At 41.3% G+C, this 493,641-nt stretch overlaps 5 protein-coding genes across 16 annotated transcripts; 4 read left to right on the top strand and 1 right to left on the bottom strand.

The window, feature by feature from the left end:
* Window positions 1–26,882: 26,882 nt before the first annotated feature.
* On the top strand, window positions 26,883–97,475 carry lamb1a (laminin, beta 1a). The gene is made up of 33 exons (XM_068004824.1): window positions 26,883–27,112; window positions 28,496–28,671; window positions 33,667–33,796; window positions 35,419–35,492; window positions 38,515–38,703; window positions 38,949–39,012; window positions 40,337–40,542; window positions 42,138–42,258; window positions 44,544–44,732; window positions 47,426–47,605; window positions 48,970–49,082; window positions 52,899–52,978; window positions 53,848–53,983; window positions 54,074–54,232; window positions 54,328–54,455; window positions 54,664–54,784; window positions 55,233–55,434; window positions 56,798–56,941; window positions 58,525–58,756; window positions 58,851–59,014; window positions 59,809–60,033; window positions 63,410–63,627; window positions 66,355–66,451; window positions 80,108–80,477; window positions 82,260–82,444; window positions 83,049–83,290; window positions 83,661–83,864; window positions 87,557–87,701; window positions 89,959–90,166; window positions 90,618–90,759; window positions 93,006–93,182; window positions 93,926–94,085; window positions 96,934–97,475. The coding sequence occupies exons 1-33, from the start codon at window positions 27,082–27,084 to the stop codon at window positions 97,068–97,070; spliced, it is 5,349 nt and encodes a 1,782-aa protein (XP_067860925.1). The 5' UTR covers window positions 26,883–27,081; the 3' UTR covers window positions 97,071–97,475.
* Window positions 97,476–105,534: 8,059 nt separating this feature from the next.
* Window positions 105,535–139,881, bottom strand: actr6 (actin related protein 6). Of its 2 annotated transcripts, XM_068004833.1 has the most exons (12): window positions 139,669–139,881; window positions 138,739–139,579; window positions 134,729–134,846; window positions 131,156–131,224; window positions 124,690–124,813; window positions 124,436–124,571; window positions 123,603–123,659; window positions 113,754–113,852; window positions 111,270–111,348; window positions 108,292–108,463; window positions 107,935–108,073; window positions 105,535–106,638 (listed from the first exon to the last, which is right to left on the bottom strand). In XM_068004833.1, exons 2-12 carry the CDS (start codon window positions 138,822–138,824, stop codon window positions 106,509–106,511), a joined length of 1,209 nt encoding a protein of 402 aa, XP_067860934.1. In that variant the 5' UTR covers window positions 138,825–139,579; window positions 139,669–139,881; the 3' UTR covers window positions 105,535–106,508. The 2 variants fall into 2 exon arrangements, with proteins under 2 accessions (XP_067860934.1, XP_067860935.1); XM_068004834.1 differs by lacking the exons at window positions 138,739–139,579; window positions 139,669–139,881 and adding an exon at window positions 135,418–137,379.
* tcp11l2 (t-complex 11, testis-specific-like 2) lies at window positions 135,421–183,116 on the top strand. Of its 7 annotated transcripts, XM_068004832.1 has the most exons (12): window positions 145,217–145,430; window positions 147,820–147,883; window positions 148,135–148,272; window positions 149,657–149,823; window positions 151,385–151,517; window positions 164,641–164,761; window positions 165,349–165,569; window positions 165,804–165,940; window positions 166,754–166,944; window positions 170,853–171,034; window positions 176,932–177,104; window positions 180,351–183,116. In XM_068004832.1, the coding sequence occupies exons 4-12, from the start codon at window positions 149,664–149,666 to the stop codon at window positions 180,590–180,592; spliced, it is 1,560 nt and encodes a 519-aa protein (XP_067860933.1). In that variant the 5' UTR covers window positions 145,217–145,430; window positions 147,820–147,883; window positions 148,135–148,272; window positions 149,657–149,663; the 3' UTR covers window positions 180,593–183,116. The 7 variants fall into 7 exon arrangements, with proteins under 7 accessions (XP_067860931.1, XP_067860928.1, XP_067860930.1 ...); XM_068004830.1 differs by lacking the exons at window positions 145,217–145,430; window positions 148,135–148,272 and adding an exon at window positions 135,421–135,644; XM_068004827.1 differs by lacking the exons at window positions 145,217–145,430; window positions 148,135–148,272 and adding an exon at window positions 144,941–145,099.
* A 6,972-nt stretch (window positions 183,117–190,088) lies between these two features.
* On the top strand, window positions 190,089–231,473 carry ccdc87 (coiled-coil domain containing 87). Its single transcript, XM_068004587.1, has 21 exons — window positions 190,089–190,143; window positions 190,371–190,471; window positions 193,129–193,324; window positions 196,849–196,997; window positions 197,783–198,033; window positions 200,049–200,283; window positions 200,383–200,476; window positions 201,289–201,383; window positions 201,810–201,979; window positions 205,718–205,850; window positions 209,309–209,515; window positions 210,912–211,028; window positions 212,947–213,083; window positions 214,818–214,944; window positions 218,025–218,125; window positions 218,276–218,391; window positions 218,650–218,945; window positions 224,458–224,628; window positions 227,049–227,163; window positions 229,588–229,730; window positions 230,155–231,473. The coding sequence occupies exons 3-21, from the start codon at window positions 193,141–193,143 to the stop codon at window positions 230,311–230,313; spliced, it is 3,000 nt and encodes a 999-aa protein (XP_067860688.1). The 5' UTR covers window positions 190,089–190,143; window positions 190,371–190,471; window positions 193,129–193,140; the 3' UTR covers window positions 230,314–231,473.
* An 11,733-nt stretch (window positions 231,474–243,206) lies between these two features.
* On the top strand, window positions 243,207–449,252 carry apaf1 (apoptotic peptidase activating factor 1). 5 transcript variants are annotated; one of them, XM_068004836.1, is made up of 28 exons: window positions 243,210–243,364; window positions 253,819–253,996; window positions 256,607–256,796; window positions 265,207–265,404; window positions 271,177–271,360; window positions 273,245–273,357; window positions 280,773–280,904; window positions 300,478–300,716; window positions 305,239–305,406; window positions 306,419–306,550; window positions 309,646–309,759; window positions 323,984–324,168; window positions 326,535–326,661; window positions 328,005–328,130; window positions 328,302–328,433; window positions 330,384–330,509; window positions 334,663–334,827; window positions 339,365–339,493; window positions 344,157–344,282; window positions 347,672–347,791; window positions 349,286–349,411; window positions 357,819–357,926; window positions 368,015–368,140; window positions 380,796–380,915; window positions 387,273–387,398; window positions 403,332–403,457; window positions 408,062–408,205; window positions 448,358–449,252. In XM_068004836.1, exons 2-28 carry the CDS (start codon window positions 253,859–253,861, stop codon window positions 448,502–448,504), a joined length of 3,867 nt encoding a protein of 1,288 aa, XP_067860937.1. In that variant the 5' UTR covers window positions 243,210–243,364; window positions 253,819–253,858; the 3' UTR covers window positions 448,505–449,252. The 5 variants fall into 5 exon arrangements, with proteins under 5 accessions (XP_067860941.1, XP_067860940.1, XP_067860937.1 ...); XM_068004837.1 differs by having other exon boundaries at window positions 328,389–328,433; XM_068004839.1 differs by lacking the exon at window positions 448,358–449,252 and having other exon boundaries at window positions 243,208–243,364; window positions 408,059–408,147.
* Window positions 449,253–493,641: the final 44,389 nt, after the last annotated feature.

The following is a 493,641-nucleotide window of genomic DNA, read 5'->3' on the forward strand; positions in this document are numbered from 1 at the left end:
AGCCTTGGTCTGTAGACCCTGTGGTGAGGGTAGTACCTCCTGCGACGTTGCTCTCTCTGTTGTTGCCCTCTGTGCTCTTGTTCAGGTCCCTGTGGCGCAGCACTGTGTTGTGGAGCTGTAAGTGGCGGAAGTGCATGCCGTGCCTGGCGAGGCTGGTGATGTTGCTCGTCCTCGGATGTAGTGATGAATGCAGCCATGGCGCCCCCCCACCACCCCGCCCCCCATCCTGATGGTCAGTTTGAAGGGGGCCGAAAAGTTGGTAAATACATGTGAACAGAAGAATTCTGAGTAGAAACTAAGAATTTTCAGTGAAAACACAAGGATCTCCCAGCCAAAGGTTTGTCTGAAAGAACTGAGTACCCTGTTGCAATAACTCACCTTTTATCCCCATCTGTCTAACAGGCATTTGAATGTCCAACTGGCTGCTGGCTGAAACACGTCACTTGCAACATGGAGTGTTTAACACAGCACGGGAAACAAGCTGAGGATGTTTGAAAATTGGACCCCTGCCTCAATGAGCACAAAATTAAGTACTTGAAGTACTTCAACTCTCTAAATAACTCTCTTAAGCATCATCCCGCTGGCTTTAATTGCCGGTGGGACTTCCACATTCATGAGGCACGTGCACACCCAGACACGTCAGTGGAGAACCCGGAAATCTGCGGGTTGGAGCCGGGTTCCAAACCCGTTCGGGATTTCCCCAATTTTCAGAGCCCCACCCCCAACACACTCACTACTTCATTCCAAAATCGGGGCCCAGGTGTCTCTGAAGTTGGAGGAGCAATTCTGCTTCTCTGAGCTAGGCCTCACAAAAATAATTTCAAATTTACCTTTGTTGGACCTCTTCTCCTCTATCACCCATGGAACTGATTGGAACATGCATGGCGCACACTCTGACCAGTTCCAACCTAATATGGTAATTGGGATCCTAGGATTTGCATATAAAAAGGGTCCTGCCACCTGAAACAGGCAGGTGCTTTGGGCATCTAGTGGTTGACAACTTCAAAAACATCATCAGTTGCATCATCAGGATTAACAGGGCAGTAAGGCTACCAACCCCCAATTGGAGGCCATTACCGCCCTGTTAACGCCAGGCAAAAGTTGAAGTTAACCCCCTATAGAATAGTGGAGGTAAAAATCTTTGAATCATTTGCAAAACAATTGGATGCTACAGTGGGAGGACTTTGGGGTATTTCTGGATGGATGAATTAATATGGGCTTAAGGGTTTCCCTCATCCTTAATTATCTGGTAAATGAGGAAAGAGGAAGCTTCCGAAAGCTTGTAGATTTCAAATAAAATAGTTGGACTATAACTTGGTGTTGTAAAATTGTTTACAATTGTCAACCCCAGTCCATCACCGGCATCTCCACATCTTAATTATCTGTGGTCTTGTAATTTCAAATGTAAATAATCTTCAGAATATCTGCCCAACATTACAATTTATGTAATTCAATCCCTCACCTGTTGTATTATGCAGATGACATTCCCATGGTCACACAGTATTCCATACAGTATTTCACTATCCTATCTATACCTATATCAATCAGCTTTAGTACCATTCTGAACATTAATTTTCCAGCCACTTTTTCAACACAATATTAATTACTTTTAAATCTACATATTTACGACTGCGTGCGAAATCGCCTTGTGACAGGATTACCAATTTTATACTCATATTCTCTACTTATACAATTAAAGCCAGATAACTTTGTAATGAGCAAATTATGTTTTACGCTAAAAACTTATTTAAAAGGGAGAATCACTTACTCTAATTGCCATGGCTACAGCTCTGGAAATAACAACAGCCTTTTTTTTTGGTAGCCATTCTGCCTTTCCAGGTAATTGAAATTGATTTTTCGGTACATTTAAAGGAATTGCATCCACTATATTTAGGAGAGGACCGCTGCACTGTTCTGGCAAGTTTGCAGGCTCATCCATTTCCACAAGAGGGCAGAAAAACTTTGGACAATTTTATGATCATGCTGCCTTCTCTAAAGTGTTGTCTGTGCATGTGGAGATACGGGCCTTACTAATGAATTATACAGAGTTAAAGTAACATCTTTGAACTCATCATCAAATGCTCTTAAGATGTATCCCAGTACTTAAGTAACAAGTTGATAGCCACTTCACACTGACAGCATATCTAACAGTGCACCTCAATTTTAAGAGCATCCATTCTATCAACATGTAGGTGATCTGTGATGCCCAGAAAATGATCTTTATGGTAAATACACAAAACTGGAATCAACCTGACATCTTCATCCTTGGTCAAATGCATGTCTGGTTCATTTGAACAGGAATCATAGCTACAGCCTGAATCTATAGTTCATGTCCCCATGACACAACCGAGAAATATAAGTGCAACACAAGTACAAGAAGGCACACACATCAACATGACCAGCTGTACAGTGTAAACATTTTATGTTCTCAAACAGCAAGTTCAATGCCAAAATCACTGAGGGAATGTTTTGCAGAACAAGCCATACAATGTACGCAGATTCTTTGGATGTGCTCTAGTGGCATCATCTTAAAATTCAGAGCGGTGCTGTTAATACCTCTATAACGCTTGCCCTCTTACCAGTAGATATTGATTCTCAACTGGATGGGGTAAGGCTAAAGATCCCTTGGTTGTGGCACTGCTTAGCTCGATCTGTGGCTTGCTGTTTCTGGTGTTCAACATGCAGGTAGCCCTGTGCTGCTGCTTCACTAGGTTGATCATTCTGTCACTATGGAGCAAGAGGAGAGGGTAGCCTGGGAATGCAAGGGGCCTAGGATTCATAAGACTCACAGCAGGTACTACGCAGATTGCAGTTCACCATAGCTATCTGATCCTGGAGGAAGAGCAGTACATAACTAGGCTAAGGCTCATCAAGGAGGCTGTGACTTAAACAATCCAACAATACCCATTTCTGAAGAAAAACTTGTTACATTATGAACACTGGAAAGCTCAAGGCATGATATGTTCCAGTGTGCAACATTCCAAAGATGCCCGTTGAACCTTGTTAATTGATTTATGGACTCTTAATAATGTATTAGCATACAGAAAGCCAGTTTTATTGTAAAAGATATATTAATCACAAAACATAGAAAGCTATTGAAGTAGAGAGCACAATTGAGTTACTTATAGAAAACATCAGCAAAGACACAGTATTTCCTTTGTTGCTCTGCCCACACAGAAATTTAAAGGAGAAACTAAGTATTCATAAAATACCTTCTGAATATACTTTAGGGCAAGACTCCTTTGTTTAAGGTCTTTTCGCCACTTTCTCTAGCTAAACTTTAGAAAGACGGAATCCATTGCCTTCAACCCCCATTACAGACTTTGCTCCCTCATTACTAACTACCTCCCCCTCCCTGGCCACTGCCTTGGGCTGAAGCAGACTGTTCACAACCTCCGCATCCTGTTTGACCCCAAGCTGAGATTCTGACTTCATATCCTCTTCATCACAAAGACCCACTACTTCCATCTCTGCAACATGCCTCCACTCTTCCCTCAGCCCATTCGCTGCCAAAATCCCCATACACGCCTTTGTCATCTCCAGAGTCAGTTATTCCAATGGTCTCCTTGCTGGCCTCCCATCCTCCATCCTCCATACTGTCTAACTCATCCAAAATTCTGCTGCCGATATCTTATTTTGGACCATGTCCTACTTGCCCATCACCCTGCTATTCTTGCTGACCTACATTGGCGCCTAGTCCCCATAATACTTCACAATTAAAATTCTTATCCTTGACTTTTATTCCCTCTATGGCTTGGCTCCTCCCTGTCTCCATAACCTCCCTCATCTGTACAACTACCTCCCTCCCGAAGAAATCCCTGTTCCTCTGACTCTAGCCTCTTGTGCATCGCCCTCCCTCCCTTCACCCAACTTGGTAGCTTTGCTTCCAACAGCTTAGATCCCATTCTCTAAAACTACCTCCCTAAATCCCTCTGCCTTGCCACCTCCCTCTCTGCCTTTAAAACTCTCTTTAAAACTCACTTCATTGACCATGCCTTCAGTCATCCCTCCTTCTTTGGCTTCATGTCTGTTTTCCCCATGCCTCTACGGAGCACCTTTGGATGATTTTCTGCTAAAGGCACTATATTAATGCAAATCGTTGCTGTTTTTGGGTTTCCCCATATAATTTACCATCCCGAATAGATAGGTGGGCAAATGCTTCCCACTTTGAAGCCAACCATTCAGAAATATGAAACAGTATGTCTTCCCTTTTTACGTACAAATGCCTGACCCCTACACAGTGTCTCCCCTCAATGGCCTGTCTAAGATTGGTAACTCACAAAGTGGTGGATTCATTTTGTAAACCCACTCAATGGAACACTCTCTGAACTGAGTTCTCTGAGTAAGGTTTTGATTTCATATCTCAGTCTGGGTTTCCAATTTTTTTGTTTTTGTTTTATTTTAACAAACCAAAGACTTACCAACACAACCTTAGGGTCACCCACAACTGGATGCATGGTGCAAAACTGTCCCATATATATTGTATATTAATAATCTAACATTTAGGTTATGTGCAATGTGACATGACAGGCGGTAACTTTAAAGCAGTTACAAATCAGAAATGAAAAAAGTTACCAGTAAAAATAATGGAAGATAATTGTTGCTGTACTTTTTGTCATTTTTATCTTTTGTTTATTTTGAGCATTCAGCTTGCATGTTATACAGAAACTGAGTTTCATGCAGTGTGGGAAACAGTTTCAATACTTGCCACTATGTTCAGGAGAACACTTGAAATTCCAGTATGTAAAAGTCATGATGAAATAATTACAGTACTAAATGAACTATTGTACTATAAGGAGCAGAGTGGATGCAGATGGAGCTTCTCAGACAGGGTGACGTGTACTTTGCTAAATAACAGGAAACTCCAACAAACATTGCCTTAGTTCCAGACTGAGATATGAAATCAAAACCTCACTCAGAGAACTCAGTTCAGACAGGGCGCAATCCACAAATCAGATCTACACTAACTTCATTATTTCTTCATATACTTCTTTGCAAGAAAGGAGAGACCAGTTTGAATTGGAGTTACATTTCCTTTTCACTTACATATGCAGTTGGAGGCACAAAAAACAGTCCAAGTTAAATTAAAAGATTTTTTTGTAACTAAGTTATGGCTTGGTTCTCTGAACTTGAAGCCAAAACAATATCTTTATAAATGTCAAACACAGGTCAACATAAGAATATAGCAACACAGGAACAGGAGGAGGCCATTTAGCCCCACGAGTCTGTTCCGCTATTCAACGAGATCACGGTTGATCTGTGACCTAACTCCATAGCCCCATATCCCTTAATACCTTTCATTAGCAAAAGTCTATCAATCTCAGATTTAAAATTAACAATTGAGCTAGCATCAACTGTCGTTTGCGGAAGAGAGTTCCAAACTTCTACAATCCTTTGAGAGTAGAAGTGTTTCCTAACTTCATTCCTGAAAGTCCTGGCTCTATTTTTTAGGCTATGTCCTCTAGTCCTAGACTCCTCAACCAGCAGAAATAGTTTCTCTCTATCTACCCTATCAGTTTCCCTTAATATCTTGAAAACTTTGATCAAATCACCCCTTAATCTTCTAAATTCCAGGGAATTCCAGGGAATACAACCTTAGTTTGTGTAATCTCTCTTCATAATTTAACCCTTGAAGTTCAGGTATCATTCTAGTAAATCTACGCTGCACTCCCTCCAAGGCCAATATATCCTTCCTGAGGTGCGATGCTCAGAACTAAACACAGTACTCCAAGTGTGATCTCGCCAGGGCTTTGTATAGCTGTAGCATAACTTCTACCCCCTTGTATTCCAGTCCTCTAGATATAAAGGCCAGCATTCCATTAGCCTTTTTGATTATTTTCTGTACCTGTCCATGACATTTCAATGGTCTATGTACATGGACCCCTAAGTCTCTTTGGACCTTCACTGATTCAAGCTTTTTACCATTTAGAAAGTACTCTGCTCTATTCTTTTAGGTCCAATGTGGACGAGCACTCAACACAGATCCCTGTGGGACACCAGTAGTCACATCCTGCCAATTTGAATATGTGTTTATTCTCCCTACTCTCTGCCTCCTGCCACTCACAGTGTATATGTTATATGTGTTAAAAGATAAAATTTTCAGTATGCAATTACCTTTTCAGTGGCTTTCACACAAGATGGGAAAACATCGCTAATACAAGAGGAATTTATTGTTGGTCCTAGTAATCATGCATAGAGGATGGCATATCAAGTCCTTGTGTGATGCCACAATGAACCAAGTGGACCCGATTACCTACTATACAAGCCACAAAGTCAATGGGCCTGAAATTCTAATGTATTTTGGTGCAGAAATGATGTAGTTCTGGCATAGGAGAGTGGAATTTGTGATGTTAAGTCAGATACGGCAGAGGCTAAATTCTGGTAGAATTGGCTGCTGGTCCACAAAGTGATGCAGGTATGCAAATTATTGAGGATACTGAGGATTAGAGTTGCTGTCCCAGAAATTCTGCCATTTAAACCAGAATTGCACCTGACTTAAGTTAGAAAAGAGGGGTAAGGTAACTGCATGACTTGTCAAACCAGGAAGTGGTTGAGTTCTCAGCCTTCTCTTTGGCAGTCGCTCAGGGTCGAGGATGACTTGCTTCCATTCTGGGATGGTGGGTTCTGCGGTGGCTGAATAGTCCAATCCTGGAGCCGCAGACTCTGCCACAGGTGGGGCAGGCAGTGTTTAATAAGGCGGGTGGGTGAGACACTCTGGATTCTGAGCGCTCTTTCCGCTGCTTATGCTTGGCCTCCACGTGCTCCACTCGGTGACGCTCAAGGTGATTGGTGCCTTCGCGGATGCTTCTTCTCCAGTTTGGGCGTTCTAGGGCAAGCGATTCCCACGTGTCGGTGGGGATGTTGCATTTTTTAAGGGAGGCTTTGAGAGTGTCCTTACAGCATTTCCTCTCCCCTCCTAGTGATCGCCTGCCATTGCGGAGCTCGGAGCAGAGCACTTATTTAGGGAATCTGGTGTCGGGCGTGTGGACAATGTGGCCCGCCCATCGCAGCTGGTTGAGTGTGACTGGTGCCTCGATACTGGGGATGTTAGTCCGGGAGAGAACGCTCATGTTGGTACGCCTACCCTGCCAGTGGATTTGCAGGATTTTGCGGAGGCAACGTTGGTGATATCTCTCAAGGGATTTGAGGTGTCTGCTGTACATTGTCCATGTTTCTGATGCGTACAGGAGGGTGGGGACCACGGTTGCTCTATAGACCATTAGTTTGGTGCTGGATTTGAGGTCTCGGTCTTCGAACACTCTGTTCCTCAGGCGTCCGAAGGCTACACCGGCGCGTTCGAGTCGATGTTGAATTTCATCGTCGATGCCTGCTTGTGCCGAAAGGAGGCTCCTGAGATATGGGAAATGATCCATGCTGTCCAGAGGCTCACCGTGGATCTTGATGGTCGGGGGGGCAGTGCTGTGTGGCAGGAGCGGGCTGGTAGAGGACCTTTGTTTTCCAGATGTTTAGCCTGAGGCCCATTCTCTCATACACCTCAGTGAATGCATCGACGATGGTTTGTAGCTCGGCCTGAGTGTGCGCACACGCAGGCGTCGTCTGTGTACTGCAGCTTGATGACAAAAGTTGGGGTGGTCTTGATTCTGGCCTGGAGGCGTCGAAGGTTGAACAGTTTCCCACTTGTCCTGTAGGTTAGCTCCACTCCGGCGGGGAGCTTCATGGTGATGGGGTGGAGTGTTGCAGCGAGGAAGATGGAGAAGAGCGGTGGTGCGGTGACTCAGCCCTGCGTGACCCCAGTTTGCACTCGTATTGGGTCTGTGGTGGATCCGTTGGTGAGGATCACGGCTTGCATGTCACAGTGGAGCAGGCGGAGAATGGTGACGAATTTCTGCGGGCAGCCGAATTTGAGGAGGATGCTCCACAATCCCTCACGGTTGACAGAGTCGAAGGCCTTTGCGAGATTGAAGAAGGTCATGTACAGAGATTGATGCTGCTCCCTGTACTTTTCCTGGACTTGTCGTGCGCTAAAGATCATGTCCATTGTGCCTCTTGACGGGCGGAAGCCGCATTGAGACTCAGGGAGGAGCTCTTCGGCCACTGGAAGGAAGCGGTTGAGGAGGATTCTCGCGATGACCTTTCCCGTGGCAGACAGTAGGGAAATCCCTCTGTAATTTCCGCAGTTGGACCTATCTCCTTTCTTGAAGATGGTCACAATTATGGCATCTCTGAGATCTCCTGGCATACTTTCTTCCTACCAGACAAAGGTGATAAGGTCGTGTATTCGTGTCAAGAGTGCCTCTCCGCCGTATTTTAGTACTTCAGTGGGGATTCCATCTGCACCGGGGGCCTTGTTGTTTCTCAGCTGTCGGATGGCTTTTTCGACCTCACAGCGGGCTGGGTTGTGCTGAGATGGTGGTGGGTAGCATGTTGCGGGATGGTTTCGAGGGCACTTGCGTCGAGGACTCAGTACTGAGTTCTCAGTATTTGCATGTCCACAGACTTTGTCTGAAACATCAGCTTTGACTGAAGAGATAGAAAAATCTTTCCTGAGCTGTGCAACTGAGAAAGAATTCTGCAAATGTTTCAGCAGGTTCAGGCAGGGTATTCTTTTGCTTCCATCATGGAGTTCTAAGTATGGAGTTCACTACGGGCATTCCCATATATGCCCTTGTGATAGAGGCAGAACAGAAGCTAGAGAAAGAGGATATGAGAGAGGCACCAAGCATAAGGCTACAAAGGAGAACAAGATGAACTAGGAGGTAAACTTAAAACCAGATATTACAGGCCATGCCACTCCCTCAATGATGTCTCAGAAGAGATTTGCTTAATAAAGCAATGGTTCATTAAAAAGGCATAGATGGAACTATGTGTCCCATTGAAAATGACTTCCAAACATCTTCTCAAACATAAAAAATAATTGTAAACAATTTTACAACACCAAGTTATAGTCCAGCAATTTTATTTTAAATTCACAAGCTTTCGGAGGCTTCCCCCTTCCTCAGGTGAACGATGTTTTTTTCACATCGTTCACCTGAGGAAGGGGGAAGCCTCCGAAAGCTTGTGAATTTAAAATAAAATTGCTGGACTATAACTTGGTGTTGTAAAATTGTTTACAATTGTCAACCCCAGTCCATCACCGGCATCTCCACATCATAAAAAATAATGAACAGGCTTACTTCAGTATACTGGACTTCATATCACAAAGTGGTTTTACTGTGCACATATATATTTACAGCATGCTTATTACCACCATGCCTACCCCTGAGCCTCAGCCTCTATGTGCTGTTCTTAAAACTATTCTAGTGCAATGACAAGGTGATACCTGAGGGCCAGTGGCACCAGTGCTGCTTGACTGTGCAGTGTATCATGAATCTTGGGACCAAGGTGACCATCGGCTCAGGGCTTCTGAGGACTTCTCAGCATGCTCCGTTGCCCCAGCCTTTTCCTGTATCCTGACACCTACATGAGCAAGCTGAGGCGGCTGACTAGAAAGGTAATTGTTCTCAGTTATAACATAATCATAAGTTGTTGGTATGGTATACATTATGGGGCAGATATTATGATGCTAAGTACCCTATATTATTGGGCAGATAGTACTGAAGTCTACAACACACCTGAGCCACCTTGCACATCCCTTTGCAAGCGGCAAGCACAAAGGGGGCAGGGAGTTTGCACGCAGGTTGTGCACTAGGCTCATTAGGCCCCTGACTAGAATGCAAATTCAGCTGCCAGCCCATAATGTGGCAGGAACACCTGAACAATGCTCCAGGTGCGCCCGAGCAACGTTCCAGGTGCGCCCGAGCAACGTTCCAGGAGCGCCCGACCAACGTTCCAGGAGCGCCCGACCAACGCTCCAGGTGCACAGCACCAGTTTGGAACAGGTGCTGATGGGGAGGTCACAGGCAAGAGGAAAAAAAATAAGGCAATCCTATCCCTGCCTGTGTCATTCCTTCATTCTTGCCTGGCACCACATGTCCTCTTGCTTTGAACTCTTTCCCCCTATACATAGGTATGGTGGGCGATTTGGCAAAGGTAGACTGAGAAATTAAATTAAAAGCTATGATGGTAGATAAGCAATGGCAAACATTAAAAGAAATATTTCAATATTCTCAACAAATATACATTCCATTGAGAACTAAAAACTCCACAGGAAAAGTGATTCATCCATGGCTAACGAAAGGGGTTAAGGATAGTATTAGGTTAAAAGAAGAGGCCTATAATGTTGTTAAGAAGAGTAGTAAGCCTGAGGATTAGGAGAGTTTTAGAAACCAGAAAAGGATGACCAAAAATTGATTAAAAAGGGAGAAAATAGAATATGAAAGTAAACTAGCAAGAAATATAAAAACAGATTGTAAGAGCTTCTACAGGTATGTAAAAAGGCAGAGTAACAAAAGTAAACGTGGGTCCCTTAGAGGCTGAGAAAGGAGAAACTATAATGGGGAAATAAGGAAATGGCAGAGACGTTAAACAAATATTTGGTATTTGTCTTCAGAGTAGAAAACACAAAAAGCACACCAGAAATAGTGGGGAACCAAGGGGATAATAAGAGTGGGGAACTTAAAGTAATGAATATCAGTAGAGAAAAAGTACTACAGAAACTAATGGAATTAAAAGCCGATAAATCCCCTGGACCTGATGGCCTACATCCTAGGGTTCTAAAAGAGGTGGCTGCAGAGATAGTGGATGCATTGGTTATGATCTTCCAAAATTCCCTAGATTCTAGAATGGTCCCAGCAGATTGGAAGGTAGCAAATGTAACCCCACTATTCAAGAAAGGAGGGAGAGAGAAAACAGGGAACTCTGGACCATTTAGCCTGACATCAGTCATGGCGAAAATGCTGGAATACATTCTTAAGGAAGTGGTAACAGGGCACTTAGAAAATCATAACATGATTAGGCAGAATCAACATGGTTTTATGAAAGGGAAATTGTGTTTGCCAAATGTATTAGAGATTTTTCGAGGATGTAGCTCGCAAGGTAGATAAAGGGGAACCAGTGGATGTAGTATATTTGGATTTTCAAAAGGCATTTGATAAGGTGCCACATGAAAGGTTGTTACACAAAATAAGGGCTCATGGGTTGGGGGTAATATATTAGCATGGATAGAGGATTGGTTAATGGACAGAAAACGGAGAGTAGGGATAAGCGGGTCATTTTCAGGTTGACAGGCTGTAACGGGTGGAGTGCCGCAAGGATCAGTGCTTGGGCCTCAGCTATTTACAATCTATATTAATGACTCAGATGAAGGGACCGAGTGTAATGTATCCAAGTTTGCTGACGATGCAATGCTAGATGGGAAAGTATGCTGTGAGGAGGACACAAAGAGTCTGCAAAGGGATGCAGACAGGTCAAGTGAATGGGCAAGAAGGTGGCAGATGGAGTATAATGTGGGGAAATGTGAGGTTATTCACTTTGGTAGGAAGAATAGGAAAACAGAATATTTTTTAAATGGTGAGAAACTATTAAATGTTGGTGTTCAGAGAGATTTGGGTGTCCTCGTACAAGAAATACAAAAAGTTAGCATGCAGGTACAGCAAGCAATTAGGAAGGCAAATGGCATTTTGGCCTTTATTGCAAGGTGGCTGGAGTATAAGAGTAAGGAAGTCTTACTACAATTGTACAGGGCTTTGGTGAGACCTCACCTGGAGTACTGTGTACAGTTTTGGTCTCCTTATCTAAAGGAAGAATATACTTGCCTTGGAGGCGGTGCACCAAAGGTTCACTAGATTGATTCCTGGGATGAGAAATGGGGAGAGATTGAGTGGAATGGGCCTACACTCTTTCGAGTTTATAAGAATGAGAGGTGATGTTGTTAATCCTTGTTAATCCTTCCTAACAATAACTCGCACAATGATTCAGGCCCGAGTGTGACCAAACATGCAAGCTTTATTATAAGATACAAGAACAATGTGCTAATGTGGTTATACCAAATAACAAGTATTTATATAACAATGTTTTAATACAGTTATATCAAATGAATAAGGATAATACAACCTGTCCCTAGGACATCTCAAGCTGATCAGACCTGGTTTGTAGGGTATCTAGACTTCCGCCGTCCCAAGAAGCTGCTTCTAGCTTGTAATGGGACAGTGCCTCAGTTTATATATCTTTCTGAAGCATCTTTGCTTCTGGTAGCTTAACGACAATAGTCCCATAATATCATCTGTCCCGGACATCTTCCCCCCAGGGTGCCCATTGTTCCAGACAGCTTTCGGATATCCATTCTAAGGTGCTAACTGTTATCAATTCTATCTATCTTGTGGGGGAGGGACATAGCCTTATGTTTCTGTGTATTTTGATTGTTCGGGATGCAGACATTTAAAATGTCTCATCCTGTATATGACAATCACGAAGGTTACTTAATTATCTGAACAATGCTCCTGCAATTAACCATGATGTGGAGATGCCGGTGATGGACTGGGGTTGACAATTGTAAACAATTTTACAACACCAAGTTATAGTCCAGCAATTTTATTTTAAATTCACAAGCTTTCGGAGGCTTCCTCCTTCCTCAGGTGAACGTTGTTGGAAAACGTCACCTGTTATGTTAATTGCAGGCCAACGTTGTTGGAAAATGTTGGCCTGCAATTAACATAACAGGATTAGTCTGTGTCCAGGTCCTGAATCTTTGATTATGCCTTGGGACTCCACGTTATCTGTTTCTGACAATTGGTCTTCAACGTGTCTGTTTCACACTTCTATTGTCTCTGCAATATTCCCAATCACTTTGCCTGATGGCCTGATGTCAGGCATATCATTTCCTGTGGAATGCTGGCTCCCATTGTATTCTCACAGGCGCAAGGCCTGCGCTTTGCTTTTCAGCCAAATGTCTGAAGCTTTGCAGGATGGGATACATAATTATGATTTGGTCTATAAATCGTATTTCTTACAGGTAATCTCATTGAAACATATAAGATTCTGAGGGGGTTTGGCAGGGTAGATGCTGAGAGGTTGTTTCCCTTAGTTGGAGAGTCTAGAACTAGGGGGCATGGTCTCAGGATAAGGGCTCAGTTAGGACTGAGATGAGGAGGAATTTCTTCACTCAGAGGGTTGTGAATCTTTGGAATTCTCTACCCGAGGGCTGTGGATGCTCAGTCGTTGAGTATATTCAAGGTTGAGATAGATAGATAGATTTTTGGACTCTAGGGGAATCAAGGGATATGGGGATCGGGCGGGAAAGTGGAGTTGAGGTCTAAGGTCAGCCATGATCTTATTGCATTGCGGAGCAAGCTCGAGGGGCCTATTTCATATGTTCTTATATTCTTATACAGGACAATCTCCCAGCATGCAATAAAAACCCTTCACTAGTTGTTGACACCAGACAGATTTGGCACTAAGGGCACATCATGATTGACACATTCAGATAAACAGAAAATTATGGAAGATAGATGACCTCACACCATCTGGCAAGGTCAGCTCACTTGTAGGTACGTGCGCACTGCGCCTGCACAATGCCACCAAATGGGGTGCATTATTAGTCCCAATCTGTACATGATTTCCAGCCCTCAAGCACTGACAATCCAAACAAATCAGCTCTTTCTGTGCTCATATTTCTTGCCTGTTTGAATTTCTGGGCTTGAACATTTGAAAAGGACTGCTAATGCTATCACCTCATTGATGAATAAATCCAAAATTAGAACATTCAGTTCTACCAGTAAGATATACACAAATTAATGGCAACGTTCATTTAATTTTTACACGTGGCCCACAAAGCTCCATGATATACATCTAAGTGGACCATGAAGACAAATACTTTGGAGATTCCTAGTAAATATTATTCAGTGCACATAAAATCAAGATATCATGACAGGGAGTGAGCTTCAATTGCAGCTTACTGATAATCCAGAACTGCTTCTGTATGAGTGGTATTGCTTTTTACTGCTGTAGCTGTCTGGTTTAGCAATATTGATGACATTGCTAAGCTGTGTCATGCATGTCTAATCTGTATCTTGAATTGATTAGTAATGCAAGCAGTTGGAGTTTCATAGAGTTTCTTGGGCAATTGAGCCTTGGTAATGTGTGGCGCATGGCCATATTTCTGCTTAGCGGGGGAGAACTGGTATTATATTTGAATTGATTTCAACTCACAGGAGTGGGCAGTTAATTCAGTTCTGTTCAATACTATTCCATGTTGTGTTATTTAAATTTGTCTTATATATTTACAGATCCAGCATGCTACAGAAATCAACTTCTTTTGGCATTGCTATTTAGGATGACTTTCTAAGAAATGCGGAATAATTAAGATGTAGCTGTACTGTACAAGTGATTTTCTCCACACTCCTCTGCACCCCTAGCTATTGGAGTACTTCTGGAAGTATTTACAAGCATTCTGGGTGTTCTCACTAGGGAATGCAAGAATGCATAAGGTGATCTCGCAATCTGAATAAAAAGCTCTATTTTAAACAAAACAAAATTCCCTAAATACATCTCTGTAAATATTAAAAGTTTTGCGCATAGCATGCACTTCCTGTTGCCACAGTTTTGCCATCACACTGTCACCATGACACTTTTGTTAATAGGCTCAAAGTAAAACAGTGGCAAATCAGAACTGAAGAGATGAAGAACATAAGAATCAAAAGCAAGGTAAGCAACTAAAAAGCTACCAATAGGGTCTTATGAAAACAACTAATCCTATATGATCAGTCAGAAGCTGCCAATTTTTTTTTAAATTGAAAAGAGAAATAAAGTGATTGATCAATTCACTCAAAATGCTTCTTTACACATTTTTGTCTGCCATTTTTTTCTCAGTAATTAAAATTCCAAATGTCCAAAATAAGATTTTGTACATAATAAAAACATCAAAACATTACATTTTTCAAAATAACTCAAGTGCACCCACTGAACTGCCTTTTGTGTATTTTAATATCTTCATTGACATTTTTACTTTAAGGCCTCAGTCTCGCCCAAAAGCCTGGGCTTGAACTTGATATTTCTGCTCAGAGCTGTAACTCTGTTACCTGAAGGCAGTCTGAACATGTGCAGTGTCCACAATTTCTCAGCATGCATCAGTAAAGCCCCTCTTTGATTCCCCAATGCACTGGTGGGAAGCCATCAAGGCGAACATCAAGAGGTTCTTCATCCTCAAAGGTGTTCATAAGGCGAGAGAGAGGCAGAGGGAAACATCCCGACTCCAGAAAAGCATGCAGAATCTTCTCCTGCTGCAGTCAATGGGGATCGATGTCGGGGAGGAACTCAGAGAGGTGAAGGACCAGCAAGCCTCGCTCTTTGCCTCCAATATCATTTTCCGGTCCAGAGTCCGCTTCGTGGAGCAGGACGAGACTTGCTCGCGTTTCTTCTTCCAAATGGTGCACAGAGAAAGCTCTGTGATCAGCAGCCTAAAGGAAGAGGATGGCTCGGTCACGTCCTCGCAGCCCGACATAATGAGGATCTGCAAATCCTTTTATGCCGGACTGTACGACGCCAATCCCACAGACAGCGCGGCCTCCCAGTCCTTCTTGTCGTCTATCACAGAGGTTCTAGACGACAGCAAGCGGGAGAGTCTGGATCACCTGCTAACTCTGGACGAACTAACAAAGGCCGTCCGTTCCTTTGAGAAGAGTAGGACTCCCGGAAGCGACGGCTTACCGGTGGAGTTGTACTCGGCTCTGTGGGACTGGATAGGCCCAGACCTGCTGGAAGTGTACGCGGGTATGCTTCTGGCAGGCAGCATGTCAGAGTCCATGTGGAAAGGCATCATTAGCCTCATCTACAAGCGGAAGGGGGAGAGGGAAGAAATCAAAAATTGGCGACCCATCTCACTACTTAACATGGACTACAAAATTCTGTCCAAGGTCATCGCCAATCGGGTCGTCAGCCCGGCAGGAAGATCTCTGACAGCCTGGCGCTACTCAGGGATACGATTGCCTACGTACAGGACAGGGGGGTGAACACCTGTCTGATCAGCCTGGACCAGGAGAAGGCCTTTGACAGAATATCCCACACGTACATGATGGACATGCTCTCCAAAATGGGGGTTGGGGAGGGAATCCGCAATTGGATCCAACTGCTCTACACAAACATCAGTAGCGCCGTTTCAATCAACAGGTGGGAATCAGAAAGCTTCCCGATCAAATCTGGAGTCAGGCAGGGCTGTCCTCTATCCTCCGTCTTGTTCCTGTGCTGCATCGAACCCTTTGCCGAGTCCATCAGGAGGGATGCGGGCATAAGAGGGGTGACTATCCCAGGCAGCAGAGGCACTCAGGTCAAGGCCTCCCTGTACATGGACGACGTCGCCGTCTTTTGCTCAGATCAGCTGTCGGTCCACAGATTGATGAGCATCTGCGACCAGTTCGAACTGGCCTCGGGGGCCAGGGTAAATCGTACCAAGAGCGAGGCCATGTTCTTTGGGAAATGGACCGAGCGATCCTTTGTCCCCTTCACCGTCAGGTCGGATTACTTGAAGGTGCTGGGGATCTGGTTCGGGAGGGCCGGGGCATGCACCAAAAACTAAAAGGAGTGTATTTCCAAGATGAAGCAGAAACTGGGACTGTGGGATCGATGATCCCTCTCGATCGTGGGCAAGAACCTGGTCATCAGGTGAGAGGTGCTCTCGGTGTTGCTGTACTTGGCACAGGTCTGGCCCATACCTCACTCCTGCGCCGTGACAGTCACCCAAGCCATCTTCCGCTTTATCTGGAGATCAAAAATGGACCGTGTCCGCAGGGACAAGATGTACAAATCTCTGGAGAAAGGGGGAAAAGGCGTGCCCAACGTGGCCCTCATCCTGATGGCCACTTTCGTGTGTGGCTGCACCAAGCTTTGCGTGGACACTTGGTACGAAAACACAAAGTGTCACTATGTGCTGAGATTCTACCTATCCCCGGTGTTGCGAAGGATGGGCCTGGCCACGCTGCCACGGAACACTCCGTCCAGTTGGACTGTTCCACCCCACCCGTCCTTCGTCGAAAAGTTTATGCAAAAAAACACTTTCGACCACAAGGCGATCAATAAGTGGTCCACACGTAACGTCCTCGAGACCCTGCGGGAAAAGGAGATGATGAATCCTGCCGGATGTTTCCCCGAGCAGACTGTCAATGTCATTTGGCAGAACGCCTCATCGCCAGAACTTTCAAACAAGAACCAAGACATAGCTTGGCTGGTGGTGAGAAGGGCCCTTCCTGTCAGATCCTTCATGCACTCCCGGACTCTCAGCGCCACCGCGCACTGTCCCCGAGGAGGCTGCGGTGCAGACGAAACCGTCACCTATCTCCTTTTGGAATGCGCCTTTGCAAGTAAGGTCTGGAGAGAGATGCAGTGGTATCTGTCCAGGTTCGTCCCGAGCAGTTCCGTAACACACGACTCTGTGCTCTACGGGGGCTTTTCCCGGGGACACACACCGAGACGGACATCAACTGCTGCTGGAAGACCTTTAACTCGGTGAAAGACGCCCTTTGGTCTGCCCGAAACCTGCTGGTCTTCCAGTGCACGGAGCTGTCCTCGAGTGTTGCAGACTGGCACATTCCAAGGTCCAGGACTACGTGCTCAGGGACGCAATGAAGCTAGGTGAGGCCGCCGCAGAGGCTCTGTGGGGAAAGGCAATCATTTAGAGCCTTCCCGCCATTGTATACCAAGGGGCTGAAATCAGGGAAAAACCCCCCAGGGTAAAATGTGAAATTCAAATTGCTGTAATGTACCTGTAATAAATCTGTAATCAATAATCTGTATTGAGTATAATGCAATGAGACACCCCAGAGTGTCATGAACTGTAATTATGTACAATGTGTTCATTGAACTGTCGTTGATGTAACCTGCAAATTGTATAATCTGTATTGTGTACGTTTGGAATGTGATATGACAACTGTATTGTATGTTTTGCTGCAAATTTTATGAATAAAGCATATATTTGAAAAAAAAAATTCTCAGCATGCATCAGTAGCATGTAGTTAGCCCAACTGACAGAATGCTTCTCTTCAGCCTTCAACACTATCTGCTTGGTTGTTTTTCAAAATAATTTGAAGACAGGCTAGAGGATAAATTTCAAAAGGTTTATTCAGATAAAGTTTATCTTGTGTGTTTTTTAAAAGAGAGTCGGTGTGTCTATGTGTGTGCACGAGAGAGAGGGATAGGCAAATGGACAGAAAAAGACAGAGACACACTTTAAACATGACAGACTGTACTGATTAAAGCTGTTGTAGCTTGTATTTATGTTCAAATATAAACATATCATATTGTATGATTTATTTTTCTCAGTAAAAAAATGAAATTGTTTTTTATGTTTGTAACAGTATTTCAGTTTGTGCGTTTTTGGAAAATATTTGAATACAATAAATTTAAGCAGATTTTTAACAAGATTTTAAATAAAAGCCATTCAGCTCTTACTTCAGAAAGCTTATCAGGCTGATAGAGAGACAGATACAGAGAAAAAGAAATAGAAAGGCAGGCACAGTGTTTTCTCCATCCTAATTTTAGTTTTTTTTCCCAAAACAAATGAATTGAATCTTGAAAGTTTCTCAAATAAACAAAAAGATTCTGAATACGATCACATTGTGCTTTGAAGATATGAACATTCTAATTAGTAATAGCCGTGAGACAGACAGACAAAGAGACACATGTCTAGGAGCCAATCACAAAACAATTAAATTAATCTTCGTGAAGATCTCTCAAAAATTTACAAACCAGTGCTGCTAGACCTGAGATGTGAGTCAGAGCGCATGCCTGTAAAACGACCCGACACAATTTTCCCCCATTCACTTATGGAGGAAAATCGGGTGAGTTTCTTTATAGTTATGCACTCCAATCTGTGCGATATTTGCTGTGCCGATGCAATGCATTGACCTGGGTGCAGACCTAGGAAAATCTCCCCTACAGTCTTCTCTGCTGGAGTCTATTTTCTACAGGTTTGTGGGGCGTAATATGCTGTGGATAAAAGTTTGAGTTATCATTCTCTAACTTTGCTGTGCATTCAGATTTCATGGCCTGATGTACATGCCGTTTCTTATTGATGAGAGGTGGATCCAGATTCAGTCCCTACTTCTGGTATTCCTGATCTTTGGTCAAGCAGTTCTCAATCATTTTGACTGATTTCTGGGATAATCCTAACCTGATCTTGGTTTCCACATTATTGCATATGAACGTTGTCAATTTGAGGTTATGTGTATGCTACCACAGCTGGTCAAAAAAGTCCCTATACTTGCCACCATCTCCATGGTCTTAGCAAAGACTGGTGATGGACTGGGGTTGACAATTGTAAACAATTTTACAACACCAAGTTATAGTCCAGCAATTTTTTTTTAAATTCACAAGCTTTCGGAGGCTACCTCCTTCCTCAGGTGAACGATGTGGAACGATTTCCACATCGTTCACCTGAGGAAGGAGGTAGCCTCCGAAAGCTTGTGAATTTAAAATAAAATTGCTGGACTATAACTTGGTGTTGTAAAATTGTTTACAATTAGCAAAGACTGGCTGTGATGATGGTTCATCACATTGACCCTGAAAAGTGCTTTCCTGCCAAGTACGCAAGACATTGTACCAAAAGGGGAAGACTTCTAACACTATTGCCAAACATAGGTCTGTATGTGGCTGACTCTTAATGCTCTCAGGGCAACTAGGGATAAGCAATAAATCTTGTCTTGCTAGTGTCACCAACATCCCAAGAACAAATAAAACATAAAACACATTTTCAGCCCAGAATTTCTACTGTGCATATGCAGATGTTTCCACCAATCCAACAACCAATTAGCTTGAATGTTTACCATGTCCCTCATAGTGATACTATAAATCAGTGGTGACTGATGTACTCCATCTTTTTTCCTGCCTCTCTTTTCCCCTTTGGAGTGGAAGAGTGGTGCAACGCAAAGCTCTGCTTATTGAGCAAATAATTGAGCAAAGCACTGAGAGTGAGCAGCGATGAACACTTACGTTTGGCTGCAAAATCATAAAAAATACATTTTCTCACCCTAGCGATGTTCATGGCAGAATTAAACGATGTTCAAATGAACAACAGAACCCTCCTGCAACTGAGTCTGCAGCATGGCTTGAGCTAGTGGCTTGGCTGGAGAGGGGACCAGATTGTCCATGCAAAGACTACTATCCTAGATTATCAGATAGCTCCTCAGATCTTGTAATCAATGCACTCAAACTGTATAATCACTAATTCAGAAAATGATTACCTTATTTTTAGGACAATGACTTAAACACAACAATATACAGAGTTGAATAAGAGAGGTTGTATTGTTAGATTATTATCCTGGAGTTTTGTTATTTTTGGAAGGTGGAAAGAAATTTCACACAGCTTTACTTCATTGAAGTTTTATCTGTTTGTTGCTCTCCTTCTTCAGTAGATTAAGCTATTGTGAAATCAAGCATCCAGGATGGTATGTTGCCTCCCTGGTGCAAGGGTCAGGGATGTCTCGGAATGGCTGCAGGACATTCTGGAGGGGGAGGGTGAACAGCCAGTTGTCGTGGTACATATGGGTACCAACGATATAGGTAAAAAACGGGATGAGGTCCTACAAGCTGAATTTAGGGAGTTAGGAGTTAAACTAAAAAGTAGGACCTTAAAGGTAGTAATCTCAGGATTGCTACCAGTGCCACGGGCTAGTCAGAGTAGGAATGACAGGATAGCTAGGATGAATACGTGGCTTGAGAGATGGTGCAAAAGGAAGGGATTCAAATTCCTGGGCCATTGGAACCGGTTCTGGGGGGAGGTGGGACCAGTACAAATTGGACGGTCTGCATCTGGGCAGGACTGGAACCAATGTCCTAGGGGGAGTGTTTGCTAGTGCTGTTGGGGAGGGTTTAAACTAAAGTAGCAGGGGGATGGGAAGCGATGCAGGAAGTCAGTGGGAAGTAAAGTGGTGACAGAAACAAAAGGCAGTAAGGGAGAGTGTACAAAGCATGACTGGACAGATGGTCTGAGAAAGCAGGGCAAAGACCAAGGGAAGTCTAGATTAAACTGCATTTATTTCAATGCAAGAAGTCTGATGGGCAAGGCAGATGAACTCAGGGCATGGATGGGTACATGGGACTGGGATGTTATAGCGATTACTGAAACATGGCTAAGGGAGGGGCAGGACTGACAGCTCAATGTTCCAGGGTACAGATGCTATAGGAAAGATAGAGCAGGAGGTAAGAGAGGAGGGGGAGTTGCGTTCTTGATTAGGGAGAACATCACGGCAGTAGTGAGAGGGGATATATCCGAGGGTTCGCCCACTGAGTCCATATGGGTAGAACTGAAAAATAAGAAGGGAGAGATCACTTTGATAGGATTGTACTACAGACCCCCAAATAGTCAACGGGAAATTGAGGAGCAAATATGTAAGGAGATTACAGACAGCTGCAAGAAAAATAGGGTGGTAATAGTAGGGGACTTTAACTTTCCCAACATTGACTGGGACAGCCATAGCATTAGGGGCTTGGATGGGGAGAAATTTGTTGAGTGTATTCAGGAGGAATTTCTCATTCAGTATGTGGATGGCCCGACTAGAGAGGGGGCAAAACTTGACCTCCTCTTGGGAAATAAGGAAGGGCAGGTGACAGAAGTGTTAGTGAGGGATCACTTTGGGACCAGTGATCATAATTCCATTAGTTTTAAGATAGCTTTGGAGAATGATAGGTCTGGCCCAAAAGTTAAAATTCTAAATTGGGGAAAGGCCAATTTTGATGGTATTAGACAGGAACTTTCAGAAGTTGATTGGGAGAGTCTGTTGGCAGGCAAAGGGACGTCTGGTAAGTGGGAGGCTTTCAAAAGTGTGTTAACCAGGGTTCAGGGTAAGCACATTCCTTATAAAGTGAAGGGCAAGGCTGGTAGAAGTAGGGAACCTTGGATGACTCAGGAGATTGAGGCCCTAGTCAAAAAGAAGAAGGAGGCATATGACATGCATAGGCAGCTGGGATCAAGTGGATCCCTTGAAGAGTATAGAGATTGCCGGAGTAGAGTTAAGAGAGAAATCAGGAGGGCAAAAAGGGGACATGAGATTGCTTTGGCAGATAAGGCAAAGGAGAATCCAAAGAGCTTCTACAAATACATAAAGGGCAAAAGAGTAACTAGGGAGAGAGTAGGGCCTCTTAAGGATCAACAAGGTCATCTATGTGCGGAACCACAAGAGATAGGTGAGATCCTGAATGAATATTTCACATCGGTATTTACGGTTGAGAAAGGCATGGATGTTAGGGAACTTGGGGAAATAAATAGTGATGTCTTGAGGAGTGTACATATTACAGAGAGGGAGGTGCAGGAAGTCTTAACGCGCATCAAGGTAGGTAAATCTCCGGGACCTGATGAAATGTATCCCAGGACGTTATGGGAGGTTAGGGAGGAAATTGCGGGTCCCCTAGCAGAGATATTTGAATCATCCACCGCTACAGGTGAGGTGCCTGAAGATTGGAGGGTAGCAAATGTTGTGCCTTTGTTTAAGAAGGGCGGCAGGGAAAAGCCTGGGAACTACAGACTGGTAAGCCTGACATCTGTAGTGGATAAGTTGTTAGAGGGTATTCTGAGAGACAGGATCTACAGGCATTTGGAAAGGCAGGGACTGATTAGGAACAGTCAGCATGGTTTTGTGAGAGGAAAATCATGTCTCACAAATTTGATTGAGTTTTTTGAAGGGGTAACCAAGAAGATAGATGAGGGCTGTGCAGTAGACGTGGTCTACATGGACTTTAGCAAAGCCTTTGACAAGGTACCGCATGGTAGGTTGTTACATAAGGTTAAATCTCACGGGATTCAAGGTGAGGTAGCCAATTGGATACAAAATTGGATTGACGACAGAAGACAGAGGGTGGTTGTAGAGGTTGTTTTTCAAACTGGAGGCCTGTGACCAGTGGTGTGCCTCAGGGATCGGTGCTGGGTCCGCTGTTATTTGTTATTTATATTAATGATTTGGATGAGAATTTAGGAGGCATGGTTAGTAAGTTTGCAGATGACACCAAGATTGGTGGCATTGTGGACAGTGAAGAAGGTTATCTAGGATTGCAACGGGATCTTGATAAATTGGGCCAGTGGGCCGATGAATGGCAGATGGAGTTTAATTTAGATAAATGTGAGGTGATGCATTTTGGTAGATCAAATCGGGCCAGGACCTACTCCGTTAATGGTAGGGCATTGGGGAGAGTTATAGAACAAAGAGGTCTAGGAGTACAGGTTCATAGCTCCTTGAAAGTGGAGTCACAGGTGGATAGGGTGGTGAAGAAGGCATTCAGCATGCTTGGTTTCATTGGTCAGAACATTGAATACAGGAGTTGGGATGTCTTGTTGAAGTTGTACAAGACATTAGTAAGGCCACACTTGGAATACTGTGTTCCGTTCTGGTCACCCTATTATAGAAAGGATATTATTAAACTAGAAAGAGTGCAGAAAAGATTTACTAGGATGCTACCGGGACTTGGTGGTTTGACTTATAGGGAGAGGTTGGATAGACTGAGACTTTTTTCCCTGGAGAGTAGGAGGTTTAGGGGTGATCTTATAGAAGTCTATAAAATAATGAGGAGCATAGATAAGGTAGATAGTCAAAATCTTTTCCCAAAGGTAGGGGAGTCTATAACGAGGGGGCATAGATTTAAGGTAAGAGGGGAGAGATACAAAAGGGTCCAGAGGGGCAATTTTTTCACTCAAAGGGTGGTGAGTGTCTGGAACGAGCTGCCAGAGGCAGTAGTAGAGGCGGGTACAATTTTGTATTTTAAAAAGCATTTGGACAGTTACATGGGTAAGATGGGTATAGAGCGATATGGGCCAAGTGCAGGAAATTGGGACTAGCTTAGTGGTATAAACTGGGCGACATGGACATGTTGGGCCGAAGGGCCTGTTTCCATGTTGTAAACTTCTATGATTCTATGATTCTATCGTCTGTGGAGAAAACAGGTTTGATGCAATAAATGACTTTTTCTCATTTTTTGGACATTTTTATATTTTTTACTTAAATTCTCGGATAGCCGTAGCACCTATCCCATAGAAGGTCTAACCCATGATTGATCAAAATGTACACAGGCATTATTGCACTCTATAAGTGTCAGCTTGGCTCAGTTGGCAACACCCTTGACCCTGAATCAGAAGATCGTGGGTTCAATCTCCACTCCAGGATTCAAGCACATAATCTAGGCTGATACTTCAGTACAGTACTGAGGGAATGTTGGATTGTTGTGGTTGCTCTCAAGTTGAAATGTTTGAAATGTTAAACCAAGGCGTCGTCAGCCTGCTCAGGTGAATGTAAAACATCCTATGGCACTAATCAAAGAACAGCAGCAAGTTTTGCAAGTGTGCTTACCAAGTCACCAAAAATTAACCAAATAATTAGCTCATGTCGTTCTAACTCAGTATTAATTTTATCCCATACTAAGGCCTCTAGAATCTTATCTACAACTGATGTTTGGTTGACTGGTCTATACTTATTTGGTTTATCATTTCTCCCTTTTTGAAAAGAGGTGTCACATTGACAACATTCCAGTCCTTTGGCACAACTATCCAAGGATATTTGAATGATCTTGGTTAGAACCTCTATTATTTCCTTGCTGACTTCCTTCAGCACTCTAGGATGCATCACATCAGGGCCTGATGCCATTTCCATATTGACTTACAGGGTTGCCTCCTCATCTCGAGCTAACCTATTAATAATTCTCCACTTCTTCCTTCTCTTCCTACTATATTATATATTAAAACCAAGGTAATTTACTTTCTCTGCCATTCCTTCATCCTCTATAAGATTGTGTATTAGATCTCCAATCAGTCTTATGCTTCTTTTTACGTGTTTGCAAAATTCTGGTATTTGTAAATGATCCAGATGGCGCACAGGAGGAGAGCAACCACAAAATGATCGAGTTTAACATGATTTGGGATTCATAAATACCTAAGACCAGAGGAAGGTATTTAAGAGATCTAAGAGAGCTAAATTCAATGAAATAAGGGAACAACTAAAACAAATAGATTGATATAGGTTGCTCAACAACACTTCAATGGAGGACAAGTGGGATTCCTTTAAAGGTATAATGCGAAGCATGCAGGATAAATATATGCTGAAAATCAACAAGCTAAAACTAAATAAATATAACTCCAAGTGGATTATCAAACAAATTTAAAGTGCTATAAAGTGGACAACTGACCCCTACACATCCTGCTGAGAGAAAGGGGAAAGGGTTCATTGTAATGAATATAAGAAAATGCTGAAACACATTAAAATGGTGATCAGAGGGGCAAAAAAAGAGACCTAAAAAAAAGCATAGCAACAGAAGCAACAGAAGTTAAAGATAATAGACAAAAAGTTCTTGTAATTCTAGAATGGTAAGATGGTAGTCACAGAAGAGGCAAAACCCATAAATACACAAATGATCTCTAAACTGAGGATGAGCACAAGATAGTGAATTTTATGAAGGATTGCTTTCTTCAACTACTCACAAGGGAAAATATAAGTAAAATGCCCTCCCCAATCAGAGATAACCTAAATAAAATCATTAATTTTGATGTAAGAACATAAGAAATAGCAGCAGGAATGAGAAGGAAGTCCCAGACGGCCTAAAATAAACAAATCACCAGGGATAGATGGTACTGATATATAATGCCTTATAGATCTCCTGCTTAGAGATCTTAATGCCTTATAGATCTCTAAGCAGGAGATCTATAAGGCATTCACAATCTTTATGAGGGAATTACTGGGCACTGTGGAGTACAGTAGGTTGAAAACAGGCTAACATAGTGCCCCATATTTAAAATGGGTAACAAAACAGATAGACAGCTACAGACACATTAGTGTTACTTCCATTCCATATAAAATAATGAAATCAATTATCAGGAGTAAACTTGAAAATTATTTGTACAATAATAAGCTAATAAATAGCAGTCAATGTGGATTCAGAATGGGAAGATCCCGCATGACCAACTTCTTGACTTTTGAGAAAGTAACATCCCAAATGGACTGTAGGAAATCTTATGACACTGTATACCTTGACTTCCGAAAGAAAGTTGAGAAAGTCCCACATGAAAGTCCCGGGTTCACAGTAAACAATGGGAATGGATAAGAAATAAGAAGGGTAGAAAACAATGAGCATTCAGAGGAGTTATGTCAGGGTGGGGGAAAATACTGAGTGGGGCTTGTTGTTGGGACCACTACTGTTTCTTATTTACATAAATGATCTGCAATCATAAACTCAATGCAAACTCGTCAGATTTTCTAATGATGCTAAACTAGGAAACTGAAATTGGAGGAAGCAGCTCAGACATTAGTGAGTTGGACAAGATAAGTGAGTCGAGCGATGGCAGATGAAAGTGCAAGGTACTGCACATATAAAGGGAAAATAAGCAACACGTGTAGTCTCTGAATAGTGTTGAAATAGCTAAGGATGAAGTTAAAAGAGAATTAGCAGTCTTCGTAGGATCGATGCACAGGAGCAATCAACAAAGCCAATAGAATGTTGGACTATATAGCCAAAACAGTCAAATATAAGTCAGAGAAGGTTGTGATCAATCTGTACAGTGCTCTGCAGATCACATCTTAAGTATCATATTCAGTTCTGATCACTGAGATACAAGGAGGGTATTCAAGTTCTGGAAGCAGTACAGAGAAGAGTCATGTTGAAAACCCTGAAATCATTGGATGGGGGGACCTTAGAGCTTCTGGATGCATGAACTAACATAGGCTGAATGGCCTCCCTGGTCTGTAATTACCTCTGATCCTTTACTACATCCCTTTATGTTGATCGCCAGTCTTCTTACCCTTTAATCTTTTTTTGCTTTTCCTCTATATTCCACCCGGTTCTCTTTTATGTCATTACGTTTATATATTACCGAGCCTCGAGCCTGTTTTTTGTTAAAAAAGAAAAATATTTTAGACAACAACGGATTCTATCCTTCAAACATTTTCGGGACACAGAAGTTTCTCTGCATGAAACAATAACTGACCAGAATGGAAGGTCCTGGATCCTCGGAGAAACTAGTTTGGTGAGTGTGAGTGGACGCATGCGCGCTGAGTTTCCCCTGGTCCGGGAGTGAGTGTGGAGCCGGAGTCTGTCTGGCGGAGAGAAGCAGATGCGACTTTAAGCGCGCTTCGCCTCACCGCTTCGATAATGCGCTCCGACTGACGGTGTTACTTTAAGGGGTTTTCATTAATGAATTGTGTCTCTTCTTCCCCTTTTGTCGTTTATTAGCTGAAAATTGTTTCAAAAAAGTTTATTTGCTGTGGAGAGAGCAGTTAGTCGACAATGTTCAACTTCAAGACTTTAACTGTTTTAGGTAAGTTTTTTTTTTGTTTTAATTATTTCCTCTCCTAAACAGTACGGGTTGCTAAAGTTTGCGTATAACAAAGTCAAAGTACGGTTTTTTTTTTAAAAGGGGAAAAACTCGGAGATAAAAGAGAAAATTGATCGATCACAGCTGTATGCAATAACTTTTTAAACATCTGTTCGTACGAAGAGTCAAGTTCCGAAAAATGTTCCCTTAAAATAGGTTATGTGCCAAATTCGCAGCCGTTCTTTTGTGGGAAACGTCCCAACAGTTAATTTAAGTGAAAAGTTTCCAATGTTCTCAACACTGATTTTTTTTTGCAGAATTCGTAGACTTTCGAATAATTTTTGTCGTAAGATATTGTGTTTTCGACATTCGTTATAAATTTCTCAAATTACCGGTTAAATAATACATTGTATGTAAAACAACTTTGTTCGAAATCAATGAAATCGTCCCAGTTATAAAAAGTAATTTAACAATGCAAATACAGCAAGACTAGCGGTTGAATAAAATACTGATTCCGTTCGTCAAACGGGTTCCCCCTCTGTTAGCAATTGTCTGATCCCAGGATTGTTTGTAATTTAAACTTTTTAAATCATTAATTTACAGGGGTAATTCAGTAGGATTTAGATCTAAAATTAAAAGTATGAACTCCAAATGTTGAGTGACCTTTTTTTCCCCAGAAGTTTTGGGAATTAGAACTAGCTTTTAACGTTGAATGCTAAAGGCATCTGTTTGGAACCATTGCAGCGTACTTTGTTTCAAAATGATCTCGTGGATTTATATACTTCGCTGTTTATCCCAGCGCTTTTGCATCGGTGTAAAGTGGCCTCCTTGTATGCGCATCAACTCAAAATTGTAGTACAGCTCAGGAGCCAGGTTGGCAATCTGATTCCCACCACACTACGGATGAGAAGTATGAGACCGCCTATGAAAGGTAGTCTTGGACAGCATGCGCTTCACACACTACAAGAGAACAGCAGCGTGGTGCAAAGAAACGTTCCCTCATTCCCATCAGTTCCCTTAATATTGAAAACGTAGCCAAAATTTGGAACCCTGGAAAAATGCGAGAGTTTGATGGTAGCTGGGCAGAAAGCAGTGCGGGAGGGAACCAGCTATGTAACTCATTTGAGACTGGTATCTACAGTTTAACTGGGTGAAAGGATTTATTATTTCTGTAAACTTCAGTCTATCTGACTCTTAACCTATGATCTGTCTGAGATCTTTAGTAACAGTTCAACAAATTATGAAGATTGAGAAAGATGATGTATGCTGTTGTACAGCATAGTATGTTATTTTAGATTAATGTTCTCAAATAGAAGTCCCGCATATTGGTCTACATCTTTTGTAGCTATTGTGTGTTATAACCTGGATGTGCTCTTTGTCTTCCAGTCGCAGTTTGGCGCTGTGTTGTCACTCAAGGGCCAGAGTTCAGCTATGGCTGCGCTGAGGGAAGCTGTTACCCAGCCACAGGAGACCTGTTGATTGGGCGAGCAGATAGACTATCTGCCACTTCCACATGTGGCCAATATAAACCTGAACCCTTCTGCATTGTCAGCCACCTTCAGGTATGTTGTATTTATTATTGTGTGGTTGTGAGAGGAAAATGAAGACTACAGAAGTGTATACAAAATAGAAAAATACTGGTGATCTGCTTTTGTCTCAAGATTAACTACCCAGTCACTCTGGCTCCATTCATGTTAATTGCTTGGTCTTTAGCCTGCTTCTATGATGTACCACAGGTGCTGGTATGGTAAAGAACACCTGTACAAGGTAACACAGGGGTATGACAAATACATCTTGATGGGAACTACTAAGCTATTTATAATCACATAATCACTTCAAAAAGCAGCTTTGTAAGATTCCCTGAGGCTCCCAGTGGTGTGGAAAATGCTCTAATTGTACTGTGGGTCAAATTGCACTCATCAAAAAGAACTGTGCATGTGCATACTTGCACAACTGTAGTTTTAAGCTACTTTTACACTGAGAGATCCACACTAATGTCACCAGTTTGTGGAAGTTTGGGTCTCGTGCAAACCAAATGTAAAACTGCAGGGCATGTTTTTAACGTCATGATCTACTAACTTATTTCTGAATGTCGTACCTTCCTCAGTGGTTGGGGTAGGTCTGTAAAGATTAGCAAGTAGAAAACTGCATTGCTGACCTGTTTGGAGGAGGCTGAGCCTGACAGTGGCCATAAAAGATTGTAATCTCTGCCTTTGGTGTCTATATTGATATTTTCATCACTTCCTTTGAAGAAACTTGCCTCCAGGTAGATCTTCAGTCTTTGAAGGTAACTCTGGGACTCACTACCATACAGTGCTGCTGCCGGAGTTGGGGTTGCTTTTGGCAGCAGCACTAAGGTATTTCACCAAAAGGCTAATAAAGGCCGATAACCATTCAATATAAAAATATTGTACCTGCATCTATTGAGTTTTTCAAACACAATGTAATGCTTATGTCAACAATGGAAATACATTTTAAGGGACATTTCATGGTAATTCTTTCACATTAAGACTATATCCTTCTATAGTATTAGTTCAGTTCAGTGCAGTACAGGGGGGACTGCTGCATTGTTGGAGTTGTTTTTTGGATGCAATGTTAAACCATGGCCCAGGTCTGTCCGCTCAGGTGGATGTAAAAATCCCATGGCATTATTCAAAGAGCAGGGGAGTTCTTCTGGATAACAACTAGGAGAGAAAAAGGTCACAGGGAAGAACAGGCTACGGAGGGGATGTGAAGACATGGTATTGAGAAAGATTTTGGGGAGATTTTTGAAAGCAGGACGGTAGGTCATAAGGTAGAGGTATTTTTTTTGACAAGGATGGACGTGGAGAGGATAGGGATCGCAATGTAGTTTGAGGAGGCAGGGAAACTAAGAAGGAGAGCATGCGAGAAGTTGAACCATAAGCCATTGGGAAGAATTAGGGGTTGAGATGGGCAATATTTTGGAGGTAAAAGAAAGTGATTTTGGTCTTGACTGATCGGATATGAAGAAGGAAGCTCAGCTTGGGACCCAGCAGGTTTCTGAGACCATGCCTCTCGGCAAGGCTTCATGTTGTAACTGAGGAGAATCTACAAATGTACTGTCACTGTTTATCCTCTTGTCTGGAGGAATATATTCAGTTTCCAGTTGCAATACGTGGGGTATTTGTACTCCACGTTCTCCTTGTCAGCTGTACTGCCAAGTATAAACAGCCCGACTACCTTGAACCGATTGTGTCATAGCTCCACAAAAATGTAGGTCTGCAAATCTTCCATCAGACTAAAAACCACTGGTTCCTGTAAACATGGGGAGTGAGTCCCAGCACTCCAATTACAATCAGGCCTGTGCGTTACATAGCTGAGGCCAGTGCGACCAGCAGCTGACTGAAAAGTAAACGGGAGAGCAGCGCATGGAGGCTGCTCTCCCGAGACAGAAGCAATAAAAATAAGCAGTATAAAAATGCCTTCAGTCTCAATATAGACTGCTTTTTCGTTTGCAAGGAAATTGAGAAGTGATGAGATCACCTAAGTGAATGGCTTCGACTCTGAAGAGATGCTTGGCTCCAAAGGTTACTTCAGTAACTGAACCAGTACAGAAATGCTAGTACTAGAAGTCAACATCTTTGTTTAAAGGAGGTGACTCAGAACAGTGTTTGGGTCCGTAGATGTACTGGTCAAGACTGGGATAGGGACAGACTCAATCATCCGGTGCTGCATCTTTCACTGTACATGTCTGATTTCAGAGCTGATCAACCAGTTAAATATGTAAAGCAGAACACAGTTTCTTGATATCCATCAAGATGAAAAAGAACCTTGACGGTTCTTTTGGAATATTTTCCCGTTTCAGTCACCCAGTGTCGGCGTGAAGGTCATCCTGATCATCTGCAACTTGGTCAGATCCAGTTGTGTCACTTACCCAATTATGCTGCTCCATCTTCAGTTTTAGCTTCTGGTAGGAACATGAGCTAAAAAGATTCAGTTGGTATTTTTCTTTTGTGCTTCAGCTTTTTTTCTTCAATATAAGTAAAGCACTTCAAGCAGTATTATTAATATTTAGCTTAAAAAGCTTTCAGAAGTATGGGATGAACAAGTTACTTATAGTTAAAAGCTTTTGTTGCAGCTGAGTAGTAAAGCCTTCCTTTCAATAGGCCTAATCAACTGGAGCCTGACAGCTGCTTTCTTGTGAGATTATTGCTTGTAATCACAATCAGCAATCCTTTTTTGTCTTCATTCTGCAAGCAGTATCTAATTGTTAAATTTGAATGGTGCCAGTTTTTATCTATCTTATTTGTTCAAGAAATTGTGCAAATAATGATGCCCTGAAGGAATTAGGCCAGTGTGACCTTTAAAAGAATTGATTACATTTGATTCTCACTGAGCGCAGCAACCTCGTCACAGTTTCTAATCCTTGCAATGGTGTTCCATAACTGTCAATGCAAATAGAGCTTTAAACATCACTTGTAGACATCAAATCAACATATGCTGAAAGTTATTTGAATTCTCTTTGGGAACAAAATGTATCCGAATACAGGCACATCTGTTTCCAATTTTAAACTTGGGCAAACCACATGGTAACTTGCAAACATTTGAAATGCACAAGACTCCCTAATGTACAAAAGCAGTTTTGCATTTTATGCCTTTTTCCAATAATTATTAAGTTCCATGGCCAACTTCAGTTAATTTGCTTTCTAGGTATAGTAATTTTGATTAAAGTATCAAAATCCTTGGAAAGGAAAACCGGGCAGGTTGTATAACGGGCGGCTGACCCACTACTGCCCATTTTGCGCCCCACCCGAAGCTGAATTTTATCCCATTGTCTGCCCAGATGGATGTAGATTTCACGGCATCGGTGATGGATTGCAGATAGTAAATTGGCTTGCATGTTCTTGATGGATTTTAATTACATTGATTCCAAAGTTATCAAAGGCATGAACCAATTACTTAAAATAGTAATTTGTGATTTTCAAAGGGCACTGCTTTCATTTTTTAAAAAAGCTGCTTGGCAAACTTTTTTGTTTACAATGTGATGCAAGAATAATAGTCTCAAAGCATATCATCATGTCATTTGCATCTGGCTTTATCATAAAGTATACATGGCTCTTCTTCCACAAATACTTTGTGGAACGGATCAGATCAATGCTCTGCAGTCCTGCCACATCCAGTCGTGAATGGTGGTGGACAATTAAACAACTAACGGGGGGAAGAGGCTCTGTGAACATCCCCATCCTCAATGATGGCAGAGTCCAGCACGTGAGTGCAAAAGACAAGGCTGAAGCGTTTGCAACCATCTTCAGCCAGAAGTGCCGAGTGGATGATCCATCTCGGCTTCCTCCCGATATCCCCACCATCACAGAAGCCAATCTTCAGCCAATTCGATTCACTCCACACGATATCAAGAAACGGCTGAGTGCACTGGATACAGCAAAGGCTACGGGCCCCGACAACAAACCAGCTGTAGTGCTGAAGACTTGTGCTCCAGAACTAGCTGCACCTCTAGCCAAGCTGTTCCAGTATAGCTGCAACACTGGCATCTACCCGACAATGTGGAAAATTGCCCAGGTATGTCCTGTCCACAAAAAACAGGACAAATCCAATCCGGCCAATTACCGCCCCATCAGTCTACTTTTGATCATCAGCAAAGCGATGGAAGGTGTCGTCGACAGTGCGATCAAGCGGCACTTACTCACCAATAACCTGCCCCACCGATGCTCAATTTGGGTTCCGCCAGGACTACTCGGCTCCAGACCTCATTACAGCCTTGGTCCAAACATGGACAAAAGAGCTGAATTCCAGAGGTGAGGTGAGAGTGACTGCCCTTGACATCAAGGCAGCATTTGACCGAGTGTGGCACCAAGGAGCCCTAGTAAAATTGAAGTCAATGGGAATCAGGGGGAAAACTCTCCAGTGGCTGGAGTCATACCTAGCACAAAGGATGATGGTAGTGGTTGTTGGAGGCCAATCATCTCAGCCCCAGGGCATTGCTGCAGGAGTTCCTCCGGGCAATGTCCTAGGCCCAACCATCTTCAGCTGCTTCATCAATGACCTTCCCTCCATCATATTGTCAGAAATGGGACTGTTCGCTGATGATTGCACAGTGTTCAGTTCCATTCGCAACCCCTCAGATAATGAAGCAGTCTGAGCCCGCATGCAGCAAGACCTGGACAACATCCAGGCTTGGGCTCATAAGTGGCAAGTAACATTTGTGCCAGACAAGTGCCAGGCAATGACCATCTCCAACAAGAGAGAGTCTAACCACCTCTCCTTGACGTTCAACAGCATTACCATCGCCGAATCCCCCACCATCAACATCCTGAGAGTCACCATTGACCAGAAACTTAACTGGACCAGCTCAGTATCATACGTGGTGCATCTACCCTCACTCAACATCGTGGGAACTTAGTTTACGATTAGGAGAAAATGCCACTGGAGATCAGTGTATTATCCACTGTAAAATATAAATGAATAATATGTTTATTGAATGTACCAGATTTTGCTACTTGAGTTCCATCCCTAATATTGGATTCAGAATTAGGAAAATAGTAAACATATACAAAATTAATTTCAATTTGATTTTTCAGGAAGAAAAGAAATGCTTTTCATGTGATTCACGGATGACTTTTGCTGAAAATCAAAACAGTCATAGAATTGAGAATGTAGTCACAACTTTTGCTCTCAACCGGCTAAACACCTGGTGGCAGTCTGGAAATGGTGAGTATGGTTCACATGAGAAAAGACGTGAATGAATTCATTATAAAGCAAGAGACGTGCGTGCATATTTAGCCTGAATGACGTAGGCTAACAAACTTTCAGTTGTAAATAGTCTTGAAACGTCATCACAGAATTAACTAACGTTAACCTAGAAGTTTCACTGTAATGACTTGGTGAGTAAATGGTACCTGGTACACTACTGAGCCATGCAATCAAGAATGTTCTGATTTATTCCCTGGCCTGTGCTGAGTTAACTAAGCTCAGCTGGATGCTATAATTGGTTTTAGTGTTTGGGAGTGGAAAAAAATCAGCTTGAGTTTTCAGTCCTCATTTCTACCCAGTGACCCCCACCACCCTTGCTGGGAATTGTAGATGAGTGAGGACATCTGCCCGGCTTTGTTATCTCTTCTTAAGGCAGCAATTGGGGCCTATGATCACAGATGATGAATTACCGCTTGGTTGAAGTGCTAGAGAGCTATTGTGCTCATGCAACAGCATCTCAGCATAGGTTGCAGTCTGAGGAGAAGTGAGAGAAGAGAAAATTGAGAGAAAAATTCCTGTTCAAAAAGATCATAAAGTTGACAGATTTAGAACATGTTATATTGGTACAGTGTGGTAGTCTCTTCACTAAAATGAAGGGAGCTTTAACCAGCAACAAACACACTCTCTAGTCAGGTGTATATTTTAATATATTTCAACACTAACTTTGTTGAACTAAAACATTCTCAAAAATTTGAGTTCTTACAGCCTAAATGCTTTAGATCATCCAATCTACTATGGAAATGGGAATTAGTTCAGATGACGGTGAACATTAACTTGAATTGCAATTGAAAATGAATTGGTCCAGTAGTTTAAAAAATGGCTTGGATATTACTCTTGTTTGGAAATGTAGGTCTGAACTGCTGTAGCTAGATTTCTCATGAGATTCACTAGGAATAACTCTTCTGCCATGGAACACTCACTTGAGTAGCTTTTATATTGGTCTTCAGCCAGTGGCTCCAGTACCATGGATTTCGCCCAACCAGGGGTATCATCAAGATAGACCTGCCAAATTTTTCAAGGTCACCAGTCTGGATGTCTTATGACTGGGTCTTCCTAGTGCCAGTAAATATGTTGTTGTTCCAGCGGTGGCAGCAGCATGTTTTGGGGATGATATTGTAGCGTAATGTTGTGAGCCACCACATGTACACACATTTTCTCTGTAGTGACATCATTACTTCAAAAATGCGTGCTGGATAAGGTGTCGGGCCTAGTCTGCTCATGTACAGAATAACATGTTCCACACTTCAGCTGGTTTATGGGAAGACATGCTGCGCTACCAACAAGATCAGAAGATAATTATGGACGAGGAAAGCCATTCAGTACATCTAAATTCATCCATCCAGAAAGATCCTAAAGTCCTCCCTGGTTTCTCTCAATATTCTGGGATAAATACTTTTGAGTCATTTTAATCCCCTCCTTCATTTTGTGCTCTTGTACCACTCGTGCAGCATTTGTCCTTGTTATAGTTGTATCCTGTTGTGCCACTTACACACAAGTTTCATGTAGTGAAACTATTTCAACTATTGTAATGAGCTTTATCCTTTTTTTCCTTATTTAAAATTTGCTTTCCCTTTCTGTAGGCATGGAAAATGTTTCTCTTCAACTGAATTTGGAGGCTGAATTCCATTTTACCCACCTCATCATGACTTTCAAGGTAAACTTAGTTATTTACCAGTGCTTCTGTCCCTGAAAGTCTCATGATCTTTATATAAGTGACAGAATACCTGGAATTACCTTTCAACAGTGCAATTTTTGTTGGAATGAGTGATTCGCCGATCTTAACTGGCCTTACAAATGTGCGCTTCCAACCCTGTAATGATTGCTCACGTGCTTTATACTTGTGTAATTTATTGCTCCTTTGGGTAGTGAAATTATTGATGCTCCTGTAAAGGCTTATCAATTCTACAAAGGTTTAACCACACTTGTAGATTGGCTACTTGTTAGTCGCCATTGGGGTGATATGACCTAGACACTTTTAGCTCCTGATAAAACAACTGCATTTTAGGAATATTGTGAGTTGGTGTTTCTTTTAAACTTACCTCATGTACAATTTATGCTTATATTCTACCCACCTAACAGTCTGTATTTGGAGGGAGTCACCTCATGAAGACTGCTTTATAAATAGCCACCTGAAAAGAATTACGAATGGTTTTAACATTTCTCTAATTTTAATTTGTCATGTTATAATTAAGGAGTAAGTGTGATGCTATGAGGCCATAATTTGGAGGAGTTAGTCAGCCTAATGATGAGGGGGAATCTAAATCAACACCAATGTAGCTAAGTCAACCTTTGGTTAGTTGCTTGGGTGCCACTGACTTTTTTTAAAATTCATTCTCGGGATGTGGGCATCGCTGGCAAGGTTGGCATTTATTGCCCATCCTTAGTTACCCTTGTACAGTTGAGTGGCTTGTGAGACTACATTAGAGGGCAGTTAAGAATCAACCACACTGATGCGGGGACTAGAGTCACGCATAGCCAAACTGGGTGAGGCCAGCAGGTTTCCTTTCTTAAAGGACATTAGTGAACCAGTTGGGATCACTTCGACAATCCAACAACTTCGTGGTCACCTTTACTTGTACCAGCTTTTTTTATTTCCAGATTTTCAAACTAAATTCAAATTCTCAAACTGCCATGATAGGATTTGAAATCGCGTTCTCTGAATTACTAGCCCAGTAAGATAGCCACTACACCACCATACCCACCAAAACAGTCAAACATTGTGGGAGGCTTGCATGTACTTTTGAATAGCTGACAGTAGTTTGAATCAGGCCGTCAGTCAGTCCTCCTTGACGATTAAGCTATAGCATGGAGAGAAAAATATGTTACTGGGATAAGAGTTGAGAATTGCCTTCACTTTAGCAAGAAAAGAACGCATTTACTACCATTTAATCTCATAATTTTTGGGGATGCATAGCTTTAATAATTCTTGTTTCAAGATTATGGCATATTACTTGTACAAGTAATATCAATGAAGCAATCATTCTAGTTTTATACTAGATTAAGCTAGTGTGCCCAAAAAGCAAAAGTGTTCTCTTATTCCCTAGGAAAAATGTTAAGTACATGCTAATCAGAACTTTGCCCCTGTGCGGGACAGATTTTGGATTGAGGCATTTTCCATGTTTGAATGATTCTTTAAATGATAACTCAACAGCGTGTGTTCTTTTGTTGTCTTCTGCTCCCAAGTAGCCTTCCTATACCTCTGGCACAGGTCACTTGCCTGTACTTTACTCAAGGGGCCATTGTCATGTGTGAATCTAGTCAGTGAGTGTCTGAAGGCTGTTTGTGGAGGGGGGCAATTGCAGTCCATTCTGGCCAGTGACACTAGATAACAATGAGTGGGATCCCTACTTGGCCAAACTTCCCCCATCTTCTCTGCCCCAGGGGGGACATTGAGGCAAATTGTGGCAAACCTACCAATTGAGAGGCGCTAACTCCACAGACAGGGATTGAACTTGGGACTTTCCTGATCTGTATTGTGTATCTACTCCCCATCTTAACCGCTGAACTATAGAGGAGCTTACAATTTAGTGATGTATGTTTACCCTTCCTAGTTATTTCTTTCCCCAAAATGCCTGATATTGAAATAATTGTAAGAAGTACTAGGCATACTATAAGCAGATAGTTTCCTTGGTAACATACATTTACCTGGAAAAAGTAGGTTATGAAAAGACACTGAATAAACATTTTCCTGAATGCTACATTCTTGTAAATCTCATTTTGATGCCATGAAAATGTATCTATCAAGAGAGCTCTACCGTGTGATGCTCTAAATAGAGATTCCGGGAAGGGTGGAAATAAGCATATCTAATATCTACTCATTAAGGTAATTTAGTATACTTTACAATCTTAAAACAAAATCTAAACAATCCCAAGCAAATTTTTAAAAACAGGGCTTAGAATATACCCATGTTTTAAGTAAATGATTAGCTAGTAGTAATGAGTTGAGCAAAATGGTAGCCTGGTAGTTCAAAACAATATATTTTTTCAGCAAAGAAAGAAAATTTGGAATGCCTAGTGGGGTCATAACATTCCTTAAATCACCGTGTGCTTTAGTCAATGACATTTTCCATTTTAAAGCTATTCAAATTCTTCACATTGCCTTGCTGTCTTATTTTTTGGGGCTGAAACGGTTAAATTATGAGGACAATGTGCATAAATTTGGCTTGTATTCCCTCAAGTTTAGAAGGTTGAGGGATAATCTAATTGAGGTGTTTAAAATGATAGAAGGATTCAGTAGGGTAGATATAGAGAAACTTATTTCATTTGGTGGAGGAATCCAGAACAAGGGGGCATAACCTTAAAATTAGAGCTAGGCTATTCAGGAGTGAAATCAGGAAGCACTTTTTCATGCAAAGGTTAGAAGAAATCTGGATTTCTCTATTTCTTCCTTTTTCCTCCCCCCCCCCCCCCCAATTAACATTTTCAAGACAGATCGACAGATCTTGGTTAAGGGTATCAAGTGATATGGATCAAAGACAGGTAAATGGAATTGAGGTACAGATCAACCATGATCTAATTGAATGATCGAACAGGCTTGAGGGGCTGAATGGCCTACTCCTGTTCCTACGTTCCATTGCCCCCACACAAATTATTGAAAGGATTTCTTGATTTTGGACGAATTAATGAGAATTCCTTTTCTGAAAAAGACAAAAATTTGCATTGTCTTTTCCCCTCAGACTTTTCGGCCAGCGGCTATGATGATAGAACGATCTTCAGATTTTGGAGAGACCTGGCAGGTCTATAGATATTACGCTTATGACTGCGAGTCATCCTTCCCAGGCATTTCAACGGGATCATTGAAGAAAGTGGATGACATCATCTGTGATTCCCGGTATTCTGATATTGAACCTTCTACAGAAGGAGAGGTTTGTGACTTAAATGCTTGAACATAGACAGCTGTTGACCTGAGCTTTCTGCTTGGCTCAAAATACTGCAAATCTAAGTATTAAAATACAATTTAAAGTAATATGTTCATGACAAAATATTTCAATCCAGGCCACTTTTCATGAACTGTAGATAAATTTTATGTCTCCTGAGTTAAGCAAGTTTGTCTGACATAAGCATATTATCATTTATGTTATCTTGTAAAACTTATCTCTTCTGTCTTTAGGTTATCTATCGAGTGTTGGATCCAGCCTTTAGAATTGAAGATCCTTATAGCCGAAGAATACAAAGTAATTGTTACTTCCAGGCTTGTTTATACCACTATGGTTTAATAATTTTTTTAATAAAAACTGAACATTTCTGTAAACGTCACACTTTTTCTCCTATGATTGCTGTCAATTACTTACACAGAGCAGTGCAATGACTTAATCTTATTACTGCCAATACTAACATGGACCACTAAATATTTTCTGTCGTAATTGTTTTTCTGATTGTGCTTCTGTATTGACACAGTAATAACTGGGTAAATGGATTTGTATTAAGCATAGTTTCCCGTCTGAGCTGCATGCTTCCTGTTGACTTGAATATAACCTGGTTGCTGTAGAGAAGTGTAGGATGTTCCTCTTTCAGGATGTTGCTTTTGGCAGAGGACTGGAAAATGTAGACTTTTTTTAAAGCTCGTAACTTCCAGTCTTTGTTCAATTTTGTCTGTTGCTGTTACGTTCCTAATGAAACAACAGTGCTATTCTGTTGGAAAAGGGCGGAGGAGAACGGGGAGAGAGAAAAAAATTGTACATTTTTTTTGAAAATAAAGCATTTTTTCCCTCGCTGAATTTGACAAAAATTGAAATTTGAATGTTGGACTCTAATAAAAATGGACAACAGGTCCCCCCAGATTTACATTTGAGTCCAGCCTGATGTTTCTAATCTATGGCAACTCTGTGGGTCAGTTTCAGAAACTGACACAGGCTACTCCTGCTGTACTTAAGCTGAATTTTTATCCTGTGCAGCAGTTTCCCTCCATTCTTTATCTGCAGGTAGGGGCATTCCAGCTTCAATTTTTAGGCTTGTGGCATTCAGGATGGAGCCTACAATAGTGTTTGTGTCTCAATTGGTCTGACTTTTAGAACTGAAATAGATTTTGAAGTTTTGATTATTTGTTCAAATGGGTGTAGGATTCGTCTGATTTATGTGTCAATCTTGCATTCTCCTTGTATTGTAAATACTGTAAGAGATAACTCAAGTGCTGTTAGAAAAGATATTTAGCAGCCTGATTGCAGTATCTTTTGCATTAAATTTCCTAGAATTTCTAACGCTGTATTCAGTTTGGCTGAGCTGAGCAGCTATTTTAATTTCCGAACCGACCATTGATTTGATTTGTCATAAATATCACACTTAAGGCACCTTTTAGGAGTATTTAAAAGTGACAGATTTCAAGACCAGTGCTATATTTTTCCATTTCTAATTAACCTTCCAATGCAGTGGAATTAAAGAATACAATTGTTTGATGTGTCGAGCAGAAAAATTAATGAAATATTTTGAATGTGTATTTGTTGTTTTCTGAGGTGCTCCATCTGATCTTTATTTTAATTAATTGTGTATTTTATTTTGAAGATATGCTGAAGATCACAAACCTGAGGATAAAGTTTACTAAGCTCCATACTCTGGGTGACAATTTGCTAGACTCACGAGTGGAAATCAAAGAAAAATATTACTATGCTATCTATGATATGGTAGTTCGTGGCAACTGTTTCTGCTACGGACACGCTAGTGAGTGCGCTCCTGTTCTTGATTCTGATGATCAAGATGTGGAAGGGATGGTGAGTACAAAAGTGATTTGCAGTCCCTTTGTCCTTCCTGAAGTAAACAAAAACCGTTGTTCCACATTATTAAATAATTTTCACTGCCACTGGCTTCTACATTCAATGTTACTGCAATAAAATATAATATATTTGTGTGATATAATATGGACTTGAAACGACATCTACAGAATGTGGAAAGTTGCAAATTTAGTTTCAAGTCTTGAATTGAGAATGTGGCCTACTGCACAGTGAAGTTCGCTGCTGCTTCCATCAGAGCTTAATTGAACCCAGATGAAATATTTCCCTGACCTGGCTGGCTGTGCTATTTCCTGTTCGGAGTCTTAAGGCAAAACTGAGTTTGAGTTCACAAACTCTCAGCAACTATAGTAGTTTTTCAGTTTCCTGCTACAGGGGTCAGTTTGCAGCCTGGAAAAGTCTGGTTCTCATAGTAAGGCATTATTTTATTCATACCACTTTTAATTCTATTTTTTTTCTTCCCTCGTCCTCTCCTGGGTTACATTCCAGCTGCAGATAAGTGGCAGCTTTAAGCCCTTCACTAATAGCCTCAGATAGGATGTATACGAGAGTGGTCTAGGGAACAACTTCCTCTCATTTCCCTCTCAGTGCCTCTGATTCCTAGTTCCCAGCTGTTTTGTGGCTGAGATCATTAATTCAGTGGTGACTCAGAGTAGGATTCTTATGTCCCACTGCTATTCGGTATAGTGCTTTAGTGGCCTTGTGTGCTGTGCCACCATATTATTTGAAAGCCCTTTGCTGATAAATTGAGTACAATTTGATCTGTGCAGACATTTGTTTTGGTGTTTAATATTACTGAGCTTCTCTAATAAATATATAATTCAGTTTTCAGGCAAAACACTTGATCGAAGTGTAGGAATGCTTATAAAAGCTTAATATCCAACTTCATTCAATCCATGATATTGCAGATGCTTTTGTTTTAGAACAAGTACAAAAACAATTTTTTACATTTTAGAAATTGGCTCTGGGAAAAAAATGAAGAAGTTAACCCCTCCCTGCCAAATATTCCTCTAGTGTGCAGTTGATTAATGGCATCCCAAACAGTACAAGCGCATACTATTTCTAATACATTGCAGTTTATCTTTGAATCCTTTTGAGAATTTTGTTCCAGGAAGAATTGAGCCTAACTTAGTATACAGTGGGTGCAGGCCCAAAAGGGGGTAATCCGAGGGGATGGAAAAGAAGGAAGTATTCTCATTTTCCCCAGTGTGTGTATGTTACAGCATGTGCTTTCAATCAAAATTCCTGTTCTACACGCACATTTTACGGGGGTTAGGAGTTTGATTTTGAAATAAACAGAGGATTTTTAAAACCAAGCAATTTAATACTTGCAGCGCTCCAGTTATGAGAGTCACAAGAATTTTGAAGCGTTTGTCACTCAAACTGTTCTTGTGCCTATCATTACACTTTTTAAGAATTCTAATAAATGAACATTATTGGGTCCATGGTGAACTGGTGTTAAAATCAAATGAAAGTAAATGTGCAAGCATTGTTGACAATTTTTCTGTGGTGCAAAAAAATCATTAAAATAACAGTTCATCAGGCAACCAAATAACGTTTGAAGAATTGTTTTCCAGGTACATGGTCGGTGTGTATGTCGACACAACACCAAAGGTTTAAACTGTGAGCAATGCCAGGATTTCCACCATGATCTGCCTTGGAAGCCTGCTGAAGGACGCAACAGCAATACATGCCAAAGTGGGTTTCAAATCAAAATATTTAAAACTTGATAACAATGAATATCTTCATTTTTGGGCTTACTTTCTGCATGCAACCTATGTTTGTAGTTTTATCTTTACAATACAAAATGGGCATGATTTCCCACAAGTTCAGCAAGTTTATCCATTTGAGTACAGACCAAAAAGGCCTTGGCTTCACTCACTGGTCTGTGCTGAGTTCATCATCCTCAGCTATAATCACCTACCACCTACTGAGGGAAGAATCAGACATGCTTCGTGTTGTGGTTCAGGCTTTCTTCCCAACTGTTAAATGTTCACAGCAAATGCAGGTTGCATAGGCAGACAGACCCACATCCCTTATAATCCAAACCATGCACCCATTTGCATGCCATGAACTAGAATAATATGCTTGACTATTGCCCTTTTTACCATGTTATTTCACACCAGAGGTTGTACTGCTGCCCACCCTTCATTTCTTTGCACTCTGCTTGATGGAAAAAAATCACAGTCAGATCATTTTATCAGTGTCTTAATGATAAAACAAGTTTTTTTATGTTACAAGATTTATAATTACAGAGAACCAAAAGCAATACTGCAAATAATGCTTGACTTGTGCAATATTTAAAACTGTCTTGAGCATAGTGATGTGTTCAAACTTAAGGACTTAATGTTTTAACTGAGACTTCAATGAATATAACGCAGTTGCTTTTTTTATTCATGAAGTCTCATCTCTCCACCATTACGTTGAAACCGGGAGACTGCAGAATAGGGAAATCTAGCAGCATTTGTACTACAACAAGTAGGTTTTTGACACCCAAATCAAAGCAATCCTCTCTCATAGGCATGTAACACGTTATTAATCAATTTAACCTTTTAGGTGGATAGCGTATGCTTCAGTTGCTTTTGACACCTAACATTTCAAATCAAATTGAATGACTGCCCAAAAAAAAGATAGCTATAAGACTGCAACCTCACATGCATTAACATCTCAAGCATGAGAAAGTTTATATTAACTCGTAAGTCTGGGCAATTGGCTAGACACCCTATCCCCTCTGAAACCCATAGCTATCTCTAAATAGATTTGTATATTGTCTCGCTTTCCTCAAAGACAAAAGAATTGTTTCAGAAAGCAGCTAACAGAGTTCTTTTTAAATTTATAATGGTCTCGTTAAAATTTCCTATGAATAAGATGAGATTTTGGAGTTTGAAGCAAAATGGTGCAATGCTTTTGTCACATATAGTTCCTGCTCCCAATTGCTATCCAGCAACCACTGCTAGAAGCATGCTTATAAGGACTGCATTGGACCTGGATCTCTTGCAGTCATATATCTTGCTGACATATGCTGTTGAGGCTCACAAATGAATAATGGCTATTTGGGTGACATACCAGAGCATGGCTGGTGCCTCTTGCAATAGTACCCTAGCAAGAAAATTGAAAATGAATACACTGCACTATGGGCAACAGTTATATTTTATGAGGATAAGAATTCAGGAAAGTTGAGCTGTTTGTACAGCAGGAAAGTCCACATATAGGTTTGGATGTCGAAGGTCATTCAATCTTTTTTGATCTCACCCTTCCACAATATCGTCCCTATTGTCTTCCAGTTGCAGAATCCAGCTGTTTCTTAAATGCATTCAGTGTCCTAGCCAGAGCCACCCATCCTCTGTAAAACCTCTGCTTTATTCTGAATTGATTATGAAAGAGCACTGAAATCTACCAAAATCTGTTACTAAGTCTTAATACAATCTTGACATCATCTTGACTTGTAATGTCAGAAAAGAGATCAAGTTGCAGATTTTTACATAGTATGGACATACTATGTGGTGGTGTCCATATATTAAAATAATCAAACTGTCCATTATTTTAGTGGTAGGAAGGAGGAAAATGGCACTCATTTGGTTAGTAATTAACCTCATGTATTTTGTTAAAAAATCTACATCTGTTTTTTTCTGGTTGTCAAGCACTGGGTAGTACAACAGCAACTCGCATTTATATAGTGCCTTTAATGAAGTAAAACATCCCAAGGCACTTCACAGGAGCGTAATCAGACAAAAACATTTTTTAAACTCACTTGTAAACCTGCAGGGGCTGGTACGGTTTGTATAGCCGGAATGTAATGCCCTTCTTCAGAAAATCTGTTTACAGAAATTAGCTGCCAGAAACAAGCATTTGGATGGTTGGGGGCATTTGTCCTTTACATGTGCATTTGAATTTTGTGTGTTTTTAAATATGATTCTAATTCATATCTTGAACTAGTAACATTGGGTACCTTAAATTTGTGTTTTCTATATGTTGAATTTCAGGGTGTAGCTGCAATGGACATGCTAATAAATGTCACTTTGACATGGCTGTATATATGGCATCTGGTAATGTCAGTGGTGGTGTTTGTGATGGCTGTCAGAATAATACAATGGGCCACCACTGCGAACAATGCAAACCTTTCTACTACCAGCATCCTGAACGAAATATTCGTGCCAGTGACATTTGTGAACGTAAGTACTGTTATTTGATACACAGAGATGTGTGAAAGAAGTGAATGACGCTGATCCATTCTTTGATCCTTTTTTTGGGACTTCAAGGGCCTGATTTTAGCAGGCCTGCGGGTTTCCGGCGGGTTGGGTTTCGGGTGCGTGGCCTCCGCGCCCGGTGAAATTAGTGGGTTGCCCGTGCGATCGTAGCAGGCAACACACTAATAGGAATCAATTACCTGCTCCGCCGGGCTCCGCGCTGCTGGTCTGCGCGTCGGGCGGGCTGCGCATGCGCAGTACGATCTGTCAGCTGGAGGCTCTCTAGTTAAAGGGGCTGTCCTCCACTGACAGATGCTGCAACCAATGGAACAAATTACAGCATGGAGCAGCCCAGGGGGAAGGCTGCTCCCAGTTTAATAATGCCTCACCCCAGGTATCATCAGATGGGGTGAGGAGGAAGGGGAGGACAGAGATCTTCCACCCGGCGGGCGGGAGGAAGCGGCCTGCCTCTGCCACCAAGAAGGCCTGGCTCGAGGTGGCAGAGGGGGTCACCTGCGCCACCAACATATCGCCCACCTGCATACAGTGCAGGAGGCGCTGCAATGACCGCAGTAGGTCAGCCACAGTGAGAACATGAAGTCTTTCCCCTACACTGCGTCTGCCACAACACTGCCCCCACCCCACATCTCCTTTGGCACCGCCAACACTACTCTGTCACATCACCCCTCATACCCACTCAAACCCCATCCTCATCTTACCTGCACCTACTCACCTCGCCAGTACTCACCCCGCCACTAACACCCAACCCAATCCTCATACAATCTCATGGCTCTATCCCATACTCACCCTCTCGTGCATCTCCCTCACGGCCAGCCTCACTCAACCTGCCACCACCTGTGCTGCAGCCACAGGGCATGCATCGCATATGTGCAGTAGGCAGCGTATGGTAAACGTGTCGTGAGCATGAAGGGGATGCACAAGGGTGTCTGAGGGTTTGCCATGGGTGTTACCGATATTGAATTTCAGAGCAACAAACATCACACATTATATTGGCACCACCACTGCCATGTCTCCGCGAATCCTGTCTGTTGTGTCCAATAATGCCCGCTCCTGGGTATCACTATGAGGAGCCACCACTGATGCCACCCATTGTGTTACTGCAGAGTAGGTGCAGGTGTATTTGCAGGGCTGTTCCGCGCAGACGACTGAGAGACATCGACGGTGTACCCGGCTGCACCCTGGAAGGATGCGGTGGAGAAGTTGTGGAGGGCAGTGGTGACTTTGGCAGCGACAGGTAAGCAGATGGTGCTGGGGCCAGCCAGGAGCAGCTCGGCATGAAAGAGCCTGCAGATCTCCACAACTACATGTCGAGTGAATCTGCGCCTCCGTGTGCACTGCTGCTCGGAGAGGTCCGGGGAGCTGCGCCTCGGTCTGTGGACCCTGTGGCGAGGGTAGTGCCCTCTGCGACGCGTCTCTCTCTGCGGTAGCCCTCCCTCCTGCTGTATAGGTGGATGTGCCACAGCACTCTGTTGTGGAGCTCCACGTGTCAGAGGTGGACGGCGTGGATGGTGAGGCTGGTGATGTTGTTCGCCCTCCGAGGGGTCATGACTGCAGCTACGGCGGCCCCCATCCGCAATATGTACATCTGAGGGGGTCCGCAAGGTAGGCACATGTCTCCGGACCCCGGGGTAAGTGTGCAGGTTGGTCACTTTGACCGTCCGGAGGGGGGTGGTGGAGGCCACACTTTGTCCCAAGTGACAGAGCGGCCTCCTGCAATGGGTGAGGGTCTCCCCCACCCCCCCCCCCCCCCCCCACACCTGTCAAATGGACCTTTGCAGCTGCCACAGGCTGACGGCTGCAACATGTCCAGTTCAACTCGGACTGTTTCCCCCAGTGTGTGAAACAGTCCCATGTTTCCCCAAAATCACACAGTCCCTTAATCAGGTCAGTTAATGACCTGAACAAGCAAAATAAATAACCTCAAGTGGCATCCCGCTGGCTTTAATTGCCTGCGGGATTCCCACCAGCGGGGGCCACGCACGCACCCCCGCACGTCATCGGGGAACCCGGAAGTGGGCGGGATCGTGGCGCGATCCGGTCACATGACTGGATATCGGGATTTCCGGGGCCCCCCCCGCTGGAAACCCACAGGAAACCCAACGGTAAAATCGAGCCCCAAGTGTTTGAAATGGAACGTGTGCTTTGCGGTGGTTCTTTTCTTCATACAGCATCCCAACAAATCCAACTAAATCAAATGTGTATTTTTAAAACACTTTTTACATATCTATTTTAATCTTTTGGAATCATGAGAGTTTGTTCTGTTACCCACCTAAACAAAATTCCTGATATTCAATGTTTTTGCACTAAAGAAATTTTAATTGTCCAGTAATTTGAATTAAATGATTTTGAATTAAGAGTAGACTATGTATAAAAATTAGTTTTCATTGTGATACAACTAAATACATTCAGATTTCATTGTAGTTAGATCAATAATGTTTCTGATAATTCATAGATAAAAATGTAAACCTGAATCAAGCGTGTTTGAAGTTTATTTATTGTCTTTGACTCAAATTCATTCTTGTGAAGCGTGTCCGAGGTAAAAATGTACTTTAAGCAAGAAAGTGAATAAATTGAAAGGACTTGTTTAGATGAATAAACCTTCAACACAATTTGCTGTGTCTTCAATGTATAATTACTTTAATCTTCTGTTAATGTAGCTTGTAACTGTGACCCTGCTGGATCATTAAATGGTGGAATCTGTGACAGCTACACTGACTTGACGACTAATCTCATTGCGGGACAATGTCGCTGTAAGCGAAATGTTGAGGGTGAGCGCTGTGATCTGTGCAAAGAAGGTTTCTTTGGACTAAGTGCAGATGACCCAGTGGGATGTCAGCGTAAGTGGATGACTTTTTGAAAAATTGACCTTTTTTTTTCCCTCCTTGTATAATTTAGTTTGCATGTTTTTCTAAATTTTAATCTTCCTTCTCCGCTCGCCACCCCCTGTCCCGCTCTCGATTGCACTATTGCAGAAATTCACCTCAATAATATAAACGTTTCAGTGCAGGATTGGGTTGTGTGAAAATGAATCTACATAGAGCTGTCTATCAGTAAAAAGTGATGCCACTGCAATGTCTTAATTGGATTTTTAACGGATTTAGTCAGACCTTTGCAGGCAGGTTTCTAATGTAACTTCAGTGGCTGCTCAGCAGACCCTGGATTGCTTTAGAGAAATTTTGCACTGGTGCAAATGTGAATATTAAAAGAACCCCTACCGGAGCCATTTTTAGTGCAACCAATGTAACTGCCACAAAATCAATATTTTAAAAGCAAAAATCTGCAGATACTGAAAATGCTGGAAACACTCAGCACGTCAGGCAACATTTGTGGATGGGACAGAGTACGTCAACATTTCAAGAGTGGACCCTTTGTCAAAAAAAATATTTTAAAGTTAGCTTGCAAGCAGAGAAAGAGCCCAAACATTTAATGCCATAAAAGCACTCTTGTTCTAGTCAAGTACTAACTGAAAATCAAATCTATTTTTTGATTGCTTTGAGTCTTACAAGCATCCTCCTCATATTTTGTTTATTGATGACGTCCAGATCCACTTATCAGAAATTTTCTCAGCATTCTCCAGATGTCACGTTTACTTCCATTTTGTTGCTGTCTTTTCTCTATTTTCTTGAGAAAGTTAGTAAGGGAAAACGAGGAAGGATCAGGGCTGCTGCAAGAATAGATAGAGCAGCAAAAATCAAAATAAAACGCTTTAGTGAAATTAAATTAGTTTTCAGGCCTGGGAAACGCTGGGTGGGATTTTCAATTTTAGCTGAAAATGACCACGCAGTTGGCATTGTATCTGTGGTGCCTGCCCAAGGCCACAGTCGGGGGACCCAAACCATTATTTTCAGGTTCAGGCTTGATTTTAATATTGCCATCAAGCTACAGGTACTAAGTGGATGCTCCACTGCAGCTCACCGGTTTCGGCAAGTAGGGCTTGTCGAGGGGGAGGGGGTAGATGATTGGCCAGCTGTGGGTTGGAAGATTTTTGTGGTTCCAGGAGAAGAATGCATGTTGCCCCGGCCCCACAAATGGGTGTCCAAGATGCCCACCAGATCTTCCTTTGCCAGGCACTCATTCTACTGTTGAGACGCAAGCAGCCAGCAGTTGAAAATCCGCCCCCCCCACTACATAATTTTATTACAAGTACTTTTGTTCTAAAATGAAGAAAGTTGCTGAGTTTTTTTTTTATTTGGCCACTTAGCGTGTACCTGTAACCATTTGGGAACTCATCCAGGAGGAGCTCCATGTGATGATGTAACAGGAAATTGCTTCTGTAAACGGCTGGTGGCAGGAAGGGACTGTGATCAGTGTCTGGTAAGAAAACCGCAGAAAAAGAAAAGCATTGCAAGTTTTTTGTAAAGTTTCTACGAGTTGAAGATAATTATTTGGAAGTGCACACAAATGGCTTTAACATCTAGAGAAATAATTTCTGTTTGGAATAGCATTAAATTGCTGAACAAGATTTGAAAGGTGAACTCAATTGCAATGATTGTAATAAATGGTAGTTATTAATTCCATTTTTTGCTTTCTCCTGCTGTTCAATTTGCATATTCCCAGACTACAGGCTATTTCCTGGATGAGAGGATGAGCATGAACTCTGTTCCTAGACCCCTCAATTGACCACTATTGACACGTTCAAATTAATAACGTGTAGAATTTTTCCCCTGAATGTTAACTTTCACTTTTCTTGTTTGGCTATGCTGAGTAAAGTTAGTGTGGAGAAAAAAAATGGTGTAACATAGGGTATGAAGGAGTATGACATCAAGTGGTTTGTATTACAGGTTTTTTTTGCTTGTGATACTGAGACTGTTGGAAGAATACAAAAAATGATTCCAATCTGAATTGTTACTGATTGTTAATAGTATTAATAGCAATAAGGCCCACCAAATGCTGCCAGCATCTTCTCAACCATGTAGATATCTTGCCAGTTGAGCTGGTATTTACTCCTAAACTTGAAGGATGCGCTTTTTTTTCCCCCTCTTCCCCTACCCCCTTTACAAACATATTACATAAAACCTAATGTTAGAAACAGTACATTCAAAGAAATACAATTCAGTATTCTATCTTCAAGACATTGCGTCTTGTATTTAACAAAAGTAATTACGCTTTATTAGTGCACATCAAACCTAAGAGGATCTGTTTACCCCCGCAATGAAGCAGAGCAATAGACGTGATGGTGCGCATGCTAAGTATCTATCTCATTATGTTTTTGCTCTCTTACTCTATACAATTTTTTTTGCTACTGGTGTCTTCGAACATTTCTGTAGGTGAGCCCTCACTCCCTGTTCCCTAGGGATAACTTTCGCTTGCCAAGATATCTGGGTAGATTTGTAGTATGCCAAACAATCAAACGGAGAACCCTCTTTTTTTCATAGTCCATAGAAGGTATCTGGCCTCAAGACAGATTTTCCAATTTTGACCAGCCAGGCTGAGAAATACTTTCCAGAAAATGACGACTACTTAATTTATTTAAAAGTTGGCACCTAGTTGAACAAATCTGATAAGATATTGGTATTTGAAGTGTCAAGCCAGACACCTGGCTGAGACAAGACAACGTAAATCTGTAACTTTTGTATCAAAATAAAATAGGGCATGTTTTTCTTTGAGCAAACACATGGGGCTCGATGTCTGCGGGTTTCCGGCGGGTTGGGTTTCGGGAGCGTGGTCAACACGCTCGGTGAAATTAGTGGGTTGCCCGCGCGATCGTAGCAGGCAACACACTAATAGGAATCAATTACCTGCTCCTCCGGGGTCCGCGCTGCTGGTCTGCGCGTCGGGCGGGCTGCGCATGCGCAGTACGATCTGTCAGCTGGAGGCGCTCTATTTAAAGGGGCAGTCCTCCACTGACAGATGCTGCAACCAATGGAACAAATTACAGCATGGAGCAGCCCAGGGGGAAGGCTGCTCCCAGTTTAATGATGCCTCACCCCAGGTATCATCAGATGGGGTGAGGAGGAGATCTTCCACCCGGCGGGCGGGTGGAAGAGGCCAGCCTCTGCCACCAAGAAGGCCTGGCTCGAAGTGGCAGAGGGGGTCACCTGCGCAACCAACATATCGCCCACCTGCATACAGTGCAGGAGGCGCTGCAATGACCGCAGTAGGTCAGCCACAGTGAGAACACGAAGTCTTTCCCCAACACTCCATCTGCCACAACATTGCCCCAACCCCACATCTCCTTCGGCACCGCCAACACTACTCTGTCACATCACCCCTCATACCCACTCAAACCCCATCCTCATCTTACCTCCACCTACTCACCTCGCCAGTACTCATCCTGCCACTAACACGCGACCCAATCCTCATACAATCTCATGGCTCTATCCCATACTCACCCTCTCGTGCATCTCCCTCACGGCCAGCCTCACTCAACCTGCCCCCCACCTGTGCTGCAGCGACAGGGCATGCATCACATATGTGCAGTAGGCAGCGTAAGGCAAATGTTTCGTGAGCATGAAGGGGGTGCACAAGGGTGTCGGAGGGTTTGCCATGGGTGTTACCTATATTGAATTTCAGAGCAACAAACAGCACACATTATATTGGCTCCACCACTGCCATGTCTCCGCGAATCCTGTCTGTTGTGTCCAATAATGCCCGCTCCTGGGTATCACTATGAGGACCCACCACTGATGCCACCCATCGTGTTACTGCAGAGTAGGTGCAGGTGTATTTGCAGGGATCTTCCGCGCAGACGACCGAGAGACATCGGCGGTGTAGCCGGCTGCACCCTGGAAGGATGCGGAGGAGAAGTTGTGGAGGGCAGTGGTGACTTTGACAGCGACAGGTAAGCAGTTGGTGCTGGGGCCAGCCAGGAGCAGCTCGGCATGAAAGAGCCTGCAGATCTCCACGACTACATGTCGAGCGAATCTGCGCCTCTGTGTGCACTGCTGCTCGGAGAGGTCCGGGGAGCTGCGCCTCGGTCTGTGGACCCTGTGGCGAGGGTAGTGCCCTCTGCGATGCGTCTCTCTCTGCGGTAGCCCTCCCTCCTGCTGTGCAGGTGGGCGTGCAACAACACCGTGTTGGGGGGCTCCACGTCTCTGCGGCGGACGGCGTGGACTGCGAGGCTGCTGGGGCTGGTCATGCTGTTCGTCCTCCGAGGGTGTCCACCCATCTGGCAGGTGTTGGTCTGAGGGGTTGTGCAGGGTAGGTGGGTGGTTCCTCGGACTGGGGCTGCTGTTTCGTGTCGGTCTGTCCTCTGGCTTGGCGGGGGGTGGTGGGGGGCAGGGGTTGCCCTATGTGACGCGGTGGCCTCCTGCGTGGGTGAGGGCTCTCCCCCGTGGAGTGCACCTTGGCACCTGCCACAGGCTGCTGGCTGCAACACGCCTGGTTGGAGGGAGACTGTTTCCCCCAGTGTGTGAAACACTCTGCGATGAAGGTGAAATCCCACACTTCCTCTTTTGACAGCTGATTCAGCTCATTAAATGACCTCAACAAGCAAGGTAAGTACTCTCAAGTGGAACCCCGCTGGCTTTAATTGCCTGCGGGATTCCCACCAGCGGGGGCCACGCACGCAGCCCCGCATGTCATCGGGGAACCCGGAAGTGGTCGGGATCGCGGCGCGATCCGGTCACGTGACCGCATATCGGGATTTTCGGGGCCCCCCCGCTGGAAACCCGCAGGAAACCCGACCCTAAAATCGAGCCCATGATCTTCTCCCATCCCCATGTGTGTGTGATGCAGAACATGGAATAGGACAGCGCCCCAGTGACTTTTCCCAGTTTTGAAGAACTATTCATTTGTAGACAAAGCATGAATTATATTGAAAGAATATGAAAGACCTTACCAAAGTTCGATATTCAGCAATGCTGATTAAAACATAATGTTCTTTTTTAAAATTTGAGATCCTACACAATATTTTAGGTCTGGCAAACATGGCAATGTGATTGTGGATCGCTGGAAACGTCTTTTCTAGTTTGTTCTTTCTGATCTTGTTTTGAGCCCATAAAGTGACATTTTTTATTTACACAGTAATGTGACTTTTATAAAGAACTCTTCTAATGATGTACTGTGCTCCAGTGAATTGGTTACTAAGTTCTACAACATGATATTAGAGCATGGATAATTAATTTCGCTTCATAAGGACTTGAATGTGGTCATGTGATATTGAAACCATAATGGTTTATTGTTTTACAGCCTCAACACTGGGGACTAAGCAATGATCTAGATGGGTGTCGCCCTTGTGACTGTGACCAGGGGGGGTCCTACAACAATGAGTAAGGCTGGCTTCTTAATCATTTACTGTGCTGAAACAAAGTTCACAGTTGATTCATAATCATTTGAACACTCCAATGTTACAACAATTTGAACGAAAGGAGGCAGGCAACTCAATCCAGCAGTGAGCTGCTTCTAAAATTAACTTTTTTGTCTCTGGCTATCTCCTTATCCTGATTGAATGTTAGCTGAAAGAACACTTCCAAATATTCTGCTTACTCAGTAATATATTTGTGACATGCCAATTGTAAGCCTCAATTACTTTCACAATAAATATAATTAGTTTTCTTTGTTCCCCTTTCAGTATTACTCCAGATTTTCTCCTCTCTGTCCTTCTCTGGAGTTGATGACTCCTGCTGTTGTAGTTCTTTGCCTATCAGCAGCCCTCTGGTACTTTGTTCAAATGACCACTTTGTACACAAGCCTAAAAAGTGAATGTCTGTAGGCTATTTGTGTCAGCGTGTGCATTATAACGTTATTTTTTTTGTTTAAAAGTACACTAAGTTTTAACTTTTTAAGAAAAAACCTCGGTCTTCATGCTTTAGTATTTAATGTTGCTAGTGAAGTGTCTGAAAGGGAATTGGGTATGTAAACAGACCATAGCTCCCACTGTACATAGTCAAACTTTCCAGCCAAAACAGGGTAGATCTATCTGCCACAGCCACCAGAAACGTGTACAGAATCTTATTGGTGAATTAACATTTTGTTTAGTTGTGGCGTTGTACATCAATTAACTCCTCTTCGCATTGGCATTTTATGCTGCGTGCATGTATGTTAACTAAAAACTTAACCTCTTTTACTTGAAGGAAAAAATGGATTTGGATGTCATCATAAGTTGTAAAAAGTAGTGCTGTTTTTTTCCCCCTTACAGCTGTTCTGCAGAGACAGGCCAGTGTCCGTGTAAAGGGCATATGGTTGGGCGTCGCTGCAATGAGGTTGAATCTGGGTTTTACTTTATCGCCCTGGATCACTACACATATGAAGCAGAGGAAGCTGACTTAGGTTCTGTAAGTTAGTTTTGAATTTGACCTGATGTGTAGAGGTACTTCTATGATGCTCTTATTTTAAATGTTCGCGATGGCATTCATTCTTTGCAGGGAGTGACTATAGTTCAGCGACAATATCCACAAGATCGCTCTCCAACCTGGACAGGAATTGGATTTGTACGGATCCCTGAAGGAGCATATCTAGAATTCCACATACATGACGTTCCATATTCCATGGAGTATGACATATTGATTCGTTATGAACCACAGGTTAATAATCTTGACTCATGAATTTGGCTACCCTAATAGTCTAATAGAACTGTTAGAAATGTTAAAATGATTGTAATGTGGTTCTTTCTGTTCAGCTGCCAAAGAATTGGGAAGAGGCAAAAATAACGGTGTTGCGCCCTGGTAAAATTCATACCAGCAGTCGATGTGGGAATACAACTCCTGGTGATGACAATCAAGTGTTCTCTCTGCCATCAGGATCAAGGTTAGCTCGAACAAAATACTTCACTGTTTTGCCTGTTAACTGACCTGTTTTAGATTTTATATATTCTTTAAAGAAATTCAAAGAGGGAAAGAGAATAACAGACTTGTAAGTGGCTAAAATTGACTTTTTAACATTAAAAAAAGAATTGTAAATCGCAGATAAACCACCACTGGGCTAACTATATATGTTGGTCAAAATCTTCCTCTAGGTATGTGGTTCTACCTCATCCCGTATGCTTTGAAAAAGGACTAAACTATACTATCCGTTTAGAATTGACAAAGTACTCTTCTGATGATGAAATGGAAACCCCTTATACACTCATAGATTCGGTATGTATAACCAACCGTACGTTATAGAAACAAATAAGATTATCTAAAATTCACTTGTGGGAAAGTTCTGATTAAATCAATGCATTGGCATATCAGGGTTTGAATGTGTTTCTTCTATTTTAATGCTTGCTAGTGTACCATGAATTATGATCACTGCTTCAGGCCATTATGGGTATAATATTTGCTAATGCATGCATATTCTTGGAATTAAGGGCTAGATTTTACAACTTGCACTCCTCAGTCACAGTTTTTCACTTTAGAGTTTATATCAGAAATTCAGGTGTAGAGGTCAGCATGTCTCACGTGATTTTCTGTCCATTGCAGAGTGATGATGCGTAAAATTAGCTCAAAGTCAACTTCTAACTGCATAAAGTATAAGATTGTTTGGTTTTTTCAAAAAAAATGGATCTTGAAAATTGAGCTGATTGTAAATTAAATATTTTTCCAGCTTGTACTCATGCCCCACTGCAAGTCACTGGATATATTCTCTGTAGGAGAATCGAGTGAAATTGTCACAAATAGCGTCTGGGAAACCTTCCAACGGTATCGCTGCTTGGAGAACAGTCAGAGCGTAACTAAGACTCCAATGACCGATGTCTGCAGAGGGATACTGTCTAGTATTTCTTCTATAATCCATGAAGGAGCTTTGCGTATGTCTATCTAATTTTTTTTTCAATTCATTTTTCATGAAGAAAGCAGTTAAGAAATGTAGGCTAATCAGAGCAGCGATAGAATATTGTTTACAGATTAAAAAATGAGACTCCTAATTAGCAGTTGATGGCTATGAAGATGGTTGGATCACAGTTGGAGTACTGTGCCATTTAGGACATACCATTAAAGATGTTTCAACATAGAAATGGTGTAACATAGATTTGCTAGTTTGTTTGCAGAGATGAAAAGATCTAGTTATGTGAGAAAAACTAGGACTATATTCACTAAAACACAGGTTAACGGGGAAGCCTTCAAACTCTTAAAGATTTGAGAGAGTAAGTAGTGAAAGATTTATTTCCACTGGTCAGTAAATCGGTAACAAGGGGGTGTAAACGTAGGATTGGTACTGAATCCATAAAGGGAGAGGTCGTAAGCTTTTTTTCTGTTCAAAGGGTTACTAGAATATACAATGCAGCACTGCAAATTGCTGTTGATAAGTCAGCCCTAGCATAAATAAGGGAATTAGATGATCATTTGAAGAAAAATATATTAGGTTTTTTGCTGAAGATTTTTATTCTGTACTGGTGCACACTGCACAGTAAATGCATGAACATTTTCTGTTATGACTTTACTTTTTAAAAGTAAATCAGTACAGTGAAGGGTCATTGCTTAATTGGAAAGTGAAATTGTCGCATACCCATAAAGTTTTAGTTAGTTCCTTTGGTTCATTTCATAAGATGAAAATTGCCAATGATTTGTGTACTTAACAGGAAGTTAAACATGAGTTGAGGGCTTAGACCAGTTAATCTGACGTTATTCGTGAAGAAATATTCAAATGTTTTAACGGGATGCTATCAATGTTCATCTAAAGAGCATAGTTTAAAAGTTATGGGTCATGACTCTTGAGGAATGCTTTGAGGAGGTATGTAAATTAGTAAATAAGGGATTTTGCTTGGATAGAGCATACTTAGATTTTCAAGTAGCATTTCAAGTTCCACGCCTGAGGCTAAGTAAAAGTGGATTGAAATAATGGGAAGGGAAACAGTGACTGGTAGTTATTCAGAAGCCCATTTTTATCCCTACTCTTCACATTGCTCCTAAAACTGGAAGGAGAGTGTGAAATCTGTTGGGCCATGGGATAGATTTCAGAATCCTCCATTGTCTCCTGGAATCTTGGTTATTTTTGAATCTCCTTGGAGATGGACTCTTCCCAAATTAATCAATCGTAGTGCAGATTGGCGCTGGTTCGTTGCAAGGAGCAGGTTTGATTGAGGATTCTGACTTAAATATGATTTTGGTTTCTCATGAAGGCATCTTTGACTTGAATACTCTGTAACGTGTACTTATTCTCTATCGCTCTAGCCTGCGGCTGTGACCCTCAAGGCTCTCTCAGTTCTGTTTGCGATCCCAGCGGTGGACAGTGCCAATGTCGCTCCAGTGTAGTTGGCCGAAACTGTGACCGATGTGCTCCTGCAACTTACGGTTTTGGACCTAATGGTTGCAGGCGTAAGTACAACTTCCTAAAATGGTGTGATTGGAATTTAATCCTGCTACATTTGAAAAATGCTCTAGAGATCGTTGAAGGGAAATAGTTATTTTATCTTCACCTCTTATTGCAACATCATTATTTATAGTCCTGAAGTGAAAAAGGAGGTACTTTTCAATATCTTTGAAAGCAGGTATTTTTAGACTTCCTTCATGCATAATGTGTTGATGTGAATGAGCTGATATCCTATTTTGGTCTTGGGAAGAGGGCGACCTTCCTAGTGCAGTAAATGAAGTTTGTATTTGCTCTCAAGGTTGCTGCATGGAGCACGCAAGTGCTTGTGAGAATGGGAAAAGAGATTGGTTAAAATATTGGGCTTTTAATTTGCATTCCACGAGGCTGAGGGGTGCAGGTGAATGCTAATAATTTGCTTTGTTGATTTTTTTTGAAGAAACTTCTGAAAACAGAACTGTGGGAGAAAGCTAGTGACAGGACTTCATTAATGTGGTGGCACTGCTGAAAAATTGAATATTTTTCTCACTTGTATTTGTATGTGTGTGTTAAGTGTTCAGCCATTGTTTTCTTTACATCTGACCATATCTGGTCTCAAATGACTTTATTTTGTGTTTAAAGGCTCCATGCACTCCCAATACTTCTGCTGGCTGTCACTTTTTCAATAGGGGGAGGGGGAAAAGATCCATGGCTAAGCCTAATTCTGTTCTAATCCATTATCCACGCGCTCACACTTTTCGGTAGGGGTCACTGGACAGCAGTCAGGAGTGGAAAGCCTGGCTAACTTCTCAATCCTCCACACACAACAAGCTTCTGATTACTCAAAAAATCTACTATCCGTATCCTCTCCCAAACCAGGTCCCATTCTTCCATCCTGTCCTTGCTGATCTACATTAGCTCACAGACCTGCAACACCTCCAATTTAAAATGCTCATCCTAGTGTTTAAATCCCTTTTATGGCCTTACCCATCTCTATCTCTGGACCCTCCTCCAGCCCTACACCTCCCCCAAAACTTTCCATTCTTCCAGCTCTGGCCTCTTGTGCATCCCTCCCTCCTGTTCATTGGCAGCTGTACTTTCAGCCATCTATTCCCCATGCTCTGGAATTCCAGCCCTAAATCCCTTTTGCTTTTCCACCTACCTCTTAGACCAACTTTTGGTCACCTCATCTACTATCTCCTTATATGGCTTGGTGTCCATTTTTGTCTTTTTATGCCTCTCTGAATCCCCTTGGGATGTTCTTCTACATAAACGCAAGTTACTGATTTTTCTCCCCCCATTGTAGTGCTTTAATATTCCAGCGATTGAACCTGGTCCGTAAGGCATAATACCACATAAGGTGGCCTGATGGATTCACCCCCAAAAACATTGAGGGAACTCAGGCATTCATTTTAACTCCAATCTCAAGTAGACTTCCCAAAGATATTTCTTATGCTGCTCTACTCTATTAAAGTAGTGCTTAATTGTGACTTTTAATAACTTAAAGGTTCCTGTGTTCAAAGATATGGGTGATTAACCCCAATATCTCATCAAAGTGATTGACATTTTTATATGCTATTTCTAAATATATATATTTTTAAATTTACTGTAGCTTGTGACTGTCAACCCGAAGGTTCTGTCAATGGATTTTGCCATCATATTACTGGTCAGTGTCAATGTAATGAAGGAGTCTATGGCCGACAGTGTGACCAATGTCAGCCTGGATATTGGGGGTTTCCTAGTTGTCGCCCGTGCCAATGTAATGGACATGCAGATCACTGTGACCTGGAAACTGGTGAATGTTTGAGCTGCAGAGATCATACCAGTGGACATAATTGTGAGAGGTATTGTGTCTTTAATTTTATTGGTGTTCATTGTCCTAGGTGAAATGTCTTTTGAATTGAACAGCTATTGTTAAACTCCTTGTTTCTCTCGTAGCTGTCTGTCGGGTTATTACGGGGACCCCGTACTAGGGTCAGGTGACCACTGTCGCCCATGCCCTTGCCCAGGTGGTCCAGATAGTGGACGGCAGTTTGCCACAAGCTGTTATCAGGATCCTTATTCTCGAAATATCATATGCCTCTGTCACCGTGGATATACAGGTATGTAAAGATGATAAATTGAAGACTGGTTTACTTAAAACTTTATAGTACGTTTATTCCCAGTCTAATTGTTTGAAAACCAAGTGTTTGATAGTATAGGCAGTAATTAAAGTGTTTTGACCGGGAAGTCTGTCTAAAGCTTAAGTAATTGAACGGCACTAAAATGTGCACAAACACACACTCTTTCTGTAAATGGCCATAATCATAGAATTATAGAAATTTTGATACAAAAGGAGACCATATGACCTGTTGTAGCTGTGCTGCCTCCCCGCTGGAGATATATAATTAAAGCAGGCTTTAATATTGACTTTAATAACTTCAGACTTTAAATATAGTTCCCATTTTCTCTCTGTCAGGAAATGCTGGCAGTGTGTGTGTGCCAATGTTTCCAGGGATTTTGGCCGGGGGAGTGGGGGGTAGACAGAATGAGTTGTTGGTTAAGGGGCTTAGTTTAAAGAGACGTAGATACAAGATTAAAATGTAAGAGATTTAACACAGAGAGCAGGACATCATTTTTTTTATATATACAGACAGATGTGAGGGCGTGGAATGTACAACCAGAGTTAATGATTCAAGCAGAAACCATGTCAACTCTTAAGAATTGGTTAGATAGATGGTTGAAGGAAAGGGGGATAAAAAGATATAGGAACAGGGCACATGAGATTAGGAACATTGCTCTTGTGGAGGATTAACATCAACACTGACCGGCCTGCTTCTGTATAGTTTGTAATTCGTACAAGCTGTCATTACTCAAAAGTTTCTTGTTTAAAATGGTTTAATGTTCTATCTGACAGGTGCTAGGTGTGATGAATGTGCATCTGGGTTTTACGGTAACCCTAATGAGACTGGAGGGCTTTGTCAGGAGTGCCAGTGTAGCAACAACATCGATATGACTGATCCAGAATCATGTGACAAGCAGACTGGAGGGTGCCTAAAATGTCTACATCATACAGAGGGTGAAAGCTGCAATCTCTGCAAGCCTGGTTATTATGGCAATGCACTGCAACAGAACTGCATAAGTAAGATATACTGGGCAAGTTTTTAAACTGCACGTGAAATTAAGAATTATGTAATATATATATTTTGCTTTAATTTCTTGGCTGAATTGCTTCATTTTAAAGGGTCCCAATGTGCTCTGTGTTGTCTCGCCTGCTTCTTATCACCTGTTTATATTATGGACCTGTAAAATGTGCCAGTTCTCTTTGTGCTAAATTTGCCCTGTTTATACCACGGGGAAGATTCAGCGACACAGACAACAGTGTGTGTGCAGGAATAGCATATGCACAGTTGTTCAAAAAGTTGCAAATTTGTCATTAAAATATTTGTGCATATTTAATTTGTACAAGATCAGGTTTGCTGCTTTGGCAAAGGCCATGGCCAAATTGAAAATGTAATGTTCTGTATAAAAACCAGCAATCTGGAAATAGCTTTGCTGTAATAGCGAGCTAAGGGCTCAGCCAGCCTGTGGCCAGAATCTAAATAGTGGACCCACTATTTACTTTTGCCGTTGATAACACATTTCCTCTTGAGTGCAGAGCAAAACTATACCTAGTTTTGGTGTTTGTAATATCCCGGCCTTGGTTCACAGGGTTACCTGCAACGCCACTTGTCATTGGAGGCAATCTTGTAAAGTAAACATTGAGTCAGTTTCCCTTCCTATTCTGATCGACAACAATTAGGACAAATTAGCAGGTTTTTTAAATGACAAAATTGAATAAGAATGAAGCTGTTCCTTTTAATTTTAAAAATGCACGATCTGAAAATGTTCTGGAGCCACGACTGAGTATAGAAGTGTCTGTAAATTGCTGTGATTTTATCTTTTTAATCCTCCTTATTGTTTTACCACCTTGATTTCTTTAGTGATATTTTAATTATCCTGGACTAATTAAACTATGAGTTCCCAAAGGGAATAAAGACAGACAATAGATAACTTCCATAAGCTGTTTTTCCCCCCGAGGTCAGATTTGCGAACATTGTTGCACTTTATCACCAGATCAAAATGTTTGTTCCCTCTGGTTTCACAAGCCCCAGGGAAATGAAGGCTTTATGTACATAAACACTCTTGATGATTTTAACATCAGAACAGAATGGTAAAGTAATTAACAAAGGATTCTTGCCCACTAGCAGTTTTGCTTCAATGACTTCCTTGTTGACACTTCTGCAGCACTTAAAGTCAGTTCATTTGTTCTTGTTTGCATTGATCTAACTAGTCAAAATTGTTTGCATTGATCTAACTAGTCAAAATTGTGGAAAATATTAATTGCTGGGCATTTCTTTGCTTCAAGTCATTGAAGATCAGCTAGAGTTCTAATTCTCCAGTGGAAACTAACTTAATTTTTCCGAGTGCTACCCTTTTTCAGCTGTACAGCCAGTGTCTTTCCTGGTAGCTCAGTCACACATCAAGAACCTGAATGGTTGTGCATTGAGCTGAAACCTGATTCCGATTGATCCTAATCTGCTGAGTTTTTCTGGTTTGCTGCCTTCAAGGAGTTGTGCACACCTGTAAACCAGTCTAGGTTCCATATTACAAACTTCATAAAATGCATTGAATGACAATGCATGTGACATTTTAATGTTGAATATTGCATTTTGGAGTGATCTGGGTATATGCCATAAAACCCTATCAACTTGCACTTAATAGGTTCTTCAATAAACCAAAATCCCAAAGTGTTGCACAAAAAGGGGAGCAGGGACAGGAGCTAAAGGAGGATCCAAATATGTGGTTGAAGAGGTTGGTCTTGAGGAAGCTTTTGAAGAAGAGTGATTGACGCATGAAATGGATTTCTGGGTAGAATAGTGAAGGGGAAAATCCTGGAAATATTTAAAACAGTTGAGTGCTGCAATACAGCAACTTGCATTTATATAGCGTCTTTAACGTAGTAAACCGTCCCAAGGTACTTCACAGGAGTGATGTTCAAACAAAATTTGACACAAGCTTTTGGTTACCTGTTCTAAGAAGTAGGTTTTAAGGAGCATCTTACAAGAGGAGAGAGACGTAGAGGTTTAGGGAGGGAATTCCAGAGCTTAGGGCCTAGGCAGCTGAAGACACTGCTGCCAATGGTGGAGCGATTAAAATCGGGGATGCATAAGAGGCCAGAATTGGAGGAGAGCAGAGATCTGGGCTGTAGGGCTGGAGGAAGTTACAGAGATAGGGAGGGGCAAGACCATGGAGGGATTTGAAAACAAGGGTAGGAATTTTAAAATCAAGGCGTTCCTGGTCCAGGAATGCCATGTAGGTCAGTGAGCACAGGAGTGGTGTTGGCTGAACGGGATTTGGTGCGAGTTAGGATACGGGCAGTAGAGATTTAGATGAGCTCAAGTTTATGGAGGTTGGCAAATAGGAGGCTGGCCAGGTGAGCATTTTAATAGTCAAGTCTAGAGGTAACAAAGGCACGGATGAGTGTTTCAGCAGCAGATGAGCACAGGAACATAGGAATGTATAGGAGCGGGAAAACACTACAGCAGTCCATCTGGCTGGTCCCAACAATCGGGGAATGTCAGGGTCTTTTTGGATGGATGGACTAAAATAGGCGGAATGGTCTTGCTCCTTGATATTTATTTATGATCTTGTGATGGGGAGAAATATAGCACGGTAGAAAAAAAATTCCAGAGCACAGCAGTGTGATGGCTTTCGGCTCTGCAATTAATGCTGGAAAAGGTCTAAAGTACAAATTGTGCTTCATGCAAACTGTCCTAGATTTAGTACAGTAGAAGTTAGTATTAACCATGACTTCCTCTTCCAGTTTTGGCTCTTAACAGTCATGGTTCTTTGTTGTTTGCCTCTGATTGTCAGTTTAAAAGAAAGAACTTCACATCAAATGAACTATTTTGAAGTGTAGTCACTTTAGGTAAGTAAATATACAGCCAATTTGCACATAAGATCTCTCAATTGAATGACACATTAACTGTTCTTGTTTGTGGTTAAGTGAGGAATATTGGTGGTTGAGGGAGGAATGTTGGCTGGGACACTGGGAGAATGCCCTGTAATTTAACATCCATCGGAACAGAGTCTCTGTTTAATATCTTGTGGGAAAGACATACCTCACTCAACTGCACTGAATGTCAAGCCTAGATAACATTCTCAAGTCCTCGAATAGGGCATCAACCCACACACAGCTTTCTGTTGCTATGGTGAGAGCTGACACCTGGATAACAATTTAATGTTCATTTAAGTCTTAATTTTTCTGCACAAATAAGCAAGTCATACCATTGATAATTTTACTTTGAAAGTTTTCTTTAACCCAAATAATGAATATTAATGTAAGCATTTTTGTTCTGTTTTGAGTTTTTGTAATTTGTTCTGCAGAGTAATTTTGCATTTCAGAATAGTTCAGATGTATAGTTTATAATGTACAATATGAAATATGAATACATATGCTTCTGCCTTATTTTTAGAGTGTGTCTGTAATTACTTGGGGACCGTACAGGCCCAGTGCACTTCTGCTGATGAATGCCATTGCAACCAAACCAATGGTCAGTGTCCTTGTCTTCCCAATGTGATTGGTCTAATGTGTGATCGCTGTGCACCTAATACCTGGAAACTAGCAAGTGGAGCAGGCTGTGCGCCCTGCAATTGTAATGAAGTCCACTCGCGTGCCTCATCATGTAATGAGGTGAGAAAATTCCTGCAAAATTGTTTCTCAGATAGACCTGAAAACTTTTGGTTGAAATTTTGAACTATTGTTTCATGGTGGTCAATAGTAAAAATTACTGGACAAACACTTATTGCTCTTGACACTGAAGTAATTCTAATGAATAATAACATTTTTTTGTAAATGTTTTTAAGTTGGGCTTTGAAGTGCAACCTGAACATTTTGTATTTAAAGTGAGGTGTGTGTTTACTGAATAAACATAGTATCATAATCCAGTAGCCATACAATTAGAATATAGCAATAAATTTTATTAAGCACTTCCATTTTTTTTGCATGATTTTCATTCATAAAATTGTGCAGGTCGTCAATCTGATGCACTGACCTATGTGCCCAGGCTTCCATTATGAGCTCCTGTTTCTTGAAGCTTTGCACAATAGTGCTAAATTATACAGTTTTCAATTAAAAATGTCTTAGTGAGGAGGTTGGTTGAGACAGTGGGGTAACCATTGCTTAGGGATTCACATCTATGTGGTAGTTTAGTGCTTTATAGACCAGCAATCCAGAGTGAGTTCAGATCCCCTGTGGAAAGTGGTGGTGGGAGGGGGAGAATTGTGGAAACTAACCACGAAGCTGCTGGATTGTCATAGAAACCCAACTGGTTCAATAATGTCCCTCAGAGAAGGGAACCTGCCACCTATATCCGATCTGGCTTACAAGTAACTCCAGTGGTTGACTCTTAAATGCTCTCTGGCTCTAACAACATTAACAACTTACAATTATATAGCACCTTTAACATAGTAAATGCCCCAAGGCGCTTCATGGGAACGATTATCAAACAAAATTTGGCACCGATCCATATAAGGAGAAATTAGGACAGATGACCAAAAGCTTGGTCAAAGAGGTAGGTTTTAATGCACATCTTAAAGGAGTGGAGAGTGTTGGAGAGGTTTAGGAAGGGACTTCCAGAGCTTGGGGCCTCGGTAGCTGAAGGCACAGGCCGCCAGTGGTGGAGCGATGAAAATCGGGGGTGCACAAGAGGCCAGAATTGGAGGAGTGCAAAGATCTGGGAGGGTGGTGATAGAGATAGGGAGTGGCGAGGCCATGGAAATCAAGGATGAGAATTTTAAAATCGAGGTGTTCCGGACCGGGAGCCAATGTAAGTCTGCGAGCACGGGGTGATGGGTGTGCCGGACTTGGTGCGAGGTTAGGATATGGGCAGCAGAGTTTTGGATGAGCTCAAGTTTACTGAGGGTGCAAGGTGGGAGTCTGGCCAGGAGAGCATTAGAATAGTCGCGTCTAGAGGTAACAAAGGCATGGATGAGGGTTTCAGCAGCAGATGAGCGGAAACTAGCAACGTTCAAGGTGGAAGTAGGCAGTCCTAGTAGTGGAGGGGATATAGGGTCAGAAGCTCAACTCGGTCATATAGTCCACCACAGTTGCGAACAATCTGGTTCAGCCTCAGACAGTGGCCAGTGATAGTGATGGAGTGGGGAGTTTGTGGCGGGGACCGAAGACAATGGCTTTGGTCTTCCCAATATTTAGTTGGAGGAAATTTCTACTCATCCAATACTGGACGTTGGACAAGCAGTGTGACAAATCAGAGGCAGTGGAGGGGTCGAGAAAGGTGGTGGTGGTAATGTAGAGTTGGATGTCATCAGTATACATGTGAAACCTGACGTGTTCTCGGATGATGTCACCGAGGGGCAGCATGTAAATGAGAAATAGGAGGGGGCCAAGGATGGATCTTTGGGGGACTCCAAAGGTGACAGGGTGGGAAGAGAAGCCATTGCAGGTGGTTCTGCTGGATAGATAGGAATGGAACCAGGTGAGGGCAGTCCCACCCAGCTGGACGATGAAGGTAAGTCATTAGTGGAGGATGGTATGGTCAACCGTGTCAAAGGCTGCAGATAGATTGAGAAGGATAGTTTACCATAGTCACGTTACAAGCCACTCAGTTGTAAGAAGGCCCACTACCAGACTAACTAGGCATGGGCAGTAAATACATCCTTGTTAGCGTCACTTATATCCTAAGAATGAATACATAAAATTCAGCTGAGAATTATGTGACAAAAACATTTTCTGTAAGCTCCCCTGATGGGTCAGCAATTTTATCCAGTGAATATCTTGAGCCATACAGTGCAGGGGTACCAAACAAATTTGAACCCAGGTTTGTGCTGAGTTTTCTGATCTCAGCTGTGGCAGCAGTACAGGGGGAAAATCAGCCAAGGATCCCGTTTCTGGATTGTTGCCGGATGTCTCAGGAAGCGAATGTGTGTGGACACGGGGGGGTGGTGGGGGGGAGGACAGGACAGGGCTTTGCTTCCCTCTTTTTCTCTTTCCTCTTCACCCCTTCCCTGCACTATAATCATGTGGTCTGCCTACACTCACTGTCAAGGCTTAGACATGTATAACACCCACTAGAGTAAGATACTAGAGGGAAACCATGTCTGGCCTTCAGGGATAAGGAATTCTGTCTGAAGTAAGTTTGGGAATCTTGTCTAATGGGCATGAATCCATTGCATGAAAGCTGGTGATAATTTTGATACTAACTGACATAAAATATTAATTCAATGAGAGACCACAGTAGTGGAACTGAAAAAAAGCACTTTACTCAGCTTGAAGATTAGATATATTTTGTAGTTTGCAGTTGGTTTTTGGTCAGTTTACCTTTTGTTTTCCTCAATTGCAAATTGGTAAAAGTACTGAATGTTAAAAGAATATAATGTAAGCTGTTGTATTTTTTTCCAGTTCACAGGACAATGTCAATGCATGGCTGGATTTGGAGGCCAAACTTGCAGTGACTGTCAGGAATTCTTCTGGGGAGATCCTGATGTGGAATGTCTGAGTAAGTAACTACGCACAAAATATTGGAGTTTACCTCATGTTGCTGATGATGATAAAATCTCCAGGCTTATGTTGGTTCAGGAAATACTAGTAACTTATTTCTGTAGTGTAAAAACCCTGCTCTATCTGTTGCCTTATGGGATTAATTGCAAGACACATTGGACAATGTTCAAATGTAGACTAAATTTGGTTGATAATTGGCTACCTTAGTTTATTTTATTTTTTAAAAACCACAAGAGATGCATGTAATTGAGACGCATGTGACTGTTTTCTCAAGGCACAACTGTGTTTACATTAAACACTCCGGTAGGCTATATGGTTTTTGAAACTCTACCTTCAAGAAATCAAAGAGCTTTTGTTTCTTTGTGCTGCACTGTTTTTACTCTGCTCTGGTCTTGTTTGAAGTTTCCACATCTAATATGATCAAGGAAAAAATTAAGTGCAGAGTACCTTTTGATGTTCCAAAGTAGTTTTACTTGAAGAGTAGTGGCAACATAATGTATATCTAACTTTGACATTTTATTGGAAAATTGACACAAAATGCTTATTATCTAGACTAGATCGCACTGTGCACAACACTAGTATAATTGCTAGTAATATAATCTGGATGTCTATGGATTTAGGAGATGATACCAAAGTAACTATCCAAAGAAAAACAGTATTATGGTTGCCAAAAATGTTTTTTGTTATATAGTAGGAGAAATGATGTGCTAGTAAGTCACAACAAATACAGAAAAATATAGAATGCAGAATTCTCGAGACAGTCTGTTCAGAAAATGCCTGGACAAACAGAAAGCTGACCTCTCAAAGCCCCTGGGATCTCCTCGCAGACTCCAGTTTGAAAACCTTTGCCTTCAGTACTGAACTCTGTGTAGTACTCAGCACTACAGAACTGTTAACAGTTTAATTGCATTTGTCATGTAAGTAGCTTAAATTTATAGGAGTTTAAGTGATTTCCTCTTCCGATATTGGGAACTATACATTTTTATACCTAACTGACTCATAACTGTAGCTTCCTAATTTACACTTCAGTCATGCTTTTTTAATCATGGTGAAACCATACACCTATCAATAACTATAACAAATGGGAATCATGTCCCACCTTTGACCCAGGTGCCTGACCCCGCTGGAGTTTGAGGTCAGGCAATTTTCATAATACAGGCAGGCACCTGTTTGGGATGGGGGAGCAGCAAAACTGTTGAGCAGATTTGAAATTGGCCGTCTTTTTAAGAGGGTTGATTCCACAATGGCCACAACTTGAGTCTTGGTGTTCCAGCCCATGAATCCCTCATGACAGTCTTGTGGGCTCCACTTTTGCCATACAAAGGTAATGTACGCTTGTATTTTGCCACTGTATAGTACATTGGATTGATCAGGAGGCAGAGCTAGTGGGAATTCTGGTGGATGACTTCCTGGCAATGTCACCTCCTTTTCATATGTCGGCTGTAAGGAGGCAGACAGAGGAAATCTCCGCAGCCATATCTTTAGGCTCGGTGTTACCAGGTTCTCCCCCATTTCATTCTCCCGCCTATTCTTGCCCACTCGATTTATAGAATTAACAGCGCAGAAACAGACCATTCGATCCAACTGGTCTGTGCCAGTGTTTAGGCTCCACATAAGCTAGATATTCGGGCTGGAGTTGAATTTATTCTGTTCTATCATGAAACACTAGATTAGCCAGTCAGTAGATATGCAGCGCAGATCTAAAATCTATTTAAAAAGCAATAAGCTACAGTACAATATTTTTACACAGGATTAATAGCCAAAAGGAAATATATATAAAGAGGGCTTTTGTAAATGATCAGCCAGCATGTTATCAGAATCATCCTTGCATGGGATATGGATTTATTTCAATAGCTTAAATCATTGGACTGATTTTTCTATTTCAAAATTGGCATGCTAGCTTTTTTGGTTACTGTAATCAGCTGTCAATAAGGTTATGACTGGAGAAGGTTTCATATCTGTTCCTGTAAATGGGCTTCGTCCTTTAGGACTGAAAGCTATGCCTTTTTGATAATCTGCCCTAGCAGATGTGTGTAAACCATATGATTAACAATTACACTATTTATCTGTGCACAAGATTAACTGCGGGCTTGTGCTATGATATAACTTTCACCAAATTTGTGGCATATCGAACAGAGAATTTTTTTTAACAGATAAAGCAAACACACAATTTCTTTATAATTGCATAGAAAAAAGCAGCAAGTAATTGGCAGATGCTAATGAGCACAAATTTAAATGTAATTAATGATTAGTGTCCTTTAGGGGTTATTTATCCTTTTCAATCTGTGATTTGTTCACAACATTTCTCCAGCCTTTCGTGTGCTCCTAATAATCACTAGGTAAAATTTTATTCGTACAACTGAACCTGCCCAAACAACTTTCGTACCTGCCACCGCTGTATTCCATTTTGAGGGTGCAAGGATTTACATTGTACTAAATCAGTCAATAAGTAGCATGTAGAAGAACAATTTATTGGAGGAGCAGTTTGTGATTTTGTTTTTAATAGTGCAGCTTCAAAATCTCCCATTTTGCTGCACCCCCCCTCCCAAACCTTGCCCAACCTGTAGTCAAGTACAGGAGCATGTTGAGTTTGTCTCTCTGGAAAGTCAGTCTGCAGACCAAGAGGAGTGCTTAGTGATGGCACCAAGGGGATGTACTTGGAAGATGGTAAGCCCAATGTAAGGAGAAAATACCTTTTTAAATGCATTCACTCCTTCCTTCTGACTTCCTAAAAGGTATTTCCTTGTTTAAGCTCCATTGCTGAGAGCGCGAACAAGTGAACTGCTGCCAGGACGTTATGTAATCGGCTGTTCGGAGATTTACCATCTGAGGAATTTACAAAGTAAAACCATGCCCTCCCACCCCATGGCACAGCATATTAGAACACCAACGTTACAATATTAAATTATCTGCATAGCTCGCAATAATCTCACTGAACAGATTTGGTATTTTGCTCCTCTTTCCCTACGTTTTATTTTTCTTTCCTCTGAAAGATAAGATATTGCCCTAAATAGAACATAAGGCAAGCTGTGAAATAGAATTTTTTAGTTCTATATCTGAAGTTGACTATATAACTTTTAGGATGGAATGGAGTGATCTTATTTTCTGAGGTGGACAGTTAGAGCTAAGCCAGTTCCTGAAAGGCCCCTCAGCTCTTTAGTTCCATGCCATCTCATGTTTTTTGTATGCATGTGTACAATCCAGTTAACACTGATTTATAAGGTGTGAGTGATGAACATTTTCATTCCAAAGTGGCTGTTTATTTGGGAGTGAAAATTGTGTCAAATGTTATGCAATCCAGTATCTGTTAGCTGAATATCCCATTTGCACACTAGAACTGTGAATTGTGCAGTATCTGAAAGCAGATTGTTAAAATGTGTAACAGGAAATGGATAGATGTGTCCCATCTGCAAGGGTGTATTGGGGTCGAGTAATGGAACAAATTACACTAAATGTGTTCTTGCCAAACTTGAAATCCACTGAGTGGGCTGCACAATTTAACACGGAATACTTCAGCTTGATAAACACCAACCAGCATTCCTACTGCTAATCACTGTCTTGCAATCCTCTGCTGGAAAGTATGCATGTGAAAACAGTGGGCTCTGTGGTAATGCCCACCACAGTTAATTGGGCGTTAAGTGATCAGCGTCCAGACTGACCCATGAACAATGAATGGCTAGAGAGCTAATTGCACATATGGAATTATACTCCAACTAGAGCTAGATGCCTTCAGGAAAGGAAGGGAGAAATTAAGGTCCAGATTACCAATATGACTGCAGCACATGAAGATTTCCTGTTTACAATTCACATTCCTTTTTCCAAGTAGGTGAATATCAATCCTGGTTGTCTCAATATTTGTATCCTCTTCACTGCCAATAGATTATGTCTGTGCATTCTGTGGTGCACTGCAAAATCTTATCACTCCTCCCTTGTCTTTTTAATGGTATTAATGACAAACATGCAGTAGCTTTCTGAGTAGCACATTATTTTATTCAATACAAACAAAAGCCAGTAATGTTTGGACAAGTTAATTGTGCAAAAGGTTCTGTCAGTACATTGCGAGTTTTTTGTGTTTCTTTTTTAAAACAACGTAAGCTGCTGACTTGAAAGTGGGCTTAAAATGAGTTAGTTACAGAACTACAAAAATGCACAACATTAATCTCTTTTTAAACTTTTGATATGGCTTTAAAATCAACCATATGCTTCAGTCCAGACAGCTGCATGGATCAGAGTTCTTGGGGGTTTCCTGTTGAAATTTGCAAAGATGAAATTGAGTCAAGACATTATACAGCGAGTTAACACTTGTCGTTATGTTTCCCTCATCTGTCTGCCCCTTCAGTCTCTACAAGTGAGTCAGTTTCATGCTAATGAAGGCAGAGCTTACATGTACTCATTAACAAAAGTGAAATTGCTTTCTAATTACTATAGGAGGGGCTTTATGCCTGCTTAGCACTTTTGGGCAAACTCTACCTCCATTAGTATGGCAATGACTCTCAACCTGTAACAGAGAGAGACACAGACAGAATAGTGCTTTAGCACTATTTAATGGCCACGTGCAAATGTTGACTACAGTATCTGGCCACATGAACTTATTGAGCCGAGTGACATTTGGGCAGAGGAAATTAACCACTCTGGGGACAAAGGAGGTTTATGGGCCAAAATGCCATTTCATTATCAGGCCCACTGGAGCAATGCCTCATTTGAGCAGTTGTAAACAATTTTACAACACCAAGTTATAGTCCAGCAATTTTATTTTAAATTCACAAGCTTTCGGAGGCTACCTCCTTCCTCAGGTGAACGATGTGGAAAAATCGTTCACCTCGTTCCACATCGTTCACCTGAGGAAGGAGGTAGCCTCCGAAAGCTTGTGAATTTAAAATAAAATTGCTGGACTATAACTTGGTGTTGTAAAATTGTTTACAATTGTCAACCCCAGTCCATCACCGGCATCTCCACATCATTTGAGCAGGGAATGGGGAATTCAGGTTGAGTCTGTTGCCAGTTTATACTGGAACAGGATCTACAACTTCCTGGGGAGGATCTGGTTTGTGCCAATACTGATTTGGAATTTGCAGTAGCAAGGAATGGCAGTTAACTTTTGAGACCAATCCAACTTCCTTTACTTGCTATGAACAAGGAAGGTTTAAGACACAGTAGCATTATAACATCATGCAAAATTATTTAAACAATCAATAGCTACATTTAATTTTGATTAAAGTACTCCACATACTATTTCACTAATGGATCTGTTTCAGTACTACCAAGAATGACCATATAAAGTAGCAACTCAGTCTAAACCATCCTTGAAAATCCAGCAGCTTTTTCACTTAAATGTAGAGTTTAATTTGTGAATGAGCAAATTACCCTTTTTTATGCTATATTATTGATTTTTAAAATGTAAAACTGAAAATGTTTTTCATTTGTGGCTTGGAACTGGAACTGTCATGCAGAGAATAAAAACAGTGTGGTACTTTTTTGAAATATTTTTAAGGGATATATTTTAGACTGTCCCAAGGGGGATGATTTGAGGAATAAGATAACTTGAATTTGATGTTTCTAGAAAATTGTAACTGTACAGTAAAATTTCTATGCACTTCGTGCATTTGGGGTCAGAGATCAGAATATGTAATTATGTATGTATGGTCATGCAAAATTTGATTATAAGAACTTTTTAACAGAAACTTGAGCATTTTTAGACAGTATATAATTGTTTTAAGAAACTGAATACTCTCCCAAACCATCCCCACCCACCTGGTGCATAGAATGTCACTGAATACCATTACAGATGGTAGAGATTATTCTGTGGTCAAACACACAACATCTGGCTTTCAACCTACCCTGAAGTTGCACTGCAGGCATGTCAAAATATTGAAAAGAAACAATCCTGAGTGGCTCGGGTGGGGGTTCTTAAACAACTTTGATTATTTAACTTCTGTCAATTAGTTGTGTTCATTAAACTAGCAAAATTAATTTTCTGTAAATTTTTAATTGATCTCAACCATATTTTGAAAGTATTGGACTTATTTTTTAAACACTCTGTTTAAATTCGGCTATGTTCCTTTTCCTATTTCCTCAACACCCAGTATTATAACATTTGTCGAGATGATGTGCGTGTTACCTACTTCCAAGCACTTGTATCGGAGTCAGTCACTGTGTGTTGCTGAAGCGGTATTAATTGCTGTCTTTTTTTCCTTTCCCAAAGGGCAGGTGTTTTGCCTACACATGTCGCTGCTTGAAATTGAGTGGGCACTTCACCCCACCCCTGTATGTAGTTGGCTACATGCCTTACCCTACTTCCACTTGTTGGGCAGGCACCTCTCTTCTAGCAACTTACCATGAGTAATTGTAAGCTTTATCACACGTCTTAGTTCTAGTGCAGTGACTTTGTGGAGATGCATTCAACTGTTAGCAGCAATTAGTGTACTAAGTGATTTCAGAATTGCAACTTCCATACCCATATGACATGAGCACTTCAAATGGCCCACTGTGTGACGTGGGAGCTTTTGTAAAGTTCATTAAATTCATAGCATATCACACAGATGTGATATCCTGCCGAGACCTTTGATCTATTGCACTTTGAGGGTCTGCTCGATGAGACAAAATACCACAGCATGATGGTAATGATCTGCGTAAACTTGGTACAACTATGTGAACTTCTCCTCCTCCATGACTGTAAATTTCTTCCTTTGTTCATCTGTCGATTCCCATTGTTAAACAGCAGTTGAGGTCAGTAATTTCCTGTTCTGTAACATCCTCTCCCACTCATTTGGAGATTGACTTATCACCCGGGGGTCAAACTGGAGTAGAAGGTCCTTATTAAATTACTATACTTCTTTCTCTCTCAATCCCACCATCACCTCAGATGTGTGATCAAATTACCAAAGTGGTCAAATGTACTGTTGAGGAGAAAAAGTAATTAAGATCAAGTTTCTAGAGGATTACACTGGATGTATAAATGGTTGTAACTTTCAACAAGGAGATTAACATTTTAATTTGAGTTCTGTTTGTGCTTTAGATATTACTGAAATAATTAGCATACATACCAACTCCTTTCCTTAGAAAATCTGTTCACCCTGTCTGGTTTTTCTCCATACTCTATCATACTAATTAAAATGAAAAGTACAATAAAATATATTAACATATCGTTTGTGATTAATTCCTCCCATGGCTGATTTGCTTTTATTGCCCCTTTTCTAACTTCTCCATTGAAGAAAACTTGTTACTTTTTTGAAGAAAACAAATACTGACCCAATTAGGGGAGAGAATTTTTGAAACTTTCTTTTGTTTAATAATTTATGTGCATTGTATGATAATTCCCATCCTGCGTTGTAGTAATTGTTGGCTTGGGGCTTGTCAGTTAGTTTTGCCCCATTGTCAATAGGCATTTCGTGGTTTTGCTTCCAAATTTTGCCCTGTATGGAAAGTTTTTGAATGAAAGTTTAATTGTCTCACCAACTACTTGCCAATGTTTTTTTACTCTGTGTCCTGTTAGCGCGCACCGATACTTTGTTTTCTCTTTCACCTCTTCGCTACCAGAAATTTTGGGAATTTTTTTTTTCAAGCATGTCAAATGCAGATGCGCAACAATTAGTTGTAATTTTCAGAGATAATGATGCATTTACTTCAAATACAATTTAATACTCAGCATATTTTTATTGTAGTGTGTAAAGTCAAGTACGTGGTTGAATTGGTTGCAAATACTTGCAGTTTTGCTGTGCGCTTAAATGTTTTTCGGGAAGGGTAGAAACACAAATGTTTGAAGTGCACTGATTGTAGGATTATCGACAAAGGTGTTGCTTAGTTGGTCTTGAGAGAAAAAAGGTTATCAAACCTAATTAGTGGTCACCTTGCACATGTTTAGTCTTCAGTGGATAAAAGGGAAAAACATATCAACATTCAGAGATGGGGAAAATGATCATACAGTCCATTATTGTTGCAAATAACTTGTGTTCTACAGCTTTTACTTCCAATTATTGGGAGTTTAAAACTAAATATTGCATTTTGTAAAGTGTTTTATTGTATTAATGTTGAAGCATTTCATTCTAACTCTGTGGTTTATGGAGTTCCAAGTGAAAAAGACTGGCATTTTTATGGTGCCTCATTGTGTCTTAAATGTATCAAAAGCAATTCACATAAAATGAATTATTTTGAAGTGCAGGTGCAGCTATGTAGGTCAGTGCAACAACTATTTGTGCACAGCAACATCCCACAGACAGCAATAAGATGAATGTTATTCTGGTTTCTCCTCCTTTAAGACCCTCCTTTTAATACCTACCTCTGACCAAGCTTTTGGTCACCTGACCTAATATCTCCTTATGTGGCTCGGTGTCAAATTTTGTTTGATAACGCTCCTGTGAAGCGCCTTGGGATGTTTTACTAGAAGTGGCATTCTTACTCGGACTACATGATGACTGGTGTGGGAATAATGTCACCCTGGTGTAATGGAGGGGAGATCTTCTGAGATTGTTGAGGAACATTATCTGGCCAAGAGTAGAGGGAACTTTACTATGCATCTAAGCATGCTATAGCTGACCTTGGAGTATTCGATGCTATCAGTGAAATGGAAGATACTCTATTCCCTAGCATCAACATCCCTTGCCTTGAGCACATAATTCAGAGTTAATATTTAAAAAATAAATGCACTATAGATACAAGATGATTGGAAGTTTTCTTGAGCATTGACTTTAATTAAAGTAATAGATTTTAGTGTTCCATTCTAGTGTTTAAAGAGCAGGTAGTGCGAAACTGAGGTTTCTGTTATTGAGCTGGTTCATGAACACATGCAACAATTTTAGCCACAATGGTGTGCTGTCATTAATGTGTTGGAGCCTCCAAATTCTAATGAGAAAAAAAAAATCTATAATCTAGCAGAGAACCAAACTAAAATTTGGGGTAGCAACAATGAGATTTTACCCCTAAATTACAGCAAAGTGTTTTTGGGTGCTGGTTTGGGACCAGTAGCTAGAATTTGGGTTCCGGTCAAGCAGAAACAGAATGGTATTGCTTGGCCCCTGCCAGGCTGAAAATCTAACTGTCCTGCCCAGAACAGGGTTTTACACATCTGCAGAGCTCTGTTCCAGCAGTTAGAAACGTAAATGTGTTGAGAGTGGGGAGGGGAGAATCCCTGCTCTTTCAGCATTTAAATTAAGGCCAGGTAGGTTTGAAAATTGGCCAAGAAGTCACATGGACCCAGGGAGCCCTTTGTAGATCAGATTTGACACCACATTGGATTGACCCTCCCTGCATTTCCAGGGAATCTTGTTTTGCTCTCGAGTCAGAGCAGGCATTGACTCTGGATTTACACTACAAATTTTGTGTTGCTTCAAAGGAGTGTAAATGCACCCTAAATGTGCAACTTCTTTCCCATTATCCTATCAGTTTTTGCTATCCTGACACTTAAATGGAAATTATGCAATGTAAAATTTGTAGTCCTGTAATAATTTAACTTTATTATAAACTCCATTGATTACAGTGATAAGTATAATTGGATGTATCCCATCATTGTTGATGTATGATGTTCCTAAACCTTCTTCCCTGGCAGGAAACCACTGTAAATTAGCTTTTATGGTTCATGAATCTGTTATTGCTGGGAGAGGCAGAAAGGGGAGATGTTTTGGGAGTATCGTCAATTTGGTATATCCATGGAATTTCATTTTAAAGCGTTAGTTTTTTCTTGTAGGTTGATTTGATACTCACGATTCACCAAAGTAATGTCAGACCCTCCAGGATCTCTTGTTATAATAATTATACCTGTGACTGCTTTTACCATTGTTCCCTTCATTAATGTTTTACTGACAGCTAAACCTGCCATTGCAGTTTTCTAAATCAGTACTATGGGAATGAATTTAAATCAAGTACCCATAGCATACATTTGTGGAGAGGAGAAACAGGAAACATGAGTTGGCAGCTGCTTAATTCTTTACGCCAGTTGTACAAAGATAAGTTAACACTATCCTATCTAGTAGGTGGAAAACCAAAACTGCTTTTAACAAAAATGTATTAGTGTGAATACAGATTTCTATGAACATGTAGGGGAGCTGTCAAGAAGTTGCTCACATAAGTTGGATGATGTGCCATGTTCTAATGTCAATATATTCTGCTACGGTGGTGGTATCTAATTGTTAAGTAAACACTGGGTGAGGTCAGAGGTTAATTGTTTACTGAGCGAACTGTGCAAGTTGAGGTCAATCAGAATTTAATTGCTGTTTAGAGGTTAGAATTTCCACTGTGCTGCTCCTGGCATGGACCAGGAGTATATATTGCAACATTGGGTGCTCTAGCCATGATTTTCTCTCTATAAATGAAAGCAAAATCATGGGCTGGGAGTGCACATTTTGCTGATGCACTGGAAGCAGTGCAGTGGAATTTTTACCCCGGTTGCAAGTTGAAACCCATGATGTGGTATCTTCTTCGTGTGATTTTTAAGTCAAAGGCTACTGTCATTTTTAATCAGACACGTTAAATTTAACCAGGAGTCTGTATAACAAACCAGTGCTGCATCTTTCCCCAGCCGAAGCATGGAGACAATAATCAGTTGGCTTTACAGTTGACATGTAGTCCAGTCCTTTCATGGGCTCTGTTTAAAATTAGAGTCTGAATTAAACGCCAGGAAGTAGCGTACTACCAGTTTAAACTGGCTGCTAATCAAGATTAAAGTTTAGTTAAAATAGGAAAACAAAACACCTGCTGTATTTTGGATGTGGGATGTAAACATGTAAAATTTGGGGGATTGTAATCCTGGTCCTACAGAAGTTATTTCCAATTTAGCAAAATTAACGTAAATGGATTATCATTAATATATTTAATATATTTCTATTTCTTGTACAACATAATTCGTTCATGTTGGTAAATTAATGACAAATTACCAGGAATACAGTATTTTTAAATCCTGCTTTTGAAACTTCATCAATTGCCAATTGACTTTTTTGATTTCATTTCCCAAGTGTTATAGATCCAATATCTTGATTATAAGTGCTTTGGCCTGGTATTTGTCCCCTGCATAAAATTGCATTGACTTTTTTATTCTACTTCCTTGCTTTTGTCCCAGTGCCACTCATCAGGCAGTCTTGTGCTCTCCCATATTGCTACTACTGCTGACATGCCTGCACGGTGTAAACTGCGCTGACTCTCATGGTATAAATGATTGCATTACTGTTTAGTGCTAGTGTGCTGCCTCCTTGGAATACACCAATAAGTGAAGAGCACTGAAACTTGACTCATCCAGTGCCTTTGGGTCTGCCAATTTCAAACAAGCTCAACAGTGTAGAGAGTAATAGCTGTTCTGACTCCTGGGGCCTGATTTTAGCAGGCCTGCGGGTTTCCGGCGGGTTGGGTTTCGGGTGCGTGGTCTCCGCGCCCGGTGAAAATAGTGGGTTGCCCGCGCGATCGTAGCAGGCAATCCACTAATTGGAATCACTTACCTGCTCCTCCGGGGTCCACGCTGCTGGTCTGCGCGTCGGGCGGGCTGCGCATGCGCAGTACGATCTGTCAGCTGGAGGCTCTCTAGTTAAAGGGGCAGTCCTCCACTGACCTGCTGCAACCAATGGAACAAATTACAGCATGGAGCAGCCCAGGGGGAAGGCTGCTCCCAGTTTAATGATGCCTCACCCCAGGTATCATCAGATGGGGTGAGGAGGAGGGGGGGGGACAGAGATCTTCCACCCGGCGGGCGGGAGGAAGCGGCCTGCCTCTGCCACCAAGAAGGCCTGGCTCGAGGTGGCAGAGGGGGTCACCTGCGCCACCAACATATCGCCCACCTGCATACAGTGCAGGAGGCGCTGCAATGACCGCAGTAGGTCAGCCACAGTGAGAACACGTAGTCTTTCCCCTACACTCCGTCTGCCACAACACTGCCCCCACCCCACATCTCCTTCGGCACCGCCAACACTACTCTGTCACATCACCCCTCATACCCACTCAAACCCCATCCTCATCTTACCTGCACCTACTCACCTCGCCAGTACTCACCCCGCCACTAACATGCAACCCAATCCTCATACAATCTCATGGCTCTATCCCATACTCACCCTCTCGTGCATCTCCCTCACGGCCAGCCTCACTCAACCTGCCACCACCTGTGCTGCAGCCACAGGGCATGCATCACATGTGTGCAGTAGGCAGCGTAAGGCAAACGTGTCGTGAGCATGAAGGGGATGCACAAGGGTGTCTGAGGGTTTGCCATGGGTGTTACCTATATTGAATTTCAGAGCAACAAACATCACACATTATATTGGCACCACCACTGCCTTGTCTCCGTGAATACTGTCTGTTGTGTGCAATAATGCCCGCTCCTGGGTATCACTATGAGGACCCACCACTGATGCCACCCATTGTGTTACTGCAGAGTAGGTGCAGGTGTATTTGCAGGGCTCTTCCACGCAGACGACTGAGAGACATCGGCGGTGTACCCGGCTGCACCCTGGAAGGATGCGGAGGAGAAGTTGTGGAGGGCAGTGATGACTTTGGCAGCGACAGGTAAGCAGATGGTGCTGGGGCCAGCCAGGAGCAGCTCGGCATGAAAGAGCCTGCAGATCTCCACGACTACATGTCGAGTGAATCTGCGCCTCCGTGTGCACTGCTGCTCGGAGAGGTCCGGGGAGCTGCGCCTCGGTCTGTGGACCCTGTGGCGAGGGTAGTGCCCTCTGCGACGCGTCTCTCTCTGCGGTAGCCCTCCCTCCTGCTGTACAGGTGGATGTGTCACAGCACTCTGTTGTGGAGCTCCACGTGTCAGAGGTGGACGGCGTGGATGGCGAGGCTGGTGATGCTGTTCGCCCTCCGAGGGGGTCATGACTGCAGCTACGGCGGCCCCCATCCGCAATATGTACAAATGAGGGGGTCCGCAAGGTAGGCACATGTCTCCGGACCCCGGGGTGAGTGTGCAGGTTGGTGACTTTGACCGTCCGGAGGGGGGTCGTGGAGGCCACACTTTGTCCCAAGTGACAGAGTGGCCTCCTGCAATGGGTGAGGGTCCCCCCCCCCACACATGTCAAATGGACCTTTGCAGCTGCCACAGGCTGACGGCTGCAACACGTCCAGTTCAACTCGGACTGTTTCCCCCAGTGTGTGAAACAGTCCCATGTTTCCCCAAAATCACACACAGTCCCTTAATCAGGTCAGTTAATGACCTGAACAAGCAAAATAAATAACCTCAAGTGGCATCCCGCTGGCTTTAATTGCCTGCGGGATTCCCACCAGCGGGGGCCACGCACGCACCCCCGCACGTCATCGGGGAACCCGGAAGTGGGCGGGATCGTGGCGCGATCCGGTCACGTGCCTGGATATCGGGATTTTCGGGGGCCCCCCGCTGGAACCCCACAGGAAACCCGACTGTAAAATCGAGCCCCTGGTCTTACCTAACAGTAATGAGGGAGACTATCAGGCTATTTATATCAGGAGAGTGAGGCCAATTTTCACAATGCAGGTGTGTCAGTAGTAGCAGTTTGGGCCAGAAGACTGGCTAAACAACGGGACTGGGCAAGGAGCAGAAATCCTGATGTACTAATGTTTAATTCTATCACATGTTTAGGCTAGTCCCTTTAACTTTGCTGTATGGGGACTCCACTGTAGATCTGGGTAGTTTTCATCGAGTTAATTTGCTTACTCTTTTTGGTTTTCCTTTTATATAATCACATCAGAATTTTCTTTTGTTTTTCAGAATGTGATTGTAATGAACTTGGCATTGAGACACAGCAGTGCAACCGAACAACTGGCCACTGCATCTGTCGGGAAGGGATTGCAGGTGAACATTGTGATAAATGCGCGCGAGGGTATTCTGGTACATACCCTCATTGTGAACCTTGCCATGCATGCTTCAGTCTCTGGGATAAAGAAATTGAAGAGCTGACTAAACAAAGCAAACAACTTGTAGCACAGGCCAATGCAGCCAAAGCCAGTGGAATTGTTGGTCCGTACCAAGAAACTGTTAATGCTGTGCAGGAAAAAATTAATGACATACGAACTCTACTTGCTGAAAATCCTGCTACTGAACCACTTGACAGTATTGGGGACCTTTTGGAAGAAGCCAAGTAAGTAAGCTAGGGGTATGCTAATTTCTTCTCTCTCCCTTCTATGTACACAAACTTTAGTACTTTGTGCTCCTAACACTGAGCTGGTTACACTTAGTGTCAGGTTTGCCATTTGGATGGGAAACTGGCTAGAGACCGAGGAGTTCCTTGGCACTGGGGATGATCCACTACCTGAATGCTGTTCTCACATGTGACTTTGTAGTTGGTCCATATTGCCAAATTTGCCCTGCAGTAGAAAGGAGGGGACAAGTTCGGCACCAAAGAAACCGACTGATATGGAACTGAAACTGGGTACAAGACAACAAAATTGTTTGTCCTTATTTCAGTTTGTTTCTATAATGCTATTCATGATATAGTGGCAGATCCACTCTATATTGTTTTCTTCCATTTTGGTTTAGTCTTAAAAACAGCCATATTATATGCCAAGAATTTGTATGAGTTTTTTTTCTGACTAAATCATGCTGCTGAATTATTGCCTACCACTGCATACTCCCTTATTTAAAGGGTAAAAGGACTAAAGGCTTTTTGGAATGACTTGGATACAACCAAACCATGTCTATCAAGCCAAAAAACTTTTTAAAAATTTGGCAACAAAATCTTAGTTGGTGTTTAGCCATCTGCACTAAAATTAATCTCATTACATTGGCCTTTATCTATGTGTGATTCACCAGGAAAAGTTGGAGCTTGTTCTACTCGTGCTATAACAGGTCAATATGGAGTATGAAACAATCTACAAGGCAGCTGTATGAAGTAATTTTCATGCTTTTTATAAACATTTTTGGCTTGATTTGAAACTGAAGCTCTTATGTTTGGCGTGTTCCAGGATTTCTCAATATTAAGTCACACAACTTCAGCTTAGTTTTCTGTATTATTTCTGCAATTATATGAAAATGAAGATTGAAGGAAGAATATTAGATTCTCTCCCATTGGGTGTCGTTTTTCTCGTTATTTATATATAGTTCAACTTCCACCCACACAGATTCCACCCACTTGCTCCTTCATTCTATCTGTGCCCAGAGTACATGCAGGTTATTATTGGTCCATTGTATCGGTTTGTGCTCTGCTGCCACTTTGTCAAAAAGAACAAGGGTCCTAGCATGACCTGGGAAATGCCATGCACCATACACTGAAAGAAGTGGTTTTGCCTATTTTGAAGGCCTAATTATTTGTAATTGTAACCTGAACTATATCAAAGATATACAATATAACATTACTTATTGTCTGGTATGGAAATGGTTTCACTCAAGGAAAAAAAAGACATCCTCCACATTCAACTGGATCAACCAATTAGTCCTTTTAGGGGATAGCGGTTTGCATATAGATGTTATAATGCTCTGCTTTTGTACATTATTGCTTGTGGAAGAAGAATTGGTTACATCGGAGAGTTGCCATCTTTCATAGGGTGCAGAAAAGAGTCAAAAGACTGAAGTCCAAATATCATGTTTTGGGAAATCTGACCTACTGAGAGGTGTTGCTCAGTCTCTACCATTAGTATCGTCAACTTAACTTAGCTGTATGCGGAGAATGGAATGGTTTATCTTTTGGGTGAGGGGAGGAAAGGGATGCTTTTTATGGTTTATATTTGTGTACCTGGTAATTATCAAAATGACACATCTGATTTCACTAAATATTAATTTCATTTACATATTGCTTCTAATGGCTTATGGCAATACTACCCAATTTCAAGGATTTTTGACAACTTCATCTTTGATGTTTTTGTAGCTTTCCTAAATGTCATAAATATAAAGTCATTGTGTTAAGATTTAAAACTCTTGATTTTAGGAAGAAAGTCACAGATCTTGCAGAAAAGGTGAATTTGATCGAATCAGATCTTGCAGCAACAGAAGACCGAAATAATGTGACTGACACAGAGCTAAATGTCCTTCAGAGTGACGCTGAGAGTTTAAAAGCTGTTGTGAGTGAGCTAGCAGAACGGTTGGAGTACATTAAGAACTCTGATGTCCATGGTGAGTATTTGTCTATATTTATTGGAAATTGAAATAGTGTTACACCAATATCTGCAAGCTTGTTAGATATCTACAAACATATCAGAAATTAGTTATCTTTATGCTACAGATCTGTGATTGATTTTGAATGGTGAAGGGTGTCATTTAGAAATGAACCTACTCACAATACTCCCAAAGAACTTTTGGATACTTCAGATTACTTCAAAATGTAGTGAGAATGTATTTGAAATCTGTTTCTCTGGATGTTTAAATCGTTTGTTGGATTTTAATTGCAATTTCAAATGTGGCTCCTGTTTCTAGTTGCATTCTCTAAATAGGACTCCAGTGAGTATTGTGTAATGTTTTGGTGTAACAATCATAACTTGTTAAAGTACTTCCGCATCAAGCCAATGCCACGTGTTAAATTTCTGTATTGTTCTGCTCTCGGCACCTGTGTAAAAAGAATAAAGTGTTTATTTTGCGCAACCTACATGGTTATGATTACTATCGTAAAGGATAGATAATCACTGAATCAAATTTTCTATTGGCCTCCAGAATCCAGTACTCTCACTTGAATGTAATGCATGATTTGATGTTTTCAAACCTCTCCAATACTCTGTTGCAGGAGCCTTGGACACTGTCCAGAAATACTTCAAACAGTCTCTTGAGGCTGAAGCAAAAGTTAATGCTTCCACTACTGATCCTGATAATGTACTGCTGGAATCTTCGACCATTCGACAAAAGGTGGATGATATGATTTCACGGAGTCAGGATCATTTTGAGGAACAGCGAAAGGAACATTCACAAAGTCTGGAAGAACTGGCTGAGAAATTGCAAAGTCTAGAGATCTCACCGTTAAGTGAAAAGGTACACTTTCACCAATATTTTCTGGGTTAATTTTAACATTACAAAAGCACTGTAAGAATTCTGATCAATTTTAAGCAGCCATTTCTAGTGGTGCAGTAGAAAAATGTATAGTCGGTTCAGAGCAAGTTAAATTTGTCAAACAAAAAATTGCTGATTTCTGTTAATGATTGATCCCAGAATGGTTGCATTCCATCTAAACTATGTGCTCTGACCTTTTAATGCATTAGGTGTGAGACTGATCTATTTGCTGCCTATCCTAATTTAAAAAAATAATGTGCCCAGAGCACTCCAAGCATTCTTGACGGAACAAGAATCAGCTTTGCAGGAGCTAAATTGTTTAAACGACACTAATCACCATGTGTTTGTCCAGATTTGTGGAAGCCCTGCAGGGGTGCCATGTGCCGAAGCACAGTGTGGAGGCCCAAGCTGTCGAGCTGATGACGGGACTAGAAAGTGTGGAGGGATTGACTGTGATGGACTTGTAACTTTAGCCCATAATGCATGGCAGAATTCCATGGATTTTGACACTCAGATCCTAAATGCTTTGGCAGAAGTGGATCAGCTTTCTAAAATGGTATGTTTTCCATTCAGAAGCTTTGGTTTCCTCCAACAATGTGAGGTTTGTTAAGCAATTTGTAGCTTTGTTTGAGTACTGGGAGTAAAAATCACTAAGTGATTAAAGTGTCAACAAAGATGCAAATTCCCACTTCAGGAACATGAACCAACACTTTCTGACAGCACTCAATGCCACAGCAGTGATCAAGGGACCAGCCAGTTATACAACATTAGTCAGCTCTGAAACAGAACGTGCAGATATTTCACTAAGGCCGCCAACACCATTCCAAAAAAGGCTAGAGTAGGTCACAGATGAGTTAGGACAAACATTTTGCTTGTGTGCTCCATGCAATGACAGTTTTCCATTTCAGTTGTCAGTACTACTTTGATATAATTTCTATGTGATAGTTCTTCATTTTGTCAACTATGTTTAATCTGCTTTTGTTATGATTATCTGGGTTTCTTAAGTTTAATTTGTGTACATGGGTACCATCATCATACCCTTCAATTTTACTATGATAGCAAACTCATAATATAAACAATTTTTTTTAGGAATCACTATTTCTACAACAGGTAAGAAATTTAGTACAGTCTCCATCACTTATACCGCCCGTGGTTATTGTGGCCAGCTGATTATACCGGGCAACTAAGGACATTTGCCAATCCCATAGATGTCAACGGCAAAAGCACTGCATATACCATATTAAACACTCTGAACAGCGGAGACTGCCCGAAGTAGCCAATCAGCTATTCGCACCTTGAGGTGCGATTACCATGGCTTTTTTTTTTATTCGTTCATGGGATGTGGGCATCGCTGGCGAGGCCGGTATTTATTGCCCATCCCTAATTGCCCTTGAGAAGGTGGTGGTGAGCTGCCGCCTTGAACCTCTGCAGTCCGTGTGGTAACGGTTCTCCCACAGTGCTGTTAGGAAGGGAGTTCCAGGATTTTGACCCAGCGACGATGAAGGAACGGTGATATATTTCCAAGTCAGGATGATGTGTGACTTGGAGGGGAACGTGCAGGTGGTGGTGTTCCCATGTGCCTGCTGCTCTTGTCTTTCTAGGTGGTAGAGGTGCTGTCGAAGAAGCCTTGGCGAGTTGCTGCAGTGCATCCTGTGGATGGTACACACTGCAAGCCACTGTGCGCCGGTGGTGAAGGGAGTGAATGTTTAGTGTGGTGGATGGGGTGCCAATCAAGCGGGCTGCTTTGTCCTGGATAGTGTCGAGCTTCTTGAGTGTCGTTGGAGCTGCATTCATCCAAACAAGTGGAGGGTATTCCATCACACTCCTGACTTGTGCCTTGTAGATGGTGGAAAGGCTCTGGGGAGTCAGGAGGTGAGTCACTCGCCGCAGAATACCCAGCCTCTGACCTGCTTTCGTAGCCACAGTATTTATATGGCTGGTCCAGTTAAGTTTCTGGTCAATGGCGACCCCCAGGATGTTGATGGTGGGGGATTCGGCGATGGTAATGCTGTTGAATGTCAAGAGGAGGTGGTTCGACTCTCTCTTGTTGGAGATGGTCATTGCCTGGCACTTGTCTGGCACGAAAGTTACTTGCCACTTATCAGCCCAAGCCTGGATGTTGTCCAGGTCTTGCTGCATGCGGGCTTGGACTGCTTCATTATTTGAGGGGTTGCAAATGGAACTGAACACTGTGCAATCATCAGCGAACATCCCCATTTCTGACCTTATGATGGAGGGAAGGTCATTGATGAAGCAGCTGAAGATGGTTGGGAGTAGGACACTGCCTTGAGGAACTCCTGCAGCAATGTCATGGGGCTGAGATGATTGGCCTCCAACAACCACTACCATCTTCCTTTGTGTTAGGTATGACTCCAGCCATTGGAGAGTTTTCCCCCTGATTCCCATTGACTTCAATTTTACGAGGGCTCCTTGGTGCCACACTCTGTCAAATGCTGCTTTGATGTCAAGGGCAGTCACTCTCACCTCACCTCTGGAATTCAGCTCTTTTGTCCATGTTTGGACCAAGGCGGTAATGAGGTCTGGAGCCGAGTGATCCTGGCGGAACCCAAACTGAGCATCGGTGAGCAGGTTATTGGTGAGTAAGTACCGCTTGATAGCACTGTCGACGACACCTTCCATCACTTTGCTGATGATTGAGAATAGACTGATGGGGCGGTAATTGGCCGGATTGGATTTGTCCTGCTTTTTGTGGACAGGACATACCTGGGCAATTTTCCACATTGTCGGGTAGGTGCCAGTAGCTGTACTGGAACAGCTTGGCTAGAGGCGCAGCTAGTTCTGGAGCACAGGTCTTCAGCACTACAGCCGGGATGTTGTCGAGGCCCATAGCCTTTGCTGTATCCAGTGCACTCAGCCATTTCTTGATATCACGTGAAGTGAATCGAATCGAATCGAATTGGCTGAAGACTGGCTTCTGTGATGGTGGGGATATCGGGAGGAGGCCGAGATGGATCATCCACTCGGCCCTTCTGGCTGAAGATGGTTGCAAACGTTTCAGCCTTGTCTTTTGCACTCACGTGCTGGACTCCGCCATCATTGAGGATGGGGATGTTTGCAGAGCCTCCTCCTCCCGTTAGTTGTTTAATTGTCCACCACCATTCACGACTGGATGTGGCAGGACTGCAGAGCTTTGATCTGATCCGTTGGTTGTGGAATCGCTTAGCTCTGTCTATAGCATGTTGCTTCCGCTGTTTAGCATGCATGTAGTCCTGAGTTGTAGCTTCACCAGGTTCGCAGCTCTTTTTTAGGTACACCTGGTGCTGCTCCTGGCATGCTCTTCTACACTCCTCATTGAACCAGGGTTGATCCCCTGGCTTGTTGGTAATGGTAGAGTGAGGAATATGCCGGGCCATGAGGTTACAGATTGTGCTGGAATACAATTCTGCTGCTGCTGCTGATGGCCCACAGCGCCTCATGGATGCCCAGTTTTGAGCTGCTAGATCTGTTCTGAATCTATCCCATTTAGCATGGTGGTAGTGCCATACAACACGTTGGATGGTGTCCTCTGTGCGAAGACGGTACTTCGACTCCACGAGGACTATGCGGTGGTCACTCCTACCAATACTTAATCCCCTGTTCTTAGTGTTGGGTTACAGTTTGCACTGACTGCAGCAGCAAACGTGCTGGAAAAAGAAAAGCGATGAATTTCGGCCCAAAAATTGACCACCTAAACAAGATGGATGAGCTGCCCAAGATGAACCAGTGCAGCACCTCGTCTACGCAACTCTATCTCTACTGTTGCCGACTTGGAGACAGCAGGAACAGCTGTCCACTGAATGGCATCAAAAATCCAACACAGATAGAAAGAGGATGCCTGAGGAAAAGGATGAGGTAGTCGAGGAGGCACTTCTGTGCTGGTTTCAGAATGAGTGTGGGAGAAATGCGCTTATTAGTGGGCCCCTTCTAGCCCAAAAAGCCAAGCAGTTGGCAGGCCTGGGACATGGTAAGAAAGATGGAAAAAGTTTGGCATCCATACTGCCAGTAAAAGATAGTGCAGATGTGAATTAGAGTTCTTTGGGGACAAACATTCTACTTGTTGTAGAATGTTGTGTGAAATTTAGAGAAATGTTCTTGTGCACCAGACCAGCCTTGATTTTGCTGCGTCCCGCTTTATAGAAATTCCTATTTTATCGCAATTTGCAAGGTTGTCCGAGTGGTTGCAATTAAGCAGGTTCCACTGTATGTACACTTATTAGGTTAATAGGTGGTAATATTGTGTCCCTGCAGGTCACCGAAGCAAAAGTTAAAGCAGATGAGGCTAAACTGAATGCACAGAAGGTCCTGTTAAAAACCAATACAACAAAAGAAAAAGTGGACAAGAGCAATGAAGACCTAAGGAATCTTATCAAACAAATCAGAGAATTTCTCACACGTAAGGGTTGAGATCAATTTTTTTTTAATGTTGCATTTATCTCTGCATTTTAGTTTATTTGTTGTGTGATATCACTGACCTAATATCAGGGGTGAGGAATAAACCAAATGACCATGGAGAGCCATTTTGAGTTGTGTAATTAGAAAACGTGTTAAAATTTGCTATTGCTAGATTTATTTACAGCCAGAAGACTAAGATAGTCCATACTACAGACCTTTCTGTGGTTGTTAATACAGATCTTCAGATTTGCTGATAAACAAACATGTGACTCTATAGAATGCACTTGCTCATCCCAGTTCATTGGCTTTTCCTCTAAAACAGACTAAATACTTTACTGTCTAGCAGTTATCAATCCAATTGGTATTTGTGATCCTCTAGTTTGGGATTTTTGTGCTTCATTACGAGTATTGATTGGTGACCTAATAATTATTGTAATGGTACAAGTTAGTCAAGGAAAAATAACAACTGATGTAACACAGGCTTTCACCAGCCTTGACTTGGTACCTTTTCAAATTAGTTTATATTGTAGTTCACTTAAGTTTAGGTTCCATGTGCAACTTTTATGTTTTATTTTCATAAATTTGGCAGTAAATTCATGTATATGTTTGTTTATTTTAAGGTTAAAAAAAATTATACTCAACATATGAAAAATGTTTGTTCCATTAAGGCACTTTCATCCTTCACCTTGTGACAACTTTGCCGTATACAGTCTGGCTAGAGACTTTTGTGTCTACCATTATTCTGTTGTATTTGCACTGCTGCGAAGTGTCTGGATTGAGTTGTTTTCAGAAAATGAGCTCAGTGATTTCTTCTAAACTTTAAATCATAACTAATCTCTTAAAAATATATATTTGCTGCCATAAGATATGTCCTGAAACTAATGCTCCTGTCTTCCCACTACCTTGTTTATTACACATTCTGGTAGCATCTAAAGGAAGGCCGTAACAAAAAGTTCCAATGGTTTACGCTAATGAAATATAAAATGGTTAAATCAATAGCATCTGTACAGTTGAGGACAATAATTCTGATTTTCCATGCCCTTGTCAAAGAAACCTTGGAACGGAGGGGATTATTTTTTTTCCACTTGTTGCTATTCTTCATTGGCTTCAATGTGGAAGACACATTGGGTAACTTTTATATGGACCATTCCAAATTGAGGTTCCCTCAAATTAATGTTTGGGGCTGGACCAGTTTGGATGGTTTTGTTGTGGGCCAGATGCATAACTCTGCACATGGGTGCAGTGGAATTCAGCATTGCCATTGATGAACAAACAAAAAATCTTCGGTTTACTTGATGTTTGTGATTCAAGAAAGCACCAATGACTAGGTTCCTGGGGTGAAAAGTACTGCACTCTCAGCAGTGTGGCCACAGGATGACATGTTGCCAAGTTTACTGAGTAATTTACTCAGTAATGTACTGATCAGGGTTTTCCTATACCTGTGCCAGCTCTCTCAGCTATCCACTTCGTCCAATTTCCCTGCCCTTTCCTCATACCAATTACATTTTTTTAAACTATTTATCCCACTTTCCTGACGGGACATTCCAAGTCTTAATAATCCTTTGCATAAAAAATCCTAACTTCCTTGTTATTTTGGTGGTTGTCTTAAATTTATGCCCTCTGTTTACTGACTCACCTTAGATCTAAATGACATTTATTCACATGGTAGTTCAGATTCTGTGTCCAGGGCACAGGGAAAAAACATCAGGGACTTCCCTTCAGACTTGTGTCAGCTACTTATCAAGTGTCATTCTATTACCTTGTCCTTAACACCTATACATACTTAGACTAGGAAGATAAAGGCATGCAGACCTAAAAGGTGACATAAGGAAACTAGTTTAATTTGGATTTTTACCAAGAAAGCCAGCTCCATCTTCTAACTGCAACAATTTCAGTTAGGCAGGCTTTCACTTAGTGTAGAAATTCTGTTCTAGTTTAACGACCAGATTCTGTATTCCTCCCACTACTCAACTTGACAATATAAATCCAGTGTTGATTACTCGCAAAAAAAAAATCCAGTCACGTAAGGGACAGTGTTCTGGTTCTTTCCTCATCGATGTCATGAGCAATCATTATATAAGATGATAACTTTGCCTGAAAAAAGTTGTTGGGTGATAATTAGATTTCTAAATTGTTTACATTTTAGGTTCACATTTTTAAACTTAACTTTACCTTTTTGTGGCTGTATTTTCATACCATTTTATTTTTACCCATTCATTATTTGTTCCAAAAATAGCTTTGTTTTTTCCCCCCTGCAGAGGATGGTGCTGATCTAGAGAGCATTGAGGCAGTTGCCAATGAAGTATTGAAGTTAGAAATGCCAACCACTCCTCAGCAGCTTCAGGAACTGACCAATGACATTCGTGCCCGAGTGGAGAGTCTGTCAGATGTGGAAATGATCCTAAACCAGAGTGCAGCTGATATTGAACGGGCTGAGGCACTGCTGGATGAGGCCAGGAGATCCAGGTATGTCACGAAGTCTCATGCTTAAACTACCAGCTACGTCTGCCAGATACAATTTTAATTTAAAATTAATATTTTCTACTTTTTAATCTTTGAGTTAAACAACTTGTCCTGATTTTAGTAGTATATATTAGTCATACTATTTTAGTCAGTAACTGATTTCTTAAATTTAGAGTGATTACTTGATCATTAATCTTTCAGTATTGATTTCCCTCATCTGTTACACAAAATCCAGTGCCCATTAGTATCCACACTAAATTGCTGTCACCAAAAATTAAATCCACTTGACAAATTACTAAGTACCTTGGCATGATGTTTGAGGCCTTTTATTTTAATGGCTAATAGACTGTGCAACACCACTTGGACATCATCTGCTCAGATTAAATTATAAATATTATAGTGGAGTCTGATCTTACGAAGGGGATATCTCAGCAATTACTTGTGTGTGTTACAGAATTCATGCAACAGATATTAAAGTCACAGCTGATCGTGTAAAGGTAGCCTTGGATGAAGCTGAAAGAGCACAGAATGCAGCAGCAAAAGCCATCAAACAAGCTAATGAAGACATTGAGGGGACGCAAGACCTACTGACCTCAGTATGTCACTATTTAGACAATACACAAAGACTTCAGTTGCAAAGAATGTTAAGAGTTGTAGGGGTTCAGATATCCTATCAGAAATCAAATCTCATTTCTATTACAGCTTTAATAATATCCACCTGTCATAAATGCATTAGCACTAGAACCACAGATGTCTAGCCAGTCAGTTTATAAATATTCTTCCATTGTCCTCTGTGTACCAAATAATATAGCTAATTTGTAAACCAGGGAAACTCTCAAGGATATTGATTTTAGCATTGTGTATGCCACGTGGCACACTGCTTGTTTTCTTTCCTTATGTCAGCTCAAACTGCTGTGAAACTATTGTTTTCCCCCCTGAAGATATTGGTGTTAATCTATAGGGGCTGAATCTTGAATACTAAATTTTTGTTGTGTCTCAACCCCACCCTCCCCAAAGCAGATTACTCCAAATGTACTGTTCTATTGATACATGCAGACCTCTGGTACATCACTCAGATCTCCATTCTTCAGGTGTGAATTTAAGTGATGATCAGTGAGCTGTTTGACTGCGGTGGGCACCACAGCAGAGCCAGACCTCAACTGATGTTTCTATATGCACGTTTTGGCAGATTAGTTTGGACAGTGATCCGGGGTAGGAATCTGTAGTGCCTCAGCTAAGCTCGCTAACTCCACACAGGCCAGGAACCTGGGATATACATGGTCTGTACAGCACCTCACAAGGCATTGCATTTACCCACCAAGCCATTGGGGGAATTTAGGAACCAATCCTTTTAACAAGTAGCTAGCTAAAATGTCATATAGCAATGTTTCAAGGATGGCTACAGATTAGAAACTTGAAACAAATTCACTTATTTTCTGTTCAGGATCTTTCCTAAAATTGCATTTAGTGTCTGTCAAAATTCACTTGTAGTTGTCAAGCAACCCCAATGCCTTCAATCTGATACCTGTGAATTTATAGCCGACCCCAGAGCACTATAACATTAGGGTGCTAATGTACTCGGAGCAGTCTTTGAACTGCTCTATGCAGGTTTATTGTTTCCTGATAAAATGCCAGCATCTCGCCCATTGCCTACAGCTGTATTGCCACTTGTATCAACAGAATAGTCCATGCTCAGTCTAAATTAGTGCAGCCCCTGTGATTAGATCAAAGAACTGGAGTAAAGTTAACTATTACAGACTCCTAAGTGCATATTTGTTTGACAGCAAATGTACAGCATAATCTGTTGCAATTAAAATGGTCTTTTTATCTCTCATCTTCAGAGTCTTAGCATATGTCTTCATCTGTTACGATAACCCAGCTATGCTTGCGGACAGACACCTGTTTGTTTAAACTTCTTATCTGTGAATTGTAAAGCAAATGTAACTGATGACAAAGAAAGTTGCAGCTTTGATCTAACCACCACAGAATTGAAAAGTCTGTGTGTGTATTGGTATATTGAAAGTTCAATTTACTGCACTCAAATTTAAATGTCATGCAACTTTGCATAAGAGAGAAATCCTATAATGTGCTGAGGGGCTGGTAGAGTTTTGTGCCAGTTTAGGTTGGTTATAGAAAGGAAGACTAATTAACTACATAGTGCTAGTTTTGAATGTTGACTAGTCTATATCCAGACTCTAATATAGATCCTTTCACTACTACTGAAGTCTTTGTATTTACCTGAAAGTTATGACTTAATTTTTCACATCTTTATACATTCTAATTTTGTTGTCCACATTGTTCCTTTCGTGCTCTATTTTAATGTGCAGTTGACTGAAATTATTTCACAGCTCTACCCCCGAGGGCTGTGGATGCTCAGTCGTGAGTAGATTCAAAACTGAAATCAATTGATTTTTGGACACTAAAGGAATCAAGTGATCTGGGAATAGGGTGGGAGAGTGGAGTTGAGGTAGATGATCAGCCATGATCTTATTAAAGGCAGAACAGGCTTGAGGGGCCGTATGGCCTACTCCTGCTCCTACTTCTTATGTTATTATTAACAATATTCAAGGTGATCTCCAGTTCCACTGTAGCTGTAATGTGCCAATTAAGATGAATATTTGTAACTATGGAGATCACTAAATTTACACCAACCATTATGTCTTTGAAATACTCATCTAAAGTATAGTCTAAATGAAAATGTGTTGACTGTTAGTGCTGTATCTCCCTTGTGTTGAATGGTTATTTGTAAGTTCTTAAATAAGTGCACTTGTGGAATATAAATCATACTCATGTGCACCTATACCACTTCAGTTTAACTTTTTGCTTTTTAAATAAATTTTAGATTGAATCGGAGACTGTAGCTTCAGAACAAAGTCTCAACAATGCTACTGTACGCTTAGCACAGATTGAAAAGGATATCGATGAACTAAAACTAAAGACCACTGACAATACAAATGCTGCAGAAAACATTGGGAGCACAGCAGATAAAGTAAAGCAGGCTGCAGATGAGGCCAAACAGGTAGGCATAAACTTGCACATTAAGAAAGAACTTGCATTTATTTAGCACCTTGGGATGTCCCAAAGTGCTTCAAATGAGTCAGGTATGTAGGCAAAAACAGCAGCCAATCTGTGCACAGTAAACAGCAAAGAGATGAATGGCCAATAATTTTGTGTTCGGTAGCATTAGTTGAGGGAAGAATGTTGGCCAGAAAACTGGGAAGACTCCCTGCTGTAATCCCAATATTGGCATGGAATCTTTTATGTCCACTTGGAACAGGCAGACAGGACCTTGGTTTGAAGTCTCAACTGAAATACCGCACTTCCAACAGTGCTTATGTTAAATCTAGGTGAATTACCATGTAAACCAGAAAATACTTCAGTGGCCAGTAAACTTTATGTAGTGGTACGTAATTTTGCATTCTCTAGTTCTGCTAGTTACAGCAGATTATACAGGAACAATACATTACTGATACTGTATAATGTATTTCTAATGGGGAGGTGTTTCAAAATAAATCATTGCATGTTGCACCTAATTTTGGATGCCTAATTTTCCTTCTGAAATATTTAAATTTATCTAAATACTGCTTTGAAATATAAACATAATCAAATGAATCGATGGCTGTCTAAATTTACTCGTGATTTGAAAATAATCATTAAAACAGAAATGTTACCATAGTAAAGAGTGCCATCTTGTGGTGTACTTAGACTGCCCATCCATTGTGAGATGTTAACAGTATCTTAACAGATTTTTTTTCAATCTAGGTACTCGATACTATCCTTAAAGAAAAGTACACTATTGTAGAAGACACCATTGTAAAAAAATCTGATGCAGCTTCTGATGCTCGAAAGAAAGCAAAGATATTGCAGAATGAAGCTGAATCATTGTTATCGGATGCAAGTCGGAAACTTGAGTTATTAAAGAGTAAGTATTACATGATTCAATGGGAAGGACAACAACAAAAATGTCAAACCAAAAGGCTTCTCTCATATTTATGGCTTAAATTTAACTTGTAGTTAGACCCAAAATCCTTTGTTAAATATACTGTAAACTAATTCAAATACTGAGTAAGATGGAATTCAGACCAGCTGTTCAACATCCTTACAATTAGCGACCTAATACTCTTTATATTTGGCAGAGTAGCACAACAGTTAGCCAGCTGAGATCACAATTATCAAAATGTTTGGATTAAGTCGAACATAAGTATTCTTTTGGTAACCCTCAACATAGAGGGACAGAATGTCACCCAGACTGGACTGAGTGCAAAAGCAGAGAAAGGGCAAGGGGGAGGAAAGCACTGAGGCAATGGGCCAGGGACTTATCTGATCACATAGATCTTCCTCATTCACATTGTTTACAGGTATTGTCAGTGACTATTCATCCAGGTTAGCACATCAGGACAAGGTTTCTGCCATTTTTTTTTAGTAACTGTAGTCCATGCATAAATATTGTTTAAAATATTTAAAAGTATCTTCAAAATGTTCTGACTTGCTTATATCTTCATTAACTTTGATCTCAATAGATTAGTTGGAGTTAAAATCATCAATTGAGTACTCGAACTAGTAGTACACTGGGGGAAAAAATTGACATCTAGTGGTTTATTGTCAGCCTTAGTGCCTAGATTCAGGATTTGTAGACCTTGCATGAGATCCTTAGGTAAGGAGACCAAAACTATACACAGTACTTCAGGTGTGGACTCACCAAAGCCCTGCACAACTGCAGCAAGACTTCCTTACTCTTGTACTCCAACCCTCTTGCAATAAAGACCAACATACCATTTGCCTTCCTAATTGCTTGCTGTACCTGCATGTTAACTTTGTGTTTTGTGTACAAGAACACCTAAATCCCTCTGAGCACCAACATTTAATGGTTTCTCACCATTTAAAAAAATATTGTTTTTCTATTCTTCCTACCAAAGTGAATAACCTCACATTTCCCCACATTATACTCCTATCAGCCACCTTGTTATTCACTTAACCTGTCTAAATCCCTTTGCAGACTCCGTGTCCTCCTCAGAGCTTTCTTTCCCACCTAGCTTTGTATCATCAGCAAACTTGGATGAAGGGACCGAGTGTAATGCATCCAAGTCATTAATATAGATAGTAAATAGCTGAGGCCTATGCACTGATCTTTGCGGGACACCACTAGTCACAGCCTGCCAATCTGAAAATGACCCGTTTTTTCCTACTCTTTAGTTTCCTGCCTGTTAACTAATCCTATTTCCATGCTAATATATTAACCCCAACCCTATGAGTCCTTATCTTGTGTAACAGCCTTTTGTGTGGCACCTTATCAAATGCCTTTTGAAAATCCAAATATACTACATCCACCTGCTAGTTACATCCTCAAAAAACTCTTTAGATTTGTCAAACACTATTTCCCTTTCATAAAACAGTGTTGACTCTGCCTAATCATATTATGATTTTCTGAGTGCCCTGTTACCACTTCCTTAATAATTGATTCTAGCATTTTCTTGATGACCGTGTCAGGCTAACTGTTTTCTCTCTCCCTCCTTTCTTGAATAGCAGTGTTACATTTGCTACCTTCCAATCCACTGGGACCATTCTAGAATCTAGGGAATTTTGGAAGATCTCAATCAATGCATCCATTATCACTGCAGCTACCTCTTTTAGAACCCTAGGATGTAGGCCATCAGGTCCGGGGGATTTGTCGGCTTATAGTCCCATTTATTTCTTCAAGACTTTTTCGTTACTAATAATTGCTTTAAGTTCCTCAGTCTCATTAGATCCTTGGTTTCCCCACTATTTCTGGTGTGCTTTTTGTGTCTTCTACTCTAAACAAATATTTTGTATCTGTCTTCAATGTCTCTGCCATTTCCTTATTCCCCATTATAATTTCTCCTATCTCAGCCTCCATGTTTACTTTCGCTACTCTCATCCTTTTTACATACTTGTAGAAGCTCTTACTTTTTCACATATGCTATTAGAGGTAATTTATAAAATCTGTGCATTGTTTGCTAGTAGTCACAGTAGGAACCATGAGGACATCCTCAGCAGGCAAGGGTCTTGCTGAAATCTGTTGAAATAAATACATTTTTGGCCAGTTTACTTTATATCCTGGTCAGCAGCTGAAATCCTGTCTTATTTATTCAACAAATGTTTCAGCTGAAGGCATTCCTGCCCTACTGTGCAGCTTAGACTTAATTTTCCTAGCTCTAAATAGCTGTGGCAAGGAGAGCAAAATTGGCTTTGGTGGAAGTAAACTCACTTAGTTTGGAGATTTTATTTTCTCTAATTGATGCCCAGCTCTTCACACAGGATCCTGAAGTGTCAATATACATGAGTATTTTAAAGACAAGTTAAGCAAAAATGTGAATCAGCTTAGTAATTTGTCCGTTCACCTGCCGAGGAAATATTTTTCTACTTGAATGTTTGCCATAGAATTTGACACTGCATTGTTAGAAAATCTGAATAAAACTAGTGACACTTGTCCCATGGTAATCTGCACCAATACTGTATGAAAGATAATATGCCAGTTGAGCACTGTGTAAACTCTCCTATGCAAAGTTAAAAGCTATTAGGATTAAACAAATGAAAGCAAAGGTGAAATTGTGAGCACTATTGCAACTTCAGTTAAGGTCTAAATGCAGGAGTAAAAGAAAACCAGTGGAAAACAGCAGTGAACTTAATTCATAAATGGGAGCAGCATAATTGAAGTATCTGATACAGAACACAGTAGTAAAGCAGAAGTGACTGAACATATCTAACAGCCCAAGAATTGCAATTGTGAGCTAACGTTGTGTTTTCTACAGAACTGGAAAAAAGCTATGACGACAACCAGAAAGCCTTGGAGGAAAAAGCACAGAAGTTAGTAAAACTGGAAGAAGATGTGCGTACGTTGCTGCAGACAATTAGCCAGAAAGTTGCTATCTATAGTACTTGTTTATAATGAGAATCATTTCACTGACACCTATACTCTTCAAGTTGTCTTACTGTCAGTACCCAATATTCTACTTGTTAAGCTGAAGAACAATCAATTCCAAGCCTAATTTTTAAAAAGAAAACTTGCAAATTTAATGAATAATTGGTAAAAAGTGCATGTTACTTTAATGTACTTTGGTTTCTATTTAAAATGTTTAAATACTAATGTTTATCAGACATAAAATGCAATCTACAACCATTCGCAGTATTTTTGTATTATTGTTCATTTTAAAGAGACCAAATTTAATGAAGTAAAATAATTCTCTGGAAAATGTAGCAAACTTTTGTAGTCAGTATTTAATACATTTATTGCAATCACACTATACATAACATGGATATAGTAAACATTAAGCAATAAATGCTTTTTTAAAAAGTGTGTGTGTGTGTGTGTGTAGGAATTGCACTATCGCCAGCTAAAAGAAAATCAGTGATTGGCACAAAAGAAGCTAAGTTTTCTGAAAGCATCTTCAGCTGTGGAAGATAGTGAAGTTTAAAATGCCAAAGGAGGACAGGGTGTATTTACCTTACTGTAGTGAAACTGCTGTACACCAAAACTGCAGAGTGTGAGCAAACCCTTAGGCCAGGGGTGGGGCTCAACCTGGCTCCAAAATGAAGTGGTTAGAGAATTTTGCTTTGGGTGAGAAGCCCTGTTCTATAAAACAATTTACATTCCCAAGCCTCGCATTAGTGCAAAGCAGTTTTGGCTTCACGCAGGCGCTAAACTTGGAGTGTAAGAGTGGGGCCAAAGGTAAAAGCACTTGAGCTTTAGAGAGTTGAATTGTTGAAGGTAGAAAAGGGGAAGCAGCTTTAGTAACTGAGATGGGAGTTCAGGACAATTTTAATCAGATCAAAAAGGGTGGTACTGGGACAGAAATCAGCACCACGTGTCCCCTCAATCTGTGAGGGGGTGGGGGGCACCACTAATATTCTACACTTGGTCCTGGATCTGTGGATGGCTGTTTTTGCCAGGCCTAGGTGCAGACCCAAGAGCAGGTCCTCTGACTGACTGTTTTGAGGTCTAGGGACACCAAGAATATTGATGGATAGCTTCACCTATATTCCCTCATTTATCAGTTATATTTAATAATGTGCATGTTCTCTTCTACTCTGCAAACTTAAACTCAGAAAATATTTGGCCTTTTGCTAATGTAGATAGAAGCTCGGTTAAGTTGACTTCACGCAACTCCAAATTAAGCAGAGAAAGCAATCTAAGAGACAAAGAAATTGAATTGTAATAGCTAGAACTCAGAAAAAAAACTCTTCACAAAGGGTTTATAGAATGTGGAATACAAAGTCTAGAAGACTATAAATGTAGAATCAATTAAAGTCTTTAAAGGGGAGGTAGCTACTTAGAAACTAGATAACAAAATGGCAGAGTGCACACCATGGGCTGAACATATTTGTTCTTCTGTTCCTAGATCTGAGACTGTGACTGAAGGTATGTTTTCTCTGCAAGCTATCTCCTGTCCATTTACTAACCTGGTGCAATCCTGTGTCAGTAGGCTACTGAGGCCATAAGAAATTGAAAGATGTCTCCACCACTGCTCTTGAGACACATGTGCCTGGAATTTCTGCATGTGTTCTCCAGCAGGAGATAAGAACCCTCTAGAGAAATGACTAAAACAGTCGTTTCTCCCGGGTTTCCACTGAAGTTACAATAGGAGATTAGGAGAACCCCACATGAATTCTCCCCCATAGTTTTAGGTCTCTGCTTTTTCACCATTCCCCTTGTGGAGACAGCTATTGAGCAACTGAAGACTGGAAAATAGACTAATAGAAAATCTGAAAGCAAAAAAAAAAACAATGAATGGAGAGAACACAAGCATGTTTTTGGGAAGGTATGGGAGTCATTTGGGAAAAATGGAAAAAGTAGAAATGTGTATGGAAGTGAATGCTCTCTGCTGGCAATTAAAGTCCACAGCCCTTTATCTCCACAATTACAAATCTAGCATAACTCTACACAACTTTAAAAGCATATCAGATATATTAAGCACTTTTCTACTAAATTTGTAGATGCAACGATTTCTTTATACACTTGATTTATAAATCAACGGAAAACTTGAGGCAAAATCTTCAACACCACAAAACTAATAGTGCCAAATCAGCAATAAGAAAAAAAGTCACTGATCTTGATAATTTGAAGATTAACTAACTTCTCAAGCACAAAAATATATATTCTTGAAACAACTGACCACATTGTGAAAAATATGTACAAAGCTAGTGTAAGAACCCTAGAATCAATACCCTGATGAGAATATTCATCAAGGACACCAAATGAATCCTTAACCCTTCACTAACTCCTTGTCGAGAACTGTCTGGGATTTACCACCCAGGAGTTGTTAATGCCTAAATTTGGATTGCTAAACTGCCTTACATCAACCAGTTTGGATTATGTTAGCATTTACACTACCAACCTCCCATCAGGGTCTGCACTTATGAATTAACCCTTGCTAATTGAAATGACAAGTCATGAACTAGCACTTGCTTATTATTAAATCATAGTTGGCAGCACTTGAATATTACATATGCAAGTATTAGCAGATAGTGTTAATTGATTAAATACATAACATTACAAAGGCTGTTCAGTTATATCACTAATTCAATATTAACTGCTTGATTATAAATTTGCAGATCAGATCAATGTCTGAGATTAATATAAACTGGTCAGATTAATTCAGGATTAGACTCTTTAGATATGACTAGTGGTATTAGATAACCAGTCTATTTTATAGATGGAAGTCTTATATTCTTGTAGTTAGCAATATTTCCAGAACTTGTGCAACTCATCTTTGAGCTGGCAGGGATGAACTGGTTGCCCTGCCTTCTGAGCTGTCACAGTGATGAATCTTTGTCTGTAGAATTGCTATTCATTCCTCCTGGAGCCTCTGCTCCTGGGCAAATTCACCCTCCATGCTGATAACTATATCTGGACAAGCTGGCTTAAATCTCATCTCTCATGATCTCGGAAACTTATACATCTAACTGACACTTATATCTGGCTGGTATAGCTATACAATCTTAACTTCTGTAACCTATCCTCTCTCTTTTCAATTTCAATTTTACAGACACCCTGCTACATATACTAGATACAGATCTCCTACACCCACTACAAAGGCTACTAAAAGAATCAGAACTAAACTGAGGACTGAACTTTATCAAAAGCACTATCTTGTATAATCCTTAATTTCCAAAGAAACCTCATCAATTTTATTAATCAATCTTTGACATGGGTCACCCTTCTGGTGTAAATCACTTCATGTAGTCCTATTTGCACCCTTGATGAACTCCAAATCAATGATGCACCAGCACCTATCTGGTCAGCCATTTACTCCCTAGCTTCTGAGATCTTTGCTAACAAGGGGTTACATACAGGCAAAGGTAAGCCAGGACATCTTTATATCCCCCTTAACAAGCATATCTGGACCTGTGGTCTTGGGCTTGTTTTCTATCTCTGGTAAGGAATGTTTTGTTTGTGTAAGCCTTCATGGTTTAATTAGAATTAGCCCTTTACCTTTCCAGCATTCAGTCTGACGACTGACACCATCTTGAGGATACATTTAAGTCAATTCTCGGTGTATTTTTCCTACACTAAATAACATGACTTCCCCAATGGATCATTGTGTAAGTACAGTGCCCCATACACTAGTGAATCATCCAGACCAGGAAGATTCCAGGATTTGATTTCAGCCAGGGGAGGAAGGGAGAAGAATCAGTCACAAGTACAAGTTGTGTATGAATTTTGCATGAAGACTGGATTGGGTTTGGCTACGATGCACCTGAAATAAATAACCTGCCTATGTTCACCACCAATGGTTCACAAAGAACAACCACTTTAGTGAGGTACTAAATGCCTGCCACCGTCTATAGAACTATACCATAGCAACAGTCAGTGCTTTAAGAAGGGAGAAAATTGGGGTGAATGGGAGGGATGGAGTTGAACTTCTTAAATAAGGTAAAGTCCAAGTAAGCCAACTTTCCAGTTATGAAGAATTTCTGCATTGGAATATAGAAAATTGAAGACAAAATCAGTCTGGCATGGATTGACTACAGGTCAAATAGAATAAGCTTATCTCATTTTAAGTGCATTTATAAATATGGGGTCAGCTTCCTGAAAAATACTTTTGCAAATCATTCCCAAATACTTTTTGAAAACAGTGTAAGCTCTCATCAATGCAGGAATAAATCAGGTACAGTCTCACCTTGATTTTCACATATGCAGATGAGTTATCCTAAAATTCAATAGGATCCAATTTGGAAAAACAATAACCAATAGTACAAACCAGCAGGAAACCCAAGATCTGCTCCTTATAACAAAACGTTTTAGTTGTACAGTTTTCAACTTCAACCTGCTTTCTCCTAACACAGAAATCTGGAAGGATACAGCAGAGGTAAGTATTCTATTTTAAACAAGTGTCTGGAAAATTTAACCTAATGCTTGATTTTTCCATTGCATAGCACCTAAGCAGGTTTCCCTGACAAAAGAAAATTTCCACCAATAAATTCCCAGATTTTTCTCAGATGGTCGATCAGTTAAAAATCTGTTTCTGCCTGTTTACTACCTTCAAAAACAAGCACTTCATGCTCCTAGTGGATCCCAAGGTGAGTGCGCGTCACACCATTGACATCATCACGCATATGCCAGGTCCTGACTTTGTGCCAAATTCTGGAAGGGAAACAATTTGAGACACATTATTTGAGGATACTGCTCTTCGGCTCTGTAATAGGAAGACAAATTGAAGTGTTGATCTTCCTGATCCCAAGCAACCTCAAAAATACCAGAAATTTCAGAAATATCAAAATGAAAAAGAAGTTACTTGGTTTTGCTGCCAAACACTGACCCATGGATTTGAGACTGTATACAACTGCAATGAATTTGCTCAATGAATATGGAATAATATTTTCAATGCAATGGACCCTACAGCACAGAATTATAGTGAACCTCACATATTGGTGGGATTGGTGCTGGATCATTGGCTTCATAAAATCCAACTTTACATGCATCAAAGTCTGAATAAATACAAATACTTATGTTTATCTCTTCATATCCTGTATGTTTGGTGACTACTTACAGATTTGTTTAGCTTAACTGAGCTTTGCTAGCCTCTTGCTTATTTGAGGTTCAAATAAAAAACTGATTTTTACTGATTTTACTTTTTGAGCTAATTTTCTTATGGTTTCTGTTGTTCAAAGTAAAACCCAAAAAATCCAGGTTTATAAATTGGCAATACAAACTGACTTTAAAGGTCCTTAAGCATAAATGATACCAATCACATGCACTCTTGTGGAATTGGTGAAAAAACACATCCGCTTCGCTCTGCAAATGGCAATGCAATCTGGTCAAGGTTGAATCATCTTCTGCAGAGTTAGCTTCCTTTCCTTTCAGACCCTGAGAGCTTGTTTTCTGCTCTGTACCTTCCTTAGTGTTATGCAAAACTGGCGATAAGGCTCTTCCTCATAAAATCCAAAAGGAATATGACTTATCTCACATTCCCATTTCAAAATTTGTGCCTGACTTTTACTCTCAACTTATAAAAACATTCTTAGCCCCTTGCTGTTATTGATTTTTTTTTGTGGTACCCTGCTGGTTTGGTATACACATCCAAACCAATGTTTGATGCCTCAGTCTTGTAAATCTTGTCACTGTCAAGAGCTTTTGGCCTAAAACTCAACTAATGCTGACCTCTGCTAGTCATCTTTAAGATGTTTTCACAGCAAGTATTTTCTAAGGATTGGCACTGGCTAATGTGTTTTTGAAGAGGCTTTCAGGGTCCTAAACACAGGAAAAGCCAGTCCACTTGGCCCTTTTTTTTTATGGCTCCAGCCCAATCGGGTTTAGTTCATCTATTTTTTTTCAGGTCTGCATTTTAAACACAGGAAGTGCCTATCATTTTAAAAATCCCCAATATTAAACAAAAGTTTTCACCCCATTCTACCTTGGGTTCACTCCTAATTTACCTATGGTCTACTGTACCAGATTGGCTGGATTGGAGATATTGTCATGGAAGGCTGTTTAATGATGAAATTTAGGCAGACAGCAGGTCCCACTTATAGATAAGAATGCAAGTATATAACACATACAAACTATTTTTGGCATTGCATTTGACAGTTTTCTGGAACAATAAGTCAAGGAACCAACTAGGGAACAGGTTATTTTAGATCTAGTATTGTGTAATGAGACAGGGTTAATTAGTGATCTTATAATTAAGGATCCTCTGGGGTAGAGTGATCATTAATATGATTGAATTTCATAGAGTTTGAGAGTGATGTAGTTAAGTCCAAAATTAGGATCTTAAATTTAAACAGTCAATTACGTAGGTATGAGGGGCGAGTTGGCAGAGGTAGATTGAGAAATTAGATTAAAAGATATGACAGTAGATACGCAATGGTGAACATTTAAAGAAATAATTCATAATTCTCAACGAGTATACATTCCCTTGAGAAATAAAAACTCCATGGGAAAAGTGATTCCACCTTGGCTAACTAGAGAAGTTTAGATTAAAAGAAGATGCTTACAATGTTGCCAAAAAGAGTAGTTAGCCTGAGGATTGGGAGGGTTTTAGAAAATCAGCAAAGGATGACCAAGAAATTGATAGAGGGAGAAAATTGAATATAAGAGTAAATTAGCAAGAAATATAAAAACAGATTGTAAGAGCTTCTACAAGTATGTAAAAAGGAAGAGATTAGCGATATATCCAAGTTTGCTAACGATACAAAGCTAGGTGGGAAATTAAGCTATGAGGAGGACGCAAAGGGATTTATATAGGTTAAGTGAGTGGGCGAGAAGGTAACAGATGGAGTATAATATGGGGAAATGTGAAATGATCCACTTTAGAATTTTTTTTTAAAAAGATGAGACTAAGAAATATTCTAATTCAGAGAGATTTGGGTGTCCTTGTACACGAATCACAGAAATTTAACATGCAGGTACAGCAAATGGTATATTAGCCTTGGTCTTGCTGCAATTATATAGGGCTCTGGTGAGACCACATCCGGGGTAGTGTGTACAGTTTTGGTCTCCTTACCTAAGGAAGGATATACAGGCCTTAGAGGGGGGTGCAACAAAGGTTCACTAGATTGATTCCTGGGATGAGAGGGTTGTCCTGTGAGGAGAGATTGAGTAGAATAGGCCTATATTCTCTGAAGTTTAGAAGAATGAGAGGTGATCTCATTGAAACTTATAAAATTCTTAGAGGGCTTGACAGGGTAGATGCTAAGAGGCTGTTACCCCTGGCTGGAGAGTTTAGAACTAGAGGTCATAGTCTCAAGATAAGGGGTCAGCCTTTTAGGACTGAGATGAGGAAAAATTTCTTCACTCTGGGTTGTGAATCTTTGGAATTCTCTACCCCAAAGGGCTGTGGATGCTCTATCGTTGAGTATATTCAAGGCTGAGATAGACAGATTTTTGGTCGCTAAGGGAATCAAGGGATTATGGGGATCGGGAGTGAAAGTGGAGTTGAGGTAGAAGATCAGCCATGATCTTATTGAATGGCGGAGCAGGCTCGAGGGGTCGTATGGCATACTCCTGCTCCTATTTCTTATGCATAGAGCCCTTAAAATTATGCTGCATGAATATTAGTGTACAAAAGCTTAATACATTTTAACAAAATTCCTCGTCTATTTTCACACAAGTATCAGCCCATTTATATTAAAACAGAAAAAAACAAAATTGCACAAACCTGTTAACTGTCTATACACTAACATTTGCACAGGAATTATGGAATATATTTACAGTCCCAGTTAGCCAAATTCAAATTAGCTTCATATCAAACTGAATGACATTTGCAACCTGTGATCTTTTCAGAGATAATGTTCACAATTACAGGGGACATAAAAGTTTTGCATTGATGTCACTAGAACTGCTCAGAATCCAATTTATAGTTTTTTTCCAAACTATATGCCACTTTTATCATTTTAATTAGTTTATGTGAATTAGGCAGCTGCATGATTAGGAATGTGAGATACAAATTGTGTCACTATGACTCCTCAGCACATATCATTTGTTTAAACAGTTACTTGTGGTACAAACCAAACACATATATACATGGGGCAGTAGAATAGATGACTCATGATTTGTGCACATGAAGACAAACTTAAATTTCTTTCAATTACTATTAGTACAAGCAGAGAAAGTACCTTATGACCATTAGATTATGGGGCCAGTCTATCGTTTTAAATTTTCAATACTCAGAGCTAGCATGCAGTATGAATTAGGTACCTACAAAGAAAGTAAATTAAAACCTCTTAAATTCTTAGTTGACTGTCCTAAGGCAAGAGAAGTCATCTTTATCTGCTTCAATTCCATACATTGGTGCCACTGTGTGGCTCATTAAACACCTCAGTCCTTTAGGATATTAGTGGAAGAATGAAGCAGTCTTACTATGGAGATTATCTCCTTTTCTCCCCTCAGACGCATCAATTTTGTTCTGCGCATATATGAGAACAAGAATTTAATTTTCTTCCATTTATTGACCACAAGATGTAGCCATGCAGATAGATATATTCTATTGTATATACAATAAAAAGTTGACATCACATCTCAGATGTCACAGATGCAAATTTCTCAGTCACATTTAAAAATTAATAGAAAAAAGCCGGTCTAACCTCAAAATGACTTTAGGATCTATTAAAAACAATTAGCCTCTGATTGATCTGAGGGAAGGCACAGCAATTATCCTTTGTGGCCTTAAAGGGACACACCAAATTACACACAGAAGAATAATAAATTGTGTTACATGGGATAATATTCCAGTGCTTATTAACTACATATCCTCCTAGGTATTGTGAGCCGTGCCACGGGATATCCACTATACATATCAAAATATAAATAAAATTCTTTAAAAGTTATAAAAAATGGCAGAACTTTCACTAAAGTTTCACAAAAACTAACGCATCAAATTGCGGTTTTCATGGTGTTACTCTATATTTACTGAAAGTGTAAATAATGTCTTAACTAATAAAAATTGTGTGTATACATTTTCAAAAACTAATGAAAGCTTATAATACAGTACTAAGTCCAAAAGGAAGAGAATTAGCTAGCCAAAATGAACATTCAAATATATTCATTACCATGTTCTTTATAAAGAGTGGTTATGATTTCTTTACACAAAATGCACAAAGGAAGTCTTTGCCTAGGGTCTTTCGCTCTCTTTCCTTCCCCCCCCCCCACAAAAAAAGTTTTCTAGATAAATATCAGAAATACAGAATTGCCTTTGCAAAACTATAGGGAATAAGCTGCAACATCAATGTTACAGTCGAAGGATCACAGACCACTGCTAAGACAGTTCTTTCGATTCATAACTGCAGCATCAATATATGAGATACTCCTTTTCTCTATTCAAAAAGTGTCATTACTGTATCTTCATCATTTTCTTTAATCAATTTCTCCAATTTTTAATAGCTTTTGGCTTCAGATATCAAATTTCTCTTCACAGATGCAGTGCCCATTTTCTTCATAATCGTCTCTGGTAACAACCACGTCCATGAAATCTGAACTTTCAGAAAGCAATTTTCCACCTTCCCATGAATGTGTGATAGGACTGCAAGAAAGAAAAATCATCCAACGTTAATTCAGATCTTTACTGAAGAAGTATCATAGTAAGGATCACCAGCATTCCACAAGAGACGCACATTTTCATAGCAAAATTTGAAGGCTGGCACAATACAACACACTAATCAATAAGGAGTCTGAAGTTATAATATTCATGGAAGGGAGGATCCCCACTTGCTATGTATTGCATTAACTCATTTAGTGCTAGAGGGACATTTGACTCTTTGCCATATGATAACACCAAGCTTCTTCCTGGGGCAAAGTGTATGTGGACTGTAGCAAATAACATCACCAGTGTTCTCAAGTACAGCAGCAGGGAAGGTTATTCCAGAATCCTCCAGGAGTGAAAACATATTGTTCTTTCCACTGGAACTACGGGATGGTGGAATGTCCCTGCTTCCAGGCACTCTGTCATTAGAGCGAAGCCACGGGGGAAGCATCACCAGAGGGAAAGGTAGGTAGTAGGGACTCTAGATGCAGATTGGGTGGGTGGATGCTTGGACACAAAATCAGGCAAGCAGCCAGGTGTTCATGTATGTACATTTTCAAAATGTAAAGTTGTCAGCTAATTCCTAGAATGAGCATTAGTAATCCCATCACAGATATTTCCACTAATACGCTGATCTGTGTAGCTGGTGCATACAAGCACTGACAAATAGACATAACAAATCGCAGAATGATTACAGCCTCAAAATCGCTCTCATGTATTTTTGTGTCCTTATGTACTATGGAGTTTATACATGTAGTTTTATTTCCTATTCAGTATTATGTCAGAATCAGCCCATGTTCCCCACACTTGTTGAATGGCAAGCTCCCTATAGAACAATGTGATTGTGAGGTAATAACCTCTAAATTATCAGATTATTTGAATTCAGTGATAATCCACAGCTGATTACCAGAAAATAAATCAGTATATTGTACAATGCATCAAGTGTACATATCTGCATGACAATTTAAAGTGATAACAGATGAGAACTGACAATAATGAAAAGTTATTGGAGTTAAAAAATAAATGACATTAAGATAAAAGTGAAAATTAAGAACAAGATAAACTAGGATTCCATACTGGGGACATAGCACCTTCAGTGACCTTGTCAGAATGGTGCTGGCAGATACTGTGGGAAGACCCAGAGTCAACTGCCCATCCATTGACTGGCATACAGGATGCATAGTCTGGGAGAGTAAAAAGGAAAGAAAATGGGAATAAAATGCATTCAAAATAAAAGGTTCATAAAACACATTTTTGAAATGAAGGAACTAGTGGCATCTCTGCGACAAAACTTACTTTTCAGGCAGCAAAACGGATACGTCGTAATCACATGGAGTAAGAGATCGGACGTCAGCATAAACACGATCTCTGAACCCTGGTAGGAGGGAGTTGCCACCAGTCAGGATGATGTTCTTATAGAAATGTGGGTGCATCTCTAGTTTTAAAAAAAAACAGGTTTAATTTTAAAAAGTTGAATTTGAACATGTTCAAGGGAAATTATAAATAGCTTACATGAATATTTATATATAAATTATAATGGTGCTGCTGGAAGAACACATTATCATAAGATTTGCCTGAATGCAGGTCATGACTCATGTAATGCATGTGCAAAGAATCAGCTGAAACTTGGCTTTCACTCCTGAAGCTCCTCACCTTCAGGTAAACTTTGCACAGAATGAACAATTGCTTCTGGTATTCCCATCTCCTGAATGCCAATGTCAGAAGGGTGAAAAAGGATTTCAGGAACAGCAAATCTCTCATTAGTCAGTCGCAGAGTCTGTTCATTTGTCTTGTATTTTCCACTGAAAACCATCTCCTCCGGAGGCTAAAATAAAAAAAGTCAGCAGAAACCAACACAATTGAGAAATCCTTAAAAAAATACAAAACAGATGAAAACAGTCTCTTTTTCTGAAGAAGCCCTAAACTCAATATGCAGACAGTCACTGTTTGTCAGTAGCTGAATATAAACTTCAACAAGTTCTGTAACCGAGCAATAATTCTAGAACGGATGATTTGAAGTAGTCTTCTGTGTTTAGTTAATTCAAATTATTGAATTTTTTTAATGTGAAAAGCACAGCAAAACAGTAATTTAGTACTAAAAAAACAAAATTATCAGCTTATTTGAATTAAGTCATACTATGAAAGTGAGGATATTTTCAGTTACATTTGCAGGCAATACATTTTAACAATACAAAGTAGCTTGTATTTAAGATTATTGATTACAGGAATTAACTCTGGGTCTAAATTATTGGTTAGAGGCAGTCCTAAGGGGTGTTGGAACAAAAGTTGAAATCTCTGATTCCCCACACTGCTGTGTCTTGACACAGCTACATCATTTGGTAGGTTAATGCTGAGGGGAAACCAAGTGTTGCTCCACGAGAGGGGAAAATAAAATAGAAAGGATTCCTGAGCTGCGCAAGCACATTTATTAGCGGCTGAGTCAAGTGGTTGAGGCAAGGGAACAAATTAGGTGTGTGTTGCAGGGAGAACAGGGAATGGAGAAGGAATATTGAGGATGTTTTGCCCTGAAATATTAAAAATATTTTAATTATTTGGAATTTTCTAGATCAGAGGTGAACTATATCCTTGTTTGGCTGTTTATCTAGAATTTCAAACCTTTAAAATATATACAAAAGCATCCTCCTCAACTCCAGGCAGCAGAAATACCCATCTACATTTATCATAGTAATGGGAATCAGAACAGATGGACTATTCACAAATCAACCCAAAATAGGACATTGCAGCTATGGGTGGATTTGTAAGCAATGGCTTCAAGGAAAGCCAGTACTTAGCATAATGATATCCTGATTGATGATGAGCAAATTGCACAGTGGCTTTGTATTTGATTACTAGTCTGCACTGCATCCTGGACAAGTTGCCCAGAGCATAATCATAAAAGATAATCTTACATCAAACAGACTTCCTCTTTCCCTAAAACATTGACTTATCAGTGAACTCTGTTCTAGGTCTCTGTTACGTAAGCACGGAAATGGTATATATTTACAAAATGATCAAGTTACAATACCTACCCCAAGAGCTGCCCAAAGCAAATAGAAGTTTTCAAACAGGTGAAGCTGGAGGACATCGCAAATCACTTTGGGAGCCTGTCCATTCAAGCCAAACATTGGTCTTTGTATCACAATTTTACATTTGAGACTCCAAGCCAGTACCATAGTGTGCTGCAGTGCAGATGGGCAGCTTAAAAATTAATGTGGTCTGGGCTAGAAGCATTTTAAAACAGCAGGGAACTGGGTGGCACAGTGGATTGCACACTCATCTGTCACCTTGGCAACCTGAATTCAAATCAAGGGATGAAAGTCTCCTCGAGCTGCTGACTGGAAAGCTGTTATATGAAATGAGTTTGAACAGATCCTATTAGGCACGTGTGCAGCGCCAAAACTGTCCCTAATTAGCAATCTCACTCAGAGGCCACAGGAGGGCTGATGTGGGAAATGGGAAAAATGTCACACTGGTGCAGTAAGGGATACTATTCTATGATTGGGGCTGACGTACACTGTTGAGACAGAGTGTTGGGAACTTTGCTCAGCAACTGGCTGTGCTACACCTGACACTGGGAGTGTTTGATGCTGACACTGTGGGCCTAAAATGGGAAGAGTTTCATTCCCCCGGCACTATCATCCCTCATCTTGTTAAAAAAAATAATAATTTGTTTGTGCTCAAGAAAAATAAAACAATAGCTACAGGTCCCAGTGCAGACCAGACTCCAAATTTCACAGGCGAAGATCATATTTAGGGAACATCTCTAACACACAGTGGACCTCTGAACAAACCTCTGCAATTTAACCCCCATTCGTCAGGATATCATTATGCTAAGTACAAGAACAAGGAATCATAAGGCACCTTTACCTTGAGAGAATACCAGCAATGGCAGACGTACATCACTCAGATATAAAAAGGACCTGATTTCTAGAGATCCAACAGTATTGCAGATGTTCACGCAAGCTCTCAGTCTGCAGTGTGGCCTGCTAAACACACAGCTGGTTCTGTATTTCAATGTACCTGTGTCATGGTGCTATTTTGTGTCAATACCCATGCCTTGCAATTTATAGGTTAAAATTGACTTTCCAAATCAAGTTCGTAGTATCAAGTTGAAGTAATCAGAAAAATGTGGGGACATTGGATAAACAGTACAGCTTGTAATGCTTATACTAACAAATGGCTGCTTGAACATAGCAATGTCATGATATAATTCATGCAGGTGCAGCTGCAAAAATCAGAGACATGCACAAAGTGTAGATCTACATGACAAAACTGGCCTCCCACAGGCCCTGATTTGAAATAATTCAGGAATAAGGTACACAAGTGGAGAGAGGCACATGAAGGCCGCACTTTGTATGCTTGAGCACTGCTGTCCCATGGCTCCAACCTAAATATTGAAGTGCCTACAGCTTTTCATGATACCCTTCAAAGAAATTATACTACACTTAATAGCGTACCTGCAGTAATAGCAACAGAATACTGAATGATCAATGGCACAGTTAGTACACAACGTATATGAACAATGGAACTACATTGTAATCAAAAAAAGTTTCTAGATGAAATACCAATGCTCAGTATCTGGGTGAATTACAATTGAGAGGAAAATTTCCAGTCATTTTCAGATGATTTACCTTACAGAATCCTTTCTTAATGGTGCTGAAGTCTGGAAGCACATAATCTCTCATTATTGTGTTCGCTTCACCTTTCAACCTAGATAAAATGAAAAAGTTAAATTATTCTTTTGATGTATTTAATAGGGAGCATATCTAAAATATTCTCATTTGCCTTAATGAATTACATAATAAATGTATTCAAGTTTCTCACTAGGGTACCAATATCACCAGGTCAGCACTTACACTGGTTTTGCTTTTTCCTCGTCCAGGATCGTCTGTATGACAAAACAAGCTAGAAAACTGTCTAGACTATCCAACTCTTGCAAACGTCATCACTTGCTTGCTGGAGCAGCCCCCCTCTACCCCCACCTGCCCACAGTGGGTCTATAAATAAGCGCCTCTCACTGTCTCAATGTGTATTGCCATCCTTCTTGGTCCAGGAACCTGAACCCAATAATCCAATGAAATTTGAAAAATCATCATACAACTTGTGACTTCTAATATTGAAGATAAGTTTTTTTTAAATTGCATGTAAAAGTATATTCTCCTTTCCAGTAGGTGTCAGTGGTAGCACTCCCACCTCTGAGTCAAGTTGTGTACAAGTCCCACTTCAGAGACACAAGCACATAACCTAGGCTGACACTTCAATGCAGTGCTGAGAGAGTGCTGCACTGTCAGAGGTGTCTTTTGGATATGACATTAAACTGAGGCCCCATCTGCGCTCTCAGATGGATGTAAAATATCCCATGGCAATATTCGAAGAAGAGCAGGGGAGTTCTCCCGGTGTGCTGACCAATATTTATCCCTCCACCAACATCATTAAAACAGATTATCTGATCATTATCTTATTGCTGTTTGCAGGAATTTGCTCGGCACAAATTGGTTTCCCTACACTACAACAGTGACTATTCTTCAAAAATACTTAATTGGCTGTGAAGCACTTTGTGATGCCCTGAATCGTGAAAGGCACTATATAAATCCAAGTTCTTTCTTTCCTTTAAGTTAGAGATCCATTCGCACAAAACTTAAAAAAAACAAGTTGTTTGATAATATATCAAAATTTCAGTCAGAGAAACTACAATTATTTTAAAAAGGGGTCCAACAAACCACATGTTATAGTGCATTTAATCTAGTTCTCCCAAATACCCGAAGTTGCTTTAGTTTTTCAAAGCATGCGCACTCACTGTTGTGTCATGGCAGCCTGATGCTGTACTGTGGTGTGGTTAGACATTCATTTGTACCCATGATACCTCATATGAGTAGTCTATAATATGGGACAATATTAGTGAAGACACTTAGCTGAGGCTAAGTCAAGTCTCACAGAGGGGAGAAAAAGAGTGGAGCAGGAGAGAATGAGTATTGGGAGGAGAAGAGCCACAAAACAACTGATAACAAAAGAAAGAACTGGATAGAGTCCCTAGGCAGCTTTCAAGTTCACATTGTCATGCAGCCTGCATTATGGATGAGCAAAAACCAAAACAACCAACCCACTAATTCAGCATAACAAAACACATCATGTGGCAGGGGATGAGATAATAATCCCTTTAGATCTACATACATGATTGACAAAGCCTAGCATCTTGCTAGAGACTGATGGTATTTTTTAAACCACTCTAGAGTTATCATTTTAATGTACATTTATTTAAGCTGATAGATGCCAGGATCCAACAAGAACAGAAATAGAAAATGCATAAAGGAATAACGATAAGTCAAAAAGGGTAAGAAACATCAAGAGAAACTGAATAGTACGGGTTCTATTCACTAAGTTCTTCAGTCTTAGTGCTCAGGTGCTGGCTTGATAAACTGCAAGCCTTGCATTCATCTGTATTGGGAATAATCAGCCCCACTGGATCTTTTGAGATTAGCCAAATTATATATCTGGTGCAAGCTCCCAGCCTGGAATGGGCCACCCACCGGGTGCTTTCACTAAGGGGTACCTTCCCCACATGAGAGGGGTGCAGACTGTGGAGAAAAGGAAAAAGTGAATGCTACGTTGAACACTTTGATATGTTGATAGATCCGCTCATCTGTTCTGAGCCAGTGCGAACTACCTCGGCAGTTGGAAAATCTACCCTGTAAAGCCAAAGAGGTAATGCACTCTGGGGTCTCCCAGACCGCATACAAGATAAACAAAGTTTCTCTCAGGCACGGAAGAACAAAGGTCATGTCATTGATATGATATTCAAATACACTTATCATTTTCAAAAGTTATTTTAGGTATTTCACATCCACAAGTCTATCTTTCCCAAATCCCCATTATATGGCTCAATTGGAAGGATGCAGTGGTCCAGACATCCCACAGATGCTATCAATGCCACTTTTTAGTTGACTAGTCAGAAGGAGTGCATGACAGAAACATGAAGTGCCTCTCTCCCAAATAAGCCAGGCAAAGCTCACCTCAATGGGAAGCCCAATTGTGAAGATTAAAGGAAGCTGGGTCTGTGAAAGTTAGAACAGACTAGCATTTTGACTTGGCTCTCAGTTAGAAATCCAGTTACTTACTGTGCTATTTCCATGTCTTTGTAGAAGTCTTGGGACACGTAACATACATCCTCCTTTACTTGATTAATAACATGCGTCTCATCCATCACATGTAACTGTCTATAAGAGACAGATTTCAATCAATACATTGTAAAAGTACTCTCACAACTGATTCACCCAGTTTGAATCAAATGCAAATTTGAATCATTGGACAATAATTTAAGAATCAGAAATACTAGTTACTAACACTCTTGGGATTGAATTATATTCCAAATTATTCAAGTTGTAAACTGGTAAAGTGTTTGATAGTATGCTAAATCACTGCAGTACCCAGTATCAGATGAGTGTACATTTGATGATAACTGTCAGAAAGTAGAAACAGAATTCCCATTAAGATACTAGTTATATTTATGGGCTTTTATTATATACCTATAATAATCTATATTTTAAAATCTCAAGTTTGCACACATTTCTTGTCTGCACAGCTTGACATCCTGTCATCATGTTTTTCTCCCACATTTTATGTCAAGTTTTTCCTATAGTGAATTCCTCAATCCACATTTATAATTTGTTTTGCCTGAAAACTCAGCACTCTCACTACACAATCTGATCTGGTTTCTTACAAATCGCTCAAAATGCTTTCTGAAAAAAAAAATTCATCCACCCGTAACTGAAATTTCAAACGGATAGGGTTTAAATGACATATTTCACAATAACATGGTTAAATTTATCCACTGAGCTGTCTCTGTGTCTTTTAATGCCTTCATTAAAGTTTTTACTTGAAGTCTTCAGTTTCTCCCAAAAGCCTGAGCTTGGACGATATTTTTGTCCAGGCTGGTGACACTGAGCTGAATTAGGATTGTGCTGCCGGAACACGTGCAATGTAAACTAATTTGCCAAGATGCACTGGTACCAGTCAGTTGTACAGTTGGAATATTCTAGCAGCATCTGGTCAAGTTTTTCCAGAGTTATTTTACAATAGAGATAGAGGATACATTTCAAAATCTTTATTCAGATAAAATTTACACTGCCTGTTTTTGTTCAAAAGCAAAACAGGGAGCCTGTGCGTTTTTTAAAAACTCAGATTTACCTTCAGGTTCTTCCACAAACAGTGATGTCAGATTAAGGGGCCCCTCATGCTGCCAAACTCCAGGACACTCACTCCAGTTCTGCCAAATCCCAAGCACCTCTCCCAATGCTACCAAAGTGCAGGGTTGTCCTAAGCACAGCAAAACCCTATTTTCTCTCCCCTGAATTGCTAAATACCAGATACCTACCTACAATTCATGCATATTGCAAACCATCTTTCTGTGTATTCTCGGGCTTAAAAATGGAAAGGGATAAAAATTAAATGCATAGGTAAAAGAATATTTATACAATATGAACAATTAGTTTTCATGGAATAGTGGACAGAGTTGTAAAATTCAATCTCCAAAGCATCAGTAAAAATCCCAGGATATATTTAAATGGAACTTGACTTATTCAGTAAACCAGTAGCTTTGACATTATCCTCTACTTGGCATAAACATCCAATTGTTATAAAACAGAAAATCCTCCAACTGAGCAACCCCACAGGAGATCCACGAGTATATCTTAAACATCTTACATCTCTGCATTCTTCCTGTTTCGTCATTAGAAATTCCTATTTCCATGGTTATAATGGGAAGTACATGATGCACTTGTCAAACTGCAATTACACCCTCTTGGCAGTGGTAGTGCTAAAGGACCTCAGTTTTGTCTACTGCTGCTCCTCTGCCTGTATGACAGAGAAACTCCTATGCTGCAACTAACTCTGCGTCTTTGCTTCCCAAATAGCCATATATTTTGTCAAAGTATTGTATAAGAAGCACAGAACTTTAAAATAGGAACTGAATTGCATCTGCGTGTTCAAGTCAATGTAACCACCCTTTGCCCTCCCTGCAGCTGAAGACTACACTTGGTTTTCACTCCCCATGTGTAATGTCACAGGAGATCAACTAGTTTACTATTAGAAGTTATTTTAAGTACTTTCAAATAGAGGCTCGAAGGTTGAGTTGGAGCACAGGCTCAGGCTGTGATCGGGGCGTGGGTGGTGGTGATGATGTGAGGGGAGGTCACAGCAGTCATAAGAGGTAGCAGCAGGGAGGGAGAATACAGCATTGAATCATAGGCTCCATTTAAGCAGCTCTAAGTCTATGGACAACAGCTTCACATCACCTATTTTGGAGTCAGAGCTGGGTGGTTGTGTGACAGTGCCACCCTACCTTAGATGATTCAGTGGTAAAGCATAATCATAATAGGAATGTGTTACACATTTTATTTAATTGATGCTCTGTTATGGTGTTGCTCACGTAAGGCAGAGGATATGTTCTATCATGTAACACACAATGCATTATTCCACTGCTACAGTACAGTTGTGAGATCTCCCGGTCCCTTCACACCACGTGGTCTAAATCCTATCAACAACCCCATCCTGTGCTCAATTAGTGGCTATGTGTACCCTGAGATCTATTAGAGGGCAACTATTGTGTTATAGACTTGCAAAAGGCTTGTAAATCCCTAGCTCCTCCCCAAAACCAGAAAAAGCACCAGGGAGTGACTGGCTTTCTTTCTCTTACTTTAAATGTGATGAGCACATGTCAAAAAACATAACTTACAAAACACATGCATCTTCCATGATACTGCTCATGATAAATCAGGTGATACACTGTTCTATAAGGACAGCAATGTCATGTGGTGTATGATGTATTATTCTGTTTTAATGTGAAATGGTGCCACTTTAAGGCCATAAAGTCTAATTGTGAAGTAAACACAGCCTCAGGTCAATTAGAATTTAATTATTGCTTGGTGAGGATACATTGTAGATTGCAAAGTTCTTGTAAGTTTCAGGCACCGATTCAGGAAAACCCAGCATTAAGTGACTAGTTTTCTTAAGATTATTTAGCATCTATAACAAAGTGCAACACTTTGAAGTATGAATGACCACAGCATTTTATAAATCAATTACACTAGCATGTCTACTGCACCATTGCTCACACTGAGTCAGAGGTTACCCTGTTGCAGAGGGCAAGTGCACGTCCAACAAAAGAATATTAAAGAAGATTGTGCAAGGAGTTTCTTTTTAAGCTTGTGGCCCCTATACTTGTACATCTCTGCAGGGATACCATCCAAACTGGTACATTAAATATAACTCATGTATCTTCCCCTCCCCCTTTCTCTACTGTCACTCTCCTCACCCTTAACCGTCCATGCACTCCTGACCCATGTGGATCCCACAACCTCAACCATTTTCCTCTTCCCTTCCCCCTCCTACACTCCTTTCGTATCAGTGTCCCTCAAAGAAGCATTGTTTGCTTTCAAAATTCAATTTTCTCTTTTAAAAAAGGAAATCAAATTAGAACGAGGAAAGAAATTGCCTATCTCTCACATAGATGTTAGAAATTAAAACCTGTCTCAAAAGATATAAGATTTACCTTTACCTTGCAGGCAACAAAACACAGGTGAAGATAATTAGTTGGTTTCAAAGTTCAATTTTTTCTTGAAAAGTGAAGTAATATTAAAAGAAAGCACTCCCTTCTCTCTGTTTGGTGCACTTTTCAAAATGTAAAGAGTACAAAACAAAAGCTACAGCAGATGTGTCATCAGAACATCATAATTTTTCAGACAAGCACAACCTTTTTTTAAAAATGTAAAAAAGGATTTTACCTCAGTAAAGCTTTTGAAATTTGCACTCTTGTTTTTCAAACATATTTGAAGAAAATCTATTGGGTAGAACGAGCTAGGAGCTAAAGGAAAATATACTATCAATACAGCTGACTGAACAGTAAAGATGCATCCTAGCACATTAGTTACACTCCACATGTGCAGACTGCGGAGTCACAGGCCTGGGCAAAAAGATCAAGTCCACAATTAAGCTTTTGGGAGGGGTTGAGGACTTCAAGTAAAAACTTCAATGAAGGCACAGAAAGACAATGCAATTTAACCATGTTATTGTGAAATATGTATTTTTTGATTTTTTTTAAGAAAATTGTTTAAATCCTTATTTTGCACATTAGGGCCCGGAGTTTCCACTAGGGGTGCAATCGAGAAAATGTGCTCAAAATGTGCTGGAAATTGCCGGGTTGAAGTTACGCCCAAGTTTCTGCTCAAACTTATTTACATAAGTCCAAACATAAAATCTCCCATTAATCAGTGCAATCAAGCAGCATTATCGATCGTAATCAATTATTGATTGGAACTTGGCTTCTGGGGCCTCAAGATTACAGAATTAAACTATTTTAAACTGAAAATTTGTTCAAATAATTGCTGCAGCTGAAGAAACAGGCCAATAGGTGGTATCAATTGCCTGCTGGTCACAGGTCTTATGCACCAAGGGCCGATCAACTGACTGAATTTGAACTCATTTAAACTGAATTTAAAGTAATTGTAGCATCAGTACAAGAAACAGACTGGTGAAGCTTCAATTGACTGCTACTCACTTCAGCTGCAGGTCATTAACAGTGGATTAATCTGACCACAGATGCCTTTGCACCCGAAATTCTGGAAGATACACCAATAAACCTAGCCTTTTAAAACTGATCTTTTTGGGGAATAATTAAGCTCTTAAGCATCAAAGCACTACATATCAGATTGCACTCCTAAGTATAATACTAATAGAATAATTGTTTTTTTATTTTTAATAGGAAAAATGTTTTTCCGGGTTTGTTTCAAGAAAACACGAGTTTGGATCAATCCCAACACAAATATAAACCACAAGGAGTAGTTGAGACGAATAGCATAGGTACATTTAAGGGGAAGGTAGATAAGCACATGAGGGAAAAAGGAATAGAAGGACATGCTGATAGGGTTAGAAGAGGCGTGGAAGGAGGCTCATGTGGAGCATAAACACCGGCATAGACCAGTTGGGCCGAATGGCCAGTTTCTGTGCTGTAGACTCCATACAATATGTAATAAAGCATGTTATAGATCCAAACCAAACTACGGTTTAAAGAGGACCATGCATGATTAAACTAAGTAACCATGCTAAACTTTAAGAGTAGGATTAGTGCATCAAGTTTCATGATTATTATAGGTAGGCGGTTTGTAAATTGAGAGGGTGCAAAGTTGAAGTTTCCCGCCATCCTTTATATGGATAGGCGGTAAGTTTTAGATCAGTCTACATACAGAATTCCAAAACAATTGTCATTTTGATTGATTTGTATCCCTATTATTATCCCTTTTTAGATTAGTACAACACAAAATTATCTGTTGATCTTCTATTCAGTTAGCCACAATAAACCTTTCACAACTTAGCCCATTATCCTATGAACACCTTAAAATAGTTTTGAGTCTTTTATTTGATCATTAACTCATTTTTCCCTGGAAAACCTTTCCACTCTTTTTAAAAACAAAATATACCAGATTTGCATAAATTTGGTTAGCAAATTGTTATGACTAGACTCCACCGTTTCCTGTAAGCTGCGCGCGTATGCAACCACACAGCAATCCGTTGGGTGCTGTGCACTACGGCACTCCGTCCGCGCATGCACACCAAACCTGGGCCAGGACTCCCAGGAGCTGGATCATCACATCTGGCAGGCACCTGCGCTGGAGTATCGCAGGACCTGGTCGTCCTCGTGATGATCCGAATCGGATCTGGCTCTGTGCGCTTCGAGGTGAGTGTTTGGAGATATTGTCTAATATTTACAGGGGATCCAGAGATGGTTCTAACATTTATAAGCGTCCAGAGACAGTATTACTATTTACAGGTGGATCCACAGTGTTGCTACTAATATTTATAGAGAGATCCAGAGAAGGTACTATTATTTACAGAGGGATCCAGTGACGATATTTATATTTACAAGGGGATTCACACATGACACTAATATATACAGGGTGATCCAGAGACGGTACTATTATTTACAGGGGTATCCAGAGTCGGAACCAACATTTACAGGCGAGCCAGAGACGGTACTAATATTTACAGGGCGTCCAAAGACGGTACTAATAATTACTATGGATCGAGAGACAGTACAAATACTTACACGGGGTTCAAGAGACTGTACTAATATTTATTGGGGGTCCACGGACTAATATTTATTGGGGTACAGACACGGTACTAATATTTACATGTGATGTAGAGACAATAGGAGTATTTACAGGGAATCCAGAGACTGTACTGATACATACAGTGGATCCAGACAAGGTACTGATATTTACAAAGTGTCCAGAGATAGTACCAATATTTAGAGGGATCCAGAGATGGTACTAATATTTGCAGGGGATGAAGAGATGTTACTAATATTTACAGGATGGTCCAGAGACGGGTATAATATTTTCAGGATGGTCCAGAGATGGTAGTAATATTTGCAGGAGTCCAAAAGAAAGAATTAACATTTACAGGAAGATCCAGAGACGGTGCTAACATAAACAAGGGCTCCAGACTGTGCTAATATTTACAGCGTGATCCAGAGATGATGATAATATTTACAGGGTGATCCAGTTACAAACTAATATTTACAGGGTGATCAAGAGATGGTGCTAATATTTATATGCAATCAACTTGGAGTTCCATTATTATTTTAGATTTTGTAATTTTAAGATTACCCATAGTGAAGTGTGTGTGCTGTTTGTGTTTATGGGTATATGATTGATTTTGCCCTTTGGTGTACTTAGGATGGTTTCACGTGTGTAAGCTTAATCGTTGGAGCCAACGGTGGCTGGGCAGACTTTTGTTGGGGGCACGACCAAACTGCTCCCTACCTTACAGAGAGACAGCCAAAACTAATGACACCTGCAAGATGTACAATTGTAATGCAGTAATTTTTTAAAACCCCGCTGGAGGATTCAATGGAGGGGAGAGGGAAGCTTTAATTAAACTGTTCCCTATCCCCAAATTCGCACTGATTGATTTGACAGCTATTTTGTATTTCTGACTCAATTTAAAAATTCTGATTGCACATGACTTATTTCTGTTTGAATCAGAGTCATTAAGCTGATTCAACAAAAAGCTTGGGAGTCGTGAGTCACTGCAACACCACACCGTCATGCCCATGTTTAAGCGGAAGGCAATAGCATCAGCCAACAATGGAGCCAGCGTTAAGAAGAAATCCCGTTTAGGATTCAAAGAACAGTGGCCGGATGAAATTGTAGAGGCGGAATCTCATGAATTAAGAAGCAAGATCCGTGCACAACTGAGGGAGGTATTCCAATATAGTGCAGATGTGGGCTTGATCTGCAATGTGTGTGCTGGAGCAAAAACATCAGGTGATTTCTCCACTGGCAAGAAATGGGAAGATGGATGGAAGTTAGAAGTGTGTGGAATTCACTGCCTGAATTGGTGGTAGAGGCAGCGACCCTCAACTCTTTTAAAAAGTACCTGGACCTGCACCTAAAGTGCTGTAAGCTGCAGGGCTACGGACCAGGTGCTGGAAGGCGGGATTAGAACAGGCACCTGGTTGTTCTTCGAGCCGGCGCAGACACGATGGGCCGAATAGCCCCCTTCTGTGTTGTATCTTTTCTATGGTTCTAGACTATAAGAGGCATTTATCAAGCAAATCACATGAATCTGCTGTGGTTGTTCTTAGAAACAGAAATTCTTGCCCACTGGGATTCGGCTTGCAGAAAATGTTAACAGAAACTGCTGCTGACAGAGAATAGAATAGACCTGTCAACGAGACAGCAATCGAAGCCAGATGAAATAAAAATTCTCATAGACAATGTACTGCTTGGAGTACAAATGAACAACTCCATGCACTCTGCAACATACACATGACCACATGGCTAAATATCTCCAGGTACCAACGAGCTGGCGTAGCAAAAACTATGCCTTTGAATTTTTGGAATCAATCAACAGTGTCGACCATGCAGAAATTATGTCTGAGATTCGCCAATCTTTATTTCATACCCTTATTATTGATGAGAGCACGGATATTTCAGTCAGCAAGATGCTTATCATTTATTTCAAGTTCAGGGAAGCGGCTTCTGCAGTGCACAAGACAGTGTTCTGTGGAATTGTTAAGGCACCAGCTATTGCAACGGCTATCAAAGGCTTCTACACTCTGAATCAGCGGGACATGATGAAAATGGTGATGGTCACTTCAGATGGTTCTTCTGTCATGCTGGGGAAAAAACAATGGCGTTGCCACATGGCTTAAGCAGTCCATTCCACATTTAGTAGAGCAACACTGAGTGGCCCATTGAGAAGATTTGGGAATCGATGCCTGGAACAAAGTGCCAATGATAAAAGAAAAATAGAGATATTGCTGAGAACCATTTATACAGTCTTCTGCAGATCTTCAGTTCGAAAAGGAAAATTTGAGGAAATTGCAAATGTCACAGAATGTGTCCTTTCGACCTCTAAATGAAGTGAGGCGGCTATCAAGACATTTTGCTGTTAGTGCTTTGATGCGCAATTATGATGCTCTTCTTCAATACTTTGAGCATGAAGAAACAGAGAACAATGACCCAGTTGTCAAGTACTGCCTGAAGAAGCTCTCAGGCTCTACTTACCGTTTCACCATAGCGGCATTGAATGATATTCTGTTTGAGCTGGCAGAATTGTGCAAATACTTCCAGAAGAGCTGTTTAACAATCGAAGCTGTACAGTTAACGAGGGCCAAGATCCGCAGGATCAGAAGACAGTTTTCTGGTGCAACAGAATGAAAAATCTAATTGCATCATGCACAAGAGATGAACCATTCAAGGGAGATTCCATTCTGACATTCATATCCGTACTATATGATCATCTGGAAAAAAGGTTCCCAGAAAATGAATTCAATGAATTGTCCGCCTTTGATTTTGCTTCACTTGCACCACAACAAATCAGCTACGAATTTGGCACTGAGAATATTGAAAAGCTGGTTGACGAATACAGACAAATCCTGATTCCTGGTCAAGTAAGGTCTTCTGGGCAGAACATCATGGATGAGAAGGAGCTCATTGTGAGGCAATACAATGTCTACAAGTACTTAATTGCACAGAAGATTGAAACAAAGTCGTTGAAAATATTTCAGGACATGGTGACTTTCACTCTACAAAATTCAGAGTGCTTCAATGTGGTTTCACAACGAGTGGATATATGTGCAACGTTTCAAGCTTCAAGTGCTGATTGTGAGGGTGGCTTCAGTCTTATGAATAATATAAAAACGAAATCACAAAACGGATTGAAAGAAAATCACCTTGATATGCTTATGCAGATCAAATCTCATCTGTCAAGTGGTAGAGAAGTAAACCTGGACAAAATATATAAACACTGGAAGACAGGGAGAGACAGAAGAGAAAAATATCCAAACCAAAGACAGTCACCCTCTTCTCCATCATCCTACCTGTCGTCTACAGACTCTGGGTCTCAATCAGCATGTCCCCATTCCTCTGGTGACAATGTTTACTTCTGAAATTTCTAAAAACCAGTTTAGTTTAATTTAAAAATCCTTGACAGCTCGCCTTGTTACAATTATCCATTTGTTCTGTTTGTTATATATCTTGAATAAGGTTTTCTAAAAAAAATGTTCCATTCAAAGTTGTGACTTTTTTAAAAAAAAACAGTGGCACACACAGCCTTTATATCGGTGCACAAACCCAAATTCATTCCACACATGGCCGAAAAAAAATAGAGGGAACATTGCTAGACTCCACAAAATTATCTAAAATTTAAAACTGCTTTATGGAATAATGGGTTTAACATACTTTTCCTGTGAAAACAATGACTTTGTTAATTATTTTAGTAGGATCAGTTGTTGGAACGTCTATGTAAGAAACCAAACCTTTTGTCGACACAATTTATAGTACCCAAAGCTTTCTGACGACTATCAATTGAAACGTAATCCCCCTAAACAAAATCTGAGAAAGCCCCACTGCATGTCACCTACCATTTCCCCTTCCCAAAGCCAGTAAAGTCTGTGGCAGCCATACCTGTAGGATATTATTTCCTTGAGATGGTTAGAAAGCAGTTTCCCTCCAACATTAATCCTAAGGAGAACATAATACAATTATTTTGTGCTTCTCTTGGTCGGTCAAATGTCAAACATATGCCAGAACTGATTAAAAGCATGCCAGTGCATAGAACTGACAAGCTTCTAGTTACTTGTCCAGCTAGGTAAATCCTACCTGATAGGGCTATGGCTTGCCAGGTTATCTGGAGGCAAGTGGAAAGAATCCCAGCCCAGAGAGGTACATCTGGCCCTCCAGTTGATGTAAGTTGGAGAAAATCTTTATGATGTCACTAAGTTGTACAAGTGAAAATATAAACATTCTCTTAGAATGCACTTACACTTTCACTAGAAATAGTAAACATAGGAAATCTTTCAACATTTATAATGTTGCTAAATCCCACCCACCAAGTTCCATCAATAAGTCAGTCTGGATGGTCAATCACCAATATTGCTCTGACCATCCTTGACTCAAGTGTTGGATTAGAGTCTGCCACAAATGATGGCCTCTGTTTCAATCTTTCATCAGCAGGCATGTCACTTTGAAGTCACCACAACCCCAGAGACCCCACTTACCTCCCTCTTCCCCCTCCCAGGAAAATATACAGTTGATCTGCAGTGCATTATGGAAATTTTTACAACCCAACAAATTAGTGAGCAAGAATCTTTTATAATGTATCGTAAGCTTCACATTGATTGACTACAATCAACGTGGACTTGGTGGTTTTCCTTAAATTGACATGACTAAAATTGAGAGCGAGATGATAGTCAGCAATTCAAAACTTGTATAAATAAAGATTTACTGTTCAGATTTACCTGCAAATACCTTCATTCATCTTTTTTCCTTTACAATAAGGAACAATATGCGTGAAAGAGTAGCCACTATCCACCACGAGACAACAGAGTTCAGATTTATTTTCTTGAAAATACTTGTGAGCACTCAGTGTCCCAGCTGAAAAATACATTTAAAAAGAATATTCAAAATATACACCTCGTTTTAAAAGTCTATCAAATAGTTTATTACTGAGACTGCTAGACCCTGTTCGAAAAAACTCAGCATGAACACTCACCATTTGTCCTGTAGACTGCTTGAAACTGGTATTCTTCAAATAAGATTTCATTCATTGATTCTTGGATGGAATTAAAATTGAAATATGGTTCAGTGATGATTATAGTGCTTTCAGGAAAATCCACCTACATGGAAGTTTTAAAAAAGGATACATTCTGACAAAGTTCCATAATTAATCCTTTATGTCATGTGAAGTACAGCCTCTGATATTAACTTTGATCTAGACATTTTGGAAATGAAACAATCAAGCATGGGAGAATGGAAAAGTCATTGCACCACAATGGCTGGTACAACAACAATTAATACAGTCATTTCTACAGATATTAATTTCTGTAGGTGATCAGAACAATAAAGGAATTAGGAACCTGCACATGGACAAAGCTGTGGAAAATAATTTCACACATTTTGTTCTCAATTATGAAAGTATTTAGTTGTGTTGTGTCCACCTAATGAAAAATCTTTATAAAGAAAAAGCCAAAACAAGCAAAACAAATTAAAATTTCAAGATGCACTATTTCTCTACAATAGATTTTGTTTCCAGAGACCAAGAAACGGATACAGGCATTTTTCATTGCAGGTGTTTTTTCAATAATTTACTTCTTAAACTTCTGCTAAATTTCTTTCAATTTCTAAATACCTCCTTCTGTTCCAGGACAAGGCAGCAATAATGCATTTCTGCCTTAGTGAAACTATCTAAAGCAGTAGCAGCTCAGTTACTTTCAAGTCCATAACCTAGCAGCAAAATGCCCTATACTCATCACCCAGAGCTATCCCACACCCCAGGCCAAGTTCCCACAAAGACCTTCTGGTATCTGCAATAAGTCTGGCTTCAATTTGAGGAAGTTATGACCCAACAATCCAGTGGATTGCTAATCTACACTTAGGCTAAATGTTAAAAACTCAAAGCATATACAAAATATTACTTCCCAGCAACATGCAGTGATAAAAAAAAACACTACAGCTCAAATTATAGGATTTGATTCTGGAAACCAGCCCCATTCACCACTATCTGCTGGGATACCATACTACTGGCACAAAAAAACAAAAAATAAATTGCCATGTGACCACACCCCCCAAAAACTACACCGATATATAGAATGATAGAACTTGCATTCATATGGCACCTTTCACATCCTCAGGATGTCAATTAATTACTTTTGAAGAGTAGTCACTCTTGTGATGTAAGTGAACACCTACAAAGATTAGAAAGAACAGTACTGGTTGGACTGTGCTTCAAGGATGTAGGGATGCAACATATTGAGGTTGTGGTGATGTTAAATAGATTAAACATTGCTGTTATGGTTTATAGCATCATCTCTGCCACTCAATATACTTTTTTTGTTCCAAGACCAAATCAATCCTCATTAATTGGGCATCAGGAAATCAGTAATATCAAAACCTGCAATCCAGGCTCTTTTTTTAAAATTCATTCATGGGATGTGGGTATCGCTGGCCAGGCCAGCATTAATTGCCCACCCATAATTGCCCTTGAGAAGATGGTGGTGAGCCACCTTCTTGAACCGCTGAAGTCCCTGTGGTGAAGGTTCTCCCACAGTGCTGTTAGGTAGGGAGCTCCAGGATTTTGACCCAGCAACGATGAAGAAATGACGATATATTTCCAAGTCAGGATGGTGTGTGACTTGGAGGGGAACGTGCAGGAGGTGGTATTCCCACGCGCATGCTGCCCTTGTCCTTCTAGGTGGTAGAGGTCGTGGGTTTGGGAGGTGCTGTCAAAGAAGCCTTGGCGAGTTGCTGCAGTGTGTCTTGTAGATGGTACACACAGTGTAGCCAGAGTGTGCCGGTGGTGAAGGGAATGAATGTTTAGGGTGGTGGATGGGGTGCCAATCAAGCGAGCTGCTTTGTCCTGGATGGTGTCGAGCTTTTTGAGTGTTGTTGGAGCTGCACTTATCCAGGCAAGTGGAGAGTATTCCATCAGACTCCTGACCCGTGCCTTGTAGATGGTGGAAAGGCTTTGGGGAGTCAGGAAGTGAGTCACTCGCCACAGAATACCCAGCCTCTAACCTGCTCTTGTAGCCACAGTATTTATATGGCTGGTCCAGTGAACTTTCTGGTCAATGGTGACCCCCGGGATGTTGATGGTAATGCCATTGAATATCATGGGGAGGTGGTTAAACTCTCTCTTGTTGGAGAGAGTCATTGCCAGGCACTTGTCCGGCGCGAATGCTACTTGCCACTTATCAGTCCAAGCCTGGATGTTGTCCAGGTCTTGCTGCATGCAGGCACGGATTGCTTCATTATTTGAGGGGTTGCAAATGGAATTGAACTCTGTGTAATCATCAGTGAACATCTCCACTTCTGACCTTATGATGGAGGGAAGGTCATTGATGAAGCAGCTGAAGATGGTTGGGCCGAGGATACTGCCGTGAGGAACTCCTGCAGCGATATCCTGGGGCTGAGATGACTGGCCTCCGACAACCACTACCACCTTCCTTTGTGCTAGGTATGACTCCAGCCACTGGAGAGTTATCCCCAATTCCTATTGAGTTCAATTTTACTTGGGCTCCTTGATGCCACACTCGGTCAAATGCCACCTTAATGTCAAGGGCAGTCACTCTCACCTCACCTCTGGAATTTAGCTCTATTGTCCATGTTTGGACCAAGACAGTAATGAGGTCTGGAGCCAAGTGGTCTTGGCGGAACCCAAACTGAGCGTTGGTAAGCAGGTTATTGGTGAGTAAGTGCTGCTTGATAGCACTGTCAACGACACCTTCCATCACTTTGCTGATGATTGAGTGTAGACTGATGGGCGGTAACTGTCCAGATTGGATTTGTCCTGTATTTCGTGGACAGGGCATACCTGGGCAATTTTCCACTTTGTTGGGTAGATGCCAGTGTTGTAGCTACACTGGAACAGCTTGGCTAGAGGCATGGCTAGCTCTGGAGCACGTCTTCAGCGCAACAGCTGGGATGTTGTCGGGGCCCATAGTCTTTGCTGTATCCAGTGCACTCAGCCTTTTGATATCACGCGGAGTGAATCGAATTGGCTGAAGACTGGCTTCTGTGATGGTGGGAGTCTTAGGAGGAGGCCGAGATGGATCATCCACTCAGCACTTCCGGCAGAAGATGGTTGCAAAACACTTCAGCCTTGTCTTTTGCACTCACATGCTGGGCTCTGCCACCATTGAGGATGGGGATGTTTACAGAGCCTCCTCCTCCAGTTAGTTGTTTAATTGTCCACCACCATTCACGACTGGATGTGGCAGAACTGCAGAGCTTTGATCTGATCCATTGGTTGTGGGATCGCTTAAGCTCCGTCTATAGCATGTTGCTTCTGCTGTTTAGCATGCATGTAGTCCTGTGTTGTAGCTTCACCAGGTTGGCACCTTATTTTTAGGTATGCCTGGGTGCTCCTGGCATGCTCTTCTACACTCCTCATTGAACCAGGGTTGATCCCCTGGCTTGATGGTAATGGTAGAGTGAGAGATATGCCAGGCCATGAGGTTACAGATTGTGGTAGAATACAATTCTGCTGCTGCTGATAGCCCACAGTGCCTCATGGATGCCCAGTTTTGAGCCGCTAGAATCTGTTCTGAATCTATCCCAGTTAGCATAGTGGTAGTGCCACACATGATGGACGGTGAACTCAGTGTGAAGACTTCATCTCCACAAGGACTGTGCGATAGTCACTCCTACCAATACTGTCACGGTCAGATGCAACTGCGACAGGTAGATTGGTGAGGACGAGGTAAAGAAGGTTTTTCCCTCGTGTTGGTTCTCTCACCGCCAGCCGCAAGCCCAGTCTGGCAGCTATGTCCTTCAGAAATTGGCCAGCTGTGGTGCAACCAAGCTACTCTTGGTGATGGACATTGAAGACCTCCACCCAAAGCACATCCTATGCCCTTGATACCCTCCGAGCTTCCAAGTGGTGCTCAACATGGAGGAGTCTTATTTGTTTTACGTGCATGTTAAAACATACAGTATTTCAAAGTGGAAACACTTAAGCTCTAGTCAAAATTTTTTCCCAAAAAGCATGTGCAGAAACATTTGTTCATGTGGGCTAAAAAGTGCAGAAATGTGCAGCCAATCCATCAGGATTTGTGGAAGAGAAAAGTCAGATTAACATTTGATTGTCAAGGGACTATCAGGCTCTCCATCCAAGCTTTAATTGGGTGGCTTCTGATTTTTCCATTCAATATTGCTAATCAGAAGTTCCCATCCAAAAACAAATCAGGAGCCATGCAGATAGTGCACTGGGTACAAGAAAGTACATTTAGCTCAATTTAATAAGCTTTTATTTTGCATTTTCCATGTAAAGTGGGAAGAATAAAACATTTATAGTGCCTTACCATGCTTCTCATAATCATCTCAAAATCATACTGCGTAGTTAATTTTGTTATGTGGGTAAACACAGCAAGGACCCAGAAATACCAGTAAGAAAAATAAACTTCAAATGCTGGAAATTTGAAATAAAAATGAAAAATGCTAGAAATGCAAAGCAGATCCATCAGCATCTGAAGAAGGGTATACACCAAATGTTAATCTGACTTTTCTCTTTCACAAATCCTAATGGATTCGCTGCACATTTCTGCACTTTTTATATAAAATGACCAGTTAATCTGTTTTTGATGGTCGAGGGAGGAACACCAACCAGGACATTGAGGGAAAACTCCCTGTTTTTCTTTGAAGCCACAGAATCTTTAATGTCGACCTAAACCACTGAACAGGCAGACAAGACCTTGTCTTAATGTTTCATCCAAAGGACAGAACCTCCTATAATGCAGCATTTGTTAAGTACTGCACTGAAGTGTCAGCCTAGATTATGTGGTCAAATCCTGGAGTGAAGTCGAAACCCACAACCTTCTAACTCAGAGACAAGGGTGTTACCAACTGAACAAAGTGGACAGCCGGAAGGAATCTCAAAGACAAACTAAAGCCTACTAAACACCCCATTATAGAGTGGGTCTACAGGAAATACAGCTTTTAAAAGAGTTCAGGTTACTGCATTTAATTATATGTTTTTCTAACTATTTTTTTACATTATCCCAACTGCCATTCAGCCCAAACCCGCAAAAGAATGCTGTAAATTAGAAACACCTATTGCAGAAAGCATTACAAATAACCTAAAACTTATGTACTTCAGAGAAAAAAAAGTTATTTCAGAGTCTAAATGCTGACAACTTAGAAAAGAGTGCGAGTTATCATGCTGCCCTTGGGGAAAAGCATCGCCATATTTGGCTGCCAACTAACTGATGCAAGACCTGCAATTACCATTACTGGCACAAGTCCAGAATAGAAGATGAATGCTTTTCTAATTAGTACAGACTGTTCTTTCTGGAATTTGCCAATGATAAATTCTTACAGAAGCACAACCAAATAGATGTAGATTTTAAGTCAGTGATCAGGTACTCAAGAGTAACAAACAGTTTTCAGTTACACAGGTCTCCTCAAACATCTTACTGTCATGGATTGTATAGCTATATATACACACATAATTATGTTATGGGATGTGGACAAATTGGCAGGAAAAGCCTGCCAATAAAACCCTTACTCTCTCCCAACCTGGTTAATCCCCCAGTACAGCCTCCATCTTCGCTGCCTTAAGTCTAAGTGGCACAAACTTGAACGTTTATTGTGCACAACTAGTTTAGCCATTCATCACCAGATCTGGTTGGACCACATCAAGCACTATTGAGCCCTGCTCTCCTCTGCCAAAACTGCTCACTACTCCAGGATCATCCTGGAACGCAAAGATAACCCCTAGCTTCTTTTCTCTACTACCAACCGTCTCCATAAACCCCTCTCCCCCGCCCTCTCCAACAAGTGCAAGGAGCTCATGGACTTCTTTGTCAATAAGATTGAAGCCATTTGTTCAGCTGCCTTTGCCACATCCCACCAAACCAGGCTTTCCCTAAGGTTCCCTGCTACCCTAACACTGAACTCACATCTTTCTCTAGTTTCTCTTCCATCTCACCTGGCCCTCTCCGAGATCATCTTGTCCATGAGATCCACCTCCTGCTCTCACGACCATATTACCACTAAAATGCTGACCATCCAACTTCCCTTCCTGGCCCCCATGCTAGCTGATATTGTAAATGGTTCCCTCCTCAGATGCTATCCCCCTCCCTTTCAAATCTGCAGTCATCACCTCAATAAAAACACACTTAGCCACTAACGTTTTCCTCCATTGAATGCGCTATATAAATGCAAGTTATTGCTGCCAGACCATTTGTGGCATTATCCGAGGGATAGTGCACACAGAGCTGAAGGAGTATGTTGCAGATTCTAATACTTGACACAATAGCAACTATTTATTAAATATGACAACTGAACTCAATGAAGTAGCCTGCCAAGAGACTTTTACATGTGGAAAATGGGTCCCCAGGTGCTTCGAGGCCACTCTTTGGGGATTGCTGCGTTACTATTAGGATAGTGGAATGCAAGAATCAAAAGGTTAAGTTCATAAAGGAAGAACCACCACAATGTACAAATCATCATACAGCACTTACCTTGTACATTTCTCTGCCAAACAGGTGATCCCATACTTGCCTTTGAACATCCCAGTTTACTAAGTATCCCTAAAAGTGAAAAATGTTAGATAATGTATAGTAAACTGTGCATTTAGAGACAAAAGATAATTGCATTTCTCAGACACCACAGGAAATCAAGAATTATCTTTTCATACTGAAAGTTTAATAAGACCCAATACTGTCAGTCAAAAATGTGAAACTGGAAGTTTACCCAGAATGAAGATGTAAAAAAGAAAATGAAGTAAATTAACATTTTGATAAAACACACTGCAGCATTTCCACCTGCTCTCTTCCCCACAATTCTAGCAAGGTTATCACCATCCAACAACAATAGCAAGCAGAGATTCTGAATTAACAGATGTAGAGCTGAAGCTAGCCATTAATCTGCAAATATGAAACATTTTTTTTAATTCAGTTTTCTCCCCTCCACTTTTATGACCCTTCACGAGTTGCCATTCAAATCCATTTTAAAACTACCATACAAAATTAATTTATGATTCTTGTAGTTCAGTCTTACCACTAAAGGAAACGCTCAATAACTAAACAAAAACTTTAATGTCTTGCAACATTTCCTGTAGAATATGCCAGATTGCTCCCACTACTAATGAAAGACGTGTACCCATAAGAAATAGGAGGAATGGCCATATGGCTCCTCGAGCCTGCTCTGCCATTCAATAAGATCATGGCTGACCTTTAACCTCAAATTCATTTTCCCTCCCGATCCCCATATCCCTTGATTCCCTTAGAGTCCAAAAATCTAACGATCTCAGTCTTGAATATACTCAACGACTGCGCATCCACAGACCTCTAGGGCAGAATGCCAAAGACTCTCAACCGTCTGAGTGAAGAAATTCCACCTCATCTCAATCGTAAATGTCCGACCCCTTATCCTGAGACTATGGCCCCCTAGTTCTAGACGCTCCAGCCAGGGAAAATAGCTTCTCAGCATCTACCCTGTCAAGCTCCTTCAGAATCTTCAGTGAGATGTTTCAGTGAGATCACCTCTCATTTTTCTAAACTCCCGAGAGTATAGGCCCATTCTACACAATCTCTCCTCATAGGTTAACCCTCTCATCCCAAGAATCAATCTAGTGAACTTTTGTTGCACCGCCTCTAAGGCAAGTATCCTTCCTTAGGTAAGGAGAGCAAAACTGTATACAGTACTCCAGGTGTGGTCTCATCAAAGCCCTGTACAATTGCAGCAAGACTTCCTTACTCTTGTACTCCAACCCTTTTGCAATGAAGGCCCACATATCATTTGCCTTCCTAATTGCTCCATAAGTAGTTTATCCTGGTATTGTATGTTCCTTTTTTGCTTTCTCAAAAAGCAGCCGGAGATTAGAAGGAGAAAATTTGCAAGTGTACTGCTGGGTGTTTTTCACTGTTCATTTCGATACAGTATGAATATTACTTACACGTGTGTACACACACACACACACTCGACTCATCGATAACATCAACAAGTTCCATCCCACCATCAAGCTCACCATGGACTAATCCTCAGAATCAGTTTCTTTCTTGGACACATGAATCTCCATCAAAGACGGGCACCTCAGCACCTCACTCTACCGCAAGCCCACGGACAACCTCACGATGCTCCACTTTTCCAGCTTCCACCCTAACCACGTCAAAGAAGCCATCCCCTATGGACAGGCCCTGCGAACACACAGGGTCTGCTCAGACGAGGAGGAACGTGACGGACACCTACAGACGCTGAAAGACGCCCTTGTAAGAACGGGATATGACGCTCGACTCATCGATCGACAGTTCCGACAGGCCACAGCGAAAAATCGCGTAGACCTCCTCAGAAGACTAACACGGGACGCAACCAACAGAGTACCCTTCGTCGTCCAGTACTTCCCCGGAGTGGAGAAACTACGCCATGTTCTCCGCAGCCTTCAACATGTCATCAATGACGACGAACACCTCACTATGGCCATCCCCACACCTCCACTACTCGCCTTTAAACAGCCACCCAACCTCAAACAGACTATCGTTCGCAGCAAATTACCCAGCTTTCAGGAGAACAGCGTCCACGACACCACACAACCCTGCCACGGTAACCTCTGCAAGACATGCCAGATCATCGACACAGATACCACCATCACACGAGAGGACACCACCCACCAGGTGCATGGTTCATACTCCTGTGACTCGGCCAACGTTGTCTACCTCATACGTTGCAGGAAAGGATGCCCCAGAGCATGGTACATTGGCGAGACCATGCAGACGCTGCGACAACGGATGAACGGACACCGCGCAACAATCGCCAGACAGGAGGGTTCCCTCCCAGTCGGGGAACACTTCAGCAGTCAGGGACATTCAGCCACCGACCTTCGGTTAAGCGTACTCCAAGGCGGCCTTCGAGACACACGACAACGCAAAATCGTCGAGCAGAAATTGATAGCCAAGTTCCGCACCCATGAGGACGGCCTCAACCGGGATCTTGGGTTCAGGTCACGCTACACGTAAGCCCACCAGCGAACAAAAGCTATCTGTTTTTAATATAACGGGTCATTTGCTGGCTTTCTCTGCCTTCCGGATGTTTCTGCCTCTCTCTCTCTTTTTTTTTCCTGTTTGTTTGGTTTTTTTTGTTGAATGTATATTCGGGGGTTCTGTAGGTAACACCTCTCAGTCTGAACACGGTGATTGCCTTGGCAACGGGCAGTTGCAAAGACTATCTGTAATCACCATGTATTGTTCTGTGATTTATAAATGCGTAGGCTTCGAGGAGTTCCTGACATTTACCTGAGGAAGGAGGAAGCCTCCGAAAGCTTGTAAATTTCAAATAAAATCGTTGGACTATAACTTGGTGTTGTAAAATTGTTTACAATTGTCAACCCCAGTCCATCACCGGCATCTCCACATCAAAACATATCGAGGCACATGTAACAGCTCAACTGAGCACATAAATGACCACCATCCACCGTTTCAAACACTTTCTCTTTGACCACATCTTTGGTTCCCCCCCAATCCTCTCCACTTTGTTTCTTATCCTCCCAACTATAAAGTACTAATTTCTTCCCGCGCTTGAAAAATACTATAAAAATGCAAGTTATTCTGTCTCCAGAGGTATGTTTATGTTTTAGTGCCCCCCCCCTCCCCGCCGAGGCAGTGTTGTAATATAAATGCCTGCTGCAGCAAACTGCTCACTTTCCATTTGAGGAATCCTTATCTCTGTTTCAGTTTTTTTTAATGGTTTGCTTTCCACCTCTAGCTATTGCATTAAACACACCCACAATACACAGGGGATTAGCACATTGGATGCTCCATCGGCAGAAAGCTGATTCGCTTTGCATCGACACTGCAGTTGTAGTGTAAATGCAGCCTGAATCCGGTGTCAGGGCTCGACCCGAAACCCAAATCCCTGGAGGCGACGATCTCTCTCCCCTGGGAGTCAGCTCGGGTTGTGACACCCGAAACACTCCAGGTTTATCCTCATTGCACACACACGGCAACAGCGAACTCGTGCAGGAATGACTTCGCAGCACGGTTTCCTCAGTAACACCTTACCACCGCGCAGCTACAAGTGGGGCTCAACCAGACACCCACCTTCTGAAAGGGGAGGATGTAATACAAGCCGGAGGGGTCCTTGATCTCATCGATCTGGTTGGAGGTGAAGGTTTTGAGACGAGCAGTCTTTGATCGGAACTGGCAGTTGGGCAAAACGCTGCAAGAGGAAAGGGGGGAGGAGGGGAGATCAGTTAAAAGCCACGCGTGTCCGTCGGCATTTAGGCAGAAGGAGCGGGGACGCGTGCAGACAACACCGAGGGCTAGGCCCGGGCCTCCCGTGCAGCGCCGAGGGGCCGGGCCGGGCCTCCCGTGCAGCGCCGAGGGGCCGGGCCGGGCCTCCCGTGCAGCGCCGAGGGGCCGGGCCGGGCCTCCCGTGCAGCGCCGAGGGGCCGGGCCGGGCCTCCCGTGCAGCGCCGAGGGGCCGGGCCGGGCCTCCCGTGCAGCGCCGAGGGGCCGGGCCGGGCCTCCCGTGCAGCGCCGAGGGGCCGGGCCGGGCCTCCCGTGCAGCGCCGAGGGGCCGGGCCGGGCCTCCCGTGCAGCGCCGAGGGGCCGGGCCGGGCCTCCCGTGCAGCGCCGAGGGGCCGGGCCGGGCCTCCCGTGCAGCGCCGAGGGGCCGGGCCGGGCCTCCCGTGCAGCGCCGAGGGGCCGGGCCGGGCCTCCCGTGCAGCGCCGAGGGGCCGGGCCGGGCCTCCCCTCCCGAGCAGCCGCGGTCTCTCGGTGTGACCCACCTCACTCGCTCCTCGCTGAAGCCGATCTTGGCCGTGCTCGCGCCGTTATCCAGCACCAGAGTCGCCATCTCGAGCGCACGGTCACCGTCTCCGCGCAACAAGTCAGCCAATCAGCACTTGCCCGTCCGTCCTCAATATCCTGCCCGAAAGTTCAAAACCTCCGCTCAAAGGTTCCGCGGTCTGGAGGCCACACGGTCGGGGATTTGGTTGCAGCGGATTTCGAGGAGGTGAATAAGTTAGATGACAAACCTACTTTAACTTGACTTGAGTTACTTTTTTTTTTAAAAAAGGTCACAATTACATGGTATTTACAGCACAGAAACAGGCCATTCGGCCTTTACCTGCATTTTTGCTCCACAGGAGCCTCCTCCCTACTTCATCTAACCCTATCACCATATCTTTCTATTCCTTTCTCCCTCATGTGTTTATCCAGCTTCCCCTTAAATGCATCTACACTAGTCACTTCAACTATTCATTGTAGTAGCAAGTTCCACATTCTGATCACTCTCTGGGTAAAGAAGTTTCTCCTGAATTCCTTATAGAAAACTAGCCATCAAGACCACTGGCCCAGAGATAGCTCATTATAGGTTTGGTAGCTTTTATAGTGTCGTCAAGTATGTATTCATACTCTCAGGTCTCTTCACAAATGATAGTATTCGGCCTTGGCTCAATGGTAGCACTCTTGCGTCTGACTCCAATTGTGCGTTCAAGTCCCACTCCAGAAACTTCAGTGCAACAATGTCGGAGGTGTCGTCTTTTGGATAAGATGTTAATCGGTGGCTCTGTCTGCCCTCTCATAAAAGAGCCCATGACACTGTTTCGAAGAAAAGCAGGGGTGTTCTCCCTGGAGTCCTAGCCAATATTTATCCCTCAACCAACATCCCTAAAACAGATAATCTGGTCATTATTACATTGCTGTTTGTGGGATCTTGCTGTGTGCAATTTCGCTGCCGCGTTTCCTACATTAAAACAGGCACTACACTTCAAAAGTACTTCATTGGCTGTAAAGTGCTTTGGTACGTTCTGAGGTTGTGAAAGATCCTAGGTGACTGCAAATATTTCTGTGCACAAATGACATTCTATATAACTGTGACCATGGTAAACTATCCCTCATCTTTCTCGACCTGTCTGCAGCTTTTGAAATGGTTGACCACATCATCCTCCTCCAACGTCTCTCCTCCGTCGTCCAGCTGGATGGGACTGCGCTCACCCGGTTCCATTCTTATCTATCCAGTCGTAGCCAGAGAATCACCTGCAATGACTTCTCTTTCTGCTCCCGCACCATTACCTCCGGAGTACCCCAAGATCTATCCTTGGCTCCTTCCTATTTCTCATCTACATGCTGCCCCTCAGCAACATCATCCGAAAACAAGTCAGATTCCACATGTACGCTAACGACACCCAGCTCTACATCTACATCACCTCTCTCGACACCTCCACTGTCTCTCATCTTTCACACTGCTTGTCCGACATAGAGTACTGGATAAGCAAAAATTTCCTCCAACTAAACACCGGGAAGACCGAAGCCATTGTCTTTGGTCCCCTCCCCAAACTCCCTTCCCTAGCACCTACTCTATCTCTCCCTGGCCACTGTCTAAGGTTGAACCAGACCGTTTGCCACCTTGGCGTCCTATTTGACCCTGAGATGAGCTTCCGACCACATATCCACTCCATCACCAAGACCGCCTACTATCACCTCCGTAACATCGCCCGTCTCCGCCCCGCCTCAGCTCATCTACTGCTGAAATTCTCATCCATGCCTTTGTTACCTCTAGACTCGACTACTCCAATGCTCTTCTGGCTGGCCTCCCGTCTTCCACCCTCTATAAACTTGAGCTCATCCAAAACTCTGCTGCCCATATCCTAACTCGCACCAAGTCCCGTTTTCCCATCACCCCGTGCTCGCTGACCTACATTCGGTCCAGGAACGCCTTGATTTTAAAATTCTCATCCTTGTTTTCAAATCCCTCCATGGCCTTGCCCCTCCCTATGTCTGGAACCTTCTTCAGCCCTACAACCCCCCCTCCCCGAGATCTCTGCGCTCCTCCAATTCTTGTCTTTTTTGCATCCCCGATTTTAAATCGATCCACCATTGGTGTCCCTACTTTCAGCTGTCTCGGCCCTAAGCTCTGGAATTCCCTCCCTAAACCTCTCTGCCTCTCCTCCTTTAAGACGCTCCTTAAAACCTACCTCTTTGACCAAGGTTTTTGGTCACCTGTCCTAATAGCTCCTTATGTGGCTCTCTGTCAAATTTTGTTTAATAATGCTCCTGTGAAGCGCCTTGGGATGTTTTACTCTGTTAAAGGTGCTTTATAAATGCAAGTTATTGTTGTTTTGCAGGTGTCCCTGGATTCTCTTTAACACCTTCCCATCTTGAGTTCTTAAGTTTTAGGAATGGACATCAGCTCAAAGGTTATTTAACAGATGAACCAAGACTCTCCTCCTTATAACAAGCTGATGTTTAAAATTAAGGCTATTGGATTATGCAAAAGAGAAGTCATACCGTAGAAAAACCAAACAGGCCTGATTCTACAATAAAGATCTTAGAGAAGGAGAAGCTTACAGAATTTGACCAACATGAAAAGAGAAATGGATAGCAACAGCAAGCAGCTGTCCATTCCAAAAATTTAAGAACTCAAGATTGGAAGGTGTTAAGAGGAACCAGAGAGACATGCAGAACACATAACCGTCATTTGTGAAGAGACCTGAAAGCACGGTTACATACTCATCGACACTAGTGGAACTACTTAACCAGTCCACAGTAAACAAACTATGTCCACAATAACAGAGCAGTGCAGAGAAAAAAGACTTTGCCCAGTAATCAACAAAACAGAGAACCATCGCCGCAACTGGAATCCCGGATGAAAAAGGTTCCCATCAACACTACAAATAACAAGCCTCCTACCCTAAAAAGGAAAGGTAGAGTAATGCAAAAACCATGTAACAACATTGTATCTATCAGTGACCTGGAACTGTTGTTTGATATGTAGATATTGTCATTGGCAAAGTGTTCCTATTTAAAAGTTGATTTTCTTTTCAGGTGGGTGATGTATCGATAGTGGTATAACTTTGTATCTGTAGTTAAATAGAGGAAGTTCCCTGAATATTCCCTGTTGGCCAGGATGTGTTTGTACGACTGACGGATGCTTAGTGTTAATATAGAAGGCTGAGCTATCAGGAGCGTGTTTTTAAGCTCTGCAACTTTTCCAGTTGGAACTTAGTAACAAACGCTACACAAGCTCATTATATGAGCTCTATTGAGATGTGTGGTATATTATCAGTTGAAGACAGTGGCTAGATGTAACAGTCCTAACCGGTCACCTGCTCCTGGCTTGTTCCCATTGGCCTTTTCTGGCTAAGAATCTGCAAACCTTCTTTCCTCTTCTCTCTGGCCTCTGGTCCGGCATTGATTGTTCTACGTGCCGCTATTGTTGTTCAATCGATGATGCAAGAATGGGAGCTGGTAATTCCAGGACATATCGAAGGAACCCGACAAGGAGCATGTTGGTAAGCTTCAGCACCATCTACTGCTGTCACAGAACACAGGATACTGAGATGGAAGTGAGAGGATCGGGATCAGAAAGGTCACAACTCAGGCAGGAGCTTTGGGATCCATTCTGAGTGTGGATACGACTGAGATATAAATTGAAACAATAGAGTGAGGAACCAGTGCGGGAGAGCCCAGGACAGATAGGACCGGGGCAGGAGTAGATGAGCGTGCGCCTCCGGAATGAGCTACAATGCCATCCACCACTACCACCTAACACAGTATACCAAGCTGTAACTGGGAGATCAGAATCAGTTCATTATAGACCTGTCTATATATAGCACTACTTTTTTTTTATAGATTAAGCCATTTGAAAGTAGCGTTATAAGCAGGACAGCAGTATTTAGGGGCCTGTTCCAATGACTGTATGAGCGAGGCTCCAAAAAAAGTTGCACTGGGCAACAGGCTATGAAGTGAAACTGCAACCTTCCGCCTCAATGGCATAACCGCAGTCTAATAAATGGTCTGTTTCGCCACGAGTGCAGAGTAACGCTGAAAGCGCCATATTAACTATAGGTGTCGGTTAGCCACAGAAAAAGACACTTGTCCTATTTGCACAGACCGCCAGTACTGTAATTTCCTGTTTTGAACTGTAATGTGTTTTTGTTTCTCCAGCTGCAAGATAAAAGAGAAAACAAGAATATGCTTTATTTTTCATTGTCTGTAATGCAAGTGAAAGGATTCTATTAAAACTGTAGGCTTACTTTCACTTGTAAGGAATCTTACAACACCAGGTTATAGTCCAAGATTCCTTACATTTGTCCACCCCAGTCCATCACCGGCATCTCCACATCATGGCGACTTTCACTTGTGCCGTGGACGCTGGCACAGCCTCACCATCATAGCATTTTTTTTGTTGCTTTTTCTCACTCTCCGTCAGCTTGCAACTTATAACCATGTTAATAACAGGAGGCAATGCCTTGGGTATAAGGCTCACAACTGAAAACCACTTGGTTAGGGTTTGCCCAATGTTGGCTGCTCTGCTAATGATGTCGCTGTGGATTATTAACTAGAATGCACTAGTGTGTGAACCAGGAACATTGACGTTTCCTCAGCTAAAACATATTAATAAGTTTCACAATACATGGTTGAAAGTTTTAGTGAGTAAATTATTAAACTGTAATATCTCTCCTGGGAGTAGAAACAGCAGCTGGTGGATGAGAGCTCTGTCCTGTTTGAAAGTGTAGAATGAGTTGATTTGTGTTAAATTGTAACCGTATAGAAGGTGTCAATGTTTCCTAGTTGACATCTATTTGATTATATATATATACATATATTTAGAAATGATATGAACAGCATGGATTTTTCTTTCTATTTTAAAAAAGTAAAGACAATAAATGGTTGGATTTAATAAAGGTAGTGATTAATAAAGGAATTTGAGAAATAGGAAGGTAATTTAACAACTGAGCAGCAACCTGGAATTTATATTCATCAGATAGTCAATGAGACAGAGCATTAATGGAACAGTGAAAGCAGTAGTTATGGATACAGAAGGTTAAGTTTTGTAGATTGTATCCAGACAGTGAAATATATCCCATTTAAAATATATTTTTGTGTATATAAAAAGTTAAAGAAATAGGTATACTAAATCACCAGATAACATTACTTAAAGGGGTCCTGGAATTGAGTAGAAAAATAAAGAAAATGTTGTTGATAGGCCACTGAGTTAAATACTAGGTTACTAAGGGAAGTAAGGGTGGAAATTGCAGAGGCTCTAGCCACAATTTTCCAATTCTCCTTAGAAATGGGGGCGGTGCAGAGGACTGGAGGATTGCAAATGTTATACCTTATTCAAAAAAAAGGATGGATAAACCTGGCAGTTACAGGCCAGTCAATCTAACATCAGTGGTGGGGAAACTTTTAGAGACAATAATCTGGGACAAAATTAATTGGCACTTGGAAAAGTATGGGCTAATAAATGAAAGTCAGCATGGATTTGTTAAAGGTAAATCATGTTTAACTAACCTGATTGAGTTCTTTGATGATGTAATGGAGAGAGTTGATGAGGGTAGTGCAGTTGATGTGTATATGGACTTTCAAAAGACATTCGATAAAGTACCACATAATAGGCTTGTTAGCAAAATTAAAGCCAATGGGATTAAAGGGACAGTGGCAGAGTGGATACAAAATTAGCTAAGGGACAGAAAACAAAGAGTAGTGGTGAACGGTTGTTTTTTCAGACTGGAGGGAAGTAGACAGTGGTGTTCCCCAGGGGCCAGTATTAGGACCACTACTCTTTTTGATATTTATTAATTACCTCGACTTGGGTATACAGGGAATAATTTCAAAGTCTGCAGATGACACGAAACTCAGAAATGTAGTAAACAATGTGGAGGATAGTATCAGACTTCAGGAGGACATAGACAGACTGGTGAAATAGGCAGACACTTGGCAGATGAAATTTAATGCAGAAAAATGTGAAGTGATACATTTTGGTAGGAAGAATTAGGAGAGGTAATATAAACTAAATGTAGGAACTTTAAAGGAAGTGTAGGATCAGAAAGATGAGAAGGCTGTTAAAAAGGCATATGGGATCCTTGGCTTTGTTAATAGAGCATAGAGTACAAAAGCAAGCAAGTTATGCTAAACCTTTATAAAACACTGGTTAGGCCTCAGCTGGAGAATTGTGTTCAATTCTGGGCACCACACTTTTGGAAGGATGTTAAAGCCTTAGAGAGGGTGCAGAGGAGATTTACTAGAATGGTAACAGGGATGAGGGACTTCAGTTATGTAGAGAGACTGGAGAAGCTGGGGTCATTCTCCTTAGAGCAGAGAAGGTTATGGGGAGATTTGATAGAGATGTTCAAAATCATGAATGATTTTGATAAGAGTGAATAAGGAAAAATGGTTTCCAGTGGCAGAGGGTCAGTAACCAGAGGACACAGATTTAAAATGATTGGCAAAAGAACCAGAGGTGATATGATCATGAGGAATTTTTTTTTTACACAGCGAGTTGTTATGATCTGGAATGCACTGCCTGAAAGAGTGGTGGAAACAGATTCAATTGTAACTTTCAAAAGGGAATTGGAAAAATACTTGAAGGGAAAAAATTTACAGGGCTATAGGGAAAGAGTAGGGAAGTGGGACTAATTGGATAGTTCTTTCAAAGAGCTGGCGCAGGCACAATGGACTGAATGGCCGCCTTCTGTGCTTTACCATACTATGATAAAGGATAAAAAATCACACTGCACAAGAGGAGTTTTTGAAGGTTACTATGGGTCATTTCAAAAATATACGAGAGACTGTCAGAGGATGAGATGCAAAAAAAGCAGTTAACATAGGACAAAAAGGAAAATTACTGCAGATGCTGGAAGTCTGAAATAAAAACCAAAAATGCTGGAAACACTCAGCAGGTCAGGCAGCATTTGAGGAGAAAGGGGAAAAAGTTAACATTTCAAGTCTTGTGACCCTTCATCAGAACTGGGAATTGTTACAGATGAACAGCTGATGAGGAGGAACTGAGCAAGGGAAAAGGGGGTAGGAAAAACTGACCACATGCACAAGAAGAGAGAAAGAACGATCTGTAAAGTGATTAGGTGGAAAACAGGGAATGATTAAATGACTTTAATGGAAAAGAAAACGGAGTGCAAAACAGGCTGCCAATTCGCTATTGCCCCGTTTTGCACTACCACCCACGTGAATTTATACAACCACATACAAGGACTGTGCTATCAGAGGGGAAAAGGCGGGAAAGTGGAGTTAAGGTAAAAATCAGATCAGCCATGATCTTATTGAATGGCGGAGCAGGCTCGAGGGGCCGAATGGCCTACTCCTGCTCCTATCTCTTATGGTCTAATGTAGTGCTGAGCAGGATAATTGGCATCAGTGTGTGGTTAGAAAGAAGTAATAAGGAATCTATAGTGTATTTAAAATCAGAAATGGCTTTGGAGAAGACATGAACTGTCTAGGAAAAATATCCTGTATCTGAAGCTGGTGGGGTCACTCTTTAAATATGGAGATGGGGCTCCGTTGCCATCATCGGGCCTGACTGCTATTTTAACCGGAGGCCTAAGTGGGGAAGCCGTTCCGGCTTTCCTGCCTGGTTCATTTAGCAGGGGTGCTCCTCTGGGCCCCACAAGGGAAGTTTAGGGCTCCCCCCACTTTTCGATCACGAGACCCTCCTGAAACCTCCTCCCCATGACTTATTCTTAAAAGTTGACACGATCTCTGCTTCAATCATTAACTCCAGTAGTGCATCCTGCTCTGTCCTAAACCTTTTGCATTTAATCTTATATCTATGTCCCCTCATTTTAGACCCCATAACCACTGGAAACTGTCTATTTCTATATACCATGTCCCATCCCTTCATAATTTCAAATACCTCTATTAAGTCAACCCATAATTTTCTCTCTACTAATAAAAACAGCCACAATTTTCCACGAGTTTTTCTTCATATTTGTATTTCCTCATACGGGCATCATTGATTTGAGTCTGTGCTGTTCTCTCTCTATTGCCTCAACATCCTTCCTATAGTATAGAGTCCAAAACTGTTCACAGTACTTCAACTGTGTTATTACCAAGGTTTTATATAGATTCACTACTCCTTGACTTTTATACCCTATACTTCTTGCCATAGCACCCAGTGTTCCATTAGCTTTTTTATGGCCTTATCCACTTGAGGTGTTGCTTTTAATGTGAACCTGAACCACTAAATTCTTCCGCTCTTCCACATCACCCAGCCTTCTCCCATTCAAAGTAAAAGTATTAGCTTTTTTAACCATAAATGTACCACCTCACACTTAATGACATTGAATTCCCATCTGCCACTTTTTTGCCCATCCAAACATATTTTCTTGCAGCTTCCTTTGGTCCTCAGGATTAATTATTATGCCTCCCATTTTGGTATCATCTACAAATTTGGATACCACTCCCTCTAGTCCTATATCCAAAACTGATATACACAGTGACCAGAGTGGTTCGAGAACAGAACCCATGGGACACTTTTACCCACTTCCAACCACTCTGAGAACTGCCCTCAAGTCCTACTCTGCTTCCTCTCTTCATTTTTAAATACAATTTGCTATCTTTCCCCTAATTCCATAGTCTTCTCCTGTGTGGTACCTTTCCAAAGGCTTTCTGCAAGTCCAAGTATACCACATCCACTACATTTTCGATCATCCACCATATATCTGTCACCTTCTCAGAACTCTTATCAGATTTATGACTTTCCCCCAGCTAAGAGGGATCTAGAGATAAAAAAATACAAGAACTCTATTAAGAGAAGTGTTTGTAAGCTATTTTTAGTAATACAGTACACGTATCATGTGGCTTTCGTGCACATCAAAGTGCCATCAAAGGGTGGAGTGCAGCGGAAGACTCTCCCGAATAAATATTTGAATTAATTTAAAATAAATATGGCAGAATTTAACGGCTGTCAGCTGAAGTGGCTGTGTGGTACAGCGATAACCAGGACACTTCCTTCCCGAATATTTGGGTACAAATTGTACAGTACCACGGATGAGTCTGCATATTCGTTATAACTCAACGGGCATTTCCTGATCAGTTGCAAGTGTGAACTTTAGATGAATAATTGTTCTGTGTGACTAATATTGGAGGAGGGGGGGGGGGAGTGCCAGTCCCAAAGTTGTGGCTGAGGGACTAATAACGGAAGACAGGCAACGCTTTGTTCAGTGAAACATTAAACATGGAGATGATAAAGTTTGTTCCACCAGGAAGCGTGCAGACTCATTGATTTGCAAGCGTTGGGAGGGAGGGAATGCTGCATTTCAACATGAACCTTTGAGAGACTAGACGCTGCCACCTTTCCTGTCCATTGGTTGCTAAGGCATTCTCTGTTTAAAAATTAGCCCAACAGCAATACACAGTTTGTTGGTTACTATGGAGCCATCGCCTCCCGGTCCCGTCACGTGACGCGCTCTCATATAGCAACAATGTTACGTCTTAACGTCACGTCACATCCGTAAACAAACAGGCAGATCTCAGCACCTGGGGAGGAGGGGGGGGGGGGGGGGGAGACTCTGGGGAGAGCAGCTGTCACTTGCAAACGGAAGACGTTGCTCACGCCAACGAAACATCAGCTTTCGAGACAGCACGACCTTAGAAGCAAACGTTCCCGACCGTCGAAGCTCCAGAGGCAACATGGTAACGACGGACGTGTCCAGATGGCGCGGCTAGGTGAGTGCGAGCGCCCCCGCCAGCGTAGTGGACTCGCCGGGTCCCGGGCCATACATAAATAGTAGCGCGCGCGCCGCGGCACCAGCTGCTGGCGGAGCCCTTTAAATGTGAGTGACAGCTGGAGCCCAGCGAGCCCGCGCCCCGTACCCAGCCCAGCCCAGCCCAGCATCGCATCGTCCTGTCTGCTTTTAAAGTCTCGCAAGGCACTGTTCACCTGAGACAGCCGGGATCGGTACCCTGTCAGTCCTCTTGCCCTACTTTGACAGCGTTTTGTTTATGCATCGACTGCACTTTTTATTTTAGATTTCTCGTAAACAAGGGGTTTATTCGGGTAAGGCGCTCGCAAAGTGATTTCTGTTTGAAAAGGGGACCCAACTTTCTTCCTTACCCCCCCCCCCCCCCCACACACACACACTATTTACGCCGGGTAGTCTCGGTTTGGTGGCTGAAGTGTCGTTCCTGGGCTGTTCGTCCTCCTCTAGTTGTGGAGGTGCTGCTGTTTTTTTTCCCGGCTTGTTGTGGTCGCTCTGATCACATGGGTGCCTGGGTGATGTGGGAAGAGGAACTGCAACTAAGCATCAACTCTCCAAAGCGACCCATCTATGGCTGTGTTGTTGCACCGAGTGCAGGAGCAGTTTCCTCAGCGCTAGGCTGCAGGGAATTCACTCGTTCTTTTACTGGCCTTTCTCATTCTATTTACCCCTCCGGCTACACAGGATTTGTCGCTACAATTCCGGTTTGCCTCCTGTATGATACCGTCTCCGTAATAGTTTGTGTGTACACGAGTACCCACCGAACTGCAGCTATCTGAACTTTTTATTTTTGAGCATCAACCACAAAGGTCATGCATGATTTGGTGAAAGCAATAATATATTTTGGCTGAAAGAACAGCTGTGTAATTTAGTACTAAATTTATATCCCTTAACAAAACCGTATACAGTTACCGTGACTGTACTTAAAACCAGGGGGTGATCATATCAGTGTTGTTACTCGGATTTCAGTAAAATATAGTAGTGGGCATGTTTCCTGTAGGGAGTCAAGACCAAGTGTAGTTTTCAGGTTAAGCATGGTTAGCGGCTGGGAGTTAATCGGACTAGGGTGTTCAAATATAATTCCGTCCCCATTTTAAACACATACCGTATGTCCTTGTTTTTATATTTGTTATAAATTCCTATGACCACATGTATTATGTAAACTTGTCCTGTAATTATACTTTCCTGCCAGTGGTTGCACTGTAGCAGTTTCACTAGGGGGAGGGTGTAATTACAGAATGACGTTTTCATAGTCAGTTTCCATTATGAATGTGAACATAGGAATCCATAATAGAGTTGAGAGGAAGTGCATGCAGATGTAAAATGTTTAATTTGACTGGCCTAGTTCAGTTTCTGCAGCATGGATTCTGCACTATTGAATCAACTCTGGGGAGTAATAAACAACAAAAAAAAGAAATGTCAAACTCTTCAATTCTACAAATGAAATTAATAGAGATGGGATGTCTAATGAAACGATTTGCATGCAGAAAGACTCTCTTCAGGAATTGTGTTGGAGTATTAATGGGTAAGATAGATTTATTGTAGTTTAAGCATGCTCAGAAATATCAGACCACGGGCCTGATACTCCCAGGATTCGAATAGTAAACTGTCAATCCCTTTTAAGTGGATTTAATTTTTCATCATGAGCTGCATATGATGTCTATTACCCTAAACTGTTGCCACTGCTTGACTGTGCCATATCTCACGGTCACCTCTTAAAAAGATGGGGGAAAAGTCAGTGGTTGACCCATAAGACCAGAAAGATTCCAAATTTGATTCCTGTTCTCTGCTGAGATAATTGATTTCAGTGGGACCGCAGTAAGGATGGTACAATTGGCCTCAACACCCACAAATTAGGCAGGAAAAATTGGCAGGGTCCTATTTCTCATTGCTGTTCAGTGACCCCATTTGAAAATGTACAGATCCCAGTTGAGGACACAATCGGACATAGTAATAATGCCTCCAAGATTGAATTGAGGATACAATCCAGTTTGTCTTGATACTTCCCTGGTCAAATAGTGTGCCCACATTCACTGTCAAGATTCATGCATGAATGGTGCTTGTGGAACTGTACCACAGCAGATGAAATTGAGGGAAAATTGTGGTGGGGAGGCACTGAGAGAGAGAAAAGCATGATGACTATCTAGCTCCTGTTGGCTGATGCTGACTAGGATTAATAGTAATCATTGAAATGCCATGAACAAAAGGGGACAATATAGAAGTGGGAAGGCTATCTGATGTAAGTAAAATGAGGGTGATGATGCTCTAGGCTGAAATTTAATGTTGAGAATGTCAGGCTACAGGAAATGTGCAGGCCTCTAATTAGAATCCTGTTTGACAGAATTGTCTTTCTGGAGAGTGAATCTGAATTGAGGCAGCATGTGTTGCTGCTGTTAAAATGCGTGTGCATAATCTAACTGGTAACTATATCCAATCATGAATTAAGCTGTACGCAAACATGGTACATTTAAGATCCTCCTAGCTACTTCTCTTGAAAACATGAAGAAAAGTGACTTTCAAATCCTTCCCACAATTTTTAAGTTATTGGCACTCATTGAGTGGTAACTCATTACTTGTGCAGTTGTATGCTGTATTGTGGTCAAACGTCACGTGAAAGTAAATTCTCTTAAATTTGACTTTTTAATTTAAAAGCTTGTTGGTTTGATCAATTTTTCATTTATTTTTAAGGTCCACTTCAAATCAGACACTTGAGTTACTTGCAATCCTTTTGTAGAGTTACCACACTTGAAAGGTAAGCAATATTTTCATTTTGGAGGGCAATAAACAGACTGGTATTAGCAATAAGGGTTTTATTTCTGCATCAGGTGTCCCATCCATCAGTGAGCAGTTTAAAAAATTACAAACAAAAACTTTTTAAATATTTTGTTTTGAATAGAAAATAATTTTTTTGGGGTGAATTCAAATTGGGTTCAAATACATTTTAATCTACAATTATTAAATGTAGTGTTTGAGTCCATTACACCAATCAGATTGCTTTTGCAGGCACAGCGAGAACCTCGACCAATCAGATCTCGGGGACCACTTATCTTCAATTGGTCTGTCCGTTCAACCAATCAGATCCAAGACCATGTCATCAGGGACTAATCTGAACCAAGAACCATCTCTGTAATTTCACCTCTGGTTAGGACCACTTGCATTAAAACTTTATAACAGACTAAACAAATAACAAAATTAATAATCGATGCATAAATCTTAAACTTAATCATAAACTTTCTCATCCCACCTTCCAATAGCTCCAATATTTTTTTTACACAGACACGCCTCACCCCCCGCAGTGGAAAATTAAGCAGCTTAGACACCCTCTCCTTCTAACAGACACTGCACCTCGCCCAATGTTCTGATGAAGAATGTACGTGCATGTGGATGCTGATGAATCCATCCTTTCATTTCACCACCCCCGTTCACTCCATGTTCTCCTATTAACTGCATGTCATGGACCTCTGTTCAGTTCTGACACTTGTTGCTCCCTGCTCCGCAGCTTGCTTCCTTGCGCTGCTGTCTGGTCCCAACTGCTGATCTTTGCTGCCAGAGCCTAAGTGCATCTCTAATCGACCAAGCTGAGACAAACGCAATCTGCCACAGACCCATTGTGAAAAATACAATGATATTTGGATCACACGGACGGCACAGCTCACTCTTCTGCCCCAAACAATTTATACAGATGAGAAACAAAGCTGCAAAAGAAAACAAAATTCCAATTAATGTATACCAGTAACTGCAAATAAATAAGGGAAAAGGCTGAAACTGACAAATGGCAAGAGTGAGAATAGCTTCACTCTCGCTGTTGCAGCTTCTTTGTCACAGTTTAGGTTTTTGTTTTCTTTTTATCAATTTATTAGATTACAGGCGTTAAAATTAGCCAGTGCTGCTGTTCTTCGGAGACAAGAGAAAGTGAGAGTCACATGGAAGCGAGGGGGAAGAGAGAGAGAGAGAGAGAGAGAGAGAACTGCTGAAAGTAGAAGATCAATAGAGAGTGAGACTGTTGTAGTAAGAGATGCTGGGGGGACATTTAATCCTCCAGGACGGGCGGGAGAGCTGGGGAGATCTCTTTTTCACCCCCCCCCACCCCCGATCTCCTCCCCCGGGGCGAATCCCCACCCCCGCGAGGTGTATTCGTTTTGTCGAGGAAGGTACAGTTTTAAATTTTCTTGTACTTTCCCCTCTTTGTCTTACTGGCATGTGATCAGTTTTCTGCTATGCTCGACATTTTTCCTGTTTGTATACTGGCTCTGTTTATTCAGGCTTTAGTGTGTTCGGGTTTAGAAATCTACCAACTCGCCTGCATCTGGGAGGAGATTGCTAATTTCTGACTGAGGACTATACAAGTGACTCTTGGCATTTTTGTTCCTTCCACTCTGTTTGGTTGGTCTGTTATTTCAAATGCTTAGCATTGCTTTCAAGCTATTTTACAAAATTCAAATTAAATGCGTTAAAGATGATTCCAGAATGCACATGACCAGTTTGCAATAATGGATTTCTATGTTAGCACCTTTTTATTTTACAGTGAGAAGATGCCTTTCAGTAATGAGAAACATTCCTTGAATGATGACTCATTGAACAGTGACACGGAATCTTGTGAGCGGTCAGATAGTGTCAACTCTTCCAGTGACTATGAGTATGCTCGACAAAGCTTCAGTAGTGATTCTTCTAGCAAACCCAGCTCTCCAACTTGTAGGTCTTTCAGCTTCATTTTTTAAAAAAGATACAAAATGTAGTCTGTGGTAGATAGTAATGTAACTGAAGCTATCATACCACCATCTGCACAATATTGGGTTGAATGTTTTATTTTGCAGTGCAAGAAGCACTTGAAAATGTTTTGTTTAGGTGACAACTGAGTGTTGTTGAGATACCATGATTTTGAAAAGTTCCTAAATGTTCAAATGTATTAGATCAATACAGTGTCTACATAAGTACTAGAAAGGATCCAGTTGGTTTGGATGTTAGTGCCTTCTAGCACTTGGACAAGACTATGCCATTTGTATCAAGGCAATTAGCCTATATGGTTTTGGACTATATTGAATCCAGGAGCAAGAGATTTGAGTTTCTTTTTTCTGCAGTATGCCAGCTGGGTTGAAGGAACGGTGAGGTTGCTAATATTGATGAATCTTGGACTTCCTTGAGCGTTTGTATTCTTCTGCCATTTTCACCACTTGTTTACCCCAGTATAGGTCACCAAAGAAGCTGAATGTTTGTAACTGAACAGTATTCACAGTTCAATGAGTAGAGGATGGGCAACATCATGAACTGATAGTTTTTGAATTAGTATCACAGTGCTGAAGATAACCCATCATTTGTCTTATGCTTGTTGTCTGTTATTCTCAAGATTGAAATGCTAGCTCCTCATGTTCCTAGGGGTACATACATCACACCTTCTGTGGTTGGAGTCCAAGTTTGAACCTTGGATGATTGTGTCGAATCAATTATTAGTGGTTAATTCATTTTTCTCCTGCTCAAGGTGAGGGATAGCTGTACTGGAGAGTAAAATCCTTCCACCTTTTTAAGTGTAAGCCAGGTACAAAATTAAATGCCGTAACCTCACCTTCATAAGAGCATCTTATACTACACTAGTGTGACATTTGTTTCTCGTGGCCTTATGGTCTCTCTGAATGAGATTATTCATTTTGTGTAATTAAGAGCAGCCTTCTGACATGGATGGATGCCAGTTAGGAGGTGAGTTGAGATTTCTTCATATTCATTTCACTTGGGACTCTTGTAGCCAGTGGACGGGCCTTTGATCCCATCAATATAGGCTGGATTCAGATTCCAGTTCCAGAAGTAAAAGATGGTGCCCTTAACCCACTCTGCTATCCAGTCCCCTTGTTTACTTCATTAGACAGGTAAGTTGAGCATTTACGCATGAGTTCAAAAAAAAGTCATTGCTGAGTCTTGGATGGTGATACAGTTTTGGGAAACTGGTGAACATGGGAAGAATAAAGACCTATCCATGGATTTGTGAATCTAATCTTAGGTATGTTGCCACATGGCAATAAAAAGTTAACAGGTACTTATGCAAAAAAAAACTATCTAAGCTTGCATTTGGCGACATGTGGTTTGTATTCTCACACCTTCCTCCTCCCCTGGCTTTAATGGTAGATGCTAAATTGTAGATGTTGATGTTGAACATGTGCAGTAAGATGTGTATTGCTACACAAGTGATAATCAGTTACGTGTTCATACTGAAGATTTGCCCGTGTATGAATTGTCAAAACTATTTTTGTTTTTATCACTACAGCAAGCCCTCCAAAAATGGTTTCTTTTGATGACCTGATGGAGACTGCAAAAGGCTTGTCAAATATGACTCTGGCTCATGAAATAGTCATGAATAGCAACTTCCAAATGAAACCAATTGATCTTCCTCCGCAAAGGTAAGAAAAGTTGCTAAGTTTCTATGAGTTGGGAAGGTGGGTGTATAAACTTGTTCATGGCCATCAACTCATGCTGTACTGAGGTGTAGGATGGGCATCATTTATCTTTAAAGATCTGCCACCCTTGCCAATATTGACGCAGCTCTTCACATGCAGCTGATTTTTGAGTGTTTGGCACTGCCCACAAGGGTCTCTTAGTGGCTATTCATTTGCACTAAATTTAGTTTCAACAAAGAAAATCATGTTCTGTTTTAGAATATTTATCATGACAGGATTCAAAAAATTCCAATATGAATATGCCTTCAACTTCAGACTGCAATGTTTCTAATCCCGTTCTTTCAAATATTGTCAAGAAATTTTTAAATTTTTAAAAATTTTTAAAAAACAAGAGTAGTGAACTTTTCAGTTAACCCAACATTAATTTAAGATGGAGATGCTTAAATATTCCTGGGAGAAGAAATGTATTTATGGTGCTGTATCTGCCCTATAACTTGATATGTGATCACTGGATTTTGACATCACTTAAATGACGGATCATTGAACTCCCAGTCAAAAAGGCCAGATTCACATTTCAGCTTTGAAGGTTAATGTAACTTCAGGGAGAGAATAAATAATTTAAATGTAAAGTACACCCATCCCCTCAAGAATATATATAATGTGTTCTTCTAAAAATGTCCTACCTGAGAGGTGATATTTCCAGTCCAAAAATGAGTTGGCAGAGATGATTTGTGTCTCAGAAGGGGAGATAGTTTGGTAATAGTCTGGAGATAGCTAGTGCAGCCCATTCCCACAAGTGTGGGTCTCGTGCAGCCAACTGCAAGCATAGTGTGAAATGCTGGGACACACTAAGACCGGTGGTCTTTAGGCCCACTAAAAATGGGTCTTCCTGGCAACCAAGTTTAGGGCGTCATAGCAGTTTTGCATTCAGCTTGCAACTGGCTGCACAAGATCTGTGTTTCCAGGAATTGGTAGCACTAGTGTATGTCTTGTGCAATGAAAAATTATCAAGTAGAATTTTTTCCCCCCAAAAAGTCTGCCAGTTTTAAAAAAGTTACTTTGTGATCTAATCGAATTCAAGACCCTTGAAAGGTAAATATTTTGATAGTTTTGAGTACTGCTCTCCTGCTTTAATCCTAATGCAGCCCATTTCATTTTATTGAGTTTACTTTTTAGAGGGTTGAGTGTGAACCTTTAAATCTAACAGGATATATTACAATACCAGTTTGGCTTTGGTTTAGATTTCACTATAATGCAATTTAGCTGATCTAAAACGAAACTTGAATCAATAATTTGGGTTTTCTTTATTTCTCTTTGAAACCAAAATTCGCAAAATCTCAAAATAGTGGCAATGTTAAGATTTGATCCAAAGCTGTTAAAATCCAAATACTTGCTTCTAGCTTAAAATTCTCCTTTTATCTCTTGAACTTGAGGCATGGCCTCATCATTATTGGGACACTGGTTTACAGCGACTGAGCAAGTCAAATTCTGTTCTTATTATGCGGGATTCTGAGATTTTTATCACTGTGGTGGGGATTGTGTAATTAGGCCCATTGGTTTATGACAACTGAATAAATCAAATTCAGTTTTTTATTACATGGAAGTTCAAGATTCTTTGGGATTTGTATTGATGTTTGGGAGGTTGTTTTTTGGAATTCTATCAATTTTTCTGTGAAAACTGCATATTAGTGATCTCGGTCATAAAGTACCAGTAAACTTGGGTCTTGTGTATTTGTGCATGGGTATGTTGTGTGTGCACTGAACTGTGCTAAAAACATTTAATCTGAGATTGGATCTTGGCTCTGGCTTTTGTGAAAGGTAGGTAGTAGATAATAGGGTAAGTGCAATTCGCATGGAAAATATGTACTTCTGTAATTTCACTGGATTGATTTTTAGCCACATCATGAAATTTTTAATATTCATGATCAGTATTGTGTAACCTATTCAGGATACAAAATGGAGCTGTGAAATTGCCATTATTCCACTCGACATTTCAATGCACATAAAGCACTTGTGTATCATTTATATTACATATTCAGTGATCCTGTCCAGTAGGGCTGAGATAACAATTGCTTTATTCTTGGAGAATTTATTATAGAAAACAGCTCTATGTTCTGCTACCACCGTACAAAACTAGTCCAGTGCAGTTGTGGGCTGGTTGTGCACACGATAGAGCAGTAGAAAATAGGGGATGGGAAAAGCTGTTTTGTGTATTCTCAGGGTGTGGGAAACACTGACAAAACTGCATTATCTTTTGTCCCTAGAAGGTGGTGGTGGACCTTCCATTGAACTGATGCAGTCTTTGCACTTAGTGCTCCCACAATGGTGTTAGTTAGGGACTTTTAGGATTATGACCCAGTGATGATGAAGACACTGCAGTATATATCCAAGTCAGGAAGATGTGTGTCTAGGGGGAGAGGGGTCGGACTTGCAGGTGCTGGTGTTCCCAGGATGTTGCTGATATTGTCCTTCTTGGTAGTAGAAGCCGTGGTGCTGGGAAAGTAATCCTGTTGAGTTGCTATATTACATCCTGTAGATAGTGCATACGGCAATCAGTGTGCTGGCGGTGAGAGGTTGATATTGAGTCCAGTGGCAGAGGCGCTGCTCAAGCAAACCGCTTTGTCCTGAATTGTACGTGGTGAAGAGGTTTTGAGAGGTCAGGAGGTGATCCACTCACTAGAGTACCCACCCTCTACCCAGCTCTTGTAGCCACGTTGTTGATATGGATGGTCTGAACTGAATTGGCTGGACACAAGGATCTATGATGGTAGGGACCTTGAGAAGGAACCAAATAGAATTGTCCATGGCACCTTCAGCTGATGCTGCTTGCAAACACCTCACCCTTGCCTCTTGTACTCGCGTTCTTCAACATGGTTGAGGATGGGGATGATTGTCCACCACCATTCTAGACTGGATGTGGCAGGGACACATATCTTTTGGTTGTAGGACCACCTAGCTCAGCCTGAAGCCTGCTGCTTTGTGTGTTTAGCATGCAGGTAGCCCTGTGTGTAGCTTCACGAGTTAGGTGCATCATTCTAAAGTATTCCAGGTGCTGTTTCTGGAATGCCCTTCTATACTCCCTATTGAAACAATGTTGGTGTCCTAGCTTCATGGTGATTGAAGATTAAGGGATGTGTTGGATCATAATGTTACAGATGTTTGTGGTTTACAATTCTGCAGCTGGACTGGAGTGTCTTTGGATGCGCAGTTTTGGGTTGCTAGATCTGTCCTTAGTCCATCCCACTAAGCATGGTAGTAGTGCCACACTACCCAATGGAGGATGTCCTCACTGAAGAAGAGATTTTGTCTTCACTATGACTGTACAGTGGTCACTCATGTCAGTGCTATCATGCACAGATGTGTCTGTCATGGGTAGATTGGTGAGGATGAGGTTAAGCAGGTTACTCCCTCATGTTGGTTCTTTCAACAGGCCCAGTCTGGCAGCTATTTCCTTCAGGCCGTGGCCAGTTGTAGTACTGTTGAGCCACTTGTGGTGGTGAATGTTGAAGTCCCCTACTCAAAGTATGTTCTGTTCCCTTGTTTCCTTCAGTGCTTCCTCTAAATGATGCTCCACATAGAGGAGTATGGATTCACCACTTGGTGGGGTGGTGGCGTAGGTCATAGGTATTAATCAGGAGGATTCCTTTCTGTTCTATGGTCTCAAGCAATGAGACTTCATGGGGTCCAGAGTCCATGTTGAAAACTCCCACCAATCTGTATACCACTGTGCCCTCACCTCGTTTGATCTATCCTGCCGATGGAGAATTACATACCCAGACGTCTGTGATGTTGGCTGACAGGTATGTGATTAAGACTATGTCAGGCTGTTGTTTGACTAGTCTGTGGGACAATTCTCCCAACTTAGACACCAGTCCCCATGTTAAAGAGGAGTTCTTTGCAGAGTCTTGTCCTGATTTGTTATTGATGAGGTCCATCCAATATTTCCATTAGATTGTGTTCTGTAGTGATTTTTTACAACTGAGTGGCATTGACTGTCAATCATATATTGTGGGACAGGATGCAAGTGTAGCCCAGACCAGGTAGGCATGGCAGGTTCTCTTCCCTGAAAACCTGGCTGCTTTCACGGTCATTTTTACTGGTGCTAGATTTATTACCAGATTTATTGCATTCACAACTTGCCGTGTGGGATTTGAAGCTGCAACCTCTAGGTTGCTAGACCATTACCAAAACCGCTACACTACCATAGCCAACTATATGTTCCTACAGGGATAGGTTGAGAACATTAATGAGAGAAGAGTTTACTGTGTTTGGTAGTGTGTAGGAGTCCAATGTTGCTTCTGTGTCTTTCCTTTTTATAGAAGCTTACACAAGCAACTATTCCTTGGTACAAAGCCAGCAGACACCAGGGATTAAATGTCTCCTCTTTTTGATGACCTTTCTGGGCTTAACCAGTAGATAAACATAGTTCATCCTCTACAACATTCTTGAGATGTGTGGCTGGGTGTCTGTAAGACCACAATCAGCAGAATTAAATGAGCAACTAGGACTTTTCTCCCTGTCAGGTGGCACCTTTTTTTCCCCACTGTCATGTTTTTAAGTTTTTGTTTAAACACCACTGATGAAATTGTTAGGAACGCTACCAAGATTATTGGACCCAATCACAAGAAGGTGTTGAACTAATTACACTGTTGGTGTTGATACATCCCTAGACTTGTGTATCTTTAATTGTACTTCCTGCAATGGCTTCTCCTTGCACCCCTGCACAGTCACTTCCTGGAGTGTCACAAGATTCCAAAAGTATAGCGTTAATAATATAGCACCAATATACTGCTCAATAATAATCTATATAATGGAAATTCGCTTTGTTTTCACTTTACACTGACAATGCCACAGGAGATACACTGGTTACTATTATCTACTAATCTCTAAAACCATTCCAATAAATTTTGTTAGGCCTGACCAGCTTTTCATAAATGTATAAAAAGAAAAAAAACTGCACATACAGGAAATCCAAAATAAAACAGAAAATGCTGGAAAAACTTAACAGGTTAGGCAGCATCTATGGAGAGAGGAAGATAGGGTTAACATTTCAAGTCAATGACCTTGGGTTCTGATGAAAGGTCATTGACCTGAAATGTTAACCTGACCTTTTCTCTCTCCACAGATGCTGCCTGACCTACTTAGTGTTTCCAGCATTTTCTATGTTCATAAATCGATGTTGGCTTTGAATTGTTGCATTTATTTCTGGTAAAATTGCTTGCATTTCTTCCTCATAAAAATCTGTCTTCAGTTCCTTTCCATATAATCATGACATTTTAATAAGTCTATAATAAGTAGGATCAAGCCTCTGAGTCTTAAAACTGAAAAAGTTGCTATTTTTTAAAAGTAAACTTCAACCCTAATTTCCACAAGTATTCTTAGTTGGATTCCATTTGGTCCTGCTGTCTTTGAGTAATCAAGCACCCCAGTTTTGATGGCTGTTTTCTATTGTGCACATAACCTTCAAATCTTGTACATAGGGTATGAATCTATTAATACTGTCCAGCTAATTGGAAAAAATCTCACTTACACTTAAACAACATTATATCATAAACATTTGGCCCACCGTTTCAATTTGGTCAGGGGGAGGGGTCTTAAAACCACTTTTATTTTTCTCATCAATATTCTACCCTCCTCTCCTGAAGGTATGACATGTACTAGGGTGCTAATTGTCCTCTCGTACCTTACCTAAATGGCCATTATCCACTAGTTGCTTTGACCATGAGTATCAGCAGATAGCTGAACTGTGGGGAGTGGCGGAAATCAAAGGAGAGCCCAATTCTGTCCTCACTTGATACTCATGGACATTTCCAGTAGAAGATACTGGATAATGATAGGAACGGGAGCCATGGCCTCTTTTCATGAGTGCTGATGACAAATATAGTACTCCTACTGCCACCTGAGCTAAGATCAACTAATTCAGTACGAACCAAGGATTGAACCCTTCAAATTCTCTGCTGCGTAGTTGATTGATGATGGCTAATGCTCAGCGGAGACTTGGTAGAAGAGAACGGCCCATGAGTCTCATGGCTGGATTCTGCTGACAATGAAGTGATGCTGCACATTACCTTAGAAAGTTGATCCAGTGTTTGTTGGAGTTAATGGACAACGTATAAAGCTCCTTCAAGGAGCCTTATAAATAGTGCTTTCTTAAAAAAAATTGAGATACAAGAGCCTGTGGAGTTGATTAGTGGGAGATAATTTCTTATCTACTTTTAGTTGCTTCCACCTTTAATGGCTGTTGTGTCAGGTTTCTTTAGACTTGACAAAATGGCTAATTTTTTATTGTCATCTTCTCCATAATGCTCGCAGCCTAGGGTTGATAGATAGGGCATGCTGTGTCACACTGCTAAACTCGATGACTGTGTGCCTGCCTGCCATATCGAAAAGACATGGGGCTAGAAATTGGGCCACGTGACACCCGTTTTTCAGGCGCTACCCGGCCTCCTAAAGTCCTAAAATGGCATCCGAGATGCACGTGCACGCTTCTACCATCTACCAAATTGGTAAAGGCCTTTGCGCACACGCAGATAATGAATGCCGGCATCCTGTAAAGTAAGGAGAATATGCTTTAGATCAATGTGCAACGCTTAAAGGGATGGATACCATTTTGGCACTCAACGCTCCAGCCAACACACTGTCTTAACCACGAATAGCTGAACATGTCTTAAACAGGATCCCCACCAGCGCTATTTAAAGGGACCATGCAGGATTTACATGTTAGTTGATGGATTATTGCTTCTGGTTGCTGATGCATTTATACCTGTTTTTGGAGGTCTCCTATATTTGAATACTAGGACTAGGAGACATAGCTTAAAATTTAGAGCTAGGACTTGCAGGAGTGAAGTTAGGCAACGCTTCTACACGCAAAGGGTGGTAGAAGTTTGGAACGCTCTTCTGCAAATGGCAGTTGATGCTAGCTCAATTGTGAATTTTAAATCTGAGATTGATAGATTTTTGTTAACCAAAGGTATTAAGGGTTATAGGGTTAAGGCGGGTATATGGAGTTAGGTCACAGATCAACCATGATCTCATTGAATAAAGGAGCAGGCTCGAGGGGTTAAATGCCACTGACACTTGATGCCTCCTGTTATGCTCCACCTTTTTCCACAAGAAAGCAGGACATGTGTCAGTGAGTGTCCTGCAGGATGTTTGGGTGATGTGCCTGCCATGGTTGAGTAGCTGCCAGTGTGCGTGACCTGTGAGTTGTGGGTGTGCAGCTTGTAACGGTGATAATGGGCTCAATTTTAGGAGGGAGGCGGGTTGGCAGCGGGGAGTCGACTGGGAGCGTGGGTAACGCGCCCAGTGAATTCAGGGTGCTCCGCACGCAATCGCAGCCTGATTGAAGGTACTTACCTTGGCTTCCGTGTTTTGCACTGGAAAGCTGCACAGCGGGCGGACTGTACAGCCGCATCATAGGCTGTCAGCTGGAGGAGCCCTATTTAAAGGGGCAGTCCTCCATTGACTGATGCTGCAGAAAATATGCAAAATTACAGCATGGAGCACCCAGGGGAAAGGCTGCTCCCAGGTTTAATGATGCCTCACTCCAGGTCTTACTGGATGGGGTGAGGAGGAGGAGGGGGAGGACGAGGACAAGGACAGAGATCTTCTCCTCGGCGGACGGGAGGAAGTGGCCTGCTTCTGCCACCACGGAGGCCTGGCTCGAGGTGGCAGAGGAGGTCACCAGCACCACCAACATATCGCGCACCTGCATACAGTGCAGGAGGCGCTTCAATGACCTAAGTAGGTCAGCCGAAGTGAGTACACTTACTCATTCCCCTACACTCCATCTGCCACATCACCGCCCCCGCCCCACATCTCCTTCTGCACTGCCAACACTATTCTATCATATCATTCCTCACACCCACTCAAAGCTCATCCTCATCTTACCTGCACTTACTCACCTCGCCAGTACTCATCCTGCCACTACCACTCAACCCAATCCTCATGCAATCTCATGGCTCTATCTCATACTCACCCTCTCATGCATCTCTTTCACGGTCAGCCTCACTTCACCTGCCACGACCTGTGCTGCAGCCACAGGGCATACATCACATATGTGCAGTAGGAAGCGTAAGGCAAACGTGTCTTCAGCATGAAGGGGATGCACAAGGGTGTTTGAGGGTTTGTCATGGTTTTTACTTATTTGATTTCTGATCAACTCACATTACACGTTATACTGTCACCACTACTGCCATGTGTTTGTAAATCTTATCTGGTTTGTGCAATAATGCCCTTTCCTGAGGATCACTATGAAGACCCACAACTGATGCCACCCATTGTGTCACTGCAGAGTTGTTGTAGGTGTATTTGCAGGGCTCTTTTGTGCAGACGTCGGCGATGTCCCTGGTGGCACCCTGGAAGGATGCGGAGGAGAAGTTGCTGAGGGCATTGGTGACTTTGACAGCGACAGGTAAGAAGATGGTGCTCGAGCCAGCTGGGAGCAGCTCGGCATGAAGGAGGCTGCAGATGTCCACGACTACATGTCGAGTGACTCTGAGCCTCCGTGTGCACTGCTGCTCAGAGAGGTCCAGGAAGCTGAGCCTCGGTCTGTGGACCCTGTGGCGAGGGTAGTGCCTTCTGCGACGCATCTCTCTCTGCGGTTGCCCTCCCTCCTGCTGTGCAGGTGGATGTGTCACAGCACTGTATTGTGGAGCTCCACGTGTCAGAGGTGGATGGCGTGGCTGCGAGGCTGGTGATGCTGTTCGTCCTCCGAGAAGGTCATGACTGCAGCTATGGCGGCTCCCATCTGGAAGATGTACGTTTGAGAGGGTCCGCAAGGTAGGTAAATGTGTCTGGACACCGGGGTTGAGGTTGCAAGTTTGTGAATTTTATTGTGGTGGAGGCCAAACTTTGTCCAAAGTGACAGAGTGGCCTCCTGCAATGAGTGAGGGTCTGCCCCACCGCCCCCCCCACCTGTCAAATGGACCTTTGCAGCTGCCACAGGCTGATGGCTGCAACACGTCCATTTTAACTGGGATTGTTTCCCCCAGTACAGGAAACAGTCTCAGTTGAGTTGAAAATCCCACCCCTTCTAAAATGTCAATCAGTTCTGCTAACGACCTGAAGTATCTATTTAATTAGTTTAAGTGGCATCCCGCCGGTTTTAATTGCATCTAAGCGCGTCACTGGGGAATCCGGAAGTGGGCGGGTTGGAGCCGGACTCCGGACCTGCCCCGGGAATCTGCGACTTTCGGAGCCCCCCCGCCACGAACCCGCCGGCTCGGAGGTCCGAAAATCGAGCCCAATGTCTGAGGGTGAGAGAAAGCATCTGATTGGAAGAGTTGAGTTGAAAGAGTTTGTTGGTATGTGGGGGGTTGTAGTGCATGGAGCAGTGGATGTGGCTAGTGGTGCAGTTGAAAGGAGATGCCACTTGACAGTTGACCTCACTCACCTTGACCACTCGTGTCAAAGCATTGAACTTCCTGCTTTTCATCCCTGTTCGTGGTGCTATGCGCCTGGCATTGACTTTGTCCCCTACTGCCTCTTGAGCATTTGTCTGGAGGGCCTCTCGTAAAAACAGGATGCCCCTCCTGCTGTCTACCTCTTGCTCCAAGACCTCTAGTTCATCTTCAGAGAACCTTGGTACTCGCTCTCTCGTGGGCCTGGTACAAACTCAGATCGGCAGATTGGTGAGGTCTGGCATTCAGATTGGAGGATGTGGGATTTAGTAGTGCGCAGCCTTTAATCAATGTTTCAACATAACTCAACAGTTTGTAAACATAGGGACGAGACTTGCATCTGCGTTTTATGTGTGCGGCGTGCGGACCTGTATCTTATTTTTTGCAAATAAGAGGTGCAGGCTGCCTTTAAGAGGTGCGAGCAACTCTCGCGATAGCTGGGCCCCCCTGCTGGTGAGAATACTGAACATAGCAGCCAGGCCTGGCTGCTCAGTGCTGCAATCAGGCAAATGAGAAGGCAGCACGAATCTCTTGTGCTGCCTGCATCGGAATGACCGGGCGCAGGTTAATTGCGCACTGCGACCCCCGCACCTGGATTTGGAGGTTATTGAATTTAACCTCCAAGCAGTACTGAACAGATTTTTAAAATGTAGCTACCATTACCTTCTGGACTCAACATTGATTTCAATAACTTCAGATCATAACCACTACTCCCATTTTTTTCGGACAGCAAGTGCTGGTAATGGTTCTGATGTTGCCATTTACAGCTCCTCTAGATCCATCTTTTGTTTCTTTACTTGTCCCATTTTCACCCTCCTTGCCTTGCACCATCATCCCTTTTGACATTTGATCACTCCTGCCCTCCACCCTATCAGAGACCTTCCCTTTTGTTCTTTCCTACCCTCCCCTTCCTCCTCACCTTTCCCTGGCTCTGTATTAAAAACTATTAAATCTTTTAACTTCTTCCAGTTCTGCCAAAAGGTCATCGATCTGAAATGTTAACGCTGTTTTTTTTTTCCACAGATGCTGCCTGACTTGCTGAATATTTCCAGCGTTTTCTGTTTTTATTTCAGATTTGCAGCATCCATAGTCTTTTGCTTTTGATTACCTTTGCTAACCATTTTTTTGCAACCTTTCCTTGGCAGACTGCATTTTTCTGGTTTCTTTGATGTATTTTCTTCTCTCTAATTCTCCATCTGAAATTGTTTTTCAATTCCCCCTTTGATTTACCACCTAACCACTCTCCAGTATTTCCCTAGTTAATGCAGCTGAGAACTGAATATGGGGAACGTGAGAAATTGTCCTTCTATGGCATAACCTGGTCACTGCAGATTTAACATTTTTAATGCCTTGCTATTTTGTTCACAATCATGTAGTGTTTGTTTGCTGTAGAATATGGCACCATGCTGAATTTGTGTGGTAGAAATATATAATATGCAGTGTTTTACATAAATTGTACAGAAAACACTTGAAACTTGGATGTCTATTATATCCAAGTTTGTTTTTTAGATGCAAAAAATGTACATTTTAAATTACTGGTGAACAATGTCTCCATCAATATTGAAAGAGAAAGCGACCTGAATGTTTTGTGATGTCTTGTGCATTTTGGGAAATTTTAATTAGATTGGCCCTAAACTAGAAAACCATTTTTGGGCTGCGACTCCCAATATGCATAGTGGAGCACTCAACCAATGGAAACAGATTCAGTTGTTTGTCACAACAACTGATCAGCGACAGTCAATTTACAAATACATGTAACTGCACATGTGTATATCATCGGCCATATTTTGCTGGAGCGGGGCATCTCGCGGCTTACCCCATTAGTTAGACTTGTTCGTGCACATTTAGGTTTTAAAATTTTTTGCCCATAAAGTTGCTGGAAGTGCGAGCTGAAAACAGTGCAGTGAGGGCAACAGGGCACCTGGGACCTTGGTGAACAACGGGGCAAACAGTGTATCTCCTTAACTATGGAGATTTAAGGATTGAGAAATAGAGAGGAACGACAGAGAAGGAGGGAGAATTAGAGTGGGTGAATTCAATGTAAAATCAGGTAAAGAAAGAGAAATAAAGGGGTAAATTTTAACCTCCAAGAACGGGTGGGAGGTTAAAATAACAGGTTCTTGGAGCGGGACAGCATCCCAGCTCCAACTCACCCACTTCTGGGTTTAACCCAGGCAGGTTTGTATGCATGTGGACAGCAGACACCAGGAAGTCCTGCTCCCACTTAAAGCTGGCGGACTGATGCTTAAAAGGGCAATGTACCTCATTGAAATACTTGAGGTACTTAATATTTTGTGCATTGGAATAATAAAATGAATTTAACCTTACCTGTTCGGGTTTCCCATCGCTTCCGAATCACGTCAGGTGAAAGCAGGTGGGAAGGGCTGGATCCATGAGGTGAGTGCCTTTATTGCACTGCTTGTGGGCCCGGAGGATCGGGATTGCTTCATCCAGGCCCAACAAACTCACCTGGCCAACAGAAACCCCATGATCGGCCGCAACCCCACCCCCTGCACCATGGTGGACCCAAACCTACCTCCAACTCTTCACCCGACCTCCAGCGACCTCCTATCTTCTGCCCCCCCCCCCCCAGTCGATCTCCTTCCCGTCACCTGTCGATCTCCTTCCCACCCCCCCCACCCCCCCCCTCCATTGAACTCCTTCCCGCCCCCCCCCCCCCCCCCTCCATTGAACTCCTTCCCGTCCCGTCCCCCCAACCCTGGTGAAAGTGTCTTCTAATTAACCTGATGTGCTTCTCTAATTTAGACACCTGACATAAATAGAACTTTATTTCATAGCTACTTGTCAAAACAATTGTGTTGGATTCTGTTGCACATTTTTAATATAGTTACAGATTCCACTGAGTAAACAAGGGGGTAAAATTGGACCTCGTTACGCCTGTTTTCCGGGCAGAAAATGGATGCAAAGAGGCCCAATTTAGGGGACCAACTTCCGGTGGCAGGATAGCTTTGGAAATGCGTCCCACACCATATTGGTTCGGGCGTTGTGCAAGTGTCCCTGGCTGCCGCCTAAAACAAGTGTTAGGCCCCTTGAATATGCTAATAAGAGGTCCAACGCCTGTTTTAGGACCCACACCGGAAATTGGTTTGCCCTGAACACAGCAGGCATTGGACTTGTTGGGCTTGCTGCATTCAGGATTGCCTGGTCTACATGTGACGTAACCTGCGGTCATTAAAGGAAATACTGGAGGCTGCCACCAAAAGGATACACTTTTAAAAATTACTAACCTGAATATGGAGCTGGAAGGAGCAGGAATGATCCTCTTGGCTCACATTAACTGCAGACCTCCCATTGCCTCACCCCTCCCTACCCCCAGACTCATCCGAGGTCCTTGGCTGTTGTTTCAGTCGACCGATAGTGGCTTGCCCCCCAACAACCCCCCCCCCCCCATCCCCCACAACTGGTGAGCTGTCTTTGGGGCTGCAACTGGTGTCCGCAGCTAGTAATAAAAAGAGTGAGACCAGCCAAACAAATTTCCTGTGGTCCTGCAGGCAGCCTCGTTTGATGCCTGCAGCACCCGGATTGTGTCCCGATTCTGGCACAATCCAATTTCTAGGTCCAAATCTCTCTTTTATATTGTGTAATTTCTAAAATGTGAGGACATTCTTCTACTACTATAGTGTTTAAAGTGTACTATTGAATAATTAAAACGTGTAAATTAAGTGTTAACTAATCCACCTTAGACCACTGATTGTTTCATACAGTTTACAGAGGAGAGTGAAGGAAATAGTTCACAAAGCATTCTGGGACTGCCTGGAGGCTCAGCTGAACAAGGATCCTCCTGAATATAATCATGCCCTCTTGCTTTTGGGAGAAATTAAAGAGGTAAAGGAATGCTGCTTCAATTCCTCTTCTTTTTTTAGACTGTCATCCAGGTTACGCACGCCACATCAGCTTTAGTCTTGCCTCCCCTCCAGACCTTTGGTCTGAGGTATGGTGTATAATGGAGGTGAAAAAAATATAAAAGAAGGGTGACGTAAATAAATATTTCCTCTGCGGTTAGTTATTTTTCATATCAGCACTAATTCAGGCATGTATCAGTTTAGGCTGTAATATGCTCATGTGTTCTCGTTCTTTCTTCCCCTTTAACAATTCTGCCAGCTTGAAATGGGAGTGGGGTGTTTGTGCATAAGTACACAAGTTGCTTTTTAAAGTTTCAAGTGTAATTGGTTCCGTCACCACTTCCTGGAGCAACTGCCCTAATCTAGCTATGTGTGTTTTTTTGCTGTACCCAATTATAGCACCAATTTCTGTTCAAGAGAGGGATACGTATTGAAGACACCATTACAAAATGAGCTTTAAAATTGCAGTCTCTTGTTACAAATATGACACCACTGAATCTAATGTTGTAGGTGTTCAGACACTAGATGCAAGCTTCTTAATTTATGTAACTAGTGTTTTTTCATCTTCAGATACTACTTTCATTTCTGATACCTGGCCAAAACAGACTTCGGAACCAGATCTCTGAGGTCCTGGATTTAGATCTAATCCAACAGCAGGCTGAACACAATGCTATTGACATTCATAGACTGGCTGTTTATATAGTCACATTAATGGGAAAGCTTTGTGCCCCAGTTCGGGATGATGATGTCAAAAAATTAAAATCGGTTACTGAGATAGTGCCACTGTTCAGGTAAATAACTTTTCTGTGTTGGATGGGGTGGGGAAGGAGAAGCAGATGGATTTACAAGCTGCTACTTTTGAAGTTTTGATGTTTAACTCAGAAATTGAAAACCTTTCTCTTTACGATTAGTACATATTGATTTTAAAATGAGGACCAGCCCTTTATACACGTGACCAGAATATTGCTTTTTCTGGTGTAAATCTCTAACAAAACTTTTGAGTGAGCTTTGTATTTCTTCATTAGAGAGATATTTCATGTCCTTGATTTGATGACTATGGATATGGTCAACTTCACCATTCAAAATATCCGACCACACATCCAACAGTGTTCTGTAGACTATGAACGAAGCAAGTTCCAGGATTTTCTTAACAAACAGCCCAGTAAGTTTGATAGATTTATGGTAATTAAATATTGTATGTTTATTTCTTTAATGAACACTTTTTTGCAAGATGCAAATCAGAAAGCACTCTGCATACTCTTTTCTCTCTGGCCCTTGCTAATATTGTGCAGAATAAATTTTCGATTGTCTGGGAGGTCTAGCCGTGGTTTGTATGAGGGAAATTGGAATGTGGCCGGATTCGTCCAAGAGCAAGGCATTTGACTTCTCCTCCCGGTTATGGAATGGCAGCTGACATTTAATGTAAATCAATTTTAAGATAATACAGAATTAAATCAAGAACATCTGGGGTGTCAATTGGTAACAGTGTAAAGGGAAAATATCGCAATCGTTTCTGTGCCACAAGGAGGAGGAGGAGTTTTCAGTCAAGGATGGTAGATCAGGTTTGAATAATGGAGATGTGAGATGTATGAATATTCAGGAATTTTGTTTGGGGAATAGGGAGTATTTATCCAGAACTTTCCCTTGAGATTAAATGGGGCAGAGTCTATGATAGGGTAGATTCTAGATGGTCTGTAATAGGAACAAATTTTAGTTGAATGGCTTTTTGACATTCTAGTGCTTTTTGTTTATGCATTGCTTGGGAAATGGATAAATTGGTAGTGGTCCAGTAAAGATAATGGTGGCCTCCTTAGCCCATTTGAATTGAAATGTCACTCCTGTCTGCGAAGCAGGAGTACTCTTTTACATTTTAAAAATATTTTTAATTCCGCAGGATATTAACATATTTGATAACTATCCCTGCTTGGGTAATACTTATAACTTTTTTATAAAACATGAATATTTCTATTTATAGATGCTCTTGATTACACAACTCAGTGGCTAAAGGAGTCTATTGCTGAAGTTTCAGCCTCTGTGCCCTCCTCAGACACATCGCCCTCTGGTGCTGCCGGGAGTTCCAGTCTTTCCCTAAGCCCATCTTCTGTGCTAAACAATGGTTATTTGAAATTCTTGCAGTGGGACTACGACAATAAGCCAGTACCTGAGGTAAATATTAGATTATTGTATAAGGGATCCTGAAATTCCTGCAATTTTGGAGATCTTTTCCCAAGTTGCAGCAAACAATAAAGTTGGAGGAACATAGAAACATAGAAAATTGGAGCAGGAGTAGGCTATTCGGCCCTTGGAGCCTGCTCCGCCATTCAATATGATCGTGGCTGATCCTTTATCTCAATACCATATTCCCGCTCTTTCCCCATACCCCTTGATACCTTTTGTGTCTAGAAATCTATCTATCTCCTTCTTAAATATATTCAGTGACTTGGCCTCCACAGCCTCCTGTGGAAGAGAACCTACATGATACTCTAGAGCTCTCCAAGATCTTTCTGATGGAAATTACCCTTTAGGATCTAATGATTCAGAGTGGGGTGGAGGATGAGATTAAGTTTCTTCTGAGAACTCATAACTGCATCTTATGGGGAGATCTTTTAACAAGTTGAATGCCCAAATAGTTTTGGGAAGGGAAAGCTGAGTTGCTGTTGAATGTGTCCTGCTGACAAGAAGGCTGACTCTTCTCCTGGCAACAGAGGAGCAATGGCCTAAAGGACCATTTGAAAGGGATGGAATCTGAGAGTCTTTCATTAAAGGGTATTTTTCATTAAAGGGTATTTTTTTTCAACTTGAGCATAATGTACAAGGAATCGGCTGCTGTTATAAAATACCCTCTTCTGACCTGTGGTTTTACAGAAACTGGGAATTCCAACATTTATATCTGTCTTTAATCTCTTAGCACAACTTAACCTACTGTCGTCTTCCATCCATTAGAACGTGGGGATGAAGTTGTCAAGTCTTGACTCTGTCTTGATGTATCCCATCAAGTTAACTTGCTGATTTCCTCTGTCTGATAAACACTCTCTAGAGAGGAATATTTCACCCAGGCCAGACTAATCTGGAAATTCTGGACCCTCAGTCAGTTAATTCATCTGCACAACATGTACTCAAGTGGACAAGTAAAACAGAATTCTTTCCCCTCCTCTGCAGACAACATTGTAAATTTGCTGAATGTTCTTTCTATTCCTAAAGAAGAGAATAGATATTTAGCTATTCCATCTGTGCCTTTGAGTGGTGAAGATTTTTCAGAACGTCTGCATAATTGGAGTAATGCTGACTCCACTTATGAAGACTGCATTCTTGATCTGCTAGAGGCAGATATTTTTTGACCTCTGAACACTTCTGACGTCTCTCCAAAAAAAGACCATTTATTGAAGGTGGTTTGCCTTTAAGGTGGAGTACATAAAATTGCAGAGCATTTCCTGAAAAAGACATCAAAGATCAGGCCTCTTGTTTAACCCTTCACGTGGGTGGGGGATGAAGGGGGTGGAAATCTTTGCTCTTCACAACCTCTATGTTCTTTTTGAGTCTGTCATTTTGTGATCTTTAATTTTTTTATGTTTACAATGGTGCTTACCTATGACCTTCATCAAATCTGAATGCTTCAGGCTGTCATTAAAGATGCACCAAATTTATTTGGCGCTCAGATTTGGTGGTGGAGGTGGTTATTAGGCCTCACCCAAGGTTTCTCCCCCTAGAATCTTTCTATTGTACTATGCCCAGGTCCCTAGAATTCTGTGGTTCATTCATATGGCAAACCAATCAGATTTTGTGGCAGGTCTTCTCGGTTTCTGCAGAAATGTTACTGAGTTGCCTATGCATATTTGTCTTAAGCAAAGTGTAACAGCAGTAATTTTAAAAGAAAGAGGCGCTTGAATTAGAAACTTGGAGTCCCTGATGAGGAGAAGAGAAGACCAGGACACCGAAGCAGCAGAGCAGAAAGTTGGAGTAGGCAGCAGCACAATGGGAAAGGGAGACTTGAAGCAACCAGCCATCCGCCAGCATCAGCCTGCTGAAGTGGGGGTTGGTACTCAAGTTCCCACAGGGAATGAGAGCAAGAGCAGTGGGACCATCATCAAGAGAAATAGAAAGTGTAGCGGCAGAATCTGGAACAGGAGAGATCTGATGATCTCAACATGAAAAGATACAAGAGATAGAGCTGGCTTTTTGAGTAAACCTAATATGAAAATCTTGCTATAGTAGATTCAAGAGTATAAGATTATCATATTGCTAAAAATTTTACAGTAAAAATCAACTACCTCTCTCACTCCTGCCAGATCTCCAGCTTTGAATTCTGCTATTTCTGTAATAGGAAATAAATCGCATGGCCATGCCAATGCACTAAGGACTCTGATTGTAACCAATATGCCTAAAGATTTTTAACAGTCAAATCATGGGTAGCCCATTCTTGCCATTTTGGCACAATGAGATGGTATGCGGAAGATAAACAAATCAGAAAGATTGCCATCTCTTTGATACGGCCTTCCTCATTTTCCAAATGTAGCTTAGCCTCCACAATCTCCACTCACAGTTTCTAAATGTAAATTAGGATGTTTGGAATGTTTAATTATTTATTTTTTCTCATTGCATGCTTCAGAGTCTGAATAGACTACATTGCAGATTGTCTCTCAAAACACCTGGGACTAAGCTCTTCCCTGATGGCTCAGCTGGTTAAGGTAGTAAGTAGCTGAGTCAGGTAGGCCAGAGTTGTCCCAGGTTTGGACGGTCTCTGGGTGCACCTGTGTGCCTCTGGGCTAAAAAGGGCCTTCCTACTCCTGACGGCTATCCAGTCTCTCCTGCTGGAAATACATATTTTGGCACTTAATGAGGACTGAAGAAGGCTTGGCTGTGATACCCCAATGTGGTCTAATAGCCTGCTGATACCTACTCTCTAGGTTCACAGGCGAACATTGGCTGCTTGGGTGAGGTACTGGAGGCACTTGGTGTCTGTGGAACTTCCCATCGAGGAACTAATACCTTCAGGAGGAAAGTTGGGGAGGAAACTGGTCGCTGGTAGGGCTTTGTGTAGTTTGGTATTGGGGAAGAATGCATGATTTTAGATTATAAAACTGAGGCACATTTCCAATGATTGGTTTCCTGCTCCCCCCGTCCCCACTATCGTCCAATGGATAATGGAATAATGGACTTGATGTATATGGAGTGGATGCAGATGCATTAAAGGGCTCAAAAGATGCAATGTTTTTTTTTACATTTCTATTTGTTTTCCTGAGGTTTTTTACTATTTTCAAAGAATCAGAAAGACTAAATTAATCATTTTTTCTTTAATGATGCATTTTGTGTGTGTGTATGTATATATACATAACATGATATTTTAAAAATATTTTCCTCTTTTTCCTATGCAAAAAGAATGAGTTATGGACTTGCTTGTCTTTTCCACTTTCATTTTAAAATGTAACTTATTACTTCACTTTTCATTGCTAATGAGGATCAAGTGAACTGCGTCCAGGTCTCTGGCAATAGCCCCCTGTAGCCATTTGGAGGTATGAAGAAGTATCTGAAAGAAGACTTTTTTTAAGACCTTCCTGCATCACTGTGCATTAATATCTCATCTGAATGCACAGCAAGATCAAAGTGTTAGCTATATGGGAGTTGTGGGCATTGACCCACATCCTAATACTTAATGGCATGGTGTGTTCGACAAAGAACATGCCACTCATATCAACAGGTTTGTTTTCAAAATTATAATGAAACAGTGAACACTGAGGGGATGCCTGGTGCCTCTTTGCTGAAGGAAGGGAAAGTCAGAAGCTTGTGCATCTCCAAGTGGCTGGTCCAAGCAGCATTGGTAGAGGCTTAGGAGCTGGTCCTCTGGCCACAGTAAGCATATGGCCTGGTAAGTCCAGGGAAATGGAAAGTGAAAATTAATTTTTGTACATATCCTCACCAAGCGTATTCAGCCGTGTGCTGAAATGCAGCTCCTGGATACACAGGACAAAACTAATGTAGTGGGAGAGTGTCTTTTGTAGGGTCACAAAGCCGCAGAAACTAATTGCAATGAAACATTCAGGCTCATGGCATTCAAACTATCTTTGATTCTCTTTTAGACTCTATTGACTGATCAATCACGCCTCCAAGAGTTGCAGCAAAGACTGAACCAGCAAAGGCTTGTGGCCTCTTTAATGCTGATCATCTACAACATGGTGGGGACAACCATCTCAGGCCTACCGGAGTTTGCAGACAAATTAAAGCAAGTTATTACAGTCTTACTTGAGGGCATGCACGACAAGTGAGTTTGAGTGCCTTTCTTCATCCTAATGTAGTAATGGGTTTTGAATTCAATGAGCTACTAAAATTAATACCATGTGACATGTTGTAAGGTTAAAACCAAGGATGAGAACCTGCTTACGTACTATTGAGGTAAAATTCTGTGGTGGGTACCTTTTTTTAGTTTTCAGTTTTTCGGTTTCTTTAGTTTTTAATCACAAATGCAAGAAATCCAGGCTGGGTTAGGCAGTTTAGTGTAAAATCACACCAGTGCCTAAAAGGAAAACATGATTCATGTGCGGGACCTGAATAAAACGTAAGCATTTATGACATTGGACTATCCCTTGAATAAACATTGTATTCCACAGGCTGCCAGTATGTTTTCAATTTAATTTATACAGCACAGAAGGAGGCATTCGGCCCATCGTGCCTGTGCCGGCTCTTTGTCATTTCGTCCCACTCCCCTGCTCTTTCCACATAGCTATGCAAATTTTTCCTTTTCAAGCAAAAATCCAATTCCCTTTTGAAAGTTACAATTGAATCTGCTTCCACCACCTTTTCAGGTAACGCATTCCAGATCATAACTTGCTATGTTTTTAAAAAAAAACTCTCCTCATTTCCTCCATGGATTTTTTGCCAATTATCTTAAATCTGTGTCCTCTAGTTACTCACCCTCCTGCCATTGGAAACAGTTTCTCCCTTTCTACTCTATCAAAACTCCTCATAATTTTGAACACCTCTATCAAATCTCCCCTTAACCTTCTCTGCTCTAAGGAGAACTATCCCAGCTTTTCCAGTCCCTCCACATAACTGAAGTCCCTTATCCCTGGTACCATTCTGATAAATCTCTTCTGCACCCTCTCCAAGGCCTTGACATCCTTCCTAAAGTGTGGTGCCCAGAATTGGACACAGTACTCCAGCTGAGGCCTAACCAATGATTTATAAAAGTTCACCATAACTTCCATAATTTTAAATAATAAGTGGAGACAAAGAGGCAATGCCGTGTGTCATGATGCATTTGCTTTTAAATGGTTTTCCAAATAAATTACTGTTCTAAATCTATATCAAAATACTTCTTACGACAATCATTCACAGGTGCTCCAATGGCTCAGTAGGTTGAATGCATAATATGATTGTTGAACCACAGAGAACAGAATGGTCCCAGGTACAATCTCTGGTCTGCTGCATTAGCTAATCTCAGCCAAGGTTGCGGTGAGCGCACTACAACTGACCTCCATGCCCTGGGCTGGGCTAATAATTCAGGATTCCAGCTTCTGATGCCTAACCACTGTCCTGCTGAAATTGCATGTGTGAATGGTTGGTTATATGTAGCATAAGACTGAGCTTGCCCGATGGCCCCTAAGGTGATATATCATTGTAGGCTCTCAGATGAAAAGATACCACAGGGCTGAAAGCAACCACTAATTAACGTGATTAAAAACTATCAAAAGCTGATAGGAACAATAGATAAAGATTGAGGTACAACTGTAACTTGCAATTGTGACCAAGCTGTAAGGTCACTCACTGTCCATACAATCTCCTTAAGTGTTTGTTCAAACCGTGCTACTCAGGTCATGTAGCTAACTCTGGGCTTTGGACAGAATTTAACCATTATTGGAGTGCTGAAACCTCTGCTTAAATTCTTGAGGCTTTTCTGAGGCTTGTTTTTTTTTCCTTTTGTGTGTAATTTGTGCTCGTGTATATAAAACAATTTTTAAAAACTGCAAAGGAACTTCTGACCACAGATATGAAGAATGGTATCCTAGTTGTTGCCTGCTTTTAATCATCAGTTGCATTCAGTTTCCAGCTGTTTGTTTGCATTCAGATCTAAAAAAAACAACAATGTAAACTTGATTGCTAGAATAACAGTCAAAGGAACAAATTGATGCAAACATTGGGTTCAAAAATTAAGTAAATGTGAAAATAAAAATGTGTCTTTTCTCTGGTCATCCTGGGTCGTACACTGCTTTCGGGTCGTACACTGCTTTCAGGTCTCCACTGATGCTACTTTTGAGTTGGCTGCAGGGAGGTGCACAACAGTGGCTAGGGGGATAACTTTGTCTCTATTATCTCCCATCTCCACATCCTCGTTGCAGCAGAATGGTTGAGATTAGTATCCCAGTACTGGGAAGTGCAGGTTTAGTTTCCCTTGAACTGCTGTGTCACAATATGTTGTGTTCCAACAGGCTGCATCATCACGCTGCCGAGGAAATTATTCAGTCTGACTTTTAAAATAGTATTTAATGTTTTGAAGTACTAAACAAAAATGGCATCCACCCTTGTATCCTGCATAAAACATTTAGTATGACTGAAGTTAGATTTACAGTAATTATGGAAAAGGACAAGAAAAAATCAAATGTGAAAATACTCAGCTGGAGGAGGACTAATTTCAGTGAGTTAAAAAGGGATCTGGTCCAGGTGGATTGGAATCAAAGATTGGCAGGTAAAACAATAAATGCACAATGGGAGGCCTTCAAAGAGGAGATAGTTTGGGTACAGACTAGACAGATTCCCATGAGGGGGAAAGGAAGGGTATCCAAAGCTAGAGCTCCCTTGACTAAAGATATAGAGATTAAAATGAAACAGAAAAAGGAGGCTTATGATAAATGTTGGGTTCATAATTCAATAGAGAACCAAGCTGAATACAATAAGTAGAAGGGAGAAAGGAAATAAGAGGGGCAAAGAGAGTGTATGAGAATAGATTAGCGGGTAACATAAAAGGCAACCCAAAAGTCTTTTATAAACATATAAATAGTAAAAGGGTAGTCAAAGGAAGGGTGGGGCCAATTAGGGACCAAAAAGGAGATCATCTTGTGGAGGCAGAGGGCATGACTCAGGTACTAAATGAGTTCTTTGCATCTGTCTTCACTAAAGAAGAGGATGCTGCCAGTGTCACAGTAAAGGAGGAACTAGTAGAGAAATTGGATAGGATAAAAATAGATAAAGATGTCATAACTGGATAGCCTGATGGTGAAGGATAGAATACTGGAGACTGGTCTTCAGTTGCTTCCAAGCCTTTATTCATACAATTGTAAACAATTTTACAACACCAAGTTATAGTTCAACGATTTTACTTTTAATCCCACAAGCTTTCGGGCTAAACAATTTTACAACACCAAGTTATAGTCCAACGATTTTATTTTTAATCCCACAAGCTTTCGGGTAATTTATTTTATTCATACAGCTCAACATTACACACCCTCCTATAAATGGATACAAGAGAGTCCCCAATTGATACCCATCACCTGAATACAATTAATACTAATTGATATAAATCACATAGAGACAATTAACAAAAGAGGAGGTACTAAAAAGGTTGGCAATGCTCAAAGTAGAAAAGTCACCCGGTCCGGATGGGATGCACCCTAGGTTGCTGAGGGATGTAAGAGTGGAAATTGCGACGGCTCTGTCCACAATCTTCCAATCCTCCTTAGATATGGGAGTGGTGTCAGAAGACTGGAGGATTGCAAATGTTACACCCCTGTTCAAAAAGGGGAGCGGGATAAATCCGGCAACTACAGGCCAGTCAGCCTAATGTCAGTGGTGGGGAAACTTTTAGAGGCAGTAATCCAGGACAAAATTAATTGGCACTTGGAAAAATATAGGTTAATAAATGAAAGCCAGTACAGATTTGTTAAAGGCAAATCGTGTTTGACTAACTTGATTGAGTTCTTTGATGAAGTAATGGAGAGGGTTGATGAGGGTAGCACGGTTGATGTTGTGTATATGGACTTTCAAAAGGAGTTTGATGAAATACCACATAATAGACTTGTTAGCAAAATTGAAGCTCACAGGATTAATGGAGCAGTTGTTGTGTGGATACGAAATTGGCTAAGGGGCAGAGAATAGTGGTGAACAGTTTTTTTTCAGATTGGAGGGAAGTATACAATAATGCCCCCCAGGATTCGGTGTTGGGACCACTGCTCTTTTTGATATATATTAATGACCTGGACTTGGGTATACAGGGCATCATTTCAAAGTTTGCAGATGACACGAAACTCAGAAATGTAGTAAATAGTAAGGAGGATAGTAACAGACCTCAGGAGGACATAGACAGATTGGTGAAATAGACAGACACGTGGCAGATGAAATTTAACGCAGAGAAGTGTGAAGTGATTAATTTTGATAGGAAGAATGAGGAGAGGCAATATAAACTAAATGATACAATTTTAAAAGGAGTACAGGAACAGAGAGACCTGACGGTGTATGTACACAAATCTTTGAAGGCTGTTAAAGAAGCATATGGCATCCTTGGCTATATCAAAAGAGGCAAAGAGTACAAATGCAAGGAAGTTATGCTAACCCTTTATATAACACTGGTTAGGCCCCAGCTAGAGTATTGTGTCCAATTCTGGGCACCACACTTTAGGAAGGATGTCAAGGCATTAGAGAGGATGCAGAGGAGATTTACTAGAATGGTATCAGGGATGAAAGACTTTGGTTATTTGAAGAGACTAGAGAATCTGGGGTTGTTCTCCTTACAGCAGAGAAGGTTAAGGGGAGATTTGATAGAGGTGTTCAAAGTCATGAAGGGTTTTGATAGAGTAAATAAGTAGAAACTGTTTCCAGTGGGAGAAGGGTCAGTAACTAGAGGGCACAGATTTAAGGTAATTGGCAAAAGAACCAGAGGCAACATGAAGAAAACATGTTTACGTGGTGAGTTGTTATGATTTGAAATTCACTGCCTGAAAGGATGGAGGAAGCAGATTCAATAATAACTTTCTAAAGGCAATTGGATAAATACTTGAAAAGAAAAAATTTGCAGGGTTCAGGGGAGTGGGACAATTTGGATAGCTCTTTCAAAGAGCCGACACTGGCATGATGGACCGAATGACCTCCTTTTGTGTTGTATCATTCCATGATTCTAAAAAAGCGAAATGCAACATTTGACGCTGATTTCAAAAAATACTTTGTAAAAGGGAGGCTATGTTTTGCAATAAGATATTCCCAAGATTAAGTACAGTATGTATTAATTATTTCTTGTACAATCTTGTGGGTGAAGAGGTGTTGAATTTGGTAACTAAGGGCGCGTTTATACTGCAGTATTGTAGTTGAGGCCCAACCTGAGTCTAGAGTCCATTGGTGGGAGACTCCCTGGAGGAGGATACTTGGGTATGACACCACATAGAATTTAACATATGATGCTGAATCTGGTTTAAATGGTGCTAGATAGGAATCTTTGGGCTTCCTATGGACATTTTTTTTAAAAATGCACTTCTTAAACATTTAAATCTTAAATGCTAGATGAGGGGCTCTATTTCTGCACATCAGCACGTGTGCACACAGAATTTTTTCCTGGGCAGGAGAATTTCCTGTATAGCTGTAATAACACGGTTCTGTCTGGTTGAAAACAATACTCAAATCAGTTGCTTCAGTATAAATTAACCATCTACAACATATTGAAAATCTTGCATCTGTTATACTTTATGTTTACAAAATCTTACTTCTTTTTGTCACACTTCTTGTGTCACCTTTTTCGCTATTTATAATGGAAACTGCCTAAGTAAACTTGTCATGCTGTAATTACACCCTCTTTTCAGTGGTGGCACTGGAGCACCGTAGCACCTCAGTTTTTTTGTAATTCCCAGCTCCTCAGCCTGTATAACAGAGAAACTTCTATGCTTCAACCAGCTTTTCACCTCTGCTATCCAAATTGCTGTAAGTTTTGCTACTAAATTAGAAAAAAAATCAAATCATAGCATTATATAAAAATAAAGACTAAATGCATGAATTTAAAATGGGACTGAATTATATTTGCTTGCCCTGTTCCAATTATCCTCTGCTTCGCCTGAAGACTGCATTTGGTCTGACTCGCAGTGCGTTATACCAGCGGAGATCAATTAGTTAATTTCGATACACAATGTTCTAACCACTAATCTGACTGTTCTCTTTTTTTTTTAAATTGGTTATACTGTGAAGAAATTTCAATCTTGAAGAAACACTCGAGACCATAAGTGTAAAGGTTTGTTGTGAAATAAACCAATCCTTAACTGAACGAGGTTACCCTGCACTTAATAATGAAAGTCAAGCAAACCTCACAGGACAAATCTGCAGCATCAAGCAAGAGAGCAACTCTGTCCGCACCCTGATCAGTAAGTAGAAAAATTATCTTTTCTTATCTGTTAAATTTTCTCCATTAATTATCTGGTATAAATATGAAGGCTTTTCTGGAACATTAAAAGCAGGTTTTTTTCCCAACTTAACCATGTCCTAACATTAATGAAAATATGAAAGTGGACATGATAACAAAACACATTTTTGCTAAAGGTTCCCCCAAATATGTGTACATCAAGAAGTTATACACTGTGTATTCTCATTACAGTACAAGGTTTGACCCTCGGCTGGGAATTTAAAAAAAAGTCTAATTGATCCACTTCTCTGACTCTGGCAGTTGTAGACTTCAACAAAATAGATGCTTAAATCTCATGGAGTGTCTGAAAACCTCCTGGGCAGGATGCCCAAATTTGTGTACTATTAGCGGTAGCAAAAGCCAAAGTTTTGCAATGCATTGCAGGGGAACAACTGCTGTATCTCTAAGAATCAATTTGGGACATTGCGACCAAAACCTTGCCATGCAGTGAGAGTTTACACAGTTAGAAATTCAGAAGATTGGGTAAAAATGTAGACCTGGAAAATCTATCCATATTTTAGAAAAATAACAAGAGCAGCAGGCATGTGCCCATTAAGCAGTGAAGGGGGATGGAGGCTGAAAACAATTTGAGCCTACTAGATTTTTGACATTGTATGCAGTTATGTAAATAGAACAGTATGTTTTTAAACATGATGTGGAGATGCCAGTGATGGACTGGGGTGGACAAATGTACGGAGTCGTACAACACCAGGTTATAGTCCAACAGCTTTATTTGAAATCACAAGCTTTCGGAGCTTTTGCTCCTTCGTCAGTTGAGTGCCATAAAGGCACCGCATATATAGTCACAGAACAATGCCTGGTGATTACAGATAATCTTTCCAACTGCCTGTTATCACACCTCGGCAGAGAGATAATCACAGCAATCAAAGGAGTGGATGGTGTTCAGACAGGTTACATTACATCCAAGAATACTGAATATACAAGGGGTCAGATAACAGACCGACCGACTTAAAAACAGATAACTTTTTTTCGCTGGTGGGGTTACATGTAGCGTGACATGATCCCGGTTGAGGCCGTCCTCATGGGTGCAGAACTTGGCTATCAATTTCTGCTCAACGATTTTGCGTTGTCGTGTGTCTCGAAGGCCGCCTTGGAGAACGCTTACCCGAAGATCGGAGGCTGAATGTCCTTGACTGCAATGTCTTCACCTTCGACAACCAGTTCTTCACCCAAACACACAGAACAGCCATGGGGACCAAATTCGCACCCCAATACGCCAACATTTTCATGCACAAGTTCGAGCACGACTTCTTCACTGCACAGGACCTCCAACCAACGCTATACACCAGATACATTGACGACATTTTCTTCCTATGGACCCACGGCGAAGAATCACTGAAGAGACTACACGATAACATCAACAAGTTCCATCCCACCATCAAACTCACCATGGACTACTCCTCAGAATCGGTTTCTTTCTTGGACACACGAATCTCCATCAAAGACGGGCACCTCATCACCTCACACTACCACAAGCCTACGGACAACCTCACGATGCTCCACTTTTCCAGCTTCCACCCTAACCACGTCAAAGAGGCCATCCCCTATGGACAGGCCCTGCGAATACACAGGATCTGCTCAGACGAGGAGGAACGCGATGGACACCTACAGACGCTGAAAGATGCCCTTGTAAGAACGGGAAATGACGCTCGACTCGTCTATCGACAGTTCCGACGGGCCACAGCGAAAAATCGCATAGACCTCCTCAGAAGACAAACATGGGACACAACCAACAGAGTACCCTTCGTTGTCCAGTACTTCCCCGGAGCGGAGAAACTACGCCATGTTCTCCGCAGCCTTCAACATGTCATCGATGACGACGAACACCTCGCTAAGGCCACCCCCACGCCTCCACTACTCGCCTTCAAACAGCCACCCAACCTCAAACAGACCAACGTTCGCATCAAATTACCCAGCTTTCAGGAGAACAGCGTCCACGACACAACACAACCCTGCCACGGCAACCTCTGCAAGACATGTCAGATCATCGACACAAATACCACCATCACACGAGAGGACACCACCCACCAGGTACATGGTCCATACTCCTGTGACTCGGCCAACGTTGTCTACCTCATACGTTGCAGGAAAGGATGCCCCGGAGCATGGTACATCGGCGAGACCATGCAGACACTGCGACAACGGATGAACGGACACCGCACAAGAATCGCCAGACAGGAGGGTTCCCTCCCAGTCGGGGAACACTTCAGCAGTCAAGGACATTCAGCCTCCGATCTTCGGGTAAGTGTTCTCCAAGGCGGCCTTCGAGACACACAACAACGCAAAATCATCGAGCAGAAATTGATAGCCAAGTTCCGCACCCATGAGGACGGCCTCAACCGGGATCTTGGGTTCATGTCACGCTACATGTAACCCCACCAGCGAAAAAAAAGTTATGTTTTTAATACAACTGCTCATTCTCTCTCTCTCTCTCTCTCTCTGCCTTTCGGGTCTCTCTCTCTCTCTCTCTCTGTCTTTGTTATCTGACCCCTTGTATATTCAGTATTCTTGGATGTAATGTAACCTGTCTGAACACCATTCACTCCTTTGATTGCTGTGATTATCTCTCTGCCAAGATGTGATAACGGGCAGTTGGAAAGATTATCTGTAATCACCAGGCATTGTTCTCTGACTATATATGCAGTGCCTTTATGGAACCCTTCACTCACCTGACGAAGGAGCAAAGCTCCGAAAGCTTGTGATTTCAAATAAAGCTGTTGGACTATAACCTGGTGTTGTATGACTCCGTACATATGTTTTTAAAGAACGTGCCTGGCTCAGGTGATGGGAAGAGCACAGAAGATCCTGGAATGGGAAAGGGAAGGTAAGCAAAAAATCATTTAAAATGCAAAATTTAGTTTTGCATTAGACTTTTGACAGGGTTTTCTGCTTGTCTGCTCACCAGCCTATAGTATTACCGTCCATTTAGAATGAATAGGGGGTGAGGAGAAATTGTGGGCTGGCAAACGCACAAGCAGACAATCCTTTCTGTAATTATTAATTGTAACTATGTCTAATCTAAGACTATAGACTTGCACATTTTGCACAATGGGTATTGGGCTTGATTTTAATCCGTTTCTCGTCAGTGGGTGGAAATTGCGGCCCAATCATGACTGAGGACTTTCTATATGGTCCAACTTTCTGTGCTCCTCTGCTGTTTAATATAAATGCTTTATTTAATTTTCAGATAACCGGATTGAGCTGTACATAAGAAATTTGCTCAGCGTACCAAATCTGCAGAAGAGTATTTCAGTTGTTCCAGGAGGTCTTGCACCCATTCAAGCTGAACTCGAGGAGATTGGATCCCAGTATGTCTGTATTATTAAATACAACATACAGGTATATGGGCCATTTTACTCTGGCATTCTGCGAAAACTGCTGTTCAATAATCTAGCAACAGCAGGTACTACAGCATCACATTCTCCTTGAGTGGAGAAGGTTAATAAAAGGGAACACACCTGTTCTGGTGTTTGTCGTGTTTTGTATTGCATCTTTGTATGTTGACTGTCTGGAATGGTGTCTTCTGCCTATCATTTAAATGTATATGGATAGTTGCAAATATATAATATTTACTGTGCTATTACAAAGCCACTCAATTATATCATGTAACTTATTTAATAAAATCATTTGAACCTAAATTTATACATTATATTTGTACTAAATAATTACTCAATATTTTTAAATTGGCCATCACTTTTAACTTGTGCCCTGATTTTAAAAATAAATTTTAACAGGATTATAAAATTGTTTAGTATTTTTCCATTAAGTGGAGAATTCTTTGGAATTCTCTACCCCATAGGGATGTGGATGCTCAGTCATTGAGTGTATTCAAGGCTGACAGCGATAGATTTTTGGACTCTAAGGGAATCAAGGGTTATGGGGATCGGGCAGGAAAGTGGAGTTGAGGTCGAAGATCAGCCATGATTTTATTGAATGGCGGAGCAGGCTCGAGAGGCCATATAGCCTAGTCCTGCTTCTAGTTCTTATAAGTGTTTGAGAATCAAAACATTTTTTTTTAAAGTACATTAATACTTTTATATATGATGCCAACCACAAGATATAGTTTGCATAGACTGAAAATAAACAAAGTTTTGATCCAATGACTGAAGGAAGAATCCAATTAAACCTGTTTTAGATAGAGTGGCGTAGTTAAAATATCTGCAGCAACTCCTCACTGTGCAAACCACATTTATTCATTGACCCTCAACTTAACATTTTGCTTTTCACTTTTCTGTATTTGGGGGGTAATGGTGCTTGAGGAGCAGTCCAAGTGTCTGGGTTTTACAAGCATTTATGATCAGTAGAAACTTGAAGGTAGCTTCAACGCAAAATTATTTTAAAAAGTAGCACTAATTGTTTGTTGTATTCTTTAAATGTATTTTTCCTATGTATGCAGTTTGGGTTTGTTGTGTAAACTTTTATTCTGTAAATGTGGTTTTTAGTTTCACTTGCTTGGAACAGGACTTGTAATGCCAAATTACTACATGTAGTACTTAGTGCATATCCTTATTGTAATTGGTGCATTTTCTTTATTACAGGAGACTGATTTGTGCACAGTTCTTTGTTTTGTTAAACATGAGACCTAATTTTGTTGGAACAGTGTTGCACAACTGTATTTGATAATCTTGTCATTTGTGTTGCAGGCTGCTGACTGTCAAACTGGTGCTAAGTTTACTGTTAACTGACATGAGCAGTCTGTTTTTAAATCAAATATTTGTACTTTTTCATAATTTTACAGTAGCAGGTATGTAGCCAATAACTGGCCAATTTTGGGTCCTGAAGTACTTTTTTTCTGACTTTTTTGGTAGGAACTGAGCTTGAGTTTTACATTGGTTATTGTTCATCTATGACTTTTCTTGGGTAATTTTCCTGACCAAAGCTAAATGTGTGTTCTTCCCTCATTTCTACCCCACCCCTCGTTTTACGGAAAACCTGTACAAAGGCTTCATTTATGTGTGGTCTTTAAGCTTCCAGTAATAGGTAGCAGGTTCATAAAATATACAGTTTAAAATCATTCATAGCCTTAAAAAAGATGCAACTCAGTGTAATATCTATCAATTCACAACATAGAAAGAAAGAACAAACTTGGATTTATGTAGCGTTTCTCATGACCTCAGGACATCCCAAAGTGCTTTAATTAAGTACTTTTGATGTGCAGTCACTGTTGTAATGCAGGAAACGTGGCAGCCAATTTGTGCACAGCAAACACACAAACAGCAATGTGATAATGACCAGTTAATCTTTTTTTTAGTGATGTTGGTTGAGGGATAAATATTGGTCAGGACACCAGGGAGAAATCCCCTGCTCTTCTTCAAATAGTGCCATGGGATCTTTTACATCCACCTGAGAGGACAGACAGGGCCTCGGTTTAACGCCTCATCTGAAAGACGGCACCTCCTCAGTACTGCACCGGAGTGTCAGCCTAGATTTTGTGCTCAAGTCCCTTGAGTGCGGCTTGCACCTACAGCCTTCTGAGTCAGAGGCGAAAGTGCTACAACTGAGCCATGGCTGACACTGTGGGACAGATGGGATAGATTTTTCTCTTTTCTGCTTGGGCATTAAGCACCACCTTGGTGGAACGTAGAGAGGAAAATCAGGCTGGAGGATTGCATGGCTATACTGGAGCATGCCTACTATTCCTTCCATTCATTTAAATGGAAGGAAATTGAGATGGATTGCATTCTGGGCATTCAATTATCCTCAGCCAATTTTCATCCCTGTGCCCAGACAATAACCTAAATCTACTCCTTTTTTATTTCTTGGACTGAAGGTGTTGTGTGGAGGGGGGGCGGAGTGGCAGTGGTGGAAGAAAAGTGGTGGTGGTGCTGACATTCTATTTGCCATTCTTCAAGTCTCACCTCAGTTCTTCGTAGTTGTTGGCAGGGCTGATACTGTAGAATAATGAGGTTATATCTAAGTTTGAAGTGTTATACTTAATAAAATCTTAAATGAAGATCTTGTGTGTTTTCAAATTTATATTACACGATCTTGAAAGCAATTTTCCAACATATCTCCAGAATGTAGATAAGGTAGGGGGCACGTGATGACTTGTGATTTTAATGTCTTCTGCATCACCCGTAACTCCCTGGCTAAATCTCTGCTAATGTTGTTTGGTTGCTAAGAGGAACAAGAGCCCACAAGGTGACTACATAACCAGCAGACCTTTCATGAGTTGATGTTTCTAATCTATCTCATCATACAATGGGACAATGGATATAGAGAAGGTTACTTGTGATGCTGAATGTGGAAGTATAATTAAATATAAAGTTGCTCAAATGTAAATGTATTGTTTTCAGAAGGGGAGCAGAAAGACACATGATGGGCATTATACACAAATACGAGAGCGTATGTAGTGTAGGAAAGCTCTAATTGTTTGCCGCTGTACTTTTCCAGCTTTTTTTGTTGGTCGTCCATCTCTAAAAACAGTTCCATGGGGCACAGAAAATTCTCCATGCATTTTGCAGATCACTTTGGTCCTGGTCTGCTCAGCAACTGGTCTCTCTAGACTAGGAATAGTGATCTTGATGGAGAGTAGTGAAAACTTGTAACAGCTCTACTGAGATTGACCACAGAGACAGTTAGATCCTTGTATGCATACTTTAAAAAAAACATTGAAATTAGGGCTCATCAAGGTGAATGTCAGCAATGCAACTTTCTGTTGCCTTTTTCACCCAGTATTTCTAAGCAAAAGTAAAATAAATCTTAGAATACCAACTACAGCACCAGTGTTCTGTTTTAACTTTTCCACACTAGATGTCCTTCTCTGAAATTATCAATTTAGTGCTGAATTATGGGCAATTTTGTATACAAATGTGATATGGTAAAGAGAGTTTCCACTTCTAGCCCACTGGCATGGCAGCTGCTTCAGAGGGCTCCCGCAAAGTTTTAAATGCATTGCTAAACATCATGACACACAGTGACTGAAGAACTCCGATACCAGCAGAAGTAAATCAAAACGACCACAGATTCTGTCGGGAGTAATCTAAATTGGTAAAAGCTAAGCTATTACTTGTGTCCGGGAAAGCTCAATTCTCCAAAGCCTCCAAACAGTTTGAAGTTTCAGCAATCAGGTAGAGTAACGAAGCTGGGGAAAAAAACAGATCAATACCTCTAGGCACTTTCTTAAATCGTAGCAAAAGAATAAATAGATTTAATGGAAAAGCACTCAAGAAGTTAAGGTTATAGGGGTGTAGTGGAGAGGTGAGGTGAAAGACACCACCCTTTGTGAAGTAGAATATGAAGGGAACCAGCCTAAGATAAAACAACTAAAATAATATCTGATGGAAGTAAAAAGTAAATCAAAATACCTGATGGAAGTGAAAATTAAAAGGGGCATCAGATAGAAGTAAAATCAAAAGGGAACACCTGGGGTAAAAATAAAGTTAAACCAAAAGCAGGCAATGGGAGAAATACAACAAGAAATGGAAACAGCTGAGAGAAGGAAAACTAAGATGGAGACCATGAGATGTGTTGCTGTGGGATGTTCACTAATGAGAAAGATAAAATAAAAGAGCAAAGAGATGCAAAAATTGCTTTTAATCATAAGCTTAAAGAAAGTTCTGGCCTTAGAAAGCTAGATACAGGAACTACAAGGGCAGACCAAAATGGGGATTTTTTGAGGGTGAACAGATCCTATTTGAGTCAGTAAGTGAATCATCTCAGGTAAGTGATATGCTCAGGTTAACAGCAGACCTTGAGAGTGAACCTTCAGGGATTGGAGCTGGAGATTAGTGGAATAAGGAACAGTATTTATGACAGAGACACACATGCTGAAAGAAGCCAAGATAACGGAGATATTGGATAGATTAAAATTGTTGAAAAGGAGCAAGGTAGGAAATCCTGTGCAGCTATCCAAGAGATTACACTAGTGAACAGATAGCAGACACTGTCCAACATTGCAAAACCAAACAAGGTCCCAGAAGTAAAATTAGATAGATTAGCCAAAGAGTACAGCCTGGACAAAGACACACTTTGCAGTTCACAGAGAGATTGTAGGTGTAGGCAATTTTTTGCTCAGGAAAGTGCAAAGCCATGTATGGTGTAAGAACAATACCTACAGGATGGTGAGCTGACTAGCTGGAGCTAGTGCAGTACATAATGGAAAAAAGGTTAGAAGGGGTGCTGAAGGGGACAGTGGTAATAGTCTACGTAAGGGTAAATGACACAAGGAGAACTAATATATGGGCCTTAAAAGCCACATATATGAGGATTGACTCAAAACGCAAAGATTGAGGATGCAAAATAATGTCCTCTGGTATACTTCCAGTATTTGGGAAAGGAGGGGAGTTCACAAAAAATATTGAGACGGTAAATGAGTGGCTGAGAACTTGGTGTGAGTACAATAATGCTACCTTCATAAAGAGCTGTGAATACTTCAAAAAGTAAAAAGGGCAGGGGTACACGACAGATGGGGTACACTTAAACTAAGTAGGGATAAAGAGACATGCGAGGAACATAGAGGCAGCAATAGAAAATCATTTAATGTAGACAGGTGGGGAGAGGACAGGAAGTAAACAGGATCTCAGAATAGACAGACCATTGGGTAAATGGCAGTCAACATGCAGGTATGGACACAGAGACAAGAAATAGAGAGACACTGGGAAAAGCAAGGGAAGGCAAATCTACAATAAGATGTAAAGCAATAGAAATAAAATGCCAGAATTGGAGGCTGTTGTGGCAGTAGAGAACTATCATGATAAATCAGAAATATGTTTAATCCAGAGATGGACATGAATATAATACTCAGGGATATAGACTATTTAGAAATGGCAGAATGGACAAAAAAGGAGATAGTATAGCGCTATTTGTCAGGGATGCCTAGCAGGTAACAGAAGTTGTAGAAACCTACAAATGAACTAATGTACTCTGGGTAGACATAGTAAGGAGAGCAATTTGCTCTAAAGGAAGGATATGTGAATACAGAAATGGTATTTTAATGGCAGTATTCAATTAACCAAATATAAACTGGGTAAACTCAAGTTGTTTTAAGTCAGAGTTTGTAGATGTAGTGCATGATTACTTCTTGATCCAGTACATCAAGGAAACCAAGACAGGTAATGCTCATCTTAAACTGGTAATGATAAATGATCCAGAAAATGTACAGGAAATGGAAGTCATATCACATCTGGAAACAGCGACCAGAGAATGATAAAGTTTAACATGATTTAAGAGTCAGAAATACTTAGAACCAGGAACTAGATACATAACTTAAAATGGCTAAATGTGAGGAAATGAGGGAACTACTAAAGCAACTACTTGGGGGAAATAGTTCAACATTTCAGTACAGGATACATGGAATGCTTTAAAGGTATAATGCTGAACATGCAGAATATATTTCCAAAACCAACAAACTCAGACTAAACAAACATAATCCAAAATCATAGAATCATACAGCAGAGAAAGAGGCCATTCTGCCCATCATGCCTGTGCCGGCTCATTGAAAGAACTATCCAATTAGTCCCACTTCCCCACTCTTTCCAGAAAGTGCAATTTTTTCCTTTTCAAGTATAAAATTAATTAACAAACAAATTAAAAGTGAGAAATAAAGGAAAAATGGCCTGTACAAATCTTATAGATGGTAGAGACCAGTGGGATGGATACAAGAAAGTGCAAAAACATATTAAAAAAGTGATCAAAGGGGTGAAGTGAAACCTGGAAAAGAGAAAGCAGCTGACTTTGGGTTCTTGCAGCCCATGATTGTCTCCTCAAAATGTTCAGAAAATCATGGGTCATTTGCGCCTGAATTACAAGTATGGGCTAGACTTCGTACTTGCAGTGTGGACATGTAAAATTACCCCTTCCTTATGGGGTATCAGAAGGTATAATGGTGCAGGATACAGTGGACCTATAATGTCACTTAGTTGCCACAACTTGTAATTATGGTGTCAAATAAGGAATTCCCATTATAACTGATAATAGTGATATTTTCAGTGTTAGATGTTGACATAAAAAAATGACCAAAATTCATGACTAAAGGACGTGAAGTTTGTGGACAGCAAATATATGTATTCAGAAGATTTTATATATACTATAGATTGTACTGTGGTGGTTTTATTGCAAACACATATTCATGTCCCTGCATAAACAAATAAATCTTGGTCCTCATCAATGGATTTTATGAGACATGACAATTGTTTTAATAATGTGTTGCTAAGGTTTGAATATTTTACTGTGATATATGTTTTCTATTTTTTACCCAACAATAAACCATTTTTCTGTGATTTATTTAATCATTAGAGTTATTTAATCCCAATATTCAAAGTATAACAAAGCTTATTAAAAGTAAGTTATATTTACCCGCTGCACTTCAACAATCTGCACTGGTACTAAAGTCCGCACAGAATATGAGCAATGAGCATACATCACTTCACCTACATTAGTGTTATTGTCTATCTAGAACCCCCACCCTTGTCTGCAAAAGTTTCACAGCAGTGATTGCCATCACTTGCTGATACAGATTTGATGAAACATGATTTAGGCTCAAATTTGTTATGGCTAAGTTTGTGAGATATCTCTCATTATAGCTGTCTCCAGCTCCAACCTGCTATGAAATCTAGTGTACAAAAAAAAAATCTTCATTTAGACTTTCAATATGGAGAACGCGTGTCTGGGAAATGTGAAAATTCTTTTACAAGACCATGGGGAATGTGACAGGAGCAGAGTTCAGTTCTGCTTCAAACTGGGTAAGTGCTATATTGTAACATTTTTATATAAATTTGGATGGACAGAGTTATGTGGATTAGAAATTGGACTTAGTCAGCTGTATTTGAGACATAGAATTTCTTTGTCTCTGGGAGCCACAGGATAGCCAAAACACAAAACTCTCTTGTTTGAGCTGCATTTCAATGAATGCCATCTGTCTTAGCTAGTTTCCTTTGTTTGATGCTATTGCCTATATTCAGAAGTTAATTGCATCAGAAGATGTAATATGTGCAAATTTACGGATTCAGGGAAGGAGGTGAAACTCCTTATTTGTAAATGTAAGGAATCTTACAACACCAGGTTATAGTCCAACAGTTTTATTTGAAAATCACAAGCTTTCAGAGATTATCTCCTTCGTCAGGTGAGTGAGTGAATGAAAGGTTCTCAAATCGCATATCTTATATTAGGCTGGGACACGATCACACCAATCAAAGGTGTCGTTGGTGTTCAGACAGGTTAGCCACGGAAAACAGTACGTCCCAGTATACTGAATACACAATGGGTCAGATTACACAGACAAAGAGAGAAAGAGACCCGAAAGGCAGAGAGAGAGAGAGAATGTCCAGTTGTATTAAAACAGATAACTTTTTTTTCCTGCTGGTGGGGTTACGTGTAGCGTGACATAAACCCAAGATCCCGGTTGAGGCCGTCCTCATGGGTGCGGAACTTGACTATCAATTTCTGCTCAATGATTTTGCGTTGTCGTGTGTCTCGAAGGCCGCCTTGGAGAACGCTTACCCGAAGATCGGTGGCTGAATGTCCTTGACTGCTAAAGTGTTCCCCGACTGATTAAGGAGATAATCTCCGAAAGCTTGTGATTTTCAAATAAAACTGTTGGACTATAACCTGGTGTTGTAAGATTCCTTACATTTGTCCACCCAGTCCATCACCGGCATCTCCACATCATCCTTATTTGTAGTGGCTAAACCCTCAGGTTGCCTGTTTTTTATATGCATTGACAAGTATACAAGAACTAACAATAATTAAGATCATAACTGTCTAACTATTGAGAAGAATCTGTATTATCTTCAGATGGAATGTTTGGAGTCTAAGAAAATTGTGTAAACTGTTTTTTCCTATAATCTGTAGTTTCCCGCTTTGCCCTGCCTATTCCATATGAGGCAGCCAAAAAAGGGGCTTCATGGCATCATTAACACATAACTCAGTTAGAAATTATGGAAAAGGTTTTGGATTCTATTGATTTTGGAATAGATTAAATGTCATTTAAGTCACTATTGTCCTGTTGGTTACTTGCTGCATCCTTCTGCTTTTGTGTAATTATCTGACATACATGAATTGAACTATTATTTTGCCCGAAATGTGTTCTGACAGTAAGACATATATTACCTAGTTGTTAGCTGTTATGGTGTCACACTATCTCATTCAGGACATGCAGGCTTCAGCTCATAGGAGATTCGGCTGCTTGTGGAAACTGTCTTTATTATATTTTTGTTTTCTAGATGTTTTTCTATTACATCTTCAAGTAAAGATTCCAGCATCTTTCCTAAGAAATCTTTTTTATCCTCTCTAAGTTTGATTAGTTTATCAATTATCTCCTCCCTTTCTATCTTAAATTTCTTTATATCTTTTTTGATCTCATCTTCTAATGTCATGCCCACCTCCTTCGTCTCCCTGGTAAATACTAAGGCAAAGTAACTATTCAATATTTCTGCCATTTTGCTGTCATTACCTGTGAGTTTATCCTGTGCATCCCTTCGTGACCCTATCCCTATCCTAATTTTTCTTTTGTTATTTATGTGTCTGTAGAATACTTTACTATTTCTTTTTATATTCCTTGATAATTTAATTTCTTAGTTCCTCTTTGCTTTCCTAATTGTTTTTTCGACATCTTTCCTAACCTCTTCGCATTGCCTTTTGTCACTTGTACTTAGAGTATGCCTTTTCCTTTGGTTTCAATTTTACCCATATCTCTTTATTCACCCATGGTATTTCATTATTGGCTAGTTTGTTAAAGTTTGTCTTTCATAATGATGAATCAGTGTGAAACCTTGAATTAAAATAACACGATGGATGTTTCCCGAAGTGCAACAACACGTACCTGTGGCGCTGCACAAAGTGCATCGACCCTGCAGTTTAGGTCTGTCGGCGCTTTTGATCTCAATGATTGACAACCCCACCAGCTCTGTGTACAGCCGTGTCTTAGCAACCGGGCTGGTCTGCTCACTGCGATCCCTCCGCCGTTCCGCGGACAATGAGGTGCGGAGGGAGACGCCTGCAGCGAGCGGTGTGAGGGAGGGCCGGCTGCCGGGAGTGAGAAGGTGGGCGGTGGCGGTTTATTATTATCCCCCCCCCCGCTGCAATCTGTGTAAATCCTACACGTCAGGCTTGTGTCCGAGCGGAAAGTAAGCTGGAACCTCACGCACTCCTCCTTTAACCCACTCTTGTAGCCTGTGCGGGCAATAACTTGGCTGCAGTCGTGGGAAAAGGGCTTGTTCCTTTGCAGTGACTGTAATCAAAGCTTACATTTCTTCTTTTGTTGCCATAGGTGAAGGACAAGCCAGTAATATCCTCTCGGAGTTTAGATCATGAGTTCTCAACTTTGAGAGCGAAGCTTGTGTGTTTCATACGCACCAGTTGAACCCTCAGGTGAGGGACAATTTCTTACGTTTTTGCTGTTTTATGTGGCTGTTAGGGGGGATGATGATCATGATGCTCCACAGAGTTATTGTGTGATGATATCCACATTACTCCATAACAACATAGATTAACATTTGGGTTCGCATTGCAATTTTAGTGAAAAATGATGTTAATTCGATTGCTAGAAATGAACAGTTCGTGCATATTATCTGTTGGAGCAGACATAGGCTGTAATATGTGACAGGATAGTAACATCAAAGGGTTTAGACGATGTAGTAAATCATTAGTAAACAATTTTACAACACCAAGTTATAGTCCAGCAATTTTATTTTAAATCCACAAGCTTTCGGAGGCTTCCCCCTTCGTCAGGTGAACGATGTGAAAATGTAAATCATTAGGGTAGAGCTTGATTGATTTGTTAATACCACCTGAATCCTGAGGTGGAGAACAAGTAAACCTGTTGGAGATGCTAGACCGTGGGAGCACAGATAACATCTCTGACGTTTCCAGTCAGTTCTGTTTCATAAAATATGTAAGCACATACATTGGTGCATTATGTATTTTACCAGTACTGTACCTGGAATTATGTGTGTGTGTATATATATATATATACTTTATATAAATGCACTGTTTGAGTATGAACTATGGATAGATTCCCACAGTGTCAGGCTATAGTTGTTGATCATTCTATTTTTAAAATTCATAACCAGATCTAACTTTGCACTTCCTAGATTTCCAGAAACATATATTATCCTTTACACACCTATGCTTTCCAAAATAGTGATTCTGAAAAGGTGCAAATAACAAAGCAACTAATGTAGTCAATTTGACTCTTTGTTCAGTTGTTTGAGACTGACACCATAATGGTTACTATCCATATGACTTTATTCAGCACAAGCAAGAATAAATACATTACAGTATTTAAGCAGTAGTTTACAAAGCACCGTTGATAATTATATTACCCCATTGTCTTTTGGGTAGAAGCCATGACCTCATTCCCTGTTCCTTCATTCACATACTCTTGTTCTCATTTACCAACCTGGTACTTTCTTTTCTGCCCTCTACCCTGAGTCTGAGTAGAGGAGGTGGGGAGGCAGAGGGGTTTAGGGGCCTCATGAGGCCTCAAAACTTTTTGAAATGTAATCACTGTTATTTTGCAGGCAAGCATGGCAGACAATTTGCAAATGGCAAGGCCCCACAGACTGCAATGAGAGAAGTGACCAGTTAATGTTTTGGCGGTGTAGGTTGAGGAACACATATTGGCCAGGGCACTGGTAGAAATCCCCTGTTCATCTTCGAATAGTGCCATAGGATCTTTTACATCCACATGAGCAGGAAAATGACTCTCAGTTTAAAATTTCTTCTGAAAGACAGCACCTCAGACATTGCATCACTCCCTCAGTACTGCACCGAAGTGTCAGCCTAGATTTTGTGTTCAAGTCCTGAAATGGGGCTTATCAGCAAGACTAAAACAATGCTATGTTAAATTGGGGAATGTTCAGATTCATCTGTAATGATGTTGGACAACAGACAAACAGCAGTGGTAGTTCATGAAGTTGAGGATGGTGAAGGATAAGTAGAGCTGGGTGTCGTCAATATACGCATGGAAGCTGATCTCATGTCTACAAATGGAGTGAACATGAGACAGGATATAGATGAGGAATAGGAAGGGAACTCCTGAGGTGACTGTGTAGAGGTGGGAGGAGACCATTGCAAGGGGGATGTGCTGGCTACATTGGGAAAGGGAGTCATGGAACCAAGTGAGTGTGATGCCATGGACCATATAGAGATGGTGGAGGAGGCTGGAATAGTTGACCACGTCGAACACAGTAGAGAGGGCCAAGGAGAACAAAGAGTAGCGTGCCACAAAAGACGCCATTGCTGACTTTGACCAGAATGGTCTAGGTGTGATGGGCAGGTTGAATCAGACTAAAAGAATTCAGATAGGGAGTGATGGGAAAGATGTGCGTGGAACTGGGTGGTGACAACACGCTTGAGGACTTTAGAAAGAAAAGAAAGATTAAAGATGGCAGTAACGGTTAAAGGTTAACTTTATTGAGGAAGGGGTCAGATGATTCAAGCAAATAAGCATATTATTTCAGAATGTCGTTTGTAATCATTACAGATCAGTATAGACTAACCCAGTGCTGCTGTTAACGGCTTTAAGGTTTAGGGTACAATAAAACCTTAAGGAACCCATTTGTTAGTAGATCTACTGTACTATGCGTGAAAATAAAATACAGCAGCTGCACATTCTAATATTTTTAATCATCAATTTTTCCAAACTTTTTTTTAAGAGCCCACATATCTTTTTGTATAGTCTATTTCCTCTGTGCCTGCTTCTGCCATTTCAAAATGCAGAGCTTTTGAGTAGGTTTCAAACTGAGAGTAGTTTATTTTCCTATTTTAAGGCACACCATTTTGCTTCATTATCCTTTTCTTGCCTGCAGTAAAAAGGAGTGAAAAGTGGAAAAACTTGAATAGCAACTAACAGTTCATCTTATTTACTTTAATGCAGTTTCCATGATCTGTTGGTCAGTTCTTTATTAATGCAAATTTATTTGAACTGTTATTCCTTTTTAAAGAAATATTTAACTCTTTTTAACTGCTAAGTTGTGGAATTTGGACCATATATAAAATACATTTTGGTTATTTTTCCTTTCTAGTGATTTTCTGCAATGCTGACTAAAGGTCTTGGTGTAACAGTTGCGGAAAATAAAAGCAGCAAACCGTCAAATAAAAATGGTTTATATTCTATGCGAAGCACAGCTGCAGCTAAGGAACTACATCAGCGCTACAAAGACATACTGGAACCTCTAAGTCTGTTCACACCTCGCAGTATTGAAGATGGAGAATTTCCAGGTACTCCCACATGATGTCACTTGCACAATGGACATTGGTTTTTGCAAGGGCTCGATTTTATTACATAAAGCAAAATGATTTTAAATTGTTTGTGATGGAAATACATTTAGGTAATATGACAAAAAAAAAAATTCTCCCTTCCCTTTTCTCCTGTAACACTTTAACTTTAACACTGCAGCATTCAGACCTGTAGGTTATGGCACTTCAAGTGCACATCCAAGTACTTTTTAAATGATTTGAGGGTTTCTGCCTCTACCACCCTTTCAGGCAGTGAGTTCCAGACCCCCCACTACCCTCTGGGTGAAAAAATTTCTCCTATGCTCCTCTCTAATCCTTTTACCAATTCTTTCTTAAACACTAAATCAAAACATGGATTATGCTGTCAGCCAAATATAGAGGAATAGCATCATTCAATAAATGAACCAATTATATCAGCAAATAAATACCATGTTTTGAAATGGATCAGATCACTGAAAGTGTAATTCTGAAATAGCCCACTACAAATGGAAGCTGTTCAGCGGTTATGGAAAGTTACGGCACTGAAGGAAGCCATTCGGCCCATCATGTCCCTACCGGTCGAGAAGAGCTATTCAGCTTAATCCCACTTTCCAGCATTGGTCTGTAGACCTGTAGGTTATGGCACTTCAAGTGCACATCCAAGTACTTTTTAAATGATTTGAGCATTTCTGCCTCTACCATCCTCTCAGGCAGTGAGTTCCAGACCCCCACCACCCTCTGGGTGAAAAAATTTCTCCTCTGCTCCCCTGTAATCCTTCTACCAATTACTTTAAATCTATGTCTTCTGGTCACTGACTCCTCTGCTAAGGTCCTCCCTATCCACTCTATCTAGGCCCGTCATAATTTTATACACCTCAATTAAATCTTCCCTCAGCCTCCTTTGTTCCAAAGAAAACAACCCCAGCCTTTCCAATCTTTTCTCATAGCTAAAATTCCCAGTCCTGGCAACATCCTCGTAAATCTCTTCTGTACCCTCTCTAGTGCAATCACATCTTTCCTGTAATGTGATGACCAGAATTGTATACAGTACTCAAGCTGTGGCCTAACTAGTGTTTTATACAGTTTTAGCATAACCTCCCTGCCCTTATACTATGTGCCTCGGCTAATAAGGGAAAGTATCGCGTATGTCGTCTTAACCACCTTGTCTACCTGTCCTGCTACCTTCAGGGATCTGTGGACATGCACTCCAAGGTCCCTTTGTTCCTCTACACCTCTCAGTATCCTCCCATTTATTGGGTATTCCCATGCCTTGTTTGCCCTCCCTAAATGCATCACTTCACACTTCTCCGGATTGAATTCTATTTGTCACTTTTCTGCCCACCTGACCAGTCCATTGATAATCTTCCTGCAGTCTACAGCTTTCCTCCTCATTATCAACCATGCTGCCAATTTTTCTATCATCTTCAAATTTCTTGATCATGCCCCCTACATTCAAGTCTAAATCATTAATATATACCACAAAAAGCAAGGGATCCTAGTACTGAGCCCCGCGGAACCCCAGTGGAAACAGCCTTCCAGTCACGAAAACACCCATCGACCATTACCCTTTGCTTCCTGCTACTGAGCCAATTTTGGATCCAACTTGCCACTTTCCCTTGGATCCCATGGGCATTTACTTTTTTGACCAGTCTTCCATGAGGGACTTTGTCAAAAGCCTTGCTAAAATCCATGTAGACCACATCAAACGCATTACCCTCATCTATCTTCCTTGTTACCTCCTCAAAAAATTCAATCAAGTTAGTCAGACACGACCTTCCCTTAACAAATCCATGCTGACTGTCCTTGATTAACCCGTGTACCTTTCTAAATGACGATTTATGCTGCCCTTCAGAATTGATTCCAATAATTTGCCCAGCACCGTGGTTAGACTGATTGGCCTATAATTACTCAGTCTATCCCTTTCTCTCTTTTTAAACAACGTAGGCTAAACATTTCAACTGAATGCAATTTAAGAATTCTGTGCCCTCTATACCTTTTACACTGATTGTATCCTGGTTAATATTAGGGTATATGAAATCCCATACTATTACTGCCCTATTGTTATTGCACTGCTCAGAAGTTTACCTGCATATTTGCTCCTCTATCTCCCTCTGACTGTTTGGGGGTCTATAGTACACTCCCAGCGGTGTGATTGCTCCTTTTTTGTTCTTTAGCTCAACCCATATGGCCTCATTTGATGACCCTTCTAACATATCATCCCTCCTCACAGCTGTAATTGTTTCTTTAACCAATATTGCCACTCCCCTCCTTTTTTATCCCCTATCTCTTCTGAAAGCCCTGTGGCCAGGAACGTTGAGCTGCCATTCCTGCCCCTCTTTAAGCCATGTTTCAGTAATAGCTAAGATATCATACTTCCACGTGTCTATCTGTGCCCTTAGCTCAACTGCCTTATTCACTAGTCTCCTTGCATTGAAGTATATACCATTAAACACTGCCAAACTCGTATGTTGTCTATTTTCTAACCTTTGTTTCCTCTGCCTCCCAAACTTGCTTGCTAATTTTTTATCTTCCATTTCCAGCTCTGCTTCTCTCCCTTCTGAATCTATGCTCAGGTTCCCATCCCCCTGCCAAGCTAGTTGAGCTTGTTGGTTGTAGGTTGTTTAAAGATGATTTTTATCAACCCAGATCTATATATTTTTTTACTCTTAATTACCCAGGATACTTTTGAGAACAGTTCATTGACCAACCAAATATTAGGACGAAAAGTGTTAGTTTTCAGATTACAATCTTTGTCAACAGGATCATTGTTAACTTAGCAACTAGAATATGTAATTATGAAAAATGATGGCAGCTGAATTATGGTACTTAAACTCCTATTAGTAAATTTGTACAGTGAACTCCTACCACTATTAGGGCTTGAGGCCTAATGGTGCTTGACATTAAAATTCAACAACCAGATGGATACTGAGAATAGATCTAACTACTTGGGAAAACTGCTAGCGCATTTACTCCAGAACTAAAACATGTTTCACTTAACCATAGAACTGCAGTGCAAGTTGTGTAGATGCAAGAAACAAAGAGGTATTTAAATATAACATGAATAAGAATCATAAAAGTTACAGGCCAAGTATGCTGAAGATTTTGCATCAATTTGAAATGTATTTTGCATTGCATCGAAGTATAAATTGTTTGTTCAAGGCAACTGAAATGAGGGTGAATTGATTTATCAGAAGTGGTGTGAGACCACCTCCTGCAACCAGTGTGAATCAGGTACTCCTTTTAAAGTTTTTAATGCTAGTAAAGAAAGAAACAGGATATCAAAAATTTAATTTGCATTCTCACATGGTAAGCCAAGGTCTGTGTATGCGTGCACAGGCCTACACTTTGCTTGAGCAGAGAACAGTGCAAGCAGGGTAGTACTACTCTCAAAACAGGTACCAATATCAAACTAATACTTGCAATGCAAATGCAGATTTAGGATATCTTAAAAACAGTATCTTTGTAGAATATAGATAGTGTGATTTGGTATATTGGTTGTATACATTTTTGATTATGTCTTTTTGAAGTACTTCAGCTAGAACGTCCAGTAACTCCGATTGATAAAAGTGTGAAGTTGGCCCCGACCTCTCTCGCTGATCTATGTCAAATGATTCAAAGAAGGATTGCTGCTAAATCAGAGGTTACAACTGTCTCTATAGAAACCCAACAGGCACTGGTAGGTAGATCATTTTAAAGAGATATATTACTTAATCTGTGAAGAGGGCAGACAGTCGACGCCAGTCGATGTTTTGGGCTCACACTTTTCATCAGAACCCTGATAACTGTTAGGAGTATGAAATGTTAACTGTCTGATCTCCCTACAGGTGCTGATTGACCTGCGATATGTTTTCAGTGTTTTATGTTTTTGTTTCAGATATCCAGCATTTGCAGTATTTTGCATTTTATTCATACTTTTTTTGATGTTTAATATTCTAAGTTAGATTTCTTGATCAGCTGATCAAAAGTGGTGGCTCATTTGATGGGTACTGGTAGTCCATTGATAGCCATTTATGAACCGAGATTGTGAGTGCTGGTAGACTATTGGACTATGAGAGCCATCACAGCTGAGCCTGATCTTGTCATTGTCCAACATTCATACATATGCAATACTAGTGAGATTGTTGGATAGTGATTCCAGGAAACCTTAGCTGTCCCCTGTGCCAAACTCCCACTAGTGACTCTGAAGCCAATTATATAGCCCCCACTATTGTGCATAGCTAAGATTTGCATATACATTCCAGACCAGGGATCGAATGTTGGACCTCTTTGATTTGTCTGTCAGCATATCACACCAGAAGTTGCGTTTACCCACTAAATCAATATGGTTTGGGAGTGGAATAAGTTTTAATTTTATATAATATAATAACAAGTATTTCCTTTGAACTGATTATACAATGTTATTTTTGGAAAGATACTGTGGTTCTGCACGGACTAATTTCAAGCTGGCATTGTTATTCTTAGGGCGGAATGATTATAGCAGATGTAAAGCTGCACTGGGAGGACATTGAGCTCTGTCCTTATGACATTACTCTGACAAATATGGAGAACAAGGAGCTCAGCCGACGAATTATTACACATATCATCACAGTGTGTGAACAACTATTCCTTCATTATCTTCATATGGTGGACATAGTGAGACAGCGCTCTGTATTCACTGATGATGCTAACCTTAGTAGGCTAAAGGCTCAGCTCGCTCTTGACTGCACTAAGTTGTAAGTTTTTCAACGTAAATATGCATGGCTTTACTGGTTTAATGTATCTTTGTGTATTCATTCCTGCTGTTCAATTTTATTACATAAAATCAGTCTATAGAAAATAATTTAAGAACATTTTGTAATGAAATAAATGTTTGCATAACTAGTTGATTCGTAGTAAGTTGTGGAAATGATAAAACATTACTTTTATTATACTACAGCTAAAGTATATGGTTGCCAGTAATTATTTGCATTCAGTTTGTTACAAATCAAAAACAAATAATTGAACCAATACAATGTGACAGATTACAGATGAGGAAGGCCCAGCTTAATTCATCCATCCATAAGGACCCTACATTACCCTCATTGTTGAATCTAATCGTTTCTTAAGTGAGTCCAGGGTTATTGCCTCCACGACCCTCTCTGAAAGTCCATACCAAATACTGATTATTCTTTGTGTGAAGAAGAACTTCCTGATATCAGTGCTAAATTTACCATTTACTAGTCTGAACCTGTGCCGCCTTCTCCTACGTTCACAATTTAATTTAAATATGATTCTGGATTTATCTTTTACATTCCTTTAATTATCTTATATACCTCTATAGAATCATTCCTCAGTTGCTTCCTTTCCTGGAAGAGAAGTCCATGTTTCTCCAGCCTTTCCTCATAACTCAGTCTATTGTCACTAGGGATCAGCCTTGTGGCTGTTCTCAACACCCGTCTCCAAGTACCTGAACGTCTCCCGTGGTTCTTGGTGACCAGAATGTGTTTAAAGAAATTAATTTAATTCAGAATTTGTTTGCAGATCATGTTGGTCAGCTGCTTATTATTAATATAAAGCATCTTCCCATTTATTCCTTTATCTTTTCGCAAGTAATGGAACCACTTGAAAGGTAAATGTGCACAAGGTCTCTGTGTGTTATTTCACTGTGTTACCAATGAGAAGCTAACTTTCCTGAAGGTGGCCAGCTAAGATAAGGTTGTTGCGCATTTGCCTTCCTCTCCCACCCCATTTTTTTTTGTTTCATAACTGCTTAGCAAATGTGTGGTACCACCCACTGAAGATACTAGAACTCACAGCTTGAATTATAACTTTCCATGATGTGTGGTAGCTTAAAATACACTTTAACTATTGACGGGGAGTTAGAACAGTAGAGGGAATGAGAAAATAGGGAACGATCAAGAAGTGTGGGGAAAAAACACACTGCTATAATTTACAAAGTGCCCAATTTGCCTTGATAGCAAGAAGGGTTGTTTTCTTTGCTCCTGGAACATGCGTGATGCTGGCAAGGTTGCATTTATTGCCTAACTTTAGTTGTTCTCCTTGAACCCGTTCTTGTGGTGATGGTGCTTATTCTGTTCAACTGATGGGCTTGCAAGGCCACTTCAGAGGGTGTTAAAAGTCAGTCAGATAATGTGCGACTGGAGTCACGTGTAGGTCAGACCGGGTAGGGATGGCAGCATCCATTCTGTGAAGGACATTAATGAACCAATTAGGTTTTTATACAAATCCAGCAATTTTGATAACTTTTCCTTGTGTTAGTCACATATATTACCATGAATTTAATTTCACAACTTGTTACAGTGGGATTTGAACTTCTATCTCTGAGTTGCTAGTCTGGTACCATAACTACTACACTATCATCCCCATTGGTAGAATTTTCCAACATTCTGAATACCTTAGATTAATATATATGAAGTATGTGATCTATGGTCACATTTTAAAATAAACTCAAATTGTTAACCAAAATATAACTGTAGACAGAGTAAATCCCAGGGGTGAAGGAGTTCCATCATTATTCCCTCAGGAATTAAAAGGATTTGTAAGTTGTTTGTAGTATATGCCCATAAGTCTTAGCTGTTATACCAAAACAGAAGGCCTAGAAATATGAGCACAGAATGTTAGGACCAGAGGAAAGAGAAATAGCAATTAACTGGAGAGTAGAATGAGTTTTAATATAATAAAAGGAATTAATTAATCATTGGAGTTTAGTTCTGTTTTCAACTGTATTTTTCTGCTGATTTTTTTAAAGTTTGAATATATCAGCTATAAAGCGGCACATTGCTAAAGACATCAAAGCTTTACGAAAATCAACAGACAATGACGATGAACCTTCTGACACGGAAATTTTAGGCAAACATAAACACATGGTTCACAAATCAATGTCTCCTGAAGCTCCCTTTACATTTAAGCACTTCTTCAACCTCAGCAGACCTAAGAAAGTACCAAAACCAAAACCACAAACAATAGAAACAGACCTTCAAGAGGTTAGTCAAATGTTAGAATGTGAATTGTAAATTTTTTTTAACAAAATGTTGGATGAATTAACTATTTTCTTTACGTGATTGTGCAATATTTCTTTACAGATCAATGAAAGGATGCCGCATCTGGACCTAGAGCAGGTCTATAATGTGTTACCTCACAAAGTTGAATCAGCTGGCGATCACAGACAAATGCAGAGTAAGTATATACTATTCTTTCATCTAAACATTTTAAAAATGACATGCTTTAAGCCACATGGTGCTGTAGTATGCTTCTGCTCTAACAGCGGTGTTACCGATTAGTAGCATGGTGATTGAGAACCCAGTGTGTGTACAATTTTGAGCATGCCATCAAGGGAAACTGCCAAGTGGAGAAGGTGCAATTTTTCATAGAAATTGAAGGAAAGTTTGAGGGTTAGTCATGCTGGGCAGTTTTTGTGTATTACCTAGTGGCTGCCTCAAGTGTATCACAGGCAGAGCCTTAGAAACAGATGCCATTCCCACAATCTTGGCTGTGGTGTGGCAGAAAGCTCGGAGAAACATAGAAGAGGGGAATTGGGGAGAAAATGCATTACAAAAAATAAATTTAACAATGACATAAGTGCTGTTTATCAAGCTCATTAGTAGAAGGAGAGCATACAGGTTTCAGGGTGGGGTAGAGGGTGGTGTTAATTCATACATATTATGAAGTGGTACAAATCCAGAGAGCAAAAAAAAGAAATTAGGTCCTAAACTTTTAACATTTGGTACTAGTCAGGAGCTTCTGGTGCTTAAATTTGAACTGGAGACTGCAATTGTAGGAAACAAATTTGAAAGGTCTAGGTAATGGAGATCAAGTAAAGCCTGGCAGGGTTAGGGATAACCTCATCTCTCTGTTCAAGATTTGAAAGTAGAAATACTATTACTCAGTGCCTAGCTGACCTAACTTCACAGACTGAACGTTAAATAATTTTCAAGCAAAATCTTTACAAATGTTTAAACAAAGTTCAGCATTGTCTCTTCTGTTCACAGTTGTTGCTGTACGAACTCTTAATCTTCCAAAACAACAAAGTGAAGAACAAATCTCAACCAAATATCAGCAGCCGGTGTACCAAATATATCAAATGGTAATGGTAATAATGGGAATCTCTTTTTAAAATCCTATTCACAGCCCTTTTTATTTCTGGACTCATCTCCTCTAGAGAGAGTGAAACAATAGAGGGGCTTAAAGCTGAAGCACAACTTTCTTGTTTTCCTTGTTGAGAATTTGGATGAAGCTCCTTTGAATGTTGTTGCTGCTGGGACTTAGAAGTCGTGATCAAGCAGTGTAAATGAGATGCTCATCACTTTTGTGAATTTGAAATTATACAGAATCATTCAACTGATGCGATCTCAAAAGGATGTATATATGTTTACTGTTAATAGTTAAATAAAAGGTATTAAAACATGTTGTCTGTACTGGGAAATATATAGAAATGCACAGTAAAAAAATATATGTGAACGGGAGCTTTTATGATCAGAATGATTAACCATGTATTCTATTTTTATTTCAGAATTGGCGATCTCATACAAACCTAAATCCACTAAAAGCTCTTCCGAAGCAACTAGGTATTTTTCGCTGTAATTCAAGTTCCGAAGGCACATTCTTGCGCAGTTACCATAGAAAGACAGAAGCTAAAGGAAATGAACAAAAGCTTTTGTCAATTGCTGATGATCTCAACAAGTAAGCATCACAAAATTGGTTGAATTAGACTATAGCAGAATGATATCAAAGTCTTTTCAATTTTTAATTTTAAAAAAATTCCTAAAGGTGATAAATTACATGTATGAGTCATATTTTTGTAATTTGGTGTTTAGATATTAAGAACATTCTTTTCTGAAGTTTAATCACTAAATTAAGAAGGCTAGAATGCATATAGAGGTTGCTGCAGTTGTCTAGTGGGTAAATACAATGCCCTTGTAGTCCAGTGCCATACAAGAACGGAAGGTCTGAGGGTTCAATTCAAGGTTTGTGCTCAGTTAGCTGATCTCAGCCAGGGTAGCAACTGGGGAGCAAAAAAATTGCCCTCAGTGCCCTAGCTAAGAAGAAGAAAAATTAGCCTGGGTTTCCACTCCTGATTGTTATCCAGTGAGTCTTGCTGGAAAACATGTAGATGAGAACATCAGGGAGGACATAATTGGGCCGCCAGTACTTGCGCAAGTACTGTGCACAGTTCTGGTCTCCATATTATAAAAAGGATATAGAGGCATTGGAGAAGGTGCACAAAAGATTCATAAGGTTGATACCAGAACTTATCAGGAAAGGCTGAACAGGCTGGGTCTCTTTTCTCTAGAAAAGAGAAGGCTGAGGATTGACCTGATAGAGGTCTTTAAGTTTATGAAAGGGTTTGATATGGTAGACATACAGTAAATATTTCCACTTGTAGGGGAGTCCAAAACTAGTAGTCTTAAATATAAGATAGTGACTAATAAATCCAATAGGGAATTCGGGAGAAACTTCTTTATCCAAAAAGTGGTAAAAATGTGGAATGCTCTGCCACAAGGAGTAGTTGAGGCGAATAGCATAGATGCATTTAAGGGGAAGATGCATTTAAGGGTACATGAGGGAGAAAGGAGTCGAAGGATATGCTGATAGGGTTAGATAAAGAGGGGTGGGAGGAGGCTCGTGTGGAGCATAAATGCTAGCATAGACTGGTTGGGCTGACTGGCCTGTTTCTGTGCTGTAGTCTCGATGTACCTCGATCTAATGCAGTCCAAGTTTGAATAACCTAACACTCATGTTTACTCTCATGCATGAAGAATGGTCACTTGGGTGAGGTACTGAAGGGCTTCTGGCACTCATGAAATCGTATGCTGGACCTGTTCAGTGCCTTTAGGAGAGAAGGAGAGAAACTTGGCAAAAAACAAAATGCGTATATAAACATCTTATCTTTCTTTATACATAACAAAAAAGAATTGGGGGGGAATTTGAACTCCCAGGCAGGAAGTTAGCAGGATGCACAGGCCTTCCACCCGGGAGTCTCCATGTAAGGCTTGGCTGAGGTTAACTGCAGGCCTCATTTACATCCCGCTGGCCAGCTGCCCACCCAAAATGGCCGAAAAGATGAGGCTTGGCCGACTGCTGGCAGGCGATGATCAGGCAGCCTGAAGGCTGCATAACGGCAATCGGATAAGTTTGGGCGGGGGGGGAGGTTTGACATGGTGGGAAGGAAGCAAGCCTGGGGCAGCAGAGGCCCAGCCTTTCCTCATGGGGTCGAGAGCAACACTCCTGCTCCTCCTAACCCCGCAAAGATAAGTTTAAAACTTAACTTTTTACCGCTTCTTCCCCAACAGGGTTTACCCTGCGCAATAGGCCATTAAAATTACATTGGGGTCCGATTAGCTTACATAATTGAGGCTCCTTCCTGAGTCAGGCAGATGCCTCAACTGCTGGCAAAAACAGCTCAATTAAACCTGCTACAGAGTGGCCTGGAGAGGAAGATAGAGACTCCCAATTTTAACATCCATTTCACCCAGTACTCAATAACATTCAATACTGTAGTATATTGTATATTTGATAAAATATACTTACTTAAATTTTTTTTTAACAAATTATGAAATTGTCAAACTAAGCTACTATAATCCTGTGAAGCAACCTACTTTTTACATACTTCTACCTGTTATGGCAGCCCAGAAATAGAATAGTCCCGATAGTGAATCGTTTGCATTTAAAAAAAAATTTAAACAAAACATTCTTTAACTCCTCTCGATAGTATTTACAGCCTGCAATGTCATAGCCTCAGATACTGGGCATAAACTGTAAGAAATGTCATCTGAACTCCTCATTTGGGGCTCTAGAGAAAAGATAAAATCGGCCATGTCCTGACTGTCCGAACGACACACCGCTCCCGACCGGTGGCCTTATTCAAACCTATGTCACGGTGCAGGTGACGTCATCGGCGCCGCTGCGACTTGATTTTTACAATGTCTCGGGGTGGGGGGGGGGGGGGGGGGTAGCTCGCCCACTGTCAAAGCCGCCAGACAGAGCTGGCAGGATGCAAGAGGCAGTGGTAATTTGTACTATTCTTTGGTACGATTTCTTGGAGGCCCAGGAGGAGCAGGAGTTCCCCCTCCGGGCTCCAGAAAGGAATCCTTGGGCTTCCCCAGCCCCTCCTCCTCCGCCCGGCCCCCCTCCTCCTCCACTTTGCCCTGCCCCACTTTCCCCCGCTTCACTTTCCCCATATCTCCCCTAGCCCCTCTCCTCCAGAAGTCCCCTTTCTTACCCACTCCCCACCCCACCATTTCCCCATCCCTCCCCCTCCTCTCCACCCCTCCATCTCCCCCACCTCCATCCACCTCTCTCCACCCCATCCATCCCTCCTCCCCACCCCTTCCTACCCCTTTTTTAAAAAAAAATTATTACATTCTGTAGTTCAAGCAACTACTTTGCTGTTAGCCGTTGAAACAGAATGGATCTCGCCTCAATATTTAGGAGCCGGTCACTGGAATTCAGGTGAGCTAGCTGCTTCAAAATACACAACAAAAATCTTCCTATCTCCACCCTCCCCCCCACCCCCCCCCCCCCACTTTCTCCCCTCTCTTCCCTCTCCCTCCTCCCCCCACCACCTCTCCTCCCCACCCCTACCCACTCCCCTTCTGCTCTCAGAAGTGAGGCCACCAGCTAAGCCAAACCTTTTACACAAGCTTGTGAGTGACATCATTGGGTGGTCCACTAACACAGAAAGATGACATCATTGGGTCGACCCAAAACTGGAAGTACCCACACGGTCTAATCACGAAACACTCCGTCAAACTAAACACTCTGGGGGAGAGCTGCGGTGACTGATGGGGCACTGTGTGTGGGTCATGGATAGTTTTATTGCTTTCAGGTTTATTGGCTAGAAAGTGGTGGTGTTGGGGAGTGGGGGTGCGGTGAGGTCACCGTTTACATTAATTTATATGGTATATTAAGTTAGCCCGACCTGAATCATGACCCTACCCCACCCGGCCTGGATTGTGTGCCGTTCTAGACCTTATTGATGTTCTCCCCACCGTAGACCTGGATCACATTCTCGCTCTCCCCGCAACTCCCCCCAACTTTAGACCTTGATCACATTCTCGCCCCACTCCTCGCCCCCCTTAGACCTGGATTAAATTATCCTTCCCTCCCCACCTTAGACCTGGATCATTTTCTCCCTCCCCCCCCACCCCCACCTTTAGACCTGGATCACGATTTTGGTTTTGTGAGACGAATTTCATTGAGCAGGAACGGCAGCAAGAATGGGTGAATTGACGTGACCAGAAGACCCTTTTGCGCACTCACAGGGAAAGATATCCTTGGAAGGCCCGGCGCATGGCGCAAATGATGATGTCACTGGGTCGCCCAAAAATTGGGAGATCCCACACGGTGTCCCTAATCACAGCGTTTTAATTTTTGTAGTCAATGGAAAATAAATATAACTTACTTCTTGTGTCTCCACAGGTTGTTGCAAACTTCCACTGTAGATCAGGGAGACCATCCTGATCCTGAAGCAACTCTTCCTCCTCTGATTCAAGCACTCACATATGATAAGACCAGTGAAATTAAAAAACATAAGCGAGAGAAAATGCTGAGGGTACATACCTACAAATTATATGGTAGAAACAAACATTGTGATAGACGTATTTAATGAAAGATCATTCTGCCAGTTGCAGATATGACTTTTCAATGGTGTTTTTTTTAAGAGGTATTTTGTTTATGAACATATAAAAATGATGGGCAGGAAAAGACCAATTGGTCCATCGAGGCTGTCCCATACACTCATGTTGCAAAAGAGCACTGTGATTCCCAACGCTCCCCCACGTAATCCAGGTGGGGCAAAACGTCAAATAAAAAAGCCCTGGGCCAGTTCAGGTGGAAAATAAACCAGGGAAATTCTTCTATGACCTCAAAAGGTGATTATAAAGAGTTCCATGAGACACATAGCTTAATATTCCACCTATCTTTTTCTACACTGCATTATCTGCCACAGCCAGAATCTCATCCATCTCCCTTTTGAATGCTTGCAGCGAAACCCCGCTCACTGCACGAGCAATTTGTTCTAAAGTTCGATGACCCTCTACAAAAAGAAAAATGCCCTGACCTCTAACCTAGTTCTATGCTTATATAACTTATATGCATGTACCTGGTTCTCCCTAACTTGTCTAATTTAAATAGTCTATTCATATGGATGCAGTCTAGCCTCCATTATTTTAAAGACCTCAGTCAAATCTCCCCGAAGTGTACACTTTTCTAGAGTAAAAAAAAAACGGGCTCTCCAAGCTTATCATGTTTCTTAACTTTAGGTTCGTTACCTAGCTTTTAAAAAAAAATTATGATAAACTGTTTAATCATGTCGTCATTTGATTCAGGATTCTGAAACTAGGGGGGAATTTTCTTCAACTCCTAGCAGTAACGGGGCAGACGCTTTGTTAAAATAGCTGTGCACAAACCATCTGCCCCATTCTCACTCGTTTCCTGCCCCCTGCCATCTTAACTGGGCCCTTTCCATAGGCGGCCAAGGTGCCCGCCCAACTCATTTTAACGACCAACTTGAGTGGGGCGCATGCTGTGGGCACCCTGCTTAGTAAACCTGGTGGAGATGAGGAGGAGGCCCTCTAATGTAAGTCAGAAACTTTCCTTGGTGAGAGCAGGAGTGCTCCTCCAGGCCTCACTAGGTAAGTCTTGACTTCTGCTGTCCCATTCCACCCTCAAAATGGCCACGATCCTCCCCTTCTGCAACTTAACCTTGGTGCTGGCGGGCGGCCTCCGGGCCTTGTGATTTTTGACCTGCCCGAATTCGGCCAGCTGCCTCTTTCTGCCTGTTTCGGGCGGGCAGCTGACCGGTGGGATGTAAATAAGTCCCAGGAGTTAAAATAGCCCTGGCCTCAAACTGATGACATCGGTCAGGTGGGTTTGACTCTTGCTCCACCCCCAACCCAGCCGAAACTCGCCCCCAGTTAAAATCTTTCCCAAAAGTTAGTACATAGACTCCCAGTTTGTAGGAGTCTAACATTAGATTGCAGGAGTCAAAATAGCAAAGAGATTGATGCAATAATTATCTGCACTGCATGTTTTAAGCATACTTTACAAATATGTGAAATAGTAATTACATAATTTGGAACAACCTGAAAACTGCATCATCCTTTATTTTTCACTATGTTGACAATTGTGTATTTTAGATCCTTTTTATAATGTCCATTTGGTACAGTTAAATCTAGCACTACATTACAGACCAGAATAATTTGCCTGGAGGGATTCATCCAGTTATTGATTTTTTTTTCCTGTCTATTATGAATAAACCCTCTTTCCTTAGTTTTTCTGTTGACCACAAAAGGGGAATAGGATTAAATGGATAGCTCTTTCAGATAGCTGGCATAGGCACAATCATCCACATGGCCTCTTGTGCTGTAAAATTCTGAACCTAACATTTTTGTTTGTGTTTCTTTGTTCTACATTCTTGTTCCAAACACGATTTTAATATAAATAATGAAGCTGGTTTTAGTAGCAATATTAGCGACAAGAGTGAGTATTATTACTAAAAGCTGGTGTTTTATATCTTTTTGATCTATTTATGTACTCACTGAGGTGAGCAATGTCAGTGCTGGGGAAATGGAGCACTTTTGCCACCCAGTGTCAACACTGACCTCTAGTGGATCAGGTGTAACATGGCCAGATGCACAATGAAGCTTCTGCTACTTTGTCCCAATATACCTTGACCCTCATCTCAAAAGAACATTGTTCTTTTCTCAGTTGCACACAGCAGTCATCCCTATTGCCTTCCTGAGGTAGATTGACAGTTTGTACCAAATTGGGGCCCGTTTTGTGCCATAGGCTTGTGTCTACTGGAAATTGACTTGAGACTGCCTAAATGTCTCATTGAGTCCTTCCAACCATCAGAGAGAGGGTTTTAGCCCATCAGTCCTGGCTAGATTTGAATCAGTGTTTCAGAAGTGGAAGGACAATGTTTGGGAATAGAAGAAAGCAAGGAAGGTAAAAAAACATTCTATACCACTTTACATAATCTTCTGTGGGAAAGTTCTCAAAAAATTCTCACTGACTGCCAAAGAGAGTCAATCAAACCTCCACTCTATTGGGGACTGGAGTGTCACAGCGAATTAAATACTAGCTGTTCACCTTTGCAGTTGGGTTCAAATCCAAGACTGTTAACATATCTCCTCTGTGTAGTGTTTTGAGCATTCTGAAGACAGTTCCTAGTGGGCATGGGTCACCGACACGAAAGTGGCACTCTCAGAGAGGTGATAAGCATGGTTGGTATGGGAAGTAGAAAAATGCACACTGGTGAAGCAGGTGGTGTTCTTTTAAAGCTGGGAGTAAGGCACAATATTAGGGCAGAGTAAAGGGAGCTTTGCCCTGCAGCTGGCTGTGCCTAGCTGTATTTTTGATCCTGATACTGATTGATAAAAGTGTTCCACTCTCCAGCACTAATACCTTTCATCTTGATGAGTGCAAAAGTTACCCTTTTCCCAAATGCGTACACACCAAAAAAAAAACCCATCTAATTAAATTTACTTCATCATTATTCAAGCCTCACCATATGGATTGTACACTTTTAATGATCCTAGCAACACAGTAACTTTGTGGTTTGTGAAGTATTTGATCATCTCTATCAATAACTATTCTTATAATGTTTAAACCAAGTATGCAATACAGTTGAAAATTAAAAGTTTTTACTTGCATTACTTTATGGTTGGTGTCTCAGGTCATCAGCGTGCTTTAACAAAAATTGTGTTTCAAAATTAAGATTTGAATAGTAAAATTTCACAATAACGTTCTGATTAGGTCATCTCCAATAAGTTACTCTGCATAAAAATTTGCAGGAGTATGTTGTGCAGCAGCTGTTTACTAGCCCTCATTTGCCTAAGACCAATTCATAATCCACTTCTCAATTAAAACATAAATGAATTAAAATAAATAACCTGGCCTCAAGTAAGAGTGGATCAAAGAAAAAAAAATCAACTATGCATTTCATGATTACTTAAGATGAGTTTGCTTCTCAACAAACGTATGTAAGAAATTTCTGCTTTTTTTTAGGATATTGAGAAAGAAGAGGAAAGAGAAAAACTGAAGTGGAGGCTTCATCTACAGGAGCCAGAGCATGCACAGCCTGCCACTGTCAACATCAAAGTGTCCAAGAAGATGATAGCACAAACAGCGGATGTTCGAGTATCTGACAGACGGTTTATTGACTCAGTCTATCTCCAGATATACCCAACTGTATACAATCACTTCGTGGGAGAGGTATTTGAACATTTTAAGAAAATTAGTGGTTTTGATTAAAACATGGGCCAAATCTTGCAGGAAAAATAACGGGGATTGAGAGATATGCCATGAGTTACAAATCTCCAGAACTTGCTGGTCGATTTATGCTGCTCCGCCATTTGCTTCGCACAAACAGCATCTTCCCGTTATGTTTAAGAACCTGCTGGATTTGCACACTAAACTCGCCACATAAAGTTAAGTCTGGCAATTAAAAGTATACCTTTTTAACAATGTGATAATTGTTGCTGCAATGCCTCAACCTCTCTCTGGCCCAGAAAGGGAACAATTGAAACTGTGGAGTCTCATTCCTTCAGGTAGTAAATTATTCTTAGAGATTTCAAAAATGTCAAATTTTAAATTTAAAAATGTTTTTCTTACTTTTCCTTGCTGTCTCTTTTTTTCCTCTCTAAATCCAATATTTACTTATCTCTCTTTATTTCTCTTTCTGTACCTGATTTGACTCTAATTTACCGTCCTCACTGTTCTCTAAGGTCCCAGATGCCCTGTTGCCCTTGCCACACTGTTATCAGCTCACACTTCCAGCAAGTTATGGCACAAAAAGTTTTGAGCTGAAGGGTGCAGAAAAAAGTCTAACTAATTGCGCAAGGTGTGAGATGCCCTGCTGCAGCAAGATCCGGCCCATTAAGTTTAAAATGATTAAATTTTATGATATAAAGCAAAACTTGCATTTATACAGTGCCTCTCATGACCTCAGGACGTCCCAAAGCACTTTACAGCCAATTAAGTACTTTTGATGTGTAGTCACTGTTGTAATGTAGGAAATGCGGCAGCCAATTCATGCACAGCAAGATCCCACCAACAGCAATGTGATAATGACCAGATCATCTGTCATTAGTGATGTTGGTTGAGGGATAAATATTGGCCAGGACCCTGGGAGAACTCCCCTGCACTTCTTCGAAATAGTGCCATGGGATCTTTTACATCCGCCTGAGAGGGCAGACTCATCTGAAAGATGGCCACTCTGACACTTCAGTGCAGTACTGAGGGACTGCTGCACAGTCAGCCTAGATTTTGTGCTCAAGTCTCTGGAGTGGGACTTGAACCCATGACCTTCTGACTTAGAGGCGAGAGTGCTATCACGGAGCAAAGGCTGACACCTAATTATGCTTATGTATTATATGTAGAACCTAGTCCTGACAATTTATGGATTAAAAAGTATACAAATGCAATGTTGTACAATTTCACCCAAGCGTATTTTTCATGTTGCAAACATTTTGATCTTTTAAACCAACAACCTTGCAAGTCAGTGCAAAGTTCCATGTTAATGCTGGTTGAGTTTTGTTTGTTAAAGTAAGGCTCACAGAAGAAATGAGAGTTAAGTGACACAAGTATATTTCTGCTAATTTGCTTAAAGATTGACCTAGAAATGGCAACAATGTTAGACAAAAACTTGTCCTTTGGTGAAGAACTCCATGACATTTACAAGGAACTTTTGAAGGATATGTCAAAGGACTACCTGCTATATGACCAGGTATGAAATATTAATTCTCATATGTGGATCCAATTCCAAATACTGTCTAATATAGAAGTTTTTTGAAAAGTAAAGATGAAAGGCAATATTAAGTTTACCAATTTTTTTAAAAGGGGCTGTTTTCTAAAACTTGTGATAATTTTATATACTAGAAATATTGACACATAAAACTTTCCTTGCTGAATGGACAAGTTATTTTTTTGTATGGTTGGTAAGCTTTTTTTTTAACTGGTTCATTTATACATATAAATAAATAGGAAAGTTTGTCTTATAACAAGCGGTAATTTGAGAGAAAATATACCAGGCAAAGTGACTTAACCTTTAACAAACACTGACCAGTTGGCAATTTGATGGAAAAATATGCCGCATGACATAACCAACTATGACGTCTGTCACACAAATCAAAAGAATTTTGAAAAAATGGTGTTGAAGAAGGCCCCAGCCAACCCCACCCCTGGAGTCCAAAGAAAGTACCATGAACATCCAGAACAGAAGCAAAAGTGGTAAAACAGAGCACAGTGCAATTCCTATCCTATCCCAGTTAAAGGCTATTGAAAAGAGCTGCTAACATTTCAGACTTTTGATTGTTTTAGAACAGATTATATATCACATAAATCAAGTATTCCCAAGAAGTATCTTGTTGTATTTATCTGCTTCTGTGTAATTACTTGTAAATAAATCTGACTATTTGTGTTAGTCTGAAATTATATTCTAATCATGTGATATTTATCACCTTTTGTAGTGAACAAGAGAACATGCCGGGCTGCCCACGTGGTCTCGGTATAACTCCCATGGTAAAAGAATAATGGATAGTCCTGAGGCAAGCTATCTCATTCACAACACGACACACATAACAGTGCAAGTTTCAGTTCACGTGGACCTCAGACCATTAGCATTGTGATTGCAAATTTAAAGTGCTGGAAGAGAGCCCAGATTATGACAAGCATATCCTGTAATTCACCATGACCAACCCCATGGGAGACCCACTAGTAATTTATAATATTTATTGATTAGTTGGGTGTTTTATGATTTCAATATTATAAATTGTGATATAGTCTATTGGGTATTTACAACTTTCTAATTATTGATTTAAGTATTTAAATAATTTATGATCATCTATTGTGTACTTAAATAATTTATAATTATTTATCAATTGTGTGCTTATATAACAATTTAGACCATTGGTATTATATATCTATTTGATGTCTACATAAGATTTTGTTCATGGTTGTCCATCAAATCCCTTGGATCGGAATTAGCCCATCCTAACCACATGACTGCTGAATGCATTATTGCTCATGTGATTAATAAAGACCAATCCCGTTCTCTCAGCCCACTGACCACTCCAGCCATGTCCCATCTCCCTGCTCCTTCCAATTCCCTTCCCAGACCAGTGGCCCTCCACCCTCCTAGTTCCAGCCCACCACTGTCTTCCAATTCACACCCAGCTCTCATTCCCTCACTTAAAAGAAAGATGACACATACTTCAGTCGAGAGAAAGAGAGATAGAGAAAAAATAATGTCTGCCTGCCTCCTTTTCTCTATCACAGGTGAAAAGAAAAGGAAAGTGTGAGACATAGAGAGAAAAATAGCAGCAATAATACAGAGAGAAAGGGAACAGGTCCTATGCAGTCAACTGCAAGCCAAATGTAAAACTGCTAGGACTCACTAAGACCAAATGCCAGGAAGTCCCATTTTAGCAGCTCTTCCAGGGGCCCGATTTTAGTGAGTCCCAGTAGTTTTACATTTGGTTCGCTGCTACCCTCGCACTATGCTGCACTTTGGGAATCCACTGGCACTCGTGCAAAATAAAAGCACTTCAAGTGAATCAGTGTTACAAAATGGATTCAAATGTAAAAAAGTACTTTATCAAAGGAGCGTAGACATATATTAAAAGTATTTGAGCTCTGTCCTTCAGGATCCAATTGTAACTCCTACAGCAGTGGGTGTAGATCTCTCTGGATGTTTTGCATCTTCCACCTTGTCCAGGAGGAAAAATGAACGTGTCATTAATCCTGAGCTGGAAGCATTGGAGTTTGAGTACGTGACTGAAAGGTAAGACTTGAGTGTCATTTAGGTTGGCGTTAAAACTCTGTGCTAATATCATGGGAATCTGTAATGAATGTTTTGAACTTGCAGTGGCAGCAGTTTGCAGGATGGTTCTTCTACAGGAGAATAATTTCAACTTAATATCCATAAGTCCACCTGAGATGATATAAATGCATATCTCTAGGTTTACTTTGCACAGTTGTTTTTACTTACTATCATGTTGAATTTGTAGGAAACATTAGTTAGGTTAAAGTTGGACATTGTGTGCAATTGGTGAGTCAGTAATGAAAGGAATAGACTGTGGGTAACCACTGGAGGAATAAAGGTGGAGGGCAGGTGTAGAAGTGGGGGTTGGAGGCGGAAGTCAGAAGAATTTTTTTCACTCGGAAGATTATTAGAATGTGGAATGCTTTATCCCAGATGGCCATTGAGGCAGAGACTATAACATAATTTGAAAGGCAATTGGATAAGCATTTGAAAAGGAAGAATATAAAAATGTAGTTGGAAATGGGATTAGAGTAGTATCTTCAGTTGAAGAACTAGTAGTGGCGTGGATGCGATGTGCTGTAGTTTCTATGATTCTATAGCTCAGTTTTCTGATGGATTGTAAGCCTGATTGAAATTGGGGTAGTGTGAGAAGAGCACCTGCCTGATCAGTTTCCTGACACTGTGCATGTTTCCGAGGTCAGAATTATTTGTATAATCTCGGGGAGCTCCTGGCATTGTGTGATTGGCAACTTGCCAATTGCCAGGCAGGAAATTGCGGCTGCTGGAGGACTTAAAGGTCTGTAGTGTGTAAATGGGGTTTCTGCTGCACTTGCGGTGAAGTTACAACAGCAGAGCAGTAGCAGCTCCGAGGAAATTTCTGACCCATGTTTCTGGTGGTAGCAATGTGATATTTGTGAGTTGCTTGGAAGATTTAAGACACTCTAGGTGAAGACATATTTGTGGGGTGCAAAGGAAGGTGCATACAGGGCTATTAATGCAGTGGACACATTTCAAAATTAAAAGAAAGTCTCTTGTATGAAGGCATGCAGAATGGTTCCACACCCTACAAAGCAATTGAAGGTGAGTATTTGTGCTTACGGGTTTCCCACATGCCAGGCAGCCATATTGACAGGCCGGCTGCCTGTTGAAAGGGAAAGGAGCCGCAAATCGGAGAGGGGGAGGGAGTTGGGAGGGAGAGAGATCATGGGCCCTGGTACTAATTAGGGGTGGGGCGACCTTGAGCATCGGGGAGTCCAGCATTGGGGGGGAAGCGGGTCTGGCATCAAGGGGGTGGGTCCAGCATGGGGAGGGTGGAGGGGTCGGGTCGGGTCATGTCGCGTCAGGTGAGCTTGTTGGGCCTGGATGAAGCACTCCTGATCCTCCAGGCCCACAAGCAGTGCAATAAAGGCACTCACCTCATGGATCCGGCCCTTCCCGCCTGCTTTCACCTGACGTGAATCAGAAGCAATGGGAAACCCAAAAATTAAGTACCTCAACTATTCAATGAGGTACATTGCCCCTTTAAGTATCGGCCCACCAGCTTTAAGTGAGGGTGGGACTTCCGGGTGTCAGTTGTGTGCCAGCATACTTCTGCACCTGGGTCAAACCCAGAAGTGGGTACATTGGAGCCGGGATGCGGTTCCGCTCCAAAAAGCTATTATTTTAAGCTCCCACCTGCCCCCAACCCACCCGTTATTGGGGGTTAAAATTACTCTCGTGTCTGTTTACATCATCTGTTTGAATGTTTTACAGATATTTATTAATGAAGAAAGAACTTGAAGAAAATTATTTTCAACCAAAGGATCAACGCCAAAAAGCTGTTTCAATGTTGGAATCTGACGTAAATTTAAATGATTATCTAAAATATGCTTTTACACAGGTGTGTTGCTGGGCTGTTGACTTGGAGTTGTCAAAAGATCTTAGTGAAGTAGTGAGTCTTTTTGCTCCTTTTTGTAAGAATCTTTTGCTATGTTTGCAACCCCTCCCAAATATCAGTGGAAAATAGCTTGAGCTTTTATTCATGATCTGCTTTTTATATGAGGAGGCGAGCAAACAGGACAGTTAGCTGTGACACTCAGCTCTGTTTGTGTGACGGTAGAACAGCTGAGTCCCATAGTAAACTTAATTACTGGGACTATTCTGTTTGTGTGATTCCCCGATTTACCCAGTCTTCTGATGATCCTGATCAAATCCCTTTGCTTTAGGTAGCACCATTTCGTTAATTAAGGAGTAATATTAACTTTAATCAGTTCGAGACCTAATGAAACCCACTGCTTGTCAGCATGTTTTAAAATGTACTTGGTTTTTACTTCTCTGACACAGTACTTTAGAGAGCAAATTCAGTAAGGTTACATCCCCAGGATAGAGCCTCACTAGATGGGAGCATCAACTGGAGAATTGGGGCTATAGTGTTGCAGTCCCATCTCTGACTTGTGCTCCCATCTAGCGAGTTTGAGCATAACTGGCTATTCATTCATCCAAATGAATTTCATTTCCCCTAAATGTTTTGGATAAAAGGTTTTATTTTATTCAAACCAACATGTTACACATTGTGGCCAAAGGTTATAAATAATTGCACTTTTCCAGATTTGATGTCCTAATTTTAATTACTTAACCTTGATTTTTAATGTTATAATTAAATTAAAGTGTGTCGTAATGGTAAATCTTGACTTTCAGAGTTTCAACTTATTTTATCCTGGTTTTAAGATCAAGGCTGTATTTACTCAATAAGTGCAGCATTGGAGTAAAGCTGCAGTTTTAAGGTAAATGCAGTCTGAGTCTGGAGCTGGGGCCTCATCTGACACCGGAACAATGCAAAATGCGATTCCCTTTGCTTTGGAGTCAGTTTAGGCCATAGCACCTGATTTACACTGCATTCGTTTATTGCCGATGCAAAGCTGAAACTGCTTCGCAGTGCGCTAAATTTGTAGTGTGAATTCACTCTATTTTTTAAGAACTTATTAATCTCCCTACTGAGAATTGGGTTCAAGTGGCAAATCATTGCCTAGTTTTTGTCTTCATACTGGCCTCCAGTGAAACTAATCCTTCCCCTGAATCTGATACATTTCTTTCCACATGTGTCTAGAAAGAAAGAAGAACTTACATTTATATAACACCTTTCAAGACCTCAGGACATGCCACATTTCTTCACAGCCAATGAATTGTTTTGAAGTACAGAGGCAAATCTAGCAGCCAATTTGGGCACAACAAGGTCCCACAAACAACGACGAGTTAAAAGACCAGTTTACCTGTCTTGTGGTGTTGGTTGAGGGATAAATGTTTGCCAGGAGCTGGGAGACTCCCTGCTCTTCTTTGAATTGTGCCATGGGAGAGCAGACGGGGGCTCGGTTTAATGTTTATCCAAAAGATGACACCTTTGATAGTGCAGCACCCACTCAGTACTGCACTGAATATACTATGTTCAAAGTTAAATTTAGGTACTGTTTTTAAATTATACAATTTGTGTCTCCTTCCATTGGAAAAATAAGTTTGTATAATATATCCAAGCTTACTGGTATTAGAGGCTGACCGTGCTGTACAACTAAAAATCTTCTACTTCATGTCTAATAGTATTGACACTTCCTATAACATAATAAGGGCAGGGATTGGATACTATATATTTTTACTGTACTTTAATTCAAATGGTAAAAATTGACTCTTCTGTTATACTACATGTTTTGCTCGATAGAGCTGTGACAGCTCTTGGACAGCTATTCAATCCAGCACTTACTATAAATAAATGCATAGGCATGGATTTGTCTCTCTTGTGATTGTTAACAGTGAAGATCCAACTTTGGATCAAGGCAAGGGAAATAGATAATGATGTTCCCTCAGAGGGCAAGAACAATACCCGAGAATAACTGTCTTAATCAGTCGGACTAGTTACTAGGTTACTAATGTGCACCTTTAAGTGTGATCCAGTCTTTATCTCCTGTATGTAAGAACATAAGAAATAGGAGCAGGAGTAGGCCATATGGCCCCTTGTGCCTGCTCCGCCATGCAATAAGATCATGGCTGATCTTCAACCTCAACTCCTCTTTCCCACCTGATCCCCATATCCCCTGATTCCCCTGGAGTCCAAAAATCTATCCATCTCAGCCTTGAATATATTCAACGACTCAGCATCCATAGCCCTCTGGGGTAGAGAATTCTAAAGATTCACAACCCTCTCATTGAAGAAATTCCTTCTCATCTCAGTCTTAGATGGCCGACCCCTTATTCTGAGACCAAGCCCCCTAGTTCTAGACTCTCCAGCCAGGGAAAACAACCTTTCAGCATCAACCCTCTCAAGTTCCCTCAGAATCTTGTGCATTTCAATGAGATCACCTCTCATTCTTCTAAACTCCAGAGAGTATAGGCCCATTCTACTCAATCTCTCCTCATAAGACAACCCTCTCATCACAGGAATCAGTACTGTAGTATCTGTGCTGAGTGACATTGCTGCTTCTCCCAAGAGTTCTTGCGTTGTAAATCAGTATCCCTAAATTAATTGGGCTGTAACATGTGACTTTGTATTGAAGCAATAGAATAACATTGCTATTAAAATACTGCCTGTCATGTATGTGCAAACCAATAACAGGAATTTAACAACAAAGGAAATTATAAACATGTAAAACTTATTTTCTGAAGTAGTTGACCTTATTTGGGATAGAAGCAAATTGAGCTCATGAGTTACTGAAACATCACTCTGGAATCTGATTTGAAATTGGATGTTCACATTACAAAAATACAATATACAAAAATGACAGGCAGGAACAAAAAACAGCTGCTCCATCAAGTCTGCCCCACACTCATGTTGGCTGGAGCATTATGACTGGACACTTCCTACCCCCACAGCCATGTAATATCCTGGGAGAGGCAAAAAAACAGAGAAAAATCCAACACATCGTGGTATATAGATCAACAACTAGTATTCAGTGGAATTAATCAGAGATTTCTTGCCTGCTTTTGTTTCCATAGGAGTCTGACTACTTAGGAGTTGTCTTTCACTTCTATGACAGTGAGGATGAGAAGAATGAGGAAATAAAAGCGCTTATTGCTCGAGAATTAGAGCTGAAACGGTAAACGTGTTCCGTATAGAATTTGTTTCACAGAGATAGAGCATTTTTAAATTAGAATTAATAATTATGATTTAAAATACTGACTGATCAAATTTTGTTTGTTTCCCCCTAATCAATACAGTAAACTTGCTATTTCCTTTCCAAAAACAGGGAAGAAGATAAAGAACTTGAAAAAATACGCTTAATAAAAGAGGAATTCGTCACTGGGACATGGAATGTTAACACTGTAATGTTCGGAGGCCTGGGCAAAGACCCTCTACCAGAAGGTAGCATTGTTTTTCCCCACAAAACTTTTTTCTTAATAAAAAGACAATTAGTAACATATTCTTGTATTAAAGAGAACGTCCTAGAATAACACTATAGGAGACATGGCCTAAAAATGCTTGAGAAAGGGCGCGCAGCGGGCGGGGCACGTCTGTTCCTATGGAAAATCGCGTTGGGAGTTCATTAAAATAAGGCGGGGGATAGGATGTCACGGGTGCCGGCTAGCTGGAGGAAGAGACCATATACTCGGTTTACTGCAGAGGATTCAGATGCTGACTTTGAGGGCTCAGGCTACTGCAGAAGGCTGATGAGCATTTACCAGAAAATGATAGGTGCACTGGGCAACCTGCCTGTGACTTTGCTCACAATGGCTCAGAGCATGGAGAAATCTAGTTCCAACTTGTGTCGGGGCTTCTCACAGAGCATGGAGACCATTTGGTTCAACATGGACCGAGTGATCAGCTCCATGACCACAACAACGGCACCCACCATGATGGAGCCTCTGCTGACAGCTTGGAAGCTCAGACTCTTGGCTTTGAGGGCCAGTGTTGATAGGGTATTTCAATGCATTACATAATTCTGTTTTCAAGCCGAGCTGTAGGAGTGCTGAGGCGCAGTCCCGTGAGAGTGGCTGTGACTCCATGGGAGAGGAACCTGCTGTCCTCTCAGGATGACAGTATGCCTGCTCCCCCTTCACCCAGTGCCCTTATTAGAGCCACACAGCCAGCAGGGTTAGATTGCCCGGCCCAGACCAGCTAAAGTCTGCAACCAGGCCATAAGAACATACGAAATAGGAGCAGGAGTGGCCACTTGGCCCCTTGAGCCCGCTCTGCCATTCAATACGATCATGGCTGATCTTCTATCTCAACTCCACTTTCCTGCCCTACCCCCATATCCCTTGATTCCCTTGGTGTCAAGGCTCAGAGCAGCTCAAGGTGTCCCACCACGGCCATCTGAAGTGTCCTCAGTGGAAGCTCATCAGCCTTCTACCTCCCAAGCTGTAGCCACTGAGAAAACATCGCATACGAGTACTAGAATAGAAAAAGGAGCACACAAGGCAGGCACTACGGGCTCGCACAAGGGTGATTCTTAATTATTTCTGTTAACTATTAGATAGAGATGTAATTGAGTTGATAAATGTGTTTTTTGTTCTGGATTTGGTTAGTGTCTATCTATCAGTGAGGTAAGGGCAAGGCCCATAAATCTGAACTGAAGGAAGGCAGTCGGGATGGCGGTTGTAAGGAAAGTGGTAAGGATTGCAGGACTGTTAGTGTATTGGGGATGGGTGGGCTGATTTAGGTGGTGATTTTCGATAAGCAGGTCTCTGAGAGCTCTGACAGCTAGGGGCACATGTGGTCAATGCCGCTCCTGTACTTCGTCCTCTTCATGCTGCTCTTTCTCCTTCTCCTCCTGCTCCTTCTGTACTTCTTGCTGCCCAGCTGGTGGTAAAGGCTGCTTCTTCATGATGGCAAAGTTATGGAGCATGCAATCACAAATCTGGATACTCGCTCAGGGCTATACGATCGTCCCATACGATCCAGACAGCCGTAGCATTTTTGCTGGCAGCATGGCTCTCGTTGGCCACCTCTGCAGCTGTGCCCAGGTTCCAGACAGGAGTCATGAGCCATGTTTGATGGGGATAGCCCTTGTCGCCCAGTAACCAACCTGTAGCCTGACAGCCTGGTTAGAATAAAAGCAGCACAGAGGACTGATGCAGGTTGAATGCATCATGACTGCTGCCAGGAAAACGGGCACAGACTTGCATGATGCCCTGCCTGTGGTCGCAAACAAGCTGGACGTTGAGGAAGTGGAATCCCTTTCTATTCAGAAATATGCTAGAATGGTGGTGGGGAGCACGCAAGACCATATGGGTTCAGTCAATAGCACCTTGCACAATAGGGAAGCCTGAAATGCTGATGAATTGTCCTACTTTGCTCTGTCCATGGAAGAAGAGATGTAGATGTTCCTCCTGGCAATGAGAGCCTTTGTGACCTCCCTGATACAACGGTGAACTGCAAGCTTAGATGTCGCTGGTGACATCTGCTTCAGGGCCACGTGGACCCTGACGGCCACAGGCAGTGCTATCCATGCCCTGGATCGAGTCTCGGATTGTGGATGCAGCAGGTAACATAGCTCAGTGGTAGCCTCCTTTGCTAAGCCGAGGCTCCTAAGACATTGCTCCTTAGTGAAGTTCAGGTAGGAGAAGTGCTCTTTGAAGATCCGCTGTGGGTACGGCCTCCTCACTCTTGTCCCAGCTGCTCCTCTCTCCTGTCTTCATGGCTGCTTCCCCTCATCCTCCAGCCCCAAAGGCAGCCCTGCCAGACCATGCACGATTGTGGTTAAACTTTTGAAAGCACCAAAGCTGTGTAGCACCAGCAAAAACTTCTTCTCAGAAGTCAAAAATCAGTAATAGAAGTGATAAAACAAGCCAAAAAATGCCCTAACATCAACCAGCAGCCTAAAAGGACAAACCAGCAAATGACCTCTATGTAGTGGATGAGCCCTTTAAATAGCACTGCTGAATGGTCCTTGCTGCCTGTTAATGTAGCAGATTGCTGAGCGAATTTCTCACATGGCAATTTAGGTGCTGGGGCAGCCCAATTTCACAAAAGGGTGCTACATCAAGGAGTAGGACCCTTATTTGAATAACGTAATTACCATTTAACATACCTCTGGCACACACACTGGACACTTAGGGACGAGACCGATCCAATATGGCAGGCGGCGCACTTCCGGCACAGGACGGCCACCACATTGGACGTTTAGGCATCTTCAGGCGAGCATCAATGGATTTCTAGGCCATGATATTGTCAGATTTCTATAGTCATTTTCCTTTGCATGCTGTGTGGTTGCTAACAGAATAAACTGTGCTGTACATACTTGGCCGCTATGATGTTTGTGCTATAAATAGCAGTCCTGGAAAGGTGAAAATATGTTGGTAGCCATGGTTGAAGAACCCCATGTGTGGAATATCTTAAAGCAGGTGGTTAGGAGGATGATTTTAAACAAGTGCATTTGCACCGTAGAACAAGAAATCACAGACGACTTGAGAGCTGATGTGCAACTAATATTGCAGTGATAGCAGTATGAGTCTTCCAATTTTATAGCTTGAGGACTGTATATTTTGAAACACAAGACACTCTATAGTGCCAAACCAAACCCATTGGCATCAATAAAGGTTTGTCTTTGGTTGGACTCCACATTTTATATGAATAGTATCAGATGTGGAACTGGGGAAATCAGGTTTCTGGAATCCAATGCCACTGGATGGTTTATTTCTCTTGTGTGTACTATTCCCTGCTTGTATTTTTATGTTCACGATGTTCTGAATATTAGAATTCCATCCTTTACAACTGTTAATGTGGTAAAAGTTATTAGTGATATTATTGGAGAATATAAATAAACTACAAGTCAATATGGCACAAATTCTGGTATTTTTGTTTGTAATCGCCCATGGTATAAAATTTAATAGTACTGTAGATAATTGTTATTATAAAACTATAATATAGAATTCTGTTATTTTAATCTTGTTCTTGTTGACTTCCTTTTGGTTTGCTTTTACAGCTGCCAAGGTAAGATTGTCTACTGCAGATGAAAAGGTAATGACTTTTGTGTCATATCATTTTAGGTGCTGTTACAAACCAGTAGGTCTAAGTGCTTTGAAATAACATATCTTTAAAGGTATAGCATAGACATTGCATGCGACTTTTAGATGAGCCCATATATATTGATGCATGTGTCATAATCGGGGCAGTAAACACAAAATATTAATAAACTTTCTCATTTCAGGAAGAGCTTGATAATATAAGGATTTGGGATTGTTGTAAATGATCTTCCTGAGATTTTAGTACTAAAGTCCTCATGGATTATTGTAGCTGAAGATATTGTCATCCTAATTGCTGCTGAGACTATACATTTGCATTCTTTCAATTCTTCACATATTGATCCCCTTGTATCAAATAATTTATCATCAAAACATTTTTTGAACATTTTTTTCTGATTAACCAACATACGTGGAGACACATTGCTATACATACGTAAGGGGCTTCAAACCAAACTTCTGAGAAATCCACATGAATAGAATTTGGGTTTGCCTCATGAGAACTGCGTATCCTTTCCCTGTAGGGATGCACTCTGCTTATCGAAGCTTAGAAAATTTAGGTACAGGTTGCCAAAAGTCAAAGCATAAAGACCCTGAAGGAATTGAAAAGCGGTTGTCCACTTGCTGTAATTGTATGCTGTCACTTACATAAACAATTGCTCAAAGCTATTGTGCATATCCAGAGATAATTGCCAATTATAGTTATTACTTATTGCTTTTGCTGATTAAATTTGATCATCGTTGTCTTTGCCAGATTTTACCAGCACTTAACTTTTGTAGCACTGACTGTTCATTGTTTTTTTTAAAGGATCAGGAAAGCTGGAAAGAATTTTGATTATACTTTGTAATGGAGGAAGTTACTCAAGAAATAGACCTGTTTGACACCATAATCTGTGTTGCTGTGTGTTGGGAATGCTAGTGCTCATAGAATTACATAGAAATTACAACATAAAGACAGGCTATTTGGTTCAACCAGTCCGTGTTGGTGTTTATTCGCCATGTGAGCAGTAATCCTAATCCCATATGCTTGCTCTGTTCCGATATCCCTTTATTCCCCTTTCCTTCAACCACCTATTGTTAAATGTCTGTGCTTCAATCACTAACGCTGGTAGTGCAGCCTCACAGCCCTCTGTGTAAAAGAAAAGGTTTCTCCTGCTCTCTGTCCTACACCTCTTGCAATTAATCCTGTATCTTACACCCCATCACTAGAAGCAGTCTGTTTTTATGTACTCTGTCCCGTCCCTTCGTAATTTTAAACATCTCTATCAAGTCATCCCTTATTCTCCTCTATTCTAATGAAAACAACCACAATTTTTCACATCTTTCTTCGTATTTGTATTTCCTCATACAAGACAGCATCCCAATGAATCTGTGCTGTACCCTCTCCATTGCCTTAATATCCTTCCGATAGTGTGGAGCCCAAAACTGCACACTGTGGTCTTAGAGGTTTTATATAGATTCACCATTACATCTGGACTTTTATATGCTACAGCTTTTGCCATAAAATCCAGTATCCATTAGCCTTTCTTGTAGCCATATCCACTTGAGGTGCTGCTTTTAATGTCTTGTGAACTTGAACCCCCATCCTTCTGCTTTTCCAAATCACCCAGCTTTCCCCCATTCAAAGTATAATCATTACTTTTATTTCTTCACCAAAATGTACCACCTGACACTAACATTGAATTGCATCTACCACACTTTTTGCCTAGTCCACCATCTTATCATTATCACCTTGCAGCTTCCTTTAGTCTTCAGAATTATTGACAATGCCTCTTATTTTAGTATCATCTGCAAATTTGAACACCATTCCCTCTAGCCCTATATCCAAATAATTGATGTACACAATGAACATAAGTGGTCTCAGAACAGAACCCTTTGGAACACTGCAAATTACTTCCAATCACTCTGAGAAATTGTCCTACTCTTTGTTTTCTTTCTTCTCACCAGTTTTTTTTTATCCAATTTGCTATGCTCCTCCTAATTCCATATATCTTAATACTTCTCCAATAGTCTCCTGTGTGAAAGTCCATGTACACCATATCCATTGCATTTTTCCTATCCATTATGTCCTTTCTGAAATCCGCGTCGGCTGCTTCTAATTATTTTCTCATCATCTAGATATTTAGCAACTTCATCTTGAGGCCTCGCTGTCTGAATTCATGATCTCAGTCACACTGTCGGCGATGCTTCCACACTGGAAGGAGGAAAAATCAGAAGATCTGTCCCCCAATGGCTGCTGTTGTATGTCTCCTAATGGCCAGCCAAGAATGTCATTGGTGGTGTTCTGGGAGCAGACCACAATGACGGGTGGCTCAGGGGTGGGGTAAAATAGGTAAAGGTGGAAGCTTGCCCTTTATTAGAGAGTAACATGGGCTTTTTAAAAAAAATGTTTTAAGCATGTGCAAAAAATGTATTGCGCGGATATAACATCCACCTGTTTTTATTTATTCCCCCCTTCCGCTTATAGGAACAAGCAGAGATTCAGAAACTGCTTGGGAGAGCACCTGACATTGAAGATATAGCCCACCTACAGAGCAGACTGCAACGTATTTGGACCACTCTGCACGTCCCTGATTGGGAGCGTCTTGATATGGCTATTAAGTACAATTCGAATAAACACAGGGCTCATGTCTCCAAGGTATATGTATATGACGGTGCTGGATTGGCCCGGAATGTTTCAGCATAACCACGTGTAAGAGCGGTGTACTGCTATTTTTTTTGAGGACATTCGTGTGTAACTGACTTGTCAGTTGTATGCTGAAACATCGCTACGATGAAATATTTTCGATCGTCTGCACCGCTTCCAGGATATGTCCGCTGAAACCCTCTGCCACTCATTTACGAAGCTCCGCCCTCCCTGCAAAAGACCAGCTCGTGTGTATTTCCTGGATTTACACAAATAATGCGCTGGCATAGATTTACCCCCCAAAAGTTTTGTGCAGTACAACCTAAAGTCACGTGTAACTGAGATTTCTGGAGCTCGATAGCAATTTTCTTTGAGTTTTTTGTGGATCATTTCCTACCGTGACGTGCACTATACTGAACCAAAGTGCTGTCAGTCTCAGTGCACCCAAAATTTTTCAGACCCCCAAGTCTCTGTTAAGCGCCTTGGGATATTTTTCTACGTTAAAGGTGCTACATAAATGCCAGTTGTTGTCTGAAATGCCATTTGCTCAAACCAAAATACAGGTTTATGCAAGTGATCTAAATATACAGCGCTAATGACCTTATCCATCTATTATATATCAAGTGCATGGCACGTATGTTGTATTGAAAACATGAATGTCCTCCAATGCAAAGTCCCATTATAAAACTGAATGCATCGATCTGTTGTCTCTGTACATGGCACTGTGATAGGTGTCTTCACTATTAAAGGTATCACAACTTCCCTGTCACATAACACTGGTGAGATGCAACAGCTGCTGTTTTATAGTGACAGTGTGGTTTTAAAAAAAACTTTGGATCTGGATGCAGTTGCAGGCTCTAGCCACTGAGTGTCGCTGTGGAGCAGTTTGAACTAAATATTCCTTTTAAATGTAAGTTTTTACAAAGTTTTGCCCCCTTATAGGTTTCCTGGTGCTCCTGTTAGGTAATTTCAGGCCTCTTCTGCCACTCTGTGGTCACAAGTCTGGCCCTGGCCTCTGATGTGGCTGCTTCAGCTGATAGCTCTCCCCACTTCTCCCAGGCTCCTTGACTGTGCTCCTGGCCCATTCTCAGCCCTTTATGCTCCTCGATCTGCTGGTGGCACTGGTCTGCCTCTCCACCATCCACCCCCTCGCTGATTGACCACACTACAGGAGTCTGTGGCCCGCTTTTCCACCGGCCTCCTATCCCCATCTCCAATCAGCCTCTCCATTCTGAGTTAATCTTGTTCCCAAAGATCAAAATCTTGTTGGCCGCCACATTGCTCTACCTCCTCCTCCCCTCACTCTCTAACTGTGCTTCACCATCTTCCTTGTCAGATCCTGACTTTTAATTTTTCTCCACCCCCTCACCTCCACAGCCTCTAATTCTTCTGTACCTCCCTTCTCCTTCCCCCAGCCTCTAACTCTACGCAACCTTGCCGCTTACTCCCCTCCCACCCAACCCCACTCTGCTCTACTTTCCCTCCTCTATCTTTCCCTTTGCCCCTCCTTGGCCTATAACCCTCATTACCCCTCCCCCCCCCCCCCCTGCTTCCTCTGGCCTCAGTGTTGCAGTTCTTCCCCTCATTCTAACCCCACTTGACCTAAAGATTGTACTTGGACATGACGTGCAATGCCATGGGAGACTGACTACTTAATATTGACATAATTCTAAAGTTCTTATCACAGTTGCCTTTCAATCCCACCCAAAATTTCATAGTAACTCTTACAAAGTTGTGGAAAATACCCAGTGGTCACCCGATTTACAGCTGTAGACTGTATAATCCAATATGGCAAAGGGTGTGATTTTGTTTGGACACAGGCACACATACATTTTCACAAGAGCATTTGCACATCCATCACCGGTGCAAATGGATGACGAATGGCCTGTGACGAAGCCCTACCTATTGTGCTAGGTGTCAATACTAATTATTTTGTCCTCAAAGTGCTTTAAGGGTGTGTCCCATTACCATGGAAACTGTCATGGTGAATATGCTTATGATTATGTAAGTTAATTCCACACAATGCAGCTACCAAATTCTCTAATTAGAAACTATTTTTACATAGTCTTGTGACCTCATCCAAACTCTGTAAATCAGTGCTACTGTGCCCAGAGAGCATGTTTAGGACTGAGAGAAGCCAATTAATTCTTACTAAACCTCAGAAGGCCACGTGAGTTACAATCTTTAAAACGCCCTCAGTGAGAATAAGACATCAAATCCATGGTAGGAAATGGTACGGTCATAGTTTAAGGTAGCTTCAGGGATGGAGGTGATCTAAAATATGTTCTACATTAAAAGAAGTATGTAGCCAACTGTTATCACCCTCCAAGCATTTGTCTCTCTGATTATTGTGCTAGCCATATGTAGATTCTGTTTATTTGGTATAATACTAAGATTGTAAGAACTACAAACTGTTCCTTCTCTTTTTACAGGTTCTGGAGGCCTGGGAAAAGGCTGTGCAACTGATTAAACAACGAGAGTGCATTTTGAGTAAACTTGAAGATTTTGAGAGATTTGCATCTAACCCCAACAGATTCTTTGTAAAGGGTAGGTTAGTGAAGAGGCCAAATGATGAAAAGTCTCATAAAACCATTACCTACAGTAACAGGATTTGATCTATGTGGTAATAAGGAGGCTTCCTGCTTAATTTGGATAACTTTGTGAAAGTATATTGTGTTTATGACATTCCAGGATTAAGTCATACTGGGTATGTGTCTTTTGGAATTAATATTTGTGTCTTTTGGAATCTCTAAGTGATTGGTTTTAAAGTGGGGATAGATAAATATGATTTGCCAAGAATGATTTGTTTCTTTGGACCACATTAAATTTTGCTAAGATGAATGTATACATTGTGGAACTTTATGAAGGAATTCAGGTTTATAGTTCTGATGTTTTTTGTTTGACTTGTGTTCTTTTGTTTTTATTAGCAATTTCAGTTTAAATCTTGAAAAGCATGTATATGAATAACTTAAATTGGATAAAGTTAAGGATGAGCATTTTGTGAATTTTTGCTTAGTGATGTGAAGAATGTGTCTTCAAATAGATTGGTTGCTCTACTGAAAGAAAAGCTCCATATTCCACTTCACTTGTAATTTCAGCATTTGTCATAAAGTGCCTGAACACAATTATTTTACTGCTAAAGAAAGAATTTGCATTTATATAGCACCTTTCATGACCTCAGGACATCCCAAAGCGCTTTAAAACCAATGAAGTACTTTTGAAGTTTAGTCACTGTTGTAATATAGGAAATGCGGCAGCCAATTTGCACACAGCAAGGTCCCACAAATAGTAATAAAATAAATAACTAGATCATCTGTTTTAGATGTTGGCTGATGGATAAATGTTGGCCAGGATACCGGGAAAACTCCCCTGCTCTTCTTCGAATAGAGCCATGGTACTATTTTATATACTATATTATCTTCACCTGAGAGGGCAAATGTCAGTTTCATGTTCATCCGAAAGACGGCACCTCCAACCCTCCAGCACTCCCTCAGTGCTGCACTGAAGTGTTAGCCTAGTTTTTGTGCTCAAGTCTCTGGAATGGGGCTTGAACCCACGACCTTCTGCCTCAGAGGCGAGCGTGCTACCACTGAGCCACCGCTGACACTGTAAATATTGCACTTCTAGTTTGCTGTACTAATTTGTACAGCTGATAGCTCTCCCCACAGCTGTATATAATTTGGATATTTTACGTTGTCAGGAAGCTAAATTTCACTGTTTTCAGTATTGAAATAATTGAAACTGATGCAGACTTCATGGCTGAATGGTCTGTTTCTTTACAGTAATATTCTATGATTCTATGAATTATTATTTGGGGGATGAGGGAACCTGTATATAATGGTCAGCTGGGGCTTTTACTGGAATGAAAACGCAGTTCTATTTGCATGCTGGTAGAACAGTTTCATCACACATCTGATTGAAATGCTGAGATAACGCAAAGCCAGGGAACAGAACTGGAATTGAGTCCCACAGCTGACTCTTCATTCCCTGACTGCAGTTTTCCAACACTTCAATAAGCTGTGAGACTGACCTGTTCTATGAGCACGAAATTGGAGCTGAGTCCCCCAACTTAACATTCTGATCCCCAACTCTAAGTACTTAAACTTTTAATAGTTTCAACTGCCTGTCAGATATCAAGTCATGGATAAGCTTGATCTTTCTTCAGTTTGATAATGAAATCAATGGAATTGAAAATCAGGCGGCATAACGCCGGCTTTACGCCCGGGCGGCATAACGCCGGCTTTACGCCCGGGCGGCAAATTGAAAATCTACCCCTATATAGTTAACAAAAATGGTTATTCTAGCATTTGCACAATCCCAGTAATTAACTTAATTTTTGTTAGCTGTACTTTCAGAAATCCATTTAACTTTGTCATCCACTACTCAACAATAAAAAGAAATCTCACAGCTGAAGCAGAAAAAGCTGTAAAATGCACGGTATCCAGCACCTGTAAAGAGGAAAGATTATTTAAAATTGTCACTATGAGAACGAGGAGAGGGATGAGGAGGTATTTCTTTACCCAGCAGGTTCTTGGAGCATGGATTGCTTTGCTACAGGGAATAGTTGAAGTAGAGACCATTGCAGCTTTTAAGGGAAAATTGGATAAATATTTCAAGCTTGGGAAGATACAGGGCTATGGAGAGAGCGCAGAGCAGTGTGGTTCATTTTAGATTGCTCTAGCAAAGAACGGACAGACATGATGGGCTGAATAGCCTCCTACTGTGAAAGTCTATGGTTTTGAGATTTTGAGTCTTTTCTCAGATGCTGACTTATCTCCTGTGTTTTTACTGCAAATTTCCAGCATACGTGGTTTTTCTTTTTATTATTACACAATAAAAAATCTTCCTCTTGTTGATTTCTATTATAGCAATATTGACTCGCACCTTTTTGGAAAAAGCTGAATAAATTCTACCTTTTCTACAGAAAATTGGTGGTAATGCTGCACTATTTCTGCATTTTGTATGTTGCAGGTTACTGGGGTACTTCAGCTGCGAGATTAAAGGAGTCCAAAGAGAGGGATAAGTTGCATTCTGATATATCACAAATTGAAAGTACATTGTCAAAAATTTTGAAGAAAATCAAAAACAATTTTGAGGATATAGTTACCTACAAGGTAGAGGTACCATTGTACAATAGCAATAAATTCTTTGTTTTCAGGGTAACAATAGGTGTATTTTTGTGCTGGGAACTTAAGTGTATACCATATCAATGAGAAATTCAGACAATGTTATTGGACATCTCTATTTTAATGAAATGTCATGTTTAAACTGTATATAAGCTTTTGTGCATGAGTTTTGTCCATACATGGACTTAAGATTTAAACTCTAGATTATTTTCAGTTAAGGCTAATTCTTAAGCATTCTGAATAATAGTTAGGTTAAACTAGTTTTTTTTTAAAAGGAGATAATAAAATAACACAGGCAAATTCTTTTCACTTATTTTTCCTTCAGCTTTGTAGCTCTATGCTAATTCCTGTCCGCGGTGTACTTGCATGCTATTTGCATGCAAATGATGTTTTATCAAACCTCTGATTACAGGGCCGGCCATATTTAGAGAAAATGCAGAGGGACAAAGTGGAGATGCTCTTCTGGCTGCAGCAGGAGCGGCGAAAATGTATTCTTCAGAGAGTCTCAGCTGAAAGACCCATTACACCGAAACATACTTCCCTTCAGTCCTGCGCCTTAGCAGATTTGTGAAGGATTTGTATACTTTGGAAGAGATGCCCCCCAGTTCTGCTGTCCTGCTGATTAAAGGCATTCTTCAAGTAAATACCTACAATGAAGGTGTTACGAAGAGAGTTACTAGAGTGCAGAAACAAACAGTCTTGCTGCAGTATTGTTATACTGTTGTGTTTTCCCCTTCTTATTGGCTCCTGGCAAGATGTATTTTTCTAAAGGAGCAATTTTCAGATTTTGTAATGAAGGTTTATTCTTTAGCTCTATCGGTTGCCTTTTATAAGAATCTTGATTTCCCCCCTCCCCCCCCTCCTTTTTTAAAAAAGTGTTTTTGAGGTTCACTCTAACCTCCTTGTCAAACCATTATGGTGTAGGTCTTCCTATGCTTTCTTAAATGGAATATATAACTTTCTTTCCTCATCCTGTATAATAGCCTGAAGTACATTCAGTTTTTCTAAAGTTATTTTATTTTTAAGTATGGTTTCCCAGTTAATATTGCCAAAGATTTTTTTTCATAGTTCCAACTGCTTTTCCAAATTCTCTACCATCACATAGTTGTTTTAGGTCAAGCATCTACCTATTTTGGAATCTCTGTCTTTGCTTAATGGATGTTATCGTAACTTCTTCACCATGCTTTGTGATGCTGATAATATACATATCAGACAAGGAATGTGGCTACTTGACCTCCACCACCAGCTTTGGATGGTTTTGTATCCAGAGTGTGTATTTAGTTAAACTCCGAACATTGATTTTGGATCTCGTATTAAAGAGCTGCTGCTTTTTCAGCTCCACGGTCTGCTATGATAGATTCAAGCTCAGAATCTGAATTTTTGAAATGAGCATTTTTTTTTTTTGCTTCTGCATTACTTGCTCCCATTACTGCTGCTGACAGACACTTTGGAAGAATTATCATATTTTGAAGATCCCAGTGCTGCCTCTGCTTCTGTGTGTTTCATCCATTGCCACTTCAATCTCACTACCATCCTATCTACATGTCTCCCACAGCACCCAAGTGAACATGTGAGAAGAAAATGTTTATGAACCCAGGCAATAAAATAGCAACGGGTGCACAGAGAAAATTTGATGTATAAAGTTTGAGACGTCTGTCACAGATAAAAATTGAATTTAACCCATTACACAGACAAAAATAAAATGTTGTAAATATCTTGAACAAAATCCAATTAACTTTGACTTTTTTGTACATCAGCTATACTTTCATTTAACTGTCAGTGTATTCACACAATATGTACTATTTGTTCCAGATTGAATAAATTTTGATCTAAAATTTGTTTTGTAAAAAATGGCAAGGAATGAATGGTTTTAAACATGTTATTCAAGATTATAATCTTGGGAGCATTTTTAGATCTATTGGCATGTGAGGAATATCTTGTGTAGCCATTGAACTGGATTTAATGTGTTGAATTATGTAGATATGAAATACAGTTTTCAATGTTGCAGAGCTTTCCTACCCAAGATAAAACGTGATTAGTCTCCTGTTCTGGCAATCATGTCTGGAAGTGTATTCTATGCTATTGCTATTTTCTTTACAGTTGCAGCAATTTTAAAACCCCTACTGTATTACTGGGCATGAATCAGTAGTTTTAGCTAAGTGATGAGCTGCAAAATCAAAGATAAAATCATTATTTTTCTTTCCATCAATTGGAAAAGCTATATTTTCTCAGTTACAGTAATTAGGTTTTGAAAGAAAATCACTACTCTTTAGGGCTGCCTGCATCATTCTTCACCGTGAAGTCTTTGTAATGCTGAAAATTTTATTTTGTGTCAATGTAACTGCACTATTCCCAGCCAGGAAAGTTGGCAGCTTTAGCACGTTATTTTCCTTCAGACTTTTCTCAATAGCACTGTTTAATTGGCTGCTGAGGTTCGAGAGGGAGAATGACCACATTAGACTACCTAGACCACACTTCCCAATGGCATGGCCTGTATTGCAAATATGTTGATGTCTGATAAATTGCACATATGAAACTGAAATTGTCACTCCATGGCACAATATAATGCACTCCCATATTAACAATCTAAAAATAGTGCCATGCCAGGGAAGATCTTTGAATATAAATAGATGTGAGTGACATATACTGCAAAATTTCTATCATGGTGACACTTTTTATTCTCATTGGTAATTTACCACATGCTGCAGAGGGTTAATATTCTGTTAAATTTTGTCATCTAGTTAAAGTTCTAATTCGTTTAATACTACAGGAATGAATGAGACCATGGTCTCGATTTTCTGATAAGTTATCTGCTCAACTCAAGTTAGGTGGTGTGGGAAGGGCATCTTTGGTGCATTCACCCAGCATGTATTTTAGAGGTCATTTTCACCATAATGTGAGACAGCTCCAGGATTGGATTCAGAGCTTGCGAGTCGGTAGGCAGGAAGTCCAGCTTGTGCGCTGGAGGGTCAGAAGAACAACATGCCAGACAGAATGGAAGGAAGGGGCAACTAGTGTCTGTGCCAGCTGTACTATTTCCACACATATGGGGCTCAATTTTGAAATGGTGGTGGGTTGGCAGCGGGGAGGGTGAAGGTGCACGTGGCAAACCCACATAAACAAAACTTACTGTTTCCGACGCGCTCGCATGTTGATTGCTGATGATTAATGTGCTCTCCGGGTTTCGCACCCATCAGCCAGCCTGATTGACAGGCTGGCCGCCATCAGGAGCTGCAACGCGAGGTGGGGGGGGGGGGTGCGAGAAAGAGAGAGTGAGACGTCATCCAGCGCTAGAACAGAAGATCGGGGGGGGGGGGGGAGGGAGTGGAAGATCGGGAGGACGTCGGGGGAGGGAGTGGAAGATCGGGAGGACGTCCGGGGGGAGGGGGGGGCGGTGAAGAGGGGGACATCAGAGCAGGGCGGAAAGGTAGGTTGATTTTGTGTTTTAACTTCCTTCTATGGTTTTTGATGTACTTTATTTCATTTCTTTTTCCCTGATCCGGCCCTTCAGGCGTGAATCAGAAGCAGTGGACAAGCCACCCAGATAAGTTAAAAATAGTTATAATCACGTAATCTGTCACAAGTAAAGTGCCTTAAGTACCTCAATGAGGTACATTTAGCTCTTTAACTGTCATCCCACCGGCTTTAATTGCCGGCGGGACTTCCGGTTTTGGGTTACCCGCGCGCACGCAGGTGAGTCCTTGGGAAACTTGGAAGTCGGCGGGTTTTCCGCAATTTCCCCGTAAAATTGAGCCCATGGAAGAAGTGCCACAAGAGGTTTAATGATCTTACCAGGTCAGCCAAATTAGAAAAACACACTACTACCTTCCGTTAAGGCCGTGTACTAAGAATGACATTTACAATTACCTCTTCCACTGCACTGAAGTACTTTCAATGCTTACCATGCATGCTCATTATAACACAAGATGCACTATGAACCCAACCACTCACCTGGAAGTGCTCCTGCATTCGATTCTTAGATGCATTCAGCCCAAAATAATCCTCCCATCTAATGTAGCTACATACTGCAGCTCCATGTCGATAGCCACTACTGCTTGCATGCTGACATTTATCATCATATATCATTGTGGCAGTAGGATTTCTCACTTATTGGAGTCTAGTTGCAGAAGAAAGCCCATAACAAAAAGGAAAAAAAAAATCAAGAACAAATGGAGGACCCCAAACACACGTCCATTAACCCCATGTGAGGAAGCCTGGTCAATCTTTAATAGTCTATAGAAACTGTCCGAGATGGGGAAGTTGTAAGATTATTGCCAGCTATGGATCAGTGCAAAGCTTTTCCTAATCATTCATCTCATCTCACTCACTCTTTGCAAAGAATATACTGAACCACTTTACCATTATCACCCCTTCTACTATACGCAGCTCATAAGGACATCATTGTAATCTCTACAAAAAAGAAAAAAATTGCAAATGCTAAAAATCTGAAACAAAAGCAGAACATGCTCTAAATACACTACGCTATTCAGCATCCATGGAGAGATCAATGTTTTTGGCCCGAAATGTTGACTCATCTGTTCTGTCCTTGGATCTGCTATGTTTCCAGCATCTTTCATTGTAATCTCTGCTCCTCTTTTGATTCTCTGTGTTCTTCAGAAAAGGAGAACTATGGCCCAGTGCATCTGACCACATCAGGACTTCACATACACACCATCGTTCAGCCCATCCCAAGCATCATCCCAGATACACCCACCCGAGTAGATTTAGAGTCCGAGTTAGAGGGGAGTGCACTGAACGAGCTGTAGAAAATGAGTGAGCAGAAGCTGATGGCAGTGGCAGAAGAGGAGCAGGAACCTGCTATGTAGAGGGTCAGCTTGTGTCCTTCTTCAGCTTATGAGCCAAGGTATATTAACTTCACGAGACATATATATGTAAAAGAAGGCTGCTTTCTGAGCACTAAGCCTGAAATGATCCCACATCATAAACATTAAAGGCAGTACCATGCCTATGGAGGAGTTTAGATGTATACAGTACAGCTCATCCTTGGCCTCTCTTTTACATCTAATTTTCTGCAGGCATTGTTGCTCTGACAAATGTATGTGCACCTCTGCCTGTAGGTGTGAGGATACTGGTGGGTGGGCACAGAGCACTTCTGGCACAGCCTGATTTGCCTGGCATCACTTGTGTTGCTGCATCTGTTCTTCCTCAAAATAACATGTAAGGAATCTTACAACACCAGGTTATAGTCCAACAGTTTTATTTGAAAATCACAAGCTTGCGGAGGTTTTCAAATAAAACTGTTGGACTATAACCTGGTGTAAGATTCCTTACATTTGTCCACCCCAGTCCATCACCGGCATCTCCACATCAAAATAACATGAGCAACAGGGATTCCTATGGAAGAACCAATTATGCTACAGTTGTTGCTGTTGCCAAAAAATTGGGACAAAAGGCACTTGAGAAGCCAATGGAAAGAGAAAAAAAAGTAAAGAAAAAGTCTCAGAAGTAGTCTCAAAATGGTACCACAAATCTCAGATGGGGCTGTTGAAATTCACTTTGGTAAACAACTCAGTCCCGAGAAACCCCAGATACTCATTTTATATGGGTAAGCAGGTGAGTCAACTATATCCCCATGGAAATGCTGGGAAGTTGCTTAAAGGAACCTATTATGACAACTTCACCTTGTTTTAATATTATAAACAGCAAATTGGTGGGCACTTCCAGTGCCAATGCGAAACCCAACTGCAAAATTAGATGAGATGCTAAATGGGTGGAGAATTGGTATGTGGCTTTCTGAACCCTTTTTGGTTGGCTATGCCTACTTCACATCTGTTTATTGGGCATAATGATTGGAAAATTTAGGCTCTTATGTTAACCTTTGCACCTGGCATTTGTGGTCTGTGAGTTACAGAGAAAGTAATTTTATATTGAATATATGGACTTGTGACCCATTTTGCATATAGTCCATAATTGTTCTATAATTGCTATATTTTCTTAAAATCAAATTTAGCCCAAGTAGACTTCTTTGAACAGTCTCCCCAAGTATACTCTCCAAGGTTAATAACAATAGAGACTTTTGCCTTGAGCTATTAATGAAAATAGCAAAACATGTTTTTTTGCAATTATGGTTCCTTATCCCTTGATTCCTGACCTTGAAGTGTCCCAAACGGACTGAGGCCAAGTGATGCAAGAAGCCACCACACACTGCTTCAAGTTCTCAATGGCTGCAATATAAATCCAGTCCAGTGGAAATCCATATTTTAACAGTGTACAGGGAGACCACTGTAGTTCCTGGGAACTTTTAGAACTTCATATGGAATCTTTTTCAATGCTGAGACAAAGCAGTTGCTTCCACTGCTCTCTCCATACGTGAAAAATGAGCTGTTGGTGGAGTGGAGCTCTGTGCATGTGTTGAAGCACGCAAGCACACAGACTTCCATTGTCGCTGCAGCTTGGTGCTGGTCAATCGGAGATCAGTTTGAGTATAACAAGAGTCTGCTGACTGTGTAACACACAGCAGATATTTGTGGAGCTTAACTTAGTGGAGAAAGAAGATTGAGGGGGAACTTGTTAAGGAGTCCAATATGCTGAAAGCCATCGATGATGCAGATATCATCAAGCTATTTGACTTGGACTGTAAGAGCAGAAATAGAGGACACTGGTTCAAAATTAACAAACCTCAAGCAAGACAGGAGATTGGGCTTTTTTTTGCCCACATGGAACAGACTCAAAATTGACGTAATGTCAAATATCTTCTTCAAACCATGGCTGTGTAAACACAACTGTTTCTTAGAATGAGCTTTGTACAAACAAAATTGGAATGTTAATACTTTCATATAGATAAACTTCCCCTGCACACATATGTTGCCTATGATTATACAAGTCTACACTTTTACAGACAACAAAGCTTTTAAATGGTATATTAGCAGACCTCCATGGTGGTGTTCACAGTGAATTAGAGGATACACTATTTTATAAGGACAGGGTCATTATTCCATGTACAGCATGTTTTATCCACTATTAAGGCGGACCTAGGCCTTTTCAGGTCACTCTAAGTTGAGACAATTTAGGGTCAATTATTAGCTCGTTCCTCCCCAAGGCCAGGAAACCAGCATGAAATGACAGGTTTTCTTCCTCTTTTTTTAAAAAAATGTTTTGCATCTGTAAGAAAGTGTGATATCCTCAAAACTTTTAATAGTACAATATCCATCTAGTTTTTTAAAAAAATCTTGCAGATAGCATGCACCTCCTATACTTACAGGAAGTAACACTTAATTACTTTCTCCTGTTACAGTAATTCTGTCATACTATTTCCATCACACCTTGCCTTCAGCCAGCATGTGGGCCAGGCAAACATGTCAACAGCCTCTTGTATCTCTACCACCATTTTGTTGGTGGTTGCTACTAAGCACAGAATATGAAACTCATGCTATTTTTATAACTATTTTAATTTTATATCTATACACAAAATACTCCATGCAATTAAATCAAACACATTATATAAAAATCTTTACAGACTATATAAATGCACAGACTTTATATACACATTACATAAATGTTTTAATATACAGTATTTCATAGATTTCACATTAATGTATCTTAACTCCAATTCCCTCTATTCCTATCTACAATTAAAAAACTACCCAATACACAATTTCTTCTCGTGTTTCAATTACAATTTCTATATAATTTGTCTCTACCATTTAATCTATTTTACAATAATGACTTAACTTTTAACCAACATTCTCTCATTCCCAAAACCTATATATTTATATTTTCTCACAAATTTAGTTTTATGTAATTTCACACCAAAAGAACCCTACCAATTTAATTTTCTCTTTTCTCCACGCACAACATGATGGGGGATCTGCAACTATGTTAAAAGTCTTTTTGTAAATGTAACTTCCTCAAATACTTTTCAGTCATGCTCAAAAATGTAGCTATGTATTACATTGACCTCTCATTGAGTCCCCCCAGTTCCATCTCTAAGAAACTGGTACTGTTCTCCACAGCATCACCCACCTGATGGCTGAGAAAATTGGGCCTCTTGCCTGATGCTGATTCTGGCCTTTTCCCTGTCCCAGATGCTGCTTCTTGCCAAAGAGGACTAATATCTTCTCCTTCTCCCTAACCCCAACTGCCTTTTCCTTCTCCTGCTTCACACTCTGCTGCTTTATATAGTCAGCACTATAATTTTGTGTTTTAAATGAAGTAAAATCTAAGAACCAGTTGACAGGCAGCAATAGCAGCAGCCTTGAAGTCCTGATGGCCTGGAAGGGGCCAAGATTTATTAAGGAACACTTTTGGTTGGGGATGGGGGGGGGGGGCTTTATGGTCTCTAAAGGGCTAAGGGAAGTAAGGATACATTCCCCCGGCCCCTCTCCCCATCAATTGTGTCAGATATTGATCCCCGCACCACTTAAAACTGCCAGAACCATAAGAACGTAAGAAATAGGAGCAGGAGTATGCCATACGGCCCCTCGAGCCTGCTCCGCCATTCAATAAGATCATGGCTGATCTTCAACCTTAACTCCACTTTCCTGCCTGATCCCCATATCCCTTGATTCCCCTAGAGTCCAAAAATCTATCGATCTCAGCCTTGTATATACTCAACAACTCAGCATCCATCACCCTCTGGGGTAGAGAATTCCAAAGATTCACAACTCTCTGAGTGAAGAAATTCCTCCTCATCTCAGTCTTAAATGGCCGACCCCTAATCCTGCGACTTTGCCCCCTAGTTCTAGACTCTCCAGCCAGGGGAAACAACCTCTCAGCAACTACCCTGCTACCCATCTTCCCCCAATGCCTCCAGAACCAAATCCTCCCATTACTCCTCAAAGGTAGTAATCTCAGGATTGCTACCAGTGCCACGGGCAAGTCAGAGTAGGAATGACAGGATAGCTAAGATGAATACGTGGCTTGAGAGATGGTGCAAGAGGGAGGGATTCAAATTCCTGGGCCATTGGAACCGGTTCTGGGGGAGGTGGGACCAGTACAAATTGGACGGTCTGCATCTGGGCAGGACTGAAACCAATGTCCTAGGGGGAGTGTTTGCCAGTGCTGTTGGGGAGGGTTTAAACTAATGTGGCAAGGGGATGGGAACCGATGCAGGAAGTCAGTGGGAAATAAAATGGTGACAGAAACAAAAGGCAGTAAGGGAGAGTGTACAGAACATGACCGGACAGATGGTCTGAGAAAGCAGGGCAAAGACCAAAGGAAGTCTAGATTAAACTGCATTTATTTCAATGCAAGAAGTCTGATGGGCAAGGCAGATGAACTCAGGGCATGGATGGGTACATGGGACTGGGATGTTATAGCTATTACTGAAACATGGATAAGGGAGGGGCAGGACTGGCAGCTCAATGTTCCAGGGTACAGATGCTATAGGAAAGATAGAGCAGGAGGTAAGAGAGGAGGGGGAGTTGCGTTCTTGATTAGGGAGAACATCACGGCAGTAGTGAGAGGGAATATATCCGAGGGTTCGCCCACTGAGTCCATATGGGTAGAACTGAAAAATAAGAAGGGAGAGATCACTTTGATAGGATTGTACTACAGACCCCCAAATAGTCAACGGGAAATTGAGGAGCAAATATGTAAGGAGATTACAGACAGCTGCAAGAAAAATAGGGTGGTAATAGTAGGGGACTTTAACTTTCCCAACATTGACTGGGACAGCCATAGCATTAGGGGCTTGGATGGAGAGAAATTTGTTGAGTGTATTCAGGAGGAATTTCTCATTCAGTATGTGGATGGCCCGACTAGAGAGGGGGCAAAACTTGACCTCCTCTTGGGAAATAAGGAAGGGCAGGTGACAGAAGTGTTAGTGAGGGATCACTTTGGGACAAGTGATCATAATTCCATTAGTTTTAAGATAGCTATGGAGAAGGATAGGTCTGGCCCAAAAGTTAAAATTCTAAATTGGGGAAAGGCCAATTTTGATGGTATTAGACAGGAACTTTCAGAAGTTGATTGGGAGAGTCTGTTGGCAGGCAAAGGGACGTCTGGTAAGTGGGAGGCTTTCAAAAGTGTGTTAACCAGGGTTCAGGGTAAGCACATTCCTTATAAAGTGAAGGGCAAGGCTGGTAGAAGTAGGGAACCTTGGATGACTCGGGAGATTGAGGCACTAGTCAAAAAGAAGAAGGAGGCATATGACATGCATAGGCAGCTGGGATCAAGTGGATCCCTTGAAGAGTATAGAGATTGCCGGAGTAGAGTTAAGAGAGAAATCAGGAGGGCAAAAAGGGGATATGAGATTGCTTTGGCAGATCAGGCAAAGGTGAATCCAAAGAGCTTCTACAAATACATAAAGGGCAAAAGGGTAACGAGGGAGAGAGTAGGGCCTCTTAAGGATCAACAAGGTCATCTATGTGCGGAACCACAAGAAATGGGTGAGATCCTGAATGAATATTTCACATCGGTATTTACGGTTGAGAAAAGCATGGATGTTAGGGAACTTGGGGAAATAAATAGTGATGTCTTGAGGAGTGTACATATTACAGAGAGGGAGGTGCTGGAAGTCTTAACGCGCATCAAGGTAGATAAATCTCCGGGACCTGATGAAATGTATCCCAGGACGTTATGGGAGGTTAGGGAGGAAATTGCGGGTCCCCTAGCAGAGATATTTGAATCATCCACCGCTACAGGTGAGGTGCCTGAAGACTGGAGGGTAGCAAATGTTGTGCCTTTGTTTAAGAAGGGCGGCAGGGAAAAGCCTGGGAACTACAGACCAGTGAGCCTGACATCTGTAGTGGGTAAGTTGTTAGAGGGTATTCTGAGGGACAGGATCTACAGGCATTTGGAGAGGCAGGGACTAATTAGGAACAGTCAGCATGGTTTTGTGAGAGGAAAGTCATGTCTCACGAATTTGATTGAGTTTTTTGAAGGGGTAACCAAGAAGATAGATGAGGGCTGTGCAGTAGACGTGGTCTACATGGACTTCAGCAAAGCATTTGACAAGGTACCACATGGTAGGTTGTTACATAAGGTTAAATCTCATGGGATCCAAGGTGAGGTAGCCAATTGGATACAAAATTGGCTTGACGACAGAAGACAGAGGGTGGTTGTAGAGGGTTGTTTTTCAAACTGGATGCCTGTGTCCAGCGGTGTGCCTCAGGGATCGGTGCTGGGTCCGCTGTTATTTGTTATTTATATTAATGATTTGGATGAGAATTTAGGAGGCATGGTTAGTAAGTTTGCAGATGACACCAAGATTGGTGGCATTGTGGACAGTGAAGAAGGTTATCTAGGATTGCAACGGGATCTTGATCAATTGGGCCAGTGGGCCGATGAATGGCAGATGGAGTTTAATTTAGATAAATGTGAGGTGATGCATTTTGGAAGATCGAATCGGGCCAGGACCTACGCCGTTAATGGTAGGGCGTTGGGGAGAGTTATAGAACAAAGAGATCTAGGAGTACAGATTCATAGCTCCTTGAAAGTGGAGTCACAGGTGGATGGGGTGGTGAAGAAGGCATTCGGCATGCTTGGTTTGATTGGTCAGAACATTGAATGCAGGAGTTGGGATGTCTTGTTGAAGTTGTACAGGGCATTGGTGAGGCCACACTTGGAGTACTGTGTACAGTTCTGGTCACCCTATTATAGAAAGGATATTATTAAACTAGAAAGAGTGCAGAAAAGATTTACTAGGATGCTACCGGGACTTGATGGTTTGACTTATAGGGAGAGGTTAGACAGACTGGGACTTTTTTCCCTGGAGAGTAGGAGGTTAAGGGGTGATCTTATAGAAGTCTATAAAATAATGAGGGGCATAGATAAGGTCGATAGTCAAAATCTTTTCCCAAAGGTAGGGGAGTCTATAACGAGGGGGCATAGATTTAAGGTGAGAGGGGAGAGATACAAAAGGGTCCAGAGGGGCAATTTTTTCACTCAAAGGGTGGTGAGTGTCTGGAACGAGCTGCCAGAGGCAGTAGTAGAGGCGGGTACAATTTTGTCTTTTAAAAAGCATTTGGACAGTTACATGGGTAAGATGGGTATAGAGGGATATGGGCCAAGTGCAGGCAATTGGGACTAGCTTAGTGGTATAAACTGGGCGACATGGACATGTTGGGCCGAAGGGCCTGTTTCCATGTTGTAACTTCTATGATTCTATGATTCTATGATGATACCTTCCCCAGGTCTCAACTTCCAAGCTCCTCCCTAGTACTTCTACACCACAGGAACACCTCCCCAAAACCCACAGCTGCCACGACATCCCTCTCACTACCCAGAATTGCTCACACATCCCAGGACCACACCAATCCTCCGCACCCTGGAACTTCCCCTCCCCATTCCTCCAGGATCCAGGGACATACCTTCTCAAAGCTCCAAGACCTCACAATCTCGATCAACACTCTCAGATCACAGGAAAACCCTGCCAGCACGTCCACATCCCAGAACACCCATCCCACTCCTACCAAACCCTGGTACCCTTTCTCAGTGTTCCCACATCTTTGAAACCCCTCTCCGAGACTATCATGTACCTCCCCAATGCTCCCAGACTCTTGTCCCTCCACTGTTAATATTCCAGTACTCCTAAATCCCATCACACCCCAGCATCACTGTCCTAACAAAGTCAAAACTCACACCCCAACACATCTATTCCATTACTCCCGAGTCCAAGGACGTTCCCCTCCCCAATGCTCCCTCCACTCCTGCCAGTGCCCATAAGACGTGACTAAAACCCCCAACACTACCAATCCATACGGGGTCCCCACTTCCCAGCACTGCTACACGCTATAGCAGCTACCAGAAATCTGGTGCAACTTCTCTGCCTTCTTCTGGTGAATCTTGGTCTTTTAAAAAAGATAAAACTACCTACATAGTTAATTGAACATATAACATGAAATGATTTAGTTTCCACACAAAGAGACATGGAATTCATTCCTAAAAATACCACTAACACTCCTACACCACTGTGCAATAAAACACAATTTGACTTAAACACTGCAAATCAGCGTAGCTGATAACATATCGTACAATACATGGGATAAACGTGTATCCACTGACTCTCAGTGAGCAATACCACAGGAGATGCGCCAGTAATAGACATAAACCGATTTTAAAAAAGTGTGCATGTGTCTTACATCATCCCTATTGTGCAGCCAGTCACATTAGCCCTGGACTCGTTCATGGTTTTATGTGCTAGTTGGTGCCGCACTTTTCTTAATGATGCAAAAAAAAATGTAAAATCTGTAGTTAAAGCAGAAAATGCTGGAGAGAGACAACAGGGCAACGGGCATGTAAAAGAGAAGGGTCCCTGAGTCCTGCAGATACCGACTGTCCTAACCCAGGACCTCAGCCTGGCACACCTGGCCCGGCCGCTCAATCAATACCGCCTCGGTGAGGTGGGGGGGGCGCGCGCAGCACAGCCCCGCCCTGCATAGCGCGCGCGCGCACGCGCACGTAGCCCAGAGCCAGGCTCGGGGTGCGCGCACGTAGCCCAGAGCCAGGCTCGGGGTGCGCGCACGTAGCCCAGCCCCACCGACTCGGGGCCGTGCACGCACACACCAGGAAGCCGGTTGGGAACAAGGAAAGGGGTTCGGTGCGGTTTAGGGGGCTGCGTGGGGTTGGGCCTGGACCGAGCTCGGTTGTTGCCCTGCACTTTAGGAGCAGTAAGGGGCGCATTCGTCATTGGATAGTGGCTGTAGGGACTCTCCGCGGAGGTAAGTTTCGTAGGAAATGGGGGAGAGGCCGTTGGCCCCGTCAAGCCCGGGGGTTTCAGCCCGTGTCCGGGCTGGGGAGTGTTGGCCTGGATCTTGAAGGCCTGCAGTGTTCAGAGACATCTGAAGTGATGTGGTTTATGTAAGGATTCATTTCCTAGTCCACGGAGAAAGAACTTGCATTTATACAGCACCTCAGGACGTCCCAAAGCGCTTCATAAAGAACGAAGTACTTTTGAAATGTAGTCACTGTTTTAATGTAGGAAACAAGGCAGCTAATTTGCGCACAGCAAGATCCCACAAACAGCAGTGAAATAAATGACCACATAATCTGTTATTAGTGATGTTGGTTGAGGGATAAATATTGACTAGGACAATGGGAGAACTTCCCTGCTTTTCTTTGAACAGTGCAACGGGATCTTTTACATCCACGTGAGAGGGCAGACCGGGACCTCGGTTTAACATCTCATCTGAAAGACAGCACCTCTGACAGTGCAGCGCTCCCTCAACGCTGCACTGGAGTGTCAGCCTAGATTTTGTGCTCAAATCTTGGAGTGGAACTTGAACCCATAACCTTCTGACTCTGGATAGAATGATACCACTGGGTGATGGAAAGGTTTGTTATTGGGGTGTAAACCAAAGTAAGGATGTGACCCTAGGGCAGTGATTACAGTCTATGCCCCAAGTGCCTTACTGTCAGGAATGTGTAGCTTGGAGGTCAGAAAGACGACCTACTACCCCTGTGTATCTTTTACTATGTCAGTTTTCCCATTGTTGTCAGTGAAACATCAAATGTCCTGATCTTTCCAGTGGCAACTACGTCTGTGTTGAGTGCTGACAGCATGCCTGTGACATAACCTAGGTACTGTGATATCTGACCACCACCTTTCCAGTGGTGTCCTAATTTGAAGCTTTGGAAAGGTGACGGGTAACCTTATGTCCTCTTGTACGGTTGTTATTACTATACTTCCAGAGCCAGAATAACTGAAATCCAGTTTCAAAAGTGCAGTATAACCAGTAGAAGTTTGCTCCATTCCTGGTGAAGACTAGGGTAACAAAACTAGCAGAACATTGGTTCTGCATTTTGTGGCCATCTGGCTGTAGTATAACTGTAAGCCAGTGTTCATTATGAATTCTGCGCACTAGAGTTCAGAACCGTGCAATCCAAAATAGTGACAGATGAGTGGGGTGTAGATTTTGTTAATTATATTTTTCAATCTGTTTTGAAACCCTTCAAATGCATTATTGAAGTGTATGGTGGTTTTCTCTCTCCATCCTGGATACGGCTGTTCTTGGTAACTACTTAAATTATTCTAACCTGTTACTGTAATAACTCCTCTCTCTCAAAGTTGCTAGGTTCAGGTTTAGAACTGTATGAGTACCAGGTGCATTGGCAATAAGGTGACTAATGTGTTCAATTCTTGATTCACTCGTGCTGAATTCTGACCTGTATCTCACTTGGAGGAGAAATTGTATCACAACGTATTAATACACAGATTATGAAATTGTTATTGGGTGTATTAGTCGTGGAAGAGAGCTGGATGAGATTTACGGGCCAAACCAGTGGCAAGTGAAACTAAAATATCGATGTGTAAGGTACACAGATGAAAAAATGGACTGCAGACATACACTAATAGATGTTGTGCAAGCTGAGGGAGAAATTGAAAGTGATCTGGGCTTATGGAACAGTCCTCTTTTGTCAGGCTTAATCAAATAAGGGAGAGAGAGTGACCAGTTTTGTTCGTGATTAGGGTAGTTAGCGCTGAAGTGAGCTTCTGGAATGTAGGTAGTAGCTAAATAAACAAGATGTGGAGATGCCGGTGATGGACTGGGGTTGACAATTATAAACAATTTTACAACACCAAGTTATAGTCCAACGATTTTATTTGAAATTTACAAGCTTTCGGAGGCTTCCTCCTTCCTCAGGTAAATGTCAGGAACTCCTCGAAGCCTACGCATTTATAAATCACAGAACAATACATGGTGATTACAGACAGTCTTTGCAACTGCCCGTTGCCAAGGCAATCACAGTGTTCAGACAGAGAGGTGTTACCTACAGAGCCCCCAAATACACATTCCACAAAAAAAAACAAACAGAAAAAAAAACAGAGAGAGAGGCAGAAACATCCGGAAGGCAGAGAAAGCCAGCAAATGACCCGTTATATTAAAAACAGATAGCTTTTGTTCGCTGGTGGGGTTATGTGTAGTGTGACATGAACCCAAGATCCCGGTTGAGGCCGTCCTCATGGGTGCGGAACTTGGCTATCAATTTCTGCTCGACGATTTTGCGTTGTGTGTCTCGAAGGCCGCCTTGGAGTACGCTTACCCGAAGGTCGGTGGCTGAATGTCCCTGACTGCTGAAGTGTTCCCCGACTGGGAGGGAACCCTCCTGTCTGGCGATTGTTGCGCGGTGTCCGTTCATCCGTTGTCGCAGCGTCTGCATGGTCTCGCCAATGTACCATGCTCTGGGGCATCCTTTCCTGCAACGTATGAGGTAGACAATGTTGGCCGAGTCACAGGAGTATGAACCATGCACCTGGTGGGTGGTGTCCTCTCGTGTGATGGTGGTATAAGTGTCGATGATCTGGCATGTCTTGCAGATGTTACCGTGGCAGGGTTGTGTGGTGTCGTGGACGCTGTTCTCCTGAAAGCTGGGTAATTTGCTGCGAACGATAGTCTGTTTGAGGTTGGGTGGCTGTTTAAAGGCGAGTAGTGGAGGTGTGGGGATGGCCATAGTGAGGTGTTCGTCGTCATTGATGACATGTTGAAGGCTGCGGAGAACATGGCGTAGTTTCTCCACTCCGGGGAAGTACTGGACGACGAAGGGTACTCTGTTGGTTGCGTCCCGTGTTAGTCTTCTGAGGAGGTCTATGCGATTTTTCGCTGTGGCCTGTTGGAACTGTCGATCGATGAGTCGAGCATCATATCCCGTTCTTACGAGGACGTCTTTCAGCGTCTGTAGGTGTCCATCGCGTTCCTCCTCGTCTGAGCAGACCCTGTGTATTCGCAGGGCCTGTCCATAGGGGATGGCTTCTTTGACGTGGTTAGGGTGGAAGCTGGAAAAGTGGAGCATTGTGAGGTTGTCCGTGGGCTTGCGGTAGAGTGAGGTGCTGAGGTGCCCGTCTTTGATGGAGATTCGTGTGTCCAAGAAAGAAACTGATTCTGAGGAGTAGTCCATGGTGAGCTTGATGGTGGGATGGAATTTGTTGATGTTATCGTGTAGTCTCTTTAGTGATTCTTCGCCGTGGGCCCATAGAAAGAAAATGTCGTCGATGTATCTGGTGTATAGTGTTGGTTGGAGGTCCTGTGCAGTGAAGAAGTCCCGCTCGAACTTGTGCATGAAAATGTTGGCGTATTGGGGTGCAAATTTGGTCCCCATGGCTGTTCCGTGTGTTTGGGTAAAGAACTGGTTATCGAAGGTGAAGACATTGTGATCCAGGATGAAGCGGATGAGTTGTAGGATGGCGTCTGGAGATTGGCTGTTGTTGGTGTTGAGTATTGATGCTGTCGCAGCGATGCCGTCATCATGGGGAATACAGGTATAGAGTGCCGAGACGTCCATCGTGGTGAGAAGTGTTCCTGGTTCAACTGGTCCGTGGGTACTGACTTTTTGTAGGAAGTCTGTAGTGTCGCGACAGAAGCTGGGGGTTCCCTGTACAATGGGTTTCAGGATGCCCTCGATGTATCCAGAGAGGTTCTCACACAGGGTTCCGTTGCCTGATACGATAGGACGTCCGGGTATGTTGGCTTTGTGTATCTTTGGGAGGCAGTAGAAGTCTCCCACGCGGGGAGTACATGGGATGAGAGTGCGTAGGATGCTTTGAAGGACTGGATCGAAGGTCTTGTTGAGCTGGTGGGTGTGTTCTTTGGTCGGATCTGCGGGTAACCGTCTGTAGTGTTCCTGGTTGTCCAGTTGTCAGTATGCTTCTTTGCAATAGTCCGTTCTGTTCTGTATGACTATGGCTCCTCCTTTGTCCGCTGGTTTGATGACGATGTTGCGGTTGGTCTTGAGAGCGTTGATGGCGTTGCGTTGTGCTCGGGTGACATTCTGGACTGTCTTCTGAGTGCGCCTGATGAATCTGGCATTGACGCATTTCCTGACAGCTTGGGCATACATGTCAAGCTGAGGGCAGCGACCCTCCGGAGGAGTCCAGTTTGACTCTTTCCTCTTCGGTTGCTGTACCGCGGATCCCTCTGTCTGCTGTTCCGGATCGTCGATTGTCTCATTGGGTTCGCTGCTGAAATCTTGGGGTTTGTGGTAGAATTCCCGGAGCCTCATTCTCCTGATGAATTCCTCTGTGTCCGCCGCGAGACTAAAGGGGTCCATTTTGGTAGTGGGGCAGAAATTGAGCCCTCGGCTGAGAACTTCGATTTCGTCTGGTTGAAGGGTGTGGTCGGACAAATTGACGATCGACTTCCCTGTGGTTGCAACCGTGGTACCAGGGGAAGCTTGGTCGATGCTGGTGGTGATGCCGAGTTTCTCAAGCTTCCTGCTCTTGGTTTTCATGTAGGCAGCGTAGTTTCGTTGCCTCGTCTGTTTGGCGGTATCTCGTAGCTGGTCTGCTGTGTCCTGAGTACAGGTTGAGAGTATGGACTCTATCTTAGTTTCGAGGTTGCGGCGTCTGCTGTAGAGTTGGTGTACGAGATGGTTGCGGAGTGTGCGAGAGGTACGACGGCAGAGTCTCTCAGCGTAATCTGAGTTGTATGTGGACTTGAGTGGGTTCGCGATCTGGAGTCCTTTCGGGATCTTGTCTGCTTTCTTGCAGCTCTGTAAAAACTTGATGTCTGTGTCTATATGCGCGATCTTCTTGGTTATCCTTTCCACTGTGAGCCGGCAGTTTGTGGTGTCGATGGTAGCCATGATGTGGAGATGCCGGTGATGGACTGGGGTTGACAATTATAAACAATTTTACAACACCAAGTTATAGTCCAACGATTTTATTTGAAATTTACAAGCTTTCGGAGGCTTCCTCCTTCCTCAGGTAAATGTCAGGAACTCCTCGAAGCCTACGCATTTATAAATCACAGAATAATATATGGTGATTACAGACAGTCTTTGCAACTGCCCGTTGCCAAGGCAATCACAGTGTTTATAAATGCGTAGGCTTCGAGGAGTTCCTGACATTTACCTGAGGAAGGTGGAAGCCTCCGAAAGCTTGTAAATTTCAAATAAAATCGTTGGACTATAACTTGGTGTTGTAAAATTGTTTATAACTAAATAAACAAGTTATTGAAGGTTATACTTCAAAGATAAGGAATCTTACAACACCGGGTTATAGTCCAACAGTTTTATTTGAAAATCACAAGCTTTCGGAGGCTTTCTCCTTCGTCAGGTGAGGTATTAATAAACAGATTATGCAATTGTTATTGGGTGTATTAGTCGTGGAAGGGAGCTGGATGAGATTTACGGGCCAAACCAGTGGCAAGTGAAACTAAAATATCGATGTGTCACTTCAGCGCTAACTACCCTAATCACAAACAAAACTGGTCACTCTCCCTTATTTGATTAAGCCTGACAAAAGAGGCCTGTTTCATAAGCCCAGATCACTTTCAATTTCTCCCTCAGCTTGCACAACATCTATTAGTGTATGTCTGCAGTCCATTTTTTCATCTGTGTACCTTACACATCGATATTTTAGTTTCACTTGCCACTGGTTTGGCCCGTAAATCTCATCCAGCTCCCTTCCACGACTAATACACCCAATAACAATTTCATAATCTGTGCATTAATACCTCACCTGACGAAGGAGAAAGCCTCCGAAAGCTTGTGATTTTCAAATACAACAGTTGGTCTATAACCTGGTGTTGTAAGATTCCTTACATTTGTCCACCCCAGTCCATCACCGGCATCTCCACATCATACTTCAAAGAAGTTGTGTAGGCTTATATTCGAATTAGAGAAACAGCGCTCTAACTTGAGGCATTCGGGGCCAAATGAGTCGTTCTAGGAAAATCCAGGCCGTGGTGTCTTTCCTAAATTTACAGACAGCTGAGAGTTCCCGTGGATATGTGGTGGAATAAACAAATGACAGCTCAGCTCAGTTGGCGACACTCTTGCATCTCAGTCAGTAGGTTATGGATTTAAGCCCCACACCAGAACTTCAGCACATAACCTCGGCTGACACTTCAGTGCTGTAGTGAGAGAACGCTACATTGTCAGAAATATCATTCAGATAAGATGTTAAACCAAAGCCCTGTCAGATGGAAATAAAAGATCCTACGGCACTAATTGAAGAAGAGCAGAGAGTTCTCCCGAAGTCCTAGATGTTAGTCAAAATGTACCATGCCCCTAAATCTAATTTGGGTTCAGGCCTGTCGAATCAGACACGACTATACATATATATTTTTGAAAGTCAATTTAATCTTTATTTATGACAGACTTCAAGTACCAGCAATGCAAAAACATGACCATAGCAGTGAGAGGGCATTGCACAACTTTTCCACTATGGGGCAACCTTACCATCGAAACAGTGGCTATTTGTGTTCCGGGAGCTATGCCAATTGTGGCCGCCTTTCTTCTGGAAGATTTTCCGTAGCTTGTCATCTAGCTGCAGATTCTCTTTTATACCCTTTCTTATCGCTGCTCTGGGACAGCTCTGTTGTAACTCTCTTTTGTTTCTTAACTTTCCCATGACCTTTATTACACGTGTCTGAAAAGATGGCAGTTGATGTCTTTGCAATTAGCACTGGTAAACATCAACTACCTTTGACCCAGCATAGTCTTTCCCTTTCTGATGACTATTCAACTCTAGGAGTAATTCTCTTACAGGTCATGCATCTAACCTCAGCCATTTCCCAAGAGCATTTCCACGTTATCTTTATTGTTTCTACAGGCTCTATTCTAAACGTCCCTGACGTTGATTAGCTGTTTCAAAATATTATGGATTAAAAATAGGTAAATTACATTGTTTCAAAAATTATAACATGGTTACAATATTAAAAAACAAAGTATAACAGTGATACACTAACAAGACCCTTCGGAGAATTAATCAGGCCTGCTGCAGTATCGCTGATTGATTAACCCTTTCCCTGACATTCACCCAAAACTATTATCCAACATAGCCAATGTTCCTCCCTCACCCAACACCACCAAAAGCAGATTAACTGGTCATTCATCTCATATGTTGTTTGTAGGATGTTACTGTGTGCAAATTGTCTGCTTTGTGTGACTACATAACAACAGTGACTGCGCTTCAAAAGTAATTTATTGGTTGTGCTTCGGACACATGTAATAAAATGCTTCGGGAATAGCCTGAGGATATGAGGCATTATATAAATCCAAGTTTTTTCTTTAAAGTGAAAGAAAGCAGCAATAAATTTTCAAAATTTTTAATGGCACCAGTAAGTTATAGGGTGTGCAAGCAAAACTGCACTGAGATGAATTCATGTGACCTGTCGCACGACAACATAGGAAGTCCTCATTCTTATTCAAAGAAAATTGAGAAAAAGCTAAATAATCTATGGAAAATTATATGATTGAAGATGTGGCTGGTCTTACCCCTCAATATCCCTATTGTGAATGTTAGCTGTAACAAAATTTAGAAGCCCTATAAGTGCCCTATTTATATGTGGATGTGCTTGCTGCAAATAAAGCAATAAAATGAGTGACATGACATGCCACTCGGAAAGCAGATATATCAAAATTCAGCCTGTATGTGCAATTGAACTTTGAGAAATCATCTGTGGCTGAGGTATTCCAGACTGTTGTCTGACAAGCAGTGAAAGGCATCCCAGATGTCTTAAATTTGTCGGACAGCAACTTGGTATCTGCACCATGCCATTGAAACGTGCTGCTCATTTACCAGTAGTTGGACGACGAGTGGAACGGAAAGGATTCCTTACTCGTGAAAAGTGTGAAGTCAGTAAGAAGAAACATATACCAGAAGCGTGGTTTCTCTTTTTGATATTTTCCCCTGATGAAGTTCAAGAAATAGATTTTGTTAAAACTGTTCAATAAGTAACTTTTAAAATAGTTTTCATGCTTCTTGCATCACAGTATTTTAGTGTTTCCTTATTTCCTTATGGTCTTGTTGCGTGCAGTTTATCAAAGATTAATATCGTGTCATTTAAACAAGCTGCTGATAATTTTTGTTCAAAAAGAACATTTTCTAACTTTGTGCGCTTCTGGCTGTTTTTTGCCTTTACTGTACTTTTTCTGTACTTTCTTTTATCCGCATTAGTGTGGACTGTAAATAACTTCCATTCAGGTATGGAAAAGTTTATCAATTAGCAATCACATTTCTGATGACCCCGTATTAACCAGACCATATATCTCATTGCGTCAGAACAACCACAGTGTCACTCCCCTGTATGAAAGTGAATTATCTAGACTGACTTCCATAATTCTCAACGGTTTTTGTTAGTAGTACGGCTGGAAGGAAAAAAGATATTTTCGTCTTGTTTTAGTTGTCTCCAAAGCACACTCTTTAAAGAGTTTATTTTCAACACTCTTAATTTAAGAATGATCTTTTTCTGAAGTTTTTTTTCTCCCATCTATGGACTACCCTGCACATTTTGAGCTAACCCAGTTATAGGCTCTGCCACTGTCATTCTGAAACTACCCGGCAAGTGAGGGCTCCTCCATTTTCTTTCCCAACCCCCCCCCCCCCCCCGTCCCTTCCCTCCCCTCCATTCCCTCCCAACTTTCTATGGACATGCATCTGGCCTCTGCTTAGTGCCTCATCATGTCAGCATGACTAACTTTGGGAACTTAGCTTATGGAGTATTGTGGCAAAACTCTGCTTCCTAAAACTCTGCTGAACAGCATGCAGATGCTCCATTGAGTTGTGTCACAAGATACAACTCAATGGAGCATCTGCATGCTGTTTTTTTTCCAGTGTTATAGTATTTAGATTAGGTGTCAGTGGTAGCACTCTCACCTCTGAGTCAGAAGGTTGTAGGTCCAAGACCCACTCCAGAGACTCGAACATGTAATCTAGGCTGGCACTTCAGCGCAGTACTGAAGGAGTGCTGCACTGTCAGAGGTGTCGTCTTTCAGATGAGCCAAAGCAAGGCCTCTGCCTATTTAGGTGGACAGATAAGACCCCATGGCACTATTTGAAGAAGACTCGGGGAGTTCCCCTGGTGCCCTGGCCAACATTTATCCCTCAATCAACAGCACTAAAAACAAATGATCTAGTCATGTATCTCATTGCTATTTGTGGGACCTTACTGGTTACAAATTGGCTGCCATATTTGACTACATTACAACAATGACAACACTTCAAAAGCAAAATACTGCGGATGCTAGAAATCTGAAGTAAAAACAGAAAATGCTGGAGAAGCTCAGCAAGTCAGGCAGCATCTGTGGAGAAAGAAACAGAGTTAACGTTTCAGGTTGAAGACCTTTCGTCAGAATCTGATGAAAGGTCTGACAAAGGATCTTCGACCTGAAAAGTTAACTCTGTTTCTTTCTCCACAGATGCTGCCTGACTCGCTGAGCTTCTCCAGCATTTTCTGTTTTTACTTCAAAAGTACTTATTTGGCTGTGAAGTGCTTTAGGATGTCTTGAGGTTGCGAAAGACGTTTTATAAATAGAAGTCCTTTCCTTTCCTCTTGCGTTGAAATGTCGTGTAGTAACTTTAACACTGGTGACAAACTGAACATAAAATTTGTGGGAACAGCGGCATGTGTAGCACATCACAGTACTGACCTGCTGTGCTGCTCAGTGTTGAGGCATGGGCTGCATCTGTAATCTTACCATACAGTGAATTCCTATTGCAGCCAGACAGTCAAGGTAGCTTGACACGGAGGGTAGTATGTGCAAGGGAAAATTAGAGAGCAAGCCATTTCCCTCCTATTACTGGCTAAGGAGCTGTAACTATTGACAACGGCCTGAGAGCAGATTCCCCCTCTGCTGTAAAATAATATCCAGCACAGGGAGAGAAAAGATAAATATACATGTTCGTTACAAACAGTGAAAGAAACCCAAGTCCCATTGCAGATATTTTCATGTTATGACATTTTAAAATGAACAATTCCAGTCCAGCAGAGTTGAATTCCAGAAATACATTTTATTTCTCTGGTCTTGACAGGAAGCAAAGCTTTTGTTCAAATGAACATACGTTTGGTCAGTGGCAGGGAATCTTGTGCTGAGGGTAAAGGAGTGGCATTCAAATAAAGTTACAGCATCAAAATCAGTATGACACATCATCAGTTTTGTTAGAGTTGGGAAGAGTGTACAACGTTGTGAGGAAGTGCTGAACTCTATTTTGTTTCCATTCTAAATGTAAAAAAGAAACTCACTGATCCAAAGAATGTTTCCGTCTTCTAATGATTGTGTGGTAGTTTTCAGGAAATAATCTCCCAACTTGAAATGTGAAAGTTTGGTAAACAATGGCCTGCACCTTTTTAAACAGATAATACATTTGTAACTTGCTGGTGGCTTCATATTATTAATGTTGATGATTTTCAAATGTTTTGTGTACTATTTCAGTATTTCTGTTTTTAAATTTTAGGGATATAATAAATCTGCTTCAGACAGTAAACATTGTTATCATGGAGGAAGGAACCCGCAGTTGTTTGTTACGAAATCGCTCTGCACTTGAGCAAGATATTAAGACCTCGTACATTATGGACCACCTAATAAGTGAAGAGGTTCTGAATCTTGAGGAAGAACAGAAGATTAAAGCTCAGGTGACTGACTATATACAGGTGTTATTAATGATGTGCATAGCAGGTTTGCTAATTGGTGTGTCCAAAGTTTATCTACACTGTCGAGCTGAAGCTCATGGTCAGTCACTGCTTGCTACACTGTGTTAAATAGATTTACTCATTCTCTTCTTCCATTGTGTTGGTACATACAGAAAAATCTTGTGCCATCAGTAATTAGTGAATAGGATAAATGCCTTTATTTTTACACGCTGCTGAATATTAGCACCATACATTAATGATAGTTGGCTGTGATTCAGTGAGACTAAATCTTGCCCACAAGACCCATTTTATAGATGTAGTAATTCTACATGAACATATAGTTACCATTGATTAGGGGTTTTCTAATTTCTTTGTTCTTGATTTGTTCCATCACTGATGGAGTATTTTTGTTGCTAATGAATCTTTGATATGAAGTTTGTTGCAAGAGGCACTATTACATATATATAAAAGTTAATTAGAAAAGAGAATAGTGCCAGAGGACTGGCAGACAGCTATGTGATTCCTATATTTAAAAAGGGAGATAGAACCAGTCCAGGGCACTATAGACCAATTAGCTTAACGTCGGTGGTGGGAAAGATAATTCCTATGTTCCTATGTTCCTAATCCTAACTCAACGATGTAATAGAAAAACATTGAGAAACCGAAAATATAATAAAGAATAGTCAGCATGGATTTCAAAAGGGAAAGTCGTGCTTGACCAACCTTATTGAATTTTTTGAGTAACAGAAAGGGTAAACAAAGGTAATGCAGCAGAGTAATATATTTTTAGATTTTCAAAAGGCCTTCGATAAGGTACCGGATAGTATACTAATGACTAAGGTCAGAGCATATGGAGTCAGGTAGACAAGTAGCAGAATGGATAACAAGCTGACTACAAAACAGAAAACAGAGAGTAGGGGTTAAAGGTAGTTACCTAGACTGGCAAAAGGTGGGAAGTGGTGTTCCACAAGGAGTGGTCCTGGGACCACCATTGTTCACCATTTACATAAACGATTTGGATTTGGGAATTGGAAGTACAATTTCAAAATTTGCTGATGACACCAAATTGGGAGATATAGTTAACAATGAGGAGGACTGCGACAAAATACAGGAAGACATTAATAAACTTGCAGAATGGGTGTGTAATTGTCAAATGAATTTCAATATAGATAAGTGTGAGGTATTACATTTTGGTAGGAAGAATAAGGGGGCCACATACTGCTTGGACAATAAGAGTCTAAATGGGAAAGAGGAGCAGAGGGATCTGGGAGTACAGATACACAAATCACTAAAAGTAGCGACGCAGGTTAATAAGGCCATAAAAAAAGCAAACCAAGCTCTGGGGTTCGTTTCTAGAAGAATAGAATTGAACAGCAGTTATGTTAAACTTGTGTAGAACCCTGGTTAGACCACACTTGGAGTACTGTGCACGGTTCTGGTCTCCATATTATGAAAAGGATATAGAGGCATTGGAGAAGTTGCAAAAAAGATTTATTAGGATGATTCCAGAACTTAGAGGTTATACCTATCAGGAAAGATTGAGCCGGCTGGGGCTCTTTTCTCTAGAAAAAAGACTGAGGGGTGACCTGATAGAGGTCTTTAAGATTATGAAAGGGTTTGATAGGGTAGATGTGAAGAAGATGTTTTCACTTGCTGGGGAGACCAGAACTAGGGGTCCTAAATATAAGATAGTCACTAACAAATCCAATAGTGAATTCAGGAGAAACTTCTTTACCCAGAGTGGTTGGAATGCGGAACTTGCTACCACAAAGAGTAGTTGAGGTGACTCGCATAGATGCATTTAAGTGGAAGCTAGATAAATACATGAGGGAAAAAGATAACAGAAGGATATGCTGATAGGGTTAGATGAAGTAGGGAAGGTGGAGATTCGGGTGGAGCACAAATACTAGCATGGACCTGTTGGGCTGAATGGCCTGGTTCTGTGCTGTACATTCTATGTAAGATGTTCATAAGGCTCAGTTAGGTGTGAATTTTCATGCATAAAATATATCAATTTTTTTTCTTATTAAAATTGTGACATTTAAGATCTCTTGAAACATTGAAGTCACCCAAATATGTTTGAGTATACCTGGGCTGATATCATCAATGATCGGCAGCCCATCCACCACCTTAACCATCCACTCCTTCCACCATCGGCGCACTGTGGCTGCAGTGTGTACTATCCACAGGATGCACTGCAGCAACTCGCCAAGGCTTCTTCGACAGCACATCCCAAACCCACGGCCTCCATCACTTAGAAGGATAAGGGCATCAGGTGTATGTGAACACCATCACCTCCAAATTCCCCTCCAAGTCACGCACCACCCAAACTTGGACATATATTGCCATTCCTTCATCGTTGCTGGGTCAAAAACCTGAAACTCCCTACCTAACAGCACTGTGGGAGCATCTTCACCACACGGACTGCAATGGTTCAGGAAGGCGGCTCACCACCACCTTCTCAAAGGGCAACTAGGGATGAGCAATAAATGCTGGACTTGCCTGCAACACCCATATCCTGAGAATTAATTTTAAAAAATGTTTTCTAAACATGAAAAGATATTTTGATAGAGAATAAATCCTAAGTTATGATTTGTATGTTTTTTTTTCCAGGCTACACAGAAAGAACGGGCTGTTTTACTTCTTGACCTAATCCTCCAAAAGGATAATTATGCTGTTATATCTTTCTACAATGCGTTGTTGAATGAAGGGTACAAGGAACTTGCTGCACTTCTTCAAGATGGTCTTCCAATCATCTCTCCTTTTACAAATAAAGTTTCATTGGATGGTTTGACAGCTTATGGTTAGTATATTTTGTGCAAAACTATATACGTCCAAGTCCTCTTCGATAGTTAAGTATCTTGTCTTTTATTGTGTACATACATAGATCTAAAAATATTAATTTATCTTTGGTCTGTACACCACCTTAAAGTTGCTTTATTACTTTTCTGGTGCAGGTATGGCGCAGTTTATCTGGAGGGCATTTAGCACTTAATACCCACATTGAAGGGAGACTATGCAATTCTTAGTGTTGTGGCGTTTCTTTTGTCAATAAGTTCAGCTGCTAAATGGAACTGAAGAAATTACCAGAGCTCTTTACAGTATATTAAAGTGACGTGTCCTGGGGAATACATTTACATTACTGTAGTCATTGTGGGTTTGAATTCCAGCATTGCTTGATACTTTATTCTTTCATTTTATACATACCTGAAAGATAGCTCCCTGCTGGGCTGCTAGGTGAGATATCTTGTAGAGGAGGAAAATGGTTCGTTATTCCACAAAATGGTTGACATTTGGTTAGGGTATCCGAAAATAACATTGTATTGAAAAATTTAATTGATACCTTGGCCTCTTTATCCACACTGCAGGCAGAAACAAGAATATGTGAAATTACCATGCTGTGATTTTTGAGGCAGGGACAAGAGAGGAGAATTAAAAAAAACAGAGGGGTCGAGAAACAGCTTGTAAAAACAAAGGGTAAAAAGGTGAAATCAAAACGTGTATCTGAGTGTCAAAATTATTTTCAGTTTTCATTTAAAGCCAAATGACTTGGGTCATGTTATTCCCAATGGGCTACTCTGTGGACTTAAAACCTCAAACGTTGAAGCTTACTTTTACAGTAATGGTACCAGGAGAATGGGCGACTCAAAAGTTTTTGAGTGGTCATTGGTTTACAAGATAAACTGATTTGAATTCTCTTTTTCTCATTTCTGTGAAGCACAGATTGAAAGGGTGGAGAATTGTAAATCTTCATTTGCTTAGCTTCCCTATACCTTGTGGTATGTATTGCTTATTTGATCTTGGCCCAAAATACCTGAGCTCTGGTCCAGAAGCATAACAAATAGAAAACAGCCTTTTCAGCATACTCCAATTTTTCTGCATCTTCATCTTTTGACTCTTGACAGCTAGCATTGTTAGAAATTTCTTTCCACAATCGTTGTTAACCTAGCATTATGGCAAATATCCACTTCAAAAGCTTACAACATTAAAGTAGAAAAGATTTTGGTCAGTGGTTCCAAGATAATGAATCTGACCCTTTATATTGTGGCAATACTTATTTACAGTCTTTACCGTCTTGAGATCTCATCTACTTTGGTCAGGGTTCTTACTGTAGCTGATTGTCTGTCTCATGAGAATTGGAGAATATTGAGTAGTAGCGGAGTTCATGAAAGGTGACGACCAAACATTTTTGTTTTCCCAAAGGGCCATAACCTACAAGGCTACGGACCAAGTGCTGGAAAGTGGGATTAGGCTGGGTAGCTCTTTTTCGACCAGCACAGACATGATGGGCCGAATGGCCTCCTTCTGTGCCGTAAATTTTTCTGTGTATCTATATTTTTATGTTTCTAATTATTTGGAGTTTGAATCTCTATTTTTCATGAGCTTATGTCTTATCCATTTGAATCTGGTATTGAGTGATCTTAAGATTCTCATTCTGCTCCTAGTGTCAGTAAGTTTCATGTATTTACCTTTTATTATTTGTCATTGTGATGGGTTAGTCCAAAAGACAACATCTAAAGTTTATTACTAAAGCTTTAGGCAAGTTACATTTGTCTCTAGAAATTTTACTGATAAAATTTTACTATGGAATGTTTTCTCGCTGGAGAGACAGTACTATTTTGTTAATGTTTGTAGATCCTAGATCCTTTATGTTCTGTATCAGTAGTTGAGGATATCCACCATTGTGATTGTTCTTCCGTTTGTTCAGAAAACAACATGCATTTATATGGCGCCTTTAATGTAGAAAAAAAAGGCCCAAGGCACTTCAGAGACACAAGGAAAAATGGATGTTGAGCTGAAGAAAGATTAGGAAAGGTGATGAAAAGCTTGGCAAAGAAGTGGGTTTTAAGGAGGGTATTAAGAGAAGGTGATGGAGAGGCAGAGAAGTTTAGGGAGGGAATTCCAGAGTGTGGGGCCGAAGTTGCTGAAGGCATGGCCACCAATGATGGGGTAAAGGGAAGGGGGGATGCACAAGAGGCGGGAGTCAGATGAATGGAGAGTTTGAGGGGGAGGGTTGGGAGGGCTGGAGGAAGTTATGGAGATGAGGAGGGGCGAGGCTTTGGAGGGACTTAACCAAAAGGATGAGAATTTTAAGTTTGAGGTGTTCAAGAGCCGGACGTCAATGTAGGTCAGTGAGGACAGGAGTGACAGGTGAACAGGCTTGATGCAGGATAGGATACGGGCAGTGTATCTTTGGCATAGCTGATACTTATGGAGGGTGGAAGGCTGACCAAGAGAGTAATCAAGTATGGCCAGATGTACTGCAGGTTGTGTCTGTAATGCGTAGCTAAGCCTGCCCAATATGGCGGCTGAAAGTTTTACAAACAACTTTGCAACTTTCTGGTAGTGTTTGGATGACCACGTTTAACTAGCACAACTCATTTTGCTTTCGGCTAGTGCACCAATTATGTTGCTTCTTGCTTTCTACCTGTGAGCTGACAGGACACATGAGGCTACTTTGTGTTGACCTGTTATTGAGTTGCATTGAGCTTCCCCAGTGAACCAATAGCCAATTCTCAAGATAGACTGATCCTGTGGGTTTGGACTTCACTGCAAAGTCAGTGTTCTCTGCAGCATAAGGAGTGATTTTAAACGCCAAGAACAGGTGTGTTGGGGGCGGGTGGGAGTTGAAAATAGTTGTCTTTTTGGGTTGCAACCGCCAAATTTTTGGACTTGGCGTCCCCAGTGGGAAGCCTGTACTTTTATGCGCCGACATTAAACCTGGAAATAAAGCCGAGTTGCAGTCGCGACCCAAAAAACTATTTTCAACTCCCACCCGCCCCCAACTACCTGTTCTTGGGGTTTAAAATCACCCCCATAGAGTCAATACACAGCCTCTACCAGTTCCATTTGATCTATACTTAGTAGGCTTCTCTGTCAGCTGTACACTGGGTCACTCACTATTTTTCCATATTCCTCCACTATACTTGGTTAGTGGAATGTGTCTCCTTTCCCAGGACAGTCTGGCCCTCTGACCTTGTTTGGGTTGGTGAACTCTATGCCCCTGCACAACACTGCCAGAACCTACTGCTGCCGACTGGGCTGATCCTTATGTAGAATTACATAGAATGTACAGCTAAGAAACAGGCCATTTGGCTCAACAGGTCCATGCTGGTGTTTACGCTCCACATGAGCACCCTCTCGACTTCATCTAACCCAATCAGCATATTCTTCTATTCTTTTCTCCCTCCTGTGTTTAACTAGCTTCCCCTTAAATGCATCTATGCTAGTCACCTCAACTACTCCTTGTGGTAGCGATTTCTACATTCTAACCACTCTCTGGGTAAAGAAATTTCTCCTGAATTCCCTATTGGATTTATTAGTGACGATCTTATATTTATGGTCCCTAGCTCTGGCCTCCTCCACAAGTCTACCCTATCAAACCCTTTCATAATCTTAAAGACCTCTATCAGGTCACCCCTCAGTCTTTTTTTCTAGAGAAAAGAGCCCCAGCCTGCTCAATGTTTCCTGGGGTCGGCATAACCTCTCAGTTCTGGTATCATCCCAGTAAATCTTTTTTGCACTTTCTCCAGTGCCTCTGCATCCTTTTTATAATATGGCGATCCTGCATTGGTTTGGCCATGCTCAGCCTTAGCCTGGCTTCCAGTAGCTGTACAATGCTACTGGTGCATTTAACATTTAAATTATTTCTTAAAAGCACGTCATGCTACAATATCATTGAGACTCCTCCTTCTCACTCACCTGTTCAAAACAGACACTGTAGTCGCACTTGGCTAAGAGTACATCTTTTGCTCCAGGAATACTGTGAATGCAGGCATTCCTGTCCTCTAGAAACTAATCATCTTACAGCAGATGTGGATATAACAGCAGATCATACCCCTCACCCCCAAGCCTCCTGTTTACTGCTCATTCATAATGCTCCTGTGTAAGTACTGTGCCATATTCCATGACGTTGGTTTTGCCACATTGCTGACATCAAACGCCTGTCTTATGGCATCACTCAGTCTCCCTGACTGCATTTCAGGCTCTCCCTCAGATCAGCAATTGCTTGCTTTGCGTTCTGCCTTGTAGCATTTGTAACATTTAGCATCTTTAGAATTGATCCTTCGGGATTTGCTGGGTTATAAAGTCTGTGGCACACTGACTGTCGGCTGATCACCCAATTCAGTGAAGCACCTACCTGTTGACAGCTGAGAGATATCTGGTTTCCAACCCTCTCATTGGATTGCTGGTGCTTGTGAAGCTGAATAATGCTTGGTTTGTTTGGGCACCAGACTTCGGGTCCTGCTTTCTTGGTCAAGTAAACATATCCTCAAGTCATACAGATCAACTTCTAGAAAACAATACTTTAACATTAACTCTCACATTTCATCAAACATTGTTACACTTTTTCCCCCTCTAACCCTATTTTCCATATCTCTCTTATTTTTATCACTAGTTCTCGATAACTACTTTCGTGATCTTTCAATAATGTTTTAAATTTGCATTGATATGCTTCTGCTATAAGGTTAAAAATAGTGGGAATCACACTTTTCCTACATCATAACCTGCATTATATATTGGATTTGTTTGAGAAAATGCAGTAAGTGACTAACCGGAAATTATAGTGCCAGCATCACTGCCTAAATTTTGCTCACCCATCTATGATGGTTTGATAATTCGAAAGTGCTCAAAAATTGATCTTGTTATTTCCTTCCTTAAAATTTTGGGTAAAGTGTTTTGCACAGAATTATGGGCTTAACCAACTGGTCACACTCATTGTCCTGTACCTTTTCCTGAAAATTTTAGTGCACGTTGGTGCAACTGCTTTTTCTCTGCTTTCTGTTGGCACTACTGTATCTCATGTTGGCCATGATGCTCCTTTCCAACAGTCTCATGCCTACACTGCTTGGGCTTGCAGTGCTCTGCCTGCTGCTGCTATCCTTCCTGTTCTTCAGTCTCATGGTTGTGCTGCTCCATTCCCTCCTCTATTTTTGTTTACAAAATTCAGCCTCACCTTTGTTGTTGGCTTTCCTCTGCCACCAAACTGACCAATTCTAATTGATTTTACTTCTTTTGGGTTCTTGTGTTCATATTGCATGCCTTTTACTTCAGATTTAATTTAAATTTTAAGCAGCATGTTTGTTTCATGAGTCATATTTATCCGATTTTAGTACCACCAATTGTTACAGTTTGAGATCGGCAACGGTTTCCATAAGCAGATGGATCTCTTCTGTATTGAAACCTGTGTTTTATGTACTCTGTTAGCATGTGCAAGTCTAACAGTTAACCCTAGGTCTTGCTAAATTGCTTGCTAGAGAATACTTGGGATGCCCATCACAGTCTCTGGCCACTTCTGAAGGCAGGATGTACCATGTTCTAGACCACTATGTACAGGCTAAAACTATTATCCACAATTATTCACAGATAAAGTAGTGTACAATAGCAAAGGATTGTCAAGATACTATTCAGTACTATATGCAAACTCTCATTTTATATAGTGTGGGTTAAAAGACTGTATCTGTAGATTCTAGAGTTTCTCTTAACTTGTACTTAGAAATTGCATAGTCTCTAGTGCATATGTAAAATGATCTTTACAGAACTCTAATTGCCCCTTCACATGTAGAGGTGTGACAAGTAGAAACTGAAGACAAAGAAAACAATGGTTCTCTCCCTTGTGGAATAAAGGGCCATCCAGCAGTTAATTTATAATTGCTGGACCATCCTAGTCAACCTCCTTCCATCTTTTTCCTCTCCCCCACTCCCATCAGCCTCACATTATTTGACATGCCAATTGCAAATACCACTCTAGCCTGTTTAGGCAATTACTGAATTGCATATAAAATGCCACCTTCTTCACAGAACTTCTCTGGGGCTCTGACACAAGAAAAATATCTGTGAGCAGTCATTAAAAGTTTTTTCAATGAATTTTAAACCAATACTTATTCAAGATATATACTTCCTGCAGCATGAAAATTGTATTTTCAACTCAGTATCTCCATATTGCGTTGTTTGCTAATTGGAGGTGAATAATTAGGAAAAGTTGAGGTGAATTCTGCTCCTGTGGCTAGCTGTCACAAATTTTATTTTGTTAGTAATTAAAGAAGCAGACTGGTTCACTGATTTCAGTTGCTGGTGCATAGATTTGCATGGAGGTTTACAATGAGCTGGATGTCTACCATCACTGTCTTAAGCTCTGTCCAGAAATGGTGCTTGGATGGTTGCAGACATGCATTTTGCTGATCAACCATGTCTGGCTGCGCACTTGAATAACATACTATATTCTTGCACTTATATAAAGAAAGACGTGTATTCATATAGCGCCTTTCATGACCTCAGCGTCTTACAGCTAATGAAGTTCTTTTGAACTGTAGTCACTGTTGTAATGTACATAGTACTGATGGTTATACATTTGAATGCGATATTAAATTTGTCTGGTGAAAAGGTACTACTTCTGGATCGTAGGGGATATAATCTACTCTCGGGACTGTTGTGTAACTGTTGAGAGAGAAAATTGCTCTAAGTTAACTCTGTAAGCTATAACAGTTGTTCCCAGGCCAATATACAAATGGTTTCTCTTGAGTCTTATTTGCAAGCAGCTGAATGGAGTAATCTGTATTCTTTCACAAGTCATCATTGTTTTGTTCTGACAGGTCGGGATGGCAAATGCTTCAGTGCTTGTGTGCTCCACGGTGCCTTACAAAGTTGTCATTTCACTTCTGTTTTTTGCACCACTTTGGTGTAATTGACTCATATGTGGATTGAATAAATGAATAAAAATGTCCGACTACATCAAAGGTAGATAGTCTAACTGGTACTCTTGAATGTTGTTAAAGCTACATGTGTAAAACTCATTTCTTTTCCTGTTCCATAGTTGTTTTTCTGATCTGGAGTGGATTTACCATTTTATCATGGGGTTTCATGCCTCCGTGCATCAGTGTCGGCCATGCTGCCATGGAGAGGCCAGGCACTTTCTCCATAGGGAGAGGAGAGGGAGAGCCATCCTGACATCTTTCAAAGTTTAACAAATTCACAGACACCTCCAGTTCTTCTGTACCTTGTTCTATTTGCTAGTTTTTCATGTAGGACTAGTGAGCATTAGCAACTATGGGGGCATCAGAGTGAGCTTGATCCAGTCCTTGGATGATATTTGCATGTGCACTTTCAGCAGAAGCCACTGCCAGGAATCAGAAGTGGGACCTTTGACTGTTTTTTTCCCTTCTTACCTCCAGCCCAGGGTCATTGAAAACAATTGTGGTGCCCTCACTGTTACCCTGGCTGAAATCAGTTAATTCTGTATAGATCAAGTGCTTAACCTGGATGAAAAATAAATAGAAGAAAATGGTTTGTGAAAAGAGATAAGTAAGAAAAAACAGAGAACTGCAATAGGAAAAGGAATTAAAATGAAAGAACTTTGTAAGAATCATAGCTATAGGAATAAAAGTGATGGGGAAACTAATTATTGAAGGCAAATATTTCAACTCTTTGCCTCCTCTCCAGCGACGGCCTTCGAGACACACGATAACGCAAAATCATTGAGCAGAAATTGATAGCCAAGTTCCGCACCCATGAGGACGGCCTCAACCGGGATCTTGGGTTCATGTCACACTACATGTAACCCCACCTGACGTAGAGTCATCCAGACTCAAGTCGTAGTTGGCTTGTTCTCCATGCACAGATACAGCCGGACCTGCTGCGATTTCCAGCAAAAAAAAGTTATCTGTTTATAGTAAAAAACCCCTTTGATTGTTGTGATTATCTGTCTGCCGAGGTGTGATGAAGGGCAGTTAGAAAGATTATCTGTAATCACCAGGCATTGTTCTCTGACTATATATGCGGTGCCTTTATGCAAATCCTCCTCACTTCACCTGACGAAGGAGCAAAGCTCCGAAAGCTTGTGATTTCAAATAAAGCTGTTGGACTATAACCTGGTGTTGTGCGACTCCTTACATTTGTCCAACTCAGTCCATCACCGGCATCTCCACATCATTATATATAGACATAGCCATCTGTGGATAAGTTCTGCCATCATTCAGGCACTCTGCTGATTGAACAATTTTTGTCTATAACACCAAATGGCCTTATAGCCGTGACATTAAATTCAGATACTTTGGTGCTAAAAATGAAAGAAAAGGCAGAGGTAAAAATTGAATCGGAAACCAATGTGTGTTTTGGGTGTTCCTGTGAGTGACTACCCTAGCACTTAATTTTGCTGTATCAGCAATCAGCATAAAAAGAATATCTATTGTTTTGTGATTCTCTTTTTTTTCCAGTTCAAACTGTACTTTGTGAAGGAGGTGTACCACAGCGTCCTGTTGTGTTTGTTGATCGCCCGGTTCTTGTGCGAACCATCCGAAACGAACTCTATAAACTGGAAGCAGATCCTGGGTGGATCACAATATATGGAATGGCAGGTTGTGGGAAGTCAGTATTAGCAGCAGAAGCCCTAAGGAATCACAGAGTTCTAACTGGTAAGTGTCGTTGCTGAGAAATTTCACACTTTAAGTTTTGTTGTTTCCTCATTAGACATATGTTAAAGTTGTGGACATTCTTCCCCTTTTGTCTCAATATGATTCTGACCCATCCCCAGTCTCGTTAGCGTTGGGATGTAGGAAATGTTAGATCATTGAGCCCTAGCCTACTGGCCGAGTGCATTCATTGTTGCACAGTAAAATACTGAGTTCTTAGAATATGTGCAAGTGTTACAGCTTGGTAGTTGCAGTACAACTCCTTATTAATAATCATAACAAATGTAGTATTTGCCACTAGGCTAATTTTAATATATTGGCACCAATATACAAGTAAATTCCACAAAGGCCAATGCACTTAAATGTGTGATGCTTTTAATTCATTGCCGTAAATTGCTTCCACCACTGCCACAATTTAATCCTCTTGTTCAAAATGGTCTCTCCAGTTTCAACTAAATTTTGGAAGAGTGAAATTGGTACTGCTGGTCATTATTCATAGCTGAAGAGGATAAAGATTTCACACACCCATCATTACACTTCACTTAAATCGTAGTGTAAAAACACCTATAGAGTGGTTGCGCAAAAAAAGTCATACACATTTCACAGTGACATTCCAGACTTAAAATGTGTTGATACAAAAGATACTTGACAGCCCATTTTGAGACAGGAATTAGAAAACATTCCCTGTAGGAAAGCTTAATTACCTGATGCTGTTTAAATTGATAAATGTAGACTATCTCCTTTGAAAAATGTTTCAGCCTAGCTGCATATACTTGTGGAAAAGCCCTGGTAAAAGTTAATCCTTTGTAGATGAGTTATAGCTTATTTAAAAAATTATTTGTTGACAATAATGTTGGTTCACACTGCCTTAAAGGTTCATTTTGTGTGATAGAATGTTACACTTGGCTGCAGTGACCAGGCTTGGAGGAAGGAAATGGTTTGGGCTCCCACTAATCTGCCCTTAAGATTTGGGACCTGAAATTCCAGGAGGCTGGGGAGGGCCAAAATGGGGTGGGTGGGGTGGAATTTAGAGCTGGGGATCCACTCCATTTGTGTAACGCTAAAAATCCCACCAGAAGTGAGAGCTGGAGGCAATAGCCCCTGCCCTCTAACTAGTGCAACCATGCAACTGAAGGACTTTGGGATAAGATGATGATTCCCTCCTAAATTTTGTCATTTCCACCTGTGATGATAAAGGTGGCTGTAGTTTCTTAAAGAGGAACAACAGAGATTAATGTGTTAATTTCATAGAAAGCCTATTTGTGTTGTAACTTCACTTTGGCTTGGACTACTTTGACTAGTTTTTTGGCTACACTTCGGGAGCTTGCAGCTTCAATTTGTATAATTCTATTTAGAGTTTCCATTTCTATTGGGAAAATTTAAGTTAAAGGTCATCTAAGGCTGGAATATGGGTTTCCGAATGGGATTTTTATTGTTTATGATGTATATGTTGGAGGAAGAGGAGGATGAAGAATAACTTAACAACACCGGCAAAGAGCCAGACTACTCCGGAGATACCCTTCAAGTGGACTCTAGACTACGCCGTTCCTTTTTAAACATTTTCGTTTTGAATCTCTGGAAGCTGTATTTCACTCCTGAAGTCCTAAAAGAGCTTTATGCCCTCCTACAGGACAAACTTCAGATGACAGCACAAGGACAGCATTCGCAAAAGCAGCGAAAGTGACAACAGCACGACAGGCTCATTTCAGGGAGCTACTAGCCGATTTATGCCAGATTAGTCAATTTGGAATGTACTGCTGCATATGGCAGGTGACAAATGCTTTCTACGCCTGGTAGCTCAGGTCATCTCCTTTGATCGTGGTGCCAGGCAGATGAGTGAGTGGGCAAACAATTTTTATAGCGTTGTAGATTTTTCTAGAGTGCTTAGGACTATTGATGCATGTGGCAGTATAAGCCCCAAATGTGAACCGTCACCACTTCATCGACCAAAAGAGATTTTGCTCATAGAATGTTCAACTGGTTTGCAACAGACGGCTTTTTTCTTGTTACTGCCAAGTATCCAGGGAGCTGCCATGACTCCTTTGTCCTGCGTCAGTCTAGTGTTCCTGATGCCTTTCAAAATCAAGGGCAAGTCACAGGATTGCTACGTGGTGACAAAGATTACTCATTACTCTTAGTCTCTTGACACCACTACGTCAGACCACCAGTGCAGCAGAGGAACACTATAGGGAAGCTTATATTCACACATGTATCAGGATTAAACAAGGAATATAATGGAATTTGAAAGGAGGATTTGGGTGCCTGGATAGGTCAGCTGGGTTGCTGCAGTATGTTCCTCACACTGTCCTCCACAGATTTGTTTTCTGCAAAGATGCCTGTGTTTCTCAGGAGGAAGGAGAAGCAGAAGGTAAAATCCTTGAGGCAGGAGATCGCGGACACGGAGAGGATATAGCAGCATCACAGTCAGCAGCAGTTGGAGAGCTGTGAAAAAGACTTATTCATGACACCTTCAGTCATGTGTGAACCAACTGTTGACATTGTACTTAGCACTCATTGGCATGACCGTTATACAATCTCTGGTTACCCTCTCGAGTTGCACCACTCATATTTACAAGCATCAGTTACTGAAAGAAATGAAGCCACAAAACAACATTCACAATTCCAGTGCTCATTTACTGTATACTGATGGAAAACATACAGGTTAACAGTACCCAACACATGTATACAGTTCTGGTAGATAATCCAAAAAAGCATTCACTAAGATTCACCACCATGGTTACCCCCGTTGACATTTCTACCTCTTCTTTGGCCTATTCTTACACTTTTAAGTGCCGTGTGAGGCCTGAGTGTGATGTGGATAGCTGTTTACTTTTACAGTGAGCATTCAGAAACAAAGGTGGCCTTCTTCTCAAGGCCACTGGGTCATAAGAACATAAGAACATAAGAAATTGGAGCAGGAGTAGGCCAATCGGCCCCTCGAGCCTGCTCCGCCATTCAATAAGATCATGGCTGATCTGATCCCAACCACAAATCTAAAGAACACAAGAAGTCGGAGCAGGACCCGGCCACATAGCCCCTGGGCCCTCTCCGCCACCCACAGGGCATTGACCGATCCGAACTCAGCTTCATGTCCAATTTCCTGCCCGCTCCCCATAACCCCTAATTCCCTTTACTTCTAGGAAACTGTCTATTTCTGTTTTAAATTTATCTAATGATGTAGCTTCCACAGCTTCCTGGGGCAGCATATTCCACAGACCTACCACCCTCTGAGTGAAGAAGTTTCTCCTCATCTCAGTTTTGAAAGAGCAGCCCCTTATTCTAAGATTATGCCCCCTAGTTCTAGTTTCACCCATCTTTGGGAACATCCTTACTGCATCCACCCGATCAAGACCCTTCACAATCTTATATGTTTCAATAAGATCGCCTCTCATTCTTCTGAACTCCAATGAGTAGAGTCCCAATCTACTCAACCTCTCCTCATATGTCCGCCCCCTCATCCCCGGGATTAACCGAGTGAACCTTCTTTGTACTGCCTCGAGAGCAAGTATGTCTTTTCTTAAGTATGGAGACCAAAACTGTATGCAGTATTCCAGGTGCGGTCTCACCAATACCTTATATAACTGCAGCAATACCTCCTTGTTTTTATATTCTATCCCCCTAGCAATAAAAGCCAACATTCCGTTGGCTTTCTTGATCACCTGCTGCACCTGCATACCAACTTTTTGATTTTCTTGCACTAGGACCCCCAGATCCCTTTGTACTGCAGTACTTTCCAGTCTCTCGCCATTAAGAAAATAACTTGCTCTCTGATTTTTCCTGCCAAAGTGCATAACCTCACATTTTCCAATATTATATTGCATCTGCCAAATCTCCGCCCACTCACCCAGCCTGTCTATATCCCCTTGCAGGTTTTTTATGTCCTCCTCACTCTCTACTTTCCCTCCCATCTTTGTATCATCTGCAAATTTTGATATGTTGCACTCGGTCCCCTCCTCCAAATCGTTAATATAGATTGTAAAGAGTTGGGGACCCAGCACCGACCCCTGTGGAACACCACTGGTTACTGGTTGCCAGTCCGAAAATGAACCATTTATCCCAACTCTCTGCTTCCTGTTCGATAACCAATCCTCCACCCATGCCAGAATATTACCCCCAATCCCGTGATTTTTTATCTTAAGTAATAATCTTTTATGTGGCACCTTGTCGAATGCCTTCTGGAAGTCTAAATACACTACGTCCACTGGTTCCCCTTTATCCACCCTATACGTTATATCCTCGAAGAACTCAAGCAAATTTGTCAGACATGACTTCCCCTTCATGAAGCCATGCTGACTTTGTCTTATTAAATTATGCTTATCTAAATGTTCCGTTACTGTCTCCTTAATAATAGACTCCAAAATTTTACCCACCACAGATGTTAAGCTAACTGGCCTATAATTTCCAGCCTTCTGCCTACTACCCTTTTTAAATAACGGTGTTACATTAGCAGTTTTCCAATCTGCCGGGACCTCTCCTGAGTCCAGGGAATTTTGGAAAACTATCATCAAAGCATCCACAATCCCTACTGCCACTTCCCTCAAGACCCTAGGATGGAAGCCATCAGGTCCAGGGGATTTATCCGCCTTGAGTCCCATTATTTTACTGAGTACCATCTCCTGAGTGATTTTAATCGTATTTAGCTCCTCCCCCCCGAGAGTCCCCTGTTTGTCCAGTGTTGGGATATTCTTAGTGTCCTCTACTGTAAAGACTGAAACAAAATATTTGTTCAGCATTTTTGCCATCTCCATGTTTCCCACCATTAATTTCCCGGTCTCATCCTCTAAGGGACCTATGTTTGCCTTAGCCACCCTGGGATTGACCTATGGCAGGCTGCACTGCTGGGTTCAGCACCTCAGCAGCCTAGGTCTCCAGACCTTCACCTGTCCAGGCATCTGAAGGGACTGACTAGAGGGCCCTCTCTAGTGCTGCTGACATGAGGGAGAGTAGGCTCATCAGAGCACGCTCAAACTATCCCAATGGAAGATTAACGTGAGATAAGTAACCATGATTTGCAGAAGATCAGACCTAATGGAATCACTAAGATCTCTGAAACCCTGAGTGTAAGAAATTGGAATCTGGCAGCCATCTTTCTCTCAATATGGTCTCCCAACACCTGAAGGTCAGCAGTAAAAGCTTCTACGTTGGAACCCTGACTGGCCTGGAGGCCTTCCTGTTATGTGGGATGTGTGCAGCTTGTAGCTGTCACTCACTCCAGGATACGTTGTATCAATGAAAAACCTCCTCTGGTGCCACAGAGGCAGCACGGACATTGGAATTCGGAGCCATAACATAAACACCTTGGGGTTAGAAGGATGAGAGGAGAGGCAAAGCAGCTCAGCTACACAGCTGTTGCTCAAAGATCATTTACTGCTAGAAAGCTGCATTTGTTGTGCTTGTGATGCTGGGTGAGGATAGGGTGAGCTCATCTGTAATGACGCTCCATCCTGCTGACCCTCCCTTACCTGAAGAATGACTGGTTCAGGATAGTAGAGGGCTATAGGTGGGTGTAGAACTGTACGCCAGCTTAAGTAACTGCTTGAGGAGGGGAGAAAAATACTCACTTTGTAGTTTATATGTTGTTACTGTCGATGGGAAAAGAGTTGCTTAAACATCCAGACCATGCATAGTGTCATTTTCTAAATAGTCAAATGCATTATTGCCATTGTTAATGTACGTGTAAAGTTTTAATTAATACTTACTTCTCCAGCATTGTTGTACTATTTCTTTGATATGTTTAGTAATTTGATTCAGTCTTTCTGGACTGTAATTTGGCAGAATGTTTTCCTGGAGGAGTGCACTGGGTAGCAGTTGGAAAACAGGACCGTGCAGGTATTCTTGTTAAACTGCAGAATCTCTGCAGCCGATTTAGTCAGGGATCCCAGACTTACTCAAGTCCACCTCTTAACATCGAGGAAGCCAGAGACCGACTCCGTTTCTTGATGGCACGTAAATACCCCAGGTAGGTGAGATGAAAATGTCTTTTTAGTGTGAACACATGAAGTTGAAATCTGACATCTGTTTTGCTCGAAGTAACCTAGTATCATAGTATGGTACATTATACAGCACAGGAGGAGGCCATTTGGCCCATTGTGCCTGTGCCAGCTCTTTGAAAAAGCTGTCCAATTAATCCCACTCCCCTACTCTTTCCCAATAGCCCTATAAACTTTTTCCCTTCCATTATTTATCCAATTCCCTTCCATTATTTATCCAGTTACTATTGAATCTGCTTCCATAGCAGATGTCCATCACCCTACCGGTTAACTATAATTGTGCTTCAATAAATTTACAGAAAAATTTTTGCATAGTGCGTTACTCAAGTTTGGAAAAGGTAATGTGATAGGAATCCAATTAAAATGATCAGAATTAATTGTTTTATTTAACCAAACTTTCATTCCCTATACTTGCACTATGTTGTGAGGCTTTGTGAATTCTTTCAATTGTGAAACTTTTTTTTTAAACCAAAATCTTCATTTTGATACCACTTAACTCAATCCACGTTCTTTGGCTTAATATTGCAATTTACTCTGCTTGATACAAAACTGATGCGAACAACTGGACTATTTACCATACTCCACCTCCTAACACTAAGAATCCACGGATTTGGACCAGCATTTTCTAGGTTCACAACTTTGTATACGGAAATGGGGCAGGGAGGAGACTTGCCCTAGGTGCTCGTTATGTCTACAGTGACATTTCTCGTACAGTGCAGTAAGGAGGACAGTTCCGAAACTGGCGGTAAGATGTATTGGTGAGGCAGCAAAGGGAAAAATTGAACCCGTCGGAATTATTTGCTATCCATTCAATGCTGACACGAACCAAGTATGGACATTCTGCATTAAGCACAAAAGTTTCTCCATCCTAGTATGTTTCACTATTAAAAAGTTAAGTACAGATAACTGAGGGGATCAGGATATCAAGGTTGTCATAAATATATACAGCTTACTCTTAATTTGAACTCACTTAATTCAAATTATGATGATTTGAATTATTTTGAGTACAGAATTGCCACTTTGTGTTATTTAGGTTGCTTATTTCAAATTACTGGTTAATGTGAATTTGCCTAGTAAAGTAAAAGACTTTAGATTATTCGGAGTAAATTGAATTGGGGAAGGGACGAGCTAGGTGATGCAATGGCTTAGCTCACTTTCCTTCAACTCTGGGATCTAGGTTTGAATCTGGCCAACAATAATGGGATAAAAGTCATCCACCTACTTTATGAATCATGAGTTGGGTAGTCACGACCTGGCCCATAGTATAGAAATACTTAGAATCTGGTAGTCTGTCGGAGAGAGGCTCTGTTGTGGAAAGTGGAATTATCAGTTTGGTTTAGTTGGGATGCTTTTCTGCATTTACACTAAGGTGCATTTTTTGGGTCCAGGTGGCTCGTGCATTTCGTCTATAATATGGAACAGCTTGATGCTGGTATTAAATGTAAACAGTGCAGAAGCGTTCCATTCCTCTGTTCTGATATCCTTCACTATGATTCACCAAAACAGTTAGAATTGAAAATTAAATGTGTGCATTATGACTATAAATAACATTTTCAAAGAGTAATGGACCAGTACAAAAGCATTGTATTCTAGCACCCCATTGTTTGCCAAATACATTTCTCAGTAAAAAAAGATATATTATTAATAGACAAAACACCTAAAGCGTGTTGAGGTGAGAGGATGCAAAGCAACTCACCTACATGGTTGTTGTTGGAAGACAATGTACTGTAGAAAGCTGCATTTGTTAAATATGTCTTTTTCTGTTGTAATGAATCATTGTCACAGCTTAAAGTAATTAATTGGCTGTGAAGCGCTTCGTACACCCTGAAGTTCTTTTTCTTTCTCTAATTTAGATCACTTTTAGTTCTGGATGATGTTTGGGACAGCTGGGTGCTGAAGTGTTTTGATGTTCAATGTCGTGTTCTAATCACCAGCCGAGATAAGAGCATCACTGAAGCAGTTACAGGTAATGAGGTTTCATTCCTAAAATAATGTTTGTTTTTCACAGATCCTGTAATTTTTGGCTGTTCCAAACTGGTTTAAGTTTCAAGAAACAAAATTGTAAAAAGTTTGTGTATTTGGTTTATGTATAGATACTCAAGCTATTTAAGTTGCTTTACACATTTAAACATTGAGAATTTTGAAGTTGTTTATGGCCAAGAGATTATGGACATGTAGATGAGTCTGGGAAAATAATGAGGTTTCTCATGGTCCTACTGGCTTCTAGATGAGTTGTTTGGAAGTCTGGCAGTAAGGCATGACCAAACTGCACAGCAGTGTTCCCCTAAGGCTGCTTCTCCAGCACTGTCAAAGTGTTGATCTTTGTATTTCTTTTCATTCTTCTTTTGTTAGCCGGCCGCCAAGGCTTTTTGTATTTTCTACCAAAATAGAAATGAACATGGTCCGGAGGGGCTGATGCATTTGAGGATGAGGGGATTAAGTTATGGAGGTAATAGTTTTTATGGGGTTTATTTGTCCCAGACATTGTGGAGTTTAGCTGGATCCTTGCGGGAGTCGACTAGACCATTTTGTGAGATGTGGAACTTGACATTTATTCAAAGACTATGGGCCCGATTTTACCAGGGGTGCGGGTTCTCGGCGGGTGGGCCAGCGGGCGCATTGAAAATGCGCCCGGTGAAATTAGTGGGTTGCCCGCGCGATCGTAGCAGGCAACACGCTAATTGGATTCACTTACCTGCTCCTCCGGGTTCCCCGCTGCTGATCTGCGCGTCGGGTGGGCTGCGCATGCGCAGTAAGATCTGTCAGCTGTAGGCGCTCTATTTAAAGGGGCAGTCCTCCACTGACAGATGCTGCCACAAACAGCAAAAATTACAGCATGGAGCAGCCCAGGGGGAAGGCTGCTCCCAGTTTAATGATGCCTCATCCCAGGTATCATTAGATGGGGTGAGGAGGAGGGGGAGGACAGAGATCTTCCACCCGGCGGGCGGGAGGAAGCGGTCTGCCTCTGCCACCAAGAAGGCCTGGCTCGAGGTGGCAGAGGAGGTCACCAGCGCCACCAACATATCGCCCACCTGCATACAGTGCAGGAGGCGCTCCAATGACCTCAGTAGGTCAGCCACAGTGAGAACACGTAGTCTTTCCCCTACACTCCGTCTGCCACAACACTGCCCCCACCCCACATCTCCTTCGGCACTGCCAACACTACTCTGTCACATCACCCCTCATACCCACTCAAACCTCATCCTCATCTTACCTGCACCTACTCACCTCGCGAGTACTCACCCCGCCACTACCACGCAACCCAATCCTCATACAATCTCATGGCTCTATCCCATATTCACCCTCTCGTGCATCTCTTTCACGGCCAGCCTCACTCAACCTGCCACCACCTGTGCTGCAGCCACAGGGCATGCATCACATATGTGCAGTAGGCAGCGTAAGGCAAATGTGTCGTGAGCATGAAGGGGATGCACAAGGGTGTTTGAGGGTTTGTCATGGTTCTTACTTCTATTGAATTAAAGAACAACTCACATCACACATTATATTGGCACCACTACTGCCATGTCTTCGTGAATCCTGTCCGGTTTGTGCAATAATGCCCGCTCCTGGGTATCCCTATGAGGATCCACCACTGATGCCACCCAGTGTGTCACTGCAGAGTGGGTGTAGGTGTATTTGCAGGGCTCTTCTGCGCAGACGACTGAGAGACATCAGGGATGTCCCCGGTTGCAGCCTGGGAGGCTGTGGAGCAGAAGTTCGGGAGGGCAGCGACAGGTAGGAAGATGGTGCACGGGCCAGCCAGGAGCATCTTGGCATGAAAGAGGCTGCAGATGTCCACGGCTACATGTCGACTGACTCTGAGCCTCCATGTGCACTGCTGCTCAGAGAGGTCCAGGAAGCTGAGCCTCGGTCTGTGGAACGTGTGGCGAGGGTAGTGCCCTCTGCGACGCATCTCTCTCTGCAGTAGCCCTCCCTCCTGCTGTACAGGTGGATGTGTCACAGCACTCTGTTGTGGAGCTGCACGTGTCAGAGGTGGACGGCGTGGATGTCGAGGCAGGTGATGCTGTTCGCCCTCCGAGGAGGTCATGACTGCAGCTACGGCGGCCCCCATCCGCAAGATGTACATCTGAGGGGGTCCGCAAGGTAGGTACATGTCTCTGGACCCCGGGGTAAGTGTGCAGGTTGGTGACTTCGACCATCAGGAGGAGGGTGGTGGAGGCCAAACTTTGTCCCAAGTGACAGAGTGGCCTCCTGCAATGGCTGAGGGTCTCCCCCCCCGCCCCCCCACCTGTCAAATGGACCTTTGCAGCTGCCACAGGCTGACAGCTGCAACACGTCCATTTCAACTGGGAGTGTTTCCCCCAGTGTGTGAAACAGTCCCATGTTTATCCAAAATCTCACACAGTCCCTTAATCAGGTCAGTTAATGACCTGAACAAGCAAAGTAAATACTCTCAAGTGGCATCCCGCTGGCTTTAATTGCCTGCGGGATTCCCACCAGCGGGGGCTGCGCGCGCACGCCGGCGCGTCATCGGGGAAACCGGAAGTGGGCGGGATGGAGGCGCGATCCGGTCCCGCATCGGGATTTTCGGGGCCCCCCCGCCGAGAACGCACCCGGTAGCGGGTGCTAAAATCGGGCCCTATGATCCCATTCTTGTAGGATGGCTTGAGTTCACTTGCAGGAAGTGTTTCCATTGTTCTGGCATATTGAGGAGAGGGATGAAAATGGACTGAAAGAGGCCTTCCTTCAGACTGGGTGGGGTGTGGATTGGAATTGAACATGAGGCTACTTACTATATTTATGCATAGTCATGGATCTTGTGGGGTGGTCACCTTTCAGGCAATTACTTGTACAGACAAACAGTGGAAAGTATTTAAAGAAGTATTTGGTACGATACAAAACCAGTACATATCCCTAAAAGGCAAAGGCTCCACTTGTGTAGTTAAGTAAACCTGGTCAACAAACGAGGTAAGAGACAGTATCAAGCTAAAAGAAAAGGCTTATACAATTGCAAGGAAAAGTGGAAATCCAGCAGACTGGAAAAGATATAAAAAGCAATAACAAGATACAAAAAAGGGAACATGATAAAAAACTTGCAAGTGATATCAAAGCTAACAGTAAAGGTTTTTATATAAATATTAAGAGAAAGAGATTGGTAAAGGGAAACGTGGGTCCATTAAAGACTGATACAGGTGAGATTATAATGGATGATAAGAAAATGGCAGACTTGTTAAATGAGTACATAGTATCCATTTTCACAGTGGAGGAAGAGGACAAAGTGGCATCAGTTCATGAGAACCTAAAAATAAGTCAAGGGGAGGAATTTAATGGATTTAATTCAAATTTTAAAAAACAGTAATGGAGAAAATCGTAGGAAAGAAATATACACATCTTCAGGACCTGATGGTTTCCACCCCAGGGTATTAAGAGGAATATGTGAGAAAATTGCAGATGCATTAGTCATAATTTTCCAAAGCTCTCTAGAATTGTGCCTTTGGATTGGAAGATTGCAAATGTAACTCCATTATTTAAGAAGGGGCGGAGGGAGAAACCAGGTAACTACAGACCTGTCAGTTTACCGTCAATTGTGGGGAAATAATGGAATTTATCATCAAATGCAGTGTGACTGAACGCTTGGACAATCATCAGCGTCAACATGGATTTGTGAAGGGTAGGTTATGTCTGACTAATTGAGGTTGCCAGCATGGTAGCTATGGGAGTGTCTATGGCTGTTCTCCATATTGGCTTCCAGAAGGCATCCAATAAAGTTTCTCCACAGGAGGTTATTAGCAAAAACGAGAACACATGGAATTGGAGGTAACCTTGTGACATGGGTTGGTAATTGCTTGGGAGGTATGAGACAGAGAATAGGGATAAGGGGTTTGTTCACTTGTCACATCCTGCCAATCAGAGGTGTTCTCCAGGGATCTGTACTGGGGCCTCGTCTTTTTGCCATATATATTAATGACTTGGATGAAGGAATATAGAGCAGGTGTATCCAAGTTTGCACATGATACTAAGTTAGGAGGGACAGTAAGTTGTGTAGATGGGAATAGGAAGTTTCAAAGTGACATAGACAGACTAAGTGATTGGGCAAACCTATGGCAGATGGAGTTCTTTGTGGGGAAGTGTGGTTATCCACTTTGATCTGAGAAAGACAGATCAGAATATTTTCTTAATGGTGAGAGACTAAGAGCTGTGGAAGAGCCCAGTGATTCAGGTGTCCATGTACACACATCACTAAAAGCTAGTGCACAAGTACAAAATGTAATCAAAAAGGCTAATGGAATGTTGGCCTTTATCTCAAGCGGGCTGGAATTCAAAAGTGGGGAAGTTATGCTTCAGTTGGACAGAGCCTTGGTCAGAACCCATCTGGAGTACTGCGTTCAGTTTTGTTCACCGAACCTCAGGAAGGATATATTGGCCTTTAAAAGGATACAGCACAGATTCACCAGAATAATACCTGGGCTTAAAGGGCTAACTTATGAGGACAGGTTGCAACTTGGCTTCTATTCCATTGAGTTCAGAAGGTTGAACGGTGATCTAATTGAGGTATTTAAAATAATTAAGGGATTTGATAGGGTGGATACAGAGAAACTATTTCCTCTGGTGGGGAAATCCAGAACAAGAGGGCATAATCTTAAAATTAGAGCTTGACCATTCAGGAGTGAAATCAGGGAGCACCTTTTCACACAAAGGGTAGTGGAAACCGAGAACTCGCTCCCTCAAAAAACTGGATGCTGGGTCAATTTGAAATTTTCAAGACTGAGATTGATGGACTTTTGATAGGGAAGACTATTAAGGGACATGGAACAAAGGTGGGTAAAGGGAGTTGAGGGACAGATCAGCCATGATCTAATTGAATGGCAGAACAGGCTTGAGGGGCTGAATGGCTTACTCCTGTTCCTATGTTCCTAAGCCTTCTCCTGTGTATGGGAAGTTAAAGCCCATTTCAGGGATGCCTACGTTTCCTTGCCCGCTTGTGATCACACTGGAGGCGTGTAGTTATCAAACTATATGAAGCACTTGCTGGAATGTGGGAGAGGTAAAAGATATGTAGATCTTGAGTTTGTTTTCTCAGGGGTGACACAGAGGTCGTTTCACTTGAATTTATTTGAGTATATGCTGTGAGGGGGCCACATAGTATTAAAGGCCAATATTTTATGGTTGACATTAAGGAAGGATACAGGGACCAATGTGATGGATTCTGGGGCACTGAAATATATCGGAAATTCAATAGTAGTGGCATAAGTTTGTGTACAAAGTTTTGCAGAGAATTAATTTGAGTCCTGGAGCTTGGCCAGATTGCAGCTTTTCCTGACTGCCGTCTTTATTTTGCAACCTGAGTTTGGGAGTCCAGAGAGCCTGGGATTGGCTGGCAAAGTGTATTGTCAGACCACTTGTCCGACATCCAGTCTTGGACGAGTCACAATTTCCATTGGGGAGGCTCCCACAGCAAACTCCATAACCTTGCCACTTCTCAGGCTGATTGTAACCTTGACATCCTTATCGACCCCGAGCTATGCTTCCGGCCCCATAGGGCACCAGGAGCCAATGAAGGTCAGTGAGGACAGGAATGATGGGCAAGTAGAATAAGATACAAGCAGCAGAGTTTTGGATGAGCTGAAGTTTATGGAGTTTAGAAGATGTGAGACTAGCTAGGAAAGCATCGGAGTAGTTGCGTCTAGAGATCACAAAGGCATGGATGAGGTTTGAACAGATGGGCTGAGGTAGGGGTAGAGGCGGGTGATGTTAGAGATGGAAGTAGGCAGCCTTTCCAATGGAGAGGATATAGGGTTTGAAGCTTTTGGAATATTGCATGCAGTTCACTTCCATTTGCAACCCCTCAGATAATGAAGCAGTCCGTGCCCACATGCAGCAAGACCTGGACAATATCCAGGCTTGGGCTGATAAGTGGCAAGTAACATTTGTGCCAGGCAATGACCATCTCCAACAAGAGAGAGTCTAACCACCTCCCCTTGACATTCAATGGCATTACCATCGCCGAATCCCCCACCATCAACATTCTGGGGGTCACCATTGACCAGAAACTTAACTGGACCAGCCACATAAATACTGTGGCTACAAGAGCAGGTCAGAGGCTGGGTATTCTGCGGTGAGTGACTCAACACCTGACTCCCCAAAGCCTTTCCACCATCTACAAGCCACAAGTCAGGAGTGTGATGGAATACTCTCCACTTGCCTGGATGAGTGCAGCTCCAACATCACTCAAGAAGCTCAACACCATCCAGGACAAAGCAGCCCGCTTGATTGGCACTCCATCCACCACCCTAAACATTCACTCCCTTCACCACTGGCACACCGTGGCTGCAGTGTGTACCATCCACAGGATGCACTGCAGCAATTTGCCAAGGCTTCTTCGACAGCACCTCACAAATCCGCAACCTCTACCACCTAGAAGGACAAGGGCAGCAGGCACATGGGAACAACACCACCTTGGAAATATATCGCCGTTCCTTCATCGTTGCTGAGTCAAAATCCTAGAATTCCCTACCTAACAGCACTGTGGGAGAACCTTCACCACACGGATTGCAGCGATTCAAGAAGGCGGCTCACCACCATCTTCTCAAGGGCAATTAGGGATGGGCAATGAATGCTGACCTTGCCAGCGACGCCCACATCCCATGAACGAATAAAAAAAAAAGTTCGCACACCTGCTTATGGGAATGATATTAAAGCCAAAGAGCACAATGGAAATTCTGTAGAATAATACTAGGAATAAGAGGTTATAGTTAGGAACAAAGTTTGAAAAATTGGGCCTTCAACAGAGAAGATTAAGGGGACATCTAATATTTTTCAAAATGGTGAAAGACCTCAAGAGAGAGTAAGTAGTGAAAGATTATTTCCACTGGTTAGTGAATTGGTAGCAAAGGGGTATAGATTCAGGATTCTGTTGGAAGAGTGAAGAGGAAAGTTTTTTAAAAATGACAGGAGTATCAAGAGTACAGAATGCTGTACCATAAGTGGCTGTGAAGGTAGGGACTGTAACATTTAAAAGGGAGTTGAAAAAATATTTGAAAAGGAAGAATATAAAAAGATACAGTGAAAGAATAGGAAAATAGGATTAGAGTCGAAAGCTTCAGTTGAAGAGCTAGCACAAGCACAATGAGGCGAATCGTCTCCTGTGTTATGATTCAAGGGCTTCATGAAGTACTGGAGGACAACTCTACAGATAGAGTTGTGCCCCAGTATTAGTTACCACCCTCTGAGGAGGAAATGAGAAAATAAATGGAGAATGACGATTCTAATGATGCAGGGATTGAGTGAGATTCTCAGTTATCACTAGAAATGTTGAATCACCTTGGTAGTAATCCAACAATGTTACTAATTAGCTTTACTAATGAGATAAATACAACCTGTAGGTAAAAGCTGATTAAACTGTTTATTACTGTTTTGCAGGTAATAACTTCCTTGTATCTGTACAAAGTGGCCTGAGCAATGACAAGGGACTAGAAGTACTAGCTCGTTTTGTTAACCTGGAAGTGTCCATTCTGCCAGAACAAGCACACAGCATAGTACAGGAATGCAAAGGTAAGTCTTGTTTTGGACTACAGACATGTATAAAAAATCCCAGATTGCTTTACAGATGTGAAACAAGCACCAAGCAGAATTAGAACATAAGAACATAAGAAATAGGAGCAGGGGGAGGCCATAGGGCCCCTCGAGCCTGCTCTGCCATTTAATAAGATCACAGCTGATCTTGTACCTCAACTCCACTTACCCGCCCTATCCCCATATCTTTTGATTCCCTTAGTGTCCAAATATCCATCGATCTTAGTCTTGAATATACTCAACGACTGGACAACCACATCCCTCTGGGGTAGAGAACTCCAAAAATTCACAACCCTCTGAGTGAAGAAATTTTGACTCATCTCGGTCCTAAATGGCTGACCCCTTATCTTGAGACTATGACCCCTAGTTCTAGACTCTCCAGCCAGGGGAAACAGCCTCTCAGCATCTACCCTGTCAAGCCCTCTAAGAATTTTACATGTTTCAATGAGATCACCTTTCATTCTTCTAAACTCCAGAGAATATTGGCCCATTTGATGCAATCTCTTCACAGGACAACCCTCTCATCCCAGGAATCAATCTAGTGAACTTCATTTTATCCCCTCTAAGGCAAGTATATCCTTCCTTAGGTAAAGAGACCAAAACTGTACACAGTTCTCCAGGCGTGGTGTCACCAGAGCCCTATATAATTGCAGCAAGACCTCCTTACTCTTGGTTTTTTTTATTCGTTCATGGGATGTGGGCGTCGCTGGCGAGGCCTGCATTTATTGCCCATCCCTAATTGCCCTTGAGAAGGTGGTGGTGAGCCGCCTTCTTGAACCGCTGCAATCCGTGTGGTGAAGGTTCTCCCACAGTGCTATTAGGAAGAGAGTTCCCGGATTTTGACCCAGTGACGATGAAGGAACGGCGATATATTTCCAAGTCGGGATGGCGTGTGACTTGGAGGGGAACGTGCAGGTGGTGTTGTTCCCATGTACATGCTGCCCTTGTCCTTCTAGGTGGTAGAGGTCGCGGGTTTGGGAGGTGCTGTCGAAGAAGCCTTGGCGAGTTGCTGCAGTGCATCCTGTGGATGGTGCACACTGCAGCCACTGTGCGCCGGTGGTGAAGGGAGTGAATGTTTAGGGTGGTGGATGGGATGCCAATCAAGTGGGCTGCTTTGTCCTGGATGGTGTTGAGCTTCTTGAGTGTTGTTGGAGCTGCACTCATCCAGGCAAGTGGAGAGTATTCCATCACACTCCTGACTTGTGCCTTGTGGATGGTGGAAAGGCTTTGGGGAGTCAGGAGGTGAGTCACTCCAACTCCAACTCCCTTGCAATAAAGGCTAATATATCATTTGTCTTCCTAATTGCTTGCTGTACCTGCATGTTAACTTTCTATGATTCATGTACAAGGACCCCATCCCCCTGACTACCAACATTTCTTAGTTTCTCACCTTTTAAAAAATACTCTGCGCTTCTATTCTTTCTACCAAAATGGATAATTTCACATTTCCCCACATTATACTCATCTGCCACCTTCTCGCCCACTCACTTAACCTGTCTATATCCCTTTGCAGTCTCTTTGTGTCCTTCTCACAGCTTATTTTCCCACCTAGCTTTGTATTGTCAGCAAACTTGGATATATTACATTCTGTCCCCTCATCTAAGTCATTGATATATCTTGTAAATAGCTGAGGCCCAAGCACTTATCCGTGTGGCGCCCCACTAGTTACAACCCGAAAATGACCCGTTTATTCCTACTCTGTTTTCTATCCGTTAACCAATGTGGGGAGAAATGACTGAAACTATGGTCAAAAAGATAGATTGTACCTGAGACTTTTATACTGAGTGGTCAAAAGGGGAAAATTGGTTGCATTTCTGCACTTGATTCTAGTAATTATTTTGGCATGTAGCTGCAGTAGTTATTCCTGCCACAGAATGGCAGTATAATAAAATGAAATTTCAGTATTGAAATACACTGTATATTAGTATAGCTGAACCTGATTCCAGCCACTTGGGACTTTGTAGAATTGTAATATGCTTACTTTCTGCATACTTACGTATCTGGAATTCAGTGCAATATATAGGACAACATGTAAGCTATGGTGTGTCACAAGGCAGGAGGAACACCTCGAGGGTTTAGATAGTTTAAATCATTCATAAGATGATACATCTTTGAAATGCATGCCAAATGTGTTGCTTTTAATATATACATATGCGATTGTTGGTTTTATTCCAATTTTGGCAAAACTTTTTGCCAGTTGCAGGTATGATGGATAAGTTCTGAGATGGAATGACCTAATTTGAACTGCATGATTTGAACTCTAATATCACTGCATTTTGCAGGGAAATATAATTTTATTTATTTTCTTTATGTATACATGCATTTACCTTTCATTACACTTCAGATGTCACACTTGGCTACCCAGAGGGCTGTGGATGCTCAGTGGTTGAGTATATTCAAGACTGAGGTCGATAGATTTTTGGACTCTCAAGGGAATCGAGGGATATGGGGATCGGGTGGGAAAGTGGAGTTGAGATCGAAGATCAACCATGATCTGATTGAATGGTGGAACAGGCTCGAGGGGCCGACTGGCCTACTCCTGCTCCTGTTTCTTATGTTCTTAATGGCTAATGTCTATTCCTGTGTCATGCTTAAAGAAACAATGGCAGTTATTTGCAAAACTCCCCAGGATAGCACAATACCAGAGCCACAACTCTGCTGGCTCCCACTTGTCCTTTAAAGCCAGGGTTTAGTCTGAAAATTAACTTTTGAATGTAGTCACCCAGTGTTACTAAACATTAGTTAGACTTTGTAGCCTTGAGGGGACACATACCTACATTTATGCAGCAGAATAATACATTACGGTTTACATGGTATAATGTTCCTAATCTTACAAAATAGTGTACCCTCTAACTCTGAGCAGCTGCAATGGAAATGAACTTGAAATATTATAAAAATACTATGTTTAGCATGCACTTCTTGTCTTTTGTACACACATTTCTATGTCATAATTAAATAAAGAAACAAATTAATTCTCCAGAAACACACACTACTGGAGTGAATGACTGCAGCTTCTTCATTGACCTCATTATGAACTTAAGAGCAATTGGACTTTGTGGCCATAAAGGAACACAATCCTTTACTTCAGCGGAAGAATATAATATTATGTTTTACATGGTATTATGTTCTTGCCCTTACAAAACAATGCATTGTCTGTCTTTACTCTGACCAGTACTATGGGAGATTTTCTAGTTATGTAAAAACTATACTTCTGGCAGACATTTCCTGTCTGTCACACTTTGAAGTGTTAAACTCAAATTTCCATGTTACACTTCAAAAGAATTATAAAGAAAGAAAGTAATCATTAGACATAGGAGCACAAATGTCTGTAACTTATGAGTGATCTTAGCAGAAGTACATTTTATTTAAAAGAGAGAGAGTTCAAGCCAGGGTTGTGCTGCCTGAAAAGCACTTGTACTCTGACCTAACCCACTGTTTACGTAACAATAATTAAGCAGCAGAATAATTCATTCATACACATTCAAACAGCATATGCTCCGACTCACCATGAGCAAAGCCACAGGAGTTCAATTAGTGTGTATGTATGCACATCCACCATAGTCAATTAAAAGTTTTGTGTATTGCATGCACTTCCTGTACACATCCTCTGTTGTGATTTTTAACACTTCATTCCTTCATGCTTATCTGTCACCCCTAGATGTCGCACCTTTTTCTCACACTATAAATCACTTTCCAATATTTTTTACAACTTAACTAATTTCTTATTGGCTCATTCTCCCCATGAGACCAACTCTCTTTAGTCTTCCTACATCCAACTTCCAACTCCATTAAGAGGTGACAAAATTTTTGTTTGTCATTTCTTCCTCAATAACTTCAAATTTTCTAATGTCCAAAATAAAGTTTTCAATAGGTGAGCACCTTCATCATTGTGCCAGGTGCTGTGCTATTGCATACATGTGCTGATAGATGTATATCCAGTGTGACTGCTGATTTACTTATTTAGTCTCTCATGTTGATGTCAAATATTATGATTTTCTTCCTCAGACTTTCCATAAAAGCCTTGCGATTGTTTGGTACATTTCTGCACTTTTACTCTAACTACAGCCGTAACCCAATATTTGAATTTCTGTTCTTGTCAAGGTGCCCTTGGTGGAAATGTCCAAACTCATTTTATGTAGGACCTTTACAATTAGAAGGAGGTAGTTTTCATCCTGTTAGTTGGGCACAGTCATAACACTTCTTAATTCTCCCTCCTGAACAAATAAACCATTGCTTCCTCATATGGACTGAGTTCCTTTAAGTCTGGCAATCAGTTCTTCCTTTAAACATAGGAGCAGTAGGAATTGAAACATGGGATTGGTTCCATGTTAATTCCTTTTTGCACTACATTTTCTCTCCCACTTTAGCAAGTATAAATTAATTTGCATTTTTTGAGTTCAGGCCTGAGGGCTGCAAGGACAATGTGAGAACTCACCTAACCCCTAACTGTGAGCCTTCTAGGAGATAATCATTCCTATTTTCACTTAAAAAGGAGGAAAAACATGTTCACCAATGTCAATGAACTGCTAACAAAATCATGGGACATATGACTTTCAACCATGTGATTTGTGAGTGCCACTTTGCCAACAGCAACAAAAATAGCCCATCGACACAATTCTACAATATTGTTTCTTTAACACTTCACTAACAGCTAATGAACCAATTACTACTATAAAATTGAAGTTTGACAACCCAGCTGTGGAATGTGCAGTTGTAGAAGAAAAGTCTGAACCCCAGAAAAAGCTAATTTACCATCTAGGCCATGTAAATGTTGGTAACCCCTATAATGGAGTATGCAAGCACATTTTTAGTGTGGGCAGCCAGCACCCTAGCATGCAAATAAACGGTAAAACACAAGAATACATGATGCATAGAGATAATGCTATTTCAGTCATTGATGGAACTGGCGGGAAGTCCAGAAGAAATTACATGACTTAAAAAGCACAAAAGTAAGATATGGAATTACTATACGATAGCAGCACAGGACATATGTGCACGTGAAGGAAAATTGTAGTTATAAAACATGGCGTAGAGATTCCGCTAGATTGTGCTGGTTTTATCAGCACGATCTGGTCGAATCAGCGCAAAGATCGAGGAATTTCAATGTATGCTGGGCCCCGAACGAAATAACGAGGATGGCACGTTTCCGCTGATTGCGGCCGGTCGAGGAGGGTCTTCAAATTAAACTCATTTTCATAGGCGCACAGGCACTAGTAAGTACATTTAGAACATTTTTACATATTAAAAAATATTCAATTTACTAAGAAACTGACTAGTGCACACCAACGAAAGTAGTAAATGGTTCAGTATAGTTGTTTTAAGTCATTTTCAGTGATTTTAAAATCAAGCTACTCACAGGTGGAGGACTAGACACTCTTATTAAAAATGCTTATTTTTGCGATAAAACCCATTTTCAGCTTTATTAATAAAACTGCACCAGGTTACCAATCTTAAATACATCTGAAATACATCAATGAATATTTTTTATTGCAAAGAAAACAAAATAAATGGTTATGCTTTGTTAAACTGTTGGATTGCGCTGATTCATGGAAGATTTTACTTTTGTGATTATGATAATGTATTTTAGTGGAAACTTGAACTGTAACCCAGTTGGCGCAATTTTTGGATGCAGTTTGTGCCCAATTGCACCCAAAGTGGAAACTCTACCCCCATATATCTATATAAAATGCTGTAGTGAGGAAAAGAATTCTTAGCAATGATATAGCCAATGAGGTAATAGAAGTGCAAATTAGATAGTGTAAATCAAACTATACTTGCTGTAGACTAGTACAATGAGATTTTAGTCCACCTGCCTCCTAGCCAGTAGTGACAGATGTGCTGCTGCTTCTTGCTAACATGTATGCGCAGGGTACATAGCAATGGATAGCTTCAGGCACCTCCTTAATGGAGCAATAGAGGTCAAAGTGCCTGGAAGGTCCCTGTGGCACAAAGTTGAGGGCAGTAGTGACCTTTACTGTTACAATTAGGGTAGTGTGGATGGCTCATTTGTTACTTTATGGATCAGGTTACTTCTTGATGTGATGCTATAGTTGAGAGATGCTGCATAAGTTCATTCATCATCTCAACAAGTTAATTGACCTTTGTGACTCTCTTTTGTTAGCCAGTTTCATTCATTTTTTGAGGGGTAGCTATGCCACAGTAGTGATGAATCACCGTTTAGCACTTTGCTTTGACATTCCACCATCTTCTCCTGTGTCTGTCTTTCCAATAAGGTGTAGTCTATTTTGTGGAAAGAAAGAACATGCATTTATGTAGTGCCTTTCACAATCACAGTTCAGATAATGAAGTACTTTTGAAGTGTAGTCACTGTTGTAATGTAGGAAACGCAGTAGCCAAATTGCACACAGCGTGGTCGCAAAAACAGAAATTAAGTAAATGATTAGATCATTCTTATTTTAGTGATGATGGTTGAGGGATAAATATTGACCAGGACACTGGGAGAACTCCCCTGCTGCTCTTCATTTAGTTCCGTGGAATCTTTTACATCCACCTGAGAGGGTAGACGCACCTTGGTTTAACGTCTCTTCCAAATGATGGCACCTCTAACAGTACAGCACTCCCTCAGTACAGCAGTAAACTGTCAGCCTATATTATGAGTTCGAGTCTCTGGAGTGGGGTTTGAACCTATGAACTTCGATGTACCACTGAGCCAAGACTTGTTAGCCTGAACATCCTCATCCATGCCCAGGCAGCTGACTATGTTGAGGTGCACCTACCTGGTGTATTTAAAGTTACTCATGCGCCTTCTATGCCCCGTACACTTACTGGCCGTCGCCTTTTTCTCCTGCTCTACTGCGATATACTGACCCTTAGTCATTGCATCTATGCTCCTGGGCAAGAAACTCCTCCATATTATTCACTTCTGTCACTGTTGTGATATTTGAAATCTTCCCTCTCCACTGACAAATGGACTCACCTGGGGTAAAATACTTCTTGATGTGATGCTGTAGTTGAGAGATGCTGCATAAGTTCATTCGTCATCTCAACAAGTTAATTGATGTTTGCGTCTCTCTTTTGTTAGCCAGTTTTATTCCTTTTTTGATGGGTAACTATGCCACAATTGCGATGAATCACTGTTTAGCACTTTGCTTTGACATTCCACCATCTTCTCCTATGTCTGTCTTTCTACAAAGATTAGCAAATTCATGTGTATCAGCCTCTAGCTTCTTACTTTTGGAAGTGAAGGTGACTATTTTTCTCTTAGACAGCTCATTGTGGAACTGAAATTGACTTTTATTTTCCATAGTTGCACTACTGAGAACACAAGAGAAAATTTCCTGTCCCAAGTAATGCATCATTTTACTGCTTGCTCATACTTCACTTGCTTTAAATGGAAACTCTGTTCTGGGTGAATTGTAAAAGTGCTTTGCTAACAGTATAAAATCATGGAGCTAACTTCGATTTATTATTCACATTTGCTCATTTCAATCATTGGCCTGCTGCCCGTTCCAGTAAATTTTGAGCTCCCTGGACTTGCTAGTTTTAAGGTTTCAGTTTGTGAAACCATGATGCTCAAAATTCACCTATTAAAGCCACTCAAATGACATCAAGGCAGCATTAAGGATCAACAAGGTCATCTATGTGCGGAACCACAAGAGATGGGTGAGATCCTGAATGAATATTTCACATCGGTATTTACGGTTGAGAAAGGCATGGATGTTAGTCAACTTGGGGAAATAAATAGTGATGTCTTGAGGAGTGTACATATTACAGAGAGGGAGGTGCTGGAAGTCTTAACGCGCATCAAGGTAGATAAATCTCCGGGACCTGATGAAATGTATCACAGGACGTTATGGGAGGTTAGGGAGGAAATTGCGGGTCCCCTAGCAGAGATATTTGAATCATCCACCGCTACAGGTGAGGTGCCTGAAGATTGGAGGGTAGCAAATGTTGTGCCTTTGTTTAAGAAGGGCGGCAGTGAAAAGCCTGGGAACTGCAGACCGGTGAGCCTGCCATCTGTAGTGGGTAAGATGTTAGAAGGGTGGTGAGTGTTTTTTTTAAATTCGTTCACGGGATGTGGGCGTCGCTGGCAAGGCCGGCATTTATTGCCCATCCCTAATTGCCCTCGAGAAGGTGGTGGTGAGCCGCCTTCTTGAACCGCTGCAGTCCGTGTGGTGACGGTTCTCCCACAGTGCTGTTAGGAAGGGAGTTCCAGGATTTTGACCCAGCGACAATGAAGGAACGGCGATATATTTCCAAGTCGGGATGGTGTGTGACTTGGAGGGGAACGTGCAGGTGGTGTTGTTCCCATGCGCCTGCTGCCCTTGTCCTTCTAGGTGGTAGAGGTCGCGGGTTTGGGAGGTTCTGTCGAAGAAGCCTTGGCGAGTTGCTGCAGTGCATCCTGTGGATGGTGCACACTGCAGCCACAGTGCGCCGGTGGTGAAAGGAGTGAATGTTTAGGGTGGTGGATGGGGTGCCAATCAAGCGGGCTGCTTTATCTTGGATGGTGTCGAGCTTCTTGAGTGTTGTTGGAGCTGCACTCATCCAGGCAAGTGGAGAGTATTCCATCACACTCCTGACTTGTGCCTTGTCGATGGTGGAAAGGCTTTGGGGAGTCAGGAGGTGAGTCACTCGCCGCAGAATACCCAGCCTCTGACCTGCTCTCGTAGCCACAGTATTTATATGGCTGGTCCAGTTAAGTTTCTGGTCAATGGTGACCCCCAGGATGTTGATGGTGGGGGATTCGGCGATGGTAATGCCGTTGAATGTCAAGGGGAGGTGGTTAGACTCTCTCTTGTTGGAGATGGTCATTGCCTGGCACTTATCTGGCGCGAATGTTACTTGCCACTTATGAGCCCAAGCCTGGATGTTGTCCAGGTCTTGCTGCATGCAGGCTCGGACTGCTTCATTATCTGAGGGGTTGCGAATGGAACTGAACACTGTGCAGTCATCAGCGCACATCCCCATTTCTGACCTTATGATGGAGGGAAGGTCATTGATGAAGCAGCTGAAGATGGTTGGGCCTAGGACACTGCCCTGAGGAACTCCTGCAGCAATGCCCTGGGGCTGAGATGATTGGCCTCCAACAGCCACTATCATCTTCCTTTGTGCTAGGTATGACTCCAGCCACTGGAGAGTTTTCCCCCTGATTCCCATTGACTTCAATTTTACTGGGGCTCCTTGGTGCCATACTCGGTCAAGCTGGAACGAGCTGCCAGAGGCAGTAGTAGAGGCGGGTACAATTTTGTCTTTTTAAAAGCATTTGGACAGTTACATGGGTAAGATGGGTATAGAGGGATATGGGCCAAGTGCAGGAAATTGGGACTAGCTTAGTGGTATAAACTGGGCGACATGGACATGTTGGGCCGAAGGGCCTGTTTCCATGTTGTAACTTCTATGATTCTATGATTTGACCGAGTGTGGCACCAAGGAGCCCTAGTAAAATTGAAGTCAATGGGAATCAGGGGGAAAGCTCTCTAGTGGCTGGAGTCATACCTAGCACAAATGAAGATGGTAGTGGTTGTTGGAGGCCAATAATCTCAGCCCCAGGGCATTGCTGCAGGAGTTCCTCAGTGCAGTGTCCTAGGCCCAACCATCTTCAGCTGCTTCATCAATGACCTTCCCTCCATCATAAGGTCAGAAATGAGGGTGTTCGCTGATGATTGCACAGTGTTAAGTTCTATTCGCAACCTCTCAAATAATGAAGCAGTCCGTGCTCGCATGCAGCAAGACCTGGACAACATCCAGGCTTGGGCTCATAAGTGGCAAGTAACATTCGCATCAGACAAGGGCCGGGCAATGACCATCTTCAACAAGAGAGAGTCTAACCACCTCCCCTTGACATTCAATGGCATTACCATCGCCGAATCCCCCACCATCAACATCCTGGGGGGTCACCATTGACCAGAAACTTAACTGGACCAGCCACATAAATACTGTGGCTACAAGAGCAGGTCAGAGGCTGGGTATTCTACGGCGGGTGACCCACCTCCTGACTCCCCAAAGCCTTTCCGCCATCTACAAGGCACAAGGCAGGAGTGTGATGGAATACTCTCCACTTGCCTGGATGAGTGCAGCTCCAACAACACTCAAGAAGCTCAACACCATCCAGGACAAAGCAGCCCGCTTGATTGGCACTCCATCCACCACCCTAAACATTCACTCCCTTCACCACCAGCGCACTGTGGCTGCAGTGTGTACCATCTACAGGATGCATTGCAGCAACTCGCCAAGGCTTCTTTGACAGCACCTCCCAAACCCGTGACCTCTACCACCTAGAAGGACAAGGGCAGCAGGCACATGGGAACAACACCACCTTGGAAATATATCGCTGTTCCTTCATTATCACTGGGTCAAAATCCTAGAACTCCCTACCCAACAGCACTGTGGGAGAACCTTCACCACACGGACTGCAGTGGTTGAAGAAGGTGGCTCACCACCACCTTCTCAAGGGCAATTAGGGATGGGCAATAAATGCTGGCCTCGCCAGCGACACCCACATCCCATGAACGAATAAAAAAATGGAATTGTTTTCTTACTGTCGTACTTCACTGGAATGCTTAAAAATGAATAAAAACATTGTGCAATGATATAAAACTTTTCAACCAGATAGACTGGAGAAGCTGGGGTTGTTCTCCTTAGAGCAGAGAAGGTTGAGAGGAAATTTAAGAGGTATTCAAAATCATGAGGGGTCTAGACTGTGGATAGAGAGAAACTGTTCCTATTGGTGGAAGGGTCGAGAGCCAGAGGGCACAGATTTAAGGCGATTGGCAAAAGAACCAAAGGCGACATGAGGAAAAACTTTTTCACGCAGCGAGTGGTTATGATCTGGAATGCACTCCCTGAAAGTGTGGAGGAGGCAGATTCAATTGTTGCTTTCAAAAGGAAATTGGATAAATACTTGAAAGAAAAAAATTTGCATGGCTATGGGGAAAGGGCGGGGGAGTTGGACTAGCTGTATTGCTGTTGCAGAGAGCTGGCACGGACTCGATGGGCCAAATGGTCTCCTCCTGTGCTGTAACCAGCCTATGATCCTAACCAGCCCCCAAGAGAGGAATCTGATTGTCATACACCCTTTGTAAAAAAAAAAACAAATTGTTACGAAGAATTGTGGCTCGCGTTCTTTTCCCTCCATCTCTTCCAATTTCTTCTTGTCCCCGCCCCCTCTCCTAAAGAGCATTGACTCTTTGCTGGGGTGCGGTTCCAGGTGTGTCAGGAGTCAAAGATTCAAATACTAAGGATTGATTATGGCAGACACTCAATATAAATATGAGTTATGAGTGCTGATCACACTGGGAGATAGTGGCAAGGTAAAGTTACTGAGTCCAACTATGTGGATTTGAATTAGCAAATACTGGTGACACGATGGGCTCAGTGAATTAGTGATGGTAGATGCTTTTGTGTGGGTTTGGAGAGAGCAACCTGCATGCACTGCTCTTTCCCTCTTATACATGTGAGTAATTTGTTTAAGGTTCGGTCTCTTGCACAAAAGTGGCTGGAGGTGTTCTGTTCCAAAGTATAAAGGTTTAATTAAGAAGCTACAATACAAGAAGTAAAGGTGTTAAAATACAGTAGTACAATTATAGCATACTAAATAAGACGTTGAGAAAAAACCTGACAAATCTTAATATCGACAAGGTTCTGAGGTGATCATCTCGAATGCCTTGTGATAACACTTGAGCAGTCCAGCCTCGCTCCGAGAAACGTTCTAACATCTATGCTTTACGTCTAGCCTTGTATACCTTAAACACCCATTAGTTCTTACAGGACCTTGAGGCTGTTTTGGGCCCGTATGTCAATCAATTTCACTGTCTCCCAAGCCAAGCAGACATCTGTTGACTCCTGTACATCCCACAAGACCGAAACAGACAACTAACGGTTTCCATCCCATGATCCTGTAAACATGAGATAATAAGTGGAGACTTATTATGTTTCATTACGTAGACTCATGGAGGACGCACTATTATAACCAGATTTAAGCAAATCATAAGCAGATTTAAGCAATCTTTAGCTGTAGGTTGACAATATTCAGTATGAAGCCTGTAAATTGTTTTTCTTACATATCCCAAGTGTTCAGCCTGAGGGGTATCCCCCTTAGGCTCACATGTTCACCCCAACCTTAGCTTACGGCTCGGTAGTGCAAGACATCCATTTGCAAGTAGCTTTTTATACATTGAGGATATTACACAAAGCTTTACATTCCCACCATGTATGCTCTTTTAGCTGTCCTATATCCTTTGCTGTGGCCGCATTTCATTGTTGTCGGTCACTTTGGCGCTCTGATGACACCATCTGGTTAAGTATAGTTTTAAGACTCAGTGATAATGGTGGAATCAGATGTCCAAACGGTATAATCGCCTTCTCTGCTTTCTCCCTTAATCCGATTTCCACCTGAATTTCCGTAGCATTATGAACATTTATTGGGATCAGGACCGAGCTTGAAATGACGATAATCAAAACCCAATGTTGTTACACAGTAACAACCTCTTCCCATGTATCCATGTCTTGCTTGTCCCCATTTTCATCTTTGAATACTAACAGTACAGTTAGGGGAATGCTCATCTAGGATGAAACCACAAGCCAGAACACTGTTCTGGGTGACATCAAACCGACACATCCACGTGCCCTTGATCAGAGTACAGCAAGGTAAATCTCATGCCACCCAGGTTTCATCATTCTTTGCAAATATCTTTGGATAGTTAACCAATTCCTTATGTACGTTGTCGTAGCCGCATACATGCATTTGTCTCAATGGCTGCTTGTCTATCTGTCTGTCTCTATCTATCTTCCATGCTGTGCATCTCAAAATTTGTTATTGACATTACTTGACCCCCTTATCAGATATGCCCACGGTCTACACATTCTCAACGTCGCCCTTATCTCGGAACCTGTAACATAAGTAGCTTTCAGCATCACCTCGCTTAGCCTGTTGTTCTGCACTCTGGATGGTTTTAACTTGGCTATTTCATGATCCTTAGCTACAGTCCTACAATTCCTAGCTATCTTATGTTTATAAGCATGTGCTGTTTATATATTAAGATGCCTTACCTAAACATTTATATGTTAAGAACACCTAATCTAACATAAGTTTTATATGCCAAAGGAACTAGTTCCTGACCCCTCAACCTTTAATCAAGACAGTCAATTCCAAGTTCTGGTTTTCTGTGACAGTCTCTCAATTAATTGTTTGAATTAGCACACTGTACCAATTAGAGTTATGAGGACAATTATCTGGGCTATGACAAAACTCATTGGTCAGCACCCATGAGCTAGAATAATATTAATGTTGTAAACCATCTCCCACCACACATGATTCCTAAGGGTAGCTGTCCCCTTTGTAATTGTCAGCATTACGTTGTTTCAGATGAATGTTAGAGTTTCAATATTAGAGTTTTTAAACTACAGAAGTAATCCAAGAAAATGGTTTCCTTTACTACTTCTCAGTCTTAATCTCATGCATGGCCTTATCTAGGTCCTCATCTTGTTAGCATCGCATCCCTTTCTCGAGCCATTTGCCCTTTTAGCCTAAGTTTCATTTGGCTAGGATTATACATCATGATATAGACAAAGAAAATCATAATACATTGCACAGAACACTTAGTGTACCATGTTATCAAGAAATCATGGACTTAAAAGATTCTCCAGCTCTCTTTACCAATACCAATCTTGTGGATAATTCTTGCTAAGTATTATTCCTCCCCTGCCCTCAGTTGTCCCAATTTCATTGTTAGCTCAAAGGAAACCAACCGTGAATTTTGGAAATCCAAGTTCTATGTCCCTCTTTACTTTAATTCATCGGTTTCTGTATGGAGTATGTGTCAATGCCTTGATTAAAAGGTTTTCTCACTCCCCTGAGCCACATTAACCACTTCATATCATGCTGTTGTCAAATAACTGAGCATGTCCGAGACCCGTTCTTCAGTGCATCTTCATCATTTAATTTGCACACACACCGGTATCCCAAGATCATGCCACACTTATTATCAGATGCAAGCCATTCCTGGGCTTTCAGGTTACCTTATCAAAAGATCGGGGGGTGTCTGGAGGTCTTAGTTTATCTCTCCTTGCATGGTCCCAATGTCTCGGGTAGTGGCCAGGCTATCAAATGCATTTTCTTATTGTTCAGTATAGGCAAGAACAGAAACATCTCCAAGAGAAAGCTATCAATTAACTACTCTCACTTACACTTTTGTGATTTTCACTAGAATTTACTCATGGGTGCACTCACACATCTTTCAGTCATCCAGGGCAATGAGCCTAGACCTCATTTGGTGGTGCACTTTCTTTGCTTCCATCCCACACCCTCAATCACTGCCTCTCATACAATATTACACATCCTATTACCATTTCATCTCATTCATGAGCCCTGGAGGAACTTTACTGTCCAATACAATGTTATCATTAACCCTTAAAACACAGACTAAACATTCCCAACTTGGTCCAAGTTATCAACACATTTTTGTTTATTTTATCTCTTCAAAATTATCCCAAATCCAGAGAGCAGTATTGTTGGTCTGACAGGACTTGTCAATGTTCAATTTTATTTCCCCCAAAAAACTTTCTTCCTTGATACACGGCATTGGGCAGGAACCACTTAGACTGGACTTTTTTTAAAAACTAAAATTTGATTATCCCCATAAATTTCAGGTAAATTTTCCCTTCTTGAGTGCTTGAACAGTAATTCATATCAATTTATCTTATCAATTCCAATTTCAGAAATGAATTATGCTCAGGATTGGTGGTTGTACAGTAGAGACAGAAGTGCTAGTAATTACTTTTGGAGGTAACTCCCATACCTCTTCTCTTCCACCCCCCCCCCCCTCCAAGCACTGTGTCTCGGAAGATAACAAATTAACCTGAATGGGTTAAAGCCGAGCCTTTGAAATGCAAAATCTTAGTCCAAATTGTCACCATGCCACCATGCTGTGACATTTGATATCTGCCAATGTCTGCAGATAAGATCTTAAATTCTTAACACCACTGGATCTCTTCTTGCACTAACACCTTTCCAGCAAAGGTTGCTCTTTAAAGGAGAAACAGAAAATCCATTGTGGCTCTGCTTGAGAACCCAAGGGGTTAATTTGTCAGTTCATGATTTTCTTCTGTCACCTTGGGGAAATATCCACTCAAATTCAGAAACTTTAAAATTTAGTAATGCCCAATATATGTATATATTCAGCAATGCAAACATTGTTGCTTGGTGAATATATAAATATATTGGTAAATTAAGTCTGTGGAAGGGGTTAATTTCTTTGCAATAAAAAGACAGAGCCAGATATTTTCAGACTCACGCAGCTTGCATCACACAGCTTTCATGTAAATTAAAAAAAACTTTACCAAATGAAAAAGAACCAAACTCTATTTTACTTTTTTTTAAAAAAGTCTTTGTGTCATTAAAACTTGCACAAAGATCCTAATACAATTAGATTCTGAATAATATGGATAACAAGCAGAAATCATTAGTAACATGACTATTAATTTTAAACAGATTCTGGTCAGGGAGGACAGCATTTCAGTTCATTCATCTCATTTTAAAAAGAGTAGGTTGTGCCTGGCCTTTTTATCTACAAATATTTCTGATTAAACTCCAATTGTTAATGATGTGGAGATGCCGGTGATGGACTGGGGTTGACAATTGTAAACAATTTTACAACACCAAGTTATAGTCCAGCAATTTTATTTTAAATTCACAAGCTTTCGGAGGCTACCTCCTTCCTCAGTTTTCCACATCGTTCACCTGAGGAAGGAGGTAGCCTCCGAAAGCTTGTGAATTTAAAATAAAATTGCTGGACTATAACTTGGTGTTGTAAAATTGTTTCCAATTGTTAAAGCATTTAGCATTTATTTAAGAGGTGTCCAAAATGTTATTGACTCTTAAAGTTAGTCCAACTACAAGACACCTCCAGATTGTTGTCATAGAGATAGCAGGAGATCCTTTAATCATTCATTTTTTTTCAGTCACTTTTTCCTGACCACAGTCAATCACAAGATCAAAGGCTGACAGCTATCACATTCCAGTACAACCAAGAAGATTAAACAAGCAGATTCACCTCAAATGTCCCAAAATTTTAACAACAGTATTCACGCTCTCTGATACTCAACACAACTCCAAACATGTCAATTGCACTCAACATTAACTCCTTATCTACTTCAAATTATTAAGCAATTAAGAAATTCAAAAATGCCAATTGATAATCTCATATTCGGAATTAGAGACTCCCACATAATTTACAATAACCAGAATTTCACCGTGGCCACAATAAAAGCCTGTATTTCACAGTTTAATAGGTTACTTCACCTCAATAACTCTAATTTAATTCAGATCAGTATCTTAAACACAACACAGAACAGATAAAATTACCAAAATAGCACGTGCCTTCAAATTTCTTTTTATTCTTTCTTCAGATGCCTTTCCAAATGACTGTTTAAAAAAAATACTGAATACTACTGAAGAAAAAGTTAGCCTTCACAGCTAAGCAAAATCTTTGTAACGTTCTTACACAAAGGGGAAAAACACATAATAAGCATCGAAAGGGTGGGGGAGTGCCTAGCCAGCCACAGCGAAAAGCGAGCACTCTCACCGCCTTTTAAAGAGACAGTACGCTGAAAACAAAAGAACTTCTGTAGCTTGTAACTAGAAAAGGGACAGGCTCTCCCTCATTCTTCCACGATTGTCGGCAGTCAGCAGTCCTCTATACCATATTGACTTTCCCCTTTTTAGTGGGACAGGAGCAGGAAATAAGTCCCTTTATTCCACATTTCCAACATTCTATTGCCCCATCTTGCCCTCAAATGATCCCCTCATCTTTCAACCTAACCTTCAGAACTTCAACTTCCTCACTCAATCTCCCTACCTCTTGTTGAAACAACAAGATTCCCGCCTTCCAATCATCCTCTTTAATTTTCTTCTCTACTAGCGCCTTCATCTTGTCTTCGACCTCACACAACGTTTGACAGTTTTTAAACTAATACAGCACAAGTTCCTAGTTTCTCATAGATTATACTTTTTTGTTTTAACCCCCAGAGTTCTTACTGGCTTTCCTCCCATTTTTCCACAACTATTAATCTCATCTGCCATGGCTAAACACAAAAGAGTGTTTTGTGTAAGAGACCTAACCTTAAACAAGGTGTTCTGTTCCAAAGTTTAAAGGTTTTATTAAGAAGCTACAATACAAGAAATAAAGATGTTAAAATACAGTAGTACAATTATAGCATACTAAATAAGACGTTGAGAAAAAACCTGACAAATCTTAATATTGACAAGGTTCTGAGGTGATCATCTCGAATGCCTTGTGATAACACTTGAGCAGTCCAGCCTCGCTCCGAGAAACGTTCTAACATCTATGCTTTACGTCTAGCCTTGTATACCTTAAACACCCATTAGTTCTTACAGGACCTTGAGGCTGTTTTGGGCCCGTATGTCAATCAATTTCACTGTCTCCCAAGCCAAGCAGACATCTGCTGACTCCTGTACATCCCACAAGACCGAAACAGACAACTAACGGTTTCCCATCCCATGATCCTGTAAACATGAGATAATAAGTGGAGACTTATTATGTTTCATTACGTAGACTCATGGAGGACGCACTATTATAACCAGATTTAAGCAAATCATAAGCAGATTTAAGCAATCTTTAGCTGTAGGTTGACCATATTCAATAGGAAGCCTGTAAACTGCTTTTCTTGCAATTCATTTCAGTCCGATGCCAATCTCTGGGCTCAACTGTGTAATGTAGAAATCTTCATCTTAAAAGTGCAGGCCTTTCAGGCCATCAGTTTTGAATCTGTTTCTAATTTAAATAATTACATTCGTTGGCATGGCAAGAATTATTGGTGAGGTGCCACAATGTACAGTGCTGGGGCACTGTCTGTGCGTGCGTGAGTGCTTCGGAGTTGGGTCAGAAACAAAACTGTCCAAGTTTGCAGATGGCACAATATTAGCGATGAAATAGGTAGGAGGGGTTTTCAAACATGTGGCTCAGGCAACCTAACATCAAAGGGGCCTGGATGGGTTGGGAAGGTAGACTGATGAATGGCAGTTATTACTTTGTACTTCTCCACTCTAAATGCCAAGAAAAGGGAAGGAAATTAACAAATAAAATGTAAACATAATGGCTCTAGACTACAGGACACAACATAGGAGTGTGTACTGGGGGTATTGGTAGATAGCACAATGCAGACAGCAGCGTGGTGTGCGGCAACAGTAAGGAATGCTAGCTAGATCTTAGGATGTATAATCAGAGTGATAGAGCACTAATCTCAGGACTTGTTAATGATTCTGAACAAGGCACTGGTACGGCCACACATGGAGTACTGTGTACAATTCTGATAGCTGAACTACAGCCAGGATATATAGCCATTGGAAACAGTTTGATACCTAGTTTAAGGATCTTGGATATGAGGAGAGATTGATGAACCTATGATTGTTTAGTCTGGAGAAGAGAAGGCTCAGGGTGTATATTATTCAAATGTTCAAGATTCTAAAGGAATCCGATAAATTGAACCCTGATAATTTGTTCCAGATTACTACTGTAGAGTCTGGGAGGAACGCAGACTCAAGCTTAGAAAAGAGAGGGTGCACGGACAGTTGGGGATTTAATTATTTTACGTAGAGGATATTGAACCTGTGGAATGGACCGCCTAGAGAGGCAGATAGTGTGGAAAAACTTAAGGAAGAATTGGATTGGTATTCGAGGGAGAGGGTGATTGAGAGGTATTTAGTTTTAGAGACTGGTTACATGGACTTTCTGGTCCTATACTTTCCCATGGTCTTAAGGGACATCAAACCTGCTGAAAATGTAATTGCTGAGTCGGACTGTGGTCTCTGGCTAGACACGCAGATTTTATGGCTTGATATTCCATTCCATAGGCCATTGACCAGTTATTGTCAGAATTGAACTGGAGTCAGAATAGCCCAAATCAAGCCGTACTTCAGGTTTTTTTAACCATCAGTTTGTATGTGTGTTAAAGAATGCAGTTGTTGTCCACAGTCTTATAAACGCTGGGGGAATGGCTCTCCGTTGGCATGTAGGAAATGCTCGAAGGGCTGAATGAGCTTCTCGTGTTCCTATGTTCCATGTTTATTTGGCAGAAGCCAGCAATCTTAAAACTGATGGCACATTTGTCGACGGGCATTTTGTGGGTCAGTGATGCCATCGGTTCCTTGAACATTGGGGCATTTACACTATGGAGTGCTGCTGAGTGAGGGAGGGCCAGGCATCTGCTATTGGCTGCATTCCTATAACATAAAAATGGTCCATATCCAATCATGCTAATTCGACTAGCTCTCACCATGAGGCTAGGAAATTTCTTAGTCAATCAACCAGTTTCCCTGATGACAATCAGAATTCATTGTTTGTTTAAATAAATAAGTGAAAGAAAACTATAAAGTTGATCATAGTTCTTTAAAAAGATTCCTTCTAACTGAATTTATTACACAGTCAATTATAAGTTAAAATATTATGATGTACTGTTTGCCAGCATTTAACAACTGCTGGAAGTGTCCCTGGCCGAGAGTTTACAAAGTAAAATTACTTGATGTTTTTTAAATAAACTTTTTAAAGTAAAAGATATGCGTCCTAATGTTTTGCAGGTTCTCCTCTTGTCGTTTCCCTCATTGGTGCACTGTTGCGAGAATTTCCAAATCGCTGGGCCTACTATCTCAAACAGCTGCAGAATAAACAATTCAAAAGAATTCGCAAATCATCCTCCTATGATTATGAGGCACTTGATGAGGCAATGGCAATAAGCATTGAGGTGTTAGAGAAGGGCCATAAAGAATACTACAAGGACCTCTCTGTACTTAAAAAAGATGTGAAAGTGGCAACAAAGGTGGGATTGTGTAAACATTTGTCAATTCAATACTTCTATCAGATCTGTGGAAAATGGATTGTTTTAATTTTTACTGCCTGTTGATCTATGAATTTGCTTTCAGAAATTAAGGCCTATGCTTTTCGATTGGGGGCCTCACCAGTGGTGGTGGGGGGCAATTCTGCCTGCCATGAGTTACCCCCTGCCCCAGACCAGCTTTCTGGCTCTGGGTCATTTGCATGCTGGAGGCAGGCTCTGCTAGGGGGTTGTACCAAACGGGATAAGAAAACGTGCTGCAGCTGGACTTGGCAGCCTCCGAGCTGCCTAATTTTTAAAAAAGATTTCTTAACTCAAAATTCTGGTTGTTGCGCTTGGTGCCTTTGCATGGCGACACTTGAGCAATTACACCGACTTCTCTTCAAGTAAACCTTTCGAACCACCTCCACTGATATTTGAATGGTGGATGCCATGACCTAACAGGTGACTTCAGATCCGGTGTTCTGACAAGGCAAATAATGGGGAATACGTTGGCATTTTAATATGATTTGCATAAAGGCGGCTGCATTTTATGTCAATAGCCAGGCCCTCTGGAAAAGGGGGCAGGTGGAGGATGTGGCCGAGTGTGTCTTCTAGCACATTTCCAGCCCATCCATTCCAAATCCGCTGGACGACTGGCAGGAGTTGCCGGAAAGCCTTAACCTGTGTTTCCATGGATAGTTCTCACTGATGGACAAGGTGTAAATATGAGAATAACTTTGGCTGATTTATATTACGGTGGTCTAATATTTGCTTTCCCATTTTAAGTTTATTACTTGATAATAAACTTTGAAATGTTTGAAATAAACATGTGACGCTCATTTACAGATGGCAGCATCAGACTACTAAGCAGGAAGCTGCGATAAATGATTAGTGGTTTCATGCGGTATGTTGTGGGATGAGCACAAATATCTGTAGAATAGTACCTACTTAATATTTATGGAAAAATTTCACTTTGCTGTGCCAAACTATTTTGAAATGTTTTAATGAGCAGTGGGGCTTTGATTACATCAATCCATTTGACAGCCCTTTGGAAAGTAGCAGTGAATCCAGTTTACAGATGGATCAAAGGAAAATGTCTTTTTAAAACATCGATAATAAATTATTTAAATGGAAAGTGTATTCAGCTGAATTTCCACTTAATCTTATTGTCATGGTTTGTTTTAAAAAGTTATCCCCCTTTTCCACGTTCCTACCACACTTCAAATAAGCGAGCCATGTCCCTCGTGATCTGGAAACATCTTTGATGGAATAGCACAGGGTTAACAAATACCCTAGTTATAGTAAACATGCACACAACTTAATGTAGTTCATCTAACTGAATCAGTGGAAACATCATCTGTCGGACCAGAGCTGCACTGGCTAAAGCAACTACAGTATTTACACATTAAAAGGATATACCAAAGCTCATAAACTAGGTAAGATGCCACAGGGCACAAGGCAGCATTATAAAATACATGCAGTTTACAAAAGTCTGTGTAAAAATCCCTTTTTCCCCTCTGCTTTTGCCCAGTAGTAATGTCTGCTGTAGTTTTAAGACACAGTCTATTAAACATTTCTTCAGTGGTATTTTTTAGGTTCTTGAGATCTCCCCTCGTGTGTGTGCAATGCGAGGATGTCACATGGACTCTTAGGTTGCTAAAGACCAGTGGACACAGTACCGTTCCATTTTTCCCCTTGAAGTGGAATTCTAAACAAATCTTAAAGACGTTGCCCATGACCAGCAGAACGGTTACAGTCAAAACTAATTCATTCAGTTATTTACTAGATAAAGCTCACATAACTCCATTAGTGTATTACACAAAATACAATAATTCAGATGTCTAACCTACCAAGACAGTTTTTAAAATTATACAAAATCCAGAATTAAATGAATATTCATTAAAATAAAATTATATTACCCTTGCATCAGTAGTGCACAGTACAAAGGTTCAGCCTATTGTAGAAACAACCTGTCTTTCACACTTAACTCTTAACTTAATTATCCCTTGATCAGAGGGAATTTCTTAATGAGATTGCTGCCAGTCTGAGGACTGAGGCCATTTTAAATTTCATATCAAGAGAATGGAATCCATTTTACCTCCTATTGCAGCATTATTTATCAATTTCTGCAAGCCTAACAGAACAAAATAGCTATGTTAATCATGCTTGTAGTAACATCTTCATGTGCTTCTCCTCTCCTTGAAAGATGGGCTGGATATATATTCCTACCAAATCGAGACACCCGGTTTGGCCCAACAAGTTGTTTTATTCACATAAGACAAATAAATGAACAGTAATCATATAACTCAGTAAAATATGCATTTTTCCTCAATGCATAAAACAACAAAGATACCATTTGCTTTCTTTCTATGCATAGACCTTAAACCTTAATCTTGTCTAACTTCCTTTGCTAGCTGGCATACATTCTTGCAGCTGTTGGCTGCGAGATTCAGATACTGACTGCCACTGGCTGTATTGTTGGTTCTCGATATAATTCTGTTACATGAGAACACTATCTCCAATCTGTCCGTCACAGAAGGCTTCAGCGAATCAATGTTCCTGACCCCTTTTTAAAAGGTCACAAATGGCTGTCAATCAAAAAACACTGACACAATCCACATTCTCCTTTTATTTTAGTGGAATTGGATAAATGTAAGTTTACTGTACACTTCTTTAATCTTTCAGCCTGTTTCTTCCATCCTTGGACAAAAGATGGATGGCCTCTTTGGTTGGACTATCCCAGATTGGGGCTGTCTTTTGATCAGTGTCTAAATAGTTTAGGACCATCCCTGCAGTCATCCTGAAACAAAAGCAGCAGATGTCTACACCTCTCATAATTACATTAGAACAAATATTCATTCAGCAATATTGAATATAGCCAACCTTTGGCAATGGCAAAGATGTTTGAGGTTCAATGTACCACCCTGGGTTGATTAAATACTTAGCACTTTAGACAACCATCGTGTGGGCCTTGAAATCTTTCACCCTTCAGAAAACCTTGCAGTCATGTTGCCTAGCTTGATAGCTGATAGTTTTCTGTTCAAAAAAAAACTGTGTGTGGCCTTGGGAGATAATCCCTTACATGCTATTTCTGGCAGTACAAAATGCAAGTTAAAAAATTCAACGAAGACAAGTATATTTTTGTCACGGCCACGCTCCCATTCAGGTCATGTCTAAGGGTATAAGTTTCAATATACAGGAGACTTGATCTGTTTTTGCAAACTGCCTTTTTACTGTGAACATGAGGTTAAAATGTTGGAAAAGAACCTGAATCATATTCACTGTAGTGAATTTCTCTTTATTCAATATTATAGTTGTTTACAAATCCACTCACCACCTCTCCCCACCTTGCTTGCACAGCCTCTTCCAGTCCTATATCCCAGCCCATGCCCTGCGGTCTTGGAGTAAAGATTAATAGTAAAAGTTTTTATAAATATATTAGGAGTAAGAGAATGGATAAGCGAGATGTGGGCCCATTAAAAACAGACACAGGTGATATGGTAATAGATAACAAGGTAATGGCTGATTTATTAAATGAGTACTTTGTATCTGTTTTCACAGTATTGGAAGAAGCCAGTGATAGAAGGGAAGCTAAAAAAAAATCAAGCGGAGAAACTTATTGAATTCAATATTAGTTTTAAAATAAAATCGTAATGGAGAAAATAATGGGACTTAGGATAGATAAATCTCTAGGACATGATCATTTTCACCCCAAGGTATTAAAAGCAGTAGGTAAGAAATTGCAGAAGTGTTAGTTCTAATCTTTCAAAACTCTCTTGTTTGAGCCATTAGACGGTGCCATTGTGCCATTGGACTGAAAAATGGACATAGAGCTAAGGCAGGGAAGGGGGGGGGTAGTTAAATGGTTTTGAGGTACAGATCAGCCATGATCTTTATGAATGGCGGAGCAAGCTAGAGGGGCTGAATGGCCTATTCTTGTTCCTATGTCTTCCAGCATCAGACTCCTGTGCATCCTCCCTCCCTCTACTCTAGCAGGTGGCAGAGCTTTCCGGTTTCTCATCCCTATTCCTTGAAACTCTTCCCTACACCCCTCCACCTTCTTATTTCTGACCCCATTTACAAAAGCCTCATCAAATGCTAACACAAGCTCATTCAGTCATCTATAAGCTCCTACAATGAAACATAACACTCACAATTATCAAATTTTGCAATATATGTTTATTGGCAATGTACTGTATTTGTATATAATTGGCACGCGTTAACTAATTGTACATTTCTAAAGCAAAACGATATTTAAAAGATGAAAAGTATCAATTTCAGAAGTCTCTTCCATTTGTGTGTATTCTTTTTACGTGTCTTTGATCCAAACACTTGAGCACCATGTATATTTATAAGGCACAAACTGCATGGCCAGTTCTGATTGAAGGCAATGGGGGACTTTATTGATTGGTGTTTGGAAATAATTTACATTGGGGAATTTTTCACAACTGTTAGTTGGTAAATGATCTCTCTTTCTGTGGTAAACTTCAAATATTTATTACTGTGAATTTTCATGTCGGAACAGGTTCTGTGTATTCTGTGGGAGATGGATACAGAAGAGGTAGAAGACATCTTACAAGTGTTTGTCAACAAATCTTTACTATTCTGTGATCGGAACGGGAAATCTTTTCAGTATTATCTGCATGATTTACAATTGGACTTCCTGACCGAACAGAATCACGATCGACTTCCGGTAGATTTTCTTCTTTAATAAAAACTTATTCCTTCCCTTGATCATTTTCCCGTTGCCTTTTTTTGTATATTTGGCTTCTTGGTGGAAATATAATTTTTAATTTGCAAATCTAGTAGTAAATGCATATTCACAAAAATCAGAATTTCATGAGATAATACAGGCTCTTTAGTGATGGATACTGTGCATGTAATTTTTGCAGGGTGATGTGAGATTGCAATTTCTTTCTGGGTCAACGAGATACAGTGGAACTGATCTTTGACTTTTGGCCGAAATGGGCGCGAAGTCGGCGGAGAGGCTGTGCGGGAGGCCCGAAACATTCTTGGTCTGGGCCTCATTTGAGTATTTTTATGGACCCCGATTTCTGCTCCTTCCGCTCCCACAAAAACAAAACTTAAAAATTTCCTGGGCCTTTAAGGACCGCTAGTCAGACTGCTCAATGTCTGATACAAATGAGCAGAGTATGTGCCACGCACGATCCGCCCATTCGTGCCTGAAAATTGCATAGTAAAGGTCCCCAATTTGCATATTTAAGCAGTGTCCTGCCGGAAATGGGTTGGTGGGATGCTTACCCATTTACAGGCTCACCTAATGCCATTTTCACTGGGTGACAATGGGGTGCCTATCATGCACTGATTTTCAACTGCCGGCGCCCATTTTTTTGGCTGTTGGCAGTGGCTGGTTGTTGAAAATTGCCCCCAAATGCTTGAAAGCTGCTGCAAATTGCTGGTTTTCCCTTAATTGTTGGATGCCCTCTTTCTTCGACTTCTACACATTGCCTATTAATTTGTCTATAACTGCTGGGATTTGAGGCCACTATATTGAGTGTGTTATGATTAGGCTACTGAGCTGCTGTGCTACAGATTGACTATTAAGAAACTTGACTTTCTGATCCTTCCTTTTTTTTCCCTTAAATTACATCTTTTCAATTTTGGAGGAACGTTATTGTGGTTTATTAAAATATTTTGAAATTATTTGTTGAATTAACTTCAGTTCATATTTGCCTGTCTCTCAGGATCTGCATGCTAAAGTGGTTCGTCAGTATCAGAAGACATATAAAAGGCGGTTTCCATCACCTTCTGATGAAGACTGTATGTATTGGTACAGTTTTCTGGCCAACCATATGGCTAAAGCGAAAATGGACAAGGTTAGTGCTGACTATACAATCACATTAGCCATAATCTGTAAAATTTAACTTTTGTTCCATAGTGACAGTTGCAAAAATGAAAATATAGAGAGCAAATGTACTTAGTGGCCAAACAAGTCTACCAAGTCCTTTCCGTAGCCTTTCAAGTGCAGTTTTGGCCAAGACCAGATTGCAAGTGGACAGTTTTGTGGATCTCTAAGATCACTTTGAATTTTTGTGCCAAGGAACAATAGCAAAAGAGGATTTACTTATCAGGAACAGCTGAACAATGTGGGACTCTTTTCTCTAGAAACGAGAAGGCTGATAGAGGCCATTAAGGTAATGAAAGGGTTTAGTAGGGTAGACGTAGAGGAGGAATCCCAATATAAAATAGTTGCTAATAAATCCAATAGGGAATTCAGGTGAAACTTCTTTACTCAGAATGGTAAGAATGTGGAACATGCTACACAAGAAGTAGTTAAGGCAAATAGCAAAAATGCATTTAAGGGAAAGCTAGATAAGCACACGAGGGAGAAAGGAATAGAAAGGTATGGTGATAGGGTTAGATTAAGTAGGTGGGGAGGAGGCTCGTGTGGAGCATAAACGCCAGCATAGACCAGATGGGCCGAATGGCCTGTTTCTGTGCTGTAGTTTCGAAGTAACTCAATGTAAAACTGTCCTAGAACCTTGGGCTAATAACCTTTGAGTCATACTCTCTCCCTTCTCCCTTGTTTTTTTAAGAACTACTTGGCACCCCTTTAAAAAGCACTCATAGCTTTGTGCGCATCTTAGAATCAGAAGCCACAAATTAAACTAAGCATTTATTTTATTTCAAAACTTCTCTGCTAATTACGATTAGCTTTATGGGGTGCTACTTTATTTAAGCTGTTCTGCCCCTTTCTGTTGTTGTAAAAAATCCAAAGGGAATGTACCAGCTTCCAGGCCTCTGCCAATGCCTCTCCAAAGCAGCTACTAAAGTGTGCAAAAGTAGTATCAGGTGATCATTTCCTTTAATTTCTTCTCCTCCTCCACTGTGGAGGTAACATTTGCTTTCTGCTCAGCACCTCCCATCTGTATGGCTGAGTTTGGAATTTTGCATCCTACAACCTCTTGGTATAGTGCGTTAGTACTTTAGCATGCTATAACACTTGTGCTGCCAGTTTTAGTTCTAAACCGTTAAAATGTTTGAATTTAGGGGATAATGTTAGCTCATTTTTTTCATTGCAGTTGGAATCACTCTAGGCATACAATTCATGGGAACTTAAAATGGGTCTTCTAAAAGCACTGCTCCTAGTTTTTGCCAGAAGCTTCTAGGATCCTGACAATTTTTGGTTGTTTTCCCAAAAGTATATTTCACAGTCTGATGTTGCTTTTGTGTATTTTTTTGTTGTATTTGTTGAGTTTTGTTGTAAAGTGAAGCTGATCTATTGAAATGAAATATCATTTTATTGGGTTTTGTAGAAATTATAATGCAGTTGAGTGTTTGTCAAATGAGAACAGGTGCCCTTATGTCTTAGTACATTTAAGATACCTCTGTGCCGAATATCTCAAACTGGACTGAAGTTAATTGAGGAAGAGAAATTTAAAGCTATTTGCTTCTTGTTTGTCCATTCACAAGAAGGCATCCATTTTATTAAAAAGCAAAGTTTGAATGCTGTACAATTAAGTACTGGATTTATATTTGTACTTGTAATTATGTGCAACCAGTTTTGCAACAAATATGTAAAAACATGACCACATAAATGTGCCTTTCAGTACAGCTGCATAGTAGAGATAAGGGATGCAGGTACTGAGTTCCTGATCTCTGGTATGTTGCACATGAAGGTGCTAAGTGACAGCTAGGGGCTATATCTTCCATCCATTCGTAGCCAGTGACCATGTTTTCCTGTAGCGGGATAATCAGATGATGAAGCGTTGCGAAGCAATTCTTACATAGTCCTAGCAACCAATTAAGAGACACTTTCATCAAAGAGAAAGATTCCCTCCCTTCTCTCTGCCTGAGCTGGTGAGTGACTTGGCAAGGAAAGGATAAAATACATCTTTTTAAAAAGCTTATGTAATTTAATCTGGAGGTGGGAGCATTTATTGAGTAAAGCTCTCTAAATAATTGACTTTTTAAATTCAGTTTCCTAATGGAAAATCCAATCTGCATACTTCAAATAGAGATGGTCGTGAACATTACATCACAAAATAATTTTTATATGAAAATTGGCTGCTAGAAATTGAGTTAGTATTTCGAATAAGCTAGTGTATTAAATTTCTCATTTTATAGATTAATAAATTTGCTTTTTCAGAGTTAGGACTTCAGTAATGTAATCTTTTCACTTAGATCCAGAAAAGTTAAATCTATAATAGCTTTTGCAGTAAATATTTCAACTTGCCCCGTAACTATTCAAATATAATGAATACAGATGAGCCCTTCTAATTTCTACATGGTGCACTGTAGCAATTATAACTTAAGCAATTAGGAGTATGATCATGCAGAGTAAGTATTAGAAACTTTACTCAGATGTCATATGTTCACACGAGTCAATCTAATAAATTGTATGCATTTTTGTTAGGGCCAGTTTAAATAGTCTGTAACCATATATAATTAGGGCAAAATGTGGAAATTTGAGTGAGGTTTTGTCCTTTTATTCCCATCCCTGTTTTTCACCCTTCCATGCAAGGTGTCACCACACATATTCCTCCAACTGGTAGTATAGGGTGGCCAGGACTACGACTTCCATCATGACCTAAGTCAGTGGCATTCTGAAATTGTCTAACAGGAGGCTTGGTCTAGATTGGGTGAGCTTGTCAGTAACCTCTGCCTTCTAAAAGATGGAACACAATGTGCAAGATGCTCTATTTAACTGGCCAAAATTGATTAAACTCTTCCGACTTGGTTGAACAGTTTTGAATATCAGCAGCAGTGTGACTCTAGTCCCATGCCCTTCTAGTCAAGAAACACATGCTTGATTCCTGGACATTTTCAATAGCAATTTGTGCTTAATAGGTTGTCTTCCTGTGAACTAATGGTGTGGATTGCCTTATGATCTCTAGAGCATGGATTCTATTTTACCTTTTAGTTTTTATTAGAGGCAAGCATGCTGAATTTTATAAATGGTTTTTCACAGGAGCTCTATTCACTCATGTTTTCAATGGATTGGATAAAGGCCAAGACTGAACTGATGGGCCCAGCCCAGGTGATAAATGACTTTGTGGAATATAGGCACATACTGGATGAAGAGGTATGTTTCACAGTGACTTGAAATATCTACTGTACACGTCTTTTGTGAGCGTTTGCTAAGGGAAATGGTAAAACAGCTGTTTAAGTCTTCACATTCTCCATTGTTTTAAGGTTTGTGTTTATGGAATGCCATTCTTCATATAAAATCAAGACTTCCAATAAATTGTTCTTAAATTCTCTTGAGATTCCAAACAATGGGTACTGAAGATCAGAGATTCAACAAAGGCTCTATTGAGAACATTTGGAAATAAGAGTTAACAAAAAATAATTTTTCCTTTTCTCATGAAGTAGCAGCAGTCATTTTATTTTAGTTTTTTTAAAAACTCAAACTTTTTAATGTATTTTATCTTTGCCGTTTATCTAGAGAAGTTTCAGTCTTGATTCTTATAACTGACTTCTGTAAAAATTTAAGAATTTGCTCTCAGTAGTTACCTCAGCAACCAAGATTGAGGAGTCCTGGACTGAACATCCAACACTCCCACATACGAGTATTAATTTTCAGGGGGCAGAGCACTTGTAACTAAGGTGTCCGAAAATCTGTAATACTGTTACATGGGGCAGCAGTTAGATAATTCAAATACTGTCAATAAATCAATACTGTCTCCCTAGTGGATAGTGGGTTTACTCTTTATATTCTGGCCCTCCAAATGGAGCATCATTTTCAGACAGTGCAGGTACCCTGTGATGGCTGGAGTGAGTACTGTATAGGGTTTTAATCAGAATCATAGAATCTTACAGCACAGAAGGAGGCCATTTGGCCCGTTGTGCCTGTGCTGCCTCTTTGAAAGAGCTGTCCAATTTAGTCCCCACTTTTTCCGCATAACCCTGAAAATTAGTCCACTTCAAATAATGTCCAATTGCCTTTTGAAAGTTCCTATGGAATCTGCTCTCACTACCCTTTCACGTAGTGCGTTCCAGATCTTAACAACCCTCTGTGTGAAAAAAATTCTCCTAATTTCCCCTCTAGTTCTTTTTCCAATTCTATTTGCAATTCTCCGATTTTAAGTCTATGACCTCTGGTTACCCACCCACTTGACAGAGGAAACAGTTTCTCCCTACTTGCTCTATCAAAACTCCTCATCATTTTGAATACCTCTATTGGGTCTCCCCTTAACCTTCTCTGCTCTAAGGAGAACAATCCCAGCTTCTCCAATCTTTTCACATAACTTATCCCTGATATCATCCTGGTAAACCTCCTCTGTACTCTCTCCAAGGTTTTGCCATCCTTTCTAAAGTGTGGTGCCCAGAATTGTAAACAATACTCCAGCTTAGGCCTAACCAGTGATTTGTAAAGGTTTAGCATGACTTCCTTGTTTTTTTATTCAACGCCCCTATTTACAAAGCCAAATATCCCATACCCTTTCTTAATTGCCTTATCAACTTGCCCTGCCACCTTCAAAGATTTGTGAATATACACCTCCCGGTCCCTCTACTCTTGTACCCCCCACAAAATAGTACCATTTAGATTATACTGCCTATCCAACTTGTTCCTCCCAAAGTGCATCACTTCACATTTATCCACATTAAATTGCATCTGCCACGTGTCTGCCCATTTCACCATTCTGTCTATGTCCTCCTGAAGTCTGCTACTATCCTCCTCACTATTTACTACGTTGCCAAGTTTTGTATCATCCACAAACTTCGAAATTGTACTCCCTATACCCAAGTCCAATCATTTATATATAACAAGTAAAGCAATGGTCCTAATACTGACTCCTAGGGGACCTCACTGCATACTTCTCTCCAGTCAGAAAAACATCCGTTCACCAGCATTCTCTTCCTCCTATCCCTTAGCCAATTATGTACTGTCCCTTTAATCCCATGTGCGTCTATTTTCTGAATAAGTCTGTTATGTAGTACTTTATCAAATGCCTTTTGAAAGTCCAGATATACGACATCGACTGCACTACCTTCATCAACCCCTCTACGTCATCAAAGAACTTAATCAGGTTAGTCAGACACGATTTGCCTTTAACAAATCCGTGCTGGCTATCCCTCGTTTAACCCATGCTTGTCCAAGTGAGAATTAATTTTGCCCTTTTTAAGATTAAGAAATAATTGTAACTTTCATTTATTGACCTTAGGACATGCTAGTTCTCAGGTAAAGACTCACCAATATGCTCAGGACACTGAAATCGGGCGGGAAAGTGGAGTTGAGGTGTAAGATCAGCCGTGATCTTATTGAATGGCATAGCAGGCTCGAGGGGCCGTATGGCCTACTGCTGCCCTGATTTCTTGTGTTCTTATGTGATGTACGCAGGTGTGAGCAAGGTATTGTGCTGTGAAAAAACTCAAGAAATTAAGTTTCTATTGGGCACCCAAGCTAGATGCAATGCACCCTACGATCTGCAAAAAAGAGAAAAAAAAAACTGAGGGTGACAGATGTTACACCCCTGTTCAAAAAAGGGAAAAATAATAAGCCGCATAACTATAGGCTAGATAGCCTCCATACTAACAGTAGGTGAATGCTAAAGACCACAATAATGGTTACCATTCATGAACATTTTGAAAGGTATGGGCTAATTGGGAACAGTCAACATGGATTTGTCAGGGAAGTTCATGCTTGACTAACTTAATTGACTACTTTGAGGAAATCAGTGAACATATAAACAGAAAGAAAGAACTTGCATTTATATAGCGCCTTTCATGACTTCAAGACATCCCAATGAAGTACTTTTGAAGTGTAGTTATTATTGTAATGTAGGGAAACGTTGCAGCCAATTTACACACAGCAACATCTCACAAACAGCAATGAGATAAATGACTAGATAATCTGTTTTAGTGATTGGTTAAGGGATAAATATTGGCCAGGATTCCAGGAGATCCCCTCTGTTCTTCAAATAGTGGCTTGGAATCTTTTACGTCCACCCGAGGGGACAGATGGGGTGCAGGTGGAAAAAACAATGACAAATGGGATTCTGGTATTTTTATATTTTGGGACGTTGAATACAAAAGTAATGAGATATTGCTGAAGACATGCAAAATATTGGTTAGGCCACAGTTGCAGATTTGGTTACCTCATTATAGAAAGCTGTTTAGAGCCATGAAAAAGATTCATTAGGATAATGCTAAGGATGAGAGGATATAATTACAATGAGACTCTTAATAGAAAAAAAAGGTGTACTCACCAGAGCAGAGAAAGTTAAGGAGGATCTAATAAGAGTGTTCAAAACTTTGAACGGGTTTCAGATTGGATTATTTCCATTGGTTAGTGGATCAGTAACAAGGGAGCATTTACTCAGGATTGGTATGAGAAGCATAAAGAGGATGTTAGGAATTTTTATTCACACAGCGGGTTATTACGATTGGAAATGCTTTACCACAAAGGGTTATTGAAGCTAGTCAGTTATGGCATTTCAAGATGGATTGGATAAACACTTAAAGTGTCAGCCTTGGCTCAGTGATAGCACTCATCTCTGAGCTAGACAGTCATGGATTCAAGTCCCACTCCAGAGACTTGAGAACATAACCTAGGCTGATACTTCAGTGCAGTACTGAGGGAGTGCTGCACTGTCAGACGTGCCATCTTTCAGATGAGACATTAAACCAAAGCCCTGTCTGGTTTCTCAGGTAGACATAAAAGATCCCATGGCATTATTCAAAGAATAGCATTGCAGATCTCTCTGTGTCCTGGCTAACATTTGTCCCTCAACCAGCATCATTAAACAGATTATCTGGTTATTTATCTCATTGCTATTTGTGGGATTTTGCTGTGTGCAAATTAGCTGCCTCATTTCCTGATATTACAACAGCAACTGCTTTTCAAAAGTATTTCACTGGATGTCCTGAGGTCATAAAAGCACTATATAAATGCAAGTTCTTTCTTTCTTACTTAAAAATTTTTTTTGAAGGACACAGAGCAATAAAATGAGATTAGATAACTTCTGAGAGAAACTTAGCATCAGCACAGGCATAATAGGCCAAATGGCCTCCTTCTGTGCCAACATTTCTGATTCTATGAAAGAGAAAATGGACAAGGCTCTGATTAGTATTTTAAGGACTTTCATAAGGACAAGAACTATATCTGAAAACTTGAAGGTAACAAAAATTTTCCCAATATTCAAAAAAGAGTGATAGTAAATGAAGGAAGCTGTGACGGTAACCAGTGGAGTTCTGTAGGGATCTGTTCTGGGTCACTTGCTGTTTACACTATTCATATAGATAAAATGGAGGCTATTGGTACTTGTAATAAACAAAATTGCTGTGGCACCAAGTGTTGTGACCAAGGGGCAATTTTAAGGGCGATTGATTAGCAGTCAAATAGATGAGCAGTCAAATAGGTTAAGCAGCAATTGTTTTGTTACAAAGAAATGGAGGAAATATGTTTCAGGTTTTTAAAATGCTGAGAGGAATGGATGATGTAGATACAGGAAGGTTATTTGACTTGCAGAACTACAACAACAACTTGCATTTATATAGCACCTTTAATGTAGTAAAACATCCCAAATTAGAGGACATGAGTATAAAATTAACATGTACCCCCCTTGCAAGGGGGCAGTGTGTTTGATGTACATCCCTGGCTAAAGCAGTTAATGGATGACTATCTGGTTGGGAGTTAAGGGCAGTTTTTTCAGAGTGCTTTGAAGTGTGTAGTGGTGTCCCTCAAGGTTCAGTTGTGGGACCACTTCTGTTCACTGTGTATATTAATGATTTGGATGTAGGCTGAGAAAGGAGTATTGTTGAAATTTGCAGATGATACCAAAATAGGATTAGTCAATTTTTTTTAAAGACCAAAGAAAACTGCAAAGGGATATTGATATGATGGGGGAATGGGCTAAAAAGTGGCAGATGGAACTCAATGTAAGTAAGTGTGAGGTGATGCATTTTGGCAAAATAAATGTCAGTAATTGTATTCTGAATACATGTAGGCTCAGTGCTGTGGAAGAGCAGAGAGATTTAGGGGTACGGGTTCACAGAACATTAAAGGCAGCACCTCGGGCTGATAAGGCTGTGAAAAAAGATAATAGAATTCTAAGTTTTATCTCAAGAGGTATAGAAAATAAAAGCCAAGAGGCAATGATTTAAAAAAAACCTATATAAAACCTTAAGTCCTCAGTTAGACTACTGTGTGCAGTATTGGGCTCCACTCTATAGGAAGGATGTTTAGGCTTTAGAGATGATACAACCCAGATTCACTAGATTGCTGCCTGATATGAGGAAATAACAAATATGAAGAAAGACTTGAAAATGTGGGTCTGTTTTCATTAGAACAACATAGATTATGAGGGGATATAGTAGAAGTGTTTAAAATTGTGAAAAAATGGGACAGGGTAGATAGAAAACTGTTTCCATTAGATCAAGTGCCAAGAATGAGGGACCATAGATACAAGATTAAATGTAAGAGATTTAGAACTGAGGGTAGGAGAAACTTCTTCACACAGAGCATTGAGAGGCTGTGGACTTCACTTCCAGGGTTAATTGTTGAGGTCGATTGGATAGGTGGTAGAAGGATTATGGGAATAGTGCAGGGATATGTGATTAGAACTATTTGATCACAGGGAGGGTAAACGCCGACATGGACTGGTAGGGCTGAATGGCCTGTTTCCATGTTGTTTCTCCAGGGCACTGCACCAGACCAGAAGATGTGAGTTCTAACCTGTGATTGCATACACAATGAATTCCTGGTCTCAGTCACGTCTTTGGGGAGGTGCTCTGGCTGCTCTCCTGTACTTCCTTGGATCTGGTTACAGAGCAATGCTCACCTACCTATTTCTTGGGTGACAAATGGCAGGTGACATGCTGCACTAAAAAAGGCGCACACTTACTTTTAAAAACAGGGCTCCCAAAACAAACAGCCACAGTACAGAAGTAGAAACATTTTCACTGAGGGAATGATTCTCCATTCATTTTAATGATATTAGCTTAATTGCATGAAATTCTCAAATACAATTGGCAAGGGTGGAGTGCTGTTTAATGCTCAGTGATGTTTAAATGACTTTTATATAATTAATGTAATTATCACACAAAAAATTATTAATCTTCCTGACTCATTAGCACATTATACCTTCTTCAAAATTCATCACACTCCATATTCCCTAATTCACATTATTTCAAGTTATTAGTTTCCTTTGAAAAATAGCCATGTTGGGATCAGTTCACTCCTCCACGGATCCTGAAACTTTAACTAGTTGGTGCAATAGCTAAAAATGTTTTGAGTGTTTTTAAATGTGATAAATGGATATCTTTGATAAGTTTCTTGGTTCTTCTGACAGCTGTTGATGTAAAAAAACTGCACTGTCTTAACTGCTTACCTGTCAGTAATTCAAAAGTTATTGATTGATTTTCATCAATAATCAGCGTGCTGGGAACACAATGCACCCATGTGTTATAAACAAACCTTCTCACCTCAGTGAATTAAAATGTTTTGTTGAATTTCTACTGGACTTGATAAGTGGTTTCCTTCTATCAGATTCAGGGTTTCTTTTTAACTGGGCACCCTGGGAGCAATGTATTCAAAATACTAACTTGTCACCTAGTAATAACTTAAAATGCTTCAGCTGAATTTTTTTTTGCACTTGACAAGTGACTTTCTTTTGTCTGACACTTCATTTAGAAAATGGACATGCTGGGAATGGTCTGCACATCATCCTGGGAGCCCAAAGTTTTCACTTCCACTTACACATCTGATTTTTTTTCCCCCAGTGTTTAACATTGCTTACTATCACAATAAATCTGTGCATTTTATTAATACTTCAGGATGTTATTTTATCTTGCAGCCAGTAGTGCTGAAAAAGTACTTATAGACAAAGTAGAACTTCAATCTATTGAAGCATTCTGGACAGAAATACATTCAATAGAAATTTGATAGTTTCAGAGTTGCAAAATAGGACCCCTCACTACCAGTTTCCAGTCCACTGAAACTAATTTACCAAAGCACCCCCAGCCTCAGTGACTCACCCTACCACAGGCAGTGTTCTGTTTGTATTTGCTTTGATTTTTCTTGTGCCATATTGCTATTTTGCAGGCCCGGAAGGTCTATTCTCAGTGCTGCTCCTACATTAGCAAAATTTAAACAGTAGAACCCACTGGCATTGCTGACATAAGAAACATCACAGCAACTACAAGTGGCGTGCTGCCCTTCCGGTAGTGTGGCTGACTGAAGCTAGAAGGTCCTTGTTAAATCCAGACTTTGTGACCATAGTTCAATGGAGTGAGCCTAAAGTTATGCAGTGTCCTGGCCAATGTTCCTCCCTAAATCCACTACGAAATACAGATTAGCTGGTCATTATTCTCATTGCTGTTTATGGGATCTTGAATTGCGCAAAATGGATGTCACATTTGCCTACCTAACCATTTCATTGTGTGTGAAGCACTTTGAAATGCAACATATAAATGTAAGTCTTTAGGTAGCCAAAGATTTGAATGTCATACTTAGTCAGTGAATGTGACACTGATTCATGCTGTACTCCTGATAAAAGATCCAAAATCTGTGAATTCTATTTTTTTTGGTAATGTAAACTCTTGAAAATTGAAACAGATGTATATAGTTTATAACCATTCCCCATTTTGATTGCATGGTGCTTATAGCAGGAGTGCATTGATATATTAACGTTTCTAGTGTGTTTACACAGGAGGCAGTAAGGTATTAAGGGTTAACACAGTTTTTTTTCCATCTCGGTTTCAATGAGTCAAAATGCTTTGTTGAATTTCTACTGGATTTGATGAGTGGCTTCCTCCCGTCAGATTCTGGTTTATTTTAAACTGGGCACCCTGGGAACAGTGTGTTCAAGACACTAACTTGTCACGTGGATAACTTGGGAAAAGATGATTTTTTTTGTCGCATTTGACAAGTGACAATCTCATGTTTGACACTTAATTTAGAAAGAAAATCTGTTTGCTGGGAATGGTGTGTACACCATTCTTGGAATCCAAACTTCTCACTTCTATTTAAACACTTAAGGAGGTGGTCCTGGCAACTAATGGCCAAGGATTTCTGTCCTTGCCTGTCTTTGTGTGGGTAACTGCTGCTAATTTGCTCTCTATTCTGGAGATCTTGTTTGGGTGTTGGTGAGGTTGAGTGAGCCTCTCAAGTGGACCCCCAGATTGCTTGGCATTTCTCCAGTTATCTGGGCTGAACACTCATTCACATTGAAATATGTGCCAGAGGGCTTTAGCTATAGGTTTGTTGTGAGGAGAACTGCACTTTCTTGCAGCTAGTAACAAGAGCTGTGCTGTCCTGCTTGTTGGGGAGGGGGGTGGGGTGGACATAGGAACATAGGAGTGGGGGGCACTTACTCTCCAGTAGGTAGACCCAGGAAGCATTCGATTGAGTTCTCTGGAATTATGAGGTCAGTCATGGTTTTATGGTCTCCCTTGCCATTGACCAGAATAGTTGAATTTGGAGCAAGACCAAAATATGTGTATGAGGGTGATCTTTTGGCTACAGTCTTTGCAGTAAAGGTGCAAAATTTGTCGAACTTGAGTTGATGCTCATGGATTCTGCTGCAGGTGGTGATGTTAAAGGTTACTTTCTATACCTCTTGCTAATCCTTCTCTGTCAATGAGTGGCTTATGTCTCAACCCCAGACCCCTTTCAGGTTTCCTGTATTCTGTTTTGTCACAGAGGTGAACATAGTGTACAGAGTGGAGATATATCTCTGAGTGGAGAGTGGAAAAAAAAATTCCTGGCAGCTTGGCTTATGCAAGACTCTGCAAAGTATTACTGGAGATAGTGGTACTGTTTCTGCTGGTAGGTAGGGTGATAGGCCTGGGAGCTAAGCAAACAGGTCTGAGAGCATAGAGAGAGGGGCCAGGGAAGTTTGCTTTTGGACCACTTGGATAAGAGGCTTTTTTTTAATAACCAAAAAGAGAACTCAGTCAATTTGTTCATAATGAATGACAGGTGCCAGGCATGTCCTGTTATGTTTGAATAAGTGCCTACCTAGCCAAGGCCTTCTGTCTACACTTGCTGCCAGGTTGAGGCGTGTGCTGCGCTTGGCTGCTGGAGAATGGATTGTAGGAGGCTGTTTAGCCGGAATCAAAATGGCCGTCGAGCACACTGCAAAATATTGCAAAAAGCAAGGTAGGCGAACAAGAACGTCTCCCATTCCTTGATTTGATGTCTTTAGGAAAGAAAACGTTCAAAAAAGAAATTGCCGAAAAGCAGACTGCAGCAGTGGCTGTGGGGGAAGTGATTGTCCTGGCTACGGGTTGGTGGCTATTGCCATGGGATAGAGTGACTGGGAGAGTGTGGAAAGTAATTTGACGTTTTGCTTATAGAAAATTCAGTCAACCAAGAGAGGGAAGAGTGAGGTTTCTATATGTGCAATGTTGAATTTGTGGATCGGTAATGTTTCAATTTAGAAATGGCATTGTTCTTTGTAAATTGTTAATGATGTCTTTGGTTCCATCCTTATTGAATCTGATTTGATTGACTGTTGAGACTTTTAGTTCAGCAAATGTCTCCAGTAGTTCAAAACTTGTTAGGTTACCAAATGACACTAGTTATGACAAGTGCCTGAAAGTCCAAATTCTGGTTAACCATGAGTTGCTTCAGGAGTTGAATGTAGTTGAATTCAGGTATGAAGAATAAGCTGAGAATCCCAACAGAAATAAAGTTACATAAAGTATTGATAGCACAAATTATGAATGCTGTAATTGTTGTGATACCTACCTTCCTAATTAGATTTTTCATGCTTAACTATCAATTCCCATTTGCCTGAAGGCAGTTTATTGAAACAATTGATAGTGTAACCAGGGAGAACAGTCAACAAATTTATTGTCAGTGGGAAGCACCCCTGTGGCAATGTTATAATGGAACCTGCCCTTGTATAATGTTAAAGGGAAACATATATTGCAGAACATAGAGTAGTAATTACCTGAATGTTCAATAAGAAATGACAAAGTTAAATATATCCAGTAAGATTAGGCTGCTAAATATTTCAACCATGTGAAACATGGTTCTGAACAAGTTCAAAGTGCGACTATGCTTCCAATCCTGCTGGTACACAACAGGAATTATACCTGCAGCAGTTGTGATGTTCTTATTACTATTAATATGCAGGAAAAGCAAAGTATATTTACTGGCAGCTTGAAGGAACTCAAATTATTAACAAATTGGAGATACAATTTAAATTCCTGTAAAAGATGAATTTAATTAAATTCAATAGTGAGATGTGAATGATTGCATAAATATTATTTTGGAGATTACCATGTATGATGAGGTTTAAATTGTAAAATATCTTGGTCGTGACATTGAGTATTATATTCAACAGTGATGAGAATTGAGTTATTTACTGGCAATTTTTTAATGTCCAAGATATCTGTGGGTTGTTCTTCATACTAGTAAATATCCTTATGATGTTTACAAATGACTTTCACTTGTATATTAAATAGTTATGTATACAGCAGTATAATCTTATTGTGTTTGAGATGATAATCATATCAGACAATAATCAAAGCTTTCAGTTTAGTTCTTAATTGTCTTGCCGTTGACAAATATATGAAAAGACATTTGTGTTCCATCTTGCCTCTCAACGTAATATGATTAAGAGTGCAGAGACTGTGATTGTCACTCAGTACAACAGACAAGGTCATTTGCTGCTAGGAATCAGGGTTGCCAAGGGAACGCCAGCATAACTTGATCCCAACAATAACTGAATTTAAAATGGGGGAAATGCACTGCCTGCAGTATGTTAAGAATAGTGATTTGAATTTTTTTTTATATACGACTGGTGGTGTATGTTTTTGGTCATAGCCTATTCTTCTTTCCCATACTAGTAAATAGCTCAAGATGTCATCAGTGGAATCAGGCAGAAATTGTAGGTACTTGGTTCTTTTTACGCAATATACTTATCATGGGACCATCAGTATTACCTAAAATCCATATAACCTTAAGATGGGGGTGTTTCTTTGTTAATTTTTGTATCATTAAAAAATCCACCTAAATCGCTCATCATGTTCTTCGACAGTTATAACTTTTGAACATTAATCAGTCACCATATTTTCCTATTTTTAATAATCTCAGCAAAAACTTATAGATTTGCAAATGCAATCTACTTATTCTTGATCAGGTTCAGCAATTATACTAAATTCCTTGGTTACAGTAAATGATGCCTTTGTACATTTCATTGGTCACATACTGCTGTTTGCCCCAAAGGATGTCAAGATTTGTATGTCAGCAGTCAATATTGATACCTCCGGTACAATCCAACACACCAGGCATCACCATGGCTGTGTAACTTAGGCAAGGATATGAAGCTAGAAAGATGGAGAGAGATTCTCAGCAATAGAATGACAGAGGTATGCTTGAACAGGGAACAGTCTTTTTTTGTTGAAGGAATGCATTTCAGATTTTTAAAATTAGTTTCCAAGATGTAGGGACACTGGCAAGGCCACATTTATTGCCTATTCTTTGCTGCCCCAACAGTAATTATATAATTAAGTGACTTTGTAGGCCACTTCTGAGGGTAATAAGAGTCAACCTTGTAGAGTGGACTAGTCACATGTAGGCCAGTTATAGGTGACAGGTTCCCTTCCTTGAAGGACAGAGCACTTGTGATTTCTTTCCTGCTGCTAACCCCCAAATTACCTGCTTTATTGGATTCAGTTTCACAACTTGTAATGGTGGGATTTGAACTCATGATTCCTGGGTTGCTAGCCCAACACCATAAACACTACCAATCTGTAGATAATCAGTGCGGAAGAAGCGGTCCAGACAATGCTGCAAGGATCTAAGCAGATATTTTTGTTATAAAATAACTGTACGTCTAATTCTCCTATTTGTTTTAAAAATAGAAGAGAACTTCAAACCTCAATAAAAAAAAAGAACTTGCATTTATATAGAGCCTTTCATGACCTCAGGACGTCCCAAAACGTAGGTGTTGGCTGAGGGAAAAATATTGGCCAGGACACCAGGGAGAACTCCCCTCCTCTTCTTTGAAATAGTGCCATGGGATCTTTTACGCCACCTGAAAGAGGGCAAATGGGACCTCAGTTTAACATCTCACCCGAAAGACGGCACCTCCGACAGTGCACCGGAGTGTCAGTCTACATTTTGTGCTCAAGTCCCTGGAGTGAGACGTGAACCCACAATCTTCTGACTCAGAGGCGAGAGTGCTACCAGTGAGCCACGCTGAAACCAACAGATAAAACAAACTCTATTGATCATAAATTTGTAATACTGAGATTGAGCTATATTGTAGAATGGCAGTACTGGGATTTGCTATTGAAGCAACACTACTTACATATTATATGGGAACAGACCAAAGTGAAGGGCCAGGGTCGTTTAGTTCTTTCAGGATAACAAAGGCTTTGCAAGGTCACATTTTAATGGTTGAGTGTCGAAATAGTTCTGTTAAATTTTTATAATTTTTTTTAATGGAATGGGAGTCCCAATTCTGACTGACACCTAATGTGATTAACTACGAGTTGAAAAATTGTGGTTCACAATAACATCCAATTACCAATGAAAAACATGATTAGAACACATCTTAGTGGTGTTTAAGCTTCAGTGACCATAAGCTATTTTTTCTATGTTAAGCTCTTGCTTAACGAAGCTTACATTCTGTTTAAAAACATAAATCTGGAAGGACTGGAAAACATTGTGCTTTCACTTCTAAGCCAGGTTTGAAACAGTGGAGTGTTTGCTTTGGTCACTGATACAATAAGAATATAAGAAAGTATGAAATGAAGAAAAGCCATTCAGCCTATCAATCCCATTCTCTCCACAGACCATGTACAATTTGTCCTATCATAGACTCTCCCCAAAACTCTTTATGCCCTGGGAATGACAATCCAGCACAAATGAAACCTTCAAGAAAATGAAGCTCTGCGACATTTCTTCCTAAGCATTGAATACAATTAAGCAAACCTCCAGGATATTTATGCAACCTTGCAACTCAGGCTATTCAACTCTTGATGAGTTGCATTTCAGTAGTGTCTCATCCATGGTCTGCCTCAGTAGCACAAAACCAATTGTGTTCCTTAGAGCAGGGACCTCTGACTTTGGCCACGAGGCCACTGAGTTGCCTGGGCCACAAGGTCCACATTGGGGTTTGAAGAACATGTGGCTCTAGAAATCCAGGTTGGTTATTCATGCCATAGAGTATTTGATTGCCTATATTTAGTTGGTGAATTTTATGTGAATCAAGTTGAGGGATATTAGTGTTGGGACCATTTCCTCTTTTTTTGACTCCATTGTCAGCCTCAACTGCTTGCAAGTCAATTATAGCATGTTTAGTTCTCTATTCCACCCAACAATCCAGCACAGCTCTGGCCTCAGAAGAACACCTCCTATTGCATTCAAGTGTAATTTCCTGTTTCCCAATGCCTGCCATCCTGTGGCCTCCCTAACTGAAATGTCTAATTAGTGATGGATGGGGGCAATTTTTTGTTGTGGTCCTTGCCCACTTGGAACTTGGCTGAGGCAATATTGATTTATTTCACATGGATCCCTTAAGAAGACAGGAGATTTCATCAGTCTGGGCTTGAGTTGAGCCCCAGTCCCAAAGGTGAAAGCCTGTATACCAATTAACTATGTCACCTATCCTCTGCAGTCAATTCTTACAGTCTTCAATCATATTCTTAAACATATACTTGTCTTGTTTTTAAGAGTTAATCAGCGCAACATTGAAAGCTTTATGTGGAAGATTATTCCACACATCTACAACTCAGAGGAAAAAAAGCATTCAAATTCACTAGGGCCGTGTTAATTATGTAGTTATGTTCTCTAGTTCTGTGATCATAATAAGTTAAACAGCATGCTATATGTCATACCTCTCATCGTCATAAAAATGTGTCTCCAATCAATATTTTTTTCCTCTATTGAAAACAAGGTCAATACTTCAACACTAAATTATGGAATCGTTATTATCACTTTTCTCTGAGCTCTACTTTTTGCTTGATTACATCACAATATTCATTAAAAATGGTTTCTTGGATCCTGCTAGTTTGTTGTGAACTGTTCATTATTAGAAAGTTTCTTGTCCGGATGTCAACTGCAGAGTGAACGTGAAATTGAACAGGTCTTTAATTGGGACATTGAGAGGTGGGGCAGAAAATGTTGATAGGGAGGTTTATGACAAACTGAATTTGTTTTGTAATGAGATTTGACACTTTCAAATGATGTAACATTATTATTTTCTGTTGAATTTGAGGTTGAAGGTTCACAGTGCAGAGCATTTTAGCCTGTCATCCTTTTGGAAATCTTAGTATTTTTTTGGAGATATATATATATATATATATATATATCATGGGTGAAAATCTATGTGCTGTTTCCTTTACAGAACAGCACAGTGCGGGAGAATTTTCAAGAGTTCTTGTCTTTGGAAGGCCATCTCCTCGTGCAGAAACCCTTCCCAGATATTGTACAGTTGGGGCTTTGTCAGCCTGACTCCTCTGAAGTGTACCGTCAAGCAAAACTGCAGGCTGTGGAACGAGCCAAAAAAGGAGCTGTCTACTTGGAATGGATGTTAGTATCTAAAGGTCGTATAATGTCAAAAAACCTGCAAATATCATCATTGTTTGGCCTCTATAATCTTCAAAAGGGATTGAAGTTATTGATTCCATAGCTTAACTTACATGTGTTTCCGACTCTTATTTGTGTCATATGCAGGAAGCTCCAGTTCCATCACAGTTCATTTGTCTAAAATTGCTATGAAACCATGTTGAGTTGTTCCTACCTGACCTTGTGATGAAAACATCGGCAAAATAGTGTTGCAGCGAAAGGTTATTTGCATCAGTTATTTTTCCCCTTCAATAGAAGTTTGTGTCAGGCTCAGTTAGTCTTATCTATGTCTATAGGAAAACATGCTGAGCATTCTAGTCCATGCAGTTCCCTGGCCTAATAGAAACACAGTTTGTGATGGAAGTGATGTTTTACTCTGGATTGAAATTTTGAAGTACTGTGGACTGCTGCTGCTATTTCTGTTACATTTATTTTTAAATGTTCTGCAGTTTACTTTATAACCGTGTTATTAAAAGTGTGGAAAAATTGTGATACAAATATGCTGGCAGCCCTCCATTTAACAGTAGTTGTCTGGTACGTATGTGTATATAGCTAGCACATGCGCTGGAGGGTGTTAAACCCAGTAACACATCGAGCGTTGAGATGACATCAGAAGTTGCAAGAGCAGAGCTAAAGTGGTTTCTTATATCTTGACCCTGACATCTGTTCTTTATCAACAGTGAGTGTTCATAGTGGAAAGCAACTCCCATGATTGAATTACAAGATCTGAACCAAAGTGATGTTGCAGTAAATGGTTTGAGACTGCACGATTGTTTTTTTTGTTGCTGGGGAATAGCACACTGTGTGTGTGGAGAATAGCATACTGTTAGTGATTGAAACAGAGACCATGTCAACATTTAAGAATAGGTTTGATAGGTGATTGAAGGAAGAGGTAATAAAGGGATTTGGGAACACAGCTGGCGCATGGGATTAGGACTACTGTTTATATGGAGGATAAACACCAACACGGACTGTTTGGGGCGAATGGCCTGTTTTCTGGTTGTAATTTCAACGTGCCTGTGTGTGTATGTATGTGTGTATATATATATATATATATATATATATATATATACACATATATACACACAGATCAGGAATTTCATTCCACATGTGCGATCTTGAGCTCCCTGGTGCTTGCCACTTCAATTCCCTGCCCCACTCCCATTCTGAGCCCTCTGTCTTTGGCTTTCTACATTGTTCCAGTGAAGCTCTCACAACTCAGGGAACTGTATCTTTTTACTGGGAACTTTGCATCTCTCTGGCCTTAATATTGACTTCAGTAACTTTACACCTTAACTACAGATCCCACTTTCCCTTCAGCTGGAGTTTTGAGACTATCTGGTCAGCTATCTCAGTCTTTTCCTTCTCCTCTTCTCTTGCCACTGACATCCTCCACCAGCCCTCCCAATACACCGGCTTTCCTCAAATCACTCTTTAGCTTCTCCCCCTTTTCCTTCCTTGTCCTCATCAAGCTCATCTCCTTCATGAGATCCCCTTCTGTGCTCTTAATTTTGACCTGCTCCTGACAACAGAACTACCTTCCCTTGACCTAGCGCTCACTGACATAGTCCACCTTTCCTCAGTCTTTATTCCTCCATCCTTCAAAACTGCCATCAGCATCCCTCCTCAGAAAGCCCATCTACGATTGCCTCATTTCTAACTTTCCTTTTCTAAGATCCTTGTGTATACCGTCACTACTTAGTTCTGTGCTCACCTTTCCCATTACTCTCTGATTCCCTTCAGTTCTGCTTTTGCCCTGACTACAGCACTGAGATCGCTCCGATCAAGGCTTGACTTCTACAGTGTTCCCAATGCTAGATTCTCAAACTCCAACTAATCCAAAGATCTGCTGCCCTTATTCTGTCCCACACTAAATCTCACTCCCCATTACACCATCTTTGACAACCTCCATTAGCTTATCTCCTCCACAGCACTGAATGGAAAAGCACATCCTCATCTACAAATCTGTCATGGTTTTGCCTCTGTCTATCTCTGCGACCTCTTCCAGCCCTAGATGCTAACGCTCACCCTCTACTCTTCCAACTTTGGCCTCTTTTGCTTCCCCCCTCTCGCCGCTCTTCCTTTAGTGCTAGGATCTTCAGCAGCCTTGACCCCAAACTCTGGAACTGTCTCCCTCAACTGTTATTCTTTGCTTGCGTTCTAGTCTCCTTTGAAAGCCTGCTCACCACCTACCTCTTCAACCTACCTTGTTCTATGTAACTAAGTTGTTGGTTATTTGGAATTTTGTGGTATTTCAAACTGGCTAAAACAAGATGTTTTTAAGTACTGTTCTACATGACTATGGGTTAATGGATATTTTCAAATAATAGGAACAAGAAGACCTTGCAGAACTTGTCTCGCCTTGTTGTTCGACCTCATCGTGATGCTGTTTTTCATGCCTGTTTTTCTCATGATGGGTTGAAGATAGCTTCTTGTGGAGCAGATAAAACCTTGCAGGTAAATAACTCAAATTAATGTTATAAAATTGCTAAATGTAAATACTTGATCCATCTGTGAGTTAACCTAGTATTGTGCTAGAAAATATAAGAAACAGAATATTAATACTATACTGATTCTTCGATAGCTCTAATTTCTAAACGTCATGTTATCTGTTGTTTTATGTGGCAGTTAAAGTGCTCAATGAAACCGCATTTATTATTATGTGTGACCTAAAACATGACTTGCCATATTTTCGAAAGGGAAAGAAAGCCTAGGAGGAATGCTTTTTATTTAAATTACTTCCCCAATCTACACACACAAAAATTAGACTCACCCAGGGTTGGGAGCACCTTTGTTATTGGACCATTCTGGTGATGTCACTGATGGGGAGTGTTCTGGAGAGGCTGCATTGGAAAGAGGAGGCACGACCATAAAACAGTTTGAAAGCCAATCTGCCTAACCCGAGGAAACAATGCTACCTGCATGTGATGCAGATGTTGTCCTGCAAATCCAATTTAGAGTGACATTAATTTCTCACTACTTGGGCGTTGCATCCTCTGCAGCCGGTATAAAGTTTAGAAATTAAGCTTAAAAAGTTCCCAGCTGTTAATTTTTTTTAAACTACACAAGCTCGCTAGGCCACTCAGAGGGCAGTTAAGAGTCAATCACTTTGGTGTGAGACTTGAGTCACATACAGGCTTGGCCGGGTAAAGAAGGCAGGTGTCCTTCACTAAAGTACATTAGTGAACCAGTTGGGTTTTTACGACAATCCAACAGCTTCACCTTTGCTAGCACCAGCTTTTTATTTCCAGTTTTTAAAAACTGAATTCAAATTCTCGAACTGTTGTGATGGGGTTTGAACTCCTGTTCCCGGGATTACTTGCTCGGTAACTTAACCACTACTTTTCTGTACCCCTATAGGACAAAAATACCAATTTCTACTGATTTCATCAAAGTGCTTACTAACAAACCCACTGCTGGGTTGCCATTTGCTGATTTTAAAAATCAAAATTTGCCTCCACGGACAAAGTGGTGATTAAATAAAAGGCTGTTTCTCTCCACAGCTGTATAGTAAGGAACAGTACTTCACATTTACTTCTCCCAAACAATAATGTTCCACACTATTCAGTACAGTGCTCTATGAGATTCCTCAAAATGTTAATTGGGTCAAGGAATGTAAATCTTTCTCAATTGAACCTCATAGAAAGTTTTGAAATTGCCTTCTGAGCGTATGTTCTAGCAACATGTTAAGGGACATTCGAGTGATCATTTGACGGTTTAAAGTAAATAAGTGATTGTACAAAGTGCCGGAAATCAAATCTTTTGTTTCAACACTTCTTTTTAAAAAAAAATTATTGTAGATTTTTAAAAGTGAGACCGGTGAGAAACTCTTGGACATCGATGCACATGATGATGAAGTGCTGTGCTGTGCATTTTCACCAGATGATAAGTTTGTAGCCACATGCTCATCAGATAAAACAGTCAAGGTAAGAGACACCAGCAGAAGTGGATGAATTTTTTTCTGACCCACATCTTCATGCAGTGATGTCTGCAAACAGTTTGCAGTGTGTTCAGTTGCAAGAATGTTACTTAATAGCCGTGTATTAATGGTAATGGTATTCTCTACCTACTATCTAATGAAAGTTCTTTCTCTTTAGGTCTGGAATGTAATAACTGGACAGTTATTTAAGACGTACAGTGAACATAGTGAACAAGTCAATTATTGTCAGTTTTCACATTCACAGCAAAAGATTCTGTTGGCGACATGCTCCAATGACACTTTTTTGAAAGTAAGTGAGTTGTCTTTTGAGTTTGTTTTATTTTACATGTTCAGTGCTAATTCTGCAATCGTGTCCAGATCCCTTTCTGCTGCATCTTTAGCTATCTTTGCACCATCCATGGTATACTTGTGATAACAATGTATTTCCTGTCAGTTTTTAATAGCTTACACTTATTTCATCTGCCATGGGTTTGCAGCATTTATCTACTCTCTCTGTGGGTCTCTGGTTGCTTCGTCACCTTGTCACCTCCAGACTTGATTATTCCAATGGTCACTTGGCTGGTCTCCCATCCTCCATCCTCCATAAACATCAGCTCATCCAAAACGCTACTGCCCATATCCTATCCTGCACCATGTCTTGCTCACCCATCATCTCTGTCTTTCCTGACCTATGTTGGTTCCTGTTCCACCAACAACTCAATTTTAAAATTCTTATCCTCATGTTTAAATCCATTCATGGTCTCGCATCCCTCACTTCTCTGAAACCTCCTCCAGCCCTCCGACCCCCTCCTGAGCTCTCTGTTCCTTTAATTCTGGGAATTTGTGCATCCCTCCCTCCCTTAATCCTACCATTGGTGGCTGTGCCTTAAGCCATCAAGGTCCCTTACTCTGGAATTCCCTTTCTAAACCCCTCTGCCTCTCCACCTCACTCTAGTCCTTTAAAGCCCTCCTTAAAACCCACAACTTTGACCAAATTTTTGATCACCCTTCCTGATATCTCCTTTACCTCATTTAAAGGTCTGTGAAGCTCCTTGGGATATTTTTCTACATTAAAGACTCTATATAAATACAAGTTATTGTTGACAATCTAGTTTAGTATCTTCTGCAAACTTGACCAGCTCGTATTGGGTTTCTGTACCGAAGTCATTAATGTAGGTTAGGGACAGTAGAGGCCCTAGTTCTGAAACTGGGGCACTGCACTCCCTATCCCCCTACCCCCGCCCCTAGCATGCCTACAAAAGTACCCGCGGCTTTCTTTCCTTCAGCTAATTTCTTATCCACATCCAGGTTTTGCCTTCAATTCCCACTGCTTCCAGTCTTTATCAAGGGTTTTTTGGAGATCGAAGTACACCACATCATACGGGGATATCACTTCCTCAAAAATGTCAGAGATTTGTTAGGTAGGATCGTCCCCTTCTAAAGCCACGTTGACTGGCACTTATTAGATTTCTCTTGTATAGCTACTTAAGTTTGCTCCTGGTTATCAATTCCATTAATATAACAGGTATGGATGTTAAGCTGATATGATGGATACTTTCAAAATGTTTATATAGATACATTGAAAAATGAATATGGAGTAATGGAAATACTTACAAGCCAAGAGCACAATTAGTGGATTCACTGGATCAAGAAACTGCTCTAAAGAAATGCAATGCCTTTAATTGATTGAGAATGTTTTTCTGTATATTGCATACAAATGAGATTGTTAGTAGTAAACATTTAAAATGCTTAGTTTCTGTTGCTGCATCAGCTTTGCATGGAGTTGACATCAACAGGTACATACTGCACAAGCATTTTTGATCAGATGTCATGCAGCTATTTTTAGTGGCAAGATGGTGGCATTCTTACCAACATGTAATGCACTTGCTTGTTGCAGCTATCCATATAATTTAGGAAATGCAATTGTGTTATATATATTTTATAGTTTGTGATATGAGACTTGTTGCTGAACATGTTCCGGATCACTGCAATTTTTGTCTTTCGAGTCTTTAAAGCATGCTATGCTTACATCTTTATTTCCAAAAGTTATTTTAGTGAGGGCAATGTATAATTGTATTGTGTAGTTTTAGCATTTCATGAAATTCAGCCCAAGTTCTCTCTGTACGTTACTTTAATCTAATCTATTTCAAGATGAATAATGAATTACGGGTAAATGGATTTAATGTAATGCAGAAATGAAAACTATATTTTGCTTCACTTTCAATCTAATCATATGTTACTTCTCTTCTGTATTTTATAGATTTGGGACCTGAGAGGGACAAGCTGTAAGAACACTCTGTTTGGCCACATGAAATCTGTTAACCACTGTAGCTTTTCTCCCGATGACAAATATCTAGCCAGCTGCTCCAATGACGGGATGATAAAGGTATACGTCATTTTAAGTTCTTTAACAATTGAAGCTGCATTTTATATCATACAGTTGCTGACTTTTTAGGAATGGCATTGTACTCTTTCAATTCAACCCTTTTGCATGTAGTTTGTCGTAAATTCACATACTTCTCAAAGTACAGGAAAGTTGAAATTGGAACTGCATAAAATGCTTAATCTGACTTCATCTTTATTCCATGAAGTCTGGATAGAATAATGTGGAAATGCTGATTTTAGAATTTAAAATATGATTGTGCTTTGCTATGAAATCTGTGGAGAAAACTGAGCTGCGTTATTATTAAACAGTATCTTTCCTCAGGAGAAGTTGCCAAGTTGGGTATCAAAATTCTTGGGGTGGCAGAGGAGGTATTAGATAACACACAAATAACAATGGAGAGATATATTATATATATATACCTTGCATCTAGCATGCACTTTCTGTTTGCTGCACCAACTCCTTCTATGAAGAATTTGTCACGCTTGGATGTAACACCTGGGTATTGACTTTTAACTGTAAGTATGCAGGCTTGGCATTAAACATGCCATTCAACCCTCCCAACACTAGGTGGTGGTGCTGCACCTCAAAGTTCAATTTCCCAAGTTAATTTCACCAAGTAGTGCTGCAGGAAAGTTTTATTTAAATGTTTTTCCCCGTTGCTCGGGCCAGTTCCCTGCTGGTAAATTTAAGTTCGTTTAATGTTTTATTTTAAGTTACTTTAAAGCTATATTTGAGATTTATCTGGTGAAAGCAGATTCAATAATAACTTTCAAAAGGGAATTGGATAAATACTTGAAGGGGAAAAATTTAGGGGGAAAGAGGACTAATTGGATAGTTCTTTCAAAGAGCTGGCACAATGGGCTGAATGGCCTCCTTCTGTGCTGTATTATTCTATGATTCAACCCTTCATGGCTTCTGCTCCTCCTTTTCCTGTCTTCCCTAGCCTGCTGGCTGACTTCCTGGCATCTTTTCTTTTGCCTTTCCTCTTGATGACCTCTGTGGCTCCCTTTCCCACTGCCTTTGAATGTTTGGCTGCTCTTTAATGGTTTACAAGTACTCACTTGGTGCCCCCTAATTTCATTCCTCCCCAACCCCATTTCTCATAATGTGCTGGCTCACTTTGCTGGTTTCTTCATACTGAGTTGCAAACCCCTCCCATTCCCTGCCCTGCTGGCTGCTCTTTGCCGGTTTGTCGGCATTGATCCGGGAAACCAGCAGTTTAGCATTCCAAGTGCGCATTGTGCTTAATGATGTATTTGCTAACTATATGGGGCACCAGAAGCAGAAGGGCTAAGCTCAAGAAGCCAGCATGGGAAACTCGCAAGCAGAAGCTTTTAGGAGCACAAGGGAAGGGGAAAGGGTACCAGCAGGCCCAGGGAAGCTGAGGACAAAATTGCTGGCAGAAGCCTTTGGGGTAAAAGGGCCTCGAGGTGGGGGGGGGGGGGGGGTCGAGGGAGGAATAGGAACATTGCCTGAAGGCTTCAGACAGGCAAGCAGAGCCTGCAGGCCATGGGGGAAGGGAATCATCACCAGACACTTTTATGATGTGGAGATGCCGGTGATGGACTGGGGTTGACAATTGTAAACAATTTTACAACACCAAGTTATAGTCCAGCAATTTTATTTTAAATTCACAAGCTTTCGGAGATTTCCTCCTTCCTCAGGCAAATGTTTTTGCCTGAGGAAGGAGGAAATCTCCGAAAGCTTGTGAATTTAAAATAAAATTGCTGGACTATAACTTGGTGTTGTAAAATTGTTTACAACAGACACTTTTAGGGAGGGCAAGCGAAACCAGCAGGGGGACCTAGTGGGCCATGAGGGAAACAGGGCTGGGGAGAGGAAGAGGGAGCTGGATGGAGGGCAATGGGTGTACAGAGCGTGAGAAGAGGGGTAGTGATGTTGGAGAAGAGGATGCAGTAGAGAGAGGCAGGGAACAGATGGACCAGGAGTCAGATGTGATCGTAGTAGGCCAAATGGGAACTGACCACACCGAGTGAGCAGATTTTTGTGATGAGGTGAAAGGGAAAACATGGGACAGGGGGAATGCAGGGGCAAAGATCTCACAAAGGAGATAGATTGTCACCTTCATTGTGTGCCTTTTTGCTTCTGCGCTTTTTGATTGCCCTGCAATCTATCACCCACCCTCTCATAGCTGGCCTGCAGTCCTCACCACCCCCAACCACAATCTAAAACTTGACTACATCCCTAGTTGAAATCCTCTCCATACCACCACGCATTCCTCCCACCAACCAGCAGCTGAACGCCACCCCACCCTACCCCACCCGACAGAATAAGAACAGAGACAGTGCAATAGAGAGAGACAGAAGTTAAAACAAGGGAGAGAAGAACAGGATGCAGAAAAGAAGACAAATAGAGAAAAACAAAAGATCACAAAGTGAACCATCAACACACAGACAACAGAGTTAGGTAATACAGTTTGTTAAATTCAGGAGAGTTTCCTGAAGATTGAAGTGTGGGCAATACACCTGCATTATTTAAAGTCAAACGACATGAACCAATAGGTTTATCAGTTCAGGAAAAAATCTGAAATGAGAGATCTAGTAGGTCAATACATGAAAAAATATAACTTACTGAAGAGTGGATTCCGAATGGAATCCGGAAAGAGTGGTGATGTTTAATCTGCTGGAGCTTTTCAAAGACATTACTGACATGGTGTACAGGGGAAATTCTGTTGCTGGAATTTTTGGAAATCCTTTGAAGAGATTCTATATGTTGACATTCAATGGCTGGATTGAAGTGTTATGGAATAGGAGGCAAAGTACAACACTGGATAGAAATTGGCTTAAGCACAGAAAATAGGAGCAACTATGAGGTAAAACAATAATAAATGGGAAATTTCAGGCTGGAGACAGGCTAAGCATGAGGTGCCCTCATAATAATTTTGAGGCCCTTGCAATTTTAATACATTCTATTGACTTGGACAGGGAGAAAATGCAAAGTCTTCAAGTCTGCTGCTGAAACCAAAATAGGAGGCAGGGTAAATAATGAACACTTAGATCTTCTAAGCAACTGGAAAAATAGGTGAAAGGCACAATTCAATGCCGATAAATGTAAAATAATTATAATGGGAGCAAGGAACCAAAAGAGGGAGCAGTGTTAAATGAAGCAGAAATACCCCATGTTTATCAAGAAAGAGTTCATGGGGTTACAGAGGTTAAATCCATGAAACTGTCAACAGTTATTTGGTACAGTGTAAAAGACAAATAAAAAACTGGCTTGTATGATCAGAGGCATAAAACTATAGCTGTATACAGCAATGGTCAGATGCTAATCTCGAGTACTGTAAGTAGTTGTGCTTACCTAATCACAGGAAGGATATTATTGTCCTCGAGAGGATACAGAAGCAAATGATAAAGATGACTGAGTATTAAGAATTTAAGTTGTATGAAGAAACATTAGGGAAATTGGGCTTGTTTTCTTTTAAAAGACAGAGACTTCAGAGGGATCTAATTGAAGTTTCCAAGATTATCTATAAAGAGAATTGACAAAATTGATGTAAGCAAATTATTCACTATGGTGAAAGGTTCTAGTAGCAGAGAGCACAAATTAACAATTAGGAAATTATAAGTAGAAAAGGAAATAAGGTGGAACCTAAGGATAGTAATTTTTGGAATAATTTACCAAGGAAGGCTATTGAACCAGACAATACAGATGGTTCATTAGGCAATTTAGATGTATTTCTGGAGAGAAAAGGGATGTGGGATATGGTTAGTAGCGGCGGTTGATCTATGAGAAACTGACAGGCTTGTTGGCCCTCAAAGTCTTTAATAGCCCCCAAAAATTCTTGAGGGTTAATTTCCGTGGGGATTCTCCCACTCGTTCGCTGTAACTTGGAAGAGTAATGGAAAACCCGGACAAACACCAAAGTTATGGCAGATAAGATTGCTATATAATGTGATATTCTGGTTATCTTTCAGTTGGACAGCTTTTGTAATACCTTATATAAATGGTGACAAGCAGTTTCAGAATCTCAATTGTGTTTCTTCATATATATGATTCCATATCTATCCATGAATGATTCATTTTCATTCTTAAAACAAAATCTTTGAAAATGATTCATTCCGAAATGAACTGCATTTATTTTTCAAGCTGTCCACTGCTGATGTTGTAATACTATTTTATGTTCTTGCAGCTATGGGAAACATCCTCTGCTAATGAGTGGAAGTACTTTGATGTAAATAAACAATTCCGGAAACCTGATGATGATGATGATGATGATGACGAGGTGCTGCTGAAGTGCTGCATGTGGTCATCTGATGGTGCTCAAATCATCGCAGCTGCAAAAAATATCCTTTTTGTAAGTGCTTTCTAAACATGGGATTTGATGGTAATAATGTGACTGATCTGATTTGAACTGCCTTATGCTTATTAGACTTTGCTGTTTAAAAGTGAAGGTTAATTCTTGGTAAGTTTAAAAGACTTAATGGCTGAATTTGCAGTTAGTCTCTCGTGGTATTGTCCACAGATTTACGTGGATTGGGTTTTTGCGCTTACTGTTGCTGGTGTGGTGTTCAGTACGCCCTGAAGGGAAGTGGAGTCCTTTCTCTCTCCCAGCTTACACTCTGGCTTCAAAACTTTCTTCTGAGAGTTCATTCCTTCTCTCTGGTATTATTTTATTTCCTAATTGCTTCTCTCCTACCCATTCCACAGTTGTGTTTGGCCTAATTTGCTCTACAATTGCACTTCTAGTTTGGTTGCTGTTTGCCCTGCTTTTCTTTTTTCCTTCAACTATACAGTTCAAAAATGAAGAAGTGCAAAACTCAGGTGGCCAGTTTGCAAATACTTTGGAGCCAACGCTGCACGGAAGCACCTGTGATTTGCCTTGGTGGTCAGCTGGCCAGTTTGTACATGTGTTAGTGAGGTGGGTTGTGGTGGCAGCTCTTGAGAAGTGCCTCTAAACATATGGGGCTCAATTTTAATTTGGAAGTGCGGGTGCGTTGGGGGCCGGCAATTAAAGTCGGCGGGATGATATTTAAAGAAACAAATGTACCTGAGGTACTTAAGGTACTTTATTTCTTGCATATTAGGTAGTTAAAATGATTTCCAACTTACCTGGGCGGCTTTCCCACTGTTTGCAATTCACGCCTAGTGAAACCAGGTGTGAAAGGCCGGATCAGTCAAAAATAAAGTAAATAAATGAAATAAAATAACATTTCACAACGTAAAAAAACAAATAAACCTACCCTTGAAACAATGTCACCTGCACTCCCTGCTCCGATGTCTTCCCCCCTCCCGATGTCTTCCTCTCTTTCCCTCCCCCCCCCCCCTCCCCCCCCCCCCCCCCCCCCCCAAACGATGTCTCTCCTCCCATCTTTGTTCCTCCCCCCACTTTCTCTTGCAGCGCCGGATGACGTCTCTCTCCCCCTCGCTCTCTCTCTCTTTTTCTCCCCCCCACCTCTTCTCCGCACCCACCCCCCACCCCCCCGGCGTTGCAGCTCCTGTCAGCAGCCAGCCTGTCAATCAGGCTAGCTGCCTGGCACAAAACCCAGAAACAAGATTATGAGCATCAATTACCTCGCGATCGCGTAGGGAAAGGTAAGTTTTTATTTTTCAGGTTTGCCGCGTGCCCATAGACCCCGCCCCCCCAACCCCCCCCCCCCCCCCCTGCTGCCATCCCGTGCCACCCTTTTAAAATTGAGCCCATGGAGTCATCCAGTGAAATATTGGTGGGGGGGGAGCTGGGTGAAGGAAGAGAGTGTACCCAACTAGGCCTGAATTATGGATCAGTCTTTTTTCCTCCCCCACCCCACCCCTCATACTTCACAACCCCACCTTGTTATTTGTGGAAGGTGTGATAAAAATGTAGTTTATTTTTATCTGTCTAAGCTTGGTTTTGTAGCTGTCCCTTTAATTCTAGTCATAATACATAAGACACCCAATTTTCTTCTACCGTGAAAAATGAACACTATTCCTTTGTTCCCATTTTGCTCCTGAATAGCATTGCACTCAAACTTCTTCAATGGCTTTTCTGGTGTTTGCACCGGACTGCGTCTGAAGAGGTTGCAGCAATGTAAATTCATGTAGATGAATGTCCGAGGCCTTTGCACTCAGATTTCCTCTAAAGTATCCCCAGAGAGATGTGGCGCTACTGATTTGCTGTTTGTGTGTCATCAGTCTTAAGGGACATCAAAACAGAAAATGCTGGAAATACTCAGCAGGTCAGGCATCATCTGTGGAGAGAGAAACAGAGTTAATGTTTCAGGTCGATGACCTTTTATCAGAACTGGAAGAAGTTAGAGATTTAACAGTTTATAAGCAAGTACAGAGCCAGGGAAAGAAGGCGGTGGGGGTGGGGGGTAGTGGAGGGATGAAGAGGGGAGAGGGACAGGCTGGTATTATCAAGATAGGTCTTTACTTTTGGCTTCTTGAATAAAAACTAGTTTTGCTCTTCTGGACCTTTTGCAGAATGCTGTTAGTATTTTACACTTAATGATAAATGCCACGTTCAGTGCTGCGCCACCCCCATCCCTTTGAACTACAACTTATTTGGAGGCATGCAAGTAAGGTAACCATAAATCCCCCTTTCAGCTGCTGAAGTCATTCATCTGGGCGCCTCTAAGCCACTATTTCCCTACCATGGAAGAAAAATCCTCCATCTGGAGTGGAGTTGCTGCAGATCATCCTGTAAACCGTATATACTGCAGCCGCACTATGTCGGTGATGGAGAGGGCGGATATTGACTTCAGTGCCAGGGGCACCGATCAAGCAAGCGGCTCGTCCAGGATGGTGTCAAGCTTCTTGAGTGGTGATGTGGTTGCACCCATCCAGGCGATTGATGAATATTCTGTCACACTCCTGACTGTAGCCTTGTAGATGTTGGAGAAGCCTTGAGGGCTCAGTCCGCAGTTAGAATATTATGTCCAGTTTTGGATGCTTTACTTTAAGAAGGAGGCCAAGGGCGTGGACAGGTGCAGAAAAGATTCACTAAGATGATACCTGGGTGAGAAGCTATAGTTATGAGGAAAGTTTAAAGAAACTGGGGTCTTTTCATTAGAACAAAGAGCAGATCTCGGAGGTATTCAAAATTATGAGAGGTTTGATGAGGTACATAGGGAAAAACTATTTCTACTGTTTAGTGAGTTGGTAAATAGAGCGTATAAATTTAGGACAATCACCAAAAAAAATGGAGGGAGAGGTTAATAGAATTTTCTTTTTACGTAGAAAGCGAATGCTTTACCAGCAACAGGTATATAGTGTTTGTGACCTTACTACACATTGGGAGAGGGTGGGGCTACTAAAATAGCAATTTAAGTGATAAGTAGACATAAAAGAAATATACCCCTTAATTTTATATTATTCCCTTCACCCTAATTTTGATCTGTTTCTTCCTCTTGCTTCCTTGTATGAGTCCATCTGCTCTAGATGGGCGATAAGGGAAAGCTATCATTCTTAAAGTTCTCTTCCAGCAGGCAGAGCAAACTAAATGATCTTTATACCATCACCCCCTTTATGATTTACTGTAATTAGTAATAAAAAATGGTTTAAAATTGGTTAGGATTTAATGCAAAGAAAAACAATGCCTAATGGAGGGCTAAGCTACCTGAGTAAGTTCATTTACACAGAGCAATCGCTCAATCAGTTATATTGTAATTACAGTTGAAAGTAGACATTCTATAATTAACTAAGTAATCAGCTAATTATAGCATCTGTCTACTTTAAAGCTGCTAGCACTTAGCTAGAATTTACTAACATTAATTCCTCCTATTCTGACACCTGACTTTGGAATCATTATTACACACTTGTATTGTTCTGTGCATAAAATTGTAACACATCAGTTTTTGAGCTGGTTCATTTCTCTCCAGGTGTTCCGTGAATAGATTTTGTCTTTTTTAGTTGTCTTTCTTTATGTAGAGAATAAATGGTAGAGTCTGGAAAAAAATTTCTGTGTTATTGAACAGCATTTCTGAACAATTTTATAAAATGGGGCAACTAAATATAGATGATGAATTGCTTTGTTTTGTCCCAACTATAGAGTTTTTTTATATGAAGTGCAAGTTTTCTTTGTGAATTCCACATTGCACTGCAACTATTACATATCTATTTTCATAAAGTACACACTGCATTCTGATCAGTTTGTAATCTAATGTATCAAATTTTACTTCAGAAGGTGGGTTACCAGTGATCGAACTTGAATTTCTAACTGTTTTATCGTGTTAAATTTGCACTGTGTTAAAATACCAAAAGTTTAGTGCTAAATAAAAACACAGATACAAAATGGTACTAATCAGTTTTGTATTTGTAATTTTAAAAAAGGTATTTCCTCCCTTTCCCTTTTTTGGTTCTTCAGCTGAGAAGGCGAACAAAAGACTTGCTCCCAAGCCTCTACAAATGCTCTTCTGAAACCAGTTTGTAGATAAATTTGGCGTGATTATCGAGCTGAGATTGGAAACTCATCATGTGGAGGATCATGAATTTAAACCTGCTTCTTTGATGCAGTCTGCTGGTGCTTCAGCATCTCACCTGCACATATGATGCAGTCTGCTGGTGATTCGCCATGCCACCTGCATGTATGATGCAGTCTGCTGTTGATTCGCCATGCCACCTGCACATATTGTACACTTTAAAAAAAAAAGCACCAAAGCAGTTTTGGTCCAATACTAAAAATATTTTTTGAAAATGTGTTGCTTTCATTTACTGTAATCTTTTCTTGTCTTCATATACTTTTCCATGTCCCTGTATGCATGCATAACAGTTTGAATGATTTTGATGCCGAGTAATTTTTGTGGGTGCTGCACATGCTATTTCTAATTGTTGATTTATTTTAACTCTGAATTTATGTCCAAATATCTCATTTCCTAAGTTGTTTGATCCTACAGCACTTTTTTTTTCTTCAGATTTTTGATGTGAAGACTGATGACGTTGTAGCTGAATTAACGACAAGTTCCTACAGCACTATTCAGTCTTGTGATATTTCTCTTACCAGTCCATTACTGGCAGTGGCCTTGTTGCAATATTCTGTAGAGGTATGTGAATGGTCCTGCAGAACTTGCATTTATGTAGTGCTTTTAATGTAGAAAAACACCCCAAGGCATTTTACAGGAAGAAAGGGAATGAACCCAAGTCTTTGCAGGAGAGTTAGGTGAAATGACTGCATGTTTGGTCAAAGACATTGGGCTCGATTTTCGCACCCCCAAGCGGGTACATTCATGGCGGGGGGGGCTCCGAAAATCGGGGATTCCCGGGGCGGGTCCGGAGCCCGGCTCCAACCCGCCCACTTCCGGGTTCCCCAGTGAAGCGCTGACATGCGCGCGCAGCCCCCGCATGTGGGACTCCCACCGGCAATTAAAGCCGGCAGGGTGCCACTTAAAGTAATTAACCAGGTACTTCAGGTCATTTAAAGACCTGATTGATCTGATATTTTGGGAGAGGTGGGATTTTCAAGTCAACTGGGACTGTTTCCCGTACTGGGGGAAACAATCCCAGTTGAAATGGACGTTGTTGCAGCCATCAGCCTGTGGCAGCTGCAAAGGTCCATTTGACAGGTTGGGGGGGTGGGGGGGGGTGTAGGGAGACCCTCACTCATTGCAGGAGGCCACTCTGTCACTTTGGACAAAGTTTGGCCTCCACCACCCTCCTCCTAACAATAAAATTCAACCTACACACGTACACCGGTGTCCAGACACATTTACCTACCTTGCGGACCCCCTCAAATGTACATCTTCCGGATGGGGGCCACAGTAGCTGCAGTTATGACCTCCTCGGAGGACGAACAGCATCACCAGCCTCGCCGGCCATGCCATCCACCTCTGACATGTGGAGCTCCACACACAGTGCCGTGACACATCCACCTGCACAGCAGGAGGGAGGGCAATGGCAGAGAGTGGTGCGTTGCAGAAGGCACTACCCTCACCACAGGGTCCACAGACCGAGGCTCGGCTTCCTGGACCTCTCTGAGCAGCAGTGCACATGGAGGCTCAGAGTCACTCGACATGTAGTTGTGGACATCTGCAGCCTCCTTCATGCCGAGCTGCTCCCGGCTGGCCCGAGCACCATCTTCTTACCTGTCGCTGTCAAAGTCACCACTGCCCTCAACAACTTCTCCTTCCCATCCTTCCTGGGTGCCACCGGGGACATTGCCGATGTCTCTCAGTCGTCTGCACAAAAGAGCCCTGCAAATACACCTACACCCACTCTGCAGTGACACAATGGGTGGCATCAGTTGTGGGTCTTCATTGTGATCCTCAGGAAAGGGCATTATTGCACAAACCAGACAAGATTCGCAGAGACGTGGCAGTAGTGGTTACAATACAATATGTAATGTGAGTTGATCAGAAATTCAATATAAGTAAAAACCATGACAAACCCTCAAACATCCTTGTGCATCCCCTTCATGCTCACGACACGTTTGCCTTATGCTTCCTACTGCACGGATGTGATGCATGCCCTGTGGCTGCAGCACAGGTAGTGGCAGGTTGGGTGAGGCTGACCGTGAAAGAGATGCATGAGAGGGTGAGTATGAGATAGAGTCATGAGATTGTATGAAGATTGGGTTGAGTGGTAGTGGCAGGATGAGTACTGGTGAGGTGAGTAAGTGCAAGTAAGATGAGGATGAGGTTTGAGTGGGTGTGAGGAGTGAAGTGACAGAGTAGTGTTGGCAGTGCAGAAGGAGATGTGGGGTGGGGGCGGTGATGTGGCAGATGGAGTGTAGGGGAATGAATAAGTGTACTCACTTTGGCTGACCTGCTTAGGTCATTCAAGCGCCTCCTGCACTGTATGCAGGTGCGCGATATGTTGGTGGTGCTGGTGACCTCCTCTGCCACCTCGAGCCAGGCTTTCTTGGTGGCAGAGGCAGGCCACTTCCTCCCGCCTGCCCGCTGGGGGGAAGATCTCTGTCCTCCCCCTCCTCCTCACCCCATCCAATAATACCTGGAGTGAGGCATCATTAAACCTGGGAGGAGCCTTCCCCCTGGGCTGCTCCATGCTGTAATTTTGGCTCCTTTCTGCAGCATCAGTCAGTGGAGGACTGCCCCTTTAAATAGGCTCCTCCAGTTGACAGCCTATGATGCGCATGCGCAGTCCGCCCACTGTGCAGCTTTCCAACGCGAAACCCGGAAGCAAGCTGCAATCGTGTGCGGAGCACCCCGATTTCACTGGGCGCGTTACCCACGCGCCCAGTCGACCCCCCGCTGCCCTCCTAATATCGGGCCCATTGTTTTTGAGAAGACCGCTAAAGGCAGAGAATTACATTGAGCAATAGGGCGATTGGGGAGGTAGTTCCAGAGGATAGGGCAAAGACAGCCTGAAGGCTCGGGCACCAATAGTGGGACGGGAGGGAGGTGTACAGAAGACCAGAGTCAAAGGACTGCAAGCATGGGTTGGGACATATGGGAAAATGGTTGAATACTGAACTTATTCTACTCATGAATAATGGGCCCAACGTCTCTTCCTTTTCCAAGAATCATCCCGAACTATTCACATCCTCATTGTGTCCGTTTCCCCAGAAACGCATCCAATATTCACATTGTCTGCTTCAGCAACTTTACCTGGTAACTTGTTACACTTATTATCCTTTCGGTGAAATAAATTCTGCCCAATGTTCTTTTGTATTTCTAACTTCCATTTTTTTTAAACTTGTGTTCCCTGGTATTTGAACCTTTCACTATTTCACAATATACATGGATGAATTTTGTCAATGCACTTCACAAACTTGAAAACTTCAGGTAGGTCATCTGAAAGTCTCTTTTTCAAAGACAAACATGTTCAATTTCCTTAATCTTTCCTCATAACCTACATTTCTGATGCCTGGAATCATCTTTGTTTTTTGCCTCCTCATTTTCAAGAGTAATAATACTCTTCCTTTGATTAGGTGACTAGAACTGCACACAGCATTCTAGATGGCATCTGACCAATATCTTTTATAGCAACAATGCATCATCATTTGATGTATTAGCCCCAGTACCTTGATTACCTTCTTTAATGCAGCTAAGTAGCATGCTGACCGTTTCATAGATTTATCCACTAAAATTCCAGATTTCTTACTAGTGTTAATTTGTGCTTCCTCTTTTATTTCCTTACTCTCGTACCAGTTATTCACACTTATCCACATTTAGTTGTGCCTGGCACCTATTTTCACACTATCTAAGTTCCATTATTCCTCATTACCTCGCAAAAGTGACCCTTGAGGTATTCCACTGTTAACCTCTTCCCAGCCTGTAAAGTTCCCATTTCGGGCTACACTCTGTTTCCTATGTTTAAGCTGCTTTTCTAATGAGCCCATACATTAACTTGTATTCTATGACTCCTTATTCAAGCCTCTAATCACAGATATAGAACTGTCAAAACATTTTCCTAAAACCCAAGTATATAATATCAGCTGCATATCCCAATCCACTGTGTCAGTAAATGCCTTTGAAAATCTCCATTAGGTTAGGACCTGGTAAATGTAACTGCCCTTTCTTTGCTGAGTCTACTTTAACGAATGATACTTCACCCACCATATCCCTCAATATTTTAAAACATGTTTTAAACTTGATTGTAACATGATGAATAACATTTTAAACTGCCTGTAAATGTTAAATAGCACTTTGAAGTCTATCTATATAATCAAAAACATCTCCATAATAAAGAGATATTAACTTAATAAAGCCCATTTTCTCTTGCTTTAGAATCATAAAATGTTGCAGCACAGAAGGAGGCCATTCCACCCAACATGCCTGTACCGACCGGCTTTTTGAAAGAGCTATCCAATTAATCCTACTCCCCTGTTCTTTCCCCATAGCCCTACAAATTTTTCCACTTCAAGTATTTAGACAGTTCCCTTTTAAAAGTTATTTTTGAATCTCTTTCCACCACCCTTTCAGGCAGTGTATTCCAGATCATAACAACTCGCTGCATAAGATTGTTTTCCTCAAGTCGCCTCTGGTTCTTTTGCCGATTACCTTAAATCTGTGTTCTCCGGCTCCGACCCTCCTGTCACTAGAAACAGTTTCTCCTTATTTACCCTATCAAACCCGTTCATGATTTTGAACATCTTTATCAAATCTCCTCTTAACCTTCTCTGCTCTAAGGAGAACAATCCCAGATTCTCTAGGCTCTCTACGTAATTGAAGTCTTTCATCCCTGGTACCATTCTAGTCAATCTCCTCTGCACCCTCTCGAAGGCCTTGACATCCTTCCTAAAGTATGGTGCCCAGAATTGGACACAATACTCCAGCTTGGGCCTAACCAGTGATTTATAAAGGTTTTGCATAACTTCCTTGCTTTTGTACTCTGTGCCTCTATTTATAAAGCCAAGGATCCCGTATGCCTTTTTAACAGCCTTCTCAACTTGTCCTACCATGTGCATCGTACGTACATTTGTACATCCTGCCACATACATCCCCAGGTGTCTTTGTTTCTGCACTCCCTTTAAAATTGTATCATTTAGTTTATATTGCATCTCCTCATTCTTCGTATCGAAGTGAATCACTTCACACTTCTGTATTACATTTCATCTGCTATGTGTCTGCCCATTTCACCAGTCTGTTCCTATCCTCACTGTTCACCACATTTCTGACATTTTGATTCACAATAGCAGTCAATAATTTGCTGTTTCATATGGAACTGCATATCTCATGTATGCCATTTTTGTGACATGGAAATGATTAACCAGCACATTCAATTGTATTTTTGTTCAATTTCCTCTAGCTGTGGGACCTGGAGTTGCGAAAGAGAGTGGGTGACTGCAGCGGTCACTTGAGCTGGGTTCATTGTGTTCGATTCTCAATGGATGGTTCAACACTATTGTCCTCTTCAGATGACCAAACCGTTAGAGTATGTAACTTTTTCTTTTACAATGCAGTGAAGGAATGGGCATTGTGATAAATGAGTATGCATGCAGTGTTGTTTCTAGTTACAATAGAAATGTAATAAATATACAGGACTGGAAGTGGTCCATCTAAATGGTCCCAAAGTTTTATAAGTCTCATGTTGCTCTCTCTTCTACCTGTCAGTCACTTTCTCTGCTAGATATCTATCTAGTTTCCTCTTGTATTTGTCAACACTATCTGCAGTCTGTTTCATAAATTCACATTTCATAATTAAAATCTTTAATATCTGTTCATCTTCTCTGTTCTGAATTTGAATCAATACCTCTAAATATAAAGCTTATGAGTGTGTCCAATATATTAGCATTCAATTTATCTCTGCCCTTTAGAATCGTGAATACCTTAGGTTTCCCTTCAGCATTCTTTTCTCCGCTGTAAATATTTCTAGTTTCCTTAACCTCCCCTTGTATCCCCAGTGTCTAATCCAAGACGTCAGTCTGGTTGTGTCTTGCTGTACTATATCTTCACTGTAGTATAGTGACCGCATTGGCACACACTGTTCTAGGTGGAGTTGGATCTGCGCTTTATAAAATTTCATTAACCCTTCTCAGTACTTGGGAGTGTTACAATGATTGCTTTATATGCCTATACAGATTATTCATAATGATTTATTCCTTAAGAGTAAAGTTCCATACCATTGTAGCCATTTGAGTAACACAAAATAATGAGATTAAGTTAATCTGCTAATTTCAGGAATATGTTTATGGTTGAGTACAGGTCTCAGCTTCTGCAAGCCGCTTGTTGTGAATGTTAACAGGTCCTGATTTGTATATTTTTAAAGCTGCAAGTCTTTCATTATTTAAAGAGTTAGCAAATGCATACCTTTTGAAAGCATTGTCTCTTTTATTTTTCCCCAAGTCTCCTCAAGGCAAGTACTCATCCCGTACACAGTTCCACAGGCACAACAGACCTCCTGTACCTCACTTAACTGACTATTCTTTAAATGGGATCTTAGACAATAATTGTCAGCATGCTGTTAGTCCTTGGAGTCATCACAGTCGAATCCAATCCAATCCTGTCCACACTTTCTAGTAGCGATCATTGGATAATAGAAAGTCAACTGATGTTTTCCTTTCCCTAGTGTATGGAAGCTGAGGCCAATTGTAGTTCCTTTGAATTCAGCCCACTCAGAACAGGTGAGAGATCCAAACCTAGGACTTTCCATTTCTACAAGTCTCAGTGCCGCATACAAGGTGGTGCATTGAGCTATTAAAGCTTTTGTGGAAGCCCACTACTTTCTTTTGAAGCTAATGCTCCAGTATTCCTGAGATGAACAGTAAATCAGTCTGTGGTATGACCCAATGATATCTGGCATGTATGAAAGAGCTAAAGGTATTCCAGTGTTAGCACTGAAAAAAAGATCTTGGAAAGAGATTGGTATCATGTGATCTACTGGTATGGTGTACCATCCTTCCCCCCTAGTGAGTTTGAAGGTTTCCCTCATTCTCAGGATGTGTATACAGTGATCTCTACGCCGTTCAGTAGTACCTACAAGTATTAAGTAACCACAAGAAAAACCTGATACGGTTGTGCCATTAAGACTGCATTCACTTGTGAATGATATATAATTTTATCTAATTTGTTCTCTGTGACGTCAAATGCATGAGGACACAATGGAACTTAAAAAAAATTATGATAATCAGTGATTAAAATAGATTTCGTCTAAAGTTTATAGTTTAGTTCAAATGTTGCTGTGTTGGAACATTCACCAAAATCCATTGATAACTACTTGAAAGCTAGCAGCCTCGCCCTCCCTAGCCATTGTCTCAGGCTAAACCAAGCTGTTTGCAGCCTCAGTGTCCTATTCTACCCTGAGTTGATCTTCCAACCCTTTATCCTCTCCATCATAAAGATGGAGATACTTTCACCTTTGTAGTATTGCCTATCTTTTCCCCTACCTTGCCCATATGCTGCTGAAGCCCTCATCCACCTTTGAAACCTCCAGACTTGACTAGTCCAATGCTCTTCTGCTGGCTTCCTATTCTTCACTTTCTACAAACTTCAGCTTATCTGAAACTGCTGCCCATGTCCTATCCAGCACCAAGTCTTGCTCCCAATCACCCCTTTCCTTGCTGACCCACATTTTTGGCTCATGATGCCACAGTGCTTCAAATGCCTCCTTGGCTATTGGGCCTTTAGTTGAAAATTGCACTTTTTCAAAAAAAAGAGTTGCAGCACAAAAAATGTTGAGTTCTAAAGGAATTTCTTTTCCCTTCCAAAATGTTCTTGAAAAATAAAAGATGGTTTGAACTGTTCTCTTAATTTGCATTTGATTTTGGAAGACAAGTTCCTTGCAGGAGTTCTGTAATATTGTTGACTGTATCATGTCACATTTTAAAGTAGAGCTGTTGCTGTGTTGGGAATAAATTTCAATTGTTCAGTTGCACAAGAGCTTAATGTCACTTTCACCATTTTGACCTCACAGAAGCAACACAATGACATGATCCTTGTACAACTGCATCAAGAGTATAAACCCATAGCACCCATTCCTTCTGAAATGTTCTGTGGTACAACAGTTTTGCAACAGTAATATATGCTGCTGTTTTTTAATAACTTTACGTTGCCAAAAAATCTTCATTTATATCACTACCTGCGTTCATATTTTCACGAAGGCCAAAAATATTGAAATGGAGTCTATTACTTATCTGGGGAAATCACTTGTTATAAAAGCTGGTCCAAATTGGACAAAAGATAAGTGCCAATACCTATGGAGGTGATTGTTGTAGATGAGTTTTTCTTATTGTGTTCTATTAACATTTCAAAATTTACCTTCTTTTGGGGGAGGAAGCAGTCTCTTGCAATAAAATAAACTTGAGTGAATAAGCTGTCTTCTGCATTTCCAAGTAAATAAAGTACACCGCGGTACAGCCATTTCTGTCTTTAATCTCTTTCAGGTCTACTCTAGCTGCTGATTAATTGTAGATTCTTCACTAATTTGCAAGTGCTGATTGTAATTAGTTTTCATAGAACTTTTTGTCGGTTGTACACTGATACACATGCATCACTTTCAAACTGTTAAACATTATTAATTTCCACCTAACAGCATAAACTGTTCCCATCTGTTTCATGGTGATGCATTATATCTTGCAAAATCACAAAAGTTGAAATGTTGTTTTCCTCTTCTGACTTTTTCATGGACATCAAAGGTATTATGCACAAGCAAGATAGTGCTGAGCCTTGCAATATTGCTTTAATAACTTTTAAGCTTTTTCATGAAACTTAATGTCATTTTGTTTCAGTAAAATGGTTACATTGTATTCTGAGAACAGGTTATCACCGTAAGAGATGCATGAATCTCCTTGTTATGATACCTTATATTGCATTTTTTTTTGACAGCTGTGGGAACCCAATGAAGTGCATAGTTCCTCTGCTGTTTCCTTGGTACGCGATATGGATGCAGTCTTCCAGGAGGGTGAAGTCATTGTTTTAGTATCTGATAATAAAAAATGTTTACAGGTAAGCAATCTGTTTTTTCTAATGGAAAAAACATGTTTTGATCTCCTGATAGCTCCCAGCATTTTTGATTCAAACAGCTCTCCTCAGAATGAAGCATTATATTACATGCATTCAAACAGGTGCACTACATATTTAACACTGAGTTTCCCATTTGGTATTTGAGAAAAAAAGTGAGGGCTATTAAAATCTTTAAATTAAAAAAGTTACAATCCACCTACTAAGCATGTTTTCATTGCTTTGTTCTCTGCCCCCTATATATGGAACTGTCTTATTGGCATTGAGTCTCTGCATAGGAAAACAAAATACAGGAAAAAATTAATGGTGAACAAAAAAACAATGCAAGGAAAGTTGATCTGGAAATGAGAGAGGTTAATTTAAAGGTCAGATCACCTGCTGATTTGCTCCTGGGGTTAATGTACAGAACATTCAAAAAGGTAGGTGTGAAGATACAAAAACAGAAAATGCTGGAAATACACAGCTAGTGTTCGATCATACAGCCCTTCAGTTGAACAAGTATTTTAATAGAATTAGAACAAAGGGAGGACGGGAAAGGAAACAAAAACATAAAAGGAAGTACCGATGGAATGACCTGCTTTAATGAAAAGCAGGAGATAGATGATTGAGGTGATCTTGACATCAGAGAACATAAAGAAGTGTTAAAGAAATGAAAGACATTAGCAGAGCAAAGAACATGTGCATAGCCAAGGTGGTGGGAGGCAACCCAAGGAAAAGACAGAGAGATTGGAGACACAAAGTAGAGCAAGTCTGAAAAAACAGAAGGTGGCAAAATAGGGTGGAATCCACTGGCCCCAAAAAGAGGATAAAAACAGGCTCCCACCAAGGGTGAAGACACCCCCACCAGTACTCTGTTCTGACAAAGGGATTGCACCCCAAAGCATCAACCTGCCCTCTTTATACTAGTACCTGAGTGTGAAGATAGTTCAAGTACATTTAACCCAAACTTCTGGTCCACTGTAGCTAGTTGGAGAAAAGTTTTACATTAAATGATTCTTTGGCCACGGAATTGGACAACTTGTATAGAAATTAATATGAACTAATTTTTGAATACTTTGAGCCAATTATGATATGAAATAGTATGGTAAATGAACTTGTGTATATGATGTGATGCACTATGTAATATTTTTCCCACCCCAATAAAGTGAAATATGGGCAGGATCATCTGTCTTCATCTTTTCTTTGTCCAGTAATGTTGCCTCACCACCAACATCTGTTGCTTCCATCTCTCGAATAAAATTAGTGATGTGTGCCATCATCTTTTACCTCAGTAGTTTAATCACTTGGATTTTAATGGGACCAGTAAGTTCCTGTCTATTGAATCTGTTCTGTATTGATCCAATCTAGCTAGGAAATGGCACTTTTGCAACCCTACCGGTGGCTGCATCATTTTCGATGTAATTTGTCATCTTCATTTTGCCTTTTTAGGTCCAAAAATAATTTCAGTATTAACTTCAAATTCTTTTTTATTTGTAACAGCTAATAAATGGAAGAACTGGTGATGTAATGTGTCAAAGTGAGGTCCAGGACTCGCGTATTCGTTGTTGCTGCCTTAATCAGTATGTTAATTTGGCCGCATTTGGACGTGGAGATGGAATCTTAAAGGTATGATTGTTTGATTTAATGTCAAAGCCCTTTCAATGTCAATTGGAAAATATGACTTCTGAATTCATAAGCATGGCATTAATGCTTGTGCCTATTGTCTTGCTTGCAAGCAAAAATTGGCTGACCTTGAAAGTGATGACATCATTAGGTCTGAGTGAGCATGTGACTCGGGTGACATTCAACATCACTATAGGAAACTGCCTGAGTTGAGCATCCACTCAATGGGCTAGCGGGATCACATAGGCTTTTCATTTGAGTATATCTGTCTTGCTGAGACACTTTCCAACTTGTATTCCAAATTTCTGTCTTCTGGAACTTGCTTTTGATTCATTTTGCAAACTGTTATAAGCATACATAAAACCTGTAGCATACCAAAGAAACTATTAATTTGCCTTTTTTAGCAGTGTAGCTCTTCCTCTTGCTAAAAAACATTTTTCTATTTTCTATTTATTTTGCTTATTTTAAATCATCTCTTACTTCCTTCTGTGTCTTCTCCTTCCACAGTCAATGGGGAGGCAGACAATCTGCTCCTGTAGTTTTGCCAGCTGCTGGGATGTGCACAAAACCAGCCCAGGTTGACTTTGTCGGGCTCTAATGGGCAAGATACTGACCTGCCATCCCACTCTCCCCGTGGTATACTCTGATAAATCAAAGGTACAGGAAAGTGAGCCCATTTCCAAACTCTGTGTGGTTCATTGTGTTTGCTCCTGTTCAGTGCCAAATGGTCCATGTTCTCATATAATTAGAATAAGAATACTATAGCCTGCTTGGTGACCTGATGTTTTGTTGGCTCTCATCTGAGTGGCAGACTCAATTTTGCTTTGTTTAAGATTGATGAGAATCCTTCAGGAGGTTGTGGCCTTATTGTTTCTCCCTGAAACATCTTTTTGACTGATGTCACAATTATGTCTATGTAATACAACCACGAATTTCCATGGATGTTTTGGTCTAAGTCAGCTTTAGACTTATTCACTTCACGTAAATTCCACAAAAATAAAACTAGTAGGAGGTGAGGTGAGATCAGATAAAGAGCAGGAAGACCGTATTAACTGATTAACAGCCATTACTTCTAATTAAAAGGTGTGCCTTTCTTAAGACTGTAATAGGCACAAGATGATTATTTAAAGTTGATCACACATGCAGCTACTTTTTGAAAGTATTCCATGTCACCATTCAACATGTATGGTTTTCCGATTTAAAAAAAATAGTTTTGCAAACTCAGTACTCATTAATTATGCAACTTTATGAATATTTATACACATCTGTAGCTTGGAAGTTGACAACTTCCCGCCAACTAAGGATATATTTGGTAAGGCTGAATATGCAAAATTTAAAAAAATGTTATATCTTTAGTTGTAGGCTCTCACAGTTTCACCTTGTAATTTGCTTTCTTTAACTTTCATTTATTTCTGAATTTGCTGTGTGACCAACAGTAATTATCTTGCTACAACAACAACTTGCATTTATATAGAGCCTTTAACGTAGTAAAACATCCCAAGGCACTTCACAGGAGCGTTATCAAACATACTTTGACACCGTGCCACGTTAGGAGATATTAGGACAGGTGACTTGGTCAAAGAGGTAGGTTTTGAGGAGCGTCTTAAAGGAGGAAAAAGAGGCGGAGAGGTTTAGCGAAGGAATTCCAGAGCTTAGGTCCTAGGCAGCTGAAGGCACGGCCGCCAGTGATGGAGCAATTAAAATTGGAGATGCTCAAGAGGCAAGAATTGGATGAGCACAGAGATCTTGGGGGGGTTGTAGGGCAGGAGGAAGGAGGGGCGAGGCCATGGAGGGATTTGAAAACAGGACGAGAATTTTAAAATCGAGGCGTTTCCAGACTGGGAGCCAATATAGGTCAGTGAGCACAGGGGTGTTAGGTGAACGGGATTTAATGCGAGTTAGGATACGGGCAGCAGAGTTGATGAGCTAAAGTTTATGGAGGGTGGAAGATGGGAGGCTGGCCAGGAGAGCATTGGAATAGTCAAGTCTAGAGGTAACAATGGCATGGATGAGCATTTCAGCAGCAGATGAGCTGTGGCAGGGGCGGAGATGGGCGATGTGGTGGAAGTAGGCTGTCTTGGTGATGGAGCGGATACTTCCTTTAAAACCCTGGGATGGAAATCATCTGGTCCTGGGGATTTGTCACTCTTTAGTGCTATTATTTTCTTCATTACTGTTGCTTTACTTATGTTAATTTTATCGAGTCCCTCTCCCCGATTCAATATTAGTTTTCTTGGGATTTCCGGCATGCTATCCTCTTTTTCTACTGTAAATACTGACGCAAAGTAATTATTCAACATGTCCGCCATTTCCCCATTGTCAATGACAGTATCCCCACTTTCAGTTTTTAAGGGGCCAACACTGCTTCTGACCACCCTCTTTTTCCTAATATAACTATAAAAGTTCTTCGTATTGGTTTTGATATCCCTTGCAAGTTTCTTTCATACTCTCTTTTTGTAGCTCTTACTATCTGTTTTGTGACCCTTTGGTGATCTTTGTATCTTTCCCATTCGCCAGGATCTGTGCCATTTTTTGCCTTTTTGTATGCCCTTTCCTTGCGTCTTATACTGTCCCTTACCTCTTTAGTTGTCCATGGCTGTTTTTTTGGGCAAGTAGAGTTCTTGCCCCTCAGGGGTATAAACCGGTTCTGTATCTCGTTAAATATTTCTTTAAACATTTCCCACTGATCATCAGTCGTTTTACCCATTAACAGATTTGTCCAGTTTACTGTGGACAGTCTCTGTCTCATCCCATTGAATTCGGCCTTACCCAAGCCTAGAATCTTAGCAGCTGACTCACTTTTTTCCCTTTCAAACACTACATTGAACTCGATCATGTTATGATCGCTATTGGATAGATGTTCACGCACAGTTAAGCTGTTAACTAAATCTGGTTCATTACTCATTACTAAATCTAGTATGGCTTGCTCCCTTGTTGTCTCTAGGACATACTGCTGTAGAAAACTATCCCGGACACACTCAAGAAATTCACTACCTTTCTGACAGTTGCTAGTCTGCTTTTCCCAATCTATGTGAAGGTTAAAGTCCCCCATTAAGACCACAATGCCTTTCTTACATGCTTGTCTAATCTCTGCATTTATACAATCTAGCACTTCAGAGCTGCTGCCAGTCGTCCTATACACAACGCCCACTATAGTCTTAGATCCTTTCCTATTTCTCAATTCAACCCATAAGGTCTCTGTTGGCTGCTTACCTCTCGTTATATCCTCCTTTATCATTGAATTGATTTCATCTCTAATCACTAAGGCTACTCCTCCCTCTCTTCCATTTTCCCTGTCTCTTCTGTAGACCTTACAACCCGATATATTTAGTTCCCAATCCTGACCATCTTGCAGCCACGACTCAGTAATAGCTATCATGTCATACCCTCCAATTTGAATTTGAACCTGTAGTTCATTTAATTTACTCCTTATACTCAGTGTATTTGTATATAGAATTCTTAGTTGGGCCACACACCCTAGCCTGACCTCCAGCTTTGATGCTGGGATAATCGCTTTATGCCTTCTAGTTTTCACTTTATCTGTAGTGTCTAAAGTACACTTTCTTTCTGCTGCTCTATGCTTTTCCCTTTCACTTGTTCTTGAACAACTGTTTGTACTATTTGTATTGTAAATTTCCCCTGAGTCTTCCCCTCTCTTGCTGCTCTCAACTTTACTCCCTTCTGACTCCCGGTTAAGGTTCCCATCCCCCCGCCACTCTAGTTTAAACCTTCCCCAACAGCACTAGCAAACACCCCCGCGAGGACATTGGTCCCGGTCCTGCTCGGGTGTAACCCGTCTCGCTTGTACAGGTTCCACCTTCCCCAGAACCGGTCCCAATGTCCCAGGAATCTAAATCCCTCCCTCCTACACCATCCCTGCAGCCATGCATTCATCCTGTCTATTCTCCTGTTCCTATACTCACTAACACGTGGCACCGGTAGTAATCCTGAGATCACTACCTTTTGAGGTCCTGCTTTTTAATTTATCTCCTAACTCCTTGAATTCACCTTGCAGGACCTCATCCCTTTTTTTAAACCTATGTCGTTGGTGCTGATATGGACCACAACTACTGGCTGTTCACCCTCCCCCTCCAGAATGCCCTGCAGCCGTTCCGTGACATCCTTGACCCTAGCACCAGGGAGGCAGCATACCATCCTGGAGTCAGGTTTACGGCCGCAGAAACGCCTATCTGTTCCCCTTACAATTGAATCCCCTATCGCTATAGCCCTGCCACTTTTCTTCCTCCCCTCCTGTGCAGCAGAGCCACCCGTGATGCCACAAACTTGGCTCTTGCTGCTTTCCCCTGATAAGCCTTCTCTCCCAACAGTATCCAAAGCAGAATATCTGTTTGAGAGGGAGATGGCCCCAGGGGACTCCTGCTCTACCTGCCTAGTCCTTTTACTCTGCCTGGCGGTCACCCATTTCCTTTTTGCCTGGGTAATCTTTACCTGCGGTGTGACCACCTCACTGAACGTGCTATCCACGATAGTCTCAGCATCACGGATGCTCCACAGTGAAGTGAATCCACCCGCAGCTCCAGCTCCGAAATGCGGTTTGCCAGTAGCTGCAGCTGGACACACTTCCTGCACACATGGTCACCAGGGACACTGGTAGTGTCCATGACTTCCCACACAGTGCAGGAGGAGCATTTCACGGATGCGAGCTCTGCTGCCATGACTTGCCTTAGATTTACACTGCGTTTACCTCTCAGACTCTCCTCCCGCTCTCGGTCTCTCCTTTTATACTGTCCTCACCTCTTGGACTCTCCTGCCTCACCTGTGAAGTCGCACAGTAGTTGTCCCTTGTTGCAGGTCTGCTGCTGCTTCTATCCCCACTCTCAGTCTTCTGCCGCTCAGGTCCGCCGCCGCTCTGCGGAAAAAGTTAGGAAAAGCAAGGCAAAGCAGCACCTTCTTCCCCCCCACTTCACTGAACTCCCACACTTACCAAACTCTGAAGTATCACTCTGTGCTCCTCTGCACTTCGTGCTCGGTTAGCACTAACAGGCCCCTGTTTTTCCACTGTTTGTGACTCAGATGAGTCAGGCCTGCTCCACCTTCAGGAGCCAGTTTAATTTAGCTAACCAATTAACTAACTACAGCAGCTCTCTCTGCTGAAGCCTGACAGAAACTTGAAAATTTAAACTTTAAAATTGAACTTAAACAGTTGATTGCAATTTATACTAGATTTTAAAGAGATTAACCCTTAAACTCCCACACTTACCAAATTCTGAAGTGTTCACTCTGTGCTCCGCTGCACTCCATTTAAAGCTAGTAAACAGGTACAAAACGCAATCAAAAAGGCTAATGGAACGTTGGCCTTTATCGCAAAGAGGCTGGATTACAAAGGAGAGGGAGTTATGCTTCAGTTGTATAGAGCCTTAGTCAGACCCCATCTAGAGTACTGCCTTCAGTTTTGGGCATCACACCTGTAGGGTACCTTTACCCCTCATGCCAATGATCGATGTGACACCAATATGGCACAGCAAAGTTTTATAAAGTTTCACACAAGGGTCAGCTCCATGCGCGCTTAAGCAGTAGTCAGCAGTGCAAAACAAGAGTTATATCACCCACCCCGTTCCAGGTAGAGGCCATGCCCAATTCTTTAAGGAGTCTTGACAGTCACCCCGCCTGGGGTCTCTTCCATCGATACCATTGTAGGCTTGTGGCCTTACCCTGCCCAGGGCTTCCTGTTACCCTGCCCGGGGCTTCCTCTCATCCTGCCCCATCGAGACAAGGTTCCCTTTGTAGGTCTCCAACTCGTAGGCCTTTGACTTTTTTGGATCCAGATCCTCTTCTCCTCAGGGATGCCTGGTTTCACTTCAGGGTCAACCCATGCTCCCATCCGTGTTCTCTACAACCTGACTCTCGTGTGGAGTCTTTCTTTTATGCCTCTTTTGAGGGTGGTTACAGGTGCTATTGTTGACATAGGTGTTTGATCCTATGGAGATCTTGCCAAAAGGCTTGGTGGGCAATTGGGTGTTGAGTATCTTTCAGACAAAGGAAGAAGAGTCGAGCTACTCCTTATCTCTTTCTTTGATGGACAGGGGTGATGGAATAGTCCCCCCCCCCCCCCCCCAATGCCATACCCCTTTGATTGACCAATCACCAGTTGCTACCATTCCCATGGGACTGGCCCCTCAACTTATTCTGTTGTGTTTCTCTCAAGGCCACGTTTAACAACTTCTAGGTCTATTATCTTATACTCCTGTCCGGGCCCAAGGCTGGTAACTCATTTGGACAGTTAGGCTCTTAGCTCGTGGGTATGACTGAGTAACTTGTTAACGTAGCTATGGTTGCAGCTTGTGTGCTGCGCTGGCAATTTCATATTTTCATTAGTTTTATTAAGGGATTTTCAAGGGTTTTTGTAAAGCCTGACAGATTCTAAATTATGTGGTTGATTACTATATACTTGCTTAATTAGTACCAAAGAGAGAAATGTGTACATATAGGGATAGCAAAAGGCACATATCACAAATACACGTGGTACAATGAGTCAAGGTACATGTGCGATTACAGCTTACATTGGTTAACAATCATCAGATGTATGTTTGATTAATACAAAAGGTGAATTACCCAAACTACATATTCACTACAGATTCAACAGATGACAGTATAATCTTACACACCTCAGGGAGGATATATTGGCCTTGGAGAGGGTGCAGTGCAGATTCACCAGAATTATACTGGGGCTTAGAAGGTTAAATTATGAGATCAGCTTTCATGAACTTGGCTTGTATTCCCTTGAGTATGGAAGATTGAGGGATGATCTGACCGAGGTGTCTAAAATGTTAAAATGATTCAATAGGGTAGATACATTGAAACTATTTCCTCAGATGGGGGATTCAAGAACGAGGGGACAAAATATTAAAATTAGAACTAAGCCATTTAAGAGGGAAATCAGGAAGCACTTTTTCATAACATTTGGTGTGGGGTGGGGGTGGGGTGAGGTGGGGTCGGGGGCGGGTGGGGTAAGAGGAAGGAAGGCCTTACAAAAAATGTTCCTTCCACTGGTGATGGTCACATATAAGCAAATGGCCACTCTTAGTTATGTTACTCAGCACAATTCAAAGGATAATTTTCACCATGGGAGAGATTTATTATAATTGTTTTGTCTCAGATTGTGGAATTAAAAATCTTCCTTCCACATGGCACATAGAATAAGTGTCATTGCTACATTATTTATATTCTATTAGCTATTTCCTTAATCTGCAAAAATAGTGTAATATTTTGACTTGATAAAATGCAGATAACACCTGTTATAAATTAAAGGTCTTGTGTAAGTCATTGTAAGTACAAGTGCTATTTCCATTTATGAACATGATTATAACTTATGATTGCGGGCATTTTTGTTAGTCAAGCATATGGTTGCCTCAATTGTGGGAATCCTAACTCCATGAAGTCTCCCATATCTATTGAGCAGTGTCTGAAGAAGTAGATTCTTGACCTTGAAGTCTGTATGTGAAGCTGCAACTACATTATTTTACATAAGTTTAATAATTTTACTGTTTGACAAGTTATTGCCCACCTATATATTTTTGAAATGCTTATGTTGATTTTTGGTGTTTTTAGGGATCTGAAGTGAAAACACTTGCAGCAGTGAAAAATGTTCAATATTTGAAATAATGACATTTGTTTTGTAACCCAATTCATTTCATTTTGGTGGAGCGCTGGGAATTATTTTCAAATGAATGCAATGTGTTTCTCTTTGAAGAAAGTTCTTTTAAAATTCTTTAAGGTCTTATATATATTGTGGAATAACAATTTGTTGCAATCTGATAAGATATAGAGCGCATTGAAAATGTAGCTGCTTACTCAAACAGCGCTATGTTTGCTGTGTTGCATGACTTTGTTATCTTCACTACTGTTTTAAAAAAAAGATACAGTATCCAGAACAGTGCTAGAATATTTCTACGTTATTTGCTGTTTAGCAACTGAAAACTTTTTAAAAACTCTGCATAAATTAACTTTTTACTTGTCCAAAACTGAAGACAATAACTCATTTGTAATTCACTTATTGGATTTTAGTATTGAAGGGAATTGGCAAGAATATGTGTGCTCGGTGGGAGTGCACCCAGGAAATGCAACAGGCTGCAAAGGGTCAGAAGCACCTGGGAAACGGAGAAAGAAACAGAATGGGATCAGAGGCGCAGGGAGAAATAAACTAGTACTACTCGCAAAACTGGCATGTTGTTTGCTTTTCAGAATTAATTTCTACCATAGGACTAGTTTGATTAGATGGCATTGATGTAGAATGAAGATCTGAATGCTAAAATGTCCAATAGCCAAGTGTGTGTGTGTGTGTGTGTGTGTGTGTGTGTGTGTGTGTGTGTGTGTTTTTGCATGCACATTGATGCTTAATGTTGAGTTTTTTGTTAATGGTTTCAATGTTTTTTATATGTTGATGTTGTAGGTAGGCATGAAGTCGGCCAGGTTCGTCCTACAAAACATTGGGTGGAAGAGACTGCAATTCCAGCAGAACCTGTTGATAGCAGTAGGGCTAGAAAATGGCACAGTAAAGGTGCAGGACTAATTTAAGCATGTATAACAATTACATTAACTCTAGGTACCTGCTAAAAGCTACAGCACTGATGTAGTTTCTGAGTGTTGCTGAGAATGACACCTCAGTGGTTTGGAGTAAATAAATGTTTAAAAATTCTTGCATTAAAGTGAAGCTGCTCTGTAGAATTTACCCAATTAATTAGGTTCAATCCTAATGAGAATAAGGAAGGATAAATTTTGAGAGACACTGACTAGAAAATTGCTCAAATTTGACAAGTTATTCCCCACCTGTATATTTTTGAAATACTTATGTCGATTTTTGGTGTTTTTAGGAATCTGAAGTGAAACACTTGCAGCAGTGAAAAATGTTAACTATTTGGAATAATGACATTTGTTTTGTAACCCAATTAATTTCTTTTTGGTGAAAAGCTGGGAATTATTTACAAATGAATGCAATGCGTTTCTCTTTGAAGAAAAATCTTTTAAAATTCTTTGAGGTCTTAGTTTTCTTGTTAAGTCTCTGCTTTTGGAAAAAAAAATGTTTTTTTTTAGTATTAATACATTGTGTTTTTTATAATATAATTCACTAAGATTGAGCATGTGAAAGAATCCCATATGCATCGTTTGTTCTTGGCTTCAGTTGTAAGCACAAGCAATCATCCATAAAAGATTTCCTCCAAGGAATGAGTGATAAATAGAATAATGAATGCTGATGTGGGTAAAAGCAGCATTTAGGTGTTGCTGGTAGTAATTAGAAGCACGGAGAATAAATCCTTAATTAATGTTGCAAATTTTGACCTTTCAGAAATAGAATCCTTGCTGTAACATCAGCAGAACTATTTGTATAGTGACTGGAATTAATGTTTAATTACTCTGTTCGCAAAGATGAATCATTTTATTTTGTCACTCATTTGTTTACAATGAAAGTTAGGATAACACAAACATGACATAAACAAACAGCCATATAGTGCGCATTATTACTTAGTACCAGTTTAATAGCATCCAATTTCCCGTCTACTAAAATACAGTTCTGAAGCACCTCATTTGCTAAAGTTTATTTGTTGTGTTGGAAGCATTTCCTTTCATTAGCTAACAAAGATTTTACTTTGTTTCTGCTAAGCTACCTGAAAATAATTACTGTAACTTTACAAATTGTGACGTTAGTTCTTAACTATTTTCCATTAAATAAAGATTGACTTGTAGGTAGTGAATAAATGTGGTGTTTACTCTCCTCTTCAATGATCTTTATAGCACTTTGTCAGATAATTGCATCACACTGATGTGAAAATATGCTGTTGAATTTTCTTTGTATTTGAACTTTGACTGCATGCAGCAGCAAGAAACATGTTATCTGTTAACATTGTCCCAAGATGCTTCATTTCAATGCTCTATGAGGTCATTTTGTATTATTAGTAAGCAGGTTTTTGCAGACCTAAAGTCAATTTTGTAATTATTTTATGGCTTTAATATGTGCGCATCATTATCAACAGCAGGTTGCATTTACACAAAGCTTTTAAATGTAGAAAATGATCCCAGGAACCTCATAGAGGACGAAAGGAGCAGGCACCGAGCCTTCGTGGGGGCTGAGGAGGAGAGATCAAAAGCTTGGTTGTAGAAATATGTTTTGAGAAGATGGTGGAAAAGGCGGTAGAGTGGCAGAGAGGTTTGGGGAAGGAGTACTGAAGGCAGAATCGAGGCGGCTGAAGTTTCTGCCACTCAATGGTGCTGGAGGGGGTGTAAGGCTGGAAAAAGTTGCAGAGAGTTAGGGTGAAGCAGTGGCTGGGTTTGTAGATAAGGATTGTAAATTCATTCCAGTGGGGGGGATGAAGAGCCGGTGTACATCAGCGAGGTTGGAGATAGTGGGTGAGGATCTTAGTGTGGATGGGTTGCAGATGGCAGAGTTTTGAATGATTTGGAGTTTATGGAAGATGGAGGTTGACAAGGAGGGCATGGAGAAATCTAGTCTAGAGGTGACAAAGTGTGGATTAGGCTTTCTGAGGCAGTGGCAGTAGTGTAGGACCGAGGCAGGCAATGTTGCAGTGGATGAGATATGGTTTAAACTCAACTCTGGTTGAACGGAGCGCCAAGGTTGTGTTCAGCCCAGTTCAACCTGAGCAGCCAAAGATGGGGATGGTGAGAATTGCAAAGATGTGATGTTTTCGATGAGGGCTGAAAGCATTAGCGTTGGTCTTCGTCATGTTAATCTGGTGGAAACTCTGGCGTATTTGTGACAATGATGGACAGGTGGTTCAACAATCAGGGAGGACAAGGAGGGATAATGTGCCATTACAGAGGATATTTTTGCTGACTTTATCCAGGATAGTCTCAGCATTGTGGGCAAGTTAAAAACCAGACTGAGGGGATTTGAACAGGGAATTGTGAGAGTGCTGAGTGCACAACTGAGCAGCAGCTACATGTACAGTAATCTTTGACAAGAAAGGGTGGTTAGACATTAAGTGCTAGTTAGAGAGGACAGATGAGCTATTGAAGGGCTTTTTGAGAAGACGGGTAATGATAGTTTTAAAAGGTAGGGGACATTGCCTGAACATATGAAGCCATTAACAATGTTGCGAACATTGGAGCCAGGCAAGGTAGTTCAGTGGAAAGAGGATGAAGGGGGCAGGAAGAGAAATGAGAGAGAAAGTGGAGTGATGGGGGGGGTTAGAGTTGATATGGGTGATGGGTAGTTGAAGGCATGGGAAGGTGGTGCCTGAGGCAGCTGTGCAGATGGTTTCAGTGTTTGAGCTGAAGAAATCCATGAGGCATTGTTGTTAACAATGAGTGTGGAAGGGGGTTTTACATAGAGAAAAGGAGTCTTGACCTGAGTACTTCATTGGCTGTAAAATGCTTTGGGAAGTCCTGAGCTTGTGAAAGACGTGAGCCATGTGGGAACCAACGACATAGGAATGAAAAGGGTTAAGGTCCTGCATTCAGAGTTTCAGGAGCTAGGGAGAAAGTTAAAAAATAATCTCTAGATTACTCCCAGTGCCACGGGCTAATGAGCAAAGGGATGGTAGGATAAGACAGGATAATGTGTGGCTGGAAAATGGTGCATGAGGGAGGGCTTCAGATTCCTGGGGCATTGGGACCAGTTCTGGGGCAGGAGGGACCTGTCCAAGCCAAACATATTGCACCTCAACCGGGCTGGGACCAGTGTCCTCGCGGTAAGGTTAACTAGTGCTGTGGGGGAGGGTTTAAAATAATTTGGCTGGGAGATGAACACCAGAATTAAACATTAGAGAGGAGAAACAAAGTGACAGAGGACTGGGAGGGACAAATAGCACTAGAGTAAAGAATAGTTCCGAAATAGGAGGAATCAAATAGGGGGCAAATGCATGGCAGTCTGAGATGAGTTTAGAGTGCATGTGCGTAAATGCATGCAATGTGGTAAATAAGGTTGGTGAACTGCAGACACAAGTCACCACATAGGACTATGATATAGTAGCAATAACAGAGACCTGGCTTAAAGAAGGGGAGGATTGGATACTCCTGGCTATTCCTGGCTACAGGGTATTCAGGAAAGATAGAGAAGGAAAGAAAGGAGGGGGGTGTGGCAGTATTGATTAAAGAAACTATTATAGTACTGGAAAGGGATGATCTCGTTGCGGGGTTAAAGACAGAATCTATTTGGTTAGAATTAAGGAACAATAGAGAAACTATTATGCTACTGGGTGTATACTATAGGCCACCAAATAGTGGGAAGGAGATAGTGGAGCAAATTTGCAGGCAAATTACAGAAAGGTGGAAGAACTACAGAGTAATGATAATGGGGTTCTTTAATTATCCCAATATAGACTGGGATAGTAACAGTGTAAAGGGCAAAGAGGGGGAGGAATTCCTGAAATATGTACAAGAGAACTTTAAAGAACAGTGTGTTTTCAGCCCAGCGAGGAAGGAAGCAGTGCTGGCTCCAGTTCCGGGGAATGAAGTGGGGCAAGTGGAGCATGTTTCTGTTGGGGGGAGGGGGGCGGTGGCATTTGGGGACTAGTGATCATAATATCATTAGGTTTGGAATAGTTATGGAAAAGGACAAGGAACAACCAAGTGTAAAAATACTTACCTGGAGGAGGGTTAGTTTCAGTGAGTTAAAAAGGGATTTTGCTTGGTGGATTGGAATAAAAAAATTGGTAGGCAAAACAGTAATTGAACAATGGGAGGCCTTCAAGGAGAAATGGTTCAGGTACAGAGTAGACACATTCTCATGAGGGGGAAAGGAAGGAAATCCAAAGCCAGAGCTCCTTGGATGACTAAAGAGATGGAGATTAAAATGAAACAGAAAAAGGAGGTTTATGACAAATGTAAGGTTCATAATATAGTAGAGAAACAAGTTAAATACTGAAAGTACAGAAGAGATCTTAAAAAAAAAAGGGAATAAGAGGGGCAAAGAGAGAGTATAAGAATAGATTAACGGCTAACAAAAGGGAAGCCAAAAGTCTTTTATAAACATATAAATAGTAAAAGGGTAGTCAAAGGAAGGATGGGACCGATTAGGGATAAAAAAGATCATCTTGTGGAGGCAGAGGGTATGGCTGAGGTGCTAAATGAATGCTTCACATTGGTCTTCACTAGAGAAGAGGATGCTGCCAATGTAGCAGTAAAGGAGAAGGTAGTTGTGATATTAGATAGGATAAAAATAGATAAAGAGGAGGTACTTAAAAGATTGGCAATACTCAAAAGTCGAAAAGTCACCTGCTCCAGATGGAATGCATCCTAGGTTACTGAGAAAAGTCAGGGTAGAAATTATGGAGGCTCTGGCCACAGTCTTCCAATCCTCCTTAGATTATGGGGACGGTGTCAGAGGACTGGAGGATTGCAAATGTCACACCCCTGTTCAAAAAAAGGGAGAGGGATAAACCCGGCAATTAAAGGCCAGTCAGCCTTACGTCACTGATGGGGCAACTTTGAGACTGTAATCCGGGACAAAATTAATTGGTTCTTGGAAAAGTATATGCTAATAATTGAAAGTCAGCACGGATTTGTTAAAGGCAAATCGTGTTTGACTACCTTGATTGAGTTCTTTGATGTAGTAACGAAGAGGGCTGATGATGGTACTGTGGTTGATGTTGTGTATCTAGACATTCAAAAGGCATTTGATAAAGTACCACATAATAAACTTGCAAGCAGAATTAAAGCCCATGGGATTAAAGGGACAGCAGCAGCATGGACACAAAATTGCCTAAGGGACAGAAAGCAGAGAGTAGTGATGAACGTTTGTTTCTCGGAGTGGAGGAAGCTATACAGTGGTGTTGGGACCATTGCTTTTTTTGATGTATGTTAATGACCTGGACTTGTGTATACAGGGTATAATTTCAAAGTTTGCAGATGACACGAAACTCAGGAATGTAGTAAACAATGTGGAGGATAGTAACAAACCTCAGGAGGACATAGACAGATTGGTGAAATGGGCGGACACATGGCAGATGAAATTTAATGCAGAGAAGTGTGAAGTGATATATTTGGTAGGAAGAATGAGGGGAGGCAATATAAACTAAATGGTACAATTCTAAAGGGGTTACAGGAACAGAGAGACCTGGGGGTATATGTACACAAATCTTTGACAGTGGCAGGACAAGTTGAGAAGGCTGTTTTTTTTTAAAAAAAGGCATCTGGGATCCTGGCCTTTATTAATAGAAGGAATCTTACAACACCAGGTTATAGTCCAACAAATTTATTTTAAAATCACAAGCTTTCGGAGATTATCTCCTTCGTCAGATGAATGAATGAAAAGGTTCTCAAATCGCATATCTTATACTATGTTGGGACAGCATCACACCAATCAAAAGGTGTCGTTGTTATTCAAACAGGCCAGTCACGGAGAACAGCACGTCCCAGTACACTCGATATACATTGTGTCTTTTACACAGGCAGGCAGAAAGAAACTCAAAATGGCAGAGAGAGAGAGAGAATTTTAAAAAACATATACATTTTTTCCCCCTTTTTGCTGGTGGGGTTACGTGTAGCGTGACATGAACCCAAGATCCCGGTTGAGGCCGTCCTCATGGGTGCGGAACTTGGCTATCAACTTCTGCTCGACGATTTTGCGTTGTCGTGTGTCTCGAAGGCCGCCTTGGAGAACACTTACCCGAAGATCGGTGGCTGAATGTCCTTGACTGCTAAAGTGTTCCCCGACTGGGAGGGAACCCTCCTGTTTGGCGATTGTTGCGCGGTGTCCGTTCATCCGTTGTCGCAGCGTCTGCATGGTCTCGCCAATGTACCATGCTCCGGGGCATCCTTTCCTGCAACGTATGAGGTAAACAACGTTGGCCGAGTCACAGGAGTATGAACCATGTACCTGGTCGGGATATGACGCTCGACTTGTCGATCGACAGTTCCGATGGGCCACAGCGAAGAATCGCATAGACCTCCTCAGAAGACAAACACGGGACGCAACCAACAGAGTACCCTTCGTCGTCCAGTACTTCCCTGGAGCGGAGAAACTACACCATGTTCTCCGCAGCCTTCAACATGTCATCGATGACGACGAACACCTCACTAAGGCCATCCCCACGCCTCCACTGCTCGCCTTTAAACAGCCACCCAACCTCAAACAGACCATCGTTCGCAGCAAGTTACCCAGTTTTCAGGAGAACAGCGTCCACGACACCACACAACCCTGCCACGGCAACCTCTGCAAGACTTGCCAGATCATCGACACGGATACCACCATCACACGAGAGGACACCACCCACCAGGTACATGGTTCATACTCCTGTGACTCGGCCAACGTTGTTTACCTCATACGTTGCAGGAAAGGATGCCCCGGAGCATGGTACATTGGCGAGACCATGCAGACGCTGCGACAACGGATGAACGGACACCGCGCAACAATCGCCAAACAGGAGGGTTCCCTCCCAGTCGGGGAACACTTTAGCAGTCAAGGACATTCAGCCACCGATCTTCGGGTAAGTGTTCTCCAAGGCGGCCTTCGAGACATACGACAACGCAAAATCGTCGAGCAGAAGTTGATAGCCAAGTTCCGCACCCATGAGGACGGCCTCAACCGGGATCTTGGGTTCATGTCACGCTACACGTAACCCCACCAGCAAAAAGGGGGAAAAAATTTATATGTTTTTTAAAATTCTCTCTCTCTCTCTCTGCCATTTTGAGTTTCTTTCTGCCTGCCTGTGTAAAAGACACAATGTATATCGAGTGTACTGGGACGTGCTGTTCTCCGTGACTGGCCTGTTTGAATAACAACGACACCTTTTGATTGGTGTGATGCTGTCCCAACATAGTATAAGATATGCGATTTGAGAACCTTTTCATTCATTCATCTGACGAAGGAGATAATCTCCGAAAGCTTGTGATTTTAAAATAAATTTGTTGGACTATAACCTGGTGTTGTAAGATTCCTTACATTTGTCCACCCCAGTCCATCACCGGCATCTCCACATCATCTTTATTAATAGAGGCATAGAGCACAAAAGCAAGGAAGTCATGCTAAACCTTTATAAAACACTGGTAGGGGCTCAGCTAGATTATTGTGTTCAATTCTGTGCACCACACTTTAGGAAGGATGTCAAGGCCTTAGAGAGAGTGCAGAAGAGACTTACTAGAATGATACCAGGGATGAGGGACTTCAGTTATGTGGAGAGACTGTTCTCCTTAGAACAGCGAAGGTTAAGAGGAGATTTGGTAGAGGTGTTCAAAATCATGAATGGTTTTGATAGTAAATAAGGAGGAAGTGTTTCCAGTGGCAGAAGGGTTGGTAACCAGAGGACAAAGATTTAAGGTGATTGGCAAAAGAACTAGAGGTGACATGAGGAAACTTTTTTTACGCAGAGAGTTGTTATAATCTGGAATGCACTGCCTGAAAGGGTAGTGGTAGCTTTCAAAAGGGAATTGGATAAGTACTTGAAGGGAAAAGATTTAGAGGGCTATGGGGAAAGAGCAAGGAAGTGGGACTAATCGGATAGCTCTTTCAAAGAGCCGGAACAGGCAAGATGGGCTGAATGACCTCCTGTGCTGCAACATACAATGATAAAGAAAGAAACACTTGCATTTAAGAAGAAATTGTGGTAATCTTAACAGGGTCCTAGCCAAATTTGGTGTTGCATGACAACATAAGTTGTGTGCCAGGTGCAATCAAGTCTCCAGCCCCTGGACTTAAGGCTTTAAGTGAGAGGTGGGAGGGGTGGAAAAGGCTACGGTACTCAAATGAGGGGTAGGGAAAATCCTGACATGGGACGTGATGAGAGCTGTGCTGTTGCCGCAGTCTGGGCAGGAATGTGGGGAGCTTGTCGCCAAGCAGGGATGCTTCGATGACTGGAAAGGAGTTACTGCCCATTAGCCAAATTTCAGTCAGTGCCAGTGTCAATTGATTCATCTGTGATTTAGCGAGTGGTGAGGGACTTTTGCAATATTTTTTGAAACAATAGAGTTTTGAGAAAATTTAAACACATATATTCTACCTGTTTAACATGTAATGTTCAAATGGAGAGGGGTGGGGAACAAACAGTAATTTAGAATTAGGGGAATTGAGGATGTGGGCTGTGACGTATGGATGAAGCATATTCTCCAAATGATGTGGGACAAGGTCATGCAAGCATTCAAGGACAAGGATCCTGTTATTGATTTTTTTCAGCACAGGGAGTTAGTGGAGCTTGGCAAGCATGGTGCAGTCTAAAATGAAAGACTCTTTTGCAGGAGAGCAGTCAGCCTGCAGAGTGCTGAATTAACTGAACATAAGAAATAGGAGCAGCAGTAGGCCATACGGCCCCTCGAGCCTGATCCGCCATTCAATAAGATCATGGCTGATTTTCGACCTCAACTCCACTTTCCCGCCCGATCCCCATATCCCTTGATTCCCTTAGACTCCTAAAATTTATCTATCTCAGCCTTAAATATACTCAATGACTGAGCATCCACAGCCCTCTGGGGTAGAGAATTCCAAAGATTCACAACCCTCTGAGTGAAGAAATTTCTCCTCATCTCAGTCCTAAATGGCTGATCCCTTATCCTGAGCCTATGCCCCCTAGTTCTAGACTCTCCAGCCAGGGGAAGCAGCCTCTCAGCATCTACCCTGTCAAGCCCTCTCAGAATCGTATATGTTTCAATGAGATCACCCCTCATTCTTCTAAACTCCAGAGAGTATAGGCCCATTCTACTCAATCTCTCCTCATAGGACAATCCTCTCAACCCAGGAATCAATCTCGTGAACCATCATTGCACTGCCTCTAAGGCAAGTATATCCTTCCTTGGGTAAGGAGACCAAAACTGTACACAGTATTCCAGGTGTGGTCTTACCAAAGCCCTGTACAATTGCAGCAAGACTTCCTTACTCTTGTACTCCAACCCCCCTGTAATAAAGGCCAACATACCATTTGCCTTCCTAATTGCTTTGCTGTACCTGCATGTTAACTTTCTGTGTTTCGTATACAATCTCACCATTTAAAAAAATATTCTGTTTTTCTATTCTTCCTATCAAATTGAATAACCTCACGTTTCCCCACATTATACTCCATCTGCCATCTGAAGGTTGTGAAGGGAATTATAACAAGACGAGATGAGAGTGTGCTTGGAATTAGTTGTATGAATAATCTTGGAGATGGCGAGGTAATGTAGACGCTGGCAAGGGAAGCATTGGTGAAATTGTTCTTACTGTAGTTATATTAAGTGCAATATTTGCAAGTAAATTTCTATATTGGCATATAGAAATTGAACCATTCATTTCAAAACAGTATCATCTGAGAATTATTAACGATATGAAATGTGAAATGCAACATCCTCTATAAAGACTGATAACTATGCAAAAACATATAGAGCAGTTTTTCTTTGGTTTCTGTACTTGAGGAGCGCTGTAGTGCAGGTTCTTTGGTAAAAACACTCCGCACAGAGCAGCTAAATTGGAAAATGAAAATGGAAAGCATTCGGGCTCTCAGCAACACTTAGCTTTTCTTAAGAAACTTTTGCTTGGTGCAATTATGAACTGATGTTTGAGTTGCACAATCATAGCTTTTACAGTGCATCGTTTAACTAACACGCTACTGCAAATATTCTTCATTTTTAGCTGCCAATTAATCCTTTTTTTTAGAATTGCTCTCTGCTCCTCACCTTTCTGCTGTTGTGATAATACATGTTGAATCATTGATGTGTTTTTTCTCTAAGGTTCTGGAGCTTCCAAGTGGTAAAATCCTGAGGACATTAATAGGCCACACGGAATGTGTCCAACGATGTCAGTTTACATCTGATGGGATAACACTGATTTCCAGCTCTGATGACGCCACAATAAGGGTAAGAAAAAGTTATGTTCTGGAAGTCTTGTTCTACATCTGTATAAAAGTACATCTTTTGACACTGTTCTGTCTCATTTGAACCGTTTCGAATTTTTTTAAATTGAAAAAAAATTTGTTTTTTACCCTCATTATGTAACTTACTTAGCCTGTCACTGGAAAACTAAGTTACATAATGTGCTCATAACTGGTGAAAGGCAGGCTCAGACCTGACATCGGGAAGCACTTCTTCACTTAGAGCGATCAATACTTGGAATAGTTTTCTGCGAAGGGTAGTGGAGGCAAAAACTCTGGAATCATTCAAGAGACAGCAGTTAGACACTGTGATGGGCATTTACAGGATGAGCTAGATGAGCAAAATAGTCTTCCAGATCTGTAATTTGTGAAAATACTGAAACAGAATTTTAGTTTTAATTAACAAGATATACATGTAAAAGTCATCCAATAAGTTGCCAGGAATTAATATACCTACAAGTGACATTGCTACGGCTGTGGATTGAATTGGTTCTTCAGAAGCTTGTGTAGATTTGCAGTCTGAAATTCTTGGAGAAGAACTAAAACTAAACACGTTGCATTATGAAAAAAATATTTGTACAGATATCTAGAAGACGTAGCTGTTTTGCATTGAAAGTTAGGGATGATATGAACTTTAATTGCATATTTTAAAGCACATATATAGTTTAATTGGATCTCCTGTGACTTTGTCCACAGGAAGCTAGGACGAAATGAATTTCCCTCAGAGTGCACTGATGACTCTGTAGGGAAAGGTATATAGATCGGCAGCTGTTGGAGCTTATTAGGCTCCATCTAGTGGTAGAAGTTTGGAGCTGCAGGCGTGACTGTGTGTCACAGTGGTGATGCCCAAATAAGTGTGCGACATACATAGCAAATTTAATATAATAGTTCAAATAGTTGAATGAGAAATAATGCAATCATGTTCTTTTATGGTACAAAGTGTAAAAAGATGATTTTTCGCAACCAATGGAACGTTTGCTTCCTGAATTAAAACTTACAGATTTAAGTTCCAGACCTGTGGTCAGGGTCATCCACTTGTCTTAACTGGGTGATGAGTCAGATCTTGACTAACTGTGCATCTAGAGAACTGTGTTGTCTAATCAATGTATGTCATTGATCATTGTGCAGAAATTTACAGCTTGAATTGGACTGCCTTCTGACTGGAAGGATATGTGATTAGAAAGAGAGCAGCCAGATGGAAAGATTGTTTTGTGCAAGAAGAAAAATCCATCTGAAATTGGGTTCATAGCCAACCCATAAACTGCAGCACATTGTGTTCCTGAATAGTAGTAAATGATCCCACAGGGACTTAATTCAACTCTTCTTTTGTTAAGAGCTATTTGGATAATTCTAGAGTACGTCAAAGATTCATGGACTATTAGGGAAACGTTGGCAATCACACTCAAATTTGAATATTCATAAAATATAAATGTTTTATATACAACAGTATCCCTGATCCCAACTCCATAAAAATGTAATTTTTTTGATGATTCATCCGTTTGAGTGCATAACATCACTATTTAGATTTTTTAAATTCAGGAAATGGAAAGGAAATAAATTCTGCCCTGCATTTTAGTATTGACCTCAAGGTCTCCATACTCATCAACTTGGTAAGTATAAAGACAGAAATCTGGGTTCCTGATGATGCCACATTGATGTATTGAAGATTTACCCTTCCCCGATTTCATGAAGTGGTGGAACATCAACGCAATATCTGCATTAAGTCAGAACTGCCTTCTCCACCCGTGTAGGGGCAGAAACCTTTGAAGCTTCTTGCTTCATCTGGATTCAGAGCATCAGGGACTGACATCTGGACATGACTCCTCGCTGAGATACATCAATAAACGGTGTGTGATAAGGCATTTAATGAAATGTTTTCCCTTGGGGTTTTCCCACAAGCCAAAGGTAGGCAATATCTTCACACTAGAAAGAAGAATTGGGCCTCCCTCCTCTTTATAGGGTAAATTCACCAATCGTCTACTCTCAAATGTTGCGTGTCAGGGAATCGCCACTAAGTATTGAGGCTTTATCGCCAACTCATGCTCTTTTTAAGTGCAACGCCCAGCTAACAATGTGGGATTGGGTACAGGCACCTTGTTATACTTGTGATACTGCCTTTCTAAATTTGTATCCTGGGGGGGTTTTCCCACAAACAAAGTTAGGCAAAATCTTCACACTAGAAATTGCAGAGGCTCTGGCCACAATCTTCTAATTCTCCTTAGATATGGGGATGGTGCTGGAGGATTGAAAAATGTTACACCCCTGTTCAAAAAAGGGGGAGAGGGATAAACCAGGCAATTGCAGGCCAGTCAGTGGTGGGGAAACTTTTAGAGACAATAATCTGGGACAAAATTAATTGACACTTGGAAAAGGATGGGCTAATAAATGAAATTCAGCACGAATTTGTTAGAGGAAAATCGTGTTTGACTAACTTGATTGAGTTCTTTGATGAATTAATGGGGAGGGTTGATGAGGGTAGTGTGGTTGTTGTTGTTGTGTATGTGGACTTTCAAAAGGCATTTGATAAAGTACCACATAATAGACTTGTTAGAAAAATTAATGCCCATGGGATTAAAAGGACAATGACAACGTGGATACAAAATTGGCTAGGGGACAGAAAGCAGAGAGTAGTGGTGAACGGTTGTTTTTCAGGCTGGAGGGAAATACAGAGTTGTGGTCCCCACGGGTCATTATTAGGACCACTGCAATATATATTATATTAATGACCTAGACTTGGATATAGAGGGTATAATTTCAAAGTTTGGAGATGACACAAAACTTAGAAACGTAGTAAACAATGTGGAGGATAGTAACAAACTTCAGGAGGGCATTGACAGACTGGTGAAATGGGCAGTCACATGGCAGATGAAATTTAACACTGTGAAGTGATGCATTTTGGTAGGAAGAATGGAGGAGGCAATATAAACAAAATGGTACAATTCTAAAGAGGGTGCAGGAACACCTGGGGGTGCAAATACACAAATCTTTGATGGTAGCAAGACAAGTTGATAAGGCTATTAAAAAGCATTTGGGATCCTGAGCTTTATCAATAGAAGCATACAGTACAAAAGCGAGGAAGTTATGCTAAACATTTATAGAATACTGGTTAGGCCTCAGCTGGAGTATTGTGTTCAATTCTGGGCACCACACTTTAGGAAGGATGTTGAGGCCTTACAGAGGGTGCAGAAGAGATTTACTAGAATGGTGCCAGGGATGAGGGACTTCAGTTATGTGGAGATACTGGAGAAGCTGGGGTTGTTGTCCTTAGAACAGAGAAGGTTAAGGGGAGATTTGATAAGAGGTGTTCAAAATCATGAACAGTTTTGACAGAGTGAATAAGGAGAAACTGTTTCCAGTGACAAGGTTCGGTAACCATAGGACACAGATTTAAGATGTCTGGCTAAAGACCCTGAGGTGTCATGAGGAAACATTTTTTTGTGCAGCGAGTTGTAGTGGTCTGGAATGCACTGCCTGAGAGGGTGGTGGAAGCAGATTCAATAGTAATTTTCAAAAGGGAATTGGATAAATACTTGAAGGGAAATGATTTAGAGGGCTATGGGGAAAGAGCAGGGGAGTGGGACTAATTGGCTAGCTCTTTCAAAGAGCTGGCACAGGCACAATAGGCCGAATGGCCGCCTCCTGTGCTGTACCTACTATGATATGATACTATGATTTACAACATAATTGTGGATTGACTAGTTAAAATTCCTACTGTGACTCCATGCCTGAAATTTTGGAAGAACTAGCAAAAAGAACAACCATCTTCAGCCAGAAGTGCCGAGTGGAAGATCCATCTCAGCCTCCTCCCGATATCGCCACCATCACGGAAGCCAGTCTTCGGCCAATTCGATTCACTCCACGTGATATCAAGAAACGGCTGAGTGCACTGGATACAGCAAAGGCTATGGGCCCCGACAACATCCCAGCTGTAGTGCTGAAGACTTGTGCTCCAGAACTAGCTGCGCCTCTAGCCAAGCTGTTCCAGTACAGCTACAACACTGGCATCTACCCGACAATGTGGAAAATTGCCCAGGTATGTCCTGTCCACAAAAAACAGGACAAATCCAATCCGGCCAATTACCGCCCCATCAGTCTACTCTCAATCATCAGCAAAGTGATGGAAGGTGTCGTCGATAGTGCTATCAAACGGCACTTACTCACCAATAACCTGCTCACCGATGCTCAGTTTGGGTTCCGCCAGGACCACTCGGCTCCAGACCATGGACAAAAGAGCTGAATTCCAGAGGTGAGGTGAGAGTGACTGCCCTTGACATCAAGGCAGCATTTGACCGAGTGTGGCACCATGGAGCCCTAGTAAAATTGAAGTCAATGGGAATCAGGGGGAAAACTCTCCAGTGGCTGGAGTCATACCTAGCACAAAGGAAGATGGTAGTGGTTGTTGGAGGCCAATCATCTCAGCCCCAGGGCATTGCCGCAGGAGTTCCTCAGGGCAGTGTCCTCGGCCCAACCATCTTCAGCTGCTTCATCAATGACCTTCCTTCCATCATAAGGTCAGAAATGAGGATGTTCGCTGATGACTGCACAGTGTTCAGTTCCATTCGCAACCCCTCAGATAATGAAGCAGTCCGAGCCTGAATGCAGCAAGACCTGGACAACATCCAGGCTTGGGCTCATAAGTGGCAAGTAACATTCGCGCCAGATAAGTGCCAAGCAATGACCATCTCCAACAAGAGAGAGTCTAACCACCTCCCCTTGACATTCAACGGCATTACCATCGCCAAATCCCCCACCATCAACATCCTGGGGGTCACCATTGACCAGAAACTTAACTGGACCAGCCATATAAATACTGTGGCTACGAGAGCAGGTCAGAGGCTGGGTATTCTGCGGCGAGTGACTCACCTCCTGACTCCCCAAAGCCTTTCCACCATCTACAAGGCACAAGTCAGGAGTGTGATGGAATACTCTCCACTTGCCTGGATGAGTGCAGCTCCAACAACACTCAAGAAGCTCGACACCATCCAAGATAAAGCAGCCCGCTTGATTGGCACCCCATCCACCACCCTAAACATTCACTCCCTTCACCACCGGCGCACTGTGGCTGCAGTGTGCACCATCCACAGGATGCACTGCAGCAACTCGCCAAGGCTTCTTCGACAGCACCTCCCAAACCCGCGACCTCTACCACCTAGAAGGAAACATTTGCCTGAGGAAGGAGGAAATCTCCGAAAGCTTGTGAATTTAAAATAAAATTGCTGGACTATAACTTGGTGTTGTAAAATTGTTTACAACCTAGAAGGACAAGAGCTGCAGGCGCATGGGAACAACACCACCTGCAGGTTCCCCTCCAAGTCACACACCATCCCGACTTGGAAATATATTGCCGTTCCTTCATTGTCGCTGGGTCAAAATCCTGGAACTCCCTTCCTAACAGCACTGTGGGAGAACCGTCACCACACGGACTGCAGCGGTTCAAGAAGGCGGCTCACCACCACCTTCTCGAGGGCAATTAGCGATGGGCAATAAATGCCGGCCTTGCCAGCGACGCCCACATCCCGTGAACGAATTTTAAAAAAACAAGAACATTGTGAAATGTTTTTTGCTATGAAAGTTGATTGTTTTCAGCAGTTGCTGCTAACTGCTTTCACTCTTACTGATTTTTTGTATGATCAGTTCAGTTTCTGCAGCTTACCAGATAAATTTAAAATTGTTACATTGCAATTGAATCTGGTTTCACAGTGAAAGATTTCCCTGTGTGTATGTAATAACTGACGTGCCTTCTGGCTGTAATTTTGAAATCTCGATTCATTTGGTTTTTGTGAATTATTCTCGATATGTAGCAACCTTTTGAACTCTTGATTTCTTTTTATTCTCTCTAGTCTTTCAGATAATACAAAAATTCTAATAGGAATTGACTTCCGTCAGCATCTTGCCTCATTTTAAAGAGCAGATGCTTCAGTTGTGAAATCTTGCACTTAATTTGTGTGGTGTGTGCATGTCACCAATGACTGCTACAGCCAGTTCAAAGAATTGAAGATTGTGGATGTTCTTTCCTCATGCCTGCCTCCAAAACAGATTAAGTTGTAACAGACCAGACTGTTGATAAATCGTGTTTCTATCCCGGAGGTGTCTGCATTCAGTCTCATTGTTTCATCACTGGAAATAGCTACGTTGACAAAGCTTCAGAGCTGTCAAAAGGGTGTTGGAGGATGATTGGTAAGATTCTGAAAGAGATCAAAGAAACTCATAGCTCAGCTGTTAGGACCTTATCCACACAACTCTAATCAACCAAAACAGTTGGGAAATCAAATTCTAATGTTCTTTGATCTCCTCCCCCCCACCCCCACCCCCAAAGAAAATGCCTCAAATTTGACAAAATCCCCCCTCCTCCCCCAAGGCTGTTAGGATGGCTTAACGTTTCCTTCCCATCAGCAAAGAGCTCACGCATTTATTCAGGAACATAACCAGAAGGCTATGGTGTAAGGTATGCTCCAAAATTAGCGATTGCTCACTTCTCAGCTCCATTAGACAAGCAACAACGTTGATGGGGAGCAACTGTCTGAAGCTATTGTGTGCACACAGCTGGCAATCACTTGTGTTGTAAATAATTCACACTTTGGCTGATTTATGGAAAATTATGATTTATTGTCAATGAAATTTCAGACATGGGGTAACAGGTGAATCTAGCTCTGACTGGCCAGTCTGGTATGACATGGGTGCATATGCGATTATTGAGGAGGCATTATCCAGCATTTGATTTAGATAAAAGGAATGACTGAATTATAACAGTTAGAAGTTCATATTTGTCCTTTGGTTTCTTTTTTGTGTGAATGTAGTTGAGAAGCATTCTATCTCTATAGCATGGTGCAAATAAGTTTATTTAATTTCGTTCAGTTCAAGTGCCTTAACTGAAATCACCAAAATGGAGCTCTTAGACTGCCAACAGTTGCAGGGAACTCTAGCTTTTAATTAATATAAAATAAAAACAGAAAATGCTGGAAATACTCAGCAGGTCAGGCAGCATCTGTGGAGAGAGAAACAGAGTTAACGTTTTAGGTCAATGACCTTTCGTCAGAACCAGATTTCCAGCATCTGCAGTATTTTGCTTTTGTTCTAGCTTTTCAACTCTGTTTTCTGCTTACACTGAAATGAACTGTGAACCTACAGTAATAGAACCATAGAATTTACATCACAGGCAGCCACTCGGCCCATCATGCCAGCTCTTCACTAGAGCAATCTAAAATTAATCCCACTTCCCTGCTCTCTTCTTCTTTCCTCATGGTGCTGTATCTTCCAGTTTTCCCTTAAAAGATGCAATGGTCGCTGCCTCAGCTACTTCCTATGGCAAAGCTTTCCAGGCTCCAATAACTAAAGAAATTTCCCTTAGCCCTGTTCCTCACTGTCTCTCCAAGCCCAGAATGAAAAAAGGGTCCATTAAGTCTTTGTGTACTTCGTCAGTCCACTCCCTAAAAAGAATGCATGGAAAGCACACAGGCTGCATTAAGTTAAGGCATTGCAATGCTACTGCTACGGGATCCTGGAGAGTGCTGTGCAGGAGACGAGACCTACAGGACAGAAAACTGGTATTTCAATGATACTATTTTAGATTTTATTTTCTTTTCCAAAAAACTTGATTTGAATTTTCTTTTTGTTTTGTCTTTTATTGTTAATGTGAAAGGTCAGCTTTGGCATTTTTCCCCTAAATACTTTATTCGGATTTGTGGAAACTGTAACTCATCAAACTCATTAGAAGTACAGAAACTATTGAATTATTTGAATATTCATGGTGCCACTCACAATACATTTAAAGTGTTTCTGATATTCATCATTTGTTTCCCAAATTTAGGATTTGTAGCCCCGATTTTTAAGAATATCTAGTTAGTGCAAGTGATTGATGTATGGAGCATGTTGAGAGCTGCAGTCTGAATATTGGCAATGATAAATCAACTTTTGACATTTTTAACATCAAACTAAGACTACAGGAGTAATGAGTTTATCAGAATACCAATTTTATTTCTCCGGTCAATGGGAGGGGTCAGACATATCTAGAGAATTGTTCCTTACAATACCCCATCAAGCAGCTGGAATTTTGGTTTCCTAGACGAGGATGACCTTTCCATTCTGGAAATGTCCACTTTTTGTTTTTGTACTGGGGAACCGAAGTCAGGCTTAATGTACAAATGGGCTGTTGGATGAAAAGGGGGTCTGGAATAAGAAATGGTGGCTGAATTTTAGTGTGGATATACATGCAAGGTTACAAACTAAAAAACAGAAAATGTATACATGATGAAGAGATACTTGAGCAAAAGTGGAAAAAGAAAAAGATTTTGGGGTGATTATTAACCATTCGCCAAAAGTGTCTAGTCAATGTGAATCTGTATGAATAAAATGAAGGAAATACTGGGATGTATCTCATGGGCATTTAGTTACTTTAACCTTAATCATTGGCTAGGCTGTATTTGGAACACCTGAATTTGGGTATCCTACCTTCAAAATAACATTGATTTATATAACAGAGGTTCTGAGAAGATTATGACCGAAACGTACAGCTTGGCGTTATAAACAGAAATTGACAGAAGTGAACTTGTTTCCATTAAAGGAGATTCATGGGGGCATGATCCATGTTCTTTAAATGCTGAGAGGAGCAGATAAAGTAGACGTGAGCAGGTTATTTAACTTGGAATGTGAGAACAGAACTAGAGAATGCAACTATAAAATTAACCCTCAAGCAATATGATTTAAAAGACATTTTCCCTACAAAGTTGTGGATAGTGAAGGAGACTCCCAGTAAAAGCTCACACCTTTAAAGCCAGCTGGGTGAATATCTGGTTGAGAATGGGATTCAGGGCTATCGTATATGTGATTGATGTTTGGATATCATGGTCTTAGCCACTTGTCATGCTAAGGAAGACACCCAGTCAAAGGGTGCATAATATAAGCTGTAAAGCTAGGTATTCTAGAGTTTTGTTTCATTTATCTTTTTTTGAGGGCAGGGAACAGAGAGGTTTGTGGAACCTCTTCTAGGAGCTGTGTATTAACTGCATGTGCTTTTTCCCCAGTGCTCCATTAATGTTGCTGTTAACTGGCCACTGGCAACGGCAAATGGATGGCCAGTGATAACTCTACTCATGATTTTCTTTTCCTCCTGCGGTAATGTGAATGAGATCAGAAAATCAGCAGTTAGTAGCGTTGCGATTTCTGTCTTTTAATGTCGGCATTACTGTCACCCTACATAACGCATGTAATGAGAAAAAGTCAGTTGGCCCATCAAACCCATTTCTGCAACTGATGGATTGTGGTGGAGAAACAATGGCAAGAGGAGAGTCATTACTAGACACCTGTGTGTATTTCCTACTGGCCAGTTAAGAGCAGCATTGGTGGAGAACTGGGGAAATGTTTACCCTCACCCACTGCACAATCTGGCAAGACCACAAAAATGGGAGGAAATAAGTTGAAGGTAGGGAATTTAAACCCTCAAAAATACTCGACAATAAGCTTTTAAATATGCAGTTATCCCTTAAATGACATTTAATCCCTTAAATGGGGTAGAATAACTCAAGGCCAGTTCATTATTTTACCCTCCCTCAGTTTTACATATTTAACAGGTTACTGTAGTTTATAGTTTACCATATAAATGTATGAATATACATATTTGTGCTTGGTCATTTTAAGGGAATATTAAGAAAAATGTGCATGATATTGAGCAACTTTAATGATACTTGCTGTTGAATAATTGTTGAACAAAAATGTTTTCATTGTGTCTCACTGTGTGCCATCAGATGTACTTATTTTCTGATGGCCTTTTATTTTTTCCTTTCGTTTTTAATGTCTTCATTCCTGCTTCAGGCTTTCTCTGTAATGACCATCAATCCTGATGTTTGCACTGCAGTTCCAATTTTGCAGCTTACTGTACAAGTGAAATCGAGATTAAAACAAATAAGGGAAATCCTGCCGATATTTTTTGTAAAAGTTCTTGTAATAGTGATCTGAATTTTTTTTTTACATTGGGATTAATATAGCCTGACTCTCTACTTCCAACTACTATGAATCTGGTGTTCATGAGAATGTGTACAGTAACAGGCTCTCTACTAAAATAGATCAACCTTGCTGACTGTTGTCCTATTTGAGGGTGAAAGGTTGCATTTCAAATGGCTTTCCTTCAGTTCAGTAGAACATTTTAAATCTGCAGTTTTTGACATCCTTTTGAATTAACAATGGAAGTTGTACATTAACGTCACCTGCATTTAAAGAAATGTACATGTTTAAGTGGAATAATGAAGTTGCTGCTAATTGGGAATGAGGGCATGTATAAAAAAAAAAGTTTGGCTTAATAAAACAAAGAAAATTAAACAGGTTACTTGGCCCATCGTCTGCAATGGTGTTTTTCTCCATGAGCAACATAGCCTAATCCCACACTCCTGCTTGCTCCCATACCCACAAATATTCCTCTTTTTCAAGCAGCCAATAAAATTCCCTTTTAAAAGAATTCATGCTTAAACAACAATTTTGTCACAGAGAATTCCAAATTCTAGCCACCCTCTGAGGAAAGGCTTTCTTCTACTTTCCTCTTGAATTCTTTTTGTGATTATCTTGAATTTTTACCCTCTTTTATTATTGACTCACTGACCAGTGGAAATAATCTAGCACTACTTATCATATAAACCCTTCATAACCTTGACTAGCTCTATCGGATCACCCTTAGGTCTGCTAGAAAATAGCCCTAATGTCTCCAATCGCTTAACTAGAACAATTAATTTCTGGTAACATCGAAGTCTATCTGCACTGTAATTTTTCTATTGCTTTTATATCCCTCCTATAATGGGGTGCCCAAAACTACGCAATATTCCAAGTGGCCTAAGGTTTTGTGCATATTCAACATTACTTCCTTGCTTTTATATTCTATGCCTCTAGATACAGAATTACATTTTATACTGATAAATGGAGCTCTGATTCATTCCAGAATCCAACTGCTGCTTACTACTTGGAACTTTCTGAATTAACATCACAGCACGTTTGAACTACACTGCTTTAAAGTGGTGCTGATGTGGATACATAGCTGAATAAATTGGCAGTGGACTCTCAATCTGCTTTTGAGTCAGTGCATTTCTCTATCTATGCACTTCTGTAACAGCTGGTGTGTCCTGTGTGAAATTCCCAGGTGCTTGTGTTCACCATGTCTAATATAGGCAGCATGCATGTATGCAAAAAAAAATAGGCATGGAGGCACTCAGCAATTTACTGCCCATGTGAATTTGACTGCTGAGCCTGGATTACAGATCTGGGTCACAGCAATGTTAAAAAAAAAACTGACTTAAGAATGTGGCAGTCTATTTATTACTATTGTCCTTTAGTGCATATGATTATGGCGATTATATTCCATTGCAAATTTGTATTTATAACTCCAGTTTGGCTGTGAAAAACAAGCTATAGTTATAATCCTTTTGAGCAAAATTGTATCCAGCTTCATAAATATGCGTGAACCATTTGAAGATGTGTATCAGAGCACTGAAGGACATATTGAGCACATCAGAGCGATATGCCGCAAGTATTTAGATTAATTTTTTCTCTCAAATGTGGGATTTGCTTTGATTGTTTTTGAATGCAAGTGTACCTTAAAGCAGAAGCCTTTATCATGGATCATTCAGTACAAATGTAGACCTTGTCAATTACTTTATCAGTAGGTTCGGATTATTGCGTCTTTGCACTTCTTAAAAGCGGTTATAACTGTCAAAAGTTAATAATCTTTTTCATGAAAAATGACAATCTGAATAGAGACAATAATGGAGAAAGAAGGAAAGAATCTGCATTTATATAACACTTTTTTGTATTCTCAAGAAGTCCCCAAAGTGATTCACAGTCAGTTGAGTACTTTTAAAGTGTAGTCACTGTTGGCAAATGCTGCATTGATTTGCATACAGCAAGATCCCACAAATAGCATATAAGATAAATGACTGGTTAATCTGTTGATAGTGATGTTGGCTATGGAAGGAATTTTGGTTTGGACACCGTGCGAACTCCCTCAAATAGTGCCATTGGCTCTTTTACATCCACGTGAATTGGCAGACTGAGCCTCAGTTTAATGTTTCACATGAAATCATCTGACAGTGCTGTATTCTTTCAGTATGATACTGAACTATCAGCCTAGATTATACGCTTTAGTTCTACAGTGCAGCTTCCAACTCACAACCCTTTGACTCAGAGGCGAGAGAGCTACCAACTGAGCCAAGCTGACACAATGATCAGGGATGGTCTGAATACTAGTGTTACTGCATTGGCACCCTGAATTAAGATCCCAGTTTTAAACAGGATTCACATCTACAGACTTATCCAGGAGGGTAGATTTCATTATTATTGGGTAGCTGACTGAGGGAAAAGGTTAGCAAGATGCCTTTTCTGCACAGTGAACCAGAGCATAGAATTGGGATGAGAAGAGGATGGAGTAAAATTGGAAATGATCAGCAGGATCCACCCCAGAATACTGGTGAGTTTAGCTTTAGTTACTCAACCACCATTTCAAAAGTAAACATGAATGTAAAGATTGCATTGGGGGTAGAGTGTAAATATGAACGAATGTGAAAACAGTTATCTTCTGTTTCCCAATTAACTGCAGAACATTGGTTATCTATTGATTGAGTTATGCTGCGCGAAGTTTTAGATTAAATTCTTTGTTTTAAACATAGGTATGGAATTGGCACACAGAGGAATGCAAAGTCCTTGAAGGACACACTGAACAAGTGAAAAACTTTAAGCTGTTGAGAGAGTCACAACTTTTGTCCTGGTCCTTTGATGGGACTATGAAGGTAAGCAATACATAGTGAAAAGTTCACTTGTTGTTTTGATTGGATTTTAGCATATAAAGCCAAAATATGTTGCACTTTTTGTTTTTAATAAAATTATAAAAGAAGCAGCAATGCGGGAAGAAGTAATTTCAATTTAAGGTATTTGCCTCCTTTACATGCCTCATTTTTGTCTTTTAATTGTTTTTGTTTATATATAAAATTGACATAGTAGTTCTGGGGAATTTTGTTTTTTATGGTTTGTCATCCAGTGTTGACATTGAATATTCAGGGGTTAGATACAGCATGCTCACATGTATACTTGAGGCCCCTTTAATCTGTTCCAAAAATGTGGCTTAATACTGCTGTATCAGTGTAATTTTCTGATTTCCATACCTTCCATCCTCATGGCCTGTCTTGAGTGTGTGCCAATTGTGCCAGGTTTTGGGATGTTCTGTGTTATGGACTTAGGTTCACGAGAAGCTGACAAACTCATTTCATGTAGCATCAGTACAGTCGGCAGAGAAAGATGAATTAATCCTATCATTTTGGGCTCAACTCAAACTCTCAGAATTCGAAGGATAGGGTGCCTGACTCATTTTGTTTTGAAGCATAGCCAAGAATAAGAAATCAACAGCTGAAGAGCTCCTCTTTAGAGTTCATGGGTTGACATTTGATTGAAGCAACTGTGAAGTGGGTATGCTGTGCTGATGAAGTAAGTAGCTGAAATTGAGTTCTACAGTTATTCTGTAAAGACATGAATTGGGAATCATTGTTTTACTTTTGAAATGTACAATCTGAGTTTCACAAAACTCTGCAAGGAAAAGTTTATGTAACAAGTTTATGTAACAAAATCTCAGCGCTGCCTGTTGTTGGATGTGACCATGAATGTGACTGACTTACATGTGTGCACTTACCTCACAACAGTCCCACAGACGCGCTGACATGCGCACACAGCCCCCGCATGTGGGACTCCCGCTGGCAATTAAAGCCAGCGGGGTGCCACTTAAGCTATTTATTTTGGTATTTCAGGTTTTTTACAGACCTGATTAACGAGAAATTTTAGGAGGATTGGAATTTTATATAAAACTGGGACTGTTTCCCGTACTGGGGGAAATACTCCCAGTTCAAATGGACGTGTTTCAGCCATCAGCCTGTGGCAACTGCAGAGGTCCATTTGACAGGTGGGGGGGGGGGGGTGGGGAGACCCTCAGTCATTACAGGGGGCCATTCTGTCACTTTGGACAAAGTTTGGCCTCCACCACCCTCCTCCTAACAAAATTCACCAACTTGTACACTTACCCCGGTGTCCAGACACATGTACCTACCTTACGGACCCCCTCAGATGTACATCTTCTGGATGGGGGCCGCCGTAGCTGCAGTCATGACCTCCTTGGAGGGCGAACAGCATCACCAGCCTCGCCAGCCACGCTGTCCACCTCTGACACGTGGAGCTCCACAACACAGTGCTGTGACATGTCCACCTGCACAGCAGGAGGGAGGGCAACCGCAGAGAGAGATGCGTCGCAGAGGGCACTACCCTCGCCACAGGGTCCACACATCAAGGCTTAGCTTCCTGGACCTCTCTGAGCAGCAGTGCACACGAAGGCTCAGAGTCACTCGACATGTAGTCGTGGACATCTGCAGCCTCCTTCATGCCGAGCTGCTCCCGGCTGGCCCGAGCACCATCTTCTTACCTGTCGCTGTCAAAGTCACCACTGCCCTCAACAACTTCTCCTCTGCATCCTTCCAGGGTGCCACCGGGGACATCGTCGACGTGTCTCAGTCGTCTGCACAAAAGAGCCCTGCAAATACACCTACACCCATTCTGCAGTGACACAATGGGTGGCATCAGTTGTGGGTCTTCATAGTAATCCTCAGGAAAGGGCATTATTGCACAAACCAGACAAGATTCGCAAAGGCGTGGCAGTAGTGGTGCCAATATAATATGTGATGTGAGTTGGTCAGAAATTAAATATAAGTAACAACCGTGACAAACCCTCAAACACCCTTGTGCATGCCCACGACACATTTGCCTTATGCTGCCTACTGCACATATGTGAGTGAGGCTGACTGTGAAAGAGATGCATGAGAGGGTGAGTATGAGATAGAGCCATGAGATTGTATGAGGATTGGGTTGAGTGGTAGTGGCGGGATGAGTACTGGCGAGGTGAGTAAGTGCAGGTAAGATGAGGATGAGGTTTGAGTGGGTGTGAGGGGTGATGTGACAGAGTAGTGTTGGCAGTGCAGAAGGAGATGTGGGGTGGGGGCGGTGATGTGGCAGATGGAGTGTAGGGGAATGAGTAAGTGTACTCACTTTGGCTGACCTACTTAGGTCATTGCAGTGCCTCCTGCACTGTATGCAGGTGCGCGATAAGTTGGTGGTGCTGGTGACCTCCTCTGCCACCTCGAGCCAGGCCTTCTTGGTGGCAGAGGTAGGCCGCTTCCTCCCGCCCGCCGGGGGAAGATCTCAGTCCTCCCCCTCCTCCTCACCCCATCCAATGATACCTGGAGTGAGGCATCATTAAACCTGGGAGCAGCCTTCCCCCTGAGCTGCTCCATGCTGTAATTTTTCCTATTTCTTGCAGCATCTGTCAGTGGAGGACTGCCCCATTAAATAGAGCTCCTCCAGCTGACAGACCTTACTGCGCATGCGCAGTCCGCCCACCGCGCAGCTTAGCAGCGGGGAACCCGGAACAAGAGGTAAGTGGATCCAATTAGCCTGCGATTGCGTTCGGGGCAGACTTATTTCATTGGGCGCGTTACCCACGCGCCCAATCGCCCCCCCCCCCCCCCCCACTGCGAACCCGCCGCCCTGGTAATATCGGGCCCTTAATGTCTCTCTTGGCTTCTCTCATGACTTTTTTTCACCTGCTACTGCTTGTCGTCATCATTTACGCAATCCTCCTGAGTACCAGCTTCCTTGTATATTTTAAAAGCTGCCTTCTTACCACTGAAACTACTATTTGCTGCTACGCCTTGGCTTCTTTTGCCCTTTAATCTGGCCAGAATGAGATTTGATTGTTGCCTCACCAACATTTCTTTAATTACTTCTTGTTTTTATACTATAGGTCTCCCAATCGTTATTGCAATCCAGTTAACAAACATATTTTTCAACCTGTCAAATTCTGCTCCTTTAAGCAACAATATTTTTGTGTCACATTTTTTTTCATTCCTTCATGAGCATTCCATTCTATTGATATGATCACTTAATCTAAACTACTCCCCTATCTTGTGTATCATGATAGGATCACTATTAAAGATTAGCTGCTCAACAGACTGAGAAAGGAGGCAATTTTATACCAGCTGTAGAAACCCATTCCCTCTATTTTTCCTCTGCTGCTGTTCTCCTATCTCAGTATCTGAATAATTAAAATAGCCCTCAATCATTCAGAATTAATAATCTTTTTTGCCGCCTTGATCTACAAACACAATTCCCTGCCTATCCTCTTGTCCAGGAGATCTGTAACAGTGTCCACTAATTTCTTTCTGTAGATGTGATGTTCACTGTTATCCATATTTTCAGTCCTCTATCTGCTTTATGGTGCCTCTAGGCTTTATACCCTAGTATTTTAATCTCCCATGGAATATCTTGGTATAACCAGATTTTTGTTTTATTAGGTCACATTTTCACATTTATATTTCTGATTCTGCAAACTTGTTTCACATGCTCCTAGCATCGGTATAAAATACCTACCTCTGCTTCACTATTTCACTTTTTTACCTTTTGTCCCCTCTCCCAGAACAATTAAAACACTATCCCAGACTTGTTGAAAGTCTCCTCTCTTTACTGGTTCTGAGGGTCCTATTTGAAATTAGTTTGGGCAGTCTAAACATGTCAGTGAATGTTGGTCCACAGCACGATTTGACATAGAATTTGTAGTGCTAGTTAGAGAGGCCATAAGAATGATTGGTGTGGGAAATAGAACTGCCACATTGCAGCATAAATGTTCTTCTGAGATTGGGAAAAAGGCATGTAGTTGGATAGAACAGATGAATATTTTGTAATTTATGCTGTACCTTACCTATGCTTGATGCTGGATGTGAAAAGTTGAAAATATTACCCCACCAGTTATACTTTTCACCTCAATGAGGACAAAAGTCATGAAATTCATGTAGATTACTCCTTCATGAGGTATTAATGGTAGTTCTTGGTAATTTTGTACATTTGTTCGCCGATGTAGCTCATGCAGTTATTTTCATTTCTCAGTAGAAGCAATCCTATGGTCCTGTTGGTAAAACTCTTACTGCTTGCTGAATTATTTTTGAAAGCAAGTAGAGGTTATCTTGTTTTTATTTCTTTTCAATAAGAGGCATTATTTCTTATCTCCTTTTGTGTCCCTGGTTAAGAAGCAGGGTATGTCAATTTGCTCCCAGTCCTTCACTATGCTGCTCTGAGGGTGTGCATGAGAACAACCAAGAGTCCCTTCAATCTTTTCTCTTTTGGTAAATTGCTTGAACTCTACTTGCTGCCTCCCTATATTAGCAGGGCTGAGATTGGGAACTCAGCATCTGGCAGACTGTGGATATAAAACACGTGGTGAACCAAAATAGTTCTTTCACAACAAACTGTTATGGCTACTTCAGAAAATGGCAGTTTGATTGTAAAACATTGTTTTTTGCCAATGGTTTCTTGTATGGCTAGTTCTCTTTTTGGGAGACCAGTTGACCAACTGGAAAGTAAATTACCCAAGTCATTGTGGCACACCTACTAGTAGCAGTCTAAAGTAGCATTGGTAAAGGCCTGGAAGAATGTCGCTTAGCCATCACCTTATGTGGGGAATTGAGAGTGTAGCCTGGAGGGACCAGGAGATAATAGAATCCTTTGTACAGAAGTGACAATCAAAATGGTGCGTGAAGCTCTAGTGTCTGTAATAGGCTAGTGTCTGCTGGGCTAATACCAAGAATATTCCCATATTTTTAATTATTTCTCTGTATTAAGTTAATTATTTCCTCTGTTTTAAGATTATTTCATGAATAGAAAAGTAAATCTATATGTTAGATCAAACAAACAATGCATAATGCATGATTGTAAAAGGTTCTAACTAATAACACCATTGTGACATTCTGAACAAGTTTTTATTCAGAATCTGTACAATATGATCAAAGACTGTGACAAGCTATTAAAAACTTCAAAAGCTTTTAGCTTTTAGAACAAGGACATAAAGTAATTAAAACATTATTTTAAACTCCCTTGTGAATATACGAGAAATGTTTAATAGGTTTATGCATTATTGAAATAATGTAGACAGGAAGCAAAATTGACTCCGTAGATCGCAAAACACAGCCAAGAAAAGGTGTAATAATGTACACTGTCAGCAAACTTTAAGACTTTTATAGGTAATTATATGAACCAGTACTTTGTGAAAGAAATACTCCATACATGCTGAAATATTCATCTGAAAAATGCATTGCTTATCTTCAATAAATTAAAATGTGAAATTTACAATTTAAAAAAATCAGAGGTGTCTCGAATTCCAATTGGGTAATCATCTTCTCCATGTTTCCCAGAGTAGGCATAAAAGTATGACATTTGTGAACTTTGCTAATTAAAAGCACTGAATGTGGTTGTTGGGAACTGAAGCTAAAAGACAAGATGTCATATTCCTATGTTCCTGCTAACGGCCTCAGAAACATTGAAATCCTGATTGGTGAGGCTGGTTTGGTAGAAAATGTCCTCTACAAATTGTATGTTCTTTTTAAAAAAAATTGTAGGGCTATGTTTTTCAGGGGAACTCTCATTTAACTATTGCAAGCCTTTATCTTGGAATATTACTTTGACCAAAGATAAAGAGGTAAATGTATTGTGCACAGGACAGTGAATCTAAGAACTGAACAGACAGTATAATATAAATAATATTGAGTTTCAGATTCTCAATTAGATTGGCTTGTGGCCTACATCAATTGATCCTTATTTGCGAGGATGCATGAAATATAGTAACCAATCGTCCGTGTTGCTTGTGACCTTTTCATGGGATTGGGAAAAAATGCCCTTTATAGTTTTTTACAGCAAAAGAAAAAATGTATTTATTGCATAAAGAATGGAATTACAATAAGGGTTACACCCAAAACATGAATCTGTCTGTTCTCTTTAAGATGCTGATCAATCTGTAGGGCATTTGAAGCATTATCAGATCTTATTGAATTGTACAAGTTTAGTTAAATTAAAGTTTAGTTGTGCTGACTCACATAAATCCAGTTTGGGGGCATCTAACATTAATAGAGAAAACTACATCGATTCTCATGCAAATCTAAGTGGTTAATGCAGATCTGATATAGAATGTTTCATAATTTTATTACAGCATAAAACCTTGTTAAAAACCTTTTATTTGAATTCAAGGTTACATTACGTCTCACCACTAAATTACTTTAACAATTTAGGTGTGGAATTTCATCTCTGGCGAGTTGCTGAAGAGCTTTGATTATCATGATGGAGCAGTTCTGTCATGTGACGCATCACCCGATGGCAGTAAAGTTGCTTCTGCGTCTGCTGATAAAAGTGCCAAGGTTGGTGTCCTGTTTCCTCCTAAAGTCGGAACTAAATACCTTGACATTAACTGTTTAAAAATCTACTTTCTGTGTATGGAATACCTGGTTGAGGCCGGAGGTCAATAGGAAAGCATGGCACAGGGATGTAACCCTAATAATTCATGAGCGATGCAGGTTATTTCTGCGAACCAGCACTTCTAGCTGTACCATACCATGCACTTAGGTAAAATCATTTGTCCACAGATTTTAATAATAATTAATTGTTCTGGTTTATTTTGATACTTCTGCTATTGTCCTGACGTTCACTACGTGCATGGGCAATGGAAAAATCACATTGGTGCAAGGCCCATTATAGGGACAGAGGGCACTGTAGTCTGTATTTGGCCATGCTATAACTGATCTGAGAATGGAAGATTCTAACAGTTGATGCCAAAAGTGGAAAAATGTTTATCCCTCTGCTTGATGGATACAGAAAATATAATAGTTTTACGATACAAAAATGGAAAGAAGTATGCATACAAACATACATTCGCCAAACAGAGACAGTTACAGCAACATCATATAGTGTGCGTTTGTATATAGGATATATTCTAACATTATTGCAGTGTTAAAATTTCATAAACTGTTCACGTGCAGTGTAATATAACATTAAATATACCATGTAATATACCATTAAAAAAATTACAACAAATTTAATCTTAATAAGGAGGCATCTTGAGTATTACCTTCAGCACTTCATAATACAAGGAAATTTAATATCTTGGTCCCGGGTTTACTGTTTAGGACCCATCAAACTACTCGGCAGTACTTGGCAACTTTTCCAATGGTTACGTGTGTTCTACATTAATGATTTGTGTAAGCTATTAATTTAACATTTAGAGGATGCTGAAGAAAAACTTTTAATATAAATACATTCATGTACATTAGATCAAAAGTGTGATATGCCAAGCAGAAAGAGAGCACCTGGGAATTTTTTTTTGAGTTTTCTTGATCTAAATATTAAGGATTTGTTGGGATGCAGTCGCTGAATTCTACCTGATAGTGGATTATCAAAGTGAGAATGTTTAGAGCCAATGTTCTCTTGAAGGATAGGAACCAGAGCAGCTGTATGTTCAGAATTCACCACCAGCAGGAATCATGTTAAGTAAACCCAGATTAACTTTACTATGAGGATTCAGAGACAGAGTGTGTGACCTTTCAGGTCAAATTTTAGAATCAAACCCTTCTAAAAAAAAATCTTCTGGTTAATTTAAAGTCAAGGGTTCTCAGAATGCAATCTCCTGAAACGTTTTAGATTCGTAAGTAGATTTTGAATTTTTCCACTACTTCAGATCTTCTGAAATACAGCTCGATGGAGGAAGCCAGACCTCTTCTGCAATGATTGGGGCATGGCGTATCTTGAGGTTCTTTGAGCCAATTTGGATTTATCCACGAAATTATCCACGAGGTTTTCCAACTGCAATACAAATACAAAAAATCAGATCTCCAAGACAAATGCCTAGTTGGTCTGCGTAGAGAATTCAAAAGAATACATTAGTGAAGAAGGGCGTTTTTCATGACATGTACGTCCCAATTGCAGCCTGTAGTTTGATTTACGAGGCAGGTTTCCAAAATCATAGATCAATTTGGATGTAATAAGCAATCCTAAAGGATTTTTTTCTCCCCTTGGACGAATTGTTTGATCAAATTATGTAGACAGTGAACACTTATTTCCTGTCTTGCTGTCAGAAATCAACACTACTGCATTGTCAGATGTTTCAGTTGATGAACAGCGGAAAGAATTCTATTCCATTTTGTTATCTCCAAACATTGTAAACTATTTAAACTAGTATCCAATTTTAGAAGTGTGTATTTGAACATATGCAAACTTAAGAAAGAAATTCAGAATAGTCACATTGTGATAGATTTTTTGAGTTATCAGTTCAGGAAACCGGTTAGCTGTAATGGAGCTCAAGGAAGCTTACATGGCTATATGTCAACAACATGGAAATTCCTAATATTTCACAGGAATTTTTTTTTAAAGCATTCCATTTGGATTCATATTGGTATCCAGGGTTAGTTATTTTTTTCTTGTGCATACTGCCTAAGCATGGTTTCGAACATTGAGGATTCAGCATGTCCGTCTAACCATTAACTTCTCAGAGCAACCTCGAGGGCTGTCATCCTGCAGTTGCTTGAGATTTACCTGGACATGCAATTGCTAATAAGTAAGAGCAATTGAAAGGTGTCCATTTACAGTTCCCCCAGGGATTATATCTACCCCAAAGCCAATTCCAGACTGCACAGCACAGTTCTTTTTCAAACCCCCTCCCCCCTCCACCTGAGGGGTTTTTGGAGCAACACTCTTTGAGATTGCTTATCCATCTTGTCCATTGTTGTCCCAAATGGCTACCAAAGCCACAGGTGACTAGATCAGTCTTCTAATATGGCCTTATGGTGGAGTCAACAACATAACAATCTTCTGGAATCCAAATTAAAGCCTCCCACGACCTTGTCAACAGACTAACGCTAGGGTGGGAAGTTGTTTAGTAAATGTGGATTCAGGATTGCGGACTCTTAAAACAGTCGCAGTAAGATATAAATAAGTTAAAGATAAGACCTTTTTCTCTGTCTGACAAAATACAAGAATCTAACTCATGCCATTGACAGTCGAGAACTGGACAACACCGCAGCAGTTTGGCTCATCACTGAGCAAAGAGGAACCTGTTCTGCAATAATTTGATGGACTCATTAAGTGACTTTCACAGCTCAGCATTTATCTGCGGTGCACAATGTAAGATACAACTCACAAGAGCCAGATATTTCTATCTTCACCAGCAGATCTTGCCCTTGGAAGCAAAAGATCTTTTTTTTTTGTCATGGTGATGAACCTGCTCACAACCTACTCCAGTAGGAGGTTTCCACAAGTGTGTTGCATGCCAGGATGCATTTCCTCTATTTCCATTCATTTTCAGAAACTATGGAGAGGGAATCATAAATGATTCTTATAACTCCTTACTAGACAAAGAACCTATGGGTTTCAGATGTCATGTAGAATCATAGAAGTTTACAACATGGAAACAGGCCCTTCGGCCCAACATGTCCATGTCGCCCAGTTTATACCACTAAGCTAGTCCCAATTGCCTGCACTTGGCCCATATCCCTCTATACCCATCTTACCCATGTAACTGTCCAAATGCTTTTTAAAAGACAAAATTGTACCCGCCTCTACTACTGCCTCTGGCAGCTCGTTCCAGACACTCACCACCCTTTGAGTGAAAAAATTGCCCCTCTGGACCCTTTTGTATCTCTCCCCTCTCACCTTAAATCTATGCCCCCTCGTTATAGACTCCCCTACCTTTGGGAAAAGATTTTGACTATCTACCTTATCTATGCCCCTCATTATTTTATAGACTTCTATAAGATCACCCCTTAACCTCCTACTCTCCAGGGAAAAAAGTCTCAGTCCATCCAACCTCTCCCTATAAGTCAAACCATCAAGTCCCGGTAGCATCCTAGTAAATCTTTTCTGCACTCTTTCTAGTTTAATAATATCCTTTCTATAATAGGGTGACCAGAACTGTACACAGTATTCCAAGTGTGGCCTAACTAATGTCTTGTACAACTTCAACAAGACATCCCAACTCCTGTATGCAATGTTCTGACCAATGAAACCAAGCATGCTGTGAATGCCTTCTTCACCACCCTATCCACCTGTGACTCCACTTTCAAGGAGCTATGAACCTGTACTCCTAGATCTCTTTGTTCTATAACTCTCCCCAACGCCCTACCATTAACGGAGTAGGTCCTGGCCCGATTTGATCTACCAAAATGCATCACCTCACATTTATCTAAATTAAACTCCATCTGCCATTCATCGGCCCACTGGCCCAATTTATCAAGATCCCGTTGCAATCCTAGATAACCTTCTTCACTGTCCACAATGCCACCAATCTTGGTGTCATCTGCAAACTTACTAACCATGCCTCCTAAATTCTCATCCAAATCATTAATATAAATAACAAATAACAGCGGACCCAGCACCGATCCCTGAGGCACACGATTGGTCACAGTCCTCCAGTTTGAAAAACAACCCTCTACAACCACCCTCTGTCTTCTGCCGTCAATCCAATTTTGTATCCAATTGGCTACCTCACCTTGGATCCCGTGAGATCTAACCTTATGTAACAACCTACCATGCGGTACCTTGTCAAAGACTTTGCTAAAGTCCATGTAGACCACGTCTACTGCACAGCCCTCATCTATCTTCTTGGTTACCCCTTCAAAAAACTCAATCAAATTTGTGAGACATGATTTTCCACTCACAAAACCATGCTGACTGTTCCTAATCAGTCCCTGCCTCTCCAAATGCCCGTAGATCCTGTCTCTCAGAATACCCTCCAACAACTTACCCACTACAGATGTCAGGCTCACCGGTCTGCAGTTCCCAGGCTTTTCCCTGCCGCCCTTCTTAAACAAAGGCACAACATTTGCTACCCTCCAATCTTCAGGCACTTCACCTGTAGCTGTCGATGATTCAAATATCTCTGCTAGGGGACCCACAATTTCCTCCCTAACCTCCCATTTCATTTCATCAGGTCCCGGAGATTTATCTACCTTGATGCGTGTTAAGACTTCCAGCACCTCCCTCTCTGTAATATGTACACTCCTCAAGACATCACTATTTATTTCCCCAAGTTCCCTAACATCCATGCCTTTCTCAACCGTAAATACCGATGCGAAATATTCATTTAGGATCTCACCCATCTCTTGTAGTTCCGCACATAGATGACCTTGTTGATCCTTAAGAGGCCCTACTCTCTCCCTAGTTACTCTTTTGCCCTTTATGTATTTGTAGAAGCTCTTTGGATTCACCTTTGCCTTATCTGCCAAAGCAATCTCATGTCCCCTTTTTGCCCTCCTGATTTCTCTCTTAACTCTACTCCGGCAATCACTATACTCTTCAAGGGATCCACTTGATCCCAGCTGCCTATGCATGTCATATGCCTCCTTCTTCTTTCTGACTAGGGCCTCAATCTCCCGAGTCATCCAAGGTTCCCTACTTCTACCAGGCTTGCCCTTCACTTTATAAGGAATGTGCTTACTCTGAACACTGGTTAACACACTTTTGAAAGCCTCCCACTTACCAGACGTCCCTTTGCCTGTCAACAGACTCTCCCAATCAACTTCTGAAAGTTCCTGTCTAATACCATCAAAATTGGCCTTTCCCCAATTTAGAATTTTAACTTTTGGGCCAGACCTATCATTCTCCAAAGCTATCTTAAAACTAATGGAATTATGATCACTGGTCCCAAAGTGATCCCTCACTAACACTTCTGTCATCTGCCCTTCCTTATTTCCCAAGAGGAGGTCAAGTTTTGCCCCCTCTCTAGTCGGGCCATCCACATACTGAATGAGAAATTCCTCCTGAATACACTCAACAAATTTCTCTCCATCCAAGCCCCTAATGCTATGGCTGTCCCAGTCAATGTTGGGAAAGTTAAAGTCCCCTACTATTACCACCCTATTTTTCTTGCAGCTGTCTGTAATCTCCTTACATATTTGCTCCTCAATTTCCCGTTGACTATTTGGGGGTCTGTCGTGCAATCCTATCAAGGTGATCTCTCCCTTATTTTTCAGTTCTACCCATATCGACTCCGTGGGCGAACCCTCGGATATATCCTTTCTCACTGCTGCCGTGATGTTCTCCCCCTCCTCTCTTACCTCCTGCTCTATCTTTCCTATAGCATCTGTACCCTGGAACATTGAGCTGCCAGTCCTGCCCCTCCCTTATCCATGTTTCAGTAATAGCTATAACATCCCAGTCCCATGTACCCATCCATGCCCTGAGTTCATCTGCCTTGCCCATCAGACTTCTTGCATTGAAATAAATGCAGTTTAATCTAGACTTCCCTTGGTCTTTGCCCTGCTTTCTCAGACCATCTGTCCAGTCATGTTTTGTACACTCTCCCTTACTGCCTTTTGTTTCTGTCACCACTTTACTTCCCACTGACTTCCTGCATCGGTTCCCATCCCCCTGCCACTTTAGTTTAAACCCTCCCCAACAGCACTAGCAAACACTCCCCCTAGGACATTGGTTCCAGTCCTGCCCAGATGCAGACCGTCCAATTTGTACTGGTCCCACCTCCCCCAGAACCGGTTCCAATGTCCCAGGAATTTGAATCCCTCCCTCTTGCACCATCTCTCAAGCCACGTATTCATCCTAGCTATCCTGTCATTCCTACTCTGACTAGCCCGTGGCACTGGTAGCAATCCTGAGATTACTACCTTTGAGGTCCTACTTTTTAGTTTAACTCCTAACTCCCTAAATTCAGCTTGTAGGACCTCATCCTGTTTTTTACCTATATCGTTGGTACCTATATGCACCACGACAACTGGCTGTTCACCCTCCCCCTCCAGAATGTCCTGCAGCCGCTCCGAGACATCCCTGACCCTTGCACCAGGGAGGCAACATACCATCCTGGAGTCTCGGTTGAGTCCGCAGAAACGCCTGTCTATTCCCCTTACAATCGAGTCCCCTATCACTATAGCTCTGGCACTCTTTTTCCTGCCCTCCTGTGCAGCAGAGCCAGCCACGGTGCCATAAACCTGGCCGCTGCCACCTTCCCCTGGTGAGCCATCACCCCCAACAGTATCCAAAACGGTATACCTGTTTGAGAGGGGGCTGGCCACAGGGGACCCCTGCACTCCCTGCCTGCACCTCTTACTCTGCCTGGTGGTCACCCATTCACTTCCTGCCTGTACTCCATTTACCTGCGGGGTGACCAACTCGCTAAACGTGCTATCCACGAGTTTCTCTGCATCGCGGATGCTCCACAGTGAGTCCATCCGCAGCTCCAGCTCCGAGATACGATCGGTCAGTAGCTGCAGGTGGACACACTTCCTGCACACATGGTCGGCAGGGACACTGGTAGTGTACATGACTTCCCACATCTTGCAGGAGGGGCATATCACGGGTGCGAGGTCTGCTGCCATGACTTGCCTTAGCTTAGTTACCCTTTTAAATTACGTTGAAATTAGAAAATGTTAACTATACTAGGGACCTAGGTTCGCTAAAAAAAAAACACTACCTGCTATAAAAGCTGCTTAGTTTCCCAGCTCTTAGTTTAAACCAATGCCCTAATTTAGAGAAAAAAAACAGTAATACTCACCAACCAATCACTTACCTGCTGTCCTGTGACGTCACTCCTTGGTTTTCTGTTGTTGTTTTTGATCCGTTCAGGTCCGTCGCCGCTCTGGTCTCGGGCCTCGAGCCGCCACTCTTTTATCCCCGCTCTCGGTCTCTCTCCTCTGCTCCCGTTCAGGTCCGCCGCCGCTGTGGTCTCGGGCCTCGAGCCGCCACTCTTTTATCCCCGCTCTCGGTCTCTCTCCTCTGCTCCCATTCAGGTCCGCCGTATGTATGTTATACCATTGAACTGACATCAATTCTACATTGGATATACTTATTGTCTCAGTTAGGTGCTCAGATATGTTATTCCTCTTCAATCTCAAAATGACTGTCTGGCTGTTGAAAGGCAATATTCTTAGACAAAAGTCTTCCAGTCATCAGTAGTAGAAATCTTAATGGCTTCTTAGAAAAGCTCCAATTTTTCAGAGCAAGTTTTATTTGTATGAGGGTACCTGCAACAAGCTAATAGTATTCTTTACTTAAAATATTACTCAAGGTCACAATAATCTTGAATACCCCAGCATGTATTAAATCTAGGTTTGATATTAGACTCCATCCTTATTCACACAGTGGTTTAAATAGGATTTCAATATTGTCCTTCACGATCTTTGGCTTCTATTCAATTCATTAGCTGATGAGCTAGAAATTCTTCATTGGAAAACTGCCTTGTGGCTTGGGTTAGTTAGCTCCAGACGTTAGTTAATCAAACTTAATTTATTTGGCATGACAGTTGCATGAGGAAAGGATCCTTTGATGACTTCCAAGAACTTTGTCCAAGTCTGAGTTTCTGTCACAAGAGATTACTGTTCTGTCTTTTTATCCAAGTATTAATACCTCAGATGTGGACTATATATTCCACTGTCTGGAGGACAGACGTGCCTTATTCCCATTTTTTTTTTTTTCGTTCGTGGGATGAGGGCGTATTTATTGCCCATCCCTAATTGCCCTTGAGAAGGTGGTGGTGAACAGCTTTCTTGAACTGCTGCAGTCCCTGTGGTGAAAGTTCTCCTACAGTGCTGTTAGGAAGGTAGTTCCAGGATTTTGACCCAGCGACGATGAAGGAACGGTGATATATTTTCAAGTTGGGATGGTGTGTGACTTGGAGGGGAACGTGCAAGTGGTGTTGTTCCCATGTGCCTGCTCTCCTTGTCCTTCGAGGTGGTAGAGGTCGTGGGTTTGGGAGGTGTTGTCGGAGAAGCCTTGGCGAGTTGCTGCAGTGCGTCCTGTGGATGGTACACACTGCAGCCACAGTGCGCTGGTGGTGAAGGGAGTGAATGTTTATGGTGGTGGATGGGGTGCCAATCAAGCGGGCTGCTTTGTCCTGGATGGTGTCGAGCTTCTTGAGTGTTGTTGGAGCTGCACTCATCCAGGCAAGTGGAGAGTATTCCAATACACTCCCGACTTGTGCCTTGTAGATGATGGGGAGTCAGGAGGCGAGTCGCTCGCCGCAGAATACCCAGCCTCTAACATGCTCTTGTAGCCACGTTATTTATGTGGCTGGTCCAGTTAAGTTTCTGGTCAATGGTGACCCCCAGGATGTTGATGGCAGGGGATTCGGTGATGGTAATGCCGTTGAATGTCAAGGGGAGATGGCTAGACTTTCTCTTGTTGGAGATGGTTATTGCCTGGCACTTGTCTGGCGCGAATATTGCTTGCCACTTATGAGCCCAAGCCTGGATGTTATCCAGGTCTTGCTGCATGCGGGCACGGACTGCTTCGTTATCTGAGGGTTGCGAATGGAACTGAACACTGTGCAATCCCCATTTCTGACCTTATGATGGAGGGAAGGTCGTTGATGAAGCAGCTGAAGATGGTTGGGCCTAGGACACTGCCCTGAGGAACTCCTGCAGCAATGTCCTGGGGCTGAGATGATTGGCCTCCAACAACCACTACCATCTTCCTTTGTGCTAGGTATGACTCCAGCCACTGGAGAGTTTTCCCCCGATTCCCATTGACTTCAATTTTACTCGGGCTCCTTGGTGCCACACTCGGTCAAATGCTGCCTTGATGTCAAGGGCAGTCGCTCTCACCTCACCTCTGGAATTCAGCTCTTTTGTCCATGTTTGGACCAAGGCTGTAATGAGGTCTGGAGCCGAGTGGTCCTGGCGGAACCCAAATTGCGCAACAGTGAGCAGGTTATTGGTGAGCAAGTGCAGCTTGATAGCACTGTCGACGACACCTTCTATCACTTTGTTGATGATTGAGAGTAGGCTGATGGGGCGGTAATTGGCCGGATTGGATTTGTCCTGCATTTTGTGCACTGGACATACCTGGGCAATTTTCCACATTGTCGGGTAGATGCCAGTGTTGTAGCTGTACTGGAACAGTTTGGCTAGAGGCGCGGCTAGTTCTCGAGCACAAGTCTTCAGCACTACAGCCGGGATGCTGTCGGGGCCCATAGCCTTTGCTGTATCCGGTGCACTCAGCCGTTTCTTGATATCACGTGGCGTGAATCGAATTGGCTGAAGACTGGCTTCTGTGATGGTGGGAATATCGGGAGGAGGCAGAGATGGATCATCTACTCGGCACTTCTGGCTGAAGATGGTTGCAAACACTTCAGGCTTGTCTTTTGCACTCATGTGCTGGACTCCACCATCATTGAGGATGGGGATGTTTACAGAGCCTTCTCCTGCAGAGCTCTGATCTGATCTGTTGGTTGTGGAATCGCTTAGCTCTGTCTATAGCATGTTGCTTCTGCTGTTTAGCATGCATTTAGTCCTGAGTTGTAGCTTCACCAGGTTGGCATGCTCCTGGCATGCTCTTCTACACTCCTCATTGAACCAGGGTTGATCCCCTGGCTTGTTGGTAATGATAGAGTGAGGAATATGCCGGGCCATGTGGTTACAGATTGTGCTGGAATACAATTCTGCTGCTGCTGATGGCCCACAGCGCCTCATGGATGCCCAGTTTTGAGCTGCTAGATCTGTTCTGAATCTATCCCATTTAGCACGGTGATAGTGCCACACAACACGTTGGATGATGTCCTCAGTGTGAAGACGGGACTTCATCTCCATGAGGACTGCGCGGTGGTCACTCCTACCAATACTGTCATGGACAGTTGCATCTGCAAAAGGTAGATTGGTGAGGATGAGGTCAAGTAGTTTTTTCCCTCGTGTTGGTTTGCTCACCACCTGCCGCAGGCCCGGTCTGACAGCTATGTCCTTCAGGACTCGGCCAGCTCGGTCAGTAGTGGTGCTACCGAGCCACTCTTGGTGATGGACATTGAAGTCCCCCACCCAGAGTACATTCTGTGCCCTTGCTACCCTCAGTGCTTCCTCCAAGTGGTGCTCAACATGGAGGAGGACTGATTCATCAGCTGAGGGAGGGCGGTAGGTGGTAGGAGGTTTCCTTGCCCATGTTTGACCTGATGCAATGAGATTTCATGGGGTCCGGAGTCAATGTTGAGGACTCCCAGGGCCACTCCCTCCTGACTGTATATCAATGTAGTGCCACCTCTGGTGGGTCTGTCCTGCCGGTGGGACAGGACATACCCAGGGATGGTGATGGAAGAGTCTGGGACGTTGGCTGAAAGGTATGATTCTGTGAGTATGGCTATGTCAGGCTGTTGCTTGACTAGTCTGTGGGACAGCTGTCCCAATTTTGGCACAAGTCCCCAGATGTTCATGAGGAGGACTTTGCAGGGTCGACTGGACTTGGTTTGCCTTTGTCATGTCCGATGCCTAGTGGACCAATGCCATGTGGTCCATCCGGTTTTATTGACAGATCCAAACTTATTTGTGAAACCAAGGAATTTTGCAAAAGCTATGAGGAACCAAGAGTCGAAAGACTTGCAAACTGATTAATGTCTCATTGAAACATACAAGATTCTGAGAGGGCTTGACAGGGTAGATGCTCAGAGGCTGTTTCCCCTGGCTGGAGAGTCTAGAACAAGGGGATATAGTCTCAGGATAAGGGGTCGGCCATTAAGGACTGAGATGAGGAGAAAATTCTTCACTCAGAGGATTGTGAATCTTTGGAATTCTCTACCCCAGAGGGCTGTGGATGCTGAGTGGTTGAGTATATTCAAGGCTGAGATCAATAGATTTTTGGACTCTAAGGGAATCAAGGGATATGGGGATCGGGTGGTAAAGTGGAGTTGAAGACAAAGATCAGCCATGATCTTATTGAATGGCGGAACAGGCTCGAGGGGCCGTATAGCCAACTCCTGCTCCTATTTCTTATGTGATGTATTCTGCTCTGTTGATCTTTAATGAAGAAAATCATTAGAAAATGCTAACGGCTATTTAGTGCAATCCATGCTTCGGACCACTTCAAAAAGGTGAATTCAAAGAATGTGGAACAGTCCTTGTATCTTTACCAAACACCACTGTTTGGACCTTTTTGCTAAAGAGATCTTTCTTTCTGGTAGATCTAATTTGACTCTAGGTGTCATCCGATATGAAACATCTACCTCCCTCTTCAACCGGAACACAAGTTAGTTATAATGCTAGTTATGTGGAGGATATGCATGAAGAAGATGACTGTCTATCTCTCAGGATGACCTTCATTTGTTAAGTAGAAGCGCCCTTCACACATCACGTCTTCTCAACCAAATTCATATATCCCTTTCAGAGAACCTAATCTATTGCAGTTATCACCAAAATCCATACATATATTGCCTGCTAATATCCTGCAAAAAAAACTTACAATGATGTTCATATCAAGAAACTTCCTAAATTGATGCCCATATGATTCTCTACATTGATGTTCTTGGGTGTATCCAGTGGAATGTGGAGGAAGTTTCCTTTGAAGAATGAAGAAGAGCTAGGTTATATATCTATCATTGTTAAAAGAATTGTACAAATGGTGTGGTTTATTTAAAACTACATGAGTGCATCTGCATGCTGAAGTCGTACACATTACATACTCAAAACCAGGTAAATCTGGTTGGTAAAATTCAATTTGCACAAGTTCTAGGAAACTTGTTGAGGCATATTAATTATGAATATCTTGCTACATATTAAATGGTAATTTTTGCCTCAGTAGTAGTGAAGTGCTCTTTCATCTATATAAGGCGCATACTATTAAGGGATGAAAGAACCAAAATAATTATGGAAGGAAAGATAGAATGGATGAAAAGGATTAAAAAAAAACAAAATTCACATAATTATCCCTGAAATAAGTGACATTTAAAGCGCATGAAAACTAATTTTAATGATTATCTGCCATGAAGAGAGGAAGGCTTTGATTGTCTTTTTTAAATGTTAAAACTGATGAATTTCATGCCTTAATGTAGGAATTGGTATTTTGTCTTCCTCTGTAAAGTAGCTGAATTCTATCATTTATGACATCAGTCGTAATGGATATAATTAGCGGAGTGTTTTCTTCGTGCCTTCTGTTTTATGCGTCACACAATCATCTTGGGAAGGAGCAAAGTTGAAAAGCTGCAGGATTCTTTTTTTCAAAATGTCAAGTCAATAAAGAATATTACTGATACATATCATGTGCAACATTACTTGAAATCCTGTTGGGTAGCACTGTTACAAGGCTCAGCTGTTGCAGAGAGACATGTGTGCTGTAGTCACAAAAACATAATAAATTTATGCAGTTATTGCATCCCTCCAGAACTTGAATATGGTTCAGAAAATTCAAAAATATTTACTGGCTAACAGAATTGGTGCAAAAAATTCAAGCCCCTTATGGATTATAATAACAACAACAACTTGCATTTATATGCAGTAAAAACAACACAAGGCGCTTCACGGTAGCATTATCAGACAAAATTTGACACAGAACCAAATAAGGAGATATTCTGACAGGTGACCAAAAGCTTGATCAAAGAGGTAGGTTTTAAGGAGCGACTTAAAGGAGGAGAAAGAGGCGGAGAGGTTCAGGGAAGGGATTCCAGAGCGCAGGGCCTTGGCAGCTGAAGGCACGGTCTCCAGTGGTGAAGCGATGAAAAAGGGGGATGCTCAAGAGGCCAGAATTGGAGGAGCGCAGAGATCTTGGAGGGTTGTAGGGTGGGAGGAGGTTACAGAGATACTTGAGAGGCGAGGCCATGGAGGAATTTGAACACAAGGATGAGAATATTAAAACCTGGCTATTGCATTACTTTAGAAGAATATGATCTAAAGTAAGAGATTTTTTAAAGCCATCAAGACTATTATTGATCTGGAATGTGTTGAGTACTGATTTTATTTTCTTTAGTGTTTGTGGTGACAAAACTAGCTGACAAGATAAGAATCACCTGTTACATATTTCAAATCGTTGGCAGTACAGCTGGTAAAGTGATTCAACTGTGTACCAGATGTAGCTTATTTACTTGATTATTTACTGTTCCATAGTGTAACTGCCAAAAATAAAACTTGTACTATATAACAGAATTCATGTATAATGGTAACATAACTCATTCACTGCACAGTGACACCTTGATGTTAGCCATTGCAATCAGTATCCACTCTACACAGCTACAGTAGAGGTGCCAACTGGTGTCTTGTGGAGACGAGGCACTTCCCTAAGCTCTGGAATTCTCTCCCTAAACCCCTCTGCCTCTCTAACTCACTCTCCTCCTTTAAGACACTGCTTAAATCCCACTTCTTTGACTGAGCTTTTGGTCACCTGTCCTAATATCTCCTTATGTGGCCCGGTGTCAAATTTTGTCTGATAACACTCATGTGAAGCGCCTTGGGATGTTTCACTATGTTAAAGGCACTACATAAATGCATGTTGCAGTGGGAATGATACTTAATATCACATTTAGTAACAAATTAGGTCTGAGTGGGGGAAGAAGTACATAAATGCTAAACGGATTAGCTCTAATTTTATAATGTAGAAGAATGAAAAAGTCACTCCTGTTTTTAAGTGAGGTTGTAGCAGGATTTTATTTCCTGCTACTTAATCTTCATAAACATATTCAACTATTTATACCAAGTTGTTGACTAGAATAGAAGATAAATCTACCGCAATATACACAGACAACCTAATGCACCAATCATTTAGAATTGCACTTCATCATAAACAAAACAAATGCTTTTCTGCAATTCTGCATCTGATGGCATGTAAGGAACAATCAGATGTTATGATGGGGCTGTCAGGTCTTTCTGGATAGTTGGGCTGATTGCTGTTCATCTTTTTTATCTTGTGACCTTAGTGATATGCTGGTAATTGGTCTTCATACATAGGACTCACTTAGTTATACAAAATTGGCTTGACGACAGAAGACAGAGGGTGGTTGTAGAGGGTTGTTTTTCAAACTGGATGCCTGTGTCCAGCGGTGTGCCTCAGGGATCGGTGCTGGGTCCGCTGTTATTTGTTATTTATATTAATGAGAATTTAGGAGGCATGGTTAGTAAGTTTGCAGATGACACCAAGATTGGTGGCATTGTGGACAGTGAAGAAGGTTATCTAGGATTGCAACGGGATCTTGATAAATTGGGCCAGTGGGCCGATGAATGGCAGATGGAGTTTAATTTAGATAAATGTGAGGTGATGCATTTTGGTAGATCAAATTGGGCCAGGACCTACTCCGTTAATGGTAGGGCGTTGGGGAGAGTTATAGAACAAAGAGATCTAGGAGTACAGGTTCATAGCTCCTTGAAAGTGGAGTCACAGGTGGATAGGGTGGTGAAGAAGGCATTCACAGCATGCTTGGTTTCATTGGTCAGAACATTGAATGCAGGAGTTGGGATGTCTTGTTGAAGTTGTACAGGGCATTGGTGAGGCCACACTTGGAGTACTGTGTACAGTTCTGGTCACCCTATTATAGAAAGGATATTATTAAACTAGAAAGAGTGCAAAAAAGATTTACTAGGATGCTACTGGGACTTGATGGTTTGACCTATAGGGAGAGGTTAGACAGACTGGGACTTTTTTCCCTGGAGAGTAGGAGGTTTAGGGGTGATCTTATAGAAGTCTATAAAATAATGAGGGGCATAGATAAGGTAGATAGTCAAAATCTTTTCCCAAAGGTAGGGGAGTCTATAACGAGGGGGCATAGATTTAAGGTGAGAGGGGAGAGATACAAAAGGGTCCAGAGGGGCAATTTTTTCACTCAAAGGGTGGTGAGTGTCTGGAACGAGCTGCCAGAGGCGGGTACAATTTTGTCTTTTAAAAAGCATTTGGACAGTTACATGGGTATAGAGGGATATGGGCTAAGTGCAGGAAATTGGGACTAGCTTAGTGGTATAAACTGGGCGACATGGACATGTTGGGCCGAAGGGCCTGTTTCCATGTTGTAACTTCTATGATTCTATGATTATCTTTTCCTTTATAATTACTCCCATAATGATTGCCACTTCCTAGGCCCAATTTCAATAAACTAACTTGCAACTCATAGAGTTATACAGCACGGATAGAGGCCCTTCGGCCCATCGTGTATCTATATGGCTGCAATATGGAACATTCATGCATTCTTTAAGTATTATTGCATGATTTGTTTGGGTAAGAAGAGTGTGTTCTTTGGTAGATCAATTTTGAATGTAGATCTCTGACCTAGAGCTAAAGATTCACCTTCTTACCTGTTGGGTAGTCCTTGAACAGAATACTGTATATGGCTAGTAAAGACTAATGATATCAACCTTCAACAGTAGAAACTTACATGGAAAAAAAATAAAAACTTGCATTTATATAGCGCCTTTCATGGCCTCAGGACATCCTAAAGTGCTTTCCAGCCAATGAAGTAGTTTTGTAGTGACTGTTGTAATGTAATTACTATTCTTTGAATGAAACTTCTGGCAACTATATTTCCTGTTTTATTTGTACATTTTTAAGTAAGATGGTATTAGTTATTTAAATGTTAGTCCTTTAACTTTATTTCTTCTGTAACATTGTGTGTTTTTTTTAAGATTTGGAGCCTGAACGACGCTGCTGACATTCTTGTATTGACTGGTCACAATGCCTGTGTCCGGAGCTGCAAGTTCACTTGGGATAATGAATACTTGGCTACCGGAGATGACAATGGTGAAATCAGGGTACCTATCACTTACACTTAAACTTCAAAAGTTTTGTGTTATTTTTTGTTTTTATAGGTTTACTTTGATAAACCAATCCATTTTACTAAAGGAAATGAGATTATTTCCTGTGTACATAAATGTGCTGGGATTACACCCCATAAATGGGGCACAAATATGAGCAAAGAAAAATTTACCAGGATCTCCACTCATAATGTGTGTGAAATATAATTCTGATGGTTTTTCTGAATGGCACAGAAAGTTCCTGACACAAAAAGGAGGAAACTTAATTTCAATATTGTAATGGAGGGGCAAATAACATCATATCTTTGGCCTCGCAATTTCCTGGCATTTATACGAGATCTACATTCATTCATAAAAACACCATATACAGCAGACACCCAGGACTGCTAGTCAGCTGTTGGATGAAGCAGTGTTGATCTAAAGGAATGGAAGAAAGCAAATCTTTGGTTTCAAAGGCTGATTTGTAACTGTTTTTATACATATTGTTTTGCGAAGATATTTTTGGGCCATTTGCTGAGAAGGCTTTGTGCCATGGATTGTGGCAGTGCTGCTATACTTTGTTTAAATTTGAATGGGGATTCTGTCTTTTTTATGTTTTCCTGAGGTAGAAGCAACAAGGGGATGCCAGATAAGTGAGGTAGCACAACAGGAGGGCTATGCCTACCTGCTGTTACCCACCGCCATGCAAACACATGCAGGAGGGCACTTACCTGTTAATGTCGACAGGCTCTGATTCACCAGGATGACAGTGGCAGAGTTGTGCCACATGCTATAATCTCACCTGTCGCCAAATTCCACTACAAATATGGCACTGCCAATGGCTGTGAAGGCCACTTAACCCCTTACCTATTTTGCCCTGTGCTCATTTCGGGCATGCTATTTATCTACTTCACCAGAGAAATGATATTGGGACAAAGCATCAAGATAATGAAACAGTTTGGGTGGAGATAAGGAATAATAAGGGAAAAAAAACATTAGTGGGCGTAGTATATAGGCCTCCTAATAGTTGCAACTCTGCTGGAAGAAGTATTAATCAGGAGATAGTCGGGGCATGTAATAAGGGAACAGCCATAATTATGGGGGATTTTAATTATCATATTAACTGGACAAATCAAATTGGGCAGAGCAGCCTTGAGGACGAGTTCATTGAGTGCATCAGGGATGGATTTCTTGAGCAGTATGTAACTGATCCTACAAGGGGGCAGGCAACCTTGGACCTGGTCCTGTGTAATGAGTCAGGATTAATTAATAATGTCCTAGTTAAGGATCCCCTTGGAATGAGCGACCACAACATGGTTGAATTCCATATCCAATTAGAGGGTGAGAAGGTTGATTCTCAAACAAGCGTACTGAGCTTGAATAAAGGAGACTATGATGGTATGAGAGCGGAATTGATTAAAGTGGACTGGGAAAATAGATTAAAGGGTAAGACGGTACATGAGCAGTGGTGTTCATTTAGGGAGTTATTTTACAACTTTCAAAATAAATATATTCCACTGAGGAAAAAAGGGTGTAAAAGAAAGGACAGCCATCCGTGGCTAAGTAAAGAAATCAAGGATAGTATCCGACTAAAAACAAGGACCTATAAGGTAGCCAAACTTAGTGGGAGGATAGAAGATTGGGAATTCTTCAAAAGACAGCAAAAAGTAACTAAAGGATTGATTAAGAAAGGGAAGTTAGATTATGAAAAGAAATTAGCAAAAAATATAAAAACAGATAGCAAGAGTTTCTATAGTTATATAAAAAGAAAAAGGGTGGCTAAGGCAAACATAGGTCCCTTAGAGGATGAGACCGGGAAATTAATGGTGGGAAACATGGAGATGGCAAAAATGCTGAACAAATATTTTGTTTCAGTCTTTACAGTAGAGCACACTAAGAATATCCCAACACTGGACAAACAGGGGACTCTCGGGGGGGAGGAGCTAAATACGATTAAAATCACTCAAGAGATGGTACTCAGTAAAATAATGGGACTCAAGGTGGATAAATCCCCTGGACCTGATGGCTTCCATCCTAGGGTCTTGAGGGAAGTGGCAGTAGGGATTGTGGATGCTTTGGTGATAGTTTTCCAAAATTCCCTGGACTCAGGAGAGGTCCCGGCAGATTGGAAAACTGCTAATGTAACACCGTTATTTAAAAAGGGTAGTAGGCAGAAGGCTGGAAATTATAGGCCAGTTAGCTTAACATCTGTGGTGGGTAAAATTTTGGAGTCTATTATTAAGGAGACAGTAACGGAACATTTAGATAAGCATAATTTAATAGGACAAAGTCAGCATGGCTTTATGAAGGGGAAGTCATGTCTGACAAATTTGCTTGAGTTCTTCGAGGATATAACGTATAGGGTGGATAAAGGGGAACCAGTGGACGTAGTGTATTTAGACTTCCAGAAGGCATTCGACAAGGTGCCACATAAAAGATTATTACTTAAGATAAAAAATCACGGGATTGGGGGTAATATTCTGGCATGGGTGGAGGATTGGTTATCGAACAGGAAGCAGAGAGTTGGGATAAATGGTTCATTTTCGGACTGGCAACCAGTAACCAGTGGTGTTCCACAGGGGTCGGTGCTGGGTCCCCAACTCTTTACAATCTATATTAACGATTTGGAGGAGGGGACCGAGTGCAACATATCAAAATTTGCAGATGATACAAAGATGGGAGGGAAAGTAGAGAGTGAGGAGGACATAAAAAACCTGCAAGGGGATATAGACAGGCTGGGTGAGTGGGCGGAGATTTGGCAGATGCAATATAATATTGGAAAATGTGAGGTTATGCACTTTGGCAGGAAAAATCAGAGAGCAAGTTATTTTCTTAATGGCGAGAGACTGGAAAGTACTGCAGTACAAAGGGATCTGGGGGTCCTAGTGCAAGAAAATCAAAAAGTTGGTATGCAGGTGCAGCAGGTGATCAAGAAAGCCAACGGAATGTTGGCTTTTATTGCTAGGGGGATAGAATATAAAAACAAGGAGGTATTGCTGCAGTTATATAAGGTATTGGTGAGACCGCACCTGGAATACTGCATACAGTTTTGGTCTCCATACTTAAGAAAAGACATACTTGCTCTCGAGGCAGTACAAAGAAGGTTCACTCGGTTAATCCCGGGGATGAGGGGGCGGACATATGAGGAGAGGTTGAGTAGATTGGGACTCTACTCATTGGAGTTCAGAAGAATGAGAGGCGATCTTATTGAAACATATAAGATTGTGAAGGGTCTTGATCGGGTGGATGCAGTAAGGATGTTCCCAAAGATGGGTGAAACTAGAACTAGGGGGCATAATCTTAGAATAAGGGGCTGCTCTTTCAAAACTGAGATGAGGAGAAACTTCTTCACTCAGAGGGTGGTAGGTCTGTGGAATTTGCTGCCCCAGGAAGCTGTGGAAGCTACATCATTAGATAAATTTAAAACAGAAATAGACAGTTTCCTAGAAGTAAAGGGAATTAGGGGTTATGGGGAGCGGGCAGGAAATTGGACATGAAGCTGAGTTCGGATCGGTCAATGCCCTGTGGGTGGCGGAGAGGGCCCAGGGGCTATGTGGCCGGGTCCTGCTCCGACTTCTTGTGTTCTTTAGATTTGTGGTTGGGATCAGATCAGCCATGATCTTATTGAATGGCGGAGCAGGCTCGAGGGGCCGATTGGCCTACTCCTGCTCCAATTTCTTATGTTCTTATGTTCTTATGTTCAACCATGAACTGAGTGTGGTGCTGGACATCTCTGTCTTATGCCCACAAACTCCCTTTTGTGTTTCCAGATTGGGTTTCTTCTCACCTCATTTTTGGCGGTTTTCTTTCTCCACCTTTAGCCTTGACAACGGCTGCAAACCGGTTGAAATCTCTTTTGTGCCTTTCCAGATACTCTACGAATTTTTTCATCCAATGTGGTTTCATCCCTTTGCATTTCAGCTGGTGCGATTTTACAGTCTCTTTCCACCCCATCCCCCACCCCCACCCCCAAATTTTACTAGCTTTTGCAAAAGGCCAAAACCACACAAGGAGCTATGAATAATTCTGCATATGAGCTGTCCATGGAAAATTGCCTTGAATCAGCTCATTGCACTTCTGTCTAGCTTTGCCCATGGACCAAGCCATTCTGGACTGAACTTTGCCAGCATCCAAAAATTTACCATAAGGTGAAAGATGCTACAGATGCAATACAATATAGTTGAAAGTTGATACTTTTTCTTCAAACCTTTATTACATCAAATATTTGAGACCAATTAGCTTTGGGAGCAGTGCTCATCTTTCCTCCCCACCCCAGCTTTAACTCAGGAATGCTATATGGCAGTTTTCTATACTGGCATATTCACACATTGATTAGGTGTTTCTCTGAACTCAAAATAATGGAAAGCTAAATAGACCCCTCCAGAATTCAAATGTGCAATGTTTTAATTATTGCATAGCATGCCTATCAACTGCATTATCACAACTGTCCAGGAAATCTTCAACTAAAATGTGTGTAGGTTCATGCTGTTAAAAGTGGTGAAGTGGACTAAGAGTCACAGTAGATTAGCATACCTCTGGAGCCCAGATACAACAGGTGAAAGAGCAAAAATTTGTTACGTTAATATTGGAATGGATTTCTTTTTCTGTTTTTTTTTAAGTAGATCTGGAGGGTTAGAGATGGTTCTTTACTTCATGTTTGTCCGAAAGAGTCAGAGGTAAAGGATTCCAAGCATGGAGGCTGGGTTACAGATCTTCACTTCTCTCCTAACAGTAAGATTTTGGTCTCCACTGGTGGCTACATAAAGGTAAGAGCTTCTGAAACGCAGCATCAAAGGAGCATATTGTTTTAACAGTTTTGTAATACAGTTTATTTGAGTTTTCCTTATTGTTGACTAGCGTCTAAATTAAGCCAGAAGCCAGGTGAATGTTATTTATTTTTAACTGGGGAACTATTACAGCATTGAAGCAAATTTTTCATGGTTATTAGTTGGTAGAATCTTAGCTTCTTGTGAGAATTTGATATCTGGTTCCATAGATATGGAATTGATAACTCTGCCTTTTTTGTCCTTTATTAGAGATGTATAGTTACTCAACAAAATCTTTTGAACCTTTTCTTTAAAAAAATGTGAATAATTTGATTTTCCATCGCCACAAACCTTGTCTAGATCTATGCCAGCTTGTTATTGGTACCTCTAAAGAGCAGTCGTTACTTGTGAGATTTGCTGGTTGAGTTAATGCCCACCAGCAAACTTGTTGATGCAATCCATGTCCTGGGCTTCTCAGGTATCATCGGTGGATTTCAAACCATAATCACATTTTTGCTAACCTTTTATTTTTGGACTTCTAGAATAATACATAACCTAATGATTCATATGAATGCAAATTAATGCAATCTACAGGAAAACACTGATGAATTGATGCATGCAATCATCGTATCAAAAGTGGGCAGTAACAACTTCAGATACTCTAAGGGAATTCAAAGGGAGTAATGGGAATAGAAATCCAGCTTGTCTTTGTACGATTATCAAGAAAGACTAATCATACGTAAACTTATACTAAGTCATGATGACGTGATAAATGCATGACCCCTTCTAGAAGATGCATATCCCTGGACGGTTATGACGAACAGGAAGAACAAGGTATGTTAAACTTGTATGTTATGTTAAGCTTGTATAGAACCTTGGATAGACCACACTTGGAGTACTGTGCACAGTTCTGATCTCCATATTATAGAAAGGATATAGAGGCATTGGAGTGGGTGCAAAAAAGATTCACAAGGATGATACCAGAACTGAGAGGATATCCTTATCAGGACAGGCTTAACCGGCTGGGGCTCTTTTCTCTGGAAAAGAGAAGGCCGAGGGGTGACCTGATAGAGATCTTTAAGATAATGGAAGGGTTGGATAGGATAGATGTAGAGAAAATGTTTTCACTTGTGGGAGTGTCCAAAACTAGAGGTCATTAATATAAAATAGTCACTAATAAATCAAATAGGGAATTCAGGAGAAACATCTTTACTCAAAGAGTGGGAAGAATGTGGAAGGCGCTACCACAAGGGGTAGTTGAGGCAAATAGCATAGATGCATTTAAGGAGAAGCTCGATAAGCACGAGGGAAAAAGGAATAGAAGGATATGCTGATAGGGATAAAGGAAGTAAGGAGGGAAGAGGCTTGTGTGGAGCATTAATGCCGGCAAAGACCAGTTGGGCCAAATGGCCTGTTTGAGCTGTAGTTTCGATGTAACTTGGTGTAAAGGATGAGATGGATCCAGACTGCGCCTGAGAAAATAGTCACTTGAAACCTAAAACACCTATTTTTGTGGTCTTGGGAACTCGTTAGGCTGCCCAGTGGTTATCTCTGATATAAGACATGGTACCTCCAATGGCTCAACAAGGTTATCCAGTGAGCAGCTGAATCATGCAGCCAAGCCCCAGATTTCATGATCGGTCTGTGCTGAGATAGCTGATCTCAGTTGTCCTGGCTGTACTATCCGTACAGTTGGCCTCAGCAACCCATGCTAGAGGGGATCAATCTGGCATTGGTTATTGCTATCCAGGAGGGACACGTGTATTCATGTCAGGCAAGTACAGGATACAGCTTGACTATTATGCTTCCTCTGAAGAATAACGAGCCACTACTCGCTGCTGAGGCTCACATCTGAACAATGCCAACTTGGATAAAAATCAGATGGAGATTGGCACCCAAGTACCTGGATAAGGTATCAGATGGAGATTGGCACCCAAGGATTTGTATGCCAAAAAGGAATAGAGTAGAAAATTGACACACAAAATCAGATCCATTTCATTTGCTTGGTATAGACCATATCTATACCAAGTAAATCACTTGTATATTTCATAAGAATTAAACATGGTTATTTTACGGATAGGAGTTCAGCTGGTGCTAAGTTAGCATAGACCTTATTCCCAGTCTTTACCAGCATGATTAAAATATTTAGCAGAATTCCATTCTCTAGAATTTATTTTAAAAAGACTAACTTTTTAAAAACAAAAATTCTGAAGTGTCTAACTGAGCAGGTGACATCTAGTGAGTCAAATTTGTGTTATTGAAAGCAAAGGTCACACGTCAGTGTTTTGTGTTTTTTCCCCGTACAATGACTATGCTTATTCATTGATGTGGAGAGTAACTTCATTTGAAAAAGTAGGTAGGTAATTTTACTTTTTCTTACCATAGAACAGACTTATTAGTTAGCCATGAAAGTTCCAAGCCCCAGTGGAGAGCTTCATGAGAATAATCCATTTTTTGCCATTTTGAGAATGGCCTGTAAAAAAAAATGTTGATTCCACAATCAAAATGCTTTGGGCTACTCAATTCATAATTATAAAATGGTTTCCCATTTGGGAACAGTGTGATTGAGTGGACTGATTGCTTCACAATGATTTATAATCTGGATTCTGAAACACAGATTCCAGAATACTGAATGGATCATAACCATCAAGAAAAGCTTCCTATGTTTAAATAGAGGCAATCACGTTGGTGATACTACGATTACCAGTGTGTTTTTTCAGAAATGTGAACATTACATAAATCATAAACCTGACGATACGCAAGTGAGTCATGAAGGTCTTGGACATTAGTGAAAAAACGCCAGTATCTTAATGCCACTGATTATGTTTGTTCAGTGGGAGTGAGTGTTCCCTAGAGTTACTGCAACCTTTAAATTCAAGGATACTTCACAAAGCTGGCAACTATCAAATGATAATTCATATGCTTACATCACATGACTGTTGACATTTTTTAATCCATCACTTGAATGAATTATCATTCAGCTAGGCAGGGAATGAATCATTCTCGCCACAGTTGCTTGCTGCACACTGGCTCCAAATATTTAGTGCAACATGGGAAAAGAAAGACCATGTTGCCTTGCAGTATGATGTGGAGATGCCGGTGATGGACTGGGGTTGACAATTGTAAACAATTTTACAACACCAAGTTATAGTCCAACAATTTTATTTTTAATCCCACAAGCTTTCGGGGGCTTCCCCCTTCCTCAGGCGGTGTGGAAATGACATTTTCGAATCCTTCGCATTTTAAGATCACAGAACAATGCCTGGTGATTACTGCCCGTTGCCCAGTGAGCAGACAGAAAGGTGTCACCTAAAAAGGCCACCGAATATACAAACCCCCAAAAAAAAGAGAGAGAGAGAGATAAGGAAGACAGTCAATGACCCGTTATATTAAAAACAGATAACATTTGTTCGCTGGTGGGGTTACGTGTAGTGTGACATGAACCCAAGATCCCGGTTGAGGCCGTCCTCATGGGTGCGGAACTTGGCTATCAATTTCGGCTCAACGATTTTGCATTGTCGTGTGTCTCGAAGGCCGCCTTGGAGTATGCTTACCCGAAGGTCGGTGGCTGAATGTCCATGACTGCTGAAGTGTTCCCCGACAGGGAGAGAACCCTCCTGTTTGGCGATTGTTGCGCGGTGTCCGTTCATCCGTTGTCGCAGCGTCTGCATGGTCTCGCCAATGTACCATGCTCTGGGGCATCCTTTCCTGCAACGTATGAGGTAGACAACGTTGGCCGAGTCACAGGAGTATGATCCGTGCACCTGGTGGGTGGTGTCCTCTCGTGTGATGGTGGTATCTGTGTCGATGATCTGGCATGTCTTGCAGAGGTTACCGTGGCAGGGTTGTGTGGTGTCGTGGACGCTGTTCTCCTGAAGGCTGGGTAATTTGCTGCGAATGATGGTTTGTTTGAGGTTGGGTGGCTGTTTAAAGGCGAATAGTGGAGGTGTGGGGATGGCCATAGCGAGGTGTTCGTCATCATTGATGACCTGTTGAAGGCTGCGGAGAACATGGCGTAGTTTCTCCGCTCCGGGGAAGTACTGGACGACGAAGGGTACTCTGTTGGTTGCGTCCTGTGTTAGTCTTCTGAGGAGATCTACGCGATTTTGCACTGTGGCCCGTCGGAACTGTCGATCGATGAGTCGAGCATCATATCCCGTTCTTACTAGGGCGTCTTTCAGCGTCTGTAGGTGTCCATCGCGTTCCTTCTCGTCTGAGCAGACCCTGTGTATTCGCAGGGCCTGTCCATAGGGGATGGCCTCTTTGACGTGGTTAGGGTGGAAGCTGGAAAAGTGGAGCATTGTGAGGTTGTCCGTGGGCTTGCGGTAGAGTGAGGTGCTGAGGTGCCCGTCTTTGATGGAGATTCGTGTGTCCAAGAAAGAAACTGATTCTGAGGAGTAGTCCATGGTGAGCTTGATGGTGGGATGGAACTTGTTGATGTTATCGTGTAGTCTCTTTAGTGATTCCTCACCGTGGGTCCATAGAAAGAAAATGTCGTCGATGTATCTGGTGTATAGTGTTGGTTGGAGGTCCTGTGCAGTGAAGAAGTCCTGCTCGAACTTGTGCATGAAAATGTTGGCGTATTGGGGTGCGAATTTGGTCCCCATGGCTGTTCCGTGTGTTTGGGTAAAGAACTGGTTATCGAAGGTGAAGACATTGTGATCCAGGATGAAGCGGATGAGTTGTAGGATGGCGTCTGGAGATTGGCTGTTGTTGGTGTTGAGTATTGATGCTGTCGCAGCGATGCCGTCATCGTGGGGGATACTGGTGTAGAGTGCCGAGACGTCCATCGTGGTGAGAAGTGTTCCTGGTTCAACAGGTCCGTGGGTACTGAGTTTTTGTAGAAAGTCTGTAGTGTTGCGACAGAAGCTGGGGGTTCCCTGCACGATGGGTTTCAGGATGCCCTCGATGTATCCAGAGAGGTTCTCACACAGGGTTCCATTGCCTGATACGATAGGACGTCCGGGTATGTTGGCTTTGTGTATCTTTGGGAGGCAGTAGAAGTCTCCCACGCGGGGAGTACGTGGGATGAGAGTGCGTAGGATGTTTTGAAGGTCTGGATCGAAGGTCTTGATCAGTTTGTTGAGCTGATGGGTGTGTTCTTTGGTCGGGTCTGCGGGTAACCGTCTGTAGTGTTCCTGGTTGTCCAGTTGTCCGTATGCTTCTTTGCAATAGTCCGTTCTGTTCTGTATGACGATGGCTCCTCCTTTGTCCGCTGGTTTGATGACGATGTTTGATGACGATGCCTTGCAGTATGTTTTTATAGCACAAGTTCTCCCAAGAAAGCGGCATCATATCTTGAGATCGATGAAAGGATCCCAAACAAAGATGCTATTTAGTTTAATTTCAACACCTCGTGCTTGTAACTGTAACATTACAAAATGTCCCAAGGTGGTGCATGGGGGGATGGGGTGAGGGTCAAAAACATGGTTAAAGAAAGAGGTTTTGAAGATGTAGGAAGGCAGAAAGATTTAGGGAAAGAGTTTGAATCCCTACAATCATGTTTGCTACCTCATGCCCAAGATTAAAGTCGAGCATACCTGGCACAGAACCGGTTTAGCCATCCATCACCAGATCTGGCTGAACCACATCAAGTGCCATTAGGCCTCATTCTTCTTTGCCTAAACCACCCACCACTCCATCCCGGAAAAGAAAGATAATCCCCGGTTTCTTTTCTGGACTACCAACTGCCTTCTTAAACCCCTCTATCCTGCCTCCCCCACCCTGACCTATAACAACAAATGCGAAGAGCTCATGGATTTCTTGGCCACTAAAATTGAGACCGTCCATTCAGCTGCCTCTGCTGCTTTCCCCCCTTCCCCTTTCCCACTGAGCCAAACCACCCTTCGGGATCGCCCCTGCCCTGGCCCTGGAATCTCTATCCCACCTCCTGCTTCCTTGACCCCATTCCCTTTCCTCTCAAGCTCTTGAACGTGTTGTCACCTCCAGTGGCCCATCTTTCCCGCAACTCCCTGTTTGAATCCCTCCAATAAGGTTTCCGCCCTGCAACAGCACCTAAATGGCTCTGACCAGAGTTACAAATTATATCTTTTATGACTGTGACCATCGTGCATTATCTCTTCGTCTCGCCCTTGACATCAGTGCAGCCTTTGACACGGTTGACCAAACTATCCTTCTCCAGCGCTTTCCTTCCATTGTCCAGCTCAGTGGGACTATCCTTGCCTGGTTCCACTCTTACTATCTGATCACAGCCAGAGCATCTGAAGCAATGGCTTCTCTTCCCACCCCCACACTGTTACCTCTAGAGTCCCCCTTGGCCTCCTCCTCTTCCTCACCTATATGTTGCCCCTTGGCAACATCATCTGCAGCCATGGAGCCAGATTCCACATGTATGCCATCAGCACCCAGTTCTTAACTGTGCACCACCAGTCTCAACCCCTCCACTGCCTCTATTATTGTCAAACTGCTTGTCCAACATCCAGTCTTGGATAAGCCACAATTTTCTCCAGTTAAACAGTGGGAAGACTGAATCCATCAGTTTTGCCCATGCCACAAATCTTTTCCATCACACAGACCACCCACATCCACCTCTCTAACATCATCCGCCTGCTTCAGTCCATCTGCTGCTGAAACCCCATCCATGTTTTTGTTACCTCCAGACTCAACTATTCCGATGTTCTCCTGGCCAGCATCCCATCATGCTTTGTAAACTTCAGCTCATCCAAAACTCTGCTGCCCTTGTCCTATCTCACATCAAGTTCCACTCGTCCATCACCCCAGTCCTTGCTGACCTACCTACATTGGTCCTCCAATGCCTCAAAAGCCTTCCTTAACCCCTCTACCTCACCACCTCCCTCTTCTCCTTTAAGGCCCTCCTCAAACCCCACCTCTCCTCATATTTCCTCTTTTGGCTCCTTTTCCTTATGCCTCTGTGAAGCACCTTGGGACATATTTCCTATATTAAAGGCACTATATAAATGAAAGTTCTTGTTTTCCTCATGCCTGGACGAAATTGTGTCCAACTGTACTCCATTGTGTGCGTCCTTTATTTTTTAGTAGGAAGAGTTGAGTTTTATGTCAGTTGAGGGACATGTACAACATGCTATTGTAAAACACGGGCCTTTGGTATAATTAGTTCTGTTTGTGGATAGGATATTGTTAATAGACTATTCTTGTCCATTAATCACCTAATTAGCTTTTGAATAAATGCTTCACGTTGGGCAGTCATCTTTTGTAATGGTCTCAAGCAACCCTGCAGAGTCCATGCTATTTATGCACAGTACTTATGTCCTGTTACGATTTTAATTACGACTTTGCTGGAGTCATGCCTGAGAATTATCCTAACAGTGTTATCATGCTAATAGTGTGGTCTGGACAAATACTTTGTAGTTGCTGTTACTATAGCAACACTCTAGGAAAATTCTGATGAACAGAAAATATTTGCATATAGATTTTATCAAGGGAACTGCAGATTACTTGCATTTTGTCAATGTTCCAGATGCAATTATTAAGTGACATTGAACCTTTAGATACATGTTCACCTTTTGTCAATTATTTTGAATAAAGGTGATGATGTAGTACTTGCTGGGCATCGGTCTTTGGCACATTCTAATCATTTGCCTGAGTAATCATTTTTCTGCAGACTATTCGACTATGGGGGATACCCTTATCCTCAACCACATTTGAGTATTTGCACTTTCCTGTAGGATAGTAGTTGGGAGCAGGAGCCCTAACTGAATTTTTTCCCCATGTTAGTCAAGGGGCTCCGAGCCCAATTCTGTTCTCCCAATGGCTGATAAAGGAATTGGCCATTCAGCCCTGCGAGCCTGTTCTGTCATTCAATTAGATCGTGATCTGTACCTCAACTTCATTTACCTGTCTTTGCTCCATTTCCCTTGATACCTTTACCTAACAAAAATCTATTAATCTCAGTCTTGAAAATTTCAATTGACCCAGCATCCACAGCCTTTTGGGGGAGAGTTCCAGATTTCTACCACCCTTTGTGTGAAAAAGTACTTCCTTATTTCACTCCTAAGTGGCCTAGCTTTAATTTTAAGATTATGTCTCCCCTTGTCCTGGATTCCCCCACCAGAGGGAATAGTTTCTCTGTATCTACCCTATCCCAATCCCTTTATAAGAACATAAGAAATAGGAGCAGGAGTAGGCCATACGGTCCCTTGAGCCTGCTCCACCATTCAATCATATCATGGCTGATCTTCAACCTCAACTCCACTTTCCTGCCCGATCCCCATATCCCTTGATTCCCCTAGTCCAAAAATCTATCCATTTCAGCCTTGAATATACTGAACGACTCAGCATCCATAGCTCTCTGGGGTAGAGAATTCCAAAGATTCACAACCCTCTCATTGAAGAAATTCCTCCTCATCTCCGTCTTAAATGGCCGACCCCTTATCCTGCAACTATGAGAGCATTATCAGCTAACTCAGCACATATTGGGAATTCAAATTGGGACCTTAAGACTGGGTGGTGTCTTTACATAGAAACATAGAAAATAGGAGCAGGAGTAGGCCATTCGGCCCTTCGAGCCTGCTCCGCCATTCAATATGATCATGGCTGATCCTCTATCTCAATACCATATTCCCGCTCTCTCCTCGTACCCCTTGATGCCTTTTGTGTCTAGAAATCTATCTATCTCCTTAAATATATTCAGTGACTTGGCCTTCACAGCCTTCTGTGGTCGAGAATTCCACAGGTTCACCACCCTCTGTGTGAAGAAATTTCTCCTCATCTCAGTCCAAAATGTCCTACCCCGTATCCTGAGACTGTGACCCCTCGTTCTGGACCCCCCAACCAGGGGAAACATCCTCCCTGCATCCAGTCTGTCTAGCCCTGTCAGAATTTTATATGTTTCAATGTTTACCCACTAGGCCATTGCGGGAGCTGACATAGGAGATTTAACATCATCAAGTAGTACCTTGGGGACTAAAGCATACAAAAAGATAATGCCAGCATGGCTTCTCTTATTGGGTTTACCCTTTAATCATTGGTTTAATTAGTTAATGGTTTAGCCGTTATGGTCTAATTATAGTTATGGTAGGTTCAGTGCAGAAAATTCAAACTTACAGCTATTGTGCTAAGAACGAGGTAGCTGTGAAAAGAATCATGGCATCATCTATAATGATGTAGACAGGACAATTCTGACGCCTATTATTTCAAAAGTGTAAGTTAAATAATTTCCCTCACACTATCATTTTTAATAAGCTCACCAAACTAGGTCATGGTGCTAGCACTCAATGTAAACAAAAATATTCTGAAATATGAAAAATCAGCAGCATAAAACCAAATTGGCAGGGGGTGAGAGTGTCTAGGTTGTGTAGTGGGTTACCATTTTGTTGATTCACCTCTGGCGTCTAGGTTTAAAGGCCCAAACTGAGATGAAAGCCTATCTGCTGGTTGTAAGGGGCTTATGTTAAATTAGTTTGAGTAGCTGTAACCCAGTTTAGTGGGGGTTGGTCCACAGCACAAAACTGCACTTAATCTGGCATTAAAAATACAATCTCTTTGAAATGTTACCTCATTCAGTAGGCAGTGCTCTTCTCAGGTTGTAGCAGACGACACAGAGTTTTACTGTGAGGTCATTGTGCTAAACCTGACCTGAGAATGCTTGATGCTGAATTTAATATCCCTCAACTTGATGAGTACAAACATTCAGAGGATGAAAGAAGTAAAGTTGTTCAAAGTCTTTTGTGACTGATGGTGAGATTTTCTCTAAGAAAATGTCTGCAGGCCAGTGTTATAATTTTGGGATTTTTAAACTATCGTTTTCTCTCTCAGCGGGTTCATGGTTTTTCTGCCCCACAAAATCTGAAAACTGTACTTTTGCATAATCTGCTATTGCTGCTGGTGAATGACCCCTGTTGCAGTACTATGAACTTTATCTAGAAACTGAACATTTTGGAAAGACTCAATAGGTCAGTCAGCATCTGTGGACAGAACCAATAACTCTGACAAAGGGTCTGCACCTGGAAAGTTAATTTATCTGTTCTCTCTACAGATACTGACTGGTCTGCTGAGTGTTTCCAGCATTTTCTATTTTTGTTTCAGATTTCCAACATCTGCAGTTTTTTGGGCTTTACGTGGAGTCATACAATCAATACTCCAGGCAGTTATATTGATAAGAAAGAAAGAATTATATTTCTATAATGCCTTTCAAAACCTCAGACATCCCAAAGCACTTTGCAACCAATGAAGTACTTTTTAAAGTGTAGTTACTCTTGTAATGTAAGGAAGCATGGCAGCTAATTTACGCACAGCAAGGTCCCACAAACTGCATTGCGATAATGACCAGATAATCTTCTTTAAATTATGCGGTGTGATCTTTTACATCCACCTGAGAGAGCAGACGGGGTCCCGGTTTAACTTCTCATCCAAAAGGTGGCACCTCTGACAGTGCAGCACTCTCTCAGTACTGCACTAACTATCAGCCTAGATTATTTACTCAAGTTTCTGGAGTGGAACTTCAACCCCGACTTTCTGACTCAGAGGTGCGAGTGCTATCACTGAGCCAAGGCTGACAGCTTGGTGAGCGAGATATCCCTCAAGATAAACATCAAACATATCGGAATGCAAAACTTTGGACATTAGGATCAAACATTCTATGATCTCTGATTGGAAACTATGATAGCTGGTTAAAAACTTAGCTAATGACATACATTTTTTTTAAAAGCACATAAGCAAAATTACATATTTGGAACAATCAGTATTAATCTGTATTTATGTTTCTGCTATCTTTTATGCAGTCAATTAAATCACAGCTGTTTACAATTAAATGAATAATGAAAATATGAAATTAATACCGTTCAAAGACTTGAAGACAATTGGTTTAAAAGTCAAAGGCGCACTTCAAGTATCATTTAATACCATGCCGAACTTTGTGTGTCCTACTGATTTGTGTTTCAATAAACTCAGCAAGCCAAGTCTTTAGGGGGATTCTAAAACCAAGTCCATTTTTATAGTTGTAATGAGAAGACACTTTTTGTGAGTAAATAACTTGAATCTCATTTTGCAATTATTTGTTTTCATTTTAGTGTGTTAAATTTACGTTATGAAAAACAAATTAAACTTTAATGGCTTCAAATCCCTGAAAGGATATACCTTGGGAGCTGTTATGACATCCACTCTTGAGTACAAGGACAGTTAATACTTGCCCTTCACTATGTTCCTTACTGTTCACAGCATTAGAATCTTTTACTCCACCTTTTTTAGATTAATGCTTAATTACCAGATTATATAATGTTTTATAGCTTTATGTTTTGAATCCTTTCCAGTCAGTGGTATATCAGGAAAGGGTCTGGCAGTCATAGTTAAACTTCATACTTCCATTGTCCATGCTGAGCCCAGGCTCCTCTAATTGCATGCAGAATTTGGAAATTAGTCTAATATAAAAGGACATTGACCATTTTCCCAAACTTGTAGAGAGCTTCGTCCAGTTTACCACCAGACAGAGGTAGCTTTGGACGCTACATTGACGACTCTGGCATTTTTGCCCTGATGTGTTGTGATTTATTTTATCAAGGTTACCAGATCCTTATGGATCAAAGATCTGGAAGGTTGGCTCACCTAATGTCATCAGTACTAAGTGAGCCAGTACAAGTGCAGCACCATCACTATCCCTGATGGAACATTTCATAGCAATGGAAAAATAAAATGAATGGTGGGAGACTACAGGATTCAAATCAGGAGAGGGACCTTGTGGTGGTACTTGTGGATAGCTTGCTTAAATCATTATTGTGCAAGAGCAGTAAGGAGGCAAACAAGGGTTTATAGCCAGAGGGATAGAACATAATTTCTGGAAGGAATAGTGAGCTGGCTATTAGTGTCACCCTCAGTATTTTTGATCCTTTTTTTCCTTCATAGAGAGGATTGTAGGTTTGAGTTATGTTTATGGGTTGCATTTTAAAACAAAGTAAATATACACAGGTTTAGAAAGAAATACCAGAGGCACACAGAGAGTGTCAGGATTTGAACGAAGGACTGTGAGACATGACCCTTGGCCCAAACCTGGAAGCTAAAAATTCAGGTTCAGTTTTTGCAGTTAGAAATAGTCTGAAAGAAAGTTAATGCCAAGAACAAGTAAACCAGGCCACAAATATTTTCAAGGAGAAAATTGGGATTGAGCTAAGTAAGTGTAATTTGCTTTGACTGTTTTTCTCTATGTTCACTTGCAGTCTATGAATTAAAGCAACTTGATGATTTGTATCGGACCTGGTCTCACTGAAGTGTTTTAGTCTGCCTTCAGAAAGATTGGAGAATTGCACCAGAGGGCACATGCAAACGTTCAGATTCCTAGGTGCCCCATTGTTACACCTCTGGATTACGCTATCATATATTTAGATATTGGACTGTATGGACATGCCCCGGATGTAAACACTTGAATTATTTGTAGGAGTGACTAACACTGCTGTACCCTAGAGAATAGCTAAGGTAGACCTAAGCTTATAACAATTGGTCTTATGCCAAGTTTATTTTCTTACTGTACATGGCGGACTTTGTTATTTATTGTGCAGCATTCATGCAGTAAATCATTTTACAGATGGTTGGTAAATTTTCCAGTTACCTGTACTAATATGCATTATGCCTGCACGATTGGTCCGTTCCAGCTACATGGTGCGTCATGCTGCCAATCAGATTGCAAAACCAAAGCAGAAATTGACCATGAAAATTCCCAACCAACTTAAACTTTAGTTTCTATATTTAGCCCTAGAAACGTGATTTTTTTCAAAAAAAGTGATAAGTGCTATAACCAGCACTGAGCACTCCTACCCCCGTAACTCTCGCCAGACCCAGGAGAGGGGAGAGGGGATAGTGGGTAGTGGCTTACAAGCAGTAAGACCTGGCACACACTGTGAATTGCCAGGCTTGCTGTCAATCATTTTTTAAAAATGGTGCTGTGTTATGACTCCCAGCTCCAAAATGTGATGGTGTTAATTAGATTAAGGAAGGAGGCAGCCTTAATTCACATTCTGGGAGTTAGTGCACAGCCAGCTTACACAGAGTGATGAAGATGTATTCTGGAAGTGGTAGTCTGCTGCCTGATTCAGCGGCTGCTTTCAGCTGGCAGTGTGATAGCTCCGGGAAGCCCTATGAACTCAAGCCTTAGGCTTCTCAGAGGAGGTCAGGCGTCTGATGGAAGACATGATTGAGATATGTAAAACAAACCTGTGGGAACTGTGAAGGTAAGTTTAATAACTCCCTTGTGAATTTTGCAATATTTTATTTCTTTATTAATGTTAGCCTTATTTCCAATACTAAGTCCTCATCTTAACAAAACAAGATGGCAGCTGAAACCATATTGAAAAAATATTTTGAGTCAATTCATTGGTTCTCCTTCTCCCAACACAGGATTCCTTTTTTTTGTTTTATATATGGTGATTTTAAAATAACTACGATTGAGATGGAGGCTGCACTCTCCATTAAGTTTCAAAGTGGAATACAGGAGGCTGTCAGCCTGCAGAAAGGGACAAATGCTTTTTGATCAGAAATTAATAGATACCTTGAAGGTCGGCCAACAAATTTAAAAGGTGTTATTGTATACAAATTATCTGATAGAGGTGTAATCTTTATGGGACATTCTTGGAAGTCTTCATTCTTCTATTCACCTATACTTTTATGTTTAAGGGGGAATAGAAACGCCATCTAAAAGAAATGTTACATTTGTACCCATCAGAGAGGAGCTGTCAGAATTATGGATGCTATTTTTTTAAACCATAAATCTAATTTATGTAAAATGTAAGTTTGATTATTGTACTGTTGCTATATTGCTGATCTTTCTACTTTTGCATATTTTATATGTAAATAAACTAAGTAGGTTTAGCCTGTATACAGTACCATGTTATTTTTCTGTCTTCCGAGATGATGGGAGAGTGTGGTGAACATCCCATGTATTCTCCAGTAAACAATATACAGCAATTGGTTAATGGTTAGACTTGGACTGTACTAACCTATACATGGCAAAGAATTAAAATGCAGCACTTGGTATAAAAGAGTCTGCTAATGGAAACTATAGTCTAGCTGTGAACATGGCAAAACTATTTTTTTGGGGGAGAATGCCTGAACTATCACACTAATGAAAAAAAACAAACAGATTTCTTTCCAAATCCTTTCTGCAGCTACTTTTTAAAAAAATCTGTTCTTTAAACTTTAGTAGCGATATCTAACCGGAGGAAATTGCAGCTCATGCAAAACTGAGTGTTAAGACAAGCAGTTTGACAGCACAGAGGCAATAAAGGGGTCAAGACAAGTGGTGGGGAGGTAGAGCTGGGTGGAAGCTGATGTTGCCATGGAGCAACGTATGGATGAGAAAGATGAGGGACCAAGGATAAATCCTTGGGGTCTCCAGAAGTAACAATGCAGGACCAGGAAGAGAAGCCATTGCTGCAGATGCTTGGGCTACGATTGTGTAGTAAAATGAGGGCAGACCCACAGAGCTGGACAATTGAGGAGAGGCATTGGAGGAGGATAGGTGTCAAAGGCGCAGAGTGGTCAAGAAGAAATAATGCACCACAGTCACGGAAGATGTTATTTGCAAATTGGGCCAGTTCAGTGTTGTGGTGGCGGTGTTGATTGGAAATATTCAACAGGATATTTCAATTGAATACAGAATTCAATTGGAGGCGACATCATGTTCAAAAACTTGAGAGGAAAGGAAGGTTGAAGGTAGGACAGAGGGATCATGGGTAGGATTTTTGAAGAGGGATGATGACAGCAGTTTTGAAAAGGAGGACGACAGTACTTGAGGATTGAGAACCATTTACAATATCAGTTAGCATGGGAACCAGAAAGGGAAGTTGGGTGGGCAGCAGCTTAGTTGGGAATGGGATCAAGGCAGCAGGAGGTATTATTAATTATATATTTAAATTTGCCTCTTTACAATGAAATGAAACTAACATGCTGCAGTTCCCAGGGTTCCAGTCTCCTCATAACATAGATAGTATGAAACAAACTAATTTATTTTAGAAATGTTTAATGCCATGTTGTACATGATAGCTGTTCGAAGAGTTTCTTTGTAGAGACAAATTATATAAATTAAAGAACAACTTAAACAGCTAGGTAATATATTTTAAATACTGTACTCACCAATTATTTTGAAAGCAGTAGAAATTGAATATAATAGCTAGCTTTGGAACCAGAAATGTGTCTTTCAGAATTCTGAGTAACGGAAGAGCCAATTTGTTAATCTTTTTACTCAAAGTTGAAGGACATAAAATTTTGGACATATAAAATAATTTATTTTTTTAAAAAAGACAAGTGATGCAATTTATTTTCAGCTTAAACCAAATGATTCTAATGTTGATGCACATTCTGTTTAATGAGATATATTCCATTATACACGCTCTAATTTAAATGAGTTCATGTATTTATGTAGCTGTGCTGTGTAACTGTTGAAGCTTGAAGCAACTCATTACTAAGGCCCCCTCTCTGCCCATAGCTATGTCTATAGTAGTGTTCAAATTATCAACCTAATTTTCACCTATATTAGTGAAATTCAGTGAAGTGTTGCATTCAATTATTCTGCCAATTTCAGTGTTCCTTTTGCTCCTCCTGTCTTGAAGTCAGCAACTCATACATGTTTCCACAACTGACCGTCTTGCTTGAAGGGCCAACCTTTAAGTGTGCACCAGAACATTGAGTGTCAGTAGACTATTTAGCTGTGGGAGTCATCATGATTGAGCATAATCTTCTCTTCATCTGATAGCTACATGCAAATTTCCAGCAAGAATAGTAACCATAAACAGGAATCCAATCTATTTCCTTAGTTTGGAGGAACAGGCAAACTACAGCATCTTCACTGCCACCTTTTTTTTTATTCGTTCATGGGATGTGGGCGTCGCTGGCAAGGCCAGCATTTATTGCCCATCCCTTATTGCCCTTGAGAAGGTGGTGGTGAGCCGCCTTCTTGAACTGCTGCAGTCCGTGTGGTGAAGGTTCTCCCACAGCGCTGTTAGGAAGGGAGTTCCAGGATTTTGACCCAGCGACGATGAAGGAACGGCGATATATTTCCAAGTCAGAATGGTGTGTGACTTGGAAGGGAACGTGCAGGTGGTGTTGTTCCCATGTGCCTGCTGCCCTTGTCCTTCTAGATGGTAGAGGTCGCGGGTTTGTCGAAGAAGCTCTACTGAGATTAGCTAACTTAGCTTAGACCAAGGATCAAGCCTGGGACCTTTCTGTTCCGTGTGGCTCAGTACCACACACTGCAGTGCATTGAAAACCCTGAGACATCAAGGGATCTGTTACATTTATTTTGAGCAAATATTTGATTATATAAATATCAGAATTACTCAATTTTTTTTGTTACACCTTACTCTAAAATTTTAAAACCATCTCTCTTTTCCCCCCCCACTCCCCCAGAACTATTTATTGGCCCAGAGATTGCACAGAGCAGCGAACTGCGCCATAGATTTTTACTAACCCACTAACTTACTGGGTGCACTTCCTCTAGTAGGAAGTGGAGAAGGGCCCAGCGTTAGCTCCAGCGAAGGTAGGACCCAGGGTAAAGTGGGAGGATAACTCTGTCTCCTCGACCAATCAGATTGCAGCATTTCTGACACACTGCGAAGAGTTTCTGGAAGCTTGGAATGTAAAATCCAGGAAATGAAAGGTACAACAATCAAATCATTTGTAAAAACAGTTGTAGACAGCGAAAAAAAGAGAGGGTAAGAAATACTTGAATTAAATAAAAGAGTCAGAAGGGAAAAGTAAAAAAATATATATATTTTTTTTAAATGTTACTATTAAGCTATTAAAATAAGGAATAATAAGCCTCCACATGTTTAAATGTTAATTTTTAGTTGTTTAGCAGTCATTAAGACTTACTGTGCTATTAAAACTTAGCTTAGACCTGGTATTTTTAAGCGTACCTGTTTTGTGGCGATATTAGTTACTTTCCAAATAGACAGATGAGCAATTTGGCGCTGGTCTCTTGTTTCCACTGATTCCAGCTGGCGATATCCCTAACTCGAAGCTGTCATATCGCTGGCAAACGAGGAGGAGCAAGTTCCGGGTTTCCGCGTTTCACTGCGCATCTGCAAACGCCAGAACTTGCTCCTCGATTTTGCCACTAACAACGGTGAGTGCTGTTGAGCTCACCATTCTTTTTTTTAAGCAATTTCTGGGCCAATATATTTGCTTAGTAAAATGGAGTGATTCATTTCAACATTATTGAATACAAAATGACTAGTTTTATACAAAATGACATCAAGAAATATGTGGGAAAGCTCAAATCCAGAGTTAATCATCTCATGCTGAAATAAGATTATTGGAGCATGAATTATGCTGTAGGAAACCTGTGTCTTGGTTACTGGTATCCAGGTCCAACGTCTCCAAGTATTTGTGCTTGCAGCAACCATCAGTGCAAATTCATGAAACATCTGTCCTCATTTAGTTGCCTCGGCCTCATCCTGTTATCTATCTAATACACAAAAAAAATGATAAATGATCGGGAGTAGGTAATAAAGCTTGTAATTAAACCAGGTGATATGTGTGTGAAAACATATTTATTTAAAAATAGTGCAGACACTGCAGTAATTGAAGCTGCAAGCGCCAATTGTGATGCTATCACAGCAGAATGATATAGTTATATCATTCACCAGATAAGATCATTATTTTGGAGTTTATTAGGGGGATTATTTACCACAATCATTCCTGTACTCTACCCTGAAGGAACGTTTTCCGTAAATGCAGTTGGGTTACATTGTCGAGCACTTTTTTTTAGAACAACCTTATGAGTGACTGTCTTAGGCAGAGTTACATGGTATCACAACACATCCCCTTCCCCATATTTGGCCATTTTATTGTTGAAAGCAATCCAGAATGCTTATAAACTATTCAAGGTTGATTGTATTCTGGAGATATTGAGTAAATCGACCTTATTACTCACCACTATATACTGATCTAGTTCAGTACAGTATCTGTACGTGTATTTTTATATATATCATTTTTGACTTCACTAGTACAGCATGCATTTTGGCGTTTCATGGTCTGGTTCTAGGTCAGCTTTTTTTTTGTTAAATATTGATTGGATAAAATAGCTCTGCTGATAGACATGTGCCAACCATTTACTAAAACAATTAACTGAAGGCATGGACTAGCTAGTTGATGTCATTAATGCAAGATATCTTGGAGTGTAGTTCCATTCCCATGTGGGGATTCCGATTTCTATTGGGATTGAACAACAGTTACTTTCTTACAGGATGGAGAGAAAGTTGGTGACTAAATCACCCTCTGTCGGCTGCCCCTAAAAAAATGCAGAGTAGAACTGGCAGAAGTATTAGAGCAGGCTACTTTGCTGCCTCCTGAACCAAATGATAATTTGAATATTGCATCCAAATACAGTAATTGTATGAACAGGTATGTGTGTTTTGGTTTCTTGCATTTGATTAACGCCCTGCTAAGTTCCATTTTCCAATCAATGTATAGAATCATACAGCACAAAAGGAGGCCATTTGGCCCATCGTGCTTGTGCTGGTTCTCTGAAAGAGCTACCAATTAGCCCCACTCCTCTGCTCTTTCCCCATAGCCCTACAAATTTTTCCTTTATAATTATATATCCAATTCCCTTTTGAAAGTTATTATTGAATCTGCTTCCATCACCCTTTCAGGCAGTGCATTCCAGATCATAACTCACGGTGTAAAAACATTTCTCCTCATCTCCCTTGGCTTTTTTGCCAATTATCTTACATCTGTGCCCTTTGGTTACTGACCCTCCTGCCAGTGGATCCAGTTTCTCCTTATCTACTCTATCAAAACCCCTCCATGGAAAATAGCTCTATGAAAAAGAAAAACTGCAAATGCTGGAAATTTGAAATAAAAACAGAAAATACACAGCACGCCAGCCAGCATCTATAAAGAAAAAAGACAGTTTATGAATTTCCGGTGTGTACCCTTTATCAGAACTGAAGTCTAGAATATGAACGAACATTTTAGTAAAGTTAGAAAAATAGAGAGAAGGGAATCAACAGATATACCAATCACAGAGAGGGAGTTAATGGGTTAAATGACCTGCAAGCTGCTTACTAAAAGTTGGATGAAATAAAAGATCATTATTAAGATGATATGGAACTATAAAAAGGATACTGGAATGTGCAAATACAGCAACAGCACCCACAAAAATTTAATATTGAATGTAGCAGATCTGAAATGAATACAGAAAATACAAGTGAAACACTTTGGATGTGCTGGTGTGTGGGGAAAAAAACACCAGTTGGATGCGTATCATGTTAAACAGTCCAGCGATGTTTGGGGGAGGTTGACTTTTGGGTTGGAAACCTTTTGTAAGACCACTATTAATCTTTTATTTCATCTAACTGTCTTCTATTAAGCAGTTTCCTTTAGCTTATTAACTTCCTCTCTGATTGGAGCCTCTGGTGATTTCTCTCCCCCACCTTGCACGTTTCTTTTTCTCTCTTTTTCCAGCTTTACTAAAATGCCTGTTGACCTTTTAGTTATTCCTTCCGATGAAAGCTACACGCCCAAATGTCATACACTGTCTTTTCTCTACAGATGTTGATTGTCCTGCTGTGTATTTCTCTTTTTAATACTTAGCTCTGTTGTCGAGCTAATAAACCAATACATTTAAGCGTCTTGTTATGCATCAGTCACCTGTCTCTCACTGAACGAGGTTTCAATAATCCAATCAAAGCATGTGCAGTTCTGCACTGTGCCCACTAATTGATATAGATTTACTTATCAACACTTGCTCCTTTACTCAGACATGTAAGGGTTAATTTATTAATTCTCTATAAAATTTATAAATATTCCTATCTGCTTTATACAAAATAACTTGCACAAACAAAAACGTGTGAGAGTTTCCCTCACCCCACACCACCATATTATTAGTTCAAATTCAGCCTAAACATAAGATGATGAAGGTCACCTTTCACTGACAACTGTTCACATTGCCATGGGAAATGATTAAATGGAGTATTCTTTCAAGCTCCATTTGATTACAAGTGATCTATGCAAGCTATCCATTTGAATTCTCTTTCTTCTTCCTCCCCATCCCAAATATACACTGCTTTGTGGAACCCAGTTGAATGTTAGTATACCAATTTTTTAACTTAACTGTAGTGATTACCATTTTAATATATTTTTAAAATCCAGCATAATATTTTACCTTCAGTACATGATCAGTATAGGCTTTGTGACATGCATCACTTTATGACCCATATTAATCACAAGTTTGTTTGGATACTGCCTCAAATGAGCATTCTTGTAGTGGGTGATGCACCGGGTTGGACGGCTGTTGTTCACCTTTGGGACCATAGTCAAAGTTAAACATTACTACATGATTGAATAGTTTCCTCTCTCCGCTGGCTGTTTGGCCCGAGTGCTCCTTGGGTACAAGTTCACAAAACAAAGTGTTTAAATTCAGCGTTAAGTAGGCAGTTTCTCTTGGAAATATGCAGGGATTTGACACAGAAGTAAATGTTCATTTGAGATTAAGATTATGGCATGATGGAGCTTAAGCTATCTATTCATCGAAGCTAAATTGGCATGGCAAGATGCAACTGCAACTGTGTAAGCGTTGTTTTGCACAATTGAGGCTTTATTTGTGTACAATTGTACAGACTTCCAGAATAACCCAGTCTAGAATGCGTATTGGTAAAGTCCTTGTTTCTGTGATCCCATGGTGTAACAGATGTGTTCAGTTTTTCATATAAGCTAATACAGGGGATCAGTACATTGTATTGAGATAGTTTCACCGTATGCTGAAAAGAGAATATTCCATTTCCCTATACTGTCATTCCTCAACTTAATGAGCATGATTTTTTTCTTTAAAATTGCTAAACCAAGTGATCTCTAATTAGAGATTTATATTTAGTACTGCACTGGGACGCATATAAACTAGTTCTCAGTTACAAGTGAGTTATGTGTTTGAAATTTACCAGGCATCCCATAGAGTTTTAAAGCTGCTGTGCCTCAGTCTTCAATTTTGCATTTTTTTTGGAAAGAATATAATACTATACTCTTAATTCATTAACACCTTGCCTCTCAGATCTTCATACATTCATTTTTGTATTATACGATATAATTGTCTTCATACAGTAAGAACTCAAATGCAGCAAAGATTTGACTGCCTTCCACACTTGTTTTACCAATGTCTGGCTATGCTGTTTCATGCTGTTAAGCTTTGTGCAGTAGGAAAGTATATATACATATTTTAATTCATTCATGGGATGTGAGTGTCGCTGGCAAGGCCAGCATTTATTGCCCATCCCTATTTGCCGTTGAACCGCTGCAGTCCATGTGGTGAAGGTTCTCCCACATTGCTGTTAGGTAGGGAGTTCCAGGATATAATTTTCTTTGAGAGTTTATTGTTTTACTATACTTTGGCATCCATGTAGAAACATGGCAAAGTTCAGGAATACAACTGGAAATGAATGTTGGTGTGATTATACATGTGTATTATAGTAGAGTGACTTAGGCTGGGGTTTGGTTCCGTGTTGCCCTTTGGTATCTTGCCCAAGCAGTCATTCCTTTATTGTGCACCTAGATCGTTGGTGTCACCAAGCTCTTCAGCCACTGGGATACTGCAGCTGAACACAATCCTATTCTCACCTGATGTATGTACACCTCCTTTTCAGCAAAAGAAAGCTTTCCTCCATCAGCCCAAGGAGGTAGTTATACCATTCCCACACTCTAGCTCAAAACCACCTACTCGGGACCAGGGATTAAACATGTGCCCATAAACTGAAAAAAAATAATTCATCTTACAGCATGAGAGGTTGCCTATTTTGAGTCTCCTTTGCCTCACCAGTAATATCAGTTACAGAGAGGGGCTGCTTGCTGCAACGGCATTCATTTTAATGCGACCAGCATTTTGGACAAGCTTGGGAGTCGGTTTGGAGCTATTCACCAAGGAGCCTCTACTGCAAATTTGGATGGCATTTTGAACCTTACTCACCAACTTATTTTTAACTTGTGGGTGTTTGGAACAGTGTTTTGTTTTTTGTAACTTAGTACATTAATATGCTTCTAACCCATTGGACATAACCTTTGGCTCGACAAGTATTTGTAGAAATGTTAATCTAGTTTTGGGTCGGACACGGGAGCAAACAGAAGGGTTTTTTTCCCCCAGAAGCACCAGTGATGGTATTTTACCTGCCCGGTTAGTGCCAAGGAACAAGTATTAAGTGAAAAGTGAAATGTAAGACATTTTAGTAATAAATAGTACTAAAGATTTTTGAGTTGAAATCAACCTATCCTGCAATTCCTTTCTAAATTGAACAAATTTTAAGATGTAAAAAAACACTTCAATTTATAAATGGCTTTATCGCTTCAGAAACTTTGCAAAGTGCTTCACCTGCAATGAATTACTTTTGAAGTGCAATGACTGTTGTTTCGTAGCCAATTTGCACACAGTAAGATCCGGGAAACAGCAATTGGATAAACGAACAGTTAATCTGCTTTTGATGGTTTAAGTTACATAAAATTACATAGAATCTACAGCACCGGAATAGGCCATTTGACCCAACTGGTCTATGCCGGTGTTCATATTAATCATGAGCCTCCTTCCACTCTAATTACCTCTTTCCAACCTGTCCCCATATACCTCTATTCCCATTCTTTCATGTTTGCATCAAACCGCCCCTTAAATGCATCAATGTTTTCTGCTTCAACCACTCTATAGGGCAGTGAGTTCCACATTTTCACCAATCTCAAGCTGAAAAAATTCCTCCTAAATTCTTTATTTGGTATGTTAGTGGCCATCTTATATTTATGCCCCTTTGTTCTGGACTCGCCCACAAGTGGAAACAGTTTCTCCACATCCACCCTATCAAACCCCTTCATAATTTTATGTAGACCTCTATCAGATCTTCTCTTAGTCTTTTCTTTTCTGGAGACCAGAACCCCAGTCTGCTCTGTCATTCCTGGTCATTGCATCCTCTCAAATCTAGTAATATCCTTGTAAATCTTTTCTGCATTTTTTCCAGTCATTCATTATCCTTTTTGTAGTATGGAAACCAGAACTGCGCACGGTACTGCCAGGTGTGGTCCAACAAGGTTCTATATAAATTTAACATTACCTCCCTGCTTTTGTATTCTATTCCTCTAGAAATGAACCCCAGTACTTTGTTTTCGCTCTTTATGACCTTATCAGCTCGTGTTTCTATTTTTAGTGATTTATGTATCTGTATTCCCAGATGTCTTTGCTCCTCTACCCCATTTAATTTCTTACCTGCCAAGGAATAAATGGCTTCCCTATTCCTCCTACCAAAATGAACCACCTCACACTTTGCTGCTTTGAATTTCATTGGCCACTCTGAAAGTTAGAGAGTCATAGAGTTATACAGCACGGATAGAGGCCCTTCGGCCCATCGTGTCCGCGCCGGCCATCAGCCCTGTCTACTCTAATCCCATAAGTTGATCAGGGAATGTTGGCCACGACACCGGGAAAACTCCTTGCTCTTCCTCGAACAGTGGTATGAAATCTTTATATCCTGGACCTTCTGACTGAGAGGCATGAGTAGTACCATTTAAACCAAGCTGACACTATCTTGCAGTGCAATACTGAGTGCAGCATTGCTGGGGATGCCATTCTTTGTCTGAGATGTTAAACTAAGGCCCTTTCTGCCTGATTCGGTAGCTTAAGAGAAGGTTAAAATTGACAATATTTGAAGAATAGGGGGTTTTCCCTTGTCTTGGATAACGTTCATCCTTCAACCAATGCCTTCATAAACAGAGTAATTGGTAATTCACCTCATTGCTATTAGTGGGATCTTGCTATTTGCAAATGGCTGCCATAATTTCCTGCCTAAATTGCTTCACTTGAAAGTAATTCATTGTAAGTGAAGCACTTTGAGACATTTCTATGAGATATGACAAGGCACCATGTGAATGAAAGTCTTTCTTTACAACTTAACCCAAACGCACTAAAATTGAACTCAGAATACATTCACACAGTCCAATTCAAACTGAGTAGCTGTGTTTTTTTTTATTCGTTCACGGGATGTGGGCGTCGCTGGCGAGGCCAGCATTTATTGCCCATCCCTAATTGCCCTCGAGAAGGTGGTGGTGAGCCGCTTTCTTGAACCGCTGCAGTCCGTGTGGTGACGGTTCTCCCACAGTGCTGTTAGGAAGGGAGTTCCAGGATTTTGACCCAGTGACAATGAAGGATCGGCGATATATTTCCAAGTCGGGATGGTGTGTGACTTGGAGGGGAACGTGCAGGTGGTGTTGTTCCCATGCGCCTGCTGCTCTTGTCCTTCTAGGTGGTAGAGGTCGCGGGTTTGGGAGGTGCTGTCGAAGAAGCCTTGACGAGTTGCTGCAGTGCATCCTGTGGATGGTGCACACTGCAGCCACAGTGCGCCGGTGGTGAAGGGAGTGAATGTTTAGGGTGGTGGATGGGGTGCCAATCAAGTGGGCTGCTTTATCTTGGATGGTGTCGAGCTTCTTGAGTGTTGTTTGAGCTGCACTCATCCAGGCAAGTGGAGAGTATTCCATCACACTCCTGACTTGTGCCTTGTAGAAGATGGAAAGGCTTTGGGGAGTCAGGAGGTGAGTCACTCGCCGCAGAATACCCAGCCTCTGACCTGCTCTCGTAGCCACAGTATTTATATGGCTGGTCCAGTTCAGTTTCTGGTCAATGGTGACCCCCAGGATGTTGATGGTGGGGGATTTGGCGATGGTAATGCCGTTGAATGTCAAGGGGAGGTGGTTAGACTCTCTCTTGTTGGAGATGGTCATTGCCTGGCACTTATCTGGCGCGAATGTTACTTGCCACTTATGAGCCCAAGCCTGGATGTTGTCCAGGTCTTGCTGCATGCGGGCTCGGACTGCTTCATTATCTGAGGGGTTGCGAATGGAACTGAACACTGTGCAGTCATCAGCGAACATCCCCATTTCTGACCTTATGATGGAGGGAAGGTCATTGATGAAGCAGCTGAAGATGGTTGGGCCTAGGACACTGCCCTGAGGAACTCCTGCAGCAATGCCCTGGGGCTGAGATGATTGGCCTCCAACAACCACTGCCATCTTACTTTGTGCTAGGTATGACTCCAGCCACTGGAGAGTTTTCCCCCTGATTCCCAAGGACTTCAATTTTACTAGGGCTCCTTGGTGCCACACTCGGTCAAATGCTGCCTTGATGTCAAGGGCAGTCACTCTCACCTCACCTCTGGAATTCAGCTCTTTTGTCCATGTTTGGACCAAGGCTGTAATGAGGTCTGGAGCCGAGTGGTCCTGGCGGAACCCAAACTGAGCATCGGTGAGCAGGTTATTGGTGAGTAAGTGCCGTTTGATAGCACTGTTGACGACACCTTCCATCACTTTGCTGATGATTGAGAGTAGACTGATGGGGCGGTAATTGGCCGGATTGGATTTGTCCTGCTTTTTGTGGACAGGACATACCTGGGCAATTTTCCACATTGTCGGGTGGATGCCAGTGTTGTAGCTGTACTGGAACAGCTTGGCTAGAGGCGCAGCTAGTTCTGGAGCACAATACTTCAGCACTACAGCTGGGATGTTGTCGGGGCCCATAGCCTTTGCTGTATCCAGTGCACTCAGCCGTTTCTTGATATCACGTGGAGTGAATCGAATTGGCCGAAGACTGGCTTCCGTGATGGTGGGGATATCGGGAGGAGGCTGAGATGGATCATCCACTCGGCACTTCTGGCTGAAGATGGTTGCAAACGCTTCAGCCTTGTCTTTTGCACTCACGTGCTGGACTCCGCCATCATTGAGAATGGGGATATACAGGGTAGTTTAATGCAGCACTCAATGGGAACATCAAAAGAAACAGTGATTGGAAACTGAGCGTTTTCAAAAATAAAATGCTTTATTTATTCCAAAGAGGTGCTGGTAAGTTTTACAATTATTTTTTGTCCTTCACAGAAAATTTATGGCACAGAAGGAGGCCATTCGGCCCATCGTGCCCGTGCCAGCTAAAAAGGAGCCACCCGCCCCACTTTCCAGCACTTGGTCCGTAGCCATGTAGGTTACGGCACTTCAGGTGCACATCCAGGTACTTTTTAAATGAGTTGATGGTTTCTGCCTCTACCACCCTTTCAGGTAGTGAGTTCCAGACCCCCACCACCCTCTGGGTGAAAAAAATTTTCCTCAGTTCCCCTCTAATCCTTCAACCAATCACTTTAAATCTACACCCCCTGGTTATTGACCTCTCTGCTAAGGGAAATAGGTCCTTCCTATCCACTCTATCTTGGCCCCTCATAATTTTGTACACCTCAATTAAGTCACCCCTCAGCCTCCTTTGTTCCAAGGAAAACAACCCCAGCCTATCCAATCTTTCCTCATAGCTAAAATTCTCCAGTCCTGGCAACATCTTCATAAATCACCTCTGTACAGGAAAGATGTCGCTAGAAAGAATAATGTGGTGACCAGAACTGTATGCAGTACTCAAGCTGTGGCCTAACTAGTGTTTTATACAGTTCCAGCATAGCCTCCCTGCTCTTATATTCTATGCCTCAGCTAATAAAGGAAAGTATTCTATATGCCTTCTAAACCACCTTACCTACCTGTTCTGCTACCTTCAGGAATCTGTGGACATGCACTCCAAGGTCCCTCACTTCCTCTACACCTCTCAGTATCCTCCCATTTATTGTGTACTCCCTTACCTTGTTTGCCCTCCCCAAATGCATTACCTCACATTTCTCTGGATTGAATTCCATTTGCCACTATTCTGCCCACCTGACCAGTCTATTGATATCTTCCTGCAGTCTATAGTTTTCCTCCTCACTATCAACCACCCGGCCAACTTTTGTATCATCTGCAGACTTCTTGATCATGCCCACTACATTTAAGTCCAAATCATTAATATATAACCACAAAAAGCAAGGGATCTAGTACTGAGCCCTGCGGAACCCCACTGGAAGCATCATTCCAGTCACAAAAACACCCGTCGACCATTACTCTTTGCTTCCTGCCACTGAGCCAATTTTGGATCCATCTTGCCACTTTCCCTTGGATCCCATGGGCTTGTACTTTTTTGACCAGTCTGCCATGTGGGACCTTGTCAAAAGCCTTGATAAAGTCCATGTAGACTACATCAAATGCACTACCCTCATCGACCCTCCTTGTTACCTCCTCAAAAAATTCAATCAAGTTAGTCAGACACGACCTTCCCTTAACAAATCCATGTGACTGTCCTTGATTACTCCGTGCCTTTCTAAGTGACGGTTTATCCTGTCCCTCAGAATTGATTCCAACAATTTGCCCACCACCGATGTGAGACTGACCGGCCTGTAATTACTTGGTCTATCCCTCGCTGTGTTTTTAAACAATGGTACAACGTTAGCAGTCATTCAGTCCTCCGGCACCATGCCTGTATCCAGTGAGGGTTGGAAAATAATGGTCAGAGCCTCCGCTATTTCCTCCCTTGGTTCTTTTAACAGCCTGGGATACATTTCATCCGGCCCTGGTGTTTTATCTACTTTCAAGGATGCTAATCCCCTTAATACTTCCTCTCTCACTATGTTTATCCCATCCAATATTTCACACTCCTCCTCCTTAACTACAATGTCTGCATCCTCCTTCTCATTTGTGAAAACAGACGCAAAGTATTCAATAAGAACCATACCAACATCTTCCGCCTCCACACATAGGTTACCTTTTTGGTCTCTAATAGGCCCTACTCTTTCCTTAGTTATCCTCTTGCTCTTAATGTATTTATAAAACATCTTTGGGTTTTCCTTGATTTTACTTGCCAATATTTTTTCACGCCCTCTCTTTGCTTTCCTAATTTCCTTTTTAATTTCACCCCTGCACTTTCTATACACCTGTAGGCTTTCTGCAGTATTGAGTTCTCAGTGTCTGACATAAGCTTTCCTTTTCTGCCTTATCTTACCCTGTATACTCCTTGACATCCAGAGGGCTCTAGAATTGGCAGTCCCGCCCTTTTCCTTTGTGGGAACATGTTTACTCTGAACCCCTTGAATCTCCCCTTTGAATGCCTCCCACTGCTCTGATGTTGATTTACCTTCAAGTAACTGTTACCAGTCCATTTTTGCTAAATCACTTCTCAGCTTAGTAAAATTGGCCTTTTCCCAATTGAGGACATTAAGCACTGCCAAACTCCTTTGTTGTTTATTTTCTAACTTTTATTTCCTCTGCCTTCCTACTCGCTTACTAATTTTCTGCCTTCCATCTCCAGTTGTGATTCTGTCCCATCTGGATCTACACTCTGGTTCCCATCCCCCTGCCAAGCTAGTTTAAACCCTTTCCAACTGCACTAGCAAACCTCCCCGCAAGGATATTGGGCCCGGCCCTGTTGAGGTGCAACCCGTCCGGCTTGTACAGGTCCCACCTCCCTCAGAACGGTCCCAATGCCCCAGGAATCTAAAGCCCTCCCTCCTGCACCATCTCTCCAGCCACACATTCATCTGCTCTATCTTTCTATTTCTATACTCACTAGCGCGTGGCACTGGGAGTAATCCGGAAATTACTTCCTTTGAGGTCCTGCTTGTTAATCTCTTTGCTAACTCCGTAAAATCTGCCTGTAGGACCTAATCCCTCTTTCCACCTATGTCATCGGTACCGATATGGACCACGGCTGCTCACCTTCCCCTCCCAGAATGTTCTGCAGCCGCTCAGTGACATCCTTGACCCTGGCACCAGGGAGACAACATACCATCCTGGAATCACATCTGCAGCCGCAGAAAAGCCTGTCTGTTCCCCTAACTATAGAATCCGCTATTACTATTGCTCTCCTGACCTTTCTCCTTTCCCCCTGTAAAGCTGAGCCACCCATGGTGCTATGGTCTTGGCTCTGGCTGCACTCCCCAGGGGAACCCTCTCCCCCACCAGCATTCAGAACTGAATACAGGTTAGAGAGAGAGATGCCCCAGGGGACTCCTGCACTACATGCCTGGTCCTCCTTGTCTGTCTGGCGGTCACCCAGTCCCTCTCTGCCTGCACTCTCTTGAGCTGCAGGGTGACCACCCCCTGAAACGTGCTAGCTACGAAACTCTCAGCCTTGCAGATGCACTGCAGTGACACCAGCTGTTGCTCGAGCTCCGAAATCCCATGCTCGAGTTCCTCCAGCTGACAACACTTCCTGCACCTGTGGTTGTCCAGGACACGGGAAGTGTCCTGGAGTTCCCACATGGCACAGGATGTGCATTCGACAGGCCTGAGCTGCCCTGCCATGCCTCAATTTATTAGATTAACTAAACTTAACTGGAAATAAACTAAAGACTTTTTTAAAAAAAGACACTCACCAAAAAAGGAAGCACACATCGACTACCAGCCAGTCAGCTTCTGCTGACGTCACTTCATTTTCTTACCTCACTCCCTGAAGCCCCTTGTTACTGACACCGTGGCGATTTCCTTAAAGTGCTCGCTTGTCAAGGTTGCACTGAGATGATGCTTTGTGTTTGTCGGTGAAGGGAAAGAGGACAAATTTTGAGAGTCATTTAGAGACCACTCTTTGTACATCCCTTGGTTTAAAGAGGCATTGGAAGGGGCCTGGAAGCAGGTCATCTTCTCCTATGGGAAATGGTACAGGGAAAGAAGGAAAGAAATAAACTAAAAAACAGAGAGGGTGCAAAGGAATTTTAAAAAAAATGTGCAAACATCTGTAACTGATGTAAATATTATAAGCCACATAGGACATAAAATATATATATAAATGATCGTTATTATTTTCTCCAGCGCAGTCTTTAATTTTGCTTTACCTGTGATGGTTTCCAAAATACATTTCTGTTAAGAGTTTATTGCAATAATCAAGTTTAGTAAAATTTCCCATGTTCGCAAAGAAGCAAGTAAATTTATTTTGAAATGTGAAATTGCATATAATCAAAAACATCACTTAAATAAAAGGAATATGCTTGAATCATTCTCAGTCATAATATCATGATTGTATTTGCATGCCAGGACAGTAATACAAAAATGATTTATAAAAGTGGATTGAATAATTTATTTTCTTTCCATGATGTGAAAATACCTTATTCCTTTTGAATTTTATGCCTGGTCTAAGGCATCTACTACTCGTAATGCTAGTAATGAAAACTAGGGTATTCTCAGAAAATGTTTATTTACTCATATTGGCCCAAAGGTTTTTTTTGTTTGATAGGATCACATTTTTAATAGTATACATGCAACAACACTATTGTAAGTTTATGTTTCACAACACTAACGATTGGCAGCCCAATGTAAAGGACTGCTTGTCCGGTTTGCAATCAGTTTTGTTAGTCAAAAGATTGTTTCTTGTTTTAAAAAAACCTGTGATGGGGAAAGATGCATTTTGTCTGGTTAAAAATATGGGGGCATAATATAGCTCATGCATTTATGTGTGACTAATTTTTATTGCACATTTACTATACAGTTAGGATTGTTATTTATTTTCCAGGTAGTGCCACTGACCAAACACATCTCATTTTTAGTTTTTTTTTAATTGTCACAGAGAAAAACCATTGAGGTTTAAATTTCTGGTTTAATTTGTCTATCCCCAATGCAAGTCCTGTTTATCAAGTATTGTAAGGAGCAAAAATGTGGCTTTTACTTTTTAAAATTTTAAGTATTGCACAGAGAAGGACAGGTTCATGTGAAGTAAATTTCTTTGATTATTTAGCACAATGAAAAAAATATAGTTTCTGCTTTTAAAACATTTGAAGTTGTTAAATAACAGCATTTTCACACCTTCAGAAAAACACTTGAATACTAAACTGCCAATTTCACACTATAGTAAAGTAGTCTTTACTAAGCCTAGAAGCTACTTAGAGAGTATATAATAAGACTTGAAGCCGAAGTATTGGCCTGTTAAAACTAGTGTATTGATTTCTTTCCCCCCAGAGATTTAAGAGCCGTATTGATCAATTCTATGATAGCCTTGTAATCTTCCATGCTTTAGAGAGTTGCTTAAATCAATTTTTGTCTTGCGCTTGGGTAACTGTGAATGTTCCTAATCTATTGACTTCATCCTTTCTTGGGTCCACATTGTAAGGCCTATCACTCTAAGAGATTGCCACCTATAAAATTGTCTGATATTGGAGCTATTCTCTGCAGTTGCCAGAGATGAATGCATCTGAACATCAAGTTCAAGCAATCATATCACTTTTTGTGACAATTCTTAGGCTTGTCAAGTTCATATGCCAGTATCGATAGGAGAATGCATTTGACTGTTGGCCTTGGCAGATGCTGTTGATCAAGAAACATTGCTTCTGAATGTATGCGTTCACCACTCGCTTGTCAGCTGTTAAGTAGATATATAATGCAGTCTAGTACATATATGCATAAGCATAGCTGTACGTTGACATTTTTAAGAGGTAGAATTTGTTAATAGATGCAGTGGTATCATTATGCCTCATTTGCCTGTTCCATTTTAACTGATTGTTCGCAATTCTCAGCCCAGTATTGAAGGTAAATCTTCCGTTTTGGAGAAAGCTCTAAATAATAATATATATAAAAAATTCTACATCTGCACGCACTTCCTGTCTACATACCTTACTTCCTATTGTCATGTTATTGTCACGGTTTTGTGTTCCATTAATAAATTCCTATGCCCACATTTATAATGGAAACTACCAATATAAACTTGTCACGCTGTAATTGTATTCTTCCTTCAGTTATGTTGTAGCATCTCGGTTTTGCCTGTACTGCAGTGAAATTCCAACGAACTCTACTTACCTGCTTCCCAAATTGCCATAAGTTTTGCTATTTAACTATATAAATAATAAATCAAGGTAAAAATTAGAACAGATTGTATGACTTTAAAATGGGGACAGAACTATGTTTGCATTACCCCACCCTCTAGCCTTGCTTCAACTGAAGACAACACGTGGTCTTGACTGTGCACGACACCGTGGAAGATTGACTAATATACAGACTAAGGGATGAGGGACTTCAGTTATGTGGAGAGACTGGAGAAGCTGGGGTTGTTTTTCTTAGAACAGAGAAAGCTAAGGGGAGATTTGATAGAGGTGTTCAAAATCATGAACGGTTTTAATAGAGTAAATAAGAAAAAACTCTTTCCAATGGCAGAAGGGTCGGTAACCAGAGGACACAGATTTAAGGTGATTGGCAAAAGAGCCAGAGGGACATGAGGAAACATTTTTTATGCAGCGAGTTGTAATGATCTGGAATGCACTGCCTAAAAGGAAGCAGATTCAATGGTAACTTTCAAGAGGGAATTAGATAAACACTTGAAGGGAAAAAATTTACAGGGCTGTGGGGAAAGAGTAGGGGAATGGGACTAATTGGATAGCTCTTTCAAAGATCCAGCATAGGCACAATGGGCCGAATGGCCTCCTCCTGTGCTGTACCTATTATGATGTAGAAAATGTTAACAGTCGAAATACACGAGCCACTTAACAGTTGAAAAATGCACACTAAATGCATAATAAAGTTGTATACACGATTTAATGTAAAATTTATATTTTAAGGAAAGCTTTTAATGTTACGAATTCGGGATCTATCGACTGTTACCTTCTCTGGTTCAGTGGCATTAGCCACTCCCGTAAATGGATAACATGTCCCTCATGTTCCAGAGTTGACTCACACTGCCCAGTATCTACTAATACAACATCATAACCCAGGGACTGTAACAATGCATCCCCCTTGATATACAGCTGGAAACCGCAGACGTATATGTGCCCCTCCAATCTTTCGATAGGCAGACCTGATGAATACTTTGTTAATAAAGGTCAATGGCAGATCAGGAAGATGATTTATTTTGCTGAAGACATGTGACTGAACAAAATTAGCAATTACAGGCATTTTTAAACTTCCCCTACAATGTTTCCTGCAACAACCCAAAAATAACACAAACACGCTACACTGTCCCAAATAGCAGGCAGAATATTCACTTATTTTATTTCCTTTCAAGTCAGCTTCTAGCTGAGAAAATGCTCCTGTTTTATCTCAATATCCAGCTCAAGCCGGCACCTTTCTTCCCACTGCCTGTGTTAGACCTGACTGATCCTGAATGAGGGTTTTTCTCTCCTTTTTTGTTAACTTTGACTCCAACAAATGGAATCTCACCAGACTATCTTGACAATTACCCCTTGTTGAGCACAAATAAATTAAGTCACCTTAATCAGAATAGGTGTGACTGATCACTGAAATGTCAAAACTAACTTTCATTGTTGGAAGCTCGCTGGTGCAAAGACACTATCTGAATTTTAATACACATCTCCCAGCCCTGCTATCCTGTGAATTTAACCTCAGTTTAACTCATTAGTAGCATTTTTAACATGTGCAGCTGAGGTAGCACAGTCAGAAATCCGGAAACATGTCAAATCACTAAACATAGAATCAAGGCCAAAATAATACAAAAGCATATTCAATGTGGTCTACAAGGTGGACACAAAGGATATAAAAGAAGTAGCAGCAGAAGAGACAAATTGGAATCAATAGACTAGATCGACATAGGGCATATCTCAAGGGATCAACTTTTGGAGGGAGCATGGAATCGGATCTCACTGTCATTAACTCACCTGTTTAAAACAAAAGATTCCAAATAAAAAAAATAGAAGCTAGACTTTTAATAATGCACCCAATGCATGTTTTATATGCTTTCTGATTCTTTACAACATAGGAAGCCTGTTCTCCAGTAAAGCAGGATGCAAAATGAGAGCACAGTATTTTAATAAGGTTCTGATAAATATTTAGAGACTGACTAAAAATTGTTGAGAAACACATTTGTTTAAGAATTCACAAAATTATGTGAAAAGCCTTTCAACGCATTGCTACGTCACCTGATTGACCCAATTGAGAAAGTTGTGATCTGCTGACAGAGGATGTTGTGTCTAATTCTGGGCACCACACTTTAGGAAGGATGTTAAGTCCTTGGAGAGGGGCAGAAGAGATTTACTAGAATGGTACCAGCAATGAGGGACTTCAGTTATGTGGAGAGACTAGAGAAGCTGTGATTGTTCTCCTTGGAGCAGAGAAGGTTAAGGGGAGATTTGATAGAGGTGTTCAAAATCATGAAGGGTTTTGATGGAGTAAATAAGGAGAAACTGTTTCCAGTGGCAGGAGGATTGGTAACCAGTTGACACAGATTTAAGGTAATTGGCAAAAGAACCAGAGGAGAGATGACAAGACATTTTTTTGCGCAGCAAGTTGTAATGATCTGGAATGCACTGCTGGTGGAAGCAGATTCAATTATAACTTTCAAAAGGGAATTGGACATATACTTAAAAAGGAAAAATTTGCAGGGCAATGGGGAAAGAGTAGGGGAATGGGACTAATTGGATAGCTCTTTCAAAAGAGTATTAATATTGTTCGGAAAGAGATGGTATTAAGATTTTAGGAAAGAATATAGAGGAGCTTATTTTTAGTAAAGAAAAATGGAAACTTAAACACAGTCTCTAAAGAATGAATTTTAGAAAAGTTCCATACTGCTATGTTTCCAAACATAAAATAAATATAAATGCTCATATATTAGGTCAAATACTGAGAAAAGAGCAGACACCTAAACCCAGGAATTGCAGATTACTTAGCCTGTCATTGCTAGTGAGGAAACTAAACACACATTTTATGGGATGCTTTGTGTTCAATTGAAGAATGAGAAGGCAAGAAAGAATAGTGAGCATAGATCTAGAAGCAATAAGTTATCCCAAAGCCACAGAAAGTTGGATGGAATTGCCAAATCCGATCCGAAGACATCAGTGAAAATCCTGGAATCCCATATAACTAAAAATAATTTGGCTTATTCAGTGACCAGTAAACTAGTGGCCGTGATTATGAGGAATAACATCCCATTTTATATTATAGGCAAGGCCGCTAATTTTGTGTTAGATTAAAATTCAGTTGCCCAGTACCTCACCTGTTGAATCCTACTAAAGTTCAATTTACGTGACATCAATGAATACTATTATAAATTGAGATTGACCATGAGTGTAATAAAATGGCATTATTTCTTTCGGGTAAGATAATTACTTTGTTGCATATTAATAAACCATGGGGTCCTGAGAGCACACTTGGAATGGTCCCCTAGGAACTGGCCAATAATCTCCCTTCGTTTATACTGTTTCATTTCTAATATTCCTTTCATAACTTGGTTGTTTCTGCTGGCACTATCTTTTATCATTGAAGGGAAACAACAATAGTCAGCAAAGAAAACACTTGGTCGGTCACCTTTCAAATAGAGGAGAATGATATATTACAATAATTAATGCATTTCAGTAGTGTTTGAGTTTACATTAAATGGTTTTTGCAGGTGGTGACATCAATTTCTTAATTTATGTTAAATTAAGGTAATTATGAGTAGGATTTAATGATCCCTCTGGCTTTTCCAGATGTTGGAATAATGCTGAAAAGCTGTTTCATTGAGGGAATGAAATATCTCCCAATATTTCTTCTTTTGTGTGGTCAGAACAAGTTTAACATGCATTGGTATGAGGTACCCAATGATGAATAACTTGGCAGAGGGTCTGCCATCAGGAAACAAATCTTTAAGATTCACAGTATGTTGGTTCCACAGTGTGTGTCTACTCTGCAGGCTGCATTATTTTTTTTTAAACCCACTGAGCTGAATCTGAAATTCCTTTCCACCTGTGTGTCAGCATTAATGCATCAATTATCAGCTCAGTATCTGACAGCCACCATTATGGAAAATTGCACAGCAGAAATAACCCCGGGACTGAGTTTCTAGAAATAATGGCTATTTTTCTGAGTTTGCATGGATTCGGTTTGGCATGTGTTTAATGAACTGCTTAGGGTATTCTGAAACATAGAGCAGTTTCCCTCTGAGAGCATGACTTTGTCATCTTTGGATAAATGATCTTTAGATTGAAGGACCACGTCCTTGTAGAAAGTCAATGTTGATGCAGTTCAGTAAGGTCTGATTAACCTATGGCATCAGTTATGTTGCATTTATATCATCAACTAAAGTGATCGTATATTTTGAAAAATGCTTCATGGGAGAGAGAGATGTATTAAAGCTGTCATACTTAATTTTGACATAGTATTAGAAATGTATATTAAAACTCCTTTGTTGGAAGCCCCAGTAAATGTAATCCAAAGCAGTGTCAGCCATATGTATGTTGCCAGCATTTTTCCTGTACATGTTACAGCCATGCATGTTGCTATACATTGCAATGAAAATCATAACAGCACAATTATTTTAAGCCAAATAATTTAAAATACCAATGACTAGACAAGGAGCTAACTTAATTCTTCTTCTTGGATAAGCAGCACCTCAGCAGTCATTGTTAATTAGATCATGCAATTGCTGTTATAGTTAAAGCAATGAAACAAGTACAGTGAAACATATAAACGGACATGCCCAAAAAATGGACACCTGCAAAAAACGGACACTTATTGAGAGACCCAAATAACTTGCATGGTAAAATATACAAACGGTACTCTAAAACCATGGACACTTGCAAATTACGAACTACGGGCAGCCTTCAATGCACCAAGCCCATTTACAAATTAAAACATGGGACACAGCCTGTTGCAAAGCTGCTGCATGTGGAAATTCCACTGAGTTGAGATCACTGGCACTTCCCCTTGCAGCTTGCTTCCTTTCTGCCCCCAAATTCTCGTGAGGTCAGTATTGGCCGGTCAGCGCAAGGCAGCAATGGATTTTGTGGAATGGGGATCTCTTTACCCAGCATGCCCAGTGGCAGAGAAACTACTCTATCTCTGGGAGTGAATGTTTGCGCAGCTCTATCTCGGATAGAGCGGTTTCTCTGTCGCTAAGGGTGCTGGGTAAAGAACTCTCTGTATATACTGTAAAATTTCAGTATAATGATGACCATTTTGAAAATAAGGACACCTGCAAAAAAAAAAGGACAGCTGATGCCAGTCCCTGAGGTGCCCATAATTTACAGATTTCACTGTACTTCATATTTAAGCAATAGTTTGACAATATTAATTCCAATTTTCAAAACTGTTCCTTAGTCCATTTTTTTTGCCTTTAAAGAAGTAGTATTTGAAATTTTACATTGCTGGTCATTTACTAAAATGTGAAATTAGGAAATATCTTCTATTTTTTTTGTAAGTGAGTGTGATTTTTGTAATGGATGCCAGTATTATCATTTGGAATAATTTTACATCTTTTGCTCCTCGACTCCACATCAAGTATCCCCTGGTCAGGTTCAATATGACCAGCTTAAGGCAAAAACTCTCTTTAGTCCATGCCGATTTTATGCCTTAGCCTCAACCTCTGAACTACTTGTGTCCCACACCGGCCTCTCTGACTGAGATCGGCAACTTAGTAATAACTTGTCCTGAATTAATGAACAGTTTTGTACATGCACTCGGAACTGGATTGAGACTGACAACAGTTACTCAAATTTGGAATCTTAGGATGAAATTTACTTCTCACATCTCTCAGTTCAGTCTAGAATGGAATACAAATTCCAACAGTTCTTTGATATTTCACACCTACATGGGCAGTGTGCTTAATCATTCTGCCATCCAGACTCCTAAATTAGGAAAGATGATTCAAATACCAAAGGGCACTTCAAGACAAATGAGTGAAATGAGTTTGGAGTATAGTCGTCTGATAGCAGACCCGTACATGCAGCCTTGGCATCTGATGCAGGCCTGGTGCTGTGCATTAAGAACTTACAGCAAACTATATATGTCCCAGCCTATCGTTATGTTGTACTTACATTTTGATGTCCTGAAATATCAACTAGCCTTGTCTGAAACAGCAGTCGAGAGCAGATTCAGCAGGAAGATAAATGTCATACATAACATGCACACATGCATCAATCTCCTGTGGCATTGCACGCAGTAAGTCGGAGAATATGGTTGTTTTCTCACCTGGCTCCAATGCCTTAGTGTTGCTGTTTCTCGGTCTCCAAAGACAAGCACGTAATTTAGGCTGACACTTCAGTGCAGTACTGAGGGACCGCTGCACTGTCGGAGATGCCCTCTTTCATTTGAGACCGCGGCCCCATCTGCCCCCTCAGGTAGGCGTAAAAGATCCCATGGCACTGTTCTCCTGGTGTTCTGGCCAATATTTATCCCTCAACCAACATCACTAAAACAAACTATCTGATCATTATCGCATTGCTGTTTGTGGGACCCTGCTGTGTGCAATTTGGTTGCCGTGTTTCCTACATTACAACAATGACTACACTTCAAAAAGCACTTCATTGTCTGGAAAGTGCTGGGGTTCGCCCTGAGGATGTGACAGATGCTATATAAATGCAAGTTGGAGAACTGACGAGGGTGGGTGTAAAGTGCAATACATTCATAATCTTAAATATTCATGTAGGTGTGAAACATCAAAAAAAGATTTTTTCTTTCTTTAAGCCTAAGTGTGATCCTGTTACAATATGCATTTAAACCAGACTAAGCTTTATGTTACTGGTACAAGTGATAAAAATTAAAACATTTGACACGCTTAGGGGGGCACTTATTCCCATTACTACACTTGGGCATATTGGATCACCTGGGTGCAGTGCATAGTGGAAAATCAGGTGGGGAAGATTGCACACCAGATTTTATTTTCTGTGCTTTACCCAGACACCGATCCAATTCGCCCAAGTCCAATAACAGGAACATTTATCCCGGAGTGTTTGGTAACATTGGACTCTGTTAGGAATGGGAAGAAGCCATTTAGCACAACAATTCTGCCACCTTGGTTAATCTCCAGTAGCTTTTGGCCTACTAACTATATCACTCTATGCCCCCTTTCTCCTGAAACATACAGGCTTGTCCCTTGCACCAAGTCTTTTTTTTTCCTAAAGAGAACAGATCCAATTTCCTTAATTTTTCCCCATAACTTAAATTCCTGAAACCTGGCATCATCATTGTGTACCTACACCACACTCCTACAAGGACAGTAATATTGTTCCTGAGGTATTGTGGTCCAATAATGCTTGTGCTACTCCAGATCAGTCTGATCAGTGTCAACATTGCCTCTTTTCATTTGTATTTTAGTACTTACCCAGTCAGCCAGCATTAAATGAGACTGACATCTTATTAGTTTATAAAAGTAGCATCATATTTCACCAGGACAAGGTAAAGCTAATATAAAAATAAAAATGAGTCTACTTGTTTTTTTAAAAAAAGAGAAACTAGGATATAGCATATAGTAAAATGCAATGAATAAAAAGGAAAAAACTTTAAAAATACTGGTTAATTTCATTGGCAAATCAGCTTTGTCATCCTGAGTTATCATTCTTGTCACTTTTTCATGTATGCCCTGTAATTTATTGAAATGTGCCAAAAATGACCTTTATCCCTTTCTAAACATTGAACAAAATAATCACTTAGAAAATCTGGCATTTTTCCCAGAAGCAAATGGATAATCCATATTCTGAACATTTCTCTGTATGGTGCATTATTCAATAATGGGCTTCGCATGTGTGAACTGCCATGAGAAATGAAGCCGTTAGTTAAGTGCTTTGGAACTCTTAAGTGGAAGTTTTCAGTTCAAATTTTAAAATGATTTGTTACTAGGACAACTAATATGTTGAACTTAAGTTTGTACATTTTATTTTACAATGTACCTAAATGTTTTCACTATGTTGACATGTTGATGCCTGAAATAAGCAATTGGAGGTACATAATACATATTTTAATAAAATGTGAGATTAACAATAATGAACATTGACATGGGAATGTTTTCAGACCACATATCCATTGTAAGACTGAATTTAACTGGAGAAGAAAAGACTTTAATGGACTATTTGCCATGTATTTACAAGTATGTTTTATTAAAAATATAACATTTTAAATATTCAGAGCTATAGAAAATTGGCTTAAATGCTCTTCGTATGAACTACTTTTAATTCGCACCTAAAGCACCTTTCAGAGTTCAGGCTGAGGTTAGCATATTATTATACTATTGAGATTCTTACAGTCCAGTGATATACCTCTGTTTTTGGCCCGCAGCAACAAATAAAAGAGTAATCTGTCGATTCAGGAACAAGCCCAGGTAGCTGTGTTTCATGTTAACGTTTGCTGTCAACTGAAACCAGGCCCCGTCAGCAAGGTGTTTCTGGTGGTGCTGAACATTTGCATTCCAGGACACTGCACAAAGTCGTAGATCATGTATTCCTCCACTCCTTCGCAGTGTTGGTTTTCTCTCCCCATCGCCATGTGCTGTGGACTCTCACTGCCTTGGAACTGTCTGGTGTACGGATAGATGAGACCATCCTGCACTGTAGGTCTTGGTCTTTTACCTTGGTTTCTCAATAACAAAGGGAGAGGCAATTAGTTCAAAATGGGACTTATGTGCTAGTAGGTAGAGATGGCATTTGGTCATAGAAGTAAATGATAAAAGCTAAAATAACTATCTTTCTTTTGCAGTGGTGGGACATGAATACTGGAGAATCTCTACAGACATTCTACACTAATGGGACAAACTTGAAGTCCATACATGTTTCATCTGACTTCAAGACGTTTGTAACCATTGATAATATTGGAATACTCTACATCTTGAGAATGGTAAATTGAAACTCCTTACTCTGAAGAAACAAAACAAAATCTTCTGTGGTACTGCTGGGAGGGGTTGTGTTTATTGCACTTAAAAATGCTTTCTTTGAACTTTCAGACAAAGCAAGTTATGGAATGAGCGCCATTTTATATATATATATATATATATATATATATTTGAAATTTTTCATACAAAACAAATTGCTAATGAGCCATTGAAATTTGTTGGAGACTTCAGCTATACGGGAATTAAGAGTGCCATAAGGGCGCCACATGTAAGAACAGTGTGTGATGCTTTTCTGTTATTCACACCCTCTGGGTTCTATGACTCCACTGCTCGTATTTTATTGCTTTGAGACTATGTGGCAGTACGCATTAAAGATTGGGAGCACAGTAAGCAGTTTACAGAGATTTGGAGTACATGAGCAGCTTACAAAGATTTTGAGTACCTGAGCAGTTTGCAATATGTGTTTGGTGCTATTTGGAAAAAAAATACCCTCTGAATTCTCTGCTGCCCATTGTTGCAGCTTTTCATCAGATAATAAGAAAGGATGTTCTGTTCGATATCTGCAATTTTTTTAAATCTTTAGGAACCGTGTTCAGAGAGTGCTATAAATCAGCCCTGAATAGGATGCCTACGGTTCATGAAATCAGTGTTTAATTCATAGAATGTTGGGTTCAGATTTGTAACTCATCTATTTCAATTGTCTGTTTCTACTCATTTTATTTTCATAATTCATACAATTAAAATTTTCATGACTATTTAAAATATTTATGTTGTCTATATTTGTATTAAGAATATAGTAAGGCACAAACAGTTTTTATTGAGCTTGATATTTCTTCATCTGGAATAACATTGATCTTCAAAATACCTGCCCAGAGGGGGGTCTCGGTTATACAACACCTTTGTGCACTAATATGCTGGACCATATAGTGAACGAATGCAGGTTCTCCCTTGTGATTTCCCCAATCAGTTGTTGTTCTAAACTGGGTAATCTGGGTGAAAGGAGTAATGAGGGAAAACTGGAGTCTCAGCCTGTAGCACCACACGCCTGGTTCAGAAACAGATCGCCTGTCCAGTTGCAACATAATGCATGACATGGTGGAGCCCTAAAGTGGGAGAAAATTACTTTCGGATAAATGGTGGGTTTGACAAGTAATATAATAGCATTGACCAAATTACAGTCTTAAAGGAAATATCATCCCATCATCAGCAGCCTGATCTTGTTTTCCAGTATTATTATGGCAAAATCTTATGGTACAGGAAGAAACTGGCTGTGTAATAAATTGGATAGCCAGGTGGTGAAGGATAGAATACTACAGCCTGGTCTTCAGTTGCTTCCAAGCCTTTATTCACAAAGATCCACATTACCCACTGTACACCTCCTAGATAAACTCTCATAAATGGATACAAGAGAGTTCCCAATTGATACGCACCACCTGAATACAATTAACACTAATTGCTATAAATCATATGGATACAATTAACAGACTGGACTTTAACCTATTACAAGAGGAGTCGTGTGAGATCCCCAGAGAAGGAAGTCTCATGGCACTTGGATTTAACATCACATGGAGTATAGCACCAGTGTCAAATCTGGCTTTCAAAAGTCTTAGGGAGTATAGAGGGCCTCTGAGCACTTTTTAAACTTACCCAGGGTTGATTTAAATGTTGAGAATGCAAACCTTAGGTGGCCGAGTCACTCAAGGTCATGAAGCCAAAGATTCAACCTGGAGAAGAGGAGGTCACAATTTGCTGAGAACGTGCCATTATTCTTATGGAAAAGACTAATAAAATTTGTATTTCAGGCTCGAATTATATACAAAATTAATGAAAAAGTATAGGTAGGTCAACAGTACTTCAGTGCACTTGAATTGGTTTTCATCACTTTTTCCAGTTAACTAGAAAGTACAACTTTGGGTTTCACTGAACTCCACTCCATTGTTTCTCTAAGTAATCTGCTTTTCCTGAAGGTTTCAGGTTTATTATTAAGCTGCTATGGAGATCTTGCTAATGTTTCCATGGTTTATCAAACTACTAAGATGCTGGCACTTCTTTTATGACTACACTTTATGAATATTTATCAATTGGTATACTCAACACTAACACATTATTCTATTTCTATATAAAGAGAAGAGGTACAGCTGCATTTCGTGTTCATACATAGAAGCCAGTCATACTGACATTTCCATTCTCCATTCTTAATTTTTAAAGTTAGTATTTTAATGCATAATCTAGATGTTGTATGTGTTCATCACCTTTGCAGACATGCCATATTTTCAAATAGGCCTCCTGGTAAGCCTGCAGAAGGAACATACCCAGGAGATCAATTTTGCAGAAGAGAAAAAATTCCAGACTCTCCACGAAAGTGTTTACCCGCCAGGATTGTTGTATAATAAAAATAAAACACATTTAAAACAACATTTTTGTTTCTAATCAGTCAAAAGAACTGTTGACTGACAGTGTAGGGCACTATATAGTGCTCAGGAATGACAAATAAAATGATAAATAGGTGCATGCTTAGAGATATAAAAATTGCTCCCCATATAGTTTCTTTATTTGATCTATACTTATACCACATGGTCATTTGAAAAATGAGGACTATTGTGTCATTTGTGATTAATTAGCTTTCTTATATTTCATTTCCAAAGCAATATATTTAGTGGTAGTATTTGAAGCAGTTGAAATAGCTGAAAAATTACTTCATGCTCAGACTCTACCTGGACAATCTGTGTTTAGAAATATTATTTATTATACATTAAGAAGAATCTACATTGATCATTGATTTCTTTTAAAAACTGTCAAAATCAGTGTTCAGAACGTAATTCCAAATTCATAGAATCATACAGCACAGAAGGAGGCCATTCGGCCCATTGTATCTGTGCTGGCTATTTGAAAAAGCTATCCAATTAGCCCCACTCCCCTACTCTTTCCCCATAGCCCTGAAAATGTCTCCTTTGCTATGTTATTGCATGGTACCCTAGTATAGCATCACAGTATACTATACTTTTGATTTTTAAAAATCACAATAAAGTTGGTCGGAAAAAAAATGGACTCTGCTGCTGGAAAATGCTTATACTTCAGTTATGCCTTTAGTTTAAATAGCATTCATTTGGCCCAAATTAAAAGATGCAGCTCCTCTAACTTTTTATAATTCCATTTTCGATGTTGTATTTTTAATCTGGGGAAAAGCTATTCCTTAGAAATACAGTGGAATTGTGTTGCATTTGATGAGTTGAGGCAGATGAAATGTTACCTATTCTCAAACTTGTGTGTAACAAGAATGGTCTTACTAGCACTGACAATTTATGACTGAAATAGTATGTGTAATTATATGCTGCATTTGTCCACATCAGGTTTCCATCTATTGATTTTACTGTGTAGAACTGGAGTTTTTGTGCAATGTGTGGCTGCAGGAGCAGTGTATAATGACACATTTTCATGGGACTATTTTCAGCCACGTATGCCATGTGAACGGGTATCACACCTCAAACCAACCTGAGGGTTCAAAGCAACAAAGTACTACAACAATGAGATAATCAAATAACCTTATGAGTGTAAAAGCATTTTTAAGGACTCTCAAATAATTAAAATAAATTGAAAATAATCCCTTAGCCAGCTCATTTCAAACTCATTACTTATTGTCCCCTTACCAGAAATTTGCATAAATTACATAATCATTGCATATAATTGCCATATTCTTCCTCCATGACGCACATCAGTATAAGTTGGGCTTTTTTTTATTTAAACACATTTTAAAACTACAAAAGCACTCGGATTACTTATTTGCAGAACACTGCATAGGGTTCATCACTTATGTTGAGTGTGGCTGATCCATGCGATGTTTAATTATATCTTCTATTTCACGCAACCTTTCTCTGAGCAATAGCTTGCCATGTAACCTCAAAACGCTGCCAGATTTTAACCAACTTTCATTAATTGCTTCCTTACATCCTACAGCTGATTATTTCACGAATGAGCATGCAGGGGATGTACATTCTATTGCCTTGTGCTTTAATCAGCTCTAATATGCCAGCATATAACCTTTGTGATTATACATTATAGAAGTTGATTAAATTTTAATGAATGCTCGGAAATGGTGTTACCTCAACAGAGACCAGGTGCCTTTTTTTAAAAAACGAGTGGAATTTTTATGTGCTTTTCAGCCCCTATCAGTACTTATGGAGTTAATTAAAAACAAATTATTGCGTGGTGTAGCTTAGTTTAAATACTCCCACCTTCCTTGGAGTTAATTATTTTTATATAATTGCAGCTATGTACAAATTATATTTTTGTGTTATACAAACATAAATCTCTGTTGAGTTCCTGAGATGCCCTAGTGGGCGAAGGTGCAGTATTAAGCCACACACAGCAAAAATCCCAGTTTCGATCCCAGATCTATGCCGAGTCAGCTGGTCACAGCATTTGGAGTGCTGAAATTGGCTTCAGCACCTCTGGGCTAGAGGTAGCCAGTGAATCCAATGTTGTCTGTTGGAAAGTGTATGTGCAGAGATGTTGCTTCATGGCCAATAGCCTGACAACATTCACTATCTAACTTGTCACATGAAGAGTAGCCATTTAGATGAAATACCAGAGGGTTGCCAGCACTGATACAAAAGTAGCTTCTGATATACTTTTATAGGACAACTAAAATTGTCCAAGTTGCAACATAATATATAAAGTTAATGCTATTTCTTGGTGATTTTCCAGTTTTCTGAGGTTGCCCCCAAGCAGACAATTTATTAGTAAGTTTCCTTGTCATGTTGTCCTGAATGAGAAGTGTTATCTATAAGCACATTCCAAGAACATAAGAAAAGCCAGGGGCCACAAAAGGCCATTTGAGCCATTGAAACTCATCGCAGTAATATCCAAACTCTCCAATTCTAGTATAAAATTGTATTTTAAATGGGTTTTCACTACATTTTGGAGTCCTGAATTGCACACTTTGTTCACGTTGTTGTGTATTTTCTGCACAACGATGCTCGCAATTTGAGTCTGAAATTGCTCTTCTTCATTACCCTAGGCAATCAAATTTTTCTGATTGTATTTGTTATAATCGGATAGCCATGTGGTGAAGGATAGAACACTAGCACCTGGTCTTTAGTTGTTTCCAAGCCTTTATTTGTAGAAATTCCCCTTACACACACCACACCCTAGATAAGCTTTCATATAAAAAGAATACAAGAGGGTCCCCAATTGATACCCACCACCTGAATACAGTTAACACTCATTGATATAAATCATACAATTAGCAGTATTCACAGCTTCTCTTCATCTACATGGGATAGACATGCATGCCTACCTCAATGAAACTCGTCCATGCTATTGAACAGGGTAATGACTGTTTACTACTGTGAACAACCCCCAAGCATTGTCTCTGTCACAGTTAGGAGGCCCCTTCCTAAGAGAAGGATTATGCCTAGTTACAAGAGGCTAGGTCAATTGAAAATTTCAAAACTAAGATTGATAGATTTTTGTTAGGCAAAAGAGTACTAAAGATTACGGAACCAAGGCGGGTAAATGGAGTTGAGATACAGATCAACCATGATCTAATTGAATGGCTGAATGGGCTCGAGGGGCTGAATGGCCTATGTTCCTAACAATAACCATATCTGGGTTTTACAGTACTGGGTACTTACTGACATCTTCATAGGGCAAATACCACAATTTATTTTTGTTTCGTTGATTGTCCACATCCTAGAATTAAGCACACTGCCTGTGGTGTCTGAAAGATTCGCTAACATAAACACTCAACTAAATTATAATTTTTAAAAAAGGTGGGGGTAAGTAGGATGAATGATGTGCACTTTCCTGTACATCAGATCAGGGTTCTTTGCCCTGTAGTGGTTTTTAATTTATCTGCAATTTTACACCTCCGAGGGTTGTAACCATTTCATTTTCAGTGGCGACACTAGGAAGAGGTGCAGCAAGGTGATTGCTTGCATGGTGCTCGTTGCAGTTTTGAAAATGCAGTTTGGGTTTTTTTGATTTGTGTAACTGTTTTTAGTTTTGTAAAATGAACTGTAGTTTGCTTAATTACAATGAGTGTGTTTCCTTTGCCATGACACATACTTTTGAGCCCATCACACTAAGTGCCAAAAGTATATATATTTAAAAAAAGAAATGGAGTCATTATTTCAAGCTTGTTTCTTCTGACTTGGAGCTAGAATTAACATGCACCTGTCAATCTGAGAACCTCTCTCACCAACTGCAATCAACCTGAGCAATTAGAGTCCATGCCCTTAAAGGGACAGGCCTCATTAAACACAGCTTCACCTCAGTAATAATCAAAATGCATCACACCTTTCAAAGGCACCACACTTGAAAGTGTCACAACTTGACATCACAACTCAGCATAGCAAAAAGTGATTGTCTGAAATGAGGACTCATTTGTTAAATTGCCAGATATCTGGTACCAATGAGTATCAAAATACTCACCAATCAAATTGCTTAATTTTTTTATGTAACTACCAAGCCCGAACTGGCAAGTGGCAGAAATTGACCAAATTGCTTTAAAAAAAATTAGGAAATTAATTGGAGACTGCCATCTTGAATTTTTTACCAAGCTAAAAACTTTAATACAAATTCATTAAAAATTATATAATTTGGAACAAATTTCTTATACTTACTCAGAGATACCTGTACAATGCTACAAATCATTGGAATATTCTTGGAGAGGCCGGCTTTTGGGTGGGGAGCCAAGGGCTCAATTTTCAGTTCTTGGCTGCATTTTATAATCTTTATTCTGGCTTTTATTGGCCTTTATGTGGCCAGGAAGGGTCCAGATGGTACATGTCTTTGGGCCTTCGGATCAATTTGATTTACCTATGGCATATGTGTAAATAGTAGAGGACAATTAGAAAATGAAAATTACATCAAAGTCTGTTATGCAAATTATACTACAACACCAGCCATAAATTGTTAGATATTCTAATTTGGACAGAGAACGTGACTGTAATGCTGCAAAAATATTTGGGTTTTCCCATCCAGATAAATATGTCAAAAATCATAGAATGATACAGCACAGAAGAAGACCATTCGACTCTTCATACTCTTTGGTAGAACTATCCAATTAGTCCCACTCCCCTGCTCTTTTCCCATAGCCCTGCAAATTTTTTTCCTTCAAGTGTTTATCCAATTCTCTTTTGAAAGTTACTATTGAATCTGCTTCCATCACCCTTTCAGGCAGTGCATCCCAGATTATAACAACTTGCTGCATAAACATTTTTTTCCTCATGTCGTCTCTGGTTCTTTTGCCTATCACCTTAAATCTGTCTCCTCTGGTTACCAACCCTTTTGCCACTGGAAAAAGTTTCTCCTCATTTACTCTGTCAAAACCCTTCATGATTTTGAACACCTCTATCAAATCTCCTCTTAATCTTCTCTGCTCTAAGGAGAATAGTCTCTCCACATAACTGAAGTAACTCACCCCTGGTGCCATTCTAGTAAATCTCTTTTGCACCCTCTCTAAGGCCTTGATATCCTTCCTAAAGTGTGGTGTCTGGAACTGAACATTATACTCCAACTGAGGCCCAACCAGTGTTTTATAAAGGTTTAGCATAACTTCCTTGCTTTTGTACTCTATACCTTTATTCATAAAAAAGCATGTGGGATCCTTCTCTTTAACAGCCTTCTTAACTTGTCCTGCTGCCTTCAAAGATTTGTGTACATACACCCCCCAGGTCTCTCTGTTCCTGCACCCCCTTTAAAATTGTACCATTTCATTTATATTGCCCCTCCTCATTCTTCCAACCAAAATGTATCGCTTCACACTTCTCTGCCTTAAATTTCATGTACCATGTATCTGCCCATTTCACCAGTCTGCTACGTCCTCTACTGGCGGTCTTGCCTTCAGTTGCTTAGGCCCTAAGCTCTGGAATTCCCTCCCTAAACCGCTCAGCCTCTCTACCTCTCCTATAAGACACTCCTTAAAACCTACCTCTTTGATCAAGCTTTTGGTCACCTGTCCTAATATCTCCTTATGTGCCTTGGAGTCAAATTTTGTTTGATAATGCTCCTCTGAAAGGCGCTATATAAATGTAAGTTGTTGTTATTGAAGTCTCTTCCTTTCCTTATTGTTTACTACATTTCTGAGTTTCGTGTCATCTGCAAACTTTGAAATTATGCCCTGTATTCCCAAGTCCAGGTCATTAATATATATCAAAAAGAGCAGTTGGCCTAATACCAACCCCTAGGGGACACCACTGTACACTTCCCTCCAATCTAAAAAAACAACTGTTCACCACTACTCTCTGCTTGCTGTCCCTTAGCCAATTTCGTATCCACGCTACCACTGCCCCTTTAATCCCATGGGCTTCAATTTTGCTAACAAGGCCATTATGTGGTACTTTTATCAAATCCCCTTTGAAAGCCCATATACACAACATCAACCGCACTACCCCCATCAACCGTCTCCGTTACTTCATCAAAGAACTCAATCAAGTTTGTCAGACACGATTTGCCTTTAACAATTGCACCAATAGGTAGTAATAAATGTTTTAATGGATTTCTAATTTATGTTTAATTAGAAAATGCATAAGCTGATACCAAGAACAAAGTTTTGAAATATAAGCGGTCCTTTTAAGACAAAATTCTGATTTTGCAACATTCCCAACAAATTAAGACTGTGTAGGTTACTCAAATAGGAATTTTGTTAAAGCTCTTTGAAGCTGGGTATTGTACCAAATTTTGTTTTATTTTAAACAAAATCTTCATTCCTAATTCTTTGTCTTAATAAATTACAATTTTCAAAATTTTAATTTTGAATCTAACCACATATTGGGGTGGAAAGTTTTGTGTTATTTAATATTATCCAACAGATCATATTTTTTTTAAATGACAATTAAATGTTCTTGTAGGAAAAGTAGCCTATTCCCCATGGATCCATTGGAACATAAAAAGAGGCTAAAATCTTTCTTAATGTGAAGGAAAATAATTTAATGAGCTGAATTAAGTATGATTAATTGTTTATACATTTTATTTTCAAAGTTAACTGCACTAACAAATGACAGTGGCATAAACAAGCACAGTATTTTACCATTGGGCTGCTCATACTTTTCTGTTGAGTCTGACAACAGTGATGATGTGGTTGACTTGTACCAAGTACCAGAGCAAATTCATATCAACTCCCCATTTCAGAAATGCTTGTTTTCAGTTTAGGTGCAATTGTTACCATTTATTTGGCTCATACAATTTATTTAAACATCTTTAACTCCAGAATAGACTCACAAGAAATTAAAATTAACTTGTTTTGTGACATTTCTTTTTGAAACTAACAGTTCCCATTGAATAATCTATACAATGGTACATTTTTATTTAGGATGATAAATGCTTTTAGATCTATTACATAATTTGCACACAGGTGCTGCATTGTGTAATATAAACTCCACATAAGTCCAAATTGAAGTGCAAAATATAAAGGCACCTAGTTAGTTAATGTGCAATGTGTAAAGCTGCAGCCTCTCACAAATACATGCTTTAAAGTTTATTAAAGCACATTGCTTACCAAAAATATCATCAGTGCAGGATAGTTTTATATTTCTTTAGCAATGATCAAGTTGTTGAATATAACTTTGATTTAAAAATGGCACTAACTTTATTATTTGCTGGTTCTTGTGACTGGCAGGAGCTAGCTAAGCAGAGTGGAGCCCAGTGTCATTAGTTAGTGAAATTAACTTTGAGAATTACATTAATGAACAATTAATCACACTTGATTCAGCTCATTAAATTCTCTTTCTTCACATTAAGAAAGATTTTAGCCTCTGTGTTCTTTTATGTTTCCAATGCATCGATGGGGAATAGGCTACTTTTCCTACAAGAACATTTAATTGGTTGTTTTGGCATTTGATTCAGCAAGTAATTTGAATACATTTACTACATTTTGGTTTACATTGGCACGAATGAATGCTCCACATATTAATGTGTGTGTTCATGAGGTCAATATAATATGCTTCACAAAATCTCTAGTCCTGGTTTAATATGTTACACAGTTCTTGGGAGCAGGTGCTACTTTTCTCCATTAGAAAAAAGGCCTTTCTCAGCAATTTGTGTCAAAACATAATGTCTAGTGACAGACCCACATTAAAATGTAAGTTGAGAGTATTTGTCCTTATTTTCTGTTTTTCTTATCTGTGGTACTTTAAGATTTCCCTTGGGCTCATTGTCACATTTACACTAAACTCAGATTTGTTCCATTTTTATAGCTGTTCTGAATTAAAATCCATTCAGTTTTAGCTAAACCATCTGATGGATGTACCAAATGAAGAATAGGCTGTTTCCCAAAAACAAGAAGGGAAAACTACAATAACTCTGCATCTCTCGCACCTCAGTTCAGAGGACTGGGAACAGATTGTCTGACCAGCCAGTCACACAGTAGTTGTAGTGCAGGAGAGAAAAACAAATGGTCTTTTGGTTATCACACCCAGTGCCAGTGTATCATTAAAACTTTGATGACTCAAACAGCAAACTCAGCTGTGGTTCAGTGGTAGCACACTCACCTCTGGTTTGTGGGTTCAATTCCCACTCCAGAGACTTGAGCACAAAATCTAGGCTGACATTCCAGTGCAAAGCTGAGTGAGTGCTGTCCTTCAGATGAGACGTTAAACTGACACCCTGTCTGCCCTCTCAGGTGGAGGTAAAAGATCCTTTGGCACTATTTTGAAGAAGAGCAGGGGAATTCTCCCCGGTGTCCTGGCCGATATTTATCCCTCAACAAACATCACTAAAACAGATTATTTGGTCATTATTACATTGCTGTTTGTGGGGCCTTGCTGTGCGCAAATTGGAAACCACGTTTCCTACATTACAACAGTGGCTGCACTTCAAAAGTACTTCATTGGCTGTAAATGGCTTTGGGATGACCTGAGGTTGTGAAAGGCGCTATATAAATGCAAGTTTTTTTTTGTTTTCAAACTCTTAGTTGCAAAGTTAGGGGATGACATTGAAGCCTAATCGATTTGCTGCTTCTTAGATTCTTCTATGAGAAGGGAGAAGAACTTGCATTTATACAGCAGGTTTTATGACCCCAGATGGCCCAAAGCACTTCACAACCATTGAATTTGTTTTGCAGTGTAGGCACTGATGTAATGTAGGGAAACGCAGCAGCAAAATTGTGCACAGCGAGGTCCCACAAACAGCGATGAGATAAATGACCAATTAAACTTTTTTATTGGTGTTGATTGAGGGATAAATGTTAGCCAGGTCACCAGGAGCACTTCCTTGCTTATTTTCAAATAGTGCCATGGGATCTTTTGCATCCACCTGAGAGGGAAGATAGGACCTGAGTTTGATGTCTCATCTGAAAGACAGTGCATCATTCCTTCAGTACTGCTGTTCAGCATCAGCTGAGATTATGTGCTCCTTAGGAAATAAAATTGTCTTAACATCTCTATGAAGATCAGTACAGATAACGATCGTCTTGAAAGGTTTACTCCATTCTTAAAGTATTTGTTCAATCAATATGTTGTGATGTTACTCTCAGGCTCAGTAGCCTGGGCATGGACTCAACAAGGGTCTACAATGGAACCTGCCTCTGATACTATTCAATTATTTATTTTAAATTATTATGATGTTAAAATATATGCCTTGTTTTCTGAAGGAATTTTGGTATTTGCACATCCCTGCATTTCTTCAGGGAGCCCCAATAGCCAATCTGTTGTATTTCATTTCAGAGACTGGACAGACCAATAGGCTTATCACAAGCAGGGGCTATGTGTTTAGGTCATTGTCCTGTAATGATTGTTGCCTTCCCTTAACACCATTGTCGCAGATGGGGTAAGGTAGTTACAAAGAATATCCTTTTATCTGTTGGGTGCAAATTCCTCTTCGTGCTCTAAATATGCTTTTGATTTGCATTAGCTCATGTTTTGCGATATGCTCTTTTACTCAATGGGATTTGTGAGCACTTGAATGCATTGGAATAGATGCATAACTGAAGAGCTCCTGACCAGCTGAAAGGTCCCAGTATTTTCTGGTTTTGTTTCAATTCTACCCATCTGTCTGATTAGCCTTATTGACAGGAGCTTTACTGGTAGTTTTAGTGGATAGTCACACCGGAACTTTTTAACTTTATTATCTTTGCCAATGAACATTTATTTGTTGTTTTTCTTTTATGTTTCCTGTAGCATATTTCTTATCTTAATATTCTAGTCTATTCATCATATTTTTCTATTCTCTTGCCTATTTGGTGTATCATATAGTCAGAACTTCCTGAGTTATCCAGACTGACCTATAATAGTGGTGACACAATGTTTCTTCTACTGATGGATGATCTGATTTAGAATGGGCTTCCTCAGTTCATTCCTGGAGGCTATTACACTGTGTGACAGTCCTCAAATGTGCATTGCCACTACATATTTATGCTAAGTCAAGCTGATCTGACTTGATGTTGAAGCAGGATTCACTAAGCTGATTTATTTATGCATTTCTACCAGGCACAGGGACTTACATAATAATTAACTAAATCTGATTTTTCCCCTTGTAGTATGTGGGATCATTGCACTGAAGGTTCAGTGCTCATTAAATTTTATTTTTCCTCAGCATGAAATGCTTAACTACAAAATCTGAATTGCTAAGAATCAGATTTTAAACTCAATCCCTTTTGAAGGTATTTTATTTTGCTGCCATGGAGTCTGGAGCTTCACTTGCCTATACACACACAATGCTGATCTGAGTCTACGATTGGCGAAGAGTAGACAAAGAGTAGAAGTTAAGGCATGTTTAAAGCAACCGCACAATCTCCCAATTGACCACAACACAAAATAAAATATCTTCAAAAACAATATTAGCTTCTTCAGTTACAATTGTCACATAGTTTTGGAGTTGTGTGCCATGGAATAGAGTAACAGTTATTAATTTAATAAATATTATTTTATATAAAATAATTTTAGTATTCTGATTATTTACATTGAAAATTATTTACACTTGGTGGGTCTAGACTTTCCTCACCACCCCCCACCCCCAACACAATTAGGGCTCATCTTCTGTGGAACAGAATTTCCATTTTCCTCCTCAGATGCGCCCTTGACTGCAGCTGTATTTCCAGCTCTGGAGCTCATTAACATGAGATCTACCAGGAAGTTGTACCAGTCGGAGGTGGAAATATGCTGTGACAGGCCTTGGGGCTTGCTGCAGCAGGAAAAAAATGAAAACCTTTTCCTGGTGGGACCTGTGGATAGACACGCTCTGAGAGCACAGGCACCTCTTGTCTATTTGGCCTGAGGTCCATCTGGCAACACTTGAGCACTGGAGGTTGTGTTTTCCTGATTAGCCTGAGATTTGCATGTGCCGGCTCACACACGACAACGCAAAATCGTCGAGCAGAAATTGATAGCCAAGTTCCACACCCATGAGGACGGCCTCAACCGGGATCTTGGGTTCATGTCACGCTACACGAAACCCCACCAGCGAAAAAAAAGTTACCTGTTTTTAATACAACTGGTCATTCTCTCTCTTTCTTTCTGATGTTTCTCTCTCTCTCTCTCTGTCTTTGGTTCTGGCCGTTTGTATATTCAGTAGTCTTGTATTTAATGTCTCTCTGTCTGAACACTATTCAATTCCTTTGATTGCCTTGATAACGGGCAGTTGGAAAGATTATCTGTAATCACCAGGCATTGTTCTCTGACTATATATGCGGTAACTTTCAAGGAATCCCACACACATCTGACGAAGGAGAAAGCCTCCGAAAGCTTGTGATTTTAAAATAAAACTGTTGGACTATAACCTGGTGTTGTAAGATTCCTTACATTTGTACACCCCAGTCCATCACCGGCATCTCCACATCATGTTCTCCTTAGAGCAGAGAAGGTTAAGGGGAGATTTAATAAAGGTGTTGAAAATTATGAGAGGTTTTGATAGAGTAAATAGGGATAAACTATTTCCACTGGCAGGAGGGTCGGTAACCAGAGGACAAGGATTTAAGGTAATTGGCAAAAGAACCAGAGGGGCGGTAAGGAGAAATTTTTTTACGCAGCGAATTGTTCTGATCTGGAATTCACTGCCTGAAAGGGTGGTGGAAGCAAATTCAATAATATCTTTCAAAAGGTAATTGGATAAATGCTTAAAAAGGAAAAATTTGCAGGGCTATAGGGATAGGGCCGGGGAATGGGACTAATTGGATAGCACTTTCAAAGAGCCGGCACAGGCATGATGGGCCAAATGGCCTCCTTCTGTGCTGTATCATTCTATGATTTGACTTCACCAGGATTACCCTATGGAAAATGGGAGGGAGGCAGGGACGTGCCAGAGAGGGGTGGCAAGCACATTTCTGGCTTTGTCCACCTTGGAGCTGCCAGGAAACCGATGGGTTGGGGCCAGAAAGCCTACCCCAGAATGTTGTACAAATTGCAATTTGGCAATAAATTATTTATATCCATTTATTTTATATTTTCCGAGCATGTAGGTACAAAACTGTACACACAGAAGAGTTTTACTTGGAGGATTCCACTAGCTTAGACTTTTCCTCAGCAGTCAGACCTGACCTGCATAGAAAATGTTGATTGGCACCATTCGAAAAAAATGTTTTGGTGTTTCTGAACTGTTCATCATTTTGATAATGTAAACACATTTGATTCATACTGAGATAATAAGGAAAAAACATACACTCTCACAAGCTATTTCATGGAAGGCTGTACATCACTCCAGCATATTTTTTCAGCAATTACCTTGTTAACTTGCAGGTGCTGAAAGAATCAAACAGACAATGAAATCAAAATCCTTGAGCTAGCTATCAAAATATAAATGTAATCTAATGGTCAAATTTATGCGGTTACCCCTGTAGCCATTTAAGCAACTGTGATGGGGTTAATTTAAAAGTTTTTTTTTGCAACTGGACTCAGCTGAAACATAAGGTTTAATTTCTATATTTTTTTACGAATATAGATTAACATCCAAATGTTTTCCCTTTTTTTCTCTTTTCTCTGAGACTGGATGGATCACTTTATGTGGCTGAGTGGGCAGGGGATCTACTGAGATTAGTGGAGTTCCATCTCTCGATGTGTTGGTGCTGTAACACACTGTGCCATTACATCACCCTTTGATGTTATTTTTAAAAGTACTTTTTTTTAAATTAGGAAAGCAGAGAATTGATAGGAAAGTAGTGGTAATATTACTTTGGCAATTTACCATATGGGGAATAACAAATCACCAAATGAGAAATAACAAGTGTTGCTGAAGGAAGTTATTAAGGAGCCTCATAGGTCCACTTTGGCGTCACTCTTGGATACCAGATGGGATTGGCAGAGATCTGGGAGCATGTCTTCTACTTCCTTCTTAACCGAGGTATGATGGGAGGACCACCAATTGCCTCTGTCTCCTTGGCCGCTGTTCACTGTCACATGGCCGGCGCTGGAAGGTAACTGTCAGGAACGATGGACATGAGGCCATATCCTGTTACTTCATGGCAGAGCACACAAACTGCTTTTTGATCAAAGGTGATGCCAAGACCCAAGTGATTTCCATCTTCATTAAATCCAAATGTTTTGCTGTTCATCTACTTATACTGCAGTTTCTAATCCAAATTATATTTTGACCCAAATGTGAGTTTTTATTTTTAATCTTTTGAGGATTTTACATTGCGTTGAGCAGTGCAGCTAATGAAAGATCTCTGTGCCACTTAGTCCACTAGTGTGATTGATTACATCATGACAGAAAAGTCCATAAGTTTACTGTCTTCACTCTTTTGATGCAAAAGCATATTGAAGGGAAATTGACAGTTCACAAAGCTGGCTGAATATTTCAAGAAAAAAAAGACACCTATTTTAATATGCTATTTGAATTTCACAAAGAAGAATATCAGAAAACCACAAAACATTGTATCTTCACACACTGCAAGATGTTAAGGTTAGTTTGTGAGTGAGGAGAAACACTTTCCCTACAGCAGCGAGTGCTACATCAGCATTTACCTTCCATTGGGAGCCTGATATTCCTTTTACATATAATTACACCATCACTTTTACTGCTCTCTATGCCTAGATAATAAAATGGTTATACTTACACTTACATAACATTCTGCTGGACCAAACCCTGTTCCAAACTTATTTGTCTAGTCCAAGCCCACGTTCCTGTATTATTTTAAAATGCCTGTATACTAACTTGATCATAAGGCAAGGATGCCAAAGGCTACCCAGCGCATTAGAACTGTCTCATCTTTAATAGCCACTTGTGGTAAAGTATCTCCTGTTCTAATAATGCTCTGTGTGAAAAAAATTCTTCTAACTTCCCCCTTGATTCTTGTAAGACATTTAAGAATCTAAACAATACATACCCCTTTTTACCGAGGATCTACTTCAAGGCGTGTGGAGTGATCAGGTCCATTGCTTAAAGTCTTCTTGGAGTCTCTCCCTCTAGATGCGCTTTTGGCCGCATTGCCGACTGCGGTGCTGGTCTTGCCACAATGTCCTCTTTTTATGTTGCTCTTGCCGGTTGTGGCGCGAGTGAAAATTAAGGGAAGTCCCATTTTGGCCAACCACCCACTGTTGCTAGGCTTCAATAGTTCTTTTGATGCGTTGCTCTATTTCCTGGATTTGTGTCAGACCAGGTGTAACGCTTAACTGTCTTTCTCGTTGCATGTCCTGTATGTCAACCTTCCAACTGCCTTAACAGTTTTTTTAACCGCATTGTTCTATTAAGAGATGAGTAACGTCTGGACTCTATTTCTGCACGTACTGTTTTTCCATTTAATTTCAAAATGCCTAGGGTTTTAACCCCTTCAAAGCCTTTCATCATTTTGAAATAAAATCTATCTTAGCAATTTTTTCCTGTACACACCGGTTGGACAGTATGGTATTTTTTGCCATTTGGGAGAGACAGGAGAACATGGCAGGCATCCCACTTGATCTTTACACAGTTAGGGGCTAATTATTAAACTTAAACAGGCTAACCATGCAGGTTTCGGATCGCAGGAGACCAGACCTCATTATGATAAGCACTTTTTGCTGTAACACAAGCCAAAAATGAAAAAAGACTGAACCAGAACAAAGAGATTGTTGTAAACAAGCTACATCAAGTATGCATTACCAGAGCTGCGCAATATTCTTTTTGGAACCATTTAAACAAACAGAATTACATTCGTTCGGGGAAGGTGTTAATCTGAAGGATGAGGTTCTCAGAAAGGTCAAGAAAAATCTTCTAACTCTGAAGTAAAATAATCCATAACTATGTGCTGACTTGTCCACAGTAAAGTTGCTGTCACTGGGAAGACGCACCTTACCACAAAGCAATACATCAGAAAACCTGACCTTGTCATTGATTACAATTGGCTGACTGTGGTGTCAACCTTCTCACTGGGGTTCGTGATCCATATGTCATCCAGAATAAAGATATACAATGGATTCAGAAACATGTTTGGACCTAGTGGTTGATATACTGATTTGCAATTTCTTTCAAAATGTAGTCTCTTCGAGGCAGAATTAAACAAGAAAGAAAGGAGTTTATATAGTGCTTTTTATGTCCTCAGTACATCCCAAAGCACTTTACAATCAAAAGATTACTTCTTGAAATGCAGTCACTTTTGTTAATTTGGCAATTTGCACATAGCAAGATCCCATAAACAGCAAACAAATAAATGACCAGATAATCTGTTTTTTGTGATGTCCGTTAAGGGAAGATTATTGCCCTGGACATAGGCGAACTCTGCTCTTCATACAAAAACAATCAATAAATATTTGCTGAGAAATTATAGACAAAAATATGCAACTTCTAAATACTCAGTCTTAGGTACATCTTTTGCATTCACCTAATCAGACAGACGGGACCCTTGGTGTTTATTGTCTCATCCATAAGTCAACACCTCTGACAATGCAGCACTCCCATGATGCTGCAGTGAAGTGTCAGCCTAGATTTTTTTTATTCATTCATGGGATGTGGGCATCGCTGGCAAGACCAGAATTTATTGCCGACCCCTAATTGCCATTGAGAAAGTGGGGGTGAGCCGCCTTCTATGATCCGCTGCAGTCCATGTGGTGAAGGTACTCCCACAGCGCTGTTAGGTAGGGAGTTCCAGGATTTTGACCCAGTGACAATGAAAGAACACAGGATATTTCCAAGACAGGATGGTGTGCGACTTGGAGGGGAATGTGCAGGTGATAGAGTTCCTATGCGCCTGCTGCCCTTGTCCTTCTAGGTGGTAGAGGTCATGGGTTTGGGAGGTGCCTGTCGAAGACACCTTGGACTAGTCTGTGGGACAGCTCTCCCAATTTTGGCACAAGTCCCCAGATGTTAATGAGGAGGACTTTGCAGGGTTGACAGGGCTTGGTTTGCCTTTGTCGTGTCCAGTGGTCTGACGCTGGATGGTCCATCTGGTTTTATACTTATTATGTATTTTTGTAGTGGGATTGTACAACTGCATGGCTTGCTAGGCCATTTCAGTGGGTAGTTAAGAATCAACCACATTGCTGTGGTTCTGGAGTCACATATAGGCCAGACATGGTAAGGACGGTAGGTTTCCTTCCCTAAAGAACATTAGTGAACCAGATGGGTTTTTATGACAATCTGCTAGTTTCATGGTCACCATTACTGATACTTGTTTTTTATTCCAAATTGTATTTAATTAACTGAATGTTTAAATTCCCCAGCTGCTATGGCAGGATTTGAACTCATGTCTCTAGATTATTAGTCCAGACCTCTGGATTACTAGTCCAGTAACATAAACAATATGCTACCATACCTGTGTACATGGACCATTACGTGTTCAAGTCACATTCCTATGAGGGGGAAAGGAAGGGCATCCAAAGCTGGAGCTCCCTGGATGACTAAAGATATTGAGATGGAAATGAAACAGAAAAAGGAGGCTTATGATAAATGTCAGGTTCATAATACAGAAAAAAATCAAGCAGAATATAGAAAGTGCAGAGGAGAACTGAAAAAGGAAATAAGAGGGGTAAAGAGAGGAGATGAGAAAAGATTAGCAGGTAGCATAGAAAGGAACACTAAAGTCTTTTATAAACATATATAGCAAAAGGCTAGTCAAAGTGAGGATGGGGTCGATTAGGAACCAAAAAGGAGATTTTGTGGAGGCAGAGGGCATGACTGAGGTACAAAATGAGTACTTTGTATCTGTCTTCACAAAACAAGAGGATGCTGCCAATATCACAGTAAAGGAGCAGGTGGTAGAGAAGTTGGATAAGATAAAAATAGATAAAAAGAAGGTATGTAAAAAGATGGCAGCACTTAAAGTAGAAGTCACCTGGTCCAGATGGGATGCATCCTAGGTTGCTGAGGGAAGTAAGGGTGGAAATTGCTGAAGCTCTGGCCACAATCTTTCAATCATCCTTGGATACAGAAGTGGTGCCAGAGGACTGGAGGATTGCAAATGTTACAACCCCTGTTCAAAACAGGGGAGAGGGATAAACCCGGTAACTACAGGCCAGTCAGCCTAATGACGGTGATGGGGAAACTTTTAGAGGCAGTAGTCTGGAGCAAAATTAATTGTCACTTGGAAAGACATGGGTTGATAAATGACAGCCAGCACAGATTTGTTATAGGCTATATACCAGCTGCGCCTCTAGTCAAACTGTTCCAGTACAGCTACAACACTGGCATCTACAGGTATGTCCTGTCCACAAAAAGCAGGACAAATCCAATCCAGCCAATTACAGCCCCATCAGTCTACTCTCAATCATCAGCAAAGTGATGGAAGGTGTTGTTGACAGTGCTATCAAACAACATTTACTCACCAATAACCTGCTCACCGATGCTTGGTTTGGGTTCCGCCAGGACCACTCGGCTCCAGATCTTATTACAGCTTTGGTCCAAACATGGACAAAAGAGCTGAATTCCAAAGGTGAGGTGAAAGTGACTGCCCTTGACATCAAGGCAGCATTTGACCGAGTGTGGCACCAAGGAGCCCTAGTAAAATTGAAGTCAATGGGAATCAGGGGGAAAACTCGCGAGTGGCTGGAGTCATACCTAGCACAAAGGAAGATGGTAGTGGTTGTTGGAGGCCAATCATCTCAGCCCCAGGACATTGCTGCAGGAGTTCCTCAGGGCAGTGTTCTAGGCCCAACCATCTTCAGCTGCTTCATCAATGACCTTCCCTCCATCATAAGGTCAGAAATGGGGATGTTTGCTGATGATTGCACAGTGTTCAGTTCCATTTGCAACCCCTCAAATAATGAAGCAGTCCGAGCCCGCATGCAGCAAGACCTGGACAACATCCAGGCTTGACCTCATGAGTGGCAAGTAACATTCGCGCAAGACAAGTGCCAGGCAATGACCATCTCCAACAAGAGAGAGTCTAACCACCTCCCCTCCACCTTACCATCACCGAATCCCCCACCATCAACATCCTGGGGGTCACCATTGACCAGAAACCTAACTGGACCAGCCATATAAATACTGTGGCTACAAGAGCAGGTCAGAGGCTGGGTATTCTGCGGCGAGTGACTCACCTCCTGACTCCCCAAAGCCTTTCCACCATCTACAAGGCACAAGTCAGGAGTGTGATGGAATACTCTCCACTTGCCTGGATGAGTGCAGTTCCAACAACACTCAAGAAGCTCGACACCATCCGGGACAAAGCAGCCCGCTTGATTGGCACCCCATCCACCACCCTAAACATTTACTCCCTTTACCACCGGCGCACAGTGGCCGCAGTGTGCACCATCCACAGGATGCACTGCAGCAACTCGCCAAGGCTTCTTCGACAGCACCTCCCAAACCGGCAACCTCTACCACCTAGAAAAACAAGAGCAGCAGGCACATGGGAACAACACCACCTGCACGTTCCCCTCCAAGTCACACACCATCCCGAATTGGAAATATATTGCCGTTCCTTCATCGTCGCTGGGTCAAAATCCTGGAACTCCCTTCCTAACATCACTGTGGGAGAACCTTCACCACACGGACTGCAGCGGTTCAAGAAGGCGGCTCACCACCACCTTTTCAAGGGCAATTAGGGATGGGCAATAAATGCTGGCCTTGCCAGCAATGCCCACATCCCATGAACGAATAAAAAAAAAATCATGTCTGACAAACTTTATTGAGTTCTTTAATGAAGTAACGGAGGCAGTTGATGAGGGTAGGGTTGATGTTGCGTAGCTGGACTTTCAAAGAGCATATGATAAAAGTACCACATAATAGACTTGTTAGCAAAATTGAAGCCCATGGGATTAAAGGGGCAGTGGTAGCGTGGATACAAAATTGGCTAAGGGACAGAAAGCAGAGGGTAGTGGTGAACGGTTGTTTTTCAGACTGGAGGGAAGTATACAGTGGTGTTCCCCAGGGGTTGGTATTAGGACCACTGCTCTTTTTGATACATATTAATGACCTGGACTTGGGTATACGAAGTTTGCAGATGACACGAAACTCGGAAATGTAGTGAACAGTGAGGAGGATAGTAGCAGACTTCAAGAGGACGTGGACAGACTGGTGAAATTGGAAGACACATGGCAGATGAAATTTAATGCTGAGAAGTGTGAAGTGATGCATTTTGGAAGGAAGAATGAGGAGAGGCAATATAAACTAAATGATACAATTTTAAAGAGAGTACAGGAACAGAGTCCTGGGGGTTTATGTACACAAATCTTTGAAGGTAGCAGGACAAGTTGATAAGGCTGTTAAAAAAGCATATGGGATCCTTGGGAGCCATAGAGTACAAAAGCAAAGAAGTCATACTAAACCTTTATAAAACACTGGTTAGGCCTCAGCTGGTGTATTGTGTCCAATTCTGGGCATCATACTTTAGGAAGGCCTTGGAGAGGGTGCAGAGGAGATTTATTAGAATGGTATCGGGAATGAGGGACTTCAAATATGCGGAGAGAGTAGAGAAGCTGGGATTGTTCTCTTTCGAGCAGAGAAGGTTAAAGGAAAGATTTAATAGCGGTGTTCAAAGTTTTGAGGGGTTTTGATAGAGTAAAAAGGGAGAAACTGTTTCCACTGGCTGGAGGGTCAGTAACCAGAGGACACAGATTTAAGGAAATTGGCAAAGGAACCAGAGGGGAGATGAGGAGAAATTTTTTTACTCAGCAAGTTGTTATGTGCTGGAATGCACTTCCTGAATGGGTGGTGGAAGTAGATTCAGTAGTAACTTTCAAAAGGGAATTGGATAAATACTTGAAAAGGAAAAATTTGCACGGCTATGGGGAAAAAGCAGGGGAGTGGGACTAAATAGATAGCTCTTTCAAAGATCTGGCACAGGCATGATGGGCTGAATGGCCTCCTGTGCTGTAAGATGCTAAGTCCCAGAGGAGGTTGTGAAACCACCAACTTTCTGTCTCAGAGATCATACTACTACCAACTGAGCCAAGCTGATACTTTTTATTTTGGAGTCCAGTGCGCAATGTTAATTTAGAGTTCAGCTGGTAAACTCTGTTTTTTTAAGCAGTCATTATATAGAACACTGACACTAGCCTGTGACCAGTATTGTAGAGAAGAAATCTGCATCTCACTGAGAAGCATTTATTAAGGAAAGAAGAGAAGATAAAATGCCTGAGACCAGAGTAGACTAAGTGAGTCAGCACTCAGACTATTTGCATGGTGTTGTCTGACAGCAGTTGTATCTGATTTTGATGCATTACCAAATGTTACAAGAATGGACAATGTGATGGCACATCTGTCCACTTAACAGCCACTGCACTTCACAAACAATTGTGTGAAGCCCTTTGAGATGTTTTGATGTGATTTGGCATGATATAAATACAAGTATATTATGACAGATCAACATACCTCACTAATACCATGTTTAAATATTTTGACAGATATGAAATAGCTGTTAAGATTACATGTTGCATGATTCACCTCTAAGTATAATGGGCCTGCTGTGTTATTCGATTTCAATGTGATAATTCCAGATTCTGGTTTTGAAAAGGGGTTCTTGCAAAAAAAAACATTTGACAAGATCAATGGTTGTGAAAATTGAAATTTCATAGCTCTAGTTTTTGTGCAGCAGTTATCAGTCACAAAAATACCATTAGCCACTATGTGGTTTCACTGTCAATGATTTGGCCAAATAAGACTATTTTTGTAGCAGCAGCTTTAAAATGGGAATGGATCGTGCAGTCAAGCCATGCTGAAAACTATAACTTAAAAGGCTAGAGAGACAATATAATGCAATGATGAACATCCGTACTGTGCTTTGTGTAAAGATAAGATATTAAAATTTACTAATAATCTTCAAGGACCAGATATTTGACTGTTGGTAATTTCTCCTCCCAGCTACCATCAGGTGGAATATTATAAGTTATAAGAGTCCAGGTTATGGAATTGTTTAGCTAGAACCGTGCAGGTAGCATCTAGAATAGATAGAAAGGAGAGACAAGGATATTCAGTTTCGTTGTGGCTACTCAGTGTGGTGCATCACTGTAATATGTCAACACACCTGACCTGCAACTCTTGCTGGAGGCTGGATAATCTGCTCATATTGCTCCTGGATCGGCCTGTACAGATAATAATTTACTTATAACATCAATATCTCCAGAAAAATTTAATGCAGAAAACCGACTTATTTTGTAATGATTTTATTGCAAATGAATATTTCTCTGAAGAAAACTGCATCAGATGGAGTTTATTTTCAACTGGTTCAGCTCAAGTTGAGATTCAGTGATGAACCACAGTCCTTGCAATGGTAAACTATTCACTGTAACCTTTCATATGTAAATATGAATCCTTTTATCTTTTTACTTGCAACTTGGTCCCACAGGGGAACGTACTCAGCCCCAATTTCACTTTTAATCTTCATGAATCCTGGTGATGACCTCACCTTTTGTAGCAATTTTTGACTCCACATTCGAAAGACAGCTGATGATGAAATCACTCCACAGAATTGGATGGTGGGTGGGCAAATGGTATGTTATTTTCTTTGCTGCAAACAAAATCAGTAACGTTGTGAAGAAAGATCGATTGTGATGTAGACCACCCACCTCTATTCTGTTGGGGTTACAAACTCTCTTCAGTTGCAAACATTTAACTTTTTGGTTTTGTTATCATATCCAATCTACACTAGGACAGATACGTGTCTTAGATAGTTGGATAAGCTAGTAGAAGGTTCTTCAAGGAAATTCACCCATACTCATCACCTTTAGCAATTTCAGAGATTATATCAGCCCAGATTGAATGTTGTGACCTTGTTTGGCAGGCTGCAGAGACCACTTGCTCCTTGGCTCAATACAGTCCAAAACCTTGCAGTCCAGTAGCCTTGATAATGATGGCTTCTTCCATCTTTCCGCTACAACATCAAAGAGGTGTACGCAAGCTGTCAGTCTTATACAAAATTATGCTGGTAGCAACATCTCATGAGGTGGTTATGCTCAAATCAGACAATCATGTTTGTTCAAGGAACTCAAAAGATGCTGTAGCTGCATCTCACAGTTTCGTATTGGTCAGAAAAACCTGCAAAAAGATCAAAAACACAGCTTGATACATTACGCCTGCTGACTGTGTAACTCTCTCCCAGACAGTATCATTACCTGGAACATTGTTCAAATGCGGAGCTAACAGTCAGTTATTGAACTGGGAGTATGCAGGTTAGATTGCACTTTGGTCCTCGAGTATAATTTTTCCATGTCTGTCTGAAACATATGGGGAAATGTTCCTCTGTTAGCTATCTGTTACAAAATCATATAGGAGTATAAAAAACCATTTATGATTTCACAACAAATAGCAAACAAAAAGACAAAACAAAAATGTCTACCAGCCCCTTGAGAACGAAAAAAGTTGAGGATATTAAAGTTCTTCATCCTACTGCTAAAAAAGGACAGAGAACAGTTAGGCAACTATTGATCAAATTTATTTACAAAGCCCTGGATCCTTTTCTGTTTTCAGAAAGGACTATGCACAGGCCTTAAAGGGGAAACAAATTGAAGATCAGTGCCCATCATGCTGCTTCAGGAACTGGCTGTTGTGCCTCAGTGGATACATGTTCCCCTTCATCCTCTTCCTGGGGCCTCTTACAATGGTAATACTGTATCGCATGCAACATGAAATAATAGAAATGGGTTGTTTGGCCCATCACGTTGGTGCTAGCTCTTCAGCTAGGGTTATGTATTCGAATCCTGTTTTGCTGCTCTTTCCCTGTATCCTTTTATGTTTTTCCTTTTTACATACTTATCTAATTCAATTTTAAATGATGATATAGTCTCTCTCTCAAAAGCCACCTAAGGTAAAACATTCTGTGTTCTAACAACACTCTACATGACACAATTATTCTGCCAACACAATCTGGCTCATACTATAAGGCACCAGCAGAATGGTTCAAACACTGGAAATGTTTTAAGAGCCAAATATCTGCTTATTATATTTCCGACTTATAATAGACGTCATCTACACCCTTTCTTGTGAGTTTTGAGTGTTCTGCAGAGGTGTCATCAGCCACTTTTATAGTGGGTCACCCATACGTCACAGCAGCTAACCTTGTATACTGTAGAGCTGGGGATCTCTTGATTCCCTCAAGATATGCATGTCATAATCTATCCCCAGGAAACGTGCATTAATTTTCGTCCTTTCTTGCTGGCGGTCACGTATCATGGGGCAGAAATCCTTTCCGTTGCAGGTGCATGAATGGTGATGCGTGTAATCAATGGTACCTTGTACTCAGGGAATGCAACATGACTGGAAAATATTGGATCTGCCTGTCCACCTGCTACTACATCCTGTTGTTGGACTTGATGTGATGCAGGTACATGATAATCCGATTCAAAGTGCCTGGAAGCACCCAATGCTGTAAAAGTTTAGGTATAGTGCTAAGATGTGCTGCAAGTGCCAGTTGGATGTTGCTTCTTGACAAAGTCTGATTCTAGGAGCTGACACAGATCAGTGATCACATCCCAATCCTGACACAGCTTCCTTGCACATTTCCTTGCTGCGGTCCAGGTAGCTGGGATGTCCGTGGTATTATTGATACATTGGATAGTAGCAAATCCTGAAAGTCCTCATCCTATGTCATCGAACTTCCTGGAGCATGCTGTTTCTGTTCCTCTTCTTACAAAATAACTTGCATGGAGAGACTTGATGCTACACCCATACTACAGAGTTTACTGGAAGACTCCTCCTTTGGGCAGGATCCATAACTGTGTCCTACTAACTGTTCAACACTGCTGGTTCCCTGTGGTGTTTCAGCACTGGCTTTAATTGGGAGAAGTTAATGCAACGTGGAGATGAAGTAAATTGGCACACTTCACATTAATCGCTGCTTTGCAAGCAGGTAACAAGCAAAAAAAAGCATTTGTGCTAGGTGTGCGCATTAGAAATGTTTACTCTTGAGTGTGGGCAAAAACTAATGATCACTCCATTAACGCCAACTCACAAAATACCAACACCTTAACACACAATTAGATAACTTGTATGCACTGAGCAAATTAAACCCTGTAATTACCCAGGTAAACATAGTTTTGTTTCCATGGTTTTTTTTAAATGAACACACTAGGAGAGAACCGAACAGAAGCAAGAGGTTTCCAATTTTCACCAACGCTGCACTTGTCTTGCTTTGTACTTGGTGAATTAGAATTCTAGAAGCCTGTCTTGGTTTATGTAGAGCGGAGAAGCTGCCAGCGGTGTTAAACTTTATGTATAATGAGAAACACAAAGCGAATAATACAACGCTCTCCATGCATTATGGAGCAGAAGCAGAATCAATCCTTATACTTAAAGCTCTCCAATTTCCTGCCTACATTCAAAAACTGACAGAGAGAGGTGCCGCAACACAAAGGAGATATTTTTCACAGGACATGCGGCTATTAATTAAAAGCAATTCCTGAATTTAACTGGATCGGTGAACAATTTCTTATTAACCAGGTAATTTCTACTTCAACAACATCTACAAGAATAAACAAAAGTTATATTAAATAATGACAGAAGTTATTACAACTGAAACAGAACATTTTAATTAATCATATAATGAGAACATATGACTATATCAAGAATGTGTTGAAGCGATTAAATAATTTTGCATTTGATTTTTTTCAAACTGATGAAAATGACTGAAATATAAAATGTAATTTAATCTGTGAGGTAATCTTTATGGCTGACGACACCAAATTGGGGGCTATAGTTAATACTGTAACAAAATACAGGAAGACATTAATAAAATTGCAGAATGGGCAAATCAATTTCAATATAGATAAGTGTGAGGTGGTACATTTTGGTAGGAAAAATAAGGAGGCCACATATTCCTTGGAAAATAAGAGTCTAAATGGTGTAGAGGAGCAGAGGGATCTGGTGGTACAAATACACAAATTGCTAAAAGTAGCGACGCAGGTTAATAAGGCCATAAAAAAGCAAACTAAGTACTAGGGTTCATTTCGAGAGGGATAGAATTGAAAAGCAGAGAAGTTATGTTAAAGTTGTATAGAACCTTGGTTAGATCACACTTGGCGTACTGTGAGCAGTTCTGGTCTCCATATTATAAAAGGGATATAGAGGCACTGGAGAAGGTGCAAAAAATATTTACTAGGATGATACCAGAACTGAGAGGTTATACCTATCAGAAAAGATTGAACAGGCTTGGATTCTTTTCTCTAGAAAAAAGACTGAGAGGTGACCTGGATAGTAAGCTTAAGGATTGAGAGGGTTTTAGAAATCAGCAAAGGATGACCAAGAAATTGATAAAAAGGGAGAAAATTGAATATGAGAGTAAACTAGCAAGAAATATAAAAACAGATTGTAAGAGCTTCTACAAGTATGTAAAAAGGAAGAGATTAGCAAAAATAAATGTCCCTTAGAGGCAGAGACAGGAGAAATTATAATGGGGAATAAGGAAATGGCAGAGACATTAAACAAATATTTTGTCTGTCTTCACAGTAGAAGATACAAAAAGCATACCGGAAATAGTGGGAAACCAAGGGTCTAATAAGTGTGTGAAACTTAAAGTAACTAATATTAGTAAAGAAAAAGTACTGGAGAAATTAATGGGACTAGGGTTTTAAAAGAGGTAGCTACAGAGATAGTGGATGCATTGGATTTGATCTTCCAGAATTCCATAGATTCTAGATCGGTTCCTGTGGATTGGAAGGTAGCAAATGTAACTCCGTTATTCAAGAAAGGAGGGAGAGAGAAAACAGGGAACTCTAGGCCAGTTAGCCTGATATCAGTAGTAGGGAAAATGCTAGAATCTATTATTAAGGATGTAATAACAGGGCACTTAGAAAATCATAATCTGATTAGGCAGAGTCAACATGGTTTTATGAAAGGGAAATCGTGTTTGACAAATCTATTAGAATTCTTTTAGGGTGTAACTAGCAGGGTAGATAAGGGGAGTTGGTGGATGTAGTATATTTTGATTTTCAAAAGGCATTTGATAAGGTGCCACACAAGAGGTTGCTACACAAGATTCGGGCTCATGAGATTGGGGGTTATGTATTAGCATGAATTGACGATTGGTTCACGGACAGAAAACAGAGAGTAGGAATAAATGGGTCATTTTCGGGTTGGCAGGTTGTAACTAGTGGGGTGCCGCAAGGATCAGTGCTTGGGCCTCAGCTGTTTACAATATATATCAATGACTTAGACGAGGGGACTGAGTGTAATGTTTCCAAGTTTGCTGACGATGCAAAGCTGTGTGGGAAAGTAAGCTGCGAGAAGCACGCAAAGAGACTGTGAAGGGATATAGACAGGTTAAGTGAGTGGGCAAGAAGGTAGCAGATGGAGTATAATCTGGGCAAATGTGAAATTATCTACTTTGGTAGGAAGAATAGAAAAGCAGAATATTTTTTAAAAAGTGAGAGACTATGAAATGTCAGTTGTCAGAGGGATTTGGTTGTCCTTGTACATGAACCACAAAAAGTTAACAAGCAGGTACAGCAAGCAGTTGGGAAGACAAATGGTATGTTAGCCTTTATTGCAAGGGGGTGGAGTATAAGAGTAAGGAGGTCTTGCTGCAATTATATAGGGCTCTGGTGAGACCACAGCTGAAGTACTGTGAACAGTTTTGGTCTTCTTACCTAAGGAAGGATATACTTGTCTTAGAGGTGATGCAACGGAGGTTCACTAGATTGATTCCTGGCATGAGAGGGTTGTCCTATGAGGAGAGATTGAGTAAAATGGGCCTATATTCTCTGGAGTTTAGAAGAATGAAAGGTGATCTCATTGAAACGTATAAAATTCTTAGCCGGTTTGACAGGGTAGATGCTCAGAGGCTGTTTCCCCTGGCTGGAGAGTCTAGAACTAGGGGTCATAGTCTCAGGATAAGGAGTAGACCATTTAGGACCGAGATGAGGAAAAATTTCTTCACTCAGAGGGTTGTGAATCTTTGGAATTCTCTACCCCAGAGGGCTGTGGATGCTCAGTCGTTGAGTATATCCAAGACTGAGATCGATGGACATTTGGACATTAAGGGAATCAAGGGATATGGGGCTAGGGTGGGAAAGTGGAGTTGAGGTGGAAGATCAGCCATGATTGTATTGAATGGTGGAGCTGGCTCGAAGGGCCTTATGGCCTGCTCCTGCTCCTATTTCTTATGTTCTTATAGAGGTCTTTCAGATTATGAAATGGTTTGATAGGGTAGACATAGAGAAGATGTTTCCACTTGTGTCGGAGACCAAAACTAGGGGCCATAAATATAAGATAAGCACTAATAAATCCAATAGGGAAATCAGGAGAAACTTCTTTACCCAGAGAGTGGTTAGAATGTGGAACTCGTTACCACAAGGAGTAGTTGAGGCGACTCGCATAGATGCATTTAAAGGGACGCTAGATAAATACATGAGGGAGAAAGGAATAGAAGGATATGCTGATAGAGTTAGATGAAGTAGGGAGGTAGGAGGCTTGTGTGGAGCATAAACATCAGCATGGACCTGTTGGGCCGAATGACCTATTTCTGTGCTTTACATTCTATGTAATTCTATGTAATTGTCAACACTTACACTGATAATTGCATTGTTACCAGATGTTACAAATTTGGGTCTGCTGATAAATACCTCGTTGGTTTAGTGGAACCAGTCACACCCATAAGCTATCTGAGCGTCCTGATGGAATTGACTCACATTACCCTATATCTACTCGTATGATAGCGGAATCTGGGTAGGTTGTTACCTGAACCGGATATCCATGTCTTTTGCAAAGGTATTTCTTCAATTTCTCCGAAGACCGACTAAGTTAACATTAAATGAGACGAGACTTGGTTTGAATCATCAAGCTGCTCTATTTCCACAGTAAAGGGCACATACAGAGTAACAGTTATGATCAGATTCAAAACTTATTTTCATGTGATGATATAATAATAATGGATACACTATGTTACTCCACTTCAGTGGATCATCTTCCTTAACTTAAACAGACTAATTCTTCTGCACCCTGACTTTTGTGAGCCTGCCTTTCATTAAACAAGCAACAACAAAGGCATGCAGGCAGAATAGGCAGAGTTAATCAGTAGGCAAGCAATTATCATCAGCACTGAGAAACCACATTAATCTGTCAAAAAAGATTAACTATAACAGTGCTCAGCCCATCTCCACTCTAATGATAGCAAGTTCTCTTTGGTAGACTCTACTCTTGCACTCAGAACAACCATGCAGTCAGTGGACTTGTTGAGGCCTTTTGCATATCAATATCTCTACTCTATATTGCCCATTTGTCACAACTATCTGTCATTGTTGACTCATATAACAGATTCAAAAGCTTTATTATCGAGTGAATTGTCAGGAATACTATCTATATAACAACCTTAGCACGGTGTTACATTTTTGAGCCTTTTCCAACCTTCTTACCTTAGATTATTTTGGCTTTCATATCTTAGGTCACTCTCATGGACATGTCCCAACTCCCCATTCCTTCAAGAGTCTCTATCCTGGTCTTGAAATCTAAGTAAGCTGTTGGTAACATGCCTGGGAAACAAACGGCAAACCCTGTCCGGTAATTATTTTTAACAGCTGGACTTTCCCTTTGCCTCCATAAGATCTTTATCGAGTCTTCGAAAGTGATTGAGCATCAGTGCAGACTTCGTTTTAAGTTTAAAAACATCAAGCGGATTTATTTGACAAAAGATGATAAAGCAAATAATTAATCTAAACTATTTTTCACTTTTAGGAATTTCAAACTCCTTCTCTGAAATTTTCAAACAGACTTCAATTTGAACAGAATAGCTCTTTTTAATTCTGTTGGGGAATTACTCAAGTTTTAAAAAAGCAGTTGTCAGTGATATGCAAACGGAACCAATCACATAGCACTGTTTTAAAGGTTGAATTATTTCTCTCTTCAGTCTGTAACCAATGAAATGTAACATTGTATCAGAATATGTTTCTTACAAACTGTCTGATAAGCTCTTTATCGGTAATAATGTGTTTAAAGAGACAGGCACCAGACAAAAACTAGACACACACAACATACAACTGAAATGGAGAGTTAGTATTTATCTTGAGAGTATTGTTGTAATGGACAACATGCATATTGATATTGTAGATGTTGCATTTGTGACAATATCTTACACAACATCTTATTCATAATTATAACTGAAGGGTGCTACACAACTTTCACACGAGTGGAAATATTCCTGGAACTTACCATCAGATATTCTTTTTGGATCACCGCCTTTGAGTAGAATCTCTGGAAGAGCATCTTTACAATTACAATCTGTGAAGAGTTATTTTCATTAATAAGGAATGGAGAGCAGTGAGTATCGTACTGCCCTTTCACCTCGAAGATCTGGGATCAAATCCAAGACAGACTCCTCTCTCCACCTGCTTGTAAAGTCAAATGAGTTTGGGCAGTCTCAACCCATTTTCTTGCCTGCAGAAATTTACAGTTCACAGCAACCCAATCTGCCACTAAATTGGCAATCTTATTACAAAAGTCATGAAGGTGGTTGATGTGGAAACTAAAGGGCATTAATAATGAGGTTCCACTACCAACACAGAGCCTCACTAGGGGTGAGTGTGGACTATAATGTTAAGGCCAGACCTCTTCCCTCCCCCTCAGGTGCTTGCATCGACCAAGGCTACACACTGGGTGCGGAACCTCACAATTTCTGCCATTAAATGCTAACATTGCTTTTCCTGCCCCCTTTTCTGGCAGTCAGCCCAGATGCACAGATAGTGGCGCGAGCATCCACCACGCATGTGCTAATGAGATGATCTCCTCCTGACCCCAGACATTTCAATGGGGTCAGGAACAAAGATGACCAGCAATGATCTCTGGCACTCATGCTGCTGGAGATAGATTCTTGGGGCTCCATTGGACAATTTTGCAATTTAATACTTAATCTCCACATATTGTTCATTGTATATAGGAAGAAATGGGTTTGATGGCTTTTTACTTGTCCGGCAGTCTCTTAATACATTTCAATTAAATAAATATTTTCAATGCGGCCAATAGTCATATTATCAGCGTCATGGTTCAGAGCTAAATACCATTAGTTGGAGTTTAAAATCCCAAATAATCATTGAATAAGGAAATAGTTCTGGCGGTGTGCAATTTTCAATCATCGCAGCATTAAAACAAAAGAGAAAAGTACTGAATTATTTTTGCAGTTATTTGCTGACAGAAAAATGTTAAAAACTGTGAAGGAAACTCAGAATTCGAAGGCGTGCAGGAAATTCCATATTGTAATCAAATTTTAATGAACTAATCAGTGAACAGACTGCATGAAAACCCAATAATATCATGTGACACATCTGACAGCTCACAGAGAAACTCAATTACAGAATGATAATTTACAAAGATATGTTGTTTTCTTACAGATTTCTTCCATTCCTCAACACTAACATTTTGATGTGGAGATGCCGGTGATGGACTGGGGTTGACAATTGTAAACAATTTTACAACACCAAGTTATAGTCCAGCAATTTTATTTTAAATTCACAAGCTTTCGGAGGCTTCCTCCTTCCTCAGGTAAACGTTTACCTGAGGAAGGAGGAAGCCTCCAAAAGCTTGTGAATTTAAAATAAAATTGCTGGACTATAACTTGGTGTTGTAAAATTGTTTACAACTAACATTTTGATTAGAGTCTGAAAATTCCCTTGGCATCATTTCTGAACAAGCCTACAGTTAAGCTTCGATCATACTTAATTTTTGATTTTTCAGATCTGATTGAATTATCTATATTGATTGATTGATTTTACTGATGATATCATATGAAGTCCGAGCTTGCATGCAGCAAGACCTGGACAACATCCAGGCTTGGGCTGATAAGTGGCAAGTAACATTTGTGCCAGACAAGTGCCAGACAATGACCATCTCCAACAAGAGAGAGTCTAACCACCTCCCCTTGACATTCAACGGCATTACCGTCGCTGAATCGCCCACCATCAACATCCTGGGGGTCACCATTGACCAGAAACTTAACTGGACCAGCCACATAAATACTGTGGCTACAAGAGCAGGTCAGAGGCTGGGTATTCTGCGGCGAGTGACTCACCTCCTGACTCCCCAAAGCCTTTCCACCATCCACAAGGCACAAGTCAGGAGTCTGATGGAATACTCTCCACTTGCCTGGATGAGTGCAGCTCCAACAACACTCAAGAAGCTCGATACCATCCAGGACAAAGTAGCCCGCTTGATTGGCACCCCATCCACCACCCTAAACATTCACTCCCTTCACCACCGGCGCACCGTGGCTGCAGTGTGTACCATCCACAGGATGCACTGCAGCAACTCGCCAAGGCTTCTTCGACAGCACCTCCCAAACCCGCGACCTTTACCACCTAGAAGGACAAGGGCAGCAGACACGTGGGAACAACACCACCTGCACGTTCCCCTCCAAGTCAAACACCATCCTGACTTGGAAATATATCGCCGTTCCTTCATCGTCGCTGGGTCAAAACCCTGGAACTCCCTACCTAACAGCACTGTGGGAGAACCTTCACCACACGGACTGCAGCAGTTCAAGAAGGCGGCTCACCACCACCTTCTCAAGGGCAATTAGAGATGGGCAATAAATGCTGGCCTCGCCAGCGACGCCCACATCCCATGAACGAATAAAAAAAATGACCTTTGGTAATTGTGCAGCCTTTGACAACACACAGAGTTAAATTTTAATTAGCTATTTTCTGCTTAAAGTAAGTCTTCATGAAATGGCAGTGTTCGGATATAATTTAAACTGTTCCTGTACAGACAGCTTACCGCAATCCATTATTCAGGTGACGTATATGTTCACTTTCTTCACTAGAAAATAGTAAGTCAGAAACTTCAGCATTACTTTAATATTTCCCTGATCAAAAAAAATTAATAATATGCATTATTGTTCAATTTTATCAAATTATAGTGAAGGTCCATAAATTAATGAAATACAGAGCAAAAAAGATACTAATATTTTCATGTACACTTGATATTCTGCTTATTCTTCCCGCTGAGTAATTGGTTCAGTAAGTGTGATTTTGTTTTTGGAATTGTAAATTAGAACCGTCGAGTTCCTTACATAACATTTAGAGTCAAGCGCACTGTCACATTAAATGAATCGCAGGAATTCTGCTGAGTTTCCTGCTGGAGGAGATAACTGTCACACCATGCAAATATTTTTTAAAGAACTTTTTACAATTTCAATTCTCATTTCTGTAACCCATATAAAGAGAAGTGCTGAATCATTTGTAATACGTATTAATGATATGAACTGTCTGAAATATGATGTAAAACATAGATATATATAGTATTGAAAATACTGTATAATAAAATACAGATTAATCCATTCAGGTCAAGCTATTATCTGCATATCTTTTGCTTCAATTCACCTCCACATGGAATAGCCACACTAAAAATTCAATCTGGCATCTTCCAGGGTGTGGGACTGTAGCAGAAATGACAACAATCTGTACCTTTGATGGAAAGGAGTTAATTACATAGCAGCAGTGCAATGAGATCTTTAGCATTTTTTGTATTCTGTACAAAACCCATTGGATGCACAATGTAAATGGTTTTCATGGAGGAAGTAATTTTTACATTTCGCTGAACAGTTACAATATTTTGTTATTCCACTTTCATTAATTTACAAAAAATACTGAGGGTTAAGTTTTCATCTTTATTACTCCCAGTGCAGAGACATGCATGATGGGCACACATATCAGGAATTCAAGCGTGCACCTCCGCCATGATTTTCCATCCATTCATTTATATTTTCCTTAATTTTTCTAAGCAGAAGTGGGGCAATGCTGTTGAACACTCAGGCCTCGATTTTTACCAACCCCTGACAGGCGGGAGATGGGGAAGGGGAGGGCGGGGTTAAAATAACAGGATCGATCAACCCGACACCAGTCCCAGCGGCAGCAATTTAGGCCCTGGACGAGGCCCCCACTAAAAGCAGACGGGGACCTATTTAACGTGCAAAAGTCACAGCTCGATGATGCCATTGGCGCCACGACTTATTTTTAACCTCACCACAGGGGGAGTCCCACACCGTCAGTAGCCTGCCAGCAGAAGGGAGGAAGAGAGAAAACAGGGAACTAAAGGCCAGTTAGCCTGACATCAGTCGTCGGGAAAATGCTGGAATCCATTATTAAGGAAGTGATAACAGGGCACTTAGAAAATCTAATATGATTAGGCCGTGTCAACATGGTTTTATGAAAGGGAAATCATGTTTGACAAATTTATTAGAGTGTTTTGAGGATGTAACGAGCAGGGTGGATAAAGGGGAACCAGTGGATGTAGTATATGTGGATTTTCAAAAGGCATTCGATAAGGTGCCACATAAAAGATTGTTACATAAGATAAGGGCTCATGGGGTTGGGGGTAATATATTAGCACGGATAGAGGATTGGTTAAATGACAGAAAACAGAGAGTAGGGATAAACGAGTCATTCTCAGGTTGGCAGGCTGTAACCAGTGGGGTGCCGCAAGGATCAGTGCTTGGGCCTCAGCTATTTACAATCTATAATAATGACATTGATGTAGGGACCGAGTGTAATGTATCCAAGTTTGCTGATGATACAGTTAGGTGGGAAAGTAAGCTGTGAGGAGGACACAAAGAGTCTGCAAAGGAATATAGACTGATTAAGGTGAGTGGGCAAGAAGGTGGCAGATGGAGTATAATGTGAGGTTATTCACTTTGGTAGGAAGAATAGAAAAACAGAATATTTTTTAAATGGTAAGAAACTATTAAATGTTGGAGTCCAGAGAGACTTGGGTGTCCTGGTACAAGAAAAAAAAAGTTAGCATGCAGGTGCAGCAGGCAATTAGGAAAGGAAATGGCATGTTGACCTTTATTGCAAGGAGGTTGAGTACAAGAGTAGGGAAGTCTTAATACAATTGTACAGGGCTTTAGTGAGACCTCACCTGAAGTACTGCGTGTAGTTTTGGACTCCTTATCTAAGGGAGGATATACTTGCCTTAGAGACGGTGCAACGAAGGTTCACGAGATTAATTGCTGGGATGAGAAGCTTGTCCAATGAAGAGTGGTTGAGTAGGATGGGCCTATACTCTCTGGAGTTTAGAAGAATGAGAGGTGATCTCGTTGAAACATATTCGATTTTGAGGGGGCTTGACAAGGTAGATGCTGAAAGATTGTTTCCCCTGGCTAGAGAGTCTAGAACTAGGGGGCATAGTTGCAGGATAAGGGGTCAGCCATTCAAGACTGAGATGAGGAGGGATTTCTTCAGGGTTGTGAATCTTTGGAATTCTCCACCCCAGAGGGCTGTGGCTGCTGAGTCATTGAGTACATTCAAGGCTGAGATGGATACATTTTTGGACTCTAAGGGAATTGAGGGATTTGGGGATCGGACAGGAAAGTGTAGTTGAGGTCGAAGATCAGCTATGATCTGATTGAATGGCAGAGCAGGCTCGAGGGGCCGTATGGTCTACTCCTGCTCATATTTCTTATGTTCTCAAACATGGTGGGAGGATCTGACTGGCTAGAAGAGGCCCAGCTAAGTTTTACAACTTTGCCCATTTTTAAGCTCCTGGTGGGCCAGAAAGAGCAGGAGTGCTCCCCCCAGGAGTGCTCCCTCCACAGCCCGGATCACGGCCCCGATCTTTCAGACACCCCTCCTCTTGATCACGGCCTTCCCCCTCAATTGACTGCTCCCTACCATGGGTCTCCAGCTGCAGCCTCCTACCGCTAAATTTCTGCTCCCACCTGCCAGCCAGGCTTTCAATCTGACCGACTGTCGGAGGTGAGTCTGCAGTGATTTATTTAAATGAGGTTCTGCCGTTAAGATCGGCAAGGCCTCCACATCCCTGGCCTTGCCAGGTTCTTCATCCGCTATCGGACTCCTCTGCACCCTTCCCGCTACCCTGTTAATATCGGGCACTAATGTCAGTAGTGTCATTAGCACCAGGCATTCCTAAACTGAGTTAAGAAGGTACGGTATAAGAAATGGTCTTTCACTCACCTATAATTCCATTTTAATAAGATATTAATTTCAGTTTAAAGTAGTTAATTGGCACAACATTAACTGCTCTCCAAAAGACCGCCTACTTCCACCTCAGTAACATTGCCTGTCTCCAACCCTGCCTCAGTTCATCTGCTGCTGAAATCCTCATCCAGGCCTTTGTCACTTCTAGACTTGACTATTCCATGCTCTCCTCACCGGCCTACACCCTCCATAAACTTGAGCTCATCCGAAACTCTGCAGCCCGCATCCTAACTCGCAACAAGACCCGTTCACCCATCACCCCTGTGCGCGCTGACATACATTGGCACCCAGTCCACCTACGCCTCAATTTTAAAATGCTCATCCTTGTTTTCAAATCCCTCCATGATTCCGCCCCTCCCTATCTCTGTAACCTCCTCCAGCCCAACAACGCTCAGAGATCTCTGCACGCCTCCAATTCTGGCTTCTTGCACATCCCTGATTTTAATCGCCCCATCGTTGGCGGCCATGCCTTCAGTTGCCTAGGCCCTAAGCTCTGTAATTCTCTCCTCAAACCTCTCCGTCTCTCTACCTCTCTCTCCTTTAAGACGCTCCTTAAAACCTACCTCATTGACCAATCGTTTGGTCACCTTTCCTTAGGTGGCTCGGTGTCAAATTTTGTTTGATAACATTCCTGTGAAACACCTTGGGCCCGATTTTAGCAGAGGTGCGGGTTCTCAGCGGGTGGGCAAGCTGGTGCGTGGGTAAAGCGCCCGGTGAAATTAGTGGGTTTCCCGCGCGATCGCTGCAGGCAACCCACTAATTGGATTCACTTACCTGCTCCTCCGAGTTCCCCGCTGCTGATCTGCGCGTCAGGTGGGCTGCGCATGCGCAGTAAGATCTGTCAGCTGGAGGAGCTCTATTTAAAGGGGCAGTCCTCCACTGACAGATGCTGCAACCAATAGCAAAGATGGCTGCATGGAGCAGCCCAGGGGGAAGGCTGCTCCCAGTTTAATGATGCCTCACCCCAGGTATCAATACATGGGGTGAGGAGGAGGGGGAGGACAGAGATCTTCCACCCGGCGGGCGGGAGGAAGCGGCCTGCCTCCGCCACCAGGAAGGCCTGGCTCGAGGTGGCAGGGGGGTCACCTGCGCCACCAATATATCGCCCACCTGCACACAGTGCAGGAGGCGGTCCAATGACCTCAGTAGGTCAGCCACAGTGAGTACATGTAGTCTTTCCCCTACACTCAGTCTGCCACATCACTGCCCCCACCCCACATCTCCTTCGGCACTGCCAACACTACTCTGTCACATCACCCCTCATACCCACTCAAACCCCATCCTCATCTTACCTGCACCTACTCACCCCGCCACTACCACGCAACCCAATCCTCATACAATCTCATGGCTCTATCCCATACTCACCCTCTCGTGCATCTCTCTCACGGCCAGCCTCACTCAACCTGCCACTACCTGTGCTGCAGCCACAGGGCATGCATCACATATGTGCAGTAGGCAGCGTAAGGCAAACGTGTCGTGAGCATGAAGGGGATGCACAAGGGTGTTTGAGGGTTTGTCATGGTTGTTACTTATATTGAATTTCAGAACAACTCACATCACACATATTGGCACCACTACTGCCATGTCTTCGCGAATCCTGTCCGGTTTGTGCAATAATGCCCGCTCCTGGGTATCACTATGAGGACCCACCACTGATGCCACCCACTGTGTCACTGCAGAGTGGGTGTAAGTGTATTTGCAGGCCTCTTCTGCGCAGACGACTGAGAGATATCGGCGATGTCCCCGGTTGCACCCTGGAAGGCTGTGGAGGAGAAGTTCGGGAGGGCAGTGGTGACTTTGACAGCGACAGGTAGGAAGATGGTGCACGGGCCAGCCAGGAGCAGCTCGGCATGAAAGAGGCTGCAGATGTCCACGGCTACATGTCGAGTGACTCTGAGCCTCCGTGTGCACTGCTTCTCAGAGAGGTCCAGGAGGCTGAGCCTCGGTCTGTGGAACGTGTGGCGAGGGTAGTGCCCTCTGCGACGCATCTCTCTCTGCGGTAGCCCTCCCTCCTGCTGTACAGGTGGATGTGTCACAGCACTCTGTTGTGGAGCTCCACGTGTCAGAGGTGGACGGCGTGGATGGCGAGGCTGGTGATACTGTTCGCCCTCCGAGGAGGTCATGACTGCAGCTACGGCGGCCCCCATCCACAAGATGTACATCTGAGGGGGTCTGCAAGGTAGGTACATGTCTCCGGACCCCGGGGTAAGCGTGCAGGTTGGTGACTTTGACCGTCAGGTGGAGGGTGGTGGAGGCCAAACTTTGTCCCAAGTGACAGAGTGGCCTCCTGCAATGGGTGAGGGTCTCCCCCCACCATCTGTCAAATGGACCTTTGCAGCTGCCACATGCTGACAGCTGCAACACGTCCATTCGAGCTGGGAGTGTTTCCCCCAGTGTGGGAAACAGTCCCATGTTGATCAAAAATCACACACAGTCCCTTAATCAGGTCAGTTAATGACCTGAAATACCAAACTAAATATTGTCAAGTGGCATCCCGCTGGCTTTAATTGCCTGCGGGATTCCCACCAGCGGGGGCTGCGCGCGCACGCCGGCGCGTCAGCGGGGAACATGGAAGTGGGCGTCATCGAGGCGCGATCCGGTCCCGCTACTGGATTTCGCGATTTTCGAGGCCCCCCGCCGAGAACGCACCCGATAGCGGTGCTAAAATCGGGCCCCTTGGGACACTTTTACTACATTAAAGGTGCTATATAAATGCAGGTAGTTGTTGTTTGATGGGCGTCTGTTCCACGTGTCTATTACTCTCTGGAAGAAAAGATCTAATGGCCAATTCCCTGGTTGTGGGGAATATATTCACGTGCATTTCCTCACTGATGGTATGGGTTGCTAATTTAAATATGCTCTATTTAAATGGGGAATGAGAAGCATAGCAGCGTTTAGAGAGCAGCTGCTGTTAAAGGGCTGCTATTTATTTTCATGCAGGCTGACTGTTCCAACGTATTACGAATGGAATTGTAGCATCTTACAGCACAGGAGGAGGCCATTTGGCCTACCCTGCCTGTGCCGGCTATCCAATTAGTCCCACTCCCCTGCTCTTTCCCCACAGCCCTGCAAATTTTTCTTTTTAAGTATATATTCAGTTCCCTTTTGAAAGTTACTATTGAATCGGCTTCCACCACCCTTTCAGGCCATGCATTCATAACAACTCGCTGTGAAGAAGATGTCCATATGTCCTGGAATAAGTAGTGGAACTGCCCCATACAATGACAAGAATCTGAATGTTCTGTAGGAGGAGGTGCAGCAGAGGAATGTGGCACATTCTGGTACTGAGATGAACCCTCCCACCCCAGCTAGTGTGCAACAAGCATAGCGGAAGGTGGGCACCTGAGTAAATGCCCCCCTCATGAAGCAATGACAGAGACCGGTCTCGTCAGACATGGCCAAGTAGGGGTGCCTGTTTCTGAAAATATGGTTCTTGGGCCGATTATGAGTGAGCACGTGACATCTAAGGTGCAAGTGCACTCAGGGGTAGGTGAGTGGGTGCAGAGTGGGTGCAGCATTGCATCTCCTAGTTGGTTCACTTCTTCCACCTAAAAGCACAGATATAGGAGGATTTCCGTGGGAAAGCCCATTGTGGCTCTACTGCAAGAGGTGGAAAAAAGGCTGCGTCACAACAATTGGCTCCTGAACACTTAAGTGAAAATTACAAAAAAAACAAGAAAATCAGTTGAAAAATGGCTTCAAATGTTGAAGAACAATCTTCTTAACGTGCTCATTAAATACATTTTTGTATACAGATCCCAAGCAACCTTAGATAGTCATTTGGTTGTAATGGGTAGGCGACTCAGTCACACACACACACACACACACACACAACAACAATTTTGCAGACATCTAAATGATACAATTGGGGCTTCATTACAATATTCAACTTAAGCTCCATTTATTTCAGGCGGAAGCTTCCTGCACCCATCAATTTTCTTTGCCGGAAATCTCTGCTCCATTTTCCACCCAGCGCCCCACTCCCCCGTCCCCTCCTCCTCCCCCCTCCCTTTGTGTCTGAAAATCAGGTATTGAAGATTGGAAAATCTAGGCTAACATTCCAAATGTGTTTTTGTCAATGACTCCTACAGGGTTAAACTAAACTGTTTTGACTTAACAATTGAGTGTTTTTGAGACGCACACCTCACATTGACTGGATAATTTCAGTGAATGATCAATAATCACACCCAATTACCTCATCCAATGGACAGTCATTGATTGCCTACCCTTGTTTCACATTTCTTGTTGCAGTGTGCATGACTGTATATCAAATCGAGCATGTTGTCACTGATTATTACTGATGAAAGAACAATTATCAAACATATTATTTTACTACTCTGTGCAAATACGTTCTCATCAGCTCACAAAGTAAAATGCATTCTACTTATATATTAAAAAATCAAAGTTATTCATCTTAATTCTATTGATTTTCAGCACCATGGGTATGGATACATGGCCACTCTTTGCCCACTCCACACTGCTGTGCTCCCAAGCTCAGCCACATCACTGTAGGGAAAAGGCACAGGGGTAGGCAGGAAAAAAATGCATCAAGGAGCCACCACCAGGTTACTCTCACACCTTGTCCACCTCCTAGTTGCTGGCTCAAAGAAGCACTGGGAGAGGGTTGGGAAGGCCAGAAAAAAGAGGGAGGGCGGATTGATTTCCAAAGTAGGTTAAGGTTAATGTGTATGAAGGAGGTATTGTAATATTAAGAGTGAACTGGGTATTGTCTCATCTAAACTTTCAAGGTTCACCTACTAGCCATGATTCTTTCCATTTTATGTTAACAATTCCAGACCACAGTAATTTCCTTTAGATTTAAGCCTGTTTGAATCTATTGGTGAGTTTGCTCCATGATATTCCACTCAATGAATTCCCAGTCTCAGTCAGAGGAACTACAAGATGAAATGCACTGCCCCATGCTGTAGAACAATTTGAGGACAAGTAACTCCTAACAGTAGTTAAATAGAGCTGGTCAGTAGATCACCTGCCTAGTCTCTCAGTCAGGGAATGGATCATGCTTTGTGAGTTGGAGAGGAAGGGCAACCATAAAGATGGGCTAGGAATAAAGAATAAGTAACTAAACATGGTTGAACTAGGACTGGTGCAATGTATTTGATGCTTATATTATCAATTGGCTTTATTAACACTCCACATGCACTGTCTTCATTGCCCTGCAGGATGCATTATGTACCATCTCAGTGAGTTGCTTTGATTAAATACACACATTTAAAATAACCAGTAATGAATGGATCCTCCTGTTTCACTCCTGTTAAGTAACAATATCCATTAGAAGCTAGGCCTGACAAATTAATGCATTTCATTAGACCTGTGAGAACAATAGAAAACCACATTCATGCAGAAAAGACTAAAACAATTATTGACCTGAATTTAAAAGAGATTGATAAAATTGGAAATGGTTGTCTATTTCAAACCCAGATATGCTGTCCTCTGAATTACTGATGCATTTTACAGTGCTTCACAGTAAAATAAAAAAAACTGAGAAGTTCAGCCTTGCTGTATGAAGGTCATCCAGTAACAGAGTCAAACATGGACAGCACACTACAAAAATTCACTGGCATATAATTACAATCACATATAGATGCAGATCAGCTAAAGGGTTTCCACTACACTTGAGGCTTTGCAAGCAAGAGGGACAATAGTTTCTTGAGTAACCTTAATGTAGCTGTTCTAAGTGCTCTTCCACAAATAGCTCATCAAAGAGTCTCCTTCACAGTGATCCGGCAGTCAGCCCCTCTGATTGATGCAATTTGTAGTCTTAAGCCTGAAAATGGTGTCTGCGGCAGCAATCCCTTACCAATACTAGTGATCATAAACTGAGAGAGATTTTAAAGCTGATGTGCTGATAGGCTGAGATGAAGTAGGGTGGGAGGAGGATCATGTGGAACCTAATCACTGGCATGGATCAGTTGGGCCCAACGCCCTGTTGCTGTAAATTCTATGTAATTCGATGTAGCACAGACGCGCAAATCATCGAGTGTATTTAAAAACTTCAACTTCTCTTTTCAATGGTCTGTTCAGAAATTATATCATTCCCTCCCCCCCCACCCCTGAAAACTGGGAGACATTTTATCTCTGGTTCAGAGTCACTAACGTTTCTATTTTTACCTGTGATCCCACCTGAGACCCCTCAGGATGGGTTTCTCACACTGCTTGGACTTGGCACTGTGGGGAGTTTAACTGCAATGCAAGTGTGATGTTAGGTTTAAAAAGAGCTCAGGCAGTTAGTTGGATCATTTTTAATGTTATGATTAAGTGGACACAGCTGCCAGTGCAATCCTAATGTTAAAAATGTACGCTGGGGGAGAAGGACCCTCTCCCAATAGGCAGGGTGCAATTTGTAGCCCATGCTGTCAGTCAGCTGTTGCTGGCTGTGCTTCACACGCTACACCTCAGACTGCAATATAACCACAGGCTCAGATACAGGAGGGAAACTGAGATGGCACTTTAAATTAATCAAGGCACTCAGCAATTTTGCAAAGAAAAGAGTAGTTAATGTGCAAGATCAAAACTAGCAGTGGTAATCGCCAGAATTGTTTGAACAAGCTTTGCCACAGATCAGTCTCTATTACTAATCTCAACGATTAACAACACTCAGCTCCTGATATGACAGCAAACACTTTTAACAGGTTTTACCAATCAAATGGAAAATCCAACTGCTCAGCCCTCACAATCAAAATGCAAATCAGAAATCTCTCCTCCAGTCTCCAATTGCCCCTAGTAATCTGTGCATCAAGAATAATGAGAACACTCACCTCTCAAGATAAAAGACTTGGATTAATCTGATACCTAATTATTAGAATCATCAGCCTGAGTTGTTTTTACCCTCCAATATACATTAGCAACTTCTATTTTCTTCATTGGGAACAGATAACAAAATTATTCAAAATGTAAAGGAGGCTTGCCACAAGTTGGAAGGTCCTTGTATATGAAGCATCACTAGTGACTGCCATCTGAAATAGTGCACTCTGATTCATCCATGCGACTGATAAAACCGCTGACCCAATGAGACAACAGGTGGGGCTTCTGAGGTTATAGGTCAACTTCCTGGGATCAGATAGAGAAACTTGTCTTGAACAAAGACCCATGCCCAGGAGCTCAGCAATGTTGGGGTAGATTTTCCATTCTTCACGGCCACTGGCACCAGCACAGAATGGGCAAGCAAGGGCTGGGAAATCAGGCAGAGGTCACTCATGCTGGGTGACCGCCTTTGATGGTGTGTGTCACCTTTCCATCGGCCCTTTAGGCAAACCCACAGTGCCCAAAATGGGTGGGAGCCTCACTTCAATATGAAAACCATAGTAAATTATGTTGAAATTAGCACAGGCACATTTCCTTGATATTCTCGCAAGGAATGTGCTGAATTCTCAGATGAATCGAATAAACGGGTCAGGCACATTCTAGGCTCCAGAAATCTCTGCTTAAAGGGTCAAAACCTTATTTGGAGAGTGTATGAAATTGGCCGTGAGTTTGTGATAACCAAATTCTTCACATTTTTAGGCATTTTGTTTGTTTCTGGAAGTTTTTAGCCCAGGTTTTGGTCAGTAAAATTTATCATTGTAACAATCAAAATTCAGTAGACGATGATTCCAAAGGGGATCTTTGTCCTTTAGTGTTATTTGGAGGAGGAAATAGAGGATGAGAAAAGTGATGCGAAGCAAATATGATTGCACCAGAAACACACTGTCCTGACCTGTCCTTCTCCACATAACCATGTCTATAGAGGCAGCCTCAACTACTTGGCAATATCCAGAGAGCAATGCTTTCCCAGGTTGTGCTTCACTGGGGAGGCAATGACAGAACTGTGCTGACTGCTCGAAGCTGAACTGTAGACAACCTCCACCACAGGGTTGTCACGACAGCCCTGAACTTTAATGCTTCAGGCTCATGCCAAGCTACCAAAGGAGCATTGAGCCATCTGCGACGTACAGATGCAT

The sequence above is a fragment of the Heptranchias perlo genome, chromosome 24 (assembly GCF_035084215.1).
Source record: "Heptranchias perlo isolate sHepPer1 chromosome 24, sHepPer1.hap1, whole genome shotgun sequence".
Lineage (NCBI taxonomy): Eukaryota > Metazoa > Chordata > Chondrichthyes > Hexanchiformes > Hexanchidae > Heptranchias > Heptranchias perlo.

What these genes read in the sequence shown, in the direction of transcription:
- actr6 (XM_068004833.1), bottom strand. Translation starts at nt 138,824, where the DNA reads ATGCCGGACCAGAGGCCAGAGAGAAGAGGAAAGAAGGTTTGCAGATTC. An exon ending in TGGGAACAAGCCAGGAGCAG is followed by an intron (nt 134,847 to 138,738) that starts GTGACCGGTTAG and finishes TTCCTCTTGCAG; the next exon opens with CGTTTTGCCCAACTGCCAGT. An exon ending in ATGAATGAAGGTATTTGCAG is followed by an intron (nt 123,660 to 124,435) that starts GTAAATCTGAAC and finishes TGTTCTCCTTAG; the next exon opens with GATTAATGTTGGAGGGAAAC.
- apaf1 (XM_068004836.1), top strand. Translation starts at nt 253,859, where the DNA reads ATGGAGGAAGGAACCCGCAGTTGTTTGTTACGAAATCGCTCTGCACTT. An exon ending in GGATGGTTTGACAGCTTATG is followed by an intron (nt 256,797 to 265,206) that starts GTTAGTATATTT and finishes TTTTTTTTCCAG; the next exon opens with TTCAAACTGTACTTTGTGAA. An exon ending in GTGGAGATGGAATCTTAAAG is followed by an intron (nt 349,412 to 357,818) that starts GTATGATTGTTT and finishes TTGATGTTGTAG; the next exon opens with GTAGGCATGAAGTCGGCCAG.
- ccdc87 (XM_068004587.1), top strand. Translation starts at nt 193,141, where the DNA reads ATGCTGACTAAAGGTCTTGGTGTAACAGTTGCGGAAAATAAAAGCAGC. An exon ending in TAGAAACAGACCTTCAAGAG is followed by an intron (nt 200,284 to 200,382) that starts GTTAGTCAAATG and finishes ATTTCTTTACAG; the next exon opens with ATCAATGAAAGGATGCCGCA. An exon ending in CGATCACAGACAAATGCAGA is followed by an intron (nt 200,477 to 201,288) that starts GTAAGTATATAC and finishes TTCTGTTCACAG; the next exon opens with TTGTTGCTGTACGAACTCTT.
- lamb1a (XM_068004824.1), top strand. Translation starts at nt 27,082, where the DNA reads ATGTTCAACTTCAAGACTTTAACTGTTTTAG. An exon ending in TGCCAGTGACATTTGTGAAC is followed by an intron (nt 44,733 to 47,425) that starts GTAAGTACTGTT and finishes CTGTTAATGTAG; the next exon opens with CTTGTAACTGTGACCCTGCT. An exon ending in TGGACCTAATGGTTGCAGGC is followed by an intron (nt 56,942 to 58,524) that starts GTAAGTACAACT and finishes AATTTACTGTAG; the next exon opens with CTTGTGACTGTCAACCCGAA.
- tcp11l2 (XM_068004826.1), top strand. Translation starts at nt 146,548, where the DNA reads ATGTCAAACTCTTCAATTCTACAAATGAAATTAATAGAGATGGGATGT. An exon ending in CAAACCCAGCTCTCCAACTT is followed by an intron (nt 149,824 to 151,384) that starts GTAGGTCTTTCA and finishes TTATCACTACAG; the next exon opens with CAAGCCCTCCAAAAATGGTT. An exon ending in CTTGAGGGCATGCACGACAA is followed by an intron (nt 171,035 to 176,931) that starts GTGAGTTTGAGT and finishes TATACTGTGAAG; the next exon opens with AAATTTCAATCTTGAAGAAA.